Raw genomic sequence first — 576,716 nt, 5'->3', positions numbered from 1 at the left:
CAACGAGCTAATAACGGGCCCTTATTAGCTCCATCCCCATTACCATTGAGCCCTATGGGGGCTCAAATGGGAATGGGGATTGGTTTTGTGCATGAGGAATTACCGGGTCCTCCAAGGTTGGAATGACCCGGTAATTCCTCATTCACAGAACCCGGTACTGGAACCCGGTATGGAGGCAGCCATGCCCTTATTAAGCATGGCTGCCGCCATACTCGTAATGAGGCCCATTGGCTTTGGTAATTTGGTGGGATCAAACTGAATAAGGGGGTCATTTATGTGATAGTCATTTGGGAATGTTTTTCTACTCTCAAAATTGCTTACAGAGACTAAGGTCTGTCTGGCCACACTTGCAATGTTTTCCCTGCACTGGTCTTTTTGTTCCTTTAAAGTACAGTAATTCCAGGAAAATGCAAAATCACCAACCTCTGACCTCCTTTTAGCGGTTGGTTAGGTTGGCTGGGGGATCGTACCCACTCTGCCTTTTCACCCAGCATCAGACCCTTTATTTCGGCAAACAGCTGCAAGGCCACAAAGGATAGGCACAAGGTTTTGTCACAAGGGGTATTTACAGTTTTTGATTTCAACCAATCTGTGGATTTTTATTTCTTTCATGTTCTATGATCTAGGCCATTCCTTATCTCATTCCCTTGGGGATGTCATCCCGATTAAGTAGTGTTTCTGACCAAAATCGGGAAAGCTCACATTAGATCTATATTTCAAATTGTATGTGCTTTCAATGGGTTTTGAGGACAAATGTTAATTGTTGTACTGTGGACCTCCACTGTTGTAACCGTGAGTTTTACTTGGGTGAGTGTGCTTGATGATCTTGTTTCAGGACAGATAGGCTATAAACTCAGTCAACCGCATTTGTATTGTGACACCACTGTTGAGACAATGGACTTTAATACACAGATGCCTTCTGCTGTACTCCCCTGGGCTTTTCGGTCACTTTTAATGGGGAAACTGACATGCCTTTAAAGACAGTCAGTACTGGGAGACTTTATTTCCCTAAGTCCTTGTCCATGTTGCAACTTTTCTGCAGCATGTAACAAGTGTACAATGTAGTTTTTAATTGGTTGGAGTTGTCAGGGTCGGGGCTCTCTGTCCGCTGCGCACCTCCTATTAGTGGTTTAAGGTTCAGCCTGCAGCCTAGATCATGATTTGTCTGGGGACCAACTCCAGGGTTCCCAATTGGTTGAATGCTTTTTGGGATGACAAACCTTTGAATGATTGTGGGCACAAGCTGGATTCGATTGTCCAAGAACTGGCAGTTTTGCCTTTTGTTTTAAGTCATGGTCGAGTCAAAGGATTATTGGTGCATGTGGTTTTTTATTTATGTTGGTATACCAAAACCAAAGATCATCAGTGTGGCAATTACTGCCAGTTGGTCAACATTGGTGAGCGCAAACAGACGACGTGTGTTTCGACCTAAGTCTTTTTCAAGGATGTGATTTGTGAAGTGAGTGAGTGGGTAAGTGAAGTGCACGGTGCAGTGACATTGTTAGAGAAAAAGTAGGTGAGACATAGTCAAACACGGATAACGGTTTCGCAGGTATGATCACATGTTGTTAACAAGTTTTGCATAAAGTTAATGTAATTACAGTCATGATATATGAACAGTAGTACGTTGGTTGTAATTGTAAGTGGTGACAGTGAGCGGTGGTGGTGATGTTTTCATACAGCAAGGCATTCATGTTTAGATTAATGCGTATTGACATTATTGACAGATTGAACCATTGGTTCAGATAAAACACGAACAAAGTACCAAGGGAGAGAGAAAGGAAGATAAAGACAGTTAGTTCCAGGTGAAGGCCATGCTTGGTTGTTAGGCAATGAGGTGTTGAGGAAGGGGTGGTTGAATCTTACCAAAATGAGTAGGGTGGTAGACTCTAATTAGAGCTGGTATCTGGTCCTCCCAAGTCCAGGTGCCAGTGGGGCTGAGTAGCCTGGTCTGTGAAGATACAGGGGAATTAAAATTAGTAATGCTGGTGGTTGGGTCAGGTACGGTAACCACGCACACGGGGTTTGAGGGTGCTTGTGAGGAGGCCTCAGTAAGGACGGTCGGAGTGGGTGTAGAGGTTGCGGCATGGTGGGCCTGGTTATACTCAATCCCGTGTTGAGGAAGAATAGGGGCGTGAGATGGTGGGTGGTGCTGTGGGGATGTGGTGGAGGCAGCGGGATGCCAGGCGAAGAAAAAGTGGGGGAGGCCCGAGTGGGCAATTGATGTGTGGCGGTAGCCGTGGAAGGAGGATGGAGCAAAATGAGTGGGCTTGTGTTGCGTGTAGGCGCGAGTGCCAGATTGGAACCACGGGAAGGGGGAGGAAGGTGTGTGTCCATCCCTCAGGTGGGGGTTGAGCGTCTATTGAATCCGCACCAGGCGAAAATGGGCCTGTTGATTGTGGCGGCGGGGTGGCCTCCATGAGTGGTGAGGCGGGATGGCGGGCATGTGGCCGACGGTGCAGATGAGGCAGCCAGGTACAGGGGGGCTAGGCTGTGCGAAGCCGGTCTGGCTCTAGGTGGGTGGGACTCATGGTGCCCTGGGGCATGGGTGAATGGCCAGTGTGGTCCCAGGGCTCGGGTTTAGTGGTCAAAGGGCCACGACAGTGTTGGGGCACGGCACAGGTGCCGCGGTGGGACGACGCGGTTGGGCGAAGAGGGATCTTCTAATAAATCTTACCTGATGCCGGGATAGGCAGATATTGCCGTTGGTCTTCAGTCAGGAAGTGAGACAGCAACTACGTGTCTTGAGCACTTCCTGACTGTAAGTAATGCCTGATCTGATTGGTTGCGGTGGGAGGTGCCCTGATTGGTTGCTGTGATCAATGCCCTGATTGGGTAGCCTGAAAGTACATACTGCAGTGGTTAGACATGCCGCGTCTAATCCTGTTTGGGAAAAAACTGATCTCCGTGAGATTAGATGTAGTCCTAATTAAAAGAAAGTGGAAGTGCTAGGTTCACAGTCGCAAGTTGGAATGGAGTGCACTAAACCATATTGGTGTTAATGAATGGTGCAGAGTAGTTCATGGTTGCTTTTAGTGGGTGCGTGCACCCGAGGACCCTACTGAAGGAGTTTGCAGAGTAGGGAATTTGGATAAGCAGGGGCAGGGGTAGAAGTTGCTAGGATGATTCCAAGGAATGTCGGTTCGATAAGATTAAAGGAGTCCCAGTTATGGGATTAGAGTGGGGAGTAGGGACTGATGGGATGTAGGGCAAGCCTACTGGTCCGGGACGTGGTTCCAAGGTTGGCCTGGTTGGTGTTATGCCCCCTGTTGGTGGTGAGCATGTGTTCAGGTGTGGATGGGCCAAGGCGTTGTCATGATCTCTGCTTCCAAAAGGTCAGGGTTTTCCCAACTCCCTTGGAAGCAGATCCATAACCCAGGTTCCGAGTGCCAACCAGTCCCAATTGGGACCTTTTGGACCCAGTCCTGGCGCCAGTGGCACCAGGCTCATAAATATGCCCAGTCCCAGCGCTGGAAGCGCCGGGCTCATAATGCTTGGGTGGATTTACCTGCAACAGACCATGCTGCTTACTTGCCTGCCAGTTGAGCCTCTGATCCTCTTCTGTTTGGAACTACTTTTCCTGTTGGGTGGGGCAGGAGCCACTCCCTAGATTCAGAACACTGGAACTCTTCTGGAAAGCAGGAACTCTTTTCTTACCTAGGCGTGGATGTGGAAGGAGCTACCTAAGCACTACAGGAGGCTATTTAAACCACACCCGATGGATGAATCTTGCTTTGCGTTATTCTGCATCCTCTGCAGCAGAACGCTCATCGTGTCTTCTGCATCTGATCCTGGGCCTAAGGAAAAAGGCTTACCATCCTGAATCCAGTCTTCAGCAACACCTATAAAGACAAGAAAGAACAGGTTAGCATTACGGTCTTCAGTGACAGCTCTTCACTTACCTGGTCCATCGGCTGTCACCAACGCCTCGCGCTGCATTCCGGCATCTGAAAGACAAAGGCTTACCTACTCTTCGTGCGCTCCGGAGGTCTTCACACTGCATTCCGGCATCTGAAAGACAAAAGCTTACCAACTCTTCGCACGCTCCGGAGGCCTTCGGCGCTGCATCCCGCATCTGAAAGATAAAACAAGGTGCGTTTAAAGACATTGGGGAACTTTATTACTCACGTGCCATTACTCCTTTCCACATCTAATCCAGTGGGTATTCCGGCACCCTGCAGCCGCTCCGAACTTGTACCTGCAAAATAAAAAGACAGTTAGAGCGCATCGTGAAGCAGGCAACAAGCGCTTACTTACGTGCTTCCAGGCGCTTCTATTCATCACACGGGCTCCATCTTCAACTCACTTCAGCCCGTCATCCGCCATCGCCGGAACCCTGCAAAACAAGAAACATCATTACTAAAGACTTTAAAGACATTAGAATTACTCGAAACTTACCGTTCGTGCAGTAAACGACGGACAGCAGTCCTCTGAAGTCAAGAGGCCTGCTCCCCTTATCCAGTGAAGAAACTGGTTACAGCACCCTGCCCCGAGGCAGATGGAGAGCACGGCGTTCACTTACCTAAGGTGAGAGCGTTAACCTTTGGGGTTCTACAGGAGAAGAGAAAGGGAAGAAGAGAGAGACATTCAATAACCCAGTTCCTTAATCCCATATTTTCTATCTGCAGACATCTTACCCTTCAAGTCAGACATACAGTGCACAGAGGTCCAGCCCAAAGAGCCAGCCGTGTGTTACACATCACCTTTGCAGATACGGTATACGCCCAGTCAAGACCGGCGCCTCTACGGGAATCAGGTGAGCGTTACAGGCGTATAGTCGTAACACTATATGAGCGTAGTTCATGGTAAAGTTAGTAGAGTTCACAAAAGAAGTCACACAGTACATTCACAAAAATACATGAAAATCATGGTCACTGTTCAGTCCAATGGTGACGGCTTGGTATTTGCATATCAGCCAAGCTTCTCTCTGGTGAAGCTGAAGTTCCCTGTCACCTCCTCTTGCGTCTGATGGTATTGATTCAAGTCCCACGAAGGTGATATCTTCTTTGTTGTCCAGCTGGTGTTCTTCTTGCCAGTGGAGAGCCAGTGGGTATTTGGTATCTTGTGAGTGAAGGGAGCTGAGATGTTCCCTTATTCTTGTTCTGAGTTCCCTCTTGGTACTTCCAATGTACTTTCGATTACATACACAATTGATCGCATAGATTACATATTTGGATTTGCAATTGATATATTCCTTGATTTCATGTGTGTTAGTTTCACTGAATTTTAGATTCTTCATAGTTGTGGCAAATTTACACATGGAGCACATTCCACATTTGTAAAATCCCACTGGTTTGTTACTCGTGAGCCAATTGTCATTCGTTTTTGGAATTGGTGCCATGAAGGATGGGCTTAGAATGGTCTTAAGTGTTCTGGCCTTGGTATAGGTCATACTGGGTTTGTCTGGTATCCATGCCCTGATGTCTTCATTAATTGATAGGATATGGCAATGTCTCTTCAGAATCCTCTGTACTTGGTAGCTGTCACTACAGTATTGGGTGATATATCTTATTTTGTTGTTATTCCCCGCAAGATCTCCGGTGTGTTCCTTTGGAGTCAGTAAAGTGGTGCGTTCTCTTTTGTTTGCCATTGTTTTTGCTGCTTGTATTGCTTGCTCAGGGTAGCCCCTTTCCGAGAAGCGTCTGTTGAGTACTGTGCATTCTTCTCCATAGGCAGGCAGTGAGCTGCAGTTCCTTTTCGCTCTTAGGAATTCTCCCTTGGGAATATTGTTGATTACTGATTTCTTGTGGCAACTTGATGCATGTAATACTGAATTCACTTCCGTGGGTTTCCTGTAGGTTGTTGTTATTAGCTCTGTTCCTACTGGCATGATGGTGATGTCCAGAAAGTCAATGGTTGTGCTACTTGAGGTTCCTGTCAGTTCGATGCCAAAATTATTTTCATTCAGATATTGTTTGAATGAATCCAATTCTTCCGTAGTTCCGCACCAGATTATCAGGATGTCGTCTATGTAACGCATCCAGGTATGAATCAATTTGTTGAAATCATTGTTGGCAAAGGCATGTACCTGTTCGTAGTGATGCATAAATAGATTGGCCATGGGTGGTGCACATGTAGCCCCCATGGCTATGCCTTTCGTTTGTCTGTAATATTGTTGATCGAATAGAAAGGCAGTGTTAGTTAGGGAAAATTCCAGAAGTTCTTTTGTGAGTTCCAAATGTGACCAGAATGATGCTGAAGCTTTTGCAAAAGCGAATCCTCTGGCTTTCAGAGCTAATCTGTGGTCTATGGACGTGTAAAGGGCTTTAATGTCCAGAGTTACCAGGATGTATTAATTGTTCCACACAATGTCTTGTAAGACTAAAAGGGTGTGCATAGTGTCACGCAAAAAAGTTGGTATCTTGGGTACTTCCGGTGTCAATATGCTGTTGATGTATTGGTTCAGTGGTTCTGTTATCCATCCCATTCCACTGAGTATGGGGCGGCCTTCTGGTATGGTATGAAATTCTTTGTGTATCTTCCTGGGATGTCTTGAGTGAAGATATTTCATTTCGTCGTCAGACAGGAGTCCACGTTTATGCCATTTGGTCAGCAGGATGTTAGTTTCCATTATGATTTCCCTTGTTGGGTTTTTGTTTAGGGTGTCATAGCATCTGGGGGTTGTTAGATGAGTCAGGGCCATTTGGACGTAGTCTGTTCTGTCCATGATGACCACATTTCCCCCTTTGTCAGCTTCCTTGATTATGATTTGGTGATTGTCTTGCACTTCCTTGAGTGCCTGTCTCTCCTGACTTGTAATATTGTCTCTACCTCTTTGGTGTTTAGTTCTCATATGATCCTCTAATGTTTGAAGGTCTCTTGTGACCGCCTGACTAAAGATTTCAATGGCATTGTTCACTTGTAGATTGGGGGTGAATTTCGATTTGAGCTTCATTTCTGGTATTTTCAAATTTCTTCCTCAATATCCAGTTCTTGCAAAGTCTGGTGTATGGTCTGTGTTTCCATGTTGGGGAATAGTGCACTCCATTCCAACTTGCGACTGCAAACCTAGCACTTCCACTTTCTTTCAATTAGGACTAGTTCTTCTAATCTCACAGAGATCAGCTTTTTCCCAAACAGGATTAGACGCGGCATGTCTAACCACTGCAGCATGTACTTTCAGGCTACCCAATCAGGGCATTGATCACAGCAACCAATCAGGGCACCTCTCACCGCAACCAATCAGATCAGGCATTACTTACAGTCAGGAAGTGCTCAAGACACGCAATTTCTGTCTCACTTCCTGGCTGAAGACCAATGGCAATATCCGCCGATCCCGGCATCAGGTAAGATTTATTAGAAGATCCCTATTGGCCCAACCGCACCGTCCCACCAGGGCACCCGCGTTGTGCCCTGACACTGTTGTGGCCCTTTGACCACTAAACCCGAGCCCTGGGACCACACTGGCCATTCACCCACACCCCCAGGCACCACGAGTGATGCCCACCTAGAACCAGACCGGCTTCGCACAGCCTAGCCCCCCTGTACCTGGCTGCCTCATCTGCACCGCCGGCCACATGCCCGCCATCCCGCCTCATCACTCACGGAGGCCACCCACCGCCACGATCAACAGGACCATTTTCGCCTGGTGCGGGTTCAATAGACGCTCAACCCCCACCTGAGGGATGGACACACACCTCCCCCCCTTCCCCTGGTTCCAATCTGGCACTCGCGCCTACACCCAACACAAGCCCACTCATTTTGCTCCAACCTCCTTCCACGGCTACCGTGGCAATTGCCCACTCGGGCCTCCCCCCTTTTTCTTCACCTGGCATCCCGCTGCCTCCACCACAACCCCACGGCACCACCCACCATCTCGCGCCCCTGTTCTTCCTCACCACGGGACAGAGCATAACCAGGCCCACCATGCCGCAACCTCTACACCCGCTACGACCGTCCTTACTGAGGCCTCCACACAAGCACCCAAAAACCCTGTGTGCGTGGTTACCGTACCTGACCCAACCACCAGCGTTACTAATTTTAATTCCCCTGTATCTTCACAGACCAGGCTACCCAGCCCCACTGGCACCTGGACTTGGGAGGACCAGATACCAGCTCTAATTAGAGTCTACCACCCTACTCATTTTGGTAGGATTCAACCACCCCTTCCTCGACACCTCATTGCCTAACAACTAAGCATGGCCTTCACCTGGAACTAACTAACTGTCCTTATCTTCCTTTCTCTCTCCCTTGGTACTTTGTTCGTGTTTTATCTGAACCAATGGTTCAATCTGTCAATAATGTCAATACACATAAATCTAAACATTAATGCCTTGCTGTGTGAAAACATCACCACCACCGCTCACTGTCACCACTTACAATTACAACTAACATGTTATCATACCTGCGAAACCATTATCCGTGTTTGACTATGTCTCACCTACTTTTTCTCTAACAATGTCACTGCACCGTGCACTTCACTTACCCACTCACTCACTTCACAAATCACAGCCTTGAAAAAGACTTTGCACTCACCAATGTTGACCAACTGGCAGTAATTGCCGCACTGATGATCTTTGGTTTTGGTATACCAACATAAACAAAAAACCACATGCACCAATAATCCTTTGACTCGACCATGACTTAAAACAAAAGGCAAAACTGCCAGTTCTTGGACAATCAAACGCAGCTTGCGCCCACAATCATTCAAAGGTTTGTCATCCCAAAAAGTGTACAATGTACCTTACAGTACAGTGCACTTGGTTCTAGTCATTTCTAAAGTCCCTAGATAGTCTCAAAGGATTATTTAGGAGAAGTGCAGCAGCACCTTGGACAGGGCTCGTGGCAGCTTATCATTTCACATATTTTTAAGCGTTTCTTGCCAGGTAAACCATGATTATCGCGTTTGGCACGGTTAGCTGGCCTGGCTCCAAAATGGCCACGCCACAAGGTTCTTTGTCCTGTCCTTTGGCCATCTTGCCCCTTCACCTTCCCTAGGTCGAACCGACCCAGGTCAGTCCTTATTTGGGCATGCATTTTCCCGCAAAGCGCCAAGCTTTCGTGGGCTTCTGCATGCCTTGTGTGCGCACTTACAGGATGTAGGCTGGAACGTCTGGTTCCAATACACATCCTGGGTGCCAGAGAGTCTGGAGTGCTGTGAATGCCTGGGACCACTGTGGTCCATGATTGGTCCACGTATAGCATGCCTGTGTGTGAGCAGATCTCCCATTGGTTCCTCTTCATTTTGGCACGAAGGAGATTCTGGATAAGAGAAGGCCCCAAACACCCATACCATGTTGATCTCTGGAGTTCTCACTGAACAAAGGATAGGATCCAGTATCCTGAAACTAAGAAGCTGAGTCGAGGAACCACTGGTGACCCGCTGGAAGGTTTGGCACCCTGAGCCCACTGTTCTCCCGCTGGACCCCTCTGCATCTGGTCGTCCTAGAAGGTCTATGAAGACGCTTCGACCCATTAGAATAGTGGGACCATCACCTTCATCCTAACCTGCAAGTAAGCCTTTTCGGAAGTGTCCCTGGGCCAACCAGTGGACTGACCAGCTTGCGCAGATGTTTTGCCCTGATACCGCCGCCCTTTCAAGGAGACCCTTGAAACTTGGCACATCACAAGCTCTATGTTCATGGCACTCTCACATTGAATTTTGTACTCTTGGCATTCCCAGGTCTGGAGTAAAGTGAGTGCGCCTGAACCGGAGTTTACGCGGTTGTTGTGTCGCCCAGACATGGTGACGAACTATGCAAGTTCATTGCAGCTTTGGTCCTCTGTGCCTTGAAGCCTGCTACAGTGGAACTGGTATGATCCATACAGCAGTAGCGGAGAAACCGCCACTGTCCAGTAGGGGGAATCAACACTGTATCTTTGTCCCTGAAAGCGGCAGAGCCACGAGATTGCTGCATTTGAACCTGCAACCGAAGTGGACTCGACTGTCGAAGTTTGGTCCGGAGTGTGCTGGGCGTCGGTGAGTAATTGCAACCGTAAGCGGTGGCCCCTAGCGCATCCATCCATTTTTACACACAAGTGGCCCCTGAGGCCCCCTCCACTTTCCACTGCTAGTGCGAACTAGCGAACTGTTCCCAACTCTTGGAATTGACTCTGCCCTCAAGTGTAGGCCCTCCTCGAATATTCTGCATCACCTCACCTACCTTCCTGAACTGCTACAGCCCCTACAAAAGTCTCTGCTTTGCCCATTTGAACCACTGCGTGCACCAGCTTCGCAAGTACATTTGAGCATTAGGCTCGTCTCATTTTAGGGCTTGGACTGCCGTTCAGTTAGGACTGTGTTTGATACAGAAGGGCCTAAAGACTATTTGCACTGCCTGCTCCCTTCCCTGTTTAGGTTGTGGACCTATTTGGTGCATTCATCCTTTGGACCCCATGGGTCTTGTATATATGTGTATAGATAGGATTGTGTTGGTTTAACAGTATTGCTATGATTTTCTTACTGTGTGTTGAATTGCAAAGGCCTTGGAATAAATGTATTTGTAGTTTTGATATATATATACACCTGACTGGGAGTGATTTGTAAGTGTCCTTTACTCTGTGGGCTCATTGAGGTCTTTCAGTCACCCTCAACCCTCCTGAGACCTAGTCTTGACCGCCGCCATAGCTACCTTGATTGGTCTGGCTTGTCCAGAAGGTTCTCCTGTTCCAATAATTTAGGCTGGCCACCAGGTCAGAGTTCAGAAATCCATCTTAACAACATTTCCTCAACATGTAATTCATTGCATATTGGACACCTTCTAAAGTTTCTGACTAGGGTTTAGTAAACAGTTGTAATAATAAACTTGTGCTTATGTGCTACCATTCCTCTGAAAACGGCTTTTGTAAATTAGATTCATGATCTCCTACTTTTAAGACACAGGGATAAAAGGTGGAGCATGAGAGCACAATACGAGCAAGGCAGACCGCACCACGAGAGAGCTAACTCAGCACGGCTGTTCAAGCGGAGGAGAAAGACGGCGCAAACCGAGAGGGTGACAAGGAGAAAGGTGACCTTGCCCTTTCTGAGCTAGGCCAGTGAAACCTCCATAGAAGGAATCGTGAGACCACGAACAATAGCTAGGTCCCCCTGTTCGGCAACAAATCATGGGTCGCGCCAACTCTGGCGTCCTAGATTACCACGATTGCACAATACGCACAAGCGTGCTGCTTCAAGGGTACGCCGCACACTGTACTAGGAACAGCATATATGTCTGTGTTTTACTGCATTATACAGCACAGTTTCTGAGAAAAATTGGCTACAAAGTCAGAGCATTTGCAATTGTTTTGTAGGGTAACACCAGTCCAAAATTCCAATAAATGCAAGTCACCAACAGTGCGCAGGGACATTAATGCTTTTATTAATTGAATGCTTTGCTATTACAAATGCCATGCCACAATGCAAACATGTCCAACTGGCTGTACAATGTAGACCAGTCTAGACACGTAATAACATATTACAGTAAAGCATGCCAGGACACATTAAGACATACCTGGTTGCACCAAAATGGCAGTCGAAGCAATAACACTTATCATGGTTGTTTTATCACAGATGCCCAGAAAAATATACAATGCCACAGTAAGAACCGACTAGATTGGCAGCAGCCAAATGCCAGTCCAGCCAGGTAATTACACTTAGCAAAACTGAATTATCAGAGATGCCCAGTTAAAGAAAGTCAAGCCAAACTAAGAAATGACTATACTGGCTGCACACAAATGTCTCTCTAGCCACTAATACGACATATCATGCCTGCTTAGCCTGGAGATGGATTGCCATTATGATTTATTCCACAATCCCTTCCACCACACATCCCCTCTCCCTCCAACACCCTGCCCCAACCCCCAGAAACCGGCCCAGAATTACCTCCACGTCCCTCTTCCTTGTCCCAGTGCTGACGTATGAAGCACCTTCCCTCATAGTTAAGTACAAGGACGAGGCAGAGTGTGGCTTGAAGTAATGAAGCTTACAGGTAACTTGGCAAGGCATTACCTCCATGTCCCACTACCTCAAAGTGCATCATACACAAGTACTGAGATGAAGAAGAATGGGGATACAAATAATGAAGATTACCAATAAGTAATCATGGAATTAAACATAAGCAGTGGCACAACACCATTGATCTGACTGGGCTTCAGTCCTCTCCCCCACCCGCTGAAATTTTGGGCTATGTTGACTCGACCTGGCTGACCTGCAAAGCCGTTGCTGGACAGAACAAGACACAGATGTTAAACGGTGCCTGTGTTTCGTCGTTAAGGCTCAGCAAATACTAACATAAAGCATTTCACTGTTTGTTATTAGGTAGTTGAAATTGTGATGTGGGTTAAGTACTTGCATGCCAGGGGAGTGATTGGAAGGGTAGAGAGTGGAGAGGGGATAGGAGACCGCTCATTCTCACAGCAGTCCATAAGTGGGTGCTTTCAGACTTAAAGGAGAGAGTTAACTGCTTATAACATTGAAGCTGCACTAGAATAGTCTCATTAGAATGCGTAAAGAAGTTAGATGCCCCCACACAAATAAGTTTGCCCCTCCCCCACCGCTCGTGAAGTTAGCACCTCTCCCAATATTTGAAAGGTTAGCGGTCTCCAGAAATGTAGGTTTTGTTGAGCCCCTGAACACAAGCACACACACCATTCACCATACACATACACACACACACATGCACACACAGCCACCCATATATTTAAGTGTGTACCCTTTCAAAGTACAGGCACACCCAGGCAGCCACACACATTTTAGTGTGCACCTTTTCACCATACAGGCACACCCAGGCAGCCACCCATACATTTAAGTCTGCACCTTTTCACCATGCACTCACACACGCACACCCAGCCACCCATACATTTGACTGTGCACACTTTCACCATATACTCACACAGGCATACCCAGGCCGCATCATGCACTCACTCATTATTGCACATTACATTATATACATACATATACACACACTTACATGCACACACACACATTTAAAGAAATACATTTTCTTACCATTAATCTGATGGTCCAGGGAATGAGACCTTCAGCTCCCTGCAGTAGCCAGGAATGCATGTTCCCATCATCTGCAGAGGATCAGGACGCCCCCGTATCATGGGGTAGAGGGGAGTCCCATTACTTAAAAAAGAAATGGTTTCTTTTCGAAGTCACTCTGACTTCATAAAGACATTTTATCCATTAAAGGACCAAACCGGAAACAGAAATAATTTTTTTATGAAGGCAGTGTAACTTCAAATAGAAACTATGGGCCTCATTATGTGCATGGCAGTCTGGAAACAAGGGTGCCGGTAATCTTACCGGCACCCTTGTTTCCAGACCGCCACACTCAGAGTCTGCCTACTGGGGCCGCTGCGCCCGACAGGTCTGACCCTGGTGGGTGCAGAGGCCCAAGTAGACAGAATCATCATGGAAGCACCAGCAATGTTATTGACGGTGCCAGTGCTTCCATGAACCCATGGGGACTAACATTTTCCGGCACCCAGCTTCCCGTTCCGCCGGGACTTGTAATGTCTCGGTAGCACCAGGAAGCTAGGTGTCAGAAATGGTGTTACAAGGTCAGCAGCAACCCGCCAGTCGCACCAGCGGGTTACCACCGACCTCCTAATGAGGCCCTATTTCTTTTTGAAGTCATAGGACTCCCTGACCTGTGCCCTGGAGGCCACTAGCCTTTATGCTTCCATATCATAAGGTGGGGGAGCCCTCGGACTTCATAAAGAAATAGAATCTTTTTTTAGTCACTCTGCCGTCATAAAACAATTATTTCTGTAAAAAGATTCTTTATGAAGGCAGAGTGACTTCAAAAAGAAACTTAATTTTTTTCTGTTTTTTTAAAGATATTTTGTAAAAAAAATATTTTTCTTTGTCTGAGGGGCCCCTCCCAGGACATGGATGGGGCCACCCGCACTGCAGGGAGTTTGGGGGCCCCAGTTACGCCAGTGCCCTCCTCTGCTGATAACCAAGCTGAAGAAAGACACTTGCCACTGTGGTACCGGACTTGACTCCAGAGAGAAGACAAAGCAAGTAGTTAATCACAGCTGCTGAGTCGAGCGGAGAGCCACTAAGAAACCGAACTGCGTTGAACAAAAGTAGCTAATGGCTAGTTGAAGAAAGTACAAAGAACTGTTAATACGAGAGGGGAAAACCAGCTACAAAGGAGTCAGGCACCACGTGGGTGCTCACTTGGGAAACTCTGGGCGATTACCCTTTTGTTGTAACTACCGTTACCAGAAGACCTTGGGAAACATGAGAAAGGGGTCAAAGTGGTCATACAGGGGTCTAGTAAAATCCTCTGTACAGTCAAAAGTCTTTGACCGGCAGATGATTGTGGATCTAACGGAAGTGAATCCTGCATCTTAAGAACTGTTCAAGGAATTGTGTGATTTTCAAAGTTGGTAAGAGTGAACCTGATGGAGGAATGCCGATGAAAAGGGGACAAACCCTAAAGTCCCAATGAATAGTGTGTTGACAAGAGTGAACCTGGCAGAAGGATGTTCACAGTGAAATGTTTAAAAAGACATTAAGATTTTTGACTGTCTCAGTAGAGATTGTTTTGAGAAGCTGTAGTGAACCCGACTGAGGGAGGCTGATTTTTGAGAAGGGTCTGAGCCCGGAAGAGGGGGACCCAGGGCTGAAAAACCATTACCCAACATACATGGGAAAAGGAACTTTTTGTTTATTATTTTGGATACATCAGGTCCTCTGAGGCAAGAGATTTTTTTGTAGAAAAGATACTTCACCAACGACGGCCCTGATAGCTGAGAGCGGAACTGTTGGCTGGGAAAGCTCAAGCGTGTGCTGTGCTCCGGAATCCCACGTTGTCCTGGATTGGCAATAGGTTTCTTAGTATAGGCCTTTTTATTTGACAAGACTCCATTAGGACTGCCTTATTATTATTTGATGGTCGTAGCTTGCTCCCATCTTAGATTTAGGTTAAGATTAGGCGTTTTCCAACCTTCCTATACAGTTTAATAAACACCCTTGAACTGTGATCATTTGTATCTGTCTTTACTGTTGCCACCATGAGTTCCTTATATATATGGTGGGTTGTGACTCAATTCAAACAAATTGGGGAACCCTACAATTTCAAAAGCTTAGCCAGAGTGCTTCTAACCATTCCATTGCCACCAAAGAATCATTAGGGTTTGATATCTGTAGCAGTAGGGAAGCTATTATTCACCTGTGGAAAAGAGGAATGATTCCTACAGACTTACATGGTAATTCATGGAGTTAATGTGCGCTGAAAACGGGGGCGTGTGAAAATCGCAGTGCACGTGTGTGAAAGCCACGCAAGCGCACGTTTGTCGATTCATGGAAGGCGCTGCGCGTGTCTTACCTGTGATCTGAGCTGAATCCACGTGTGGCACACACTTCATTGCGACATCCCAAAGGCTGTGCGCGAGACGGCTAGTGAAGGCGCACACAGCCCAGCGCACACACCTAAAAAGGGGTCGGAACACGCAAAATGGGGAATAACACGTGAAAATGTGGGCGTTACGGGGGTGGGGGAAGTGCCAATGCCAAATCCTCGCAACGCCCACACCTGCGCTAACAACACATATTCATGGAATCGAACTGGGGAAACCCGGGTGCCACAAAAGATGCGCTAAACCGGAAACACGTACGCCAGGCGAAAGCTGGCATAAGCACCCCCACGCAGCTTAAAAGGGGGCACGCAAACAACAAACAAGCTCATACCGCTACGATGAATGTACCATTCCTCGCAGCAGTGGTCATGGGACACCGCAGGAGGAGGAGGATATACAGGCCCCGCATTTTTTTACCTAGGACCAGCCTTTTTGGGATGCCTATTGATCAGGTCTATGGCAGGTACAGGTTTCCACCCCATATCATCCTAGACCTGGTCGCTGAGTGGGAGGATGACCTCACATCACCCACCCTGTGCTCCCAAGCACTGATCCCCTTGGAAAAGGTACTCAGTGTACTGTATTTCTTGGCCACTGGGTCATTTCAGCTGACAAATGCCATAGTTGGGGGCGTCTCACAGCTCACCCAGTCACGCTGCCTACAACAGGTGTTGGCGATCATGGCTGCACGCCTTTCAGTCTGCAGGCACATATACATGCCCAGAACACCCGCAGAAATGCAGGCCGTGGTCCAGGACTTTTACAGGTGGCACACTTCCCCAAAGTGCTCGGTGCCATTGATTGCATCCATGTGGCTCTATGTCCTCCTAGGGCCACTTAGCACATCTATCGCAACCGCAAGCACTGGCACTCCATCAACGTACAGGTGGTATGCGATGCCAAGGGAATAATCACTTCTATCTATGCAAACTATCCAGTGGCCACCCATGATAGTTTCATATTCAGAATGTTACCCCTAAACCAGTACCTGGAAGTTGGGAGGCATGGCGACACATGGCTCATTGGTGAGTACAAATGCCTGTGCACATGCATGCATGTCACACACAGAGAAATGGCAAAACTCAAATAATCACAACCATTATCACCTCCCCAGGGGACAGTGCCTACCCTCTGAGCACCTACATGATTACGCCAATACGGAACCCCACCACACCACCTGAGGTAAAATACACTGAAGCCCAGATTGCATCCCGGGGCATAGTGGAGCGCACATTCGGAGTGCTGAAGTCACGTTTATGCTCCCTTGACCGCTCTGGTGGCCAACTGTTATATGCACCCCCAGTAGTGTGCAGGATCATTGTGGCAGCATGTGCCCTGCACACGTAGCAACCCGACGGGGCGTGCTGGTGGACATGGTGGTGCCCCCACATCCCCAACCACATGCATGGGCACTGCACATGGGAGTGGAAAGGGCACATGGAGAGACAACTTGTACCCAGCTTGTGGCAACATTTTTCACCTAAAATCCCACCCCTGTGGAGTGCACACAGGCCTAGCACATACCAAGTGACAATCGATGATGACAAAGGGACAGTCAACTGTCACAACCCTATCACCCTGACATTGTTTCCCTGGAAGTGCTACATTGTGTGCATCCCTAGCTACTTTAAGAGAGCCAATGTCGTGTCAGTAAAAGGCACACATTTGTGCTGCATAAAGGACTACCCCTTTGCAAAACAGCACACCCAAATACTGGTATGTCACCCAACGCCTCCCAAAACCCATGTCACCCGCCCGAGACATCATGGCATGGCATGCAATGTGAAAGCAACCAAATAAATGAACAACAACTGTCACAAAGTGCACTGTCACAATTGGAAACAGGCCACAGACAATTCCTTCTCACATATGAAAAAGAAACTGCACACTGAACATATACTTACCAGCATGACAAAACATGAATATAGGACCCAACAGTGGCAACATCTGACAGTGACCAATCACAATAGTCCAATCTGACAAAGGCATCACATCGACCCCTCCCATCTTCAGTGTGTTGCTGGTAGGTAAATGTGGCAGGGTACTGCATACAACATGAACTGCATCTGCAATGGAGACAGGCAAGGTAACGCATGAAGAAGCTACATGTAAACATGCATAATGAGCAATATTGAATACAATATACAAATCACCATAAAGTGGAGAAACCATCACTAATCCCCACTAGGTGTGTATACACAGTTTGGACTACTGCCTACTGACTGGCCACACAACTGATGGAAGCCCAATGCCTCTGTGTAAGTTACTGTCACACCTACCACCCTTGCGAGCCCATGGAAAGGGGAAGCAAGTGTAACGCTCACCTGATTCTCGCAGAGGCGCCGGTCTTGACTGGGCGACTACCGTATCTTCAAAGGTGATGTGTAGCACCCGGTTGGCTCTTTGGGCTGGACCTCTGTGCACTGTATGCCTGACGTGTAGAGTAAGATGTCTGCAGATAGAAAATATGGGGTTAATGAACTGGGGTTATTGGGGTGTCCCTATCTCTTTCCTCTTCTCCTCTCCTGTACACCCCCAAAGGTTAACGCTCTCACCTTAGGTAAGTGAATGCCGAGCTCTCCATCTGCCTCAGGGCAGGGTGCTGTAACCAGTTTCTTCACTGGATAGGTAGCGCAGGCCTCTTGACTTCAGAGGACTGCTGTCCGTCGTTTACTGCACGAACGGTAAGTTTCGAGTCATTCAAATGTCTTTAAAGTCTTTAGTAATGATGTCTCTTGTTTTGCAGGGTTCCGGCGATGGCGGATGATGGGCTGAAGTGAGTTGAAGATGGAGCCCGTGTGATGAATAGAAGCGCCTGGAAGCACGTAAGTAAGCGCTTGTTGCCTGCTTCACTATGCGCTCTAACTGTCTTTTTATTTTGCAGGTACGAGTTCGGAGCGGCTGTAGGGTGCCGGAATACCCACTGGATTAGATGTGGAAAGGAGTAATGGCACGTGTGTATTAAAGTTCCCCAATGTCTTTAAACGCACCTTGTTTTGTCTTTCAGATGCCGGAATGCTAACCTGTTCTTTCTTGTCTTTATAGGTGTTGCTGAAGACTGGATTCAGGATGGTAAGCCTTTTTCCTTAGGCCCAGGACCGGATGCAGAAGACACGATGAGCGTTCTGCTGCAGAGGTTGCAGAATAACGCAAAGCAAGATTCATCCACCGGGTGTGGTTTAAATAGCCTCCTGTAGTGCTTAGGTGTCTCCTTCCACAGCCACGCCCAAGTAAGAAAAGAGTTCCTGGTAAGAAAAGAGTTCCTGCCTTCCAGAAGAGTTCCAGTGTTCTGAATCTAGGGAGTGGCTCCAGCCTCACCCAACAGGAAAAGTAGTTCCAAACAGAAGAGGATCAGAGGCTCAACTGGCAGGCAAGTAAGCAGCATGGTCTGCTGAAGGTAAGTCCACCCAAGCATTATGAGCCCGGCGCTTCCAGCGCTGGGACTGGGCATATTTATGAGCCTGGTGCCACTGGCGCCAGGACTGGGTCCAAAAGGTCCCAATTGGGACTGGTTGGCACTCGGAACCTGGGTTATGGATCTGCTTCCAAGGGAGTTGGGAAAACCCTGACCTTTTGGAAGCAGAGATCATGACAGTACCCCCCCTCAAGGCCCCTCCCAAACCGGGCTTCTCCGGGGGTTTTGGCTTGTCAGGAAATGTTCGGTGAAATCTTTTGATTAGGCGAGGAGCGTGGACATATTCAGCAGGTTCCCAGGATCTCTCTTGGGGGCCGTAACCTTTCCAGTCCATTAGGTAGAATAGTTTAGATTTGGAGATCTTGGAGTCCAGAATGCTTTTGACTTCAAACTCGAGTTCTCCATCCACTAGGATAGGTTTTGGAGATTTGGTTAGTCGGGTTTGAGGTTGCACGGGTTTTAATAGAGAGACGTGGAAGACCGGATGTATCTTCATGTGCGGGGGCAAGTCCAACTTGACCGCTACTGGGTTTACTATGGTAGTGATGGAATAGGGACCAAGGTATCTTGGGTTGAATGTGCGTGGCCCTTTTAGAGATAGATATTTGGTGGATAACCAGACTTGATCCCCTACTTGATAGTGAGGGGCTTCCTTCCGATGTTGATCTGCTCCTTTCTTGTATTGTTCTTTAGCCCTTTGAAGGTGAGAAACAGCTTCCTTAAAGGCTTGGGTGATTGTAGAATGCAGGTAGTCTACTGCTGGTGTTTCAAGATCTTGGAGGGGATCCAACTCCGAGGTTCGAGGGTGACTGCCGTACAAAAGAAAAAACGGGGTTTTCCCAGTTCCCGAATGGACAGAGTTATTGTAGGCATACTCGGCTATCCAAAGGATATCTTTCCAAGTTTTTTCAGGTTGTTGCAGCATGCAGCGTAAATACTGTTCCAGAGTTTGATTGGTCCTCTCGGTTTGTCCGTCGGTCTGAGGGTGGTGACTGGTCGATAGTCTCACATCAATTTGAGCCGACCGAAAGCAACTTCGCCAAAAATGAGAAATAAATTGACTACCTCGATCCGAAATCAGAACCGAAGGAAAACCGTGCAGTCGGACGATGTTTTCGAGAAATTCTCGGGCCAGAGTTGCTGCTGTTGGCAAGCCTTTGAGCGGAATGAAATGCGCCATCTTGGAGAATAAGTCCACGATTACTCGAATCGTATTGTATCCGGAGCATGGAGGTAGATCGGTGATGAAGTCCATAGAAAGCGTATGCCAAGGGCGAGGTGGGATGTCAATAGGGCGTAAGAGGCCTGCTGGTCTTTCCTTTTGACTCTTGTTTTGGGCGCATACTCCACAGGACATTATAAAGTCTCTGATATCTTTTTTCCAAGACGGCCACCAGAAGTAGCGCTTGATCTTTTCTGAGGTCTTGGCTATACCGGGATGACCTTCCATTAAAGAGTCGTGATAACAAGAGATTACTTTTTTCTGTAAATCTGTGCTGGGTAGGTATAATCGTTCTTGGAAATACAATGAGTTGTCGTTTACTGCAAAGTCCTTTCCCTGCAGATGCCAATTCTGTATGTCTGCTGGAGTTACAAGTTGCCTGGCTTTATCCTTAACTTCCTCTATGGATTCTGTGGCGATTACACCCAGAATTCTTTGTTCGGGAATGATTGGTACAGGTTTAGGGTTGACCAAGTGTTCTTCCACTCCCATCCGAGAAAGGGCATCGGCTTTACCGTTCTTTGTACCAGGTCGATAGGTAATTATGAAGTCAAACTCGGCAAAGAATAATGCCCAACGGAGTTGTCTAGAGGATTGGGCTTTTGCGGTCTTCAAATATTGCAGGTTTCGGTGATCCGTAATCACAGTAACGGTGTGTCGGGCCCCCAGCAGATAATGCCGCCAAGCCTTAAAGGCAGACTTGATAGCCAGAAGTTCCTTGTCAGTAATCGTGTAATTGATTTCAGGAGGCGAGAATTTGCGGGACCAAAATGCCACGGGATGCAACTGATTGGTTACCGGGTCCTTTTGTGATAGAACTGCCCCCATGGCAAGGCTTGAAGCATCAGTTTCCACGATGTAGGGGAGTTCGGGGCGAGGGTGTTTTAAGATTGGTGCAGAGATAAATTTAGTCTTCAAATAGACCATTCAAAACGTTTGTTTTTCTTTAACAAGGCAGTGATGGGCTGGACTATTCGAGAGAATTCGGGGATAAACCTGCGGTAAAAGTTAGCGAAGCCTAACATGCTTTGCACACCTTTTACGGAGGATGGTGATGGCCATTTGAGAACTGCATCGACCTTCTTTGAATCCATACGCACTCCGCCAGGTGATAATATGAATCCCAAGAATTCAACTTCAGTCACGTTGAAAACACATTTTTCCAACTTAGCGAAAAGTTTGTGTTGACGCAATCTTTCGAGGACCATTTTCACATGTTTCCGATGTTCAGATTCCGATGAAGAATAAACGAGGATGTCGTCAATGTAAACAACAACACATACATCTATGAGCTCTCTGAGGACATCGTTCATAAAATATTGAAAGGCGGCCGGGGCATTGCAAAGTCCGAAGGGCATGACCTGATATTCAAATAGCCCATACTTGGTGCGGAAGGCCGTCTTCCATTCATCGCCCTCTTTTACTCGTACCAAGTGGTAAGCTCCTCTAAGATCCAGCTTTGTATATATGCATGCTTTTCTGACTTGGTCCAGGAGTTCAGGGATCAAAGGTAACGGATATCTATTCTTAACGGTGATCTGGTTTAGGGAGCGATAATCGATACAAGTTCTAAGGTCTCCTTCCTTTTTTGGAACGAAGAACAAAGCTGAAGAAGCAGGGGACTTGGAAGGACGAATAAACCCATTTGCCAGGTATTGATCCAGGTATTGTCGAAGGTGAAGGTTCTCAGGCTCGGTGAGGGCATAAATTCTACTACAAGGAGGAGTAGATCCAGGTATCAGGTCTATCTGGCAGTCATAAGACCTATGAGGAGGTAGAGAGTTAGCCTGATCCTTCCGGAAAACATCTTGGTATTCTAGGTATTCGGGAGGTAACTGGGGAGTCTCTGAAGAAATTGCGGCCAGTGCAACACCAGGTGGAGGGTGACAAGTAGAGACACATTCTGGAAACTGGACCGTTCTTGCTCGCCAATCGATCAGAGGATTGTGTTTCTCTAACCAAGGTATTCCTAGAATAATCTGAAACTGAGGGGCCTTGATCACATCGAACACGATCTTCTCATGGTGTCCATCTTGACTTACTAGCATCACCTCTTGAGTGGTATGCGTTACTGGCCTGGAGGCTATCTCCGTACCATCCACCGTAGTAATGATGTCCTTTACAGCCTTGGGACAAAGAGGTAGATTCATCCTCAAAACCATTTCATGATCCACATAATTGCCGATGGCACCGCTGTCGACGTAAGCTTCAATTGCATGTAATCGATCCGGATTATCAGGGCTAATGAGGACCATAGGTATCACGAAATGCGAGGTCACGGAACTGGTTTTCACGCTCGGCAAGAGGACCTCTATTCTTGTCGGGCGAGGTCGTTTCCCTGCTCAGAGTTTGTAACTTTGGTAACTGCAGCTCCTACTGCCTTCTTGGCAGGTTTCACCGGACAGTCTCGAAGAAAGTGCCCTGAGTTTCCGCAATATAGGCATAATTGCAACTGTTTCCTCCTTTCCCGCTCCCTTTGTGTTAGAGGACCTTTCAGACCCCCTATTTGCATGGGTTCCCCGGAGTCTACTCCTTTGGAAGGAGTTGGCGGTTTGGAAAATACTCGAGCACCAAACTTGGAATGATCGGCCTTCCTGTTCTGCAGCCTGTGATCTATTTGAACGACCAAGTCTATATAATCCGAACAGTCTTGTGGGGGATTCACTACTTGGGCTAAAACGTCTTTGAGCTCTCCACGTAGACCTCTATAAAACAGCGTAATCCTTTTGTCCTCAGGCCATTGAGTTTCCACTATTAGTCTATTGAAAGATGCAATATAAGCCAAAAGGTCTTGATTACCCTGTCGCAACGAAAGAAGCTCATTGTCCAAGGCCTGCCCCTGTGAATGTCTTGCGAACAGTTTTTTCATACTAAGCTGAAAGGCTTGAAAATCATGGAGAACCGGATCATCTTGATTAACTAGAGGGATCGACCAGTCTGCCGCATTGCCACTAAGGTACGAAAGTACAAAAGCTACTTTTGCTTGATCAGTTGGAAAGGCTGCTGGCCGGCATAAGAAGTGCAACCGGCACTGATTGATAAATACTGCAAACCTCTTTGGGTCACCAGAAAATCGTTCGGGCGGAGCCAGAGGTACATTCCCAGGTAGGTTGATCTGCACTGGATTCATAGAGGATGTTGAAGGAAGATTTGCCCCTGATGCGGGTAACGGGGTCTGTCCGGCTTGTGACTGTAGCACTTGTCTAGCAAGATTGTCTGTTCTCTCCTTGGAAATAATTAGTTCCCTTCTTAGAGCATTCGTTTCCTGACGAGCTGCATGCACTTCTGCCCTTAGTTCCCCAAGTAACCGGGCTAGGGGGTCAGTATCCGAGGTTTCCATAGCGCCTGGGCGAGAGTTTTGCGGTAGGCTTTGCGTTCTGTAACGCTCACCTGATTCTCGCAGAGGCGCCGGTCTTGACTGGGCGACTACCGTATCTTCAAAGGTGATGTGTAGCACCCGGTTGGCTCTTTGGGCTGGACCTCTGTGCACTGTAGGCCTGACGTGTAGAGTAAGATGTCTGCAGATAGAAAATATGGGGTTAATGAACTGGGGTTATTGGGGTGTCCCTATCTCTTTCCTCTTCTCCTCTCCTGTACACCCCCAAAGGTTAACGCTCTCACCTTAGGTAAGTGAATGCCGAGCTCTCCATCTGCCTCAGGGCAGGGTGCTGTAACCAGTTTCTTCACTGGATAGGTAGCGCAGGCCTCTTGACTTCAGAGGACTGCTGTCCGTCGTTTACTGCACGAACGGTAAGTTTCGAGTCATTCAAATGTCTTTAAAGTCTTTAGTAATGATGTCTCTTGTTTTGCAGGGTTCCGGCGATGGCGGATGACGGGCTGAAGTGAGTTGAAGATGGAGCCCGTGTGATGAATAGAAGCGCCTGGAAGCACGTAAGTAAGCGCTTGTTGCCTGCTTCACTATGCGCTCTAACTGTCTTTTTATTTTGCAGGTACGAGTTCGGAGCGGCTGTAGGGTGCCGGAATACCCACTGGATTAGATGTGGAAAGGAGTAATGGCACGTGTGTATTAAAGTTCCCCAATGTCTTTAAACGCACCTTGTTTTGTCTTTCAGATGCCGGAATGCTAACCTGTTCTTTCTTGTCTTTATAGGTGTTGCTGAAGACTGGATTCAGGATGGTAAGCCTTTTTCCTTAGGCCCAGGACCGGATGCAGAAGACACGATGAGCGTTCTGCTGCAGAGGTTGCAGAATAACGCAAAGCAAGATTCATCCACCGGGTGTGGTTTAAATAGCCTCCTGTAGTGCTTAGGTGTCTCCTTCCACAGCCACGCCCAAGTAAGAAAAGAGTTCCTGGTAAGAAAAGAGTTCCTGCCTTCCAGAAGAGTTCCAGTGTTCTGAATCTAGGGAGTGGCTCCAGCCCCACCCAACAGGAAAAGTAGTTCCAAACAGAAGAGGATCAGAGGCTCAACTGGCAGGCAAGTAAGCAGCATGGTCTGCTGAAGGTAAGTCCACCCAAGCATTATGAGCCCGGCGCTTCCAGCGCTGGGACTGGGCATATTTATGAGCCTGGTGCCACTGGCGCCAGGACTGGGTCCAAAAGGTCCCAATTGGGACTGGTTGGCACTCGGAACCTGGGTTATGGATCTGCTTCCAAGGGAGTTGGGAAAACCCTGACCTTTTGGAAGCAGAGATCATGACAGCAAGAGTGGCATATGTGTCTGGACCCTAAGCCTCAAACACAAACACAAGACAAGCCTGTATGGGCTCAGCTGGAACACACAGTGGATGCCTACGGGTGTCAGACAAAGCAACACACTGTAACATGAATGCACAATAGACAAAAAAAAGAGGAAAAATAAAAATTAAAAAAGAAAAAACAAAAATCAAAAATGACCATGGGTGACTGAGGGGGGCATCCAGCAGGGAGGAGGTGCAGGGTGCACCCCAACACCCACATGTGTGGATGTTCAGAAAATAAAATCCCTCTGTGGGCTCATTGCCTGCACGGCTACCCGATAGTAGAAGAACTGCCATCGCTATCGTCACCCTCTAGTGCTACATGAGAAGGTGTGCGAGGTATGGGAGGCAGACCACGCAAAGCCCTGGCATGCTCCTCCATGGCAGCAAGCATGCAGGTTTGAAAGGTTTGATTCTGCAGGATAATGGTCCGGAGGTCCCCATGCAGCACGTCATGGGTAGCACAGAGTTCTGCCTGCAAGGCCTCACGTGATGCACGGATCTCCTCAATGGTTGCCTGGAGCTAAGCTGAGATTATGCATGTTAGCTGCTCCAGCTGCTGTTCTGACCGTCTACTCCGGGACACCTCAAGTGCACCAGAGTAGCTCTGAGGGAGGTGTTATCTTCCCTCAGGGCATCCCTGTGTGCCCGTGCCTCTGCAGATATGGCTGTGCGCAGAGCCCCCAGTTCAGCCCGTCGGTCCCTGTTGGCGGCCAACATGTCCTGCCTGTGTGAGCAGCACGTGGACCGCGTTGCCTGCTGCTGGAGCTCCACCTGCATTTCGGAGGGGAGAATGGAAGTGGCCACCCTATCCACGGCCTCAGCCATCATCTCACATGATGCCCCCTGTTGTTGTGCAATTGCATACATGGAGTTCTCCCACACAGTATTGCCGGATGGCGCATGGCCACCGCGTTGCTGGACACGACACCTGTCAGCCCCAAGGTGATGTGCACCTTGCTGTGCTAGCGCTGCCTGAGGCATTCCTCATTTGATCTGCTGCCCAGGAACAGGAGCAAATAGTGTGGAGTGTGACCTTGCATCCGTAACCACCAGAGGTGGACATTCCAACACTGGTTGGGCCATTGAGGAGTCTACCCCCATAGTGCAGATGCGTTAGACAGAACAGCATCCCTGCCAGAAACACTCACCTGTGACGGGACATTTGTGTCAATGTCTGATTCAGCACCTGAGCCATAGAGATCCTCTGAGGTTTACCCAATGACACCGGTGGACAGGATGGTCTGTAGGCGCAATGGATTCTCATGCGGCACCACCCCACGTCCTCCACTGGTGCTTGGTTGGGGCTCTGAGTACTCCTGCGCCAGCGCCATCTCCTCCTCCTCCACAGGATCTAGTGCCTCATCACCTGCACAAAATGAAAGGAGAAGTCATGAAGACATACATGAACAGCATAGCCGACACACATAGGCATCACAATGTACACATCCAATACATTAATCAGACATGTCATACATGACCCAAACTCAGCCATGCATGCAGTGGCAATGAAGTGGAAGGGGACCCTGAAAGCAAACACTGATGACTCCAAAATGGAAAAGCAACACATGTTCTGCATGGTGCATAGTACCTGCATCACACATAAGCCTGTGAGTGGCATGGACCATCCACAAACATGACACATGCCAGCACACAGATGGCACGTAGTTTAGCCATAGCAGAACTGACAAGGACACCCAGATGGGGAGTTAATCACTACTGTCCCCCATCCACGTAAAACGCAGATCATCAAACAGAACATGCAGAAGAGTGGGACAAAATACACATGTGTCACACGCTGCAACAACGCCAGTGTGTTCAAATACAGTGATGGGAGGCACATGGATACATCAATGGTAGGTCACTTGGACATGTGAATTGTCATGTTGAAGGTTCAAACAGGACTCAGAAGTAAGCGGGTGCAGTACATGTGTAGGTGTGCAGCAGTCAATCAGCCTTATTCGAAGGAATCATTTGCATGAAAAGCGCACATTTGTGTGCCTTTCTGGCCGAAAATCCCCATCTGAAGTATGGCGATTTTCAGGCAGAAAGGCACACAAATCTGAGTTTTTCATGCAAATAATTCCATGAATCAGGCAGACTGAAGAGAAAAAACTGTAATAACTATGTCGTGGTATGATGGCAGTTTAAGGGCAAGTACAGTCATCATGTGCAAAGTGTTTGTAGTGGTCAGTAGGGATACAGTGAACCCCAAACCGAAGGGCGGGGGATGGCTTGGAGGCACTACATGGGTCACATATGGCAGTTATGACTACACAGCCTGACCTGACACTCGATCAGAACACATGACCCAAGCAACATACACATGGTCTGGACACACGCATGGGCACTCACCGGACATTGTCTCAAGACCTGGTAGGTCTCCCACACCTTGGATCTGATCCTCTGCGATGAACCCTCCAGCGATTGCCTCATGTTCTGTGAGTTCATCCTCCTCTGGTGGTGACCCACTGCAAGTCACCAGAGTAGAGGCATAATTAGAAGCCAGCTTGTTTTTTGCTTGGTGTTTGAGGTCATTCCAACGCTGTGAGCAATCATCAGCTGTGCACTTCACAAATCCCAAGGTACTAATGTGGTCCACGATGCACTGCCAATGGGCCCTACGCTGAGCAGGCATAGTCTTGCACCCTGCCATCACCAGCATGTCGCAGCCATGTTCTGACACGTGGCCCACAAGTGCGTCTAGTTCCACATTATTGAAACTCTGCTTCCTTGACGTGCCGGAGGGGCGAGACGTGTCTAGGGTCCCAGCCTGTTCCGCAAGAGCACGCTTCTTCCTCTTGAGAGGTGGTGCGGACCCTGAGTGTCTTACGCCACTCTGTTCTGTAGGGGCTGAAGCGCAGGTGGACTGGCGACTGGAAGCAGGCAATGGCACGATGACCAAAGGTCTCACTGCAGGCATAGGCTGCAGGGTGCTGTTGCCAGGACCAAGTGGCACAACTGCCTTGGTGTGATGGGCCGGGACCAACAATGTCCCGGCTGGGTGACTCAGAGCCGGGGTGGAGTGAGCTGCAGCTGCCCCTGCAGCCTCCTCACCTTGGCTACTCGGGGCAGCAGATAACATTGCTGCCCCAGATCCACCTGCCCTGGTGACAGCAACTTTCACCGCCACCCATGGCTTGGACTTTGTGACACAGAAGTCAGCCTGTGAGTCATCCCGTGCCTGTTCGGTGATCAATCTGGGCCGGGCTAGCAGGGCCTGAGCTGGGATGGTGTCAGCTGCATGTCCCTGATCCACTGGGGCGGGCATAGGTGTCCCTGAATGGTCCTGGATACACTGCCCTCTTGGGCCACCCTGTACACGTTGGCCACTGCTGCCAACTTGGACACCCTGGCCACCCTGCTCATCGTGGCCACGTCCCCTACCACGGACACCTCTTGGAGGTCGGCCATCTTTGCCACCCTTACCACTAGGTCGCCTCCCAACCATGGCACTGATGTACTTGTGCAAATGGGAGGTGCAGAAAACAATTGTCCTGGGCAATTGGGGTGAAGGGGGCAGGGTACTTGATGGAATAGGTACCCCTGTGCTCCTGTAAGGCTGTCTGTGACCCCTGGGGGAAAATGACAGGTCACGCAATGCTCAGGGAACACAAAAACCAAAAAACAGGAACACTACCCCTGGGTAGCCCACGTGCATGGAATTAAGGACCCGCAATACGCTGTGGCACCAAGAAACACAAAAAAAAACATAAGCATGGTACACGCAGGCTACAATGACCTCTGAATGGGTATGTGACACACGGGGGCAATCACAGTGGAAAAATACATGCGCGACTCACTGTCTGCTTGGAAAATGAATGGAAAAAACATGTGTTGGCAACACCCCCGTCAAAAGAAGAAGTGAGCTCTGCAGTAAACAAGGAGTACGCACTGCAACCATTGTGAAGTAATCACGTGTCAACCCGCAACAAGTACAAGAATCACACACTCGCTCTCCACAAAAAGCATGTACAGGAAAATGGCGTCCTACATGGACCTTTAACCCATGCGCGTAGCAATGCCTGCGTGTGCCATGTCACTTACGTGCTTACGCGCTAAGGGCCTTTCCTCGAATTACACGCACATGTGCTGATTTTTCACGTGCTGAGTCACTCTGCATCAAGCTGGCCACGTGACAACACACGGAAGACCACGCTCCTGCCCAGAAGGCCATTTTCCTGCCCACCAGAGCTCCGAGCAGCCTTCCACAAACCATCTTCTGCTGCCTGCCTGCCTGCTGCCCACGTGCCCTGCTATTTGGCGCCTGCACATCAGCCATCTGCAGGGGTCCAGTTGGTGGTGTGACCACCCCTGCAGGACCTCCAACTCCCGACTGTGGCAGGGATGTGTTCTCCACCAGCCTGGCTGTGGGCTCAGGAGCAGCTCCACAGGGGGCCCAGGTGATATATGGATGGGAAGACAGCATGGAGGACGACTGGCACATAGGGGGTGCAGTTGAGGAGGGGGCCGCAAGAGCGTCCAGCACACAGAGGAACCCTGTGCCGGTGACCTGTCCTAGCAAGTCGATGCGGGCACACAGGTTTGCAAAATGACGTGCATTGTCCTGCCTAGAACACTGCACGTGATCCTGAATACCATGTGTGCGCAACGCGACACCGGCTACGACAGGCTCAACATGGTCACGGATTGCCACATCTGCAGGTAGAGGAAGGCAGGTTGTTGTAGGCGCATCCCCTCCCTGCCAACGAGTCTGGACATAGGCATCCCTGCTGGTGCAGGATGATGCAGTCACAGGATCAGAGACAGGATTACACACAGGCACCTCCACGGCGACCTGTGCTGCCTCCTGCCCCTGGACTGCACCACTTGCACCAGTGGAACCACCCCCTCCAGGCCCATCCGTGGGGCTGATACGGCCTCCTCCTCAACCACACCCCCCACTGTCTGGATGACTCCATGCCGTCTTCCTCAGTACGCCCCTGTGGGGGCTCAGCTTCACCTTCTGCTGCCGAGGAGTCCACCTCCAACCTTGGCCTCTTGGACATCCCCTCGGCAACTGCGACCATGGACGTGGCACCAGACGTCTCACTCTCACAAAAAGCATGTATAGGAAAATGGCGTCCTACATGGACCTTTAACCCGTGCGCATAGCAACGCCTACGTCCTTACGCGCTAAGGGCCTTTCCTCCAATTACACGCACATGTGCTGATTTTTCACGTGCCGAGTCTCTCTGCATCAAGCTGGCCACGTGACAACACACGGAAGACCACGCTCCTGCCCAGAAGGCCATTTTCCTGCCCACCAGAGCCCCAAGCAGCCTCCCACGAACCATTTGCTGCTGCCTGCCTGCTGCCCACGTGCCCTGCTTTTTGTTGCCTGCACATCAGCCATCTGCAGGGGTCCAGTTGCTGTGACCACCCCTGCTGGAACAGAAGTCTCCCGACTGGTGTTCCATCGCTCCACAGCCCAGCCCCAGGAACCAGTTGTCCACCCACACCTGTCTCAGGGGTTGCCATGTCAGGGCAAACTCCATCTGGGACCACTGGCAACCCCCAGCTAGAGAGGCAGAGGGCTGTCAGCTTCTCAGCCAGAGAAGTTGGCATCCTGATGGAGCAAGTCCTGAGGCATTAGGATTCCCTCTTCAGGTGACCGTGCGCCGACAAGGAAGGACCGAGGAGGATCTGGTCGGACATCGTGGTTGCCATCAACGCGGAGGGGGTGGCAACCCACGACTTGAAACACGTTCAGAAGTGCTGGGAGGACTTCAAGTCCAGGACCCCAGGAAGGCCCGGCACCTCTTGGACGCAGTGGATGCAGTGGGGCGCCGGGTCCAGCTTACCATCGACCAGATGAGGGTCCTGGAACATATTCGCCCAGTGCTTCACCACCAGGTCCTCGAGAGGCAGACTAGTCTGGAGTGGAGCGGTAAGTGTCCGTGCATTCTCATTCCAAGCAGTGCATGTTGAGGCGTGGCAGAGGTGTGCAGCTTCGACATATGTGTGACATGGCTCATCCATGGATGTGTGTGTGCAGGGACATGACCGTGCTGCATGTGTGCCAAGTCATGTGTGGTGCACATCAGTGATGTATGTATTCCGATGCATGATGTACAACTGCATGTGTTGATGCACGCATGTTTGCATGTTTAGGTGTGTACTATGCCATGTTTGTTGTGTGACACATGGATTCCCCCTTCCCACCTTCATTTACTTGCATGATGTGCATGTGCATGTGTCTGTTTAGTGTGTGTGTGACTGTGAGACGCCATGGATGCATGTGACATGCACATCAGGGTGCCACGATTGGCTGATGTAAGACAGTTGGTGACGACTGCACTGTGAAAGGAGGCTGAGATGGCCATAGGCATGTTTGTGTGGTGGCATGTGTACATGTGATTGTGATGCCCCATGATGCTTGCAACTTCCTGTCACCCTTGGGATGTACATGCACGTTTATGTGAATGGATGAAGATGCCTGTAGCACGATCCCAGTTTATTTGTGCATGTGTGTGGGTTCAAATGACTTGAGTGTTGGGGAGTCTGATGCCATCTGTGGTGTCTGACACTGACACTCATGTGCAACTGGTATGTGTGTAGCAGACCATTGTACGGTGCCCTGATACCTGTGTTCTGTCTCTCCCTGTCTGCAGCGTTGACTGATGAAGAGGGTGGAGACAGTGCTGTGGAGCCCAGCGGCAGGGATGCCACCTCCAGCCAGAGACACAGGGCCCAGCTCCCCTCCCAGGTTATAATATCTTCTGGGAGTGAGAAGTCTGGTGCCACATCCATGGTCGCAGTTGCCGAGGGGAGGTCCAAGAGGCCATGGTTGGAGGTGGACTCCTCGGCAGTAGAAGGTGTAGCTGAGCCCCACAGGGGTGTACTGAGGAAGACGGCATGGAGTCATCTAGGCTGGTGGGGGGTGTGGTTGAGGAGGAGGCCGTATCAGCCCCACGGATGGGCCTGGAGGGGGTGGTTCCACTGGTCCAAGTGGTGCAGTCCAGGGGCAGGAGGCAGCACAGGTCGCCGTGGAGGTGCCTGTGTGTAATCCTGTCCCTGATCCTGTGACTGCATCATCCTGCACCAGCAGGGATGCCTATGTCCAGACTTGTTGGCAGGGAGGGGATGCGCCTACAACAACTGGCCTTCCTCTCCCTGCAGATGTGGCAATCCATGACCATGTTGAGCCTGTCCTAGCCGGTGTCGCATTGCGCTCACGTGGTATTTGGGATCACGTGCAGGGTTCTAGGCAGGACAATGCACGTCATTTTGCAAACCTGTGTGCCCGCATCGACTTGCTAGGGCAGGTCACCGGCACAGGGTTCCTCTGTGTGCTGGACGCTCTTGCGACCCCCTCCTCAACTGCACCCCCTATGCGCCAGTCGTCCTCCATGCCTTCTTCCCATCCATGTATCACCTGGGCTCCCTGTGTACTGCTCCTGAGCCCACGGCCATGCTGGTGGAGAAAACATCCCTGCCACAGTCGGGAGTCGGAGGTCCAGCAGGGGTGGTCACACCACCAACTGGACCCCAGCAAATGGTGGATGTGCAGGCATCATCGAGCAGGGCACGTGCACAACGGTGCCGGTGGATACCATCATCCCGGAGGCCGTCGTGGTGGCAGAGGAATTTAGCATTGAGGCAGTAGCAGGCTTGGCGTGGGAGGCATCATCACTCGGGGCCAACAACATCCCGGGGGCAGGCATCGGCCAACGGGCAGGAGTACTGGGTGTCTTCCGTGTGGCAGCGGTTGGGCCAGCAAATCAATGCAAAGCGGCGGCGGGCGGAGACAGCACAGCTCACGATGGTCAGGGCAGAGAACTCCATGCACTGGGCGTTGAGGCAGGCTGAGTGCCTCGTGGAAACTCGCAGGGAGATGGAGAAGTCCATGGCAAGATCCCTGTGAGCCTGCGAGGCCATGGAACAGGCATGTCTCCGGGACATCGACGTGGAGTTTGATGATGTCCTGGCACGGAACATCAAGAAGTGAGCCGTCGGACTAGCCCACCAACTTTGTATATAGTTATTTAGGGTTAGGTTTCATTTTTTTATGATTTGGAGTCCACTTTTTGTATATAGTTGTGTTTTACATAGGATTTTTTGTAGATTTTATTTTGTTTTGGGATCATGGACCCTTCAGACTTTCAGTGTAAATAGTTCTGGACATGTACATACTTTCTTTTTTTTTTTTATCCCATGAAGGAATGGTTTTTTATGGTTTTCATTTTGGATTTCATTTATTGGACTTTGGACATGGACCAATTTTCAGTTTTCATTTCTTTGGATTTACATTTTTCTTGACGTTTGCATTATTTTTTTCTTTGAACTTTCATTACTTTCTCATTTTCATGTTTTATTTTCATTTGGTCATTTTGCATTTATTTCAATACATTTCCATAATGTTCAATATTGGTGTGGAATACTTTCATTAGTTTTGTGCATGTGTCAGTCAGCATTGGCTCAGTCATGTGTCACTGCTGTGTGGATCTGTTGGACATGTCTTTGGGTGCATGCATTTGCTTTTGTGAATGTCATGGCATGGGCCTTTTACTGGGGAGTGGGTACAATGGAAGGTTGTGTGTTTGAACTGGGGTGGTGCGGCGTGGGGTGGGATTTGGGTTGGCATTTGTAACATGGCCCTGTGTTGTGACAACGTGTTTGTTGGGGGCACATGAGTTGGGGCCTGCTGGCAGGTTGCCGTCAATGGGGGTGGGGGGACATGAGTCGGGGCCTGATGGCAGGTTGCCATCATGGGGAGTGGGGGCAAATGAGTCTGGACCTGCTGTCAGGTTGCCGTTAATGGGGGTGGGGTGGGGGGGACATGAGTCGGGGCCTGCTGGCAGGTTGGCGTCATGGGGGCTGGGGGTGGGGCACATGAGTTGGGACCTGCTGGCAGGTTGCTGTCAATGGGGTTGGGGGGACATTAGTCGGGGCCTGCTGGTAGGTGCCCATCACTGGTGGGGGGGACATGAGTCGGGCCTGCTGGCAGGTTGCCAACATGGGCGGTGGGGGTGGGGGTGACCTAAGTCGGGGACTGTTGGCAGGTGCCCGTCACTGGTGGGGGGACATGAGTCAGGGTCTGCTGGCAGGGGCCCGTCACTGTTGGGGGGTACATGAGTTGGGGCTCACAGGTGCATGGTGCCATGTGGCCTGCCTGCGGGTCCTGGTCAGGGGTGATGACCTGGCTGCGGGGCATGGTCTGGGGTTGTAGTGATGTCCCCTGTGGTGTGGGCTGCCTATGGGGCATGCTCAGGGTGGATGGGCTGCTTGCGGGGCATTGTCAGGGGTGTAGGGTGGTCCCCTGTGGTGTGGGCTGCTTGCGGGGCATTGTCAGGTGTGTAGGGTGGTCCCCTGTGGTCAGAGGCGGGCTATGGGGCCTGGGGAGGGCACACCCGGGAGGGCCCACACAGCCAAATCGTGTGAAGAGCACACTTACGTACCCCGGAATACATGTACCCCGCTTGCGCTGGTGAAATCTTGTGAAGAGTGCACTTGTGTACCCTGGAATACAGGTACCCCGCTCGCATCGGTGAAATCGCATGAAGAGCGCTCTCGCGCACCCCGGAGTACACATACCCCGCTCGCACCGTCAAATTCGCGTGAAGAGAGCACTCACGTACCCCAGAATACAGGTACCCCGCTCGCGCCGGTAATATCGTGTGAAAGGCACACTCGCGTACCCCAGAATACACATACCCCGCTCGCGCTGGTGAAATCGCGTGAAGAGAGCACTCACGTACCCCGGAATACACGTACCCCACTCGCGCTGGTGAAATCGCGTGAAGATAGCACTCGCGTACCCTGGAATACACGTACCCTGCTCGTGCCGGCGATATCGCATGAAGAGCGCACTTGTGTACACCAGAATACACGTACCCCGCTCAAGCTGGCGAAATCGCATGGTAAGCGCTCTCGCATACCCCCATATTTGCGCACCCATGTGTTGAGGTGTCACATGCACCCCCTGCAGGCAGCCCACACCACAGGGGACACCCCTACACCCCTGACCATGCCCTGCATGCAGTCCACACCACAGGGGACCACCCTATGCCCCTGACCATGCCCCACAGCCAGCCCATCCATCCTGACCATGCCCCGCAGGCAGCCCACACCACAGGGGACACCCCTACAACCCCTGACCATGCCCCACAGGCAGCCCATCCACCCTGATCATGCCCCGCAGGCAGCCCATACCACAGGGGACCACCCTATGCCGCTGATCATGCCCCGCAGCCAGCCTATCCACCCTGACCATGCCCCACAGGCAGCCCACACCACAGGGGACACCCCTACAATCTCTAACCATGCCCCACAGGCAGCCATCCACCCTGACCATGCCCTGCAGGCAGCCCACACCACAGGGGACCACCCTACACCCCTGACCATGCCCTGCAGCCAGCCCATCCACTCTGACCATGCCCCGCAGCCAGCCCACACCACAGGGGACCACCATACACCCATGACCATGCGCCAGAGGCAGCCCATCACCCCTGATCATGACCCACAGGCAGCCCACACCGCAGGGGGGACTTGTCCATGCAATTTGCCTGGCGCAGGCGGGGTAGCGTATTCAAGGGGGTGTGAGAGTTGATTTTCACACACGTTGGCTGCCGCGAGCGGGATACGTATATTGAAGGGGGTGCGCAAGTAGATTTTCATGCGTTTTGGCTTCCGCGAGCATGGTACGGGTATTGAAGGGGGTGCGTGGGGAGATTTTCTCACGTTTTGGATGCCGCGAGTGGGGTACGCATATTGAAAGGGGTGCGCGAGTACATTTTCACGGGTTTTGGCTGCTGCGAGCGGGGTATGCATAGATTTTCAGGTGATTACAATGTAGGGGGCCTGTAAACTGGTCCAGGGTTAGCGGGCGCTTTGCGCCATATTGAGGATTGTTTATGGCTTGTTCTTGCACAAGGGGCATTCTTGGGGGCGTAACTGGCGCTGCTGGATGTTTGCTGCACCACGGCTGCAAATGGCTTGAGAAATCCATGAATATGCGGTGCGCCAGAATGCTGTTTGGCGCACACAGCTGGCGCACGAGGCGCACGCTCCCTCTCTGCGCTGGCCGCGTGCGCTACTTCTGCGCTGAATTCTATGAATTAACCCCTTAGTTTGCATATCCCCTCCAGTGTGCTACATAAGATTTTCCCCAAAATCTGGCCTAGCGTGGAAGTTCGGGATAGATGTCTTAGCAGGCGTTATCGATCCTGACTTCTTTTTTTTTTTATTTTATTTTGGTTGGTTAATTAATTAACCTTTCAAAACAAATATATTACAGCACATATAAGGAAAAACACAAAAATAATGAGAAGGTAGTGAGGGAAAACTAAAGAGGAAGAGACATGTATAATTTTCACATTGGCATATTTACAATACAACGTAGCAGAGATAAAAATATAAAATATAAAATAACCGCATATAATAGAATGGGAAAAGCATACAGTATTTTTAAGAGTATGCAGCTTGCCCATTCATTTTGTTAAAACCACAAATACTGCCTTACATCTCACAGTACTTATAGAATCTGAATTTCTATCAAAAAAGAATGGAACACTTAAAAATCAAGTTATTTCTCAAGACACTTAGTAAAGTACTGTGTTTAAAAATTGAATAGTCGCTATTCTTAATGTAATTTTGGGAGTAGCAAATAACTCATGCCATAATTCATCATTTGACCGATTTATGTAATGTGATTGTGTTCATTTGTTAATAACAACTTATCTCTGTTTTCCCAAGGCTACACACTCAATTAATATATGTCTGAGAGTTTCTTCGGATTCTGGTATTTTACAAAAGCGACAGTCCGAATTTTCCATTCGAATAAGACCTCTTCTCAACAATATTTGGTTTGTAGGCCATAAATTCAAACGAAATCTCAATATCTGATTTCTTAAATTAAATGACGGACATTTCAATAAGTAATCAGCAGTTTGCTGAAATTTCTTATGTCCAAAAAGCGCTCTGTCAAAATCTTTCAGTTGCAAACAGCTTTGCTGAGTGAGATGCCAGTGTAATTGATGCCATTTAAGTTTGGCTTTAGTAGGATTACCAAGCAAAAGGTTTAAGGAAATATTCGCTTCAGTCATGCCTGATATTACGGCAGCTCTCCATTTTGATGGAAATGGGTGTTCTGATCGTATTAAATAATTTGCCAGAGCTGTGAGCACATTAGTATTAGCTAGACCCAGTATACACTTCCGGAAAAGACAACATCTCTTCCATGATACATGGAAATGTATAGATAGATTACCTAGCTCAAATCGAAGAAGAGCAGTAGGAGCCGAGTTGGGAAGGTTCAGTACCTTTTTCCAAAATTTTGTTTCAAATTTATTCCAATAGCAAGGGCTTTGGGGAGTCCAAGCTTTGGCCCCATATGTAATAATAGGTATTACCTTTTGCTGGTAAAACGTAAGAATATGTGCCCAAGAAAATTTTCCAAATTTATATTGAAGGATCTTGGCTTGTGAAATTAGAGTAGTCAGTTTACCATTTAAACTATCTTGCTGAGGCTTATTTGCAATGGAGTTACTAAATGTCACGCCAAGATATTTATATTCATTGACTACAGTCAATTGTTGATTTTGTAGAAACCAGTCATAATGCTTTCTTTGCCTCATTTGTTTTTCCCCAATTCCATAATTTGAGTTTTCTCCAAATTTAGAATTAGATTATTTTTGACAACATATTGATCTGATTTATTGAGCATATTTTGGAGGCCACTTGGCGTCTGCGATATGAGGACTAGATCGGCTGCATAAAGAAGCCTTGCAATGATCTGGTTTCCAAGTTTTGGCGCATCATTTAATACTTCCATAAATTCAATTCCCAGATCAAATATAAACAAATTAAATAATGTGGATGCAAGTATGAAGCCTTATTTCAGGCCGCGTTCAGTGTAGATTGCTTCGGATAATAGGCCATCCAGATTCAGTTTTACTTGCATAGAGGTTTTTGAGTGAAGCAGATTTATTATTGTTACAAGTGAAAGAGGACAGCCAAATCTTATTAATTTTTGAAGAAGCAGGTGTCTGTCTACAGAATCAAATGCAACTCGAAAGTCCACATAAGCTAGATAAAGAGGTTGCTTTTTCATCGAGTAAAGCTCTTTGATTGCATTAAGAGTCGTGTTGTTATGGCCGTGCCGAGCCCCGCAACAAAACCATTTTGGAAGGGGTCACAGCAATTCACATTATGCGCCCAGATATTAAGGTCTCTTAAGACAATTCTACTATAGATCTTCCCCGGGGCATCAAGAAGAGCAATCGGTTGGTAGCTCGCCGGATTCGTTTGATCACCTTTTTTTTATATATTGGCACAGTTATAGCTTTGCACTATGATGGAGGGACACTTTGTTTTAATTGTATAGCTTGAAAAACATTGTATAAAATAGATGCCCACAGCACAGGATTCTGTTTTAGGCCAATATTTGTGAAATAACTGACCCAGCTCTTTTCAGAAACACCATTAAACTGTGATATCAACTGTGGACGAGCTGAGCCCACATTGATCAAGTTCCACATTTGGGCGGTATTTTTGTTCTTAACTGCTTGAAGCCAGTGTTCGCCATCTTTTTGTTGCATTACTGCCTTATGGGCTCGCATCCAATTTTTATACTTTGTTTTTAGCTTACGTAAAGACAGCTCCCGAAAGTGCACCGGAAGAGATAGTATCTGTCTTTTTTGTTTTCGAAATAGCATTTTTCTGAGTTTTACAGATTCATCAAATAAGTGTGCATGAGAGATAATTGGCCTATTGACACCAGATACAGAGGAGGATGCAAATAGATGTATTTTGTCATTATACTCAGGTGAATCAAAGCCTCTCTCTAACAGAAATTGATCTTCTCCTAAGCTGCAAGCAAAAGCTTCAAGCGCATGACTAGTCCAATGTAATCTGTTCTGTTGAGGATTTATTATTACATTTCTCAGCTTCTTTTGTTGCGGCCGTGATTTATTTCAGGAATGAATTATAAATTCGACCATCAGTATTAGATGATCACTAAAAAAGTTGGCAGAACAGAAAACTTGGTGATCATAGCAAACAAGTCTCTATCTACATACACATAATCAATAATCGCTCTTTGTGAGCCACTTGTCCAGGTATGAGAAGGTGGATTATCCGTCTCCAAGGCTCCATTTAACATTAGTAGGTCCCATGTCTGGACAAACTCAAGCCACTGAGTGACCCATTCCGAATTTCTTTTTTTCACCGGTGCTAGAAGATGAATATTCAAGTCTCCGGCTAGTATCACATGTGCAATATTAGGAGTAATGACAATTGTTTCCATAAGAGCATTAAGATCTTTAAAAAAAGTGGAAGTTAAAATTGCCATCGGATTCAAATATATATTAATTATTGTGAATCTTATCTTTTGAATCACTATTATCATGCATTGTAAATAAGAATTCGGAGAGAGCCAATCTGCTATATTGCTTGTGGTAGTTATGTTGGAAATGGTAGCAAGACCAGACATTGGTCTTCCTTTTTGTCCTTTTACAGCGGGAAGTAAGTGGACATAATGATTATCCCACAATAGTGGGACACTTAACCATGTTTCCTGCAAAAGCACTAAGTCATAGTTTTTTAGCAAACTAGAATTGTTTAACAAATGTTTATGTCCTCTGGTATTCCAACTCACAAGAGCTATTTTGTGAAGCAGAGAACAAGATTCCTCAGATTCTAATTAGTTTTTTTGCAATGACAGGTTGGAGCCAGGGAGCAATCAATATTATCACCTTGTTTTCCAGACTGTGATGAAGTTTTAATGAGAGGGCTCTCTAATAAGGTTGGAATTAATACAAATTCCAGGTCATAAAGAGCAGATTTAGCAGCCCAAATTGTCTTGTAAATAATGTGAGACTTTATACAGAGGCAGGATACTGTTGGATCATTATTATCAGGAAATTCTACCTGTTGAATATCTCCTGAAGATACATCTTCCAGACTGGGAATATCAGAGAATAACTGCAGAATGCTCATTCTATTCATGATGTAAGATTGGAAAGAGCCACCACGGCAACTAAGAAATGATGAGTGCATTTGAGGAGGCTTTGTGTTCTTAAGGCTCACCTTTGAGCTTGCCTCTTTTTTATTGCCAGTAGTATCTATTTGCAACTTGCAATTTTTTTCCTCTATTGGTGATTTGAATGAGACATTCTTACAATTCCCTTTCTCATCCGGTACATTTGTAGAATCAGATTTTTTGTTAGTAGCAGATTTCAAAGCAGATTTAAGCATCCTGTGTTCCGTTGGTAAAGCTACAAGACAATCCTTGATTGGGTTCAAAATATTGTTTTGCCAGCTATCTTGAGTGTCAGGTAATATAGATTTTTCAGGCAATTTTCCATTTGTACTCTTATCTTCAGGAATTCTTGGCAACCTCACAGGGTTTGCTTTTAGATCAAGTTCCGCGCCTGACTTATGCTCAGTTGATGGAATCAAGTGAATTAGTCACAGGTCGGGGCTGGATGAAATTGACTCATGTAATCATCTACAGCTTTCCTAAGTTCTTGCCTATTAAATGTATATTCTGATTTTTCACTGATGTTCACTGACTTAGTTTTAAATGTGGGAGCAGGTTGAGTTTTAAGCGGAAAACTCTCTGGGTTATTTTCCAAACCTTCTACGGCCTGTACCAGCTTGTCCAATGGAGAATGTGTTAGATCAGCTTGAGAAGTAATAACTCCACTTTTTATGTTCCTTTCTCTTTCTTGGATCTGATTCAAATATTTTTTAGATATGGCATTAGCTGCCAGCGTAGAACATCTTACTGGCTTAGACAGTGATTTAAAAAAATGTCTTGTTTGTCCACTTGCGCTCACACCTTTGGATTTTTAGATATCTTGGTATTTACCTTAGGTTCAAGATTTTTGGTTTTAGTGTTTTTCGCAAAGATCGTATATGCTTCTTTAAAAGGTTTTGCATTTTTTAACTTTGGGGAACCAACATCAGACGCCGCAATCGGCACATTGTGAATAGCCGACTGAGGAGGCACAGGTACCGCTACTTCCAAGGGTAGTTCATGTATAATACCTTCAACACAAGGAACCACAGTCCTAGAGCATTGTAAATTTGTATTAGCTATCTGTGATCCCTTCCACAAATCTAGATGTTCAATAAAACTTTTATACATTGATGAAATCTCTGCAACTTGTTTAGACAACAGTGATATTTCTCTTTCATCAGACACTTGTCTCCGAGCCATGAGATTGCCGCATATTTTTTGCCAGCCTGCCAATTTTTCTAAATTAGTGTGAATTAGATTTACCTTTAAATCCAGTGCTTCAAACAATTTGGCAAGTGACATTAGTGCCGTATTCATTAGCTCAGATGTTATCAAAGGGGCTTTCTTCTGCTGATCTGCTGAGAGCCCAAATTTGCAGCCAAATCATTTCTAGTCGGTCTCCTAGGAGTAGGAGGGATAAAGGAAATAGAGGTTTCAGATTCTGAGATATTACCGTCCTGAAATATTGTTGGCGATTTAGAAAGATTAGATTCAGCTTCCTCGGCTGAAAAACAAGAGTTTGATGAATCTAAATCAATAACCGCATCATTTGTAGTATTATCTAATTTGGACTTATTCAACAGCAATCCCAAAATTCCTGAGCGAGCGTTCTGTAACATCATAGTATCCGACAAGGAAATGTTACATAATTCTTTACCAGCATCATTTGAGTGAATGAAGTTGGTGAGCTCATTAGTGGTTGCTGTGTCACTACACCATCTTGATTAATCGGAAGAGGTTGTGCCTCTGCATTCGAAACACTTAGATTTATTAGTTCTGGCATTCAAGCCAAAGGGCCAGGAGAGCGCAATGCAGTAAACCCAAAGTCTTGTAGGTCACCAACTGCATTATTAGAACGTGTCCGTTTCTTCATCGGGCGTTTATCCCATAACGCGCCCTTCTCAAACGGTCGTGTTGCTTTTGGCATCGATGCGGGGCTATCTTTAGAAGTGGATGTTAGGGAGAATTCTCTGTTTAGGCTGAATTTCCTAACCTAGTGAGTCCCCCAGCAGCTTTGCTGGATTTCTGGAGTTTGTTTTTTTCTCCTGCCAAGAGTGAGACTCTTTTCCTCACACTCCTGGACATGATTTGAGGGGTTCCTTTGAATGTTAATGTGTTTTATGGGCTATGGAGTCTTTTACTCCATAGGGTTTCATGTGTTTTTACTATGTGTGTTACACAGCACCCTCAGTGCAGTGACACAGGGGTGTCATAGTGACACCCCACCATAGACTCCATACCCTGGGACTGACTACTGTCTCCCAGGGCATGTAAAGTCACCATTGGCTTTACTAGTCCCAAATTATGAACAGAAACCAGTACCAAACATCATATTGTGGACGTACTGGTCGGGGCAACTCGATTGCCCAGGGGTCTGTTATTCGAGGGGGCATGTCTCCGTCCCCCCTGATCGAGTTTTGGCTGGTGGCAGTGGATACTACTTTTTATATTCGACCGCGAATATATCTCTATGGGATTTTCCCATTGTTCGAGGCTACCAACTTTAATTATTTAATTCCTATAGCCTCGAACATACCGCCGGGTTATTTATTTAATATTAATTCACCGGTTGGTATTTTTTGCCAGAACTCGATTCTAAAATGGCGTTTGTGTTCTCTTCTGTGACTCCAACCCAAGTCGAGCCCTTTGCTCCACTTTTTGGCGGGCTTCTCCACAGAAGCCTCCAAAAGTGGTGCCACTCTGTGTGGGTACCACAGGGGGCGTGGGAGGGGGTTTAGGCACCCTGGACTGAGTTGCCTTGGCAACTCAAGTCGCACTCTTGTGTGATTGGCCCAAGTGGTGAGCCGGCCGGCTCACCACTTAGCATGTTTGATTGACAGCTAGGCTGAATGAATGGGGGTTTCTTGCATAAAAGCAGGGCTTTTGGGGCTGGAACTTCAGAAGTCGCCACAGGACCTTAAAATCCGAAGAGGGAGAAGCTGAGCTGACCTGCAATGACGACACCACCGGTGGAGCCCTGCTGAACCGTCTCACCACTTTCCGACGACAGAGGAGATCTTCTTGCCGGAGAGTCTCTTCCCCTTGAGCTGGTGGGGACAACCAGTTCGCTTTCCTTTTCGCCTACCAGGACGTCTAGTGGTCGAATTGCCCGTGCCAAGCACCCCAGCAACCGGATAGCCACTTACCACTGAACCGCGAATAAAAGGACCGTTCCTTTGAATCGAGAAACTCCGCGGCTGGTTTCTTCCCTGGCAGTACAACGACCACCTGCTTTCCTCCCAGAAGAGATCTTCTCTTCTGCCGGACGAAGCACTGACTCGCAACCGCTGCCAGGAACAACTGCCCCCGCTGGAGTGTTCTCACCATTTCAAGGTACTGTGTCCACCTGGCCTCCCTTTCTATAGATTGCTACAAGGTGACAGTTAATCCTTAACCTTCTAGACTGGGCTGGTCTCTTGACCATCTAACTGGTCCCTTTCTTTTGGTACAACTTCTTTCTGAACCTTTTTGAGACTTTTGTGCACTTTTCAACCGTGTGACCTTGGACACGTTTCGTTCTGATCCTCTTAAAGTGGATCCGGCTTTCTGAACTCTAACTTCACGGTTTTACTTTGCCTTCCTCTCTTGCTGTGTTCTTTTGAAAGTGTTGGGATCTGTTTCAATTGATGCTCTGCCTTTCTCTCCCTTTTAACCGAATTATTAGAGTGCCATCTGTGTTAAGCGCTCACCGCTGTCTGAAAATAAGTGGTGCTTTACTTAAGACTTGTCTAATACTCTTTTAAGGGAGTGTATATACTTTAGTAACCGTGTTTTTGAAATTGCTTGATATTAGTGCCAGTGTGTTTTTATAGATGTATCCTTAAATAAATAATTATATATCTTTTACACCAAAGCTCTGGTCAGTGTTTGCTTGTTCTACTGTGTTTACCTGCCCTATTGTGTATGCTCTGTATACTGCCTAACTCTTCTTGAGGGAAGCCTAACTGCTCAGCCACAGCTACCAAGTGAATCTGTGTGGTACAGACTGCTACCAAGTGGGTTGACTGCCAAACACCTGTAGTCTTAAATCTTTTTCAGTGGTCCCTAAGGGAACTGCACAGGTTTCTTCCTAACAGTGGAGTCAAACAGAGCATGTACTCGGCCATGGCAAGGCATGTCCGTGCACAAAGTGTACATTTATACCCTTTATATTCACACAGAATGGTAGAGAGAGCAGGGAATAAGACAAACTCCACCAAAAAGAAAAAATATTGACCTCGCTATGCTATGCTTCTCGCGACGCCGCGGCGAAGCGGGACTTGACGGGGCTTCATAGGTGCGAGCGCGGTGTGCGCCCAACCACGTATATATAGCCCCTCCCAGTGGGTGTAAAGCAGAAAGCCTAAGTAAAAACAAACAAAAAGAGTATCAGCATATATTTATGCTAGTAGTTTTTGCTAGTAGTTGTTGCGTATGGCTTCCTTATAAAAGTCTTCACCTGCTGGGTTTGAAGTTCGCAAATCCACAAATAGCACTGAATCCAAATCAGAGTCACAGAAATCACCCGCGGCAAAGCAGGACTTAATGGGGCTTCAGGGGTGCGTGTGTGCGGTGCGCGCGCAACCACGTATATATTGCACCTCCCAGTGGGTGTAAAGCAGAAAGCCTGCTGGGTCTTGAAGTTTGCAAATCCACAAATAGCGCTGAAACCAAATCAGAGTCACATAAATCACCCACGGCAAAGCGGGACTTGATGGGACTTCAAGGGTGATGTGAAGGTTCTCATACAAAATCATGGTGAGATCCCCTTTGAGGTACATCATGGAGACCAAATCGGCCAGGGAATTTTGGAGAGAGCTCTATTTCCTCAGTTTAAAGAAAGTGAGCCAGATAAAACAGACAGAGGTAACTTAGGCTTCGGGAAAGCCGATAAATCTCTTAACGTTGAAGAAAGGAAGGGAGAAGAGCCTAACATCTATCCTGACCTAGCCTTCCCCCAGTGAAATGATCCAGCTCTTGCTGAAGCTTTTCCACAAGCAATTCCAGAAGGAGAAGGCATAGAGAAGGGAAGGCCCTTTTTCTTCTTAAAACAAGGATTGCTTTATAGAAGCGAGACATCCACAGAAGGTTTAGTAAAAACACAATTAGTAATACCCAAGAGCCACCAAAAGGTTGTGCTAGCGATTGTGCATTCCCATTTTACCGGGGGGCATTTAGGACATTCTGAAACCCAGGCGCATATTAGTGGGAAATTTTACTGGTCCAGTATCCACTCCAATATAAAGACCTTTATACAGACACACGAAATATGTCAAAAGGTCAGCATGCAAATCCCATGACCTGGCCCCTGAACTCATTGCCGATCATAGAAATCCCCCTTTTCAAAAATCAGTATGGATATAATTGGACCTGTAGAGGCATCCAGACTAGGCAATTAATATGTCCTTGTGATATGATATGATATGGCATATATAACGTGCCTGTACACAAGTGTTTCTAGGTGCAACAAGACAAGGAGGGGGAAACAAGGGAGGACAAAATAACGATCTTACTAGGCCTTGTGCCATTCAGATCACGCAAGTGCAGGGAAGAAGGAAGGGGAGAATTGCCAGGGGGGAAGGGGAAGGGGAAGGGGGAAGTGCAGTCAACTCACAAGTGAAGCCAGCTGGTGGCTCATAAGTGCAGAGAGAAGGGACTGTAGGGTTCCAGATACAGACCCTTAGGTGGTGAGGAGCCCGGAGGCAGTGCAAGGGCAACTGGACATGCAGGATCCTTGGCCTGAGTTCAGAGGGTGACCAGGTGATCAGTGCCCGGAGCAGTCAGGTACATCAGCAGAGTAGAGGAAGAGAGAAAGCAGAAGTGAAAAGGTGTTACTTACCGCTCTGTATTCTGATTGGAGCCTAGGTAAGACAACCTTGCGGAGGGAGGTAGGATTTAACAGGTTCGGGTTCAGCCTCCAGGATTCCAGCTCCCCTACATTCTGTGATTCAGGCTTCCTCTAAGAGGGGCTCTTTTCTACGATGTACCTCTCTGCCGTTTGAGTAAAAACCAGCAGAGATGTCTATCACCTAAAAGAGCGGGGAGAACACACACCGCCAATAACCAATGCTGCAAAGAAAACACAGTATGATTAGAAGCAATCAGGCAATATGGAATTAACCAGACAATCAGATATTTCTCTAAGTACCTAGACAGTGGTTGAGGTGGTGTTGGACCTTAAATGATGAACCTACAAGAGAACCCAAGACTATGAATGTGCACAAGTAATAACCAGAACCTCGCTATGACTGATACAACACCCAGCAGACCTGATAAGTGGGATTCCTAAGGAAAAATGGGTACCAGTTGAAAGGAATACAACGGCAGGTACAAAACAACAAATGGGAAGGTTAGTAAGGAAGAGTATACCCGGGCGGCACGAGGGTCGCATTATTTGTATTATTTATTTATTTATTTATTTTTATAGCGCACCAGGCCCAGGGGCAACCGGGCGCATCACTTAGTTACAACATAAGAAAAACAGACAGAACCATAATTACAAAGTTTACAAGTATAATAGAGAATTTACAGGTATAATAATAGCAATGAGAGGACAAGCAGATTATAGATACATGTACAAATTAAGCAGAGAACCCAGAGCTAAATGTCCTGGGCGGCCAGCCAGGTTTTCGTCAGGTGTTTGAATCTCGGGAATGAGGGTTCTGCTCTAAGCTCATTAGGAAGCGTGTTCCAGAGTTTAGCTGCCAAAATAGGGAAGCTAATTCCACCTGATCTTTGGAGATTGAAACGTGGAACCTCAAGGCAGTTTAAATGAGCCATTCTGCGGGGTCTAATGGAGTTGTGGAGGGCCCTCTTCCACCATACTTGCCCTTTCGAAGCTGTATACGTTGCTACAGCACAAGGCGCGTACAGAAGCTAGCAACAACTACCATTCAGGTACGTTGTTTTCCCAGCCAGATCCTCTCTGACCACTAGTAGATAATAGCTCTCGCTAATCTGTCACATTGTGATCATATTCTCCTAGATGGCCTAAATGCGTGCATGAGTTGCTGATTGCCATTGCTTCCTGTCACCTGAGTGTCTTCTGACATTCTATCGCCTTCTTGCTCCCTGGATGCCCTCCATTAGGTATGGTTCCCTCCATAAGTATAGGTGGTTTTTTTCATTCACTATAAAGGCATGGGTCCCCCATCCCTCCACCTGCACAGTGGGCTATCTCCACCCAAGAGTTATGTTTTTTTCCCCCACCCATACATAGAGAATGTTTATAATATTATTTATATGCATTTACCTTTCACCACCCCCCACGCATAGACACCAGCAGGTCCTCCCGCACCCGTCTCGGCACCTGTACACACCGGGGCCCTTGGCTCCAGGGTCACTTCAGTTCCCTGTTCCCTCCTCCTCTCCCCCCCTCTTCGGCGGAAAAGACCTCTCACAGGTGCCCAGACACCTTCGAACTTACCAACCTAAATCACTTGGTTTCTTCTATTTGCACATTCTAATGCATGAAGACCACCTCAACGCTAGCACACATTTATTGTTGCCAGTGGTCCATTTTAACCCCCTTCCCTGTTGTCTCCGTTTCCCCCACCACTGCCCCCTTTTTTGTCTCCGCGCAGGAGACACCAACACTTCTCTTCAGTTCAGCATTCCTGAACTCCGACAAGACAGCTTGTATCATGAACTACGGTCCTGATGAAGATGGCTTCAATCATTAACGCCATTGAAACCGGTCGACCCTTTTCGGTCATGAGGGCTCTTATGACCGACCTTTGATCTCTATCACACCACCAAAGAGACTTTGCTTTCTGGAAATTGTTTGCTTGTGCACACTCAGTACTAACGAGTGAGCAGTTTTTATAAGAGCCGACTTTTAGCCATGCAGCCCCTTGGGCTGCCTTTTTAGTGTAATACCCAACAGTGGGTTCTCCAGTTGTACTGTTTTCAAACTCTAAACCAGAGTGGCTTACGGGCTGTATTAAATGATTATACTGTGGATAGAATAGAAACAGTTGACCTGCCTCCTAGGTTGTACCTATGTCTAAGACCCAGCAGTCACAGAATATAATCTACAGTTCTATGAAATACTGCTATACCAGTCTGGAGAACACCATTTTTTTAGCTTCTAACGAGAATTGAATCCCTTTGTCTACCTCTAGACATTGCCACTAGTATAGAAGATTGAAGGACAGCTCTCTCCTCTATATCTGTTAGATAGGCGATACATCACGCGCCACCCAGGGAAAGGCACTCCTGCCAGGGACAGGGTGTTCTTCTTTAGGGTGAGAAACGCTGAGCCGGGTGGCCCCCTTCCTTTGTGTTAGAATGTGAGCAATCATCTTGCCCTATTTTTGCATTTTTGATTTGTATGAATGACTACCTTCCTAGAGAACCGTTGTTTCTGTGTTACCACGGGCAAAGCGGTTGGCCAGGTAACAGGGAGCTTGGTTATGAAGGCATTTGTGGGTAAGAGCCAGGGTTTTCAGGGAGATACGGTGTGGGACTGAGAGCCAGCGAATATTGCGTCTGGTGTCGGATATGTGTTGGTGCCTGGGAATGTTGAGGGCAGCTCTAATCGCATTGTTTTGGACAATTTGTAACTTGTTTAGGTTGCAGCAATTGGTGCCTAGGTACAGTGCATTGCAGTAATCAATCTTGGATAATACAAGAGTTCTATCCAGGATGACACAATTGGTTGCGGAGAGGAAAGGGTGACAGGCTGTAATAAGCTTGCAGGTATATGCCACTGTGGAAGAGACTGAGTTGGTTTGTCTGGTCAGGGATAGGGTCGAGTCAACGTAGATCCCTAGGGTTTTTGTGTCCTTGGCGGTTGGGATAATATTCCCATCGATGATGAAGGACTTGAACGCAGGGTTGAGTTTGGTAAGTTTTTGTTGCGAACCAATAATAAGGAGCTCAGTCTTTTCGTCATTAAAACAGAGTCCTTGTTGAGCCATCCACGCCTGGATGACCTGGTAGATGACATTGATAGCGAGGGAGTCAGCCGTGTAGTCACCTGAGATAGGGATTAGTATCTGGGTGTCGTCAGCGTAGCTGGTGTAAGTGACTCCCAGATAGTCCAAGATATCGAAGAGAGGTTTGGTGAACACGTTATACAACGTGGGTGAAACACAAGATCCTTGTGGCACGCCACAGGAGACGGGTGCAGGTGGGGCGGCTGCTAGTGGAGAGAACATGCGCATAGATCTATTGTCTAAAAAGGAGCTAATCCATGTTGTAGCTTTATCGGAGAAGTGTACAGCTGATTTAAGCTGGTGGCAGAGGATTTCATGATTGACGAGATCAAAGGCCACCGAGAGGTCCAAGAGGAGTAAGAGAGCAAGTTTGCCTTTGTCTTTTAGATCTTCAATCTGTGTTTTTAAATCTATGAGGGCAGTTTCAGTGCCGTTACGTGGCCGGAATCCAGATTGCCTAAGTCCCAAGAGTTTGTTAGATTCAAGGTAATCTTGAATTTGTAGATATGCTGCACGGTCGAGGATTTTTAATAAAAACGGGACCATGGTGATTGGCCTGTAGTTTGTGGGTATACTAGCATCCAGGGTAGGTTTTTTCAATAGGGGGATGACCCACGCGTCCTTTAGATTGTCGGGTACGATCCCAGAGCTAAAGGAAGAGTTGATGCGCGTAGTAATGAATGGCGCTAGGTCATGAGCTGCTTCTTTGATTATAGGTGCCGGGCAGAGGTCGCCTTAGCAATTGGTCAGTTTAAGGCTGGTGATGATCTTTTACACTTCCGAAACGGAGAGTGGAGAGAAGCTAAAAGGAGTCAGAGAGTCTGGGATGGGGTGGTTTAGGGTGGGGATAGGGTTGGGTTGTGGATTGGATTGTAGGCTTGATTGTTTGTTATTGATTTTAATTTGGAGGGTGGCAATCTTGCCGAGGAGAGCCTCTTGGATATTGGTACACCAAGTGCTATCTTTGATTCAAGTGTCTGGTGCAGTGACAGGGGTTTCAAGTTCTTTTAGGATTCTAAACAATTCTTTGGTGTTGGATTTGGCTTGTTCGATACGTTTATTGTAAGTGTCTTTTTTAGCCTGGAATATGGCTTCCTTGTAGTTAAGGGTGGCCAGGAGGAGGCACGATTGGTTGGCTGCGGACTGGTTGCTTTTCCAATGTGATTCCGCAATTCGTTTTTCTTTGCGCAGAGTTCTGAGCTGGGGTGTGAACCAAGAGTTCAGGTGGGCTCGAGGTTTGGGTTTTCTCAGTTTGGATGGGGCAATGATATCTAAGGCTTTTTGCATAGCGAGGTTAAAGGAGTCAACGGTAGCCGTGGGGTCGGAGCATGAGCGAACCGGGTCTTTGAGAGCCGGGAGGAGGAGGGGGAGGAGTCTGTTGCAAGTGATGTCACGTTTATTGTGGGTGGCAGTAGCTGGTGCAATGGTAGGAGAGAGGCTGGCAGGTTTGGACTGAATGTTAAACGTAATTAAGTTGTGGTCGGTCCATGCATACTGTTGGTTAGAGATGATATGGATAGGACAATTGTGGGAGGCTAGCCAGTCGAGGGTTCTGCCCTTAACGTGGGTAGGTTGGTTGATTAGCTGTATGAATCCTGCATTCATAAGCATATTATCAATAGTCATGGCAGCAGTGTCATTGGGATCAGTGAGGCCCAGGTTAAAGTCCCCTAATATCGAGGCTTGGGATTTGGTTTTGGTGTTATGAGTGATGATGTTGGAGAGGTCCTCAGCGAAGGTGGATAGCGGCGCAGGAGGCCGGTTAAGTAGATGGAAGGTGATAGAGTGGTTAGGAGTGAGGGCTAGTTTGGCTATCAGTGCTTCCATAGAGGAACAGTGATGCACAGAGGAGAGGTGGAAGTTTAGAGCATTTTTATGGATGATGGCAATGCCACCACCTTTGGACTGGTTAGAGTTACGATTGTGTCTGATAATGTTATAACCTGGAGGGATGGCAAGGGAGAGTAGTGGGCCAGAGGCTGCGTGAAGCCAAGTTTCGGTGATAGCCATAAAGTCGAGGTCAAGGGTAAGAATAAGGTCAGCCACCTCTAGAGCGTGAGCCGTGAGTGATCTGACATTGATTAATGCACCCTTAATATTGCTAGTGTTAGGGAGGTTGGGGTGAGGTGATAATGGGTTTTTGAAGTGTGTGGATGCGGTGGAGGTCAGAGGCTGTTTGTTAAGATGCAGAGAGTGATGGGAGGCGTGCGTGAGTCGCGAGCCAAGTCTGGCATTTCTCAGGGTGATGGAACATGATATGTTTGCTGAAGGTCTGGAAGCAAAGTGTTGGAGCCATAAGGCTGGGTTGTTGAGGTAAGGGTTAGTGTGGTGAGCAATGGACGGCATAGTCATGGTGTTGTGAAGATTGGGGTAGTGGAGGGAGGCAGTGGTGTAATTGGGTACTGTCCCGCCGGTGTGCCATGTGAGGTAGAGTAGGGTGGGCAGTATTCTTGCAAATAGAGTAGTGAGGGTGGAGGGCATGTTGGCCTAATACAGTCTGAAAGCAGATGCCTACCAGATCTACAAAAAGGGTGGTTGAGGTAGAGGTGCTGTCGTAGGCAATTGCACACAATGTTAAACAATAATAACAATGACCACCGTAGATGCAGTGGCGTGCACAGAAAGTAAGGCAGCAGTAACCGCAGTAGCAGTGTATTAGGGTACAGATACCTAGATACATAGATACCTAGATTCGATTTTAGCAGAGGGAGCCAAAAAGGCAGTCAATTAAAATGCAGAAAGGCACAAGTTCAAATGCATTAATAACGAACACATAAATGTGATTTGTCTATGAGGAGAGGGGATAGTAGAGATGTCTTTGTCTATGAGGAGAGGGGATAGTAGAGATGTCTACCAGAATGTAGAGTACATAGGTCCGACTAAAGGTGGCGCACTGTTGCTAATGTTTTAAGCAACCTTATCGTCCAATGCAGTGACTGCGACACATAGCAGATGCCGGTAAGGTAATAAAGGGAGCAGATTGAGTGGACAAGGTAAGGGGCGCAGGTGGAGTAGGTAAGACAAATATGGATTACTCACAACCTCATAAGAAACAAGCAGGGGGTATGGCCCTGGGCTCTGGTCAACTCAGGACAGTCTCTGGACAGTTGTTGGCCTTGCCCTCAGGGCCTTTCCCGGAAGGGCTGGCTTGCGCCTCCCGCCGACTGTTGGGTGGAGAAGTAGGGTGGGAGAGCCAATCATCCGGCTTCTCAGGTCAGGTGAAGGAAGCACAGAGGAGGGGAGGCTTCAGAAGGCACGGGCGGCCATCTTGGAATGGATTTAGCCTTGTGTGCTGTAATGGTGGTCGAGTGGTTGAGGCTCAGTCAGAAGGACAGCCACAACTTTACAAAATTTGCAATGTGCAGTAGACGCAAGCATTTGAATTGTAGTGCACAAACAAACCAAGAATCGATTTTAAATGGTTACCGCGCCTAATGCGCTAAGAATAACCCAGGGTGTCACAATTGCTAGGGCTAGGTGACATACCTTGGTGCAGTCCAGCACAAGGTGCAGCAGCAATGGGTCACTGCTCCAGCAGTGGCTAGGAGCTCCTGCTCCAGCACAGACGATTTTCGAGTGGCGGGTTGGTGCATAGACTGGAAAGCGTCACTTCTATGCACTCGGTTAAGGTAGAAAAGGCAGGAAATTAATGATATTGTTCCAGGAATCCGCACGTATGAGAAGGACTGATGAATTTTCAGGTAATGAACAATACAGGAGAATTGGATGAGCTTTACCTTAATTGCACAAGCACAGGCCAAGTTGTAATGTGCAGCATGGTAATCCGCGTAGGAAGGTCGCTCAAATTGCGTAGAGCGGCAAGAAGGAGTAATCTCACCAGACAGGGAGAAGGCACAGTGGAAATCCAGGGACAGTCCGAGGTCGACAGCAGGGTTCACGGATCAGACTGGAGGAAAAGGCAAATGCAATCCAAGGACAGTCCGAGGTCGACAGCCGGGTTCACGGATCAGACTGGAGGAAAAGGCAAATGCAATCCAAGGATAGCCCGAAGTCGGCAACAGAGTTCAAATTCAGGCTGGAGGAAAACGCAAACACAATCCAAGTAGACAAAGGTGGGTCGAAGATCCAGGAAGTCAATTAGTCAAGAGGAAAAAGGCAATAAGCACCAGAGCGGGATGGAACCGAAGGAACGTAACGCCACAATTAGCAGCAACAAGCCGCTGAGCCGCTTCAGCTTTTTTACGGTGTAGGGGGCGGGGCCTCTTTACGCGTTCTCTGCACATGGGACGTCTCAGCTGATGCGACATTCTCTGCTGCACGGCCAGGCGCCATGGCAACCGATACAGAAGCCACAACGAAGTTCTGGAACTTGCTTGCCCCCGTATGTAGCCACCAGAAACGGGAGGTACTGCAGTACTGGGCCGATATGTAACAAAAGGAAGGTCTAGAGTTGCTTCTGGAACCAGGGAATATGCGACCCGATACCCCGAGGCATTCCCAATACAAAATAACACCACAAAGCAGATCCTCTACGCATCTTCTACCGTATTTCTCTGGGATCAGCTTTCCTAAGGAAATACTAACAGACCAGGGTTTGAATTTTATGAGTAAGCTCATGGCCGAAGTCAAAGAGCTACTCCACATTACCACCTTGCGAACGTCTGTGTACCACCCCCAAAAACGATGGTTTGGTAGAAAGATTCAATAAAACCCTGAAGCTAATTTTACAAAAATTAGTAGACAGGGACGGGAAAGACTGGGACCGAATGATCCTGTGGGCAATATTTTCAGTAAGGAAAACCCCTCAAGCTTCCTCAGGTTTTTCTCCTTTTGAACTACTCTATGGTATAGATCCCAGAGATGCCCTGGACATGCTCGGGGAGACATGGGAAGAACAAGAGGAGGCCCCCATTCCCATCTCGCAAACTGCCACCCGGATGCGAGAACATATGAAATTGGTCCGAGACTTACTTTGAACTCATATGGAAAAGGCCCAGAGCCAACAAAATTGTGCTTATGACAAAAAAGCAAGTTTAAGATCCTTCTCCATAGGACAAAAAGTACTGGTCCTTTTTCCCACCTCAGAAAACAAACTTGTCTCCAAGTGGCATGGACCGTATGAGATAGTAGAACGAACAGGGACCTGTACTTATAAAGTAGCCCAACCGGACAGAAACCAGAAAGTACATTTATATCACGTAAATCTCTTGAAAGAGTGGAAGGAGAACCCATCAGCCACTTACACCAAAGCACTAGCCTGTCTGGTTTCTGAAGAGACAGATAACTTTGATTTAATTCCTTCTGAGTTATCTATCCAACAAGAAGATCTAAAAGATGTAGTGGACTTGTTTCCCAATGTATTCTCGGAAAAACCAGGAAGAGTAAAAGGCACATACCATTATTTTAGAACAGCCAAAGGTAAAGCGGTTCATTTAAAACCTTATAGACTACCAGAAGCCCGTAAACAGATAGTGATTGAAGAATTCAACAAAATGTTCAATGCCAAAATTATGAAGCCTTCTTCAAGTCCATGGTCCTCTCCTATCGTGTTGGTCACTAAACCTGACCGTTCCTGGAGATTCTGCATAGACTTCTGTCAAGTTAATGCTATTTTGGACTTCAATGCCTATCCCATGCGATGCATCAATGATCTTATTGATAAACTCAGAGCAGCCATCTTTCTATCTAGCGGTATAGCGTTCTTTCATCAATGGGTGATATTCCAATGTTTTTTTTTTTCCGAGTACATTTCTCAAAAACTTCATCCAAATATTTAGGGGGGTTGGAAAAGTATATAAAAGGGGTGGAGTGGTCGGGAATAGGTAAAAAAATAATAGTGGATGGGGGTTTGGTGGGAACCACCCAAATAAAAATAAATCAATTTCGATGAGTTTTTTCAGAGAAATATATTCGGCAATAAACCCATCCAAATTTCACCCATCGATGAAAAGATATAGAACCCTATCTACCATAGATCTAACCAAAGGGCACTGGCAAGTTCCCGTATATGGGCCAGATATTGAAAAAACTGCATTTTCAACACCTGTAAAACTGTTTCAATCCAAGGTCCTTCCTTTTGGTATACACAGTGCGCCAGCCACGTTGCAACGCCTCATGGATCAAATCCTACAACCCTATTCCGATTTCTGTGGAGCTTATATTGATGATATCGTCATTTATAGTAAGACTTGGGAGGACCATCTCCTTCATCTTTATCTTTATACCATCATGAAAGACCTCAGAAATGCTGGTCTAACAGCTAGTCCAGCTAAGCACAGATTGGCCCAGTCAGCCGTAAAATACCTTGGCTTCTTCGTAGGGAATCGGACTATACAACCCCAACATGAGAAGGTAAAAGCCATCTTGGATACACCAACACCCAAGACCAAAAGAGATCTTAGAGCTTTTCTTGGGTTAATAGGATATTGCCGTAGATTTATCCCCAACTTTTTGGATAAAACAGCCCATCTAACAGATAAACTTAACAATGCCAGATACTTCATTGGAATGACGAGGATGAGATATGCTGCAACACTTTGAAACAGACTCTGTGCCAGATCCCCATCACAAAGGTAGTTGACTTCTCTAAAGAATTTGTCTTACAAGGGTACAGTGTAAGGAGCAGACCTGTCCAAGTTTTACGATGGATTGGAACACCCTATATTATTCACAGCCACAAACTGTTTCCACATGCAAAACATGACTATGTGTTTATCAAGTGGGCCAGAATCCATCTTAGATACTACTTATTAGGACGGAAGTTCACACTGTTTACAGATCAGTAACCCCTAATTTGGATTACCCAATGCAAAGACTCCAACCCTCGAGTCATGCAATGGATTCTAGACCTACAACCCTATTGTTTCACTGTGGAACACCGAAAAGGAAAAGACCAGTGAAATGTAGATTTTCTTTCCCGGTTCCTAAGTGAAACAAATGTGGCTAAATAGCATGGATGAAGGGTATGTGAGAAACCTGAATGTGTCTCCCTGACTAGTCCTTAGGGATCTGTCATCCAGGTGGCCAGGACACAGCCATTGTTATTGGATCCAGTTCCTGGGACTGGACCAGTGAGGGAGGATCACCTGGATGGGGAGTCCTCTGGGAGTGGAAGTGGGACACTGATGGGTGAGACACAGTAGCACCCTTCTCAAAACACTGTTTCCCCATCCTACCATGTAGGATACTGAAACACTCTACCCTCACCCCTTTTCTGACAAAAACACTTTGACACACCACAAACGACGATGAGCAAACACCAGAGCCGTTTACCTGACAGGTCCCAACACATGGGTCAGGCAAAGTCAGGCAAATGACCAGAATCACACACACCTGACAGCCCTTTCCCTTCCCCACAGGGATAAAAGGTGGAGCACAAGAGCACAATACGAGCTAGGCAGACCGCTTGATGAGAGAGGTAACTCAGCACAGCAGTTCAAGAAGAGGAGAAAGACGGCGTGAACCGAGAGGGCGACAAGGAGAAAAGCGACCTTGCCCTTTACGAGCCAGGCCTGTGAAACCTACACAGAAGGAATCGTAACACCACGAACAATAGTCAGCGTGTGTTGCAGAAGATGTCAACAGTACACAGGGCCATCCTCCGCTGATAACCAAGCCATGGTCATAGAGGGGTCTAGTAAACCCCTCTGTACAGTCAAAAGTCTTTGACCGGCAGATGATTGTGAAGCTAAGGGAAGTGAATCCCGCATCGTAAGAACTGTTCAAGGAATTGTGTGATTGGCAATTTTGGCAAGAGTGAATCTAACGGAGGGATGCCGATGAAAAGGGGACAAAGCCTAAAGTCCCAATGAATAATGTGTTGACAGAGTGAACTGTTTAAAAAGACATTAAGATTTGTGAATGTCGCAGAACAGATTGTTTTGAGAAGCCGTGGGAGGCTGATATTTGAGAAGGGTCTGAGCCTGGAAGAGGGGGACCAAGGGGTGAAAAGGCATCACCCAATGTACATGCAAAAAGAACATGTTTTAAAATTATTTTGGATACATCAGGTCCTCAGAGGCAAGATACTTTTTTGTAGAAAAAGAGACTTAACCACCAAAGGCCCTGATAGCTGAGAGTGGAACTGTTGGCTTGTGCTGGCAAAGCTGCACCGTTTCGGAACAGAAGAAAAAAAAAAGAAAATAACCAAGAAAATGGCCACTGGGAAAGGGAAAATGGAGTCTGTTTTCCCTTTCAATGGCAGCCATCGGGAGCAGACGCACTGGGAACAGAAGTGTTCCCAGCGCGTCCGCTCTCGAAAGACGAAAGAGAAGAAGGTAAGTGGGGTTGGGGGGTTGTGGGGTGGACGAGGGAAAAGAAAAAAAAAGACGCACCAGAATCCCCGGCAGGGGATGATGGTAGCCTCCAGCCGCGTGGAGGCGCGGAGCGGGGATGGCCTTGCTTCGAGCCTCCTCACAGCTGGAGGCTGCCACGCCGTCCGCTGTGGACAAAGGAGGCAGAAGGTAAGTGGGGTGGGGAGGGCAGGGAGGTTGGAGGAAAGGGGAAGAAAAAAAAAAACTTTCCCGAGTCCCCGACAGGGGGTGAAGTCAACTTCTCAGCCGTGGGGAGGCTCGGAGCGGGGATGGCCCCGCTTCGAGCCTCCTCATTGACTGAGGGGCTGCCACGCCTCCCACCGTGGACAAGGCAGCTGGAATCCTGGCCGAGAATCGAGGGATTCTCGGCCGGGTAATGACCCGGCAAGAGCCAATCAGAATGCGTGTTGCATTCTGCTTTACTCTCACCGGGTACTAATTATGTATATATTTAGGCAATGGTTGCAGCATGCACAATAGAAGTACAATATTTGGAATCTGGTAATGTCCAATTGTAAAATAATGAATGCTACCTTTTGAGAGTTTTCAGTAATGTAAAACATGGAATAAATAGGTAACAATTGAAAACTAACCACACACTTGTGTTAGTAGAAAGAATACATATAAAAACTCGCAATACATACAAGTTAGAGGCACATACAGGGAAACTAAAGTAAGGAAGAAGGAAATAATAGCACCAAAATATGATATTAACATTACAGTTAATCATCATGTACACAAATTAATTGTGTGTTTGAGGCTTGCTTATTGTTATGTTATTAACATTTGTAACGTGCACGTTCACCGGAGGACATCTTGGTGCGAGGATGTACACAATACCGTAGAGGCAGCTATCAAGACCCCACAAGAAAGAGACCCCACAAGAAAGAGACTACAGAGAGGAAAGGAACGGAGAGAGCACGAGAGACTGATTAGCCCCTGCCAGTCAAACATGAGGCAAACCACGCCAGGACCGGACCTGAGAGGCGATGGAGGCCAGGCGGGCGAGAAGCAGGGGTTGGTCCACGGTGTCAAAAGCTGCCAACAAATCAAGCAGAATCAGGGCCCCTACAACCCCACCATCAACCACCCTGTCCATGTCATCCATCACAGAGACTAGGAGACTCTTGGTACCCCTCCCGGTGCGGAAACCAGACTGGAAGAGGTCAAGTACAGAAGAATTCTCAAGAAAAGCAGATAAAAGAGGTGGGATAAGAGATTCAAGTAGTTTCATAAAGAAAGGTAGCAGTGAAATAGGACAAAGGTTAGCAAGAACAGAAACATCCAGTGATGGCTTCTTCAAAAGAGGGATCACAATGGCCTGCTTGAGTTGTTTTACAATGACTCCCGAGCTGCAGTAGAGATTTATAACCTCGGTCACCAGAGGGGTGATTTCAGGCATTAGATCCTTCAAAGCAAATAAAGGGATAGGATCCGACGGCATAGCAGAATTTAAGCAGGAAGTGACAGCCAAAACATCCTCCTCGGTAAACACTGGGAAGGCAGACCAGCCCAAGGTAGCAGGAACAGGGGTGGCCTTAGTCCGTGAGACTGTGCCGACCTGACGAAGCTGTATATGGTGATGAATATTTTCAATTTTAGAATGCAAGAAGGCGGCCAAAGCATCACAGTGCGACTGGGAGGCATGCACTGGGGGCAAGAAGTGGGCAGTGGATAAGAATGATTTAACAACCGAAAAAGCTCCTTAGATTGATGAAGAGCTGTTTCAATCTAAGAGGTGAAAAACTGCTACTTGGCTGCATTAAAGTCCAGTTTTCATGGGTATTCAAACCCCTGGCACAGCTCGCAGCTTCTGCATTGTATTGTTAGGGCTGCTTGATATTTTGTTGAATGAAAGCGTGACTGCTGATATTTAACTTGATTTTGCAATTGAAATTTTGTTTAAAAATCTGTACTTAATAACATCTCGGTAGTTTACCTTTCTCGTGTTTACACTGAATCTTTCTTCAAAGATTGTGTTTGCCATGTGATTTGATCCATCCACTAAGGAAGGAAGAGTAGACCCTGCAAACTACATTTCCCTGCTGGCCTGATGCTACTTAACTTCCCAATGGCGGGTAACCCCTGCATGTCTGCCAAGGACAGTTTTTGCCGGTTCTCATCTGAGCTTGGATGTACAGGACTTGCTTCTTCTGTGGTAGGTGAGTCTCTCTGAATACTACTGTCCCCTTCGTATTAGGGGTTATAACGACTCCTTTCTTCTACTTTCGCCTGTGAGACCCGGAACAGGGAGTCAGTGGCTAGCCACGGAACTACAGATTTGTCCTACTCTTCTACATAGTTTCTATGCCAGCAGAAAAGCCTGGCATCCGTCGTGGAGCCACCTCTTTCTATCCTGGCAGGTAGTAACCTGGATATGGGGCACCAAACACCCCATGCATCTGATAGAGACACACAGACATTGAAATGCCTCTTACTTTACAGAAGATCTCTAGTGAGGCATGCGACAGAGGTCGCAGATTACATAATTGAGGATAATATAGACCTATGCGCCCTCAAAGAACCTGGCTGCATGCCGCTGTAGGTCCATCGCTACTCTTAGCGGTACCTAAGGGCTTCAATATCCTCAGGGGAGATAGACAGAATGGGAAAGGAGGTGATGTGGCACTTATCTTTAGGGATAATCTTGCTATCAGACAAGTAAACAATGTTGATCTGCCTAACTGTGAAATGTTAGTAGTTAAAATTGAACTGAAACCCAAAACCACACTGAAGTTATACATTTAGTATCGTCCCCTTCCAGTATGCCAGACTTCACCCTGAATCTAAGTGAACTTATCTCTGCCACCCTTAAACCCAAATCATAAGTAGTCATGGTTAGGGATTTCAACTTAGGTTTTCAAGATTAATCAGACTCTCTGGCCAAAATACCAAAGAACGCACTGAAAAACCTTGACTTTTCACAATACATTTTGAAACCTACAAACTCTGGGAGTAGAATCTTAGACTGGGTAGTGGCACATGTGATTCAACCTAACAAGATTGAAGTCCAACCTTAGCCCTGGTCTGATCATTATTTCATAAAGTTCGAGCTGCCCACCAGCAAGGCCATAAAGAAATCAACCCAACTACGGGATGACTTTTTCTGTTGCAATTTAAATAAACTTACCCCTGAGGCTTTAGCACCTCTTTTTTCCCCTTATTTGAATAATCTTGCCCAGTGCAAGTCTGCATCGGACCTGTCAGCAGCTTAGAACAAAAGGATGGGTGAAGCAGTTGACACTCTAGCTCCACTGAAGCTAAGGCCTGGCAAAACCCCACCGTCCAAAAGATGGCATTCCTCTAAAATTCAAACCTAAAACTTTAAAAAAGTAAAACCTGTTGGAATTGGCAAAATTCAATTTCAGACCTCGATAAGGCTAAGTATAGCGTGGCAGTCAAATAACACAAAGAGGAAATATGTGAAGCAAAAAGGGCTTCTATAAACAAAGGATCAATGTGACTGTCTCAGAGATAAAAGAACTATTTAAGATCCTCTAAGAAGTTGAAGATCCTTACCCTAGCCCCTCTACAATCATTAAAGACTCAGCTTGGTGCACTAAAATCGAAAATGCTGTGACTAATAAGATAAATGCTATCAAAGAAGACATTCAAATAAGGTGTACTCACTTATCCCCTCGTCCACCGGCATTCAGTTGCAATGCTCATTCTGACACATTTAAATTCTTCACCTTTCCAGAGGTTAGTGAAGGGAATATCTGTCACCTTCTTTCCAAGTTGAAACCCACTAGCTGTAAAGGTGATGCCTGTCCAGCCAAAACTGTGTGAACTGCTCCTATCGGAACATGTCAGTTCCTGCTGATTTGAAGCCGGCGTGGATAACATCACTCCTTAAGACGCCTTCTCTAGATCCCCTTTTGGCAAGCATCTACCTACCCATTACCAACTACCCCTTTCTTTTGAAAGTTTTTGACAAAGTAGCTAACCAACACATTCCGGCTTTTTTAACTGAGCACTGCATTCTAGGTCACAAACAATAAGGTTTTTGGAGCGTACACAGTACTGAGTCCAGTCTGTTGAACCTGAAAGCTAACATCTTAAATACCATAGAGAAGGGCAAGACCTCACTACTGAAGCTGCTGGATCTAACGGCCGCATTTGACTTGGTCGATCATTCCATTCTTGCCAACAGGGTATTAGAAAGGGCCTCTTTCTCCAAGGAAGCAGTCAATTGGGTTATCTTTTTCTTGTCAGAACATTCAGCCAAGGTCTATCAGCCAAGGTCTATCATGGAGAAGCTGCATCAAAGGGTTCAATTCTTCAATGTGGGGTACCACAGGGTTCTTGCCTTTCCCCCACTCTGTTTAACATTTTTATGTTCACCCTGTTTGATCTTTTGGATGCTGAAGGCACTTGCTATGCCAACTACGCCGATGATACCCAGTGCCTGTTTTGGCTCTCTGGGGACTATATCAAATACACTGGAATCATCAATGGTACCTTCCACTGGATGGCAGTAAATGGATTAGCCCTGAATAACTCAAAAACTGAGATCATGATTCTAGGCACAGGCCCCAAATTGCGACTCTTGGACCTGGCATTTGCACATGTCCAAATTGCGGACTGCCTCCTCCCCAGCTTGAATAAAGTAAAAACCATAGGAATGACTTTCGACCAACAGCTCTCAATGAAACACCATGTTGGCTGTCTGGTTTCCAATGCCTCCTACTACATCAAACTGACTCAAATCAGGCCTTTCCTAGACATGTCCAGCTGTTTATTGGTAGCCAACTGGACTACTGTGCCAGCAGTCTATTGGGGGTGGGCAAGGGGGAGCTTAACAGTCTGCAAGTAGTGCATAACAATGCTTTAACAGTGGTCATGGGATTATACAAGTCAGATCATAAATCCTCTGTCAGGAGAGAACTGCATTGGCTGCTCATTGCTAAGAGAATGCAGTATCTCACCCTCTGCATAGCACACTCCTGTCTCTTTGGCCAGAGTCCATATTACCTGGCCGATCAGTTGAAATGGCTCCCGGACAGACACTGCCTGAGGTCAAACAGCTCAGGGATACTGTGGGCGGTGAAAGCAAAATTGGTGCTGGTACAGAATGGCTGTTTTCCATTTGAAGAGGGAAAATTGGATGTTCCCTTACCCCGGTTCTCAGCCAGACCATGGCCTAGATCGTCACGGCCTAAGCACCCACCACGAGAGGAATTCGACCCACTCACAGATGCACCAGATGTCAACATCTACCATGGCCACGCCCCACACGGTCAGGGAAACTGCCCGTCAATCAAGCCACATGCTGGAACCTCTGGCGAAGCTGACATAGACCATATGGATCAACTCGACTGACACAACAACAAGGAAAGCCTCCATAGTTAGAGATGCCATGGCGACATAGCCGACGGACGGTAACACATGTGCCAGCATGCACACTGGTCATACCTACACCAATCTCACACGAAGAACATACTCAATACCATGACGTAACGGACAGTTTACAGACACTGATGCATTGTTGTTATTTTTCACATAGGCTAAGCTGCAGTTCCGCAGAAACGCAAGACGCAAGAAGAGCTCCTGTACATGCTTGCAAATGCTTCATCCCTACTAAAACCACGGCAACATGAGGCACTTATGTATAAGGACCCCTGTGTTGTGAACCATATGCTGCCACCCATGGACCAGGCCATAAAAGGCTACAAACTCAGAAGCCAAAGGCCCAGAGCAGCTCGGACGGACCTGCAAGGTGCTGATCATGCAGAACAAAACCTGATGAGGGCCTCACAGCCAACGCTACGAAGTTGCAACTTCCACACCGCGTGCCCCAAGCCAAGGTTACACTGTCAAACGGGAAATTATATCGTACCTCCTATTGTAATGAATATATGTATATTGGCCTACGCCTGCTTGTATGTCACTTGCAAAGAAATTCCGTGTTGCAAGGTCCTGACCTTAGAATCAATGTAAGCCGCCAATTCAGGTCAATCCGCCATTTTAGGTTCTCTCTGTAAAGTCCCCTGTGAGTTAAAATGGTGGACGATGTCATTCCGAAATACAACATGGTCGTCTTGACCTCTGTGTGTAATTATTATGTAACTTGCCTGCAGGCCACTTATTGGGGTCGTGAACTGAGATCTTGTCCTTTGCTGACCTGTGTGTAAAGGATTACTCGTGCCAATGAAACTAATCCACGAGCATATGTTAAGAACAATGTATCCAAATACTGAACTGAGAACATTTGTTTAACTAAATTGTATTAATGTTTGAGAAGACCTTTATGAGAAATCCTAAAATACACTGTTACCGTGTAGGCTTCTTGGTGAATGTATTAAAGACAAACCCTATGCATATAGATGTGTGTACTCGGCATGAACCCTAGATCAGTAATGTATTAGAGGAATATTAACCCGCAGTAGGGTTGGACATCATGTTTGCAAACGTATATAAAGTGGGACTATTCTAATGTACAGCCCCACTCACTGAGCACACTGAACCATGCTGAAGTTCGTTGTGTTGTACTGAGGGCCGATAGCTATCCGTTACTTTTGTCCTCTGAAACTATTCAATATAAAATAAAAGATCTTTGTATGTTCCTTTGTAACCCGTGTTCGGTGTATTTCCTTTTGGGGTACTCAGCCTCAATATTTTAACTTTGTTTTACAGTTGGCGCCCGAATAGGGACCCTCAAGATTGATGCCGGATTGTCGAAGGTTGACACAAGCTATCGGACCGGGATCGGACAGTTAAGGGGGCCCCTTCTGAACGAGACGCAACACCTCAGCAGCGCTGCACGACCCGATCCCTGGATGCTTAGCTTGTGGTCCGAGACGGCATCTTGACGAGGGTCCACTTATCGAGGCGGGCAGATTTGCTGAAATCACCAAACACGAGGTAAGATTAGTTAGGTAAGATTCTTTGTAATCCGATCGGACCTCCTTAATATTGATCAGGTGAGTCGTGACCCGATTCTTAAATATCCTGCTAATTTGATTTTGGCGTATTGTATCTGCAGACACAATTATTGACCAGGTAACACCAATATTTTGATATGCCTGGGAAATTGTCTACCTGCTTCAGGGCGTTATTCCGCAACAATAGACAATCTTTGGAATTTAGCCGTCCAGCACCACAGGAGAGGTCGCTGGCGTGTACTATGTACTGTAAGCATGGCATTGGAAGTATAGTGTTCAATGATATTTGGCACAGACAAACCAGACATGCCTCTGAACTTCAGTGGCCAATCAATGGTAGTTTTGAAATCCCTCGTATTGAGTATTTAGAGTCTATTCTATTAAAGAAAAAGGCTAGACCTGCAGAATTCGATGTTTTGCAGAATTGGAAAAAAGAAGCGTTACAGCAACTTAAGAGTAGGGAAAAACATGCGCGCCGTCATAAAACGAACGCCGAAAAAGCATTTTTGTATGACCAAGATAAACAGTCTGAGTCAGCAAGGAATATGGATAGGGCTTTCTCTCTTGGCATTCAGAAAATATATCCTTCTAAAGATTTCCATGTTTCTGATGAATTCATTGACAAATTGTTAAATGAACGAAGGCCTGGTGCCTCTGCGCCACCTCCATATGTTCCTCTTCCTGCTGCTTTGCCTCTTCCTCCTGTTATTCCTGCTCTTCTGCTGTTGTTCCTGTTGTTCCTGCTCCTCCTAATGTTCCTCTTCCTCCAGTTGTAGTTCTTCCACCTGTTCCTCCACCCCTTCCTATTGCAACGGTAACAGTACCTCCATTGAATTTGCCTGCTCCTCCTCTTCCAAGTGGTCTTGTACCCCTTGTGGTAGATCAGGGTGCGGGGTCAAGGGTTGTCACTCGTAATACTGTATCTCCAGAAAAGAAACATGAATTGATTGCATAGGCTAAGCATTGTATGGAGAGAATGTTTTCATTGAAGGTTTAGGGATTCATTTATGTGTAATGTGGGGCAAATTAAATGATACAGATACCCAACAAGGGTTAAGGGATCTAAACAGGTTAGCGTTTTCAAGAGACACTGTGGAGAAAGTAAATGAGCATGTTGAGAGGTTATTTGAGTATACAAAGGAGTTGGAAAGGTTACAGAATGAGGATGACGAGGGGGAAAGTAGGTATGTACAGAAACGGTTCCTTCCTTGTCGTAAATCAATATCTGAGGAAGCACAAATTTGTGTGAAAGATGCGCTTAGATGGATTTCAGATATGTCGATAACTCCAGTTGAGGTATGTGACACATACAGTCAGTATACGCCGGAAAGGCAGAGGAAAGTGATACAGGTAATGATAGAGTACCTACAGGATGATTGTGTGAAGAGAAAAATTAGTTGTCCCACAGAGTTATTGAGTATATATAAGAGAGCTTTCTCATTTGACACTTCTTCAGAAGCTTTAGCGCTCGACCTGGCTCTGCTGCTTAGTAAGCGTTCGGAGTCGCCTACTTCTCAGTTGCCCATGAGAGAGGTTCCTCCGACATTTGTCCCGAAGGTTGAGATTGCGGCTGATCCTGCAACAAATGAAGTTGCTGTGATCATTCCTGCACATTATGTATCACAGTTTGTTCATGTCCCGTTCTCAAGACAGGAAGTGAACACTATTAGACAATCTATTCCTGACATTTGGAAAAATCCGACAGGATTCTATAAAGAAATAGAGTCTGTCCTGCAGTCCTCAGTATTCACCCTGGGTGACATTGATTTGTTATTTCCTGTAGATTTGTGGAAACAAGTTAGGACTATAGACGACGTACCAGGGTTGGGAGATACATGGGCTAACATAACTAAACTCGATGGAGAAAGGCCAGCTGGTGAAAGACCGCCCCAGTTGATACTAACTTTGCCTGATAGAATCATTGCAAAATTGAAAACCATAATTCCCGAAAAAAGGATTATTTGGGACAAGTTTACGGCCTGTGTCCAAGGAAAGTCGGAGGGTGCTACCGAGTTCTTCAATCGGTTCGAACAGGTATTCTCGGATTTCAGCAGACAAGACTTAGGCACAGGGTCTGGGAAAAGGTTATTTGTGGACAAATTTGTGCGTTGATTACTGCCTGACATCCAGTCACAAATTATGTCTTCTGAGAGCGCTTGGCAGGGCGAAGTCCCAACCAGAAGTACTGCACATGGCTCAGTACTACAAGAATCGTGTCAACAATGAAAAAGATAGAGTTGAGAAGCGAAAAGGTGATTTAAAGACTAAAGTATTATTACAGCAAATTGTTAGAGGCCCCAGAGGGGGTAGTTTGCAGATTAGAGGTCAGTATGTTCCACAAGGGAATGTGCCCTTGGGTCCTGTGAACATTAACCAGTGTGCCTATTGTCGACAAGAGGGTCATTGGCGTGCACAATGCCCCGTTGTTACGTATTCCACGCGGAATGACATCGCTGGTTCATCCGCGGCATTCACGCGAAGAAGAGCACACTCACGAGCTCACCTCTGGAATCGATACAGGTTGCCATGGCGCTTGTTTGCACGCCGACGCGTCTCGTGGCCTCTTTCTGGTTCCTGAGACCATTTCACTTGCTGCTATCCTGAACTGTGCATTCTAGTAAAATAACCCACTCTGCTGGATTTTTCCGTTATCCTTAACTTTGGAACTTGGTTTCTACATCCTCTGGGACTTCAACATTTTACAGTGAACTATTCTCCAAGTGCATATTGACGCTTTCCGGTACATGCACCAACCCGTCAATAGTGCGTCCCTCGTGCCGCCCGGGTTACTCTCCTGTACTAACCTACCTTTTTATTATTTTGTCCTTTCTTTGTTTTCCCTCTATTTGGACTTCATTCAATCCTGCCAGTTTCCCTTCAGGTCTGTGTTTGAATTATGTATCCATTTATTTCTGGGATGCTCTGGTGTATTACATTTATGTAGAGCGTAATAGTTTATTTCTTTTGTAGGTTAATCCTATAGCAGAGTCCACTCCTCAAATCCTATCTAGGTACTCCTTAGTACTATTTGTTTTCTTGCATTCCCTCATACCTTGGCTCCTCTAACCATCTTTGTATTTCTTTGCAGCATTGGTTGGCGGTGTGTGTTCTCCCCGCTCTTTAAGGTGATTGGCAATTCTGCCTGTTCAGGTTGAAACAGCAGAAGGGCACATCGCAGAAAAGAGCCCCTCCTTGAGGAAGCCTGAATCTTAGAATTCAGGGGGTGTCGGGTTACCAGAGGCTGTCTTGTGAATATCTGTGGAAACTACCATCTGCAAGGTCGCCTATCTACAGGCAGTGATCAATTACCGGAGCAGTGAGTAACACCCGTCCTTCGACAGAGGTCGAATAACACATTTGGAAATATGGGTAGATGATCCAGAGGTCGCCCGGGTGTAGGGGGACCTGGTAGAGGTCAGTTTACACAGGATCCTCTGCAATCTTTTTCGCAGGATAATCAGGTACCAAGTGTGGTTACTAGAAACATATTTGATCATCCTTCTCCTGCTTACCTCTCTGAAAAGCTTCCTTTTGACGATAATCTGTTTCGTTAGGATTGCCCGAAGCGGGGTTTGGAACCTACACCTATTCTCATTAATCAGAAAGGTCCTTATGTTGAAATGGTAGTGGGAAATAGGAGACATCTGTTTTTGATAGATACTGGAGCACAGAAGTGTTCCATTGATCATTCTCGGGTTCCAAACATTCCACTGTCAGGGCAAACCAATGTTTCTGTAGGGTTTTCTGGCACACCAGTTGTTTGTCCAGTTTCTTTGCCGGTACCTATTTCTTTGGGTCCCTTTTCGGACCACTGTTCTTTTCTGTTGACTTCGAATTGTGGAGAGAATTTGCTGGGGTTGAATCTATTGAAAGAATTGAATGCGGTAATTCATTGTTCTTCTGACGGAGTGCGTCTGACGATTTCACAACAGCAACTTTCTGTCTCTCAATCCTTGACTAGACCTTTGCCGGCAGAATTCATTGATGTACCAGAGAGTTTATGGGCAATTGACGACAATGATGTCGGTGTTTTAGAGATTGAGCCTGTTAAAATAGTCTTGAAACATGGAATTTTGCTGCCACGCATTCCACAGTATAAGATTTCAGTTGAGGACGAGCGAGCTTTGAAGTGCATTGTTTCCGATTTTGTGCATCGTGGGGTGATTGAGGAAATTTCAGGAAGTTTGTGCAATAGTCCAATTTTACCCGTGTACAAGAAAGGCGATGATGTAATTCCATTCCGTTTTATAATTGATTTACGTGCCATTAATAAAGTCGTCGCTCCGCAATTCCCAATTGTGCCTGACGTGACGACGATATTAACCATGATTCCAGCTACAGCTACTTACTTTAGTGTTGTGGATCTGAAGAATGCTTTCTTTAGTATTCCTTACTTTAGTGTTGTGGATCTGAAGAATGCTTTCTTTAGTATTCCTATACACAAGGACAGTAGATACTTGTTCACGTTCACCTTAGGGGGACGCTCGTTTACATTTACTCGTGCACCTCAAGGTTACACGGAAAGTCCTAGCATCTACAGTAGGGCTTTGAAAGAACAGCTTGATACTCTTGAATTGCCCTCTACCTGTACATTGCTTCAGTATGTTGATGATCTGCTTTTAGCTGCAGATTCCGAAAGTGCCTGTAAGGAGGGCACTGTGTTGTTGCTGATTCATTTAGCTAAACATGGTCACAAAGCTTTGCTTAAAAAGTTTCAATATTGTTGCCAGGAGGTCGCCTATTTAGGCTATCCCCTGTCAAAGGAGGGAAGAAGATTGACACTTGAAAGAATAAAACACATTTCTGGGATGTCTGCCCCAAATACACAGAAGGAAGTTAGGGCCTTGATAGGAATGGCTTCTTACTGTAGGTTGTGGTAAACTTCTCACTAGTGATTAAACCGATGTTGGCTTTGACAAAGAAGGGCATTTCTTCGCCCATTGCCATGGAACGCGGAACACCAGCAATCATTTGATTTGCTCAAGACTGCATTATGCTCGGCACCAGTTTTGGGCACACCAAACTATGAAAAGGCCTTTGTGTTGTTTGTGCATGAATGTGATTGATGTGCTTTGGCTGTATTAACGCAGGAGCATGGAGGGAAGAATAGGCTGTGTGGTTACTTTTCTTCCGCCCTTGATCCTGTAGCATGCACTTTGCCAAGATGTTTGCGAGCTGTCGCTGCTGCTGCTGCGTCTGTAAAACAGAGTGAGGGAATGGTCCTAGACCATGATCTAACCCTGATGGTGCCTCACTTTGTAGATGTTCTACTGACTAGAACCCAAACGCAACACCTCACTTCTGCGCGGTTGAGGAGATATGAATTGATCTTGTTTGCTCCTCACATCCAAATTAAGAGGTGTTGTGCTCTTAATCCGGCTGAACTCCTACCTTTCCCGCTAGATACTGCTTGCGGCGACGAAGAGTCACATGACTGTCTGTATATTACTGAACAAGAGACAAAGTGTAGAATTGATCTAAAAGACACTCCTTTGAACAATCCGCAAGGAGAGCTGTTTTGTGATGGCTCCTGCTTCAAACTTCCAGATGGTACATCCACAGCTGCTTATGCAATCACCACATTAAGCACAGTCATGGAAACCAAGAGAATCACGCATAATTCCGCGCAGGCCGCAGAGATTATAGCATTGACCCGAGCTTGTGAACTTTCCGAAGGGCTTACAGTAAACATATATACTGATAGTCAGTATGCCTTTGGGGTGGTTCACAACTTTGGGAGATTTTGGTCCGAGAGAGGGTTCTTAACTTTGCATGGTACAAAGATCCAGCATGGCTCCCTAATAGTACAACTGCTCTCAGCGCTTGCGCTCCCTACTCAGTTAGCTGTCGTAAAATGTGCAGCACATCGAAAGATTACAGATGATATAGGAAAAGGGAATACTTTTGCTGATCAGATAGCTAGACAAACTGCTATCGATCTCTTTATGGAGATGTATGTTTCAAGGGAGACTGTAAATGCCTATGAAATGGATGAGGGTGTTGGGCCTGTATGGGATATCCAAGCCTATGCCACGTTAGAAGAATCCAAGAGGTGGGCTGAAGGCTTGGGGAAACTCGATGATGATGGGTGTTGGGTGGACATAGTCGAAGGGAAATGGCTACTCCCTGACGCTTTTGTAATAATGATGGTCGTCATGGCCCATAGTCCTACGCATATGTGTGCCCAGAAAGTTACGAAAATGTTAGAGAAAGTTTGGGCAAATAACAAAATTTCAAATATTGCCCAGCGCTATGTTCAGGACTGCATGATTTGCCTACAACACAATGTGGGAAAGGGGACATCAACTCCAAGGGGAAGTTTTGGGCCACCTTCTGTCCACTTCAAAGTCATTCATTTCGATTTTATTGAAATGGAATGGTGCAACAATATGAAGTATGTATTAGTTGTCATCTGTGCTTTTAGTGAATGGGTTAAGGCTTTCCCTGTCAAAGATGCTCCATCCATGACTACTGCGAAAACCATGTTAAAGGAGTATTTTCCTCGGTTCGGTCTACGAAGAGTCATCTGGTCGGACAATGGTGCACATTTTGTCGCTGCTGTAATTCTGCAGATATGTGCGGCATTACAGATCGACAAACGGTTCCATTCGGCCAGACACGCTCAGAGCACCGGTCTAGTAGAAAGACACAATGGTATCATCAAGAACAAGCTCGCTAAGATGTGTGCCGGCACTAAATTAAAATGGCCGGACGGCTTACTGATCGTGTTATTAGCCTTGCGAACAACCCCTCATACTAAGACTGGGCTCTCTCCATTTGAGGTGGTAATGGGGAGACCTGCCAATATCTGGAATCTTCCTAAATGTAGATCCTTGAAAAATGTTGAAAATGTACTTCTTTCAGATTATTACAGCCGGTTGACTAAAAACCTGTATTTGATTTATCACCAGGTGCGAGAGGATTTACCTGTGCGATACGATGGCCTGGACTACAGGATATGGCCTGGGAACTGGGTGCTCATCAAGGTATTTGAGCGTTCTTCCTGCCTTGCACTTCGTTGGCGGGGCCCATTCCAGGTCCTGTTGGTCACACAAACGGTGGTGCGTGTCTCAGGCCGGAAAAACTGGATCCACGCGTCGCATGTCAAGAGACTTCCTCACCCAGTGCCACATGATGCAGAAGAAACAGAACCCCTCGCTAACGCTGCAACCAACTATCCCAAAGCAGTAAATAGCGCTGAGAGTGCATCGGAGAATCTTTCTGAGCCTGTGAGGCTTGGGGAACCTGCCATTCTGTCTCCACACTCTCCAGACGTTTTATTTCCGGAAACTGTCATTTCAAATTCTGCATCTTCACTTGCTCCTGAAACATTGCTTCCAACGGGAAGTGACGACACATTGTTTCCGGATCAATCAGTACCGGGAAAAGCAAGATACAATCTGCGTCCAAGAAAATAGACTTACGGCACGGTTTTGCTGTGCATCTGATAGACTTGCGGCACGGTTCGCTGTGCATTCAGAGAAGGAAAGGATCATCGAGGGCTTGTTTTTGCCCAAATTTGAGAAAGGAGTTTCTGTTGGCTAGGGTTGTGCAAGGACTAAGAAGTCGCACGGCCGGGAGGTCGCCAGCTAATAACATTGGGGTTTGTCGTTTGAAGACTACAATGCCTGCCACCGCTACCGCTTGTATGGGACTTGTAAATGATCGTGTGAGGAGCCGGGATAATGGACAAAGCACTTGGGCCCCGAAAACGTATTGCTGTGTTTTTATAATAATATTTGGTTTTATAATAGTCACTGTCTTAGGCTTATGGTATATCGAGGAAACTCATCCTTTAGAGTCCTTGTTACCGACTGAAAATGTACCCACTGTTCCTACTCCCTTTGTACATTTGCATACTCTGTCCCCTAGGAACTCCCAGCATAGACAAAGGTACCATAACAATACTCTGTTACTTATCATGAATGCTACGCATGCCATTTTCAATAGGTCCAACTGTTGGGTCTGTTCACATTTACCGCAACATGGGGATAAGGGGCTAGGTTGGTATATTCATACTTTACCTTTGACAACTGCTTGTTATGCTTCTCTTAGAGCACTGTTCTTTGGCCGATGGAACAATAGCATCTCAGGGAACTTTGATGGCACTAATTTGAATAATTTTGAGAAACATGTTCTGACTGCCCTGGGATGCTCGCTTTTCGCAAATAGGAGTAAGCTCAATGTTGCTTCTATTAGGCCTTCTAATAGACTGTCTCGTCCCTTTCAATCTTTGATTTCCCTCAAGATGGCTCCGATAGGCAATAAGGATGCCATGCCTCTTTCTTACACTGTTAACCATAGCCCTGATTCAGTTTCTTTCTGCATACAGAGGAATGGTACTCAGTCAATGGGAGATTTTAAAGGTTGTGCCAACGTTGCGAATTTGACTGGGGAAGACAGACCTTTGTATGTAGGCGAAACTGTCTACTTTGTTTGCGGTAATGTAGAATTTCCATGGTTACCCATAAGACTAGTAGCGCTCCAGAATCGGATGGCATTAGATGTCATTCTGGCTGAACGTGGTGGAGTGTGTAAATTAGTGGGGTCCGCTTGCTTTGTTTTCGTGCCAGATTCCTCCCCAACTATCTTCAAAGCAATTCAGAATCTGCACGTTCTTAGTTCAGAAGTGCATGTTCCTGAGGGAAACTGGGATCTTAGCGCTTGGTTATGGGACTTTTTGTTTGCGGTCTTGGGGTTGGAAGGTACTTTCGGTCTTACTGATCATTTTGGGAATTCTGTTGTTTCTTTGTTGTTGTATCCAGTGTTTACCTAGTATATGTTCAATGATAGGGGGATGTTGCGCACAAGCGATAGGTACAATGGGACATAAAGTGTATGCCCCAGAATAAACTTCCAAGGAGTATGTGTTAAAAGAACCTTTAGCGAATGATCTGATGGTAATAGATATTTCTGACAGTGATTCAGGGTGCATGGACGATGATGCATGGAGTTGTTTGCAAGGAGATCAGAAGTAGTTTAGCACTTGGCATAGGCCAAAAGGAGGGTTTACCAAACGGGAAATTATATCGTACCTCCTATTGTAATGAATATATGTATATTGGCCTACGCCAAGCTGCTTGTAAGTCACTTGTGAAGAAATCCGTGTTGCAAGGTCCTGACCTTAGAATCAATGTAAGCTGCCATTTAGGTCAACCCGCCATTTTAGGTTCTCTCTGTAAAGTCACCCTGTGAGTTAAAGTGGTGGACGATGTCATTCCGAAATACAACATGGCCGTCTTGACCTCTGTGTGTGATTAATATGTAACTTGCCTGCTGGCCACTTGTTGGGGTTGTGAACTGAGACCTTGTCCTTCGCTGACCTGTGTGTAAAGGATTACTCGTGCCAATTAAACTAATCCGCGAGCATATGTTAAGAACAATGTATCCAAATACTGAACTGAGAACATTTGTTTAACTACATTGTATCAATGTTTGAGAAGACCTTTATGAGAAATCCTAAAATACACTGTTACTGTGTGGGCTTGTTGGCGAATGTATTAAAGACAAACCCTATGCTTATAGATGTGTGAACTTGGCATGAACCCTAGATCAGTAATGTATTAGAGGAATATTAACCCGCAGTAGGGTTGGACATCATGTTTGCAAACGTATATAAAGTGGCACTATTCTCATGTACAGCCCCACTCACTGAGCACACTGAACCACGCTGGAGTTCGTTGTGTTGTACTGAGGGCCGATAGCTATCCGTTACTTTTGTCCTCTGAAAGTGTTCACTATAAAATAAAAGATCTTTGTATATTCCTTTGTAACCCGTGTTCGGTGTATTTGCTTTTGGGGTACTCAGCCTCGATATTTTAACTTTGTTTTACAACACCTGCCACAGCTAACCGCCCCTTAGAGCTGAAATACAAATCAAATGCTTGTAATTCTGCTCCAGCTACGGTCTCACCACACGTGACCAGGCCGACCTGATGCAGTGCCAAATTCCAAAGACCAGGGAAACTCTGGGGTCTCACGTTTGGGACACAGACTGCAACAATGAAGTGACAAATTGGACACTGACGGCTATGAGAAAGAAGCGCTCCTGCAGCAAATGGCAGACCTGTCCATTGTCCGCCGCTGACACTTAGTCACACATTGTTTCTAACATCAGGTACACTGTGAGTGATGATGGTCTCAGGCTTGGGGGCTCGTAGATGAACCAATCAGGGCATGGGGGCTAACAACTGATGGCATCACAACCTTCTCCATGTAGCCGATTTAGTGTAACAATTTTTAGGGATGGCCCAAGCATACCACCTGACCTCTTCCCTACCAACCACTAACTCTCCTATGTGTGTCTATACTAACCCTATTACTCGGGGAGCCAACCCGAGGTGGCATTAAGTTTTGGGGGAAGTTTTCCCAGGTGACGCATGATGAGGTGTCATGCATGTAGAAAAAAGGCCTGCGAGCCCACTCTTGCTGAAAAGTGTTCGGATGACCTGTGATCCCAGAACCTATCCCTGCCATTTTACCTAATAAACAGCAGTGATGCCTTGCTCTTGCGTGTGTCTCATACTCATTGGGGACTGCGGGAGGAGTTGGGATCCTAGCAACCCCCGGGCTATCACCCCGACAAGTTGGAGGCACTGCTGAGATCTGTTGAGATCTAAACACTGAGGGTGAGGCAAGAGGGAAGCGCAGCCTGCGCCAAGGGGGCCCAGCACAGCGGCCCCCTCTGCTGTTGCCCCCTTTTGAGGACTACTGGACCATCACGGAACTGCGAGACTACTGGACAGTGCAATCTGGAGAGTGGATGTCGGGGGCCAACTTGAGAAGTATCCCGCCCGTGGTTGGCGAGTGTCCAGACGTGGTCCAGACGAGGGGAGGCGGCGAGCAGATTGGGAGGGGTACCCGCAGCCGAGTGGCACCGGCAGGCGAGAGCCGATGTGAGTATGGCACATGCAACCAGCAATGCAAAATTGTGCGGGTGGCGGGAGGAACTGTAACGAGGGTGGTGGGTGGCTTTAAAGGGTGCTCAGAAAGATTTTAACAATTGACCGGTGGTTGATGTGAAAAGTATTGCGAGGCAGGCACGAAGGCCGCCTCGTATAGTATTGCAGAGTGAGTAGGGTGGGGCTTAAGGCACTCACATGTGACTGGTGAATCGCACTGATTGGTTTTGATCGTGGGCACCTGTGCAAAGGGGGGTGTGGCATTCCTACGAGTTGACGTTTTTGATCGATGAGTAGATGAGGATTCCTATTGGTTGAGAGTTATAGTTCAGTGAATAGATGACGTATTCCTGGCTGAGGTAGCTTGATTGTTTCTCAGTGCGGAAGATAGTGGGCTGGTTAAATTCCCTGGCGCGGGAGCGTATCGCACACGAGGCGACGCAGCGTGTGCAGTCTACTATAATAACAAAGTGATTAATGAATACTCCACTCCAGGCGTGGTGGGAAGACAGATGTGGGGATTGTGGGAAGTAACATTGTAAAACAGCGCACATATTACTTTTGTGTGTATTTTTTACGTATCTGTATTCAACTGTCCTAGGTCTGGTGACGTCACCCATAGAGTTGCATAGGATTGCGCAGTGCTTTCTGAATCGCGGTGAAGGGAGCGGCGAAAGGGAGAGGTGGCCGCGCACAGAGAACGCCGGCCTGCCTCGATCCAGGGGAGACTATGGGACGTGGTGAGCAGGAAACGGTGGGAGGGAGAACGGGAGATTAGGGAGATTGTTGGTGGTGGAACAAGAAGGGAAAAGGGGGAGGAGCTGACACCACGATTGAAGGCACAGTTAGTAGAGGCAACGCTGGAAAGGGCGGGGTGGCTGAAACGCATGCCGTGCAGAATGCGAAGTCGCAGGGGGCTTTGGGTACAGCAGGCCGGATGGGGGCCCTAGCATTGGAAAGTGCAGAACAAGGAAGGGACGCAATAGAAAGGAAGGGAAAGCAGTGACGCCCAGCTAACAGTATTGTAACACTATTGATTCCTTTGCAGCGGAAAATCGTAAGACCCCAATTTATGGGGCCAGGTAATGGCATTGGTAACAAAATAAATGTTTTTAACAATGTCTGTGTATTATGGAATAGGGGCTGGGCATAGAGCCAGCACACTAACAACACTGCTTCAACACATATGCGCAACGCTAACACCGCATAGAGATAAAATAGTAAAATATAGCATTGAATAGACACAAGGAACAGACAATAAGACAATAAGATAAGGATACCATGGCCGCCCAATGGCAGCTTTGATATGTACACCCAACACTCGCACTTAGCATATCTAAATAACACATATAAAGGAAAGAAGCTAACGAATCACCTAGAAGTTTTCAATCTCGGGAAGCTGTTGCAGGGATGCACACCTGGGGTGACAGGAATGTTGACAATGCAGGGGGTGAAGGAGGAGAAGGCGAAAGAAGAGGGTGGGTGTAGCGCACCTCCAGCACCTCCCAGCGTGGAAGAAAGTGAGGAAGAATCGGAAGGGTTATACCCAGTAGCAGAGGTCAAAAGACGCTGATGAGGGAGTATATGAGACAATATCCGCCCTTGTATAGAGAGGAATACTAGTGCCATCAGAGTCACCATGCAACACGGCAGTGTACCCAGTGCGTAAGGCAAAAGGGGGGTCATGGTGTTTCATCCAAGATTAAAGGCCTCTCATCCACATTGTGGAAGCAGAGTACCATGTTGCAGCCAACCCAGCAACAATACTGTGCGGGATTCCAGCGGAGGCATCACGCTTCACCGTTATCGACCTCAAAAACGCCTTCTTCTTTATTCCATTGCACCCTGATTCACAAGGCTTAACAAGTTTCACATACCGCAACACAAAGTGGAAACACACTAGGCTGCCCCAGGGGTACTGTGAGTCACCATCCATCTTTAACAGAGTAAAACAAATGGATTTGGGCAATATAGAGATGGAAAGCACGGTACTGCAATATGTTGATGATATCATCATATGCAGCACCACTGAGGAAAAGTGTAGGAGGGGCTCAGTTAAAATGTTCACAGTACTAGTTGAGAAAGGATATAAGGTGGACAAGGAGAAACTGCAGCTCTGCCAAGAGCAAATACTTTACATTGGACAGATCATTTCACAAAAAGGAAGGAACATTGCACCACAAAGAGCACTAGCAATACAAAACACACCACAGCCACAAACAGTGAGAGAACCGCAGCAGTTCCTCGGTCTATGCAACTACTGTAGGGCGTGGGTCTTTGATTACAGCACATATATAGGACCACTGCTCGAAGCACTCAGAGAGGCACAGAGGGGGCAGAAGAAATTGGAATGGACACGAGAAATGACAGATGCGGTCAATGAATTGAAAAATGCTATTTCAACTGTACCAGTACTAGCCACCCCAATTATCAAAAGGAATTCTACATATTTTCACATTGTGACTCAGCAGTAATGAAAGCAGTACTGACTCAAAAGACTAGCAGGGGACACAAGCCAGTGGCCTTTTACAGTGGCCTTTTAGACCCTGTAATGATGGGATATTTCCAGTGCAAATAAAGCCTAGCAGCCACAGCATTTGCAGTGGAAAAAACCATCGTCCATCACCATGGGATGCCAAACTATTTTGTATGTAGAACATGCCCTCTTTGCAATATTGACCAAACCAAAATCAACACTAATAGCACAAAGAGCATCAGGGTATGAGATACTTTTATCGAGGCCAGAATTGACAGTAGTGAGATGCATTAATGTAAACACAGCACGATTTATAGCAGAGGAAGCAGTAAATGGACAATACTCACATGACTGCCCGGAAGCTATTGAGAATTACTCAGGAGCAAGGAAAGTAGAGGAAAATGTACTAGAGGGGAGTGAGGTTATGTACATAGATGGGTCATCAACTATTGACCAAAGTGATGGAATAAGATGAACAGGAGCAGCTGTAGTGCGGCTCAGAGAAGACTGGACCTTTGTTACAGTAAGAGGTGTAAAACTACCCCAACACTACTCAACACAGGCAGCAGAACTGGTAGCACTTATCTTGGCCCTAGAAGAAGGAAATGACAAAATAATAGCAATATACTCAGATAGTGCATATGTAGCATTAACAGTACACTCAGGATTAATAAAATGGGAAAGGAGAGGATTTCGGAGAGTTGATGGTACTCCAGTACAGCATGCTCTCCTATTGGGCAGATTAATTGAAGTAATTAATTACCCAGAAGAGGTAGAACTCGTGAAGTGTCAGGCTCACTCCAATGGTGACGACGCAATATCAAGATGTAACGAAACAGCTGATGCACATGCTAAGTATGCCGCATATTTTGGTGAAATATGGACCCTCCCAGAAAAAGAATAAGAAAAAGGGGGGTAAGACAAATGCTGATGAAGGATGGGTATACACACATCCCGGAGACACAAGTCATGTAACTGCAGGCAGCAGCACCTATGGTAGAAAAGGAGCTGTGGGTAAAAAGAGGGTGTACCATGTCTCCCACAGACGCACTATGGTGCCAGAACAATACAGGAAAAGTAGTGATGCCCCTAGCACTGCTAAAAATAGCCCTGACCCAATTGCACCATCCCACGCATACAGGGAAAGAGGTAATTGCAGCACAAATAAAAGAAAACTAGTTCTGCCCTGAGTTAAACTCACATGTCACTAATTTCATCAGTAACTGCCTTACATGTCAGCAATTTACGGCCGGTCACACGCTGCAAGTGATCAAAGGGACTATACCCTGGCCTGAAGGACCCTTCCTGCACCTCCACATTGACTACGTTGACATGATCAATGTATGTCAAGGTTACAGATACATGATTGTAGTGGTGTGGCCATTTTAATGATGGATCAAGTCTGGTCCATGCTCTCATGCTGACACAATCAGAGCAGCAAAATTTCTGGTGAGGGAGGTCTTCCCGAGGTATGCAAAGTGTTACGGTCAGACAGTGGCCCCCACTTCGCTAACAAACTGTTCTAAATGTAACCACTCTCTTAGGGTTCAAGCATAAGTTTGCATGTGCGTACCACCCTCAAGCAAATGGCGTGTGCGAACGTCTCAATGGCCTCCTAAAAGAAGAAATAGCGAAAATTAAGCAAACAACCAAGAAGTGTTGGCTGTACTGCCTTCCTTTGGCTCTGTTTGAAGTAAGGAACAGACCAGGATCAGATCACCACCTCACACCCCATGAGGTGGTGACTGGACGTCAAATGCACCTCCCACTCACACCACCATCAAGGGCCACAACTGATTGCCAATCAACTAGTACTGTTTTTGGTAATTAAATGCACAAATATGTCTCTTCCTTGGTTACTAGTGCCGCTTTTATCTCTCAACAGCTTAAACGGACACGGGGCGGCTCGAAGAACGATCAACAAGGAGAAGCCATCAACGAGCAACAAGAACAGACAACACAGTGGGCAGTGAAAGAAGGGAAGTGTTGCTAAGGAACTTTCGGCGAACGTGGAGCAGCCCACGTTTCACAGGCCCCTACCTGGTTGAAAAAGTAGCCCCCAGGGCAGTTAGGCTCAGGGTCAAAGAGGTCTGGACACACTTGCACGCCATCAAGCCCTGCAAAGCACTGACCCTCCCTCTCCTCAGTGAAAGGGCCAACCCTTCAGCAACAACACCGGAAATAGCCACAGCTCAAGATAAAAATGCCCCAAAGGACACAAATGACCAGCGCCCCATAGGCCACCCCATGATTACAAGGTCCCAACAAAGCAATCGATTTAGCATTAAGTAAACACTCCCTAGCCACCAGCCATTAAAGGACAATGACAAAAGTATCTGTAATAGTGTAAACATGTGCATGCTCTCTTTTTTGTCTCGCACATGCAGGAATTGCATATTGTTATTGTGGTGACAATAAAAAGCAAAAGTATATATATAAAATGGAAACAGAGTCACTGCCCAGGGGTAAATGCTGCCTGCAGACGATGACACTCCAGAAACACTATCACACCAGTTTGTGTATGTTATAAAAAGACCAAAACATCTAAAACGAAGAAAGATTCATGTATATTATAATACATTCCTTATGATAATTACTCAATCATTTCCACACCTCCACGAAGCATTACCAGCCCTACAAGATAGGACGGTAAGGAAAGCTTGGGAAGAGCTTTTTTCCTGGGCATTGAACGACTACCTAATACGCAGGGCTTAACTAAAAATACTAACAATAATAATGCATATTTTTAGAAATTTTCAGGCGGGCACCTATATCATCCAAAGTAACGCAGCTGCAGGACCGCAGCAAAGGTAAGAGTGGGAATGCCAGTGGTACTAGCAACTGTAATTAAAATGCTCGCTATTTTTTTCACCACTGGCCTGATTACTGCCGCTGTCTGGCAGGCATACTACGCTTTCGATGTGGTTGCAGTTCCCACTACTAATTTTTCACCCCAAATGCCCGCAAAGAGCACTGTGCCAGGTGGTACAACTAGTATGGGGCAAAACATTAAGAGGAACAAGCGTAGCACGTCTAGTGATGTAAATGGGGTGGACACATATCTCACAGAATCTGCACACGTCTCTAACAACATGTGGTATAAACACATGTCGAAAATTGGTAAGGATACGACAAAGGACAACTGCTATGGGTGTTCACTGATTCCCTATGCCATGAGCGCTTCCAGAACTTTTGTTGCCACAGAAGTGCCTGCAACAACTGCTGAATGCGTGTTATACCTAGCATTATTCCAAACGAGACTAAGATTCCAAGGGAACAGGGCGACACTCTGGTGGAAATCAAGATCGACGTACCCATATGAGAATAACTTCATCAAAACACTCCCCATGTATGATGATTTTTGGCAGCAGACAAAAGGACTTAAGTACAGAGTAGAAGGACCAGAAAAAGGAGAAACACAAGAGGTCACACTGGATTATCTACCATGCGAGTGGTATGTGAAAGAGGTTGCCGGTGAACCAGGATGCTGGGAAAGACCACTGATACTGATATATGGAAAGGTGTTCACAAAGGACGGATGGGTGGACAGAGTTGTGGGAAGCAAGATGCTGACATTGGCAAAGTCACCCATGATGAGAGTGCAAGAAGAAAATGACAAGTACTATAAAGAATGGACGAAGAGTGATTGATTGATATTTTTTTTCTATCGCGCTTGTCAAAAAAGTGTTTCAGAGCGTGACAAGGCAAGGGAGGGGAACAGGGGAGAACAAAACAGCGATCTTACTAGGTCCAGTGACATTGAGAACGTGCAAGTGCATGGGAGAGGGGGAGGGGAAAAGTGCATGGAAGGAGGGAGAAGTGGAAAGTGTGAAGCAGAGGAGAAGCAGATAAATAACAATAAATAAATAATAAAGGCAACAAACAGTGGTTATGCAGCCAGCAATTTGCAAGTGCTAGGTTTAAGGCAGCAGACAGGGTAGGCCTGATAAGTGCAGGAAGAAAAAGGGGGGCTGTATGGGTACAGATACAGACCCCAGTGCAAGGGGTGGCCCGGAGGCAGTGTGGGAGGGTGGCAGGTGAGCAGGTACCTGGGCCCGAAGGACAGAGGGTGGTCAGGTGCACAGTGCCAAGAGAAAACAGATTAGCAGGGGAGAGGGGGAGCGAAGGCAGAAGAAAAGAGGAAGGTCTTGAGGTGCTTCCGGAACCGGAGATGGTTCTCCTCAAGTTTTAGAGTGGCAGGGAGGCCGTTCCAGAGGGAGGCCCCAGCCGAAGACAGAGATCTACCCCCAGCTTGTTTCTTTGAAAAACGACTGACCCTGAGGGAGTTGGAGGTAGAAGAGCAAAGAGCTCTAGAAGGGAGGTATTTGCAGAGGGATAGCTGAAGGTATTTTGGACGCAGGCCCCAGAAAGCCTTGTGGACAATGCAGAGGGTTTTGAATTTAATCATTGCATCCACTGGGAGCCAGTGGAGAGATTTCAGAGCTGGAGAGATACGATCCCAGGGCTTGAGGCCAAGGACAAGACTTGCAGTCCTGTTCTGGATTAGTTGCAGAGGGCGGAGAGAAGAGGCAGGTAGATTTAGAAAGAGGCTGTTACAATAGCCCAAGCTAGAGAGAACCAGAGCTTGGGCTTCTGGGGGAAGGAGAGGAAAGGCAGAGTACCTCTGAGGAGGTGCAGTTGGAAATATGCCTTTTTAGAGACCTCAGAGATGTGGGTGGAGAAGGAAAGGATGCAGTCAAAGATGACCCCGAGGTTCTTAGCCTCGCAGGTGGGGGTAGGAGGAGGGCTAAGGGAGGCCGACCAGAGAGTGAGGGGAAAGGATGGTGAAGGTGTGTCGATGAGGAGGTTCTCCATCTTGCTGGCATTCAGACAAAGATCATTGGCGGAACACCAATTTTGAATGGCAGTTAGGCAATCAGAGATGAGAGAGGGAGAGGAGGTGACAGAGGGCAGCCTGAAAATGAGTTGAGTGTTCTCAGCGTAGCACTGGAAATTTGAGCAGAAAGTGGCAATGCAGTGGGCGAGAGTTGCCAGGTATTGGTTGAAAAGCCAGGGCGAGAGGTCATACCCCTGGGGAACACCACAGGTAGAGAGGAAGATAGATGAAAGGAAGGACTCGCGTCACAAGTGCAGCACTGGTGACATGGTTAGATAAAGAAGAGAAAACAATAACAATACTCCCGCTGACAGCACAAACACTATGTTACCAGCATTACTGAGAAATAGACATTGGAACAAATGAAGGATACAAGAGAGTAGTGAAGCTTCCTAAGCGGGGTGCAGGAACAGCTGTACTAATGGATCACTACTGGGCCTGTGGAGCAAGGCCATACAACAGCCTGCCGCCAATGAGGGATGCAGTATGTACTATAGTACAAATCAATGTACCATCACTAGTGGTACCACAGAAGCATGTTAACTTGGAAAATTTCCCAAAAATGGACGAAGGAAAGAAAAGAAGGAAAAGATCACTGAGGATGGTAGAAAGGAAACAAGGGAACAAGACAGTACACCTGTCAAGAGTGAAGAGACAAGGAGAACCATTGACAGGGAACTACCTGTGGGGGAAATCGGAGACAGCCCTGAGTGACATCCCACCAGTGCACAGATTATTCAGCAGAACAGCAATGTTCTTCTCCTCCATCATACATCCAGGAGTGCAAGTTTATGCAATTGCAAAATGGTTGCAGATCTCCAGGTGGGAGCTCATGCTGACAATCAACTCCATTGTGAACGGATTTAATGCACTAAAAGAAGAATTAAGACAATCAAGATGGTAGCACTACAAAATAGATATGTACTGGACCTACTAACAGCAATGGAAGGAGGTGTTTGCGCAAAAATTGGAAGTTCATGTTGTACATTTACCCCTGCCAACGATGAAGATAACGGTACACTATCGGAAGCAGTGTTGCAGCTTGCCCAGATGCATGCCAAGATGGAAGATGAAGCAAAGGGAGTGACGAAGGACGGCAGCTGGTTCTCCTACATCTGGTCGTGGATGCCATCCTTGCTATCAGACGGCCTCAAAGTAATAGCAGGTTGTGTGATTTTAGGAATGGCTTCTATTATGGGGATGAAGGTATGAAAGACAAGATCTAAGCGCACTGCTGAAGAAATGACAGGGATGAATGTTCTAATGCCAGCTGAAGACGACAAGAATGCAGACATTATCATCAAGGAACAAGAACGACTGCACCAACAAATAGTGAAAGCAGACTTGTACCCCACATCAATTAAAGTTGAAAATCCAAGAAACCAGAGGAGTTACGTTGGGAAGTGGGTTTACTGCAAACCCGGTGGTGGATGTGTTTATATGTATTAGTCTTTTGAAGATCACGTGGACAGATATGGACACTTGCCGGGAATAACGAAGGTATGGCGAGTAAGAGGAGACAAGAGAGTGGATATTTTTGTGGTCGACAAGTCGACCACGGGGGGGGGGGAATGAAGAGGGAAAATAGGACGTTCCCTTCCCCAGGTTCTCAGCCAGACCATGGCCTAGATCTTCACTGCCTAAGCACCCACCATGAGAGGAATTCGAACCACTCACAGATGCACCAGACGTCAACATCTACCGTGGCCACGCCCCACATGGTCACGGAAACTGCCTGTCAATCAAGCCACATGTTGGAACCTCTGGCAAAGCTGACATAGATCATATGGATCAACTCGACTGACTCAACAAGGAAAGCCTCCATCGTTAGAGATGTCATGACGACATAGCCAACGGACGGTAACACATGTGCCACCATGCACACTGGTCAAACCCACACCAATCTCACACGAAGAACATACTCAATACCATGACGTAATGGACAGTTTACACACACTGATGCATCGTTGTTATTTTTCGCATAGGCTAAGCTGCAGTTCTGCAGAAACGCAAGACGCAAGAAGAGCTTGTGTACATGCTTGCAAATGCTTCATCGCTACTAAAACCACTGCAACATGAGGCACTTATGTATAAGGACCCCTGTGTTGTGAACCATATGCTGCCACCCATGGGCCAGGCCAGAGTAGGCCTTAGCATCAGAGTAGGCCGCAAACTCAGAAACCAAAGGCCCAGAGCAGCTCGGACGGAGCTGCAAAGTGCTGATCATGCAGAACAAACCCAGACAAGGACCTCACAGCCAAGGACATGATTTTGCAACTAACACGCTGCGTGCCCCGAGCCAACGTTACACCTGCCGCGGCTAACTGCCCTTCAAAGCTGAAATACAAATCAAATGCTCGTAATTCTGCTCCAACTACAGTCTCACCACATGTGACCAGGCCGACCTGATGCGGTGCCAAATACCAAGGTCCAGGGAAACTCTGAGGTCTCACGTTTGCGACACAGACTGCAACAATGAAGTGACAAATTGGACAGTGACGGCGATGAGAAAGAAGTGCTCCTGCAGCAAATGGCAGACCTGTCCATTGTCCACCGCTGACACTTAGTCACACATTGTTTCTAACATCAGGTACACTGTGAGCTGGGAATGACGATAATCCCAAGCTTGGGGGCTCGCAGATGAACCAATCAGGGCACGGGGGGCTAACCACTGACGGCATCACAACTTAGCCAATAACCAACCTTCTCCATGTAGCCGATTTAGTGTAACAATTTCTAGGGACGACCCAAGCGTACCACCTGACTTCTTCTCTACCAACCACTAACTCTTCTATATGTGTCTATACTAACCTTATTACTCAGGGAGCCAACCCGAGGTGGCGTTAGGTTTTGGGGGAAGATTTCCCAGGTGACGCACGATGAGGCGTCACGCATGTAGAAAAAGGGCCTGCGAGCCCACTCTTGCTGAGAAGTGTTCGGATGACCTGTGATCCCAAAACCTATCCCTGCCATTTTACCTAATAAATAACAGTGACGCCTTGCTCTTGCGTGTATCCCATACTCATTGGGGACTGTGAGAGGAGTTGGGGCCTCCCTACCCCCGGAGGCACGCGGACGGCCCTGCCGACCCCCCGGGCTATCACCCCGACACATTCTCTATCCCACATTTGAGGAATACCATTCCACCTGATCTCCGGCTCTATCTTCAAACGAAAGATGAAAACTGTTATTTTTTTAATAACTCCCCTCAGATGCCTGTCACAACGTAGCCGGTCCACTCTTACTATCCATCACTGCTTTTTGTCTCTTTGTTGTGTGCCATGTTTCAGCGCTCTTATGCCTCAGGGCCTTAGTCTTGAGCGTTTAAGAAATGTAAATAAATAAATAAATAAATTGATTAGCCAGGTGATAGCTTTCAGACTGGGAAACAAAGAGCAATTTAGCCTCCGGATAGTAGGGCAAGCGCCATTTGCGTTCTACCTGATGCAGCCCTAGTTTGGCCAGTCTAAGTTCGAGGGAAAACCAGGGTTGTGACGGGCGATTGAATAGCTGTACCAATTTGAGGGGCGCCAGTGGATCAGCAACCCTAAGAATTGCCTAGGACAGGCCGGTCAAGTCTGTGGACCCTTCAGCCGGACAGTTGGTACTAATCATGGATGTCAGATGAGATGTATTGACTCTTTCCATGTATGTGCACTATGAGTTTAATATAAACTATAAGGAAAGTACTTTAAGAACATATAAAAAGGTTAATGTGTAGGTATATAGCACATTTAAAAATTCTGGAAATTCTCATTGTCAGTAAAAACAAAAAACTAGCCTAATCATGGCAGTAAATAAAAAAAAGTGGCCCAGATATGTGATGTCATCTTTCATGTCCTGGGTGTTAGTCTTACCAGTGCATGGTGGTGGTGTGAGTTATGGTTGCTTAGCTTACCATAACTTGTACATTTCTGGGGGTTTTCAGTTTTACTCATAACCATAACGTCCCTTTAACAAAGTTTATCACTGAATTTAATAGCTTTTTATTAGTGCAACTTAACCAGAATGTCCCTTGTGAATATATATATTGAAAGAAATGTGTTAAAGGGACGTTATGGTTAAGTTGCACTAATAAAAACCTATACAATTAACTGAAAAAACATTGTTAAATGGACGTTATTGTAAAGTTGCAATAATAAAAAACTATGAAATTCAATAAGAAAACATTGTTAAAGGGACTTTAAGGTTACAAGTGAAGCCGAAAAACCTCAGAAATTCACCAGTTATGGTAAGCTAAGAAACCACAACTCGCGCCACCACTGTACACTGCTAAGACTAACACCCAGGACATCAACAATGACATCCCAAATGCCATTGATGACATCACTGATTACATCACATATCTGGGCCACTTGTTTTTGTTCACTGACATATCTAGGCCAGGTGGTTTTGTTCACTGGCAGTCAGAATATTAAAATTCAAAAGGTGCTATATATCTAGACATTAACCTTGTCATATGTTCTTAAAGTACTTTCCTTAGGGTTTGATCTCAGCTCATGGTGCACATACATGGGGCAATAAGCAGGTCTCAAACACACAATTCATATGTATTTTAAGCGATATTCAATCAACACTACAGCTAAGTCAATGCCTAGTCTGGGATGCTGAGGAAAACCCTTATTGATGTATTTTTATATCCAGTTCAGTACTCTGGATGACAACCCTTGTATAACACCCCCCTCTTAGAATCCCCCTGACCCCACTGAGCCAAGAAGTAGGTTTGTTTTGCAAATTAAAAGGTTTATTTGAAAATGTAAACAATATATATATCACACTTCTATAAATAAATTGATAATGGATATTACACTTGTGAATATGAGCAGTAATCAGCAAGAGGTAACTATGAATAGGAACAGAAGAACAAGGTGGGAAAGAATGCTTTATATGGTTCAAGGAAACGCAAGGTGGAATAAAATGCAGTACAGAAATAACTTGTTATGATTTTAGCAAAAGGTAATATGATCACTTTTTCTTTTGACAATTCACTCCCCCCCTATGCAATACCAGAAATGGAAGGAGAGCACACAGTCTTCAAGAATCCCAACAAATCACACTTTATAATGCAATACACAGTTCCAGTTCTCCCAGCAAGCTTAGGGAAAACAGGGATGAGTTTTAAACACAGGCGAATTACTTTAATGTGGTTTGCAAGGAAGTGAAAAGGTGCTAAAATTGCTTTTAATTCCCTCTAGAGGTTCAGGGTAGGTGATGGCTACTTTATATTAGTTCAGGCTCACTTTAACAATACTCTATGAATGATTAGCAGATTGCAAACGAATTTTAGCAAAGAGAAGCAAAAAGCTGCTGATTTCTACAGATGAAGAAATCGGGCCAAATCGCAAATCACGGTAAATTTCGCGTGTGTGTGTCTCGCGATTACGGGAAAAGTATAGGGAGTAGGAAGTCGGTTCTAGGTTCGTTGGAAAGCCTAGATTCTAAGCTTTCAGATGAAATTTCGTTCCTAGCCCAAACAGTTCCAGAGATACGGACGATTAAATAAAGGTAGTTTTCGGATTTAAAGTAAACTCAAAATGACAGGTGACAGCTTGCAGCTGCAGAATTGACAGGTGACAGTTGTGCAGCTTTAAAAATGACAGATGACCCGATTTCTAGGAGGCAGCTCTACTTAGGTCAAAATAGTTTGGATTAGATTATTTTAACTAAGAGATTGGTTCTGCACAGTTCTGCTAGGTACTCACAATATCAATTTGAACTAGGCCTCGTCACAGATCTGGTCAACACGTCCGGCTCCGGTTCTGTCTGCTCGGTGGGTCAATCTGACACCGGTTCTGCTCACAGCGATCTGGGTCAGCTCTGCTCTGCTGGTCTAGCCTCTCTGGATTCTGGATGTAACACTGCTTTCTGGGTACTGCTACAGGTTCTTGCAAAAATTCTCGGCAAAACTTCAAACAGCTCGCCCGGCTGTTGAATAGTTTGGTTAGTTTTGAGGCCTGCTGAAGAGGATTCAGCTGGTGGATTCAGGCCTCTCTGCTACAAATTCTGGAGTTAATTTCTGCTACAGGTTCTGGAGATTGATGGATTTGAAGTCTGGATCTCTGGATGTGAAGTCGTCGGTCAGCATGCTCCGCAGCAAATGGAATTGAATCTCTCTACCTGTCCCAGCAGTCTCTTTTTATGTGTTTTGAAAATGGGTGTGTGCCTGGGCCTAGCTAAGCCTGCCCCTCTCTACTTGTCATTGGCCCAATTCTCCCCTCTCCCATGATTGGGGGAACTGAGTTGTGAGTCAGAGTGATGAGGTAGATTTTATGGCCAGAGGGCCCTCCCCTGTCATCTTTACACACAAATCTATATTTGATCCAAATACATATTTCCCAAATACACAGTTGTTTTTACATCACCTACACACATCATATATCACATGAGGTAGGCACTGTTCCGACTCTGGCATTTCTAGGAGCTTGGGTAAAGAAATGGCAACTTATTTTCGATTTTAGTGGGTTATGCAACATTGGTTTTTCATTATACACATATACACGGCCTGTCCATACATACTCCAGTAAATTCCCATGTCTCTAGCTTCAACACAGAGTCTGTAGTATCAATAAATAGCAGGGTTTTGCCCCAGAACATCACACAAATTGGAGTTTGGGCTTGAATTGTGGGCAGGGCAAAGTTTTCATTTTAAGGATCCCCAAATTTCACATTTCTGTCATCTGGTTACCAAGAGTTATCAGTGTTTCTGTAAAATATATATTTGCTTTCAATTCAAAGTACTTCAGTGTTTGAGTCCGCCCCCAAAGTTTGGGGATGACAGTGATCACATGTCTCTCCTGGCTGGCAGATCTTTGTTGACAGGAAACAGTCAAAATCACAATATCCTATTCAAGGGAAAAGGTCTTTTGTGTGGGCTCCAGCAAGCTGAGGTCAACAGACCAGGGGGCCACTTTGCATTTGGTTAGCATGACCATGTGATATCCTGGGCTTTCTGAGGTGAGAAGGTTTCCCAGCCTTTTGGCCTGTTAATCAAATCAGATTGTCTCTGGGAACAGCAGGTGGTTAGATTTTTAATTAACCCACAGTCTTTTGAAGTCCCAATTGTCACAGAAGGCTGATTAGCTTCTGAAGTAGCAGTTCTCCTGTCAGAGTTCAGACCGCTAGCACCACCTTGTGTCCAAAGCGTATACTGCATGCATTTTTTTTGGATCAGTCTTGAATTAATGCATTTCAAACAAGAGATTTTACATGGAAGTATATTATCCAGGTTCAGCACATGGCACTGGTGTGGTTCTGCAGTAAAATAATTTTGTGCCCATAATTTAGCCATATTTGACCTGAAGAAAATGAATTCCCAATAGTTATGGGTTGCTTTTGGCAATCAGCATTGCCCCTTTTGCAATGGTTTCAGGCTACTGTGTGTAGCCCAATGGTGGTTTTAGGCAGTGCCCTTCTGTGCCCACAACATAGGGTGGCAGCCTATTCTTCATGCATTTCCCTGTGCATTTTCTGGGAAGTTCTGGCCATCATGATGTTTTCAATGCCAGTAATGCACAGTTTTTGTGGTAGGGCTCGGATGCATGGGTAAAAACATCCCACAAGCCCCCCCTTCTTGCGATGGCCATTCTGATCCTTAACAGATGGAACTCGCAAGATTTGGGATGTTCTCCTCCTCTTCTTCCAGTAGATGGCACAGTTCAGCATCTTTTCCCCCATCCAGTTAGATCGATCATTCTCCTCGCTGGTCCTGATGGGAATATTGGGCGGTACCCCGGGCCCCTCGCGTCTCTGCTCCCGGTCCCCGGTCGTCCTCCTTGGTCAGTCTCCATGGTTTCATCTCTCCTAGGAGGATAAAGCAAAGCGGCAATACCTATTCGTAGACATTTCTTCACCACTATTAATGGTGTGGCAAACATATACATTTTATGAATCAGAAGATATGAACATATACATTTTCTTTTTTAAATTAGGAGACAAGAACATATATATATACAAGGATCACAGAATTTTATATGCTATATGTGGAATATTTTAGGGTTGGAACTGAATTACTCTGGAGCGGCCCCCTCTGGGATTCCAGTGGATTCCTCCAGTTGTTGCAGCGTGTGCCTGGGATGGCAACACTTTAGCTGATTTATATGTACCCACTTGTCATCCCCTTCCGCCAGACTGTCTTTGGGGATGCAGATCTTATAGGCAACAGGGGAGATCTTGTCTATAATTTCAAACGGTCCCTTCCATGTAGGCAAGAATTTTCGCTGTTTGGCCTGGTTCCTTTGGAAAATGTTTAGATAGACCTGATCACCCACCTTATATTCCTTTCGGGTAGTTTTTAAATCATAGTGGGTCTTCATGCTCTCGGCTGATCTTTCTAGATTCCGCTGAGCATAGGCAAAAGCATGCTGAAGGTGTTTCCTTAAATTCTCCACATACTCATGAGTTGTGGAGGCATTTATCAACGTTTGCTCTTGGGTTCTGTAGAGCAAATGCTGGGGAAGCACCATCTTGCGTCCAGTCATCAACTCAAATGGTGACATTTTGGTTGCAGATGAAGGGGTAGATCTGATGGCCATTAGGACCAGAGGTAATCGGATATCCCAACTTGGCCCAGAATCTGCCACAAACTTTTTTAAGATGCTCACAATGGTTTGGTTATATCTCTCCACTGCTCCAGAAGAAGCTGGCCTGTAAGCAATGTGTAGCTTCCTTTTAACCCCCAGTATCTCCCACATCTTTGTCATTACTTCACTGGTGAAGTGGCTACCTCTGTCTGACTCAATCCTTTGAGGTAGACCAAAACGGGAAAAGATGTGGTTAATCATCAGGGCAGCTGCTATTTCGGCCTTGCAGTTTGGGGCTGGGAGACATTCCACCCACTTGGTAAACAAGCATGTAACGGTCAACATGTACTTGTTTCCTCTAGACGAGCGAATTACATGGCCTACAAAGTCGATTTGCAAATCTGACCATGGCAGTGTCATCCCCCAATTTTGGAGAGGTGCACGGTGTGTGAGGGATGATGGCCGAAATTGTGCACACACAAGACACCCCTTCAAGTATTGGTCGAGGTCCTGCCCCATGTGTGGCCAGTATGCAACCTCTCTTAAGATTTCCAGTGTTGTGTGAAACCCCCTATGACCGGCGGTGGCCGCATCATGGGCGTGACTTAACATCAGGCTTCGGAATGAGGTAGGGACCACCCACTGATCATGGCCAGCTTGGGATTTCCTTACCAACAAACCGTCTTGGATTCTGAACATTTTTGGACATTTCATCAACACTCTTAGGTCCTCTTTCCCAATGTAATAGGTATCCGTCAGGGGAAAGTTCTCAGGGTCCTCAAGGTGTTGGTAAAACTTACCAATAATTGGATCCCCCTTCTGAGCTGTAATTAAATCAGCATCAGGGGTCTCCTTACTCCATTGGGCAGTTGAAAGATCATTGTGAGCATTTGTCTGGGACCTAGTGATAGCGGTGACCTGGATTTCCCCCAACAGGGACTCTATTTCGATTAGATCCCCTTGGATGGCCCCGGTTTTGGCCAGCTGATCAGCTAAGTCATTTCCAGTTTTGTCTGGTCCCTCTACTCTGGAATGACCCTTGATCTTCTTCCAGTAGATGGTCATCCCATTCGAGGTGACCAGATCATCAATGTTTTGGATTAACTTCCCATGTTTCAGGGGTTTGTTATTAGCACATAACATGCCTCTGGTTTTCCAATTAACCAGGTGCTCCACGAACCCGCTCCGTACATAATCCGAATCGGTGATTATGACCAGTTCGTGGAGTTGATGTTGGACAGCAGTGAGGATGGCCTGATGCACAGCCATCAACTCTGCCACCTGACTACTTCGGGGACCAATTTTGTATCCAGCGGAGGGTTCTGGAAACTCCTTCACCCAGGCATTCCCTACGCCGGCCACCAGTTCTTTCTCCCCGTTGTTGTCAACATGGTACGAGCATCCATCCACATAGACAGTGGGCATTCCCTCACACTTGTCTTCTTCAAAGGCTTTGTGTGGGGAATTAAGGTATGCCTCCATGTTGTCCTTGATTTTTAGACTTTCATCCTCGAGACAGTTTTCTCTGGCACAATCATGCAAGTCAGCCAGACCTTGCGCGAGGGGACTCTTCTTGTTTTGGCCATATCTGACCTCTACAGGAAAGCCTTGCATTGACAGAATCCATGAAGTAATTCGGGAATTACTCACATTTCCTGCCCGGATTCTGTCACTTTGGAGATATTGCAGAGGCTGGTGTGGAGTCTCCACTATGATGTGTTCCCCCTGGATAAACGGGCGGTAATTCTTCAATGCCCACACCGTTGCCAGGAGTGCCTTCTCACAATCGTTGAATTTTTCCTCCACAGAGGATGAAGTTTTGCTCGCATAGGAGATTACTTTATTGACCTTGTCATGCTTTTGGTATAATACTGCTGTCAAGCACGTATTAGAGAACCCCGTCTACAGGAAGAACTCCTTGTTTCTGACAGGGTTAGCTAGACAAGGCGCTTGTGAGAGGCTTCTTGTGAGTTGTCTTACCGCCTTGGATTGTTCTGGACCCCATTCCCACTTGACCCCCCCCTTCAAGAGATGAATCAGGGGTCTAGTGATCTCTGCGTAGCCTTCAATGAACTTTCTGCTGTAATTAGTGAGTCCAAGGAGGCTCCTTAGTTCCCGCAGAGTTGGGGGGTATTTCAGTTTCTGGAGTGCTTCCACTTTCTTTTCTTGGGGACAGAGACCCTGAGGAGTAATCTCATGCCCCAATAAATTAACACGGGTTCTACACCACAGTGCTTTCTGAAAGGAAAGTTTTGCTCTGGGGGCCATCAACTGTGTCAGAACATAACGGATCTCCGCTATGTGTTCCTCCACAGATGAACTTTTGATGAGGACGTCATCTACATAAGCCAGGTTACCCCTCGCACCCAGGTCGGCATGGCCTTATGTAGGAAAATGTTGAATTCATTGCCGGAGTTGAGGTATCCGAAGGGAGTCCGGGTACATGTGTACTGCTGGACCCCAAAGGTAAAAGCCAGTTTGTATTGGTCCTCCCTACTGACAGGCACGGTCCAGTATCCATTGGTCAGGTCTATTGCTGTGAATACCTGTGACCCCTGAATCTGGGCCAGCCCTTGGTCAATGTAGGGCAGAGGCCATCGGGAAGTATGGACCCGTTTGTTGAGCTCCCTAAGGTCGGCGCAGAGTCTCCACTGGCCGTTTGGCTTCAATATTCCCAGCACCGGATTATTGAAAGTGCTGTGGATTGGACGGATTATTCCCCGGGACTCAACGTTCTTAATTATTTCAGTAAGGGACTCCATGGATGCGAGAGGCAAGCGATATTGCTTCACAAACATTGGAGTCATTCCAGGGTCCGTGGGAATTGTTGTGGTGTGGATGCCGGTGCGACCACAGTCATATGAGTCTACCGCAAAGAGATCTTGGAAATCCAAGAAAACTTGTTTCAACTTTTGCTTCTGTTCCAGAGTCACACAGGCATCAGCTAGGTTGACTCTCTCCTCCACCATCTGCCTGAAGCTTGGAAAGACTTCTGGTTTGGCTATCTCAGCGGCCTCCTCCAGCTGGGTGGAGAAGTCCCTGGTCAGAGTGCTGATTTGGACTGGAGGCTTCAGGTGGGAAAGGCAGCCCTCATGGACCTGGAAAATCACCTAATCCCTCCTGAAGTCACAAGTCACATCTTCCTTACCATAAGGGCAAGAAGTGTACACCAGGAAGTTCTCCCCATGCCGGGTGAAAATCCTGTCTGGTGTTGTATTGTCCTCACTGTCACCGTCAAAACAGTCCTTGGGGATTGGTCCTAACAGTTCATTTCCTAAATCACTGGAGAAATGTCGGTCATCAATCGCCATTCCAATAATGGTGCCTGCGGCTAGAGTAATACTCTTTAAGTCGCTGTTATCCACCTCTATTGGAATGGTGTCATGTTATATGTTGACTAATGGTGTTGGGTTTACCCCTATCCCTTGCTGTTGGAGAGAAGAATTTAGATGGATATAAGCATCAGGGTTTTTCAATTTTTGTCCTCTTTTAACTTTCACTCCCAAGGAGAATTGTCGGGTCCTTTCTGGGATGGTGACTTCCTCTTTAATCTGAATTTCAACTGCACAAGGTAGCAATTGAGCTGACCTAAATGCTTTTTCTGAATCATCAAAGCCCATGGGATTATCCGCTAATCGGGACCAAGCTTTGAAGTTTATTAGGTCCAAACTAATGGCAAAGCGATTGAGAATGTCACTGCCTAAGTAAAAGGCGGCAGTGACGTCTCGCACGACCCAACAATTATGGACTATGCTCTTGTTGCAAATGGAGATTTTGAGCATACACCTGCTTGGCAGGAGATGTTTGGAATTGTGTGCTTCCAGGTCCATTTCCCATTTGTCTATCAGTTTGAATGTGGGAATGGCTGGATCTTTTGGGAGTTGGCGGAACATGGCTTCGTTGATGAAGCTCTTACCGTTGTTCACACACACTCGAGCGAGAACAGAGTCCTTCCCATCATTTAACTGAACAGGGATGAACAACTGCTCTCCAATTTGCTGAATATCAGCCAGGCTCTGAGCTGATTTCACATCTTTCTGGACTATAGGAGTGGGAGTTTCTGATTGTGGATTAGTAAAGAATTTCAGGGTGTTTCTTTCCAGTGTGGAATACCACCTTAAACTGGAAGGAAGGTTGATTTTCAGAAATAGAGAGGACCCCCCACCACCAGTCTGTTGTCCTACTGCTATTACTGTCACGTCTGAAATTTGGCTATTCTGGAAGTGAAATTCTACTTGGTCAGATTTTTGTTCAACCATGTGGCATGTGCCGTTTAAACTAACATGGTTGACACTCTGTTTTAATTTTATTGGTCGGCTAGTCTGGGTCCAGAGGACCTTGTTTACGCAATCTATTAGGGGTGACAACCTTCTCAGGAGGTCATTCCCTATTAAACAAGGGGTGCCCTCTGGAGTCACTACTATGACCGTGTGTTTCACCTTGTGTCGCCCAATTTTAATGTCCAAATCTGCAGTCCCCTCGACAGGAATTTCCTTCCCGTCAAAGTTCTGCAGTTGTCCAGGAAGAGAGGTGAGAGGAATACGGTAATTCTCCCCCCTTCCTGCATTTAGTTAATCAAAGGCCCTTTTGGACAGAAGGGTAGCTTGGGATCCAGTGTCCACCAGTGCCAAAATTGTACCCTGCCCCTGTACTTGTACCGGGGCATAGTATCTTCCCTCCTTCTCCTCAAGGGGGCACAGATAATGCACATGTCTGGACAACTGGTGGGCTAACTTTCTGGTTTTGGACATTGCTAGCGAAGAGATTTGGGCAGAATTCTGTGGAGAGCCTGGGGAATCTGAAAGAAAAAGTTGGCAACTGGAAATGGTTTCGGGTTCTGGGCCACCCCCCCCCTTTTTGGAGGCAGTCCTCAGGATGGGATTGACCCACAGGATTTTGGTATTGTCGGTTCTGGGATGAGATGATGGGCGGCGGTAGCTCAGTCTCCACATCTCCCCAGTCTGAATTGGCATCCCTTGGGACCCATTTTTCCTTGGGAGTAGTTCCCCCATCTCTGAAGGAGAAGATCCTTTTCCCAGGATCTTCTGAGGATCCCTCTCCCTCAAATTGGAAGACCTGTACCTCCTCCACAAAGTGGGTCTGTTTGGGTCCTTTGTTTCTCCTACCTCCTCTCTGCTCCTTGGGTGGCAGACTTTCAGGGGTAGGAGATTTTGTTTCCGGTTCCTGGGCTGTTTACAAGTTGGGAAGGAAGCTTCCTCCAAGGCTTTACACCCCCCTTCCCCTTGTGCCTCCTCCCTGAGAACCGGTGGGTTATCGGGGTGTTGCCCTGTCATTGTTCTGGAGCACCAGGTCCAGAGTTTGGGGCATTCTGCGGTGGCATGCTCATCGGAGGGTTCTGTTGAGCCCTCAGTATGTGACCCAGATCCTGTGCCATATTATCGACCTGGCGCTCAAGTTGTGAAACCCGCTCAGGCTGATACGGGGCTCTATTTCCTCCCCTGGGCTGATCCCGGGAAGGGTAGCTATCCCTTCTCTGGTAGTACCCCTGGTTGGGAAGATTTTGGTACCCCTCCACCCTTGGCCTCCCCTCTCCCGGATTAGGTTGTCTGGTCTCAGGGAATTGGGGAAAGAAGGATGGATGATTTTGGGGCTGGAAATTGGGTGGATACCTGGGGAAAAAGTTCTGCCCAGGATTTGGAGAATTTCTGCCCTCCTGTGGGAAGTTGGGAGGGAAGTTCCCTGGGTTAGGTGCTTGGCTGGATCCCACCCCTTGGGCTGGAGGAGTCCACACATAACACAGGATTGGTCGGTTTCCCCCCTTGTAGCGGGGACCTACATAGTCAGGGGAGTGGGGGACCCCATTTTTTGGGATTACCTCCTCGACTCCCTGTCTGTGACTGGCCCGACGGCCTTCTGGGCTGTGAATTATTTGGTGCAGGCAGGTTTTTAGGCCCCCCCCATCTCCAAATCTAAAACGGGGGCAACCTTTACCTCTGCCACCTTGGCAGCAGCAGAGGTGCTGTTGGTTTTGGGGTTTTTCGGCGCGTTATTTTTATTTTCGATAGGCTTCTGCACCTCATAGATCCGGGTAGCCTGTTCAATGACCCAGTCTAAAGATCTTTTCTCATGAAAATCTCTCACGAGCTGGGTCATTATGTATTTGGGTAAGGCATGGAAAAACGTATTGATAAATTCTCTGCTATCCGTGCGCACCCTTCTGGTGGTCTGCGCAAAAGCACGCTTTAATTCTTGCACAAACTCTTGTGGGGCCTGATCCTTCCCACATTGCAAATTGTAGGCTGCCTTGCGAGCCTCTTGAGGATTTCTGTGCACAGAAAAATGTTTCAAGATGGCCGCCCTGTATGTGGACCACCTTGAATGGTTTTGATCCTCCAGCCCCGCAAAGAAACTGGAGTATTCTGGTGAGAAGGTCCACTTTACATATTGAATACAGCTTTGGCTGTCCTTCAAATGGAAAGTCTCCATCATTTGCTCATAGAGCTCCAAGTGTTCCCAAACAGAATACTTGGCGTTCTTATGATAAGGCGTGATGACACTCCTTATTGCCTTTATTTGTTTCAATGGGTCCGTAAGCAAGGCCCTTTTTGCCTTATTGGCCTTTTTGGTTCGGGTAACCCTGGTCCATTCATCCTCCGACTCAGAAGCGCTGCTCCCAGAGGTGCCCGTCTGATCTTCCAGGTTTTCCGGGATTCTGCAAGCCTGGGAATGGCTGGCAGAATGTGGGGACCTGGTCTCCTGTGTCCTGTAATGCTCAGAGGAGTCTTCAGACCCCTCCTTGCTGCCAGGATTTGATGGGTACCCCCCCACTGACGTAACTGGGCAGAGGTTTTCAGGATGCCCTTAATGGGCCTACTCTCCTGGGGTTCCCCACTAAATTGCACTGTGCTTGGGTGCCCATACCTGGATGCCCGCCCATCCATTTCTGGGAGGTACTGGCCTATGAGCCCCATACTTCTAGCTGGATAGTAATCTGCCATCTCCGTGGCCCTGGGCTCATGTGCACGAGGGGACATGGGGGTGGCAGAGTCCAGGGACTGGGAGAGATGAAGGCCTCCTGAGGTTATGCTCAGGCGTTTCCCTTTCCCAGCGCACCTCGTCTCTATCAGCCCCTGCTCCCTGTTGCAATGCAAGAGCCTGCGCTTTCAGTTCCTCAGTTAAGGCCTTACTAGACTCTATCAGTCTCTCCTGCATCGCTACCTGTTGCTGGAGCATATCATTGTGCTGACAGAGAGCCTCATTTTCTCTCTGTGCCTCCTGATTGGTCCTGGAGTACAGGGCCAGTCTCTGCTGCAGGAGGGTTACCTCCTGAGCTGTGTCCCTATTGGCCTGCTCCTTTCTTGCCAGAGCATCCTCCACCCTCCTGGTGTGCTCTAACAAGTTCTGGTGTTCTTTTTGGAGGTCACCCAGTCCCTGGAGGGCCAGGTGATTTTCTTCCATTTTCCTTTTTAAGTGGCATACTTCCTGGCCTAAGGTATCCCTTTCCTGACTAAGAGCCTGCATCTGTGCCGCCAGGTCGTCCCTTTGCCTTTGGAAGGCACCAGCTTTCTGGCGATCCTGGTCAAATTCTGCCTGGGTATCCAGGTCTTTCAAAATCAGTTTATTGCTCTCTGCCTTCTCACTATCTAGGTGGCTTTGCAGGGTGACTACCTGCTCTGCACATGCCCTATTGAAATCTAATTGTTGCTCCAGCTTTTTCTGGCTCTGCAGTAGGGAGTCCAAACCTTCTTGGTACTCCTTCTGCAAGGCCAGAAATCTGGTATCCTGGTCCGCCTTTTCCTGTTGCAGCACATCCATATCCTCCTTTATTTTAGTGATGTACTGTCTGCTGTCCTTTTCTGACTCCTGGCTCCTGAGCAGCCTCTGCTCAGAAGAGTCCAGATCAGATTGGGCCTTCTCTAACGCCATCTGTTGCCTATTTGCCAGATCTTGGCCTTCAGCACATTTGTCCTGCATGGCTCCCATATATAGATACAAATATGCCGCTATCCTGGCAATCTTATTATGTTCACCTTTGGCTTTAGGGGCCATATATAGTTCACTCAGGGCCACCTGTAGGGGACCCTGATCTCCCCATGTATCTGACCCTGTTTCAGTGACCTGTTGCGCGATTGCCTGCAACCAGACCGTTTGGTCCTGATAAGTCCACTCACCTCTCACAAATAGCTTATGTAAGAAGTGCTCTCTGGCTATTTTCATATCTACCAAGGTCGTCATTCTGGAATTTGAGTTCCTTCTTGACTTACAGAAGTTTGTATTTTATTTTGCAAAACAGACCGTTTCCTTAGAGCGTTCCTTTGAGGGATGCTTTCACAGTGTAAAACAGCGTGGTGATCTAACCGGATATGTGTATCTGGTCAGTTGGAACACTGTATTAATCTGCACAAGTGGTAAATCTAACCCAGAATATCCCGGCTCCGAGCCCCCACTTTTGTAAGCGATATTCAATCAACACTACAGCTAAGTCAATGCCTAGTCTGGGATGCTGAGGAAAACCCTTATTGATGTATTTTTATATCCAGTTCAGTACTCTGGATGACAACCCTTGTATAACACCCCCTCTTAGAATCCCCCTGACCCCACTGAGCCAAGAAGTAGGAATGTTTTGCAAATTAAAAGGTTTATTTGAAAATTTAAACAATATATATATCACACTTCTATGAATAAATTGATAATGGATATTACACTTGTGAATATGAGCAGTAATCAGCAAGAGGTAACTATGAATAGGAACAGAAGAACAAGGTGGGAAAGAATGCTTTATATGGTTCAAGGAAACGCAAGGTGGAATAAAATGCAGTACAGAAATAACTTGTTATGATTTTAGCAAAAGGTAATATAATCACTTTTTCTTTTGACAATTCACTCCCCCCCTATGCAATACCAGAAATGGAAGGAGAGCACACAGTCTTCAAGAATCCCAACAAATCACACTTTATAATGCAATACACAGTTCCAGTTCTCCCAGCAAGCTTAGGGAAAACAGGGATGAGTTTTAAACACAGGCAAATTACTTTAATGTGGTTTGCAAGGAAGTGAAAAGGTGCTAAAATTGCTTTTAATTCCCTCTAGAGGTTCAGGGTAGGTGATGGCTACTTTATATTAGTTCAGGCTCACTTTAACAATACTCTATGAATGATTAGCAGATTGCAAACGAATTTTAGCAAAGAGAAGCAAAAAGCTGCTGATTTCTACAGATGAAGAAATCGGGCCAAATCGCAAATCGCGGTAAATTTCACGAGTGCGTGTCTCGCGATTACGGGAAAAGTATAGGGAGTAGGAAGTCGGTTCTAGGTTCGTTGGAAAGCCTAGATTCTAAGCTTTCAGATGAAATTTTGTTCCTAGCCCAAATGGTTCCAGAGATACGGACGATTAAATAAAGGTAGTTTTCGGATTTAAAGTAAACTCAAAATGACAGGTGACAGCTTGCAGCTGCAGAATTGACAGGTGACAGTTGTGCAGCTTTAAAAATGACAGATGACCCGATTTCTAGGAGGCAGTTCTACTTAGGTTAAAATAGTTTGGATTAGATTATTTTAACTAAGAGATTGGTTCTGCACAGTTCTGCTAGGTACTCACAATATAAATTTGAAGTAGGCCTCGTCACGGATCTGGTCAACACGTCCGGCTGCGGTTCTGTCTGCTCAGCGGGTCAATCAGGCACCGGTTCTGCTCACAGCGATCTGGGTCAGCTCTGCTCTGCTGGTCTAGCCTCTCTGGATTCTGGATGTAACACTGCTTTCTGGGTACTGCTACAGGTTCTTGCAAAAATTCTCAGCAAAACCTCAAACAGCTCGCCCGGCTGTTGAATAGTTTGGTTAGTTTTGAGGCCTGCTGAAGAGGATTCAGCTGGTGGATTCAGGCCTCTCTGCTACAAATTCTGAAGTTAATTTCTGCTACAGGTTCTGGAGATTGATGGATTTGAAGTCTGGATCTCTGGATGTGAAGTCGTCGGTCAGCATGCTCCGCAGCAAATGGAATTGAATCTCTCTACCTGTCCCAGCAGTCTCTTTTTATGTGTTTTGAAAATGGGTGTATGCCTGGGCCTAGCTAAGCCTGCCCCGCTCTACTTGTCATTGGCCCAATTCTCCCCTCTCCCATGATTGGGGGAACTGAGTTGTGAGTCAGAGTGATGAAGTAGATTTTATGGCCAGATGGCCCTCCCCTGTCATCTTTACACACAAATCTATATTTGATCCAAATACATATTTCCCAAATACACAGTTGTTTTTACAGCACCTACACACATCATATATCACATGAGGTAGGCACTGTTCCAACTCTGGCGTTTCTAGGAGCTTGGGTAAAGAAATGGCAACTTATTTTCGATTTTAGTGGGTTATGCAACATTGGTTTTTCATTAAAAATTATACACATATACACGGCCTGTCCATACATACTCCAGTAAATTCCCATGTCTCTAGCTTAAACACAGAGTCTGTAGTATCAATAAATAGCGCGGTTTTGCCCCAGAACATCACACAAATTGGAGTTTGGGCTTGAATTGTGGGCAAAGTTTTCATTTTAAGGATCCCCAAATTTCACATTTCTGTCATCTGGTTACCAAGAGTTATCAGTGTTTCTGTAAAACATATATTTGCTTTCAATTCAAAGTACTTCAGTGTTTGAGTCCGCCCCCAAAGTTTGGGGATGACAGTGATCACATGTCTCTCCTGGCTGGCAGATCTTTGTTGACAGGAAACAGTCAAAATCACCATATCCTATTCAAGGGAAAAGGTTTTTTGTGTGGGCCCTAGCAAGCTGAGGTCAACAGACCAGGGGGCCACTTTGCATTTGGTTAGCATGACCATGTGATATCCTGGGCTTTCTGAGGTGAGAAGGTTTCCCAGCCGTTTGGCCTGTTAATCAAATCAGATTGTCTCTGGGAACAGCAGGTGGTTGGATTTTTAATTAACCCACAGTCTTTTGAAGTCCCAATTGTCACAGAAGGCTGATTAGCTTCTGAAGTAGCAGTTCTCCTGTCAGAGTTTAGACCGCTAGCGCGACCTTGAGTCCAAAGCGGGTACTGCATGCATTTTTTTTTATCAGTCTTGAATTAATGCATTTCAAACAAGAGATTTTACATGGAAGTATATTATCCAGGTTCAGCACATGGCACTGGTGTGGTTCTGCAGTAAAATAATGTTGTGCCCATAATTTAGCCATATTTGACCTGAAGAAAATGAATTCCCAATAGTTATGGGTTGCTTTTGGCAATCAGCATTGCCCCTTTTGCAATGGTTTCAGGCTACTGTGTGTAGCCCAATGGTGGTTTTAGGCAGTGCCCTTCTGTGCCCACAACATAGGCAAAAATGGGTGGCAGCCTATTCTTCATGCATTTCCTTGTGCATTTTCTGGGAAGTTCTGGCCATCATGATGTTTTCAATGCCAGTAATGCACAGTTTTTGTGGTAGGGCTCGGATGCATGGGTAAAAACATCCCAGAGTATACATGAAGATACACTTTAATGTTATTAACATTTTTTGATGATGCTGTTTCTTTCTTCCTTACTTTAGTTTCCCTGTATGCGCCTATGATTTGTATGCATTGTGGGTCTTCATATGTCTTGTTTGTACAAAGCAAAGTGTGTAGTAATTCGTGACTTGTTAGTTATGACATGTTTAACATTACTCAAAACCATGATAAACTGGCATTAATTGTTTTACTATCCAAAATTACAAGATTATAAATAGTGTACTTCTATGGGGCATGCTGTAGCCATTGCCTATGTTTATGTATGATTAGGTTCCTATATTAACAACAACATTCCAACAAAAAGTTTTTTAGATGAGTACATTCTTTAATAGATGAAGTAGTTCATGATAGGTCTCCCGATAACACCTGACATCTAGTTACCAACATTATAAACACAACCCCTCGTAGGGAATTTACATCAAAATTAATTATACATGTGATGTCATCAATGACATTTGTGATGTCATCTTTGATGTCTGGGTGTTAGTCTTAGCAGTCAGTGCACAGTGGTGGCATGAGTTACAGATGCTTTGCGTACCATAACTGGCGAATTTCTGAGGTTTTTCCGTTTTACTTATAACCATAATGTCCCTTTTTAATGTTTTTCATTGAACTTCATATATTTTTGGTAGTGCAACTTTACCATAACGGCCCTTTAGCAATGTTTTTTCACTGAATTTCATGGGTTTTACCAGTGCATGCTACTTTCCTACAACTTACTAATATCATACTTACCCCAATATTGCAACGTTATTTTCCAATTTACAAAGTTTCACCTTCAACCTCTTACATTTCCTACCTTCTATCATCATGTATAACACTTCTATACACGTTTTGCAACATGTTCCACTGTTATTGCATCCGTCAATGTCTGCGAATGTCTGACGTCATTGCTGACCTTCCGGACAGTGCCACGTGACCATGCGCTGATGCGCGACATGATGACGTGTTTGCAAAAGCGTCCGCACTTAGCGATCGCACCCGTGCTTCGAGGACAGTTCGGAACTGCATTTCCGACTGATCTAGGAACTTTCAGGGTCAATATTTACCCTTGCACAGCTCTTATACCTATACTTACTCATCATCCATTAACAATCTAGTACAGGGCACATACTTGGAAGAATATTAGCAAAACTGTTATTTATCTTAAAAATGCCATCGGCTATTGCCATCCCTCCTCCCCAAGGGCCACCACCACCAGCTGGACGACCTACACAACAAAAAAAGCTCATTACTTCCAAAGGCAATGAAGAAGACCAAGAACATGAGGTAGAGGAATTGCCTACCTCTAGCACCCAGAGAGAATCATGGGTGTGGCAGTTCTTTACCACTGCTGGGAATGTGCCAAAGCCTAAAGCTACCAAAAGTGAAATACACTGAGTGCAACTTTGTACTCAGTCGCGGACTAGATGGACAGTAATCCTACGGGACCACCTCCATGCACTGCCACACCAAACCCAACCACTGCAATGCTCTCCGAAAGGTTGTTCCTTTCTTAGCAAGTAGTTGGCTGACATCCTCCACCTCATCTTCCCCAACCAATACTGTAACCACATAGCTTACTTCTTTGGGACACAAAATCCCACCAGCTACCTTGCAAGCAATGAAAGAGACTGTTGATCCATATCTTTCAAAGACAACAGTCCTCTATATATACTGCAACACAGCACTCTGCAGGGGGAAGCCATGTCGAAGTGCTTTTGAAGCTGTTATCAAGGAGCATGAGAGACACTGCACTGCCCCCTACCATAGAAGTAACACACGCGCAACATCTTCCCCTGTCCACCTGCCCCTCCATATTATTGCTTGGTGTCTCTTCCCTCATTTCCCTCCCCACCTTATGTTCTAACCTCTCCTGCAAAAAAATAAAATACATAAAAACAACAAAATAATGGTTCCTTTAGGAACCACCTTTCACAGTTAAAAAAAGAACTGAATAAAATCTTATAGACTCCATCTACTTTATATTTCTCAGTAACGTCCATAGAGCCAATAAGATTTTCCAACATTTCCATTTACTTTTTGTGTTATGCTGATTGACATAATGTGGCGTTCATCCCCCTTTCCAGGGACTGAAACGGGGGATAACGGCCCGGAAGCCCAAGTTATCGGCCCAAACGAAGGGAGTGCGGATAATGAGGGCTCCGGACCATAACCCCCCGTTCCAGCCCCTGCAATGGGGAATGAAGGCCATTAGCACCCCAGGTTCCCAAAGCGGGAACCCGGGATGCTAAATAAAAGGATTTTTCTTCCTACATCAAGACACCTGCAGCGTCCCGCTGTAGGAAAGAAAATCCTTTTTCAAGATGCCCACCATGGAAGGGAAGACGGGGCTCCGTACAGAGCCCCTTTTGCCTTTCCATGGCAGCATGCAGAAGGCGTAGAGAGAACCACATGACCATATTTCCACTAGCACATTTTATTCCCTTTCAAACCTATCCCACTTTCGAATAACTTTACCACATAGCTGATTCCAGGTGGACATGGTCACCTTAATCCCATTTGTTCTCCCTCATGGTCATGGCCAGTAGCCAGACTATCCAGGTCATGACCTTATGCCATGACCCAGACAATTTGGCCACTGCCCATGGCCACAGATTTATACCTCAGTCACCAAAAGTATATCACTATTTTTTGTACCTACATTTTGACACTTATCAAAAAATAAAACCATGCTTTAAGCTCCTTGCCAATGCTCCTTACACGAGTTTGCTGGAAATCCGCCCATATTTTATTTTTTCAAAAGTGTCAAAATGTATGTATATACAGTAGTCATATTACTTAGCCCCCACTTGACAAAATCCATTAAGACTTTACACAAACATTCACAGTTCAGTCTGTAATCTTTCTGAAAACGTTTGTCTACGTTTGTCAAATGACAACAAAGTTATAAGCCTCTAATTGTGTCCCCTCTTGACAGAATCCAACCAAACTTTGCAGAACCATTTATATCTAGATGTACAATTGTGTTGCTAACTTTTGTGCAGATTTGTCAAATGGCACGACATTTATAAGCCTTTACAATATTTTGGGACCCCCCTCTAATTTTGTTCCCTTTTGACAAAACAGCTCCACACTTTCCAAAACCATTCAGAATGAAGCCTAGAATGAAATTCCGAATTGTGGCCCCAAAGTTATAAGCCATCCAAAAACTGCTTTTCACCAACCCTTTAATGCAGAAATAGGCATAGATGACCCCGAACATCTAAAGTGTTCGCGAATATCACAAGACTGTAACCGAAAATCCAGACTGTTCACGGACTTCGGGATGAAAACATCGTTTTTTGGCTTCTTACGGCCATATCCCATCCCATCCTCATCACCCCTCACCCCCCGAGAGATTGTTTGATAAGTTTGACAAGTGTAATGTTGTGTTTTCTTTAATATGTTTTTATTGCAATGTTCGCAGACACTGGTAGATGTCCACGAATCCAGCTTGATCCATATCTTTCAAAGACAACAGTCCTCTATATATACTGCAACACAGCACTCTGGAGGGGGAAGCCATGTCGAAGTGCTTTTGAAGCTGTTATCAAGGAGCATGAGAGACACTGCACTGCCCCCTACCATAGAAGTAACACACGCGCAACATCTTCCCCTGTCCACCTGCCCCTCCATATTAGTGCTTGGTGTCTCTTCCCTCATTTCCCTCCCCACCTTATGTTCTAACCTCTCCTGCAAAAAAATAAAATACATAAAAACAACAAAATAATGGTTCCTTTAGGAACCACCTTTCACAGTTAAAAAAAGAACTGAATAAAATCTTATAGACTCCATCTACTTTATATTTCTCAGTAACGTCCATAGAGCCAATAAGATTTTCCAACATTTCCATTTACTTTTTGTGTTATGCTGATTGACATAATGTGGCGTTCATCCCCCTTTCCAGGGACTGAAACGGGGGATAACGGCCCGGAAGCCCAAGTTATCGGCCCAAACGAAGGGAGTGCGGATAATGAGGGCTCCGGACCATAACCCCCCGTTCCAGCCCCTGCAATGGGGAATGAAGGCCATTAGCACCCCAGGTTCCCAAAGCGGGAACCCGGGATGCTAAATAAAAGGATTTTTCTTCCTACATCAAGACACCTGCAGCGTCCCGCTGTAGGAAAGAAAATCCTTTTTCAAGATGCCCACCATGGAAGGGAAGACGGGGCTCCGTACAGAGTCCCTTTTGCCTTTCCATGGCAGCATGCAGAAGGCGTAGAGAGAACCACATGACCATATTTCCACTAGCACATTTTATTCCCTTTCAAACCTATCCCACTTTCGAATAACTTTACCACATAGCTGATTCCAGGTGGACATGGTCACCTTAATCCCATTTGTTCTCCCTCGTGGTCATGGCCAGTAGCCAGACTATCCAGGTCATGACCTTATGCCATGACCCAGACAATTTGGCCACTGCCCATGGCCACAGATTTATACCTCAGTCACCAAAAGTATATCACTATTTTTTGTACCTACATTTTGACACTTATCAATAAATAAAGCCATGCTTTAAGGTCCTTGCCAATGCTCCTTATACGAGTTTGCTGGAAATCCGCCCATATTTTATTTTTTCAAAAGTGTCAAAATGTATGTACATACAGTAGTCATATTACTTAGCCCCCCTTGACAAAATCCATTAAGACTTTACACAAACATTCACAGTTCAGTCTGTAATCTTTCTGAAAACGTTTGTCTATGTTTGTCAAACGGCAACAAAGTTATAAGCCTCTAATTGTGTCCCCTCTTGACAGAATCCAACCAAACTTTGCAGAAACATTTATATCTAGATGTACAATTGTGTTGCTAACTTTTGTGCAGATTTGTCAAATGACACAACATTTATAAGCCTTTACAATATTTTGGGACCCCCCCTTTAATTTTGTTCCCTTTTGACAAAACAGCTCCACACTTTCCAAACCCATTCAGAATGAAGCCTAGAATGAAATTCCGAATTGTGGCGCCAAAGTTATAAGCCATCCAAAAACTGCTTTTCACCAACCCTTTAATGCAGAAATAGGCATAGATGACCCCGAACAACTGAAGTGTTGGCGAATATCACAGGACTGTAACCGAACATCCAGACTGTTCACGGACTTCGGGATGAAAACATCGTTTTTTGGCTTCTTACGGCCATATCCCATCCCATCCTCATCACCCCTCACCTCCCCAGAGATTGTTTGATAAGTTTGACAAGTGCAATGTTGTGTTTTTTTTAATATGTTTTTATTGCGATGTTCGCAGACACTGGTAGATGTTCGCGAATCCAGCTTGGCGGGTGTTTCCAAAAATTAGACACACTTCACGCTTTTCACCATCCAATCAGTGGGTGTGTCCGATGTACGTGGACATTACATCGCCCGCTAGGCCATTTGCATGCCCGTCTGCAGACCGAACATGGAGGTGAGTTTGAGGACCGAACCCAGATATCACACATTTTTTTTAACCTACTTTTGGGCCATTTAAAAAAAAAGAAAAAAACTACTGGACGGATTTACACCAAATTTACAAAAGCGCGCTTTATGGGACCAAGCAGCCGCTCCTGCTGCAAATTTGGTGAAAATCCATCCAGCGGTTTGGACTATAGACGTGAGCAAAATGTATTTTCCATTGCGCCACTGGAAAAAACAGAAATGTTGGGACCTCCTACAACTTTGCCCCCCCCTTGACGAAACCTCACCAAACTTCCAAGAGAAATTCTGACAGGAACATATACTGATTTTGCATAGTTTGGTAAGGATTTGTCCAGGGGCGGCAAAGTTACAAGCAGCCCAAAAAGTGCTCTTCCTATGGGTTGAGCAACTTAGCCATAACTACAGGGCCTCTACCGCAGGCCCTGTAATATATATATATATACACATATACATAAGCACACCTGCAAATCTTTAGCAAAGATCCCATGGGTTTTTAGTCTAAGGTTCCTCAGTTGTTACTGTCAAGTTGCATACATTCAGATGCTCTTTTTTCACCCCTTTGAGGATTTCAGGAGGCATTTCTGTCCATTTAAAAGCTCCTTCATAATGCACAAGCCGGATGCGGTTTCAAATGTGCTGAAATGAATCATTCACCCGGGGTCAATTGGGAACAGGTGCATGGGAATCTGCAAATCATGACAAGGTCATTTATGGGCCCATCACACTTTTTTTCTTGAAGCGCATTTCCATTCCCTCACATTTCACCTTTAGAGACCCATCTCTGAAATTCATTGGTTGCTGGGAGCTGGTCATACTTTAATGTTAGGAGCAGGCTTCCGACACTAATGTATGCAAGGCAGAGGCAAGCGCATCTTTGAGCTACTGTCACGTCCCGGTTAAATTGGAGACTACCATGGCGTCTGAGCGCTACCCGACACGCAGAGCCCTTTGAGACTACAATTCCCACAACTCCTGCTACTTGTAGTCACGTGACACACGCGCACTACGTTGTTGTGTTTCCTTCATTTGTGGACAGTATTTAAATGCCGTCTATTCAGAGATCGAGTGCTCCTAAACTGTTGTTAGTTACGAGCTTCTGTTTCCGGACTCCTGTTTAATTATTGACTACCCGGCGCCCGAATCAAGTCTTTGTCTCTGCCTTGCCCTTGTCTGCCTCCCGATGCCTGCCTCCCTCGATTGCCTCCCTTGGATTATACGAACCCGGCTTACTCATTATTGACCTCCCATTTCTGAATCCCTAGGTTTTGGTGACGTGATAACCCGAACATTTCTGTAAGGGAACTAGCGTGAGGTGAACGCTCGCTTCCCTGGTCATTTTTTTTTTGTCCGCTACTATTACTTGACCAAACACTTTGAACACTTTTTGGAACGCTTTGCTGCTTTACTTTGAACACTTCTTGGAACGCTTTGCTACTTTAACACTGGATTGCTTTGAACACTTTTTGGGACGCTCTACTGCTTTAACACTGGATTGCTTTGAACACCTTTTGGGACGCTTTGCTGTTTGAACATTGGATTGCTCCTGGGCACCTTTTGGATGCTTTGCTGCTTTAACATCGGTGTTCCTGGAATACTGGCACACCCTTCCTTCACCATACACCCTCCTTGTTTCTGCATTCGATACTAGTAGGTTACTGGTATATTGTCTCTACGGAGCAGGTAAGAGTGGGTAATTGTGGGCAGTGTTGGCTGTTTGTTTTCCGGCACTACTTGGCTGCATTTCCTGAACAATTGTTTTGTTCTTTGTTTCTCTAGCTCTGACGATTCTGCTCCTGCCTTTTCACTCAAGCCCCCGGCCTGCCAGGTGTATTGATTCCTGTAGGCTGAGCTGTTGGTGGGGAAGTCTTTGGCACCTCATCAAAAAGATTTCATATTCCCTGAGTGAAGGTAACTTCCCCAAAAGAGTGGGGAGGTATCTGTAACGACTAGAAAGCAATCTCTGAGTTGTGACAGCTACTGTCCATCCCCCTATGAAATAGGCAGGCCACCTTTGAGAGTAGGCTAACCTCTGCATTTCTACAAGGAGCGCAAATGAAAAAAGTGCATCTTCTGAGCTTTTTGATTTGCGCTCATTTTTGAGAATCTGTCTCTATATGTTTTTTCTTTAACTTTGTTCATATAAGCAAATAGTGTTTTCTGTCACATGTTATTTAAATTGCAGTTCATTAACATGTTAGCATGAAATCTGCAGCATAGTGACGAGCCAGAAGATGGCAGGAAGGTTTTTGGTGGTTAAGGGGATTACCCCATTCTGAAAGTGCACCTTCACAGATGGAAATAGTTAAGCGGAGAAGAAGGGGTGTTGAAAAAGTTCAAGTTGCCTCCAAGCATACTACTGAGACAATAACAAACCAATACACCATTTTGAAAAACAAAATACTTGCCTTTGGAGAGAATTCCCTATTAGGAAAAAAAAAGTAATGTCGTTATTCTTCTTTTTGCATTTACATTTTCTTTATTGTTATTATTTACATTACTTCCAATGCTTGTTCCATTCCCCACCTGTGTAACGTCTTATTGTAAACATGGCCGCACTCAACAACGGCCAGGGTTATAGCAACAAAACAAAAAACGGAGCCACGCGGCGGGGTTCAGGGTGGTGTATGAGTCCTCTCCCAACCCCTCAGACAAAAAGGCACTAGACACGTCACAGTTTTACACCTCAGCAAACATTGGAAATGCTTCCTGTGGGAATAAGAAGGACACTGCATTGTTTTAGCAAAGTGACACAGTCAAAAAAGTGAACTGCACCAGTGAGACTAAGTAAGCAACATGTAGGCCCAGGCAGGGCAGGCCTTCACTGAGGATATAGGAAAGGACCACAATTCTCCTGTTTCCTCTGGCTCTTGCAACGTATTGAACGAGGATGTCATTCACATACAGTACAATGGCGGACATTTTACATCATGACCATAGGCATAATAAATATAAAGAGTGCACAAGTCACAATAAAACAAAAAGAGTTCTCTCAAATGCTCCCAATGTTGCTTGGATTTGTTGAAATTGTCTTAAAGCTAACAATGGAGGAGTATATTCTGGGACAGACCTTGAAAAGAACACACTTCGGCAGTTAGCCCTGTCACCTATAACGCGTTTTGAGGACAATAGAGGGGGACTGCAACCTTTACATTACATGGCGTGGTTCTTGCTAATTGCATATTACTATGTGTGGTGACACTAAAGGGCAGAATCCCCATGAACTCTGGCTTGATATTTGGTCGGAAATACATGGTTCCTCGGTTACAACGCAGGAGTTGATAATAAAAATGGAGCCCCATTCTGATGCAGGAGTGGCTCTGAAGTATCGCAGCTTTTACTTGGCGTGGTTGCCCCAGAAGAGATCTCCGTCAGCGTGTTCAAAAACATCCCCAGAACCGAAGACCTCCAAGCATTAAAGTGCAGCCTGCACCCGCACTACCTGTAGTCTGAACCACAGGCTCCCTCCTCCTTCAATGCATGTCTGATTGCGTGTTGGGCTCCTTCAAGTATGTTCTGAAAGTTTATTTTCTAATTAGCACAAGGTGGAAACATATAAGTCTTGTGTTTGAAGAAGGGGTTTAAAGGCAGTTGGTGGGGGTCCGTGTGACACACCAGCCGCCCTGCTCTCTTCTTTCAGTGGTCATTGTAGTCTCTACACCAGGTTGTTGGAGAGTCTCTGTTGATGCTCAAAAGCATCTTCCAGGTCTGATCTGTAGGCATCATCTGAAATGACAAATGTGGCACACTCAGATATGTGGGATTTCATATATTATGTGCAGCCATTTCAAACCAACATGCAGTCAATGTGTGATGTGAAATCCATGCAGAAACCTATGGTGAATGACATCAAGGAATACCTATGTCTGGCAGTCCACACACACGCTTCTAATTGTTATTCCATGTGCAACAACTGACCCAGCAACATCTTTTTGTTTACTCGAAACAAACGTATCGTTTAATTGGAAACCTGAACTTAGAATTGGTGGGACACCTTGGTTTAACATGGGATTGGACTCCTCTTTTGTTAGAATGGTTTAAAAAGATAAAATAAGCTGTAGAGGAGAATGCACAATTAAGCTGTGTGGACCCTGCAAAGGCAACGCCAACATTTGGAATGTCTGGTGGGATGGCTGCCAAATCTTGGCAGCTTGAGAAACTGGACTTTGTTGGGAAAACATGTGAGATTGGAAGGGTCTTCAGATCTTTGAGGAACTCTGCATTAATCTCCCAACACATGGAGGAATAGGTATGCATATAAAGATATACAAATCTGAGGTGATGGTGGTGGAGGGGTGCTATGCACACCTTAAAAAATATTTGACAAATTAGTGGGATCCTCGCATATAGAAAACACAGACACAAGACGGTAACCCTTTTTCAGCAAAGAGCACAACATACATGAAAATTCGAGTTCGAAAACCATCTTTACTTTCCTCTACACTTCTACGGGAAACCTTATTTCTGTGGCTTCTAAGAGTTAATACAAAGGTAGGAATTAAATTGGTAATATGCCCCAATACTTCAGGCCATTAACGCATAAGGTAGTGCCAAAGAGGGGTCCCATAGTTACAGGCCGAAGGCCCCGGGGTGCAGTCGAGGGGCATATTGCCATTAGGACCCCAGCCCGTGTGACCGGGATGCTAATGCTTTTTTTTCCTGTCAGCGAGGCACTTTGCGTTTCACAGCTGGAAAAAAAGTTTTAAAAGTATCAAAAATGTCCTCCACGGACAGAAAAACATAGTCCGTTTTCTGTTTCCGCACCGGCCATAGTAAACAAAGAAAATGGCCACCATGGAAAGGGAGAATGGACTACGCATAGTCCCTTCTCCCCTTCTGTGGCAGCCATTCATGTACATTGAGAAAAAAGTAAACAAACAAAATGGCCACCATGAAAAAGAGAGAAGGGACCATGTGTGGTCTGGTCTCCCTTTCCATGGTGGCCTAAAAGAAAAAAAAGAATAACGAAGACTGGCGCTAGGGATGCGCACAGACGTGAGCAGGCTTACCATGAGGTAAGGCTCGCAAATGCACCAATCTGTGCGCTTCTTTCCTTCAAAATAACCTGCGCCGTCTACTAATGACGAGTATATCCATCTATCCAGCATATGGCTCTTACAGCAGTACATACACTGAATTACTTGATAACAGTCACTCTTGCAGCTTGCACCATTCCTCACCCGTATGACAGCTGTGCATCCAGATGTGATGACCATCGTATTTACACCGGCACTTCATCACGTTGTTAGTAAAATCGGACTCCGCCATTTCAAATTTAGGGTTCACCACCACCTGCACAGGAACAAGGAGAGTGTGAGAGCAACATAAATCCCCGGAACAGAGGACGCGCATAAAAGGGTCAAAGCAGAGAATATGGGGGGAAATTGAAAGCCTGAAATGTGAACTGCTCTGATTTAACCGCAGCCTGAAATAGATTTTTATGGATGTTTACGAGGCCTGCCTGCAGGCGAGCCACATGAGAATATATATCATTGTGAATCCGGACTGGCATAAGTCGCCTGCGTGTCCAGCCTAAGTATGCCTTTGAGTTTTATCCTGACACGCAATCGCATCAGATGCAGCATGAAATGACGGAGGCGCGCTGTTAACAACCAGCCGGCGTGCTGCTCTATTTGCAGACAGCTTGAGCATATGTTTTTTGAATTGCATTTGTAGGACACGCCATGTTAGGGTTGACCTGTCTAGGACTGATAAAGAGCTCAGTAGTAGTTTATGCAATACCTGCTTGAAATGTTCCCATCTTTGGTGTCCTTAAAGACCCCGGCCCCATCCATTCACACTGCTCATAAGCAAAGTACTCAATGTGTGATATGATCAGCATCTGAATTACATGGTGAAATGGTGCACGTGCAATTCTACCCGGGAGCTCATGCTGACCTTTGCGTACTGGAAACGAAATGCGTGAAAGCCATTCCCAAGGCATTTATGCATTTCGTTTCCGGTACAACGCATTTTCCTTTTCCGGACGGTGCAAATGCTGTGGATTCCTATGGAGTGCCCTGGCTCTGGCTTTTTACTGATGGTAATTCTGCCTGATCATGGGTTGCAGTGTTAATCCCCATCAGTGGGGTCCCATAAGACTGCATTGAGGATTTTTGCGCATTTACCAAGGGCGGTAATTCCTCCAGTGTTAAATATTCAATTTTTTAGAGAAACCATGGAGGGAAAATCTCCAACCGAATACGGGAGATTTTTCATTAGCCACTTCCATATTCCGAGTATGGCAGTGTGGTAAAGGAGGGGGGTCATTCTGTTAACACCATTTTCAGTTTGGGCTATAAGGCAGCGCTTTAACGCCACCTATAAACCAAAACTATTACATTTGGCACATGAGGGACAGAACGCTTGTAGGTGTTGCTTCATTATTTGGCCACCCATTGACTGCCCAAGGTCATGGTAATCCCTATGGACATTCCCACCTAGTTCCTGCCCCTCCCTGCTCAAAACACCTCTCATTAGACCTTTTTGAGTTTGTTATAATCAAGACTTGCCATCAAACTTTGCATTTGAAATGCCTGACAGTGTTTTCTCAAAGTAGTCTTCAGCAAATTAATGACTTAATTTGAGTTCTAAAGGCACTCCCGTAATAAAAAATGGCTGAACCAGGTCTGCCTTCAGCCACTTGATTTGTAAGCAGTATGCGTGTCCTTCACGGAAGTCCTATTAAAAACAAGCATTGGCAAAGCCAACAATTTTGGCTTGTGTAAAAGTATTAGGCATTTGTCAGGCACTGCTATTAGATGCCCAGGTACTCACACCATTTTGCACCTGCCACCAACAACATCCAGTTAATACCCCAACGCAGTGCCTGGCCAGAGCCTTTCCCATGCCTGCAGAAAAGCCCAAACTGTGCAGCCATACTCTGAATGTGCCCCACAGTCTATTGTGTGGCACAGGTGCCAACATACTATTGAAAGGCACTTGTATAATTTCACCAAAGTAGTAAGGGGACCAGAAGTGACACTACATGCTCTCTGCCCCAATGACATCACAAGAATCAATACATTTTGTATGACCATAGGTAGACATATACAAGCTGTACACATCTCATGGGCTTAAAGGTTTGAAAAATTACAGATAAACATACATTCGCATATAAGAACACAGATTCATTAATTTCTCTGTTTAATATTTGAATGTACTGTGCCATAGACAGAATTCTTTAGGTGGATTGACATGTTTTTACAATATCTATTCATTTTTTGCTCTGTGTTTAAACAATATCTTACCTTATTTTTAGACATTGAAAATATGTATTAGGTCTGATGGGCCTGTGTAAGTTATTGTGATGGCCTGACAGTGCGTTTTGATGCACTGTCAGGCCACCAGTTACATATGTAGGCCCTACAATTGAGCTTTATAGACCTCCAGCAAGGGTGTTTAACAAGGTCTTCAGGGCCCACATGGCTCTGAGAGCCATGGCTGATTTCAGCGCAGTGTTCCATGATGAGAGGGAGCCTATGCTGACAGCCATGCAACGCTGGAAGCCAACGCTGTACTCCCTCTCATCATGGGAGCACTGCCCTGAGAGCCATGTGGCTAGCAAGCCTGGTGGAATAGTAAGGCCTTCCCTCATTGGCTAATCTCTAGTTCATACAGATTTTCAGAGCCATACCGGCTCGTATAGCCTGGAAAATTGCCAATGAGGGAGTGCCACGTCATTCCCCCCGGGACATCATTTCAGTTGTTTCTCTAAATGATTTAGGGCGTGCTCTGCAGACAAATTCAGTATGGTCCCTTAAAAGAATAGTAGCCCTGACAAGTTCTGGTACTCTGCTGACTGAGCTATATTGTCTCAGTGAACATGTAAAAGGCTTTCTCTGGGGGGGGGGCTGGTCTTGTTTCAGTGTTATAGCAGGCCTACTGCTACTAACTTTTCACACTTACCACCAGTTGCGCCTTTTTTGAACTAGGGGGACCTAAATGCACATTTCTAATATGCAGGAAAGACAGAGTGCAGCGAGGGAACTTGAACCAAACATGAGGGATTTGGGCAGGTTCTCCGCCAGAGAAAATATTTAAAATAAAGGGTTAAAATTTAGCATTTTACAGCACTTTCTGTGAAAATTAGATAAAAAGCTAGACAGTTTGCAATCAATGTTGTATGGTAGCACATGAAAAGAACAAATAGACGGAAGTCACCAACCGCATACAGGACTATTTTCAATGCATTTTAATGGCTTTGCCCGCAATTTATGTCAGTAAATAAAACATTTTCATGCTGGCTGTTCCCATACATTACCACATGCCAGTATTACCACATAAGGACTCTCACCCAGTAAACAATGCCATGCCACAGAAATAAAGTATATCCAGACTGGCTATACCAAGATAGCCAGGGTACAGAGTTATCACACTTATGTTTTCTATTACCCTTGATGTAAAGTACAAACATGCCATGATACACAAAGAATACATGGCTAGACTGGAGCCAGCAATGTTATCCAGTCTAGCCACGTAATAACACTCATCATGTTTGCTTTACCCTTAATGTCAAATAAAAAGTAACAAATGCCATGCCACAGTAAGAAAGTAATTGCACACTGACACCAAAGGCTACGTTAGCCACTTAATAACACTTTTCATGTTTGCTTTACACTTGATGCTGATCATGCGTGTGCCCCCTGCATAGCATAGAGACGATCCTTGGGCATTCAGAGTAATGCTCTAAATACCTTTGATGAGGGAGACTATTTGATATTGAGTTTCTTGAATCTTTCCGCTGCTTATAACATCCATGACTATTACATCCTATTTTGCTATCTTTCCAAAGTGATCAGGGTGTCAAAAGCTGTTTGCCTCTTTTTATAACCATCTCCTGCGTTGGTAGACAATGAGGGCTTGAATCTGATTCATCACTGGTAACTTGTCTTGACCATAGGGTTCCTGTCAGTCCCGTCTAGCACCAACTTCTGCATCATGGAAGAATGAAATGTCATTCATACCCGTGTGAAACTACGTCAACCTTTAAACTGGGTGTTCCTAGCTTTATAAATTCAATGTAACCTATGCATTCCTAGCTCCATACATGTTTAAAGTCTAAATAAGTGAACCAGAAAGTCTTCAAGTACAGAATTTCTAGTACAATTATTATGAAATGAAAGACATTATATTGCCTTTGCCTACATCCAGATTCTAAAAAGAACCAACGCTAAGATGCTTTCTGGCCTAACTATGGCAAGAATGTACCTCCTGTGTGAATGGCAATATACCCTGCTTTAAGCATATTCGCATTCAAAGCAGAAAGCGATACAGTACGTGACGTCCCTCTGCCCACTAACCATCATAGACACCTGAAGTGGATCAGGCTAGTTTTTTTAAAAACAAAACGTCTAGTTTACCAAAGGCTTGCGTGACAGCCATGTTGGGACATGGCAATGCATTGTTTTCGGGTAACTTGCTAAAGCTGATTCGTGGCCTGCATCATACCAACTTTAGTCGCAGTCAATTAAGGGGCACATTTATCTTCCAATTTCCCAGAAAGCTGACACATACAAAGAACAGACAGTTATTAATTGAGGGAATTAATGAGTTATTTGCCCATTGTTATTTATTCTGTTAAATCCAAAGTGTGAGGATGTATAAGCCCTATGCATACCCTATAGACTACTCAGGAAGAGGACATCCAAATCCGAGTGTCACCCACTAATTAGAGACCACTCACTGCTGCAGTACCTATAGTTTAAGAGTGCCGGAGCAAGGGGCAACCTACTTGCTTCTATTGGAATCATGTTGCTGTACATACCATCACTGCTTTAAACAAACGTGAAGACTTTCTAGAATTCATGAAATAGAGCTGGGCTCATCTACCCACTGACCTATACAATTCAGCCATGTTTGTAGGCTATCCATCTTGCCTTTATCCTCATTGGTCCACCGGATGCCCTTGGTTTTCCTCTGTGTACATGTGTATTTGCATTGAAACTCGTGTACTCCATGCAGTGAGAGTGGAATTTTACTGCCAAAGAAGCATTTTTTTCACTGGTGGAATTAACGAAAATTCAGAAAGCACAAAAACAAATGTTACCCGCATGTGCTATTTTTACCATTGGCAGTATTTACCACTAGGTATTAAACACTGAGGAAAATGCAATACTGCCATCAGTCATATTGAATACAGATACCACTGGCATTACCACCCAAAAGTTTGGCATATACACTGGAGTGGCAATTAACCACCTGCTGTATATCTTCTGGAATTAGATCCTTTATCTTCTAAAATGGAAGTGTTTCAGTGACATCTATCTGCCATGTTGTCTGTTCCCGCATTACTTCAGAAAGTGCTGAGTTATAACTCTTGCAAGTTATCTTTTCAGTAAATACTCATCATCTGGTGAGAATTGGCCACTCCATTGGTTCCCAGTGGATGCAAGGATTAAATTCAAAAACCTCTGCATCGTCCACAAGGCTTTCTGGGGCCTGGGTCCAAAATACCTTCAGCTATCCCTCCGCAAATACCTCCCCTCTCGAGCTCTTTGCTCCTCTACCTCTAACTCCCTCCGGGTCAATCGTTTTTCAAAGAAACGTGCTGGGGGTAGATCTCTGTCCTCGGCTGGGGCCTCCCTCTGGAACAGCCTCCCTGCCACTCTAAAACTTGAGGAGAACCATCTCCGGTTCCGGAAGCACCTCAAGACCTTCCTCTTTGCTTCTGCCTTCGCCCCCCCTCCCTGCTGATCTGCTCTCTCTTGGCACTGTGCACCTAGCCACCCTCTGTCCCCTGGGCCCAGGTACCTGCTCACACTGCCACCCTCCTGCACTGCCTCCCGGCCACCCCTTGCACGTGGGACTGTATCTGCACCCATACAGCCCCCCCATTTTTATTTTCTTCTTTTTATGCACTTATCAGACTACCCAGTCTGCTGCCTTAAACACAGCACTTGCCAGTTGCCGGCTGCACTACTACTGTTTATTGCCTCAATGTTCTATTTATTATTTATTCTGCTCTCCTCTGCTCCGCACCTTCCACTCTCCCCCTTCCATGCACTTTTTCCCTTTTTCCCTTTCCCATGCACTTGCGCGTTCTCAATGTCACTGGGCCTAGTAAGATCGTTGTTGTGTTATGTTCTCCCGTGTTCCCCTCCCTTGCCTAGTCGCGCTCTGAAACACTTGTGTACGAGTGCGATACAAATAACATATCATATGATATCATAATGGAAGAATTAAAAGAGGGGCAGCAAAACAATGGCACTTACTTGGAAGATGTAATCACCTGGGTCGACATCCGTGATATCCACCCATTGGCAGTCGATGTCATGGCGGTATGTGTCCCAGCAGCCCACTGTCACACCCTGTTCTCCAAAGTTAGCGCACGCATAGCGCCTCTCCATACCTGAGTGGACAAGAAGAGACTATGTTGAGCATGACTTTGGTACTCTTCCAATCTCTAACTCTAGTCTGATGCCAATTGACAGACAAAAAGCAACAGGAAATTCTAATACATATATACTTTTATACCTGTGAAAACATTGTCCTTCCAAACTTGAAGTAACAGAACACTCTTTAACCCAAAGGGATATAGTATAGAAAAAAGCAATGAACATATTAATAAGTTAATGGAAACCTGCCTTGCCGTTTTACCATTACGTTCAATGCAACATTTTTATTTGTATCTATAGTACATAACTATGATGATCATGTTTATCCAGATGAAATCCATTAAACATAAAACTGCAACTTGAACAGGCATACAATAAGGTCAAAACCACAATACAAAATCACTGACAAACAAATGCAGCAATAAATCAAGGAGAATTGAATCATAAACCTGTACAAAAACATCTAAAAATACATACATATATCTTATCCAGCAGCACATTTTCATCGTAGAAAATGTACAAAGCCGAATAGTTAACAGTGTCAACCCTCTTCTGAGGTACATGCCTGCATGTGTACCTGCTGAGAAATGTGACTTTCACAATAAGCCAAATGTATACAGTCATGTGATCCACCCTGCCCGCAATGCAGACATCGACTTGTTTGCTTTCAGCAAAGCTAGCCTGGCCTCTGGAATAATACTTCTCTGAGTGAAGAATGATGGATTCACCATCTATCCCCAGCAAGGCATCAACCCTTCTTCTCCACTCCAAGTATGGAGTCTCAGACTGACACCTTCAGCATCTCACACAGCGCATCACGCAGTGCATCGAAACCCTCACGAGGTGCTGCCTCATCATAATACCATAATGGGATCCAACAGGGATCTCACTCTTTTTATTTAAATGTCTGACTGCAAGATGTCTACAGGCTATGACGAAGCTTGTCATTTGTTGACTGCATCCAAAACACGGACACAACAAGGATTTTTATAAAAGATCACGTTCTTTGCCAGAACAAATATAGATTAAACAGCTAAGCAACAAAGTTATACATTCTATTGATATAAAGCTAGAGGCCAAAGGTTTGTTCCACAAAATAAATTGCACAGTGTCCTGTATGTTTAAGTAGAGGGTTTCCAAAAGGAGAGGATGTATTCATCCTGCTTTTCAACATTAATAAAAAATCTATGTTGAATAGGACCTCTTCCTTGGTCCACCTTCACGGCATCTCCTGGCGCCACTGCAGTACCGTCTGTCTCCACAGGCAAGATGGCAGGTATTCAGGGCGGGGCACCTGTTCTAGGTTTTAACTATTGTTAAAACCTGCTCTCTGCATCTCGTGGATGAGATGCTCCATCAGTGGCATAATGTCCCCCAAAAGACGTTCACTCTGTCCTGCAAGGTGAGATGTGCATTTTATCATACACACCTCCCAGTTCTGCACTTCTAAATTGGAAGCATGCCTGCCCCATCAATTCGATATTCCGGGAGGTAGCTATGAAGATTCCATCCAGTTACGTTTTTGCTCACCAATAGACAATTAAACGGCTCGCAGTTGGAGGATGGCCTGACAAAGAAATGTTTTGCTTCTCTCACAAGCTTTCCACTGTGAATGCCACCTGACATGATGTGCTGTCCTCCCGTTAACACAGGAAGAGCAAAAGGAAGAGGTGCTTCATTCACTTCTCAAATTGAGGAAACTGCCTGACCATGCCTGACTCTGCCATGAGTATCTTCGTGTCAACGGGCAAATGGTCTGATATTTTCTGGAGGCTTAGAAGGCTTCTTTTTCCAATCATAGCGTCCTGGACAGTATCTTTGCCGATTAGACAATTGAGTGTGTCCACCATCACCCTGTATACCAACCCTACATTCTTAGTAAGGAATGGACTGGATCAGTAGGCTGCATCAAAGCCCATGCATTATAAATGGCATTGTCAATCGCTCTGGTTGCTCCTTGGGGTCGGGGCCAGGCGACAATACTCCAAAGTATTCCTGGCTAAGAAGCATTCAGGGGGCTACTAGCCTGTCATCAACCTCAAAGGGTTTAACCAGTTAGTGAGAATCTTAACTTCAGGATTGAGATGTCCAAGACAATACTTCCTGTGATCATCCAGTGGGGGCTTCATGGATTCATCAGACTTGGATGACCCATCTATCTGCGTACCTGTTCTGCCTTCAAATGAAGCTTCCAGACGTTTGCAGTGGTTGGAGATATGTTTCAGTTCATGGAGCTAACCCCTAAGGCCTCCAGGGATAGAGATGGTCTTCTAGCTTCCGTTCCAGCGTGGCCTTCTGTCCCACCTCATATTGTCACAGCCACTGAATATTATCAATGTGAGCATAATGGAAATCCAGCCATTGGGAAAGTATGAGTATCAGGAGTAGGGGTACCGTGCACATGTTAAAGGGTATAGGGAAGTACAGACTACAGGACTATGCATTTACTGATCCTGGGAAGTGCATGCTGTACTTACCTGCCACCGTTATGCTTTACTGTATATGCAGTTGTTTAAATTAAGTCGCTTGGCCACTCAACTTGAAGTTGGCAATCAGTTTCCAAGTAGCGGGTATGCTTTGACCCAATGGAGCATACCCCTTTGCCGATTAATGTAAAGGCACACGTGTAGAGTGCTTTGTTTGTTTGTTTGTTTGTTTATTAATTTGTAGGGCGCACCGAACCCTTAGGTAACTGGGTGCAATAAGGTACAAAGGATACTTAAAGCTTGGTTACATATTAAGGAAAATACAATGGGGTACATTCATAGAAGGGATACAGTAAGGCAGAGGCCGGCTACAAAGGTGCAGTCAAATACAAGTGTAAATACAAGAGGTACAATGAAATGCAAGAGAAAGTTCTGGAGGCTGGTACATGGGTACATATTGGTTAGTTGTAAGGATCATACATCATTGGAACGTAGCGAGTGGAGGGTGTTACGCCTAAAGCGGTGATAGGACTGGTTCATTCTGATATCAAGAGGGAGTGCATTCCAGGACTGGGCAACTTTTTATAGCCTAAATCTAGGTATCTGAAGGCTGTACGAGTTGGCCGCTCTGGAGAGACGAGTCAACGTTCTTCTGACTATTCCCTCCGTCAGGTAGGAGGGGGCTGCGTTATTGAGGCACTTAAATGTTAACAAGACTGTTTTGAGTAGGATTCTGTTGCTTATCTTTAGCCAGTGGTGTTCTCTTCTCATATTGGATACATGTTCTCTATTAGGTATGTTCAGGGCAGTTCTCAGGGCATTATTTTTCAACGTTTGGATTTTGTGTGTGATATATTTGTTGGTTCCCATGTATTGGGCGTTACAATAATCCAATTTTGACAGCATTAAGGCATTGGCTTTGATGATGCAGCTGGCTTGTTTTAGAAATGGTCTGCATGCCCTAATAAGCTTGCAGGTGTAGGTGGTGGATGATGCCAGGGAGTTTACCTGTTTCCTTAAGGTTAAGGTGGAGTCCAGATAAAATCCTAGCGTTTTCACTTCTTTAGCTACTGTGATTATATTACTATCAATATTGAAAGCAGAATAGTTAGAGTTAAGTTTTTTAGGTTGGCTGCGGATCCAAGAACTAAGATCTCAGTTTTGTCGTCATTCAGGCGGAGACCATGAGTTGCCACCCATGCCTGAATGAGGAGGTATATCTCATTTACCAAGGCCGTATCAGAGACAAAGTTGCCCAAAAGGGGAATGAGGATCTGGGTGTCGTCTGCATAATTCGTGTAGGTGACACCCAGCCTGTCCAATTTGTCCAATAAGGGCTTGGTAAATATGTTATACATAGTTGGCGAGAAGCAAGAACTTTGTGGTACACCGCATGTTGTCTGGATCGGATCCGCTGAAGCCGATGTGGAGAAAACTCTCATTGTTTTGTTATCTAAAAATGACTGGACCCAGGCTTTAGCTTCACTTGAGAAGTGGGCTGCTGACGCTAGGTGTTTGCACAGAGCTGCATGGTCCACCAGGTTGAAGGCTGCTGACAGGTCAAAGGAGGAGCAGCATGGCAGTGTTTCCTTTGTCGCTGAGCTCGTCAATTTGTGTCTTAAGGTAAATTATTGTTGAGGTCTGAATCCAGATTGGCGGGAGCCCAAAAACTGGTTAGCTTCAAGATAGTTCTGAATTTCTAAGTAGGCTACTCTGTCTATTATCTTAAGAAGGAAGGGTACTGTGGTGATGAGCCTGTTTTTGGTGGGGATGGACGGGTCTAGGGTTTGTTTCTTGAGGAGAGGTAAAGCCCATGATTCTTTTAAATTGCTTGGGACAGTATTGGTTGAGAAAGAGGCAATCATTAACTTTGAGATGAAGGGCGCTAAATCTCTTGTAGCATCTTTGATTAGTTGGGCAGGGCAATCGTCGCCCTTGCAGTTAGATGGCTTCAGAGATGCAATGACTTTCTCAGTTTCCAGTATGGATATTTTGGTAAATTTGAACGGTACTGGATTGGGCGTGTCTTTATTGGGGCTGATGAGTTGCGGTTCGGTGGAGGGCATGGAGGCTTTTTTTGTGCAATTTTAATTTGTAGTGTTGTTATTTTGTTGGCTAGGGCGTTCTAGATGCTGGTGCACCATTATTTGTCTTTAGGTAAATTGTCTGTAGGGGGTGTGGGGGATTCTAGCTCCCAAAGGATCACAAACAATTCCTTGGTGTTGGAGCTGGCGTTAGATATTCTTTCATTGAAAAGATCTTTGTTGGTGCAAATTATTTCTTTTTTGTAGGTATTGGCAAAGTAGTTTAACTGCGACTTGTTTTCATCTGAGGGGGAGTGTCGCCACAAGGCTTCTAATTTTCCTTTTTGGAGTCTTAGTGCTTTAAGATGAGGGGTAAACCAGGCATTGAGGTGTGCCTGCTGTCTGCTCTTACGTAGTTTGAAGAGGCGCAATGGTGTCAAAGGCCTTGGTCATAGTATTGTTGTAGAGCTCCACAAGGGAGTCAGGATACAAGTTGCTTAAGAGAGTGTTCATGGAAGGAAGGAGGAGGGATAAGAGTTTGTCAGGTGTAATGTTTTTTTGTATGTGTTTTCTTTAATGTGGCTTTATGTGGTGTTCTTTTAAGTGGCATTCACTCTCAGCTATCTGGGCAAGTAAGGACCCACATGAGGCATGTTGAACTATGTCCATGTTTCTATCAGCAATACCCAAATTCAAAAGTATAGTAGCTAGATTGAGAGGGCTATATAGTAGAGGGGGAAATCGTTCCAAGAGCTATAAGGACTTCCTCAGGGCATGCCTGGGGCCTCATTACTCCTCTTGTCAGGATACAGAAATTGCTGTTGGCAGTGAGGTGTTAGGGGATGTCAAAAATATGGCATTCACCCTTGCAGTGATTTCCCCAGTCGGATCCCATGGTGTCAGGCAACAATAGGTTATTCCACCCCCTTCTCTCTCCTTCAGGTTTCTTTAATCTGGACACTAAGGCTATCCCATGTGATGATGTCCCATGGCTCCCGTCCCGGGAGGATAGCTCAGCGGCAGCGTGCGCGTCTTGGAAGCAAGACGACACTAAGCAGCAACAGGTTCGATCCCCGGGTCCGCGCTTAGAAACCTCCGGGTGTTTAAGCGCGTTATAAATACGTAACTAAGACAAAAAAAAAAAAACAATTACGCAACTAAGAAAAACAAACAATTCCTGTAACAGCGCCTCGATGCCTGCGGGCTGTGTGAGCGCTTTATAAATGTAAAAATAAATAAATGGCTGAGGCTTGGCGATGAGACTGGGGAAACCTTGGGGGATGGATGCCAATATCAGCTCCAGAATGTAAGACCCAGAGGAGGTACCTGGAGTATGCCCCATGATCCCAGTCCATCAACATCCTTAAAGTTATCCCTCACTTCTTACACCCTAACAACTCTTGTAAGGAATGGCTAAGTACACCTGGGAGGAAACATAATGGCTTCCTTAAAGGACACCCCTTAAGAAAGAAAGGGGAAAGGAACTTCATTCCCCATTTGTGTACTTAAAGGGTCTTGGCTAACCCTTTCATAGAGCTATGGCATGGTACCCCAAATAGTCAGTCTTGTTCCACCACATACCTAACCTGTATTTATGTCCCCACCTTTGAGCTTAAAGAACCCTTTTTGCTATAGGGAAGCAGACCCTCTGGTAATTCCCGAAAAGGTGCAAGACTGCCTTTATATTGGAAAACTCACAGGAATGCTGGCAAATTAATATTGTGGACGTTTTTTTCTAGCACTTGATTTTGAGAAACAGTGATTGGTCTCCAAAATTAGAGGACTGTGGTGACTGCCAAGGGATGTGACCCATGCCTGCAAACACCCTTGGTTGTCCACAGCCAAGAATAGAGACATGGTTTACAAAGTGACAAGAATGCGGAAACGGACCATGCGTATCCATTCGCGAGACCTCTTGCTGATGCAATTAGGCATGTCAAATTCCATGCAGCTTTGAGCTCTCTTCACTTAACTTCTTGGAATGATGCAACAGTACACAGCACACTCACAAATGCAGAGTACGATCCCGGACCATCTAATTCCAAGATGGTGCCCGAGGAAGATAAAGCTTCAGAGAGCAGAACCACGCAGGGCCCTGCTCGCATATTCAGTTCAGTGGGTGATCTTGTAGTTCAGCAAAGCCAGCACCATTGACAATACTTGCTTGCAAGGCTGTTGGTAGTTAATCACTTGAAAAAACGGAACACTTGCACATAAGTGTATGACATGGAGAGGCATGATCAAAGGATTGTGGGAGTTAGGCGTTGGAGGTGAGACGATTTAGGCAATGCATTCCTGAGTGGCAAGGAGGAAAGTGACAGGGAGGACGATACAGCAATCGAGGAAGAAGAGAGGAGCAGTTTTATAGGACAGAGGAGACAATCAAGAGAGGAGGGCGGTAAGTAAGTAATAAAGGGGGAGAAGAGGAGCAGTTTGGAGGCGAAGAGGAGATCATCAGAAGACAGAAAGGAGGAGACAGAGATGATAAAGGAGGAGTAGAGGAGCAGTTTGGAGTGGAGGATTGGACCATCAACAAAACAGACAAGAGAAGGTGATACAGAAGAACGGGAGGAGCATTTTCTTAGGGCAGCCAGAGATCATTAAGAGTTAATGTTAATGTTAATGTTAAAGGACATTTGAACTGCGCACAATCACCACCGAAGTGGGCCCCTTGTGCTCTTGTGAAGTGAACTTACGAATTGAGAAGAAAAAGGAGAGGGAAAGGATCATTTTGGAGAAAAGAAGAACATGAACATAGAAAGGAGGAAAGGAATGGAGAGAGGGTGGAGACATTAGTAGTGTGGAGGAATCAGTATCTGAAAGAGGATGAGCAAAGATCACTGATGGAATAAGAGGAGAAGATGGGATCACACTAGAGCACAGCAGAATGTCAATAAGGAAAGAAAGGAAGAGAATAAGCCAAAGGTTATTGAGAAGAGTACAAAGCGAAGGTGGTAAGAGAGATACATCAGAAATGGGTAGGCTTAGACACTGACAAGTGAGGAGATTCCTGGCTTGGTGCAGAAGTCAAACTAATGGACATCTCTAGCCATCTGCCAGGAGGTTAAGCCTAAGAGCCCGAGAGTCTGCCATGATCCAGCAAAGGATGTCACAGAGACTGCTGCCTAGACCCTAAACACCAAATGACATGGTGGCAGCCCCTTCTACAATATACATATAACATCCTGACCTCTATGAAAGCCAAGACATCTACAGCTACTACCAAAAATGAAGTGCATGGCACTTAAAACTCCAGAGACTGTAAGTGACAGTATGCTTCCTGCCAAAAAGGTGTTACTTAAAGGAGAGAGGGAAGCACTGGGGACTCTGGCCCTGAAGAGTGTACCATGTGCTGGATCCTTGTTTAACATCCTCAGCTAAACCTAATTCCTAAGCTTTCTGTTACAATAAAGACCTATGAACCTTATTTTTTGTTTCTAAGTTTTATTTTGATTCCTGGCCATGACACCCATTAAGCTCTTGGCCTGGCAAGATAGGGCATTGGTTTACAGGGCCATGGCCTTCCATGGAATAAGTGATTCCAATACAGAAATAATGGCATCCAGGAGTTAATCTGCATTTCAGAAATGATGTGGTCCCATGCTATTTCATGTCCTGTCCTCCAATTGTATACTTCACTCTTTTTTTGTATGTGGGGTTTCAGGTCTTGCTGCCCCCTCTGTGCAGGTCCCATGGGCTGGCAATTCAAGCATCCTGGGAACCAAACAATCAGAGGCTTAGTTAGAGCCTCTCCCTCATTCCATTTCAATTACCATTTTATTAAATACATTAAATAGCTTGCGACCTATGTTTGGTTTGATAACTTTACGGTCATCACCCATTAAGCCCTTTTTCCCTCCGGTTGCTTTCAAGTAATGTTGTTGTATGCTCTAAGATTAGGCTACAACATTTTGAAGCTTTTCTTTCCTTCTTATTTACAATGTTAAAGTATGAGCTTCTTTTCAGACTTGAGTGTTCATTGTTCCTGAGGTTAAGGGTTTCAGAGGTTCTATCGCCCTACCCTTTCCCATTTCTCATATTGGTGCTCACTAGTGGGTTCAGTGGCTAGATAAGGGAAGGAAGGTGGAGGTGCACCTTCCTACATCGTCTCCTGGTTATAGGATAAGGTGAACATTCGTACAAACAGAAAATGAGTTAAAATCAGTTTTGTTCGAAAGACAAAAACACACGGTGAAAGCAGGCAAAATGTGTGTAATATGAATGTAATGGGCCTAATTGGCAGGATTGTGTTGTATTATTATCAAAAATGAGGTTCTTTCCCAATTCCTTCAAAATAGTGGTGTGCACTTGAAGCATCCTTAAGGCAACAGGTAGCAGTCCCCTAAACACCAAGAAAAACTGGAACAGAAGATAGACCTGGAAATCTATTCTAGTAGTAACCAGACTCTACGCCCTTTTTTCGACCTAAGATTCGCATGATGCCCTCTATTAGCAGGTCACACTAACTGCAGCCCAGGTTGAGAAGGCTATTCAAAGGCTGGATTATGTAAAGTAACTCCCATAAGCACCCAGCCTCAGCCCAAGAGGATTTCTGGCTCACACTACTGGAAGAATTCCCATGAAGGTCCTAGCAGGACCTGGAAACCTCCAGGCAGTCCGGTCCAGGGCTTTGGCTCCCATTGCAGCAATGGTCGAATTCCTACCCTCATTTAAAAGTGCACCTGCTTTCTTCCAGCTTTCCCTTCTATAGAACCAGGCCTTTCGTGGGCCCAGGTTCAACATGAAACTGTGGAAGGCTCAAATCTCTTATCATGCTAAGCCATACACAATATTTCTGTCCTTAAGCAGTTTGCACACAAGCACAAGCCTAAGGTTTGTTCAAGTATACCATTCTTGTGACAAGTATGACATATATGAGGAAACCTCACTTTTCAGGGATTTGCAAACATGACCGATTGGCATTTCTGACATGCGACCCCTCCCAAAGGTTGCTACTGAAAGGATTTTTAGGGGTACATATTGCATTTACACCCACAAACACACCTTACAAATATGGCAGACACGTTCTGCAGAATTCAGTCTACGACCCACCACTATTTCATCAGAGATCAAATCTAGATTAGTGGCATCGAATTGGTAACCCATCTCCTGGGATCGCTCTCCTATACAGGCATTCAAAACATTCCGCAGAAATGAATAGGGAAGCGTCTATTCAAATCACTCCTTTTATAGCCCTCTGTAATCCAGGTGTCTACAAGTAGATCAAAATAAAAGTGTTTGGACCTATTCTATGGCAACTTGATTCCCCTTCATCACTTTAATCTCACAAGCCCAGCTCATGTTTGCTTCAAATTGAGCAATGCAGACGCACTGACCTACAAGGTAAGACTGTTTCAATGTATTCTCCTACAAAGGTCTCTTGATATTATACCCTTCTCTATTGCCCTATCTCACGGCACTGTTTAACGTTTCTCTGCAAACCTCATCCTTGCCGTCCTCTTTTAAGCAGGCCACCATTCTTCCCATCCTTAAAAAAACCCTCTCTTGACCGCTCTCTCCCTTCTAACTTCTGTTCAATATCACTTCTACCTTATCTCTGTAAACTCTTGGAACATCTTGCTTATTCTCAATTCTCTTCTTTTATTACTTCTAACTATAACCTTCCCCACTTTCAATCAGGTTTCAATCCCTGTCACTCTACTGAGAATGCTCTCCTCTTTGTCTGTGACTGACTTCTCTCAGCAAGTCATGCAAAACATTCTCCCCTCTTGATTCCTCTTGACCTGTCTGCTGCCTTCAACACTGTAGATCACTCTCTCCTTCTTTCTTCTCTTTCCTCTCTTGGATTCTCTGGGTCTGTTCTTCGTTGGCTCCAATCCTATCTGTCTAACCACACTTATTCTGTTTCTTGGACTGGCAAATCTTCCCCCACTCTCCCACAGTGTCCCCCAGGGTTTGGAATTGGGGCCACTACTTTTCTCGCTCTACACCTCTCCCCTTGCCCCTACTATTTCTTCCTTTGGTTTATCTCACTATCTCTATGCTCACGATACGCTGTTCTTTGTTATCCTTTTCTGCTTTCTCCCCTTCTATTCATACCACTCTGATCTCTTACCTTCTGGCTATCCAATCTTGGATGTTAGGTCACTCTCTTGTCCTTAACTCTTCTAAAACAGAGGTACTTTTCACCTCATCCATCCCCATCCAATACCTCTTGCCTCCATTTCTTTTCCTCCTTCCTTACTTCCTATTACTCTTTCTGCACGCAATCTTGGCGTGTAACTTGACTCCTCTCTCTATATCTCCCCCATATGTCTTCTCTTACTCGTTCCTCTAGGTTTCATCTGTTTAATATTCATGAAGTCCGACCTTTTCTCACCATCCATGACTCTAAATTGTTGATCTCATCTCATCGCTTATCTTTTCCCGTCTTTCCTATTGCTCTTGCCTTCTTTTCGGGCTTCCTAATTCTCGCCTGTGCCCTCTTAGATATATTTATAAAGCTTATATTTCTCTTCTTTTCTCACTTGCCCCACGTGACGCTGCAGCTATTTCTTGCCTTCATTCTCCTTAAGTTCAACTTCCTCTGTCTTGTCTTTAAATCTCTTCACAATCTTGCTCCTTCATATCCTTCTTTTCCCCGTGGTACTTTCCTGCTTGGTCTCTTCGTTCCCAGTCTCAATTCCTTCCAGCATTTCCCCATCCTCCTTGTGCCAATCATGCTTTTGTTCCTTCTCTCTTCTGGCCCTTCTAACTGGAACACAATTCCCCTCTCTTCACTTTTTTCTTTCTATTCTCTCATTTACTATGGCCTTAAGGCCCATTTACTTTCCCTGTAACTTTTTGGTTCCCTGGTTGTATTATCATTATTACTGTACCGCTCTTTGACCTCGTTGTTAAGCGCTTTGGTGTAAATCGCTTCATAAAGCAACATAAAATACAAAAATACAACATTATATTTTGGCTCCTTATCACTGTGTCTCGCAGCAGACGTAAGGTCCCAATTTACTCTTTTCACCCTGCATGAGTGTCAAGTAAAATTGCTTCAGCTGGATTCCTGACTTTCTAAGATTGTCCTTTAGTTTGCATGGCTCTGCATATGATTCACTCTACATGAATGCTGGATGTAAAGTATAGCGGAACCCTCAAATATACACTGTTGCTCTAGCGAAGCATAAACTTTATCCCTGCTACCTTTCCTCCTATAGCGCTGCACCCTTATCATACAGATGAGTCCCACAAAAGATTCGGACCAGCTGTTCCATAGTCTCTACCATTTCAAGACCATCTGCACCTCTTCTCTATCCACTTTTCGTCTGTTGCTGCTTTTCCTGAACAAGTCTGAACAGTTCCTTAAACTAAAATGACTGCTGCATGGGCTGCTAGGCTCCTTTCTTTCGTCTTCTCAGACTACAGTCTTCACAAGGGCCATCCTTCCTAAAGTGCTTTGGTGCAATAACAAAGGGCAGGAGGTGCTATACTAATCCAAAATAACATAACATAAATCTCTGCGTGTATGATATATGATATGACAAGTTATTTATAACGCGCTTAATACCCAGAGGTTTCTAAGCGCGGACCCGGGGTCGAACCAGTGTTGCTCCGTATCTCTTGCTTCCAAGGTGAGCATGTTGCCACTGAGCTATCCTCCCGAGACTAAATATAGGTAGCCAGCCGTGGTAGTTCTCCCCTCTTCGTGTCTCTGGTTTGTGGAGCATTGGTTACCCCTGGTTTACTGCTCCAGATTCTCATAGTTCCACTATATGAAGGCCAGGCTCAGGGTTGGGTGAGACAAATGCATATGAGCCCTAGTGTACAGCTAAACCAACAACAAAAAAGTAGACTTCAATGGGAAAACGCATCAGGATGTGAGGCTTAACTTGTGTACAGTGAAGGGGCGAATAATAAGAGAACCTAATGCCCCAAATCCAAAGTCCAATCACTAAGCTAAATCATAGGTTCTGATGGGCCTCTGCACCCAGACAAGTGTCGTTTGGATCCCTAACAGTGGCAGGGTAATGGCAAGTGCCCTGGCACACTTCTTTGTCTCTGCCTTGACCACTGACCTTGACGTTGAATATTCTCTTGGCATGTTGTAGCCTTGAAACTCATACCGGTTGCAAGCCTAGAATTGTTACGCCTCTTTCCCCAGGGTTTCTCTGAATGTTTCAATGGGGCAAAACCTATGGCTTCCTATCTTGCTGTAGCGCTTTGATGATCTATTACGGTGAAGATCTGTAGCTTCCCCTCTTACCTTATGGGTCTTTTTGGTAGGGCTTTCTCCCACCCCACCTAGGTGCTCGTCAGACTGCAGTCATTGCAACTCCTCCGCCCAGATGCAAACTTCTATGGTTGCTGTTGGTGCCTTTGCAGCTAACACCAGTATCTGGGCTACAGCCCCCTGTAGATTACTCTACAGCTTCTTTACTCAAGGCCTAGATCCTGCCAGAATTTGGGCTCAGGCTCCCAGCAAGCTTTCTAATCTAGTTTTCCCTCACAGCCTGGCCTGTCCAACAGTGCCACATGCACCTGTGTTACAATATGGCATGTCCCGTTTCGCCACTTCCGTTTCCGTCTCTCTAGTGCTTCTCCCCCTCTCCTCTCTCTGCAGCACAACTCACACTCTGGAATGCTGACCTAACAACCAGAAAGCCAGTAGACTTTTGACTCCTTTTAAACATAGGTTTTGGTGTTAATTATGCAAATGGTGTCCCCCGTGGCCATGTCCCCTTCGCTGGGATGGGTCTTGATCGGCGTACTCTCAGATTCATTTACCATCCTCTGTTTTGCCTTTTTTTTTGTTTTGTTTTATAGTTTATAAGTATATCATGTATATCATGTACAAATATACATTCATTATATCTAAGGCATAATGCAGTAATCCATTGACTACAAAACCACTTAATGATCAACAGTTAAACAAATGTTGCTATATATAATAATTAAGAAGATTCAACTAGAATTCTGATTGGCTATAGAAAGATTGTAATAAGGCTTGCTTAAACCAAAATGAAGTATAGCCATATTTTATGCACAATTTAGTGTGGAAACAATTCTGCGTCCTTATATGTTGAAATGGGGGAGGACAACGGCCTCTGCCCCATCCACTGCACTCTTAACATGTCTCTCCACCATGTTAGGAACAGGCAGCATTGTCATGGTGGCAAGGCACTCCAGTGCTAGTTTTGGATATGGTACAGGTAGATTTGCTCTCTTGAAAACAGCCTGTTCGTGTGGATCACCTTTTAGTTCTAGGTGGTTTTCTCTGTTGCTGTGTGGATTTTATAAGGCTCCACTCTGTAAACCATGCCAGGTCTTGTACACCCAGGGTACGATCTCTACCAAGTCCTGCACTGGCAGGGGATCTGCAGTCAGGACCTGACACACCATGCTGTCCCTTTCTGCTAGCTCACTCATGGATATGGTGTACTGAGGCTGCTTTTCTCTGCGTTTGCTCCCCTTGAGCTTCTTCCCCTAATGTAACGCTAATGTTAAACACATTCTCCCACTTCTTGTAAGAAACCTCTCTTTCTAGAATACATTCGTCTCTTCATGTACACTAGTGTGTTGATACCCCAGGGTAGATTTGGGGCTCTGGGAGATCCCCTACATACCACCTTCAAGGAATTGCATCACATAACATGTGGCTTCCTTTGGTCCTCAAATATCCACAGTCAGCCTCAATGGACGATTTAAAGATGAGTTCCCCCAGTGGTGGTGACTCAGTCACCTTCATTACTTGCTATCTGCTCCATGCTGTCTCTTTTCCTACGGTATGTGGCGTGCTTGCACGGTAGCACTGCTTGTTATACCCTCGATAGGACTGGGTAAGGACTCGGGCGAGGACTGGGAAGGGGGTGCTGATATCTGGATTTCTTGCAAGTAATCTTTATTGTAGTAAGTATATTCCTCATTACAGTACTTACTAGCCATTCATGTAGTCTAAGGTATTCGTATTTTTTTTAAATTAAGATTATGTAGAAGCAGATTAGAAAAGCAGAGGGCACTAGAGGAACGCGATTATGCATTCAGATGAACTTCAACCAGCTAGCAATGCATACCAGTCAGGAACTCGAATCCAGATGTAACTAAACTCCCGGGGGTCATTCACAGAACACATTTTAACACAGGGGATGAGATGCAGTAACACATCCATTCACTTCTCTAAAATATGTAGGGCATCAGGTGTTGCACATCATAGATGCTCAGATTCAGATGCCCTCCCAGCACCCTCGTGCACAATGGAGCAAGCCGGGGGGGACGTTTTTAAACATTATAAAGTGCTTACCAGTTCCTACAGGGGATGCACTTTAAATGAGTAAAAAAGAAACACAAACTCCACAGGCACCTGTTGTGCAATGCATGGAAGGGTCATTTCGGACTCTCCTAATGATGATTTTGTAAACTGGCACTACAGTGTGTTGTATGCAATTGCCTTCTGTCACTCAAATAGGGAGAGCTATCTGTTTTGTTTTTCTCCTCCACAGTATCACTGGCATGCACAGAAGGCATCTTGAGACCTTCTTCCACTTGTATTGTCTCCTCACCTAGTCCAAATGGCTGTTGCACATTATATGGGGATGTATTATCTTTTTATTGCCTATCTCACTTTAATCGAGATTGCTGGGAAAATTTTGTATTAATGATAAAATACCAGGGTATACGAGGGAGTGAGAGAGAGGTAAAATGAGGGGGTGGCAACGTTCCTTAATATTCTACTCACTTTATATTTTAATTATTACTGGGAAAAAGATATAGAGCTCATTAATGCATATAAGAAGTAACAAAAACACTGCAATATAATCCTAATACTTTACAATTGGGGGGACACCTCTTTACTCAGATGTCATGATCTAGCAAATATGTGATCCCAATATTCCCGTTTTCCAGCTTTTCCCGTCAGCACCTCTTAGACAGTGGCTTTTCACAGGTACAACTCTCTCTAATTGCCTTCTTCCATTCTTGTGTTGTCAACACATTTCCTGTATACATTGGGCCTCATTACACGTTAGGCACTAAGGGATTACCGGCACCGGTAAGGTCACCGAAGCCGGTAATCCCTTAGCGCCCTACTACGAGGTCCCTCAGCGGGTCCGGTCCTTAACGCCTGGTCTGACCAGGCATTAAGGACGGGACCTGCTGAGGGACTTCAGAGCTAATAAAGGTACCGCAAATTGCGGTACCGTTATTAGCTCCTTCCCCATTCCCATTGAGCCCTATGGGGGCTGAAATGGGAATGGGGAATGGTATTTGGAATGGGGACTTACCGGGTCCTCCAGGGTCGGAATGACCCGGTAAGTCCCCATACCGCCTACCCGGACCCGGTATGCGGTAAGGGAGTAGCCATGCCGCTAATAACGGCATGGTTACCTCCTACCGTGTTATGAGGCCCATTTTCTCATAATTTGTTTGCATGCAGTGACAACAAATAATTCTCTAGTCTTTTGTTCAACAAATTTGAAGTTAGTCTTGTGTAGTCTACACCCAGCCTAACTAATTTAGCTGATAAGGCAATATCTAACCCTTACCCTTTTGATGTTTCTTATACCTGTGTTCTCTCTCTCTCTCTCTCTTTCTCTCTCTCTCACTCTCTCTTTCTCTCTCTCTCTCTCTCTCTCTTTCTCTCTCGCTCTCTCTCTCGCTCTCTTTCTCTCTCTCTCTCTCTCCCCCCCCTATCTCTCATCTAATAATGACCTCCAAATATGTGTCCACCTACAGACTACAACTTCTGCTCGTTCCTTCTCCACCCCTTGTTGCAATTTATGGTAGAGCCGAGATTACAATGCTGTGTAATTATCTCATTGTGGATTGCAGGGACCAGGGACGTCTGCTCTATACATCTCTGCGAAACAGCACATAATTTGTAATATTTGAAATCTTGTGTCATCATACCTCTTCTAATGTGTCAGTGCCTGTATTTAAAAGCGTTGGCCCATCCTTGCAAGCCGACTTACTGGGCCCTTCTCCAATTGTTATGGTTCCCACAATTAAGAGGGAAGCCAGGGATTGTCTTTCAGCAGACTGTAAGAACGAATACGTGGGACTTTTATTTTACTCCTAATCCCCTGCCCATGCTTCTAAATAGGAATTTAATATGTTCAGTTAGGTTTTATTTTGGATGGCAAAATGTATACAAAAAACCTGCTCTCTTTCTTCTCTAGTAGGGCCACTAATAATGCTTGAATATTATCACCACTAAGCAGTGGGGGATTTTTTCCTGTAAACCAGCTAAATAGTAATTTAAACAATCTGGCAAATTGAATTCATCCTGTAAGTTTCTCAGGGGCAAATTAGCCATACACATTGGTGCTTTTAGATTCTGTCTTTGTGACTGTGCTCTCAGCACCCGCATGTAGGCATAAAGCCTATTTTATATTAGTGCTGAGTATGTGTGCCCAACTTTCATGGGTTTCGAGGTGCCAACTAGAGCATCATTTGTGCTTGTCGCACGGCTCCCAAAGAAATGCTGGGATCAGCAGCTAATGTCATGAACCACCAAATTCGCCCCTTCTGGACTTCATGGTCCATGATGCACCGCGACATGAACTCAGTGATCCTTCCAACATGGCCGACAGGCCAGAAACGCTGTGCTCTAGCCTTTGCGCGCAACACTCGGCTTACTAGAAAACAGGCATGCCCCTGCGGCTCTGCGCGTCTCAATGCAACTGCTTGGAGTTGCTAGACATATGTTTCTAGTCCTTTAATCGTGCTATCTCCAGTTGCTTATCTTTCCTTTTTTGCTTGTTTCCTGGAACCCCCTTTCAGATTCTTACCGTAACCGCTAACCCGTATCCTCATCCCGGATTCCGTCTTGTGCTCGATCCGCGGTATCCCGGACACTCTCCGAGCGTGGGACTCTTACTCCTCCTCCTTCCTGGATTCCTGGCTGACATTCCTGGATACTGAACACCATCCGGCTTAGGGCAGCCGGCTACCTCACGCTGGAACCCAAAGACTGTGAGAAAGAAGGAAGTTGCATCCAAGAAGGTCACAAGCAAGGAAAAACAGGTGAGAAAGAGAGAAACGTGTGACAGATTGAGACGCCAAATACCTGATATAGAAAAAGACATGGAAGCCGCAGTCCAAGACTTCATGAGAAGTATGCAAGAATTAACCACAGAGGTACAAAACCTCAAGGCCGAAAACGCAGCATTAAAACAGCTTGTCTTGTCCCGAGATTCCGCGGTCAAAGAAAGCGCCCTGGTAGGGGGGGAGTGGACAAATAGGATGGATCTTCCAAGTCTCTGTGTCCCTTCCTTGATTCCTGCCTTGTACACTTCACTTTCAAACCCTGCTATTTTTCCACGCCACGAGCAAAGGTCGGATTCATGATATCTCATCTCACGGACAATGCCTTAACATGGGTGACTCCCTTAGTCAATTCGGGAGACCCGCTCTTGCATAATTACGATGGGTTTGTCGAAGCCTTTAAGGCCATGTTTGACCGACCAGAACTTGTCTAGAGTGCACAAGAAAGACTTCTTGATTTCCAGCAAGGAAGTCAGGACATGCTCACTTACGTGACTCGCTTCAAACAGCTAGCTAAATAAGCCGATTGGTCTCAAGAAGCCAGTTTCACTCTATTACGAAGGGGTTTGAATGATGAGATAAAGGACGAACTAGTCAGAGTAGCCCGTCCGAGTTCCTTCCAGGGCGTCATGGACCTTTCTCTACAGATAGACTTCTGGATCTAGGAGAGAAAGGCATAGAAAAGGAAGACTAAGACAACATCCCCAAGGACAACCGCAGATTACCGTTGTCCCAAAGAAGCATCCACTCCACGTGCCTCAGATCCAGAACCTATGCAATTGGGTGCCTTCCGTGGACCAATTTCTCTGCAAGAAAGAATCCGTCGGATTAATACCGGACTTTGCATGTACTGTGCCTCTGATAAACATCTTGTGAGAGAATGCCCAATAGCGCCACCTCTGCGTTCGGGAAACGCCAGCTCCCGATCCTAAGCGGAGCACAGCTTCGGAAGAAAGATGCCTGCTCTGAATCCATTCCTTCCTTGAATACTCCAGGACAGAACACTTAAGTGATTCTCCAGACATTCTTGTCATCTACCGAAAAATAATCTTTCCCCATCCTGGCTCTAGTGGACTGCGGTGCCATGGGTATTTTCATAGTCACGACTGGGCTGTCAGTCATCACATCCCTCGAGAACCCAAAGAGGTAATACAACCGGTTGAAGGTATTGACGGTAGACCATTGTCTTCCGGACCCATTACTCACCAAACCAAGTAATTGTTACTATCGATAAACAACCATCAGGAAAGACTCCGATTTGATATCATAAAGGCCGTTCAATACCCCATGGTTCTAGGCATGCCCTGGCTTCAGAAGCACAATCCTTACATCAACTGGACAGCAGGACCTCTATTTCTAGGTTCTGAATTTTGTATGTCCCACTACTTGTCTCAAGACACATTACAAAACCCTCCAGTGAACTCCCAGAACCACAAGCAATCATCCTTAAGTGTATCCAACATTATCCAAGTACCTGAGGTCTATCAAACAAACTCAGATGTGTTTTCAACAGCCATAGTTCAAGCTCTTCCACCCCATAGCCCTGAGGATTGTGCCATTGACACAGATGCTTCATCAGTGATTCCATTCGGGAGAATGTTCATATTATCCGAACCCGAAAAAAGGGCTCTACGGGGATACCTGGATATCAACCTGGCAAATGGGACCATCCGGCCTTCAAAATCCCCAGCTGGTGCTTCCTTTTTCTTTGTTCCAAAGAAAGACACTAAAGAACTTCGGCCTTGTTTGGACTACCATGGTCTCAACCAATGTACTCTCAAAGACTGCTACCCGCTACCACTCATTTCTGACATCCTGGAAGTAGTTTGAGGTGCTGTCATCTTCACTAAACTCAATCTTAGGGGTGCTTACCATCTCATCCGAATAAAGGAAGGTGATGAATGGAAGACGGCCTTCAGAACTCCCTTTGGCCACTTTGAGTATCTGGTAATGCCATTTGGTCTCACCAACACGGTTTTTCAACGGTTCATGGATAGAGTTTTCTCTGATATGCTGTTCCTTTTCGTCATTGTATACCTGATATACTGATTTACTCCAATGACCCCCAGATCCATCAAGAACATGTAAAAGCAGTCTTACAACGTTTATGTGACCACAAATTCCTAGCCAAACCAGAAAAATGTCTCTTTCATGACCAAACCGTTCATTATCTTGGAGCTCCAAAGGAATCGGATTGGATCCTTCCAAGGTCGACTCCATACTTTCTTGGCCAGCACCCACCTCTGTGAAACAGCTTCAATCCTTCCTGGGACTTGCAAATTTCTACAGAAAATTAATTCCTGCATTTTTTGACATAGTGCATCCCATTGTAACACTCCTAAAGAAGGATACCCCGTTTAAATGGTCTACTGCTCAAGAGACGGCCTTTCAGCAACTGAAACAAGAATTTACTCAAGCTCCAATCCTAGCCCAACCCGACATAGATTGGCCCTTGTTGGTAGAACAGACGCTTCAGACTATGCCATTGGAGCGGTCTTAAAACAAGAATTCCAAGACAAGATGAAACATCCTATTGCTTACCTATCCTGCACTTTGACTCCCAGTGAGAGCCATTATTCTGTCCTAGAGAAGGAGTTATTGGCCACCCGACAAGCCTTCACCGACTGATGCCATCTACTCTTGGGTGCTAAACATCCAGTGCAAGTACGAACAGATCATCGAAACTTGCAAGTCCTACAGTCCTGGGAATGCAGAAACAGTCGTCAAGCCCGTTGGGCCTTCTTTTTTGCTCAGTATCAATTCCAAATTCATCACTTTCCTGGAACAAATAACATTATCGCAGATGCCTTATCCAGGCGTCCTGATTACGAGTCCGTCGAAGCACGGACCTTTCCGAAGATGTTCCCTGATACCGTGTTTGTGGCACAAGCCATTTCTCTCCTGGAAGACATCCGTGCAAGAATGCCTTCTTCCCATCTCTGGAAGGAATTTATCAGGAATAATCAATGGAACTTAATAACAAAAGATGGCTATCTCTTCAAGGACAAACGGCTGGCAATACCCACACAAAAACTGAGGGACAAAATCATGAATCTCTGCCATGACACCTTCCATTCGAGACATTGAGGCATCACTACCATCCTCCGTTTCATACAGAGGCAATTCTGGTGGCCGAAAATGATAGCTGACTTAAGAACCTACATTCAATCTTGTGCAGTGCGCAATGAGAACAAACATGATAACAGAAAACCTGCAGGTCTCCTTCATCAACCCGCATTACCAACACGGCCTTGGGAAATCATCGCCACTGACTTTTACGTGGAATTACCCCCATCCAGAGGATATACAACCATAATGGTTACCATCGATCTGTTTACCCATATGGCTCACTTCACACCCTTTTTCAAACTACCATCCTCGCTTGAATTGGCTGGAATATTCCTAAAACACATATTTAGACTTCATGGATTGCCTTCCAAGATCATCTCCGACAGAGGACCCCAGTATATATCCCAGTTCTGGAAACAACTATGCCAAATTTTAGGCATCCAGCGCGCATTATCTTCGGGATATCATCCACAGACTAATGGGGCAACAGAACAAGTTAATCAGACTGTACAACAGTACCTCTGCTGTTTTGCAACCAAGGTCCAGGATGATTGGTCGCTTTTGATTCCCGAGGCTGAATTCGCTTACAACAATTCTGATCATTCGGCCATCAGGACAAGTCCATTCTTTTGCAGTCAGGGATTTCATCCTTCAGTTCTACCACCTGTTCTATCACACCCTACCCCGATCGCTGCAGTTGATTCCTGGATTGAAACACTGGTAAATGTACACAAAGACATAAGGAACAACTGGAAAAAGCCAGGATAGAAGTCAAACGATATGCAGATACCAAGCGGAGACCAAGCCCTTCATATGCAGTCAGGGACAAGTTTTGGCTATCCTCAAAACTTCTTCCTCGACATCTGCTGGCTCCCAAGTATTATGGTCCTTTCTCCATTAGGGATATCATTAATCCAGTGGCCTTCCGACTCCAGCTTCCAGAATCCTGGAAAAGGATACATCCGGTCTTTCACAGTTCCTTATTGAAACCATATGCACAGTCCACCAGAACTACTCCTAGACCTAACCCTGTAATCATCAATGACCAGATTGAGTTTGAAGTCTCCAGGATATGTGATTCCAGATACAGACGGGGTCAGCTCCAATATTTGGTAGAATGGAAAGGATACCCCCCCGAGCAAGCGCACCTGGGAACCAGTCTCAAACATGAATGCCCCCCATCTATTAAGATTTCATTGAGTCCACCCAGGCAAACCCAGTGGTTCCGGCTTTAGGAGGAGTCATACTGTCATGAACCACCGAATTCGCTCCTTCTGGACTTTATGGTCCATGATGCACCGCGGCATGAACTCAGTGATCCTTCCAACATGGCCGACAGGCCAGAAATGCTGTGCTCTAGCCTTTGCGCGCAACACTCGCTTCCTAGAAAACAGGCACGCCCCTGCGTCTCTGCGCATCTCAACGCAACTGCTTGGAGTTGCTAGACGTATGTTTCGAGTCCGTTAATCGTGCTATCTCCAGTTGCTTATCTTTCCTTTTTTGCTGGTTTTCCTGAACCCCCTTTCAGATTCTTAACGTAACCTCTAACCCGTATCCTCATCCCGGATTCCGTCTTGTGCTCGGTCCGCGGTGTCCCGGACACTCTCCGAGCGTGGGACTCTTACTCCTCCTCCTTCATGGATTCCTGGCTGACATTCCTGGATACTGAACGCCATTCGGCTTAGGGCACCTGGCTACCTCACGCTGGAACCCGAAGACTCACGCTCCGGCCTGTACAAGTCTCAGACAGTGAGAAAGAAGGAAGTCGCATCCAAGAAGGTCACAAGCAAGGAAAAACAGGTGAGAAAGAGAGAAACTTGTGACAGCTAAAGCAGCGGGCATAGAGTTTAAAGGAGGTATCCAATCAGCTGAAAGGGGAGGTGCCTCATGCAAATTAGGAAATCCTATTGTGCACGGGCATGCTTTGCTTTAGGAAAGCATTAATATGGGCAATCAGGCTCTGTGTGTGTGTGCACCAAGAGGGAGGTGGAACACATGCACAGTAAACCTAAAGTGTACACATTGAATGGGGGGAGGAGGTAACCAGAACCTGTTTCACCTCATATTGTGGCATAAAGTTACAGACTGCACCTCCTGTTGGGGAGGCCCTGGTCCATTTGTAAATACACTCTGCTTCATATACTAATAAAAATAGGTCAGGACCACTGTCAAGGTGCGGGTGTGGAGAAGTAGCATTTCTGTTTGGTAACACACAGCATCAGGCTGCTCAGACTGGGTGGTTCCTCCGTCTCAGTCCATGCCAACCGTATGGAACTCTCAGCCTCTTCACATCTGCAGCATTGAGAATCACCTTCCATTAAGAAAGGCCCTCAAAACCTGGATTTTCCCTTCCTCGTCTTGAAATCCATCTTCCACTCTATGCTTTGATTGCTCCTCTCACACTAGTACTGGCCCAGATCCAACAAAACTACTACAATTTCACACCACCGTGGATGCCGGCAGATTTTGCAGCAGGACACTGTGATAAACTCACCCCTTCCACTCCCACAGATGATCATCATACATCACCCGCCCCCCCCACCCTTCCCCTCACTCCGCTGCCCGGTCCACTAACAACTTAACTGGCGCAAACTGGTTACCAAACAACACCTGTAAATCTGATTGTACCTTGGAGTTGGCCACTTAAAAGTGTCTGGACAGAATGCTTGATTAGACGGACTACTAGATGTAGCAACTGTAGCACGCACAGTTTGAATTGGGGCAGGTCTGGTCACGCAATCAGTTGGACGGCCCTACATAATTATCAAGGGCCTTACCCAAGCATTCAGAATGCTCAACCCATAGGTTGCACTGGAGGTAGAGAGGAAATGCACCAGTTCATCTTGGGCTATAGGGCACGGTACACACTTTAATAGCTTTTGGGGCATAGGACTAGAGATGCAATAAGATGTACTTGGACGGTTCTTTTCTTTCGGGACGGGAAATTATAACATTGTTTTATGCCATAGGTGGCAATGTCTATTTATTTTACTTGCCTATTGCACTCAAAGAATGCCACCAGTCAGGTCCTTCCCAAGGCTAGTATGCTAAACCCACAAGAAGATGCACTCGAACAACCAGCCTATCACCTTCAGGGACCTAAGAAAACTACACCAAAGATAAAATGTGTCACTTTCTAAGGTATGTAGAATTTTCACGTCTGTGGACATATGCCACAGCCACGGCTCCCCATCCATCCACTCTAGAATGCAGCTACGGCTATATAAAATCCGTTCTAGCTGCTCGCAAAGCCATCCGCACTGAAACCCCTGATGTGCCTCAACACCTCTGCCATTAGTATACAGTGACAACCTATGTCAAATTCAGTCTAGCTGGACACACATCGAGTCTCGTGCACTAGCACTCTCCGCTGACAGCACCTGCCCACGTACTTGACCTCTTGTTTGCTCTCTGGGGCCCAATCAACCCTTCTAAGTCTTAACCTGTCGGAATGCACTCACGCATCTTAAAGTAAACTCTTAGAATGTTCCCATACATGGACTTCCAACCACAAAGCACATTGAGGCCATACAAATGGGGAAATGGTGCTATATAAATGACGACTACAATACAATAGCACAACCTATGCATGCTACATCTGTTGAAGTATGTGGTTCTATTAATAAAGTGCGTGGTGGTTCACTGATTGGCATGTGCCATAAGCTGGTCCTGGTCACACTTTTGTTTTAGCGTTGAATGCCTAGACTGCCTGTCTCAGGGGGTGCAGATACACTTTAAGAGGAGGGGGCTGGAATGAAGAAGCGAATGTTTGGGCGTAATTAAGGTAAAGGTTATTAATCAACATATTGCCATCCATATGCTGCTTATTGTCTTAAAAAAATCACCTTAAATCATGCTCACTAAAAAGTCACAAGACCTGGGACTGATATTAGGGGAATAGTAGGACTTTGGAAATCATGAACTGTACTCATATTTAAGAAGCTCTTTGGTGACGGTAATTGTGTTTGTCGACAAACAGGTTTACCAAACGATATGTTCAGAAGTGTCAATTTTATGTATTTTCATTGAGTTTATACGACTTCCCCATGAAAAATATGGTGGCCGGTTTCAATAACTTCAGAATGCAAAGTGGGGCTGGGTATAGCTGCCCCATTAATAACATACCTGCTCCACAATGTGTGTCCTCCAAACAGAAGCTTGCTTTGTGGCCTTGCGCAACCTTGGAGCCGTTCAGGGTTAAGAGGTCGTAGTGAGTGAAGACTTCAATACTGTGGTAGTGTCTGGGGAAGGAAAGAGGGCGATAGTTAGTGGGACGCCACCAATCAGTCTCTGTCGCGTTGACGGCGAAATCATTGCATTCACCTACTGCCCACTTTAGAGAGGAAATGGAGCATTTTAAATGAAGTCTAAAAGGCATCATTACAATTTAAATGGAAAGTCTAATTCTATGCTAACATTTGAGCAATTCTGGCAGGGAAAGAATTAAAAGACAGCAGCACACTGTCGCATTCCATCTAATTCACAGCAACACGAAACAGTCACTCCAAAATGTACAGTGTTTAGAAAATGGCACACATCAGAGGTTTCTTTCTTTCTTTCTTTCTTTCTTTCTTTCTTTCTTTCTTTCTTTCTTTCTTTCTTTCTTTCTTTCTTTCTTTCTTTCTTTCTCTCTTTCTCTCTTTCTTTCTTTCTTTCTTTCTCTTAATGAAAAAGGATATTAGTACCGTGCACTATCACCACCAGAGTTGTCCCCTGGTGCTCTGGCGGCTCTGGAAAAAACGGTGGGGGGTGAGTTAGTGGGAATAAGCTGGACAAGTGCAAGAGAGCAGTGATGTGATGTTGGCGGCCTCAACCCAGAATTCCGTTGGCTGGGCTTGGGGTGTTTCCAGCCGGTAGTCATTGTGTGCTGTTGTGCGAGTCTATGTGTGGTATGTTTTGTTGTTACAGTGTAGTGAAGTTTGTGTGGATTGTTGTGTTATGGGTTTGTGGTTGTGTTTGTTTAGAGTTTGAGAGGTATATGAAGAGGGGTGAAATTGTTAGTGAATTGGTTAATTGCGCAGATGCTAACAATCACAGGTCTATCTAAGTGTGGCACATGCTGACCGTATAAACCTATCCAGATGCGACGCCGGCCAGTGTTTACGATTACGTCTAGATGCAACTCCGGCTAATGTTCACGATTACGTTCAGGCATGGCACCTGCTAACATTCACAATTCCATATAAGTGTGGCGTGTGTTGATAATCACAATTTCATCTGGGTGCGGCACATGCTGACCTTGACGATTCCTTCTAGATGTAACGCTGGCTAATGTTCACGATTTCGTCTAGAGGTCATGACAGCTAATATTCACGATTACGTCTAGAGGTGACACCGGCTAATGTTCATTATTACGTCTAGAGGCAACGCTGGCTAATTTTCACGATGACATCTAGAGGTGACGCCAGCTAATGTTCATGATTACTTTTGGGTGTTGCACATGCTAACATTGACAATTTCATCTAAGTGTGGCATATGCTAATAATCACAATTCCATCCAAGTGTGGCACATGCAGACCTTCACAATCACATCCAGATGCAACACCGGCCAATGTCCACGATTACGTCCAGGTGTGGCACATGCTAACATCCACACTTCCATCCAAATGTGGCATGTGCTAATAATAAATATTCTGTCTGAGTGTGGCACATGCTGCCATGTATTTCGTTTGATGTATACAAGATGCTTGTTCAGTATTTATGCTACGTTCTCCACCATTGAAAAACTGTTTTGACTCAATAATGAGCAATATACGGTTCTTCTCCATCCTGCAGCGAAACAAGGGTCACCCTATACGAATGCATTTGATTCCAGCTGGTTCTCTCCCATCCTTGTATGAATCAGGGTCACACTGAAGGTGCTTGTTTAAATCCAGCTAGGGTAGATTGATGGGGATAAAGAATGTAGATGGTATGGAATTGAGAGCTCCTTCCAGAGGGGAGGACAAGGGTTATTGCTCTGTCCAAACTCAAGGAGCAGTGGGAATACCTAGAATGAATGAGTTGAAGGACTGGGCTTGGGCTTCAGGTAAGGTTGATGAACATCCACAACCGAGGCATTGGTAAAGAATCACGTAATCTAACAATCTTATCCTGGAATTGTTGTGGTCATAATCATCTATTCACTAACCCGACTCTAGGGACATTTTTACAACATTATGTTATCATTTTTTTTATGCAAGGGATTTGGTTAGTGGAGACACCGTTTGTGGATGGGTATGTGACAATGTTCTCTGCCGCAGAAAATGGTGCTCAGGAGAGACCTGCAGGGGTCCTTGTAATCCTGATAAAAGAAGGTTCAGGGGTTATGATAGACCATCAAATTATAGGGAATAGAACTTTATTTGCAGTCCAAATTACCATAATGATCAGTGGAACAAAAAAAAGGATCCTATTGTTGAATATTTACTGGCATAATTTTACTTGTAAATTAGTGTCTATACTGAAGGAGGTGCTTGAACTTATATCCACTTGGTCTTCTACTTGGATTGATGGTTCGATAATTCTGGGTGGAGATTTGAACTCTTTCTGCTTCTCTAACCTTACTAGTTGTGTCATGGCACGGCATATCCCTTCCTTGTTAAAAAAATAAAACATGATAAGAGATGGCTGGAAAGTCTGTAATCCCTTGGCCTTTATCGGTTAAATGTGTCAACTCAGGGTGATTTACTGATTACTTGGGACAGAGACAGTCTATGGAAGAAGGAAACATTTAACTTAAATCAATTTGAGACTTTTTTAGGGGATTTATTAATTAAGGCTGAATCCACATTTAAATCTGGCCCTGTCAAACATCTCCATCAGTTTGGGGAATTCCCCATAGTGTGGGAAAAAAAAGAGACCAGAGGAAAAAAAAAGTAAAATAAAATGTAAACAGCATATTGATCTTTTGATGCAAGCGAAGGAGGTTAAATGCGCAGGGTTGGAGATGATTACATAAAAAACTGCTTTACCAAAACAATGCCGAATTGATGCTGGAATCTTTCTGTACATCTGACGCTACATCTTTCTGCCGTCTCATTTATAACTTGGGGAGAAATTAGGTAGATTTGCAATTAAACACAATCAGGGATCAACAATGGATCATTTATGAGGAGATATTTGGGCAGAATTCATCATTGGTAGTTCCACCCCCTATAGAGTCATATAACATGGGTGATATTATAATAGCTAGTAGCAAATCTAGATTGCCAGGGCCAAACAGGCTTTCAAACTGTTTATTTAAAGATAATGCAGCTACGTACGCAACCATATTAACTTTATATTTTCATCGAATGTGAAAAGATCAGAGATTTCCTGTTAGTTGGCAAACTGCTCATTTGATCCCAATTTTTAAGAATGGGGATCGGAAGAACTGGTGTAAATATAGGTATTCTTGTATGTATATCTTGGTCCTAGATGCTGATAGTAAGGTCTTTGTGACCTTGCTATTGAAAAATCTGTAGGCCTGGTCGACCCGAGTTGGTCGTATTAAAAAATGTCAGACCGGCAGACCGGCTTCCGAAAGAACTATAGTACAAATCTTAACAGTCTTCTACTGAGATATGTCCAAAACCTAACCCTTATGGGGAAAGTTGATCCCACTTATGTGGCAAGTATACATCTGACAGCAGTCTTCGATATGGTTAACATAAATCTTTTATGGTGGAAGCTGGCTAGCTGGAATATTCCTGCTGGGCTGTTAAGACTCTTTGCTGCTCTGCATGATAGATCAAATATTAGGGTAAGACTGAATATACAGGGGAAGCAACAAGACCAATCTCAACCATCTCTGGAGTTAGACAGCCGTACATTTTAGCCCCCTGTCTTTTTAATTTATATACATCAGATGTGGGAAAGACATTGGAGAAATGTGCATTTGCATCACCCATGCTGAACAATCAACGTTTAATTTCGATTACCAATGCCAATGATTTTCTTTTGTTTGCTGGGGCCGGCAGAAATTGATTGATGCATTCGCTTTATACTCCAGGATAAATGACCTTATTATTAACCCAACCAAGACAAAGGGAATTAGATTCACAAGAAAACTGAATGTTGTTCCATGTCTTGGTGGGTGGAGGGAACAACACTGGAGATTGTCGATTCAATCATGTATTTGAGCTCTCATATAACAGCTAAAACCACCAAGGCTGATACAAGGGTGCATTATATTCAAAGAACACCAGTTTAATAAATCAAATCAAAGAAGAAGAAATATCCTAGCCATATGTCTGGTATAGGGACTCCCAGGACCCCCTTGTTAATTTGCATATTTAAGTAACTTTGAATCTCACCCTAAGTTACTAGGGGAATCCAGACGTGGACCCCTTGCTCACTATTCTTAGAGAGGCACAGATCCACCCTACTGATGAGGTCCAACCAGACCGAAACATGTGTCTGGGGTTTCTGTTGGTACTCTTGTTCAGAGGAGAATTGCCTAGCATTTCGGTGCTGGACTGCCCCAGGGCAGGACAAAGACTGATATGTTTGGGATATTTCTTCTCTGTGAAAGATAGTGAGCTAAAGACTCTGGGTAAGTCTCTTGTAACCAGGACTAATGTCTGGCATAGGAACTCCCAGGACCCCCTTGTTAATTTACATCAGGAACCCAGACAAAGCCTGATCAAGTAAAAAGTACAATGTTTTCTCACACACCCCTCTTTCTCTCTAATGAGCAAACGGCATTCTTCTGAAAAATGTTCACTCGCCCCCTGAACATTCTCCATAGAAGTTCGAGAAATGTCAGGAGGTCAGAGAACTGTTGTGGCTTCTCTCAAATCTCCACTATTCTAGCTGCAGTCCTCGAATCTAAGGGAAGTTCAAAATGTAAGAAGGTGTTTTGAGGTCACAAAGAGAAGTTTGAGGTGGTTCGCAAGTCCCAGTAGCCCAATACCATAGCTCATTGTGAGGCCTGTGGCAGGAATGTGTCCAACCCACAGATCACAGGGTTGTTTAAGGCCCAGGAAGACTCAGACTTTCATTTTTTTGAAGGACACAAAATTACTACCACTGACTTTATAAATAACTTCTAGTGATTGTGCCAAGTATTGCCAAAGATGAATAGGAACGAAGGTTATTTGATATAGCACAAGAAACATAGTACAAATAAGACATACAAAAAATACAGAATTCTCGATTTTTAAACCATTCTTGATTTATGACCTCAAACAGCTGCTTCATCTCTCGCTATATCCTACTGATTTCTTGCAGTCAGATGGCAGAAAGTATTCCCTGCTCTATACTCAGCACACAGCTCTGATATTGCATGGACTAGCGCTGGCATAGCTGCAAAGACGGCAGAGGTCAGCACAAACCTTTAACTGGGCCTTGTTTTTCTCTTTGCTATTCTTCCATTACACAGTACTAATGAATGCCATAGTCCTAGAACTATTTTATATTTTACACTGCAAGATCAACGGAGTTGGTTCTAAGGCTAATGAAAACAGTAGGTCTTTTGTTTGGGCCTTCATGTAGATTTGTTGAAAGCCTTTAATTTCGTCCACAGTTTCGTGGCAGTTTGGCAGATGAACAGGCATGAGTGTACATTGAACATGCCGTCAGTTTAGAACAAATGTCTATAGCCTATCAGGTTAATATGAAACAATACCCTGATTCTTTTCTTAATAGTAGAAACTTTTCCACTATGTAAATCATACAACTTTGTTCGATAATTGCTAAGATTGCTTCAATGTTTCTTCTCTTTCTGTTTGTGAACTGTGTTCCACAATTTTGTTTTTGAATGTGTCTTTCTACCTTGGTTCAAATTGTATTGTTTATCTCCTCATCCAGAGTTGGTTTAATATATATGTATGTTTTAATATATATGCTCACTTGAAAACATTTTTCTTTTGAATCAAATAAATCTTGATATATGATTTTGTCTTTGGGTTCTCTCCCCCTTCTTTTTATTGTTTGTACTTCTAATAAATACTGACCCAATTGTAGTTAACACCGCTGCGTTGTTCCTAGAGTGACTCTTTGAGCACAGAACAAACTCCTTTGTTAAATATATTGACCAACCAACAATTAAACAAAAATAGCTTCACATGTGGATACTTTTTTTGTAAGTTAATCATTATTTTCAATCCCCGATCCACATTAGCCTCTGGGGACACCCCTATTGTTCGTATTACAGTTTAATTTCGTCCACAGCAAACTTTCACAAACTGCACACTATGGGCCCCATTACGAGGCTTGCGCTCCCGTAAGGAAGGGTGCCGGTACAGGACCGGCACCCTTCATTACGGGATGCACAATTACGAGGTACCCTTTGCGGGACCCTGTAAGGACGCCTGGTAAAACCAGGCGTCCTTTCCGTGTCTCGCGAGGGGAAGAGAAGGTAATCAAGGGCCAGTTGTAATGTACCCTTTATTACCTCCCTACCCATTCCCATTGAGCCCTCTGGGGGCTCGAATGAGAATGGGGATGGGTTCCTGCAAGGAGGAATTACCGGGTCCTCCTATGTTGGAATGACCCGGTAAGTCCTCATTGCAGGAACCCAGTATTGGAGCCCGGTATGGAGGCAGCCATGGCACTAATAGCACCATGGCTACCTCCATACTCGTAATGAGGCACAATGAGTTAAAGTGTGTCTGTGCACAGACCCACTGCCAAACTGGACACCTTCTTGTAATTATGCAGTGGAACTGAGGCTGTTTCTATTTTTAAACTCCTCTGAACGTTTTATCCAATTGTTTGCAACATTGGCAACTCACAAATGAGCTTGACTTCCCTTTGGAGTAAAGAACTGGTTGAGTTATTCCAAACCGATTCACCCAAGCTTACTCAGTAGGACAAAGAGTTCAACAGTTATGCATGACTAAAGTTCCTAGTCCTACAGAAAACCAAATGAACGTGGACATACACTTCTGATTTGGAGGAGCAAAGTGATGATGCCCTTTAAGAATCAAAACACTAAGGCCTCATCACGAGTTTGGCTGTAATAATAATACCACGGGCGGTAATAGCGCCGAACATTCCCCATTGGCCCCAATGGGGAATGGGAAATTCCTGAATGGGCCCAATGGCGAATGGGGACTTACCGTTCTGCCAAACCCGTGATCAGGCGCTAATAGCGCCGGGGGTTTGGCGGTAGGCCTAATAGCCCCGGCGCTAATACCGCTGGGGTTAGCGCCCAACTCGTGATGTTGGGCACCCGCCAGTGCTATTAGGCCTACTGCCAAACCCCCCGGCGTTATTAGCGCCGGATCACGGGTTTGGCGGAACGGTAAGTCCCCATTCCCCATTGGGCCCATTCGGGAATTTCCCATTCCCCATTGGGCCCAATGGGGAATGTTCGGCGCTATTATAGCTATTATAGCTCAGAGCTGGGGGAAAATCCACCAAGCCCTTGATTTGCCGGACCCTTAAATGCGGCGGTAATAGCATTACCGCCACATTTAAGGGTTGCCGCCAAACTCGTGATGAGGCCCAAAATGTTATCCTTTGTCCCTATGACTGATACCAGAATTTGCATCCAAACAAAGAGCAGTTTCGCTGGAATAAGTGCCTGACCGGACTACAGGGAAATGTTTTACTGGTGAAGAGGGATCTCCAAGGGGACTTAGAAGAAATTGCAGGAGAATAAGTCATAACAGTGGGACAACCCAGAAAGCCACGTCAGGCTCTTAACAGGGGCACCTGGTTTGGGGGGAGGGTGGTTGGTCACGTTCTCCAGTGGTCTTGCTACCCTAAACTGTCTCGGGATATTATTTGCTGGTTAAGCAACCAAGGCAGCTGCGTGCCCCAGTAGATTTATGACGGACAGATTCCTGGGGGTGGTCTTTGGGCAATGAGTACATTTCTGATTTAGAGAGGATGTGAATTTCCCAATGTAGGAACTGCATAGCAAATCTATTATCGCACTGTCAATAACATTTAGAGGGTAGCCAGTGGTCGAAGTGAACGGGAGCGGTCGGGAGCGGTGCTCCTGTACTTTTTTAAATTACCTTTTACAGCTCCTATACTTTTATTTTAAAAAGAAACCGTTCCGGAATGGTTTCGTTTTAAAACAAAAGTGTAAGAAGAAGTTGAAACTTGCACTTTCAGTGCACTGCACTGAACGTTCCCCTAAACAGCAGCAGGTGCATGTGTTAGGGGGTTTGCATTGTGTGCGGGAGGGGTCGTGGTAATGAGGTTTGTGGAGAGTGGGGCCAGACCAGCAGGGAACATAGTTCCACTACTTCTTTTCGTACACTTCGACCACTGAGGGTAGCGCATTCAAAAGAAGCTGGTTAGTTAGCCAGAGTGCTCCAGTGGGGTCATGCAATTGAATCTTCTTCATTGCATAGAGAGGGGCAACTCACGACTCTTAACTAATATTTTGAAACTGAAACAAATCACACTGAATGAAGTAATTTGGAGCTTGGAGGCTGCAAGTCTAAAATATAGGCTAGCTTAGGTTTGAAATGAGAGCACACCAACTTGACCCCTCAGTTGGGATGAAGGACAATCTTTTTAAAGCTAGTGTTGTCTTATGACATCTACCTCTACCTAGTGTCAGTGCAATGGTCTTTGCAGCCCTACACAAAGCTACTGCAGTTGAGTTGCCCCGGCAAATGGGATTGCATTTCTGATTGTTGCAGCAACCTATCACCTCCTGATAGTGGAATTCTAGAAGGTTCCCAGGTATTGCCTTGACCTAGAACTTGCCTTGACAGTACCAGTGCCACAGCCTAGAAATTAAGACACAAATCAGAATCTCAAATATCACCTAAATGTTGGATTTAAATTGCATGTACAGAATGGATTCAGAAAATCACCAGTGGATTTGGGGAAGAAGGGGAGTTCATAAGACCCAACGAGGACATATCTGTCTTGGCCACATTAAGCTACAAGCTCCTGCTTCCTATTCAGACACAAGAGCCTTCACAATGTATGAAAAGGCCTCATGGAGACCACTGATAAGTAGGCAGCTTTAAATTCACCCCTGCACTGATTATTGGATCACCCATTCTCCATCTGCCCTTCAGATAACAGCAAAAGTGGAGATCATGTGCAGCCTCCTGGAAGAACATGGATCACGTTATAAACACCATTTAAACAATGATGAAGTGACTGTGAGGCAAAGGAAGCTAGTTCCACTGAAAGGGAACCATAGATATAGTGAAAAGGAATCAGGGTAGTATACTTCCCAACTTTACACAGCTGGAAAATGACGTTTCGGTACAGATGAAGGTGCAGGATCTTCTTCACTGTATAAGGATATTAAAATTGATTTTTACGAAAAGAAAACAAGACAAGCTCCCCACAAAAAGCCGAACTCTAAATTTAATGACAGTCAATCCTAACGAGAGACTGTTAGGCTGTATGGAATGGAGAAATAGCGAGAAGACGCTGATTATGCAAGACATCAACAGAATGAATACATATACTATACAGGATATGACGAAAGACTGTTAAATCTTCCTAACAGCTCCCGTTTATCAAAACCCCTACGTGAATAAGAAAGAGGTCAGCCAAGTCAGAATCTAGACTATATCAAACCCAAAACGTAGGTCAACCAACCTGTAGGTACATGACCAAGAAATGTGATAGATAGTTGCTGTCTAAAAACTCACAGTATTGGTAGACGGTACAGAACTGAAGATCACACATAGCAGTGAGAAATTGTATAGCATATCTATAGCCGTCTATGGTTGATGTGATTGGGGTGTGAATCCATGACGATGGAAACATAACATAAAAAGAGGACTCCTATTTCTCACTTGAACATAGCTTGAGATGCTTAAAAGTAGTTCCAAGTATCGTACAGAGAAATGTTAACGATGGTTACTTTTGTGAGCGAGCTATTTGTCTCATAAGTTAAGCAAATTAGAAACTGCATCAACTTGTTTTTTAATGATTTAATGACTCGGTAGAGATACAGAGTAAACTTTGGCATTACTAAACAATCTTACAAATAATGCGTATTTATTCTATTTATGTATTTATGTTTTGAACTTTTTTATGTCCATAGTGTAGCTTTGGCGCGTGAAATCTGATGGGTTACCAAGATGAAAGAATGGGGAAGAATCTGGAAGCAGGGTGGGCAGGCGTCTTCTGAAACAGCCAGGTATTTCTGCGTCATTCTGATTTTGAGGTGGGTGTTGCTTGTTTTTATTATTTCTAAGCACAACAGTGACATAACACATAGCTTCAATGTGCTGGCTGCTACAACATAAAACACTTTAAAATGAGAATATAAAAGCAGAATAAAGTCATACCAATAAAAGATTAAATAAAAGCTGTGATAGGTGTTTGCTGATATGTGTATGATTGTGTTGTTGGGAGGCTAGAACTGAATTGCAAAGTTTAATTTAGGGACCCAAGAATGCATGGCTCCATTTGTATACTTGCTTTTTGGAACACAAAGGACATTTTTGACTCGGTTTGTGTGTGTTTTAAAGTTAAAGGTACATTTTTCTCAGGGTATGTTAAACAGTGCGTTTAGTCAACTTCTTGCCTCCGGAATTCAGGTTTCAGAGTGTGGGCAAGTGCAGAGTAACAAGATAACTCCAAACAAATCAAAGGCCTTGTAACGTGATACGTCTTTAATATGGTTCTAAAAATCATGCAGCAGTAAAGCAAACTCAGCCTGAGCGCAGTTTGCTCCAGTTATTTGTGCCTACGCTACCATTGGGCCATTTTCATAGAAGACCTAGGGGAGGATGTGGTCTTCATTGGACTTGACACAATGCCAGTTGCCTTAATTGGGCAAGCAGGATCCCATGGGATTTTGGCACTTATGCATAAGAATATTTCAAACTCGAATTCGTCAATGGAATATGCATCATAAACAATATTCATATGGCATAGCTTGGAACATTGGTGGCTCGTGATTCTTTTAGTTGCAGGAGTATACATGTTTCCCATGAAAATGCTTCAGCGAACGAGCATTGAGTGTGAGCCTGATCCCAGCAATGGGGGGATAAAGGAGAAGGTTAGAGGGAGCTAGGGGGGGCCACCCCAAACAAAATGTGAAAATGATGGTCAAAATCTACTCTGTGTAAGGCTCTCACAATGGCTTTCGGTAACCCTGGCTCCTGAGTGGCGCAAACAGGAACCAAGGACACCTTCCTGGTTCCTGCAGAGGAGCAAGAGCGCTTCCTGATAGACCCCCCAGGCCATCTGAATGTGCGTGGAGGTGCAGGAGCACTCCCTATACACATTCGGGGCTGCAGTACCCCCAATATGCATCCCCAATGGGCCATGCAAGTCTGTGGAAGCAAAATGCTGTCAGCCTTGCATGGCCCATTGGCAGTTAATGCCAGCCCAGGAGCACTTAGAGTTTTCAGTAGGCTTGCTTTGAAGCTCGTAGAAAATGGGTGGCAAATGGACACCCCATCGCTCATTATGTACAAGCTGCCCCTGGCTCTAAATGAGTGCATGTGTGAAACGTTTATTGCATCCTGCCAGCAAGGTTTATTATAACGTTATATACCGAGGGAAGGGAGATTATCCTAGGATAATGGCCCACCCCAACTTACTGTTCAAGTCAAAGCCGAGGTCCATAATTCGAGGAAAGGGCATTATACTAACAGATGATGACCTTACCTGAGGTCTACAAGGCGCTTATCACCAAGTGGTAAAAGACAAATAGGTTTTAGAGTGTTGACGGTGAGGTAAAAACACATTAGCAATGTAAACAGGTAGTAGGTGTAAGTAAATTAAATGTGAGTTTATTTTGTAATATTTAAAGAACAAGATTGTCTTTATGAGGGAAACACTTCAATTCCCTACCTGGTCGAACTGGAAAAGGTTTAGCATGAGCATATGTCTGGTGTAATATAAAAGTGAAAGGTTTCTATATGGAAAGTGAAATCATCCTTCTTTGTTTTACCGTTCATTTTGGTGCATTAAATTGTAAGTTGTATAACCTGGTGAAGGTGAAGTGAAAAGAATCTCTCCCAGAGAGAGCGTGGGCCTCATTATAAGTTTGGCGGTAGCCGTGCCCTTTCTAAGGGCACGGCTACCGCCAAACTTGCTACCGGCCCTGGCACCCGCGAATGGGTCATTACCGGCCCATTATGAGATGAATGGGCCGGTAATTGCCTATTCGCGGGTGCCGGTATGGCCGGCCTCCCAATCCCTATTCTGCCCCTTAGGGCAGAATGGGGGTGGGGAGCATGGTAGCACTGGCACCGTTCATAACGGTGCCGGTGGAATCACGAGTTCTGCTCGCGGGTGCCGGTCTGCACGCCCCGCCCGGCACCGGCAAGCAGAACTCGTAATGTGGCGGAGAGGTAACAACAGCCCCTGTAGCACTACCAGCGCCCTTGTTGCCTTTCTGCCACATTCGTAATGAGGCCCAGTGTATTGTTGAAAGACATCTTGTTGAGAAAGTGCTTTGCTGTTTCTTGAATTCATATAATTGCTTCTGAAGTCAGAATTTTAGGAATGTAGTCAATATCAGTGTTTGTGGACTGCATATCAAGCCTTCAGTTTGCATATGAGGAGGTCAGTAATGACTTCCGTGTGCCATTGTTATTCTTTGGGATAGAGAAAATAGCTTCAACAAGAAACCCTGTGTGTAGGTATGTATGGCTGGGCAACCCCTCACAGCTGCGACAACCAGCGCCAGAATCCCTTTCGGATTCGCTGCTTTTTAGGGACTGAGCTCTGGTGTGAAGGATTTCATGTTTCTCGTGTCCCAAATTCTTCTGCCCGTATCCTGCAGACACGTAGAATGAGACACATCCTAAAAGCTGTTGTGTGGTAGCGCATGCACAGCCTCTGCATGCACAAACCACAGGGGAGGCATCTTCCAAGTTTCACTCCCCCTCTGGAGGAAATTACATGCAAGCATCCAAATAAAACTTCTAATGACAGCCTTTCTATGCGACACAGAGCCTCATTCTAATTACCCGGGTGGTGCTGAAGACAGTAGAGGCCACAAAGTATGTTCTTTCTTCCATAATTGAAACCCACTCGAAAACCACAGGAAGCACTGCTGCGGTTGTTATCATAGAAGATGTTTATTTGGTCGAAATTGGTTTTGGAACTCCAACAAGTCCCTGGCCAAGCATGGGTTTCACCTCTCTGGGAAGGTAAATCATTCCAAGAATTGGGCGGCTTTTGAGATTCCCCTCTTCTAAAGAAAAGAAGTTCAGGAAATTCGACCGTCATTGACGTAATTCTGTTGTGTGCAAGTAGATCATGGGGAGGGACCCCAGCTGATAGGTGATGGTGGGGCCATCGACAAAAGGCCTTTGGTTTCAGTATAGCATAAGTGGAGTATGCCAGGGGATTCCATGATTTATGGTCATTAAACTGTTGCCTGGCTATAGCGGAAGGTACCATATTGCTCACTGACTTCCTTTACAGGTCAGACTGCAAAATGAAGTCCTCATTATCCTTCCGGCAGGTGACTAATAGAGGAAGTTCAGGCATGGTGCCTCGTGTTCCCAGAGGAGAGTTGTTTCTCGAAGCATACGAGGAGTAGAAGATCTGTCATGTCATTAGGCAGCTGTGACTGCAGTTACTACACTGCAATTGCACAATGTCGAGGAAAGAGCAGGTGCACATCTGCAGCCAGCTCTCCAATGCTCCAGTTTCTGTGCAGAGGTCCACACTTCAACCATTATTTCCCCTGTGGCTCCACTCCAACAGGATGCTCAGTCCAGTGGTCGAAGTGTGCGAAAAGAACTAGTGGAGCTATGTTCCATGCTGGCCTGCCCCTGCTCTCCACAAACCCCATTGCCACAACCCCTCCCACACACAATACACCCCCGCAAACAATTGCACCTGCTGTTTAAGGGAACGTTCAGTGCAGTACACTGAAAGTGAAAGTTTCAACTTCTTCCTACACTTTTATTTTAAAACAAAACCATTCCAGAACGTTTTCATTTTAAAATAAAAGTATAGGAGCTGTACAAGCTAATTAAAAAAAGTATAGGAGCACCGCTCCCGACCGCTCCCGCTCACTTCGACCACTGGCTCAGTCCCACCCTTTCGTATAGCTTTGTAGTCCCTGCTCTGTACGAGCCGGAAGAATAGCACACGCTTCATGGGCCTCTGAAGGGTCACGTGGCTGACCTTCCAGCACAGCTCATCTTGTGCTCTTCGTACCTGGAAACTACAAGAACCCCGGCATGCAGCCGGCAGAGGAAGGGAAGGCGCCCCCTTGTTGTACAGCTTGGCACTAGTCGAAGTGCACCAGGAAAGTAATGGAACTGTGACCTAGTGCAAGGATGGAGATAAGGGGGGCTTTCAGGATCTTATGAGTGGCAGGAGCATGGAGCAACATGTGTGTTAAAGGATCGGGGCAGGTAGAGGTTTAATGGGGTGAGATGGACAAATGAATGGGGTAACTGGGATTATTTATATTTTATTTTGCTCTCTTCAGTCCAAACATATTTCCCTTTTGATGCAACTGTAACATGTAATGTATTATAAGGAATAAAGTACCCCTACCATACCTAAAAAGGGAATTGTAAGTCACTTTGGAGTTCTATGACCTTCTAAAGGAACTCCTTGGTGACTTGCAATAGCCTTATAACCTACTTATAACTTACGGTAGGGGGGCACTTCATCCCATAGATATTCATTCTTTAGCATTTGTCATTACATCCAACACGTGGATGCGGCCAAGAAGAACATGAAGGAGCAGATATGTTCCCGCCAGGGTAATTGTTTACAGTGCTGACCATGATAACATTAGCATGGCAGGCTCCGCAGTCTAACTAGAATACACGTGTGCAATTTGACTATGGACAATCGCACACTTCTTCATCACGGTTATGTCGATGTCTCCCCACTGCAACACGACACACATGCTCAGCAGTCCTACATGCCATTTGGGCGACATCACAGGGAGCGAGAGTCATAGAATAAGTTGTTAGAATAACAGCCTCATTTTGTACTAAATGTAAATTGCATGCTGGGGACATGCCAGCATCTGCTGCAGAGTCCTCTGCGTGCAATTTTAAAACATCAAAAGGCACAGGAGAGAAGGAAAGAGTAAAGGCGAGGAAAACACGTTTTTACTGTTTTCATTTTCGCCTCCGTATCCTTTGAATAAAGTAAACACTTGCTGCAAATACGCTTTGCAGTAGCATTTCCTGATGCTATGGATGCTGCCTAGTTTTGAGCAGGTGCAAAACTCAGGAGGATTGCATAGGAATCCATTTGTTTTACTCCTGCATGAACATCTCTGCAGGAGTAAAGAGATAGATTTGCTCACACAAGGCGGAGATCTCATCCCCGCTCCCTGCCCCTCCTTCGCATTGTGTCGACACAAAAATGGCGCAGAGCGGGGAATAGAGGCGTGAATGCATTGCACCATACACTTACGTCTCCATTTGCAGTTCCGCCGCATTTAAAATCAGGGTGCAAGTAAGGTCACAAAGCCACATATCCAGTGAGTTTGCAGGGATTCAACCCCAACACTGTGCCCCGCCTTGCCAATGAAGAGACCATATTAAGGAACCTGCGCTTTGCATTGGATTTCTCAGGGGAAATGCCAAGTAACCATATTTTTGCCTGTAGTGAGAGTTCATTTATACCCAAATATATGCCTAAATAATAATAATAAAAAAGTGCGTTTTGGTTTTTCCACTTGTACAGCATATAACAGAGCAGGCTATCCCTGTAGTAACCTCCTAACCCACATGGGAGATAGAAAGAAGACATTAGCGAGGTTGTACACCGTGTTTTATGCCCTCAAGCTAGGTAGAGGGCTCAAATGAAGTGATTCGCATGATGAGCCAATGTCAGCATATGCTAATAGAGCATATAATATAGAGTTTAGTGCTAGAAATCAATGGTAACACCTACATGACAAATAATAGTGCCATGAAAGAGGTGCATATGGCATAATCTTAAAATAATGCACTATGAGCAAATAGAGTGAGCATGAAATGTGTTAATGCAGCGTAAAATCCCATTTAAGAATGCAGGAAAATGGAAAAATGGTAGTGCATCTGATGAGCTGCCAGCTACACAATGTTAGACCCCCTCATGGGGTCTCTTCAGGCCCATTCAATAACTACACAGGAGCCATTGTGTGCTTCGAACCTTCCCTTTATGCCTCCACGTCATTACTGGCTTCCCTCTTCCCTCGCCCCTCCCTTTCCTCCCGCTTCCCGCTCCCTCCCATTGTCTTGGGCTCCCCTCTTAAAGGGGCTCTCTCCCTTTTCCCTTACAACACCTCCCCCTTGCTTAACATGAGACTTCCCAGGTTAGATTTGCTCGATGAGCCGTTGGGGCGCACGGCCCCCACTGCTGCTGGGCACCCAGGCCCTTCTGCCTCCCGCATAGGGTGTCTCCTTTACCATTTTCTCCACGGCGCGGGACGTTTCCCTTCGTCGCCAGTGGTTAGACCCCCTCATGGGGTCTCTTCAGGCCCATTCAATAACTACACAGGAGTCATTGGGCCTCATTACACGGAAGGCGGTGAGCCATGGCGCTATTAGCGCCATGGCTCATGCTGGTAAAATACCGGCACCGCCTTGGCGGAAAGGGGATTTACCGCCCCATTCCAAGGTTGGTGGGGCGGTAAATCCCCCTTCCGCCATTGCCCTTCCCCATTCCCATTTCTGCCCCATAGGGCTCTATGGGAATGGGGAAGGCGCTAATTACGGCACCGCAATTTTGCGGTGCCATAATTAGCTCCGAGGTCCCTTAGCGGGTTGGTTTTTAACGCCTGCAAAAAGCAGGCATTAAAGCACCAACCCGCTAAGGGACCTCGTAGTAAGGCGGTAATGGTTAACGGTCACCGTTGCCATTAACGGTGGCCGTTAACTATTACCGCCTTCCGTGTAATGAGGCCCATTGTGTGCTTCCAACCTTCCCTTTATTCCTCCATGTCGTTACTAGCTTCCCTCGCTCCTCCCTTTCCTCCCGCTTCCCGCTCCCTCCCATAATCTTGGGCTCCCCTCTTAAAGGGGCTCTGTCCCTTTTCCCTTACAACACACAATATTCCACATGTCATCTACCCTTCATTGGTGTGCACCATTGGGTGAGAGCAACTAAGGTGAGGGAGTTGGATAGGAGAGGCTATCACCTTTCCTAATGTCAGAAGACATTTCCGCTGCCTCCCTTCCTCTCCGCCATAGAAATGCCCTAGCATTTGCGCCGGCATGCATTTTCAAATGACTCTTTTGGGCAACATGAGTTCTGATGTGAAGGCTGATTCAGCTAGCACTACCACAGTGAGTGCACTGTTGGCCGTGGTGCTGATCTGTGACAAATGCTTTAAGAGGAAGCAGAGTTCGGGAGGCCTACCTGACATTGGCCAAGCACTGATGAAAGCGCGCCGCATGACCGCAGTTCCATCTGCTCGCATCTCTGATTTCCTCTTTTATTATTTAATCTCCCGGCCTGTCTTGAGCTTCATTATGAAATACGCACCTCTGCCCTCGACAGTGTACTGACAGCCCATCTTCAGTGCTGGACATAGATTTTAATAAACAGTGAATGCATACAGCTTACCATCACCTTAGAGTCTTCTGCAATCAGCTGCTTGGAAAAAACTTGCCAAACCTGACTATCCCTCATTACACCTGCCCCCATACAGACATCCTATTATCCCTAGGCTGCCTGAATCTATCAATACCGGGTCACAGAGGGGTCAGGCAATATATGTGAAAAACTGCTTCCTCGCGGAGTAAGGGGACTTAGTTAGAACAAACAGCTTTCATTTCCCTTCGTCACACCCATGGCCATACACATCGGCGCTCTATTTCTCTCTGCCCCAGCCTCGGGCAATTTGTCAATGGGCTTTTTATCAGAATGAGAGGTGCTCTGAACACGTAGGAAAAATTACAGTGGGTTCGTTTGTGGGCCCAGGGCCCAATGCTCCGGGTGGAACTATGGTGTGTGCTGTTGTGTGATGTGGTCAAGCACAATGAGTCATGTTTCCCGTAGCGGCAGTCATGCCCGGTCTGGCTCAAGATCGCATTTGCAATCGGGGCAAGGTTATCAACGCTTTGCACTTGTGCAAAAAAGCAGTGCAAATGAATAAATGTCCCTTTGGCAAAATTGAGAGAGACTGCCACATTGACTCTGTTTGCTGCGTAATATGAAAAGGAATAAAGTAAACCTGTTTCATGGTATACAATGCAGCAAACATATTACAAAAAATGTGATTCATTTTTGCCCTAGTGCAACTGTTTTTAGATAATATGGATTCGGCCAAAACCAGTTTGCTCCATTGTAGCACTAACGCATTCGCTCAATTTATTTCTGGTGCAAATGTGCAAATGTTAGATAATTCTGGCCCCTGAAGAGAACGGAGAATGGATTAACTGCATGAAATACACCACTGGAGGAAGGTGATAGGTGATATGCTGAGCAGTGTGGTGCGTTGTAGAATGCAGCAATTCAGTTAAGGTTTGCAGGCTGGGCAAGAGTCACATTGAAGTGCAGAGTTGGGGTACAATTACATTTTTCTGCTCGGTGCAAGTTTGAGGTAGTTGCTGGCTTGGCACCAGTGTAGTAGCTGCACCCTGCCAAAATCATGTATTTGCCAGGAGTCAGGCTGGCTGTATTTCAGTAAAAATGGGTTCTTACAATAGCAATGGCCTAGAGAGAAATTAACCTTTTTTGAACCACTGGTATTGGCCCGAATATATCACCCTAGTCGAGGTCACATTTTTTGAATCCACTCACCCCCCACATCATTGTGGGGGTATCAAAGTACGTGCAGGCAATCCGGCTCCTGATATGTACTGATTGCATCCAATGCAGCAGCTTTGAATGATCTAACACCAGAACCTCTCTGTCCAAAGGCTATAGTCGAGAATGGAGGCCATTTGGATTCCGATGGTATTTCAAGACAGGAGGGATCATATGTGTTATATTCAGCCTTATTGTGTAGCTCTAAACTATCACACTTGCCATGTGGTGTGTAACAGCTGGATAATCAACAGACCACTGAAAATCAAGTTAAGGGAAGGGACTCAGGGGCCTTTATAAATGCAACAGAATAAACTACACAGGCTCCTCTATAGGACCTCAGTCCTTGCCTCTCTGCCTAAAGTGTCACCTTGCTGGGGTGTTTAAAATACCCTACACTTTTTTGTTGTCCATTGGAGTTGCTGGCTTCACCTTCATAAATGTCAGGATGTCAAACTTGTTCAAGGTATACTGGCACAACCAGCCCTCTTCCCTTAGGTTGTCTAGTTTTAAACCAGACACTTTAAGATCCCTTGAAGGATCACAATAGGACCTGTGGTTGTTAGTGGGACCCTTTGGCAGCTGTCAGAGACTTCCCTAAATACTATGTCTCCTACAAACTTGAAGTCATCCTTATTACTGCTCTTTTCCTCCTCCCTGACTTTCACATCCTCTTCAACTCTCTCTCTCCCTCTCTCTCTCTCTTTCTCTCTCTCTCTCGCTCTGTCTCGCTCTTTCTCTCTCTCCTTCCTTAATGATCCAGCACAATCTACTCTGCTCTACTCTGCTCATCTCCCACCCTGCTCTCTCATCCTTTATATTTCTTTCAATTACCATGAAAAGAATGTACCTGTGGGAAGCTAGCAGTGACTTGCTTCCATGAGAGACATGAACCTTTTACATTTAGGAAAACATTACAATTCTAACACTAAAACAAATATATATTGCAATCTTCAAGGAAGAAAGCTGGTGATGGGCAGATCTGCATTGTCTTCCATCAATAATCACCTTATGTTTTATAAATCATGGATTTGTATCATCAGAAAATGTGAAACTTAAGTTTGAAAAATATGCCAAAGGTGGCTGTATTCAAAGTTATAAATACCATATGATGTACATGGCTAAAAGTTGTGTTCTGTAATCACTTTCATTTTGTCATTGCAATAGAAGTGATTGGGCCTTTCAGGCATACAGAAACATTTGAGTCCCTGAGTTGGCTTGGGACAATGGTGGTTAGCTTGAAATCACTGGCAAACTCACTTCTTCACTTCAGCCTGGCATACAGGCTCCCATGTGGGGTAGGTTAAGACCCCCATGAAAATTGCATTGACCGTCTGGAATGTATAGCCTATGTTTTCCTTTATGCATGAAAAAAATATTAAAGTTCAAAAACAAAAAAGGCCATGTGAACAGCTTCTCTGAGTTAATGAACAGCCCTGCACCTTTGGGAATTCATCATAGAAGAAGATATTCTTATACATGCAGCTTAAATTCCATGCACTTCCTATTGAAAGCTGGCCTGAGGACTAAGCTTCAACCCGTCCTTCTTGCAGTTACAATGACACCTTTGAAAACTGTCTCCTCATAAAACCCAACCACATGGTCAGCCTAATTAGAACTACAAGGCTGTGTCAGCAGACCCAGGTTAATTATTAGTGAAAAACATGCTAGTATCCTGGATTTGACCATCCCAAGAAAACGAAACCTAACATTGTAACATTGCGTAAGAAAAAAGAGGCATTGAAAGTAACCTTACAATTGCATTTTAAAATGGGTAGCAAGATAAATGCACAACCAAATGAGTTACAATCAAATGGTAAGGTGTACTTTCACAGTGAGATTGTCCTCTATAAACTGAATTCAAACACAATATTTATAGGCTTATTCAAATGTAATCATGAAAATTAGTAACTGTATGAAAAACAATGCCACATATTCATGCTACCTTTGCAGACATTTGTGTGGGCTGGGCATTACAGAAATACATATTACATCAATGTAGCATTCTGCTATGGGAAAATATAGCATGAAATAGATTTTGCATTTAAGGGTATTACAAGTAAATTAGCCCACACTTCATTTTTTGGTCACATATATAGAAATTATGATTAGACAATTAAGGATAGAGGACTGCATTCTAGAGGAGAGTTTGACTATTGAGTAAGCCAATGGAAAGATTTGACCAACCAAGAGGTGTGACATAATCATAACAAAACATGGGAATACGAGCAATTATAAAAAGCCAACATAAAGGGCACAGGGAGCCCACTCTGAAATTAAAAGCTGCAGGGAAGAACACCTATCCTGAATGGATGAGTACTTAATCTGGATACCACCTGTAAAATTGGGCTTTTCCTTGAGGGATTCTGAAACAACTTGACCTCAGGCAGACCTACTTTCCTGAACAAGGGAGGAAAGGACCAGGAGAAGCCTGCCGGCTAGGTATTCCCTTGAAACACTAGTGGGTCTTCACTGACTCAGCACCTTAAAAAATTATTCAAAGTGAGCGTAAAAGAAATCCCCCAAATGTAATGAGATATGTCACCTAGTATCATTGTCCTGCTAAGTCTCTACAATGGGAGGGAATGTGGTGCTGGTGTCATCAGGTGGGCACATAGAATACCTTAATATTATAGTGGAAAAATGCACTGTGCTTTTCCCTCTATTTAAACCAAGTGAAATGTGACTTCTTGCAGAAAACATGTCATTTTCTTTGCATAGAGTGCAGGGGCTTATAAAAAAAAATATTAATAGATTGAGAAATGATTATTGTAGTTTGATGGTGTGAACTGAATCCTGTTATCATTGTACTTACAATTGAGGGACAATACATTTAAATAAATGCAAAAATTGATTCTCTGTGCACTGCATGCTAAGTAAAACAGTCCTCAGTGCTGATAAAGCAGCACTGTGTTATAGTTAAATTGGATCCTGCATTATTTTGGACAGTGAATCAGTGGCCATGCTTCATAGTCTTAATGGAAAATATCTTGATAATATGCCACTTATGAATGCTACAGACATTAAAAAATGAATGTAATGTTAGAGGAAGATTAGCCATTCTAATTACATTACCATGGAAAATAATTCTGATATAAAAATACCCTCTTCAATCTCTAGATGTTGAAAGGAAGGGAATAGGCTCCGTACCAGTTGGACCCGAATCCCAAAGTGACTTGGGAGGGGTAATCGTCTTTGTATTAGAAAAACACAAAACCATTTTTCCTATCTTCGATGGATGTACTTACATCATGTATGTTTTAAATTGATAGCACTGCTTTTCAGACCCAAAACTGCAGAATTCGACTACAATTCATTGTAGCCTGCATTTTATGCACACAGATTAGAAATGTACAACCCTCACATTTACAAAGGGGGGCAAAGTGAGGTAAATATGTGAATATAAATGTAATTTTCCTATGCAACCTCTCTCTGGTACTAATATTTATTTTTATACTGGAGAAAATAAAATGTGCAAGATTTGCTATGTATTGGCTGAAGTTGAGTTTGTGAAAATGTTAATTCAGAGAGCTTTAATACACTGTCTGATGAGCAGCATTGTGATAATAATGATGCATTGCTTAGAGCTGGTCTTGAATTATGTAGCATTAGGATTGATACAAATATTATTAATAGTTCTAATGTTTGATGTAATGTGTGTATTAGATTTAGCAAGATTTTCACAGTTATGCCAAGTTTAATTGGGTAAATAAGCCAAACCAATGTATATCAAATGTCTTCTGATGGCTTCCACTGCGTAAAGTAAGGAGAACACTGTCAATATCTTTTATTTAAATACATTCAAGTTTTAATCAAGCAGCTAGTCTGTTGTCTGAGAATTGTGGGGCAGGACTGAAAGGTGTTAGATCAGGGGTTGCCACTTAGTGAAAGGAACAGCATTTCAAATGGTATATTTCTACAACTGCCATTAAAAATATAGGAAGTAAAAATACTACAAAGAAAGAGGAAAAGAACTATTTTCGCATCACTGTTACCAGCCCAACAGTGCTACACAAGAGCTCCAATATTATCACACCTGATCTTAAGGAGAACTTTAGGATAAAAATATATATTTTAATTTGAATGACTTACCAGGTGACATAAACAGTTGATTACAAAACGACAGAATTTTTAGATCCTGCAGAATATACCTCCATTAGAAATGGGAATAACTTCCTTATCATTGTACTTCCAATGTTAAAAAAGTTAATAAAATACTCCCAATTCAGGATCTTATCTGGAACCCTACCTTTAAATTATTGTTTTCTGCACTACACTGAGAGGGCTTTGAGATTGTCGACTGTCTAATGAATGTAATGACTGAATGTGCTGAGTACCAAAGCTTTCTTTGGTCACTTCATACGACATAAAACTACCAGTGAAATTGCAACTTGATCCACAAACCGAAACACATTAACCTACTTTTCCTAAACCAAAGTTGGATGTGTGATTTAACGAATGACCTTGCTTTTCATGCAACATCTCTCAAACATGTATCACAAGGACCAGGTCAGATTGTCGAGCTTCTAAGACTACTTACCCCACCCCTCTGCCTCTCCTCTAGGCTGCTTCCTCAATATTGTACAGTGCTGTGTAGCTTCCCAGCTAGGTTGGCACCATAGAAAACCCTTACATACAAACCCATTGGTTCTTGATGCAGTGAGCTGCTGTGAAATACCTCTTTAACGGAGTGGGCAGAGGGTATCTACTTGACTGGTGCATGAAGCTCCCACCATCATTTCTACTTTCCATAGGAAAATAGCCCTATGACCAATGCTTATTCTCTGGCAAATGCCTCTCAGTGCTTTGACTTAGAAGGAGCCAAAAATAGCATGTTACATGATCTGCCATCAAGCTGTATGATGTCAGTTAAACCCATAACTTTGGCAGTCTCGTTACTCCCGCATTCCACACCCTGGCAGAAAAGTTATGTTTCATCGCCAGCCACTCATGATTGTCTGTTTTGGCAGACTTCATGATTCCCTCTTGGCAAGGGGTATCCTGGACTACTGTTTACTGTAAGAAAACACTTTGCATGATGGATTTTCAGGTTAACGGCTAAAGAGGTAACTGAAAATGAGCCATGTATGTGTTCTTTTACAATTTTAAAACAGAAAAGTACAAGGATGAATAGGGGTAAAAATTGCCCACTCAGCCCTCACACTTATACAAACCAAAGCACAATGCAATCATAAAGGTAAAACAGGGACAGTTAACTCCTTTGCCTTTTGTGCTAACGTGGCCAGAGGGAAGACTATGCTCTTAGGAGAGCTGTGGGGTTGAACCAGAAGTGATCCAAACAACATTTTATCACTCACTGTCCAAAATAAAGGTCATGACCAATCAAGGTTCTAAAAATATAAATACTGTAATTAAACCAACTGCACATAGAATAAAAAGAGACTACACAAAAACACACCCTAAAGAAAGAACAGAGAAGACTGGGAAAAGTAGCACTCTGAGTGTAGTTCCAGGGGTGGTAGGTAAGGTACTACCATAAAAAAGATATCTTGTAGAAAGCAGGAGCAATTGGGACCTAACCAGTCTCTAGGGTCCATGTGGACTGTGAGGACAGTTCAAAGTCAACCAGTTCTTGGTGCGCTGATGCAGTTCAGGCATGTAGGATCGTGGAGGCCCTGGCAGCAAGCGGGCGTTGAGTACAGGTGAATGTAGGTGCTCTGTGCAATAGAACGGTGGCTCTTCAAGGGTGCAGGTTGGGCTGTCCTAGTAATGCTCGGTCTGTCTTTAGCTGCAGGGAGGGCTGGATGAGTGACGCTCCAGCGGATCAACTTGGTGGGTGACATTCATCTAAGTGGTGAACTTGGGTGCATTGATGTGCAATCAATGAAACAGCAGTTGAAGGGCTATCAGTGCCGAGCTGTGGTTGTAACCCCAGTTAATGTCAGTGAGCGACTCTCCATTGATTTGGGTCGGTCGGGCATTGAACAGTCACTTGGGCCTAGCAGGTGGCATGCTTCAATAGGACACAATGCAGTGTCAAGCTGATTGAGATGAAAGCAATAGTTCAGCTGGTTGGAGGGAGCGCCTTCCATCTTATTCAAGATGCAATAAACTGAGGGCAACTTGTTCGGTGTGATAGAACAGGGAACACCATCTGGCCCTTTGCTTGCTGTGAGGCCTCCAGAGAGGACTCAAGGACAATAGGTTTTCATTCAGGGTCCGCTCCCCTAAATTAGGAAATTCACTGCAGAGTGGTTGGTCCTGGTTCACAGTACTGGTATACCAATGTGCCCTGTGAGTGGTTAGGGGACAGATCTTCCTTCCCACACCCAAAGTGCATTGCTCCAGAAAAAATGGAGAGGACGGGAAAGGGAAAGAGAGACAGCAAGAAACAAGATTGTGGAAGACTTTTTCCAGTGACCTGAGCCCTCCTGCCTATCCTACTTCAGCCCTCTTTCCTCCTAACTGACAACAAAGGCTTTTAGACATGCTGCACTCTGGTGTGAGACTACTCCTTCTGAATGGGTGTGCTCCTTTGATACCTGGCCCAGGACAGCTGCCTTCTGTGTCTGGAAGTCTCTGGGGGAGGGTGTTATCGACCCTGACAAAGGGGATTAAAGAGAGTCTGGGTCCTCTGGGGTTTTGTCCTGCTGTTTATCAGTATTGGCCCATCTGAACCAAATACACATTCCCTTCCACAGCCGAGCTGACAAACAGGAGCTGAAACAGGTGCAATATAATTTTGGATGTGGTAAGTATTGCCCTGCACTATGCCTAAATGCAGGCATAGTTTATTTGTAGAGAACACCCTACCACCACCATGGGGTACTCATGGTCATCATAGTTTTGGTACAGGGGGCATATCTTAAATGCTGCCGCTGTGCTGCAGTCACTTGGTTGTCGCTGCAGCAGTCGTTTGGGCATCTTGTGACCTTAGAACCTTCTCTGCACCATGAGCAGATCAGGTGCTGCTGATCAGGCTACTGATGGTTCATAGACATAATTTCGAATACAAAATATTCGAAAGTCAAAAAGTCGAAAAAAAAATGTCGAAAAAAAAAATGTCGAATTTTTTTTTAATGACGTTTTTTTCAAAATGGGGGGTTCCCGATTTTACCGATTTTTTTCACAGAAACTAGAGGCAAAATTATCGAAAAAAAAACAATTCGACATTTTTTTTTCGACATTTTTGATTCGACTTTTTTTACTTTCGAAATTATGTTTTCGAAATTATGACTGGACACCGCTACTGATGCAGCATGGCACATGTACACTAAGCTTTCGGCATGTAGGTGGCGATGAAGGGGGATCTGGTTTGCAGATTATCATTTTGATGAGAAATCACCTGCATCCTTTATGTATTAATAAAAATCAAGGCCTTGCACCATTCCCAGATGACACTCTCTCACACTGCAGGTACCAGCCAATCAGTGTGCTTTATTTTGTGTTGCAATCCTGCATTCCTTGCTGGCTGATGGCTGACCACGCTCTCCCCAAGCGTCCCAAAACCCTGCTGCCCTCCTGCTCTCCAAACACAACACAGATTATTTACAATTATTTTAATCTTGTTATCTGTTTTTTCTCCTCTTTCATCCTCTGCTCTTTGGAGTGCATCTATCTAGTAAGAGTGGCCACCACTGAACGAGTAATGGATGCCTCAGTAGAGCCCTTTGAACTCTTTTCATGGGAGCAATCCATTATTGTTCTTTTTAATTGTAATGTAGTTTCCCATCCTCAAGCAAAACTATATACCTGAAAACATAAACCATTATAACCCAGGACATTTAACGGGGAGTGATAATGGTGATTATAATATCAGGACAGCCCATTACCCCAAAATTGCAGGCTGTTGCTAGCTGGTACGGCCTATCCCTGAGTTCATTATTGACCTAAGATAAAGTGGTAAAATCACATTGCTCACCTTTGTTGGTTCTGCTTATTTGTTAAAAACACTCAGATGTATGTTTTTTAGAGCGGCTAGGGACTGAGTACCTGGTGTGAGAGTGCTGTTAAGAATTCTGACAAATCCTGATAGCTGTTGTGTGCGCTGTGAGAAACCTGAAGGTACCTCCATGAGTAGTTCCCGGGATCTGACCATCCAGGTGACCAGGACACGGCCATCGCTATTGGATCCAGTTCCTGAGGGGGGACCAGTGCGGGAGGATCACCTGGATGAGGGGATCCTCGGGGAGTGGGATACCAACGGGTGAGACGTGGCACCCCCTTTCTTATAACACCTTTTCCCCATCCTACCTCTTAGGATACTCAGAAGCTCTACCCCCTCCCTTCTCCAACACAAACACTTTCCTACACCGAGACAGACAATGGACCAACACGAGGGCCGTTTACCTGACATGTTCCAACACAAGTTTCAGGCCGAGTCAGAAAATTAACAATAGCTATGCACACCTGATTGCTCGTTCCCTTCCCCACAAGGATAAAAGGCGAAGCACGAAAGCAGACTTCGAGCAGGTCCGAACGCATGAGGAAGCAGCTATTCCAGACCGGCAGTTCAAGCGGAGGAGAAAGGCAGAGAGACCTGGAGGGATGACGAAGGGGGAATCTCCCTTACCTGTTACAACCCAGATCCATGAAGCCTCAGAAAGGGAAAGCATAAGACTGGAAAGTCCAGCTGGCGTGTGGTGTGACAGGTGTCAGTGGCACACTGGGCCCTCCCACGCTGATAGTCAAAGTGAGGAGAAGCAATTGCTGCTGCAGTGCCGTCCTTGACTCCTGAGACAAGAAACTCCAACAGTTCACCACAGCCGGTGGGTCGGAGAAGACAGATAGTGAAACCAAACGGTGCTGGGCCCAAGGTTGCAGGCGGCAACCTGTTGAACAAAGAACTTGTGTAATTGAACTTTAGAGAAACCCTAGTAAAAGGTTCAGAAGCAGAGTGGTCAGGCATCGTGGGGACGCTAATTCGAAAGACTGTGACTGAAGCCTTTTTTGGGTTGTGGTGTTTTGTTGAAACTATGAAAACCAAGAGGCCTTATGAGAGGCTAGTATGACGTGTCAAAGTGGTCCTACGAGGGTCGAGCAAAACTCCTCGTACACTCGAGAGTCATTGACACATTGGAGAAAACTGATTGAACTGTGAAACTGGCAAATGTGAACCCGACAGAGGGATGCCTGTGAGTTGAGGGTAAAACAGTGATATAACCGTGAACATTGTGACGACAAGTGTGAACCCGGCTGAGGGATGTCCACAATGAATAGTTGGTTAAAAAGACTGTTGAGTGATACGTTTTTGAGTGAAAGGCCGCAGTGAACCCGACTGAGGGGGGCTAATGTTGCAAGAAGGATCGGAGCCCAGCTGAGGGGGATCCAAGGGGCAAATAGCAATCGCCCAACATGAAAGATTACCAAAGGAACTTTTTTTTGTTTATTGTTTATGGTTCAGTAGGCCTTCTAAGGCAAGAGACTTTGCCGGAAAGAGGCTTGACCCCAGAAGGTCCTGGCATCGTTGAAAGGAACTGTAACCTCATGTTGGCGAGGCCCAGGAGTGTGCTGTGCACAAAGGTCCTGCCTTGTCCCGTGCTAAAAACGTGGGGAAGGTAGACCCCCAGCTATAACATCCTGACTTATTATTTGTGAACACTTCTTTCTTTTCTTGTGAACTTTATCCCACCCTCTTTTTGAAATTAGCTGTAAGGATTCGCAATAGGTATTTTAGTATAGGCCCTTTTATTTGACAAGAGGCCAATAGGACTGCCTTATTATTATTTGATGGTTGCAGCTTGCTCCCATTTTAGGTTCAGGTTTATATTAGGCGTTTTCCAACCCATTTATACAGTTTAATAAACACCCTTGAACTGTGATCACTTGTGTCTGTCATTACTGTTGCCACCATGAGTTCCTTACAGTGCCCAGAGTGTCATTATGGCACTGCACATCTCGAAAATAAACTTACAATGGACAACTGTGGCTAGATTCGTGTACACTTGTACGACCAGAATTACAATTTGTGTATGCGGGATTGCAATAGGGTTAGGTCAAATATAGGTCAAAGTCATTTGCACTGGCGCTAATGCAATTGTGCATGTGCAGTGTTCGCGCAAGCGTTGCCTTTGCGCGTGTACGAGTGTGTGACAATCGGTACCCTGACAAGATACCCGATTTTGAAAGTTTTATTAAGGCTTTTTTGGAGGAGAAAATAATCGGAAACATGATTTAACATGCGCTAGTATTGTATTGAATTAGATGGTGTAGGTGAGTTCATTATCTATGCAATCTTTAGTGTGTGCCTCTCGTTGTGTTGTTTTACATATACTTTAGCCTATCTTTCTTCGTATTATATCCTGACCCCATTTCCCCTTTGAGGTGCAATGTGTGCACACTACATAAAGTGCAGTTGTTTCTTTTACATTTAATTCGATGGTGTTCTTCTAAAACTCGGCTGTTTGTTTTAAACAACAGTTGCTTTGACATGGATTTGATTCAATAATAAAATGTTTAATTCACTAGTTTTCATATATCGAATTCAAAGACTGTTCGTTATGTACCCTAACGATGTTTTATTGTTTCCTGTTTGTTTTGTTTTGTTTCCCACAACGCTCATACCTGTAAGACCTTTCCACATTAAAATATAACACGGGCTTGACATCAGGCACACAGTGATAGGAAGTCATGCTATGGCATATACAAATATGATGTTAATCTGAAACCGTTTTTTAATGTACAACCAAGTATTAAATAGTGAGGGTGTGTTCGAAGGTATTTTGTGGGAGGGAAGCAGAAGTGGTAAGAGGGAAGACGGTGAAGGGGTAAAACAGGTACCATCAACCTGTTTTTACTTCTCTTTCCTACGTCACTCCCCAAGTGGCGTAGGAAAGAGAAGTAAAAACAGGTTGACGGTATAGAGAGAATATTTGAGGAGGTACGCAAAGGGGAATGGGACAGGCATGAGGAGTGTGCGAAAGAAGGACTGTGGGCTTGCGGGGGACATTCATTATTTAGCCACCTAAGGGGGGGGCGGCTAAACTTTGTTTTTTTAATAAAGAGAGCTTCCAAATGCGTACAGTCATTTGGGTCAGAATTCTTGCAATGTCACTTCCTGCAATACCAGTTAGTGGTCGAGGGTGGTGGTGTGTTACTTTCGCTACGCGTCGGCTTTTGGTGATAGAACATCATGGCCGAAGCGGTAGTACTGCAAAGCTGATTCAGCACTCAAGAGAGTTCCTGGTGGTAAGACACACTGGCAGCAAAACACAGAAATCCGCCGTCTCATGCCAATGCTCATGGAAGAGTCCGCTGGCACAGACATTGCAAGCCAATGTGTGTACAGTATGTGGTTGCCAAAATGCATTAAATGCGGGTGGTATGAGCTTGAAACTCTGAACCAGCAATTCATCTTCATCTCTGTTTCCCAGAGCACAGTTACAGAAGCCATACAGGAGTGACAACATTCCAGTTACATGCTATTTCCAGCAGATCTTCCAAACTTCCCAGTTCCATGCATGACTCCATGAGCCAGTTCGGGTTTTTCCCATTTAATCTTTGTTAAGTATTGCAAATGAATGGATATTTATTGATGGGGAATTTCCAATTTGTTGTTGGAAAACCTTGTTTGATTGTTAAGTATGTGCAGTAGCGATATAAGGATGCTGTAAAGTTCTTTACAAAAGGGGACTGTAAGCGTTGCATAAGTCCAATGGCAAACTGAAAGAAATGTACTCTGCATGTTTCTCTTTAAAAAATACATATAAACGGATCGAATAACTTGCTCCCCAATCATGGATTGGAAGAATTGTCTTTTTTTCCTTTTTTTTTAATTTTTACCACGATACAATCCTCCCTCCATTTGAGAATCAATTTTCAGTATACACAAGAATCATGATCCTGTCCTAGTTAAATGAGCTATGCCCCTGTACAAAAGATAGCATGTCTCACCATGCATATGAGAAATCCACAACCTTGAAAGTGGTGTGTCTGGATTTGGGTAAGTACATTGGGTGTTTTTGATTTTTAGTAACTTTCTTCCCCCTGAATTCAATAATCATAGCCGGGAATAAGAGCAGCATTCTGGTATCTTTGCATCTGTACAAACCTTCTCTAAATATGCAAACATTCCTCTATTCACAGTTTCATTAGCACACGTGCATTCTTCATTGTGAGGTATTTGCACTTGTGCTAAGGTAATTGATGTGCAAACAGCATTTGCGGGTGCCTCAGTGTCCCGTAATACTCCCCTAAATGTTAGATATTGCTTGTAATACAGCAGGAACCTTCGTCCGTTTTTACCAGACCAGTAACAGAGGCTGTGAACTGGCTTGGAAGCAGTGGCAACATTTTCCAAAAGCAAAGGACTAGCAAAAAGACATGAAACCGTACTTGAATTCTCAATGACATTGCAGAAATTGACATGCCTTCTTTCATGCTTATTGCAAGTCATTGCGTGATCAAATCAACATTTTTGGGAAGCTTGAGACTGCAGCATGTTAACAAACCTTTACCATACCAGGCAGAGATACTGCTAAAACCATAACATGCATACGTCATTACTTGCAGCCAGACTGGATAAATCCTAGCGGGAGGCACACAGCATGATGGGAGTAGTGATCGGCAACTGGGACCAATAGCACCAGGCAAATGCCATCAATAAATTGCTGAAGCATCTATGCCAAAAAGTCAGGTCGTAAGGCAAATATTGTACAATGTAATAGATTGAATACACCCTCTGCTTGACATAAGAATCCTAAACATCTGTCCTGAGTTTTGCAAAAAACCTCCCATACCATTGCTTCTAAGTGGGAAGCTCTGCCAGGCCTTACTGCTGATTTGACTGAAGAAGAAAGCAGAATATGGACTCTTGATATTCCAGGGCTTCCTCGGCTCTCCCAATTTCAAAAGTTGGAATTTTCATTGTCCACTTGGCCAGCCCGAAAGACCCCTGTGCAGCTTCATCCGCTCAATTGTTTTGAAGTGGATATTTATCCAATAGGACATTGGACATTTCCAATAAATCTATTGATGTGCGTCGTAATCAATGTTCATCAATAGGTTAAGCAATCCCCCCAGCTGAGGCATTCCCTGTTCTGCAGAGAGTGCAATTAAGCCTTAACCTTTCCCCACACCCAGCCTTTACCTTTAACCATTTGTTGAAGGGCTGCAATCCCTGAGTATTTTTGCGTGCATTCTGTTGTCCTGACCTCATGCCCAGATCTCTTCACTAGGAAATTATAGATGAGCTGAGAAGGCTTTCCTTATTTCCATCCTGCCTTAGAGCTCAAGACACCGGGAACAGCCGACAGTAAGATGCGAAGCTCAACTCAAGCCCAAGAAACGGTATGAAGATCAGGTCAATGAGGGCCAGGGAACGATAGGAAACAGCGAAAGAGACGGGTTAGGACCAAATTACCTAATTAGAAAAGTCCTACCACCGAAAACCCAGACCCCATTTATTTGCATATGTATATGTGGGGGGGTAAAGTTAATAAAAATGTATAGGTGTAAGGTGGGGGGTTGTGGGGGCCCTCCCCCACATATATATATATATATATATATATATATATATATATATATATATATATATATATATATATATATATATATATATATATATGTGAAAAAAATGGATAGAAAAAAAAAACGGACTTTTGCTGGTCGGACTTTTCAACTCTGTAATTTCACGCAGATCCAAAGAGACCACATAAAAACAGCAAAGCCTCTGCTTGTTAGGGAAAGGTGCCATGAAACTGAGTGAGCGGTCTTACTAGTTCATAAGCTCGCCACTGTGGGAACACGTCTACCGTGTCTGATGAGTGAGCTGATCAAATAGAGGATACAGTGCACGAGCCACAGCTTTCTGATCGGTTTCTGACTTGGCTCACCCTCCTGTTTTCCACCTCGTAGCACCGAGATAAGTACAACAGCAGTCTCCCAGAGGCTGCCAGCCATGGCACAGCTCTCTGTGGTTGGATGGCTGATCCCCGAATGTCAAACTGAAGGTCTTATCATAAGGATGAAAACAGGCTGATGCTTGCAGTCTCCTTCATAAAAGCATTGCACTCCGGGGTGACTATCACATATGTGGTTTGGGGTCTTTGTAGTTTGTATATCCTACGTCTCAAGAGGCTTTGGGGAGCTGCCAAGTGTATCACTATATAATATGAATAATATTGTTGGTAACACATAACAATTACATTTTCTTGACATGCCTAAAGCTCCTTATACACGCCAATGTCACAGTAGTTTGCGGACATGCTACAGGCATCATGTGTTTGCAGTCCCAAACTGAATGACTCCTATCAGAAGAAAAATGGAACAGCAGGAATTCTGTGTATTCTATGCAAACTAAACCTGACCTACAAGATCATTTAATTTTGGCTTTAAAGGTCATAAGAACATATGTCACTACCTCTCTATTGGCCAAAATCTCTTTTTACCCCTCTCCATCTCCCCTGCTGTCATTTTCTTCACTTGCACCTACATTTGTGCCATTTGCTCTGCACGTGTGGAAAATGTTCCATTGAAAGCTACACAAAGGCCTTATGTTAGATGTTTGCCATACAAATAATCCTTTTATCAAAAATACATTCTCCCTTTTCCCCCTGCTATTTGGTAATTGATAGGATGTTGCCATGACACAGAATTGTACAATGTGACCACAGCAATGGCATTCAGCACTCCACACTGGAAAATAACTGCACCTACAGTGTTGTCCATCATGACTACTTGGGACCAGATCCAGATAAAATGGATCCCCAGTGCACATGTGATCAGGATGCTAATTGCAACACAGTGCTTTTGTCCTGGCTTCTACCGCTGGGAAAAGTCCAGAAAGTTGCGAGATGTCTTATTCTGCTTGGAGATCTGTTTCCCTCTGATATGATACAGCATTTATAACGCGCCTATACACAAATGTTTCAAGGCCAATTTAGATCTTAGACAAGCAAATTACTTTGCTTACATAGATGTTTGGGTGCTACGGCTTAGACACTACTCCTCTCAGTGTGGACTAATTTGTGATAAGAGATGTCAATACCTGTGACACTCATGCCAGATCCAGGCGTGACGTCCAGTCCTGGGTCTGAAGTCAGCCCTGCCCACGTTGTGGATTTGTGAGGAGAAGCGTAGCAGCCTGCGATGTCCGTAGGGCCAGGCCATGGTGTCGGCTGATTTGGAGAGGCAATTCTCCTCATGCGCGCAGTGCAACATGCTTAGGGGTCGGTCTTCGAGGTAAGCAGACTCCTCCACCAGCTGGGCATTCATAACCAGATCTGGAGCACCTGAAAGACACAAACATGCATTAGGCGAGTTAGGGACTCAGAAAACAGATAACTATTCAATGACTCATGGCAATCATCTCTCTAAAGCACTACTGGGTTCTAACAATTATTTTAACTCACGCTTTTACTCAAACGCCCAGCCACCTAACTGAGGCTCAAGGGGGGAATATGACTTGGCTAACCTCACATCTTACAAATGGTTAAATATAACTTGATGTGGAGTCCTCCAAACCTAAATATCATCCTTGAGCCTCTAGCCCCGCTAAGGCTTGCTGTTTGCGCTGCATAACCGTATGATGCCCAATGACTCAAAAGTGCTAGTCTTATGGATGAGTGGACGTGAAGTGATGACTGAGAGTAAGTGTGAGAGTGATTGAGTTAGTGAATGTGTGAGTAAGGTAATGGCCAAAAATGCTGCCCTCACAATGACGACGGCCGAAAATGCAGATTTTTTATTTTAGACCCCCCCTTACACCACATATATGTGTGATGTGGGGGGTATGGGATGTAATATTAACTATGAGTAACTATGTGAGGGAATTGATATGTGATTGAATAAGTGCGTGACTGCGCGGCTGAGTGCATCATCCACTGTATACACGTTACAACAAACAAATCATCTCTTTCCTGTTAAGTGATGTTGCTCTGCAACAAAGTTAATTCATGAAATATTCAGAAGTGTTTACTATGTGTAAAAGGTGAAATGCAGCTCTTTCATCTTCTTATCCTTTCCTACTCAAGAGTTTTTTTGCCTTGGGTTTTCTATTCAGCTTGTAATCACTGTGATTCTCGAATTTGCTTGAACGCAAAACTTGAAAGGTGCTACAAATATACATCACAGGTGCCGTACATCTTCCGCCAGTGAATGAAGACCAGGATATCCAAGAGGGAAGCAAGATCCCTCTCGTAAACATCTCTCAGGGAACAGAGGGAGATACTGAATCCAGAGCACCTTCCAATAACTCAAGTACCAGTACCCAGCCAACAAACAGTGTGCCCTGCAAGCAAGCTTCGCAGGTGGGAAGTGTCAGAGAGTCTCTGAACCAATCCATCTTAAAGGACAACACAAGCCCAGTGAAGAAGCTAGGCGGAGTGCATCACAAGCATCCATCAGCATCTGCCCTAAAGGACATTTTCGCACCAGTTGAGCTTTAATAACAACTGCACTGCTGACTGTTGTCATGCCACAGTCGCTAACGTTGTCCGAGACACCTTTACCAGTGCTTCAGATCCACCGAACAGCACTGAGACAATGATACCTGACCCGAGCTGGCATGTAGACCAGCCTGCAGCCGTCTATCCAGCCTCACTCGCCAAATTGCCTGCCACCTGATACCCGCATCTGTCTCCCATCTTAAACTACGTGGCAGAAGCTGCAAAGTGGCCTGAAACCGACTTGACCCCATCGAGCACCAAAAACATCTACAAGCACAAGGTGCATTGTAGGTTCTGTCTCACCGGTCCTTCTCCGAAGGCCCCTAGTGACATTTTACGACCCATTGCTCCCTTTGTGCTGAAACCAAGTATCCTTGAACTATTGAGATTCATTACTTTACAGACTACCCTCCTCTCAGTATCCAGAGTGTATTGTTTTTCCTTCTTGAAACTGTCTGTCCTCTGCATTCCTTTAGAGGGTGGGTTGTATTTTGTAGTGTGCTAGAACTGTCAGTTGTGATAATAATAAATTAGATATTTGTATACAACATTGACTGGACAGTCCCTTTTATTATTGGGTAGGAATTGTATTGTCGCTGTGTTGCAACTACCCAACGATCCACGTCCTTGCACAGATAAGCCTGCCGTTCCATGCACGTTACCAAAATTGGACAAGGAGGTTCATAATTTGCTTGTGTTTCCAATCCCTTCTGGTGTACTAGAGGTGTGGGGCTGATTCATGGTTTAGAAACCAATATTTATCCCTGGACCACGGGTGCTTCGGAAGTTGATTTGTCACACAGATGCTGAAGGTGAATACAACAGGAACAGACACACATATGGGTCATCAACATGGAGGCGAGAAATGTGGGAGTGCAGCCAGTTTCCTAATGCAGAGCCCACAGCAGGTCTCAGATTTAGCAAAGGTCCCAAACTCCAAGATGCTGAATCCACAAAAATACATGTTTTTATAAATGCACAGAGCCCAGAAAGTAGCGTGCAGCAAGCGCCAAGGTCAGGAAGAGAGGAAGGGTATACTAGAGGAGCTGAACACAGAGTTGAAATAACAGTTCCCAGGATGTGACGCGATAGACTCCCAATTTGATTTAAGTTTTAATAAAAGCGCAAACAGCCAATGATGTCCAGGTGCACTAGTTAAGTAAGCCAAATGACCCCATAGATAATAACTGATGGGTGCCTGAAGTGGCCACACAAAATACAACATGCACGCTAGAATTAACCAAAACCTCAATAAATAGGGAGAAATTAGTTCTCCAACACAGTACCCTAATATGTGATCCAGACATGAAGAACACTGACTATTCATTAAGAGCTGAGTATAGATAAGACAGCTGCTGAGACCCTAGACACACACAGATACAAAATGATACACAAGGCCAAATACAACGGAACAGATAGGCCTTATGGCCTGGGAAGGATGGGCAGTACTTTTAATTGGAATTAGTGCACACCACAGACTTCTCTCACCCTACCCTATGTTTTGCTCATATCTTGATGTCTTGTCAAAGTCTCCACAGTTGGTGAGCTATGTGCCAACCAATATAAATTATCCTTGCCACATCTACGATGGATAGTGCTGACCAATTATTTGTCACTGTAATGAAGTATTGAAAATAGTGTCCATGATGGGGTACATCCAGAAGGAGCCATCAGATAAGTATTGACTAATGAAGTAACTAACCCTTATGTAATCTATATGTAGTTTGAAGTATTACCTAACTCCAATTTCCTGTAGGTTTTGTAAACTGATATTGCATTACAATGTCATTGCTTATGTGTTTTTGATACAACATCTGCTTGCAATCAGTGTGACATTGAGAGCTACGAGAAAGAGATGCTTGTATGCTGTCCTGGCCGAAATTCTGTGTTTTGAATAAAGTCGGGCTTTGCCATGGACCTTGAGTACTTCATCATTGTGTATTATTTTGACTGAGTAATATCCTGGGCCCTCCTTAACACTGTACAAACCATACCACAATACAAAATACTGATGTCAGTCAATGTGGGAATGCGTAGGTGGAGAAAACAAGCAAGAAAGCGCTCAGGGAGTGTCCTAGAGACAACAGTAATTGGTTGCAGGGAGAAAGGGATGTGACAGATGCAAGAGGAGAACAGGGACCTTTGCATCCCCCAGAAAAAAATATGTCAAAAAGGAAGATTCATATGCAATGAGGGGAAAATGTAATATAATTATTTTGCGCTCATTATATTTAAATCGATCATAAAATTGCATAAACTCAGGTCCAACCCCTCATATTGTTCTTTAGAAAAGATAATAGGGCCATTCTAGTCACATCAGGTGTTCCTACCTTTTATGGAAAACAAATTACTATGAAAGTGCCAGGCACACACCCTGTTCTGTCTGAGTCTTTGTAGGCCTAGTAGTTCAAATACTGCAGCACTGCTATGCCTCCCTATTCGTGCAAATCTACTTATTAATTAGGGGACTAGTGCAAATGGCCCTGTGAGTCGGATCAATGGTGGTAAAAAATTGCATGTTCCTATTGAGGGTACTAAGGAAGCTGTGCTTGTGTAATTCTCTGATCGCATTGAACTTGTTGTTAGCCAATAGTGAGCTACTTATGTTGTTAACGACCTACATGTTATATTACATCTTTTTAACCAGGGCAGAATTGGAAAGAGGATTCCTGGGGCAAAACTCAATGATAGCTCTAGGGTTTGAGAGCAATGAATCATCTGAAATCAGAGGGAATCTGTTTCATAATCATTCATCCGTCACTTACTTTGTGCACAGGTGACACCTGCAGAGAAACGCCCCCCTCCACGAGGGCAGTGCACCACACTGTGCTGTTGGCACTGTTGGACAGATAGCTCAGTGCCAGAACACCGGACTCCACTCATTACCACGCCACCAGCGCCTGGGGTTCCCTGCCAGTACCATGTCTCCTGAAAGAAAAATTGTATAGTAACCAACATTAATAACACATTCTTAACTAAATCGCCCATGCTCCTGAGTCCTCAACATCCACTGCGTCCATCCGTTCCATAACTCTGCAGGCAGCTATGCAGCGAAACCAAATAAGTAACTCTCAACGCTCTGCTTTCATCTTCTCTCAATCCCTCCTCCCCTCCTCTCAATCTGGCTTTCACCCACTACACTCCACTGAAACTGCTCTCACATATGTACTCAACTCTCTCCTCACCGCCCGACACGCCAAGCAATCCTCTATCCTCATCCTCCTTGACCTCTCTGCAGCCTTTGACACTGTTGATCACCCCTTCCTTCTTAGCACTATGTCCTCACTTGACTTCAAAGGCTCTATCCTCTCCTGGCTCTCCTCTTATCTCTCCAACTGTTCTTTTACTGTCTCCTGGGGTGGCAGTACCTCCTCCAATTTCCCCCTGCATTACGGCGTTCCCCAGGGCTCTGTACTCTGACCTTTCCTCTTCTCTCTCTATACCTCCCTTCTTGCCCCCGTCATCTCATCTTTTGGCATCTCCCACCACTTCTACGCGGACAACACCCAACTCTTTCTTTCCTTCACCTCCTTCACCTCCGCCCTCCACCACACTCTCTCTTCCTGCCTCACGGCCATCCAAAACTGGATGTCATCCCACTTTCTTTCCCTCAATTCTGACAAGACCGAAGTGCTTTTCTTCCCTCCTAACACTCTCTCTCACCCTCCCCTCCTCCTTTCCTCCACTTCGCCCCTTCCAATCTCCCCATCTCTACCCATGCCCGCAACCTTGGCCTCCACATCGACTCCTCTCTCTCCTTCTCCACCCATATCTCTCTCACCTCTCGTGCCTGCCGATACCACCTCTTCAACATCCGCAAGATCCGCTCCTCCATCACCGTTCACGCCTCTAAACTCCTAATCTCCTCCCTTATTTTCTCCCGTCTTTCCTACTGCTCCTCTCTTCTCTTTGGCCTCCCTACTACTTACCTGACTCCCCTAAAATCCATCTACCACTCCTCCATCCGCACTCTTTGTCTTCTTGGCCCTCGTGACTCTATCTCTACCTCTCTCTCCCAGCTCGGCTGGCTCCCTTTCCTCTTTCAATTGAAATTTCAATTCCTCTGCCTTGTCTATAAATCTCTCCATGACCTAGCCCCCCTTTATCTCTCCTCACTCCTCTCCTTCTACTCTCCCTCCCGCTCTCTCCGCTCAGCTGACCTACATCTTCTCAATGTACCCCCAGCCCCCTGTGCCTCCTCACGTTTCCGTTCCTTCCAACTCTTGGCCCTCCTCCACTGGAACTCCCTACCCCTCACTATCCGCCCCTCCCCCTCCTACCCATCTTTTCGCTTCACCCAGAAAGCCCTTCTTCTCCACCACCCTCCCTGACTCTCCTTCCCTCCCTTTCCCCTATCCCTACCCTTCCCCTCCTCCCCTCCCCTACATCCCTACGTCCTCATCTCAAACACTGAATGTATGCCCTTCCTCTTCAATCCCCCCTGACTCCTTCTCTACCTCTCCCCTCCTATCCTCTACCCATCCCTTCCCCTCCCACCTTCCTCCTCATCCCCCTGACCTCATACAGGAAGCTGTAACAATCCACTGGTGTTATACTCTCCAGTGAACTCCCCTCCTTCCCCCTTCCCCCCTTTCCCCGCTCCTACGGAGTTAATTGTTCCATATACTGTACCACTGACTTGTTTCAATTTTGTGAATTTGCTTCTTCTCATGTACTGTTGTTATTCTGTAAAGCGCTTTGGTGTAAAGCGCTATATAAACTCAATAAACATAAACAAACATAAACATGTCTCCTGCAGGGAGGGGCTGAAGAAACTGCTCTTCAAGGAACAGATCCTCCCCCTAACAGCACCTCTTCCCACAGTCATCCACACTCCTGTATTTTTCCCTGCCCTCATCTTTCTGTATCGCCCCCTTTTTTATGTTACTCCATTGCTTGCTGGCTAGCTTGGCACTGTGTAAATCGCATACATGTATGCATATGTAAAGTTTATGGTGAGAGAGCTTCTTTTAATTTGCGATATGGGTATCAATTCTGAACCAAATAATGCCCATGGCGAGTCCAATACTGTAGCCTTCTCAAGCTATTGTGTATAATGCACACCATGCCACGGAGAGTGTAAAAGCGATATATGTCAAACGCACACTCTAATTAAAAACACTGTGTTGCATCACTGTATCAAGAACCACAAGGCTAACATAACACAACTCACAACAGAGGGCCTCATTATGAGTCTGCCGGTCCGGAACTAAGGGTGCCAGTAGCCGGTAGCAACATATCAGCACCATTTCCGTATCGGCAGACTACAGCTCTGCTTTCCGGAGCCTCTGCGCCCGGCATGCCTGACCTGTCGGATGCAATGGCCTCGGGAATTAGAGTTGTCACGGAAGCACCGGCACCGTTAGCAACGGTGCCGGTGCTTCCGAGTCCCCATTCCTGTGGAGTCCGACGACTCCACAGGAATAGGGACTCACATTTTCTGGTGCCTGACTACCCGAACTACCCGGACTTGTAATATCCCGGTGACACTGGGAAGTCAGGCGCCAGAAACGGTGTTATAGTCCGGCGGCAACCCACTGGTAGCACCGGCAGTTTACCACCAGACTTGTAGCATGGCCCAGGGTGTAGCATTAAAATCAGAGATGAGAGAATGCAAGAAGAAGTCGTCTGGAAGTTCCAACATTACAACGTCAAATAAGCACACAAGGTTATTCACTTACACGAATATCACCTCTACCTTCTACAAACAATGTCTAGATGCTCAAGTCTGTGTGAAACCCACCTGCAGCGCTTGACTTGCAAAGCCCAGGCCAAGCTGACGGCACACCACCATGGCTTCATTGAGGCCCCAGAGATCACTGCACACGGCTCCCCACTTGAGAACGCCATTGACCTCCGCTAGCACCTCCACAATGCCCTCCTCCTGAACCCTGCCACCAGTCAGGCGCACCTGTGCCAGAGACATGAAAGATGCAGTCATGTGACGTGATATTAGCACGCACTATTAACAACCAGGAAAGCCTACATGCCTGAAGGACGAATAACACGTGGTGAAGAATCGAATAATAAATGCAGGGATATGCTCCCGCCATTACCCACACCAGAACATGTCGCTGCATCATTTATTTAACTGTTATAACAACTGAAAGCAGATTACTAGACCCACTCATGCGAATAATGGACAATTTTCCACATCACAAAACAACCACACATTTGATAGCGGAAATTGCTGTAATTGAAAGCTACACCCTTTGTGCAGATTTACGCAAGGATTCAGATGTGAGCGCTGAGGTCGCTGTGAACTTTGCATGTCATTTGGAGTGTCGGGTAGTTCGGTTACACGCTTTCTGAACGATGCTGAACAGAGCACCAATGGTGGATGCAATTCCATAGCTCATCATTTCACATTGAAGAAAGGTATAGCCAGCCACATAAACATGATTGCTGTTGCACTTACTGTCAGCATCTGCCAGCAGTGGATGTTTCAGAGTGTGTGTCAGGGAGCGACGATAGATACACATGTTGCAGAATACCCAACAAGTCGCAACGTAATTGGATTGGCACAAACACTTGCAAATGCATTTAGCCCACTTATCTGCACCTGTAAGTTACAGCATAGCGACCTATGGTTGAGTGCTGCATTACGTTCAGCAAAATGGACAGATTGCTGTCAAATTCTCAACATGTGTGTAGGAAGTGACAGCAGTCATATTAAATCATGTAAATAATGTTCTCATTGCAGGAGGTTGTGACGTCACTACTCCCCTGTAAGAAGAAAATGACATCACTACTGTAAATGTCATGAATGATTTCAATTGGGTTGTGACGTCTCAATGCCTGATTTTTTAGCCCACTTTCAATTCATTGGAAACACCACGAAAGGCAGGAAAACCCCTGATTTAGGACTTCAATCTGTGCAGTGTAAATGTTCATTGTTTATGAAATCTAATTTCAGAGCGATGATTAACTGACAGGGACTACGACTGCTACGTTTTAGGTAGAGACATCTCTGTTCTCAGATAGAGACCCCGGGAAGCCTGGCTGGTCGGGGGCTTTCCCTGGGCAAAACAAGCTGACGACTTGAATGGGTTCCCTGGACATCATGAACTGAAGCGCTTCGGGAGGGAATATTGGGGAACAACGCCAATTATTTTAGAAAAGTGAAATTTACACAAAATATTGAAAACAGTGAAATGTACATCTTGCAGGGGATTTGTTGATTAAAGAACCTGAAGTTTTACTATACTAAATGTCATATAAGCAGGGATATCATTTAGGGATTGCCGGGTTGCAAATGGGACCCCTGAGCTCTCCCTTGCTACCCCTAAAAAAACATGTTTTTTTTCTTTTTCTTTTTTAATGCAAGGTCCTGGGCTGTGGCCAGCACCATGTGGCTCTTTGCTTCTGGAGTGACTGGCTTTCTTGTTCAGGCCTCTTAGAAGATTTTTTTTTAAAAGAACAGGGGTTCCACAAGTCTAACACTTTCAGCAGTGACCATAAATAAGGAAGAATGGGAAAAACACATAATTTGTCTTTCTAGAATTCTATACAATAATTGCTAGACTCTTTAAAGGTTTATTTCAGGCACACTTCAGGGGGTGAGTCCCTGATTTAGTCTGTTCGTAAACACCTTATCTTAGCCTTTCATCCTTCTGAGGTCAATAAATGAGTACCAAACCAGGTTGGGTGATGATAATGCATTTATATTTGTTCTATTTAAAGCGCTTAAGCATAAGTGTTATATAATAGCACATCATTATCATTTGGCCATGGACGTCTGCTTGCATTCACAGTAATTTGGTAATCTAGGCCTTTACACACTGATCTTAATGATACATATGGCGATCCATTCTTGTATGAAATGTATATCGCATTATAGTGATATCGTAACCATATTTTTCGTAGTGTGCTTAGGGACAATGCTATGTGATGCCACTTCCTGTTTTGTCGTGCTCCATCGCTTCCCACAATATCACTTTGGGGTGGGGTCAAATGTCATCACTTCTTGTGATGCCATCAGAGGTCAAGGTTTGTGTGATGTCACTTCTGCTACCCCTGGCATTTTGGTGAAATGAGGTTCCTGCATATAAAAAAATGTTTGCCAACCTTAGAAACGTACCAGAAAAGTCTACTTGTAGGTGAGCTAGGACTGTACATACTAAGCATGACAAACTCCATTTGAGAGGTGCTTATACAGCCCCCCTTTACTTGCATATTGTGACTTATAGCCCTTAAGTATAAAGAGCAAATCCTGGACTTGAGTCCAAATATGCAAATAAACAACCAGGACTGGACTAGCTTCTCCCGTTAGGACGATGCCAGAATATATACACATATTATGTACACATTGGCTGCGTTTCCAATATGCACAGGCTGAGGATGAGTATCAGCCTTTTATGCGGCGAAACACTTCCTACCTTACAGCTGGCTAGTGATTCCACTTAGCTTCTTAATCAAATATTAGCAGCTAAAAGAATGGATGGTATGGAATTACAAACAGGTGGTTAAATGAATCTTTGGCAGCACAGCAGTGACACTTTTAAAGTGCCCCAGCTGATTTGTTCACATGACAAGTGGAACCCCATTTTTGGTTGCAAAACGTGCTATGAAAGAGATAGCAGTCTACAAATTGAAAAGACCAGCCAGGTGCCCTGCAAAGAATATATTGCTAGCTTGTCAACAGTCTTTTGGGGGAATAAAAATGGGAATCCATTTGAGGGTAAACAAATAGGCTTCAATTGTTAAATGATAACTTCATGAATATGGTAACAGGGTCACTTCCCCTTTACAAACCTAGGCACCGTTCTGATGTAAAGATAACATGATATCTTATTAAAATATTGACATAGCTCTTCATGGAAGATTACATTAAGCAGCCAAAACCGAATTTGAAGGCAATACACTGTGATGAGGACAGAAGGGTGTGTGGAGGTCCAGGGGATCCAAGAGGCCAAAATACCAAATGAAGAAGACTTTAGTTCTATTGATTCCTTCTTAAACCCTCAACCCACCACCTTCCTGCAAATCAAAGAATCTGGGTATGACAGAGAAGAGGAGGGAACTTATGTAACAGAAACACAGACTAGCCTTTAACAGGAGATTTGAAAAAGGACCCTGTTAGGATTTGACTATGTATGGGGGTAAACCCCCCCATGAGAAGAGTCATCATTTAAAATCATCTTTAAAGGAGAAGGATCAGGACAGAAATCTTGTCTGGTTACAGCTGCTCATAGGGTGAAGGCAAGATTTCCAGGAGAGCTGGCAGCTCCCCGCCTAACCACTCCCCGCAGACAAGAGAAGTGACAGCTCTAGGGAAATCCTATCTGCCACTGAATATTGCTTCTACTTAGGGAGACTGCCTAGGATTGTGGCTGGCCCTGCAAGCAGACCTGGACTGGGAAAAGAAGGGCAAGCATCATTTTCCTTCATGGGGCCTGGTGAGAAGACACACATTGCTGAAAGCCCAAAGGTGCTGCCTTTGGCAATGCTGGTTGCAGAACTCAGCATTTCTGGATTCAAGTCAGATCGCTGATCGAGCTGACATTTCAGTACTGATGAGCTGCTGGTGCAAGCTGACTACCCCATCAACTGTGCTCCAAGCTACATTTCTCTGAGTCAAGCCACCCGGAGAATCCAGTCGAGGTGTGATGTGGACAGCACTCGCCACTGAGCCAGTACCTTCAAGACGTCTCACCACATTGAAGCATCATCGAAACATGATTTGCACCATTTTGAAAAATGCTGAGACAACCGCTCGACGTTGTTGAGCCACTACAAAAGACTACAGTGGCCCTTTAAAGGCATTGATAGTTTATGTTTATTTATTTATTGCATTTATTGGAAGCCCCCAAACCTGTAAATATCACAGCGCTGGTCTTAGTGAAATATCAGGGAAGGGTACAAAATAAGGCAAAGAAAAAGTAAGTATATAGGTAATGGTCAAAAAGGGACAACTAGTCATTTTTGTCAAAAAGAAGTCTTAGGTTTTTTTCCCTCAAGATTAGTTAAGAGGGTTCTTCTTGGATGTGGAGGGGGGAAGACCTTTACTCTTTGGGCCCTAGATACAATTGTGATATAATTCCCTACCTTAAAAGACATTTTTAAAGTAATCATTTTGGATTCCTGCAAATGTGCTCATTTTTTTCTTTCTGCTGTCATTTGTATCCAGAGAAGTCAGTATATATGGGAAGCCCTCAAAATTCTATTGTTAATAACTTTTGATTCGAGCAATGGATTTGACTGAAATTCTGAACGTTTTTAAAAGTCTGCCCCCCCCTCAGAATGCAAAGTTTCGTAAATATACATTAAAAAAGAAGAAAGTTATTAAGCATCAAAAGAATTATTTTTTCCAATAATGCGGCATACTTCCCATTCGTTTTCCATAGACAAAGGGTCAATATTTGCCAAAGCGCACAGCTCAAACCGTTGAACGTATTTGGACCAGGTCTGAAACAATTTGTGCACAAAGCGTTCAAAAGAGTGCTTTGCTTGGTTTGAGGTTCTTCTATGCAGTAGTTATTTAAATATTTGATAGACAAGGGGGCGCCCCTTCCCCCCACAAAATAGAGACATCTCCCATGGTGCATTTCAGGATCAGGTTTTTCAGAAATGAAACAACCGCCATCTTGTTTTTTTCTCGATGCACAGAAATTCGCGGCTATAGTCGAGGATACGGGAAAATGAAATGCAGTAAAAAGCTATTTGCAGGTCAAAAACATGGAAATGCCAACAGGATAGAGGTGGAGAGAGGGGCGACCAGGTGACATTTTGGAGTTGAAGGGGGTTTAGGGACCGAGTCTGAGTTTGCAGCATTAATCTTTGCATAGCCTTGGCTAAGGCCGCGAATAGCCGACATGTGAAAGCAAACTGTGTCACAGAAACAACGTGTGTTGTCGGGCGAAAAGGAGAGGGCAGGGGAGGTGAGGAGGCCATCTGGGGAGTGGGTAGAGCTGGCAAAGTTGAGGGGGACACTTTGGTAAGGTGCTGGGGGCAGGAAAGCATTTATTTCATCCATTTTGCTGGTATTCACAGTTGCAAAGGACTACAGATGCATTTTTGTAAAAATATTTACAGGTATTTTTATAGCTCTAGTGGTGTTGGGGGTGAAAAATTTGTGGCCATGGCCAGTGACTCGATTGACATTCATGCAGTAACCAGGACAGACCCTGCTTAGCTTCATAGTGAGAAAGGGCTCAGCCTCCTCAGGCAATGTTGCCAGATAAATGAGCTAAACTTACAAGATCACTTAGAGGAACGGGCCAGCCCTTTCCTTGCTTTGACGTTAAGCAGATTCAGCCAAGCTTTGAAGCTAAGCAGGGTCAGTCCCTGTTACTGCATGGATGGGTGACCAAATGGGCATCGGAATTATTATTTTTTTTAAACCATGCTACAGTTAGTCCTTGAAGGTTTTGCACTCAGAGACAATGTTTTCCCTTTTGCTGAACTGCATTCTGGTATTTGTTGTCTCCCAGTCAATAATAATTAAAAAAAATAGATATTTTCTACAGTAAAAGTGGATTTACCATCCCTGCAGTAACTGGGACGGACCCTGCATAGCTTCAAAGTGAGGAAGGGCTTATCCACCTAATGCCACCTCACCTAATATATGAGCCTACCTTACAAGACCACTTAGAGAAACATGGCCTAAGGGGGCTGGATCCTTCCTCGCTTTGAAACTAAGCAGGGTCGGTCCCGATTACTGCATGGATGGCAGGCAGTCCTCAAACCAGAATGCTGTGTGTTTTCTTGGTTTTTAATATCTCATAACACACAGCATCTGCATTCTTTTTTTTTTAAACCTTTCTACTGTCAGTCCTTGAAGGCTTTGCACTCAGAGGCCATTTTTTTGCCGTTTAATGAATTTCACTCTTGAATGTGTAGTCTCACATTGAAGATGGGGGGAATAATGCCACAATTGTACACTTTGCTTAACATAGTTCTATAAGGATTTATATAGTTAAGTGACACGATGAGAGGCCAAGTAAATCATGAGTATTTACCCACGATGTGGCAAGAGAATTTGCAATTCTGGACACTGGTGCAGTTATGTTCCCCTGATTGTGGCTGCTTTTCAGGGCACCAGTGAAAGACACATCTGGGTGGACAGCGTAACTTTTTTTCAAAGGGAAGATGCAACCCCCTGTGTTTTTTTTTTGAGGTTGGTAAGCTTGCTCAAGTATTTGGATACCAGGGGTTTGCTCAGGCTGTCATGTTCGCAGTTCAGACGCTTACCCACAAGACCACATGCACTTGTTTCATACTGGGATTTTATTTTCCATGGAATATTTTACTACAGATTGCTGGGTTTAAAAGGTGAGCAACTTTTATACTTTGCCGGCATATTTATTGGCTGATTTCCTCTGTCGTGTTATTTTTCTGGTGTTCATTACTTTTTTTTAGAAATCCAATGCTATTTTGTCTGCGCACTTTCTTCTAAGGAGAAGGTCAATTGAACTACATTTGTATATTTCACTTCTAAATATTTGGCCACTTCCTGTGTATATATTCATTGGTGCCAGCTTTTGATTTTCGCTATGGGGACAAAAGTACCTGGGCATATGTTATTCTTGCAGCTGATAATTTGTAACCCTTTTCCGTGCTGCTTAAATGTGGTTCGTTGTGGTCTTGTGATGTATCACAACAGTCACCAAGCGACCGGCCATAAAAGGGGCTTGTAGCACTCTGCTTATCCAAAGTGTGTGATCCTCTGCAAATAATTTAATCACACAGGTTCATTAACTAAAAACATTGGAAGTTCTGAAAGCCTGCAATTTTTTAAACCTAATAAGGAAAATATATATTTTTACACGGGGACATCAAAGGTGAAAACTCACTTGTGACCCAGGTCTCCCATCCATGCAGTAACAAGGACTGACCCTTTTTAGTGAGAAGAAATGGCCAGTCCCCTAAAGCCATGGTGCCTAATAAGTGAAGTGAAGTTACAAGACCACTTAGAGCAACAAGGCGTGAGGGCGCTGGCCTCTTCCTCACTTTGAAGCTAAGCACTCACTGTGCGTATATTCATGGGTGCCAGCTTTGATTTTTGCTATTGGTGTAGAAATAACGTGGGCACATATTATTCTTGGAGCTGGTCATTTTTTTCCCATTTCCGTGCTGCTTAAATGTGGTTAGTTGGGGTTGTGTGATGTATCACAACAGTCAGCAAGAGACTGGTCATAAAACAAGGGGCTGTGAGCACTGGACAGGACATTTCAGCACAGCCAGTTAGGCGCATGCCATTATGGTGCAACCGTTTCTCCGCTGGTCCCGTTTGGGCACGCCCAGTTAGATGCAGCAAGTTGGGCTCAGGGACCTCTCGGTGCAAGGATGTTTTGGCGTGAGAGGTCGCAATTGGTGCCGCATAAACCTGCAGGCACTTTGCCTTTTGTACCTCTCTGAGCAAGGATGTTTTGGCGCCAGAAGTCGCAATTGGCATGAAACTGCAGGCACTTTGCATTTTGTAATATGGATTGAACGTGAAAAACATTTATTTACTGCAACATTATAAAACAGGATGGGACATGTATTACACAGTCCTTGCCGAATTAACCACATATTAAACATGAAACACATGTATTTACTGCAACATTATAAAACAGAATGGGACATGTATTAGACCATCTCTGGGCAACATTATAAAACTTAAACAATGAAATAAAAACACATTCATTCTGAACGCTGCCTTCGGGAACCCTAGCATGCAGGCGTTTGAGACACAGCACTTGACAATTATGCTACAATGCCATTATTATTTTAATTCTCACAAGTTTAATACTTTGGGCCTCATTACACGGATGGCGGAGAACCATGGCGCTATTAGCGCCATGGTTCATGCCGGTAAAATACCGGCACCGCCTTGGCAGAAAGGGGAATTACCGCCCCATTCCAAGGTTGGCGGGGCGGTAATTCCCCCTTCCACCATTGCCCTTCCCCATTCCCATTTTTGCCCCATAGGGCATAATGGGAATGGGGAAGGCGCTAATTACGGTACTGCAAATTGCGGTACAGTAATTAGCTCCCTGGGTCCCTTTGCGTGTTGGTTTTTAACGCCTGCAAAAAGCAGGCGTTAAATTCCCCAACCCGCAAAGGGACCTCGTAGTAAGGCGGTAAGCATTTACAGGTACCAGTAAAATACCGGTACCGGTAAACCCTTACCGCCATCCGTGTAATGAGGCCCTTAGCCTTTTACAATTGGACAAATTAAATTGTAGGCTAAGTATGAAAGGCATGCACCTTGAAGCACTAAGCCATTGTGGCATAGTGGTTGAAAGCTGGTCCTTGAGCTCTGGCAGACCAGAGATCAAGACTTTTAAAAATATTTTTATTTAAAACAGTATATTTTAGTAAACACTCTGCATTTGGACTATGTAGTCTAACAGGCATGCCTTTGATCCATGTGGCCTCCTTCATGGAAACCTTCACCCAATCACTGCATGATTATAACAAGGTCTTTTGAGCTGCATTACCAGTTGGTTAATAATAGTTGCGCATCTTCCATTGTACGTGAGCCAGCGTAAATAAGACTTTCTTTGCAGCTCAAGGGAGGAGCTTGCCACAGTTCCATTATTCCCCTAATATATTGCGCTACTTTTAGACTTTGAAAATGGAGGGGGCAAGTAGACATCACTCCTCTCCAGCCCCTTATTCGAACTTTCCCCAGCTGAAAAAAGAATATTTTACTTTTGTCCCCCTCCTCTGATTTTACACTATGTACCTCCTCCTTTATTAACTTACAGATCCCTTACTGCAATTCAACCCAAACAAATAGAGGTGCAGGAGAAACCATGAATATAGCCATGTTACATGTATTGTATATATTGTTATATGCCACACGTCCTTTGTTATTTGTAAGATGATCATTCAGACTTCCTTTTTACTTTGCATTTTGGGACTTGTAGTACAGGACACTTGATCGACAAATCAAAACTACACGTCACAAAATGAATTACATGGAGACATGCACGCACACACACACACTGACACTGAAAACTCATACTCAACGTGTCACAATGCTCACATACATAGACTAGTGTACACATGTGTGCATACACCAACACTCGCCTTCACGGAGCAAATACACACTGCACGTACAATCCCTCACAAACTTCACACCATGTACATGCACACATGCTCACATCAAACACACACACATTGCATGTACACCCTCACACCACACATTACCCCTTACACTGCACATATATTAAAAAAGAGGACTACACTGTCTCTGGGCAACATTATAAAACAGAAAGAAAAAAAAAATCCAATTTTTACTGAAATCGGAGAGCTTTGCCTGAAGGAGTTTGAGATGCAGAACTTAACCATTATGCTACAATTATGTTATTGTTTGGATTTTCACAAGTTTCATACCTAGCCTTTTATCATTGAATATATTACATTATAGGCTAAGTATGAAATGTATGCCCTATGAAGTAACAAGCACTTGTGGCCTTGTGGTTAAATGCTATGCCTTAAACCCTGGAAGACCAGGGTTTTAGGCTGTATGTTTTCTTTTATTTCACTAATTTAACGAAAGAAAAGCAACGCAATTGGGAAGTGGCAAGGTTTGTTGCAGTGTAGTCCTGTGATCTTATTTGGCATGAGGGCGTTTAGACGTGGCTTCTATGTCAGCCACGTCCAAACATCCATTGTGCCAAAATAACAGCGCCAGAATGTTTTCCGCGCCGAAAAGGCCTAACCGAAATGGCCGCTGAGGCGGAATGGTTGCGCCACATCGTCCTGTGGCAAAATTATGGCACCAAAAAGGGGAGTACGGCTTGGAGCACGCTGCTTAACCAAAGTGTGTGCTCCATGGAAAATAATGTAATCTCACTGCACATTGCCTAAAAACATTAGGAGTTCTCAAAGCCTGCAATCCAAAGGCCATGGCTAGTGGTCTAGTAGTGTTTTAAAATGGACAGTGGATACGGCCAAATGCTATAACCACTGACCATGGCCGAAGACCATGCTAGTGGTCTGGAAGCGTTCTAAATCTATGGAATAACAAAACCCTTGATATTCAAGGAAACAACTTTAGTTGCAGGGACGTTACTGTGAGCAATACAATCTGACAAAACCTTTGAAATTCAAGGAACAATCTCTAGTTGCAGGGACGTTAAGGTGAGCAATACATTCTAATAAAAACCTTTGAAATTCAAGGAAAAATTTTAGTTGCAGTGACGCTAAAATGGGAAATACATTGTAACAAAACGCTTGAGATTCAATGAAACAACTTAAGTTGGAGGGACGTTAAGGTGAGCAATACATTGTAACAAAACCTTTGAAATTCAAGGAAAAAACTTTAGTTGCAGGGACCTTAAGGTAAGGACTTAACAAAACCCCTGAAATTCAGATAATCCCACCCTAACTTTGTGCCCCCTGTTGCGCAGCCTAAGACCACAATGATGACATCACAGATCACATCAATGCTTTAATTAATGTCATGCTTTGCTATTAAAAATGCCATGCCACAATGAAATGATGTCCAGCTAGCTGCACAATGTAGACCACATAATAACATATTACAGTAAAGAATGCCAGGTCACATTTAGACATACCTAGACTGGTTGCACTAAAATGCCAGTTTAAGCAACAGCATGGTTATTTTATCATAGATGCCCAGGAAAATATACAATGCCACAGTAAGAAACGTCTCGATTTGCAGCACTGAAATGCTAGTCTAGCCAGGTAATTGCACTTAGCAGGACTTGTGTGTAGGCACATAATAAATAACAAATCAATCAATCAGGACTGCTTTATCAGAGATGCCCAGTTAAAACATTTTTTTAAACCAAACTAAGAAATGACTACACTGGCTACACCCAAATGCCTCTCTAGCCAGTAATACCACATATCATGCCAGCTTTGCCTGGACATGGATGACAATTAGGATTTATCGCACAATCCCGGTCCACCCCACCCCCCACAATATAGGTTTCATTGTGCCCTTGAACACAAGCACACATTCAATTCAGTGTGTACACACACACACACAAACACACACACCCCACATACATTTAGGTGTGTACCCTTTCACCATACAGGCACACCCTGGCAGCCACCCATACATCATGCACTCACTCATTCATGCACATTACATTATATACATATGGGGGTGGGGATGCCCTCAGACTTCATTAAAGTGTCCAAGAAATGATTTCTGTTACAATGTAAGAGAAATTATTTCTTTATGAAGGCAGAGGGACTTCAAAAAGAAACTATTTAATTTTAGGTCTGAGTGGTTCCACTCCCAGGACATGCACTGGCATGGCCCCCACACTGCACTGTGTGGGCCGTGCTGACGCTATGTCAGTGCAGACCTTCTGGTATTATTGTTTACTGAGGGGACCTGACATCAGTAACACATGGAGGTGGCTTTACCATTTGAAATCTCTGAGAGGGCAACCAGCTAAGGTGCTGTTCAGGGCTGCAGCCACTACCTATTCAGGGAGATAATTCTTCTTTCCCTCTCTAATATCATGTTACATTTTCTCTCCTAAAATACGTAACGTAATCTCTTCTAAAATAACCACTACACTAATGCAAATCAGCAAGTATCAGACATATACCACTACACATCTTTCTCTTGCCTTCCTGGTATCCACGTGTGATATTCATGGCTAGGAAAATATCGTGTTGTGTTACTTTAGGCCCTTTTCAGCTGCATGTGCTAGCAGAGCTACCAGGTGCTTTGTGGATGTGGGGGAGGCTGTACTTTTACTGTGACCTAAACAGCATTTTAGGCTTGATGGTCATACACTCTCTGAAAGTCATTACTTTCAGCATGTCTCGAATGTGTTCAAAACATTTATTTCCTGACCCACTTCCTGCAGCTGATCTCTGCAAGGAGGAGAGGGGATCAGCTGCTCAGCACTGAGCTCTCTGGGCCCCTGCTGCCACCCATTTTTCCATGGTGAGGCTTTCTTTGATTTCCTGGGGCTCTGGGCCCTCTGTGTTTCCTGAAGCACTGTGCCTGAAAAATGTAAATTGAGCCCGACTTTTGGGCTACTCTCTCAGCTGTTTTTTTGTGAAGCATTTGAAACATGCTGAAACTGTTGCTGGCCTCATTCTGCCTCATTTCTGCAGCTTCTCAAACAGCCCTTCCAGCATGGCCGCCCTATTTGCTGGCAAAGCCATCGGTTATGTTGGGGCCTGAGCCTGCTCCGGCCCCCCCAGGCTGACGCAGCCGACTTCAGCCAACCAACATCACCAGGAGGCGGTAGCCGGCCCTTGATCTGAAAGGCCTGCATCTAAGGCCCCTGTCTGCTTCCCTGTCCGCTTACCAAGATGCTACATGAAGTTACTACCATAGCCTGACCTTCCCTGGGGCTGCCAGCTTACTCAGCTATGAAACTGTACTACCAAGACTCTCTTACTTCCCTCTCTTTTGGTTAGTCCCCTCCTTCTGCCTTTCGATTTCCCTTCAAGGAATTTCACTCTACCTTCTGCCTGTTCCAATTGGTCTTCCCTCTTTGCTCTCAAATGTTCTCGTCTCAGCACTCACCTATAATCCTACCTCATTTCTTTTACCCATTGGTGCCTTAGCAATTGCCTTGAAAGTCAAATTTGGGTCTGTTAGAAAAAGTCAAATTTGGGTCTGTTAGAAAAAGTCAAATTTGGGTGCGTTTATGTAAATCAAATCTGGGTATGTTTGGGAAAGTCAAATTTGGGTGTGTTTATGTAAATCAAATCTGGGTGTGGTTGGGAAAGTCAAATGTGGGTGTTTTTCTGTTATTCAAATCTGTGTGTGATTGGGAAAGTCACATTTGGGTGTGTTTCTGTAAATCAAATCTGGCTGTGGTTGGGAAAGTCAAATTTGGGTGTGTTTCTGTAAATCAAATCTGGGTGTGTTTGGGAAAGTCAAATTTGGGTGTGTTTCTGTAAATCAAATCTGAGTGGGTTTGGCAAAGTCAAACTTGGTTGTGGTTTCACTTTACTTCAGCCCTCAATTGTAACCTGCTAGCCCAGTGACTGTCCCATATCTCTGTTCTTGTTTATTTCTCCTACCGCCTCCTCTCTCTACCTGCTCATGGAGTTATATGTTTCACATGTCTACTCCAACTGTTTCTCTATCAACTATCCTTCATTTCTCACTAAGTCTGGTAAGAAGAAATTCAAAAAGGATATCCTGGCTTCCAACCCAGGTCTCCCCATTGCTGATGCCTATTCCAGTGCCTCTGCTAGACAAACCCTCACTGACATCCTCATTTTCGTTCCCTCACTAGATCTCTGGACCCCTCATATGATCTCTATGCTCTGTCCTGTCTCCTCCTCTCCCATTAATGGTGGCACCCGTTGGGAAGTCCGTTTCATTAATGTCTATTTAAATGGTAGTGTCATGGTGCAAGGCCCTCAGGCTAATCTCCTCCTCTTTGATAGGCGGTTCTCACACCTCATCAACTTCCTCTCATCTCCAGCTGTCCCCTTCTCTCTTCCCCTTGCTAGCTTGCCCTCTTCCACTTCCTCCTCTGCCCCATCTCAAGCTCCCTCGACACCTCGGCAGGGCGTACCTCTGATTTGTACCCCTCCCCAGTAGGTCTTTAAGGCTGGCAACCTTCTCCATCTTGCCACTGTAAACTTTTGCTCGGCTGTTAAACACTCCTCTGATATCTGCCACCTCCTAGAAGAATTTGATCTTGATGTCCTTGGTCTCACTCAGATGTGGCTCATGGCCAGCTCTGTCAAGGGTTTTGACACTATCCACCCCGACGGCTACAAGATCCTCTCAGCCCCCAGATCCAACCGGCCTGAAGGGTGTGTAACCCTGATCTTCCCTGAGTGGATTCCGGCCCCTCTCATTCCCACTCAGGCTTACTCCTCTTTTGAATGCCTAGTCTGCAGGCTCTGTGTCTCTCTCCTAGCCACTCTCTTACTGTTGCTACTCTCTACCGGCCCCCTGGTCAAATCACCTCTTTCTTTTCTCTCCAAGTGGGCAGACCTCTCCTCCTCCCTGCTGGCCTCAACCACTCAACTCCTCCTTCTTGGTGACCTCAACATCCATCTTTATATGATATGATATGATAGGTTATTTATAACGCACTTAATACCCAGAGGTTTATAAGCGCGGACCCGGGGATCGAACCTGTGTTGCTCTGTGTTGTCTTGCTTCCAAGACGAGCACGCTGCCGCTGAGCAATCCTCTTGGACAACTTGATTCTACCAGTCCCTCATATGCACTCTTTCGCAACCTCTGTGATTCACTTTCCCTCTCTATACTTCCCTCCGGCCCAACTCACTCTGCTGGTCAAACACTTGATGTCTTGATCTCCTCCAGCCTCCCCCTCTCTACAGCTCTTACCACTCCTCTCTCCTGGAGTGATCACTGCATCCTCTCATTTCTCCATCTCCTCCCCCCAAGCCAAGCCCACTCCTAGACTGCCACCCACCTTCTCAGATATCTGTCCCATGAAGCGTGTATCAGTTGAGGCCTTCACTACAACCTTCTCTCCCCATCCTCCACACCAGGCTGACTCACACCCTGACACAGCCCTGTCTCTTCTCTACTCCTCTATTTATGCTATTCTCGATGCTCTTGCCCCTGTCATGAGGATCTGTTTGAAGTCCAGAGCCAAGTGCAATTCTTGGTATAACTCTGACCTAGCTACATTTAAACGTAAGTGTAGGGCGGCGGAGAGGAAATGGAGGGCTTCTTTTTCATCATCTGACAAACTGGCCTGCCGTCTGCTCCAAAGGCAATACCGGCTCGCTGTCCGCACCAAGAAGAGAGTCCACATACAAGCATGCGTCTCTGCGGCATCTAACAATTCGGCCGAACTCTTGAAATTCTGCAAGGAGCTGGCCAACCCTGCTGCAGTCTCCAGCCCTCCTCTTGCCTCCCAGGCTCTTTGCAATGCCCTTGCCTCTCACTTTCTCTCTAAAACCGAGGACATATTATCCACCCTCTTCTCTGCTCCCCCTCCCTCCTCCTCCATCTCCTTCTCTGCTTGCTGACCCTCCTTGAGCTACTCCCCTCCCGCTTTCTCCTCCTTTCCTCTTTTCTCCCCTGATGAGGTAGCAAGACAAGTCCGATCTATGAAAACCTCATCAAAACAGGTCCATCCCTGTTCCTCTAAAACCATTAATGACCACATCGACACCCCTGCTCCGGCCCTTGCCGATTTCTGTAACCTCTCCTTTGCCTCTGGCTCTTTCCCCTCCCTTAAGCACTCCCTTTTGCATCCTCTCCTCAAGAAATCCACAGCTGATCCATCACGTCCGGCCAACTACTGCTCAAATTCCATTACTCCTTTTTTGGGTAAGCTCCTGGAAAAGCTGGCCATCTCTCAGCTTAATCTTCATTCTGACTCTGTTGGTTCCCTCCATGACCACTAATCTGGCTTCAGAGCTGCCAGAAGCACGAAAACTGCTCTCCTGAACATCTGTGAAGACCTGCTCTCCATCCTCGATTCTAACATTCCCTCTGTCCTCATCCTACTTGATCTCTCCTCTGCTTTCGACACGGTCAACCATACCACCCTGCTCAATCGTCTCTCTGTCAACATGGGCATCACTGATCAGGCCCTGGCCTGGCTGACCTCTTTTCTTACTGATCGACCCTCCCAGGTACAACTTGTGTCCTTCCTATCTTCTATCTCCCTCTCCAACTGTGGTGTCCCCGAGGGGTCTAACCTTTTGCCCTGGCTTTTCAACCAATACTTTTGCAACTCTCGTCTACTGCATTTCCTTTTTCTGCTCAGCTTTCCAGTGCTATGCTGGTTGCACCCAACTCATTTCCAGGCTTCCTTCAGCCACCTCCTCTCCTTCCCTCATCTCTGACTGTCTAATCGCCATTCAAAACTTGTGTGCCACCAACGATCTTTATCTAAATGCCAACAAGACTATGATCCTCCTAATCGGTCCACCATCTCTATCCTTTCCTCTCATTCTCTGGCCGGCCTCCCTTGACCCTACTCCTACCCCCACCTGTGTGGCTAAGAACCTCTGGTTTATCTTTGACTCCACACTTTCCTGCTCTGCACACATCTCTGACGTCTCCAAAAAGTAAAACTTTTTACTGCATCTCCTTAGAGGTACTCTGCCTTTCCTCTCCTTCGTTCAAGAGTTCACTATCTCTCAAGCTCTGGTTCTCTCCAGGCTGGATTACTGTAACAGTCTCTTTCTAAATCTACCTGCCTCCACTCTCCACACTTTACAACTAATCCAGAACAGGACTGCAAGACTTGTCCTTGGCCTCAAGCCCTGGGATCGGATCTCTCCAGCCCTGAAATCCCTTCATTGGCTCCAAGTGGATGCAAGGATTAAATTTAAAATCCTCTGCATCGTCCACAAGGCTTTCTCGGGGCTGGGTCCAAAATACCTTCAACTATCCCTCCATAAATACCTCCCCTTTCGAGCCCTTCGCTCCTCTACTTCTAACTCCCTCAGGGTTAATCGTTTTGCAAAGAAACATGGTGGGGGTAGATCTCTGTCTTCAGCTGGGGCCTCCCTTTGGAACAGCCTCCTGGCCATCTTGAAACTTGAGGAAAACCATCTCTGGCACCCCAAGACATTCCTCATTGCCTCTGCCTTTACCCCCCTTCGCCCTTTGTTGATCTGTTTCTTCTCTTGGCATTGCGCACCTGGTCACCCTCTGTCATTCGGGCCCAGGTACCTGCTCACCCTGCCACCCTCCTGCACTGCCTCCAGGCCAGCCCCCTGCTCTGGGGTTCTGTATCTGTACCCATACAGTCCCCCTCCCACTTTTCTTCTGCACTTATCAGATATACCTTATCTGACTAAACGTTCACTAGTCACTTGCTGGCTGCACTACCATGGTTTATTGCCTTTATTTATTTATTTATTTTGTTGCGTATTTATTCTGTTCTCTCCACTGTTCCGCACTTTCCACTTCCCCCCTTCCATGCCATGCACTTTCCTCCTTTTCCCCTTTTCCATGCACTTGCGATTTCTTTACATCACTGGGCCTAGTAAGATTGCTGTTTTCTCTTTTTTTCGGTTGTTTCTCGCTTGTTCCCCTCCCTTTTTTGCCTGGTCGCGCTCTGAAACACTTGTGTACGAGCGCGATATAAATAAAATATCATTTCATTCAATTTCCTTTAATATCATGCAAATATCATCACGTGTGTGGCTTATGTAGCGTTGGAAGCGCTGCCTTTCCGCCCCAGGCTCACGATGTGCTTCCCACTCGAATGGTCTGGTGTGAGCGGGTGAGAAATCCCAATGTGCCTCTTACTGTGTAAAGTCTTCGTGTATGAGTGAAGCTCGTCTGTGTTTGTCAATGAGTGAAGCACTGCAACGGCTGTCACTGAGTGGTCTTTTTGAGCTGGTTACAAGATAACGGGCTGCAAAGGCTGTCACTGAATAAGCAATTTACTGAAAGCCCCGGGAGACAGCCGCAGATGACATTCCTCAAGAAAGTAAGGCATTTCACTGGAATTTGGTAAAAGTGCATTTGAAGCGTTCACTCAATGAAGAATGACAGTATATGCACTGCCACTGGGTGAAGCACTGCAGTGGTTTTATAGACTGCAGTGCTGCAGACTACACACTGTCTGACTGCCATGCGGGGTCAGAGAGAGAGATGACCAGCTGCTAGCTGTCCATTCTGCTAGGACGGTTAGTGGTCAGGTGCTTGATTCCCGGCGCCTCGCAGACTCACCATATGCTGGTACGCCATGCGCGGCACGTTGCACCTCACACTCGCATCCTCCTCATGCTGACAGCCTTTGCGACTGGCCTCTTGGAAGCTGCACTGTGTGATGGATTTCTCATGGCCTTTGCACAGCACCTCGCTCATGTGGATTGGGCCCAGGCCTGAAAACAAAGAACATACCTGAAACATTCCCATCAAAGCCAACAGCAGGCAACCCACACCACTGGTTTGAGGCAGAAACACCCGCTTTTCTTTCGTTTTCCACACGTTTATTCAGCGGGCAACACCCCCCACCCCTCCAATCTTTCCGCGTAACTCTCCCTCCCCACACCATCTAAAGCCTTGCACCATGGGCTGTTGAATGAGAGGTGGGGTGGGAGGGGTCGACGCAAATGGCATAGGTGCTGTTTTTGCCTGTGGCGCTCGAACACTAGCAAAGTGATCCAATTTGCAGGTCCAGCGCATTTTTTATTTGATGGCATGTGAAGTGCAGAAGCCTGCTAGAAATTACATTTTGCATGGCACCCATCCCAAAGCAAATTGGCTGTAGACGGTTGAAATGATATGTCATATTATCATTCACATTAAATGTTTGCCTTCTTAACGCAAGGCAGAAAATCATGACTGTAAAGGAACATGAAATATGCACAATGCTTTACACCCTCACATTTGGCCTAATGCTGTCAGGCTGATAAGCGAAAGAGACGCAAAACTATCGAGCATGTTGCAATGGAAAACCATCAGAACCCCAGGAACACACATCTCTTAAAAGCCAAAGCAGGAAAAACAACCACTGGTATCTGATTGTGATTTCCTCACTGCGAGGTTTGAAAAGTGGCTGTACTGTGATTCTTCTGTATTATCACTGGTGAAATGGTATTGACAGCACTGGTCAATATTGCGTATTACTGTAGGTGGTAGAAATACCACTGATGGACACACAAACCATGCTGGTGGTGAACTACTGACTTGCCATCCTTAATGTACCACCAGCGGATAACGGCAGTATATTATTTTTCTGATTCTGTAATAAACTTTGAATTCCTTCATGTCAGGCACCATGGCTCCGTTTACCACACTGACCACAACATACCTCAGTTTACCACACTGCTCACACTTATGGGCCTGATTTACCAAATGTTGTCAATGGGACATTTTTATAAATCAGGCCCTATGTCCCAGTTTATCACACTGGGCACACTGTGTCTCAGTTTACCACACTGGGCGCACTGTGTCTCAGTTTACCACTCTGGCACACTGTGTCTCAGTTTACCACACTGGCTGTACTGTGTCTCAGTTTACCAGGCTGGCCGCACCATGCTTCAGTTTACCACGCTGTACACGCCATGTCTCAGTTTACCACGATGTACGCACCATGTCTCAGTTTACCACAGTGGCCACACATATCTCAGTTTACCACACTGTGTATCAGTTTACCAAACTGGCTGCACTGTGTCTCAGTTTACCAGGCTGGCCACACCATGTCTCAGTTTACCACGATGTACGCAGCATGTCTCAGTTTACCACAGTGGCCACACCATATCTCAGTTTACCACACTGGGCGCACTGTGTCTCAGTTAACCACTCTGGGCACACTTTGTCTCTGTTTACTACACTGGCTGCACTATGTCTCAGTTTACCAGGCTGGCCGCACCATGCTTCAGTTTACCACGATGTACGCACCATGTCTCAGTTTACCATGGTGGCCACACCATATCTCAATTTACCACACTGGGCACAATGTGTCTCAGCTTACCACGCTGCCCACACCATATCTCAGTTTACCATACTGGGCACATCGTGTCTCAATTTACCACGCTGGCCACATCATATCTCAGTTTACCACGCTGGGCACACGTGTCTCAATTTACCACGCTGGCCACATCATATCTCAGTTTAACACACTGGGAAAACTGTCTCAGTTTACTATATGCTCCCGATTGGCCACAATCCCCTTTGGGGTATGTGTTATTGGAGCCATCCTTCTCGAATCACTGCCTATTCTAGATAATGTTATGAGTGATTATTGATCTGCACATCTGTCAATGAGATCAAACGTATTAAAAGGATGCGTGTTTTAAACTACCTTTTATATAAATGAAGCTGTTAGTAATCATATAACATCAACACAATGTCAGTGAGTTTATAATATGAGCCATTGAAAATATGAGATGTGAAATAAAAATCAGTGTATGTTTTAGCATTGTACTGGGGTTACACTATGACTGAGTAAACTACCTTAGTTCTCATTGGCTAAAGAGAATTATCTCCATATGGGGACAGTGGTGAATACACTAAAAGGATTCATAAGGCCTAAAATGAATGCATTACAGGTGAGGCCTTGGGTGAAAATTCCATCCACGGCAATGAAGATCTTTCTAGAAGTACTTGGCATAGGCACGAGAGCCAATGCATAGAAGCATTACCAGGGGGGTACAATGCCAACACATGGGCGTTTGGTTGGGGTGCCAATATGAGGTACATGATGGGAGTATTTGGCCAGCTGAATGTCTCAAGGCCTAGTAAAATCGTTTGTCTTGTCCTCCCCCTGTCTTCCCTCCCTTGTCGCGCCTAGAAACACTTGTGTAAAGGCGCGTTATAAATGACTTATCATATCATAAAGCCTGGCACGTTTTGGAAGTAGATGGCCATATGATGGTAGTAAATGGCATATGGTGTATGTAACTTCACTATCAATGTAAACTGCACTTCAACCCTATTTAAATCCTATTCATTGCTTTTACCACTGCAAGAGTATGAGAAGTTGAAGTATCAGCTTAAGTTCTACCCCAAAACATACATTCCTCCCAATGTGCACATTTTTCTAAAAGGAGTCAGAGAATATGGAGTGTTCCTTGGCAATCACCCCTCAAATGTCTCCAATTCTCCACCGAACCAGACTTATTTCACAGTTTACAGGACGGGGTAACATATTCTTTGCGTTAGATCTTATATATAATATAAAATCAATCGGGAGGATATTTAACCTAATTCTTCAGAATGTATCTCTTGGAAAAGCACTAGGATATTTTGCCAAATAGCCGGGCAACTCCCTGAGTTTCTTGGCCGCCAAACTCAAAGGTGAGTATAGCTTGTACTTCACTAGTCCCTACACAGTATATATCCAACCCATTCTCCATAATTTATGTTTAACTTAATATTTAAATCCACGTACACATTCACACATATAGTAACACACGCCCACAAGGCCAACAAGCACCGACACACAGACTCATTTAAAACTACACATGCCTGTGCTGTAAATACACCCATCTACAAATTGTACACCATATGCGGTTAAAACAACCCAGACCTATTGGCTTTAAGAACGCTTCTTTACTGTGAAGGGTGTTTCCAGTGGGAGTAATTTAACTTCTGGTGGTACAACGGTGGAGCAGTATTCTGCATTTCTATCAATGTCAGCATTTTGACTCTGACAGCATTTTCCATTGACTACCCCTCTGGAATGTGGAATGTGGAATGTGGCCCAGCAAGTTGTATGTGGTCTATAAGTTCCAAGGTCATTGCTGTGAGCCTAATATACAGATATACAGCCGGAAGCGACCATCAGCTTGGCCTTTGGCAGGCTTTTGCAAGAGTGCTCAGCGAAAGGCAGATATACTAACTTTCAAATATGATGCTTATGACTATGGATATTTAGAAGAGGCTATCACCCTTTGCATACGCACCTTGGCCTAACTGAGCTCCAAATAGCGCCTCCTTGGCAGATCCAAAACCAAGCTCTCGGCACACAATGCTAGCAGAGATGAGGTTCCACTTGTCGTCGCATACAGTGCCCCATTTGCCGTTCTTCAACACTTCCACTCTCCCTTCTCCAGCCTGGGCACCAGCTTTGAGTCGTACCAGAGGTTCCTAACAAAATAGTAACATTGACAGCCATGAAATATCGGGGTACAAACGAGCACACCAAAGACATTTGAATTGCACGTGATAAGTTCGGTTAGCATTGTGATACAAGGCACTGTAGACATCCACACCGACATTGATAGAAAAAGCCTCTGAAATTAAATGTATTGCTATTTGTTCACTAGAGCCTCGTCGACAAAATGGTCAATTTTCGGGGACGTCGCTTGACGGTGGCCAAGGGTACGATCTGCTGTCTCTGGCAACTCCTCTGCTGCCGCTGGCACTGAACCAGAGATCTCTGATTCAGGGCAACCAAAGGTACAGAGGGTTCTGATGGGAGACCCGTTTACTTTCTTGCTTGGCCACACCTTCTCCCTTTGCCTGTGCTCTACAGCATCCGTGATGGTAATCTCAGGATATGCAAGGCTGCACAGTACATACGGTGACCAGATCATGCATATGGAGGATTAACCTCTGTTGGATGGTACTGCTGATGCATTTTAGGCTGCACTTGGCATATGATGATAGTGCCTGGATATGCCAAGATGTGTCTCGCATCCTGTCACTATACCTGGGATACGAGGCTATAACAGGATACGGTAGCAGGATCTGCATAGGGGAGGATACCCTCAACATATTATTGCAACACATGGCCATGTGGGGCTGTATTTAGAATATAATGGGCCTCATTATAAGGGTGGCGGCCACGGTATGAACGGTTCATACCGTGCCACCGCATTACGAGTTCTGCTCGTGGGTTCCTGACAGCCCGCCAGGACTGTGCGGCACCCACGAGCATAACTCGTAATGCTGCCAGCACCGTTATTAACGGTGCCGGCGCATCCATGCTCCCCACCCCCATTCTGCCCTCTGGGGCAGAATGGGGATAGGCAGCCCGGCAATACCGCCACCCCCGAATGGGCAATTACCGGCCTATTCATCTCGTAATGGGCCGGTTATTGGCCAATCGCGGGAGGCGGTGCCGGTAGCGAGCATGGCAGTAGCCGTGCCTGCCCATGCTCGTAATGAGGCCCAATGACTACATTTGGTGTCAGAAGCTGTAGGTGGCATAAGACGGTAGCAATTGCTCATTTTGGTCTGCAGTGTCACATGGAAGCAGTTGTTTCTGCTGGGCGCCGCCATGCTGTAGTATATCAAGGTTGCAGCCTACTTATAATGTGCTAGGTACTTCTTTTATTCTTCAACAATGATGTGTATATTATTAATCTTTAGCTGTTTTATTTCTATTACGACACTTTCTGTGATGTCACCAGTGTCATATGACACCACATCCTCTTATGACACCAGATTCAGAGGCCACGTGACGTCACTTACTCTAATATTATCAGGCTTGTGATGACACTTCGGCTAGTCCTGGCATTTTGGTGAATTGACGTTCCTGATTTACTTCTTCTCAATCCCCCAAACTGTTTCAGGACACACACACCCACTGAGAGAGTGCATATGTTTTGGGACATACATTATTTATTTATGTAGGCGCTCTGAATCATACCTGCATGCCGTATGCCTTTTGGCCCTGTCAGGTGATTTGAAACAATGCAATGTACAGCAATTAGAACTGGTCTCGTGGGTAGGTAAAGGCAGCCAGGTTGTCAGGATATCCAGATCACAAAGAACACACATGAGATTAATTGACCTAAAAAGAACTTAAACTGAGATAATTTGAGTATTTTCATCATCATGAAAATGTGACTATTGGGGTCAGTGGAAGCCCTCACCCATAGCATTGGCACATCCAAATAATATGAACATTCAGGAATTAGTATCGCAGCAAACAGAGAGTGTTATGTTACATTAACTGGGTGTATCATACATCAAGCGCATGTGTGGAGTGGTGATCCAAGGGTTTGCGTCATCCACTCGTGTACTCTCATACTGCATTAATTCCAACTGGTTCATAGGAAATTAAAATAGAAAAAACAGGTGCATATAGTCTGTCCCTTTCCCAATATGATGAGGCAATTTGCACAAGGGCATAGTACCCATGGTACATTGCACGCGGAGTTCTAGCTGTTTAATGAGCACTATTTCTATCCTCCAAGTAGTTAAGTCAAGCTTACATAGCTGGATCAAATTCAAGAGATTTTAAACTGACTAATCTACCCTCCATTATACATCAAAACTAACCTAAGAATTCAGGGTCGTATAAAACACATTCAGGCTGTATCGTTAGGGACACACAAACACTATGTGGCATTTAGTATGCACATAATGCTCTTTTTGGGCACGTATACTTCTTTAATACCATAACAAAGAAAAGTTGTGATGATTGAAAATAGGAATATAGTTCAAAGAATTCCACTGAAATGTTTTAAATGAACCCTTGTTTTACACAGTTCTAGGTTCTGACCTTACTGAGGTGCTGGGACTTGTATCTGGCGAGGATGGGCATTGGGGTAGTGATGCACGTTGGAGTGGAGGTGGGCCTTGTGAGGGGCTGGGCCACTGAGTGGACATTGTCTATGGGGTGGTGATGGGCCTTGGGCAGTAATGATTCTCAAAGCTGGAATAACTGTAGAGGCAGGAATGGACTTTGTGGTCATGGATAGAGCTCTAGTTGAGGGACAGGCTTTGGGAAAGGGATAGGCATCAAACCTGGATACACCTCGGGCTGCAAAGTAGGAATGGGCATCAGAAAAGGGATGGAGCTCTGGGCTTGCTTCAAGATGGGAGGGTCGTTGGGTAGGTTTGGGCCGAGGGTGGATAGGCCTGGGCAAGAAGCAGGGGTAGCTCTTGGCTGAGGAGTGAGGACTTGTCTAAGGTAGATTGATAAGGTTAGCTGTGGCTGGGGAGAGCAGTGGCACTGTTCTTCACATGCACAATGTGATGATGTCTGAGCCAGCGGGTTGCATTATACTGGGTTAGCTCTGATGTCATTGCTAGCTGATTATATTTATACAAATCTATATTACAGACAAGTTGAGTGAGTGGGAACGTGTGCATGTTTTTTGGATTAAAGACAAAGGGCCTCATTACACGGACGGCGGTAACCATGGCGCTATTAGCGCCATGGTTGCCGCCAGTATTTTACCGAGTCCGCCATGGTGAATGGCGGAATTACCGCCCTATTCCAAGGTGTGTGGGGGCGGTAATTCCCCATTCACCATGGCACTTCCCCATTCCCATTTCTGCCCCCATAGGGCTCAATGGGAATGGGGAAGGCGGTAATTACGGTACCGCAAATTGCGGTACTGTAATTACCTCCAAGGTCCCTTTGCGGGTCCCATCCTCAACGGCTGGTAAAACCAGCCATTAAGGTAGGGTCCCACAAAGGGATCTCGTAGTAACGCGGTAAGGGTTTACCGGCACTGGTACCCTTACCGGTAAACCCTTACCGCCATCCGTGTAATGAGGCCCAAAGTGTATTATAACAACATTTGCTACCATTTAATATATTGCTAGAAGGGACTTGGCCACCCCTACCCACCTTTGCATTGGCTATAATTCCCTCTAAACACCACTGATGAATTTTCCCATACCTTGAACTTCGGTCCCCAGAGGGCGTTCACCTACAGTCTTTGACGCCCTACCAGTGGGAAAAGGTGCTATACAAATGACAATTACATTACATAAATATGAATAATAAAACTGACACTAGTTTGAGATGGCCAAACACATAGAGGCTCCGGAGAATAGCTTTTAGCAATAATATTATGAGCAAGTTTATGCATGGATGCATGAATGCATGTACACATACATGTATAAATGTAGGTATGTATATATAGAATGTATAAGATGTAAACCTAGCTGGCACTGTACATAGATGACACTCCAAGGGGTTTACAAGGAGGTTGCAAGGTTAACAGACGAGCTGGGATGGGTAGGTGGAGCTGAGGATTGCTCACCATTTATTCCAAAACTCCTCAAATTGAGTTGCTGCTTCATAATACACACCTCAAGGGTCACAATCAACGCACTCCGATCCTTGTGGGGAAAAGAAGACTATCACTGGGTAACTCCAGAGAGACACTGTTGGGATCTAAGCCAGGCCCTTCAACACATTTCCACAATGAGCTCTATACTGTACCTCTGTCCTGAATGCTTTATGGAAAGGCTTCCCATGCCCACTGCTGAACTGTGGTCCCACTATGCAGCGCACAATGGCATGCATTCCATGTTTGCAGGCTGATTTCAATTTGCCCGGGGAGAGTTGAATCTTGCAGCGTGCTAGGTGGGGCTCACTCCCTGAGCAGTTCACCTTATGAATCCAGAACATGTTTTTGTTGGTCATTGTTTTCAACCTGGACAATGAGAAACAAGGCATTCACAATGATTACCCCACAGCGAAAACTACAGAAAGGAGTGCAAGATGATTTACGCATTTGAGGAACACAATCCAGAGCATCTACAAAAATATCTTTTATGAAACATGTTATGCTATGTGGGAGTTTTGTATAGTACAACAATCACCTACACAGGATCTCAGCACGTGATAAATTTGCGGCAAAAATATCGCCTGTGCAAAAAATCACGGGAAAAATGCTGTGGTTGGACCCGGTAAAGGTGTACCCCATTATACCATTTAAGGGGAGCAGGGATTGCGGGGATGTCCTCCGCTCCCCTTAAATGGTATAATGCGTCCAGGGGTTGCGGGGGTGTTGTCCCCCGCATCCTTAACATGAATTGCGGCGGCAAAACCACAGCCTTTTTGCAACGATTTTAACACATGGAATCCTCAGCACTATAGAGGGGATGTGTTATTGCTTCATAATAGGCTGTAAATCCCACCATGGAACTGATAGTTTTATGTAGACTAGAAAGAAAGGTGTTCAATTTGTTCCTAAAAGATAAAAGGTTAGATTGCCTGCGAAGATCAAGGGGTAGGGTATTTCCGGTCCCGATTGCATTAACTAGGAAAGAACGGCGGCCTAGACTCTCTAGTTATCTATTTCATTTAATTCACCTAAGTTTTCAATAATAATAGTAAAAAATGGTAAATAGAGAACAAATTACAATAAAAGGTGGTTAGGTTTTGGCAGAAGAATTGAAATGCAAACAGAGATATGTACACGAGATAAAGGAGGGTGTGGGCCAGAAAGATAAACCAGTGCAATTTCAGTAAAAGAGGCTCAAGCAATGGGAAGCAAGGGATCTGACAACACAATGGGTACTACCATCAACACAAAAGATAAAACTGGTGCAGCCGCTACAATGATACTCACCGATTTCTGGCATTATAACTTGGTAAACAAAAGCAAAAGTACTTACTTGGATTTAGGGTCTTTAATCTTTGAATTCCAAAGTTTCCTGCAGGAAATAAAGTCAATTAGAATAGTGTTATCATTATTACCACCCCAGTTTGGCTTTAAAGTGGATCTATACCACAGAAACTGTAGCTTACGCTTATTCTAATGATAGGATTAGTGTTTATTTTTCAATACAATCTTAAAGTACATTTCTGAACGTAAAATGAGATAGAAATACAGTCCGAACTCTGTTACAGCCAGCTGAAATTCTGTTATTAGCTTTTACTAAAGTGCTCCGAAAAGTACCAAATGTAAGTAACTGGCACATATAGGGCTGCCATCGGTGCTTGGAATATTGCGAGCTTTAGATGTTAATATCACTCTTGGGGGTAAAGATAATCATTTTGGCACCAGCTCATGGGACGACAAGTAGGGCAGACAGTGCCCTAGTCTCTGCCAGTTTGTTCTATTCGGTTGTCCCCGGCACTGCTTTTAATGTATGCGAGGGACACCCCCGCAGCCCATAATACCAAACTGGGAGAGCGGGGGACAGTCCTGCATCCTCCGCTCCCCTGTTCGATATTATGGGCTTTGATTTAATCTACTATGCCGAATGCACACTAAACGGGCAATCAGCATTTAAGATTAGATCTTTTCGTCCATTCCCTAAAGCTAATACCACTTAGAAAAACACACAGTGCAGAAAATCCAAATGTAGTTTTAGACTAAAAGCACCTCATCAAAAATGACATAACTATTGGATTTAGCAATTAAGTTTGTGTCCATTGTACAGAAATGCCTTTAAGTGCCAGACAAGATGGAAGAAATGAGATGAGATAAGCAAGAAAGGACAAACCGGAGAACAAAATGCAATGAGATGAGGAGCAAAGGCGACAAGGAAACAAAGAGAACAGATGATGAAGAAAAAAGGGTGGGGAGTCTACAAAGATTAGAGACAAGATGAAGAAGAAATAGAAGAAGAAAGGAGGTATGGACAAACAAGGAGAGCAGAGGAGGACAAAAGTAGAGGAAGTGAGGACGTAGGGCGTGGAGGAGACGTTGAAACGTGCGGAGGCGAGGAAGGGAGGCAACTACTAACAAAGGCATCAAGACAGTGACAGTCTTTTCTTAATGCTGCTAACACTGCTCAACAGAGGAAAAAAGCATCTGGAACGGAAAGTGAAAGGATATGTTTATCTATTTTACAGACAGTACTATTTCCAGGACCCTATGCCATGCCCAGTGCAGGGTTGGCCAATGGACTATGACATGCCTGCAGACCCTGTCCCCAGGTAAAGTAATGGCTGAACAGGGAGGATCAATGTACCAGGACATAGCTGCAGGACATGCCCTGGGCACAGCGATGTTGGCATGGCCACAGCCCACGACTAGCTGTCAGTGCAGGGAGGGCCACTGTGTCTGAAGCATGGCTGAAGGCATTGCCTCAGCACAGTGATTGCTGGGCATGGCGAGAGGCCATTCCCAGCGATGAGTGCACAGAGGGTTACAGTGCCCTGACTGAAGGATATTCTCTGAGTACAGTATCAGCTGGTCGCAGTCACAAGCTCTGCCCATTGGGCGCTGCATGTAGGGTCATTGTGCCCGGGGGAAAATATCCAGGCACAATGACTGCTGGACATCAACAGGTATTAATGGAATACCCCATTAAAAAGCCCAAACAAATCACTAAATCATTATGAAATGAAGTTGTGATTATCCGTCCATTGTTATAAAACCTAGAATTCACAGAACAAACTTGAGTCAAGGAGCAGTTATGGTTAAAATGCAAAACCATAAACCACTGGGATTAGACATCTATAGTTAGTAATCCAACCATATGTAATCCCCCTTGAGTTTGTTAATGGTATGGATTGAGTGTTTACACTTCGGGTTTCATGGTTGAGTTTGTAGTGGTATAATGTTTGCATCTTAACATTATTATTTCTACTGTTTTGCAACTTTACCTTTTGTTATCGCAAACATACTGTTTTTTAAAAGTATTTTTTTAAATTTCAGTTCAGTGTTTTTTGTTGGGATTATGGCCTATAGCGTAGAAATGTGTGTTGTATAAGTGTATGGCACATGAGTGTATGCCCTATATGTATGTCATATGCATGTTTTACATATGGATGTATTGTGTTTCGGTGTATGGAGTATGACTGAACTGCATGGGAAGTATGAGTGTAGGGCGCATGTCGTGTGAGTGTATGGCATCAAGGTTTATGTTATATGTGTTTATGTCATGTGCATGGTCAATGAGTGTATGGCATATGCGTCTATGGTGTATGATTGGCACATGAGTCTTTGGTCTGTGAATGTCTGGGATATGAGTGTGTGGTGTGTGAGTCTGGTTTAGAGTGAATGGTAATGATTTGTTATCTATATAGCACTTTTGCCAAAGCGCTGCATATAGAACATATTTACATACAATTATCACCCAGCCAAAGTTGGTACTCATTTTCTGACCTCAAAAGGATGAAATGCTGAGTTGGCCTTGCTGGGATTCGAAACTGCGACCTGCAGAGCACACACAGATCGCAGCAGCGATCGCTGAACCCGTTGAGCTATCTTACCAACATTTGAGTGCGTGGCTTATGAGTGTGTGGTGTGTGAGTGCATGTCATGTGTGTATAGCATATGAGTGTATGGCACATGAGTATATGGCATGTGTGTTTATGGTGTAAGAGTGCATAGCATATGAGTTTCTGGTGCAGACGTGGTGTATGAGTGATTGGTAGCTAAGCATGTGTCATGAGTGTCTGGCATATGAGTGTCAGATGTATGGGGTTATGTGTACATTGTGTAACAGTGTATATTGTGTGAGTGCATATTGTGTGGTGTGTCTGAGTGTTTGTCATGTGTGGCACAAGAGTGGGTGGCATAAGAGTTTGTGGCACAAGTGTGTGTGGCGTAAGTGTGGGGAGTAAGTATGTGGCATAAAAAGTCTGGCTTATGAGCGCATAGCATGATAGAACGTGGAATACAAGGTCATGACATGAGTGTGTGTGGCGCAAGAGCACGTGACAAGTGCATGTTCCATAAGACCATGAGGTGTATGAGTGTGTGTTGTAACAGTGTGTGCCATAAGTGTGTGTGTCTAAGAAGGTGTGGCATAACTGAGTAGGGTGTAAGAGTGTGTGGTGTACGCTGTCTGATTGTTTTGTGTGTTACTGTATGGCAAGCATACGTAGCATATGAGTGTTTCCTGTAAAGTCATGAAATCCATCTGCCCTATACGCCACCTGTACATATGAAAAAACATTAAAGTGAGGTTTGACTTCGATGTAAGGTTTTATATGTATTTGAGATGTATAAGAGTTTTGCATTTAACACATGTACCCAATTTACATCTCATATACAAATAGACCCTGATTTTGATGTCAGTTGCCATATAGAAGATGTACATTGATTCTGCAAATGTCCTATATGTATAAAAACTCACATTGAAATGAGGTCTGACTTTGATGTGTGTGTTTACACGTTAGGAGGCTTAGGAGGCATATATGTGGACACGGGACTCTACAAGGGCTCTGCCCCAGCCAAAGTGGTCATTAGGCATGGCCATAGGCCACACCTCTGAGAACATGTGGTGGCTTGGGATGCCAGGGCATAGCATCCTGCACTGTACACTCTAAATATGTCGGATAAGCAGTCCAATAGGACTGGGACATTTTCTGCTGCAATCACCTGCCACTGGAATGTTCTTGTATCTCTTTTCAATCCACGTATGTTCCACACTGTAGGGAACGCAACAGTTCCCCTGGGAAGGAAGGACGAAGCTCTCCGTTACAGAGGATGGTTCGGGGAGTGTTGGCAATGACCTAAAACAAGTGATATTTGAAAAATGGTACAGCTTGGTGCATTTAAAATCACATTTTCAAAATGTGTAGGTGAAAAGCATGCATCTTTGAGAAAGGTCTGGCTGTGAGATTATGGGGGTCATTATACATTTGACAGTTTCGGAAAATTGGTGGTAATTCTGGCACTGGCCATTTTCCTGGACCGGCAAAGCACATGTTTGCCGGTGGGGGGTCACTGATTTACCTCCAACTGGAGGTAAATCAGGCTCCCTACAGCAAATAAATGCCGGTATTTCCGGCACCTGTGTCACCCGTGCTGGAAATACCAGCAATACCCTCCTTGGAGTCCTATGGCACTCCATGGCATGGGGATTCACTGCCTGTAATCCCCGGAATTACCGGCGGCATACTGGCAAACTTGTAACAACCCCCTCTGAAACAATCTAATACTTTAGTGTTTTCCTCACTACCGATGAGCATTCTTGTTCTGCAGCCGTAAATACATTAATGTTCAGAACATAAATTGGGTCCTTGGTTGAAGGACTTGAGGCACAGCAGAAAAATGTTCGAGGCACTAGAAATATACAGTGCCAGATACGCCTCATTATGGGTTTGGTGGTATCCCACCGGTAAATCCGTTACCGGCACTTGGTCTGCCGGAATTACCGGCAAATTACAAGTTCTGGTAGGGTTGTTGCGCCCAATTCCATGGAGTTCCATGGGATTCTAAGGAGGAAGTTGCCCGTATTAACTGCATTGGTAATACCAGTGCCGGTAATACCATATTTCTTTGCTGGTGGCGCAGCATAATTACCTCTCGCTCTAGGCTGGAGGCCATTCTGGCCACGCTGATCGGGAAACATGACAGTAAATGTTATTACCGGCATGTTCATTCCAGATCGGCGAATTTATAATTACCCACAATGTGCCTAACTGTGAAGAAATGCAGAACACTCCGTGGCACAGTTTGAAAAAAGCCAAGCACCTCACATTACTGATAATGACAATGAAAAACGAGAAAGTTCTGCTTTCCTAAAACCAAGTGCCTTCAAACCAGTAAGCGCCTTGAGAAGAATTAGATCACTCAGCAGCACAATATGAGTCTGTCATTCATAAATTCATGCATTCCTTCAAATGCTGGTCCACAAGAAACAAGACAGATTTTTTTGTTATTTAAAAAGCAGGGAGTAGAATGTTTATCATTGCCACATCTCTCTTGAACATGACTGCCACTTCCTCCATCCTAACAAAAAATTGTCTATGTACTTCCAAATTGAGGGAGGAATTTTGTCAGCTCTTTTCTATTGACTCTTTTTCTGCAAGACCTTTTGTGAGACTTGGTAAGTGTTTTAAAGTTGTTTTAATAAATTAGTTGTGCAGTTAAAATATGTAGGATTTGAAAACGGAAGATGACCCTTTCTTTCTGTGAAATGGTGCTGGGCCTGAGTGCAAAACATGTCAATATCCTCGCATCACTCTGCGCTTCTCCCCAGTTGCGCTGGGCCTCCTCAGGCGGTAGGCCTGAAGGTAATATGGCAAATGACCACCACTGGTACGGCATGACATGTGCATGTGGGAGACACATGAAGGGTAACTGTGCTCCAACTCATTATGCGCGAGCCCTACTCCACCCTACCACTGCAGCAGGTCTAATGTCAAAACATGAGCCTTTGCTATTCCAAAGTGTTCATTCAGAGAATCGTGGAAAGCAAAAGAATTCGCTTTCTAAGAAACCTTTCTGGGGACGTACTGGGCTGGGTTATGCATTACACGGCTCCCACACCCAAAAGTACTGTCATGTGTTTCCTTTCACAACCGAAATATTACCGTTTAGAATTATTTTTAAAAATGCAGGGAGAGTCTAAGCTGTCCTTAACACCAATGCACACCCATGCGGGTTGCATCACAAGGCCAGGGGGTAGCAATTGTGACGCCTCGTGCTACACCAAATTGCAGTGCTGAAAAGTGCTGTGAAGGAATAAAAGTTGAGTTCGTTTCAAATGTGGTGACTTTAATGACTGTGTTTGCGATGTGTGGTCAGGCATGTGTGACGCGTGTGACAGTTGCCCTCCTGCTGTCTGTTGTGCCCAGCAATCTTCTAACGTAGGGACAGAGAGAATGACAGCATCGGCACCCATACTTGGCATGGCCAGACAGCATTCATTATAAGAAGGACCCGTAAGGTCGTATTACTGTCATATAGTTGGTATATCATAGACGTATTATATAATGGATAGCCGGAATCTATTGTGCCCAGTAAGGACAGAAAAGTCAGATTTCGTTATGTCCAGTTAGCACAACATAGGCGCATTCTATTAAGCCAAGTGTAACCAGCTTCCACTAGGTTCGGCTAAAACATGGCCGTGTGCAATAAAGGTCTACACTTAGAACCTAGTGGTTGGTTTTCATTAGGGACAAGTATGCCAGGAATTATGAATCCCCCTGCAGACATTACTCTGAAAACAGACCTTATAAAGAGCTTGGGGACCCCTACATTGAGAATTGTGCTAGCTTTGTCGGGCATCTACTAGAGAGGTAAGAAGTTCAGCATTTTTCGGCTAGCGGCATTGGGTCTAAACTCACATGGTCAGTTCTGAACCCGAAAGCCAGGACTGGCTCTGTTATGAGCATCTTTTGAATGTCTCTATCCTGTATGCAGTGTGTGTAGAAGTGATATTGTGATATATGATACCTTCAACCATAGCACCCATAATCACCTGGAGGACTTTGACAAACCACCGAGCCAAAGTCTCCAGAGAAGAAAGAGGACTTCCCTGTAGCAGAGTACCACAGCACATCTAGACCTCCCAAACGGCAAAGCAAGCCTACAATACCCAGCCTACAAGACAACAGGAAATATGGTGGTTTAATGGGCTGCCTCAACACAACCTCAAAAAGCCACAGAAATGCAACTCCAAGATCCCACTTTAACAACAGTACCTAGTTCCAGATTCTCCGAGACAATCTCTGGCATACTCTGTTCCCGGCCTAAAGCAGTGTAAAAAGGAAGCAGAGGTGGGCAACAGAACACAAACAAAGAAGACAGCAGCCTCATGACAAAAGCTAAGGGCTACCAGAAAGCACTGGCAGATCCAAGTGTCACCAATCTACTAGTTCTTATGCCCTGACGAAGACGTGGGACGGAGTATCGCATTTATCTTCTATGTGTGATGGTATCATGTGGTAACACCATTGCCACAATCCTTGTTGGTCAACCCGCTCACTCTGATTTTGAAACACATGTTGGGGATATTTTCAGGTGTCGAATAAGGGCAGTAGCATCCTTTGAGGTTGTTGGCAAGGTTGTTCAGGTTGCATTTTGTCTGTAAGAATAATTGCTAAATCAAAAACATCAAGTGTCAAAGGCCACCATCATGCATTTATGGTCCTGCAATCCATTGATTATGATCACGTGCCTTTTTGTATAATTGTTTAATTCTTTGTTGTGCCTCTGCAAGTAATGCAAGAGTCCGCTTTTGCATAATTAACCTTTACAAAACACACACCAGGGGCCTCATTACGAGGTGGGCGGTAAGGGATTACCGGCAATGGTAAGGGCACCGGTGCCGGTAATCCCTTACCGCCCTACTACGTGTTCCCTTTGCGGGTACCAGGCGTTAAGGACGGTACCCGCAAAGGGACTTTGGAGCTAATAACGGTACCGCAATTTGCGGTACCGTTATTAGCGCCTTCCCCATCCCCATTGAGCCCTATGGGGGCTCAAATGGGAATGGGGAACGGCGCTGGTGAATGGGGAATTACCACCCCCGCCAATCTTGGACTGGGGCGGTAATAGCTCCATTCACCAGGGCGGACTTGGTAAGGATTTGGAGGCAGCCATGGCACTAATAGCGCCATGGTTACCTCCAACCTCGTAATGATCCCCATTGGGCCTCATTACGAGGTAGGTGGTAAGGGATTACCGGCACCTGTAAGGACACCGGTGCCGGTAATCCCTTACCACCCTATTCCGAGGTCCCTTAAGCGGGTCCCTTCCTTAACGCCTGGTAAAATCAGGCGTTAAGGAAGGGACCTTAAGTTCAACATATATATACCTAAGCAACCTAGACGGTCGTCCACTGAATCGCACGAATTGCACGACACTGTGCACGTATTATTGATACCCACTTGCACACAGCGATATAGTTTTACTACATACTTTTCTGTACGTACCAGGCATACACACGAAATAGACATCGTGACAGCATGAGTAGACATGAATGTGTTCTAACACATCAACGGAATGCTATTGTTTTAGGGTCAACACATATCATAGATATCATCCATTCATGAAACATGATATACATGATATAGATATTGTGGCAGTTCAAGAAGACATGAACGTATTCAAATACATCAACTAAATACCATAGTTTTTGGGGTTAACACAAATAATAAATATCTTCCTTTTGTGAAACTCTATATAGTTTACAGGCACGTTCAGACCATTCCAAGATCGCCGACCGTGCAGCACAACCACAAGCATTCCAGTTACCATGGTAACGCCTTGCAGCTCTGCTCCGTGCAATGCGCCCCTGCAGCGTTCGAAGAGGATACACGGATCACTTTGCTGGTAAGCATCATGACATTGTCAAATAACGCAAGCATAGGCTTGACCTCTGCAGCATTAACATGAGGCGAGTTCTGATCACTCGATTTACGTTTTCAAACAGTAACCTCGCTAAAGTGGGAGACCGTGCAAACGCGAGGAACGCTATCTTTTCAATTCGATCACTGTTAATCGGCACATTCTCAACGCGATCCCCCATGATAGCAAGTGCAAAGAGCAGGTTAGAGATTAATGCAGATGTCGAACACTCACATTTGTATAATACAATGGACAAAAGAGCCATAGAGTGACACTATGATTATGATTTTGCAGAAACATTGATGTTATGATGACCGTCAGGTCGGTTTACAACGTTATTAACTTGTGTATAGATTAATGCATGGTGTTCAAACTTTTTTGGCCTGGAGCCCCCCCCCAGAGCAAAATTTGGGCATGCTGGGCCCCCCCAAAAATACCAAATGGACAGTATGTACAAATGGCTATGAACGATTGTGCGCCGTCACCGCACCCTACTCCCAATATAGTCCCTGGGCTCCCCCACCAGTATAGTCGCTGGGTTCCCTCATCCCACTCCTACCCAGTCCTTGGGCTCTCCCAACCCCATCACAGACCCTGGGCTCTCCCCGCCATTCTCCCACCACTATCCAGTGCTCCCGCGCATCCTGCTCCCATCACAGCCCCTGGGCTCCCCCCACCCAGTTCCCAACAGAGTCTGAGGGCCAGTGAGAGATGATGAATTTTTTAAGTGGAGGAGCATAAATATTTCCCCCAAAAATGTCATAGCGACTGAGCGCAGTGAGGGAGCCCGAACCAATCAAGGTAGGTTCGGGGGGTATCCCCCTTGATTTTCTTTTAAATAATGGGTTAAAACATTGCATTTTAGAGCATACTTTGCAATTGGCGCTGGGGGGCCAAGGGGAAAAATCATGGTATTTTTTCTGGACATCTATGATAGATAAAAAAAAATACCATCCCTGTCCCCTGGACGCCACAGTGCCTCAGAAAGAGAGCTGATTTTGGCAGGTGGGTAGGGGGATTGGGCAACAAAGGCATTTTTAAAAGGGGGGGCCCGGGGGGAACGCAAAGCGTTTCCCCCCGGGGAGTTTTTGGCGCTGCACATGGCCAGCGAGTGGCCGTGGGGCAGAGCGCCTCCTGGGGGGGTATTTAAGGGCTCAGGGAAGGTTCGGGAGGCAGGCGACGGTTAGGACTTGATGATTGTCAAGTCCTGTTGCCTGCTCCCGAGCCTTCCCTGTAGTGCCTGGGGCCTAGGTGGCGAGTTAGAGCAGGAGAGGTAGGGGAATAGTATCAGAGGAGGGCGGTTAGGTTTTGTAAAAAAAAAAAAAACAATTTCGTTTACTTTACGTTTAGGAGTTTGGTAGGAGGGGTGCCGTAGATAAGACACCCCTCGCGTCTTACCGTGGGTCTCCGTGCTTCCGTGTGCGCGGCGGGGGTACTCCGTGAGTGGGGGGCGTGAGGGCTCCATGGTGTTGCGGCGGGGATTTGGGGAGGAATCCTTCCTCCGTTCGCGGGCCGGCGGTGCGTGGGGGTTTTAGGGGCAGGTTAAGGAGCATAGCGGCAGCGGCTTTTCCGCGGCTCCTCAGTGAGATTTCCCATGGATTGCGAGCGTTTTTCTCGGCGCTTGTGGGCGCGTTAGCAGCGCTCGTTAGGAAGGGGGCAGGGCAGCGCCGTTAAAGGGACCGTGTCCCTCGTGTGAGGGAGAGGTGCGGTGCTGCTTGGGCACCGCTAGGTGGCAGTGTGCGCTGCCGTTAGTAAGCACTAATTTGTGCTTGTTTTCTAGTGTTTTTGGGGCTCCCTCTTCAGGGTTTTTTACTAGGTAGTAGGGAGGGGGTGTGGTCAAGGATAAAATAGTTTAATAGGGTTTTTAAAAAAAAAATAAAAAAGAAATTTTTTTATAGATTACAAAATAGCATAAGGCAATAATAATAGTAATAATACCAGTAATAAAAGGTAATTAGGTAGGGATATTTTTGGATTTAGTTTTTCTTTTATTAATTATCAATATTAGTGAGGTTATTTTACGGGTTATCACCCAAGGTGTGTTTTGGTTCTGTGGGCTTTTTATTTTCTTGTCAGGGTTGCTCAGGGCCAAGGGTGCTAGTCCACGGGTAGGTCTCGGCTCGGGGGCTTAGAGTACATAGTTTGATTTTAAGGGGCATATTTGTGGGCACACGCGGACTATTGTGCACAATGACAGGCCGGGGAGCAAGCAAGAAGGGGGTGGTGAATGCTGGGGCCTTGAAGAAGGCCCTGGAAATCATTAGCAGGGCAACTAAAGCCCAATTTGAAGGGGCGGTAGGGGAAGTTACGGGAGAAGAGGAGAGTAGTGGGGGCAGGCCGCAGCGTAGAGCGGCGGCAGACGGTGCGCTGGCGGCGGTGGTGGCTTGCACCCCTACGGCAGGGAGAGGGGAGGTTTGGGAATCCAGGGGTATGAAGATGAGGAGGGAGATAGACAAGAGAGCGGATGGGGGTTTAAGGAGGTCGGGGGGCAGCCAGGGAGGGAGGAAGGGTATGATAGCTCTAGGGGAGAGGGGAATGCTCGAGAAGGTGGGGCCCGAGGGAACATCAGTGGGGGCAGGGGTGGGGCGCAGACGGGGGTGTCAGGGCAGAGGGGAAGAGGGGGTAAATACCTGCAGAAGGTGGGAGAAGGAGGGAGAGGTCCCCGTCAATTGAGGAGGGTAGGGTGGGGCGCGGAACGGCCCCCCCGGGTAGGAGGAGTGGGGGCGGAGGGCGCTGCGCAGCCCCCGCTGTCCAGGTGGAGGGTGAGGGTTTCGGTACGGCCCCTCCTCGGTCAACGCAAGGAGAGCCTAGAGGGCGCAGCACAGCCCCTAGCAATGAGGATTCCAGGGTGGAGGTCGGAACGCCTCGCCCAAGAGAAGAGGACCAGGCAGAGGTTCCCACAACCCCGCCGAGAAGACGTCAAGGGAGTGTCGGGGCAGACGCCCCGGGCTCGCAAGAAGATCAGCAAATCATCTCGGGCATGAGCTCGCATCCTCAATGGTATTTAAGGGGTGATGAAGTTGGTTGGGAGGAATACGGGGGGCAATGGGAATTTGAAGATTACAGGGCGGAAAGGGAAAGGGTTGAGGAGAGAAGAAGTTCAAGGTGGGATAGGGAAAGGGAAGTGCAGGGTGGTCGGGGTGAAAGGGGTCAAGGGAATTATTGGCTGGGTGATTGTGCTGACATGTTTTGTCCCCGCAGCAGGAGCCTTCTAAGAATGGAGAGGAGGAGCACCGGTGTGGACGCCAGGCCGCAGGTGGCAGGTGTGGAAAGAGGTGAGCGGGAAAGGGAATGGTCATCTGCATGGCAGAGAGGGGTTACAAATAGGTGGTTAGGGGATGAGCAGGCTGGTTTTCAAGGTGTAATGAAGGAAGTTGGTGTGCAGGCCATTGGAGCCAAGGGGGTTGAGAAGAGCATTTGCTCAGTGGAGGTCCAAACGGACAAGGTGGTGGAGCCATTGGTGCTCAAAGTGCAAGCCGGAAAAGATAAGGAGGGTGAAGTGAAAAGAAAGGAGAAAAAATTGCCATACATGGGGATAACAAAACCATTGGGGGCGCACTTGATGGCAGCGACCAGGGAGAAGATTCAGGCGGGGGAGTTTGTGGAGGTCTTTAAATTGCTCCATAGGGAAGTGAGAGCAAAGGAGGGGTCTAAGGAGGAGGAGAGGGAACTGGCTTCACGCCCAAGGGTCCCGGTGACTATTGAGAATTGGACGTCGGCGTTTAGCATTTATGCCAGTGTGTACTGTGAAAAATTCCCGGAGCGTGGCGTGGCCCTGCTTAAATATATGGACGTAATTAGGAAGGCTTGCACGAGTTTTGGGGGTTTTGCCTGGGTACGCTATGATGAGGAATTCAGAGCGAGAATGGCGGAGGACAGTCAGGCGGTCTGGGGGGAGATAGACATGGATCTTTGGCTGCAATGGATGGCTCCAACGAGGCCTGCCCCGACATTGCACACAGCAAGTGGGCTGCCTGTGCCTTACCGGCCCTTTCTTGGTCGCCCCGCCCATGAGGGGGTGGGCGGAGGAGGCAGAGGACAGCCCTCGACAGCATGTTGGGAGTTCAATAAAGAAGGCTGCACGAGGTGGATGTGCAAATTTAAACACGAGTGCAGCAAGTGTGCGGGTCGGCATCCAGTTACAGATTGTTTTCAGGCAGGGGACAGTGGGGCAGGGCGAGGAGCGGGGCAAGGAGGTGGGGGGGAAGGACCGCATGCCAGGTAAATTGGGGTGGGCTGGTAGTTCGGGCTCAGTTTAACGTAAAAGGAGGGGGGGCACAAGGTTTGATGAAAGGCTTTTGGGGGTGACTTAAAGGGGGTAGGAGAAGGGTGAGGAGGAAGAAGCGTAGGTAAGGGAGGGCCGCAGGGGGGATGTAACTGTGGAAATTGTTAAGGGGCGGTGCCGTCGTTTGGAGGGCATGGACGACGGTGGCGAAGCTCTCATGCTTGCCGCACGACAAGGTGAGTAATTTTCAGGCTGCCTGGACGGAGGTGCGGGAGCACCTCTGGTGCAGCTAGGGGAAGTGATGCGCTGGGTCTGCATGGACGGGGGTGCACTAGGGCCCCTGGTGCAGCTGGGGGAAAGAAGTGGAGCAACGAAGCAAGGTGCTGGAAGAGGAATTTATGTGGAATGGACTGCATGGACAGGGGAACAGGTTTGGCCCCTGGTGCAGCGGTGGAGAGGAGTAAGGAGGAAAAAGGGGCCTGCATGGACGGGGGTGCACTAGGGCCCCTGGTGCAGGGGGAAACAGGTGGTAATGGACGTGAGGATCTTGGAAATGAGTGATAAGGAAGGAACTGCATGGACGGGGGTGCAGGTTTGGCCTCTGGTGCAGTGGCGGGAGGAGCAATAAAGCAAAGGGCCTGCATGGATGGGGGTGCACGTGGGCCCCCGGTGCAGGGGGGCAACGCAGGGCCAATACTAATAAGGTGATGGAAGGTGGGGGGGCAAAGGGGGAGCAGGGGGGTAATAGTTTAGAGGAAAGAGGGGGTCTAAGTGGGTTTAGGTGTACGGTATAAAGGTTAGGGAAAGGGGCGAAATATTGGGGGACGGTAGGAGAAGAACTGAGGTGTTTCCGGAGAAGGTTAAGGAGATGGCCAGAGGATAGGGTACTGAGGAGGTGTTACTAGTGGTGTGGGAAAGGTTAGGAGGTTGTAACTCATTCATTCAGGAGGGGTGCAGCATCTGAAAGTAGCAGGCTGGGCTATTAAGAGGAGTAGGTGAAAAGGTTGGGACGCTGGGAGTAAGGGAGATACAAAGGGTATGTCAGGGACCGGGGCAAACGGAAGGTCTTTATAGAATTTTTTCAGTAGGTAGCAAGAGTGTTGCATTTATTAGGATGTTGTGGATTTGTAAGTGATTTTGTAATTTCTTTTTCAGATGCTGCTAGGAGGTCCGGTCAGATGTCAAAAATCTGGTTTTTGGGACATTCTAGGGTTAAGTGGGCGGGGAAAGAAGCTGAGAAAAGGGTTGTTGTTGAACAAAAAGAGGCTGCCCTGGAGCGGGGAGGACTGGAGGGCTGGAGAGGCTATAACAAGGGGGTTGTCCTACCCTCTATAAATCTAGGAGGTGTACAGGGAAAATTCAGTGTACACTGGTTATTTGGACCCTAGTGGGAACATATATCATTCTGAGCAGCCACTAAGAAGAACAACATACTTGCTGATGCTGAACACATGACTCAAAAAATAAATGAAAAATGAATTTTAATATATCATTTGACTTTCTATTATGAGCTTTTAAATAAACTTTATATTTGCAAGAAATTTCAGTTGTTTCATTACATAACAGTCCACGATGTCCATTCATGGAAAAACATACATAAATAAACATAAAAAATCACTGTATAAAGGAAACTGTTCTCGGTGAAATAAGAAGTAGGTTCATAATTTTTGTGTCTAACCAACAACTTGAAAATCAAAATGTCCTATGTCGTTGAGAATTGAGAATTGAGAACACACTGTGAAAGTGTAAGATGGGGAGACGATTGGATATATGTCTCCTATGCCCGGCTAAAGTCTGACCTACGTCTGGATCTGATGTTAGGAATTATAAAGGGACAGCACAATCAAAAAAAGGGGGGCCCAATAGAGTTTTGGGTGGGTGTGCTGCTGACGTTTCGGCAGGATAGATTGATAGCCTTCTTCTTGGGCCAAGAATAGTCAGGAGACTCTGTGTGAGAAAAAAGAGAGAAAGCAAGAAAAAGGTCATGAGTGAAAGGAATCAATGTAAGAATGCAGCAGCAGAGTGTGAAAATGGGTCGATACATAGTATTAAATACTAGAACACAGGTCCTGGGACAGATTCCAAAAGAGGGAGTCTACTCACCACTGGTCGTGCTTCCAGTGAGTGTAGATGGACACCAGAAAAGGGTTGTTGGCAGGCAACTGGGGTGCAACTATAAAGATGTTGTGGTAAGATGTCCGGGTTTGGGGGGCTGGGCTAGGATTAGTTGCTTCCTATGTTGGCTGGGGTGAGGGAAAGCTATGGGCCTACAGATGGGGGGGGATTAGTTTTGCTGGGGAAAATGATCTGGTGAGGGATACGGGTGTGGCTCTTCTTAGGTTCTGGGCTGGGAGACTGGGTAAAAAGTTTGAGGTAGAAAAGTTTGGGGGGGTGGGGCAGAAAGAACTCCTCGGGGGAGGGTTTTTCTGGTGCCGGGGGCATGGCCCCTTTTGATGTGGGGGGAGGGAAGCACAATGGGGGAATGACACGGGAAAGGATGGGGTGGCGCTGTTTGCACAAGCAGGTCACCCCGGGGGAACAGGTATTGAGCCTGGAGGGGCATGGCCCCTGGGAGAAAGCGGGACGCCTGGAAAAGGGGCAAGGAGACGGTAGGATCCAAGGGATCATTAGGGAGGAATTGGGTTATTTAATTATTTAATTGTTGGGGGAAAATGAAAATGTTTAATTTATTTAATTGGTGGTTAAAATATTTCTTTAGTTTGTTAGGCCATGGAGCCAGTTAAGCGTCTGATTGTAAGCTTTGGCCTGTCACATTAAAGCGACCTTTTCTACTTTTAAATGAGTCTGGGTTTTTGTGCAGTAAGCCAAAATGCCTTTGTTGTACAACCCTCCTTCCCCCTTCTACTCCCCACTCGCCAAAATCAGCTCAATGGACAAAACAAACACACACACACACCCACACACATCTTCACACAGCAATCACTCTATCATTCATACAAGCACCCATCCCCATACACTCACTCATAACACAAGCATACACGCATCCATATACATATTTATATAAAAAATAAATGAACATAAACGTACCTTCTTCAGGGACCTGAAATGCCGCACTCCAGGTTGTTCTGTCCGTATGTGCAAAGAGACGCAGAAGCTCCCCCTCGCACAAACAGACATGCAGTGCCCCAGCCAGCATTTCCAATGAGCTATGCAAGGGTGGCAAAGGAAAATGCCCCCAGCCTTGCATGGCTCAGTGAGCATGGGCGGCCGAGGAACTGAACTGTCAAAGGGAAACAATGTTTCCCTTTGACAGTTCAGCTAGCCCAGGAGCGCTCCCTCAACTGGAAAAAGCAGCTGAGGGAGTGCTCAGTGTTTCACTGAGCTGGCTCCTCAGCTCCTCCATAATGGTTGAGGGGGCTACTGGGTGGATGATCCCTCGCCCATTATGGATGAGCTGCCAGGCTCAGACTGGCACATAGGGCAATGCCCGTACCAAAAATGCAAAATGCTAGTGTAGGCCAGTCAAAATGGGGCACTTTTTTTTAGCCAATGCAGGCCAGATTGATGAGTTACTTCACTATGCAGCTAGTAGTTTTGACCATTGTTGCTGAATAAACAGTCTTTAAATATCACAATTTGCTTACATTTTAACAAAAAGCACCCCCTTGGATACTATTTAAACAGTCTTTGCCTAAAGGAATGAATATCAATTTGCAACTGTGGGCCACTTTTTCATTGGTGCCTGAGACAGTTTTATGGCCCAGTCCGACAATGTAAGCCGCCCCAGCCCATATCCTCTATCTAAAAAAAAAAATTTAAACAAGTTTTTCTTTTTACTTTTCATGCTGGACTCTTGCGCCCCCCCCTGGGATGCGGCCACACACCCCTGGGGGGGTGCAGCCCACAGTTTGAAGACCTCTGGATTAATGTAATACAGCCTCCAGCCTCAGCTAACACATTGGTGTTTTTCTTTCTTTCTTTCCACCAACGCAATACGATTGTACGTACATATGAACCTTTTAAAATTGCAACATATGTTTATTTCACTTGTTCTATTCTAACAAATGCATGTTGGCACCTGGTTTGATAAAATGGTATATTACTGTTGTGCAAATGCACTGTGCACCAAATGAATATGAATTTGGGTGCTAACATTGTGGGTCATGCAAACAAATATGGTTTGGCAAACAATTATAATTAATTGACTTAGTGAATAGAAAGCAAAGGCCCTGAAGAAGGACATTATGATGCGAAATGCATAGGCCCTGGCTCTAAATGCATGTCCTAACTACTGATGCAATTATCCTCTAAGATGAATTGCAAATAAAAGTATTTTGAAGAACAAGATTCTTTGAACTTACATATATTTATTCTAAATTAATCTCGACTACCACACACCACTACGTGGTTTTTGGGAGTGCAGCCCACAGCGCTGGCTTTATAGCCAAGGTCTTGTATTTGCCAATCAGCAACACCCCACCAGAAGGAGCCCCACATTGAGTCCATGTACCGCATCTGTCTGCCACAGGAGATTGTACACATAGACTTTGGGTCTGTGTGCTGTGACACACACTTCCTAGTCCTGGTGGATCAGTGGTCACGGTATCTCAAAGTGGAGTTTGTGGAGTCCACTATGCCACCCACGGTCTCCCTGCAGAGCTCTGTAGAGACAACAGCCTGCCCTTCCAGAATGGGGGAATCTCGGAGTACCTGCACGCCCACGGGGTGCAACACTGGAAGGTGACACTGGTCTGGCCAAGGGCGGATGGGGAAGCACAAAGGCTGATGCGCACGCTCAACAAGGTGTTTCGGATTGCCCACTGAGAGGGTTATTGTGAATGGAGGGTGCTGTATTAGTTTTTGTTGGTATACCACACCACCCCCCACTGTTCAACCGGGCTACCGCCAGCTGAAGCGCTTTTCCAGCGATGCCCGAGAGGGGTGGTGCCAGATCACTCCCCTACCAGCTCTGGGGTGATTGATGACGAGGCTGTGTTTGAAAAGCAAATGAGTGAGAGAACGACAGGAGAAGGCTGCAAGAACAACCTCTGGAAGTAGTAGACAGAGTTCTGATTTATTCTAGAGATACGAAGGGGAAGATGTCACTCCCACATTAGCCACATGCGTTCAAGTAGTGGACACAAAGGGCTCTATGATCACAGTCTCAGATAGCCAGGACACAGTCACAAGGAATTCCTGTTTCTTCCGGAAGTTGGCAAGATCGCCAGCATCAAGTGAAGACAGCGGAAGGATGTCAGAGCATCCTCCACGATGGCCAGGACTTGACAGCAAAGAGTCAGATCAGGGAGGCCACCTGTCCAGCGGTGATGAAGACGGCCCAGCAGATCAAGGGCGATACAGTGCTACGGACAAATATGGTACTATCGAGGAGCAGTGTTATCCCTTAACGAAACGGCGCTGGCAGCCGAGCTACCTGCATGACTTTGAAGTAGGTCTCCCTTGACCAGAACAATTATCCAGGTGATGTTGTTTGACAAAGAACATATACAGTTTGACATTCTTGTTTTCCCCGACCTGTTGTGTTTCTGAGTGCATTATGTGTTTGTTTGCTTTGATTATGAAAAAGGAGAAATGTGGTGTGTGTCCCTTTAATGAAGCTATGGCGTGGTACGTTATGGCGTATTGTTAATATAAAGAGGCAGTCAGTCCGGTGTCATGAGTTATTCATGAGCATGGGGCACCAGAGAGTCTTGGTCTCTGTGTCATGTATTAGTCAGGTAGGCTGCACCAGTGCATGACACTCCCCGACCCAACACGAAGCACTTAGAGATGACTCCATGTAATAATAGCGCTGACATTAGTCAATGAATAGAGGCTGTGTTTATCAACCGATACATGTGATGGTGGATGATAGAAAGTAAAGCTGTATCCTTCTTTTAAATTAGGAGCTCTGTGTTGGTTTACTTATCAACAAAGTCCCTTGTTGGACAGAACGTGTGGCATATGATATGATGTGGCATTAATAGCGCACCTGTACACTACCTGTTGTGTTTCTATGTGTAACAATAAAAGGATTGGGAAACAAGGGAGGGCAAAATAACGATCTTACAAGGCCTTGTGTCATTCAGATCATGCAAGTGCAGGGAAGAGGGAAGGGGAGAAGTGCCAGGGGGAGCCGAAGGGGGAAGTGCAGTTAACTGACAAGTGCAGCCAACTGGTGGCTCAGAAGTGCAGAGAGAAGGGACTGTAGGGTTGCAGATACAGACCCAGATACAGACCCTTTAGTGCTGGGGATGGCAGTGCAAGGGCAAATGGACATGCAAGAGCATGGGCCTGAGTTCAGAGAGTGACCAGGTGACCAGTGCGCGGAGCAGTCAGGTGGATCAGCAGGGAAGAGGAAGAGAGAAAACAGAAGCGAAAAGGAAGGTCTTGAGTTGCTTCCGGAACCAGAGGTGGTTCTGCTCAAGTTTGAAAAAGGCAGGAAGGTTGTTCTAGAGGGAGGCCCCCAGCTCTTTGTATTGGATATGGTTCTTTGACAGACTTTCCTGGAGCCATGACCGAATTGCTAATCCAGCACAGGTTTGCTGGTTAACTGAATGGAAATTAAAACTTGAGCACATTCATAGAACGTGTGCCTGGGTCTTCTGTATATATATTGCGATCAAATTCCGTTATATGCTCACATGTATGGTAAACTCAAATTATATAATGTCAGAAACACCCAGCCACATGAAGTAAACTTATAGCAGATCTTGCTAGGCCTTCATTTTGTGACAAACACATTCAGCCAAATGACATGCTTGGTGCAGCTCCCCTGCTAATGAGAGACTCCAGGAGCCTGAGCTCAGCCTCTGCGGTGGTACAGCTTCAGCCACAGGCCCATCTCTGTGTTGCCAACAGAACAGTGGGTTCTCGGTGATTGCTGTATTCAAGCATTGTGCGGAACAGTCTCCATCTTTTTATGTACTCAAGGGACGGGTTTGACACCACAATTCATATTTACATGTGTACTTCCTGCAGCGGTGACCATGCACTACCGTATGTCCGCGCCAGCTGTTATTTCTCTCCCTGCAAAACACCCTCTGCCTTGTTGGCTTAATACAAGTGCGTTGCAAACAAAACAACTTGTTGTTCTTTAAGTAATCTAATATTTCACCAAAAAATCCATTCAACAGTATTCCATTCCAGTGAGGGTGATCAAGATATGACTTGTGCTACCTCCAGTCATGGTGGTCACGTGCCTAGAGTATGCACCACCATGTATAGCTACCATTGACCACCCCATCCACTTTATCTCAAATCCCACCTCCCCCGTCCGACCCTCATAAGAGTAACACCGCTCCTATGTCATTTGAATGGTAGCTTGCCTGGGCCATAACATTGTCTCAAGCACCAATACAAACGTGGCCCACAGCTGCAAAAGGAAATTCATTCCTTTTGTGACACTGTTTGAATAGTACCAAGAGGGAGTTTTTTGATAAAATGTGACGCAAATTGTGCATTTGAAAGAATATTTATTCAGCAACACCGGTCAAAACTAGTCGCCACAGAGTGAAGTAACTCATCAAACTCGCCCACATTGGCCAAAAAAGGGGCACACTTTGATCCAAAAAACTGGCCCACACCAGCATTTCCTGTTTTTGGTTCAGCAATGGGCCTATTGCCCTATAGGCCAGTCCGAGTCTGCTTGCCACTGACGCTCAGCTGTACCTTCTCTCTGCTGCCACTGCGCCTGCCTAATAAACACCCTGCTCGTTTTTTGGCACTTGTTTTGACTGACTGCAATCTAGAAGCCCGTACGCATAATAACAGTTGTTACTATAATAGCAAAATGTCTGTTTACGATGGAAGACGCTAACTAGCCGCCATGGAGACCGCAGAGAGCAAATCTGCACACTGCTGTGGAAAACCTTCCTTCAGGCCCAAGCGCGTTGAGAGGCATTTAATGAGGCGGCTTTGCGCTGAAACTTTCCTCCATGGCCTAATTCCTGTTTATACAGGTTGTAGCACACGCACACCTGCGCAGGTAATGAAGTGCCGATTTGTCCAAGTAATACCAGAAAGCAGGAGGCGAAAGGGAAGGGCGCAGAGTGCTGAGACGAGGAACAAGAGTCAAGCAAACAAGACAGACACTAGAGGGAATTCACAACACAACCGTTTTAGAACCCCTATGTTCTGGTCACACCCGGCAGGTGGGGAACAACCAATCATGTTGGACAGAATGTGTCATGAATCCCGTGGGGTCCTGAGGGAGCTCTGCCCTTCAGCTTTGGGACCAGATTAGTCCAGGCCCCAGCCCATCCCTTGGAAGCGTGGGGGCTTTAGATATACCTGGGCCGGTGTCCCTCAAGCAGGGACATGGCACCCAATGAAAGAGACACGCACCAGATATCAATATCAACTCTGGTGCAACTGAGCCCGTGCACCGCTTTCATTTCTCATGGTGACGCTTCCTGACGTCATTGTGTGCTGTCACCTAGAGCGCTACCTCACACTCTTGCAAATCTTAGGAAATAAGCCTGAGCCTACAGGTTTTGAGCAAGCTGTTGGCTGCTCTGGCCTGAGCTCCCTGTTGCCCCAACTCTCTCCCTGCACGTCGCCCACCATCATAAAAGGAAAATATAAACTGTAAACATGTCTGCGTCTTACCAAATGCTTTATATGGCCTCAGTATTACACTTCTTAAATTGACACTATGAGTAGCTGCACTTCTCAAAGCTTGACGGAGAGTAACCGTTACTCAGCTAAGGGGTGAGGTGAAAGTGAAAGTATTTTATTTACCACTACTTCAATGAAGGACTGAGCTCCTGCAGCCTTTGTTGAGGAAAGCAGTGCCCTCTCTCTCCCCTTTCCTTCCTCACCCACAGTGTCCATAATGTCTCCTTCAGGGCCCACTCGGCAGAACAAAAGGAGGGCCAAACATGCAGCTCCATTGCTGCCAGCACACCAGGCGTGGAACTCCATTTCACAAATTGGCCTTTACTCTTGGTCCCTTGAGACTCTTTATGTAGAGTTGAATTTTTCGGGACACTGCTGTGCGGGCAATACTTCAAGAAAGTCAGGCCAATTACTTTTCACACCTTGTTTCTTTGTTATTAGCACTGCCTTTCTAATATGTAAATGTTTCAGTGGACCTTTTAGTACTGAAAGTCCACACAGAGCTCGAGTTATCTACCAATCCTTTATTACTAGACAATGAAAGTAAGCAATAATAAAACTCCCCTTTTAAAACTTAATATGTATCTATGATGCCTGCTAGTTTGAAAGTCTGCTTTTAAATGGATATTAACATTTTCTTAAGACCATGCATAGTGACAAAGTGGACGTTTGTATGATAGGATCTCAGCTTCAATGCTTAACCAAATCATGTGATCCTAGGCAAATCATGCAATTTCACTGTTCCTTTCTTGGAAAAATTGGTCATTCTCAAATACTCACAATACTAGTGTCAAAACAGGGCGAGATCATTCTCCGACTCAGGACCGTCTTTGAGAGACAGTTGCATTAGGTGACAGAATCAAATTTAAAGTTAATGACTTAACATAAAACAAATATACTGAGATTTTGGTTGGAATAATTGTGGTGTTTAAGTATCATGCTGCCAAGGCCCGGGTTCACAAAAATGTAGAGACTAACACAGAGAGCTAAAGAAGGTGTGAGAACATGACTGGAATGGGAGTGTGGGAACAGATAAAAATAGAAATGGACACACATATAGAACGAGACACAAACAGCAAGCACACATTGTGAGGCAAATGGAGAACTACGAAAATGGAGCGGGACACACAGTTTGAAATGAATTGAAATGTGTCCATGAGCCTCGGTTGGACCCCGGCGTGAGAACAATTTTAGGACCCATCTTGTGCAGAGAGTGTCATGATCTCTGCTTCCAAAAGGTCAGGGTTTTCCCAACTCCCTTGGAAGCAGATCCATAACCCAGGTTCCGAGTGCCAACCAGTCCCAATTGGGACCTTTTGGACCCAGTCCTGGCGCCAGTGGCACCAGGCTCATAAATATGCCCAGTCCCAGCGCTGGAAGCGCCGGGCTCATAATGCTTGGGTGGACTTACCTGCAGCAGACCATGCTGCTTACTTGCCTGCCAGTTGAGCCTCTGATCCTCTTCTGTTTGGAACTACTTTTCCTGTTGGCTGGGGCAGGAGCCACTCCCTAGGTTCAGAACACTGGAACTCTTCTGGAAAGCAGGAACTCTTCTTACCTAGGCGTGGCTGTGGAAGGAGACACCTAAGCACTACAGGAGGCTATTTAAACCACACCCGATGGATGAATCTTGCTTTGCGTTATTCTGCATCCTCTGCAGCAGAACGCTCATCGTGTCTTCTGCATCTGATCCTGGGCCTAAGGAAAAAGGCTTACCATCCTGAATCCAGTCTTCAGCAACACCTATAAAGACAAGAAAGAACAGGTTAGCATTACGGTCTTCAGTGACAGCGCTTCACTTACCTGGTCCATCGGCTGTCACCAACGCCTCGCGCTGCATTCCGGCATCTGAAAGACAAAGGGTTACCTACTCTTCGTGCGCTCCGGAGGTCTTCGCACTGCATTCCGGCATCTGAAAGACAAAAGCTTACCAGCTCTTCGCACGCTCCGGAGGCCTTCGGCGCTGCATCCCGCATCTGAAAGACAAAACAAGGTGCGTTTAAAGACATTGGAGAACTTTAATACTCACGTGCCATTACTCCTTTCCACATCTAACCCAGTGGGTATTCCGGCACCCTGCAGCCACTCCGAACTTGTGCCTGCAAAATAAAAAGACAGTTAGAGCGCATCGTGAAGCAGGCAACAAGCGCTTACTTACGTGCTTCCAGGCGCTTCCATTCATCACACGGGCTCCATCTTCAACTCACTTCAGCCCGTCATCCGCCATCGCCGGAACCCTGCAAAAACAAGAGACATCATTACTAAAGACTTTTAAAGACATTAGAATTACTCGAAACTTACTGTTCGTGCAGTAAACGACGGACAGCAGTCCTCTGAAGTCAAGAGGCCTGCTCCCCTTATCCAGTGAAGAAACTGGTTACAGCACCCTGCCCCGAGGCAGATAGAGAGCACGGCGTTCACTTACCTAAGGAGAGAACGTTAACCTTTGGGGTTCTACAGGAGAAGAGAAAGGGAAGAAGAGAGAGACATTCAATAACCCAGTTCATTAATCCCATATTTTCTATCTGCAGACATCTTACCCTTCGAGTCAGACATACAGTGCACAGAGGTCCAGCCCAAAGAGCCAGCTGTGTGTTACACATCACCTTTGAAGATACGGTATACGCCCAGTCAAGACCGGCGCCTCTACGGGAATCAGGTGAGCGTTACAGAGAGGCCTGGCCCACTTAAAGCCTATGTTGGTGAGTACCTGCACTTCCCTTTTCCATTCAAAGCACTACTCTTACCTCAACCCTCTCCCCCAAATAAAATATCAATATGGTTATCATCTAATGCACTGGCACAGAAATTGAACTGGTGTATTTTCAAGAATCTCTTTTGCCAAGTACAGAACGCGCATGAAGTTGGCCGTTTTTTTTTTCTTTCGACAAGAAAAGTATTTGTGCGCCCTGCACAAATGCTTTTTTCTTTAAAAAGTGTGTGTGCTAACGTCAATAATGTCGTCCATGGCAGGCTTTAGCTGGTGGTAAGAGCCCACCGCCCGTGCCTGGCCTATTCATTTAGCTAGAAACCATTTCCAGCTGGTCCGCGCTGGCAAGAAAAGCATAAGGGCCGCCATTTGCAAGTCAGATAGATTCGTGCTCTCTTAGTCGCAGGGAGGGTCAAACTGCCCCATTAGGACAGTTATTTATTTTGGCGAGCCTTACCATGTTCCTTCGCTGTCTCTTTAGAGCACTGCTACAGCCGTGGTGTCATGGCTGTAGGTTTACATCCTGGTACATGTAGGACTTTGTTTCATGTGGCAGGAAATCAATTGATCGGCTTTCAACAGGCGGCAAAGTAGTGCTGAATGTGTCGACACATCTCGGTATGAGTTTGTTGAATGGCATAAGTGGGTTATGTTTTTCTGTTCTTTTAACAAACCGCATGACAACCAATGGTAGCCTCCATGTTCTAATTTACTTTTTACAGAGAAATATATGCATATGATATGATAGGTTATTTATTACGCACTTAATACCGAGAGGTTTCTAAGTGCGGACCTGGGGATCGAACCTGTGTTGCTCCGCGTCATCTTGCTTCCAAGGGGAGCACGTTGCCCCTGAGCTATCCTCCCGTGGCATGACTTATAAAGTTACGCAACCTGAGACAGCTTTTTTCAAATGCCACATGATTATAATCTTTAAAAAGTTATGAAATCTGTTGATAACTTAATCTGAAATGTGTCTCCTAATGTTGAATGCAAGACACATTTTTCTTGGTTATGATGAATGCCATCTGCGAGGGTGTACAATCCTGAGCTTTTTTGATTTTTGTCATGCAAAGTGGAGGTTGGTGTTCTACAGGAGAGTGGCTGTTGATGAACATGTACTCTATGGGCTGGTTTGAGGCCTTATACGCGTGCAGCGTGATCAGTGCAAGTCATATGGCGGACACAAGTATATTTCTGCTTTGAAGTTTCCCAACATCCCAGCAGCTGATATGTGAATTGGCCACATTTCAGAGAAAACACATCATGCACTTCAAATGTGCACATGCATGGGCTGAGCAGCAGCCTCACATGTGGGATTCGCTATAAAAGCTCTTTTGGTACTAGGAAGCAGTTTCACATTATACAGCTTTCTATTGATGTCCCTTACCTTCTGAGACAAATATCAGGATCTAAGAAAAAGTATGGTCTGGAATTCCAACCAGGCTGCTAAAGCTATAATTCACCTTTAGCAGCACTGGGGGTGACACTTTTAAAAGGTATCCCAACCCCATTGTTAAATGTTAACCTCATATCTGGTGTCTGACTTGTTGTCCCTTTTAAACTTAGGGAAGGCTAAAATAAAAAATAAAAAATGACATCTTATTAAAAGAAAGATGCAGTGATTCATAAAGAATTAAACTGCTTTTATTGTCCCCTCTCTCGATTTGCACCTTTCCTACGGAGGAAAGACACATCTGCTGCCAGCTTCTGCCCTGGAAGCCGCTGCCAAAACATGCACCCAGCTACACCAGGCGAACCTGTTGCATTCTTAGTGGGAATTCTGGCACCTCTGTCACCAGATGGAGAGATGTGATTCCTCAAGGGGAAGACCTGGGAACAGTCACTTCAAGGAAGGCTGCCGGACAAAGAGGGAATGCTTGAAAGGGGATAATTAACATGGAGACCTGGGACAGACAGGGAGAAAGCCGGTTCAATGAATCCAGGGGGCAAGAAACCTACAGGAAAAAGACTTTCTGCCATCTTGAATCTTACTGTACGCCAATCCCATCTTGAACCATCCCACCCACGACTCGGTGCTGCAAATTAACAAGTCTGGGCGTTTATATATATTTATTTATTTATTGTATTTGTTGGTAGCGCCCAGACCCAGAGGTATCACAGTGCGAAGAAGGCAATTACAGTGTGTTACAGGATGGTTAGAAACAGTAGGATTACATTTCATCATAAATAGTCATGTACAGCGTATACAGGACTGTAAGAGTTACACATATTTGTTAAACAGTGCAGTTTTTATTTTCTTTCGGAAGAGTGTGTAGGTAGGTTTGTTCTGGATATGCTGAGGGCAGTGGTTTAAGTGGGGTAAGAAATTGAGGGGGGGCCCTCGTTTGGGGGCGTGGCATCCGCTGTGGGCGTGGCCTAAAAGTGCACAAATCATAGTAGGGTGCGCAAACAAATATATAAATGTATGTGAGCATTTATATATTTGTATGCGTACTAATATGGTTTGTGTATTTTTCAAGCCTTCTTTTATAAACATAGCAATGCTACATATTTCTATGTTTATAAAAGGTGGCTTGAAAGTGTACAAACCATAGTAAGTTACGCACACTTGTGTGCGTACCTTACTATGGTTTGTGTACTTTTCAAGCCACCTTTTATGAACATAGACATTTGTAACATATTTCTATGTTCATAAAAGACGGCTTGAAACGTACAAGCTCATCTTTTATAAAGCGTTGAGGACAGACAAAACCCAAGGTGGTTTTGTCCGTCCACAAAGCTTTATAAAAAATGCCTTGAATTGTGTACGTTTCAAGCCGTCTGTTATAAACGTAGAAATATTTCTACGTTTATAAAAGATGGCTTGAAATGTACACATTTCAAGGCATCTTTTATAAAGATTTGCCAAAGGAGACAGGCACCTCGGGCTCAGTGATCGCTGCTCTGAGCAGAGATCACAGAGCCCGAGGCGTGTTTCACCCTCTGGGAACCCGCGGGCTCCGTGATATAATCTACATATTAGATCATGGAGCCTGCAGGTTCACAGAGGGTCAGTGACCTGGCGAGGGCAAACAAAGGAACTGTAACTTCCCTGATGACCCCTCAGATGGGGGGTCATCAGGGAAGTTACAGTGACTGACAGAAGTGCCAGCCATCCTCAGCGACGCTGTGGCTGGCTGGCACTTCTGTCCACTTGCCTAACGTTACACTGGCGGGCACATCTCCCGTCGCGGCTGCGGCCGTGACGGGATAATGCGTCCTGCCATGGCGTGGTGGGACGGGGGGCCCCGGCAGGGCCCCGGCTCAGCCCCACTTTTTGGAGACTGGCGGGGCCCGGCCCCGGCAGGCCCCGGCCCACTTAAAGCACTGGCTGAGGGATATGCTGAGGGAGGGCGTTCTAGAGCAGGGCAAACATCTAACAAAGACACGGATTGGCCAGAAGGCTTGAAAAAGGACCAATCCCCTGTTAGGATAAAATTATGTATATATCCACTGAAAAAACCTTAGTTAAGATGCATTTAAGTTACGCAGATTTAACGCAACAAAACCCTTGAAATTCTGTAGATGTGGGAAGTCATGATCAGCTTAACTCGGCATGCTCTCATTGATGTCCCCCATAATGCCATTTTGTATGTCATTGTGAATCCCTTCTCTGTGAATCCCTTCTCTTATAATATGTATGTGCTCATGAACTTTGCAATGGGAATGCGCAGAGTTAAGCAGGTCATGACTTCCCATATCTGCTGAATTTCAAGGGTTTTGTTGTGTTAAATCTGAGCAACTTAACTTCACTTTAACTAAGGCTTTTTTCAGTGAATTTCAAGGGTTTTGTTATACCATCGTTTCTTTTACAGGCCACTAGCCATGGCCTTTGGCCGTGTCCACTATGCACGTTCCCACAATATGTTTCTTTTGGACCCACAAGGTGGCTACGGCCTTTGGCCATGACCACTTTATATGTCTTTCGGGTCCACTAGCCAGGGCCTCAGGCCATTCCCACTGTATCTTTAAAAACACTACCTTTCTTTCTGGATCACTAGACATGGCCTTCGCCCATGACTATTGGCCCCAGTCTTTGGCCGTGGCCTCTTTACATGTTGCCCCAATAGCTTTCTTCTAATACCAATAGGTTTCCAGAAAGGGGCCGACAAACAATTGCCTTTGGCCACACCACTAGGTTTCTAATGGGTAAACAAGCCATGGCCTTTTGCCATGGCCCCTTGACATGTTGCCCCAATAGGTTTCGCTGGGGCCCACTAGCCATGGCCTTTGCCTTTGTCCACTTTCCAAATTGCAGCCATCAGTTCCTTAAAGTAACACAGTAGCCATAGCTTTTGGCCACACCCATTTTCCCCACCTCACTGGAGCTGTACAATTCCACTTTTTTTGAATGAATCTCATTTTTGGAACTCTCACTTTTAAAATAAATGACATTTTCCTATAACCATGGTTAATATACCCGCTATAATAGCAATGCACAACAAATAACCCTGGTTATCTGTAAACGCCCACAAATAACTACGGTTATCCATAAAAAGTGTGCACAATCCAAAACTCTTCCCTGCACTCCCATAAAGTCACCAAGTGCCCCGTCCACTTGCCATGCTCCCCCAAACTCCTCAAGTCCTGTTTCCCCTCTGTAACCCTCTCCCATCGCCCCCCAACACTTGTCTTTTTGTGCGATGAATTTTCATTCCCCATCACGTTTTCTATTATAACTGGCGTTATCCCGTGGGATAGCCACAGTTAGGCGAAAAAGTTAAAGTTCTGAACTTGGTCCCCACCCCCCCCCCACAACCAGCACCCATTATAACTCTGTTTATCTCTCGCATCGAGCAAAAAAATAAAAATGTCAGCTTTTTCATTTCTGAAAAGCCTTGCTGATGCATTGTGGGACACATATAGTCATCATTTTGTGAGAAGCGGGCACCCCTTTCCCTGTCAAACTTTTTAAGATCTACTGGACGGAATAAACCCAGAGCCTTCCCAAAAATCGGGTCAACGCTTCGTGCCTAAGTTGATTTCTAACGTGGTCCAATTCTGTCCAGGGATTTTTGCTGTGTGCTTCGCAGAAATGTTGACTTTTTCTCTATGGGGAAATTAATGGGAGTAGGCGAAAACAGCATTTTTTTGCTTTTTTAAAGGAATGGTTCGGTCAGAAAATATTATTGTCCTTATGGGTCGGCCATGTGCTTTTAACCATGATTCGATTGATCGTACAAACATTTCCTATGCACCTTACCCGAGTTTTCGTCTCTTGAACACAAGCAAAAACAGGCAGCAGGGCGCGGCCATCTTATGATAATCTTATCACTTTCCCCATCGCCCTGGGTGACTTGCGTTTGCGGCACTAAATCATATCCCCCGCCCCTGAGCCTGACATCACTAGACGTATACCACCCATTTCACAACGTCAAAGCGCGTCTCGTGTAAACATTCTCTGCGCCTCAGCTAATGACGTGTCACCATGGAAATGGCAGGAAGCCTCTTTCCTCGATAAGAATAAACACACAACAGCAGATTTTCTTTTCCATTCCTCTCGCTGTATTTCTTTGAGAATTCTGTGACTCGTTTCTGTGCTCTGGTCAGCTACCTTCATTGCTTGTAGCCCGTGTGAACAGATACCAGTACGACCGCTATAAATTATTTTCGTTTCTTTACCACACAATGGCAACAATAATGCCCTACCCGTACGAGCCCGAGTATTCCGAGGAGGAATTACTGGAAAGAGCAAGCTCTGTAACCGATGGGGATTTGGACAACAGTTGGGCGGACGTTTCAACAGATGAAGAGCCTCGGCCTAGTCTCATGGATGGTGTTTCCACCTGGTGTACCTGCAATCGGTGCGTGCTAATGCCAACCGAGGTGGAGAACTGCTGCTGCCGAGAAAACTCTGGATGCTTGTCCTACATATAGCAAGGCGATCCACAGCCGCAATGCGTTACCGAGCTGCCAGACTTCACGGCAGTCTGTCTCACACGGTCCGTGTTGAGGATTTTGATGGTGCTTTTGCACGAACTTCGCGCAATAGTGCACCCTCGTAATCCAAGTAACGAGTAAGTATAGTCTGGCTGTGATGTCAGTTAGGCCACTACTATTTCACGGTTGTCCCCTATATTCTCGTAACTTCAAGATATCATTGTCATATCCGTTTAGTCTTGCAATTCTCTAGTAATAGTCGCATAAAAGTCGTTCAATATTGTGCAGTGTCTAGTTAGCATTTGCCCTGCCAAAAATGCAATTGCATACAAGAATTGTCATTGACAACTAAGGTTTAATACACTTATCTTGGTCTTTTAAAAACAGATTGTATCTTTCTCTTTCATAGGTGGTACCGGCTGGTGGCCTATCGTTCATACACATGGTGGCTTCATGGGAGGCTTGGACACCGCATTCGATGAGTAATATCCGCCTGTGTTGTTGGCGCCATTAGACAAACTTTCCCCAGTGACAGCGGTCAGTACAGGGGATTTTCCCTCGCTGAGCTGCAACCAGACCTTTACAATGTCTAGTATTTTTGTGCCATCAAAATAAGAAACCAAATAAAACACAACATATTTTTTATCACTGGTTGTTTCAGTTTTTAAGTGAATCAAGTGTGTCTCCATTCAGCAGTGTTCCAGTGCCTTGTTTGCACGCCTCCCGGCCCATCCATCCCACCCCCCACTATCAAAGGCAGTTCGCACCACTGGATGTGCGCTGCCATGAGGTGCTGTCAGGGGCGCGAACGTCCAAGGTGCCAAACAACATGTACACTTCAAAAGGTATCCTACGGCCAGGGGCCATTGTTCACATGGCCTCCCCAGACCCCGTGTCTCCAGGCAGGCCTCCCTTGAAGCAGACCGTGCCCCTGCAATCCACATTAGTGTGTCTCCATTCAGCAGTGTTCTGGTGCCTGGTCTGCACGCCCCCCGGCCCATCCATCCCACCCCCCACTATCAAAGGCAGTTCGTACCAGTGGATGTGCGCTGCCATAGGGTGCTGTCAGGGGCGCGAACGGCCAAGGTGCCAAACAACATGTACACTTCAAAAGGTTTCCTACGCCCATGGGCATTGTTCACATGGCCTCCCAAGACCCCGTGTCTCCAGGCAGGCTCCCTTGAAGCAGGCCGCTCCCCTGCAATGTACATAATACCACGACATATACACGTCATTCATTCACAAACACACCCCTTTTTGTTATTCTTTATAAACCACGGGACATTTACCATGAGAACATCTTTGAGCACTGCAAGTCAACTCGTGAACGTGCTACTCTGTGACCGCTTCGAGTGAACTCATCAGTGTGCTACCTGTGAACATCTCCCTGCTCTCCTACCACTAATTACTCTGCTTGCTGAATCACACTGTTTGTTGGTCAAGGTAAGGGCATGTATCCTTATCATATCTCCTTCATTTGTAAATTTATATCTATTCCAAAGTATCGAACTCCGTAGTGCATTGCTATTGACTTGTTTCTTTTGTTATGTTATCGATATATCAATTTTTATCAGTGTCAATTGGCATCGTATTGCATCCTTCGCGGACCGTGTCTATAATATAAGCATGTTTCCTTTTCATGCACGATAGTACATTCAAGGGACAAGTAACATGCTCTGACTTTCAACACATTAATAAATCACTTCTGCAATTTATCCCATAATACAGCCGCACACGCTGCACTGGTTTTGCTGTGGTGCCCAAAAGAAAGCGTGCAATGAACAATGTATGGTCCAATTCATTCTTTCTCACATGTTTATGCAAAATAATTTTCTAATAATGTTGACCTTTATTTTGCAGAATTTCCAACAATGCCTGCATATTCTATTTTCGGTTGCCCTTCGAAGACCCATGACAAATCCGAAGGCATTACAATGCATGTATTCCCTAAGACTGTTGATCGAATAAGAGAATGGGTCAGATGTTGAGGATATCCACCGAAGAGCTTGAAAGTATAGTCAAACAAGTCTTGCAGGACAAGAGGGGTCATCGATACTGCATCTGCAGCCTGCACTTCGACCGGATATGTACGACACATCCTTGTACACAAAGAGGAATCAACTGAGAACAACTCGGAAATTGCTCCCAAACGCTTTTCCGACTTTATTCGTGAAAATGCCGCCACAGGTGAGTCACGCTTCCGGATTTTGCTTTACGTCTGTATTTTTGGTGTAGATGTCACTTATAGTACTTTCCATATTTATGTGATTGAATAGCTGTTGAAATAATGACTATTTTGCTAAACATCAGTCCTTGTTTTGTAGACCCACATAGAAAAATGATTTATGGGGACGGATAACTATGCTATATTATGCATTTCAATAAGTGTAATTTTCTTGTATTCAGTCTCCTTACATGCCATTGTGTAATGTTGGAATTTCTAAATCGAATAATACTTTCCCTTTACCACTCCATGACTATCCACCGAATATGAAGGAACAAGATTCAACATCCATGTCTTGCCGGGAGTCATCAACCACTTTGAGCGCGTATCAGGTAATCTTACCTAGCTATTCTGTTCCAGACTAGTTTTATGCACGGAATTCTAGATAATGTGATCATATTTTTGCAACGTATCATTGCTTTACACAATGTTTCATTCCTACTTTACTGTTGATATGTACCTTTGTCGTCTTTCCAAATGGTGTGTCCCGTTTCCAATCTTTTCCTCCTTACTAATGCAAGTACTGTGTTTCAGGGAGATGCTGAAGCGTCCACTACAATTACAACACCCCTCTTAGTCGATCCGGTGCCAGTGGTATGGGTCTTCATAGCTCAATAGGACGAGATAATCTGATCATATTTTCATATCGTGTAATTGTTTTACACAATGTTTCATTCCTACTTTACTGTTGATATGTACCTTTGTCGTCTTTCCAAATTGTGTGTCCCGTTTCCAATTTTTTCGTCCTTACTAATGCAAGTACTGTGTTTCAGGGAGATGCTGAAGCGTCCACTACAATTAGAACATCCCTCGTAGTAGATCCGGTGTCAGAGGTATGGGTCTTCACATTTAAATAGGACGAGATAATCTGATCATATTTACATATCGTGTAATTGTTTTACACAATGTTTCATTCCTACTTTACTATTGATATGTACCTTTGTCGTCTTTCTGAATTGTGTGTCCAGTTTCCAATCTTTTTGACCTTACTAATGCAAGCTCTGTGTTTCAGGGAGATGCTGCAGTGTCCTCTACAATTACATTATCCCTTGTAGTTGTTCCGGAACCAGACCTTACAGTTGATCCGGAGCCAGAGGTATGCGTACTGTCAGTACCATCTAATGAAAGAAAGTCGGTCTAATTATATGTGTAATGCCAATGACTTATTTTAAATGGATACTGTTTTTTGTAGGGATGTATACAAGTTACGTATATTGAACCGGAGGAACGTGGATCTGAGTCGGTGCGCCAGTTTGCTGATGTTAGAGTAAAGAAGGTTTCAAAGAAAAGAAATGAAAATAAGGTTAGTTATAAACACTTTATATTGTTGGCAATAGTTTTGTGCTAAGGCCTTCATTGTATGCTCTTTTTAATGTAAATTGTACAACACTGTATGTTGGATTAATACTGAACATCCCTTTTCCTATCTGTCCTGTTGTTGACCGATGGAGTACGGACTATGCAGACACAGACAGCGATACAAATGACAGATGCTGCTTGCCAAACTGATTTCACCATGGAGGAACTATTCATTGAGGCACATCGTGTTCATACTCAAGATGCATATGTCCAATGGCCAGAAAATGAATTTAATATGACCGGCGATATCAGCAAAGTGTTCTTGGACCATTGCTACAATGCGCCTGCTGTGCCAGAGGAAGGTGAAATTGAATTTATAGATGAAAGTTTAACATTACTAGATGAGCACTTGACACAATCGACACCCGCCAAAAAAATGCCCCCCAAAAAACAGTCCACATTGATGTTTTCCCCTATTCATGGTCAAGCAACAGATGTTGAAATGACAGAAACTGAAGCATCAACACTCTTGACCAACGAAACAGATAAAGGTATCGACTATAGTATGTCCGGTTTGGCTGATTAATCCACAACGGTTCAGTCCGAAACAACAGTGTTGCCAGATGACAGTATAATAAAAGAGGCCAAATACATAGTATTCGACAGCAGCTTGATGGAGATTATAAAGATGAAGAAATGTGTGCATTCAGTGGGAGGGGAAGTATGTGGAAAGCCATTGGTGAGCGTGACCCGTCTAACACAAGGCAGTAACCTCAAAATACATGCCACCTGTGAAAAGTCACATAAAGCATTTTCATGGTCCGCTCAACCGATGCTGGGGAAACTGCCAGCTGGTAATCTACTGTGTGCAGCAGCTTTACTTTTCAGTGGCTCTAGTTTCACGAAGCTATCCTGTTTCTTTCAGTTTGTATGACTCCATTTCATTTCTAAAACGCAATACTACAAATACCAACGTGATAACCTATTCCCTGTCATTAGTGATGCTTGGAAAATTGAACAATTGGCTATTCAAAGTACATTCCTCGACAAACGGTTCAGGCTAGCCGGCGATGGACAGTGTGACAGCCCTGGATTTTCTGCTAAGTACTGCACCTACCATCTTCAGGACATGGAAAGTAAGAAAATTGTGAGTTCGGTGGTTGTGCAGGTGTCCCAATGTAAATCCTCAGTGGCCATGGAAAAACTTGGTTTTATAAAATCACTGGAAGATCTACAATCAAGGGGAATGCAAATCGACCTCATAGCCATGGACAGACACGTTTCAATAGCCAAGACAATGAGAGAGCAGTATCCAAATATTAAACATCAATTTGATGTATGGCATGTTGCCAAATCAATCAATCAAAACATCTCGGCTGCATGGAAAAAAAAAGGTTTGGAAAGTATTTTTCACAATGGTCCCAGTCTTTCAGCAACCATCTTTGGTGGAGCTCCAAAAAATGTGATGGGTCTGTGGAAATTCTACTGGAAAAATGGCGGTCACTAATGCACTACTGTTCCAACATTCACCACTGGACAGAAAACCAACATTTCCTCCAATGTGAACATGGCCGTTTGTCCCCAGAGCAGGCACGGAAGAAGACGTGGTTGATCCCATCTTCACCTCCACACAAAGCCCTTGAGAAGATTGTGTTTGATAAAAATCTATCAAGAGATCTTAAGGGACTCACAGAATTCTGACACACAGGAGATTTGGAGGTGTTCCACAATATGTGCCTAAAGTACAGGCCAAAGAGATTGCATTTTGGCATCCAAGGGATGAAATGTAGGACTTTACTTACGGTATTAGCGCATAACGAGAATGTAGGCCAGGAGCAATCTAGGACTGCAGGAAACTTAGGGATGCTTCGCTACACTATGGCCTTTACGAAAAGAAGCAAAAAATGGGTTGTCAAACCAGTATATGAGAAAATGGAATTCGATTTTGTAAAAGATCTTATTGTTAATGTCGTTGAGATGCATACTCATGGAATCGTGCACAAATCTGTTCAGAGCACACATACATTGCCACAAAACATTGCCAGCGTGCCATGTCCACCCAAAGCAGAGCTTGTTAAATCGTTCAAATCCCGGTTGCAATGATTACCGTCTGTTTTTATTTTTTGCAAAAAATGTTTCTATAAACTGTACAAATAAAGTATGCAATTTCTCTTTTGAAATCTATCCTCTCAGACCTTTTCTTAAAAATATATTACAATTATTATGATTGCTTTCACATTTCACAGTTTAGTCGAGATACTGTGGGACCTTCATTTTTCGTGTTAATGACCAATGGGTAACAGTGTGTAAGAATATTTGGGTTTTGGCAGTTGACTTGCAATAAAGTTCTGCAAAAAGCTGAATATCAACTTGTCCTACAAAAGGGATTAGACCTAGGCCACAAAACATTCTAGGTACGCAAGAAGTACTGACTGTGAAAACATGCCATGGGGTAGGAGGCCATGAGATAAGCATAGGTGGGCTTATCACTAGACACAATTTGACTCATTTTATGTGTTACATCGACTATAATTTTGGAATAGGGGGCATTCTGTCATTGGCAATTTTTCCCCTACAGCTCAGCAGCGCCACGAAAAATGACCAGTGACAGCCCCCAATTTCCTGTGCCCGTGCTTCAAAATTCATGCTCTCATGGATGAGTTGACACGGGATGTTGCGAAGTAAGAATGTATGTTCATTTTGAGTGAAGGTCACCAGCTTTGAATTTATGCTTGGGAGCTGGGAGGCCCACGCGTCCCGCGCACAGTATAAGGTTCTATTCTTTTTTGACCTTGAGAGCAGGGACCATTTCGAAAGGGATTGAATTGAAGGGGGAGAAATCATTAACACGAACAGAGGAGTCTGCATTACGGTCTGGAAAGCACCAAGAGAATGGAAATGCCGAATATAATGTAAGTTTCTCTTTAGACAATTTCATACCAGAACTAGTTGAAATATGAATAGCTGACCATTATTGCTGGGTCACATTGTACTAGTTCGTTCTGTGTGGCATATTGCAATGAAGTGCTAGTACAACCTTTGTGTGCTGGGCTACCTACCAGGCACATGGGCAGGCCAGCATCGAGTCGCATGTAGACCACCATTCGTTTCTCCCTGGCTCTACGCTAATAAATCATTACATTGTTTTTGCACCTCAAATTCTTGCCCCAGTTTACGCATTACGTTTAGAGCTCAACATTTTCAATCGCACTAGCCTCGGAAGCAAATAGCTGTATTCTCTCGGTTCGCATTGTGTCACCTCTGCGTTAATAAAGAAAATGATTCATTGTAATAAAGATCGGCTACTGAGACACATTTTGATTTTTATCTTTTGCAAACAGGTACATTGTGCTGTTCTGTGATTGTCATCTATTCCAGAGCCCGACCGATGGCTTTTTCAACTGCCAGCTGCAGCTACATGTCAATCACTGGATCTACTTAACCGTCTTTTGGGACGACAGACAAGGTCCAATATGTCCGTACGTGGTACCGGCGATTAGGAGCAAAATAACAACCTTTACGGTGGTCTAGTGCCAAGTTGATGCACCAGCCTTGCAATTAACCGAGCGACCGAAGTGCTTCATTTAGACAAAACAAACACCCTGTGTACCCAAAAGGAACAGCGCGTGACTCACGATAAACATTTGCGGATTTATGGAATGAGAGCAAAGAAAAAAAAAAACAATTTTCTTTGATTATGTCAGACGCCGAATGTTATCGAAACATTTAATGTGAAATAAATGTACTTTACCAATTGTACAGTCTTGCTGTTTCCTTTTAAAGTACAGTTTCATATTCCTAATTGTGACGCGCTGTGCTGTGAGACGATGTGTGTTGTTTTCCGGGTTCCGCATCTAGTCGCGTAGGTGACGACTGGGCGCGTTTGGCTACGCTGTCCAGCAACGCCACGGAGAGAGGCGGAGAATATAAATGATTTGGTGATTTCAGGCTCAGGGGCAGGGGATATGATTTAGTGCCGCAAACGCAGGTCACGTAGGGCGATGCGGCAAGTGATAAGATTATCACAAGATGGCCGCGCCCTGCTGCCTGATTTTGCTTGTGTTCAAGAGACGAAAATTTGGGTAAGGTGCATAGGAAATGTTTGTACGATCGATCGAAATTATGGTTAAAAGCACATGGCCAAACCATAGGGACAATAATATTTCTGACCAAACCATTCCTTTAATAACTGTTTAATATTTTTACAAATCTTTCCCAAAAATTCCAGTCCATGGTGTCTTGTCATAAACGTTTTGTTTGAAAAATATCAGTCAAATCTGTCATGCAAGTCAAAAGTTATTATCAATTCAATGTTCGGGTTTCCCATGGAACTTGATACTCAACTTAACTATAGTGAGACTGCCACCCTATTATATATCGATGAAACACCCCATTAGAAGATATATTTCAGAATCGTCTTTTGGAAAGCAAAGCTTAACAAAGCCCCTTGCATACGGTAAAAACAAGATTTCTAGGAGAGCTGGCAGTTCTCTCACTCACCACATCTGGGGGATAAGAGAAGTGACTGCCGGAAGAAAAGCTTGCCTGCTACTGAAGGCTGCTGGTAGCCAGGGAGCACTGCCCAGGACTGTGGGCAAGACCCTGCAAGCATCTATTTAGTATGTCCCTTTCCATGGACTGGAAAAAAACAGGAAAAGGCTCTTTTTCCTTCAAGGGGCCTGTCAATTGATCTTGCTTTCCTGAGAAGACTAGAGAGCTGTGGAGTTAATGGGAATGCTCCCTGGATTTTTGAGTTTTGTTGTAATAATATTCATTGAGCGGTTGGTGTCTCTATTCACTTGTATGTGGACGATAGACAACTTTATCTTGGAACTCCATCCATAAAAGACACTGGCCCTCATTACGACCCTGGCGGAAATCGAAAAACGATGGCGGAAATGCAATACCGCCATCGAATAGCGCTCGGTGCGACTATGACCCGTCACCGCAAAGTACGAAGCCATTAGCGACACCGTAGTGAACGCCAACGCTAACTGCACCAAGCACGCGCGCGCGCGCCATGCCAAACCGCAAACACCACCATGGTGCAACGGTACGCCAATTCCGACCCTAGCGGACATGTACCTAACGCCATCAGGCATGGCGGAATGTACCATTCCGCCATGGCGAGAAGTACGGCATCGCGAATCAACCGTAAACGGCCCCACTGAGTGCCTGTACACCGCTCCCTGCCCACAAAGTACAACTCCCGGTAGGTGCAATGAAGTCACAATGCAACCATTGAAATGTACAAAGCACCCATGCATGCCAACGAACAAAAGCAACACAAGAGGGGCCAATGGGAGCTGCAGGTCACAGAAGGCACGAATACAGAAGCCATCCCAATGGACATGACCACAGTCCCCCACCAAGAAACGCACGCAAACACAGGCACCTGTGCCCAGCAACATTCCGAAAATCACATCATTCCACCAGTCCACCTGGCTGACCGGCATCTGTTACACAAAACCCAATCCCCCGCCCCTGAGCATGACAACATTCAAACTGTCATATAGGCAGCCCCCATCCCTGACCCCACGGGCTCAGTAGGCAAACGCGCCCAGTACAGTACCACGCAACTAAACCCCGAAGCTGGAACCCAATGCAGATCTCCTCACAATACATCGCCCCCCAAATAGGCATATGCCACATCACTTGCAAAGAAAAACGCTACACGGGCCAAATCAGAATAGCAATTTATGCACATCAAAGACACCAAGCCCATACAGCCATCAGGCCATGAACTCCAAAACACTAATCACCATTGTGGGCTGCATCCGCAAGAAATGACCAGCCACTACTTGTGTGTCGCCCTGTACCCCCATGGTACACAGAGCCACATTCACGTACGAAAAGGCAACATGGAAGCGCACAGAACCGCAGGGCTGTCCCAACGCGGAGGCACTAGTCCAGCTGAAAGGCCGAAATGTTGCTCCGAGACACCAGTACTGCGTAAGGGCATGTGGGCCATTGGCGATCGTCCCATAAGATCGTAATGCTGCTCCACCGATTAACACGAAGCAGCAGGTGTCGGGAGTAAAATCCATCTGCAGGAGTGGCATACAGATGGCAGTGGCAAAAGGGGAGGAGATACCTGTCAACCAAAAGAAAAGAAAAAGAACAGAATGGCCATCAGAACTACATTCGAACAACTCACTTCAATGATCACACGAAATCCACAGCCATATGCATGCTAGCCCACTCAAAAGGATCATCACCACCCCAAAACCACTTGCGACTCATAACCATCTATATCGAGGTGCAAACACCATCACAAACGAGTGTACCTGTGCATGCGTCTGTCAAAACAGAATCCATCAGATGGGAATGTCAACGTGCATGGACACAAGTGTCTGAGGGCGCCTCGAGACAGGGAGGGCTCAACAAGGCCAGATAGACGATGGTCCCACTATGGCAGCCCTGCATCACATAGCGTAGGGGAGGCGGATAGATCCCAAGAAGCCCTGTACATGGCAAACTCTGTATCAAATCACCTGCCCATGCATCCATTCATCATTCCCTCATCCCGGGATCAAAACGCCTGAATAATTACTCACATGACATTAGAAACATCCATTGAGTCTGTGCGTTATGCAGCCTGCAAAATCCACAGTGCCCCAGCCCGTAATTCCAGTGTTGTGAAGTAACATGTATTTGGGAACGGCCGGCCTCATCGCCCACGTAGCTAATGCGCATCCCAAACTATTCATATCAACCATTGCTCCCTCGCCATGGGCCCTGTCTCAAGGACATTGAACAATAGAACGTTATATTTGCAGTCAGACCTGTGGGCATCTCCTCGCCGCCAGCTGAAGACCGAAAGCGCCGCCCTTCGAATTCCTCATTTGCAACACCACGTCGGAAAGGCATCTGTGGCCGTTTGAAATCACTAATTATTCCATCGAGTGCGGCTGTGTGTGAAAAAGGCAACTGCCTTCACCCACGAATGGGACGCCCCGCCCGTCGTTGCAACTCGGTACAGTGATGCATGAGGGCCCACCGTTACTCGAGTACTACGTTCCACTGACCCTTCACAAGTCTGTTCGCGACTGCACAGATAGAATGGGAAACAATGGGACCATAGCCGAATGAACATAATAACCAATCCAACACGGCCATCGGGTACAAATACATGATTGCAATAGCAAGATACCATTCCCCGAATTGCAGCGTTGTGCGCGGGACGTGCTCGGCCAAAGGGGAGAGCAGTTTGCACAGGTGGAATTAATCACCACAGGTGGAGGCCATACAGCCTGAAAACACATAAATTGCACAGCCAGTCTCCTCCCACAACCACACCGAAATGCTACCGGCAGGACTCGCGATGTTGGCCCTGGGGGACCTGATAGCACTGCAAGTGCTCCAACTCCAAGAGGAAGACGAACACCAACTACAACCGGCCGCACGGAGGAGACGCAGGAGGAGGAGGAGGGCAAGGCAGGGCCAGCAAGGCCCACCAGCACAGCCACTACCACCACGCAGGCAGCCCGCAATCCCACGCCTCCGAGCACATCCGTTCAACCTCACTGATGAGCAGATCCACACCCTCTACCGTTTGGACCGGGACACCATAGCCGCCATTGTGGACATGACACAGGCTGACCTTGTCAGCATGATAGACAGCCCAACCGCCATCCCACCCCTACTGAAGGTGGTGTCTGTACTCCACTTCCTGGCCACAGGCACCTACCAGCACACAGTCGGACAGTTGCATGGCATTTCTCAGCCACTGTTCTCACGGACACTATTGCAAGTGCTCGATGCCCTCCTGCAGCACGCAGACGACTACATCTCCCTACCACGCTCGGAGCAGGAAATTACAAACACGAAAGTGGGATTCCATGCACTTGCCGGCATACCGGGTTGCATTGGTGCCATCGACTGCACCCATGTGGAATTGGTCGTCCCACATGCCATGGAGGCCCAGTACCGCAACCGAAAACAATTCCATTCCCTGAATGTACAAATGGTGTGTGACTCCAACAGGATCATTACACATTGTTGCGCCCGATTCCCTGGATCAACCCATGATTCTATGGTCTTGAGGAACTCTACAATACCACGCTACATGGAGCGACACGCAGGGAACAGATCCTGGCTACTCGGTGAGTCTCATTACATGCATGATGATGTGGGGTATGTGAATTGGCAATGACCTGGCAGGAAGGGGGGGGGGGTGTGCGTACGTATCAATGGCATTCCACATCATACGTTTCTCGTCCACATACAGGTGATGCTGGATATCCACTGAAGAGATGGCTCCTCACACCAGTCCGGAACCCACGGGACCAGCATGAGGAGGACTACAACCATGCCCACTCACGTACCCGTGTAGTCATAGAACAGGCATTCGGCCTACTGAAGACTCGTTTCCGCTGCCTCAGCAGGTCTGGCGGGGCACTCCTGTACCGCCATGAGAAGGTTGCAAAGATGGTGATGGCATGTGTCATGCTCCACAACATGTGCGTACGTAGAAATGTGCCCATGCCCCCTGACGCAGAACTGCAAGCACCTGAAGATGGTCATGATGAGGGTGGGGATGTGGCAGCACCTCATGGAGTCTGCGAGGCACCGGAGGCCCGTGACATTCGTCAGCATCTCATTGATGTATGCTTCTAGCACTCACGCCTGGTGGCTGATACATGGACACGGGACTCGTGGCACTGCGTGTGTCTGGGACATGCACAATATGGACTGTACGCCTATGATGGCCTAGTACACAAAGATCAATGTCCACACATCTCATTGGTTGATCGTGCACTTTTTATGGCATATGTGATGTCATGTTGAACACCCTATCGACCCGCCACCCAAGTGAGCCCAACACACCCCCTCCACCCCCCTACCTCCCCCCCGAACACCAGTGTCCAAAGATGCTCATTGTCAGTGGGCTGTCGCTATTGCAAGCCCCCTCTGCGGGTATCAGGGGCACCCCTGCCTGTGGAGCGCAGGTTCCTTCCAGATCTACGTTGGGGGCTGCCCTGGACGGAGCTTGCAATGGATGATGTGTCTGCCTGCTCACGTCCATGCATGTCCCTAAGGGTTTGCGAAAGCTCAGTGAGCACACGGCGCACTGCGGCAAGTTCGGCACATACGTCCTTGGCCGTCGCATGCAGTTCCCCCCTGAGGCTCTCGGTGCTTCTCTCCATTTGGACTCTCAGGCTCTCGGTGCTACTCTCGATTTGTGCCCTAAGTGTCTCAGTTGATGTTTCTATGTCTGCCTTAGTGGCCCCACATTCATCAGCATGGTCCTTGAGGAGCGTGGCCAGTTGCTGCTGTTGTTCGATCAGCTGGTCGAGGGACTGTTGCCTCTGCTGGGCCATGGCCATTTGCGGGGGTGTCACAGAGGGGCTGTTGTCCTCATGTTGCCTTGCCACAGGGCTTGTGGGGGATGGCCAGTCGTCGTCTTGTGGGTGCACCTGCGTGGTATCCTCATGTTGTACGGGATGGGACAGACAGGGGGATTGGGACAGGTCATGGATGGATCTGACTTCGGCATCCCCGTTTTCTGTGTCCGAGCATGCTGCCATCAATGGGGTGTCACCTATGGTGCTGCTGCCACCAGAGGCAGTGCCTTCTGTGGCATCCATTGGGGGGACCTGTGGTGGTGGTGTTGTGGGCATGCTGGCTGCTGGGGTGCCTGTTGATGTTCCCTCCTCTGTGCTGCCACCTGATTTGTGCTGCTGCCGTGTCTTGATGCGTGCAGCTGAGATGGAGGGTCTCTGGCCGTTGGTCTTGGCCCTCTTTGCAGGTGTGCTGGTAGGGGTGTCCTGTAGCTCGTCGTTTGGATCGGACCCTGTGGTGGAGTAGAGGAGGGCGAGGGTTATTGGTGGGTCTGTGGGAATTGGAATGGCATTGTATCACATGCATTGGGGTGGTACCTGAGGGTGATTTGGGCCGGGGCCTTGGAGGTGCTTTGATTTGTGTGTGGAGTGAGGGTGCAGTTGTTTGGCAGCCTGCAGTTAGGGTGTGCCTGCTGCACGTGTAGTGCGTGTATTAGGGGTTTTTAATTATTTATGTATTTATTGTGGGTTTTAACGTGCGCTATCAGGCCGATGTGTGTGGACATTCTCCTGGACATGTGTTTCTGTTGCACTATGTGGACGCATGGTACTTCACATGGATGGACTGTGTGGATTTGGCATTGTTTTTTCTGGCCCACCTACCTGTATCTTCGGATGTCTGCACTCCTTTCTCCATCCCTCCGACTCCCTCTATGCTCTCCATTCCGATGGTGGAGGCACAGATTTCTTCCCAGGGGGTCAACTTGATGGGTGATTCAGGACCTCCCCCGGTGGCTGTGGCAATGTTGCGGTTGGCAGAGAGTATGCTGCGGACGCGTATCCGCAGGTCGTCCCATCGCTTGCGGCATTGCTGTGGGGTGCGGGGTGCGGTCCCCACCGCACTTACCCGCTGTGCCACCAGAGCCCATATGGCCTTCTTGTTTGCAAGTGCCGTCCTGGTCATTTGCGTGGAGAAAACGACGGCAGCATTCTCCTGGAGGGTCTCTGTTAGCACGGTGAGTTCCTCACGGGAGAAGTGGACCTGCCGCTTGCGGTCGCACGCTTTCTTCGCTGCTTTTCCCATTATTCTTGGTTTCGCTAGGGTGGTTGACGGGTTGGGGTGTGTTTCAGGGTAGTGATTTTAGTGGTTGTGTGGTTTTAGTGTATTTATAGGTGTACGCCGGGATGTTTCCCGTTCCGGGCCCATGTTTTAACTTCCGTTTCCGTATATTTCCGGGCACCGTACTTTCCGGTAGGCGCACACTGCGGTGACCGCTAAGAGGGGTGGCGGTATTGCACCTGGGGCGCCGTACGGCGGCGGTGTGGGCCGTTTTGGGGTCATTTCCGCCATCGCGGACTTTGCACTTCCGCCATGCCGTGGTGCTCGTGCCCGATGGGTCGGAATGGGCCGCACTTTGCTCCTTCGTGCAATGGCGGAAACGCTATTTACGCTGTGGCGCTCCGGTCAGTCGCTTTCCGCCAGGGTCGTAATGAGGGCCACTGTCATCCTTAAAACTTCAAACCAGGATGTCTTATAATATATTTCTTCATTTGGAGTATTGTAAAACGATACACTGCAACAAATTGCTTCAAAGTGCTGACAGGTGGGGTGTGGGGGTATCAGAACGTTCATAACTAAGCCCCATGGATGTAATGCTGAACCCGACTGAAGGTGGATTACATAGGAGCCCCAAGAGTGAAGGGGGGGGGGAGGGAACTGTACTTACACTATACACATCCCTAAGAAGGCTAATATATCTGATCTATCGTGGCTGAATGAAGGCCACTCAATGGCCCTTTCTCCCTAGAGTACATGAGCTTCAGTCTCGTCTCGCCTCTCTAATAGCCATGATTATCTTAACTAATGTGTGGGATCTGTCAGCTGTTGTCTTTGTGTACTCAATGCAATGAAATCCCTCACCCTGGTGGCTTCTGCACTGTCCTAGAAGCTGCAACCATGTCTCACCAGGATTTTGTAGGTGCTTGTTAAGGGGGATTCTCAAATCGTCTCTTGCCCACTCTGCGGTCAAATTGACATCTGGATGTTGTAAATATGCCCTTATCCCTCCTGTCCTAATAGAACTTCACTGGGTTCTATTTAAGAGCAAGAATCAATCTAAAGTAGCCTCTCTCGCCTTAAATGATGTGCACCATATATGTCTTACTATAAATAGAGGCCTCGGAAATCAGTTTAATATTACTTGGAACATCAGAATTAGGAAAGAAACAGGCTTTGATGCCTTCTTTTTCAAAATAGGCTGCTTCCTCGTGGAACTCCTTCTCATTAAAATTGCAAACTCAGCCATCTATGATGTTCTTCCAGAAAGGGGAGGAAGTGTGTGGGCTCAAACAAGACACAACTGCACTCCAACAATATACATATTGCTTTCAACCCCAAAACCCTGGGGCTTAGTGTCCAAAGTCCATCACCAACAAGCAGCCCAAACTGTTTCACCTGTGCATACATTTGTATCCAGGAAGTTGGTAGCAAGCAAAGGAGACTGTGTCTGCAAACTCTGAGGCATTTCAGGAAATGAAACGTCTTCCACTCAAGGTGAACAGCCCAAGCCTCACATCTGTAACCAAGTACTGTCCAAAAATGTATATATCCCTTGTGATCTAGAGCTATTTTACTGTTAGCGTGAGTGTTGTGACAAATTAAATGAGCAAAGAGCCCAGTTTGCATCACTTGCTCAGAAGGGTGTCATGCTTCAATCACTATCACATCCATATTGCAAACATAACAATCTTTGGTCATTCTTATGCACCCAAAATGTTCTATGCTTTTATGCAAATCGCCAAGCTGTACTCAACTTTGGTTCCTTGAGGAGATGAGCACTGTTCAACATGGGTCGTGATTCGGCCTCTCAGCCTAGCGTAAAACACTAACACTCCACCCGTCCCGCACACAAGGGGTGATGGAGGTCCCTGAGTACATTTTGCCATTTCCAGCACTGCTTCCAGACGACCCTGGAAACCTTTCTCGTATGCTATTTTCTGAAAGGCCAGTAACTCTTTCATTTTCTGACTCTGTTTTTTGCTGTGTTTATTCCTTGAGTTTAACATCCCTTCATCCCTTCTCTGCGCTCCCTCCGTTTTCTTTTCTCAAATGAATACACCAGTTCATCTAGTGTTAGCACTGAGCTATTGAAACCGTATAAATAAATATATTCCTTCATGTATATAGACACTTCTTAAGTGCCATTCTTTACCTAAAAAAGAAGGTACCAAAAGAAGATTCATGGTTTTCCAATTTCAACAAGAGCATCTCACACAAAGTGCATTTTTGTTTTTTAAATGTGTTGCTTATTCTCTTCTTTCCCACTTTGGATGTCTGCAAAAAGGAGGACAGAAGGGGTGCAGTGGTAGAATATGAGAGGCGATGTTAAGCTACACACGAAATCCATGGTGCCTTCAACTTTCTTGCTTAATAGCCTCTAAAATGTTTTCCCTATCTTGTGAATGTGTATAGTTCCTTAGAGCGTTGCATATACATTATTGCACGCGGTTGCAAAAAAAGAAAACCTGCTCATAGCCGAGATTGACGTCCCGGTCACTCCCTGGAATGTTCTATACATACATGGCCACTGTCAGGAAGAGATCCGTAAATTACAGTGTCAGCGATTGTGGGCATTCAAGCCTGGACACACCTAACGATGACGCGATGCATATTTCTGTCCCCTTAGCATATGGATTTCTCAGTGGTTTCCTTCCAATGGCGTGAACCCGCTATATTCAGCATCCCCTTCACCACTGTGCCAAGTAACAATGCCACGTGCAGATGCCCAGTTGCACCCACAACAATTAGATACATGAATAGTTAAACTATGGACAACACAAATAAGATTTCGGCAAGTTTGGGCTGTACTGTGCACGAGGCACATAGCATTAAACAAACTCGCAGTAGAAGCACAATTGGCCAACTGAACTTTCAACACGAGCCTTACATGGTTACCAATATGCACCTGATCCAAGCAATAGATACACTCTATGCCAATAATGCTGTCATGTTAGTACTCACGAGGAAGGGGCATATAGCCTTCCCATAGCCCAAGCTGTAAGACAGGGGTGTATTTTAGCACCCTGCCTAGGTACATTGTTCATCTTCATTTACTCAACGCCCTGTGGTTACTCCGTTATGGAAGGAGAAAAGGTGCCAAAATCATTGTTTGTGGACAACGCGCTATTCATGGTTAAATTGGTCCACAACCTCTGCAGCCTGTGAAGGAACGGATGATTAATGTGAATGGAATGGAAGTTACAGTCACTACCTTGGGTGTCTTGCCTCTGCTCCAGCGACCCTCATCCACAAGCTTTTTTTTACTTAGCATGCCCCCTCCCCCATGTGAGTTTTAACACCCTCTTTCCTTCATGTATTCCACAGCCCCATCGTGGGATCCTTTCCTTTACAATGTGGGGGGAGGAGTGACATCAGTACTGTGATAAGGAAGAGTAGGACTAGGAGTAACCTGCATTGCAAGTAAGGAATTCGATCATGACCTCCAGTTCCCCCTTCCTCGTCTCAGTACTTACCTCTGAGGCCTATCCTTGCTAATCCGATTGGGAATGGGCCTATGACTAACTACTTCGGTTAAATCTGCTTGCAGACCCCGCATCATCAACTACATTTTATTAAGACATCAAATTCAACTTCTTTTAGCAAATCCCATATCGCAACACCCCAACCCTTAAAGCAGTGAACCCAGGGTCTTCCACTTCATCTTGTAGTGTCTGATGACGATATTTGGACTTGCCCAAGTGGGTGCCCTACAGATTTCCTCGAGGGACACCCCCTGCGCACTGACCCAAAACAGCGCAATATCCCTTGTGGATCTACCTTGAAAGGGCCCTAGTGGGTGCTGGTCCACATGAGAAAGACAAAGTGGATCTAGATCTCACCTGGCCTTTTCCTCACTACACCTCGCGTCCAGGAAAAAGGCAAGGAACACTATCTCCTGGGATCTGTGGAACTCTGACACCACCTTTGGGATAAAAGTTGGATCACACTTTAGAATCAGTGTGCCTCATTCCGAGTATGGCGGTAGGCGGTTAACGGCACCGGTAAGGATGCCGGTGCCGTTAACCCCCCACCGCCACATTCCGAGGTCCCTTAGCGGGTCCCACCAGGAACGGCTGGTCTGACTAGCTGTTCTTAGCGGGACACGCTAAGGGACCTCGGAGCTAATAACGGGACCGCAATTTGCGGGCCCATTATTAGCTCCTTCCCCATTCCCATTGAGCCCTATGGGGGCTCAAATGGGAATGGGGAATGGTTTTCTGAATGGTGATTTGCCGGGTACTCCAAGGTTGGAATGACCCGGTAAGTCCCCATTCAGAGACACCAGACCCGGACCCGGGTTTGGAGGCAGCCATGGTGCTAAAAGCACCATGGCTGCCTCCAAACTCAGAATGACCACCAGTGTGTCCAACCGTACTTTCAACTACAGAAGTCAGCACCGTGGGGTGCCTATTTCGCTTAGACTCCAAGCTGATGTAATGACAATCAAGAATGTGGTCTTCAGAGTGCACAGCTCCATGCCAATCAAGTCTAAAGCCTCAAATAAAGCTTTCTGTAGAATGTCCAGTAAAATAGGAAGGTCCCAGGGTGTTCCCTGACACCTCAGTTGTTTTAGAAACAAGTCAGCTTTCAAGCATTCATGCCACTGACTTGTCCCCTTCTAGGGCCGAGTTCCAACCTTCTCAGGCTTTTATCAGTGCCTGCTGTGCCCTCAAGAATAACAATGCTAAACCTTTCAAAACCTCATCATGGAGAAATTGAAGAAAATCCAGAACCCCACACACTAAAGCAGGAAGAGTATTCCTTCCACACAATGCCACAACATTGGACCAGTGGCGGGCATATGTCCTTCTGGCTCGTTTGACTGTCTCTGCTATTTGGACTGATAGACCCAACTTTGTAGTCCCCTCCTATTAGCCTCCACACCAACCATTCAATCATTTGCATCAAAGCTTAGTTCATAGGGCCTTCAGAGGAGACAACCATTTTGGCCACCTACATTGGCCATCCTCAAATTCCGCTGAAACATCCGTGAGGAATGGCCATCTGGCAAGGGGGCAAAGCCCTGGCTATTTTGATTTGTATTGAATAATAAAATAATGCAGATAATTCACCTCTGAAAGGGTAATCTGCTGATCAGATTTCCTTTTTATAAACTCCATGCCAAAAGCATAGTATGTACCTGTGTCCTGCTGCATTAGGGCAATGGCAGATTACTGCGTAGTCTATTTGGTCCCAGGAGAATTTGTCATAGATTTTCTGATGAATTTTGCCACATATATATGCAGGGGTGGGTTTAGGGAAATCATTATTGTAGGGGAGTTATGAAGGAATGCGGAGGGAGGGCGCCACGTGCATATATATAGGGCAAAATCAACCTATCAAAAAAAAAAGTATTCAACCAATTCTCCTGCAACCAAATGGATTTGATGTAATCACCTAAACCCTGTATCAGTATCCTGATTCGCAGCACCTGCTCTATCCAATGGCACCAAGCGGGTTTTGAGGTCACAAACGCCCATTATACAGTGGCAGACAAGTCTCAGCTGCACATGGGTGGCATTTAAGATATGCACCTTTGTACCAAAACGATGATCATAAGTAAACCATGAGGGTGGCAGGCTATGCCTGAGTTTAGGCATAGTGCATGGTAATACTTAGGATCATGACCCCCACATCCCTATTGATATTGCACACATGTCATCTCTTGTGAGTCAGCTCGGCTGTGGAAGGTGGTGTGTGTTCTGGTCATCTGGGTGTAGCCTGCCAAATGGCAGAACAGGAACTTGGAGGCCCAGGCTTCTTCTTTGATCTCTTTGTGAGGGCGGCAACACCCTCCACCTGAGACAGCAGCAAAGCAAGCATCTCTCCTAGGGCCTGGTATCAAAGGAGCACACCAATTCAAAAGGAATAGCCTCACACCAGGGTGCTGCATCTCTAAGGGCCTTGGTTATTCGTGAGAAGGGAAGGGGGTAGAATTATGATAGGCGGTCGGGCTCTGGTCAATGTATTGTATTGTATAAGTTATTTATATAGCGCTCTTTCCCCATCTGTAATGGCCTCAATGCGCTTTGTGGTTGAAACGCCCTCAGTGACCGCAGTCAATGGGCCTCATTACACGGTAGGCGGTAGGGGTTTATCGGTACCGGTAAGGGCACCGGTACCGGTAAACCCCTACCGCCTTACTACGAGTTCCCTTTGCGGGACCCGACTTTAACGGCTGGTTTTACCAGCCGTTAAAGTAGAGTGCCGCAAAGGGACCTCGGAGCTAATTACGGTACCACAATTTGCGGTACCGTAATTAGCACCTTCCCCATTCCCATTATGCCCTATGGGGGCAAAAATGGGAATGGGGAAGAGCCTTGGTGAATGGGGAATTACCGCCTCCGCTCACCTTGGAGTAGGGCGGTAATTCCGCCATCCACCAAGGCGGACACAGTAAAATACCGGCGGCAACCATGGCGCTAATAGCGCCATGGTTACCGCCTACCGTGTAATGAGGCCCAATGTGTAGGATGTTCTAAGAGTTTAGATTAAGAGATGCTTGCATGCATTTTCACCGGCTTAGGACCTAGGTGGCTGACTAAACTCCAGTAAGCAGCACAGAGGTCAGGCAAGTGGGTGGGTGCTGTTGGTGGTTCATGATTGAGTGCTATTGCTGAAGATTCGATGTGTGCCCATCTATACCAAATTTTATTTTCATTGTTAGTCACTGTATGCTAGCGGCAGCGATGTTGAGGTATGTCAGGGGTTTCATTGTGGATGGCTATGTGCGCTGCTAGACCGGAATGGCATAACCACAGCTGCATTCTATGGTGCATGGATGGATGGCCCTGCCTGCAGCCTGTGTCCACAGACGTGGTGTAAGGTACACGTACTGTATGCTTTGATGTAGTTCGGCTGCAGCGTTCTTTTTCTTTGTCCAATGTGGATGGCATGGTCTCATTATGGGTGGTTTCTCTGGAGTGAACGTCTGAGCAGTCTGAGCAAAGGGTACTACAGTAGGAAGTAAGGTGCTACTACATTAGGAAGTAAGGCACTTTAGAATCTGGATTTTGGGATGAAGGGGGTAACAATAAAGGGTTGAATGCAGTGGCACCAGGATTTGGGAATAGCTTGGTGGTGGGAGGGACACCTTACTGGGGTACAGCAGTAGACACTAAATAGACTGGAACCTAGATCTGTAGGCAGTAAAGTACAGTGGTACTTGGGTTTGGGACACCTGTATAATGGGAAAAAACGCCTAATGGGTCTTTCAACAGTCAAATACAGCAGTACTTAGATTTGGGGTACCTGGATAATGGGAAAAATGCTGAATGGGTCTTTCAGCAGTCAAATACAGTAGCACCTAGGTTTGGGACACCTAGATAATGAGAGAAGATGCCTTGTGGGTCTTTCAACAGTCAAATACAGTAGCACCTGGGTTTGGGACACCTTGACAATGGGAAAAAAATGCCTAAATCGGTCTTTCAATCTGGCCAATTTTACAAAAATCGGGCTAAATACGTGGTTTGGCTATCTGGCACAATCAGGCTGATTTCGAAGTATGGAAATCTGGCACAATCGGGCTAAATACGAGGTATGGCTATTTGGCACAGTCAGGCTAAATACTATTGGAGACAGGATATAAGGCACAATAAAGCTGAATACGAGGTATGGCTATCAGGCACAATCAGGCTAAATATGAGGTATGGCTATCCGGCACAGTCAGGCTAAATGCTATTGGAGACAGGATATATGATAGGGTCAGACAGCCTAATGGGGGGCAGCGATCACTTGTCACTATGTTCAGACCTAATGTTCACAATTCTGTCTAGATGTGATACAAGCTAGTGTTACAGTTTCTAGGTGTGACACAATGCTAGTCTTCACAATTCTGTCTGGATGTGACGCAAGCTAGTATTACACTGGCCCTCATTACGACCCTGGCGGAAAGGGGTTTACGCCGGCGTAAACCATGGCGCCCCTTTCCGCCTGAGTACGAGTTCCCTTAGCGCCATGGTGATTTTAACGCCTGCTTTTAGCAGGCGTTAAAATCCATGGCGCTAAGGGACCTTGTTGTTAATTACGCCACCGTAATTTACGGTGGCGTAATTAACGCCTTCCCCACTCCCATTATACCCTATGGGGCAGAAATGGGAATGGGGAAGGGTAAATGGGGATTGGGGACTTACCGCCCCGCCAAGGTCGGAATGGGGCGGTAAGTCCGCCAACCACCATGGCGGAGTTGGCAGCTTAGCGCCATGGACCATGGTGCAAATAGCACCATGGATCTCCGCCAAGGTCGTAATGAGGGCCACTGTCTAGATGTAATGCAATGCTAATCTTCACAAGGACAGAAGGCCTCATTACGACCCAGGCATTGGACCATGGTGCTAATAGCACCATGGTCCATGCCGGTAACTTACCGACTCCGCTATGGCGAATTGGGGAATTACCACCCCATTCCGAGGTTGGTGGGGCGGTAATTCCCCATGCCGCCATGGCCCTTCCCCATCCCCATTTTCGCCCCATAGGGCTCAATGGGAATGGGGAAGGCGCTAAGTACGGCACCAAGGTCCCTTTGCGGGTCCCTACTTTAACGGCTGGTAAACCAGCCGTTAAGGTCGAGTCCCGCAAAGGGACCTCGTAATTAGGCACTAATAGGTTAACGGCGCCACAGCCTTTTGCGGCGCCGTTAACCCATTAGCGCCTGGGTCGCAATGAGACCCAGAATGTAATGCGAATGCCTAAATTAGAGGCACAGTAGAAGTGCAAACACTAATATTTGAGGTATGTGAGTATATGAAGAATGCCTAAGTATGGGACACAACAGTGAATGACACCACTGAGCGTTTGTTACAGAGCAATGAAGGGGTATTCTTTACTAGCTGGCTGATTTTGGTATGCTTATGTTGTGAAGGTAATAAGAAAGGCAGGGCTTTTTGGAATACAGTGATTGCTGCTGGTTGACAGCTGGCTTTTGGCTTCTCAGGTGAACATAGGCAAACATGGTCTGGAGCAGCTTCTTTGGGAGCTGCCCTTTGCCTTGGTGCCCTTAGTCGAAGGGGCTGAATGGGCAGTGGGATGCCCTAGGGGGTGTGGTTAAGAGCCTCCCTCCTGGAGGGAAACAGCCAATCAAAGACATGGGGCAGGGGAGGAGTCACACGGGTGTGGCAGATACATGGGAAAAAGTCCAGAAGGCAAGTGGAAAGGGCTGCCAGGAACAAAGGCAGAAACACACATGACTGTTCCAACCAATTGCAAGGGGGAGGGTGGGTACAGGAATAAAGCCAGAAACAAACAAAGGATTGCACTCCATGGACTGCACACTCTAGATGCAGGCCAGCTCAGAAAACAGGGTGGGAAGCCACAGAAATACAAGAGAAACCCACCAGAATAGAACATCCTAGTCAAAAAACGAAAAAGAAAACACACAGACCCCTCCACAGGAGCACATAAACATGCCAAAACAGATTACAATCAATGTACAACTACTCACTGAGCATCAACCAGCCCCTAAGGCTGCTTCCCAAGTGGTTTTCAACATTTTGGTTCTTGCTGTCCCTTGCTCTCTTTCCTGTCCCCTCCACTTCTCTGGAGCAAAGCATTTTGGGTGTGACAGTAGAAGGGCAAAGTCCACTCCGTTCAGGAGCAGGGATTAGACCACTAAAGCAGGCCAGCTTTAGTCCCATCACCTGAGAACCTTTAAAAGAAGAGGTCTCCCACCCCTTCTTCAGATTCTCTCATATCTTCTTGGATATTTTAAGACCACAGATTCACTTTGAAGAACTCTCTGGACTTCCTTAGGGAAAGTTACACTTTGCGAAGTCCTCAGCCCGAGCAGAAGTTGGAATCATCCAAAACAGAAGGCATATCTGTCACCCTACCCACTGCCAAGATACACCAGGAGTGACCTCTGCTGTGGATCAAAAGCTACCACTCTGCACTCTGAGCTCCAGGGGTGGTAGGTAGCTGGGAGAGCAGACCCTGAACGGAATCATCCTGTCCTCGAGTCCCCCTTAGTGGGCCTCACAGAAACCAGAGGGCCAGACCAGCCAAAGCTACCTTCTCTACCACACCAAACTGGTTGCTCCATATTCACCAATGATAGGGAAGTAGCCAAAGCTGCTTGTTGCACTCCTCCATCACTTTGAACTTGCTTGCACTTTCAACAAGCTCAACACAGCATCGTGTACTAGCTAAAGCTTGTCAACTCTAAGCTCAAAATTCTGCTCAATGCCTGGACCCGAACTGAATCTCTGGAGAGTCACATGATGATTCTAACCAGGTGTTACAACCATGGATTGACCCAGGTAGCCCTTAAACTTCTGCCTCATCCATCACACATTGATGCTCCCACAATAACCCCTTGGACGACCATCATATGCCTACTCGAACCGCTGGAGCATCACTCATCGACCACCTCTGGTGGCTAAAGCCCGACTCACCATGGCCAACTGCAAAGCATTCCTGGGACCACCCTGACCTGCTTCATTGAGAGACTCCCTTCTACTGTACAGAGTGGCCGACCTTACCCCTACACGACACTCACTTTCTGCTTGGGCCCACTCAAGCCAATGTGCCCGAACTGAGCTTGATCCGCTCACATCTACGTTCGACATTGGATCTGACTTCGCCAGCCCACCAAGAATTGAATCCAGGTACTGTTGACTCTGAACTGCCTCCCTCAGTCCACTTGGACTGGAAATACTGGTTAGGTCACAATGACTCCTTCATCCAAGATATCCTTTTTGTGGCTAATGATCTACCTACCACCCCTGGCGCTCAAAGTACTACTTTCTCTAGTCTGTTACATCTTCTCCGTTCTTCCCTTGCAGTGGGTTTTTGTACAGTATGTTCTATTGTTCTAAGTGCAGATTATGTGTTTGATTAAAGTACATATTTGTAAAGAATTTTGATTGGACATTCCCTTTATTTTGGACTGTGATACTGTGTTGTTTGGGTGAGTAGTGGTTCACCTTCTTACCCCTCTTAAGAGCATCGCCTTCCCTTTGGCCATGTTACCACAAAAGCCAAAGGATGTATATCTCTTAACTGTCCCTCTTTTACCTTTATGATCGCATTGTATTTTTGGTTTGTGGAAGTGTGAGGGCTGAGTGGGCCCTTTTGCTGGTTCCATGTGATAATATCGCCGCAAAAATATCGCCATACAAAGATTTCGCCATATTTCTGCAGCGATATTACCCCATGGAACCTGCGGGGGACACCACCGCAACCCCCATATATTTTAAAATTGAGCGGGGGACACCCCCGCAACTCCATCTATTTACCCTATAAATTATCCCCACCAAGAATATTGCCTATGGCCGTTCCCGACGACCATATGTACGGAGATATTTTTGTTGGGGATATTATTACCTGATACCCTTTTACTGTTACTCATCCTTGTACTCCTGCGGAGCAGAATTTGTCACAACAACTTTTTCTTCTGTTCTCCTTTGGATTTTGATTAGTATTGAAACTTCTCCTGGCTCCTTCCCCTTCATGATCTGAATTTGCTGGAGCTTCTTTTTCTTAACTTCTCTGCATGTTTTTCCACTTTGAAAACTTTGTATACCTTGCCCTCCAGGGTTTCTCCAAACAACTTGTTTTCTTTTAAGGGAAGTTTCAATGCTATGGCCTTCCGGGGTACTTCGTATCACCAATCTCTAATGTGAATATGTCATTTCCCTGAGATGGTAGCTCCCAGCGCTATGACCGTTGCTCTGACCTTATCAAAAGGTTGGTCTGTTATGAAGTCCACTTTTTTTGTATTGCTGACAAGGTCTATGCACATTTATACCCCTGACCAATTCTGAACTTCTGACAGTACAGTCTCAGCCGTATAGGATTCATAAGTGTTGGCTCACAATGCTAGGTGAGATCCTGCATATGACCTCTTCAATGAACTATCTTCTTTTCTGTCCATTGTGTTCCTAATGGCTGCCATCCCAATTGTTTCCGGTAGTTTAGACTCTTCACCTTTTAGTGGATAAAGCTTCTAGATGAACCAAGGAAATATGTTCTATGTTCTTCAAGGAAAATTTTATGTCAGATATCATCAGAAGACTGACCTTAGGTACATGCCTATTTTGTCTGATCTTAGGGTTCTAAGATGGACCGGGAGTCACTTGGTCAGAGAAGTCCATGGACTCTTGTATGTGCTTGAAAACGTTCTCCCCTTTGTCCTGGTATTTGCGAGTGACTTCCTCCCCTTCTTCTGACTCTTATGATGAATTTGTGAAAGAAGACAAGGCGTGGTATGAACTGGAAGAATTTGAAGATGACGTGGATGATGAGGAAGGATTCTTTATAGTCTTTCCTTTTTTGTACCCTCTTTCTGTTGCTGCCAGGCCTGCTTGACAGTGTATTTCAGCCCTTTCTTACAGATCCTGCATGTATGATGCCATGACGGGTGCTCTTTATGTTCCCTTTTGCTTTTCTTCCCCTCTGGTCTGCCCCTGGAAGAAGCCTTTGCTTCTGTGTCTTCTGTATGCTTCTGCGTTGCTTTTGTCTTGTTGGCTGTCGAACATGTCTGACTGAAAGAAGTTGCAAAGCAACCTTTTATCTTCATGCTTCCATTAGGTTTTTATGTGTGTTGCTTATAAGCCCACAGAAGGCCTGTGTGGCCCTCCTCCATCATGGACGCTGTGCTATAAACACTGTAAACATTGTGTACGGTTCTCTACTTCTCCTGGAGACTTCAGATAAGAGTAGATTTTCGCTAAGAATTGTGTGTATCCTCAAGGCTTCCTGCCCTTAGAAAGAAGTCCTCCAAGAATGCACCACCTCTTACCTCACTCACTTGCACTGGCACTGAAACCGGCGCCACAAGATATTTCTTAAGGAGACTCCTACCACCCAGACTTCAGCTGAACTTCCTTTTCATCTACCAATCCTTTTGTCCAGCAAGGGATCCGGGAGGCATCTTCCAGTGCTCCCAACCCCCTGACTCACAGGAGGCAGTCCCAGGAAAGGGGGAATACTTGAGATCCGTTAAGTGAACTACATTCTCACAGAGGTTCCATACTAAACAGGACATTCAAAAACTGAAGGATTGTGCAAACAGGAATGTTATCTCTCCCAAGGATGGACAGAGGTCAGTAAGAAAGCTTGGGAAGCAGATTTTCTGGAGCAGAGTCAGGGGTCTCAGAAGTGAGAACTTGCACAAGGAAGAGGGACATGGAGGTAATGGAAGCTTGCACTGCTGCCCCCTTTACTGTGCCTGTTTTGTAGGTGATGGAAGCTTGCACTGCTGTGTCCTGTGTGTTAGCTGTTCTGTTAGTGATGGTGATCATGTGCTACAGTACCTTTTCTGTAGGCAGAAGACCGTGTCATTGCTTTATGTGTTATAGCTGCTCTAAAATCAAATGCCACCTAATCCAGTAAAAGATTATTTTTCCAAGATTTGTATTAGTAACACTTTCGGCTCCATCAGCCTTTCTTGATAATGAACATCAAAAAACAATAGAAAATCACTTAAACCAAAACGTGTAACAGATTTAAAATCTCTGGTCAAATCCCAATTAAATAACAATTCAAACACCTCCCAATCGTTTAAATGTGTAAAATATTTACATCCCATATAAGCAAACACCACACAACATGAACACGCCCTCCTTGAATTATATCCATAACCCTGTGGAGAGACCATGCCTCGTAGCCCCAAGAGAGAACAATTCAGAGGTTAAGACTTTAGATCATGACTTAATTGTATCTCCAATTCTCCAGGCACCCAAGAAAAACGAGGCAATCATGTCAGTAATATCCCGGTCAAACTACCCCAGGATGAACAACATTGTACCCTCATGAGTATCGAAAACATCTTCTCTCTGCACCGTAGGCCCAAGTCGTACTAATCTGGCCAGAGCGAAACAGTGTCTCTGGCACAGTTTAGACAAAACCTTAAGGTATGATTTTTGCCCATAACCGGACCCATCAATATTAGTCCAAATTAGATGAGCTCCATTCAAAAGCCCTTATACCTAAATGTTAACCTGCAAATGTTGACTAACCAGGGTGCCCTTCCACCCTGGCAGCTTAGATTAAGATGTGGTAACATTGGGACTCACTAAGTAGCACAGCGAAATTGGGACTCACTAAGTTGTGCAGCCTCATTTTTTGTCTTTGCTGCAGACTAACTTTTCCATGGATCTACTTGTGCTCTTTGCCGGCACATTTAGATTATCTTCAACCCTGAACATTTCATGTGAACAATAGGTATACCCTTGCAATTCTGGTTTAGTTTCATATGCACATTCATTCTGTTGCCCCCTTTTAATCAAAGAAGTTTGCAGCACAGGGAGGTAAGTTATGTTGTGTAAGTGATGGCGGCCTGGATTGGCACTAATAGGTGAATCTCTTAGGGGACAGAGACGCTGGCGCTACAAATTCTGCTGCAGAAACTGCATAGAATCTCTACATCGCGACACTCATTACCTATCATCTATGTTACCTTACATATGGAGGTAGATGGTCCTTTGTTACTGTGTGCGCAAGAGTCTGGAGATTTTTTTGAGGAAGGACCCCAGGGGCTCTGGATTCAGAAATTTTACACGTTCAACCACAGCTTTGCCAAGGTGACTCATAATGCACCTGTGATGAATTGACGACTGCCCTGCAGGAGTACAAGAGTGAGTAGAGGCTAAAGCGCCCACTCAGCCCTCACACTTCTACAAACCAAGAGCCAACACAATCATAACCGTAAAACAGGCACAGATAAGAGATATACCTCCTTTGCCTTTTGTGGTAACGTCGGCCGAGGAAAGGCTATACTCTCAAGAGGTGTGTGAATGTGGTTCAGTAGCAACCCAAACAGGATTTCCAATCAAGGTTCTATAACAAATATACACTTTAATCCTACGCAACATGTACTACAATAAGATACAGCACTCTGGGTAATGAGAGAGGGGGAGAAAAGTCAATTAAAAGACCACACATTTAAAAAAGGATACCTATTAAGGTTGCAAAAGAAATTAAAATGACCTTTACTGTCTCTAGGGACCAAAGATGGACCAGGGGAGCAGATTTCAGTCACTGGTATCTTTATAACAGTCTTGGAGGTTCGACAGCATCCAACCTGGCTTCTCAGTTTTGTTTGAGGGTTCTTTTCAGTTCGAGAATGCGGCAGCCACGATGGTCCAGCTGCAAGCTGGTGTCGAGTTGGGTTCGAACGGAAGGTAGCTTTGGTCTTGAAGCTTCTACTTGAGCTGCACGGATTGGGAGGTCACCAGATTTAGTTGGCAGTTGAAGTTCGTCAGTGCTAGCTATCTCCGGGATGTGCAGATGAGTTAATTTGATGCAGAGGCTCGGAGGTCGCTGTTCTGGGGACACCAGGTTCTTGTTGATTGACTTACAATAGTGACGATGAAGAAGCTGGTGCTTCGAACGGTGACACAAGTAATGCAAGGCAGCAGTAATTCATTGGTTGGAGACAAGGCAACAAGGCGCTTCGGCTGGCATGATGCAGTGGTGCCCATAGTTGAGCTGCAAACGGCGGTACAGAGAGCGATGAATGCTGAAGGCAGCTTGAAGGGTACTGGGGTTCACTCAGCTTTGAATAGGCTTCAAAAACACAGGGCTCTTGGCTGTTCGGGCCTCCCGGGTGTCAAGGTCCATGGTTAGTCCTTTTCATGGGGTCCGAAAATGAGGGAGGGCGGCACACACATTCAAGGGGTTCTGCAACATGGTGAGGTCCTAGGCAACAAGGTTGATGGCAGAAATGCAGGTCTTGGTCCAGCAGCAGAGTTCACTCCAATAGTCCCTGGGGATAGGTTAGGGAACAGTGCTGACCTTTGCCTTGGAACACCTGCTTTCACCACATAACTGGAGGACTTTAGAAAGGACTGCTCTCTCAGAAGGGACCTGAAACATCTTTTTCCAAGGTTTAATTCCAGAGTTGATTCAAAGGAAGACCCCTTATTTTAAAATGTCTGCAGGTGATTGGACTAAAGCTAGCCTGCCTTAGTGGTCCAATCCCAGTTCTTGAAATAAAAGGACTTCATCCTTGTGAAATCACACCCAAAATGCTTTGCTCTAGAAGAAGTAAAGGAGACAGGAAGGAAAGAGAGGCAGCCTGAAACAAGATGGTGGAAGTCTTCTTCCACTGTACAGAGCCCTCATGTCTACTCTTACCCCATCCACATTCCTTCCTCAATAGGAACAAAGGCCTTTAGAAATGTGAAACTCTGGTGAAAGGCTACTCCATTATTACTTATTATACTTATTATTATTATTATTATTATTATTATTATTATTATTACTCCCTTTGAATGGGTGTACTCCTTTGATGTGTGGGCCCAGCACAGCTGCCTGTTGTGTGGCTGTCTCTGGTGGAGGGTGTTGCCTGGCCTCACAAAGAGATCAAAGAAGAGGCATAGTCATTCATATTCCTGTCCTGTCGTTTGGCAGGCTCAGCCTGACTGGCCAGACTACACAACACCTTCCACAGCTGATCTTGGCTCACAGGATCCGACACATGTGTGATATCAAATTGGATGTGTCAGTAATTATCATAAATAGTGCCATGCACCATGCCTTAGCTCAGGTATAGCGTATCTTTAGAGTTTACCCCGACACCAGCCTGGGTTACTTATGATCATCATAGTTTTGGTGCATGGGTGCATATCTTAAGTTCAACCCCTGCGCTGGAGACACATGGCTGTCAACACAGCTGTCGAATGGGCAACTTTGAACTCAGAACCTACTTTTGGTCACTGATAGAGCAGATGCTGCAAATCAGGATACTGTTGCAGCAGGAGACACATACACACTATGCAGTTGTCAGGGAGCTTATGAACGGTGGATCTGATCAGCATATTACCATTTTAGAGATGGAATTACCTGCATCATTTTATTATTTATTTCAAATAAAAAAGACGGGGCTTTCACACCCTTGCCAGATGACAATTCATCACAGTGCCTCCTTCATTTTGCAGATGCTTTATGAAGGTAGCCCATATAATCTCATGATTAGCGGTAAGTGGGCTAGGGACAGAAGATCTGATCAATTACCCCATCGGTCGGTAGACCAAAGTGGAAACCTATACCAGATTCAGTTGCAGCAATGATTAATAGCTTCAGTGAAACCAGTGGAGCCAGAGTCCTTATCAGATAAGCCTTCAATCATGCAAAGTGTTGCTAAAATTGATAAAAGTCTGTTCCTATCTTTTTTGACACCCGATACAGGTGCCAGAAATGTTTTTACTGAATCAACATTAACATTCTGCATCAGGCCCTGTGCCCACTGTCCTGTCTCTCTGGCAACTAATTGTATTGTGAGAATTGAAGCAGAAGGAAGTTAAGGAAATGCTCATGAACACGGTGGGACGAAAGCATACTCCCCAATTTTGGGTGTGGCGAGTGACCGTTTGAAGTAGGGTAGGACGGTCTGGAGTTTAGAGGAGCGGCAGACCCCTGCGCTGTCACTTTGTCTGGTTGAGTGATTAGTTGTTTCCTGCAGCCTGACCCATGATTTGCTTGGGAAAAAAACTCTGAAGTTCACAACAGTAAAGTGTATGCTGATGGGTGGGCAAACCTTGTTGGTAATGGTGCTGGATTATGGTAGTATCTATGGATGTGATTGCTTGTTGAAGAACATAAGGACACCTTGTTCGTGGTTCACACTTTGATTGTTTATTTGTTGATTTTTGTAACCATTGTCCCGGCACCTAAGGTGCTAGGTACATGTGAGAAGAGCCAACATGTGTTTCGACCAAAGTCTTTGTCAAGGCAGAAGCAGAATGGTTGAAGATCCTTGTTTAAGGGTGAAGGAGGCCTGTGGATGTTTGAAAATATTGGGTCCGCGTATGACGGGGCTGGATAGCCACTGTGATTCTGCATTGCAACGATTATTCAGCCAGGTGCTGGCGATCACGTCTAAAGTAGTTGGCCTCGAAAAAGTGAGAAAATGACCAAAATTGGACGAACCAAAATCATCCATTGTGACAAGATGTAGAACTTACATTCGCTGGTCCAGAAAAGTGATCTGATAGTGGAAATTGGTAGCGAGAACAATGTTTTGCTTGGGTTCTTGAGATACACTAACACTGTCCTAATTTAGCAGGCCTTTGCCTATGAATTTAACTGAATGTTTTGTTTTTTCTTGACTTCTATGTTTTTCTTGAATTATCTTATGTTACTTTATGTTATTTTTTAAACCACTTATTCAGCCCAAGGGGCATCTTGGTGTTCAAATTCCAGACTCAGTTATCCTCAAGGTGAAAGATCCATCGCCTGTTGAAATTAAATGTTTGATGGAAAGAGATACATTTTAGCGGAGCATCTAAAAATAAAGTGGACATCAATGAAGTGCAAGTGAATGGATAAGGGGTGCACTGCAAAGGGCTATTGAGACTAGACAATGTTTGGGGGTAATTAGAGTCATATACAAAACATCCATAAAATAAAGGATAATATTTTTTGTCCTTCTTTGATAGTGACATTTAGTTCAACAAATTACTTCTCATATTTGCATCTGCTTCCCATTTCGTGATATATGGTTATACCAGATGATCTGCCACAAAATACAACCAATCCGGACTGCTGTTATTAAAAGGATTCCCAGGCGTCCCAGATCAGTATTTCCCCTTGCCTGCGATTCCTTTTTGGAGCACATTTATTTCTGTTTCATGCCCATTCACTTTACCTTTTCTAGCTGGCTGAAGGGCCTTTCAGTGTTGATCTTTGAGCACCCTGGTGTGCACCTTGTTGGCCTGCAGCCTGAAAAAATCCCTCCCTGCTGCTCAATCCTGTGAAGAGGCCTTACTGTAGTATAAAGCGATGTACAGGCAACAAAGCATGTCACAGCCTGATGGTAACAGAGACAGCATAGTAACATAACATAACAAAACATAACATAACAAAACGGCCTCGCTCCAAATCTCCATCCTTTGCAAAATCAAACACTTCGTCCCACTGTGGAACTTTCAGATGGTAGTGCAGACACTTGTAGACTCGCAGATTAATGGGGGAAATGCCCTCCTGATGGGGCTTCCAGCCACTCACTTGACTCCCCTTTAAGCAGTCCACCACGCTGTGGCAAATCTTATTATGAGTGTGCAGAAATGTAGAGAATCACCCCCATCCTATGCAAACTATATTGGCCTCCTCTCCAGACCAGGGTACTGTTCAAGACTGCATGTATCATCTAAAAAGCAGTCACAAGTATTGCACCAGTGTACCTGGCAGCTAAGCTCCACACGCTCCTCGCGCAGCAACCTGAACAACCAGCTTGAATCACAGCTTGTCTGCAAAGAGAGGACACGTAAACAATCCTTCTATTGTCACGCACCCACGCTCTGGATTTCTCTCCCTGTAGAATGCCCCCACAATTCTCAAATGTTGCAAATATCTCAAAATGCAGATTTCCGAAGAATGCCTGACCAAGGACAAACTTCTAATGGACACCAGAGGCATTGTTATAGGGACTGGGGGGGGGACTATAGCCCAGGGTCTTTTGGTTGTAGCCCCGGATAGAAACTCAGGGTCTACAACCAAAAGGCTAGCTAGCCCCGAGTCCCGACAGTCCCGACATTAGTATAGCCCCAGATCTTTTCCAGACCTAGCAACACCCCTGATGGACACACAGACTGATAAACAGACCACAACTCACAGTACCGCACTACAGTTAAATGATACCAGCCCAAATGCTACCCACACCCTGTATAGTGCTCTTTTGATCTCGAGCTAGATCTATGCTTTAAACAATACAAATAATACAAAGTAAAGAAGTGTGCCAGAAGGTCAATGCATATAGGAGGACAGGCATTTGTCCTTTCTCTCCCTACTTACCACATTTGTCACACATGTATCTCTGCCTTTAGCACAATCTAAAGAATAAAGGCTGAATAGGGAGCTCATGTTATATTTTCTCAGTATAGATGGCGTCCATTCACAGAACTCTGATTGCCTACCCTCAATTAAGGCACCACTCTGTTTCATTGTAAACTAAAATAAAGTATAGCATGACATGACACAGAACAAACTCTTAATAATGACCTTTTTGTCATCAAGGTGCCAGGCATTTTCAATGTTACCATACTAGTTTGAACACTTGTTACCCAATCTTCTGCTACCAACAACATTCCTCTGTATACACAGTCTATTCTATGACTATGCCATTCTTGGCTCAGGCTTGGCAGTCACAGATTTTACATGCTGGTGTTTGACCTGGTGTTCAATGTATAAAGATGTTGAGACAAACAATCTAAAGCACATTTTCATGCCCCCAATACATCCAACATTATATTGTGTACTGAATTAAAATTCTCAGAATCTGCCTTGGAAAACAGCCTAGTTATCACACCATTTTGGCCTCTTCCCTATAGCAGAACTCTGTTTCACCTAACAGTACAGACATGCGCCTATGCGGTCACAAAAAATACCTACCCTGCTGCATTTGTCCCCCTCCTTATGTTTGCTGTATCTATTTCCTGCTTTCTCACCCCCTTATGTTCCCCTTGCACATTTTCTTTTGTCCAACAGACTAAGATCTGGATACCCTTGGCAGGAGCACAGTATACCTCTCCACAGACATACCTCGGAAAGCTAATGCAGGGAGTAATAAGAGGGGGAGAATATGATTTTTGGATGGATGCATCCATGCCAGTGCTTTGGCCGTGTTCCCACCCGCTCTTCACTCATGCCGTGCGTACATAGGTGGCCCACGTCACAACAGGAAATACCACTGCTTCGTTTATGCACACATTTACATTTACAAAGCTTGAGGTATTGAAGAAAGCTCTGTTTCTGGAATTCAGCTTGTTTACCTAACTGACCTGGCTTGTTAATTTCATGAGGCGTTAGGAGTTTGACTTTGCTCTGTGACGTACTGTGTGTTTTTACTACTTAGAATATCAAGGCAGTAATTCACTCATTGGCACAATCCCTGACTGTGTAATGCATCCCTTGATGCAGGAGTGATCCTGAAGACACCCAGAATTACTCCTTTGTTTAAAAGACTGAACTCCGGCATCTATCCCAGAGAAATATTGCCCATCTGAAAATGCCACCCAAAGAATAAAGAAAAGTCACTGCTTATGCTGAAACGAATCGCCAAATTCATGCAGATCAATCCGGCTTCAGGCCTGAAAGAACCACGAAAACATGCCTCCTCCTTATCAGAGAGAACCTAATGTAGTCTCTTGCTAGGAATAAGCCAGTACCCTTGATCTTACTAGACCTATCAGCACTATGGTATGGTTAACCAAACATAACTGTCCCAAAGACTTCATAATATGATGGGCACGGAAGGCACTCCATTGATAGGGCACACACGCTATCTCCAGGAGCACACTACCCAAGTGAATATTGGTTATTTCAAAGCTTCCATATCTCAATCGTTCTCCGGTGTACAACGGGACTCTATTATCTTGCAGTGGATTTGTTATAATATAAGACCCTTGGCAGACCTAATTGATCTGAGACTTTCACCAGCACCTTTGATTTGTTTGGAGATGGCTCTCAAAGAGGCCTAGACATTCCACCAGCAGGATAAGAATCTTGAATCTGTTGCCTACAGAGGATCTGGGATCGGACACATACCAATCATCTCTGCATCAACATGGATACAACTGGGATCATTTGATTTGGTATTACATTACTAAAATGGCTTCCTTTTTCTTGGCGAACCCCAGTGGGAGCTCTGCCAGCACCAGGATGCAAAGAGATGACCACATGTCCTCTCTAGCTCAAGCTAATGTCACTTCTCATACAACACATTTATAAGGCACCCATTATGTGTAGATGCAATAGAAACGTGAGATGAAAGAGGGCTTCATCATATCACATGATTAATTACCTTCGACCCACTCTCCTCCACCCCACTTTTTATTTGTGTGCTTTGTGTTCCCCGTTGAATGCTCATAGTCTATATCGTTGATTGCCCTGCTGCTTTCACATACTGTGTTTTCCTTAGCACCCAAAGCAGTTTTCAGCAGATCGATACTTGCCAAATCTACAACATCAAATTAATATTTCTTTGTGTGTGTATCAGTACATGCTTTTGGGACCTCTATGTCAGTGTTTGCATGTCTGTGCCAATGTCAGTGTGTATCCATGTATTTGTAAGCACGTATGGGGGAGAATGTGTGGGTATGTGGACATGTCAAAGTAAATGCTGGTGTGCTAATGCATGTCTGTTAGTGTGTGAGAAGACAGGTTTTCCAATCTAATTGCATCCGTGCACGCATGTTTGTGTGTGTGTTTGTGTGCATGCGTGAATGCGTAAATTCCTGAATGCCTATTGGTATATGCTTGCCAGTGTATGTGTGGACATGTGTGTCCAACTGCTTGCATGTCAGTGCTTATCAGTGTATGCATCTGTCAGTGAGTGCATGTAGGGGGTATTTGTGCATAACCTGGGAATATAAGACCTGTGAGAGGACTACCTGCAACTAAGAGCGGACTACGTGAGCATATGGTGCTAATTCATGGCCATTTGACTGCAAAACAAGGCATTTGAGGAGAGTATCATGGCATAAGAAGTCACGAAGAGGTGGGAGTATGTGGGAATATTATGTAGATTCTTGATCAACGAAAATGAAGCTGCAACACCAAGGACATAAATCATATCAGTGAAGGATAGAAGACATCTTGAGGATTTCGATTGGCTCCCAGAGTGTGACCGGTATTTCATTTCCATTTTCAATTTAATTTGATTTTCAGTTTCATAGCCGATAAGATAGCTCAGTGGGTTCAGGGCTCGCTACTGTGATCTGTAGGTCGCAGGTTATTTTCCCGGCAAGGCCAACTCAGCCATTAATCCTTCCGAAGTTAACAAATGAGTACCAATTTCGGTTGGGTGATATTGTATGTAAATATGTTCTCTGTAAAGCACTTTGGCAAAAGTGCAATATAAATAACACATCATTATCATTCATTTGAATGTCCGTTTTTGCTAAATCCTTACATTCCAGAGGATCCTAATCAACATCTAAAGGCCTTGACTCAAAACGGAAGATCCCCTGGGCCTGCAACACCAATGATTCTGCATGCAACCTCCCAGGGGAGGCTAGAAGCTATCCTGTGCATTCTGAATGGCTCCCAGAGGGTCACTTGACGGTACCATGATGATGGAATTTTATTTTAAAGTAATTTTTTTTGCCTAATCCTGCCATTCTAGAAGATCCAGGACAACATCTGGGGATCCTAACTCAAAAGAAATCTCCCTGGCCCTACAACACCAAATAACTCTGTCTGCATCCTTCCAGGAAAGGCTAGAACTATCTTGAGCAATCTGATTGGCTCAGAGAGGGTCATGTGACATGCTGCATCACAAGTTACTGAGTGTCCCCTGGGCTTCCAGCCCAGGCCTTCACATCTAAGGGCCATCAGCAGCAGAAAGCAACTCTCTGGTTGGGCCTCTCAGGGCTGAAAAGGACCTATGGCCAAAGCTCCTGCTTAAGCCAGGTGTGACATTTTTTATGAAACCACTTCTTTGCCTCTTCACTGAAAACCCTACCCCCGCTCGCCCCATAGTCTTGTGTACACACAGGGGCATCCTTCGACTCCATTTAACATAGTGATGTCCTTATCTTGAGGAATCTATGGCCAGCCCTGTGTTGGGACAGCTACCTGCTTCATGGACCTGCTAACTGACTTTTGGTCAGCTCTAGGTCTAGTCTATCCCAATAATCTAGAGGTTTTACCTGGTCCTTCCCAGCCAACCATTCCTCTCTTCCGCCCTTCCCCACCTGCTTACCCACCGACCCTCTTCCTCCTGGGCTGCACACTTCCTCCACTGTCTTCACTTGCTGCCTTCTTGTACCCTCATCATGAACCTTGACTTTGCTCCCTTCTTCCTCGTATTCTCTCCTCTCCTATCCTTTTCTCATGGCCTACAGCCACAACTCAGTCTAGCTTCTACCATACTCTTTTCCCTCTCAATCCTCCTTCTCTCTACCTGCAGCTGCACCCCTCACATCTGACACTCAAGTTGTCCCAGGATCTCCAACTTTATCTATCCGACCACCTATTGCAAAACATGCTCCTTGCTGCTCAAATCCACCTCCTTCCCATCTTTCACTTGGCCCCTGAAATGCACAACCCCTTTGCAATACATCTTCCTGCATCCCTGACCATTCCAACCCTTATCACTCTAACAGAAACCTGCATCTGCCCTCATGCCCCTGGTCCACCCTGACTCTGCGACCTTCTGCCATGCTCCCGGATCTCTAGAGAGAGTGGTGAGGTTCACCATCAATAAGGCCTTCACCACTGCCGCCCTGCGCCTTCTACAAGACAATAACAACGAAATCTACTTTTGCAAAGACAGACCTATTGACTTTGCCCCTGCTTGTTAGTTTTGCCAACGCGTGTCATCAATGTAATGGCACATGCGAGTAGACTTTGAAAAGTAGGAAAATTGGCTGGGTAAATTGTTTAGGTTTGTGGTCACTTAATCTTTTTGTAAAATAGCTTGGAACGTGACATTCCAGTGCTCACATTACAGAAGATTCATTGCATTGAAAAGCTCTTGCTCCTAGCGACAGACAGGCGCACACTTCAGGTAGCTTTCCATCTTTACCGTCACGAAAAGCAATTTGGGGCTTGTCGGAAACTTCTGTCATGTAAAGACTTGCCGGATATGTCAGACTAAGCAGACAAGTCCCTTCAACACCAACTGCCCTGCTTCAATCCCACTTGAAATATGTCGCGTGCCAAGATTCATGAATTTAATTTTCCTAAAATTGCGCAGAATAGTTCATTCCAGAAGGAATCAGTGAGATTAGGGGTGGATTAAATGATGGAGTCATAATAATTCAGTGTATGCTGCCTCATCCGGCTAATGGCAGGATTAGAAATGCAGAGGCTTAAAACGTGTTACATCATCAGTGTACCTGGAAACATTGTGAGGTCAAAACAGGGACACAATTCTCCAATTTAAACCACATTAAATTCTGTAGTCAACTGAAAAAGAAACTACTTGTAAATCTGTGGGCCATATTCTCAAAACAGTTTTCGTGCAAGTGATGCGATGCTCACCTGCACCAAAACACGAGGTGCCCAATTCCAAAAGAGAACTCGAATGTGCAAATGATAGATGTGCGCATTTAAATGCCCTTCTTCCCGCTTGGACACTTTTAAGCAAATCAGGGGGTGTTCCTGGGCATTTTAAAGCACACTGCATTTTAACAAACTGGATGTGCTTTAAACTGTGCAGGAAACAAAGGGATTCCGCTGCACCCGTTTTAGAAAAGGCGCAGGAGGGCGCACTATGCACGACAGGGTCAGCCCGGACATTGCAATGCAATTCCTTTGAAATGAAAGAGCAGCGATGCACACTTGCATTTCTATCCGTCAAACAAGAATACAAATGTGTTTTTATTTTTCATGCATTTCACAACGACGATGCAATACAAGCAACCGCTTGGGTGCTGGGAGCCTGTAATTCATTCGTGTTGGGAGTCTGGTGGCCTATCTCCAGACTCTCACAGCTTTTACTGGGTGGCCAGGCTCCAAATGGTCTCCAGGGCAATACGGCAATGCCTGAACCCAAAATGCAAAATGCTAGTGTGGGCCAATATTTTGGGCCAATGTGGGCCACCTTTTTTGGGCAATGTGGGCCAATTTGATGAGTTACTGGACCATGCGGCTAATTGTTTTGAACAGTGTTACCGAATAAATAGTCTTTAAAATGCGCAATTTGCATCACATTTTATCAAAAAGCTCCCCTTTGGGTACTACTCAAACAGTCTGTCACAAAAGGAATGAATGGCCATTTGCAACTGTGGCCCACTTTTTGCCCCAGTCCGAACCTGTGGGTGGTTCATCCCATAACTGGCAAGATCTTTTTTTTAAAGAATATTTTTATTGGTTTTTCACATGTGGTGTTTCTAAACAACATAACAATATCAACCATCCCCCAAGCCCCCCACTCCCTCCCCGACTAGGAAGTGACCGGTTTTCACATCTTCTCTGGGAAGTTTCTCACGTCCTTCACCGAAACAGGTCCAATATTTTTATTTTGTGTGGGCACCATGTTCTTTGTAGTCTGATTGGAGGTCCTCCAGAACCAGGCCCCAATCGTTTCCGAACTTTTCGTGTGCTCCTTGAATATTATATGTTAATAGTTCCATGGTCATATGAGACCACACCCTTCTCGTCCATTCCACTGCTAGTGGTGGGGATTTTGTGCTATTTCCAGCCATGCCCCTATCAACAGGCCCATGAAGTTCCTTTTCTGTGTGATGTTCAGTTGTTTATCCCTGGGATCCCAGAGTCCCCCAAGCCACACTTCGTCTCCTATGTGTTCTATCCTTGGGAACATTTTTTTTTTCATTTGAGCTTCAATCTCTTCCCAGAATGGACACAGCTTCGGGCATTCCCACCAGATATGTTGCCAGTCCCCTTTCCCTCTGCATTCCCTCCAGCATATATCTGTGGAGTTTGAGTACATCGTGTGCAGTCTCTCTGGGGTATAATGCCATTGCAGCATCACTTTTGTCCACATTTCTCTGGTTTGGATGGCTCTCGTCAGTTTTGGTATCGTGCGCCATAAGTATTCCCATCGTTCCCTAGGTAGTGTGTTTCCCAGGGATTTCTCCCACCTTTTCATGTAATGCCACGTGACTGGTTCTGCTAGCGCGTTTACATATTTGTAAGCATTAGAGACGATGTTGTGCGTACCTGTGTGTGTCATAATGTACGTTTCAAAGGGAGTCAGGTCTCTTGAGGCTGTTTCTTTTATGCGGGGTGAACTCCGCCAATGGTGGAGTTGTTCATATTTATAGCGGTCTTTGGAAGTTAAGTTCAGCAGTGCTGTGCACTCCTCAAATAACCTTATCTGCTGATCTTGATGCATATCTCCTACCATCTTGCACCCTTCCTTCTCCCATTTCCGGAATGCTCCCCTTTCCATTCCTGGTGGTAATTCTGGGTTTCCAAACAATGGCATAAAAGGGGCTGGGTCTTTAGTTAATGTTTCTTTTTTAATTGCATCATCTCACACCCCCAATGCTGCCTTCATTATCTCACTGATATTTGTATTAACGTGTCTGAATCTTCTGTTGATCCATAACAGATGTCTGGTGGGGGTAGTTGCTACTGCCCTATCCTGCGCCTCCCAGATTTTTTCCCCATTTTCCGGAATCCATTCTTTCAGCAACCAAAGCTGGGCAGCTTCATAGTATTTCTTAAAATGTGGTAAGGCGCACCTCCCCCCCTCCCTTCTGTGAGCTGTCAGGACCGTACTTGAGATTCTTGGGGTTATGTTCTGCCATACGTAATTAGAGACCATCTTGGTGAGAGACCTAAAGAACGCTGGGGGAAGCCTTATTGGGAGGGCTTGGAATAGGTGTATTAATTTTGGGAGAGTTGACATTTTTACCGCTGTTATTCTGCCCCACCATGATGCAGTCAACAGGTACCAATTTAACAGGTCTTTTTTAATCTTAGCTAAGAGTTGTGTGTAGTTATGTGCATATAGGTCTTCCATTTTCCCCATGAGCGTCATTCCCAGATACTTGATTCCCATAGTTGCAATTTTCAATTGAAGTGCCGATGCGGTTGCTCGGATTTCTGCTTTGTTCCCTGCCAGGATCAGAATTTCCGATTTCTGCCTATTTATTTTTAGGCCAGAGATTTCCCCAAAGGTTTCTATAACATCTATTAAGTGCGCAAGCGATTTCTTTGGGTCCCCCAGTGCCACTAGCATGTCATCTGCGTACGCTACCGATTTGTGTGCCTGTCCCGCCATTTCTATCCCTATTATATCCGGGGTTTCTCTAATTTTTGCCAGAAGGGGTTCTAGGTAAATTGCATATAGGAGGGGGGAGAGCGGGCTCCCTTGTTTCGTCCCCCATTCCAATCTCACTATTTCCGATAGGCCTCCATTGACAGCTATCCTAATGGATGGGGAGTTGTAATTGGCACGGATCATATCAATGTATCCCTGCCCCAGTCCCATTTTCTCGAGTACCCAAAATAGGAAAGACCATTCTACCCGATCAAACGCTTTCTCCAGGTCTAGGGCTACCAGGGCTGCTGGAGACTGTTTGATCCCAATTTTTTCAACCAGTTGGAGTACTCTACGCATATTATCATGGGTTTGTCTACTTGGAACAAACCCGGATTGATCTTGATGTATCAATTTTGGAAGGAGTGGTGCCAATCTAGTTGCTAGTATTTTAGTGTATAATTTCACGTCTAGGTTGATTAAAGCTATAGGGCGATATGCAGTGGGAAGTTGTTTCTCTTTCCCCTTAAACGTGTTAAACAAGGCTGTGAGTGGCGGGGCCAGAATATCTTTATAGGTTTTATAAAAGAGTGCCGTAAATCCATCCGGACCCAGGGCTTTATTTTTCGGGAGGGCCTGGATTGTGGCGTTGACCTCTTATAATGTGATTTCCCTGTCTAGAGTCAGTTTGTCTTCCTCTGTTATCAAAGGGAGCTGTACCCCTGCTAGAAAGGGGTCTTGCTGTTCCTTTCCCGGGAGATCCGAGGTGTATAGTTTCTGATACAATCTTTGGAATATGTCTCCTATATCGGAGGTTAGGGTCTTAAACTTGGCTGATTCATCCTTCAATGCCTTTATTGTCTGTGACTGTTGCTTACCTTTTAATTGTCTCGCTAGAAGTTTGTCGGCTGTATTTGCCTTCATATAGTACTAGTGTTTTGTGTGGAGGAGAGCCCTTTCCGCCTTTTTCGTGCGGAGTGCTTCTAATTGCCCGTGGACGTGTCTTAATGATTGCGTGAGTTTCCTGGATGGGGCCTGAACCAATTCGGCTTGAATCATGCCTATTTTTGCCTCTAGTTCCTTTTCCCATTGGTGGTTCATCTTCTCCCTCTGAGATTTGAGTGCTATGAAATGCCCCCTTGTTACTGCCTTCAAGGCATCCCACAGTTTTCCCTTATTTGTATACGGAGGTCGTTATTAGCCAGGTGTTTTGGAATATGTTCTCTAATTGTCTGTCCCAATACCTGATCTCTAATTATGTCCTCTGGGAGACGCCAGGCCCATAGCCGAGGGTAATTTTCAACCCAGTTAATGGACGCCCACAACGGGGCGTGATCCAAGAGCGTAATGAGGTCAATCTCGGTCTGTTTTATTTTTCCTAGGATTCCCACCGAGACCCATAAGTAATCTATTCTTGAGGCCGTATTGTGTACATATGAGAAGTATGTATAGCTTTTCTGCTTCCCGTTCATGTTGTGCCATGCGTCTGCCAGACCTAGATATGTCATTTTCTGCTTTAATAGCTTTGACGGGGCATTCTGATCCTGTTGCTTAGGTCCTGATCTGTCTAGGGAAGGATCCCATGCCATGTTGAAATGCCCTCCCAATACTATGTCCCCTGTAGCTTGTTGTTCTAGTTTGTCCAGTGTCTCCCTTAGGAAGCCATCCTGACCTGTGTTGGGGGCATAGACAATGGGTAATGTGAGGGGCCTAATTTCATTTTCTATTGTCACCATCAGGAGCCTCGCCTGTTTGTCCCCTCAGGTGTGTTTGACTTGCGCATGCAGGGAATCTCGGATCGCTATTAGCACCACAGCCTTTTTCTCTTGTGCGTTCGCCTGTTGAATCTGATTAAACCCTTTCATACGCATTTTATGTTTGTCTTGAGCTCTTCTGTGTGTTTCTTGAAGCATTACAATATCGTAGGCGCCCTGCCTGATGAATTGCTCCACTTTCTTTTCGCTTGACTGGGTGATTTAGGCCTCTAACGTTATATGTCAGTATTTTTAGCCCCATCCCCTTTTCTGTAGAAGAAGTCTTTCGCTAGGTCCTTTTCCCTTTTTTATGTGTTCAGAAAATGTCCCGGTTGTCCCCTGTTCCCCCCTCTCCCTTCCCCAACTTTGTTTCGCGCAACCCCCAACTGACGTGTCCTCTCTCCCCCCTCCCAACAACCCTGAAGATGGCATGATTCCATATGGTCGCTCAGGAATTTCGCCTTGTGCATCACACCCTCACATACTCTCAGGGATAACTTTGAAGGGGCTCCTAAACCCTTCCCCATGACTTCAGTGGCAGCCGGGTCCTCCCCCCTTCACCTCCTGGCACCTGTTATTTGGACTCTCGTATCATCTTCTGCTGCAGATTAGTGTCAATAACCTTGCAGTTGTGTTATCTGTCTGCTTCTGTTTTTGGGGTACTTCCCAGATTGTTACTTCTTTCTGCTGGGGAGTCTCGCCCTTCTATTAATCGCAGTCCATTCCCATTTATTCCTTCTGGTGATGGGGTCCGTGCCGCTGGCCTGTGGTAGCTCATCTTCCTGATCCTGAATGTTCAGCAATCTCAGACCCTCTTCCCTTGTTGTTATTCTTTTATGCGTCCCCTCCTATGTGAACAGGAGTCCGAGGGGGAATGTCCAGTTATATCTGATTTGACGTGAGGCCCGCTCCCTCGTTACCTGAGACATGTCTCTTCTTTTTTGGAGCGTTGACTGTGCCAGATCCTGAAACAGATATATGTCTTCCCCATTCAAACTGGCAAGATCTTAACCCCATCAGTGGCAAGCAGAAGAAACACTACCATGACAAGACAGTATAATGTCTTCATCTCCCCTGCCATGTCATGCTTTATCAGTACCATCTTCCAAAAGGCCAATACTCACTGGGGTAGCTCTATATTTTCAGAAATAAATGCCTCAAAATAAGCTCTTATGTCAGGATTCACAAATTACAAATGCACCCCCATATTGTACTTGGATGTAGGGCACTAAACTACAAAATGTGGATTTCTAGATGTTTTACACTACAACTCCCATCATCCTACACCAGCATAGACTATCATGAAGGATGGTGGCACTTGGAGGCCAAAACATCCGGAGAGCGCCACATTTCAGACCCCAGCTCTAGGCGGTAATGATTAAAGGGAGGCATGCGGGCATGGTGGATATAGGGCAACCCCCCCATTCACGGCAAAAAAGGATGTCAAGGAGGAATAAATACCCACAATTGGAAATGCAGGATCACTAAAAAATAAAGAATGTCATGGTTCATCTTAGAACCACCGCGCCCAGTCTTGGACTGTACACTTTTCCATCAAGCGTTTGTTCTTCTACTTTTGTACTGCAATGTCCCCATACATACCAAGTCAACACGCGATATAATCTCTGCACATACAATAGTCTATTCCTGACTTTCATGAACGCAAACATTCCATACACAACACCCATGCATTCACTGAGGACGATATTCTTCAATCTCTATAGGAACAGGAGATTGAGAACTCATCCCTCCCATGGGCAGTGCTATGAGCTTCCACCTCTAGAGTATGGAGTTGCATTCCAGTTGGATACCCAACCGATGACCCTTACTGCGTCATTATTGAGGTCCATGCGTTGATCACATCTTGTCAGTACCACAAGATCTTGACTTGCCCAGTGATTGAATGTCCACCTAAAAGTAGGTATGGAGTCCATGAACACCCATAGATGTTACCACACCTGAGTACCCAGCAAAGTAGTTCTCACTCACAGGCAGGCCCGGGGACTTTGAGAGTGGACAAGCTGTGCACCCTCAGATTCTCTATGCAGTAATCCCCGCATTACAACACTTGTCATAGAAATCACCACTCCAAGGAACTCTCACCCGGTTGAGTTCCAGTCTGGTATTTCACTGCTGAAGTTTAGAAAAATTAGATATTTTTCTTTTGAAGTCAGGGTTTGAAAAACGGCGCATATATCCTGTTACCTTGGTTATTAACATGTTGGAATGTTTTTGCACATCTTTTACTGTTATTTTCATATCATGCTACATGTACTGTTGTTGTTCTTATTACGAAACATATAGCAAACTGCGGCTCTCCAGAAGATTTGGACTATGTCTCCCATGATTCCTCACCATTGACTATACTAGCTAGAGCTGATTGGAGTTGTAGTTCAGAACATCTAGAGAGCTGCAGGTTGTAGGCCCCGGAGTGCCCTTGAGCTGGTTGCACACCTTAATCCTCGTCAGTGGTGTCGCTAGGGGATGCTCAGGGGGGCCCAGCCCCTCCTCTGAAATCCTGGACACTCCCTTTTGCCCCCCCACCACAGCTGGACTACTCTCTCTGCACTGTCTGCAGTGCTGTGTCCGCCTGCATGTCACACACACACACAGGGCCGCAATCAATGCTACCGCACAACAATGAAGAGCTGTTAAGGTCCCCTTGCAGCCAAGAAAAGCCCCTCCAATTAGAATGTAGCACAGGAAACCTCTTATGATTGGTCATTAGTGACTTAATGGTTTTGTGCCTACATTCTGATGGGAGGGGAGGTGCAGTGGGGTGTGGTAGTTGATGTGCCCCAAAGATTCTCTGCCTGAGTCCTTCTGACGTCACACATTGCCCTTTTATAGGCGGTGCCCCACTTTTGTCCGTGACCCCCCTACTTTTGTCTGTGGCCCCCTCTGTGCCCCCCTTAAATGTGATTCCTGGCGACGCCACTGGCTCTCGTACCTGTAGAATTTGTCATTGGGCAGCATCTCCCCGGGGAAGCCCATCATTCCGCACACCACCTTGCTGTTGCTCATGGTCCAGTCCGTGCTGCAGACCTGCCTCCACCGTCCCGCGTGCTTCACTTCAACGATCCCTTCCGTCACAGGGGCGCTCGCCTTTGCTCGTGCCAGGATCGGCTTGATCCGAATCTCCTCAATTTTGATGGCCTGCTTTAAGCAAAAACATAAGTTTTAACGCATTAGACGTTGCAGGGAAATATCAGAAGATCACTGATATGAAATGAAAGGCATCTTTTTGTATCTCTCTGCCTTCCCTTATATTCTTTGCAGAGCCTTTCACTCATTTGTAATTGACATCCATAAGTGCAGCTATCTGTTATATTCTTAATGTCCACTCCTTGATATGTATAATCAAGTAACTTTATTGTAAGACCCCACAGCCTCCTCCTCAGCTCCGACAGCCAACCGCCACTGTGGAATGTTGATTGCCAAACAGGCATCAACATTCCACCAGTGTGCCTATGCACGAGCCCGTGCATATTACAACACTATCTTTTAAATATCGCTGTAAACAAATACATTTTTGTTACGAGTAGAAATGGAGTAATATTCCTCAATTATAGCTCACGAGTTATAAACAAGGGCCCAGTTTCCCACAGGACTGACCCCGCCCTTCATCGTCCTGGGGCCTATGGATGTGTCAAAAATGTGGGCACAAATAACAGCTATTATTGCAGTGCTTAAATGCGGAGGACTAAGACATAAAGCGCTACATGTAAATGTGACTTCAGTATTATCAAAAAATGAAACACCTCAGCGATAGCAGTTTTTCAAATAGTGATATTTGTTCATAACGCCAATTGTACAACATACATAACATTCACAATATATTGGGTACACGCTGTGCTCTACATTATGAAGATAATGCAAGCCACTGAGGAGAGGAGAGAGGCTGTAGGCTGTGTTCCTTGTTGGGACCATGGAACTCCTAGGAGACTTGCAGGATCCCTTTTACGTTCAGTAGGGGGTGTGCTATTCCTTGCAATACATGGCCGCAGAGTAGAAACTATTCAGGTGGAAAAAGACATTAACATGCAGCGTGCGTATTGCGAAACATATGTGAGCAGTTTAAGCAGAAGTTTAATGCAATGGGTTGAAAAGCCATTTTGTGATTTAAAACACGTGAGACATGGAGACAAATTATGTTCCTCCTGTATTATAGTCCAGCAGTAAAAAACATACTACCATCAACAGTTCCTTATGAATGAATGGTTGGAAAGTGTCACAGAAACTTAATTTGAAGAAAGTGTGTGAGAAAATATTCATGGCTTTAAGTGCTCAAATAACAGCTGAATTGCGCTCCATGCAGGCTCAAGCAGAAGACATTCGTACCATCATCTTCTTATTAGCTAGTTATGACATCGCAACTATCCAATTAACATAATGCAACAGATATTACAATATGGTGTTCATCCCCCATTCCAGGGGCTGGAACGGGGATGAAGGCTATTGCAAAGTGGTAACCCGGGGTGCTAATAAAAAAGGAATTACAACGTGATGCGTACAGCATCCCCCTGTCGGAAGGAAAATAATTTTCCAAGATAGCCGCCACGGAAAGGGAAGGCAGGGTTCCGTATGGAGCCACTCTTCCCATTCCATGGTGACCAGCGGGAGGTCAGGGGAATGAGCGGATGCGGCTGCCGCTGCCGTAAAAAGGTAAGTAGGGGATGGGGGAAATAGAGTGATGGAGGGTAGGGGCAAGATGGCGGCGGGGGAGCTGGTGGTCAGGTGACTTGGAATGCGGGCTTGTAACAGCAGTTCAAGCCTGTGTTCCTAGCCATCTGATTGGCTGGCTCCCCCCGCCCGGGTGCTAACATCACAAATTCCATGAGAGACACATTCTCTGCTCTCACCAGCCAAACTCAACCATACCAAGCATTCCTCTTAGGCTGCACTCACACTTCTTCCACCTCCCGAGGCATATTACGGCGTAAACCCTCTCCAAAGCCCATCCCCAATCAAGACCTATTCTGTCCCAAGGCCCATCCACTTTCAGAGGCACAATGAAAGGCGCCTTCTTGGCCCGAGGTCCAGCCCTGCCCAGCGGACTTTTCTTTATATCGAGTGCCATTCCTCCTTTAAAACACTTCCCATCCCTGGTCCAAGGTTCATCTCTGCGCCACAGTCCATTACCTACCCAAGGCACAACCCCGCTCTGAGGTACATCTTTTCTGTAAGTCCCACCTATCGCCATTGCAAGACCCATCCTTAAAACAAGGCCCATTCCCATTGTGGAGTACATGCAAAATGCTGATTCACTCTTCTCCTTCCAATGAAATACCTTCCCATCATGTTGCTATTTTGGAGACTGGCAACATAACATGTGTGATCAGAGGCATAGGGCCTTAGGGGCAAGGCCTACCCAAAATCTGTAAATGCCCACTCAGCAGCGCTGTGTGGGCATTTACAGTTATTTTTGTCAGTGCAGTAGGCCCAACTACATTAGCTTCAGACCCCATTTGTTAGACAAATCTGGCTACGCCTCTGTGTATGATGTCTGTACTTTCTTCGTTTTGGAATTATAAAGAATAACATACGCCCATGAAGTACATTATAAGATATTAAAGGTCACCTGGGAGTTCTGTTCCTGCAAACGGCTTGGCTGGCTGCCTCGTACTTCATGTGGCACACAACTCCATGTTATCTTTTACTATTCTCATAATATACCCCTTGGGGATACATTATTCTGTATGTTGGTCAATGGGAGAGAGGGTCAGCATCTTAACCCCTCTTTCTGGACTGTTTGGTGGACTCAGGGACGTCATTTATGGGTCACCAGTGGTCGCAACTGCGACCTCTGAGGTCTCCCTTGCGACCTCTAAAAAAATAAATAATTTAAAAAAATAAATAAATAAATAAAAATGTGTTATGCAAGCTCCTGGCCTGTGGCTCTTTACTTCTGGGGTGGCTGGCTTTCTTGTTCAGGCCGCTTAAAAAAGAGGAAAAATAAGAACAGGAGTGCCACAAGTCTAAAACTTTCAGCACTGACCCTAAATAAGAAAGAATAGTAATACCAAATAATGTGTCTTTGTGGAATTCTATTCAATAATTGCTAGGCTCATTAAATGTTTATTTCAGGCACACTTTAGGGGGTGAGTCACTGATTAAGTCTGTTCTTAAACGCCTCACTCAGCCTTTCCTCCTTCTGAGGTCAATAAATTAGTACCAAGACATGTTGGGTGATATTGGGTGTATATTTTCCCTACATAAAGTGCTTAAGCGTAAGTGCTATATAATAACACATCATTATCATTTGGTCATGGACGCCTGCTTGCATACACGGTAATGTGGTAATATGGGCCTACACACAGTGATCTTAATGATACATACGGCGATCCATTCTTGTATGAAATGTACATCACATAGTGATATCGTAACTATATTTTTCATAGTGTACAATGCTATGTGATGCCACTTCCTGTTTTGTCAACGGGTCAAATGTCGTGTTCCATCGCTACCCACGATATCACTTCAGGCAGGGGATCAAATGACATCACTTCCTGTGATGTCATCAGGGGGTCAAGGGTCGTGTGATGTCACTTCCGCTACCCCTGGCATTTTGGTGAAATGACATCCCTGGGTGGACTCAGACCTAAGGGGCGAAATGATGCTGCCAACTCATACGGTAAAGGAGGCTGTTGGATGTGTATGCAAGCTGAATGATTCTCAGCACGGGTAGCTCAAAAAATAGCACTTTAAGTTAAGAACTGATTGACTTGCGCTGTCTGGGGAACTGGCTGATGTGTTAAAATGGTCTTCCCACAGCTATTCCTTTCACTTGACAGTGCTGGCTCAGGCCTCCCTGCCTTCGGGATTGTTGGAGTTTGTTTGCTTTACGATTTTGTTTTTTTTCCTTCTCTGGTTTGGTATAAATAACTGTTTTTCTGCAGTTGCGTGTGTGTGAGAGACGAGGAGAGGTACAATTAGAAACCACATACCCGTAAGGCAGGGGGAGGGAGCTTCGAGGGAGGGGACGCACGGGACGAGGATCAGAAGGCTTCTTGACTGAATATGTTTGTAACCTGATGCTTAAATTCTCCAATCTCTACAGTCGCTGGCCCAGAGAGAGATTCTTTAGCTTCCGAGTCAAGAGAAAGACCCACTCAAACGGGCTAATCGAAGGCTATTTCTGTAATTTGTTTTCATTCAGGGGTGTGATTTCTGATACCTTCCTTTAGCAGTGTGTCTAATATCCACAGTCTGTGTTGTTATGTACTGTGTGCATGTACATATCACACAGGCATTGTACATACATACAAATCCATGTAGTGCCGCTAGCGTCCAGACCTATTTGAACATAGCTAGAGGTTGCTCTGACCAATGAATTTGTATCTTACTCCATGAATCCAACCCCTCATACTCTTTATGCTTGCCAGTGACCTTCCAGCAGAGCCGCGAGTCATCAGCATGCAATTGTTTTTATTCTTAAATTGGTTACTCTGGTTAATACTGCGCAGGCTGGTGCCTGTGTTGCAAGAATCGGTCAATAGCAGCATATGCCGACAGGTGATTGGTGGACCAGCATAACAAGACACGGTGGGCAACTGGAGGGGTACAGAAATTTCCTGCATGTCTTCACACTTCCTTATCTTAACTCAAAGACAGGAATTCTACTCTTGCCTTCTTCTCAAACCCCCCCTTCCACGTATCTCCTGTTCCCCCAACGTACCTAACTCTTTCGACTACTGTTCGGAACTCCTTCATTACTTTTGAAGCTTTTTTTGTCCTTCTCGTACATTCCTGCTACTGCCCGCACCTGCCCTTTATACCTTTTCAACAGATGTAAAGTTTTCCCTTTTCTGACCTGACGCAAAGCCAAGCTCTGAGTTTCTAGCATTATCCCTTCTTGCATCGACCATTGCGCTTCCCTCTTTCTTGGACTGCCTGCTTCTCATCTTGCTCCATTCTTCTGCACACCGTACATGCTGCTCTCGGGTCCAATACCTAGGCTCTTGACTCACTGCAATGGGTATCTTTGAGCTCGGCCTTCAATATCTCATCCTCTGTACTGCTTTCGAAAGTCTCTGTTGCATGGCACCTCCTTATCTGAGCTCTCTCGTATCCTGGTACTAACCGTCTCGTCCCTTACATTCCAAATATCTCTTTCTTTTTTCTGGTCCCTGTCCTCCTTGTGCCCAATTCTGCTTCCACTCCTTTTCCGTCTTAGCTCCTAAACCCTGGAATTCTCTGCCTCTCCCCATTGGATCTCTTCCTTTGCCCATTGGATCTCTTCCTTCATACTTCTATTTTCATGCACTGCTGAAAAGTCACTTTCTCTCTTCCTCTTAAATGTAGCATTGTATAACATTTTCTCACCACTACATGCACCATTGTTTCCATCACTTAGACGATAAGCAAATGCAATTACATTATACGACCAAAGCAATTGACAAACCAAGTCCTGATGTAACATTCTGAGGTTGTCAATAGATTTCAGTGTTTTTTAGAGAGCTATAGGAGTCTCAGAGCATGTTCGACAGATCGGAAAGTGCACACTAGCATTTGAAAACATTATGGTGAAAATACGTAGAAGGCCATACCAGATAGTAATGGCCTGATGCCCAAAGAGATGGCCCAAACAAATCGAAGATACTGAGGGCACAGATCACTGGCCTTTCACTATAATGGTATCGCATGGTGAAGTGGCTATTATCGACATTAATATCCATACAGGAACAAGGCGACATGGGTAGGGCAATGGCACCCAATGTGTAGTGTCATGTCGCTGGGGCAGGGCAGTAGCAGAGGTCCTGGAAAGTCTTAGGTATTAGGGAACCAGGACAGGAAAAGAAACTGTAAACACAGAGAAGTAGGGGACAGATGGTGACAGTGGAGAAAGGGGGAAGGTGAGATAAGAGTAAGGGGAGCTAAGAGGGAAAACTGCACTAGGGAGGATGCAGCAATCGAACCCAGGCAACACAGTCCTGTCTGAACATATGCTACTCAACAAATTAACCTTTTAGCAGGGCTGTGATGAAATAATTTGGTATTGCCACCTGTGGGACGTCTCAGCAGAAAGGCCAAGGATTCTGCCCATCACACGTACATTTCCGAGAGAGTGCAATACACATTGTTGTGGTATGCACACACAATACTTTTCCTGAACTCTCCAGTGTCCGACACTGTCACAGCCATACAAGGAGAACTGGAAAACATGATTCCGAATCCCGAAGCCATGGTAGTCTCTGATAGAGGTGATCTGTTGAACAAACTATGATGAGGTGCCATGTATGATGAGTGTGATGTGAAGCATCTTATGCTTCATCAGACTCATGTTTTCTCTAATGCTTCGGTTAAGGCCATTTAAGCCTTTATCGTTCAATGAAAACATTAATTATGAACACACATCACAACATTATGGAAAAGTATCTATGTAGCTGAAAAGTAAAATCACAGATGCTATAATGCATACACGACTGGGGCTCATTTTAAATGAACTCGTAATTTGGGGGCAGGGACCTGTTACGTGTAGACATATGCTTAGGCGGCTCCCTTCCACCAATTCTTGGTCAGAGTGCCAATGTGCAGCGCCAAGGCGGTATACGCAGCCGTTTGCCCTGCACATTTGCACTGTGAAGTGCAAATGAGTAAAACGCGGCCTGCCGTGCATGCATGGCAGGCAGTGTTTAGTTGTACATGCTGCTTTCCTTGCGTTTTCAATGGATCCCTATGGAGTTCGCCGGCTTTATTCTAAAGCCGGCTAACTCCATAAGGATGCCCAGCGTTTGCCGGGGCATTTGTATAGTGGAGAGGAAGGGAGGCGACATAAACACAGGTTGCATTCTGCCCCTCCCCTCTGCCATACAAATGAATGAAAATGTGGCGTGGTGTGAATGAAAGGCGAAAAAAAACCTTAGGATTTTACATCTTTCATTCACTTTACGCCTGGAGAAAAATGAGCTCCTGTGTGTGTTTAGGGATGTTTGTTTCCCCATATAAAAACAATAAACAAGTTTACCTTTTCCCTTTGTGACTTTCCCTTGTAAAATTTTAAAAGCTACAAAAAAAAGGTCCCACACCTTTATGTAACACAATAAAAAAAAATAACACTTATTTTCACACTTTCCCGCCCTGTATGTTGGTCATGTACTGATTTGTATTGTCTTCCAGTAGTAGTTTTGTAGTAGAATTCAGCCGTGTTTTCGTTTTTCTTGCACTTTTAGGAGTGAGATTGTATTGCGGGGTGAAATGAAAGATCTGATACTCAGGTAAGGGAAGTGAACTTCTTTACTAAGTTCCAGTGACAAGGTACATCCATCAGGTAAGTCCAAAGGTAAGTAAGTAGGAAGGTACACAGGATATATCGGCCGGCCTCCTCTCCCACAGGCCGGTTCACTCCAACTGACATTAATTGAGCTTACAGGGGCACTCACCCCACAACATTCCATAGGCATAACATTCCATCAGGCATTCTCTCATGCAAGCACTCATGCTATATCAAGGCAGGGAGCACAAGACACAACAGATTGTTTATTCCCTTGTGTGTTTATTTGGTTGACTTGCGGGTGTGCTCTTGTTCTTTTTAGTTCTTGGGCTGCACACTTTTGTGCTCCCAGGTTGAGCACCTGGCAAGCACACAAACATGGCTCTCTCAGTGTTGCCCCTTGTGTTAGTTGGAATGGCACGCCGGCTGCAATGTTGGGGGTGAAAGGAAAAAAAGCGGTGGAGGAGGAGGCATTGCATTTCTCCTCACATGAGGAGGAGGATTGCCTTATGATTGATGAGGAGGAGGGAACCTTGTGCTCTTTGTTGGCACTGGTCAGTGGGCATGTGCTACATAACAGTGCCAATCCTCAAAGTTAGTGGGGAAGGATGAGGCATTGGAGGATGTCTAAGGAGTGGGAGAGGAACAAGGCCTGGCAGTGACAAGCACAGAGAGGTGAAATGGCCTCATATGGATTCCCCCACAGAGTCAGAGAAGACAGTACCTCATGCAGACTCCACCCATAGGGACATTGCCTCATGTGACACAGGTAGAGCACCAGTGAGGAGATGTTTGGGATGGGTGTTGAGTGGTTGGTGCGCATAGTGGAGGAAGTGGTCTCCAACTAGCAGTGTGCGGGTGCTGCTGCGGATGAAGGGAACACTGTCAAGAGGAGGCTCAGGTGGATGTGTCACAGTAGGTGGTAGACCTATCTTATAGGGAGGAGAAGGAGCAAATAGAGGAAGAAGTCGTGATAAAAGCGTCCATTCCTGCTGCTATCATAGCAGTGGTGGGAGGTATCCAAATAGTTGTCCCCTTTGGAATATTCATAGTCCCTCACGGGAACTTAGTTTCCTATTGAAATATTAATTTTACTGAAAAACATTGATGAATGGCTGAACAAAGGTTGTAGGACTTGCACTAAACAAATGATTTATGTTTATAAACAACTGAAATCAACCACAATCAAAGGATAATATTCCAAAACACACAAATAACTATATAATCTTTAAACCAACAAGGAAATATACATTAAAGTACATGCATAGAAGAAAAATGAGATGAAAGGAGAAATTCACTAGAACATTAGAATCAATACCTAAAACAAAAACCTATAAAGTGATTTTAACAATTTACCAAAAGATCAAAATAATAAATCTGGCAAATACATTAATTTCATTTGAATTCCCAATAAAAAAATGTCATATTCAACCTATCAATCTGGACTATAAACTTCATTATATGGTCTATTGTGTTGAGGTGGGTGAAAGCCATGGCCAGGAGGAGCTACAGCGAGTGGCAACCTCAACCCCTCCCTACACAGCCAATAGGCTCATAGGCCTTTTACTATTTTGCCCTGCAACCAGGGAAGGCCTTCAAGGGGTAGGAGCATGAAGTCTTCTGCATGGTGGAGGGGGTGATAATATAGTCAAGTGCGGGCAGAGTGATGCAGCAAGGGCCTTAGCCTGGGAACGACGGCATTGAGGAACCACGTGTGTGTGTGGCAGAGGAAGGAGTATAAGGCACACATTTCCATGCGGCTGCGAAAGATCATACAGCCAACAATAGCCCTTCCAGCAGTGCTGTGGAAACGAGCCCTAGCATGTCCCAAGGTTGAGGGCATGTCAGCAACATCTGGCATCCCCTGGTCAAACCCTCACACCTGTCCAGCCTGTCTAATAGGCACCAATGGCACTGGAATCTGTTCCAGTGGCAGACCTCTTTTGCTGTTGAGGCCCCCACAACAGTTGGGGGTGATGCACCACTGACATCACGCATGTTTGGGCAGACACACCTGGACTACATTATGTGGCATATGGGAATCCACTGCATTTCTAGCAGGCAGCTGGTTAGCTGTTGGTGAATGGACAGCATAATGGTGGTTGGCAACCTGAGGAGGCATGTGGAGCTCCACCACCCTTCCCACCTTTAGGGTGTTGCGTAGGGGGGAATAATGAGGAAATCATGGGGGAGGGAACTGGCCTTACAGGGTGATATCACCAACCGCAAGAGAGGCAAGGCTCTGTGAGAGAGCTGGGGAGCTTTATGCGTAGTGTAATGGGTCACCATACTTTCCCAATAGATATGCATTGAGCATCTGTGAAGTTGATGGTCCACTGTCTGACAATGTTGTGGACCCATCTGTATTCAAGATTTCTGCATTACTAAGGAGGTTGTGCCACAGGTTCTCCTCCCCATAGATTATGTGCCCTTGCTACTCACAAAGCTTTCAACGGTTGTCAGTAATGTACTGCCCTTTGATGATGCCGTCTTCTGAGAGCTTGACATGCCCCCTTAGGCTGCAAAATTTGGGCTCATTGATCTTCTTGCTGCAGTCTGTGTTTTTTGCACATTTGCACAGTGTCTCCTCCTTTTGATGCTCGTTGAAATGACTGCCCAGACACATGCAGATAAAAATCGTCCCATTGTACTTTGAAATGTGGGTTCTCAAAAGAAGCCAGCAGGTACTCAACATTGCGTTGGAATGCAGCTACCTCTTGATATCCCTGCAAGGTTGAAAACAAATATCTTCCTGCATCACCTACCAAGTCAAGAGCCTTTGTCATGTTTGTCAACTTGAATTCAAGCTGGAACAAAAGTAGGAGAACCTCACTCAAGTATGTGTTGTGATGGCTAACCCGTATGGTATCCTCGAAAAGGTCGTAGCACAGGGCAGACAATGGGCAGCAGCTTCTACTGAGACAGTGTCAAATTGCCCCTTTAGGGCTCTACTGTTAGTGTTGAAGTAAGCTATGATTACATTGTACTGCACACACAGCCTATCCAGCATATGGAAAGCAAAACCTCAATGGGTGGCCACTGAGGTCTTTGGGTTGTCAATGTCATCTTTTATTTTGGCATGCTAAGCTGAGCTAAAATGAGAGCCGTTTATTTGGGCCACAGGGAACATTTCTTGCACTACCTCACAATTGTTGTTAAAGTGTGTGATCCTGAGGTGAAGGACGTGCACATATCAGAGAGCATGCATTGTCTTGCCAATTTGTAAAGCCTCACAGACATTTGATTCACTGTCTTCTGCAACAAAGCCCAAATGCATACTGCGGGGCCTTAGCCACTTTGCTTCTTCCTCCTCCACTTTGCCTCAAATAACAACTCCCCTATGGTGTTCGCCCTGAACTCTTGCCTGCACAACATTACCTGTGCCAAACTGCACACACCTGCTGCCCCTTAAATTGCTATGGGACACCCTCTGGCTGTTGGAAGAAAGAATATCCAGTGTGCTATAACAGCCATGTAGTCAATGCTCTGACCACTGGTCCACATGTCCATGGTGAAGTGGGTGGCTGTTTGCCTTACTGACTGCTGTAGTGCCCGTGCCCACCCCACTGTAGCCATAATGATGTTGTACAGTTCTGTTACCACTTTGTGAGAGAGAAAATATCAGCCTGAAACTTCCCAGCGGTGATCAATCTTTCCCGTAAGGTGCCGGAATCCAGGGTGTTTCACAAAATAGCACGGCATCATGAGATCTGTTGACAAAATTATATTCAGGCTTGCATCTGTCAGGCGCTATCTGTTCTGGAACTTTTGATATGCAGTGTTCAAACACTTCCATAGCATTTCCCTTATGTAATGGGTGATCACTCCTATGTGCCACTGAGGCACAGGGGTTAGTGCTTGGCATACCGCTCCCAGGCACGGATACAGCTGAAGCATTTTCAGGGGAATTGGGCAGACTGTTGGAGGTATGCTGCTTGGCTGATAATGCAGGGAGGGATGTGCCTTGGATCTTTTGACTTCTTCCCATGTTTGTACATGGTGCTGTTGTATATGGGACCACATAGATATGGTATCTAAGTTGGTCCCTGCCTTTTACTGGCACACCATTTTCTGGCAGAGTGTGTAAGTGGCCAGATTTGGATGATGTGGGATGTACAAACAAACATTTGACTTATGTAGTGGGCTAGCATATAGGCTGGGTTAATGTGGGCCTTGTGGTTGTGTTGGTGGTGATGCTGGTGGAATTCTGGATACCATGCAATGATGTTATGTGCTTTCTGTTTTGGTAAGGATGTTTTGCAAAGAGACTGTATACTGGTGGGCGGTGCACTTTTATTAAAACTACAGCTTCTGCCTATGTGGTATTATTCTCCTCTCAATCCTTGGCATTGTTCGCGACAGCAACGTTTGTTCCCATCTTGTCTCTGATGGAACAGAATATTTGTCTTGTTTATCATCTATCCCATCATCATTACAGTCAGACCCAGAGTATGGGAGCAGCACAGATCAAGAGCAAGGATTTACAATCTCCTGCTGTACATGTTCTCTGCTGTCGGTTGTTCTTGCTTGCTCTTGAGTAGATAAGATTTGGATACAGACCTGGCTCTGAGATGGAACAGAAAGTGCAACCTCCTCTGTCGGTCTTTGTAGATGGTCTTTGTCACGGTGCAATACTGTGCATTTTCTTGTACAGGCACATATAACCTGGAATAACTTGTGACAGCGAGTTTGGAAAATGAGTTGGATTTACACCCTCAATTGATTATTAATTATGTGCAATTAGTAGGTGCCAAGGGTCAATGAGCTTGTAACAGCCAAGTTCATTGGCTCTTGCTGGGGCATTACCCGGCCTTCAAGGACTTACCTGGCGAGGGACATGGCGTGCGTCCCTCGCAGTTCTTTTTGATTCTCCAGTCAGGCCACCATGGAAAGGGAGAAGGGACTACACATAGTCCCTTCTCCCATTCCTTGGTGGCCATTTTCTTTGTTTGCTATGGCCACCACAGAAAGGGAGAACGAACTACAGTTCCCAATCCATGGCGACCATTTTGCAACTGAAAAAAACACTATTAGTGCCCCGGTCTATCGGGCTGGTGTACCAATGGCAATAAGACCCTCTCCGTGGGGGCATTACCGCATCAGGTAATGCCCCAGGGCCTTTGTTAAAGCCCTTGCTACACTCAGGCCTGTAACTATGGTCGCCGGAGCATTACCTCATGGGGTAATGCCCCTCCGGCTCAGGGCTTATTGTCTAATTCTGCAATCCCCAGTGCAGACAGCAAGTGAAGCTGCAGGAGTAAAAAGACCACACATATAATGTCTCCCATTCCTCTTGCTTTTTTAGGTGCTGGCATGTTGGTCCAAATATGTGTCGCCCTGCTGCTACTTTCAACCAAAGTCAAGCAATTGTGCCTCTCCCACAAGCTGCCCTCAGGGATTCCTGGATCCTCCAGCTTCTACTTTAGATGTTACCTGATGACACTTGTCTCAGCAATGCATTTCAGGAGATGGACGGTGACTGATGTTCACCTGCTAACTCCTAAATCAGCAAACTCTGTTGACCTTGTCTCTCCCACAAGCTGCCCTCAGGGATTCCTGTATGGTCCACTCCTCCCACTTCACCCAAAAGATGCCTTTAGGGATTCCTGGATCGTCTCACTCCTTCTGCTAGGTATAGGCTGATGGACGGTGTCTTGTCCGAGAGCGCTCGGTTTAACATCTGTGCAGGGCCTGCTGACGCAGGTTCGAATCCCGGCAGGGCCAAACTCAGCCTTGCATCCTTTCGAGGTCAATAAATGAGCACCACACACCGTGGGTAATGATAAGCAGCGCTCAGATACCCGAGGGTTCATAGCGCTATATAAATGCTTTATTATTATTACTTGAAGAGACAGACATATACTTGTTTGTGACCTGCTACCTCCCCAAATCTCTGCTGCTTTTTCACAGCAATATCATGTGAGCTTGCCTCTCCCACAAGCTGCCCTCAGAGTTTTGCTGCTTTTCCTTCCCTTCCTCCAAGGTGTCACATGGCATGTGTCTCATCCACTTGCTTCACGAGACTGATGCTGACTGGTGTGACACCCGCCTTCCCAAATCTCTTGTGACGGCAAGGATGGCACAGCTGTGCATAAGCAAAACAAATCCTAAATCGTACTCTCTATTTCCCAGTCACTATCTCTGCCTACCCTTCTTACTACTACTACTCTAACTTCACTGGCGTCAATTAGGCATTGCTTAAATGTCCTAAACCTGCCTCCAGCAACAACGTTCTCGCTTTCTGAAAGCTGCCTGAGATTAAGTGTAAGCTCCAGCCATCTTTCCCCCAAGAAGCCAACATTTCCAAAAGGGATCACTTTATATCCATTATGATTAAGCAGCTCCAGAGGCGTTTCCTATCCTTACTTTGTGCAGATGCAATATCAATATACAGTTTATAAATAAGCAGTTCCATTAAGGCATTTATTTGCGTATTTCTTGATGTTGCAGGTATCCACAGTGTTGACCAGTGACGCAAACGACCGTGGAAACTAGGACTCTGAATGGAGCCGTTTTGTGTGTTCCCCCTGCCCAACCACTCATTATGAATTTGTAGACCTTTAAACCAGTATTTAATGAGCACGAATACAAACTAATTTGCATATTGCAGAGGCCAAGCAGGCAATTGTATATTTGTGTTTACCCTCTGCAACAAAGTGCAAATCGCAGAGTGCCTTTTATTTCAAATGTGAATGTGAACATTTCAGGCATTAGTGCAGATGTGAAGTCTTTAGTATATCTATCCCACAGGCACTGTGTGTGGCAAGCCACCAAGGACATTCTCTGAGATATCTGCTGCAGGGTTTTCCCTAACTTTGAATGGGATTCCCCAATTGTTCCCATCCCATTCCCTGGACTTGTATGTCAAATATTACCAAAAGCCTTGAGACTACCATTGTGACCTGCATCCAAAAAGAGAAACCCTGAAAATGCAGATTGCCGCTCCCAGGACACCTATCTTGGGGCTCTGTGATCTGCATGTTATCATTAGTGAGTGTCAGTCTGTGGCAAGGAGGAAGGCTGTGAGCCCAGCCTGTACCAAACCGTGGCTGCTCACTGGCACTCAGGAGATACAGGAGACCATATTTCAGGAGGAATTTGGCAATAGTAGACCTCAACTGTGCCAGCTGGGAAGGAAGCACGACTCCAAGATGGTGAGAGGCCGTTACATAGCATTAGTGTGTGGTGTTGCAGGTTGTCTGCCTCACAAAGACCTAAGGACACATCCATCACAAAACACGCTTGCAGCCCCTGCTCAGCTGCCATACATCACACCCACACAAGGCCGGTTATAATTCCAACAAGAGTGTAAAATGAGAGCTAACAAAAGAAAGGGGAAGAATGGGAATTAGGCGATTGTTGGAGAGCACACATGAGGGGAGTTGAGTGTGGGGCAGAGAGGAGAGAAAGGAGAGGCTGGAGCCAAGGAAGCAAGAGAAGCAAGAGAAAGCAGAACAGATGGAGACAAGTGTGTAAAGAGAGTAGGATTAGTAGAGGAGAAGCACGTAGAGAGAGGGTAGGAGGTGAAGGAGGAACATGAACAGAGGAAGGAAATGAGGAGTTGAGCGAACATCTGAAAAGACAGAGAAGACAGGGCGAGGTATGAGTGTGAATAGTGAGAGACAGAGGAGAGGAGGCATGCCAGCAATTGGAGGAGAGTGGATAAGACCTTAAATAGAGAAAGGGAGCAAGTCTTGGAGGGAAGGCCAAGGGATTCAAGCTTGTTACGATCTGGGCCAAGAGAGGCGTTCTAAGATGATGCAGAGGGGCTACATCAGGGACTAAAGTTAAGCTCTGGATAAGTGCATAGAGGGGGTGCCTTCAACATGCGGCTCTTGGGATGTGTTGGACTCCCAATGACTATCGTGAATTGGTTTTCCTTGCTGTATTATTTGAACCTCTGCTCTCGCCGCAATACCCATGTCTGTGTCCTATCCAAGATGACGCCTCGCTGTCTCCATTGAGGCCCATCCCAAGATGGCAGCTCGCTGGTTCTCTGACACCAATCCCAAGATGACAACTGTACTACCGGGATGGTGTATGGCGTCCTGTGTTCGTCGACAGGTATTTCTTTGTCTAGAGCCGTTGGGGTGATGTGCCTTATTGCGTAAGAGATTCCGTGTGCCCCCATCGACTGCTGTAGGTTTCTTCTTTGTTCTGCTTGTTCCTTGCCCCTTTTGGTTCCTGTGTTTTTCCCTGCTGTTTCTTCCTGTTTCTTCCAGCTTTTGTTCAGGCTCTATCACTGAAAATGCCCCATCTGTATCCTTCAGTATTCAAAGAAGTCTGGTTCCCCTTGGACTTTTCATTTCTTGCCTGTTCTTCTGGAAGCCCGTTGGACTTCGAAGCATTCGCAAGAACCCATCCCTGCTGGGTGTTTCCCTCTCCTGGAGGAGGCATTTTTTGCCCACTTCCTTTGCCCTTTCTGTGAACAACAAGATGGCTTCCTCAGAAGATGAGGCCTATTTTGCAAACAAGACACGCTGGAAAACCCTGGTAAGACCAGCGCTTGACAGTGTCCTACAAACCTGCACCATTGTCTATGCTAGGCTAGTATGGATGAGAGTTGTAGTCCAATGCATCTCGAGATACAGAGTTGCAGACTCCTGGCACAGGTAAGTGACCCTTAATATAGATCTACGTTGAGAAGGTGATTTTCAGAGACCAAACAAGAGGGAAATGCTAAAGTGCCGGGGGTCTGAATGTTTACACTTTGCGTTACATATAACCCATGACGTGTGACCTAAGGACATTGGCGGTGGTGTCTTGTGGGGTTCATAGTGATAATACCGAATCAAAAAATCTCGAAAACAAAAATCTCGAATACAAAAGGCCGAAAAAAAAAATGTCGAATTTTTTTTTCAATGTGTTTTTTTCCAAAATGGGGGGGTTCCCCCCCCCAACCCCCCTTTTTTCATTTTTTTTATTTTAACCCTTTTTTTTACTTACCTGACCCCAACAACATATATAAATAAATAAATAAATAAAAAATTCGATATTTTTTTTTTCGAGATTTTTGTTTCAGGCTTTTTGTCATTTGAGATTTTGTTTTCGAGATTTTGACTGACCACCGTCTTGTGGCAGTGTCCAGAACAAGCAGCGTGAGAGTCAGACCGCCCCTGCACCAGCCTAGAAAACCAAAAAGAAAAGAAAGTGCTTGGTACACTATACAATCCTACTGAATCACTGAACTGCCAGGAAGGCAGCTTTACAATGTGGAAGAGATGGAAATACTAAGGTCATAAAGGAAATTAATAATCTGGTTGGCTGCCACACTGATTGTTGTACATTTTCTAATTCCAAAACTGTCGCTCTAGCCAGTCACATTCAGTTTATGATAGTAATAAGCAAGAAAGGAGAGCTTCAAATTCTTCTCAAGTCATCTCTTGCGCCCTCAGCTATTACAGGTTGCTCATATCCAGCCAGCATAGCTGGTATCACACTCTTTAAATCAATACCAAGACTCTCTTGTCTACCCTCGGCCTACACTCGAGGACCCATTTGGAAGCGGATGCAGTCTCGAAATTCAACCATCGAGTCACAGGTCTCCTGGCACCCCTTTACCCGGCTCACGGGCATTTATTTATTTTATTTTATTTACATGTTTTTATAGACAGAGGATTACAGTCTGCTGCGGTCAGCCCATGGTCACTCTGGTGGGCACCCCTTCTTTAAACAATTGCATGCAATGTATCTGCAGTGAGCATTGCGCCTTTTGGTTCACATCTGTCTTAGAGGCCCCCTGGACCCAACTGAAAAGTTGACCCTGAAACGTTTTGTAGCAACCATAGAATCATAGATGGAGGAATAATAACATGGGTGATTCTGGTCAAATACTAGGCTGTGCCCCAGAAAGAAGTTATACAAATTGACTATAAAACCTTGATTGCATTATTGTGCTGATTAACTTATACTTAACCTGAATTCAATGTTCGTTTTTTTAAGGTTCAAGGTATTACTTTTTTGCTAGTTCTCTCCTTGGTGACTACCACCACAGCTCTCAAATATTTATATTTAAGCTATTATGGCACTGTCCAGTAATCTTATTTTAAGGGTGAAACATACTACGTTCTTTCAGTCGTGTATTACCGCCTCCAAACCATTCATTTTGTTTGACACTTTTCGCAGCGTTTTCCCGTTTGTCAATGTATTTTTGTATGTTGTGAAGACCAAAACTGAACACAGTGCCGTCAATATGGTCTAACCAATGCACTATAAAAAGAAATAATCCTTTCCCTATTCGTACTGGCTACACTTTCTTTTTTTAATACATGTGGGTTTGTATGGGATGGGCTTGTTTTTTTGCTGAATCCAGTTGCTTCGCATGTGTAATTTGTTGTCCTCTATTGCACACAGCATGTTCTCTGAGTTACTCCAATCCAGCCACCCATAGCCCATTTTGTTCATATATTTTTAGGTTGTTGTGCAAGCCACATATCTTCATGATTTCACTGCAGATGTGATATTTTAATAGACCCAAGTTCTAATCTCTTGATATTTGTGTTAGCTCTACCGATTGTCAAGAATGCTTCGTTCAGCAGTGTGCATTATCATCAGACTTCAGCAAAAAAAGCTACTGTCCTATCTTAAGTGATGCCACTCATGACTGTTCAGCAAATCACCCCTGGAAGCTCAATGTGCATCCACACTTCCCACCCCTCATCTAAATGTATACTGGATGTTTTTGTGGAGTGTTTTCTTGGTGAGCTCGAGATGTGCTCAAGCGGGCCCGTGTAGTGTGAGGATTTCGCCAGATTCGTTTCTAAGAAGCAATCCCTACTTCAGGGCAGAGCACTGGATTTGGCAAGCCTGTTGATAGATGTGTCGATGCCATGAGTTGGACGTGTATACAGAATGATTGTGATGCCGTGAGAAACTGGGATTGCTATAAGGAAGGAACAATCAATTTAGCTCAAATAATTGACCTCATGAGCAGTAGGGAGATATTCCTTGAAAACTACTTGTAGCGGCTAGTGTATGACAGTGGCATGAAGGAAAAATGCCTTATCACGAGTTGGTCGATGGCCCTTAAATGTGGCGGTAACGCCATTACCGCCGCATTTAAGGGTCTGCCCAATCAAGAGTCTGGCAGCATTAACCCCCAGCTCTAAGCTGGGGGTAAATGCGCCAACGTAACGGCCATTTTCGGGCGCAATTAGCGCAGCGCTATTAGTGCGTGCTAATTGTGCTGAAAATGCCCCATTGGGTCCAATGGTCCCAATGGGCAATGGGGCATACCCTTTACTGCCCAACCCTTGATCCGGCGCTAAAAGTGCCGGACCGGTTGGCAGTAACGATGTTAGCCCGGCTGGTATCACGGCGGTAATATCACTGGGATACCACCCAACTCGTGATGAGGCCCTATATATATATGAATAAAGCAGCAAATCTGTTAGTTTGTTCCGTATACAATTCCACACCGTTCCACCAATCTGCATCACATTCTGCATAGTTATCTGTTAGGCCCCTCCGGACATTACTGGCTACATGGCATTTGGACAACCCACCTTGTTCCCCAGATTTCAGCCCCTTCACACATAAGACAGTTGCCTGAAATCAATGAAACATCAGTGTGGTCGTGGAGGACCGGATGAAGCTCATTTTAAGCGTCTCAACGTGAGGAACAAAGGTTTGAGGTCCCGTACATTTCAAGGCCTTAGGATGTACTGTTTGAGATATTTGCACCGCAATACACTGCACCGCGCCAGGGTGTGGCGACAGGTGGGGAGAGAGCACAGAAGCTCCCAGTATGCTGCAGCACACCGACTCTCCACGTCTGCTCTGGGGTATGACACACAGCCATTCTTAGAGCAGTTTACTTCACAGTGTAAAGCGCATCAAGCGATAAGCGACTCGGCCCATCGACCTACAGGATCAATGATTTTTGAGAGTCATCATGTCTGTCTGCAGAACCTGTGCAGAGTATGGGCATTTTTGCTAGCATTATATAATATCAGATTGCACAAGAAAACGGAAAAGGTAACATATATTATTATAACTTTATTCAAAATAAAAATAATTGACACTCTTGGGGAGGATTTGTTCTCCTCTGGCAACATTCAATTTGTGACAGGCAGCGTTGTTCAGAAGAACTAGACAAAACACGTCCACAAAATCAGTATTATTACTAGGGAAGGTTTAAATGTAACATAGTGGTAAATTGTGTAGTCAAAACAATTAGGTTTTTCTTATATAATGGGCCTCATTGCGAGTTTGCCGGTCCGGATACAATGGTACCGGTAAGTTTACCGTTGTGCTTGCGCGTGCCTTTCATTCCGCCTCTTCTGACCTGGCGGAATGAAAGGCATCCGCGAGCACAGCATTTCGGATGCACAGGCACCGGCACCATTCATAACAGTGCCGGTGCATCCGGCCTCCCCATTCCCATTGAGCCCTGTAGGGCTCAATGTGAATGGGGAAGAATTTTTTCTGGCGCCCAGGAATGGGCAAATACTGGGTCCGGCAAGGTCGTAACGACCCGCTAATTGCTCATTTCTGAGGCCGGAAAAAATGCAACTCTGGCGGCAGCCGTGCCTGTTTTACAGTCATGGCCTACGCCAGGGTTGTAATGAGGCCCAATGTGTCCAGATTCTCCTTTTATTCATGTTGTTCCAGGTCCTTTCAGTTAAATCATTATTGTGGGTTTGCCTCCTTTTCTGAATGTACTTGGTACAGCCCTTGGCTGCTGAGGCCTTTGAGATCCATCATTGACTCTAAAAGGTTTCTACAAAAAAACTCACTAGAAGCCCTTCTCCCTGAATTCGGGCCACCTGGGCTCCATGGCTGAGTCTGATACATTGGCCTTTACTGAGGCTCAAACATTATCCACCATTAGCCGCCCATCCATTTTTCATAACTTGCCAATCACCAGTGACTCTGAATATATCATTACAGCAGATAGACTTTTGCGACTAAATAAAAAGGCCTTTCCAACGGAATTACATCGCCTCATTCTTAAGGAATACTTAAAGGCCAAAAAAAGGGGTGTAGGAGGGGTCTGGAAGAGGGAAGCAGGGTTGCTCAGGATGTCTGAGTTTTAGTAGTGAAGTGAGTGGCTAATGCGTTGCAGAGGGCTTGGGAGAGGAGGGCTGAAGGGCTGAGGAGGAGACTGCGGATGGGTTGGCTAGTTCCCTGCAGATTTTAAAGAGTTCAGCCGAGTTGTTGGATGCACCAGAGACCTGCACCGGGATGTGGGCCCTTTTTTTGACATGGATGAAAAGTCTGTATTGTCTTTGGAGCAGGTGACAGGCCAGTTTTTCAGAGGGTGTGTCAGAGGTCTGTCCCTTCCGTCCTTCAGCTCTGCACCTGCGATTCGGGCTGCAAGTTCAGAGTTGTACCAGGTGTTAGGCTTAGAGGCAGGTTTCAGGCGGATCCTCATGACTTGGGCAAGAATGTCCAGGGTGTTAGTAATGGCCAGGTGGAGGTTGCTGAGAGCAGAGTCAATGGTAGTGTCTGGGGAGGGGGAGAGAGGAGTATGAAGATGGATGTGAAGGCAGCAGCTAACACTCGTTTCATCGGACGGATGTTAGTGAACAAGGTTGGCAGGGCTTGAGAAGGTGCGGTCAGAGGGCCAACGGGAGAGCAGAGGAGAGAATGGTCTGACCAGGAGAGTGGAGTGAGCAATGGGGGAGTGAATGAGAGATCAGAGTGAATGAGGGCATCCAGAGTGTGTCCAGCCAAGTGGTTTGGATCAGAAGGGAGCATTGAGAGGGATAGCGAAGGGAGAGGCCAGTCTCAAGGTCGTTGACCACCACAGAGCGACAGACAGGACCAACAGAACAGATCCGAGCAAGAACAATTCAGTACTCGGCAACGCAATTACCCAAACTATCCATGCTAGACCCTCCTTTGTTTAAGCTTTCCTCCAGTAGCCTTACCGCCGCACAGACAAGCATCCTAACACGCAGTCTGAGCTTTGTTCGCACCCAATGGATTGTGATACTACCGAACTTGAACTGCATGTTTTTTTTTTGTTATAGAACAATCTGATTGGCAGCCTATTTTTCCACTACAGAGATTCCTTCAGATCAGTCTTAGTCTCAATCAGACCAAGACACTCCACCAGAGATTATCTCTTTCGAAAAGATCATGCTCATGGAGCTTCCAAAAGTAATTGATTCCAATCTTGAAATCAAACACAAGAACCTGAGCAAGCAGGAAGCTGCAGCTTTGAAAGAACTTAGCAGGAACAGTGAAATAACCATCAAACACACAGATAAAGGGGGCAGGATTGTAGTTATGGATACTTCCAAATACAGTCACATGATTAGAATTTTAATCGACAATCCCGAACATTACACGCCTATCCGGTCTGATCCTACCAATTCGATCATGGAGAGGTTCCTAGAACTATGCACCGCCTGGGTAAAAAGTGGATTTTCAACTCGTAAATAGGTGAGGTTTCTGATTCTGCATGTTGTGAGCCCTCCCATTATATACACATTACCCAAGATTCACATACATCAGGATAACCCTCCCAGCTAACCAATTGTATCACTGTGCGGATCTGTCCAACATCCATGTGCCAGGTACATAGATAATTTTGTACATCCCTTTGTGCCCGACTCTACATCATACTTGAAATACATATTTTGAATACACACCCTATAATAACACTAAAGATATGCTCAAAACATGTGACATTGCGGTGTTACTGTAACGCTCACCTGGTATCCACGGGGACGTCACTCAGCCTGTTCTGACCTCTTACGACCTCAAACCCTTCCGTGGAGTCTACTCGACTGGAGACTGGGCCTGAAACACAGGATTGGTAGAGTTTAACTCCCTATTGTCTCTGTGCGCTTGAACCCCTTCTTCCCCGGGGTCCAACCCTTCCCTTTGATCCACAGCTCACCTTGTTTTCTTGGAAAGTGTGCTCTCCGTCCTGCTTTCAGCGCAGGGACACGTTGATTGATGCGGGCTCGTTGATGCCTAGTTACTTCACTGGCAAGAGTTCGACAGGTAAGTATAATGAGTCTTTTGAACAGTTCTCTAACTTCGTTCCTTTCCTTCCTTAGATGATGGCCAGCGTCCGGGGATGGCGACGTGCTGCTGAGATGAGCAGCACTGAAGGTGAGTGAGAGCGCGATGCGCGATGCGACCCTTTCGTATTTGTATTGAACTGAGTTCTTTTTCTGTGTCTTTTAGGTGCCGCGACATTTTCAGCGTGGATGCCGGTTATGAAGAAGAAATGCAGTGAGTAAGCGCGGTATGCGGCGCCTCTAGATGTTTCCACGCTAACCTGGAGTGTCTTTTCCCTCTTGCAGATGGATGAGAAGTTCCGGAGACAGAGTTCCCCCAGAGCGGCTGGGATTCAGGTAAGCGTTTGAAGGTCATACATTCTTTAAAGATAAGCGAAGATTTGCTGAATGCTTACTAATGCCTTTTTTCTGTTCTTTTCCCTTTTCCTTAGGAAGCGGCGTGCCGGGATGGGAAGGACACCGCCGAAGATGCCCGCAAAACAGAAGGAGCGATGAATGATGGGCAGAAGCGCCGCAAGGTAAGGCTGTTCCCAATGGTGTTCCTGTTCTTGCAGGAGCTGAGCGCAGAAGAAAGATGCAGGCCTACTGGAGACCGATCCGAACACGGTGAGTGTCACGCTGCAGGTGCAGAAAACACAAAGCATGTTTCTCAGCCTGGGCGTGGCTTAAATAGTCTCTGAGTATCCCAGGTGTCTCTGGGCTGAACTACACCCAAACGACTAGACGGCACATGCAGTTCTGGGAACCGAAATATGTGGGGGCATCCATCTTGTCCCCATCAATGCACTACAAGTCCAATCCCCAAAGTTATCCTATGGGAGGGAGTGAGTCTGGTGCCACAAGCGCCAAGTCTGACTCCAAGTGGGTCTTTGGAGGGATGGAGAGGCCCTTAAGGGCCATTTAGGTGATTGTGGCCTGGCTCCAGCCTGACATCTTGAAGAATGGGGACATGAGGGGCAGGAATCATGACAGCACTCCCCCCCGAGGCCCCTCTCAAGGTGGCTCTTCTGTCTGGTCCTGGTTTGTTTGGATGGTTTTGATGAAATCGTCTAAGCAAGCGAGGTGCATGAATGTACTCACAAGGCTCCCATGTCCTGTCTTGTGGACCATACCCCTTCCAGTCTACTAAGTAGTATAATTTGGATCTGACGTACTTTGAATCCAGGATGTACTTGACTTTGAATTCTGGCTCCCCGGCGACTACTTCTGGCTGTGGGGGCATTGCTACCCGGGTCCCAAGTTGAACAGGTTTAAGGAGAGACATGTGGAACACAGGATGAATCTGCATGTTTGATGGCAAAGCTAGTCTGACCGCCACAGGATTTATCACAGAGGTGACGGGGAATGGACCCAGGTATCTTGGGCTGAAAGTTCGGGTTCCTTTAATGGACACGTGTTTAGACGCCAGCCAGACTTTGTCTCCCACTTGGTAGTTGGGGGCCTTTGCTCGGTGTTGATCAGCAAACTTCTTTTGGCGATTCTTAGCTTGAAGTAGGTGTTCAGCTGCCCTTTTAAAGGTTTGAGAAATGATTGTGTGCAAGGTTTTGACTGCTGGCATTTCCAGGGTTGTAGGAACGTCCATCTCAGAAGTACGTGGGAGCCTTCCATACATGGTGTAAAAGGGTGTCTGCTCAGTGCTGATGTGTAGCGAATTATTATAAGCATATTCAGCTATCCATAATAGGTCGAACCAGCTTCCTTCAGCTTGGGGTAACATGCAACGCAGATACTGGTAGAGCGTCTGATTTGTCCTCTCAGTTTGACCATCCGTTTGGGGATGGTGACTGGTGGTTAGCCGGATGTCGATCTGGGCCATAGAGCAGCATTTTCTCCAGAGTTAGATACGAATTGAGTACCTCGGTCTGAAACTAAAACTGAAGGAAACCCATGGAGCCGTACGATGCCTTCAAGAAATACCTTTGCCAGAGTGAAGCATTTGGGAGCCCCTTAGGAGGAATGAAATGTGCCATTTTTGAAAATAGGTCCACGACCACAAGAATAGTGTTAAACCCTTGACTGGGTGGTAAGTCAGTAATAAAATCGAGGGACAACTTGTGCCAGGGTGCTGGTGGGATTTCCAATGGTTGTAATAGCCCAGCCGGTTTCTGCTAGGATGACTTGTTTTGAGCACACACTCCACAAGATAGGATGAATTGGATAATGTCTTTACGCCACGTGGGCCACCAATAATTTCATTTTACCTTGGCTAGGGTTTTAGCGATTCCGGGGTGGCCCTCGATCAAGGGATCATGATAACGGACATGACTTGTTCTCGTAGTTCTTGGTTTGGTAAGAATAAACGATTCCTGAAGTAGGAAAACTGATCTTTTATCATGTAATGTTCTCCTTGTGCACCCCACGCTTGTAATTGCTCCGGACTCATCAGGTTTTGGATTTCTTCATGTAATTCTTTCTGAGTTATGGTTGCTGTGATTCCTAGGAGCTTGTCACTCGGGATGATTGCTGTTGGGTCAGGGGTCTGATACCCTTGCTCTTCCACCACCATATGGGAAAGGGCATCGGCCTTCCCGTTTTTCACCCCTGGTCGAAATGTAATCACGTAGTAATATTTAGCAAAAAAAAGAGCCCAACGTAGTTTTCGTGAGGATTGGGCCTTTGCCGTTTTTAGGTACTGGAGGTTCCGGTGGTCAGTTATTACGGTGATTGTGTGTCTGGCGCCCAAGAGGTAGTGCCGCCATGCCTTAAAGGCTGACTTAATGGCTAGGAGTTCTTTGTCTTTGATAGCATAATTGAGTTCAGGGTGTGAATTTACGCGACCAGAAGGCAAAAGGGTGTAACTGGCCCGTTTCAGGGTCCTTTTGTGAGAGGACGGCTCCCATAGCCATGCTTGAGGCATCTGTTTCCACCAGGTAAGGGAGATCAGGGCGAGGGTGGCGTAAGATTGGGGCAGATGTGAATCTTGCTTTGAGTTCCTGGAAAGCTTCCTCTGCTTCTGTTGTCCGCTGGAACTTTTTGTTGATTTTCCTTAACAATGACGTGATGGGATGTACGATTTGCGAAAATCCTGGGATGAACCGGCGGTAGAAGTTTGCAAAAGCCAGCATACTTTGAACCCCCTTGAATGAATTTGTGGATGGCCAGTTCAGGATAGCATCTACCTTGTGTACATCTATTCGGATTCCATTCGGGCTGAGAATGAAGCCCAGGAATTCCACCTCGGACACGTGGAATGAGCACTTTTCGAGCTTGGCGTAGAGATGGCGTTGACGGAGTTTCTCTAATACGGATCGGACGTGTTTAACGTGGTCCTGCTGTGATGCAGAATATACTAGAATATCGCCGATGTACACTAGAGCACAGAAATCAATCAACTCCCGCAGGACATAGTTCATGAAGTATTGAAATGCTGCAGGCGCGTTGCAAAGGCCGAAGGGCATTACTTGATATTCGTACAAGCCATATTTGGTGCGAAAAGCGGTTTTCCATTCGTCCCCCTGTTTTACGCGAACAAGGTGATATGCCCCCTTCAGGTCTAGGTTTGTGCAGATTTGGGCATCTTTGACTTGATCAAGCAATTCAGGGATCAGTGGCAAGGGGAATGGGTTTTTTACGGTAATCTGGTTTAGTGCACGATAGTCGATGCACGTTCTCAAATCCCCCTCCTTTTTCGGTACGAAGAATAGAGGACTGGCTGCTGGAGACTTCGAGGGACGGATGAACCCGTTGGCCAGGTATTGGTCAAGATAGGCCTTCAGGTGCTGGTTTTCTGGTTCCGTGAGTGCGTAAATTCATCCACAAGAGATTTGTGCACCAGGTATCAGGTCCATTTGGCAATCGTATGGTGTATGCGGTGACAGGGTATTAGCCTGTTCGTTCTGAAAGACATTTTGAAAGTCCTGGTATTCACTTGGTAGGGTGCCGATTGCCAAAGTCGCAAGCATGGAGGTTCTGGTGTGTATAGGTTTTTTCTCTTGGCGATAACATGTGTGGGCGCAAGTCTCGGTAGAAGGCCAATTCTTTTGCTCGCCAATCGATTCGAGGATTGTGAGCTAGCAACCATGGCATCCCCAAAATCAACCGGAACTGTGGTGCCTTAATGAGGTCGAAAACAATCGATTCTTGGTGTCCATCCTGACACAGAAGGGTTAAAGCTGCAGTGCATTGGGATACTGGACCAGAAGCTATTTCCTTGCCATCGACAGTGGTAACAGTGTCGGTGGTTGATTTAGGGCGTAACGGAAGCCCCATCTTTGCCGCGGTCGATGTAATTCCCAACGGCTCCACTGTCAATGTACGCTCTTACTGCGTGCATCCGAGATGGTTGTTGGTGATTGATCAAGACCGCAGGTAGTGCAAAATGGGACGTCGGTAGTTCTCTTTCTTCGCTCGACAAGTGGACCCCTACACTTGCCGGGCTGGGGAGTTTTCCGATTCCTTGATGATATCTTCCTTGTCCCTGGCCCCTACCGTCCTCCTCGGTGGCTTCACAGGGCACTCTTAATCACATTTTTTTTCCGCATTGATGGAAATGACCTGACCTCCCACAGTACAGACATAACTGCTGCTGTCTCCTTTTATCCCTTTCCACTTTAGTCAAGGGGGATCTGACCCCCCCGATTTGCATTGGTTCTCCTGAACCTTCTGTTGTGCGGGCAATATTGTCCTTTGAAAGAACATACATAGGACGAGGGTCCGGTCTGGTTCGATCTGCTCTTCGGTCCTGCAACCTATGATCCAGTTGAACAACAAGGTCAATGAATTCTGAGCAGTCTTTCGGGGAGTTCACTACTTGTGCGAGAACATCCTTGAGCTCCCCCGCAACCCCCGATGAAATAACGTGGTTCTCTTCTCCACTGGCCATTCTGCTTCAACTACGTGTCTATTGAATGTGGCTATGTATGTTAACAGGTCTTGATTCCTTTGGCGTAGGGACAGAAGTTCGTTGTCTAATGCCTGCCCATGAGTACACCGGGCGAACAGCTTTTCCATCTCCTGCTGAAAGCCCCTGAAGTCATGCAGCAAAGGATCGTCTTGGTCCACAAAGGATACAGACCAGTCCGCGGCGCTACCTCTCAGGTAGGATAGCACAAAAGCGACCCGTGATTGGTCATTCAGAAAGAACCCTGGTCTACAAAGGAAGTGCAGGCGGCACTGGTTCATGAACATTGCAAACCTCTTGGGATCCCCCGTAAATCGTTCGGGCGGGGCCAAGGGAAATGTCCCAGGAAGGGTTATCTGAAGGAGATTTGCTGATGGTGCTGGCATCGAGGGCACGCTTCCCGGCAATGGTGCATGCCCTGTTTGTGACTGGAGAAGTTGCTGGCTTAAATCATCAGTGCGTTCTTTGGCTACTATCAGCTCTCTCCTCAGGGTGTTGGTCTCCTGCCTGGCTGCATGTACTTCGGAACGTAGCTGCCCCAACATGTGGGCTAACTGGTCGGTTTCTGATGTTTCCATGATGCCCAGGTGGATTTTGATGTGAGGCTTTGTGTTCTGTAACGCTCACCTGGTATCCATGGGGACGTCACTCAGCCTGTTCTGACCTCTTACGACTTTGAACCCTTCCCTGGAGTCTACTCGACTGGAGACTGGGCCTGAAACACAGGATTGGTAGAGTTTAACTCCCTATTGTCTCTGTGCGCTTGAACCCCTTCTTCCCCGGGGTCCAACCCTTCCCTTTGATCCACAGCTCACCTTGTTTTCTTGGAAAGTGTGCTCTCCGTTCTGCTTTCAGCGCAGGGACGCGTTGATTGATGCAGGCTCGTTGATGCCTAGTTACTTCACTGGCAAGAGTCCGACAGGTAAGTATAATGAGTCTTTTGAACAGTTCTCTAACTTCGTTCCTTTCCTTCCTTAGATGATGGCCAGCGTCCGGGTATGGCGACGTGCTGCTGAGATGAGCAGCACTCAAGGTGAGTGAGAGCGCGATGCGCGATGCGACCCTTTTGTATTTGTATTGAACTGAGTTCTTTTTCTGTGTCTTTTAGGAGCCGCGACATTTTCACCGTGGATGCCGGTTATGAAGAAGAAATGCAGTGAGTAAGCGCGGTATGCGGTGCCTCTAGATGTTTCCACGCTAACCTGGAGTGTCTTTTCCCTCTTGCAGATGGATTCGAATTTCCGGAGACAGAGTTCCCCCAGAGCGGCTGGGATTCAGGTAAGCGTTTGAAGGTCGTACAGTCTTTAAAGATAAGCGAAGATTTGCTGAATGCTTACTAATGCCTTTTTTCTGTTCTTTTCCCTTTTCCTTAGGAAGGGGCGTGCCGGGATGGGAAGGACACCGCCGAAGATGCCCGCAAAACAGAAGGAGCGATGAATGATGGGCAGAAGCGCCGCAAGGTAAGGCTGTTCCCAATGGTGTTCTTGTTCTTGCAGGAGCTGAGCGCAGAAGAAAGATGCAGGCCTACTGGAGACCGATCCGAACACGGTGAGTGTCACGCTGCAGGTGCAGAAAACACAAAGCATGTTTCTCAGCCTGGGCGTGGCTTAAATAGTCTCTGGGTATCCCAGGTGTCTCTAGGCTGAACCACACCCAAAAGACTAGACGGCACATGCAGTTCTGGGAACCGAAATATGTGGGGGCATCCATCTTGTCCCCATCAATGCACTACAAGTCCAATCCCCAAAGTTATCCTATGGGAGTGAGTGAGTCTGGTGCCACAAAAGCCAAGTCTGACTCCAAGTCGGTCTTTGGAGGAATGGAGAGGCCCTTAAGGGCCATGTAGGTGATTGTGGCCTGGCTCCAGCCTGACATCTTGAAGAATGGGGACATGAGGGGCAGGAATCATGACAGCACTCCCCCCCAAGCCCCCTCTCAAGGTGGCTCTTCTGTCTGGTCCTGGTTTGTTTGGATGGTTTTGATGAAATCGTCTAAGCAAGCGAGGTGCATGAATGAACTCACAAGGCTCCCATGTCCTGTCTTGTGGACCATAGCCCTTCCAGTCTACTAAGTAGTATAATTTGGATCTGACGTACTTTGAATCAAGGATGTACTTGACTTTGAATTCTGGCTCCCCGGCGACTACTACTGACTGTGGGGGCGTTGCTACCGGGTCCCAAGTTGAACAGGTTTAAGGAGAGACACGTGGAACACAGGATGTATCTGCATGTTTGATGGCAAAGCTAGTCTGACCGCCACAGGATTTATCACAGAGGTGACGGTGAATGGACCCAGGTATCATGGACTGAAAGTTCGGGTTCCTTTAATGGACACGTGTTTAGACGCCAGCCAGACTTTGTCTCCCACTTGGTAGTTGGGGGCCTTTGCTTGGTGTTGATCAGCAAACTTCTTTTGGCGATTCTTAGCTTGAAGTAGGTGTTCAGCTGCCCTTTTAAAGGTTTGAGAAATGGTCGTGTGCAAGGTTTTCACTGCTGGCATTTCCAGGGTTGTAGGAACGTCCATCTCAGAAGTACGTGGGAGCCTTCCATACATGTTGTAAAAGGGTGTCTGCTCAGTGCTGATGTGTAGCGAATTATTATAAGCATATTCAGCTATCCATAATAGGTCGAACCAGCTTCCTTCAGCTTGGTGTAACATGCAACGCAGATACTGGTTGAGCGTCTGATTTGTCCTCTCAGTTTGACCATCCGTTTGGGGATGGTGACTGGTGGATAGCCGGATGTCGATCTGGGCCATAGAGCAGCATTTTCTGCAGAGTTAGATACGAATTGAGTACCTCGGTCTGAAACTAAAACTGAAGGAAACCCATGGAGCCGTACGATGCCTTCAAGAAATACCTTTGCCAGAGTGGAAGGATTTGGGAGCCCCTTAAGAGGAATGAAATGTGCCATTTTTGAAAGTAGGTCCACGACCACAAGAATAGTGTTAAACCCTTGACTGAGTGGTAAGTCAGTAATAAAATCGAGGGACAACGTGTGCCAGGGTGCTGGTGGGATTTCCAATGGTTGTAATAGCCCAGCCGGTTTCTGCTTGGATGACTTGTTTTGAGCACACACTCCACAAGATAGGATGAATTGGATAATGTCTTTACGCCACGTGGGCCACCAATAATTTCATTTTACCTTGGCTAGGGTTTTAGCGATTCCGGGGTGGCCCTCGATCAAGGGATCATGATAACGGACATGACTTGTTCTCGTAGTTCTTGGTTTGGTAAGAAAAAACGATTCCTGAAGTAGGGAAACTGATCTTTTATCATGTAATGTTCTCCTTGTGCACCCCACGCTTGTAATTGCTCCGGACTCATCAGGTTTTGGATTTCTTCATGTAATTCTTTCTGAGTTATGGTTGCTGTGATTCCTAGGAGCTTGTCACTCGGGATGATTGCTGTTGGGTCAGGGGTCTGATACCCTTGCTCTTCCACCCCCATATGGGAAAGGGCATCGGCCTTCCCGTTTTTCACCCCGGGTCGAAATGTAATCACGTAGTAATATTCAGCAAAAAAAAAGAGCCCAACGTAGTTTTCGTGAGGATTGGGCCTTTGCCGTTTTTAGGTACTGGAGGTTCCGGGGTTCCGGTGGTCAGTTATTACGGTGATTGTGTGTCTAGCGCCCAAGACGTAGTGCCGCCATGCCTTAAAGGCTGACTTAATGGCTAGGAGTTCTTTGTCTGTGATAGCGTAATTGAGTTCAGGGGGTGTGAATTTACGCGACCAGAAGGCAACAGGGTGTAACTGGCCCGTTTCAGGGTCCTTTTGTGAGAGGACGGCGCCCATAGCCATGCTTGAGGCATCTGTTTCCACCAGGTATGGGAGATCAGGGCGAGGGTGGCGTAAGATTGGGGCAGATGTGAATCTTGCTTTGAGTTCCTGGAAAGCTTCCTCTGCTTCTGTTGTCCACTGGAACTTTTTGTTGATTTTCCTTAGCAATGACGTGATGGGATGTACGATTTGCGAAAATCCTGGGATGAACCAGCGGTAGAAGTTTGCAAAACCCAGCATACTTTGAACCCCCTTGAATGAATTTGGGGATGGCCAGTTCAGGATAGCATCTACCTTGTGTACATCCATTCGGATTCCATTCGGGCTGAGAATGAAGCCCAGGAATTCCACCTCGGAGACGTGGAATGAGCACTTTTCGAGCTTGGCGTAGAGATGGCGTTGACAGAGTTTCTCTAATACGGATCGGACGTGTTTAACGTGGTCCTGCTTTGATGCAGAATATACTAGAATATCTCCGATGTACACTAGAGCACAGAAATCAATCAATTCCCGCAGGACATAGTTCATGAAGTATTGAAATGCTGCAGGCGCGTTGCAAAGGCCGAAGGGCATTACTTGATATTCGTACAAGCCGTATTTGGTGCGAAAAGCGGTTTTCCATTCGTCCCCCTGTTTTACGCGAACAAGGTGATATGCCCCCCTCAGGTCTAGTTTTGTGTAGATTTGGGCATCTTTGACTTGATCAAGCAATTCAGGGATCAGTGGCAGGGGGAATGGGTTTTTTATGGTAATCTCGTTCAGTGCGCGACAGTCGATACACGTTCTCAAGTCCCCCTCCTTTTTCAGTACGAAGAATAGAGGACTGGCTGCTGGAGACTTCGAGGGACGGATGAACCCGTTGGCCAGGTATTGGTCAAGATAGGCCTTCAGGTGCTGGTTTTCTGGTTCCGTGAGTGCGTAAATTCATCCACAAGAGATTTGTGCACCAGGTATCAGGTCCATTTGGCAATCGTATGGTGTATGCGGTGACAGGGTATTAGCCTGTTTGTTCTGAAAGACATTTTGAAAGTCCTCGTATTCACTTGGTAGGGTGCCGATTGCCAAAGTCGCAAGCATGGAGGTTCTGGTGTGTATAGGTTTTTTCTCTTGGTGATAACATGTGTGGGCGCAAGTCTCGGGAAAGGCCAATTCTTTTGCTCGCCAATCGGTTCGAGGATTGTGAGCTAGCAACCATGGCATCCCCAAAATCAACCGGAACTGTGGTGCCTTAATGAGGTCGAAAACAATAGATTCTTGGTGTCCATCCTGACACAGAAGGGTTAGAGCTGTAGTGCATTGGGATACTGGACCAGAAGCTATTTCCGTGCCGTCGACAGTGGTAACAGTGTCGGTGGTTGATTTAGGGCGTAACGGAAACCCCATCTTTGCCGCGGTCGATGTAATTCCCAACGGCTCCACTGTCAATGTACGCTCTTACTGCGTGCATCTGAGATGGTTGTTAGTGATTGATCAAGACCACAGGTAGTGCAAAATGGGAGGTCTGTAGTTCTCTTTCTTCGCTCGACAAGTGGACCCCTACACTTGCCGGGCTGGGGAGTTTTCCAATTCCTTGATGATACCTTCCTTGTCCGTGGCCCCTACCGTCCTCCTCGGTGGCTTCACAGGGCACTCTTAAGGAAATGACCTGACCTCCCACAGTACAGACATAACTGCTGCTGTCTCCTTTTATCCCTTTCCACTTTAGTCAAGGGGGATCTGACCCCCCCGATTTGCAGTGGTTCTCCTGAACCTTCTGTTGTGCGGGCAATATTGTCCTTTGAAAGAACATACATAGGACGAGGGTCCGGTCTGGTTCGATCTGCTCTTCGGTCCTGCAATCTATGATCCAGTTGAACAACAAGGTCAATGAATTCTGAGCAGTCTTTCGGGGAGTTCACTACTTGTGCGAGAACATCCTTGAGCTCCCCCCGCAACCCCTGATGAAATAACATGGTTCTCTTCTCCACTGGCCATTCTGCTTCAACTACGTGTCTATTGAATGTGGCTATGTATGTTAACAGGTCTTGATTCCTTTATCGTAGGGACAGAAGTTCGTTGTCTAATGCCTGCCCATGAGTACGACGGGCGAACAGCTTTTCCATCTCCTGCTGAAAGCCCCTGAAGTCATGCAGCAAAGGTTCGTCTTGGTCCACAAAGGATACAGACCAGTCCGCGGCGCTACCTCTCAGGTAGGATAGCACAAAAGCGACCCGTGATTGGTCATTCAGAAAGAACCCTGGTCTACAAAGGAAGTGCAGGCGGCACTGGTTCATGAACGTTGCAAACCTCTTGGGATCCCCCGTAAATCGTTCGGGGGGGGCCAAGGGAAATGTCCCAGGAAGGGTTATCTGAACGGGATTGGCTGATGGTGCTGGCATCGAGGGCACGCTTCCCGGCAATGGTGCATGCCCTGTTTGCGACTGGAGAAGTTGCTGGCTTAAATCATCAGTGCGTTCTTTCGCTACTATCAGCTCTCTCCTCAGGGTGTTGGTCTCCTGCCTGGCTGCATGTACTTCGGAACATAGCTGCCCCAACATGTGGGCTAACTGGTCGGTTTCTGATGTTTCCATGATGCCCAGGTGGATTTTGATGTGAGGCTTTGTGTTCTGTAACGCTCACCTGGTATCCATGGGGACGTCACTCAGCCTGTTCTGACCTCTTACGACTTCGAACCCTTCCCTAGAGTCTACTCGACTGGAGACTGGGCCTGAAACACAGGATTGGGGCGAGTTTAACTCCCTATTGTCTCTGTGTGCTTGAAACCCTTCTTCCCCGGGGTCCAACCCTTCCCTTTGATCCACAGCTCACCTTGTTTTCTTGGAAAGTCTGCTCTCCGTCCTGCTTTCAGCGCAGGGGCGCGTTGATTGATGCAGGCTCGTTGCTGCCGAGTTACTTCACTGGCAAGAGTCGGACAGGTAAGTATAATGAGTCTTTTGAACAGTTCTCTAACTTTATTCCTTTCCTTCCTTAGATGATGGCTGGCGTCCGGGGATGGGGTCGTGCTGCTTAGATGAGTAGCGCTGAAGGTGAGTTGTTGTGTTTTACCTATCCTGATTATGTGGCTATTCCCTTTATGTATGTGTGCCTGAGTCTGGAATGTTTGGCATGGAGTGTTCTGGTTGGAATGTTTGGATGTGAGTGCCTGTGTTCCTTTATTGCCAGGTGGAAACTTAAGCTTGGCACAGGGGGACCGGTGGGTGCTTCTACCCCATGAACTTATCCTGTATTATTCCTAATGTACTTACCTTTGTTCCCAGGAACCCACTAAAGTTATCTAAACTAACAAGGCTCTGGAGTGCTTATTTAACGCCCTCACCCAATGCCTAACACTGGCGACAAGGATTATTGGAAACTGAGTGGAGCATCAACAGAAGAGCAACAGGGAAATAAGCAGTACGAACGAGGACTGGTACCAGGAAACAAAAGGTGGCAAGGAAGATACCGACCAGGATAAGGGAGGAATTACAGAGGCACCCACCGGCCCCACCCCCCAGCCCCAAGGTAAGCACGCCCTGTTGCCTGCTTTCAAAGAGGCAACCTCTTATGTGCCTGCAAGGTCTGTGTTCGCAATAAATTGACTTTGGGACTGTGAAGTGGTGAACTATGACAGCGCGTAAGGGCCGGGAGGTCACTGTATTATACGCAGGCCGTAATTCTTGAATAGCAAACTTTCGGAACGGCTGCATAATGGTGATTGACACTGAATGGAGTATAAAGGCACATGCTGCGCGGCTGGCGACATCGTCTTAGTACCCTCAACGTTGCCTCATTTGGTTGTGTGCCGCGTCTTGGATGGGAGAGAGTTGTCTGTCGCCTCTGACAGGGGTCCCTGCCATCGTGCTGCAGGTGGCAGTTACTGCGGAGAGCTCTGCCCGTGGCCCCGTCGCCCTTCATTGTGGTGACGTCATTTGGTCACAGGAGGTATTGGTGATTGTTGCCGAGAAACTCAAGGCAAAGTTCTGCATTCGAGGCCAGCGACACCGGAAAGCATTGAGGGAGATAAGAATAAAGGACACTCCAACGTGCATGAACGTGCATCCGCACATCAGATGTAAATAAAACAAAATGTAGTACAACGGCAAAGTGTTTCATGTAACATGCGGCGGTTTGAAACGAGGACAGTAATGCAACGGCGCCATATGAGGAGGATAGTGATATAAAATGTCCATTTTCAGACGGCAAGTCGTTGAACTGCGAGGTGTGAGAGGGCCATCGGCATCTGAAACCTCGTTCCGTTTCAGTAAATGAAAGACAATTTCGTGATGTGGGTCAGGGGAGAATTCCGTCAACGTGGAAGTGTTTGTTTTCCTTGTGCTGGGTACAATTTCGGCTGATGCCGTGGGGGAGGCATGAGGTACTGTTTTTCTGTGTGTGCAGTATAGGGAAAGTGATACACTGCGGAATGGTCACAGCATGCAATCTTATTTCTGATATATGTGAAAATGTGGAAAACATTTTTTTTTGTCGCATAGTACATTTCTTTTATATGTGACAACCAAAGTTCAACTACAGATGTTAAAAAGATAATATATATGCAATTTTATCAAATGTGCAAGCTGACAATGTGGACCTGTTGTTTTCAATTTTCTACTTAGGATTAATTCTATGGGATTTTACTCCGGTGTAATCTATTCAATTTTTTAACCATGTTTGAAGTTCAATTTGTTCTTATGGCTAGTTACTGGGGAAAACAATGGAAGTTTCATATTGGAGACCATATGGATGATATAATAGGTGGTGAATGATGTGGGTTGTCACTACATTGGAAGAGTGAAATGTTGCTTGCACAACGTTATGATTATCATCTTGTATTATTGATAGCATAAAATTCTCTAATCTTGTTTTCTTTCACAGGTGCATTTAAATTCAGCTCTGCGATTTAATCGATGGACATTTATTCCGGGAGATGTTATTATTTCTTCAAGTTCTCCATGTTTAAACTCAATTTGCTGTTTTATTTGTGTGGATGAATACATGTTGGTGAGGATGGAGAGCTTAAGAAATTGTGAGTGGTGACTTTGTGCTGATTGGATTTGAATTTCTTCATAGAGATTATTTTGTGGTGCTACCAATGGCGCCAACGTTATTGCTGAGAGGGGTCTCAGTTGTGCTTATTGTTTCTGGACATTTTTTTTGTTGTGCCAAGGGTGCATTATTAGTTGCACCCACTTAACATTTTGGTGTGGGTTGGCATCAATGCTTTTGGTTGAGAGGGAGTCTCTGTTAGTGGTGCATTTTCAGTGGTGCATTTTAGTGGCACCAACTTGACAATTTTGTGTAATTGCATCAATGCTTTTACTGAGAGATTGTCTCAGTTGCCGCAGCTTAGGCATGGTGCCTGGAGTGATGGAGTGAGGTTATTAGTTGCTCTATGGTGAGCATGGGATTCTCAATGGTGAGCATTTAGTAGATCAGGCATTGTGCCTGGAGTGGAGGTTATTGGTTGCTCTATGGTGTGCATGTGATGCTCAATGGTGAGCATTTAGTAGCTTAGGCATGGTGCCTGGAGTGGTGGGGTGGAGGTTATTGGTTGCTCTATGGTGAGCATGGGGTGTTCAATGGTGAGCATTTAGTAGCTGAGGCATTGTGCCTGGAGTGGTGGAAATGGTAGTGTGCTCAGTTGTGAGCATTTGGTTTCTCTAGAGAGTGTTTTGAGGACACCCATAGTGGAGTTGAAATAGTACACTTTAGGCAGATAGTAGGGTGAACCCTGTAGATTCTGCTAGCACAACTTGTTGTTGGTGAATGATGATGCAGGGTTATTGTTGTGATGTAGGTGGTAATGGTTGTGTATGAGATTGTGGGCTGGTTCCCTTGTAGCGAGTTCCATAAAAGGCATGTTATGGTTCTAGTGATTGTTTTGGAAGTGGGTTAGCTAATTGGCAGCTACTCTAAGGACTTGGTAGGGGATAGCTTTATGCTAGGAGCAGTTTGCTGGATGGATGTTTAGAAGGATAGTTATTTTTTAATATACATATATGTTAGTAACACTGTTCCTTTGGTTTCTTCCTTTGATTGCATGGTTATGTAAGGGGAGAGATGTGTTGTGTTTTACCTATCCCGATTATGTGGCTATTCCCTTTATGTATGTGTGCCTGAGTCTGGAATGTTTGGCATGGAGTGTTCTGGTTGGAATGTTTGGATGTGAGTGCCTGTGTTGCTTTATTGCCAGTTGGAAACTTAAGCTTGGCACAGGGGGACCGGTGGGTGCTTCTACCCCATGAACCTATCCTGTATTATTCCTAATGTACTTACCTTTGTTCCGACAAACCCACTAAAGTTATCTAAACTAAACAAGGCTCTGGAGTGCTTATTTAACGCCCACACCCAATCCTAACACTGGAGAGACATGTTTGAAAACTACCTGGTGGCCATGGGAGGGGAGAGATTTCCCGCTGCACGTAAGAGAGCCTTACTCCTTCACAACCTTGGCATAGAAGGACGCAGGATTTATGATGGACTCTCTAGGAATCGTGCTCCAGATGCTGATGACATGGATGAATACATGTTTGCTCTCAACCAACTTCGTGATCACTTTGAACCAAAGAAGAATGTTAGTTTTGAGAGACACAAATTCTTTCAGAGGGTCCAAGAGAAGTCAGAGTCTGTGGAATCATACATTGCTTGCCTCAGATCCTTGAGTTATACTTGCGAGTTTGAACATTTAACGGATTCGGTAACCAGAGATCAGCTTGTTAGATGCACTAACAATGTGAGAGTCCAGGAGAAACTTCTTGCAAAAGATATGAAATTGGATGAGGCTGTAGAATTAGCCAGAAGCATCGAGCAAACATCTGAGTACGTTAAAGAACTTAGGATTGACAAACCAAATCTTCCATCAAATTCTGTGTGTGTTGTTAATCAAAACGTTCGAGGTCCAGACAGCAAACAGGTTCAGAAGTACTTTATTAAGATCACACGTAGACAGCAGGCACCCCCTTTAGAGGCAGGCTCCAACTCCCAATTCCTGTATAGGCCCTATTAGATCCACTGCTAATTTTCTCCATGGCTCTCCCGGAACACTGACAGGTTTTAAGGGGGGTTCTTTAACCATCTTGCTTTTGTCACTTCTCTCACATTCTTTACAACTCCTCACACACCTTTCTACCTGACCATCGATACCTGGCCACCAAAAGGATTGCCTGATATGCCTTTTGGTACCCCCATACCTAAATGGCCTTGATGAGCTATGTCCACTAATCTGGGCCTGATATCACCGGGAGGTACAATCTTCATACCTTTTCGGAGTTGAGATCCATCCCCTGACATGCTCAACTCCTCTTTAATGCAATAAAAGGAATCAAACTTCTTCTCAATAAGGTCTTTCCTGGGCCAACCTGTTCTGGTCCACAACTTCACTTGCCCCAGGACCTCATCATTACCATCGGCGGATTCCCATTCCTCCTTGCTTATGGCATTATGTACAAGTTTGCAAATGCCCACAGTACACTCCGCACTCACATCCTTAAGACTCTCATTCTGTGCAGGCAGTCTAGAAAGACAATCAGCTACCACATTTTCTCCCCCAGGAATGTACACCATTCTAAAATCATATGCCAGCAAGTCAATCATCCACCGAGATATTCTGGGTGAACCTTTAGCCCACTCTGCACTGCCCAATAACTGGACCAGCGGTTTATGATCTGTTTTTACAACAAACGACAGGCCCCATAGAAAAATTTTGAAATGAGACACAGCCCATGACACAGCTAGTGCCTCTCTCTCCACCACAGAATAATTGCTTTCAGTGGTCGCGAGGCAAAAGCTATAATATGTTCAATGTTACCATCATACTGAGAGAGAGCTGCACCAAGCCCTAATGTGCTTGAGTCTACAGCCAGCACAGTTTGCCTACCAGAAACAAACCCTCCTAATGAAGGTGCTTTCACAATGCTATCTTTAATCTTACTAAAGGCAGTTTGACATTCTTCCGACCACACATATTTGGTGCCCTTTTTTAATAGATCTCTCAAAGGAGACGACATGGTAGAAAACCCATCAACAAACTTGTGATAGTACTCCGCCAACCCCATGAACGAGTGTAACTGTTCCTAATCCAGGGGTTGGGGAGCTCCTACAATGCTGTCAACCAGCTATTTTCTGGGAGAAATACCATTGCAAGAAATCTTATGCCCCAAGTAGTCCACCTCCGTGACTGCAATCTTGCATTTCTCCCTTTGTACCGTCAGGCTCGCATCCCTGAGCCTGACCAACACTGATCTAAGTATCCTATCATGTTCAGGACCATCCTTGGCAAAAATGAGAATGTCATCTTGGAACACTGTTACTTTTTCAAGACCCTTGAGTACTGTCTCCATTACTCTCTCAAATACCGATGCCGCAGAGGCCAAACCAAAGGGCATTCGGTTATACTTGAAAACACCTTCAGGAGTTATGAATGCAGTCAGATGTTGGGACTCTTTAGACAGCAGAACCTGATGATAGAGAGCAGCAGCAGAGAGATCAATGATGGAAAATAACTTAGGTTCTCCTAGTGTGGACAAAACTTCTGAAATATTTGGTAATGGATGCCTCTCCACCACAATGTTCTTATTGAGACTGCGTAGGTCGACACACAACCTCATCTTACCATTTGCCTTGGTAACCAGAACAATCGGAGACAACCATTCAGTAGCTACAACGGGTTCAATCACCCCTTTGTCAACCAAATTATTAAGTTCCTCCTTGAGTTGTGCCCTCATTTTCAGTGGTACTTGACATACCTTGTGTACTACCGGTTGGGCATTGCTCTTAAGCTTAATGTGATGCTCAAACTCTTTTAACCTTCCTAGACTCCCAGAAAACACTTGTGGAAATTCCCTGGTCCAGGAATCCCGCACCTCGGCAATGGTGACAGGATCTGGTGCACTAGCCTGCACCCTTAAACCCAACTTCCTCTGCTCCTCCCAGCCTAAGAGAGAGGTCCCTTTTTCCGCCACAAGGAGCATGGCCTGGCAGTCCCTTTCCTTATAAGATATTTTGGCAATAAATTCACCCAAGATCTTTATATCGGAATCTGCATATCCACACACCCTAACATTGGTAGGGTGAACAACAGCATTGCTCTTCCCCAAAATGTTTATCAACATGTCTTGAGAGATAATAGTCCAAGGGGAACAAGTATCTACCTTCATTACAAGCTCAATACCATCAACTTGAAACTTATCAACCGGACCTTTGGTCATTCCAGACATCTCTGAAATTTCAAAAATGTGCTTTGGTGAGAATTCTTGTGTACATGATACTTCATGGATGTTGTACCCCTTTCTAATCTCATCTTCACCATTATCCAATTGTTTGAACTCTATACTGTTGATGGCATTACCCTTGCAGACATTAGCAAAATGCCCTTTATTCTTGCACTTGAAACATTCTGCATATTTGGCGGGGCATGAAGGATAATTCACACCATGTCTTGAACTGCCGCAACGAGAACACATATTTTTTGTATAACTGCTTCCTTTCTTCACTGTGGAATAACCAATTTTCTTCTTTTGATTAACAACACACACAGAGGTTGATGGAAGATTTGGTTTGTCAATCCTAAATTCTTTAACATACTCAGATGTTTGCTCGATGCGTCTGGCTAATTCTACAGCCTCATCCAATTTCATATCTTTTGCAAGAAGTTTCTCCTGGACTCTCACATTGTTAGTGCATCTAACAAGCTGATCTCTGATTAGCGAATCCGTTAAATGTTCAAACTCGCAAGTATAACTCAGGGATCTGAGGCAAGCAATGTATGATTCCACAGACTCCGACTTCTCTTGGACCCTCTGAAAGAATTTGTGTCTCTCAAAACTAACATTCTTCTTTGGTTCAAAGTGATCACGAAGTTGGTTGAGAGCAAACATGTATTCATCCATGTCATCAGCATCTGGAGCACGATTCCTAGAGAGTCCATCATAAATCCTGCGTCCTTCTATGCCAAGGTTGTGAAGGAGTAAGGCTCTCTTACGTGCAGCGGGAAATCTCTCCCCTCCCATGGCCACCGGGTAGTTTTCAAACATGTCTCTCCACCTATCCCAAGCAATTGGAGGTTGTCCCGGTTTACCCAGGAAGGGGACAGGCGGTGGAATGGAAGTGGCCATATCTTACAGCTGCAGCAAGCACACCAAAAACAGTGCTGTTGGTAATCTTCCTAATGTCAAAGAGCAACAGAGAGCAGATAGACGACACTACGCAACATGCGCCGTAATGAGGAAATGAAAGAAACAGACCACTTTACTCTTTTCTTTTCCATTCCATGACAAAAACACGGGCGTTTGTTTCTTTCATTTCCTCATTACGGCGCACGTTGCGTAGTGTCGTTGTCTCAGCCATAGGGACGTCTCAAACACGTTGAAGAGTTCTTTACTCTGCATCCTTATTCATTACAGTGACGTACTAGCAACAGATCCTGCCATGAAGAACCTTTATTTCAGCATTCTCTCCCGCTCACAGCAACAATCGCTGATACCCCGTGTAGCCACATGACATCACCATTGCAGAGCGGAGCTTCGACATGAACAGAGCTCCCAGGACCAACCGTCACCTGGCCCCCAGAAGCCGTGATGTCCCCACAACAAAGCAGGCTGAAGTCTAGTACGGCACCTGAGTGGTTATTTCAACCAATAACCATACAACCTAACATTGGCGACGAGGATTATTGGTGACTGTGGAACCAGGAGCAGAAAACCAACAAGGAGCAAATGAGACAGTAATTGCTTGGACCAGGAGACAAGGAAGCAGTGCAGTGAGGCACCAGAGGCATCCACCGGCCCCCCCGCCGGCTCCAAGGTGAGCGCATCCCGTGCCCTGTATGCTTGGAGTTAGCAGGGACATCTGAGGTGGGTTTTTGGGGCAGCGCTGTGCACCTTCAATGGTTCTGTAATTTGGCCGCTAGGTAATTTCCCTTCGCCATTATGTGCGCCTGAAAAAGAATTGTGGGCAATGGTGCACTGGATTTTGGCGTATCAGAAGGGAGCATGGCCAAGAATGACAGTGTTTAAGGCGCCGGGGGAACTATTGCGTGTTTTTGGATGCCAGCATTTTGAAGTGCAACAAGTTGACCGGAGCTACAGCGAAGGATATGTAAAAGTATTACCGTGCTGGCAGCTGTGATGTTGTTCCGTACTAGAGATCAGCCTGCTTTGTTGTGGGCACATCACGGCTTTTGGGGGCCAGGTGACGGTTGGTCCTGGGAGCTCTGTTCATGCCGAAGCTCCACTCTGCAATGGTGACGTCATGTGGCTACACGGGGTATCAGCGATTGTTGCTGTGAGCGGGAGAGAATGCTGAGTAAAGGTTCTTCATGGCAGGATCTGTAGCTAGTACGTCACTGTAATGAATAAGGATGCAGAGTAAAGAACTCTTCGACTATTTTGAGACATTCCTATGGCTGAGACAACGACACTAAGCAACGTGCGCCGTAATGAGGAAATGAAAGAAACAGACGCCCGTGTTTTTGTCATGGAATGGAAAAGAAAAGAGTAAAGTGGTCTGTTTCGTCCTGTTTTTCTAAACAAGATAGGAATGCTGATCGGATGACTTTCGGTCGGCTAATCAATGCAGTGGGCACGACATGAAGCAGATTTTTACTGCAGTGAGAAGGAGATGAACTTTGGGATTTACTTGTGGACAGTTTCACCAACTTACCATCGGGGACGTGAGTTGAAGCCACGGCGTGACTTGGAAGTCGGAAACAACTGTTTAGTTGTAACTATTTTATTGTTGAATGGATCATCAATGCGGAAAAAAAAATGTGATTGCTGCCACATTTTGCTGTTTATTGTAAGGTCGTTTTGCTGCAATGTTTTAGGAGAGTATTTACACCGTGATTGCAAGTATAGGAAGTTTTGTATGGTGCTGCCTTTGGCAATGGTGACTTAATAGTATTTTCACAACTTTCTTTCAAAAAAAAAGAATTGTTTTTTTTGGGGATGTGCGTGTTAGGTTGTATGGTTATGGGCTGAAATAACCACTCAGGAGCCTTGTTTAGTTTAGGTATCTTTAGTGGGTTCGTAGGGACACAAGTAAGTACATCAGGATATATGTCAGACAAGTTCATAGGATAGAAGCATCCACCGGTCCCCCTTCTCTTAGGCTTCAGATCTCAACTGACTCTCTGTGGAATTAGAGCAGCTTCACACCAAAACATTCTACAGCCAACACTCTACATTCCACACTCCAAGCCCACACACACTATCAGGGGATGACCAGAATAATTAAAACCCAACACATCTCCCCCCTTACATGACAACATAGAATAATGGGGAGACTGAGAAATGATGGGCACTAAACAATTATAAACAGAAGGATGATGGACACTAAACAGTTTTGGAACTAAACATTAAATGATCAAATCTACAGACATCCTCCTAGAATATACCCATCCAACAAACTACTCCTAGCGAAAGCTAACCCCTACCAAGTCCTTAAAAAGCCACAAATAGCTAAACCACTTCCAACAATCACCAGAACCATAACAGGCCTTTTATGGAACTCACTTCAATGGGAGCCAGCCCACAATCTCATGCACAACCATTTCCACCTACCTCACAGCAAGCCATATCCCTACATCATCATTCACTTGTAACAAGTTGTGCTAACACAATCTACAGGGATAACCCCACTATCTGCCTAAAGCATAATATTTCAACTTCATTATCGACGTCCCTCTAGAGGACCCTCTAGAGAAACAAATGCTCACAACTGAGCATATTCCAATCTCCTCCACTCCACCACTCCAGGCACCATGCCTGAGCTACTGAATGCTCACCATTTGAGCATCCCATGCTCACCATAGAACAACCAAAACACGCACTAATATTTCCACCACTCCACCACTCCAGGCACCATGCCTGAGCTAATAAATGCTCACAATTGAACATCCTATGCTCACCCTAGAGCAACCAATGCTCACACTAGTGACCTCTACTCCACCACTCCAGGCACCATGCCTGAGCTACTAAATGCTCACCATTTGAGCATCCCATGCTCACCAAAGAGCAACCAAGACACGCAATGATATCTCCACCACTCCAGGAACCATACCTGAGCTACTGAATGCTCACCACTGAGCATATTACCACATTCCGCAAAACCTTTGCTCCAAATTACTGGGCATCAACGTCCCTCTAAACCATTTGCACAATTGCAAACCTTGGCACCAAATACTCGGGCATCTACATCCCGCCAAGACACTTTGCGCCTAAACACCAGGCAATTGCATCCCGCAACACTTTGCGCACTCATCGGCAATATGAATTAACATTTAGCATTCCACTTATACATCGCATGCTACATAACAGTTGCAACCTCACACACATTTCCCAAACCATACAGTTAGAAACGTTTGGCATAAAATATGGTAATCAAATGTTAATCCTACACTTGAGTCCAATATTTAAGACTTGCAGCGTCTTTCAAGTCCTTTCACCTGTGGGAAAAATTGTTAGGTTAATGTAAGGCATAACATGACTGAACAGTACCTAGGAATGCAGTAGGTCCAAATACACAGGAATATTTTCCGAATTCTAGCACTCTCACTCTCACACACATCATCAGAGCATATGTCGAAAAATGCCTGTGGAGAAATGGTCATGTTAGTGCAAATCAAACATCACTGAACATTTCTTCTAAAAGCAGTAGGACCAATCAATATCCAAAACTTGTCATAAACACCTTGACACCATGAAACGCCCAAAATCACATTTTGTCATCACAAAGCACCACTTAAATCAGCACCATACCAGTAAATGGCCCACCATAGAGCCATCACATGCCAAATAATAACACTCTCCCTAAACTGGGAACCAACTGTCACATTATGCACTACAACTTTTCCAATATTAGCGCACTGTTGGGTTTTAATTATTCTGGTCATCCCCTGATAGTGTGTGTGGGCTTGGAGTGTGGAATGTAGAGTGTTGGCTGTAGAATGTTTTGGTGTGAAGCTGCTCTAGTTCCACAGAGAGTCAGTTGAGGTCTGAAGCCTAAGAGAAGGGGGACCGGTGGATGCTTCTATCCTATGAACTTGTCTGACATATATCCTGATGTACTTACCTGTGTCCCTAGGAATCCACTAAAGATACCTAAACTAAACAAGGCTCCTGAGTGGTTATTTCAACCCATAACCATACAACCTAACATTGAAGTAAAGGTTCTTCATGGCAGGATCTGTTGCTAGTACGTCACTGTAATCAATAAGGATGCAGAGTAAAGAACTCTTCAACGTGTTTGAGACGTCCCTATGGCTGAGACAACGACACTACGCAACGTGCGCCGTAATGAGGAAATGAAAGAAACAGACGCCCGTGTTTTTGTCATGGAATGGAAAAGAAAAGAGTAAAGTGGTCTGTTTCGTCCTGTTTTTCTAAACAAGATAGGAATGCTGAACGGATGACTTTCGGTCGGCTTATCAATGCAGTGGGCACGACATGAAGCAGATTATTACTGCAGTGAGAAGGAGATGAACTTTGGGATTTACTTGTGGACAGTTTCACCATCTTACCATCGGGGACGTGAGTTGAAGCCACGGCGTGACTTGGAAGTCGGAAACAACTGTTTTGTTGTAACTATTTTATTGTTGAATGGATCATCAATGCGGAAAAAAAATGTGATTGCTGCCACATTTTGCTGTTTATTGTAAGGTCGTGTTGCTGCAATGTTTTAGGAGAGTATTTACACCATGATTAAAAGTATAGGAAGTTACGACCTCAAACCCTTATGACTTCAAATCCTTCCCTGGAGTCTACTCGACTGGAGACTGGGCCTGAAACACAGGATAGGTAGACTTTAACTCCCTATTGTCTCTGTGTGCTTGAAACCCTTCTTCCCTGGGGTCCAATCCTTCCCTTTGATCCACAGCTCACCTTGTTTTCTTGGAAAGTGTGCTCTCCGTCCTGCTTTCAGCGCAGGGGCGCGTTGATTGATGCAGGCTCGTTGCTGCCGGGTTACTTCACTGCAAGAGTCCGACAGGTAAGTATAATGAGTCTTTTGAACAGTTCTCTAACTTTATTCCTATCCTTCCTTAGATGATGGCTGGCGTCCGGGGATGGGGACGTGCTGCTGAGATGAGTAGCACTGAAGGTGAGTGAGAGCGCGATGCGCGATGTGACCCTTTCGTATTTGTATTGAACTGAGTTCTTTTTCTGTGTCTTTTAGGTGCTGTGACGTTTTCAGCATGTATGCCGGTTATGAAGAAGAAATGCGGTGAGTAAGTGCGGTATGCGGCACCTCTAGATGGTTCCACGCTAACCTGGAGTGTCTTTTCCCTCTTGCAGATGGATGAGAAGTTCCGGAGACAGAGTTCCCCCAGAGCGGCTGGGATTCAGGTAAGCGTTTGAAGCTCGTACAGTCTTTAAAAATAAGCAAAGATTTCCTGAATGCTTACTAATGCCTTTTTTCTGTTCTTTTCCCTTTTCCTTAGGAAGCGGCGTGCCGGGATGGGAATGACACCGCCGAAGATGCCCACAGAACAGAAGGAGCGATGAATGATGGGCAGAAGCGCCGCAAGGTAAGACTGTTCCTAGTGGTGTTCTTGTTCTTGCAGGAGCAGAGCGCAGAAGAAAGATGCAGGCCTACTGGAGACCGATCCGAACACGGTGAGTGTCACGCTGCAAGTGCAGAAAACACAAAGCATGTTTCTCAGCCTGGGCGTGGCTTAAATAGTCTCTGGGTATCCCAGGTGTCTATGGGCTGAACCACACCCAAAAGACTAGACTGCACATGCAGTTCTGGGAACCGAAATATGTGGGGGCATCCATCTTGTCCCTCCATCAATGCACTACAAGTCCAATCCCCAAAGTTATCCTATGGGAGTAAGTGAGTCTGGTGCCACAAGCGCCAAGTCTGACTCCAAGTGGGTCTTTGGAGGGATGGAGAGGCCCTTGAGGGCCATGTAGGTGATCGTGGCCTGGCTCCAGCCTGACATCTTGGAGGGTTGGGGACATGAGGGGCAGGAATCATGACAGTTACATAATAATATTCTGTAGGAGGATGCGATCAGAGGTGTTAGGACAAGATTGGATCAATACCAGCAACCCCACAATGTGCCCACCTCATATTTGGTGGAGTTGCTGCAGATCGCTCTATGTGAAAACATTTTGACATTTGGGAATTACTTATTTTTACAACGGAAAGGCGCAGCTATGGAGGCAGCTTTTGCCCCCAGCCTCGCTAACCTTTACATTTCTTAATTCGAGGGTACTCATATTTGTTAACAATCCTTTTTCTGGTAATTTGAGTTAAGAGATACATCAATGACGTGTTTTTTTATATGGTATGGAATGGTGGGAGACCTCCAATCCTTTTTCGACTGGCTTAACAGTCGCAACCCCAACTTATTCTTCACCCACCAGTGGAACAAAGTGTGAGAAACCTGAAGGTGTCTCACCCACTAAGCCCCGGGGATCTGTCATTCAGGTGGCCAGGATACGGCCATCTCCTTTGGATGCAGTTCCTGGGGGTGGACCAGTGGGGGAGGATCACATGGATGAGGGGCCCTCGGGGAATAGAAGTGGGACACCGGATGGTGAGACATGGTATTCCCTTCCCAATAACACCTTTCCCCCATCCTATCAATTAGGATACCTAGGAATTCAACCCCCCCCCCCTTTCCGACACAAACCTTTTCTCACAGACCTTTCACTGTGAGCAACAACAGACTAACACCAGAGCTGTTTACCTGACATGTCCCAACACCATGGACAGGCAAGGCCAAGTAATTACCGATCATTACACACACCTGACTTCCATCACACTTTGCTACACGGATAAATGGCGGAGCATGAAAGCAAGCTCAGCGAGGCAAACCACACAGGGAAACAGCAGTCCCAAGATGGCAGTTCAATACAAGTGGAAGGACGGTGAGATCAAGGAGAGTCACAAGGAAGGAAGCACCCATGACCTCTAAAGACTGTTACTTTCGTGAGTCTTGGAAAGTAAGAAACCGAAGACCAGGAATTAAGGCTGATCAAAACTGTACAGTGTGGCAGAGGTAGCCGGGGCTCCACAGCGTCGATAACCAAGGCGGGGAGGAGAGATTGCCACTGTGGTACAGTCCTTGGCTCCTACAACAAAGCAGCATCAGAAAATACAGCACAGCCGGTGAGTCAGAGAGACTGATACCAAACCAGCTTGCATTTTGAACCAAGGTTGCAAGCAGCAACATTGTACAAAGTGAATAGTGTGTGAGGCGTTTGCAAAGAGCGATGCAGATATGAGTGAAAACCAACAGGAGTAATTGAACATTATAATTGAACTTTGCTTTGGAGAACAGGAAAATATACCATATGCACTGTTAGGTGTCCAACTGATGCTGAGTATGAGAAAAGGAATATTGAGATCAAAGTGGTCATGCAATGGGTTAAGCTAAACTTTGTGCCCAATTGAAAGTCTTCAATAGTTTAAAGTACATCAACATTGGTCCGTGCCCGGCTGAGGGAGACTAATCGAGTGAAAGGGAAGGGTCTGAGCTCGGTTGAGGGGGATCCTAGGTGAACCGTGAGTCCCCGGAGAAAGAATTCTCTGAACATCCCTGGAAAGGGATCTGAGACTGACTGAGGGGAATCCAATGTTGAATTTTTGTTTTGGGAACTCTTGTTTTGGAAAGGGATTTGAACCCAGCTGAGGGGAATCCAGTGTGAACACCCACATTGAATACGAGAAAAAAGAAAAGGACATTTCATTGTTGTTTTTGTGTAGAAGACCATCTGGGCCTCATTACGAGGATGCTGGTAAGCAAAAAACAATGGCGGTAATGGATTACCGGCATCGCTTACCTCTCCGGTGTATCACGACCCGTCAATCCGCTATTAGCGGCACCCTAAATAACGGTGCCACTAATAGTGGCATAGCCGCGTAGACGTACCCCTCCGGGGAGCAAATACTGGCATGCCAGTAATAGGAGGTAATCCCAACCCACGCGGACATGCAAATATCGGCATCACGAAGCCGTTATCCACAGGCTGCACGATGCTGCCCATACAGGCATCGTGGACCACCCGCAAACAGCAATCAGGATACAAGGCAACTGCCACAGGTGCACACAATCCCCACAGGTGGAGTCAATGGAGGCTGGGCCAGTATAAAATGAGCACACCCACACACCACACCCCTTCCAACACCAAAATGCTACCACTAGCTGTTGCAATCATGGCGCTGGAGGACATGCCCATACTGCTACAACTACAGCAACAACAGCAACAACAACAACTACAGCAGTTACACCAGGCAGCACAGAGGAGTCGCATGAGGAGAAGGAGGGTGAGACAGGCCCAGCAATTACCACCAGCGCAGCCAGCAGTGCCTCGTAGGCAACCACCAATCCCTCGCACCAGACCCAGCCCTTTTAACCTAACCCCTGAGCAGATCCACACCCTGTACCGGTTGGACCGTGACACCATCACCACCATAGTGGACATGATACAGAACGACATTGGCAGCCTCATAGAAATATGCACTGCCATGCCCCTGCTACTAAAGGTGGTGTCTGTGCTCCACTTCCTGGCCACAGGCACCTACCAACACACAGTGGGCCAGCTACATGGCCCACTGTGTGTTGGTGTGCTTTCACAGCCACTATTTAAACGCATGTTGAACCAAGTGCTGGATGCCCTCCTGAAGCATGCAAGCAGCCACATATCCCTACCACGGACTGCCCAGGAGATAGCCAACACCAAAGTAGGCTTCCATGCACTGGCAGGCATGCCCAATTGTGTTGGTGCCCTTGACTGCACCCATGTGGAATTGGTAGAGGCGGTGTACCGCAATCGCAAGCAATACCACTCCATCAATGTGCAAATGGTATGTGACTCCAGCAAGATCATCACACATTGCTGCGCCCGATTTCCCCGATCAACACATGTTGCCATGGTACTGCACAACTCCACGCTACCCTGTCACATGGAGCGACATGCTGGACCACGTGCCTGGCTGCTTGGTGAGTTGCACAACTGTCCCATGGTAGTGCTTTGGGGTACTGATGTCTAGGGATGCATAAGGGGGGGGCATACTCCACCTGGGTGGGAAAGGGGGGGCATACTCCACCTGGGTGGCCATTGCCAGTGATTGGAGAATGCATGCAGAGCTAAACACTCCAGACCTGAACTGGGCAAACGGAACATGACACATCATTGGGCCACATTTCGCAAATTATGCATATCGATGACAACAAGTAAGAGGCACAACCAGGCCACCATGGTGATGGCAAGCAATGCATGAATGAACAGGATGGTAACTGTGGCAATGTGGTCAGTGTGACCATGCATAGTGAGGAATGAACAGCATGAATTGGAGGCTAAAAATTGTTGCACTACCACAGCACATCTGCCTCAGCATGCATGATTACACCCTGCATCATCTATTGAACGCCATCCAGACTACCACACCTCATGACAGTATAGATTGCATCTAGGTGACATTTTTGCATGCGTACAGGGACATGTGCATGCCCACACCAAATAGCTGCCGCCATGACTGTGCTCCCTGAAGGTGGTAGTTCAGAGTGACACACACCTATTTTATCTGCTTGCAGGTGATGGAGGATATCCCTTGAGGCCGTGGCTACTTACCCCTGTGCGGAACCCGCAGAACAGCCATGAAAAGGAGTACAATCGTGTGCACACCCATACCCGTGTTGAGATTGAGCAGACCTTTGGCCTGTTGAAGGCGCGGTTCCGCTGCCTCAGCAGGTCTGGTGGGCCACTCCTATATAGGCCTGAGAAGGAGGCAAAGATCACCATGACCTGTGTCATGCTGCACAACATGTGCGTCCGGAGAAATGTACCACTGCCACCTGACATTGGTATGCATGGCCGGGGTGAGGATGATGAGGATGGAGACGGAGGTGGAGTAGCCCCCCTGCCAGTACGTGATGCACGGGATGGTCATGCTGTACGCCAAGCACTAATTCACGAATACTTCTGAAACACAGGGACTATGATAGACATGTGTCAGTGACACACTGGCTCCATGTGGACATGCACACTTGTATTGTTGGGAGTTGGCCACTGAACACCATCACACATTAAATGAACATGCACAAAATGAAGAATGTCCAGCCATTGAATTTTTTGCACACAACGGGTGTATTTTTCAAACAAACAACAATGTGCACACTCCGCCCCAACCCCCAGTGAACTCCCTAACCCACCCTACAAACCCCAATAACCCCCAGTGAACTCCCAAACCCACCCTACAAACCCCAAATATCCCCAAATGTACTGAAATGATTGTTGCCTTCACCAACATCCATGTGTCCCACTCCCATTGTCTGGCCACTCTACTTCTTGGCCTTTTTGTTATCCGTGGGTGGCATCTCCGAGTGCCGTGCACTCCTCCGGGTCATCCGCACAAGGCTTGTGGGGGCTGAGTTTGCAGGTGTTGTAGCGGAGGACGTGTCAGAGGCAGGTTCCACGCCTGCTCCAAGGCGTGGCCGCTGCATATGGAGCAGGATAGACATTAGGACTTGCCTTACTGCCCCCAGACAGTCCTTTGTGAGGATTGCAGACGCGTTAACGGCAGCAGTGTTCGCAGCGATGGCCGCTGTGGTCTCCCCAATGGCATTAGCAATGGCCCTCCTAGTGTCCTCCCCATCGGCAATATACTGCCGCATGAGATCAAGCATTGGCTCCTGTCATGCCTCCACCCTCGAAAGGTGAGCCTCAAAGGTGTTGGTGGTAGCTGGAGTGCTGGTGGCTGGAGTGGTGGTGGCTGGAGTGGTGGTAGCGGGGTGTTGGTAGCCGGGGTGGTGGTAGCCGCAGTGGTGGATGGTGCATGCATGGGGCCCACATCCAGGGTGCTGTCCTCCTCGAAGAGGCACATGTCGGAATCTCCGAGGTCGGAGTTGTGGAGGCAGGGAACGTCACTGCTGTCGGCCTCCATATGGGGTGGGGTGGTGGTCAAGGGGTTTGGGGTGGTGGTCAGGGGGCTTGGGGTGGGTGTAGTGGACACGACTGTGACACCCTCGGTGTCCACATTTGCATCCACAACGTCCTCAGTGGTTGGTAGGTGGCTGCTGCTGGTCTTGATGTGTGTGGCCCACACTGGCAGCAGGTGTTTTTTGCTGGGTTTCAACCCGGTCTGGCACACTGCCTGTTGGTCTGGCCTGTTTCTCTGGCTGGGGGGTGGTGGTTGCGGTGGCCCTTGTCCCATGGCGTGATGTTGATGCCCTTGTGCCCCTCTCCTGACTGGCATCTTCCTCATCGGTGCCTGGGGGTTAGAAGAGATGCAGGTCATCAGTGATGGTGTCACATGCCAGCGACATACTATTGCGCTGTGATATATTCATACATTCATGCATCTATTTATTACAGGGGTGTGGTAATTGGTGTTCTGAGGGGGCATGTAGGCTATCAATGCATTGCAGTTAGCATGCCATTGATATGGGGTTTGTGTGGTTTGGGTTACATGGGCACGGTCATGTTATGTTGCCCGTGTTTTGGTATTGGGATTGGCACTCAGCATGCTTTTGTGTGTGGCAGGGTGTGGCAGGCATTCTTGACTGGATATGTTGATGTGGGTCTGGGACATGCATTGGCTTGCCTAGTCTCACTTCCAAGTCACTTGTGCTACGTCATGGTTTCCCCTACAGTGATGTGCAGGATCACTCACCTCCTTCTGGGGATGATGCGGCGCCCATCTCCATCCCTCCAAATCCCTCTATTGACTCGGGAACAATGAATGAACTGGGAGTCTCCTACCAGGGCATCAGCTTCGCCCTCCTGTTGACTGCCAGGATGTTCCTCACCCTCAAGAGGAGGTCGTCCCAACTCTTGCGGCAGTCACACACAGTACGTGGGGTGGTCCACACGGCATACACCCTCTGGGCAACCTCCTGCCAGATTTGCTTTTTCTTCATCTATGCAGAATGCTTCATATCATTTGACTTGATTGTGTCTGCATTTGCAGCCAGAGTGTCCGCCAGCATGTTGAGCTCAGCGTAGGACAAACACTGTTTCCGCTTCTGGGGTGTCGTCTTCCGGGTGGCCTTGGACATCCTCAGGGTTTTCTGACGCAGCACGACACAAAAAGACTGGTGGTTAGGGAGGATGGCAATGGATTGTGTTTTTAAAGATGGCCGCCAGCCCATTTCCAGTTCCTGCGCGATGACGTTATTTCCGGGTCCGGTTTTGCAAACCCAGTATTAGCATGGTGGTATTACCGTGCCGATATTTAGGGGTAGCTCCGAGGCGGTGCCGGTATCGGCGGGTCCCGCGATGCGGGGGGTTGGAGGGCCTTTAGTGGCATGCCGATATTGCCATTACCGGCATGGGGGTTTGCGCATGCTCCCGCACTCGTAATCACCCGCTATTGGCGGGTTCATACGAGCACAGACCCGCTCTTGCCGACATGCCGGTAATGAACCCGTTTTTGCCGGACTACTCGTAATGAGGCCCTCTGAGTCAAGAGACTTGCAAAAAGCAGAGACTTGAGCAAGTTCTTGAACTGTAAAAGTGAAACTGTATCCTAGTGCCGCATGAGCCAGAGTGTGCGCTTTGTTCGAGTGAACCGCCTTGTCCTGTGCTGAAAATCTGGGGAAGCGAGGCCAATGGTACGAACATCCTGACGTATCATTTTGTGAACACTTCTTTCTTTTTCATGAACATCACCCCACATTATTTGTGAATTAATAGTAAGGATTGGCAATAGTTGTTTTTAGTATAGGCCCTTTTATGTTGACAAGACTCGACTAGGATTGCATTCCTTCCTTCTGAGGCCCAGATTTTCAATGTGCTTCTAGATCATAGATCCTTTAATGAGCGTTTATTTAGTAAAAACATTGGAGGTACTGTGTTGGTGTTAGCAGTTGCTGCAAACATAGAACCATGTTAGAAATGCTGGATCATATAAGTAAGCAGTATGTTAACTGCCATATGGATTACAGAAACCATTTTATAAGTTCAATAAAGGTCTTCCACACAGTGAGAGTTCTACTGAATATTGGTCTTTTATGAAGAAACATATCTATTTTTACTTGCCCTTCGAAACAGTGTTCCACCTGGGGCTGTCTTTTACTCCTAACTCCATTTTACGGTGATATTTGGTCAGTAAACACAAAGAGAAGTCTGTGCTATTATGGTGGTCCTTGTGGGTATAACATGTTTTGGAGTATTTACAAACTAGTAATAATAAGTGGAGAAAACTAACCATCATATGTGGTGACTAAAGGTTGTTCTAAATAATGATATGATTGTCGGATGGTGAAAAGGTTGGAAGGATATAGTGTAACTGTGCAAGTGAATCCAAGACATGGCTGAAGTATACTGGTTTCTTGTGGAAGATTGTGAACTGGTTAAGACATCTACTATTAAATGTTATTATTGTGTAAATATCAATCAGGCAATATGATTTCACAAAACCAAGGAATCTAAAGTAATTTCTAATGGTGTGCCCATGTAAAAATGTAAACAATTTGTGGTCTATCTGTCACTTAGGGTATTAACATAATGTCTCCATCAGTATATTCAAATAATGGTCACAGAGTTTCTGGTTTGCATTTTGGGATGGAATGAGGAATCAGTGATGAAGATTTGTAAGTTTATGTTTATGTTTATGTTTATTATTTGTAGTGCGCACCTAACCCAAGGGTAGCAGGGCGCAGAGGCGACAAGAGGATTGTAAAGCTTAGGTTACAGGGAGTAAAATAGAAGGAATCCAGCTCGGGTTACATTGCTAGACACGTCAAAAACAATTAAGACCAATACGACAGGTTATAATTACAGGAGATATACAATATTTACAGGATATATAATGTGTCTTAACATGGAGAATCAGTAGATATACACAATTTACATATTTATAGTATAGCGCAGTAAGGAAGAACGTTAAGTGTCATGTTCCTTGAGCCAAAGGATGGTGTTAGATCTGAATTGTGAGTATGGAAGGTCTTCCCTGAGGGATGGTGGTCGGGAGTTCCAGAATTGTGCTGCTTTAACAGGAAAGCTGTTCCCTCCAGACATGGTGCGTTTGAATCTTGGCACTAGAAGGAGGTTAGAGTTGACCTTTCTGGAAGGATGGCAGGTTGCCGGTCTAGTGAATCTCGTTATAAAGTATTGAGAGGCATGAAGTAATCGACCGCACGACAAAGGTTAATTAACTTCTTTTATTTGTATGCGTGCTTCTTCTCTCACATATATCCGGCGCCCCGTACAGCAACCTCCAGCCTCACTCGACATCCCTCTTTCAACCGTCTCCTCACGTCACCCGTCTCCACATTCTATAATACACATTCTAACTGGAGGCCATGAGCCGGGAAAGCCGCGAGCCTTCACACACTGAAGCTAACATTAATTACTACATCACCCCCCCCTAAACATTTTAATGAATAAAGAAAACTTAAAATAAACTAAACTAATATAACTCAAGAAAATACCACAATAGTGGAAAACTTGAAGAATGATATTACTAAAACAGTGAATATAAATTTACACTGTATGGGAAACAAAGGATAATGCGAATGATTATAATTATGAAGTATGTTACATGTCATAATCCATTGACCAAAACGGCAATCTCCTTTCTCTCGAATTGCGCATATTCCTGCTTCCAATCACATTCCTGCTTCCAATCTCCCCCTCCCTTTGTTGTCGCTGAACCACATCCTCACCAGCATGTCTTCCCAAACTACCATCCACAACATCATTGCTATTTGGAATATTTTCATCACCAAACACATCACTTACTGGCCTCTCTGCTTCGACTTGTATGTGTCCCTGCTTGTCACCTTTCCACATCCATTTACTAACCCTGTCCATATTCCATACAGATCCTCCTGCAACTCTAACCGCTCTCTTGAACACTTGTATTACTTTGACAGGCCTGCTGTATTTAGAGTCTCCCTTCTTAACTTTTCTTCCAAACTTGATTCGTACCAAGTCGCCCGGCATTATCCTCAACTTAAACTTTTCAACATGCGTTTTACTTAATTTATGTGATTCTTGATGTTTCCCATGACCTTGTGACCCAGTACTCACACCCTTCCTCCGATTAACCCATTCAGGATTAAGTAACGTATTGGGAGCTCTCCCCCTCATTAATTCAAAAGGTGATACTTCCATTCCTCTTTTGACTGACATCCTAGTACTCCATATCCTTTCCTTAAGAACTTCATCAACCGGTAAATTGTTACTCAATGCCAATTCTACTGCTTCTACGATTACACGGTTGTATCTCTCCACCAACCCATTGGTTTGTGGGTGGTATAATGACGAAAACCTCCATTCAATGCCTGTCCTTTTGACAAATTCTTTCATTTCATTACTTCTGAACTGAACTCCATTATCACTTATTATTATTTTTGGAAATCCTTCCCTTCTGCATATCTGCATCAAAAACTTAGTTACCTCATAAGTATCAATTTTCTTCACTGCTTTGACTTCCACCCAACCTGAGTAATAATCCACCAATACAATAAGGAACTCTTTTTCTCCAAACAATTTCAAATATGGTCCAATGATGTCAATCCCAAGCATCTCCCATGGCGCATCACCTTTGTCAATGCTAATTGGTTTAGACTTGACAATCCTACAACTCTTATCACTGTTTTGACACGGCCAACAATTCCTGATAAACCTCTCAATCATAATATCCATGCCTGGCCACCAATATTTCAACCGTACATTATTTTTAGTGCATGTGATGCCAGGATGGCCTTGGTGCGCCTTCTCAATTAGTTCATTCCAAAACTTGTGTGGCGGAATTAACTTATCTCCTCTCACTAAAAACCCATCTTCCATTGACAACTCATCCCTAATCTCCCAATATTTCCTACAACCTTCGCTTACAACTTTTTTTTCAGGCCAACCAAATTCTGTGTACTTCCTTATCTCCTGCAATTCCTCATCCTTAGCCAATTCTTCTATCCACATCTCCTTGGACGTGACTTCGAAAATAACTGCTACTATTTCTTCATCTGGATCTGCATTCACTTCATTATTCTTTAACGGCAATCTAGATAAATAATCGGCAATTATATTTCTCTTCCCCGGCACATACCTCACCGAAAAATTGTAATCCTGCAATTTTAAACTAAGTCTAGCTAATCTTGGAGATGCTTTACACATTCCTCTCACAGTGAGAACTTCTATCAATGGTTTATGGTCAGTTTGAATTACAAATTTGTTTCCCCACAAATATTTTCTAAAATAATTCACTGACCATGAACATGCCAATAATTCCTTTTCGATTACCGAATATCTGCCTTCTGTTTCTGAGATTGCTCTCGAAGCATGACTGATGGTCTTTTCATTGGCATCTTCATCTACCTGTGTCAACACTGCTCCTAAACCATTTCCACTCGCATCCACTGTAATCTTGGCGGGTCTCCCATAAACAAATCCTCCCAATTCTACAGAATTGCAAATCCCTCCTTTTATACTTCTGACTGCCTCACTACATTCATCACTCCAAACAAACTTTGCATCTTTTTTCAATAATTTCCTCAATGGTTCCGTTGTACTAGCAAAGTTTTTCACAAATCTGTTGTAATATTCACACAAACCCAAAAATGATCTTAGTTCGTCTTTGTTTTTTGGCTCTGGTGACTCCTTGATAGCTTCTAATGCATCTCTTTTGGGTTTATAACCTTTACCATTTACTGCATGCCCTAAATATTCTACTTCCTCTACCCCAAATTTACATTTGTTCATCTCAATTTTCAATCCAACTTCTTCCAATCTTTTCAACACTTCCTTCAATCTCCCATCATGCTCCACTGACCCTTTGCCAAATACTATTATGTCATCTTGATATACAAGCACTCCACTCAAACCTTTCAACACATTTGTCATAATTCTTTGAAATACTGCTGCTGCAGACGCTAGTACAAATGGCATGCGTTTGTAATGATACAATCCATGAGGTGTAACAAATGCTGTAATGTCTCTACAGTCTTCTGTTAATGATATTTGATGATATGCGCTCGATAGGTCCAAAGTGGAAAATACATCAGCATTGTCAATACGATTCAACATCTCAGAGATGATGGGAAGTGGAAACACATCTGTTATAATGTTTTTGTTGACATCTCTCAAATCCACACAAATCCTAGGTTTGCCATTTTTCTTCAATGCAACTACAATAGGGCTCACCCACTCAGATGACTCAATTTTTTCTATAACTCCTTCAGATTCTAATGATATCAATTCCTGCTCCACCTTTTCAGCAATGGCAAATGGAATGGGTCTGGATTTCGTGTGCCTAACAGGTATCGCTCCTTTCTTGAGGCGTATTCTGTGTGAAAAATCTTTTAACAATCCTAATTTTGCAGATTTGCCTTGCTCCTTTTCCTTAACTTCCTTCGATCTTCGTGTTTGACTCTTATTAACCACCAAAACTTGCTCTTCGTTACATGGATCCAACCTGATTCTCAGTCCAGCCTGATCTCTCCACCCCAAAACATTTACTCCTTTTTCAGCAACATATACCTTTACTTGAGATCGTCTGTCTCTGAATTTAATAATACTCGGGAACCAACCAATCATTTTGATTCTGGATCCTTCAAATCCTCCAGGATTTAGTATGTCTGATACTTCCATCTTGGTTTTAAAACCACGTTTTGTTAAATTTTTCCAAGTTTTCATTGTGATAATTGTCCATGGCGAACAACTATCCACCTTCAACTTGAGTTTCCAATTGTCCAGGAATACCTCACAACTTGGGCATTTGAATTCTCCATCAGGTGGTTCTCGTATAAGGAACACTCTTTCTTCATCCGATTCTTCTTCTTCTTCCATTATGGCAGAAATTTTCTTCCTCCTTCTACACGTAACCGCGAAATGGCCTCTTATTCCACAATTTCCACATTTTTGTCCTAATGCAGGACATTGTTTAGCATAAGCATAATGGCCAGTCCTGCCACAATTATAACATCTGTCTCCTTCCCTCTGTTGGTTGTACTGAACCCTTTGATCATTTTGAACCCTGGTTTCATTCTTAATCCAGTTCCTTCCTCTGTATGAGTTCCCTTTCTGGTCTAAATTCTTCATTCTGTTGTTACGTCCTGCATTAATTTCACCTTTCTCTTTATTCTTGATATTCGTCCCACCTCTGTCTTTGGGTCGAATTACATTCACCTGACCTTGCTCCTCAGTTTCCTTCTCTTGTATCTCCTTGCTGCCCTGGCTATGTTTCTGCATACTTTGTGCAGCTTCTTCTTTCTTGTTTTTCATCTCTCTCGAACACAATTGAGTGTGTTCCACTCGCTTTGCTATGGCTATAGTTTCTGGTAGGGATGGGTTGCCCACCATCCATAACCTATCCTGAATAATATTATCTTTCGAGTGGATAATGATTTGATCTCTGATTAACTCATCCAAAGTGATGCCATTACCAAATTGGCACGTCCTTGACAGTATTCTCAATGCAGAAACATATTCTTCAATGCTCTCCTGTTCTTTCTGCACCCTGGTGTAGAACTTGTATCTATTAATAGCTACATTGGTTTCTGGAGCATAATATTTGTCCAATTGCCTAATAGCTCTATCATGTTCATCCGCATCACCAGCTTCATCCACAGTTAATTCTGGCAATTCTCTGAACTTCCTTTGTCCTTCCAACCCCAATGCGTGTAACAGTAGTAACTTCTTTTTCCGGGATGTGAGCTCCTCCTGTTCTACAGCCTGAATGTAATTTAACCAGTACTCTTTCCACTCTGACCACAAGACCACTGGTTGACCAGGAATTGGAAGGAAACTTGCCGGTGGTTGTATACTGATGCCTTGCAACATTCTTAAACATTGAATGTATATTCTTGTTATACAGCTGTTAATTGTACAGTTGTTGGAATTTGCTAAATTCAGAAATTTAATCTTCAAATACTGTGAGGAGGAAGAGTGGATCACTGTCTTTTCCTCATTCTGCCTTAATGTCAAACATATCATGTGACATGTACATTTATGTAGGTCCTTTCCTCTGCTTTACTGTATGTGCTATATACACAACTTGTCACACGGGGGCGGGGCACAATTCATGAAAATACGACCTTCTCAGCACAAACCAACGTAATGCCAGCACGTTGATTCGGAACGTCTGCTCTCCTTCACCGCACAAGCCTGCGCCGTGTGGCACAGCAGCTCGGAGCATCCGCTCTTGCGTAGTTTTTCTTTTATGAATTTCACCCGATTCGGCCCGTGGGTTCTCAGGGCGCCGGCATCCTCGTCGCCATTTGAAGTAATCGACCGCACGAGAAAGGTTAATTAACTTCTTTTATTTGTATGCCTGCTTCTTCTCTCACATATATCCGGCGCCCCGTACAGCAACCTCCAGCCTCACTCGACATCCCTCTTTCAACCGTCTCCTCACGTCACCCGTCTCCACATTCTATAATACACATTCTAACTGGAGGCCACGAGCTGGGAAAGCCGCAAGCCTTCACACACTGAAGCTAACATTAATTACTACAAGGCAGCTTGGCGGAGGCATTTGTGGGTCAGAGAGACAGATTTGAGGAAGATTTTGTCTTTCGTTGAAAGCCAATTGACAGATCTTCTAGTCTCTGAGATGTGGGCTTTCTTCGGGAGGCTTAGAGCAGCTCTTATAGCATTATTTTGTAAGATTTGAATTTTGTTCGTGATGTATTTGTTGCTGCCTACATAGAGAGCATTACAATAGTCCAACTTGGACAGGATCAAGGCTCTAAGTATACAATTGGTTTGGTAAGCTAATAAATAAAAGTGGACACATGCTTGAAAACAACCATGTGTATATTAAGATATTTCTAACTATAACACTTGATTAAACAAAAGAATAGGGTTGTAAGGATTGTGGGTTTCTTGCCCCCCTATGAAAAGAACAAAGTCTTGGTCCATATTAAGGCCTGATGTTGAAGATAGTTTCTATCACTTTATTAGTAGCATTTATTAGTAGCAGTCAGTCTCCCCCTCATGCTTGTTCTTTAACATGTTCAATACTGATGAACTGTGTGTGTTTTGTGAGAAACCTGAGGCGTTTCTCCCATGCTATTCCCGGGGATCCCTGACTCAGGTGGCCAGGGGAGGGCCATTGCTCTTGGATCCCAACCCTGGGGGCAGACAAGTGAGGGAGGATCACCTGGGAGAGGGATCCATGGAGACTGTGGGAAGAATGCCCGCAGGCGAGATATGGTATCCCCCCATTCCAATAGATCCCTAACTGACATTCCCTCATTCGTTTTGGGCTATTATTGCCCAAAACTTGGTTCTATTGTGTTGTTTCTTCCTACATTGTAGGTGTCTGTCTGTAAATAGTTGAGTCTGGTCTGCATCGCGGCTGTTTGCAAATTCAATCTCAGAGGAAGATGGTGATGAAATGACCACGTGGTGTTGCTACTTTGCTTTGTGTTGGTTTACTAGATGATCAAATGTCATGCTTCTTATGTAAGGTATAGATTATTTTATTTTTGTAATCATTTTCATCTCTTATACATTTCTTTTACTTTTTATATTTAATTTCTGCAATGAACGTGGTCAAGAAATCATCTAGAATTTGGTAGTTTTCAAAGGTTAGTTCTGGTAGATTCACATTTTCTATCAGTTTTTTTCTAGGGTTGATTTCTGTCAAGGTACATTTATGTATTTTGGATGACTGGTCTATGACTCTAGTCATCATTTCTTAACATGTATTTTAAACCTTTCGTTCCCAATCCTTAAGTGCTCCCTTGTCTTCTTCTTCAAATGTGGGGTGAGTACAAATTCTCAATCCACTGGGTATGCGTCCCACTTCCAGATACGTTATCATTGTTTTGATTTCTCCCCACTTGTGTGGTTCTTTTTTGGATAATGATTCAAGTTGTTCAAAGAGTTTTTTAAGTGAATCAAGTGATTTGTTCTGGATGTGTTCTGTTAATGTCCGTCCTATCTTTTGAGAACTTTTTCAATTCACTTGTTTGAACATCAACTATCAACCTGTGGAGGTCAGACATAATGTTTGATTATTAGCAACTATACTGAATAAAAGCAACTAACAAATATGTATTTGATTTATGGCAAAATAGCCAGATGACTATGTTTGAATAATCCAGCCTCGAAGGAGTGTGAATTAATAAACAGCAAATATTTCTAATCAAACTACCAATTTCAGAGTTTTCAATACAAGAAACATGCCACAAACTCAATATGAAAATACATTTTAAGATGACGCAGTTGCTTTGCTCCTTAATCTGAAGAATGTATACTTGATATTGGGCAGACACAGTATGTGGGACTTCTTCTATGCGATAGTGACACCTAAAACATAACAGATCTTTTTGCCAGAGGTTTCTTAGGTGCCTGCTTTTCTCATAATTACATTCTGTAGATGAGTAGCCTAACCCAGAGACGTTTTTATAGAAGGGCAAAAGGGGCACTTGCCCAGGGCCTCCACCTTGGTGGGGGCCCCACAAGGCTAGCTGATCTGAAGAAGTAAGATTACATTGTTCACCAGTCTTAAATAGCACACGTCAGGATATTTTATGGGGTGCTGCTGAGGCCCTAAACCCATTGCCTTTCTGTTTTGGCAAGTGCATTCTGCCTTGATCAATTCATCATGTATTGCTTTCTGTGTTCACTGTTGTATACATAGTTTGTGTGTTCCTTATGGCACAACTCTGTAGCATTCTTTCCTTCGTGTGGGAATTATGTTGATCATGTGCAATAGGCAATGGCGAAATGCATATTGATAAATTGAGTGCCACAATGGTTCAAAAGTTAGCTCAGTGAGTGAAGCACTCATTGCAGAGATATGAGTTGATATGCAAAATTAGAACATCACATTCCAGCAAGGCCTACTGAGCCTTTCCCATGTCAGAAGTGTATAAACTTGCCTGCATATGTACTTGGTTTTGCAGAACATCATCTGCTATTATCAGCAATGTACCTGTACCAGATATGGGTTGCTATAAAAACAAAACATATAATCTGTATGGTGAAGGTCTATAAATTGGTTTGTTCAGACGGGGTGTTGTAAAACCTAGGCAATGGCCTCCAATGATGGCATAAACTGTTAGTCCAAGAGGTGAATAAGTATCCAAATTCTAGACTATGGAACAACAGCGTTCATATTTGTATCCTGGTTTTGCCAGCAGACAATACAGTGATCCTGGTCCAATCATGTAATATATCTTACATTACTGTGATGTCTTCTGTGAGGTTTGCCTTCTTGCATGCTGCTGGTATCGTTTAGCCCTTTACTTGATATTTCTTCTTATGTAGGCCATATGGGTGGAAGGGTTGGTTGGTAGACAGAAGACAGAGGACCATATGTTGCAGGCCTCAGGCAAAGCATATTTTATATGCTTGTTTGACACACAAAAATATTTGCTTTTTGGTAAAAGTCAAAGGTTTTTATGCACGTTTATAAATGAAAATGGCACAAGCCGTTGTTTTTGAAGTATTTAAAGCTTTAAAATACAAAAGACAAACCCAGATTAAATTTGTTAAATCACATCGATTGGTATGCTGGTTCTTATATACTTCCCTTGATGATGGAGAGAATCAAGCTAGAATCATTCCCATTTTGCATAACACCCTTCTATAATATTTTGTTTAAAAATGGTGTAGAGATTGAGCCAAGTACCCCCACTCAAAGCTCTGCCCCCATGATGCCTATATGTTGGGAGCCAGAGTGTGAGACACATGCAGTACCAGTGAAAATACCTATACCGAAAAGAATCCTGGAAGTGAGATACCCATTGAGGAAGCCTTATATGCACTCACAACAATATGATGGTCATTTGATTTAAATCCCAGAGGAAGTGTGAAAACTAGCAAGAAAGATGATTTGTGACGTCATGCAAAGCAGAGCTTATACATCCAGAAAAGAGGCTGAGGGCCATAAACATTCTATTAGATCTAAGGAGGAGGTGTTAAGGATGAGCAACAGTTTGGGCTCGAGAAGAAGATGCTCATGCTACAGAAACGATGAAGAAAATACAAACTTATTTTACAATTGTACAGATGCAGTAACGCAAGAAGACAAAGTATTCTTAAGGCTGGCTACGTAGTGAATAGATTGCGGCAATGCGCCAACATATATGCATAGGAATATATAGACTATTGATGTTCCACAATGCACTTTAGCAGAGTCTGGACCCTTGAATAGGAAGGCTTTTTCAGTTTGGCGCAGTTCGAAAACAACTTAATGACAAAGGTGGATTCAAGAAAGGCTTGGCTGGCCCAGCACCAGGAAGTCAAGGCCACAATGAGCATGGATGTTCATGCAGTAGCTGCAAAACGTGTGAAAAGTGCAAACCCCTGTCTGAGGTGAGGAGCAAGAACATTGAAGACATCATAGGTTCATCATTTAAGAGTATTTTAAATACATAAAAGCTCTGAAATATGGTCTCCAGTTACATGATTGGATGATAATAGATACTGAGTTGAGCTGTATCGAAACCAAGAGACAAAGTATGGCTATACTCCCTTTTATTCTCGGGCACAGAGAACATTTCCAAGCCCATGTTTGAATGCTAATTGACTGGCAGACAGCAAGAGTGATAATAGATGGCAGGTTAATTAGGTGGGAAGCTATGGTCATGACCAGCCCAGAAGCACCTGGGTGCCAGCCTGCGTGCTGCTAGGGTGTGTGGAATATTACAGAGGGGTACAAAGGTGCCAACCAATTGTAGAGGGCCACATAATAGAGAGCCCTATAGTTTATATAACCAATAGGATGTCGTGTATTTGATGACGTTCATAGTGACTTGCACTCAAGGAGGGGTTAGTTGCCCCGCCTGATGTTAGACCCAATCACTTTCCCGAATAAGTATGGAACGTATACCTAGATGTTCCCTTTAAGCCTATCACTTTCCCAAGTAGGTTTTTGTAGTTTGCCAAGTAGATTGACGTCAATGATGACAAGTTTTTACTATATAAACTATGTTTTTTATGAAACTCGCTGCGTGAGAAGATCGAGCGGATGTTCGTTGATGTTCATTATACTCCCTGTTTTAGATAATTGATATTAAAACAGACTTACTTTGCCAACTTCCTGAGTCAGTCTGATTATTGATGTTTGAGTATATTCTGCATCACCATCCATCTCAAAGTATTGCTACCTCGAAGGGCCTAGTGTTGGGTACACAGTTTCAATGGTCATGTTTGGTAATGTGATTTGTGTACTTTCCAACTCTGTTTTTTAATAAAATGAGATTGTTTTAGTTCATGGTAAGAACTGGAAAAGAAAGTGTTCAAATGCAGAAATTGCAGAGTTGGCAATTCACCCCTTCACCCCTTAACCAATGTATGATACTGGGCATCTCATTTAATCTTGTATTGCCCAACCTCCCAATATTGCCAGTGCCTAAACCTTTCAAAATTGTCAGCCCTTCCGAGTGATTTCCTTCTCATGGTATGATCTTCATAAAAGCCTTATTCATGATTTCACTGTGTTAATAGTGAGAATATTCATATTGCATACCACTTGTTCCTTTGATATCTGATGGCAACACTATTTGAAAGTGTCTGCTGCTTTTCGGATGAAGACATTTTTGAAACTTTAATGGGTTTTCTTCCTCTGGCAGGTGCAGGTATATTTTTTAAAATACTGGAGAGTGAACACTATATTCTCCAGTGGGTTCCTCTTTTTCAAATTTGAATTATACAAGTTGAAGAATCTTACTGGACCTTAGTGTTCATTAATAAAGGATCCTAGTTCTGAAAACCTTGCCTGTGCTTTTTTCATATGCACTAGGTCAGGTCTCCCAATAGCCGACCGGTTTCTGTGGTACAAAGTGGGTACACCACATTCCTCAGAACATGGTTCTTTGGTTTCTGGAACACAAATTGGCTCAATCATCCCATCTTGGACAGCAAGTCCCCAGCAGCAATGGCACCATAAAAAATCCCGACATCTGTATTAGGACTTGCCGATGGTCACAGGCTGCCTCACCCTCCCGTGCACAGAACCACTAGCTACATGGAAAGGGGAGAGGCTATTGAATAATGCAGACCACGCTGCTATTGTAACATAGGAAGCACCTACACTGATGCCTCCCTAAAGCCCTGAGCAATGTAGTGTAACCACTTTGTACCACAGAAACCGGTCGGCTATTGGAAGACCTGACCTAGTGCATATGAAAAAAGCACAGGCAAGGTTTTCCGAACTAGGATCCTTTATTAATGAACACTAAGGGTCCAGTAAGATTCTTCAACTTGTATAATTCAAATTTGAAAAAGAGGAACCCACTGGAGAATATAGTATTCACTCTCCAGTATTTTAAAAAATATACCTGCACCTGCCAGACGGAGAAAAACCATTAAAGTTTCAAGAATATCTTCATCCGAAAAGCAGCAGACACTTGGGCAGCCCTGAGTGGCTTAACATGTGTTTTTAGTACGCCAGAGTGCACCCACATGCACCTGTAAGCCAAGAAAAAGACACGTGCCTATCCTAACCCACCCAAATAAAGAAACTGTGTGTTCCTGAGTGTGATTATAGTATTGGGCAATACACAATAGGAAAACCCACAACAGTCCCTCGTGTTTTGTATAACACTATTTGAAAACCATATCCCACTTTGAATCTCAGTCTGTCTGGATAAAGACACCTTCCTGGTAGCTTCTGATCTGCCTCCACTATCCATGCTACAGTATGTGTTGTGTTCTTCTTCCTTCCAATTGGTGGTCCCTATCCATGCTTGAGCACTGTTGCATTCTGTGAGGCAGCAAATGTGAGTTCTCTGTCTATTATGAGTTATGTGTACCTTTTACATACGGTCCTGCATTAATACTACATCTACCTTCCTGGATGTTATTGATAAAAAGTATATTGTATGTACTAGAACAGTAACCCCTTTGTAGACTGCTAATGTTGGTTGTCAAATGCTACTTGTTTATCATTCTGATTAGAGCAAGAATGAAGAGAGCAAGGGGACTTAAAGGAAGTAAACGTGCTTATTATGCTGCGAGACAGCATATCAACCTATCAACCTATAGGATGTGAGCGCGACGGATGAGGTTTGGGGGACGCAACCACTATTCTTGATCCCTTCATTCCTTGGTGGAGGGGTGCCCCAAAGATGTCCGTGCCCAGGGCCCCAATAGTGCATAAGATAGCCCTGGCCTAACCTGGGTGGTTGCAATGAGCCCCACTGGCCGGTGGAAGTTTGAATCTTTTTTAGGAAGTACAGCATGCTTGCACCCTGAGGGATTCACCCACTGTGCAACTTTCTAAAATCCTCAACAGCCTGATATTTTGCTTATAGATATATCTGTACCATATACGACAGATGTGGTCCTATATGGTCCAGGTTCCCCTACCTGGAATTTCAAACAATAAAGTGAAACAAACAGTGTTTTAGGGAATATGAATGGGAAATGTGGTGGTCTGGATGCTTCCACACAACCCTTTTCCCAAGGGAGGACCTTGCAAAATGTTAATGTTCTGACCTCTCCCTATAGTATAGCCTTCTGAAAATGTGAAGGAACGCAACCCTCCTAATGTGAATTCAAATCTTTCATCTAACCCCAATTCCCTATAAATATTGAGTGCCTGGTGTAGTTTGTATTGCTGTGTGGAAGGAGGTGCTGGTTCAACAATAAAGAGCAGAAACCAGCAAATCAGTGTGCAATATACTACAAGACCTCCCGACAGCAAGACTATGTCTGCTACTTTTAAACAGGACTGTCTCTCTCACTTCACCTGTCTTAACAGAACCAGCTGTGATGAAGTTTCAGTTGCAATATCCTCCTGTGCACTCTAGCTCTGGCCAAGGACTTGTCCCTTCTCCTGGAAGAGATGGCCTGAGGGAGCCAAAATATTCTGCATATGGCAGAGTCAGAAACCTGTAGCTGTAAAGACTGTAACATTGGTCCAGTCTCATCAGTGCAAGGACAGCAGAGCATATTTCCTTGAACTTCCATGCAAACCAAGACATTTGCTATTACTAAGTGACACCTCTCTTTGGGGCAAGGACTCCGCTGATGAGCCTCTCTACCTGTGCTTCATTGCTGGGACATTTGGGTGTGGTATGATTCCATAGGACCATAAGGTCTGCACCATATCCCAGTTTTGTTGGACATCAGTCAATTGACCTCTAGAGGCCTTGCTGCAGCTCTGCCACTCATCAGAAGTTTGGAGTTCACTCCCCACCAGCATCAACACTGGAATACCCTAAATGCAAAAGTCCCAATGTGACTGGAGCAAACAGGTCCCATGGACTAGGACAATGGCCATCCCTAATAAGCCAAACATTCGCTAAGGGCTGACTGCAAGGCTGTTCTTCTCAATGACTATAAATAGGTGGATGGCAGGAAACGGAGCATGTCAGGGCACTGCTGCACCCTGGGGACATAAAGGCAGGCCCAATGATAAGATTGCACAGAACCTGGACTACTTTCTAGTTAACCAATGACCCAGTGTATGGCTTAAACTCAGACACTCAAACTGGATCAACATTATGCATATTTAAAGAACCGTCTATGAACTGTGGACAAACCTGCGGTAATGTATAGATATGGTTCAGTCCCATTGAGCTACCAGGCCTGCAATGAAGCCCTTGTTGGTCCTAACCTAATGTTAGGCACTGTTTAATGCATACACCTGCAGAGGAGCATGTGGTTTTCAGCAAAGTGCACCATTTTTAATTATGCATTAATATTATATGCAATTCAAGTGGTCTAACGTATTTGAAATGTACCACTGCATGCATGGAAAGCATGCATGGAAAGCCTTTTTCTTCAAAGCTATAACATTTTATGTTGCATCTTGAACAATTGCCACACAACCCCAGCGAACTTGTCTAGATTATCCACTCATCACTGACAATAGATTTAAAACAGTGAACCACACCACTCTCCTTAATGACAGGCTAGCATTATTGGTGACTGTCCCCTTGAATAGATTGCATCCTTCCTCCAAGACAGAGAGCTGCAGGGGAGGGCAGGGCCACTTCTCTGTAGTCCATCGTACCTTATGTGGAGTACGTCAAGGCTCTGTCCTCACACCTTGGCTTTCTAATGCCTACTCCAAGCTACCTTCTGACCTCATTGACCCTTAATCAGCTTCCCTTCAGAGCCATGCTGACAATACCTAGATCCATTTCAATCTGGCTACTCCTATGCACAATGCAGCAGCATTATTGGTCTATCCAGTATGATCAACAACTCTTTGTGTCTAACGGCTTCTAAAATCGAGATCATCAATATTGGATGCCCCATTCTCCCTGCCATGCCATTCATGTGGCCCTCCAATAGTATTACCTTTTACACTTGTTGGAATGGATCTTGCCCTTCCTTTAAATGTCACATGAAGTGGAGGTCATATAAGCCATGTTACTCTCCTGTATCAAATATTGCAACGGTTTGTATGTAGGCCTCCCCAAAATCTAACTGCATTAGCTGCACAATATCCAAAGTAAGACTCTAGGCTAATTCTGGCACTGAATGCAAGAGACCATAATACTCCAGCTTTTCTCGTCTGCTGGCTTCCTGTTGAGAGGTGGAAACTCTGTGCATTATGCATAAAGACTACTTGTATATCTGCTCAGTCTACATCTAACATACAATTGTGAAATATTCATTTTTGTATAAACCGACGTTGGTTTTCAATTAGTGTATTATTGAAAACTGCTAATCAAAACCATTGTATTGTCTATTCTATGCCTATCTGCCTCCTTCTCCTCTGTAGACTAAGTCAAGTCAAACAGTTGACTGGGAAACAGTTATATCTGTATGTTTCAAAGTTATTGGGGTTGTTCAAAATGCTATGAGAGCTAGTAAGTTGTAACAAATGAGCAACCTCATGTTGCCCTAGGTTTATTGGACAACCACGTCCTGTTCATAAAATGAATAAAGACACTTTCCTTAAAGCTCTCTTCTGGACTTGAGGCGTTTCTTGCTTACCTTCTGACACTTTGTAGCCTTAACCTTTCTGTTATTGGGGCTGTGTTTGCCTTTACAGGCACTTATTTGCTGTTTACCTGGTTTCTTCCTGCTGGTCCTCCCATGCACTTGTTTTTGTGCACTGTGTTGTTCCATGTTTTGTTTTGCTCTCACTTAGCTGTTTTGCACCTTTTCCCTTCCCCTGTCCACATCACTTAAGTGTTCATGGATGTTCCAAATATTTGAAGGTCCAAACTCCCTTCTCTCTTTCTCCTCCTCCTGTTCCTCCCTTTCTCACGTTTCCTCTTGGAGCATATTATGGAGGGCTGAATGGGACACACAAACAACTGCATTTGGAAGTGTGACCTCAGTCTTCTATTCTCGCAGCTCAAAGAAAAACAAAACAGCAAATTAAGGAACCCTCAGGGTGACTAAAGACAAGTCTCTAACCTTCTCAACAGGGTCGTCCCCTGTCATTGGAAACACTCCTAGATGCTAGCTTTCCTGCACCCCGCACCCATGGATTCCTAAAATAAGACTGTCCCCTAAGTCCATGTTTGGGTCAGCTCCTTGGGGACCGTTATTTATGAACCTCTCCATTGCCTTCACTAACTTCAAGGAGTACTCAAGCTTCTCAAGGACATGCATTCTAAATGAGGAGGTTTCACCACTACTCTCTTCTCCCGCTTCCAGGTCGGATCATAGATCTTTCTTGCTTCTATACTCATAGCTACTTTGGTCTCCCTTTCCACTTGCCTTGGGCAACTGCAGCCTTCCATGCCTTCCTGCGTTTGTTGTCACCTCCTTCACCTATTACCACCTCCTCCAACTCTTCGCCACCTCCTTCTGATGTTTTCACCAAATCCAAAATCCCACTATCTCCCCCTGACATTACCTCTCCCCCAAACCCTCACTACGTCTGCATAACAGCACTGCCTCCTGCAACTCTTCACCATTCTATTAATGTCACCTCCTCTGCTGAACTCTCACCTTATCTCATCCCCTTATTTGACTTTTTCCTCCAAACTCTCATCAAATCTTCCTTATGCCACCACCCCCTCCAGGTCTTCACTGCCTCCTTGTTCTTTTGGCTCCTTCTCCCTTCCCACCTCAAGGAGCCTCTTGTTTTCCACAATCATTGTACCATACCCAGATGTTCTCCAACTGCCAGCCACAACCTACTACAACTACCCACAGTGCTGGTCTCTGTTGTGTGCCTTTTCAAGGATGATCCCCTCTAGGTGGGACGCTGGCTGAAGGCTTGTACCTGTGCATCCCAATTGTTTGAGGGCTCGGATGAGCTGTGAATTCCACCTTCCTTTTGGTCGGATTGAGGCGAGGAGGGGCAGACCGATCCTGTACATCCCTGGTGGATATCTTGGATTTCAGATATCTGCATGCAGGGCAAGGGAGAGCTACACATGTTATGTCCCATGCTGTATGATGTTTCCGGGTAGGCAAGTACAGTCAGGGTGTTTAAGGGGAGCTACTTGTACTATTCCCTGGTCCCTCACAATGTGTCCAGTTGTTTAGTGTGTTTGTGGGTTTGATGACTTTGTGAGAAGGACGAATTCACAGGACATGGTTTTAAGATAACCTAGGCCTGAAGAGTGGGCCATGCTCCTCACTTTGTGGGTTTGTGTCCAGTGGGAAGGTTTTAATACCTCATAAAGGGGAATGGGTCTAAGGCCTGCATGTGACTGTCCCTGTCAAGTGACACAGACCGAGGGTGAGTTGCCCAGGGATCCACCCAATACTACCTTTGGAAACATCATCCACTCGCTCAGGGTGGTCGCCGGCCACTCTCCTGGCATTCCCAGAGGACTTTCCGCACATGCTATGAAGCGAGTGTGTTTCTGTTTAAGGTTGGCACCTTACAAAACAGAACATAAATGAGGAAAAGACCAGGTTACTGAGCCCTGTTTGCCTATTTCAGTAATGCTACCTAGACTCCACTACCCGAGAGTTTACTGACAATGTTTAAGAAAACACAATGTTAAATCGTGCTGCACTTTTTTGACACCCTTATATGCACAATGTGTCAGAAGTACTACCGTTACCGCAATGAATAACAGTAATTTAGTTTTACCGGCTTACCAGAGGAAAGACTACCAGACTGGTCATGAGGCCCCTAATATCAAGACACTTGTGAAATATATAGAATTCTACATAGTTACATTTCAACTGCAGAGTAGGGATGTAACGGTATTACGGTATACCGTTAAAGATACCGTGAACCAATTAATCGAACAATAATAACCGTCACATTGTTTATACCGGTATACCGTTCATACCGTTAAGTGTGCTTTTCAATCTGATTTGGAAAGGCTGCAGTAAGCAAGTGCTGCGCAGTCTTGGTCTTGCACTGTTGGATGTGCCGTCTGCCAAGTAGTTTCAGTTTGAGCAGTTTTTAATGCCATTCCATAAACCACACGTGCCTGACACAAAATCAGTATGTTAGCAATAGGAAGAATAAATACGGTGCCAAGAAGGAAAAGGGTTTGCTTTTTTTTGTTGTTTACATTTTTTTTAAAGTGCTCACCCAGCCCGAGGGCATCGAGGCGCTGTTAAAGAAATTGTTTTTGTTTATTTAGTTGGTAAGTGTTTTTGTCTTAGTTGCGTATTTATAACGTGCTTAAACTCCCAGAGGTTTCTAAGCGCGGACCCGGTGATCGAACCTGTGTTGCTTCGTGTAGTCTTGCTTACAAGGCATGCACGTTGCCGCTGAGCTATCCTCCCAAGACTTTGGGTTGGCGGCTTTGGGGTTTATATATTTATAATGGATAATGTTTTCTAAACATATGACAATGGGGGATTTCCCTGGTTCTATCATTGAATTTACATATAATAAGTCAAACTGCGAAATTTACTCATCTCTGTGGGTATTCCCTGCTGCCATACCAAAGGGTAACATGTTCGTGATTACTGAACACCTTTTGGCCCGGAAGTAAACTAAAGGCTGTAACGTAAAGAGAGAGTGCGTGTGCATGTGCATGTGTGTGTGTTTGCGCACAAGCATATACTACCATCAGACTCCATTGATCTGTGGCATGCAGGTTATCAATATGGCAACATGTTCATCTTCAGCAGTAGCCAGTGGGGGAGCTAAAAGCCTAAATGACCACTTAAGAAAAGCTATTCAGTTTGCTTTGCCAGTGGCAGCAGGGCTCCCCCCCACCTCCTCCTCTCCACACGTGTGTTTGTGTTTGGTGGAAGCAAGGGGTGGCATTCCAGTGGAAAGCATATTGAAAAGCCCAATTCTGGCCCTGGGTGCCTGGTTTTGTTTGTGATGATAAATCTGACAATTTATGACCTTTTAGAAAATATTTGTTAAGATTAATTAAGTCCACCTGCTATACCGCGATAACCATGATATACCGTCATTTGGCAAGAAGGTTATTGTACCGTCATAAAACTAATACCGTGACACCCCTACTGCAGAGATATATTCCACACAGGTTTAAAAGTTACATCTGGCAGATAATGAGAGCAAAGCTCAAGTTGTCTATGATATTGGTTGGATGCCCGAGGTGGAATACATCTCATAGTTGATAAATTGTATATTGTATACGACCCCCATTTCATCTCTTTCCTGCCCCCTGCACTTTCCTAATGGGTCAGCAGTGTAGTTAGTGGAGGCATGAAAGAACTATACACACAATGAAAAATACCAGGTTCCCTTTCTCTCACCTCCCAAAATTAGCATCCTGCCATAATACACTACCTACCTCGTGTAGCCACTTTTCGTGGCCCCACCCCCGGAGGTACGTGTCTCAGAGCTTGTGGCACCTGCAGATCCCTCCCGTAAAAGACAGAGCACGGCACTGTCCACTTAAAGCCCGAGAGCCACGGCTCTCCCAAACAGTCATACTTGCAACTCCCAAACTTGTCTGCCTCCGAGGAGACCCAGAGGAAGGCAAAAACATCTTGCATCATCCTACTATGATGCCATGACAGTTGATTATGATTTTCAGAGTCCTCTGTCATGAGAGCACAGGAGGAGAATACAGCATTTGGAGGAAAAAAACAGGCATCTAGGCATATTTTGAGCAATCCAATTTAGAGATTAAATATTCACCCACCCATATTTTTCACATAACCATGTTACATATTCCTGCCCACAACTAAAGTGTGTAGACCAGCAATAGTCTCTGGGAAACATATGTTTTGATCAGTTACTGAAGACAAGGCTCATGGCAGTGGTCTGTAGTTGCTTGCTTCGTGGGAGTTAGTTGAACTACTCTGTTGTTGAATCAACTATTACTTCTGAATATTACTTCTGAAGTGCCAATGTTGTTTTCAGGATAAAGCAACAACTCACACTAAAGCCAGTCCAATAACTTGAAATGGTTAGTTTGCTTTTGTGGAAGTGTTGAGAGAACCTGATGGAGTCATCACTGATTTCCCAACGGTGACCTCCTCCCATGTGGCCAGGGGACGGCAGCCACTACCTGACCCTGACCCTGGGGGCGGCTGTATGAGGGATGATTACATGGGGGTGCGGAGACAACATCTACAGGGATCTCATGGCTTCATTGGGTGAAATATTGTATCCCCCATTTACTCTTGAAAATAACCCTACAATATCTACTACCCTCATGGCCTATTGTGATACACCCACTCCTTCTCCCATGAAGAATAGGGAGGTCAACTTCTACAGCTCCATCTATCATTCATTCAAAACTCATTCGCCATTTGAGACAACTGGAATTACTTATTTAAGTTTTCCAAATCAATCCCCAAAACTGGACATTCTCCCAGAATGACCAAAATACTGAAACAAGGAAGAGGAATCGAGCAATGCCGAGCTGAAAGGCCACAAGCCCAGTGCATACTCTTGTGGTTCCCGGTACACACCTGTACCCACGGTAAGTTTAAAACCCAGGTTAAGCAGAGAATCAGGGTCTGCTGCTGCTGGAGGAAAAGAGCTGCATCTCAACATGAAGCTGAAAAGTCCAATGGGCAAGTACCAGCATGCTGGAGCTAGGCGGCTCACCAGCGAAGAAAGAAGAGGCTGCTCTACTAGAAGGACACGCTACAGGAAAGTCAGAAAATAGCGAGAGACTCCTGGGTGTTCAAAGGTGAAGAGGAGCAGCGTTTTACTTACCAGAGCCTGGAACAAAGCAGGTGTGTGAAGTGAAAGCTGCAAGGACTGTATAAACCAACAAGAAGCAGTCACAAGAAGGGAGCAAACGGAAACGCTACTCTGGTTGACCGTCGGTGAATCCAGGAAAATCAGAGAGCCAGTTAGTCTACCCAGAGGTGGTTGGGACTCCATAGTGTATAGGCATCCATGCTGATTGCAATTAATTGAGCAACAAGCAAACGAGAGAGAAAGAAGGAATGAACATAAAAGGGGGAACACATTTTCAAATAAAACCCTTTCAAGAAGATAAATATGAATTGAGCGAACACAGGAAAACCCAGGACCAGATAATACATCCAGAGGACATATATGCAAACAAAGTGTCTGTGCAACTTTGGGGAAGGGCGGAGAGTCTGTGAATATAAGAAGCCCTGGCAGGAAAGTATACCAGGCAATAACAAGTGTGTGAATACAAGAAGCTCTGGCAGGAGAGTATACCAGGCAATCGCAAGTTTGTGAAAACAAGAAGTCTTGGCAGCAGAGTTTACCGGGCCACAAGAACTTTATGAAACAGAGATCCCAAGAGGAAACATTAGGACTAGAAAAGGATTGTGTGAAGCAGGTGTTCAAGAGAGATAATTGTAAAGTCAATGTGTGCATGTAAATATTGTTGTGGGTCAAAAAGGGCTCAAGGAATTATTGTATGTGAAACTTCAAAGAACAAAGAGGAATCCAGGGGTAAAGAACCATGCTCTGGGGCAAGGACCTTTATCCTTGAAGAACATTTGAGTTGGTGCCATTTACTCATTTGTGAACACTTTTCTAAACCTCCCAAGGTTAAAGACATGTCATGTTTCATCTTAGAGTTTAGTTTTAGTGTGAGGGTCAGAATAGAAGTTTGGACACAGGACAGTTTTGTTTTGGACATTCTGACGCAGACAAATGCTTAATTTTGGTCCAGGTAGGGATCTCCTCTTAGAGCGGGGTCAGAGGGATTTTCCCAACCCCTTTTATTTTCTATAAATGTTTTTAACCAAAAACATGTCCGACTTGTGACCGACTTTCCTTTCTGACTCCTCACATAACCCAAAACGAAAGTGTCAATTTACCTTTTTGTAAAAAAAGAGGTGTTTTAATGGTTGGTCTGCAACACTGTAAAAACATCATGATAAACAAAACACAAACATTGCAATGTGTTGCATGTATCCTGGGCAGTATCCTGAGCAGAAATGAACAAGCACATCTCTATCTGCATACTAATATCTTGGTACATCTACCAACACATCAAATCCTATACGGAGACAATGAGATGTGATTTATACTGCATTTCTAGAAAAATGCGATCTGGCCCCATGTCATCAAGAGCAGCTTCACCCAGTTCGGGTTTTTTAGCCTTCAGAATTTTGGAAGCTTGTACTTGTAATTTCATCTTTTCATTACAAATATGAACCTACAAACACCATAATTAAAAGTTGTTTTGGCTTGATAACTGTCACTTTGATAAAATAGCCCAGCTTGCAACATTGTTGCTGATTTTATAATGTGATTATGAATATATTTGAAAAAATGGAGCCCGCATTCTTCTTAATAAAAATTTAAAGCAATTCTGGATGATGCCAAGAAAGCAATATCTTACTTTCAAACCGAGGGACAATGACTGTTTCTCCTGTTCAAACTTGGGTGACCGTTTCTCCGAGCAGACCACACCAGCATCTTCAGAGTGCTTGCAGTCACTCACGCCCCAGCCATTGGAGTCGCACTGGGCCAGCGAGCTTTCGGTACCAGCACATCGAACGTTATCCATCCAAATGGGACCTGCAGACAAGAACCGAAGAAGCATCATTTCTGCTCAGTTTTTCCAATATGTCGCATACACAGCTATTTTACATTTTATGTTTGGTGGGCTTAGGAAACGTAGATGTATAAAGTGAGGGTCTGGACAGTGGCAGAAAAGTGTCTAAGTCAGGGGTCTTCAACCAGTGGCTCTCCAGATGTTTTGCAGTACAAGTCCCAGGATCCCTCACCATTGACTATACTACTTGTGGCTGATGGGAGTTGTAGTCTAAAACACCTGGATACAGACATGAAAGTGGTGGTGCAGTGCATGTCTGCAGTCACTGCAGAAATGTCCCAGACGTCTACTCATATCCCATTAATTAAAGCACCTGTATCTGTATGATCCACATATTCTCCATTTAGGTTAGCATATAATGCTTGTTCACAGAGTTTGCATGATAGTTCATTTTTCGTTTGTGACACCTATAAGCCAAAACTTTTTTGTAAGACTACAGCTAGGGAGAAATGGCATATGAGGAGGGCCAGGCAGCTTGTAGGAGTTGTTTGGTTATTTGCCCACCCATTGACTGCCCATGGCTATGCTAATCCCTATGGCAATTCCCAGCCAGTTCCTGCGCCCCCGCCCAAAAACACCTCCTCATGGGAACTCTTTGAGCTTGTTTTAATCAAGCCTTACCATCAAACGTTGCACTCGAAGTGCTTGGCAGGGTTTCTTCAAAGCAGTCTTCTCAGAGTTAAGTACTTGTCTGGAGTTGTAAACTGCTACTAGTCTAATCAAAATATCTTGACAAAGTCTGCCTTCAGCCACTCAATTTGTAAGCACTATGCGTGTCCTTCACTGAAGTCCTGTTAAAAACAAGCATTGGTAAAGCCAACAGTTTTGGCTTGTGTATAAATATTAGGCATTTACCAGGCACCACTATTAGATACCCAGGTACATGCACCATTTTGCAGATACTACCATAATTGTCCAGTTAATACCACTGTTGCTGTTCCTGGCCTTTCCCATGCCTCCACAGATGCTTAAACTGTTGGCATTGCCAATGCTTGTTAATCATAGAACTCCTTACATATGTAGGCCACCAGTTATTTAATTGTCAGACATGCAGTACGCTCTGTGAAAACAGGCTTCCACTGGACTGTATAGGTAATGCTTATGGACAGATCCACTTAGAATTATAAAAAGCTGTCTGCCTCTGTGACATGGTAAGGGATTAGGTTGTTTTTTAAAACACATGAGTAGGATCAGCCTTACCAGGAACTGCTCGAAAAGGAATTGAGCAGGTCAATAAGAACCAAGAGAGCATCCAAGATGCAAATGGATTCTATGCAGGTTCTGTGTTTAGGCCTGATGTGGGTGAAGCGGCTTTAGGGCAGAGAAACAATGTTTATATATCCACCAGAGAAAAACTGGCGGATATATACACATTTTCACACCTTTTTCCTTACAACAACAGACCAAACCCAGATTGGTAGAAAGGGTTATAGGAAACATTAAATTACTTTACTCATACCGTATATTTAAGAACTTATGTTTACGCATGACCTCTTGACAAATGATAAGAGCTTTCCAACAGGGTGTCTCCATAACACAGAGGTAGGTTGAGGACCAGAATTATGAACAATTGAGCAAGTGGGAAAGTCAGAATTTGGATTGATGGAGCTACAAGCCAGCCTAAAGAAGATACACAAAGAGCAAAAGAGAGTGTTGACAGAGAAGGAATACAATTATGAAACAAAGCCTAAAGGGGTTGTGGATAAAATATGTTCACAAACGTGAGAAGAGAGGACTGAGAGACAAGAAGTGACCGTCTTCAAAGCCTAACAAAAAGCACGTTAGGAGGCCAGCAGGTGGCGTGCAGATGGTAGTCATCTTAGCACTAAGCTCATGCTTTGATGGGTCAAAAAATGGACAGAACCCCCACTTCAGACTACCATCCCCCGAGAGTGTGGAGACCTGACTAAATCAACTACGACCATTTGGGGCACAGATGGGTGGAATTTCACAGGCATCGGCCCGATTTCTGAGGAGATATCCCCTGACTAAGATCCGGTGGTAATCGATAGAAGCCGCACCACAGCACACAGAGAATGGGATGGCCACTCTGCAGATTTCCAGGAGCTAGCTCGAGAGTGAGCCACACCCGCCCCAGACCACACAAGAACAGTGGGAATGAGTTGGGATACTGGAGATGGGCAGTCAGTCACGACATGCACCGCCCCTCTGAGGCAAGCAGAGCCCGATGATAGGGCGCAGCTCAGAGGGTGAAGGAGCACTGAGGGGACATTCCTGAGGAGCGACATCAAAGGTGGGTGAGGGTCTCCCCCCTCCCTAGCAGACACCATCCAGGGCCCGCAGAGCGGAACGGCCCAGTGCATGATCTGAGGGGTATCCAGCAGAAGGAAATAAAAACAAAGAGGGCCTAGAGGTACAGTGCCTGGCACTCCAGTCACCTCCATAGTGGTTGGAGCTACAGTCCCAGGATATAGAAACTCTCTGGAACCTTTCGGCATAGCAAATGCAGGACAGGGATCGTGTTCCCCGGAGAGAGCCCAAGCTTGGAGGATCCCTGGAGTAAGTGGAGCTGTGGCATAGGCCTTGGGACTGGCCAGACCCCAAAGAAACTCATCTTTGTTGTTAAAAGGGCACGTGTGAGCATCAGTGGGAAGACAGAAGTAAAGACTCACATGGGACAGTTTTCAGCTCCTGTATATTAGATACTGCCCCCAAACCCTTTGTCATCTTGGGGGCCATATGGTAGCATCTTGCACCTTGGTCCTTTCTGAATAATGCCCCTGACCGACGCTACAGGGTGACCCCCCAAAAAACTCCAACTGATCATAGTACGTAAGACTATGGGTATGAAGGCCCAATCGCCACCCCCCACCCCCTTATTGGCTTGAAATGCTCATTGAAGAAATTGAATTGCTTGCATAAGTCTATGCCTGGGGCTACTGCAGCAGCTCAGGTCATGGTGCACATACTAGAACAAAAAGTTGGAAAGATGGAACAGAGAATGCAAGGAGTGGAGAACAACCAATCATCCCTGGACACGATGGAAATTCAAATGGACATGACATTATCGGAATTGGAAAGGAGAGAAATGGAAATTACTTTAATAATGGTTGTCTTTGAAAATAGAGAAAGGAGAAACAACCTGAGACTATTTGGCTTTCCTGGAAAAGATGGGGAAACAGAAAGGGAGATAAGGAGATCAAGCCATGAAGTGGCTAAACTCTTGTTCAGCGATGACACCATTGATGAACCCAAGATCGATAGGGCACATAGAGCCGGAGGCAGCACCAGAGGGCTGTGATCCATCTTGGCCTGTTTGCATAATTACCCAGAGAAAAAGAAAATCCTTCACAAGGCTCAGAAAGCAAGCCCGATACAGCTTGGCATCAACAGGATTACAGTCTTTCAAGACCTATCTACCTTCACCCTAGCAAGACGCAGAATGTGCACTCCACTTACAAAATGAATGGCAAGGGGGTGTGATATAGATGGGGGTATCCCTTTCTCTCTCTTTTGAATTTGAAAGCTATAGCTATAAATTTATTACCGAAGAGGACATTCAGAGGGTCGCAGGGGAACTCATGGGGAAACCGGAGCAAACAGACCAAGGCTCGGAGGGCACAGTCAGGGAAGGGCCATGGAGAACCAAGGCGGCTAACAGAAGACGTATGCCAGGCTCGTGGAAGTTTGAAAAGCTGAATACCCACCCAGGGGCAACACTTGAGATGCCCACGTGAAAGCTGCTTCCAGTTTTTGTTTGGTCTTTCTCGATCTTTACTCCTGTTGTTGATTCACATTTTGATGTAATCCTAGGGTTTGGTTATAGGACGGAGAGGGGAGGAAGAGGCCGGGCACAAGGGAGGTGTGTCTCTATTATGGTTTTGGTGAGGTTAATGTTCCACTAATGTTAAAAGAGCGTTCTACCCCTCTTGGCTTATTTCAGTCGGGTCTCTGAAATATGTTCACAATAGTTGCACCGGAGGGGACTGCGGTGAGGATGATAGTGATCATCCGGTGGTCTAGTCCAAAACTCGTAATGATACCACAAAGGGACTGGACCCCCTTTGGGGAGGGAGGGTGCTCAGTACAGCCGGGTGGATTTCAGGGATTTTCTTTGGGTTTTATTTTTATTAGGTTAGTTAAGTTGTTTTGGAGGATTGCACTGGGTAATTTCAGAAGCACTTTCAATCATCTCAATGCACGACGACGCAAGATGCCAGGCTGACTTGGCTCACACTTCATTTTTGATAGCAGGTCTTGAAGTAAATTTGGTGATGGGTTATCTTAATACCCGAGGAGCTAAATCCCCCACAAAATGCTCATTGATAGTAAGAGCATTTCAGCGATCACAGCTCGATGTGCTATGTCTACAGGAAACGCACTGGTTAAAGGGAAAGGAACTGCGTTTGAAATCAAGAGCAGTTGGGGAGGTTCTCCACTCGTCAGCATCGGCACAATAAAATGGGGTGGCACCAGTGATATTTAATAAGAATGGTTTGGTGGTGGATAAGGCACTCTGCGACCTCAAAGGTTGTTACATTTTTTGTAATGGGACAAATATAAGGGAACACAGTAACACTGGGTTCTGTGTATTGTCTGAATGAGGGACAGATTACATTCTGGGATAGGGTTAAAGAGAAAGTAAAAGGGTTTGTGGGGAGCCCACTAGTGATTGGTGGGGATTTTAACATGGTCCACGACCCCATAAGGGATAGGAGGAGGCCAAACGACACTGTTAACCATAACCCAGATGAACAATGCCAAATGGTTCAATCAGATTAACCACAAACTAGGTCTGATGGACTCCTCAACTCATCCCCTGAGGGGGATCCCCCATTGACCTACTTTTCTTAACTGCACGATTCCTTTTCCAAAATAGATTTCATATTGATACATGCTTCCCTAAGAGGCTAGGTCTCCAATTCAAAAGGGGCTCCCATCCCCTGGTCAGACACCCTGCTCGACACTGCAAATTATTTCAGCGGAATCAAAGATTGCTTTAAGTTAAATGATGAAGGTGAGGCTTTCCTCCAGTTTCTTTGGGACGGCTTCAAGGCAACTTTGCGAGGGACTCTAATTAGGATAGGGGCAGGTAAGAAACGGGAAAGACAACATGTCAAAGCTGCATTAAAGGAAAACATTGAAGCCATTCAACCAGTGGGGTGTACCAGAGTGGTGGTCTGTCTCCAACATGGATGACACAGGTTAGACAGTACAAAATGCAACTTAAGACCTTGTTAGTACACAGCACCTAAAAAATGCTTCCGTTCTTAAAACAAAAGTACCACGAGACAGGTGATAAGGCAGATAATATTTTGGCTTGGAGGCGGAGGCAGGAAAATAAATCCAAATGGGTGACAAGCAGCAAGGGCAGGGGAGGACTTGACTTATGACCCTGAAAGTGTAGGCAATGAGTTCCGGAGCTTCCATGAACAACTTTATAAATCTGAATATGAGGGCAATGGTTCTCACACAACAGAGTTTCTCAACTCAATCCCTATGCTAGGCCTACTGAGGGATTACCCCGAAGTAGTTGATGAGCCTGTTATGGCAGAGGAGGTAGTCCAGATAATTAAAAACATGAAGGGTATACAATGCCAGGAGATGATCAAATGTACTGAACTCTAGTAGCCCCATAATTATGAGTTTTCAATGACATTCTGGAAGTGGAATTACTTCCAGATACTATGTTAGGGGCCATCATAGTGGTTACACATAAGGCGGGTAAAGACCCCTCCTCCTGTGTCACGTACAGTCCCATCTCCCTGCTAAACTGAAGTGAACATTTTTGCCAAGTTTCTAGGAAACCGAAATGAGGGTGTCCTCCCATCTTTAATTCATGGAGATCAAGTAGGTTATATAAAAGGGGAGGCAAGGGAGGCAAGGGGCAGACCACATAAGGAAAACCATTGACCTTATGCATGTATCACAAAACAACTGAGTCGAGGCATTGATCTCACTTGATGGCGTTATATAACAATGGTACTAGAAAAAATAGTTTTGGGAAGAATTTTCAGCACTGGATATCAGCCCTCTATAGCTCCCAGACAGCAAGAATTCAAGTCAATGAGACTCTAACATCGTCGATAGCCCTGACCACGGGAACGAGACAGGGATGCCCCCTAGCAGCTCCTTTAGGCCCTTTCAATGGAACCTCTTGCGATAACGATACAGGCAAACCAGGGCATAAAAGGGATACTTTGTGGAGAAACAGAGTTTAAATAGTCTCCGTTTGTAGATATTTTGGCATATTTAGATGAAATACACAACTCACTCCCCACTCTTCTGTTTCAAATTTCCATTTTTGGGCACTTCTCGGGCCTCGAGGTAAATGTAGGCAAATCTAGCATTATGCTGATCCGGCCAACAGACTAAATATTGGACACAGTCTGGGTGGTTCTGGGGATATGGGTAGAAACACACTTGATTAAATACCTGTGGATTATCCTGCCTAGAAAACATTGGGAGTTCTGTTGGTCTTCTGGAAGAAGAATGTTGAAATCAAAGCATTTCATCATGGCCGTCACCCTTGATATCAGTTTGGGGTCCCCCATTCGATATTGCTTGACAGGCTTTTCATCACACACAGGAGTGGTCAAATAGAGGTCTAACGAGAGAAGGACAGCTATTTGGTCAGGGTTCTTTCATTGAATTCGAGTCCCTTCATGAATAATTGGGTCAGGGGGTCATTTTGCTCTTTGACTACTTGAGACTCAAAGGATCTTCAAAGGACCTTCAAAGGATCTTCAACAGACAAAAAGTGGAATTACAGTCTGACTAGAGACTTGACATCATTTGAAAAAGTAATAGTTAACGCAGAAAACAGAAAAGGGATCTTGTCTAAACATTACAATACTCTAATCACCTCCCAGATAGGAGATGGACAGAAATTCAAACTCCCGTGGGTTAATCTGGTGGGGGAGGAAATCTCAGAGGAGACATGGAGAAGAATATTTGCAGTTACCTTGCATGGCATTTTATTGAAATTAGCCCTGGAGCCCACTTTGAACTGTTACATGGATGGCACAGAGACCTTCGAAGGCTTTCCAAAATGTTTTATGGTGTATCCCTGCTGTGCCCAAGAGAATGTGGTAAAACGGTTTGCGGTTCCACATGTGGATGTATTGCCCGGAAATCCACATTTATTGGGGGGGCCACTTCTGAGTTGGAATAAAGATTTAACAGGCGGAGAGCTAACAATGGTCCCTCTCCAGATGTTATCAGGTATTCCCTCCGTCAATAAAGAAGAACTCAGGCTACCAAGGATGTGGGAAGCAATGTTACGGGCAAGAAGAATCGCAGTGTCTCAGAAGTGGAAATCACTAGAAACGCCAAGTAGGGCAGAATGTGAACATAAGCTCTGGTATATTTTCACAATGGGCTCAATATATGGTCACCTTAGTAAATAAATGTTCAACTTGGCTGCAGAAATGCGATTACAAAAATGATGTTCATAAAGGGTTAGTAGTAGGTTTGAGTTGTGAAAAAGCAATTGTATTAGTTGACAGTGGATGGAAGATGAAATGAATGCTTTGGGGAGAGGGATGGAATACATCCGCACAGAGAAGAATGACATGGAGATTTCAATGTAGAGAGGAAGATGTTAGTAACTTTTAATGACCATGTTAAGATCTTGATCCCCCCAAATAACTAATAAATGGCATTTGCAAGGAAAAAAAGCATAGAACATTGATCTACAGAAAATGGAAATGCTGAAACTGCCGGAAGTGACAGTGCTTTAGTGCTGATGCAAAGTAATTGCTTGGATGTTCAAAACCTATGTTTGGACCGTGATTTTAGGAGAAATGGAGGCCATTTTTGAGCTGTGTTGTAGTATATTCTTCTATATTACTTTAAAGACAATTTTGCTTGGTGTACAACACAATATGCCTTAGTTGTGGCTATATTTCGCTTTAGGTCAAATCACCTTTTTTTTGTTCGACTGGAAAATAAATTGATTTAGAAATATCGCTCAGTGACCACATGGAGCGGTCTTTCTAAATCCATCTGTCATGCCCCTGCCACATACGAGTGTACAGGGGCTGATAGCCTCACCAGGACCCGGAAGCGGAGAAGGAGGAGAACAGGTAAGTGTGTGCATGTGTTTTGGAGTGTGTGTTGTGTGCCTGTGTGTGTTTTAGTTTGGGGGAGTCTTGGGTGGGGAGGGGTGGGATGAGGAGTGGGCTGAGAGAGGGGGGTTATGGAGGGGGCTGAGAGAGGGGATTCGGGGGACAACCCACCCACCACCCCTGATTTTCAGGTAATCCCAGGGGAGAGGGTGGGGATAGGGAGGAGCAAAGGGGTTGATGGGGGAAGAGAGAAACCCCCCAAATAAAAAAAAAACACTGGCATGTCCTTTTTATGTGCAACCTTCAGAACGCAGGAAAATTACATAGAGCCCTATATTTGCATTGGGTGGAAGTTCATTATTTGGCAGTATTAATGCTTGCATGCATGGGTAGAACACCCTCAATTTCCTGTTTGCACTGTGTTAATAAGCACTTCAAATGCTCAATTTATGTTCTGTTATTGTATTTGGCATCCCTATCAGAAAACGATGAGCGCAGTTTGAAGGTACGTTCGCATCCTCTGCCCACAAACTCATCTTCAATGCATGCCTGCGAGAAACAGAATACAAAAGCAGACGTCATTGAAAGACAAAGCACAAACATGGGTTGGTGTGAATTTGCAGGCCTGATTGCTATGCACACTAAACCAAGCATTGTCTATGCAGGGCAACCCAGTCATGCACTCTATTGGCTAATAATGTGGCCATTAGTGGTGTGATGCACCAGCCACAGACATATAGTATGTAAGATTGGGCTGCTAAGCATTGACCGGGACCTCCTGTCGATAAAGCTACACCCTTGCGCCACGCTGCCAACCAGACGCCAAAGCTTAGCCTTTTGTACTATATATCCCTAGATGGGTTACAAATGTTGTGATGTACCTGCTTAAGGCCAGCTGATGGTACCCATTATTCAAGTCCAGTTTTGAAAATACAGTAAATTAAGCATGTCCGTGATGTGGGGGGCTAGGTGCTTCTCCCTTTTGATGGCTTTATTGGGCCTTCTCATGTCCACGCATAGTCGGATAGTATCTGACCCTTTCTTTGGGACGGGCACAATAGGCGACACCCATGGCCTGGGCCTCAACACTGGTTCAATGATGTCTTGGCTCAACAGCTTGTATAGCTCTTCTTCCACTTGTCGCTAGATATTTTTACCATGAGCTTGTACAAGATGTGAATTAGGCCCATTTTGATTGCTCTCTTGAAGCTCATGATGTACCCCGCCGCCTGTAGGGGTGGAGATCATGTGTACTGGTATGTCCATGGTCTATGTTTTGTATCGACAGTGCGCCTCAAATTGCCCCAAGCATTTCAACAGGATTTTTTAGCCTTATGGGTAGATGTCTACTTTCGCTGGACGGAGGTTGGGCATGTGTGGCAATGACCGGTACACCTGTTCACTGATGACATTGATTGTTGAGCCTGTGTCAATGATAAATTCCGTATGTGTCTTGTTCAGCTGCATTAGTAGCATGGGGCTGTGCTTGGTTGTGTTTGCATTCCTTAGTGCATAGAGGTATCCTTTTCTTCTTTGCTCCCCTTCTGAGGAACTCTGTTCGGTGTCTGTCGGTGATTGTTCAACTAGATAATGGACGTGGCACGTCGAGCAGCATTCTGGTCTTGTTGAGGACGTCAGATATGGCCTGATATCCCTCCCTGATCATTCTTCCTTCCTTTCTCTTCTGTGCTTCTCCTCACCTGATCCGTGGTCTCTCCTTTCTCCTTCCTTTCTCCTTAGTAAAGGCTGTGCAGCCGTGTGAGAGTTTTCAGTGGTCGTTATGGTGGGCATTCTGCGCAATCTGCTGGATGGACCTCTGTCATTCTCCTGACTGAGACTTCTCGCTAGGCGGCACACAGACTTGAAGTGATTTTCTTCTCCGCAGTCTGAGCAGCATTGTCCAATTGCTGGGCATGAGCCTTCATGTAGGTACTCGTAGCTTCCTCGATAACAGAAAGGTTTGCCAGGTGCTCTGGAGGCTCCTGCTAATTTGTGTACACTGTCGGATTGTGGCATCTGACCTTTTTGGCTCCCAAATGATTCTACTTGTGAGTCAATAGCCATTTCCGCCCTTGTCCGCATGAGTATTTCCTCCAGGGACCTTGCCTTCTATAATAATGTCCTCCTGAATGACTGCGACACACCCAGCGATGATCTGCAAGCGTAGCGCTTCAGTGTTAGAGTAATTTGCAAAATCGCAGTGTTTTATTTTGCTGCATAGTCTCATCACAAAGGCATCCATCATCTCCCCTTTCACCTGCTTCGTAGTGTGGAAGAGATGCCTCTCGTAGTCCACTTTGGTGTGGGGCATGAAGTATGTGACCAACGCTGTCTTGAGGCCCTGGATCATGTCGATGGAGTAGGCTGGGAACTCATCTATTATGTCTCTGGTGGCTGGGCCCGCCGCTAGTTTTAGTAGGCCCTGGTGACGTGCATCTTCCACTGGGCCAATTGCCCCTGCATACAGGTTGAAGTCTCTGACCCACCTGGCCCATTTTGGCCCCATGTTACTAGTGTCTGTGACATTGAATGTGCCGGGTAGTTGCACAGTCAGGTCGTCTTCCACTCGCTGATTGCCCTGTTGTTGTGGGGTCACTGCTAATGTGGCCAGGATGTCCTGATCTGACATTTTGTGGGCAGACCACCGTGCTTCCCCCAATTAGTATCTGGATTGTCCGGTCCAATGTGGGTAGGGCCCACTGGGTGCAGCCACTTGAATAGGCATGAGCACTGCTCCCCCTCCCGGGAACTTCTTGCACTTCCCAGAGCTTTTTATGTGCCGTTCCACTAGATGCTTCCAGATCTTGTCCCTTCCTATTACTTCTGAAGCTCCCCCTGGTAGGCAAAATGGCCACCACCTTGAGGCATGACCACCGTTGCCTTTTGGTGGATTCCCACATGGTCCCGTACTGCCACAGAGTACTCCTCATTCACTGCTGTCGCCCTAGGAATTGAAGTACCACCCCCAAGCTGGGCACCCATTCCACAGCGAGTTGGCACCGGTGTGGAGGTTCCTGCTGAGAGCGACGTGAGCAAATGGGTTGCCGTGGGAACGGCCGCATGTGCAGGCCGTCGTCCTTGTCGCCAGTTGTAAGATCGGGCTATTATGCATTGACCGGGACCTCCAGTCGACAAGCTACACCCGCGCGCCACGCTGCACGGGAACAAAACCAGGCGAAGATGGATTACGATTCTCCACATCTTTATTCAACATCTTCCAGTTACAGGCTGCCTTTCCCTTCCCCTCACTTCCCTCCCCACAGCCTGGTACTGCCCCTGACCTCCCTGGACTACAACTCCCGACACTACATAGTAATATTGCCCCTGGGTCTGAAAATTAATTATAGGCATAGGCTGACTGCCTACAGGGTAATGGAGAGACTTTGTATCTGCAAGGTTGGTAGGGCTGGGATAAAGTAAGACACGTGGTATCTCTAACAGTGCTCAAGAAAGGCATTGGCTTGTGGAGAATTCCCCCAATTACTCATAACCTAGACCACAACTGACTACACATCATGAGACATTGTTTAGAAACAGTTACAGTGCTTTTAATGTGGCGAACCTAATGGGCCCCTCAGTACCTGCACTTCTAATTTTTGACAATGTTGAGCATCTGGACGTCTCCAAGCTGAAGGAGGGTACTGGTACCCAGCTATGCGGCAAGCTTAAACTGGGTGCATATAATTGAACTGCACTCGATGAACGACTACGCTGCTGCAGCCTTTGCTCTGGAAAACTGAGACTCTAAACTGGTAATATTTAGGTGACTGGAACTGTGATGGGATGTAGATTGGAAGCCCCCACGCCATTCCAGTTACCTACCAAACAGGGGAGTTGCTAGGTCTGGAAAAGACCCGGGGCTAAGCTGATGTGGGTTCTGTTGGGACTGGGGGCTGGCTAGTCTTTTGGCTGTAGCTCCTGAGATTCTATCCGGGGCTACAACCAAAAGATCAGGGGCTATAGCCTCCTTAGCCCCCCCCCTAGCAACGCCCCTGCTACCAAATATGGCCCTTTTTACTACACAATGAAAGTGAGTACCTCTTTTAAAGCTTATTTTATATGGGAAAAAAGGGTTTGCTTTCATGTGGCTATAGACATTTTCTTAACGCCATGCATGATAACAAGCTGGAAGATTGTGTCAACCCAGCACTTTAGGTATATGACTTTATCACAGTTTCTTAAGTGCAGAAAGTGGTGCAAAACAGAGGCGATTTTTCAGACTTGCATTGTTTTGAATTCTTGGTCTTATAGTTGTCCATTCAGAAGGCGAAGCTTAGGCTAGAAGAAAACTCTTTTGAATTTACATGTTTGATATATGATGTATACCTTGCAGGTTTCTCTACTGTGTGATTTGTATACTTTGCAAGTGAACTCTATAAGATTGTTTTCTTGAAAGTGAAAACCAACACATGTGTACGAACTAGAGCTCATATTGCGTGTGGTCAAGTGCCTAAATTGCACAGTGGGTTAAAATATTATAAAATGATTCTGGGAAAATAATTTAACCTCACTATATTTTCTGCAAAATGTTGGAGTTCGTGAAGCCCGTGAAATGTTGTACATCACAATACTGGTGCCCAAGCAGAACAACATTTATCTGGGATTGATGACCGTCTTTGAGAGATCGCTGCATTAGGCTGACAGAATCAAACTGATAGTTGATGAATAAAGAGTAAACTATTACACTGAGATTTCGATCGAAATCACTGACAGATGTTTCAGTGTTCAATGCTCTTAGGCTCCGAAAAAGAGGTTCGTACACAGAGAGTTAAGGAGGGAGTGAGTACATGACCAGAGTGTTGGTGTTGGTGTGTGGGGAGAGAGACGAATAGAAGGGGAAACTCATTGGGAATGAGACACAAAGAACGAGCTACACATAGAAAGTAAGATATATAACTGCACAAATGGAGACTGATACACAGAGTGAGATTAATAGAAATGGATCACGGAGTCCCAGCAGGGCCATGGAGTAAGAGCAGTTTCTGGACACTGCTCGGGCTGAGCTCTGCCCACTTGAAGATTGGATTGAATGCTTGCACTCCATTTTCTTTCATCTGAAGCAAAGAACAATTCTTTTTTTCTGGTCTAATCAATACTCTTTCATACCACAGGGCTGTACAATGTTGTACAATCATTTCTTGATGGTGAGATTGTTATGGCATTTGTTGTGTCTGTTGTTGAGTGGGTTTTCATTCTAGTTTCTACAGTGAATCCTGGTCTAGCATAATCGTTTTATATTCTTTTTTAGCATGTGGAAAACGCATACACTGAAGCTTTAAATTGCCCCATGGCCTCTTTTTCTGGAGGAGTGAATGAATCGTGATTATGAAGCAATCAGCTCGACTTACCACTCCCTTGGCCATATTTAGCACTGTGTGCCCACGTTATTGCTGACTCGAAGCCCAGCTCCTTGCAAACAACACTCGCCACTTGTATATTGAAGTCGTCGTCACATACAGTGCCCCATTCGCCATTGTAGAGAACTTCCAGGCGTCCTTCGTGGGGCTTCCTTCCAGACCCTGCCAGACGCAGCTGAATTTGGGGTGCACCTGCTAGGTGCTGCTGGGAACTTGACTTCGGCCAACAGATCATTACAAAAAGCAGGGCACAGGTCCACCCCGTCATGGTGAATGCCATGGTGTTTCCGTGGCGTGATGAAGCAGACTTTCTCTTCACAGCAATGCCTGAAAATACATGCAGCGCTTTAGTATAAATTGAATTTGTAAACCCATCTCCACCATTTAGCCAGTGATAATATTATAAAATGAAAGGCAACCGCAGAACTACCAATGTGCTGGTTACATTGCACTCCCAATAGACGTTTGGCGACGTTGATGCACTCGCGACACCTGACATAATAAAATGTAATACCTGTATTAGAGACTGCAAGCTGTTATTTGTGTTTGCCTTACATACCATTCTGGCCATGTCAGATCAAGATGCATAGCAGCCTTCTCGAAGCCAGATGACCACAAGAATGCCTGCCCTGATATTTATTGAATATCTCAGTTTATATCCACATGCATCCAGTGAACATTGTTTAGCTAGGACAGAGTTAAGATGATCTCATTCATTGCCGCAAAACCCAGGAAATTTGGAGGGTGTGAGAAGTGATGTCAATCTTAATTTAGAGTCACCCTTCAAAGGTGTCAACCCGCATGGCTTTGTCAATTAATTGTTGATCACTGCTGTGATTTTATGTGTGGGCTCACGAGCTAAGCAAACAGAGGGGACACAGAGTTAAGTTTGTGGTATCTTTCCACACCTACCGAATTTTCCTGCATTTTGCTGTGATGAATCAGATCATTTTAACTCTGGCTTAACAAAAGCTTTTTCACTGAATTTCAAACAGGGGATTTGTTATGCTATATTTTCTTCAGGGCCCATTGTCCTTTGACAAACGTCCATGTAAGACCAATCAATGTGCACTTCCAACACTTTAATGCATTTGTAGCCTCCAGCAGACTACAGGTTGTATGAACAGTATGTCTGCAACACAGAAATATTGGTCTCTGTACACCTAGGCCCTGACAGGCATCTGATACCAGAGAGTGCCAGTATGGACATTCTGAAACTGCAGTCTTGTAAGGCCTGACCTAAGCGCAGGCAACAAAGGAACCAAGGAACCATTCATTTGAAAAGGAACAGCTGCGTTTTCACATTAGAGAGTTGATGAGAAATAGTGTGCATTGAAATACATAGACAGAAATATCATGGATTAGAATGTGTTTCAATGGACAATGACTCAGCAGAGCTGGAACTTTCCTCAGCTCAGAATGGCCCATCAGAATTACCAACTCTGCACATTCCCCATCTTTGATCTGTGTTTGCTTATTTGTCAGCTCAAATGTAAAACACATGTTGCAATTTTTCAAACCTTTTTATCAGCACTGGTTATTCTCCTATACTTAACATTTAGTCGTTTTCCAGATCTCCTGGCTTGTGGAAGAGGACCTCCCATCCCCATACCGGATACTGCCCTGCAGGTACACCTGGCATGTGTTGATGTTTTACTTAATTAATTCACTTTATTTTATCATAAAACATTGTGTAACTGGTTTACGCATCTTTGGATTTACATCATAATAATTTCAATGTCCCTGTTTTTTTCATCCACTTTCCAGTCACATACTTTGTTTGTGTCAAATATGTATAGTTATTGCACCCTCTGCCCCGGGTTTGGTATTTGCTACATCCTTCGTCAACCCTGTGTTTGGTATGTTCGAAAAGAGTTGAAAAGCTGAGGGGCCTGTGGTTGTGTCGTGCTTTGGCTAAATCCCCAAGCGCTTTCCAGACCCTCTTCCATGGAACCTCTTCCTGCATCCAGTGGTGCTTCGAGATGGGACTTGCACTGAGGCCTTGTTTCTGAGTGTTTTGCTATGTGTCCTGTCCTATCCTATCCTACCATCAGAGTTCATTGCCTTTGTGGGGACGCGGCTAAGGTAAATGTGTCACCTGATGTGCCGCAGTCCACATTGGATTGTGAGAGAGTTGTTGATTCTCCAAAGCCTCAGCACCAGGCAAAGAAAGGGAGAAGATCTGCAACACTTCTGCTACTGCTGCCGGTCCTGTGAACCACAGTCCCCTAGCCCTGTTAACTGTAAGGGAAAGGAAGGTTGCCACGGCATCCCATCGCAGAACATTACCGGCTGCAGTGTCTGAAGACCAGAGAAGAAAGGGTCTTCAGTCATTGGGAAAGATCTGTGATAGAGCCAGCTCCCACCTGTACTATAAGTTAATCCTTGGTGGAACCCGACCTGAAGACCTTAGCACTTGGCCCAGAAGATATTCCCCCTTAAGTACTGTTTATATAACCCCCACATGACTCTAAAAGACAATGTAAATAAGTGAAGTTATTGCGAAAAGGTACCAGGTGCTGAAAATCTATATTCATAGTCAAGTTGTAGGTGAATAATAAGAGGTTATTGGGGTTGGGTTACCCCATTCCATGTTTCTTTTAGAAAACGTATGGAGTTAATCAGATCCTCAGCAAAGCTATATTAGGGTAGATCTATTGGCAAGCTGTGTTTACCTTGTGTGAAGTAAATAAAGCAGGGTCTATTTGACAGTGACACCTAATGACCATTTTGACAAAACATAGTGTGATGTTTTAAGAATGATTTTGTGTTGGAGTTAAAGTGTACAGTATTCAATTTGAATGGCCTCTGTTGTATCTTTATTCCGAATGCCCCCTGAATATTTTGAACTCTCAGCATTTATTACACCTTTGGACTATTCAACTTTATTTAAAGCTTTTCACATTGAACTGGTTAAATACTACTTTCATATTATCTCACCCATGTCAGCGAAAGCTATTATTCTACATGTCTGTCTATCATTTGCAATTACCTTTCATTTTATTTTATTTTAACTTGTTGCATATGATTTTCATTTACGTTACATGTCATTTTGACATGCTGGATATTATTTGCATTTGATACTTCCAATTCATTTTCGCTAATACTATGTTCTGGCCAGCATCCCTTGTGTCAGTAATCATTGCCTTGGGTTTTTATCATTCATGTGAGTGCATCAAGTCTCCCATTATCTTGTTCCATTGTGAATGTGTTTCCTTTGCTAAAGTTTTATTGAATAGGTTCTTCATTGCCCATTCAGTTTCAGTTTTTATTAATATACTTTTAGCCAATGACTGTGTATATACAACAAATATTAAATTACAAAGACAACACAAAATCCAAACAGAGAAAATCCCATTAAGGGTAAAACAGTGTCACAACAACTAAAACAAAAGAGCAGATATCAGATACAGTTTAAAATAATGTCATTTTCCTACAAAAAATCGTACTAGTATAAAAGCTTTATAATAGCACATCATTTAAAACAGGAAATACCAATTTCTAAAAACATTTTAAAATATCAACAACACGTAAATAAAATAAAAAAGCACCACAAAATAGATTAGGTTACAATCATTGCCCTTCATAAAATTATGCCACGTGTTGGAAAGATTGCTAATATCCAACAAATTATCATAGGATTTTAGATATTTCAATCGCAGTTCCAACAGGCTGTCACAGTATAGCATCAGAGGTTCTAGGGACTCTATTGTCTCACAGCCACATAGGCGGCACATTTGCATAGGCCCATTGCATTACCGGTTTTGGACCAAGGTCCTTCAATTCAATTCTTCCTCTCCTCCAAGCATCCCCTTTGGTGAGCTTTGCATAATAGCTATCCCAGGGACAGTTGATACAAAATCAGGAAAATTGATCAGGTTACCCCTTTTTCAATCAGTCCTAATTTCATATAGGAACTCGCTAGTAAGAGCCCTGTTTGGTCCAGACCCTGACCCAGTGATGGCCCTTTCGTGCAACCTGCATCCTTTACATAAACCTCTGGCACATTGATCTGTCCCACTTAACAGTGAATCCATGAGATACTTGTTAAAGATTTGTTAGAAACAACATTGTTAGTGCCATTTGCAGAGTATCATACAGATTGCCGCTGGTGTGGAACAGAAATGGCAAGCTCCCCATGGTGCATAACTTTCGGTTGTGCTACAATATTTAGCTTCTAGTTGAAGTGGCGTCCCATACTTTCCTGATAAGTGAGAAGGGTGAGTAGGTAAAAGTGACTGCTTTTCTGAAATTTCACTGGTAAGGGGGGCGGGAATGGTGAGGGTGAGGAGGTTTTGCTGTTAATTGGAATAAAGCTCTGGCTTCATAAATTGCACAGGTGTTCTGATACTCAAAGAGGAGCTACCACAAGCAAGCAATGACCTGACAACTTCCTCCCTGTGGTCCATCATCTCAGAGGAAAGTGTTTCCATAGGCTGCACTTAAACAGGTGAACATCAGCAATATATGAGGACATAACAAGTGTGCTAACAACCAATATAGATCATTTCCACACACCTCTGCAAATCTGCTGATTGAAAGCAGAGCCCTCTCTAAAATTGAGACACTGGTGATCTAACGATGAGGTGAAGCTCAGGTTCCAAACCTTAAGCGCTTACATCTACAAACAGAGAGTTGAGCAGATCATTTCTCCAAGACGTCCCACTAAAGGGCAGGTACTCCAGATGACTACCTGCACCTGTTCAAATATTCTGCTCACTTTTTGGGTGAGAATCTGGAGTGACCCAGAATCATTACTTTCCATACTCATTAAATTTTGATAACAGCCAACTCTTATATTGCAAAGAAAGATGGCGTAGGAGCACTACTGCCTTTACTTGCTCATTGGAGTGCAAGGTGTGAACTGTGGTTCGATTTTAAACCATAATCACAATACATCCACATTTAAATGGGTCCACGTTGCATCAGAGGAAACTCAAATGTTAACCATGGATCAATTTGCAGTTCATTATCAAAGGATTGTGGGTGTGCAGATCATCTGCTCATTTGTGCGTACACTCTCACTCTATATTCACGGCATTGATTTCTAACATAAAACAATTCATTAGAGGCTATAGTCTAACAAAGTTACAATGCGTTTTGACACCTTCTGAAAAGTGAAATAGGAATGTAACCGTGAAAAAAACATTTTAACCCTGTCTGCTGGGATTCAAGGGATGTTTCCAAAAGTAGCTTTCAAAGAACCACAAAAATCATGCTGTTGGTCAAAAGAATCAACTTCTGCAAGGTCTGCTGCAGAACATTATGCTTGCCCATTGTGAGGACATCTGTTGGTTGTTTCATTAACCACAGTCTACATTACAGTTTAAACTGTATCTCTTGCCTCTATGTTATTTATTTTGAGGACATGTGTTTGATGAACTGCCCCCTTTAATACTGACCTGCTCTGTCTGAAATGCTTTCCCTTCTCTGCACCAGTGAGGTGATATGATATGATATGATATGGCATTTGTAACGCGCCTATACACAAGTGTTTCAAGGCGCGACGAGGCAGGGAGGGGGGAACAAGGGGAGACAGACAAACGATCCTACTAGGCCAGGTGTCATTCAGATCGCGCAAGTGCATGGGTAGGGGGGACGAGAAAAGTGCAAGGGGGAAAGGGAGAGGGGAAAGTGCAGTACAAAGTGATTGGTAAAATACAAGATAAATAATAAGGGCCAGCTGGTGGCAAGTGCAGGATAAGTGCAGACAAGTGCTGGGGAGGGGGGCTTTGGGACACCGAGACAGTCCCGTAGTGCAAGGGTTGCCAGGGAGGCAGTGCAGGGGAGAGTGGCTGGGCCAAGGGCCGGGATTGGCGAGTGGCCCAGTTGCAGATTCAGTGCAGTTTCAGTGATTTAGCAGGGGAGAGGGGGAGAGAAAGCAGAAGAAAAGAGGAAGGTTTTGAGGTGCTTCCGGAACCGGAGATGGTTCTCCTCAAGTTTCAGGGAGGCAGGAAGGCTGTTCCAGAGGGAGGCCCCTGCTGCAGAGAGAGATCTCCCCCCAACTCGTTGCTTGGAGAAGCGGCTGACCCTGAGGGAGTTGGAGGCGGATGAGCGAAGAGCTCGAGAAGGAAGATATTTAGGAAGAGAGAGTTGAAGGTATTTTGGCCCAAGGCCCCAGAAGGGCTTGTGGACAATGCAGAGGGTTTTGAACTTAATCCTCGCAGCCACAGGGAACCAGTGTAGCGATTTCAGTCCTGGAGAGATACGGTCCCTGGGCTTGAGGCCAAGGACGAGTCTCGCAGTCCTGTTCTGGATGAGTTGCAGCGGGCGGAGAGTAGAGGCAGGAAGATTTAGATAGAGGCTGTTACAGTAGTCCAGCTTCGAGAGCACCAGGGCTCTGGAGACAGTGAGGTGCCAGAGATAACAGTTGTAAGGCATGTGTCATGAATCCCGTGGACCCCTCACTGAAACCCAGCGTAAAGTCTCCTCCCAGGTGGCCAGGGAAAGGTAGATGATCCCTGATCCTGATCGTGGGTGTGGTCTTCTGCGGGAGGATCACCTGGGCGGAGACGAGGCCCGGGGTGATGAGGAGATCCTGTGGGATGAGACACAGTATATGTCTTTAAAAGGGAAGTGCCTTTTTCAGTTACCAAGACATGTAGGGGCGCCTATGACTACATTTTGAATATTTCAAGGGCCTTAGGTCTAGTCACCCTAGGTTTCCCAGGGTCATCAAGACGTGAATCCCTTGCTCACTGTGCTCAGAGAGGTACAGCTTCACCTCACCGATGATGCCCAACTAGGCTGAAACACGTGTATGGGGTTGCTGTTGGTACTCTTGTTCAGAAGGGAATTGCCATAGCATTTCAGCGCTGGACTGCCCATGTGGGCGGGGCAAAGACTGATAAGCAAATGGATATTTCCTATCTGTGAAAGGTACAGTGAGCTAAGGTGTGGCTGCGGATTCTCAAGTGGGTACCTTCCAAAAGAACAGGTCAATGGGCCATGTTTGTTCTCGCAGAGGGGCGCCTATGACCACATTGTGATTAGGTCTACTAATTAATTTCACATTTTCAGATATAACCCTCTATGGAGGCGGTAGGTTTATTTTGTACATGTATTGTTACATTATATTAGATAATGTTCACCTAGCTATGCATCGAAGCAGAGAGAAGGGATAAAAAGAGTCAGGAGATTGCAAGACAATGCAGACAAAACGTAGTGCAAGGAAGTTCATGGATAATGCTTGCTGAGAGAATTCTTAGGAGAGGAAATTGAAGTACAATATCATTCATTCATTCAGCTTTATTTCAATACAATATATCATAAAAGCAGCAACATCAGCACAACATCATCAACATATTAAAACAAGATTAAATATACAATCTGTTCCATGCCTATATATAAAAACTGACCCCATCAATCAAAAATATCTCAATTGCAACGACCATCATAGTGAAACCAACATTTTTACAGTGCAAGTCGTTTGCTGATGGGATACAATACAAATTGAGTCATACCTTATATCAGTGAGTATAAAAGAAATACAAGTGAAATGTCTATTGTGCTTCTAGCTGGTCTCAAATGGCCACAGAAAAAGTACAAGTATTTTTGCCAATCAACCTCAAAGAGAAATCACAGTTTATGCATTAGTGTCTATCCGAGGCCAATTTGAGCTGCCTCCTGGACCATCCCCATACTAAGTATTTGGTGGTAGAGAAGACAACAAACACATCTGTGGGGCAACAGCATAACAACATAGCTCATTGGGTTGTCCAGACCTGCATTTTCTGCAAGAGGAGTATCAAAAATATTTTCCTTAAATCCATGTACATATGACAAATTCAAAGAAAGTGCAGAGCAGACTCCAACGATTGTCCACATGCCGGGCAAGCAGCTGGATCACTCAGGTTACACTTGTTGGAAAGACCAGCAAGTGGAAGTATACAAAATGTTAGTTTCAGGTATAAGGCCTTTACAAATTGTAGCTTCACATAATCCAAATATGGTTTGTAATCAAAGGAAGACTGCGAACCCCAGTAGCATAACAGATTATCAGATTGGCTAGTGTCAGTGAAAACATCCCTCTCGTGTTTGGCTATGAGTGCTTCCTTAATGGAGAACTTATCACTACTGGCTATAGCTTTGGGACTGTCCCAGAGCTCTATAAGCCCTAAACGGATAGTTCACGTTTAATGTGTACTAGCCAGGGCATAGATTTCCCTTCCGTTTTGTGACATTATGCCACTTAATGCATCTCTGTAGTGAGCTGAGTGGGGTGACGTCCATATTCTCACCCAGTAGTGGAGCGCCCTCGTCTTACAGAATGACTCCACTCGTGTCATGTCCGTCTCCATGTATACTGGCAGATTTGGGGCGCTAAAGGTCATGCCCAGGATATTTTTTAGAAATGTATTTTTGGTGATCGACAGACTATGGCATGTCTTATAGCCCCAGAGATCTGCACCGAATATCGCAGCCTGTCTGGCCTGCGGTCTATAGGCTTCAAGTGAGACCCTGACTGCTCCATTCCCATGATCATTGGTAAAGTGCAAGGGGCCAGCTGTACCGGCTCATGGTGACCCCTGCTTTAATCATTTGCTTTTCCCATTTGCAATTCGATGTGACCCCACGACCCAGATAGTCATTCTCTTCTACGTATTCAACTGGCCCATTCTTCAGCTCTAGGTTTATAGCTTTCCTTGGCTTCCGTTTATTGCAGCGGAAATGAGTGCTTTTGTTTCTGAAATATTGATAGATAAGCCATTGTCACAGAAAAGCTTCAAGTTGCTTTTTGAAACCAATGGGAGTCACTGAGACGAGAACAGAATTTTTAGCAAACATCAAAAACGTTATTTTACTATTATCCAGTACAGGTGCACCCATCCGGTGCATCACAAAATGTTCTATCGCCCCATTAATAAAGGCACAAAATAATGCAGCTGCGAGGACGCAACCCTGACACACACCCATTTCAATGTCAAAGGCCAGAGTTCCCTTGCCATCTATTCCGCCCTCACTATGACCTGATTGTTCATAGACAGACTCTGTATGGCTTTTAGTAAATTACCTGGGATTTTGAGATCCTGGAGTGCCTCCTACAAGTGCATCACTCGGAACAGTATCGAAGGCAGTTCGGAAATTGACAAAGACGGTATAAACGCTCATCTTCCTCAGCCTGACATATTTGTCGCAAATCAGAGCTAGTCGCAAGTTTTGATCGATGGTGCTGAATCCTTTATGAAAACTTGCCTGGGAGTGATTTAACACAACCCCTCTCCTCAATCCAAGCCTTCAGATGGTGAAGGATCACCCTGGAAAATATTTTGCCACTCATATCCGGTAGGGAGATTGGCTTATAATTATGTGGCTCATCCCCATTTCTTGTGTAATGGAACTATTTCGGCCTGTGCCCATAACATCTGGCTGCTGAGCATAAAGGTCAAATGGGATTATTTCTCGGCCTGGGGCTTTGCCAAGTTTCTGGTCCCCGAGTGCAATGCCTACTTCCATACTGGTTAATACTACTGAAAACTAGCTGAATCAAATCAGAGTCAAAGCCCTCTTTCCTTCGCTCCATGTACAGTCTTGTTTCATGATATAAACCAGAATAATATGTGTCCCATGTGAATCAGATATACACCCCTGTAGGGCAGTGCTATTGTTGGTGTTCTCTGCTCTCAAGATGGCCCAGAATTCTCGAGAATCCCTGCCATCAGTGGCACTCAACAGAGAGCAGCAAATCTTATCCGCCCAGTCGCCTTTCTTCCTTGCGAGAAGCAAGCAATAGTTCCTTCTAGCCTCACGTAATGGGGACCTGCCCTCCTCATGTACCTTTTTGGCCTGCCTAATCAGCAAAGTCTTGGCTCGCCAGCAGTCTCAATCGTATCAGGGCTCCCTGTGCATGGTGTGAGACCGCCTGGTGTGATTTAGTGATAAAAGCCCCAAGGATGCCTGTAAGCCTCTTATGGTTGCCTCTGAATCTATGGGGGGCTTCTGAATTAGTCAGACGAAAATCTGCAAGTTCTATAATAATAGACTCGTAGGCCTTTGGGATAAACTTGTCCAGATCTTGAAGTGCCCACTTGATGGTGCATCTAGCCTGCCCTAGGATTGAAATAGCAATATTAGGGCATGCAGGCCCGCTCGGGCAGAACCTCAAAAGAACTCCATCGCTCTCTAGAGTCAATGGATGATGGTCACTTTCTATTCTGACCACAACCGTAAAACCCTTTTAGCCACCCCAGAGATTTCAAATTTACCAGAATATAATCTATCCTCTTTTGTGCTTTTCATTGTCAAACGTTCAGCCCTACAGACTGTCCTTGTAAAACCTGACATTGCAGGCTCTTAAGCTGCACCCCATGATGATACTTGCAGCCTGTTCTGCACACTTATGCTGCCTCTTTGGTCTACATGCATTGAGTTCAGGGATAACCCAAATGGAATCTTTGTCTTCCAAATTCCCTTCCATGGCTTCTAAGTGCTCATATTGCACATTGAAGTTGCCCATTATCACAGTCTAAATAGGGCCCTGGAACCTAGCCATCCATGCAAAAACTCTTTTTTGCACCAGAGGAGCATTCGAGTGCTCACCTCCCCAATTATAGATTATAAAAATGTACAAAGAGGGATTCAGTGGTATTGCGCAACCTCACATTAACCTCTTGTGGGATATATTGACACACTCCACTATGCTATGTGGCATCACTCTGCCAAGTATGGGGATAGAAACAGTGACAATGATGGCAAACCCCTTGTGCGTGCCAAAAACCTACAAAAACCTACAAAAACCGTGGGCCTCAGCACACAAAAAGAGGGATGCACATCCTGCGACCCATGGTGCATGTGCAGTGGAATAGAGCACATCTTACAGAAATGTGCCAGTGAGTCCCATGACCAGCAAACAGAGTGCACAGAGAAAAGCAGCACTTTGCAAATGAAACCCAAAAATGTGCCTACAAATGACATTTGTTTTGTTCCCAAAAACTCCAAAAATGCCTATAACACAACACTTTTCAACATTCACAATCTTGCCTGGTGCTAAAAGTCATGTATCTAATGAAGCTTTGTAAACATACAAAGTTCTGATATGAAGAGAAAAACATTCATCAGAAAACTGGATTGTCTGACAACTGACAGCCATGCCAGAATCTGTGTGCAATACCCTGGGCCGCCTGAATGACAGCTGTCAGAGGAGAACTGAGGAAGCTTCAATTTGACCTAAAACTAAAAGTCTGCTGAATTAGCAAACCTAAACAGGATTGTTGCCAAAAAAGAATACTGATTTTAGTAGTGTGCTTGATTTCCAGATTTTAAGGCCAAGGAAGAAATGTATTTGTATGTGATGCAACAAATGTGGGTTTTGTTAAGTTTAAAAAGTTAATTAGCTTGGCTGAAGTTGCCATAACTTGAAAAGCAGGTTTTTCCCCGAGAAGGAAGGCCTTCTCTCAGCAGAAACTCATGGGGAGGTGTTAATTGTGGGGTTTAAACATAATCTGGTCTACAAAGAGCAAAGGAACAATGACCATCCTCCAAACCAGGAAATTGAAGGTGTGAAAGGCCATAAAACTGCTGCAGCACAGGAAACTCCTGGCTGACAGAAGCAAATTCCTAAGGAGGGGGCCACCACATGCTTCAAGGAGTGACAAAGGCTGACCATTTGGTGTTAACAGGATACGTAATGGACATTTTTAGAAGCTGTATAATTTATTATCAAAAGGGGTGCAAAATCTGAAAATGGCAGATTAATGAACCTAATTTTTAGCACTACCTTTGAAAACTTGGTACTACCGTGTAGCTTATTCAGAACAGGAATGGCAATAAATGTGGGTTTATGGGGTCTGTATTTGTGCTAGAATTGTGAAACTTTATACACTCATTCCCATGTTAAACATGCACATTTGTGGAAACTTGCATAAAAATTGAAAAGCGTGTTCATATAGAAAAGGGCAAAATTCTGTAGAAAGGGGAAACATGATCCCACAGCTACTGGGTTTTGAGGAATAGTTGCTATGTAAAATATGCAATTTGTATATGTGATTTTTATAGAGGTTGCACATGTGTAAATATGTTTTTTTTACCAAAATTAGACTTTGTGTTCCAGTGGCTAGGGGTGGATTCTCAGCATCATAAAATTACACCATAAAGATGACACTCTGTTTCTCTCCTCCTATCAAGGCAGAGAGTAGACGCTGACCCAATCACCTTTCACAGGGGCAAGCCTAGCTAAGCCAGCCCATACATCCCCTTTGTGATGTCATTCTTAAGGCATACATAGAGACAGCTGAGAACAGATAGGGACTCACTGTTCCAGCCACCTTCCTGATTCCAGCAATGCACTCTGATCCAGCTTCCTACATCCAGCTTTAAATATTCTTCCAGATCCAGATGCCAAATCTCTTGCCAGCAATAGAGACTATCGATTTTCAGCAAGGCCCCAATCCTCAAATGTATTCTCCCCACTCAGTAAAGTGCTGCCTGGTGTGAGAAGGCCATTTTGAACCAGTATCCAGAAATTCTCTGGCTTGCCACCACTAGGCATCCCTGAGGAACATGCCATCCAGCTGATCCAAATACCCACAGATCAGGAGAGCAGATCCTGTGTCAATCCGGTGACTGGCCTAGATGATCCGGTCCCGTGCCTGAAGTGCTGTCTTTCTTAGACCAGACCCATCCAGACCAGAGCTAGCGGTCCCATTTAAAACTTATCCAGTGAGTATAAATAGGAAGAACTGTGTCCCATTGCAGATGTTCTTTGCATAGGCTTGTCCCTATTTCCGACCCATTCTATCTTTCATTTATAACCAGTATTGTTAGTAGTATCTTTGCCTTGCCTTATCCCTAGCTCCAAACCATCCTATCCTCCCTTCAGAAACAGTATTGTTAGAACTATCTTTGCACTGGCCCTTTGTTTTTCATCTGAAGAAGTCGGGTTTCCTTATCAGGGGGTCACTCTGATCCAGTGACTGTAATCCCTGGGTGGTATTCGCTTCTTCATAGTCATCCCCTAGTGCAAGCAAACTCATTTGTCATATTTAAAAGTGCATTTCTGTTTTTAATTTTCGCACCTATTCTACAAAAACAACCTTTACTAAAACCTCCATAACACCCTCAGTTTTTGTGATAGAAACGAGCCAACATCCATAGCGATCCATAGCACCCAGAACTGCATTGCAAATCAGTGCGATTCTCCCGTTATCGCGAATATCGCGCAGTGAAAAGTTAGCCGTGAATTTTCAATTTGAGAAAGTTGCACACGTGTAAATAGCTTTTAGCTGCTTCTGACCTGGACCTTAAGATCTCACTTGTTTTCTGTTGACCAAATCATTGCTTGTGCTTGTGTGCAACTATCCAAAGCGGCTCCCATAGGAATGTATAAACATTTCAGTAAATTAGACCATATTTAGGGGGTAATTCATAGAATTTAGCGCACAAGTGGCGCACGCGGCTGGCGCACAGTGTGCGCGTGCAAATCCCTGCGCCAGCCGCGTGCACTAAAATCCATTTCCACGCACAGCGTATTCATGGATTCCGCTACCAAAACCAGCCGTGGCGCACAGTGGCGCAGCGACCCTGCAGCAGTGCCAGTTACGCCCCCAAGAACGCCTCTCGCGCAGGGAAAAGCCATCAAAATCCCCAATCCAGTGCAAAGGGCTGCGCTAACCCTGTACCAGCACAGCAAGCGGGCTACGTGTATCACTGGGGTGCGTGGGAAGTACCTCACGTCATTTCAGCTGGGTACGTGTATTTCAGGGGTGCGCTGGAAGTTCCACACGCGATTCCATCAGGGTACGTGTACATCAGGGGTGCACGGGAAGTTTCACACATGAATTCAGCAGGGTACGTGTATATCAGGGGTGCGCGGGAAGTTCCACACGCGAATGTCCTGGCTACGTGTATTTCGGGGTGCGCGGGAAGTTTCACACGCGATATCAGCAGGGTACGTGTATTCCAGGGGTGCGCTGGAAGTTCCACACACGAATGTCCTGGCTACGTGTATCTTGGGATGCGCGGGAAGTTTCACACGCGATATCAGCAGGGTACGTGTATATCAGGGGTGCGCGGGAAGTTCCACACGCGAATGTCCTGGTGATGTGTATTTCGGGGTGCGCGGGAAGTATCACACGCAAAAACAGCAGGGTACGTGTATTCCAGGGGTGCGCGGCAAGTATCACACGCAAAATCAGCAGGGTACGTGTATTTCAGGGGTGCGCGGGAAGTATCACACGCGATTCCATCAGGGTACGTGTATTACAGGGGGCGCGGGGAGCACCACACGTGAATTGCACGTGTGGGTCCTCCCAGGTGTTCCCTCTACACCCTCCACGGCCCCTGCAGGTGGCCCACACCACAGGGGCCTACCCTGCACATGTCCTGCAGGCACCCCATCCACCATGGCCATGCCCCCCAGCCAACCCACATGTCACCTTGCACTACTGCCCACCAACGCATGTCCCCCTGCACCCCCAGCCACCAGCAGTGCAGGGGCAGCCTCCACCAGGCCCCCACCCATGTCTACCACCACCCCCACTCCCCAGCAGTGCAGGGGCAGCCTCCACCAGGCCCCCACTCATGTCTCCCATCACCCCCACCCCCCAGCCACCAGGGGCAGCCTCCACCAGGCCCCCACTCATGTCCCCTACCACCCCCACCCCCCAGCCATCAGGGGCAGCCTCCACCAGGCCCCCACTCATGTCCCCTATCACCCCCACCCCCCAGCAGTGCAGGGGCAGCCTCCACCAGGCCCCCACCCATGTCTACCACCACCCCCACTCCCCAGCAGTGCAGGGGCAGCCTCCACCAGGCCCCCACTCATGTCTTCCATCACCCCCACCCCCCAGCCACCAGGGGCAGCCTCCACCAGGCCCCCACTCATGTCCCCTATCACCCCCACCCCCCAGCAGTGCAGGGGCAGACTCCACCAGGCCCCCACTCATGTCCCCTATCACCCCCACCCCCCAGCAGTGCAGGGGCAGCCTCCACCAGGCCCCCACTCATGTCCCCTATCACCCCCACCCCCCAGCCACCAGGGGCAGCCTCCACCAGGCCCCCACTCATGTCTCCCATCACCCCCACCCCCCAGCCACCAGGGGCAGCCTCCACCAGGCCCCCACTCATGTCCCCTATCACCCCCACCCCCCAGCAGTGCAGGGGCAGCCTCCACCAGGCCCCCACCCATGTCTACCACCACCCCCACCCCCCAGCAGTGCAGGGGCAGCCTCCACCAGGCCCCCACTCATGTCTCCCATCACCCCCATCCCCCAGCCACCAGGGGCAGCCTCCACCAGGCCCCCACTCATGTCCCCTATCACCCCCACCCCCCAACAGTGCAGGGGCAGCCTCCACCAGGCCCCCACTCATGTCCCCTATCACCCCCACCCCCCAGCAGTGCAGGGGCAGCCTCCACCAGGCCCCCACTCATGTCCCCTATCATCCCCACCCCCCGGCAGTGCAGGGGCAGCCTCCACCAGGCCCACACTCATGTCCCCTATCACCCCCACCCCCCAGCCACCAGGGGCAGACTCCACCAGGCCCCCACTCATGTCTCCCATCACCCCCACCCCCCCAGCCACCAGGGAAGCCTCCACCAGGCCCCCACTCATGTCCCCTATCACCCCCACCCCCCAGCAGTGCAGGGGCAGCCTCCACCAGGCCACCACCCATGTCTACCACCACCCCCCAGCAGGGCAGGGGCAGCCTCCACCAGGCCCCCACTCATGTCTCCCATCACCCCCACCCCCCAGCCACCAGGGGCAGCCTCCACCAGGCCCTCACTCATGTCCCCTATCACCCCCACCCCCCAGCAGTGCAGGGGCAGCCTCCACCTGGCCCCCACTCATGTCCACTATCACCCCCACCCCCCCAGCAGTGCAGGAGCAGCCTCCACCAGGCCCCTACTCATGTCCCCTACCACCCCCACCCCCCAGCCATCAGGGGCAGCCTCCACCAGGCCCCCACTCATGTCCCCTATCACCCCCACCCCCCAGCAGTGCAGGGGCAGCCTCCACCAGGCCCCCAACCATTTCTACCACCACCCCCACCCCCCAGCAGTGCAGGGGCAGCCTCCACCAGGCCCCCACTCATGTCTCCCATCACCCCCACCCCCCAGCCACCAGGGGCAGCCTCCACCAGGCCCCCACTCATGTCCCCTATCACCCCCACCCCCCAGCAGTGCAGGGTCAGCCTCCACCAGGCCCCTGCTCATGTCCCCTATCACCTACACCCCCCAGCAATGCAGGGGCAGCCTACACCAGGCCCCCACTCATGTCCCCTATCGCCCCCACCCCCCAGCCACCAGGGGCAGCCTCCACCAGGCCCCCACTCATGTCTCCCACCACCCCCACCCCCCAGCCACCAGGGGCAGCCTCCACCAGGCCCCCACACATGTCCTCTATCACCCCCACCCCCAGCAGTGCAGGGGCAGCCTCCACCAGGCCCCCACCCATGTCTACCACCACCCCCACCCCCCAGCAGTGCAGGGGCAGCCTCCACCAGGCCCCCACTCATGTCTCCCATCACCCCCACCCCCCAGCCACCAGGGGCAGCCTCCACCAGGCCCCCACCCATGTCTACCACCACCCCCACCCCCAGCAGTGCAGGGGCAGCCTCCACCAGGCCCCCACTCATGTCCCCTATCACCCCCACCCCCCAGCAGTGCAGGGGCAGCCTCCACCAGGCCCCCACCCATGTCTACCACCACCCCCACCCCCCAGCACTGTGGGGCACCTGCCAGCAGGCCCCCACCCATGTCTACCACCACCCCCACCCCCCAGCAGTGCAGGGGCAGCCTCCACCAGGCCCCCACTCATGTCTCCCATCACACCCACCCCCAGCCACCAGGGGCAGCCTCCACCAGGCCCCCACCCATGTCTCCCATCACCCCCACCCCCCAGCACTGTGGGGCACCTGCCAGCAGGCCCCCACTCATGTCCAACTCATGTTCCCCTGCACCCACACCCCCCAGCACTGTGGTGCACCCTCCACCAGGCCCCAACTCATGTTCCCCAGCCAACATGTCATCACAATCTAGATCCCTGGTCCCTATGGTCAGCCTCCAAATGCAAAACACCCACCCGAGTATTGCATCCACCCACTTAGAAATGGCAATAACATGATAGAACACCAATTGCAAGTTTGGAAACCAACACATGTCCCTCACACACATGAAACCAATGAGATGATACTACACATTGAAGTTTGATCAAAAAAATATGTATTAAAGGAAACATAAATTGAATCAAAAATAAACAAACAGAAATGGGAATGTAAAAAAATTAAAAGAAGCATGTCCGTGAAAAAATTCAAAACCAAAAATCATAATCCAAAGGAATGGTGTCCAAAGTCACAGTCCACAAAAGAAAATCCAATGGAAAATCATAAATGAAAGCCATTGCTCCATGGGTAAATTGTAAAATAAAAAGAAAATCCAAGAGTGAACTATGTACAGATGAACAAGCCAGGGTCCATTATCCCAACAAAAGAAATGAAACCTATCTAACAACACTACCTAATAACGTAATAAAAAAAAACTATATACAAAAATGTGGCCCATTGTCCAAAAGGTCCAAAAAAATGCAAAAACAAAGGAAACCTAACACTAACTACAGAACTATGTACAAGGGCAGCGGGCTAGTCCGACGGCTCACTTTTGGATGTCCCGTGCCAGGGCATCATCGAACTCCTGCTCAATGTCCCAGAGGCGGTCCTCCTCCATGGCCCCGAGGGTCCGCAGGGCCATCGATGTGTCTAGCTCCAACCCCCTGCGGATTGCCTCGAGGCACTCGGCCCCCCTCAGGGCCCTCCGCATGGAGTTCTCCGCCCTGACCATCGTGAGCCGTGCCTCTTCCGCCCGCTGCCGCTCCGCCTCCTGCCCTCCGGCCGATGCCGCCCACTCCGATGTCGAAGGCCTGGAGCATTCATGGCTCCCACCACGTTGCTGCTGCTTCTGTGCCTCTGCCTGTGCACTGCCTCCTGCTGCCTGCACATCCTCCGCTGGCTGGGGTGCAGTCGTTGATGTGGCCACCCCTGCTGAACGTCCGACTCCCGACTGTGGCAGGGATGCCTCCTCCACCAGCCTGGCCGCACCGTCAGAGGCAGCTCCACAGGGCACCCAGGTGACTGATGGGTGGGAAGATGGCACGGAGGACGACTGGCGCATAGGGGGTTCAGTTGAGGAGGGGGTTGCAGCAAGCCCCATCAAACGGAGGAATCCGGCCTGTCCCAGTAGGCCGATGTGGTCAACGAGCCATTCGAGATGACGTGCAGTCTCCTCATGAAAAGACTGCAGGTCACCTCGCATGGCCCGTTGACGCAACGCCACACCAGGCAGGACAGGCTCAACCCGGACCCGGATAGCCACGTCCGCAGGCAGAGGAAGGCCAGTTGTCGTGAGCTCATCCCCTGCCTGAAAACGGGTCTGGACGTAGGCATCCCTGCTGGTGCAAGATGATGCAGGGACAGGATCAGGGAACAGAATTGCACAGAGGCACCTCCGCGGCGGCCTGTGCTGCCTCCTGTCCCTGGTCCTGCACTGCACCACTAGCACCAGTGGAATCCGCATCTCCAGACCCCGCCTCTGTTGCTTGCACGGCCTCCTCCTCCACCAAACTCCCCACCAACCTGGATGACTCCGTGCCATCTTCCCCCGTTGGGCCCTGTGGGGTCCCAGCTGCCCCTTCTGCTGCTGAGGAATCCAACTCCAACCTCCGCCTCTTGGACCTCCCCCCGGCAGCTGCGGCCTGGGACGCGGCACCGGACTCCTCACTCCCCGACGAGATCACAACCTGGGAGGGGAGCCGGGCCTTGAGTCTCCGGCTGGTGGTGGGATCCCCGCCGCTGTGCTCCACAGCACCTTCTCTGCCCTCTTCATCAGTTGACGCTGCAGACAGGGAGAAATAAAACACAGGCATCAGGGCACTGTACAATGGACACATACACACATGACAGTTGTACATGAGTGGCATTGGCAAGCCTCAGACATGCCATCACAATCCCCAACACACATGTCATTTCAACTCGCACACATGAGCCATACCACAGCCATATCGCAACTGCCAGCACCATCCATACACATACAACAGCATGAGCAGGCAAAGCTGAGCCAGACATCACATGCAACACAGGAAGTGCAATACACATGTACACACACCACCACACTTGCATGCATGTGTACACCTCTGCCAAGTGTCGCAGTGTTCGGATGGGCATCCATGTCACATCTGCCAATCAGGCTTCCACATCCCGCTGTCACATGCATCCATGTTGCATCACTGTTGCACCCTTGTCAAATACACACAACTGCACATATACACAGTGCTGATACATGCAGCTGAAAACAACATACATGCGTGGCATCACGAACATGTCTACTTACATACACATTCATCCAAACATGTGTGCCCACACAACTGCATTTGGCATGCAAGCCTACACACACAAGCACCATCCATGTCTCACACATGACAGCCCTCGCATGTGTTAGCCTCACGGCCCTGTACACACCCACCCATACTCAACCCCATACAAACAGATGTGCAACCTGCACACTACTGAAACATCACCACACGCACAGCTCACAATCAGGATGCATGTACACTTACCGCTCGACTCCAGACGGGTCTGCCTCTCAAGGACCTGGACGTGGAGCGCTGGGGATATGCATTCCAGGACCCTCATCTGATCTTCCGACAAGTGGCCCCGGCGCCCCTTAGCATCCGCTGCCTACAAGAGGCGCCGGGCCTTGTTCAGGGTCCTGGACCTGAAGTCCTCCCAGCGCTTCTTGACATGTTGTAAGTCGTGGACTGCCACCCCCTCCGCGTTGATGGCAGTCACGATGTCAGTCCAGACCCGAGTCCGTCCTTCCTTTTCGGCGCGGGAACTTCCGAAGAGGGCATCATACTGCCCCAGGACTTTCTCCACCAGGACACCAACTTCCCTGGCACTGAAGCTGGTGCCCCTCTGCCTCTCTGGCCGGGGGTTGTCAGTGGTGCCAGATGTTGCAGAGCCCGACATGACAACCCCAGAGGCAGGAGTGGGTGGGCAACTGGGTCCCGGGGATGGGCTGTGGAGCGATGGAATCCCAGTCGGGAGTCTTCGGTTCCAGCAGGGGTGGTCACAGCATCAGCACCCCTGGCTGATGTGCAGGCGGCAAATGGCAGTGCACATGGGCAGCAGGCAGTCAGGCAGCAGCAGATGGCAGGTGGGAGCGTGCTCGGGGCTATGGGGGGCAGTAATTCGGCCTTCTGGGCAGGAGCGTGGTCTTCCGTGTGCTTACGCGTGGCCAGCTTGATACGGAGTGATTTGGCATGTGAAAATTCTGCACGTCAGCGTGTAATTCGAGGAAAGGCCCTTAGCGCGTGCATACGCAATTTCATTGGACAGAAGTCCCCTCAAGCGCAACCGCCCCTGTGACGTGACGCGCACAGGCATGCATGGGCATTTCAGCGTGCGTGAAAAACTGCACGTCCGCGTGTAATCCGAGGAAAGGGCCCATGCGCGTAAGTGATGTGACGCGCGCGGGCGTTTCCCTCAGCACGGGTTAAAGTTGAGCAGGCCCAGCAGTTCGCTGTATGTGCCTTTCGTGGAGACCGACGTGTGTTGCTGCTTCCTGTTGTTTCGCGCGCCATCACAACTTCACAGCTATCAAGGACGTATCTCTTCTTTTGGCGGGGGTATTGGCTACGCGTGTTTTTCTGCACTGCAAGAGGATGCACGTGTATCACGTGAGGTTCTGCATGCAGACCTACGTCACATCGCCACACAGAACCAGGGTCACCCGTCCGGCAGACTTGCTGCCGACGAGGGGCAAGCTGCGGCTAGGCGTGGCCAGGCTACTGTGCCACGTCATCCTTTACAGGATGAGCCAGACTCGGACGACCATCTATCTCCCACATAGGTCGGGCTGTGCAGGCGTTGAGCCCATGGAGGTTTTTTTTTTTGGCTCAGCATCATCGCATGTTGATGTTGAGCAGCACCCTGTACCTCCCCCCTCCAGGGTGCCTCCCCTCCCCCCCGGGTCGTATGTGGCCATTTTTGATTTTTCTTTTAGTTTCTGTTTGATAGTTAGTTTAATTAGGTAATGTAGGTTTTCCATAGTTAGTGTAATTAGTTAATATAGTTTAAAATCGCTTGTCTATTGTGCTTTCATGTGACGGTGCGGTGCTTTGTGGCTTTTGAAGACATCCACTGTCTGTTCCAGCTGGGCCCTTCAGGCTTGTCTTGTGTATGTGTTTGCTGCTTGGGGTCCTTGACTCACATATGCCACTCCTGCCTCCCTTATCCATGGGCGTGCAAGGATGGTTCGGTGTCACAACCTTTTACACAAGGGCTTTGGACTGTCATATCTGTGGCATGTCTGGTGCTGTGTGACTTGTGTTTACACCCCTGGTGGGGATGATTTTGGTGTTATTGTCCACTGTTCAGCTTTTGCTAGATGGGGTGTTTCATGATTAATGTGTACATTCATTGCTATGCATTGTGTAGTATGTTTCTTATCTTTACTGTACACGTGCTTGTTGCAATTCATGCTGTAGATAGTGTTCCACACTTTGGATTTGAAAGACGGACTGATGGTGTGATTTATGATGTGACTCTCTGACATGGTCAAGTAATGAGATGCCTGAAGAGACACACACAGATGACTTTGAAGCATTAATCATGTTTCATGCCCTTTCTGCAGGGGGATGAGCCTCCAGAGCACCTTTGCCAGCAGACATGGCCCATTGGACGACGGAATTCTGGACACGTTTGTTGGTGCCCACATGCACATGTGTGCACAAGCAGAGGCACAGGGATTGCAGACCTACATCCTAGAACTGCTGACATGTTCCAAGGAACTCCAGGCAAGGTGAGCAGCACAGGGGGGCCACAACACAGCAAAGCTTGCACCAGGTGAGTTGCACATGCAGGCTTAGTCACAGCACTGAGGGTGAGCTCGGACGAATATTGGTGTTGAAGCACACAATGCAGCTCAGATGTGTTGGTGGACTGATGGCTGTTGATTGTAAGGTTGCCTGGGACACCTGCAGGGGCAGTGGCACATACCCTCCGGTACACCAAGGTCCATCGAGGCACTTGTATCAACCATGTAGCCTTCCGAGACATGCAAAGGGGCAGCTCACAGGGACATACAGCAAGGGACATACTCGGGTGCAGTGCATTTCATTTCCATGTACATTATGATAAATTCACTGCCAACTTTGTTTCGGTCATGGTGGTACACAACTTGCTCTGAAGTCATGGCTTGCTATATGGGTATGTCTGCTTACCCAGGGAACATTGCATGTTGTGTGAATTGTGACACATTGGTGTTCCATTTGCCACGCACCCACCGGCAGCTGACTTACTGCATTGACTGTGAATGACCCATCACAGGGGTAATGTTATATATGGTACGAAGCATCTACACCAGATTGTCTGTTTGTAGAGTACTTTGTTGCTATGGGGCATGTTTGGTGGTGTGTTTTTGTGTAATTGGCACATACAGGTTGTTGACTGTGGCTCTCTTTGCAGCATTGCAGTGCTCCTGTAACCGGACCTGAGAGTGCGCAGGCAGGAGGCCAGCACTCAAAACCAGAGCTAAGTGTCTTGTTGTTTTTCTTTAAAACTGCTCTGCATAGGCTTGCTGGGGGGTGCACTAATGCATGGATGAATGTGTAATTCAATTTGGTATGTTTTTCCCCCTAATCACCCGGAATCCTATGCAATTTTGAACCCTGTACCCTCTACCCAATGTTCCTGCTTCCCGTACCTATCCAAGCAACGTTCCCTAACCCTCTTTCCCCGCTGGGGTTGCGGATGCCTGTGTAAGCCCCAAACTTGCAGGCGCCAAAACCCTAGAGGGGGTAGTTGGTTCGTGCCACTCCTAAACCTGGACTACAGAAGGCCATGACAATGATGTCCAAGTTTGTTTGGATTGTGTATGTGTTCATGCAGGTAGTACATTTTCGTGCATTCCCTACTTTCATGTGTCACTACTCCTACCCTCTCCTGCCACTCATTCCAGTTATCCAGTGTGCAACACCTGTCCCGACTGCATATCCCTGAACCTCCTTCCCCACCAGGGTCTCAGGGGCCTGTGTGAGTTTGACCTTGCAGGCACCCGGGACATGGTGGGGGTGGTTGTTTCGTGACACTCCCGCGCCTGTACACGGGACCTGTGACAGTACACATCTGTTCATGGTGCATCATTCTATGTTATGTACCACACATGGTTCACATCCTGTTGTGACATTGTTTTACTGTGCTACCTTGGCTGTTGCATCATTGTGGTAGTACTTGGCCTTTGTGAGGTACTGCTACGTCAAGTCATCTACTGGAGGGTGTTCTGGTTCGTTTTTATGCCTTGGATTTTGTGATTTTGGAAATGAGTGTGGATTCTGAGGGTGCAGGCACCTTTTTACATACAAGGTGGGAGATGGTGACGAAGGGTAAAGGCGATCCTGTGGCCAGGTGGAATTGTGGGTTGAAGGCTCCATGACCCAGGTGCAGTTGTTCAGTGGGTCATGGTCATTTGTGAGGGAGGGGGGGTTGTTGTTGATAGTTGCCTTGCCCTGCAGTGTGATGGGAACCCTAACATTGTAATGGTGGTATCCTATGTACATGTTGTGTTCTGCTGATCAATGCCTGTTCATGTGTCGTGTTTACCTTTCAGGTGCGAGGGGATAGTTGTGGTTTGACATGCTGGGGTGTACACATGGTGAATGTTCACATGTGATGTGTAGAGAACACTGATGGTCACTTGATTGCACATGCATATATTGAGTGCATGTCCTTGCTGACCCACACACTTGCACTCTGATGCACTACATGTACTACCACCCTTGCATATCCACGTGTACACTGTTTGCCTTCTGGTGCCCACACTGTCCCTGCAGCACATGTTCTGTGACCAATTATGGATCCTGTACATGCCTAATTTGCTTTTTGATGTGGTCTGTCGCTTAGATGTGATGCTCAGGGTGTGCATCACACACAATGGCTGTTCACTGTGCTGTGCACTGAGCAGTGTGTTGCAGGAGTAGGACACAGCACACAGAAGCTGCAGTGTTGATTTTGCAATGCACAATGTGCATGTAGACAGGCATTCATTGTTATGTTACGTCTACAACTCTTGTAATGAATTTGGAAATTACTTATTTTGGGTGGGAGGTTGTTGGTCAGTCATTTTATCTGATTCCAGGTCAGGCATCATTGTCTGATGCCACTGTACATTTTGGACATGGCAATGTGTACCTTATTGTTACTGTGTTGGTGTATGGGTATTGCTTGCCATGTCATGTTGTGGTTTGGGAGGGTTTGAGTGACATAACAGTGATGGCCATGGCCTGTTTTGCAGGTGTGTGTGATTCACACCTTGAATGTCAGGGTCATCCGCTTCTCAAAGCAACTAGCTGGGGGTAGATCTCTCTCCGCGGCAGGGCCCTCCCTCTGGAACAGCCTTCCTGCCTCACTGGAACTTGGGGTGAACCATCTCCGGTTCGGGAAGGACCTCAAGTCCTTCTTCTTCGCTTCTGCTTTCTCTCTGCCTCTCCCTTGCAAAATTCTTCACTGGAACTGCACTGGATCTGCAACTGGGCCACTCTAACCGACCTCGGTCCCTGGCCCAGCCACTCTCCACTTGCACTGCCTCCCTGGCATCCCCTGCACTGCGGTACTGTCTCTATATCCCTACAGCCCCCCCTTCCCAGCACTTGTCTGCACTTACCTTTGCAGTTGCCACCAGCTGGCCTATGTATTTGTTTTTTGGTCTACTTACCCTGTACTGCACTCCCCCCCTCCCCTTCCCCTTGCACTTTTCCCTTCCCCCTACCCCTGCACTTGCACAATCTAAATGACACCTGGCCTAGTAGTACCGTTGTCTGTCTTACCTTGTTCCCCCCTCCCTGCCTCATCGCACCTTGAAATACTTGTGTATAGGCCATATCATGTCATGTCATATGTGTGCCTTTTGGTCACACAGGATAGCTTGTGTTTAAGTAGCTAGGGATGCAGACAATGTGGTGTGGCACTTCCATGGCAACTATCTCAGGGTGGTAGGGTTGTGACAGTTGACTGTCTCTTTGTCATCATCGATTGTCACCTGGTATGTGCCAGGCCTGTGTGCACTCCACAGGGATGGGAGTTTAGGTGAAAAATGTGGCCACAAGCTGGGTCCGGGCTTCCTCGCCACGTGCCCTGTTCCCTCCCATGGGCAGTGCCTGTGGTTGGGGATGTGGGGGCACCACCATGTTCACCAGGACGCCCTGCCGTGTTGCAACATTGTGCAGGACACATGCTGCCACAATGATCCTGCACACTACTGGTGGTGCATAGAGTAGCTGCCCGCCAGAGCGGTCAAGGGAGCGGAAACGTGACTTGAGCACTCCGAATGTGTGCTCCACTATGGCCCTGGTTGCAATATGGGCGGCGTTGTATCTTACCTGGGGTGGTGTGGTGGGGTTCCGGATTGGCGTCATCATGTGGTTGCTCAGAGGGTAAGCACTGTCCCCTGGGGAGGTGTAAATGGTTGTGATTATTGGGGTTTGTTTATTTGTGTGTGTGTGTGACATGCATGCATGTGCAAGGGCATTTGTACTCACCTAGGAGCCATGTGTCGCCATGCTGCCCAGCTTCCAGGGCCCGGCTCAGGGCGGACATTCTGTATATGAAACTGTCATGGGTGGAGCCAGGGTAGTTTGCATAGACAGATATGATGATTCCCTTTGCATCGCATACCACCTGTACATTGATGGAATGCCAGTGCTTGTGGTTTCGGTAGATGTGCTCAGTGGCCCTAGGTGGACATAGGGCCACATGGGTGCAATCTATGGCACCGAGCACTTTGGGGAAGTGTGCCACCCTGAAAAAATCCAGGACAACGGCCTGCCTTTCTGCGTGTGTTCTGGGCATGTATATGTGCCTGCGGACTGAGGGGCGCGCTGTCATGATTGCCTGTACCTGGTGTAGGCAGCGTGACTGCGTGGCCTGTGAGACCCCCCCCCCACTATGGTAGTAGTCTGCTGAAATGACCCTGTGGCCAAAAAATGCAGGACATTGAGCAGCTTCTCCAAGGGGCTCAATGCTTGGGAGCAAAGGGTGGGGGATGTAAGGTCATCTTCCCACTCCCTGACCAGGTCTAGGATGATGTGGGGTGGAAACCTATACCTGCCATAGACCTGGTCGTCAGGCATCCCAAAAAGGCTTGTCCGTGGTGCGAAAATGCGTGCCCTGGCTATTCTCCTCCTCCTGCGGTGTCCCACGATCAGTGCTGCGACAAATGGGGCATTCATCGTAGCTGTATATACATGTTTGTTGTTTGCGCGCACTTTTATACTGTGTGCGGGGACGCTTCCGCCTGCCTTCATGTGGCAGACGCGTTGACGTCTGTGTGCGTCTTTTGCCGTGCGCGGGTTTCCCGTATTCGAATCCATGAATATGGGTTGTTCGCGTGCGTGTGTGTTGGCGTTCCGTGTAGTTCCCTGCAGTACTTCCCCAGTTACGCCTTCTTTTTCACGCGTTATTCCTCATTCCGCGTGTTACACCCACTGTTCCGCCCACTTTGGTTGTGTGCGCCGCGCTATGTGCGCTTTTGCTGTGCGCGTAGCGCATGCCGTGTATGCCTGCGTGCGCCATGGCTGGATTGGGCGCACGGACAGCGGGAAACACGCGCAGTGTCTACCTTGGTGTTTTTGCCCAGTCCATTCTAAAGACAATCTTAAAAGCCATTCTCACAGCTTGACAGTCAATTCTGTTTTCTCTTGTGGTTGAAAGGGGGAAAGTGGGACTGATATTCTGTTTGATTTGTGCCATTCCCGAATACCTGCTCTCTCCTCCTATCTCTTTACATTGCCGATTGGGGGGTTGAGGGCTGTTGCAAGGGGAACTGCTAACCACAGTGCTATCTGATCTGAACCAACACAAAAGTATTATTTTCTGTGCTGCGTTTGTTTTGCTTATTACCTATTCCTAGTCTACTAAAGATATTATTCCGTGTTCTGTCACCCCATTAGGGATTGTTTTGTATCTATTAACACATATTGTGATTAAATTTTCAATACATAAATAAATATTTACCTTTGCAAAGCAGCCTGATTCCTGGTTCAGTGTGACCGGGGGGGGGGTTCCAGGAGAAGGGTGTGATATGAGTGGTATATCGTTCAGAATATTTAACTTTTAGACAGAAATAAATAAGGATTTCCGTTGTGCACTACATGCTAAGCTTTGACCTGGGTGTGTGCCGGATTGAAATCACTTACACTCTAGAAAAGCCTTTGAGCCATTGTCGCAAACATTTATGTTTGGGAAAAGCATGGGGCTGAACCAAATTAGCACTCCAATGCTGGGACTACCTCCCTGGCCCTGCATTGCTGGGATGGCATAGGTAGAATACTTCTGCATATGTGGTGTTTCGGCAGCCCACGCCTCCTGTAAGCGTATTATGTCAAAAGGGTGCACAAAATCGAGCCAATCGTTGTCCATTCAATATTTATTCACCCCAGCAACATTCCACGACAGAATAAGCACCACACCCCTCATCAGAGGACTTGCCCCTAAATCCCCTCCCTACAATGTGATCTGCAGTGGTACAATCCCCTGCCGTACAAATAGAAGTTGGGCTGGAGTGCGCAACCCATCAAGTAGCTTGCTCAAGGAGGCACCATGTCCTTTTTCCTTTGCTACCAGAATTGTGCTTGATGTGGCTCCCTGTTCCTGGGCATGAAGGGTGGCAGATTGGTTTGAGGGGGCACTAGGTGTCAATTGCTTCATGGGACTAAGGTCGGCTCACCCATCAGGGGTAATTGATGGAACACTAGGCAACCCAGGAAGATCCATTGGTGGACATTCAATCATGCAAGGAGAGTATGTTATTAGAGCCTTACTTTTTATGAGAGGATTTGCATTTCTGCTTTTGGGAGGATAAGTGGGCGCAGTCATCTTTATGACAATTTGGAGGCCTAATGGCGGGAAAGCCCTGTGTTCCATCTGAAGTATTCCTTCAGCCAACTGATCATCTACCAATTAGACTCCAACCGAGTCCAGTCCCTCTTGCCCCGGAGACCCATACATGACAATGGAACAGCCTTATTTCACACACAACAAATCCGTCACCAAAGTTGTCAGAGGTACCCCATGCCCTCCTGGCCCCATGGCTGCCACAAAACCCCCTCTGTGACGCCTGGCCTCATAGGCTTTGATAACTTCAACTACATTGCCTAGCCCACCATTCTTGACACCTTTACCAACACTCCCTGTGTTTAACACGTTTTCCCCCTTTTAATAAAATAGAAGCCAAGATTTTGGAGGAAGTATCGATCAAGGAGATAGGTCGGTAACTAATGGGTACATTTCTTGCAACTTTTTTGGAAATTGGGACAATTGCAGATTGGTTCTAGGAAACAGGAATGTCACCTGTGCTGACCATTTGGGTGAATAATCCTTAAGAGAATATCTGCCCACAACTCAGAGTTGTTTTTCAATAACCCATTTGTTATGCTGACCGATCGACACAATTGCAATTTCTTTAACTTTGCTATTAGATCTTTGTCCGAATTTGTGAGACCATATTTCCCCAGTGTCCTAATACAACTTTCCCTCCTTAAATTGATTTCCATGGCTACCAAATTTGACAACAAAATGATTGACCCAGTCTGCCTCTGTAACACAAGAAGATTGGAATTTAGCTTGGGAGTTCTCCTTGTTATTCAGTGTCCACCATATCTTTCTCAGGTCCTTCTTTGTAATAACTGCAAGGAGATCTTGGTTAACCCTAATTAATATACCATTGAATTCTGTGATGTCTCACACAATTTATGAATTGCTGCTTCAGGCGATATATTTGTATTTGTATCACTTTCCAATCCTTGTATTTAAGTTTGGTAGCTTTCTTTATATCTGGGCGTAACTGAAGCTTTCTGAGATGTATTGCCTGATGATGTTTTGAGTCTTTGTTATCAACAAAGCCTTGTTGCTTCCAACAGTCTTTGCGTAAGAGTAGTTACCGTCAACCTACCCAATACATTTTGAAATTCAACTGGAGAGGAGGAAAACAATCCCTCCTCCTCTGTCAATTTTTCCCATCACTTAGCAAGGCAAAAATGTGCCTTCTTGCTGTTTTTGCAAAGCTGGGAAATCCTATTTCCTGAAAAATTAGTAACTTGATTGATGCAAATAGACCATGGGATCTCCTCTCCGCTAGTGAAGTCTCAATAGAGATTTCGAACATTGTGTGATCACTAACATTTGTCTTAGTGACCCGTAAATATCTTATCCTCCTTTTATCAATAATAGTAAGATAAAATTATTAATAACAGAGTTAGAGGCAATTCTAAACCAAGTTGGTTCTATTTCAGATCCTCTCTTAAACAATGAGTTGATCTGGAGAAAACCCCACCGCACAAGGAAATTTGCCCAAATCCACCCATCTTGCTGTTTAGTTACCTGAATCCCAATGTCCAAATATCTGTATCAAATGTTTTGTTTCCATAGTCCAAGCCCTCGAGGCTAATATCCGTCACAGGGCAAGGGGATTTAAAATCCCCACCAATGATTATAAGGTTAGGCTCATTATAACTAGACCACGAGATTAATACGTCCTCAATGTCATTAATGGTGTCTTCCACATTGACACATGCAGGGTTATAGTATATGTTAAGCACTAGTGTATCTCTGTTTCTTTCTGATTATCAACAATTTCTATGGCTAGAACTGCTTCTGTCCTTTTTTTGCTCGCTCGACACTGCCTGTTTTTTATGGCGGTCAGTATGCCACCAAACGGCCTACCCTTCTCTCCACTTTTAGCCTTCTTGGTGTTAACTGAGTAACCATCAATGACAGGAGCAACTCTTAACCATGACTCTTGAACTATAATAATATCATATTGGTTGAAGAGGTCACTCTTTTGAAGACCAAAAAGCTATTATGTCCTTGTATGTTACAACATAGAACTCTACCATCTGTCTTTTCCAAAGCCTGCATATGACCTGTGGACATAGGGAGTATGGAGGCCAACCATCCCCAGCTATTTGTATCTTTTTCAAAGCACACCTGCCCTTCATTATTCACAGAAGACTTCATATTAGGATAACCATGATTAACCTGAGATGGTATCGTTTTTTTCAACCACGTCGTTCTGATTCTGTTGTATGCAATAACTTTCAAATCCTCTCTTCAGGATTTCCTTGTGCCTTTCCTGAACTAGATTTTCTATCAATTTAAAATAAAAGTGAACTGCACATTTACCAGCATTACCATGATCAAATAAGTGCACAAAGCGAATGTCAGGCAAGGAAATGATCATTAGATCAGGAATGGTTTAAAATACTGGCATCATTCTGGTCCTGTTGAGAGGGACGTGTTTCTCCCCCTCAAACACTGTTTCAAATATGATGGTTCACATTGGTGGCTAATTGTGCCCCCCATAGGCTTTCCCTTTGTCATTTCTGCGACATAAGGCAATAGAGATGTTGGAGTACCCAGTGGGCAGTTATCTACCTTCCTTATGTTTGTTAGTATGCCATTGGCAGTGTTTACATTTGGTAATGTCTGAGTACTGGTTTCAATTATGTAAATCGTCTCTTCGACATTTGTCGTGCCCTCCTATTCGTTGGAGGGAACGTCTGAGAGTCCGTGTCCTTATAGTTTCCATCACCTACAGGTTAAAACATCTTCTAATTCCTCCCCTTCTTTTTCTTTGTCTCTAATGATTTGTTCACTGAACTAATGCATGGTGCGTCGTCCTTACCTTCTTGCAGAATAACTGTATTGCTAGTTCTTTTTACGATAGTGCAATTACAGGGTGATGCACTTGATTGCGAGTCATTCATAGTTATAGTCTTGTGATCGTGGACTCATGGTTATCCGGCACGTTCTTTTGTTCACGCTTAGTCAACGCATTTAACATGTTTCTTAAGAATTTCCTCGACCCAGTATTCTTTAATTTGGCGCCTCCTTTCATACTGTTTGATTTTCGCTGATTATTGCGAACATTCGTGCTCCTCTGAGACCTCCCCATTCTTTCCCGGAGAGTCTCACTCCCCATGGTAATATCGTCACCACTGAGTTGATTAATTGAGTCATGATTGTCAGTCGTGACATTCCTTATAAGTAGTTCACTTGTGTTCAAACCTAGGACCCGATTCATGGAATATTTCCCCGGTTCAAAGTGAATTTGCACTGCTGAAAAGTGACTTTGCACTGCTGACGCAAACCCTGATTCATGGAAGCGTGCAAAGTGTATTTTTGCTGTGCAAATTCTGGGCAAAGTCATTTTGGACTGCAAAAACGACTATGCGCTGACTTTGCCCGGACAAAATACACTTTGCACGGTCCCATGAATAAGGATGTGTGTCAGCATTGCAAAGTCACCTTTCAACAGTGCAAATTCACATTGAACCGGGCAAATATTCCATTAATCATTCAGCGACGACCATGAGGTGGTCCGGCAAACGTGAGTTAGATAAACTCCTTGGCTCTCTGCCCAAAATGCTGCCCTTCCCCTTGTATTTCTGCTCTGAACCCGTTAAGAAGGAACAAGTTGAGCCATGGAGTAAGAAAGGGCAATGGTCACCCACCGTGAAATGTTTAAGGTGACAGCGGAAGCCTTTCGACCCTGACCAGAAAATCCACAGGTGACAAATACAGTGGAAGACTTGCCAAAAGAAGATTCCTTTAAATATCCCAGAACAGCCCTGCAAACATCCAAAGTAAAAAGGGATTCCTCCTCCGGAGAACATGCAAAAGGACAGACAGCTGGAAGGACGACTTGGTGAAATTGGTGCAATGCTGAAAAACTTTAGGACTAAAAGAAGGGTGAGGATAAAGTATGTGAGTCTCTGGTTTCACGATAAGGAAAGGCACTCTGCATAAATGGACCCCTGGCTTCCGTAGCAGAAATAACAGACACCAAAATAGAGTCTTAAAAATGTCAGCGCTATCTGATGGGTCAAACAAAGACAACATCAGAGCATTTACAACCACAGGAAAGCCTCAGGTAGGGGTCATTGATGTGGTCTGAGGACTTGCCAAAGAAAAACTTCTAAACAGTCAGGCAACCAAGGCGGAAGCTTCTGGTTTATTAGGCCACAGCTCTCTAAAGAATTTGGCCACCACCCATTGGCTGACAAGCACAGAGACGGATAATCACAATAAAAAAAATATCCTGCAGAAATGAATGGAGATTTACAAAAGAATAATTGAAGAGAGCAATTCAGTGTTTAACACGTCATTCCTCAAAGGACGTCCAGTGTTTGGGGTATTAGGAAGACCTGTGGAAGTGCTGGAGATGCACTCTTACCTCTCCTGATATGCTCTTTTCAGTTTCCTGGCTTCCAGCAGTAGGACAGAATGACAAGGCCCCCTGACCCAAAATGTATTGGAAGGAAAGAGGGACCCTGGCAATCTCCACAGAGGGTCACTAAGAGCTACAAAAAATATTCTGGAACCACTAGAGTCTGGAGGTGTCAATCCCTTCAGGCTTATTCCAGAATCTTTGCGGCCATAAGAAAAGGAGAAATCGCATAGTGAAAATGCATTGGCCATGGAATCAACAATGGATCTATGCCCCAGGTCTAAGGATCCAATACGCAAGCACAGCACAACAGCACCTGGTTTGTTCATTGTCCATGGAGTCGGAGAGATCTAACTGGGGACATCCAAACTTCTGACAAGGGCCCTCATTACAAGTCAGGCGGTGGACCATGGTGCTATTAGCTAATAGCACCATGGTCCATGCCGGATTCCGCCATGGTGGATGGCAGAATTACCGCCCCATTCCAAGGTGAGTGGGGCGGTAATTCCCCATTCACCATTTGCCCTTCCCCATTCCCATTTTTGCCCCTTAGGGAATAATGGGGATGGGGAAGGCGCTAATTACGGCACCGTAAATTACGGTGCCGTAATTAGCACCAAGGTCGCTTAGCGCCTTGGACTTTAACGCCTGCAAAAAGCAGGCGTTAAAGTGTGAATCAGACGTTAAGGGTTTAACGGCGATGACGCTCTTTACGGCGCCGTTAACCCCTTAACGCCTGACTTGTAATGAGGGCCAATATCTCTGAAAAAGAGGAAAGGGTACTGTGAGCTTTTGTGGAGAAGGGAAAGCCACAGCTGTAATCGACAGAGGAGGGAGATCCTCGACTGGGAAGTGTAGAAGGACTCTCCTCTAGGTAGGAGACCATGCACTGGTGAAGGATTTAGGAGGATTTCTTGTAATGGGAGAGGGTCGTAGCAGGAAGAGGACGCAGGCAATTCGGAGTAGAATTCTGTTGTGATGGGGCTGCTGGGAAGATCTTTCACTGGGTAAGAGCTAGGGCATTGGTGCACCTGAAAACAGACAGAGGTAGGTGATCCTGCAGTAGGGAGTTGCTTGTCAGATGATTCATACATTTGGGTATCTGGGGAGAAATATGAATTGTTACAGGATTAGAGAAAGAGCCAGTGCACTAATGAAATTAATTGGAGTGTGGCTAGATCCCCACTTTACTCAGAGGTCAAAGTGGGCGGGAACTAAAGGGAACAACGTTCCCTTACATTTTGGGGATATCAGTCATAGTTCCCTTACTTTATTTGAGCCAGAGCACTATTCCAGGATGGCAGTGAAGGACACCTTTATTTATTTATTTATTTAACTTCTCCCCTACTGGGGATTTGAACCTGGGCAGTGCTGGTAACACACCAGTGTCACACCATGCAGCGCTATGTTGCTCTTGTTCCTTTATATACACAGCATGGGACATAACACTCATTGCCGAGCAGTCCCAAAGCCCCATGGAGGTGATCTCTGTCTTCTGCGATGAATCATGGATTGTTTCAAACAGATAATGGGTGGGTGTGTCAGGCTATAGCCCAGGAGTGTCCCTTAAGAGGTGGTGAAGACAGAGGTCCTAATATGGCCCTCATGACCCCCACATGACTCTCAGCACAAACCGAGACACAACAGATGTGCCTCACTCTTAGGCCCTGTAATACTTTTGACTCAAACATGTCACCTGTGTGCAGTGCATTTTGGGTGCGCTCAAATCCATAATGGACATTTGCTCCAGGCCCCAGTGGAAGCTGCACTTGATGCAAACTCTTCTCGTACTATTCCACTGGTAAACATGTTTTCAGTGCTGTCAATTGCTTATGTTATTTTGCATTGCTCCAAGGACATGTTGGAGAGAAGATACATACATAGGCTAGAATGAGCCAATGCCGGCTGGTACCTGATAACATTGTTATGGAATTTACTAAAGCTGAAGAGTTGTTTTTGCTGCTTTCATGAAAAAGGGACGGGTTTTGCCTCTTGGGGTTGCCATGGGTATCTCCGGCCAGAGGACCATGGGAACTGTTAACAGGTAGAGACTTAGAAAGCCAGAAAGTTCTGGAAAATGCTATCTCGTAAATGGCTTAAAATGAGAGGCGCCAGAACAATTAGAAAAAAATCTTCATTGGAGGATGTACTCATCGCTCCAGGCCCATTAATGCCAAGATCTCTCTTCCTGCATATTTGGGACTGCTGGCGAGATGAGGGTGTACCTTGCAGCCGTGTCAATGGTGATGTATTTTATTTGGACTTCTTTTATTCCTGTATTTATTTATTATTCTTGTTACATTTATTCATTTATGTATGCTTTTGGTGAATAAAGAGACCGTATAAGAGCTATTTCATAACCTAGCGAGTGTGTGTGGCGATACTTGCCCTTCAGCGTCCAAAGAGTTTCATTCAGTGTACTGGGAAGAAAAAGATAAATATATCTGTGCACTCCGTGAAAAGCAAAACAGGCCTTTCACCCGACATCATCAATGTATCGCAGGTATGAGAGACGTTACTCTCTCAGGAAGCCATTCAGGCCATACCCAATCGATGGTCTGGAGGAGATGGAGATGTCATCAATCGAACAAGTCGACTGACTGCAAATCAAGAGATCAATTACTTCATCACTGACATCACAACATAGCCGCATTTAGACATGAAGTAAATAGCCATCAATTCGAACATACATTAGTTTGTCGGATTTAGACACGAAAAACATGACTGTGACTCATGCAGGTCATATAAACAGCTTGCACATGATTGATTACCACTAACATGAAAAGCCATAGGAGCCAACATAGGAGCTATAGGCATAGTGAAATAAATGAGGAAGGGGAGAAAGACTTAGAAAAATATGGGATCGCTGCAGCCAGAGGGAAGCAGAAACGAGGGACCGAGCCATGGACGAGTGGAGATGGAAAGTTCCAGTTACCAAGACAGTAAGCCACCTGCAAGAAAGTCAGGCTAAAATCCTCACAATTACAGGCAGAAAAGATCAATTTCGGGGTCTCAGCACCCGTGACCCAGCAAAGCGAGACAACATTACACGGATGGCGGTAGGGATTTACCAGTACCGGTAAAATACTGGTACCAGTAAATCCTTACCGCCTTACTACGAGGTCCCTTTGCGGGTTGGGGGATTTAACGCCTGCTTTTTGCAGGCGTTAAAATCCAACCCGCTAAGGGACCTCGGAGCTAATTACGGCACCGCAAAATTGCGGTGGCGTAATTAGCGCCTTCCCCATTCCCATAGAGCCCTATGGGGCAGAAATGGGAATGGGGAAGGGCAATGGCGGAAGGGGGATTTACCGCCCCTCCAACCTTGGAATGGGGCGGTAAATCCCCTTTCCGCCAAGGCGGTGCCGGTATTTTGCTGGCATGAACCATGGCGCTAATAGCGCCATGGCTCACCGCCTACCGTGTAATGAGGCCCAATGCCCATTCAATCCAGGAAGACGAAGAGGAGCTGTTCCCAGCAAGCCAGAGGTGGGAAAGATACAAGTGTTGCTCACTGACTACTGACTGAATACACTCTCCCAGGCTTAGACAATCAGAGATGGCAACATTAGGGAACACACAGCACCTCTGTGTTCATTCTTATTGCCTTGAAAAGATACACTCAGCCTAGTAATCATCCAGGGTCCCAGGGCTGGGAGGATACATTCTGCCCAATCACTTGAAGATATAATATGTTGCAGGAACAAATGGGTCCTCTGTGACCCTGCAATATTGTAGATTGATAAGCATAGAGGTGGACCAAGGAAGGGGCACCAGATATGGCTATAGTAGAATTAACCTTATAGGATACATATTATTTCACCCAAACTGACCAATGTGAACATCCAATAGGTTTCGGGATGGAACCTGGATTTGTAATGTCATGCTGGGATAAAACCAGGTGACACACGCTCAGAGAGCTCTGGAGAATTCATGTTTTATTAGTGTGATCCCTGTCATTTTGTTAGATAATAAAGACAGAAAACGTTTCCCCATGGCTGAGTCTTCCGTTCTTGCAACAGGGAGTTATTGATGGGCCTGAGTGTCTCTCTGCTAGTAATGTGGGTGACTGGTATAAAGCCCCGTCCCTTAACAAGTGGTAGCAGAGAGATGGTCACTAACACCTTTCAGCAGGAAGCCGTCTCATGCCGCCACATACTCGAGGGGCTGTGTTGCGACCTGTGGAAACCGATGCCGAAATTTCATGCTTGGGGGAAAATAGAGGGCGATAGGAGCCACGCATGGAGGAAATACCTGCCTGCTTCCCATAGGATGCCTAGCAGACGGGACGGCAGAGTAACAGGTTGTGGGAGAATCGGTGTCCGAGGGGCTTCAGTGAACCACAGAGAGTAAGTATAGACTCGGCTATAAGGCAAATGTGGGGGGAAGGAAATGTGCTGATTGGTGTTTTGTGTTTCAGTTTTTGTTTTGTGTAAGGATACCTGTTTGTTAGGCAGTCAGTTTGGGTGGTCAGCTTAGACGGGCAGCTTAGTTTGCAGATGAAAAAAACTTTGAAAAAAAAGAAAAATAAATAAATAATGGGTTCCCTGCGAGTTTGGCAATTCAGCTTGGATCATGGATGATTATACATGGTTTACCTGTGTATAGGTGTTAGCGGAAGAAGCTAGCTTGTATCATGGAAGGTGGTTTCCTAGTGCATCTCTCAGAGATGTATTCCCATATTGCAACTCTATGGAAGAGGAATCACAAGATTTAATGATTTACCCTGTTAGTCAGACAGGATGATGGCTATTCATGTGTTTAGTCATGTGTTCAATAGCGGATATATATATATATATATATATATATATATATATATATATATATATATATATATATATATATATATATATATATATATATATATAGTGAAGGGTCAGGCCTCGAAGCTGCTCCTTTAAGGAATTGGTGACATCACCTGCAAGGTTGTTTAATTGGACTTGAAGTGTACGGGAAGTGGTGAATCTCAGTGGTTGCATAGTTGATTGAATGTAAGAACCAGTGTTGTGTCATTGGGCGTAGCTTGAGGAGCATGCGAGCGGATTTGAACCTTAAGGGCGGAGGACGCAGTAGGGTGGTGAGTGGAGCACACCCGTGTTGATGATAGCGAGCCGTAAAGGCTAAAGAAAAGATATGTTGCACTGTGGTGATTTGAAGAAAGGATATTTAAAGAGGCAGTGTTGAATTTGTGAATTGAAAAATTGCAAGGTAAATTTGGATGTGTTGAAATCCTGATTTGAGGTCAAGTAATTATCGACAAGTGTTACATAAGATGACGAAATGAGGGATACACCTCTTCAACACTCCTGCAGGTCCCTTCCGCGGTATCAAGCAAAAATATGAAAGTATAGCATGGAATGGACTTGGGATACCGGTCAAGTTGGCAAGGCCATGACCCAAAGACGGGAGCTTTTCCAAATGTGTGCAGAAACATATGACCACTTATTTACAAGCAGCTTATAAGGGGAGCAAATTATGTAAGCAACGGGCCATATTATATATATATATGAGAAATGTTTCAGGATGAGGAAGGGGACTCGATCCAGTGGCAGTGGATGCTGAGTCAACGGGATATGGAAGGCGAACAGTCTTCGGCTCCCCCTCCTCCTCCTCAAACCGCAGATGTAGATGCAACAGCAGAAAGTAAGGGATTTTACCCCGTAAAGTAGTTAAAAGCAGCAGCGGATACACCAATCCCACTTTTGCACCTCCAATGTATAGTGGCAGAGATACCCTTAGTGGTGCAAAGCAAGCGAGCAGAAGAGCGCAGGACACTGGCGGCGAATGGAAGGAGTGCAGCGGGCTGCAAGCAAAGCTAAAGGAGAATGACTTGGGGAAGACAGGGCTTAGCGAGGGTCAAGAATTGATAGTTCCGAATGAATGGGTAGGCAGACAGATATTGATCAAATTGAACAGGAAAGCTACAGGTGGGACAGAACACGCAGGGAAGGAACTACTGAGTAGTAAAGACGCAGAGGAGGAAGCTAAAGAATGGGAGGAGATAATGGAGGAAGTAAATAGAAGGGAAAGCAAAGAGAAAGAGGAAAGTGAAAGATTGCGAAAAGAGAGAGTGAGCAGAAGCATGAGAGAGAGAAGAAAGGAGAAGAGAAGACAGAGAGAGCCAGAGGATGTAGAGAGAAGGAAGGTGGAAGCAGAACGGGAAAGGCTTTGCAGATAAAGAAGGAGAAAAGGAGGTTAGAAGTGGAGCGGCTCATTAAAGAGCACTGACGCAGGGAGGAAGAGGAACGGAGACGCAAGCGGGACATGGATGAAAGTAGAGAGAGGCGCTTGTCAAAGGCAGGGAATATCAAGGTGGATTTGGCATGAGTAGATGATGAAGAAGTGGAGGGAATACGAAGGAGATTAGGGGAACTTTACAGGAGCATGAGAAACAGTGCGGCTGCTCCACGGGTAGATAGGTGTTCCACTGGACCCTCATTGGGGGAAGGGGAAACGGGACCACAGATCGAGCCAAGGGAATGCAGCAGGAATATCCAATGTTAAGAAGGCTTAGCTTTAAGGACAAGGGAGAAAGGGACAGTCACAGTACTATTGGGACTATGGAGTCAGTCGATGATCAACAGGGGAGTGATCACAACAAAGAGGGAAGACCCTCTTGCCACTCCAGGGATTAAGCCCTGATAGAAACACAGTATGGGGAGGCAAAGAAGACATAGAAAGAGGAAAGGAGGACATCGAAGGGCGACTGCCGCGTACTAGGGTGGATCATGCAGTGGGGACGATATCACTCCATAAGCGCAGAGGCTCAGGACCCTGCCATTATGGAAACAGACAGAGGTGGCAAGGTCTTTCACTGCCACTTAAGACATGGGGAGACAGGATGGAGGGACAAGACTGACACAATTCTCATTATTGGAGAAGGGTGGTGGGCGGCCTCGGTATATTCCGTGGCAGCAAATGGATAAGGACAATTTAAGATGCAAGCTACCTTTGTTGACTGCTGGGGCTGGAAACTGGATTTACAAGCTTGAAAGACTGACAGCTGCGATGACATTAGCAGTGGGTGACATGAAGCATTTGCTCTCGGCCATTCTTGGGGAGGTAGCAGAGGATGTCTGGAAGAGAGCAGGGTATCCTGGAGTGACTGCACAGAACATGGTACATGATGATGCACGATTCAATAACTGCCGAGTGGCCTTATGGCAAGCTCCATGGGTGCAATACCCAGACAACTTGTATATAAGTGCGTTTATGGCATCCAAGATGCGTGAGGACGAAGACCCACTACAATATGTTCAAGAACTTCAAGAGAGATTGCGTCTCGAGACTAGAGAGTCGTGGGAGAAAACCGTGGGGTTATTTTACCACATATTATATCTTATGGTTGCCGACGCAGGTGCAAAGGCAATTTAAGAAGCTAATGGGAATAGAGGCTAAACCGTGGTCAGAAATTCAGTTTCACCATAGTGCACTATTGTAGACTAATGCAAGAGAATGCAAGAAAGAAGCGTGGGGAGAGAAAACAAGAAGAAGCAAAGTTAGTCTAGAAGAAACTATCCAAGTATACAATAGAATGGGCAATGGTAATGAGCGGGGAGGGAGTAGTTACTCAGTATACGCGACCAGACTACAAATAGCAGGGGGAGGCCTCGGCAGGGTGAGGTGACATGAAACAGTGGCCATTGGGAGGAGGAGGGGCGCCTTGGGGAAGAGGGTTTGGACACCCAATGCAGCAGGGCTCAGAGGGGTTTCATGGGGGGGCAGCAGAGACCGATGGGAAGCACTGTGCAATGTTGCATCAGAATGGGGGAATTCAGCACAAACCCACATATCTGACAGACTATTATGTCCAGGATCACACGCTAGAGCAGACATATGCTGCGCAACAGATGCACACATAGGACATGCAAATGCGGCCATATCAGCCCATGACACACGCAGCACATATGCAGCTATCACAACCAGCACAGCAGGCACCTGCACAGCAGAACATTATAACCATGACACATGCGGACTCCACAATGCCGACTCCCATGCGAAAGCTGGGAGGATTGACTGTTGTAGGGGGCAATCCCTTCACTGGAACAGAATGTCACTATACCCGCAATAGGACAGCCCACAGACACACCTGATGTGTTCAATCCTATCCATTACACCCAATTCAGCTGAGGAACCAGGTATAGGGTAGACAATGGGTGACAAGGCTTTTCTTTTTATCATGGATACTGGTGCGACTCGATCCTGTATTAGGGAAGGAAGATATCCAATGTCAGGTGTTGCCATTAATGCGCAGGGATTTTCTGAGGCTAAGGATTTGATTGATGAACTTCTACTTTCTGTTGGAGATCACAACATGACCATGCCACTGTTAAATTCCCAACAGACTCCAGTGAATATAATGGGTAGAGGGAGACATGATGAGCCGACTTAACATGACCATTTCATTCACAGACCAAGGGATAGTGTGCTTGACACCAGGAATTCATTACTTGAACATAAGGGAGCTCACCCAGGCATTTTACGGACAGACGGTACAGATGGGGGTGCTAGCAGACCTCGAGTTATTTCTATATGGAGTGGAAGTGTTGATAGCCTAGCACCCAAGGATAAAGGCCAGACTGTTGCGCATACCCAATGAGTTCTCATTTAGGCCAGCGATTCCTCTAGATGAGAGGGAAAGAAAAGTGATCCCAATAGAACTCAAAGTAGTTATAGTAAGGGGCGAGAGAATAGTGGTGCATGGGATCGAAGACACAAGTCGGTCATGGAGGACAGTAATTTCAGTAGGGGAAGGCTACAGATTGACTGATGTGACAGATGAGGAAGTGTTCCAAGATGATCAATCAGACCATGAGGTAGTATTTGACATGAGCGTTACACAATGGGTGAGAATACATTACAGGAAGGTGCCACAGAGAATGGCTGTGTTGCTAAAAGAACCACCACCATTTCTCGAGGAAGACTTGGGGCGAGTGCCCAGCGTATTATAAACCAGTGGTCCCTATGACATGGGTTTGCTAAAGGGGATAGGGGCAGCCAAGATAAAGCTTAAGTCAGGAGCTATTTTACCAAAGGTGAGTCAGTATCCCCTATTGAGGGAAGCAGACAAAGGTATTTACGAGAAGATCGCCATGCGAGTTAAGCAAGGTATTCTGGTATCCTCAGAGTCACAGTGTAACACAGTGGCGTACCGTGTGAAAGAGTAGACTGGGGGTTGTGGTGTTTTATTCAGGATTTGCGTCCCTTGAACTAAATTGTTGAAGCAGAATTCCTGTTAGTACATTATCCAGCGACAATTCTGTGTAGAATCCCAACAGACGCTATCCATTTCACGGTAATAGACTTGAAGAATGCTTTCTTCTCTATACTACTCCATAAAGAGTCACAGGACCCAACCTCATTTCATTATAGAAACCGAAAGTGGAAACACATGAGACTCCAATAGGGGTACTGTGAGTCACCTTCCATCTTCAATAGAGTCCTTCAGATGGATCTTGACAACATACAAACGGTGAGCACCGGCATTCAATACGTAGATGACATTCTGATTTGCAGCAAGTCAGAGAAGCAGTGTCGAAAAGACTCAGGGCCTCATTACACAGAAGGCGGTGAGCCATGGCGCTATTAGCGCCATGGCTCATGCCGGTAAAATACCGGCACCGCCTTGGCGGAAAGGGGATTTACCGCCCCATTCCAAGGTTGGAGGGGCGGTAAATCCCCCTTCCGCCATTGCCCTTCCCCATTCCCATTTCTGCCCCATAGGGCTCTATGGGAATGGGGAAGGCGCTAATTACGGCACCGCAATTTTGCGGTGCCGTAATTAGCTCCGAGGTCCCTTAGCGGGTTGGTTTTTAACGCCTGCAAAAAGCAGGCGTTAAAGCACCAACCCGCTAAGGGACCTCGTAGTAAGGCGGTAATGGTTAACGGTCACCGTTACCATTAACGGTGGCCGTTAACCATTACCGCCTTCCGTGTAATGAGGCTGTGAGTGTACTTGACAGTATTGGCAGAGAAAGGTTACAAGATGAAAAATGCAAAATTTCAATACTTCCAGGAGGAAGTGCTATATATTGGGCAACTGATATCGCAGGAAGGTCGAAAAGTGACTCCAGAAAGGGCAAAGCTGGTCTGCAGAATGCTGATGTCAATGACATTGAGAGAAATGCAGCAGTTCTTTGGCCTCTCCAATTATTGCAGAGCTTGGGTGTTTGATTATAGCACATATACGAGATACTTGTTGGGCGGACTCAGGGAGGCACAAAGAGGGTATGGCAAGCTGCTGTGGACACATGAGATGACTGACACATTTGAGGAGTTGAAGAAAGCAATATGCACAGCTCAGGTGTTAGGGATCCCAAACCATCACAATGAATTCTATTTGTTCTCACACTCCAATGGAGTGGTGATGACTGCGGTACTCACACAAAAGACTACCTTAGGACACAAGTCATTGGCATACTATAGTGGACGTTTAGACTTGGTAATGAGAGTACACTATCCATGTGAACAGGCTCTGGCTGCTGCTATGTTCATGCTAGAAAGGTCTGTGAGTATTACAATGGGGTGCAGCACCACGCTTTATGTGGAGCATGCCCTCATTGCAATCGTCAAAAGGCTTAAGAGCACATTGACTACATAGAGAGTTTCTGGATGTGAGGTAATTGTCTCAAATCCTGCAATAAAAGTAGTGAGATGCAGGATTGTAAACCCGGAAACTTTCCTAGCTGAGCCAGTAGAAGAAGGAGACTATGTGCACAACTGACCGACATGCATGGAACAATATGATGGCAATCCCAAAGTGGGGAAGAAGCCACTTGAGGGGGAAAAGTGCTTCAATGATAGACCAGACAACATGGGAAAGACTTACTGGAAAGGCAGTGGTGAGACTAAAGTGACAGTGTACTCCTATTCAGCCTATGTGACGTCTACAATACACTCTGGGCTGTCACAATAGCAGAGGAGGGGCTTCCGATGTGCTGACGGCACACAAGTGCAGCATGCACCCCTATTGGGCAGGCTCATACACATGCTCCAACTCCCATCATCAATAGCGATCGTGAAGTGCCAGGCCCACACAAGGGGGGAGGACCTAGTCTCCTGGCGCAGTGAAGCAGCAGATGCGGAAGGGAAGTGGGAAGCATACTTCTCTGAAGTAACTGACTTTGATACCCCATCGAACACACGTATCCGTGTGCGCAATATGATTCAAGGAAGACTCTAACACCTTGCCAGCTACACAGATAACTATGTCAACATGTTCCAGATGTGCCAGTGCGGCCGCTACATGATAGGGGTTGTATGCCAGCTTTCCCATTGGATCAAAGGTGGACCCTGACCACAAAATTTTGAGCATATCACAACTCTATTAGGGATACAGCACAAATTCTCCTGTAACTATCACCTACAAGCGAATGGAATTTGTGAGTGCCTGAATGGCCTGCTTAAAGAGAAGATTGCAAAGATAAAGGCCACCCTAAAAAAGGGATGGCTCCATTGTTTGCCCTTAGCATTGTTCGCATTACGCAATCAGCCCGGGTCCGACCACCACTTAACGTCCCACGAGATGGTAAAGGGACGGTGCATGCATCTCACCCTGGCTTTCCCCACTAGGGCATTGACAGATACCCATGCCACCTCTGATGTATTTGGAAATGAAATGCATGAATATATTGCTTTCTTGATGGCTAGTACGTCTTTTATTTCTCGCCAACTGCAGGCATGGTGGGAGAGGTCAAAGAACTGCAAGCAAGATAACACCCCAGAAATGAATGAAGGACTCTTAAAGCAGCCACTACTTTACCCTGGGGACACTGTTCTGTTGAGAAACGTCATAAGGACCTGCTATAAGCCCAGGTTCAAGGCTCTGTACATGGTAGAAAAGGCCACAGATTGTGATATGATATGATAAGAAATGTATGGCGTGCCTGTACACAAGTGTTTGAGCCGCAAGACAAGGGAGGGCAGACAAAGGGAAGACAAGACAATTGGGATCCATCAATTGCGACAGTGAGAAGTGCAGGGGGAAGGGAGAGGGGTAAGTGCAGGGGAAATGTAAGGGGAGTGTGATCAGGGCAGTAAGGCTCTGAGTAAGTTTAGCCAAGGCAGCGCGGCTCTGGGTAAGTGCACGGATTCAGGGGGGCTGTAGTGGTTACAGTTACAGCCTCTAAGTGTGCGGTAGGCCAGGAGGCAGTGCAAGGAAGACTGGTAATGGAAGAGCCTGGTAGCCAGTGAGACTCTGAGGGTACCAAGCAACTATTCGGTGCTGCATACATTTAAGTTAGCAGGGAAGCGAGGGAGAGAAGGCAGAGGAGAAAAGGAGGGTCTTGAGCCGCTTCTGGAACTTCAGGTGGTTCAGCTCAAGTTTGAGAGGAGCAGGGAGGCCGTTCCAGAGGGAGGCACTTGCAGAGGAGAGAGATCTACCCCCACTCTCTGCCTAGAGAAGCGTCTGACCCTCAGAGAGTTAGAGGTATCTGAGCAAAGGGCTCTAGAAGGCAGGTATTTAGGCAGAAGGAGTTGGATATATTGAGCGCCCCAGCTCCAGAAAGTCTTGTGGACAATGCAGTGGGTCTTGAAATTGATCCTTGCCACAACCTGGAGCCAGTGAAGAGATTTCAGGGTAGGAGAGATGCGGTCCCTGGGCTTGAGGCCAAGGACAAGTCTTGCTGTCATGTCCTGGATTAGTTTGAGGGGCCAAAGAATAGAGTTAGGAAGATTGAGAAAGAGGCTGTTGCAGTAGTCCAGCCAGGAGAGAACCAGGGTTCTGTAGACAGTGATCTTCTAGGAAAAGGTGAGAAAAGGTAGAATACATCTGAGGAGGTGCAGCTGGAAGTGGGCCATCTTGGAAAGGTCGGTAATGTGAGGAGAGAAGGAAAGAGTGGAGTCGGAGATGACACCAAGGTTTTTTGCCTCACAGGAAGGCGAGGGAAGAGGGACCAGGGAGGGCAGCCAGGGTGAGAGAGGGAAAGCCAGAGCAGAGGTCCCAATCAGAAGGATCTCATTCTTACTGGCATTAAGGCAGAGATCATTGGAGGCACACCAATCATGAATTGCAGATGGGAAATCAGGAATGAGCAAGGAAGGAGAGGATGCTGAGGGAAGCCAGAAAGAGAACTGAGTATAATCCGCATAACACTCAATATTAGAAGTGAGGCTTTAGATCAGGTGGCCCAAAGGGGCCAGATAGATATTGAAGAGTCAGAGTGAAAGGATAGAGCAGTGGGGGACACCACATCTGGAGAGAGAGGTGGTGGAGAGAAAGGACCCAAGTTTGACCTGGGAGGGTCGGTCCAGGAGGAAGGAGGTCAGCCACGCCTGGGCCTGAATCCGTGATGCCCAGGCTCTCACAGAGTAGATTGATCGGGGTGACATGATTGACCAATCGAAAGCAGGTGAAAGGTCAGGAGGATGAGGACAGAGGGAGAGCTGGTATCAAGATTAGAGAGCAGATCTTCACGGGTGTTCAGAAGAGTAGTTCCCATGCCTCTGGCTGCTCTGAAGCCAGACTGATGGTCATGGAGACTACAACAGATTCAGTTTGTAGAGTAAGCTGGAAGGAGAGAAGGTCAATTTTTCCAGAAGTTTGCCCAGGAAAGGAGTGATAGAAATCGGGCGATAGTTTGCCCGACAGGTAGGATCGGCAGAAGGCTTTTTAGGAGGGGGTGCACAAGAGAGTGCTTGAGGCGAGAGTGGAAAGATCCAGTGACGAAACAATGATTACAGAAATCGGCCAAGGCTGGTAAAAGGGTGGAAACATGGTCCTTAATAGTTCTAGAGGAGTAGGGGAGCACCTGTTTGGACGATATTTTCATAGATCGGACTTGTCTGGAAACACTGTCAGGTGTTGTCATAGAGAAGGAGGAGACAGGATGAGGAGAGGGAGAGGCGGCCAAAGGGGGCCTGGGAGAGGTAGAGGGAGAGAGAGAGGTGGAGGAAAGCGAGGACAGGGTGTCCCAAGTTTTAGTGTTGAAATGAGATGCCAAAGCCATACACAGGGCCTGGAAGGGAACAGGAGAGGTGGAGACTGCAGTACGATTGGCCAGCTCCTTGCAGATTTGAACGATTTCTGCCCTGTTGTTAGAGGCCGCAGAGACACAGGCTTGAATATGGACCCTCTTCTCAGAACAGACAGAGAGTCTGTAGGCCAGTTTATCAGAGGGTGCACTAAAAACCCTCCACTCCCTCTCAGCCATCCTGCACTTGCATTTTAGGGTGGCATGGTTGAAGTCGTATTAAAAGTTGCACTTGGAGGTAGGCTTCAGACAGATTCCCATGACAGGGGCAAGGATGTCCATGGTGTAAGAGATGGAAAGATGCAGGTTAGAGAGGGATGTGTCAGGGTGGGAGTCAGCCACAGGAATAGGAGGGACAGAGAAAGTTGAGGCAAAGGCAGCAAATGACATTCTCTTCAGTGACTGAGAACAAGGGTGGCAGTGCTGGGGAGGCCTTGCCTGGGGGACAAGAAGTTTCAGGTGGGAGGAGAGCAGAAAGTGGTCAGTTCAAGAGAGAGGAGTAGTAAGATGGTTAGAGAGGGGGATGTCTGAGGAGAGAGTGTCGGACCAGAGGGTAGAATGGAGAGGGAGAGAGAGTCGCAAAGGTTGCGGAAGACCCCGGAGGATGGATTAGAAGAATCCAGGTGGATGTTGAGGTCTCTGAGGAGGAGTAATTGAGAGGTAGAGGCAAGGAGAGAAAAGGATAGGTCTGTCCATTCTGAGAGGAAGAGGGCAATCTGGCCAGGTGGCCTGTAGATGGACGCCACAGTAAGAGATAGGCCAGGAGAGATAGAGAGCCTGCAGACCAGGCATTCAAAGGAGGAATAGGCCTGAATAGGAATGACAGAAGCAGGGACCCACTCAGGAAAGATCACTGTCACTGGTTCTGGGCTCTGACAGGATCTTGTAGCCCTCAGGGAGGAAAGTGTCAAAATTGTGAAAGAGCTGGCCCTGAATCAGGACTCAGTGAGTGCGAGAACATCCAGGTCAAGATCTTCGAGGAGATGGCAGATGTCAGAGGAGTGTTTAACAGCGGAGTGAGAGTTGAGGGTTGCAATGTGGCGCAGGTTGCCACTTTTGAAAGAGTTACGGGAAGGGGTACAGGAGTGAGGTACACCCAACGGAAGCGACAGAGGGGCCTGAGAGTGGGTGGAGGCAGTAGACGGAGGTGGCATAGGGGTCAGAGAATGGGGTGCCAGAACAGAAGCGGAGGAGGGTGGAGGTGGCAGAGTAGTAGGAGAAGCTAGGAAGTTCATAAGATGCGGGAGACGCCTATCAAGAAGGATGAGATTGGGCTGAGGGCCCTAGACCATGACAGTACCATTTAGATAGACATTGATGATGGCCTTAGAGGATTGGAAGTAGGCCAAGAGGGCCTCCCACCGGGTGCCACCATTAATGGGAGAGGAGAAGAAATGAGAGAGAACAGAAACCATATGAGGGGCCCATAGGTCTAAAGAGGGAACAACAAAAGAGGATGTCGTGAGAGTCTGTCTGGAGGAAGTGATGGTGTAGATATCAACGATAGGAAGGCCTGGGTTGGAGACCAGGATATCCCTCTTGAACTTTATTCTGCACACTTAGCGAGACGGATAGGATAGGAGGTAGAGTAGCAGTTTGAGAAGATGGGAGAGATTGAGAGCACCATAGAGCGTGCGAAGAGGCAAGCGGGGAGAGTGAGGGAGGAGAAGAAGCACAGGCTGGAGACACGGACCACAGGAGGCAACAGAGGGGGAGGGTTCCCACAGAAGGGGGCCCACAGGAGGCACAAGCAGGTAATATGCAGTTACATTGAGTGGCAAAAAGGTTTGGAACTTCATTCGAGACGTGCAGCCCTGCCGAGGGGAGACGTCCTGCCACCAGAACGAAGACAATTTGATGCAAGAAGAAGAACAAGACAAAGAAGAAGCACCACAACCTCGACTAACACAGTCCAGGATCAAAGAGTTAGGGAAGGACAATATGCACACCTAGATTAGGGACCTTGTCTTTTCTTCACATTGGGTATTATTAGAGAAAGTACAGACTGTCCGAGGTACATGATCCCGAATCGACGTACGTCTTTTCAAGAGTACTTCATTAGATTTGTGATGCAATCAGAAACAGAGCGAATGATTCCTCCACAATTGTTTTTCCATGCTTTCCTACTTTACATAGATCAAACGTACCTGCAATTAACCCACAGAAACCCATCCATCATTGCCTTACTCTGTGACTCGAGAATTTGCATAGTGTGGGAGCCATTGTTCTTTGCAGCACTCTCCCAATACTATAGGCCTAGAGCTTAACATAACACACTAACCACGTAACCACAGATTTAATGAGGATTTTCAGGTGCGTTTGCAGACTCTTGGAACAACACAAGAAAACATTCAGTGATAACTAAATGGGAAATGCAATTTGAAATATCGTAATAAAGTTCGGTGCTTTCTGCTGTGTCTACCTCTTTACCCTCCTTTTTTTTACAAAGACTGTTGTTTTCATATGCACAAGCCTTGCCCTCCACTAATATAACCTCTACCCATGCTGCTATGGAAGGCATATCTGGGCAGGCGATAAGCACTCCTAAGCAAGTAAAGAGGCATAGGGCCTCATTACGAGTCAGCCGGTCCGGAAAGAACGGTGGTGGTAAATCAGCCACCACTGTTCTTTCCGGACCGGCTGATCTCGAGTTCTGCAGGCGGGAGGTGTCACTCCCGCCAGGTCTGACCTGGTGGGTTTAACCCCACCCACCTGCAGGCGGACATGGAAACACCGGCATCATTACAGCATGGTGCCGGTGTTTCCACTTCCCCACTCCCACTGGACTCCATGGGAATGGGGACTTACAGAATTCCGTCTCCGGAATTCCTGGGTCACCGGGGTCGTAATGACCCGGTAATTCTGGGAATCATGGAGGCGGAATGGTAATACAAGTCCGGTGGTAACCTGCCGGTTTTTCCGGCTCGGTTACCGCCGGACTCATAATGAGGCCAATAGATGCAGTGCAGACATAGATTTCAGCCAGGTATATTATTATCTAACTGATTCAGCCGTATCTCGAACAACATGTGGTACAAACACATAGCCATATTAGGGAAGGAAACCACAGGAGAGCACTGTTATGTCTGCCTTCTCATCCCCTATTCCATGAATGAATCCAGGACAGTCATAGCAACTGCAATTCAAGTGGACAGATCACAATACCTCATGAATTTATTGTTCTGGACAACAAGGGGATGATTCCAAGGGAGACGAGCTACACTAAGGTGGCTGTCCAGTGTCCAGAAAAAACGTTCCCGTATGAAGTTAGCTACATCAAGCAATGTTGGACGATTACTGGAATACAGACAAGACCATAGAATATATCACTGACAGTCCGTGCAAAAGAGGAGTACAGATTGTGATGCAAAAGGAGTTACAGTGCCCCAAGACAGGACCAAGAGAGTATGCCAGGATGCTGGTAAAAACTGAATATGCTAGTGTATGGACAAGTATACAGAACAGATGGGGGGAAAGGAGGAGTGGTTGGGAGTAAAGCACACACTCTCCTAACAGTTCCAGTGGAGATAGTGCAGAAGGAAAATGATAAAAACCTCAAGGAATAGGAAGCAAGTGTGAAACTGCTCCCATGGGCAGAAAAATGAAGCTGTGCCCATGCCCATCATACCACTAGAGGGAGCTGACTTATGTTTCCAGAATTATGGTGAAGTAAAGGTTGTAGAGAACAAAGGGTGATTGCACATTTCGAAAATACTAGGCATGAAGGTCGGAACCACAGTGCTCATGGACCACTACTGGGTCTGCGGGTAGAGGGCACACCTGCAGCTGCCACCTAATTGGGGAGGAATATTCTCACTCATACAGTTGAATACACCAGCATTGGTAGTGCACCAGAAAGACATACAGGCAGATGGATTCCCTAAAATGGATGCTCTTCAAAGAAAGAAGAGATCTGTAGGGTTGACAAGAGTGAAAAGAGGGAACTATGTGTCATCTTATATGGAGAAAGCATTGGACGCCATACCACCACAGCACACACTGTTCAGCAGAACTGAGATGTTCTTTGCGTCCATCGTTCCAGCAGTTCAAGCATGTACAAACAGCAAATGGCTCCAGATCACGCGTTACGAGCTAATGCAGAGGATAAACTCCACCGTCAAGGGGTTAAATGCCATCAAGGAAGAGCTGAGAGCAGTCAGGTTGTTGGCCCTCGAAATCGATATGTTCTAGATCCCCTCACGGCCATGGAGGGAGGCATTTGCACCAAGAACGGGAATTCTTGTGGTACATTCATTCCTGCCCATGATGAAGACAATGGGACCCTGGCAGAGGCCATTACCCGGCTTTCCGAGTTGGATGCTAAGATGGAGGCGGAAACGAACACTGTATAAAAGGGTGGAAGGCTGGCTGTCATATATCTTCTCATGTATACTAACATGGAGGGCCAACAGCCTGAAAGTATTGGTGGCAGCCCTGATACTGGTGTCGTTTGCCTTTTGTGTCACCAGAATAACTATCACACAATGCAGAAAGACCACTAAAAGACCATAGCGATGGAAGTATTAGAAGACATACAGACTGAAGAAGACGAGGAGACGAAGGTACAGAAAGCACTGAAATAACAACTGACACAGTGATCTCTGTTCCCGGCAGGAACCGTGTTCGAGTTCCCATTCAACACCTGTGACTATTGGGGTAAATGGGTTTGGTGCAACCCTAAGGAAGACTGCAGCTACCTGACATGAAGCTTGGACAACCATGCAAAGTACCATGGATATCTCGGAGGGATAACACAAGTTTCACCCAAACTGGCCAATGTCAACGTCCGCTAGGTTGCAGGGATGGAACCTGAATTTGTGACATTACGCCGGAATAAAACCAGGTGACACACTCAGACGATGAGTGCTCTGGAGAATTCATGTTTTTCTAGTGTGATCACTGTAGTTTTGTTAAATAATAAAGACAGTAAATTTGCCCCACAGCTGAGTCTTCCATTCTTGCGGTGGCGAGTTTTTGATGGGCCCGAGTGTCTCTCTGCTAGCATAAAGCCCCTGCTACTCCTTAACAGTGAGAATGGTGGGTGATTGGAAACGGGAGGCTGCTTAAAACTGCATGCTGTGGGGGATGATGACCAACAAATTGTGGTTATTAAAATGCATTTTCTTTCGTTGTGTATTTTTGTCAATCAATGAAAGTACTGTTGCAAACGCAGAAGTGTGGGGCAGAGTGGAGAAAAAGAAGGCATGGTGTTTGAATTGTCGGGTGGTTGAGAATAGGGACTGTTGAGACCAGAGGGTGGGTGGGCGTGGAGAAGGAGAAAAGGGGTGGGGCAGGGGCAACATTGTTCCACTCCTTTTATCTTTACAATTCGAGCACTGACTTTACTTACTGGTGTCAAGAGGACACAGAACATATGCCACCAATCAGAAAGGAGTGGACTTTGGCACCAATGGACAGAAGAGAGAGACTCTTGCATGGCTGAGGTGCTGAGTCATATATGACATAAAATATGACTTTTCAGGATACTTTGTTGGCCGAAATGATTATTGTTGTTTCGTTTGTAAGAAATATTCTTTTCGGAAAAGTAACAGAAATTAAGCGACATTTGCTCTAATATACTCTGAAATTCAAACTCGCTCTGTCTCTGCAAACAATTCTCTCTGTCCCATCTCTGCCGACATTAATGTGAGCTGTAGGCAGAGGCGTTGCTAGGCAGGGCTGGGGGGGGGGGGCTACAGCCCTGGGTCTTTTGGTTGTAGCCACGGATAGTAGCTCAGGGGCTACAACCAAACGTCTGGCTACCCCTGAGTCCAGACAATCCCGAAATTAGCATAGCCCCAGAACTTTTCCAGACCTAGCTGGCTGTAGGGGGGAAGGGAAGTAGGGTGCTGGTGTTAACGCCATTTCAGCTTCCCTAGAAAATGCGGACGGTTTGGCAGCAAAAAGAGGTTACCCATGCAGGGTATCTGTGGGCATCATTTTTAGCCCTGTGCTATGGCCACAGGGAAGGTCCTTTCTGACTAACACCACGACTGGTGGGCAGGGTCCTACAGTGTTACTCATATTTGTCTCTGCAGTATCAGGTAGTGACTGCTTTAAAATTAAGTGATGCCTCTGCCAAGCTCACATGTTCATGGAAGTAATCTGCAATGGTGGCACCGCTATTGCAGTGGCAATACCACTACAACCATTCCCACAGCATCTCTGGTCCTAACAGAGCAAAACCCGGCACAGTCTCCATCCTTCCTGGCTTGGAGTGCAATTGCAGATGTGAAGTTTCTGTGCAAAACCGTTTTCCGAGAATGATATTCAATCCACCAGCCTCAAAATGGGCCCATTTGAAGGTAGAGAGCTGCTCTGGCTTTTCCCCAGTGCAGGGGCCCTGCCACCCTGCACTGGAAACTCACCCTTGAACCCTGTTTTAACACAAAGTGCTGTCGGAGTTAGGAAGCAGCCAGTGTAAAGCTGGAGACTAAATATGATTTTTAAGAGCTTCCATAGAAAGCGAAAAAGTCTCCATAGATAGGCCTTGTGCTCGTTTTCTATCTAAGTGAAAAGCCTGATGTGTTCTTCAAAGTGGAAGCCTCAAGTGCAGCCTCGGTCTGTCTGGATGTAAATACAGCAAAGCTGCCAAATGTGATTAGCTTTGAGCTAAAAGGTCAGATCTATGAAGCCGATCTTCAATGATGGCTTGCATGCACAGTGCTTATATAATGTGGCGTTCACCCTTGTGGTCGAGGGCAGCCATGGCCGGTAACGACGTGCCCGTCTGACCCAAAATAAGCCAGAGCATAGGGAGGGCCTCTGCAGGGGCTGTGGGCCGTGACCGGCCATGGCCGCCTCCCACTGCGGGGGTGAAAGCCATTCGCACCCTGGGGTTTAACTCGGGTGAAAATATTTTTTTTTTCTCTGGAGATTCGCACCGCTTGCGCAGTCAATCTCCTGAGGGGAAAACATAAAAGTTGGCCACCGCCATAGGATAGAGAAAAGGGACTAAATGACCTGGAGACAGGGGAACGCTGGGACCAGAGCACAAAGCTCTGGTCCAGCAGGTAAGTGGGGAGGGATGGAGGTGGGGGGGTGAGGAAGGGGTTGGGGATATTTTGAGGGGATGGGAGGCAACAGTGAGGGACTCCCTGTTGCCTCCCCACATTAAGAACAACCATAAAATAGCGCCACCCGTGTAAAAGCCTTAAGTGGGCAGAGAATGGTATACTCCCAGGCTGTTCCAGCCACCTGATTGGCTAAACTCTCTTCCCTGGAGGGCGAGTACATCAGTGATTCTTTGTAGGACTATGCAGTGTTTAACCAACCAGAAAGGGGGTATTAACCACTGCACTGCTTGTGTACCACGGTTAAAACGTGGGCCTCATTAAAAGTATTGTGGTATAGGTAAAAACTATGGTAATGCGGCAGAAATTCCGTTACCACCGAAATGTCAAACGTGCGATGAGGCCCGGTGTATCATATCATATGCTTTAGCGGGTCGCGGTTTAATGAAAATCAGCAAGCACACATATTACACGTGCACCAATCGTAGTGTTTGGGCAGTAATTACACAAGCGATTTGCGCGCCCAAGGTCAGACCAGGGTTGCACATAACTACAGGGGCTCGGAACTCGTGTCAGACGATTCAATTATCTCATAGGGTAATTAGTACAAACTCTCAATTATCCCGCATGGCCCATTGCCAACTGCCGAGTCTCTAGAATGCTGACGCAGAACTGCCAACATTACTGCTTTACGGTCACCCTGCCCCCAGCCAAATACAGACAGACGCCTGGTGCACTACCCTTGGTATGTGCCGGTTTCTAGCAATTACAACCACACACTTTCTTGGACTCAATTGTACATTGTGGTGGGGCTTCAGAGAGACAAGGTGCCATTTGATAACACGTCAGCGGTCTTCGGAAAATACGTCAGCAGCGATATAGGTGCTTTTTGTGTATGATATGTACACATAATTGGTGGAAATATTCGCAAAGTGTCAAACGCGTGTTTCCCGCAGTCTGGAATGTACCTGCCAACCTAAACCCACTTTTTCCGTGCATTCGGAAAACTGCTCATTTTCAGGAAAAGTCAAACCGTTCCTATTTTGAACACCTCGGGAGAAAACGTGCAAACAATGGGTTTACTCATTAGTTGCTCAGTCCATTACTCGTCGACCTACGTCACTGTCTACAGAACGATAGTTTGCACTATGCACTTTACACAGTGCACGCTTTCAATCTATTGGCATGATACACATACATACACAAATAGAGGTCTTCAAATGTGCAACACTTTTCAAGTGATGCGACAAAAGGAAATTGACGCAAGCATTTATGAAGTAAAGTAACTGCTGAAGTGAAGGGGCATTTCCATAGTAGGTAAAAAGCGGGAGCTCACCGCGCAGTGGCGTGGAGGCGCGGTGCTGCTCCTGTCCGCGCACTTCACACGCACTTTCTCTTGCTCTCTCTCTCGCTCTCCCGCTCGCTCTCTGGGGAAGTCTTCCTCTCGCGCACTGATACTCTGTGCCACTCCTACCTCAGCGCGGTCGAGCCGGTGACTGCCAGGAGGATGCCTGTAGGAGGTTCTCCATCCCTTTTATTGGGAATGCCAGCCCACAAAGCCCATTGACTAATCCCTCCAAGGGGAGGAATCGGGCAGCGCAACCTCTGGGGAGTCAGAAGCGAGGAACTGCTTCTGTGCCGTCACAGCCATGGCACAAGTCCGAGACCTACGGTCTAAAACCAAGGCTAAAACCAAGGCTTCAGTCGAGTGGACGTTGCCAGATTCGGCAACTGTTACTAATAGTGCACAAATCACCTTGCGGTAATTAATATCAAACTCTCTTTTTTCTCTGTAACACGCCGCACAGGTACCCCCGGCACTGAACACACCGTGCGACCGTGTAACTACCGGACAATCACACAGCATCTCGCCGTCAATGCAAAGGCACAATGATATCACCCGGGAAAACAGGGAGAGAGCACACGTGTTCAACACGTTTAAGGAGCCAGTGCCACTGTACTGACAATTATGGGATGAGAAGGGATGAGGCAGGTGGGGGGACGAAGCAGGTGCAGTGTGCCTCGCGCTCACCCCTCAAAAAGGAGGCATCCGAATCCGCCATAAGAACTGAAATTACTCGGAAACCCTCACCAGATCGGACAGATTTGCTTCCATTCCCTGGGTGGAACATTAGCCATGCGCACGGCCCCCAGAACAGAGGACCACGTGATGAATTGCATGCAGTTGCAGGGATGCGTTTGGGGGTTGCTTGCGACCCCCGGCACTGTCCTTAAGCCCTGTACCCCAAAGGACTCACTCACACACGTCCTCTCGGTTCGGGCTTCCCGGTCGCTCTGACGCGGCCGGGAAAAGTATTTATGCTGCACGCGGCAGCGTGCAACGTCACGCTGCCGCGTGCGCGCCCCGTCATCAGGCAGCGCCACACTCCTCCTTTTTCGGGAGGGCAAACAAGAAACACTCAAAAGCTACACACTGCAAACCAAAACATACTACACCTATAAAATTTCAAATGCCCCGTTCTGAAATGCCCCTTTATCAACATCCACCCGGGTCCCCTTATTTAACAGTTCTTATCGTCAGGATGATCAGACAAATGTCCCAAGACGTAGTCGCTGAGGTGAGCAGGTTTCCCTCGCCCAGCCCTCTGGGGGTGCCTCCTACTCACCTCCGGCACTGGTGATCTGTCCATAGGCATTCCCCGGGCCGGGGACTCAGGCAGAAATGGTGTTTCTCCTTTGTCCTCAGGGACCACCTCTAAGTCTGGATCAAGGGGCGGATCAGTCCTTGGATCCCGTAGCTTCTTAAAGAAGCTCAGGTTGTGAGTTACCGCAGACCAGCCTTCCGATGCAGTCACCATGGATCCCTTGACTGCAACGACGTCCAGCGGCTCCGGCTCATATGGTAGGGAGAGCTTTCCATGGGGGTGTCTATTCCAAATGAGGACCTCATCACCCGGCTCCAGCCGCTGCGGGCGAAGCCCCCTCCGGATGTTCTCCTGCTCAATCTTTGTTCGCCGGTCTGTCTCGACTTGTTGGTTGTCGATCACCCCTGGTTCTTTCTCTCCCACCTCCGGTAACAGCCCTCGAGGTCACCGTTTGAATAACGCTTCTGCCGGTGCCACTCCGGTGGATGCATGCGGCGTGGTACGGTACACCCTCAGAAACTGATACAGGGCTCTCTGGAGGGACTGCCCCAGGCCCTGGGCGATTCTAAAGGTCTTATTTAGAGTCCTCATCAGCCGTTCAGCTTCACCATTTGCCCTTGGCCAGAGAGGCGTGATCTTCCTGTGCAACACCCCGCAGCTCTCCATCAGTTCCGAGAACCGTTCACTCTGGAACAGCACCACGTTGTCTGAGCACAGTGTGTGGGGGAAACCATGGGCCGCAAACACCTTTTCCACGGCCACAACGACGTGCTCAAACGCCACTGACTCGACTAACTCCACTTCGGGGTACCTTGAGTATTTGTCAACCAGCACGAGGAAGTGGGTGCCCATCGTGGTGGAACCAAAGTCCACATGAACGACTTCCCAGGGACGCGTCCCCGAGGCATCGCTTCTATGACAGGCTCACGCTGCAGGGGAGACGCCGCCTGACACCAAACACAGGCCGCCACGAAGTCGTCCACCTTCCGCTCCAGTTCCGGGAACCACACTTTCAGCCTTAAGCGGGCCCTGGTCTTGGCGGTGCCCTGGTGACCACAGTGCGCAAGGGCGATCACGTCCCCCACCTTCGACTGGGGCACAACAATTCGATCTCCCCGGAGCAGAAGGCCGGATGTTGAAAACGATAGTTCCTCCCGGACCTTCCATAGCTGCTCAAGTCCATTTCTGGCCTCCTGAGTACGCCCCGCCAGGGCCTCCAGCACCAACTTCCAAGATCCCTGTTTCATGGAGTGCCTTAAGATTTTGAAGCACTCATCGTCTGCTGCAGCTATCTCAAGCTCCCCTAAGGGCATGGCATTCAGTGTGGCCGCCTCCACCACCTCCCGGACATGCTCTTTGACCTCCTCCACACAGGTGTCATGGTCTTCCACTCCTGGTGCCCCAGGGTGTCTGGAGAGATAGTCTGCCGAGTTATTCGCCCCCGGCCGGTACACCAGGCTGACTCCGTATTCCAGGAGGGCGAGCATCCACCTCTCAATTCTTGGTGGCGGCTTGGATGACGACCCCGCCAGGATGGGAAGCAGCGGCTTGTGGTCTGTCACCACCGTCACCGGGCGTCCAAGGATGTAGAGCCGGAAGTGCCTGCAGCCCCAGCGCACGGCCAACGCCTCGCGCTCAATCTGCGAGTACCGTTGCTCCACCTCCGACAGCGCCTTGCTGGCATAAGCCACCAGGCGGATACCCACATCACGGTCAATCTGCGTCAGCACGGAGCCCAGGCCAAATGGGCCGCCATCGACAATGATCTCTGATGGTAACGCAGGATCAAAAAATGCCATGGTGTCCTCTGCTGCCAGGGCGCCCCTGATGTCGTCAAAAGCCGCTTGTTCAAGGCAAGATTCTGGATGAACCGTCCACAGTACGTAACCATACCCAGAAAGCTCTGCACATCCGACACAGATTCTAGAGGCCGCGTCCTTTTAATGTCCTGGACCTTCTTGGGATAAGGTGACACCCCCTTCTTTGAATACAAAGCCAAAGAACTCTATCGATGGTCGCAGAAATTCGCATTTCTCCTTGTGGAGGGTGAGGTCCAGGGACTGCAGCCTCTCAAACGTTTTCGCCAGCCGTCTCAGATGGTCTACCTCCGTTCTGGCAAACACCAGGATATCATGACTGATGTTTAGGACGCCCTCCAGATCTGCTAGGGTGCCCCGGATGATGTTTTGAACACCTCGACTGCCGAGGACACACCAAAACTCAGTCCCTTATAACGGTGCAGCCCTCAGTGTGTAGTAAAGGTGGTGATATACCTCGACTCGGGGTGGAGGACAACCTGGTGATAGCCCGCTCAGAGGTCCAGCTTTGAAAAGAAGCGAGCGCCCTGTACCTCGGCAATGAATCGTCTATAGTCGGGGTGAGGTGTCTCTCTCTCTTAATTGCTTTGTTCGGCAACCTCATGTCAACACAGATTCTGAAAGCATTCGGTTGTTTAGGCTTCCGTGCCACCATAATTGGGGACACCCAGGGGGTCGGACCTTCCACCTTCTCTATGATGTCGAGATTGACCAAGTTGTCCAGCTCCTTGTCGACATGTTCACAAAGGTGAAAAGGTACCCTGCGATGCTTCAGGGTGATGGGCTGCACAGATTCGTCAATATGTAACCTCACTGGGACACCAGCCATCTGTCCAATCCCCTTAAATAGTGTGGCATACTTTTCTAGCAAATCATTGATGTCTTCAAGATAGACGCAGTATGCAAAACTACGATCTGCAACACACCTCTGTGATGATGAAGAGGATGAAGAACAGTAGGGCGACCAGTCTGATGATGAAGAGGATGAAGAAGGCCCCAGCCTTCCATTGTTCCAAAAATTGAGACAAGAAAGAATAATGGGCTATGCAGGCCCAGCCATTGCAGCCCTCCTCCTTGCTTGAACTCGACGTAGGAGATCCAAGAAAATGAAAAAATCACAAATTGGGTACATGTGTATGCAGGTATAGCTGCCTGCTGACAGATTTTCCAAAAATTAGGTCTGGATGCACTTCAGAGCTCGAACCGGAGCTCTGTGAAGTTCCACGGCCTGATAGGTAAAATGGCCGCCAGCCGCGTGGGTGACGCACGGCCTTCGGCTCGAAACAAAGTGTTAGCAGGACTTCGTTTCAGTGAAAAAAAATGCAGAAATGTTCACCGCCGGGCCCAGGCATTGTCTCCCCCACTCGTCGCCACTGTTGGGGGTTGCTTGCGACCCCCGGTGCTGTCCGTAAGCCCCGGACCCCAAAGGACTCACTCACACACATCCTCTCAGTTCGGGCTTCCCGGTCGCGCAGATTCTGACAGCATTCGGTTGTTTAGGCTTCCGTGCCACCACAATTGGGGACACCCAGGGGGTCGGACCTTCCACCTTCTCTATGATGTCGAGATTGACCAAGTTGTCCAGCTCCTTGTCGACATGTTCACAAAGGTGAAAAGGGACCCTGCGATGCTTCAGGGTGATGGGCTGCACAGATTCGTCAATATGTAACCTCACTGGGTCACCAGCCATCTGTCCAATCCCCTTAAATAGTGTGGCATACTTTTCTAGCAAATCATTGATGTCTTCAAGATAGACACAGTATGCAAAACTGACGATGCCGAGGGCCTCCGCCGCTGCACAGCTCAGCAAGGTATTGGTGCTCACCGGTGTCACATAGAATCGTGCAGTGATTTGGGATCCATCATGCTCCACCTTCGCCACAAAAACACCGTCCAATGGGATAGGGTCCAGGCTACCAAACGCGAAAATGCGGGCTTTGGGTGCGACCAACTTGGGAGGCCGTTCCATAGCATCATAGTGTCCACGGGCCATTACATTGACGGACGCCCCCGTGTCCACCAGGACCGGGACTGGAGATTGGTTTACCTCCACCATGCACCTTGGCTGTCTCCTGTTCTTTCCTCTCAAGACCTCAAACTCGAGACAAAGAAAATGTTCTCTTCCTCCTCTTCGTCTGCTTCTTCCACCTGGGCATCCTCCTCACTCTGGTCCACTTGAGCGACGTTGGGCGGTCGACCCTTGCGAATGAAAACGGACCGGACCGGGCCTCGCGGCACCAACAAATGCATCGCCGCCTTGCACACTCTCGAGAAGTGGTCTGGCAGCCCACACCGTCCACAAGTCTTTCCGGCCGCGGGGCATTCCGTTGGGTGGGGCAGGTCATACCCACACTTTTGGCAAATCTCCCCTGCCCTCCCGGCACTATCCCGGGGACCGCCGCCATGTCTTCTGGTGCCCCTGCCACCGCGCCACATCGTACATACCTCCTCGGACTTGATGGAGCGCGACCCAGCCTCCATTCTAGCTGCCCTCGCCTCGGACACCTCATGGCACCTCCCCAGTTCAAGGATGCGCGGGAGTGTGATTCCGGGCTCCCTTAATACTTGGCGCCTAAGCTTGCCTGAGGAACACGCCTGGATGAGCATAGTCCTGATCATATCTTCTGCATCACCCCAAGTACAGGCCAGCGACAGGCGCCTCAGGCGCCCATAAAAAGTGTCCAAAGTCTCGTCCTCTTTCTGTTTGGAGGACAGCATCACGAAGCGTTCATAGTCCGCGTTGGCAAGAGGCAGAAAATGAGCTTGAAGGGCGGCCTTCGCCTGACCGTAGGATCCATCCCCCAGCAGAAGTGATCCAAAAATCTCCTGAACTGAGGGCCCTGCTGAGTATAACATGGTTGCCAGCCTGGTGTCATCATCAACCACTTGGGTGGCACGAAAGTACATGTCCAGGCGGACGACCCACCTCTTCCATCTGGGCCCTAAACTGGAAGGTGGGCCCGAGACATCAAACTCCGGGATGGGCTGCAGGGCCGCCTCTGCACGTGCCTGGGCCATAGCAGGAGGAATTGGCTGGACAGCCGGTACTACCGCCGGCTGCACGGGAGGCAACAGACCTGGAGGACCTGCTTGAATAGCTGAAGGCTGCTGCACCGGCTGCACTGGAGGCAATGAGCCTGGAAGCACCACTTGAGCATGTGGAGGGTGCTGCACCGCTGCTGGTTGTGCACCGTCTTGATCCTCAGTATCACTCATGAGCTCGAGCGCACAGGCACCCCCAGCGTGGAAAATGGTGACCGCAACTCAAACTCTAAGCCATCTCCAGGCAGAAGAAAGTCACTGCAACACACCTCTGTGATGAGGAAGAGGATGAAAAACAGTAGGGCCACCAGCCTGCAAACTGAAGAAGATCACTGCAACACACCTCTGTGACGATGAAGAGGATGAAGAACAGTAGGGCGACCAGTCTGATGATGAAGAGGATGAAGAAGGCCCCAGCCTTCCATTGTTCCAAAAATTGAGACAAGAAAGAATAATGGGCTATGCAGGCCCAGCCATTGTAGCCCTCCTCCTTGCTTGCACTCGACGTAGGAGATCCAAGAAAATGAAAAAATCACAAATTGGGTACATGTGTATGCAGGTATAGCTGCCTGTTGACAAAATTTCCAAAAATTAGGTCTGGATGCACTTCAGAGCTCGAACCAGAGCTCCGTGAAGTTCCACGGCCTGATAGGTAAAATGGCCGCCAGCCGCATGGGTGACGCACGGCCTTCGGCTCGAAACGAAGTCTTAGCAGGACTTCGTTTCAGTGAAATAAAATGCAGAAATGTTCACCGCCGGGCCCAGGCATTGTCTCCCCCACTCGTCGCCACTGCTGGGGGTTGCTTGCGACCCCCGGTGCTGTCCGTAAGCCCCGGAACCCAAAGGACTCACTCACACACATCCTCTCGGTTCGGGCTTCCCGGTTGCGCTGACGCAGCCGGGAAACGCCCCGTTTATTTATGCTGCACGCGGCAGCGTCCAACGTCACGCCGCCGCGTGCGTGCTCCGTCATCGGCAGCGCCACAGATGCCATGCCTTGCCCGGAAGACCGAAGGGCCGCCCTGATGTCAGTGTAAGGAGGTGAAACATGTTTGATAAATGGACTTCCGAAAACTGATTTAAAGAGGAAATGGTGGGGTTGCAATTAAGAGTGACAGCATAAGGGACCAATGGTCATGTAGTTGGCTATGTTGGATGCGGCTGTGGAGTTGGGGAAGTTTAGGCTTGCAGTCTTTTTATAAGGGGGGCAAATGTTTGGGGGCGGTGGGAGGACACAAGGCCAGATGTACGTAAGTTTGCAGTGGCGTGGGGGGAGCTATTTACATGCCAGTGCTAAACAAACACTACTTGAGTTGAACAAACTCACATTTTCCTAGGATGGAAGAAGCCATGCTACATCCCAGTTACTCTAAAGCAGCAGTCCACAAACTGTAGCTCTTCAATTGTTTTTGACTACAACTCCCATGATCCTACACCATTGACTAATACCAACTAGGGCTGATGGGAGTTGTAGTCCAATGTATCTGCAACGGCAAAGGTTACAGACCCCTGCTCTAGGGTATGATGTGAGTATATCTGGGTAAGAGGTGGTCCGATTGTGAGGGCTTCCATGATGCCTGGGTGTTAGTGAGGATGTGTTGAAACAAAGCAAAGATGGCAGGAGAGAACAGTCCTCTCAATTCACCCCGTAGTACTCGACGAACCCGGTTCGAATAGCAGGAAAGCTGGGTGGAACTAAAATAGTGGGAGCATTTCCCTGGAGTGGACTGCCTAGAAGAGCTGGAGTCCTGCTCTGCGCTTTATGGAGATGGCTATGTTAGTGTGGAGATCTCTCCTGCTCTGAGGCTGGTATTTTCTGGGAGTTATTGCATAATGCAGCCTCTTCTTCCATTCTATACCTGCCGACCAGTCCCATAAAAGACTAGCAGGGTGCTGTCGGGTCCAACAGGGTCCAACAGGGGTGTATAGTCTGCTTACCAGTTTACTTTTACAGGTCTGTTTACACGTCTGTTTAGGGCATTGAGGTCCTTTGGTTGGACTGAGTGCCACTTTAAATGTATTATGTATTTCTTCAGTGTTTTATAGAGTGCTAGTTATCATCTTCCAGCTGCTTCAAAACACTGGTAGAAACGCACATGTAAGGTTTGGTTCTCAAACTGATAAGTCATCCCTGATTGTATTATCGGCTGATGACTTAATTCACCTGGGGCAGATAAGGCGGGACTGGTTGTTCTCTGATTGGTGAGCTCCAATCTTTCACCTATGTATTTAAAGCAGTAGTCCTATTCTTAGCCGGGCTCAGACTGGCCCATAGGACAATAGGCAGCGAATAATCAGGGTGACCAAACAAAACACACACAATTCAATATGCATTCAATTCATATATTGAATGCCATTATCTTGAGGTTGGTAAAATTAATTTTAGTTTCAACCTAATGTTTCAATACATCTATACCTAATGGGATGAAAATCATAACAGGACATACAGTTTTGAAAATACAGTATCAAACACTGATACCCTAACAATTTGGTCCATGCAGTTTATACTGGACATGCATTAAGAAAAACACCAGGGTCCCAAATGACATTTTAGGATCAGGTGATCTGGTTTCACAAAAACAAAACAAGTGTAAGTCAAATTACAACGTTTACAGTCTAAACATTAGGCACTGTGGAGCAGGTTGACACAAACGTGTTTCGGCCAATTGAGAGCTGGTCTATTGCGCTGATAATGGATGTCCTTCATCAGGATGAAAGAGAGGGTATTCGGTAATGGAGTCCTGTTTCTCTCGTATTTTTATATTGTCGCACAGTGTTTTAAAAAAATCCACTTCAAAGTGATTGAAAAAGGGGGAGGTAAAGCTCCTTAATTTTGTTGCTCCCCGGGTCTCCCCCATATCTGGTTTCAGCAGGCTGATTGGTGGTCCAGTTCACACTGGTGTTTAGTTAAAGGCTCAGCTAGAGCCCAGCTGCCTACCCATTGGACCCCACCGCATTTCGTGACATCATCCTACGTCATGTATGACATCATCCGATGTGGCATTCTGCAAAACCTACTAACAGAAAGGGATTGGATTAGGGGAACACATCTACTTATTGAATCATATAAGTGTTAATATCTCATTGGCTGCTTCTTGTCTGTAGGACACTCACTGAGCTACTTCTGCTTACGTAGTATACTGATTATAGCAGAGAATATGGCAACAGGTTGGTAACTGCAACATTGTATGTAAAAGTGCATGGCAGGCTTTATGATTGGTTGGCAACCCAATCCAATCTTGGATTTTCAGCTTGTTTAGCAGCACGAGAGTAAAAACGAAACCTAGGTACTCGAGATGCATCAATTCATTGCTTGTTTTCCCAATTAGTCCAACATATGCCATCAACCTGATCCTTAGCCAAGACCTTCTGTTTGTAGTTGACCTCATAGTCTGCTCACTGTTCTGGAACATTGAGGGAGTATGAACAGATCACAATTTCCATTTGGGTTTTTAATTAATAGCCCTTGTTTGCGACTTCTGAGTCACGTGTTAGCAGACCACGATTTTGTCAATTTCAGCCTCTTATTTAGGATTTTATTACACAGGGTGTCATTACCCATTCTGGCGTTCAGAGACTTGGTCACGCTACCTCGCATAGGCGTTTGTCCTTGCGATTGTTCAACACTTGGCACTTGCAAATGTCCTTGTCTCTCCTAATCTTAGCAGAAATGTGTCGAATGCACATGGTCTGTTACTTTGACTACCTTTGTGCCTTGCACCCATCTCTTGAAATAGCCTCCTTGATCCCAGGCCAAGATAGTCCCTTATTCTGCACACAAAAACAGCTTCTTCATCAGTTCTTCAATTTTGCAATCCAAGGTTCCTCTTTTGAGGTAACAGGGTTGATTGTTAACCCAAGCCGTCGTCCATTTCTTCCAATGGCCATACTAAATGTTTTATATATACCTCTTTTTTAGCAACCTTTTCTAACTTGCATTGCAGCATATTTACAGCTATTGGTCAGCACATTATTTCATCTTTTTATAGTCACGATTACTTTGTCTTTAGGCACATGTTTCTCTTAGTGCTTCAGTTACCTTATCAGTTTTATGTACTTTCATATCGTTTTGGCATAGGTTCATACATCTCCTTTATGACATCATTCTGTCGTCTTCAGACTTTACTTAGAGTTCATCCATATTATTCATAACCTCATTCTGGCATCTTGGTAGTGGGCACACTTCCTGGTAGCATCCTTCTTCTGTTTCTACATGAGGTTATAATCTGAATGGCTGCCTGAGTGCAAATCGTCTTTCATACACTCGATGTGGTATTGGAATGTTGCATGGATTTATGCATGGGTTCCCAATTTTAGCTCTTCGCCTGCTAGTCCAATAGGATGGTGTTGAGGGGGCGGGGACCAGAGGAGAGGCAGCCACCTGCTCCTCTACATTAGCAGCATTATACCTGTGCTCTGCAAATAAAAACACAATCTAGATGGGATGGTTTGCTCATGTGGGACATTGGACAACCTGAGGCGTCAGTAGTATTTGCAGCTCATGGTGCACAGCTCAAATAACATGATTGTGTGTATTCATTAATTTAAGTACCCAAAAGATTGAACTATGCACCATGTGAAGAATGAGTTGAGTATTCTGCATGGTTTTCTGCATTGCATTATGATACTTGTAGTTTTGCTGGCCTGTTATAAAAGTGAGTTTGACAGGTGGCAGAAGACATGGACAGGAGGTAGTGCTATGTAAAAGTAAAATGTGACAACTGTGAGAAACCAGAAGGGGTCTTACCCACTAGTCCCCAGAGGTCTGTCATCCAGGTGGCCAGGACACGGCCATCGCTTTTGGATCCATTTCCTGAAGGTGGACCAGTGCAGGAGTATCACCTAGGTGAGGGGCCTTCAGGGAGTGGGAGTGGGACACCAGATGGTGTAACGCAGCTACACCTTGCCCCATCCTACTAGGTAGGATATTTAGGAACTTTAACCCCCACGCCCTTTTACAACTCAAACACTTTCTCACAGACAGCCCACGATGAAGGAAAAAAAGACTGACAACTGAGTCGTATACCTGATGTGTCCCAATACAATGGTCAGGCAAGGTCAGGCAATTACTGGCTATCACACACTCCAGACTTCCATTAAGATTCCCCACACGGATAAAAGGTGGAGTACGAGAGCTCACTCTGAGTGAGGGAAGGCACACAAAGAAACAACAGTTCCAAGATGGCAGTTTTACAAGAGAAGAAAGACAGCAAAACAGAAGATGATCGCAAGGAGGGAAGTTTCCTTGACTTTTTCGACAAGGAACTGTTACTTTCAGAAAACCTCGAGAATAGAAAGCATAAGACCAGGAAACCAGGCTGAAGAATCCTGAATTCTTTGTCAGAGGTACCCGGGGCCCTCCTGCTTCAATAATCAAGGTGGGGAGAATCGCCAGCCACCGGGGTACCGTCCTTGGTTCCAACAACAAAGCAACATCAGTGAAATCAACAGAGCCGTGAGTTGGGGAGACCGATACAAGACCGGCCTGTCTTGAAGCCAAGGTTGCAAGCAGCAACATTGTATGGCGAGCACTGGAACGAACATTGCTAAAACGCGTGTGATAAAAGTACACAAGCAAATCTGAACTGCTGACGAGTGAATTCACTTTTAAAGCAAAATACCATACCTTTGACAGAGTGGTCCAGCACCGCATGGGTGCTCAGTCGAAAGTCTCTGTAAGATATCCAGCTGAGATATGGCAAAGTGAAAGTGAGAAAGAGAGCATATCAGGAAAAGAGGGAATAAATGTGAATCTAAGTGGTCGTACGACGGGTTGAGCAAAATTCTGTGCACAATCAAAAGTCTTTGGTTTTTAAAGTAAAAGCAGAAAAAGTTGGTCCGAGCCCGGCGGAGGGAGATCAATTGAAAGCTTTGTTTTAAAGTGGGTCTGAGCCCAGCAGAGGGGGATCTGGGGTGAACAAAGAATCACCCAAGGAGGTTTTATGTTAAAGTGGGTCAGAGCTCGGCAGAGGGGGACCCATCATCCAAGAAGTTTTTTGTGTTAAAGTGGGAATGAGCCTGCCCGAGGGGGACCCCGAATGAACAGTAAAGCACCCAAGAAGTTGTACATGAGAATCCTAAAGAGAAAGGAACTTCTGAATGTTTGTTTGTCACATCAGGCCTTCTGAAGTAAGAGACTTTGGGCCTCATTACGACTTCGGCGGCAGCCATGCCGCTATTGGCGGCATGGCTGCCACCAAAATCAGGTTTGGGTTCCCAGAATGAGGAATTACCGGGCCATTCCGAGTTCGGAGGGCCAAGTAATTCCTCCCTCCAGGAACCCGGGCCCGGACCTTCCCCATTCACATCTGAGCCCCCATAGGACTCAATGGGAATGGGAGAGGGTGCAAACAACGGGCCGATTACGAGCGGCCCATTGTTTGCTCCCTCTTCCCCTCGCGGGACCCAGGAAGGAAGCCTGGTTTCACCAGGCGCTACTTACCGGGTCCCGCGTGGGAGTTGTAATGAGGCGGAACGGGTTTAGCGGGTCCGCCTCCTTTAGCGGAACCCATTAACCCGTTCCACCTCAGTCATAATGAGGCCCTTTGAATGCTAAAGAGACTTTGGCCCAGAAGGTCCTGATATTGAGATTTGAACTGCATCCTCGTGCTAGAGAACCCAGAGACTGTGCTAAGCTCAGCTGAGTGGGCCGCCTTATCCCGTGCTGAAAATGGCAGGAAGGGGGGCTAACGGCTTGAATATTCGGACATATCATTTCTTGAACGCTTGTTTTTAGCATTACATTGCTAACCACACTATTTTAATTTAGAAGTAAGGATTGGCAATAGGTTTATTAGTATAGGCCCTTTTATTTTGACAGATCGACTAGGACTGTGTTATTATTATTTGACGATCTTAACTTGCTCACAACTTTAGATTTAGGATTACATTGGCGTTTTTCAAACCCGATTGAAGTTCAATAAACACCCTTGAACTGTGATCACTTGTATCTGTCATAAGGTTTGATACCATGCCTTCCTTACATAACTTAAGGCATCAGCAAAGCCTCTTTGGCTGTGTATTATAAAGGACAAGACATCTGATGTTATCATTATTATTTATGTGCATAACATTTGTGATGCTTAAAACCATGCAAACATCTAAGAGTATTTAGTTTGACTTTTCTTTCACAAATTAGTCAATCAACTCCAGGCCTTGGTGGGGATATAGCTTTACTAATTCAGCTGGACCATGACAGTCTTAACAACATAACCATTATCAGATTTCATGAAGATTTGGAACCTTTCGTACAAAAGGGACAATGAAGATGAGATTCCTGTCATTCGAATTTTTAAATGTTATTGTTTATTCCTCATTAATTTATGCCTATGACTGGCGCAAAACTGTAAATTATAGCAGAGATTAAATGAAAAGGTAATTGGGAGCACAGCAGAACTCTTTCAACCGAGAACCCCAGTCATGGCTAAGCCTGGGTGAACATATATGAACACCATCTTAATCACCAGAACACTTGCGGTAAAGCAAAACATCGTTTTAACCAAATTTTGCCCTTAGAACATGCAGGGTGTTTTAGATAGTTGGGGCAAAACAGATTAAATAGAGCATGTGTGGTTCAATAACAGAATCATTTTTCTTTAGGCAGAGAATAGAAAAAGAGTTAATGGAATATGCTTCAGAAGAGGGAACGGTAGAAAATTAATGCAATCTCTTTGAGGGAGAGGTGGACATCTAATGTAAGATTTGTTTAATGGAGAGATAGAAAATGTAAATAGGGTTTAGTTGAGGTAGAGTTAGAAAATTAAAGTAGGATTTTACAGCTGAGTTTGCAGCAGTCACTGGAAGTCACGCTGGTCTTTCCTCCCTTGCTATTTCTGATTTACCTGTTGTAAACAAGGATCCAATTTACAAAACCTATGTGTGAGCGTTGCATGCCCAGAGTTTGCATCTGTCACTGGCAGCCAACAGCAGGAAAACAGTAGGGGCGGACATTCGGAGCATGTTCATATTTACACCTTGCATCTGTTTTTGTGACTGGGAGGCCTCTTTTCTCGTGTTCCTATAATTGAATATTTACGATCTAAGGAATAAGGAGCACGGGAATAAAAAGCTGGGAAGCATGCAGCAAACATTATGATGGCACCTCTAATCTTTACAAATAAAAGAGCCACATTAAGTCTTGCCATGGCTACACCCCTTACACTCTCACCCCCTGTACACATTGATGATTCTCAACCACTTGCAGGAGATGAATAAAAAATTGAAAATAAGAACAGATGATCACTTCTTGCCGCATTGTAATAATAATGGGGCAGCAGAATTGTGATACGGAAGTGGATAATAAAATGACTTGAGATATTGACTTCCCACCTTTTAATTCTTCCATGCAAAATACACCACCAATTATCTCAGGGAGGGTCTCTCCAAATATAGCACAGTGGTCTAGGAGTCCTACTTAAGCCAGTTGGAAAATATCTACTAGGACCCTATTGTGGACACTGGAGAGTAGAAGGCGTCCTCCTGGCTAAACTTTCACGCAGTATTCTCCACTATGGTGCTAGTGTGCAAGGATATCAGAAAAGAACTTGTAGGACAAACCGAGCACCTAAACAAAATCTATAAGCGAATGGGGATTATGGCAAAGCTTTGGAGGTTGGTGTGAGGGCATTATGAAGCAAAACCCAGACAATAGACTTAAAGTTCAAACAAAAGATATTCATTAACTTAAATGTCAAGATAGTTGAAGGCCTAATTTTCCCTATGCTAAGGTGGGATTTCCTTACATAAACAAAACTAAGGAAAGTCTGTGTCAAAGAGTTAAATTTAATAGTCTGTCTGTGTCCAAAACCTATTCTTACCCTTGAGGCAAATTAGTATGTTTCAGTCGAGTTTGGCGGAACGTAAAGGAGGTCAAGTCTTGTGAGTCATTGTGCAACGGGACTGAGAAAAAACTCATTTTTCAAATCAATCACCGTAAAATATCGAGTTTCCACTGGAATACGGCACAGTATCACTGCTGGGTTAGGAACTAAAGGAAACTCTGCATCTACAATTTGGTTAATCGGTCTCATATGTTTATGAATCTCCACAACCCTCCCTTTGATTTATTCACATGATACACTGTGGTATTACACAAGGATTCTGACGGTACCAGAATACCTTGTTCCATCAGTGTTGAAATGGTCTTAAAATTGCCCTCATTGGCATCTAGAGATATAGGGTACTGTTTTGCTCGAAGTAAAATCGCTCATGGCTTCAGCTTTATTTTGTCTTCCCCTATCCCCTTCAACAGACCTAAATTATAAGGGCCAGTAGTCCATAGGACACTTGTCCAAGTCCTCCTAAAAAAATGCTGGGCGCTGCCACATTATTGCCATTCGCTGTGGGACTTCTCTTTTCTCTATTCTAACCCAATATGTAATGCTCATAAAGAACACTACTACATTGTTTGTTGGGTTATCGCCAAACATTTCATCGTCAGTAATATCAGTCAATCTACACCCTTCCTCAATGGCTATCACTGTCCTCCATGGTCTACCCTCGTCATATGTTCCTTCGAACATTGTCTTTTCCCTTCATACTGTGGCTGCTTCCAATTCTATAGGCATAGTCTGTCTCCATCTTCATCCATGGGTATCTGTGGTCTGAACAGGAATTTGTCAGGTATTCTCATAGTCTTCCCTACCAAACCATGTTAATAAAATGCTCACCCCATAAAGGAAAACACCTGGCTCTATTGGAACCCCTCGCAGGGCCACTTGTCCTGTGAACACCAAAATAAATTCACCCACGTTTAAATAATGTATGCCAGGAGTGGAACACACAATACCTTCATCAGTAAATGAAATCGTCATGTTAAGTTTTGTCATTAAGTCTCTTCACAAAATGTTAACTAGTGTCTGCCGTGAGTACAATAATGGAACAGATATGTCATACTCCCCTGTGGAGACTGGTAATTCATCAGAAAAAGGAACTCGACTTGTAGCTCCAGAGAACCCTTGAGCATTCATGGCATTTCCTGACATTCGATATTTTCCCTCTTGTATACATCAGCGAGTAGCTTCAGTGTCCACTAAAAAAGAAAACGTTTTGCCTCCTATGCTCACATCGACTCTTGGTTCCTCTTGGGGGTCTGCTGTCACAGATAGTACTGAACACACCAAGTCACCCTGTGAGCTGTCCTATTGTGGGTACATGCATGCCCCTGTCCGGTGAAATGATTCCCCCCCATTACAGTGACACCTCCTATTCTGGGTGTCAGCACTTGTCCTGTGTTTACATACTGATGTGTTTGCATGGGGGCGTGTTGTGACTGCCCTTGCAGTAGATTCATTTGTGCTTGCTGTGGTTGCTGTGCCTGTTGCATTTGCAGTGCTTGTGACCTGATACACGGTCTGATCTTGGGCAACCCCTTCCCTGGATTGTGGGCTATATGATGGAGGATAAGCTGTCCCCCCTCTTGAGAATTGGCCATTCTGTACATTTCCTTGGCTCGCACATGTGCGCGCAATGTGCCCTGTCATCCCACAAGTTCATCATATAGGGGGAGACCACCTAATTAATCCAGATTGATTAAATCCTCCTTGCGTCTTTTGCTTTTCATTCTGCACATTTTGAAACCCACCTCAATTATTTTGGAATCCTCCCCTTCCTCTGTAACCCATGCCTCTGCCTCATGGCATGAACCCATAACCACCTTGGTCCATCGGGTGCTGATTACTTGCCGCGATGTACCTACTATTTGCTGCACTCCCAGCTCTTCTCCGTCTGTCAATACCGTCCTCCTAAAATGTATTTTGACAATTTATTCTGGACTAACTTGGCTTCTGCAAGTTTCCTAATCTCGTCTTCTTCTTATTTTTCTCCTGTAACAGCCGACAGTGATGCACTATTGTCAACTGTATCTCAGCCCATGGTTTGGCTTCCATGCCCATTTGCTTCTTCAGCTGTCTCTGTACATGCTCGGGTAACCCTTGACATAGAACGGTGTAAAATAATGCCACCATTCTTCCCACGGCGCTTTCGTTTCAAGAGTCCAGTGCTCTTGGATGTCCTGAATGTAAGCAATAGGATCTTCATCTTCCTTTATCTTATGTGTCATGATTGCACCCATGTCTGATGTATCAGGATACTGCACTCTTAGAGCCCTCCATACATTTGCTCTACAATTATGAAACAGCGCTCCATTGGGCGCTGTGTTCTGTGCTGTCACACCTGAATAGCCTGCCCACCTCCATATGTCATCAGCTCTTTCTCCAATAATGTCTGCCAGGACACCCTTAATGTCCCCTATGGCCAACGTAGTTCCTCCTGTCATTTTTTCTAATTCGTGAATCCATTCCCCCACAACCGATGTCAAACTCGGGAGTTTGCATCTTAAATGATCCTTATCCATTTGTGACCATGGAATATACTGCGGTCTCACTCCCCCTTTTTCCAGTATGGGAAACTGCATAAACCCAAACCCGCAGTCAGCTCCCATTGTCTGCCTGTCCATTGTAGGAACAATTGTCTCTCTTCGTCTTCTACCTGCAGTGATCTCAACCTGCTCACATATGGCAGTGATTCTCCCTTTTCACTGTATGATCATTCTTTGAGATGCTCTGGATATGGTGTGGGATCTGGCGTCCTATCCTTAGGTTGTTCTAGATCTGACCATCTTACCTCCTTGTCCGCCTGCAGACTTCCCTCAAGGGCATATGCACCTGCTCCCTCTTCTCCATGGACGGATTCTCTCTCCTCATCCAACATATCTAATCCCCAACTAGTATGAGCCTCATTCCCTTCTCCCCTATATAAGGTTAATCCACTTAAGGATAAAACCCTATGCTCAAGACTGAGTGGATTCTCTCCATCGCCTTGTAACTGAAATGCTGGGGATTGCTCTGCCTTGCCTCGGCTTCCCGATTTGTTGCTGCCTCCTTTTAATTTCTGATAGGCCTTATCAATCCTATTTCCAATGCTTCCTATAGCAACTTTTTCTTCATCTAGTACTATTCTAGATGCCCCTGATGCTGCTTCCTTTAACGGTAGGAACTCTTCCATTCTGTCCCATCGTATTACTGGACTTGGTTCCATCAGCTCCTTTTGAATGTGATTAATGTCATGTTCCTGCTGTCTCCTTTTTCGTTCCAATTCTTCATCTAATTCTCTTTGCTTTCTCACTTCCCATCTAACTCTCTCCTCTTCTTGTCTTATCTCCTCTCTCCTCTCTTCCTCTTCCCTTCATCTCTGTATTCTTTTATCCCTTAATTTCTGCGCTACCTCCTCTTCTCTTTTCCTTTCTTGTCTATCCCGTTCTTCTATCGCTCTCTGCCGATTGTCATACTTTCTTTGATCTTCGCCCTTTCTTCTTTCTTTTGTTGCTCCTCCTGATACATCTGTTCTCACCTCTGTCTGCTCTTTCTTTTATACTCAACTTCCTTCAATCTTCTTTCTCGCTCTTTATAATTTTTATCCTATTCGTCCTTAACCTCCTTTTGCCTTACTTCCTTCATGCTTTTCCCATCCATTTTAAGTAATATCTGCCCCCCATCCATTTGTTCTGTACGAGTGTTATCTCATCAGCCTTATCCTTTTCCCCTTTCCATCTCTTAATTTCCCTTTCTATTTCTGTCGATATGTTCGACCTCTCACTCTTCTCGTCTTTGTCTCGTATAGTCTTAAATGTCTCCTCTTTTTTCTTACTCTCCTCTAGACTGTCATCATTGCTATAAGCAGGCAGTTCACATACCGCATTACTATACCCAGCTGCCGCTTTTAGTTCCCTTAATGAATACACCCCTTCATCTTCCGTATTAGCGCTTTTCACTTCAGACGAGGTAAGGGGAGCTGATGGCTCAACACCTTCCTCCTTAATCTGATTAAGCATCCACTCCTCAGGTGGCGGATCCTCTCTCTCATCCAGGTACATTTTCCAGAGCTCTAAAATAGCTAACCTTTTCACTAATTTCTTCCCTGTGTACGCAGCATGCAAGTTACCGCTTTTGACAGCGATCCCCATTGTGGCCATGGCATGACCATCTAATCTGCTGTGCCTTTCACCTATTCCGCACTATACTGTTTAAGCTTGGGCATGTGCTTTGGCAATGTCTTACATAAATGCATCACAGGAGTGATATCTCCCATTGTGACGAGTCTCAATTGACTGTCAATACTTAACATATTTTTCCAAAAATATCTTCACCAAAAACAACAAATATGAGCGTGATCCAACAATCGCTGCTCAAGCCTTTACCTTTTTTCAATAATCTCTGTCTACCTCTGGATTTGTACCAACGGCTTACTTAGATAGACAGTATAAATCCTTAACTTTTTCTCAATTATTTTACAACTCGTTATCGCTCTTCGACACCTAAATACATCACAAACATATAAACAGACAGACAGACTAGTCGACTCTTCACATTTAAACAACAGTGATCATCCTCTATTTGTTCTCTGCCTCTAATCAATACTCTGATCACAGAGTTTAGGTCGTCTCCTTATGTGGACCTGTCCTGCACGTAGCCTAATTTACTCCCATTGGAGTGTGAGACAATCTCTTCTAAACCCCTAGGGTTCAGGACTCTCAGACACTATCTCTCTCTTTATCTTTATATAAAATTTCCCGTTACTCTCGTCACTTTTAAATTACCATAACCATGTCCCCTTAGTTTGCCATTCCCCTCAATCTACTCACCATTCGATCGTCTTGGCTCGAGGCCTTCGGTATCATCTCCTCCTCCAATCAACCACTTTTGCCTTCTGCCCGCAAAGCGTCTGTGGAAACCAGGTAGGGATTTTGTCAAAGAGGGACCCTGCCCACCGTCTCAATTTTCTTGCAAGTTTTCTATTCGGCTGCCCTCCCTTGGAAACCCTGCGATCTTCTGGCTCAAATGGCAGAGGATGCCCAATCATCCGAAACTCTGGAGCTTAACAGGTCGATGGGTCTTAATCAAAACCATCCGACATGTTACCACGTGAACATAAGGTCCTTAATTCAGTAACAAGTCATGCAATGGATGGGATACAGAATAACTCTTACACAAAATAATAAGACCGACTCAGGAAGTTGGCAAAGTCTAATCTGACCGTATTATTATCAATTGCCTAAAACAGGGAGTTACAACAGACATCAATGGACGTTCGCTCGAGCTCTCAAGCATTTCACATAAAAAACATATCTTTATACTAAAAATGTGTTATACGTGACGTCATCTTACGTGACAAACAAGAAAAACCTAAGAGGGTTTGTGATACGTTCAAGGGGAACATCTAAGTATACTTTCTATATAGGAACGGGTTGTGATTGGGTCTCTACAATCAGGTGGACAGCTCATGCCCACCGCCAGTGCAAGTCATCTCTGACAGTTACTAGATACACAATATGCTATTGGCTCTTCAAACTATAAGGCCCTTTGTTATATGGCCTTCTACAATTGATTGACACGTGTGTACTCTTGTGGAACATTTGATTCATCAGCAGCATGTAAGACCAGACCCCAAGTGCTAGGAGGTGGACTTGACCATGTCTCCCCACCCAATTAGCCCAATATCTCTCATCACTCATGCCTTCTGCCATGAAATTGTCTTTGAACTTGGCCTTGTAGTAGCTTCTCTTCTCTGGGAATATAAGGGAGTGCGGGTACATTCTTATCAAGACTCCAGTCTGCATTCCCACCTTCTATTTTCATCCTTGACTCACGTGACAGAAGACCACAATTCAGCCTGATTTTCAGCATTTAATAATATTAAGTGAATAAACCTGATAACCACAGTGTTCTTTCTTTGCAATTTAACAAGGGATGATTTAGCGCCTCAGGATCACTGTTCTTCAAGGACTGATAACCAGTTCTTGGCTGTTCTAGCCTTTGACACCAGGTCAAACAGCCCTCCTCGGTTCTTCCATGAATCTGAGCTGATTTCTGACTGAGACACAGCTTCACCCACGATCCTTCTTTCTTCAAGGACTTGAGCTTACTAAAGTTTGTGACATCTATGTCCAGTTTCTATATAATGGCAGCAACGCCTGCAGTCTATTCAATACATGTAGCCAGCCTTTAAGATTACTTAGGGTCTGATTCACAGAGCGTTTTCCTATGGGATTCTGCCATTATAAAACACGTCAGTGAATAAGACCCATACGGCCTCATTACACGGATGGCGGTAAGGATTTACCGGTACCGGTAAAATACCGGTACCGGTAAATCCTTACAGCCTTACTGCGAGGTCCCTTTGCGAGTTGGGGGATTTAACGCCTGCTTTTTGCAGGCGTTAAAAACCAACCTGCAGAGGGACCCAGGGAGCTAATTACGGTACCGCAATTTGCGGTACCGTAATTAGCGCCTTCCCCATTCCCATTGAGCCCTATGGGGCAAAAATGGGAATGGGGAAGGGCAATGGTGGAAGGGGGAATTACCGCCCCGCCAACCTTGGAATGGGGCGGTAATTCCCCTTTCTGCCAAGGCGGTGCCGGTATTTTACCGGCATGAACCATGGCGCTAATAGCGCCATGGTTCTCCGCCATCCGTGTAATGAGGCCCAGAGTCTACTTGCGTTGCTGCATCTGTACAGTTATTAAATGGCTTGCATTTTCTGCAGTGCTCTTCACACGTGCAATCTTCTTTTCGCACATGAATGTTTACTAGACTCCTTATTTTGTCATCAGATTCCATAGGGTCTATACATCCTCTTCTTCAGCCAATCTTCTCAGTGCGTCATGCTCATCTTCTGTGACGTCACCGGCTTCTCCTTTTCTCATTCTCATAATCCTTTGGGGACTTCTTCCAAGAGATTATCACCTCTTCAGGGATGCATCAAATAGGGTTTTCTTAGAGGATACCTTTTCTTGAAGGCTCTCCGCGGAATAGGCACAATCACTGGTGTCATGCAAAGCACGACTTCTGGTTTCCAGCATGTAGGCAACAGGGGGGCAGGACTTCGGCTTCTCCTCTACACCTCCTTTCATTTTGACCCTCTCCGCTCCACGTCCCACCAACTCCCACCTCCTGCCTCTCCCCCTGTATGCACAGGGAGTGGTGGTTCATCAGAAGGCCTTCTCAGGTGACCGGAAGGGACAATAAACACCGGAGCTGCTTCCGTGTTGAAAGGGACCCTCATCCCACTCCAGCAGTCCATCCAGCAGTGTACACACACGCAGGGTAAGCAGCAGCTGTTTTCTGATTTCATTTTGTCCCTCCTTGTGTTTTCCAATCCTCCTTTCGTTTTCACCATCTTGACTCCTGCTCCAACCCGATCCCCTCTCCTGCCTCTCCCCCTGACCGCCCATCGAGTGTGGTTGGTCAGAGGGCCTTCTCACATGACCGGAAGGGACACTATTCCCCGGAGAGGCTTCCCCTGCTGAGAGGGACCCTCGGTCCACTCCAGAATTCAATCCAGCAGTGTACACATATGCAGGGTAAGCGGTAGCTGTTTTCTTATGTCATTTTGTCCCTACTTGTTTTTACAGACCCTCTTTTAGTTCTTACCCTCTCCGCTCTTGCTTCCACCAATCCTGCCTCCTGCCTCTCCCCCTGCCCATCCATGGAGTCGTGGTTGGTCAGAGGGCCTCCCGGCATGACCGGAAGGTACACTAAGCACCAGAGCTGCTTCCCGAGCTGAGATGGACGCTCAGGCAACTCCAGCAGTCCATCCAGCCATGTACACATGTGCAGGGCAAGCAGCTGCAGTTTTCTGATTTCATTTTGTCCCTGCTAGTGTTTTCCTACCCTCCTTTCATTTTCATCCTCTCTGCTCCAGTTTCCACCCGATCCCACCTCCTGCTTCTCCCCCTGCCTGCCCATTGAGTCATGGTTGTTTAGAGGGCCTTCTGACATGACCGGAAGAGACACTAAGCAAAGGAGCAGCTTCTGGTGCTGAGATGAACCCTCAACCCAGTTTAGCAGGCCATCCAGTCGTGTACACAAATCCAGGGTAAGCTGAGGCTGTTTTCTGATTTCCTTTTAGCCCTGCTTGTGTTTTCCGACCCTCGTTTCATTTTGACCCTGTCAGCTTCTGATCCCGCATCCTGTCTCTCCCCCTGCCCACCAATGCAGTCATGGTTGGTCAGAGGAGGCGTCCTGCCACTTACTTTAGGCCCAAGGCATCGTGTATAGAGGACTGCCTTCCCGTAGAATCCAGCACAACAGTTTCTGCGGGCTTAACACCAAGATACCCCAGGTACTGCATGGTTACTCTGTCTACTTATTTTAACAGCAGCCAGTGTATGTTAAATCCCAACACATGACTGAGAGACACTTTTTCTGTCTCCTTGTTTCCCTTCCAGTATTTGCAGTAACCAAAAAATCCACGTACAACTCTCGAATTACCAGATACCTGATGTTGGAGAGTCTAACAGTATTCCCCGCCTCCATCTCCGTGAAGCCACCTTTAGAACCCTGTACTTTTTTCAGGTTAGTACCTAAGTGTCCAGCAAGCACCAGGACAACTCCATTGTTGTACCTATATTGGTCCTGATTAATTTTTAATGCATGCAGGTCAAACAACCTTCAGACTCATCTTTCTTTTTAGATGTACTCTGTAGTAAGTCTGCCCTTGAATTTTACTTAGAATCTTTTTTATTTTTTTCCCTCCTTTTCTCCACACACAGGGGAGACCAAGTCGAGGCCCAAGAAGAAGGCTCATTGCCGAAACGTCACGGGGCCACATAACTTTGTGGGCTACATTCCCACAGTCCCGTCTCATAACCTGATTTGATTCCTGACGTTGACCAACGACTAGGTCCCTGTCTCCTCTAGAGCTTACAAACACCATACAGTCTTGTATATATGTTCTATTCAAGACACGAACAAACAATATTAATGGTGATTTTGTATACCACATTTGTTACACTCTTTTAGTGCATTTGTTGAATGTTTGTAACAACCATATTTGTCACTCACTCTTTCTTTTTTCCAATGCATTTGTAAAACAAAATGAATGTACTCTGATTTAAGATGCATATTAAGAAATAGCATCTTCTACATATATTCTTGAAAAAACTTTAAAAGCATAAAATATGTTGTGTACCTACTAGCACTAGCAGAATAATAAAAGTATGCTATGATGCATTTCCATAAGGGTCTATCTCTTGCTCATCTTTTTAGAAAACCTATGACAGTCAGCTAAATAATATAACCACTGTCATAACTAGCATGCAAAGAAATTCAGCCTTTACCATATAGGTAAATGGGCCTAAAGTAAGTGGCAGGACGCCTCCCCACTTGTTTCAAGTATTATTAGCTCCCAAGTCCTTCCACTTGTTCATGAGCTTACCCTCCAGTTATAATGGTTGGTCAGAGGGCCTTCCCACGTGACTGGAAGGGGCACTAAGGTCCGGAGCTGCTTCCCCTGATGAGGGTGACCCTCGTCCCACTCCAGTAATCCATCCAGCCATGTACACACGTGCAAGGTAAGCAGCAGCTGTTTACTAATTTCATTTAATCCCTGCTGGTGTTTTCTGACCCTCCTTTTGTTTTGACCCTCTGCTCTCCTGCTCCCACCGATCCCGCCTCTTGCCTCTCCACCTACCCCCATGGTGTCGTGGTTGGTCAGACGGCCTACCCTGGTGCCCGGAAGGGACACTAAGCACCAGAGATGCTTCCCGCGCTGAGAGGGACCCTCTGCCCACTCCAGCAGTCCATCCAGCCATCTGCACATGTGCAGGGTAAGCAGCAACTGCTTTCTGATTTAATTTTGTCCCAGCTTGTGTATTCCAACCCTCCTTTAGTTTTGAACCTCTCAGCTCCGGCTCCCACCCGATCCTGCCTCCTGCCTGTCCCCTGCCGTCCCCTGCCGACCCTTGGAGTCGTGGTTGGCCAGAGGGCCTTCCCACATGACTGGAAGAGACTCTAAGCACCAGAGCTGCTTCCCTTGCTGAGATGGACCCTCGGCCCACTTCAGTCGTCATCCCGACATGTGCACACATGCAGGGCAAGCAGCAGCTGTTCTCTGGTTTCTTTTTGTCCCTGCTTGTGTTTTCTGACCCTCCTTTCATTTTTGACCCTGTCTGCTCCTGCTCCCACCCGATCCTGCCTGCTGCCTCTTCCCTGGCCTGCCCATGGAGTAGTGGTTGGTCAGAGGCCTTTCCAGGTGACCGGAAGGGACACTAAGCACCAGACCTGCTTCCTGTGCTGAGAGGGACCCTCACCCACTCCAGCAGTCCATCCAGCCGTGTTCACATGTGCAGGGTAAGCACTAGATGTTTTCTGATTTTATTTTGTCCCTGCTTGTGTTTTCTGACCTTCCTTTCATTTTGACCCTGCCAGCTCCTGCTCCCACCTGATCCCGCATCCTGCCTCTAACCCTGCCTGCCCATACAGTCGTGGTTGGTCAGGGGGCCTTCCCACGTGACCAGAAGGGGTACTAAGCTCCGGAGATGCTTCCCCTGCTGAGACGGACCTTCGCCCCACTCCAGCAGTCCATCCAGCCGTGTACACACGCGCAAGGTAAGCAGCAACTGTTTTCTGATTTTATTTTGTCCCAGCTTGTGTATTCCGAGCCTCCTTTAGTTTAGAACGTCTCTGCTCCGGCTCCCACCAATCCTGCCTCTTGCTTCTCCCCTGCCCACTCTTGGAGTTGTGGCTGGCCAGTGGGCCTTCTGACATGATCGGAAGGCACACTAAGCTTCAGAGCGGCTTCCCGTGCTGACATGGACCCTTGGCCCACACCAGCCGTCATCCAGTCATGTACACTTGTGCAGGGCAAGCGGCCGCTGTTTTCTGGTTTCTTTTTTTCCCTGCTTGTGTTTTCTGACCCTCCTTTCGTTTTTTACCATCTCTGCTCCTGCCCCACCAGATACTGCCTGCTGCCTCTACCCCAGCCTGTCCATGGAGTTGTGGTTGGTCAGAGGGCCTTCCCACGTGACTGGAAGGGACACTAAGCACTAGAGCTGCTTCCTGTGCTCAGAGGGACCCTCGGCCCACTCCAGTAGTCCATCCAGCTGTGTAAACACATGCAGGGTAAGCAGCAGCTGTTTTCTGATTTCATGTTGTCCCTGCTTGTATTTTCCAACCCTCCTTTTGTTTTGACCCTGTCCGCTACTACTCCCACCCAATCCTGCCCCCTGCCCGCCCATGCAGTTGTGGTTGGTCAGACGGCCATCCCACATGAACAGAAGGGGCCCTAAGCACCTGAGCCTCAACCCACTCCAGAAGTCCATTCATCCGTCTACACATGTGTAGGGTAAGCAGCAACTGTCCTCTGACCCAGACCAGGTCCAGAAATCCCGGAAGCAGGCATCAAGTTATTCTGAGCAAGCCCAAAAACCCCTGCTAGGGGCTGTTTGGGTGCGGTCCTGGCGCCTATGGCACCAGGCTCATATGGAGAGTCAGTCCTGGCGCCATAGACGCCAGGCTCATAGACCATGCTGCAAACTTACCTGATGCAGACCATGCTGCAAGAACTCCAAGCCAAATGAGGCTTGGAAGGCACTATTTTATCTTGGGACTATTTTTTACTCGGGTTGGGCTGGGGAGGAATACTTACCTGGGACTACTTTGGAGGCTATTTAAACCACGCCCGAAGAGCAGCACATGCTTCGCGTTATTCTGCATCCAGCAGCGTAACGCTCACCGTGTCTGCAAGCCTGCATCCAGTCTTCTGCCACGCCCGCCTCGAGTCTGCAGCTCCTAGAAAAAGGGGGAAACAGAAGGAGAAAAGGTTAGAACAAGAGCAATACCTTCGATCCTTACCTGAATTCCGGATCCACCGCGCCTTCGAGCTTGAAGAAAGAAGTATTTCACGCGCGCCGCCTCGCCTGCTGCAGTGCCGCACTGAATTTACCGGCCTTCGCAGCATTCTCACGATCCACCGCATCCTTCTGCACGTTCCCGCCGCACTTCGGCACCTAAGGGGAACACAAGAACAGCAAAGCAAGCTGCAAACTGCAAGGAATCGGACAAGAGTGAAAGTCAGACATTTGAACTCGTACAAACTACAATGTTCTGAAACTCAGCAATTCCTTCTAATCAGTGAAGCATCTGGTTATCTACGCGCCCCTGAGCTCGATGCAGGATGGAGAGCTCATCCTTCCAAACCATCAGGTGAGACTTTAAGAATAGATATTAGAGGCGATCAGTGGGGAGAACAGCAGGGGGAGATGTGGGTTTACTCTCAACTCCACGGGTGGTTAATTCCCTTTCTCCATTTACAGAAGAATACTCCTATGGGCCAAGCAAACGAAGCTGGGTGGGCCAGTCCAGTCTGTCATCTCGGCACTACACGTCACATTCGTGGAGACCGCAGCTGTCCAGTTCGGATCGGTGCCCCTGTGGGAGCCAGGTGAGCGTAACAGAACGCAAAGCCTAGCCACAAATTCCCACCGGGCGTTATGGAAACTTCAGAAACTGACCAATTGGCCCAACTACTAGGGGAACTGAGGGCAAAAGTGCATTCCGCCCATCAAGAGACCAATGCTATTAGGAGAGAGCTGATTTTGTCAAAGGAGCGAACTGATGATCTTGCTAGGCAATTACTGCAAAGCCAGGCTGGACAAACGCCCCTACCAGGACTCGGGGGAATCCAGCTCCTGTTTCATCGAGTAACCCTGTGCAAATAAACCTACCAGGAAATATTCCATTAGCTTGGCCCGAACGCTTTGCCGGGGACCCTAAAAGGTTCGCCGTGTTCATGAACCAATGCCGCTTGCAGTTTTTATGCAGACCTGGAGCCTTCCCAAACGATCAAGCCAAGGTAGCCTTTGTATTGTCATATCTCAGTGGCAGTGCAGCTGATTGGTCAATTCCACTATTTACTCAGGATGACCCAATTCTTCGAGATTTTCAGGGCTTTCAAAAGAGCATGGAAAGACTGTTTGCCCGGCACTCCCAAGGACAGGCCCTGGATAACGAACTTTTGTCCCTAAAACAGGGTAACCAGGACCTTCTATCCTACATCGCGACCTTTAATAGGTTGATGGTGGAAACTGGATGGCCTGAGGTAAAACGAATCACCTTATTTCATCGAGGGCTTTGAGGAGAACTCAAGGATGTCTTGGCTCAAGTCATGAACCCACCTCAAGACTGCGCTGAATATATAGACTTAGTGGTCCAGTTAGATCACAGACTTCAGAACAGAAAGGCTGATCGAGCCAAGTTTGAGAATCGGGTGTTGGTTAAAACTCACGCTAACCCCAAAGGAGCAGATGCTTCAGAACCCATGCAAATCGGAGGGGTTAAAGGACCCTTAACCCAGAAGGAAAGAGAAAGTGGACGCAATCCTTAAGTGGCCATCACCAAGTTCAGTTAAAGGAGTACAAAGTATGCTCGGCTTTGGCAATTTCTACTGCAGATTCATCCCAGATTTTTCACATGTCGTACATCCCATCACAGTACTCTTGCGAAAAAATAAACGCTTTATGTGGACTGAAGAAGCTGAAAATGCCTTCCAAGAGCTGAAAGCGAAATTCACATCTGCACCTGTATGAAAGCACCCGCGCCCTGAACTTCCATACATAGTGGAAACTGATGCATTCAGTCTAGCCATGGGAGCTATCCTGTCTCAAAAGGACCCTGAAACTGGCCAGCTTCACCCAGTAGCATTTGGTCCAGAAAGTTCTCAGCACCCGAGTTAAACTATGCGGTTACCGACAAGGAGTTATTACCCATTAAATCCGCCTTCAAGGCTTGGCGGCACTATCTTCTCGGTGCCAGGCATACCATTACTGTGATCGCCGATCACCGGAACTTACAGTATTTAAAAGCAGCCAAGGCCCAATCGTCACGTCAACTCCTATGGGCATTGTTCTTTGCCAAGTTCGATTTTGTGATAACCTATCGACCAGGTTGTAAGAATGGTAAAGCAGATGCCTTATCCCGAATAGGGATGGGAGAGGCAGAAGTGAACCCAGAACCAGTACCTATAATCTCCGAACAAAGGATTCTTGGCATGACTACTCTACAGACACTAGAGGACATTCAGGTAAAGATCCAGCAAGTCTTTGATCCCACAGACCTGCAGGACTCGGTAAAGAAAGGCCCAGATTACTCTGTCACCAATGATCTGCCTTATTACCAAGGGCGGCTATTTCTGCCACACAAGGAACTACAAGATCTAGTCATTTCCCGTTATCATGATACCCTAATGTAGGGGCACCCAGGTATTGCAAAAACTGAAGCTAAAATTAAAAGACAATTCTGGTGCCCCACCTGGCGAAAGGATATTAAATCTTTTGTGATGTCTTGAGGCATTTGCGCCCAAAACAAAAGTCAAAAGAAAAAACCAGCTGGACTCTTACAGCCTTTAGACATTCCGCCTACACCATGGCACACCTTATCGTTAGACTTTATTACTGATTTACCTCCTTGTAATGGATTTATCACCATTCTAGTTATTGTGGATCTTTTTTCCAAGATGGCCCACTTTATTCCTTTAAAAGGATTACCTCAGCCTCAATCCTGGCCAAAGAATTCCTCGACAATATTGTTCGCATACATGGATTGCCGTCCGTGTTGGTCTCTGACCGGGGCAGTCAATTCATTTCACACCTTATTGTTAGACTTTATTACTGATCTACCTCCTTGTAATGGATTTATCACCATTCTAGTTATTGTGGATCTTTTTTCCAAGATGGCCCACTTTATTCCTTTAAAAGGATTACCTCAGCCTCAATCCTGGCCAAAGAATTCCTCGAAAATATTGTTCGCATACATGGATTTCCGTCCGTGTTGGTCTCTGACCGGGGCAGTCAATTCATTTCACATTTTTGGAAGAAATGTTGTCAATTGGCGCAAATCGACGTGAGATTATCGACCAGTCACCACCCCCAGACCGATGGTCAAACGGAGAGGACCAACCAGACTCTTGAACAATACCTGCGTTGTATGTTACATCAGACTGAGAGTAATTGGAAGGACATTCTTTGGATCGCCGAATATACATACAATAATTCAGTACATTCTGGAACTGGACAAAGCCCCTTTTATACCCTATATGGGCACCATCCTCGAACCTCAGACCTTGACTCACCCCAACACTTAGAAATGCCTGCAGTGGACCATCTACACGCTACAATTACACACGCCTTTAAGGAAGCAACTGCACATTTAAAACAAGTGAAGGAGAAATATAAGAAAGATGCTGATCGGCATAGAAGTGATACTCTACAGTACCAGATAGGGGATCAAGTATGGTTGGCCACAAAACACATACCTCTCAAGGGAATGCGGACCTTTAACCCTAGATATTTGGGACCTTACTCTATTAAGGCCATTATCAACCCGGTGGCCGTCAAGTTGGACTTACCTGCTAACATGTGAATTCACCCTGTCTTTCATTTGTCACTTTTGAAGCCAGTGCAACCAGGGACAAGACTAACCAAGCCACCAGACCCCATCCTTATAGACGGGGAACCCGAATTTGAGGTTAAGAACATCCTGGACTCCAAGATGAGGAAGTCAAAACTTTTTTATTTAATTGACTGGAAAGGTTACGGACCACAGGAAAGGTCTTGGGAACCTAGTGACCACGTGCATGCACCTCGATTGGTGAAAAGATTCCACCCAAATTTCCCTGACAAACCAAAACCACGGAGAAGAATGACTTTAGGAGGGGCCTTGCGGGTCGGGTGCTGTCATGATGCCTACCCCCGGGGACCCAGACCAGGTCCAGCAACCCCAGAAGCAGGCATCAAGTTATTCTGAGCAAGCCCAAAAACCCCTGCTAGGGGTTGTTTGGGTGCGGTCCTGGCGCCTATGGCGCCAGGCTTATATGGAGAGTCAGTCCTGGCACCACAGGTGCCAGGCTCATAGAGTAGAACTTACCTGATGCAGACCATGCTGCAAACTTACCTGATGCAGACCATGCTGCAAGAGCTCCAAGCCAAATGAGGCTTGGAAGGGACTATTTTACCTTGGGACTATTTTTTACTCGGGTGGGGCTGGGGAGGAATACTTACCTAGAACTACTTTGGAGGCTATTTAAACCACGCCCGAAGAGCAGCACATGCTTCGCTTTATTCTGCATCCAGCAGCGTGACGCTCACCATGTCTGCAAGCCTGCATCCAGTCTTCTGCCACGCCCGCCTTGAGTCTGCAGCTCCTAGAAAAAAGGGGAAACAGAAGGAGAAAAGGTTAGAACAAGAGCAATACCTTCGATCCTTACCTGAATTCCGGATCCACCGTGCCTTCGAGCTGGAAGAAAGAAGTATTTCACGCGCGCCGCCTCGCCTGCTGCAGCGCCGCATTGAATTTACCGGCCTTCGCAGCATTCTCACGATCCACCGCATCCTTCTGCATGTTCCCACCGCACTCCGGCACCTAAGGGGAACACAAGAACAGCAAAGGTGAGCCAAGGGAATAAACAGAGGCAATAGTAACTACCCCCATAGACTTCCCTGATTTACCGGCGGGGGTACTACTCCTCTTCACGGGTTGGCGCAGTCTCCATAGCATCCTCGCCGAACCCCGGCGCCTAAGGGGAACAAAAGGACAACAAGACAGAGGGACAAGCAAGGGGAATCCTTCTCACCACAATAGACTTACCTAATTTTACCGCCGGAGGCATTATTCCCCGAACTTCATATTTTCTCTCCTCACCTGAATAAGGGAGAAAGCAACAGGTTACATTCTGGCCTTATTTTATTGAACTGTGTTGGATAAGACAAATCCTTACCTGAACTTCGTCAGCTACCACAAGGAACTCTTCGCTGGGGTCACACTGCAAACTGCAAGAAATCGGACAAGAGTGAAAGTCAGACATTTGAACTCTTACGAACTACAATGTTCTGAAACTCACCAATTCCTTCTAATCAGTGAAGCAACTGGTTATCTACGCGCCCATGCGCTCGATGCAGGATGGAGAGCTCATCCTTCCAAACCATCAGGTGAGACTTTAAGAAAAGACATTAGAGGCGATCAGTGGGGAGAACAGTAGGGGGATGTGGGGGTTAACTCTCAACTCCACGGGTGGTTAATTCCCTTTCTCCATTTACAGAAGAATACTCCTACGGGCCAAGCAAACGAAGCTGGGTGGGCCAGTCCAGTCTGTCATCTCGGCACTACATGTCACATTGGTGGAGACCGCAGCTGTCCAGTTTGGATCGACGCCCCTGTGGGAGCCAGGTGAGCGTAACAGGGGGATAGAGGTTTATCACAGGAACAATATGGAAGTGAAATTAAGTCTCTAGCTGGTAAATCAATGAGTTATGCAAGATCTAGAAATGTGCACTTTGATTCAAATGGCGCATAAATAGGAAAGGAAATCATTTGTGACAAGAACAGTTTTACTTTACACTAGAATATTCAGGCTAGGCCACCAAAGATGTACACAGTAAGCTCCAGGGTTGATTCGCGAGTTCAACCCTCTCACCCCAGTGCCCAACCTTGGCAGAACCAGTCAGATCACTCAAAATAGGACTAATGTCTTAGGATTACACAAGACAAAATTACTAAAAAGATGGCGTTAGCACCATAAATCAAGGGTAGGGTTGCAAGAATGATTCTGACAGTTTGAACACGTTATCAGGATAAGGACAGGGTGACTTAGAGAGTGGCATAAGGACAAAGACAAGATAGGCTATGGGTTTAGATGCAGTGGAGATACTTACAGTCCACTTTTAGTTTGGGATTTTGCACCGTCAAGGATTCTGGTCACTACACTGCAGGGTGCCTGGCCAACAGCTGGGCAGTTCTGGTCACCGGATGGAAATTCTGGACTGGAATAGCAATTCTGGTTACTGGATACTAAAGGTCAGTTAGGGTATCAGGATGCTTCCCAAAAACACAACAGCTTTCCCCTTGGGTTATTTGGGGGATTATAGTGGGTTCACAGAATTGAGGCCTTGCTGGAGCAGGATCAGCAATGCTTGGGTTTTGCAGTGGGCCCTGGAGTAGGGTCAGCAATGTTTTGGCCTTTGGCCTTGGCCTTGCAGTTGGGATCTTGATTCTGGATGGATGGAACAGGAACGCAGCGCAGGAACGTCAGGAAGAGTGTGTGCCTATAGTCTTGTCAGGGACTCATTTAAAATGCCCAGTGACATCATTAAAGTATATGACTGGGGCAGGCTTAACTGAACACACCTCTAACAACAGGATTGGACAAGGGTGATAGTCTCCGCCTCACTCTCAGCTGGTTGGATTTTAGGAAAATGATGTCAGATTTAGGGTATGAGTTTTACAATGTCCAAAAACCTCCCACAGTTACTTTTACTAAAATCCGATTTTGCCACAAACATACCTTTATACAATTGCAATCCCTTAGCAAATTATATACACAGGTTACATATTTTGTGCAGCACATAGCAGTCCAATATTCCAGTCCATGAGACCTTGTTTCGACCTTCTACCAGTTTTTTGCGCTTTTCAATGGGATTTATATTACTCAAAAATCTAGAACTTTGTACATGGGTGTGGATTATCATAAGGGATGTATGTACAAAAAGGTGGGGGTTTCTCAGCTTGATTGAAGGTTTTATTGCCCCTTCACACTTCAGACTTCCTGGCCCTAGGAGTTCAATTGTCAGTGGGTTCAGCCCAGCCTAGATTCTTTCCCAGCCTGTAATTATCAGTGGGGTGTTAGTCTCTGCTGAGGGTTTATGGTGTGACTCCCTTACTAGGGGGAGGTTTCAGGGTTGCCAACTGGAATAACTGGTTTTTGGGAACTTGCAAAATCAGCCCATGTGTTTTAAAATCTTCATTTTCTTATTTTGGGTCCTGAATTAAAACCAACCTGTGGAACAAAATAGCCCTGTGTGTGTTATCACCAACAACACATCCCCTTTAGATTGCTAAATAAGGCAAGGCTTCATTCAACAATTTCCTTTTTAAACAGGCCATTTTTTTCTTTTGGTTTGCAAAAAGCCAATTTTTACATCTGTGGTGAAAAGCTAGCATTTCTTTCTTTAAATTCGGTTTGGCAGCTCCATCAGATTCCCACACTATCTTTACAGTCAAAGTCATTTTCTTGAAAGCAGGAGTTATGTCTGAAGCACAGATATATTGAAACTGACCTGGGTCAGAGAGTTAAAGTCTCTTTGAACTGCTGAGCTTGGATACTTTTGGAAACAAATAAACGCGTGTTCCCGTGCAAGTGAAAGTGGAGTTCCTTGTTGATTTCTCTCAGAGTTGGTTTGACAGGGCCTGTCATTCAGAAATCATGCCTGGATTTGCTGAGGCACAATGAAATATCCTGGGCATGGCAGGGCCTTTTTAATCACAGCAGTTTAAGACAGAACAGATGGAATTAGCATCAAAGCAGAATTTTGAAGGGGAATTTTGGGTTTTCCACAAAGCAGTGCTGCCTTTTCACTTTATTACATTGATATGTTTCAGAACACACTGGCACGCTCCTTCAGTGTGTCCCCTTGTTCCATCCTGCCTGAAGTGTGCGTGGCAGGACGGAGCAGCCATTTGTTTTGTTGCTGCAAAACACATTTTTGAGGTCCTGGTGCGCACAGGAGCCAGCACAGCCATTTTCTGTGTTCTGCAAACAGGCAGCTTGGTGATGTGGGGAAATGCTGTTGAGTGGGTCATTATATCCCACATATCCCCCCCGACTCTTCTGAGATTTCAAGTCGAGGGAGAATCGGGCAAGTGGGATTTCTTCATGGGACAAAGCAGGATCGGTCAGGTATGAGTCCTTCTTCCATCAGAGAGCAGCGCATCACGTTCCTCTCACTGTGTCTGGTTGCAATGTGGAACGATACCCCCAGCTTTCTCTTGGATCTTCCTTTATGATGTTGAGCGACAACCCCGGATTTCCTTGGGTTTCTTCTTTCCAGGACCCAGAGGAGGTCCTCCTTGGTAGTGATGGTACAACCAGTACAAATCTATGAAAGAATGCAAACTGGTTACTACCATTTCCCACTAACTTCCCTCCAATCGGGTTGACAGCAGTGGGATACTCAGGCATTCAATGATAACAATTGATAATGAAAAAATGTTACATAATCATACCGAACTCTATCTGTTCCCTTCTGGTTCTTGTTTTTCTTATTCTCATGTTTTAGACGTTTCCTCTATTTCATTCTCACTGGGCTCCTCAATTTGTTGCAAAGTGTGCCTAGGGTGACAACTCTTTAGCTGATTAATTTGGACCCATTTCTCTTCTGTCAATTACCCTGGGGATGCGCATTCTGTAGGCGACAGGTGATATTTTATCTACAATTTCAAAAGGTCCTCGCCAGCTAGGCAAAAATGGGCGCTCTTTGGTCTGGTTCCTTTGGAAATTGTACAAGAAGACCCTGTCTCCCACTTGGTATTCCTTTTTGGTTGTTTTAGATCATATTAAGTCTTCATCCTCTCTGCAGAGCTTTCTAGATTCGGCTGAGCATACGCAAAAGCATGTTGAAGGTGTTTTCTTAGATTCTCAACATACTCATGAGTGCTCTTGTCTTCTATAGAGAAGATGCTGAGGTAGCACCATCCTTCGTCCAGTCATCAGCTCAAATGGAGACATCTTTGTTGCAGAAGAAGGTGTAGATCTGATGGCCATCAGGACAAGCAGTAATCAGATGTCCCAACTTGGCCCAGAATCTGCCACAAACTTTTTTAGAATGCTCACAATGGTTTTATTGTACATCTCAACTCCACCACTAGAAGACAGCTGTATGCAATGTGAAGTTTCCTTTTTACCCCAAGCATCTCCCACATATTTGTCAGCACTTCGCTGGTGAAGTGACTACCTTGGTCTGACTCAATCCTTTGGGGGTAGGCCAAAACGCGAGGAGATGTGGTTGATCATCAGGGCAGCTGCTGTTTCTGCCTTGCAATTTGGGGCTGGGAGACATTCCACCCATTTGGTAAACAAGCATGTTACTGTTAACATGTACCTGTTCCCCCTAGAGGAGCGAATCACGGGCCAGATTAAATCTTTCTTGTAAATCTGACCATGCAGCGTCATCCCCCTCTTCTGGAGGGGAGCTCGGTGTGTGAGTGATGTTGGCTGAAATTGTGCACCACAAGACACCCCTTCAAGTATTGGTCGAGGTCCTGTTCCATGTGTGGCCTTTAAGCAACCTCTTGCAAGATTTGTAAAGTAGTATGAAACCCCCCGATGACAGGCTGTGGCCACATCATGGGCGTGACGTAGCATAAGGCTTCGGAATGAGGTAGGGACCACCCACTGGTCACAGTCAGATATGGATATCCTCACCAACAAACCGTCTTGGATTCAGAACATTTCTGGACATTTCATCAACACTCTGAGGTCCTCTTTCCCAATGTAATCGGTATCTGTCAGGGGAAAGTTCTCAGGTTTCTCAATGTGTTGATATAATTTACCAATAATCGGATCCCCTTTTTGTGCCATGACTAAATGAGCATCTGGGGTCTCCTTACTCCATTGGGCAGTTGTGAGTTTATTGTGAGCATTTGTCTGGGACCTAGTGATAGCAGTGACCTGGATTTCCACCAACAGGGACACGATCTCAAGGAGATCCCCCTGGATGATTCCGGTTTTGGCCAACTGATCAGCTGGGTCGTTTCCAGTTTTGTCTGGTCCTTCTATTCTGGAATGACCCTTGATCTTCTTCCAATAGATGGTCATTCCACTAGAGGTGACCAGATCATCAATATTTTGGAAGAGCTTGCCATGTTTAAGCAGTTTATTATTAGCACATAGCATGCCTCTGTTTTTCCAATTTACCAGGTGCTCCACAGACCCGTTCCAGACATAATCTGAATCAGTGATTATGACCAGTTTGTGGAGTTGGTGTTGGACGGCAGTGAGAATGGCTTGATGAACCGCCATCAACTCTGCCATCTGACTACTGCGGGCACCGATTTTGTACCCAGCAGAGGGTTCCGGGGCATCATTAACCCAGGCGTTCCCAATGCCGGCCACCAGTTCCTTCTCCCCGTTGTCAACATGGTAGGAGCACCCGTCCATATAAACGGTGGGCATTCCCTCGCACTTGTCTTCTTCATAGACTTTGTGCGGGGAATTCAGGTATGCCTCCATGTTGTCCTGGGTTTTAAGACTCTCGTCCTTAAAACAGTTTTCTCTGGCACAATCATGCAAGTCAGCCTGACCTTGCGCGAGGGGACTCTTCTTGCTATGGTCATATCTGACCTCCACAGGAAAGCCTTGCATTGACAGAATCCAGGAAGTATTTCTGGAATTACTCACATTTCCGGCCTGGATTCTGTCAATTTGGAGTTAATGCAAAGGCCGGTGTGGAGTCTCCACTATGATGTGTTCCCGCTGGATGAACGGGCAGTAATCTTTCAATGCCCACACCATGGCCAGAAGTGCCTTCTCGCAATCGTTGAATTTTTCCTCCACAGAGGATAAAGTCTTGCTTGCATAGGAGACTACCTTTTTGACATTGTCGTGTCTTTGATATAATACTGCTGTCAAGCATGTATTCGAGAACCCTGTCTCCAAGAAGAAGTCCTTGTTTTTGACAGGGTAAGCTAGACAAGGCGCTTGTGAGAGGCTTCTTTTGAGTTGCTTTGCTGCTTCGGCTTGTTCTGGACCCCACTCCCACTTGACCCCCCCATTCAACAGATGGATCAGGGGTCTTGTGATCTCTGCGTAATCCTCAATGAACTTCCTACTGTAATTAGTCAGTCCAAGGAGGCTTCTTAGCTCACGCAGAGTTGTGGAGTCTTTCAGTTTTAGAAGTGCTTCCACTTTGATTTTCCTGGGGACCCTCAGGAGTTATCTCATGCCCCAAGAAGTTGACACGGGTCCTGGACCACTGTGCCTTTTGGAAGGATAGTTTTGGTCCGGCAACCCTCAACTGTGTCAGAACAGATTTCCACCAGGTTACCCCTTTCACCCAAGTCGGGCATTACCTTATGTAGGAAGATGTTGAATTTGTTGCCGGAGTTGATGTATCTGAAGGGAGTCCGGGTCCATGTGTACTGCTGCCCCCCTTTAGGTAAAGGCCAGCTTGTATTGGTCCTCCCTACTGACAGGCATGGTCCAGTCCCATTAGTCAGGTCAATGGTAGTGTATGCCCTTTAACCCTGGATCTGGGACAGCCCCTGGTCAATGTAGGGGAGAGGCCATCGGGACACATGGACCCATTTATTCAGCACCCACCCTCAGGTCAGCACAGAGTCTCCACTGTCCGTTCGGTTTTAAAATCCCCAGCACTGGATTATTAAAGGTGCTGTGGACTGGACGAATTATCCCACGGGACTCAAGGTTTTTGATTATTTTCGTCAGGGACTCCATGGATGCGAGAGGCAAGCATATTGCTTAACAAACACTGGAGTCCTTCCAGGGTCCGTGGGAATTGTTTTTGTATGGATTTCGGTGTGACCACAGTCATACGAGTCCACCGCAAAGAGAACTTGAAAATCTAAGAAAACCTGTTTCAACTTTTGCTTTTGCTCCGGAATCTCAGAGGCATCAGCTAGGTTGACTCACTCTTCAACCATTTGCCTGAAGCCTAGAAAGACTTCCGGTTTTGCTCTCAGCTTCCTCCTCCAGCTGGGTGGAGAGGTCCTTGGTTAGAGTATTGACCTGGACAGAGGGTTTCAGGTAGGCGAGGCTGTCGTTGTGGACCTGGAAGATCACCTCATCCTGCCTGATGTCACAGGTCACCTCTTCCGCACCGTAAGGGCAGGAAGAGTACACCAGGAAATTCCCCCCTTGCCAGGTGAATATCCTGTCTGATGGTAAGTCATTGGCCCTTATTAGGACTCTGGCGCTACACCATGATGCTATTATAACCATGGTCCATGCCGGAGTCCGGCATGGAGAAAGGAGGAATTACCACCCCATTCCAAGGTTGGCGGGGCGGTAATTCCCCCTTTCTCCATGGCCCTTCCCCATTCCCATTTTTGCCCCATAGGGCTCAATGGGAATGGGGAAGGCGGCAATTACGGTACCGCAAATTACGGTACCGTAATTGCCATCAAGGTCCCTTTGCGGGTCCCTACTTTAAAGGCTGGTCCAGACCAGCCGTTCAGGTCGGGAGCCGCAAAGGGACCTCGTAGTAAGGCGTTAAGGGGTTAACGGCGTTGCAGCCTTTTACGGCACCGTTAACCCCTTAACGCCGGGGTCGTAATGACCCCCATTGTCTCTATCACTGTCAAAGCAGTCATTGGAGATTTGTCCTATCAGTTCATTACCTAGATCCATGAAAAAATGTTGGTCATCAACCACCATTCCAATAATGGTGCCTGCGCCCAGAGTGATAATCCTAAGGTCGCTGTTATCCATCAATATTGGAATGGTGTTGTGTTCTACATTGACTGATGGTGTTGGGTTTAACCCCAACCCCTGCTGTTGGAGATGGGCATTGAGGTGTACATATGTGTCAGGATTTTGCAGTTTCTGTCCTCTTTTAATTTTTAATTCAAGTGTGAATAGCCGTGTCCGTCCTGGGATGGTGACCTCCTCTCCAATTTGAACTTCAATTGCATATGGCAGCAATTGGGCTGACCGAAATGCTTTTTCCGAATCATCAAAGTCCATGGGATTTCCCCCTAGTCGGGACCAGGCTTTATAATTTATTAGGTCCAAATTAATGGCAAAAAGGTTGAGAATGTCACTGCCTAAATAAAATGCGGCAGGTACATCTCGCACGACCCAACAGTTATGTATTATGCTTATGCTTTTGTTTCCAATAGAGATTTTGAACATACACCTGCTAGGCAGGAGATGTTTGGAATTGGAAGCTACCAGGCCCATTTTCCACTTATCGATCAATTTAAATGTGGGAATGGCTGGAACTTTTGGGAGCTTTCGGAACATGGCTTCGCTGATGAAGCTCTTACCGTTGTTCATGCACACTCGGCCGAGAAAAGATTCCTTCTCCTCATTTAACTGAATAGGGATGGATAACTGTTCTCTAATTTTCTGAATGTCAGCTAAACTTTTAGCTGGTTTCTCATCACTTTTGGCTATAGAATTGGGATTTTCCGATTGTGAATCAGTATACAATTTCAAAGTATTTCCTTCCAGTGTGGAAAGCCACTTGGGACTGGAAGGAAGGTCGATTTTCGGGAATGGAGAGGAGTTCCCATCACCAGTTTGTTGTCCTACAGCAATTACTGTCACGTCAGGTATTTGATTGTTCTGAAATTGAAACTCAATATGATCAGGTTGTTGTTCAAACATGTGGCATGTGCCATTTAAACTAACATGGTTGACACTCTGTTTTAATTTTATTAGCCTGTTAGTCTGAGTCCAGAGGACCTTGTTCACACAGCCTATTAGGGGGGGACAACCTACGCAGGATGACATTCCCCAGTAGTCAGGGTGTGCTCTCTGGAGTCACAACTATGACAGGGTGTTTCACCTTATGTCGCCCAATTTTTATTTCCAAATCCGCAGTTCCCTTGACAGGAATTTCATTCCCATCGAAGTTCTGGAGTTGTCCAGGAAGAGGGGTGAGAGGGATTTCGTATCTCTCCCCCCTTCCTGAATTTAGCTGCTCAAAGGCCCTTTTGGACAGAAGAGTGGCTTGGTATCCAGTGTCCACCGGAGCCGGAAATGCACATTGCCCTTGCACTTGGATCGCGGCATAAAATCTACCCTCTCTCTCCTCATGGGGGCAAAGTTAATGGCCATTCTGGGCAAGCTGGGTGGTCAATTTCCTTATTTTGACTCCGACCAGGGGTAGTTTGGGCATAATTCTGTGTGGGAGTTTGGGGATCTGAAAGAAAGATTTTGCATTCTGATATTTGGGGAGTTTTGGACTCCCCTTTCTCTGATTCTGTGCTGCCCGCCCACCCCCCTTTTCGAGGCAGTCAACAGAATTGGTTTGTGAGGTTCGTGATCCCTCTGTTACTATTGGGTTTCCTGGATGCTCATTCTGGGGTTCAAGGATGGGTGATTCTGACTCAGTCCCACACCCACCCCGTCTTCGTTTAGATCTCTTGGGACCCATTTTTCTTTGGGAGGAGTCCCCCCGTCCCTCAAGGAGAAGATCTTTTTCTGGGAAATCCTCTAAGGATTCCTCCCCTTCAAATTGGAGGACACTAACTTCCTTCACAAAATGGGTCTTTTTGAGTTCTTTATTTCTCCCACCCACCCTCTGTTTCTTGGGTTGCAGATTTTCGAGGGCAGGAAATTTTCGTTCCGGCTCCTGGGTGTCCAGAGACTTTTCACGACTAAGCAAGGAAGCTTCCTCTAGGGCTTTACACCCCTCTTCCCCCCGTGCCTCCTCCTCTCGAACCAGTGAGTTGTCAGGGTTCTCGCCCTGTCATTGTTCTGGAGTACCAGACCCTTGGTTTGTGGGGTTCTGATCTGCCATGTTCATCTGAGGGTTCTGTTGAGCCCCAGTTGGGACACCCGCTCCGGCTGGTACGGGGGTCTCTGGTCAACTCTAGGTGGATTACGGGAAGGGTAACTATCTCTTCTCCCGTAGTACCCTGGATATGGTGAATTTTGGTAACCCTCCACTCTTCGCCTCCCCTCTCCCGGATTGGGTTGTCTCGTTTCCTGAAATTGGGGAATGAAAGGAGGGTTGTCCTGCAGGTTGGGGTTTTGTGAGTATCGGGGGAAGAAACTTAACCCAACATTTGGGTAATTACTGACCTCCTGGGGGAAGTTAGGAGGGAAGTTTCCCGGGGCAGTACTTACCTGATTGGATCCCCCCCTTGGGCTGGGGGAGTCCATACATACCCCAGCATTGGTCGGTTGCCCTTGTATCGGGGGCTGATATAATCAGGTGAGTTTGGGGTCCCATTAGTGGGATTAACTCCCTGACTGCCACCTGTTTGCGATTGGCCTGAAGGCCTTCTAGGTCTTGGATTTTGCTGATTTTGTGCAGGTGTATTTTTAGGCTCCCCCATCTCTAAGTCTAAAATGAGGGTCACCTTCACCTCCGTCACCTTAGCAGCAGCAGGGGTGTTGGCTGGTTTGGAGTTTTTGGCCAGATTTTTATTTTCTGCAGGTTTTTGGACCTCATAAATGCGGGTCGCCTGCTCTATGACACAGTCCAGAGATCTTTTCTCGTGGAAGTCCCTCAGCAGCTGGTTCATAATATACTTTGGAAGTGCATGAAAGAAGGTGGTTATAAACTCCCTGATATCTGTGCGCACCCTCCTAGTGGTTTGTGCAAAAGCGCGTTTGAGCTCCTGCACAAACTCTCGTGGGGCCTGATCTTCCCGCACTGCAGATTGTAGGCCGCCTTGACAGCCTCTTGCCGTTTTCTGTGGGCAGAAAATAGTTTCAAGATGGCCGCTCTGTAGGTGGACCATCTTGAATGGTTCTGGCCTTCCAGTCCAGCAAAGAAGCTGGAGTACTCAGGGCAGAATGTCCATTTTACATACTCTCTGCAGTTCTGGTTGTCTTTCATATGAAAAGTGTCCATCATCTGCTCACAGAGTTCCAAGTGTTCCCAAACAGAATATTTTGCATTTTTATGGTAGGGGGTTATGACACTCGAAAGGGCCTTAATCTGCCTAATGGGGTCTTTGGTCATAATTCGCTGGAGTTTGTATGCCTTCTTTGGCTTAGTCACCTGAGTCCACTCATCCTCAGACTCCGAGGCGCTACTACTTGATGTCCCCTCATGATCGTCTAGGCTCTCCCGTATTCTGTGAGCTTGAGAGGGGCTCGCAGAATGGTGGGGCCTAGTTTTTCCACCCCTGTGGGGCACAGGAGAGGAGTCTTCTGACTCCTACCTACTACCACCAGGGTTGGCAGAGTATTCCCCCCACTGCCCTAATTGGGTCGAGGTCTTCAAGATGCTCTTTTGGGCCTCATTTCATTGGGGTTTTCATCAAATTGGACCAACTGGTCCCTTGGAAAGTAATATTTCTGTGGATCTAATTCCCTGACCCTCCCCTCATAGGAGACTTCCTTGTAAGAGACATTGGCCTTAATGTTTATGTATCTATACAGGGACGCCCGTCCATCACTTTCTGTGGGGCGCTTATCCCTCAGGTCCATCATGCTTGGTCTATTAAATTCTGATGGTCTCATGGTTTCCGGCTCATGTGAACTGGCAGCCTTGAAGTTAGCAGTGCACAAAGTGTTAAATGGGTTTGAGTCCCTTAGTACATAGTTCCTTATGCTATGATCAGGGGTTGCCCTGTCCCTCACTACCTGTTCAGGGTCCCTCCAGTTAGGATTAAATCTAGCACCCTATTTCTCCAACCTTGCTAGTTTCTCCTTCTCAGCCATACTTCTTGATAGTAAGCAAAGATCTTAGCCTTTTGCTCAGCTATCAAGGCTTTACTGGCCTCTATGACCCGCTCTTGCACTGCCACTTGGTTGTGGAGCCCATCATTCTTTTCACAGAGAGCCTCATTGTCTCTCTGCACTTCCTGCATGGTTTGGGAATAATGAGACAATTTCTGTTGCAGGAGACTCACCTCCTGAGTTTTTGCATCTTTGGTTTGGGTGCACTCTTCCAGAGCACCTTCTACCCGCCTGTCGTGCTCCAGTAGATTACCATACATATTTTGAGTTCATTTACTTTCTGGAGGGCTAACTCACTTCCCTGTAACTCTATTTTGAATGTGCTTTCTTCCTGGCATAGGGCGTCTTTCTCTTGACTTAGGGTGCCTCTCTGTTCAGCCAGGTCATCTCCTTGTTTCCTGATGAAATTGAATTTCTGGCACTATTAATCACATTCTTTTTGAGAGTGGAGGTCTCTCAAAATTAACTTATTATTCTCCTCTTTCAATTTTTCGACCTGGTCTTGCAACATGGTTGTTTGTCCTGAGCATCCCGTTATAGGTTAATTGTTGAGTCAGCTTCTGTTGACTCTCTTATAGGGAGTCAAACTTTTCCTGACACTCTAGTCTTAATGCGTCTAATTGGGCCTCTTGATCTACATTATTTTCCTGTTGTCGAGACAAATCTTCTTTTAATTTGATAATATAATTTCCAGATTCTACCTCCAACTCTTGGCTCTTCTGTAATTTTTGTTCTGCTAAATCTAGATCAGTCTGGATTTTATTTAACAGGTCAAATTTATTCTGTGCCAGAGTCGTGTTTTTCTCATGCCTTTCCTGCATCACTCCCATGTGGAGATACATGTAGGCCGTGAATCTGGCAATTCTTATTTGCTCCTCTTTAATTTTTTGGGTCATATACAATTCACTCAGAGCTTGGTGTAATAGGCCACCATCCTGCCACGTGTCCAGGTTCATGGCAGTTACCTGTTGTGTTATTTCTTGTAGCCAGGCTTTTTCATCCTGTTCTGGCCACTCACCTCTGACAAATAGCTTGTGCAGAAGGTGCCCCCTAGCCATATTGATTTCTACTACGGTCATTTTGGACATGTTCTTTCTTTCTTAATTTATTTATTTATGTAAGGGTAACCTGTATTCTATTGCTTTTCCGTCTATTTTGGGGTTGATTTTAGTTTTAGTTTTCTAGACACAGGCCTGGTACTTAGAGTATTTATTTTGGGGAGGTGCTTGTACAGTGTAACCCAGTATTCCCACCACACAATGTAGTACTACCTTGCAGGTTAGTCTGCTGTGTTAGACTGTCACCGGTGGCAACCAAACTCAATCCCGGATAAGCCCCCAAATGTGTTCAGGATTTCAATCAGGCGACACACACCTTGGTCTCGGCCTAGTATGCAGCGCACGACTGAAATGCTTATCTTTTTATATTGATTCAATATTGAGATGGTACACCACTCATATCACACCCCCTTTTCAAATTCACTGGGTCACACTGGACCATGAACCAGGCTGTTTGGTAAAATACAATATTTATTTATTTATTTTAAAATTCAAAATAAATCATACACTTTTTAATATGGGGCAGCAATCACCAATGGGGTGATATTTACAATGAGAATGTGAGCAATGAACTGGGTTTAACCTGCTAGTGGAACATAGACACAGCACAGCAGAATTGTCATGAATCACAGAGTGCGCCCCTTTTGGGCTTCTTGGTCCCTGTCACAGCGGGCTTGCACTCATTAATACTCCCAACATGGCCGTCCAGCGTAATCCCTTCTCGCTCCATGCGCTGGACGTAGCCTTTTCTACTAATAGACCACACCTTCCGCGGCTCCGCGCGTCTCAATGCTATTGCGAAGTAGCGACCAGACGTGTGCTCCGTAGCTCGCAGTTCTACTCCTTTTTCCAATCCCGCTATCTCTTCCTAGTCCTCCCCTTCTACTTACCTCCTGGATTCCTGGCTAGCGTGCTACCACTGCCTCCTTGATTCCTGGATTCAGAGTCCCGGAAACTGAACGCATTCTGGATTCGGAAGAGAATCGGGCAGCCTTCTTCAAGACCCGGTCCATCCGCAAGAAGGCATCGACCAAGGACAAAAGTAAAGAACGGACTCAGGTGAGAAGGGGGGAACTCCTTGACAGTTTGAGACGCCACCCGACCGAACTTGATATTGATATGGAGGCTGCCGTGCAGGACCTGATGCGTAGTATGCAGGAATTGTCAACCGAGGTACAGAATTTAAAGGCGGAGAACGCCGCTCTCAAACAGTTGGTCCTATCCCGGGATTCTGCTACAAACAAAAGTGTCTTACTGGGCGGCATCATGGACAAAAATACGACGGCTCAGCAAAGACCCTTCGTGCATTCCTGGATTTGTGCTTGGTCCACTTTACCTTCAAGCCCTATTACTTTTCGACCCCCAGGGCCAATGTGGGTTTTATAATCTCTCACCTTTCCGGGAATGCCTTAACTTGGGCTACTCCCCTCGTTAACTCTAGTGATGCCCTCTTGGACGACTATGATGGGTTTATACAGGCCCTTAAAAACATGTTTGACCGCCCTGAGCATGTTTACAGCGCCCAGGAACACCTGTTAGACTTTCAGCAAGGTTCCCAGGATATGCTCACGTATGTGACCCGATTTAAAAAGTTGGCTAAGGAAGCTGACTGGTCCGCTGAGGCGAGCTTTACCCTGTTCAGGAGAGGATTGAATGAAGAGATAAAGGATGAGCTGGCCAGAGTGGCACGACCAAGCTCGTTCCAGGCACTAATGGATCTTGCCATGCAAATTGACTTCCGTATCCAGGAAAGGAAGACAGAAAAGAAAAAAAACAGGGGATTTCCTCCCAAGGTATCATTTGAGAGTACCGTCAGAACGGAAACCAACCCAAGCCCAGTGACGGAACCAGAGCCCATGCAGATTGGGGCCTTTCGTGGACCCATATCCCCGCAAGAGAGAATGAGAAGAATTCATACGGGCTTGTGCATGTATTGTGCCTCGGATAAGCATTTGGTTAGGGAATGCCCTCTAGCACCCCCTCGGCATTCGGAAAACGCCAGCTGCCAATCCTAGATGGAGCAGAGCTTCGGGAGAGAGATGTTTGCTCCACATCAATTCCATCCTTGAACTCTCCTGGACAAAACAATTTGGTGATATTACAGGCCTTTCTATCACTCTCCAAGAATAAGACCTATTCCATTTTGGCCCTGGTAGACTGGGGAGCTATGGGGATATTCATCGATCAAGAATGGGTTACTAAACATCGAATACCGTACGAGACACGAAGCACCATGCAACCTGTGGAAGCTATTGATGGAAGACCCCTCACATCAGGGCCCATAAGCCTGCAGACCAAAGAGATCCAGCTTTCAATAAATCACCATCAGGAGCTGATTAGGTTTGACATCATTAAGTCAGCTCATTACCCCATGGTTTTGGGTATACCCTGGCTACAGAAACACAATCCATATATCAACTGGACAGCGGGTTCTCTATTCCTAGGCTCAGAGTTTTGCATGTCTCACTGCCTATCCCTGGAACTTCCGTTAACACACCAAAAGGAACCAACAAGGGAACAACAGACATCACTCATGGTGTCTAATGTCATACACGTTCCTGAGGCCTATCAAGGATTTGCTGATGTGTTTTCAACTGCCATAGTCCAGGCCTTACCCCCACACAGACCTGAAGACTGTTCAATGGATACAGAACTCTCCGCAGTGATTCCCTTCGGCAGGATGTTCATCCTTTTTGAAACGAAAAAAAAGGCACTAAGAGTATACCTGGATACCAACCTTGAAAAAAATGGCACCATAAAACCTTCAAAATCTCCTGCTGGTGCTTCCCTATTCTTTGTTCCCAAAAAGGATACCAAGGAACTCAGACCCTGCCTCGATTACCGCGGCCTAAATCAATGCACCCTCAAGGACCGGTACCCGTTACCCTTGATTTCGGACATCCTGGAAGCCGTGAGAGGCGCGGTAATATTCACCAAGTTGGATCTCAGGGGCGCCTATCATTTGATTTGTGTCCGGGAAGAGGATGAATGGAAAACCGCCTTCAGAACACCCTTTGGCCATTATGAATATCTAGTCATGCCCTTTGGACTAACTAATACCCCAGCAATTTTCCAACGCTTTATGGACAGGGTGTTTTCTGACATGTTGTTTCTCTTTGTCATTGTATATCTGGATGACATATTGATCTTCTCCAAGGACCCTATACAACATGAAGAGAATGTGAAGGCAGTCTTGCAGAGACTTAGAGAACACAAACCCCTAGCCAAAACCGAAAAATGTTTGTTCCATGTAACCTCCATTCATTACCTAGGATTTATCCTTAGCCCAGAAGGAATCGGTATGGATCCTTCAAAGGTAAAGGCCATACTGACCTGGCCTGCTCCTGCTTCCATGAAACAAGTTCAATCATTCCTGGGCCTTGCCAATTTCTACCGCAAGTTCATATCTATGTTCTCCGAGATACTACAACTGATAGTTGCTCTCCTGAAGAAAGACACTCCCTTCCTCTGGTCTACACCACAAGAAACGGCGTTCCAGTGTCTGAAGACAGAGTTTACACAAGCTCCTATCTTGGCCCAACCCGATACTAGTCGACCCTTCCTAGTAGAAATGGACGCCTCTAATTACGCCATAGGTGCAGTCGTGAAGCCAGAATTAGGAGATAAACTGGAACACCCAATTGCATATCTTTCACGAACCCTGACTCCTAGTGAAACACACTATTCAGTCCTGGAAAAGGAATTGTTAGCCATCCGTCAAGCCTTCACTGAGTGGCGACATCTACTTCTGGGAGCTAAACATCCAGTTCAGGTCCGTATGGACGACCGGAACCTCCAGATTCTACAATCTTTGGAGTGTAGGAATAGTCGTCAGGCGCGATGGGCCTACTTCTTTGCCCAGTACCAGTTCCACATCACTCATGTTCCAGGATCACAAAACCTAATTGCTGACGCCTTATCTCGACGACCAGACTACGAGCCCATTGAAGACAAGGCATATCCTCAGATGTTTTCCCCCAAGATCTTTGTAGCCCAAGCAGTCAACCTCCTTGAAGAAATCCAAGCTCAGACCCAATCCTCTGATCTGTGGAAGGATATATCTAAGAAAAATCAATGGAATCTAAGGGTCCGGGAAGGGTATCTGTTCAAGGACAATGTATTGGTCATCCCTACAAAAAGGCTACAACAAAGAATAATAAATCTCTGTCATGATACCCTACACTTCGGACATCGTGGCATCGCCAATACCCTCCGTCTTATACAAAGGCAATTCTGGTGGCCTAGGATGAGATTCGACGTACAGCAGTACATTCAATCCTGTATTGTCTACAGTCAAAATAAACATGATAACAAGAGACCGGCGGGCCTTCTACTGCAACCTACACTGCCAACCAGGCCATGGGAGATTATCGCTATGGACTTCATTGTGGAACTATCACCTTCCCGTGGATACACTACCATTATGGTTACCATAGACTTGTTCACTCATATGGCTCATTTTACACCACTGCATAAACTGCCATCCTCCTCTGAACTAGCAGGAATCTTCCTGGAACACATATTCCGTTTGCATGGACTCCCTTTCAAGATCATATCGGATCGTGGACCTCAATACATCTCATAATCCTGGAAAAGTCTCTGTCAATGCTTAGGAATCCAACACGCCCTTTCTTCAGGATATCACCCTCAAACCAACGGAGCCACAGAACATGTCAATCAAACCCTGGAACATTATCTTCGATGCTTCGCCACCAAGGTTCAGGATGACTGGTCCCTCCTGATACCTGTGGCTGAATTTGCCTACAACAATTCCAACCATTTGGCACTTAAGACCAGCCTCTTTTATTGCAGTCAAGGTTTCCATCCATCGGTCCTGCCTTCTGTTCTTCCTCAACCTACACCAGTACCTACAGTTGACTCCTGGATCGAAACCCTTGTCAATATACATAAGGAGGCCAAGGAATTCTTGGAGAAGGCCAGAAAACACACCAAGAAATATGCAGATTCCAAAAGAAGACCAGGCCCTTCTTATGCAATCGGTGACCAGGTCTGGTTGTCCTCAAAATTACTACCCCGACATCTACGGCCGAGTAAATTGGCCCCTCGATACTATGGACCATTTCCCATCAAAGAAGTTATAAATCCCGTTTCTTATCGGATCAAATTGCCAGACTCCTGGAAGAAAATACACCCAGTCTTTCACACATCTTTGCTGAAACCCTACTATCCATCCTCCCGGAAACCCTGCAAAGCTTCTCCTATACTGGTCGACAACCAATTGGAATACGAGGTGTCAGGGACTCTAATTTAAAATGCTCAGTGACATCGTCAAAGTATATGACTGGGACAACTAAACAGGCCTCTAACAACGGGATTGGACAAGGGTGATAGTCTCCGCCTTGCTCTCAGCTGGTTAGATTTTAGGAAAATGATGTCAGATTCATGGTGTGAGTTTTACAATGTCCAAAAACCTCCCACAGTTACTTTTACTAAAATCCGATTTTTCCACAAACATACATTTATACAATTGCAATCTCTTAGCAAATTATAAACACAGGTTACATATTTTGTGCAGTACGTGGCAGTCCAATCCTCCAGTCCGTGAGAACTTGTTTCGCCCTTGTATCCGTTTTTCATGCTTTTCAATGGGATTTATATTACTGAAAATGCTGGAACTTTATACATGGGTGTGGTTTATCATAAGGGATGTATGTACAAAGGTTCTCATTTGCAACATGGATACTTTTCTCGTAATCCGCCGGACTTTGCCATTTCTGTCCCCAAGGTGTCAATGAATTCCACCAAGTCTTAAAAGAAAGCTGAAAAAATCACTTTTACACTGCGAAAATTCTACATTTTTACAAAGTCTTGCTGCAGAGATAAAAGTTTTTAAAGCTAATTTATGAAATAGTCTTTGGACAAAAATGACAGTCCTTTGTCAGGTGATCATTTGTCCGTGGGTTCATCCCAGCCTAGATTATTTCCCACCCTGTAATTATCAGTGGGGTGTTAGTCTCTGCTGAGGGTTTATGGTGTGACTCCCTTCCTAGGGGGACGTGTCAGGGCTGCCAACTGGAATAACTGGTTTTTGGGAGCTTGCAAATTCAGCCCATGTGTTTTAAAATCTTAATTTTCTTATTTTGGGTCCTGAATTAAAACCAACCTGTGGAACAAAATAGCCATGTGTGTATTATCACCAACAACACAACCCCTTTACATTGCTAAACAAGGCAAGCTTTCATTCAACAATTTCCTTTTTAAACGGGCCATTTCTTTTCCTATTGGTTTGCAAAAAGACAATTTTTACATGTGTGGTGAAAAGCTAGCATTTCTTTAGTTAAATTCGGTTTGGCAGCTCCATCAGATTCCCACACAAAGTAATTTTCTTGAAAGCAGGGGTTTTGTCTGAAGCACAGATATGAAACTGACCTGGCTAAGAGAGTTAGAGTCTCTTTGAACTGCTGAGCTTGATACTTTTGGAAATAAATAAATGCGTTTTCCCGTGCAAGTGAAAGTGGAGTTCCTTGTTGATTTCTTTCAGAGTTGGTTTGACAGGGCTTGTCATTCAGAAATCATGCCTGGTTTTGCTGAGGCACAATGAAATATCCTGGGCATGGTAGGGCCTTTTTAATCACAGTAGTTTAAGACAGAACAGATGGAATTAGTGTCAAAGCAGCATTTTAAAAGGGTCAAAATGTTTCATTTTGAAGGGGAATTTTGGGTTTTCAGCAAAGCAGTGCTGCCTTTTCACGTTATTCCATTTATATGTTTCATTTGCTGTTTTCTGCAAACAGGCAGCTTGGTGATGTGGGGAAATGCTGATGAGTGGGTCAATACATCCCACACTCTCCCCTGCCTGCCCATGGAGTCGTGGTTGGTCAGTGGGCCTTCGCACATGACCAGATGGGACACTAAGCACCAGAGCTGCTTCCTGTGCTGAGATTGACCCTAAGGCCATTCCAGCAGTCAATCCAGCTGTGTACACACGTACAGGGTAATCAGCAGCTGTTTTCTGATTTCATTTTGTCCCTGCTTGTGTTTTCGGACCCTCCTTTGTTTTTACCCTCTCTGATCCTGCTCCCACCAATCCCACCTCCTGCCTCTTCCCCAGCCCGCCTATTGAGTCATGGTTGTTCAGAGGGCCTTCCCACGTGAGCATAAGGGACATTAATCACCGGAGCGGCTTCCTGTGATGCGATGGAACCGCGGACCACTGCACCCATTGATCCAGCCATATAGTCTTGTGCATTTTAAACAGCAGCTGTTTCCTGATTTAATTTTGTCCTTGCTTGTGTTTTCTGACCCTCCTTTCATTTTGACCCTCTCCGCTCCTCTTCCAACCAACTCCCACCTCCTGCCTCTCCCCTTGTCTGCACATGGATTTGTGGTTCATCAGAGGACCCTGTACAAAGGTGGGGGTCTTGGGTGCACACCAATGGTTCTTATGAGATTAGCTTTGAGATACGCACATATTAATGTTCTTTTTTTAGAGATTGGAGGTGTAGAGGAGGAAAAAAGGCCTTGGAGATTAAGGATGGAGGGATTGTGACAACCATCTATCATAAACCCACAGATGCCAATAATCTCCTAGATTACTCCAGCTTTCATCTGCAACCAATGCCGAATAGCTTCACCTATAGTCGTCCCCTATAGTCCTCCTCTATAGTCAGATGCTGAGACTGAAGCAAATAATCTCAGACCCGGCAGTCCTTGATCCTGATCCTGAATGTTCTAGACTTTTAGATCGGTTTGAGGCAAGGGGATACCCAGAAAGCACATTGGAAACAGCAAGAGAGAGATCTAACAGTCTCAGCAGCGAACAACTCCTGCCACCTAAGGAACGGAATGCGGAAACATCCCTTTTGTACATCTGGAAATATTTTGGCCAAAGTTTTCAAATCAGTAAAGTGTTAAGAAAAAATTGGGGCATTCTGCATAGGGACTCCAATTTACAAAAACTATTTCCCAAAGCCCCAATGATGGCCTTCAAAATAGGACAAATTTGAAAGACAGACTAGTCAGAGCAGAAAGGCCACTCAAAGACAAACAATTGTTACTGAAAACAAAGAAAAAGGGCACGTACCCCTGTCTAAACTGCACGCATTGCAATACTGTGATCAAGGGCAACACGATATCCCATCCCCAAACTGGTGAAAAGATCCAGATAAAAGACTTTACTACGTGCCTCTCTTCAGGTGTGATCTATGCGATCAAATGCCCATGTGGCATGCTCTACATAGGGCAAACAACAAGACCAGTTAAAAAATGTTGGTCTGAACACAAATCTACGATCAGATGTAAAAATTCTAAATCACTGGTAGCAAGACATTTTCTGGAAAATCACAATACCATCGCTCAGATTAAATTCCAAGTGTTAGAGGTAGTTATGAGACCCCAGAGAGGTGGGAACTACTTCTTGCTTCTGTCCCATAGAGAAAAATATTGGATTGATCTTTTGGAGCCCTTACATCCGAAAGGCCTCAATGAGAAATTCTCTCTGAATTGTTTTGTATAGGAAGAGAACATTGTGCCTGGTCATTGACCAACTATGTTTTGATATAAGTTAAACAACACGTATTTTCTTGTTATGTACATAAAGGAAAGCATATGTACCTGATGTCCAGAAGTTTGCCAATGTATAATCCATTACCATGACTAATTGAGACTTTTCACTAGAGGCTTAACCTACCATTGCAATTTGAGATTGTTTGCTATATGTTTCAACATTCATCTACATGTGTCGATGAACTCTAAGAAAGCATTGTACCCCATGCTAAGACCCGTTTAAAAAGGGTCGGTAATATATCTGTTACACCCAGTTAATCAGTGAAGATATACATCCAGTGACTTTGCAATGTATATTAAATACACAATCGTTGTTTTATATGTTTTATGGTAGATACAGATGGCATAGCGCAAAAATATATAAATATTGTTCATATAGTCTATGTATGCTTAGAATGCTATGTACTCCATACGCTGAAAAGTTGGAAACGCATCTGATGTATCTCAGTATATAGTAATAGATATACATTTTTGATAACATTTCTACAACCATTGTTAACCATTATTCACATAGACTGTACAGCATATATATATATATATATGTCTCCTTGGTTCATGCAGATTGTCCAGCATAGTGTCTTGCAGACCTTTCTATATGGAACTTAAACCATGTTTGGGGGAGTTAGTAGTGTCAACAATCAATGTAACCAAATGTTTTTAAATACTGTATACATCACAACCTCAAATGCAATCTAAGAAGCAAAATCGATTAATCTGTAGGTCTTTAAATAAATACGGGTTACGAGTCAGTCAGGTGAGTGAGAGAACTCACAATAGCATCTTTCACATGACGGCTACATGAGTTGCACGTTTTTTGCAGTGAACATTGGTCAAGTCACTTTAACAATAGGCTTGAATATTATTAATATTGGATAGGTCGCTTTAATAATAGACCACCTGGTTAACAGTCCAGTTCTTTCGGTTTGGTATGTTTTTGAACATATTGATAATGTTGTTCAACGTATATGCAGCAATTTCAACTATTTTTTTTACTCTCTTTACCCCTCCTCGAAAGGCATGTCTATATGGGTTTAGCCACTCCAGGAGGGATGCCCCGCATGTTTCCCTTCAGGTACTTGGTCCTTCTTCCCTTACAGTTAGGCTCACATTGCTGTTTACTTACATAAAATGGCGCCACCGCTATGCAACGCCCCTGGTTCCTTAGTTACGGGCGCTGTACAGAATGAAGGCTAGTTTCGCTCTTCAGGTACAGATCCATTGAAGTGATTCTGACCCCGCGCATGTAAATGTAATGTTAGATGCATTAAGCTTTTCGATAATAGGCACGTAGATCTATTACAGAGCTTCATTTCCCTCTCATTTTGGTAGCAGAGATCGAGTGCGCTGTCCGCCATTGTCTTGGAGACCTAGATGGCATCTTCCGGAGATCGCTTGTACACGATTCTAAGCCCTATAAGGTATTCCTCCTTCTCCAGCTACTACACCTTTCATTCATTTTGTATAGATACTCTGATGAGTGCTAGTCTTTATATTGACAATACTATACCTCCCCCACTCTGCCTTCACATCGTAGGAACCCACACTCTACTCCTCACCGCTGGTCCTGGCCACCGTTTGGGAGAGGAGCCAACGTGGGTGAATGTACACACTTTTGCTCGACTATTTGCATGTTTTTCACCCGAAATATTGTAGATATTACGGGTCAGCTGCCTATGATCCTATCATATATTCTTTTAGAAGACACACCTGATGTGAATTAGGTGTCTGGGCATTTGGGTTTCCTACCCCCTTGCCTTCAGCACTCTGTATAATACAGATTAACAGCATCACATGTCTAAACGAAGGCATTCAACCATTTGGTGAGTGTCTTTACTTCTTTTGTAAACTTTGAGCCGCCACATTTTGCCAATATGAATGTAGAAACAGAATTTAGTAATCCTTATTCACGTTGATGTTAACCCGCCCACCACTTGATCAAGCTTTTGTCCGGGGACTAGCCCTGTGTGGTCTTTCAAGCACAAGTGTTGTATCCTGCATATGTATGAATTAGGTCTGAGTCATTAGCAATTATGAATTTAAATCATGGTCTTGGAATTTGATCCAATACACCCTACTTGTTCTATAGGTTAGTGTACTACGTCAGTGTATCAGTGCGATGTATGTTCCCTTTTGATTTATGGACACGTTGCATATGATTTATTTATTCAACCACGAGCCTAGCCATAGGTAGAAACCAAGGAGCATGGGAATACATGTACGTTCTTCGATGTAATGTTTTGAACTGATCTTGTACTTCACTGTATCGATCATATCAGTTGGATTCTAACAGGCTATTGTATGTTTTCTTTCTCTCTGTAAGAAATCAACAACTCTAATAGGCCTTTGAAGAAGAGGAATGACATTGAAACGCGTCGGCCATAGACTTTTAACACTTGGATGTGCTTTCACCTTGATATGTTTTCTTGATTAAATGCTGTTATTTTAGAAATCCGACTTGTAATGGTGTTTTGTGATTGTAACATGTCATTGTAACCCAGAAAGGGTAACTGAATTCTACATTTGAAAAACAAAGTATTAAACGCCAGAAGGGCGGATTTTGATAGTGTGCAGGGGACGGGAGGGTTCCAATCTTCTGTTCTTCATCAGAGGGCCTTACCATGTGACGGAAGGGACAATAAGCACGAGAGCTGTTTCTCATGCTGAGAGGAAACCTCTGCCCACTCCAGCAGTCCATCCAGTCGTCTCCACCCATGCACTGTAAGCAGCAGCTATTTTCTGATCGGATTTTGTCCTTGCTATTGCTTTCTGATCCTCCTTTCATTTTGATCCTCTCTGCTCCTGTTTTCACCGATTCTTGCTCCTTCCTCTCAACTTGCCTGCCCGCAGAATCGTGGTTGGTCAGATGGCCTTTCCCTGTGATCGGAAGGGACACTAAGAATGAGAGCTTCTTTCTGTGAGAGGGACCCTCTGCCCACACCACCAGTCCATCTAGCCATGTACACACGTGTAAGATAAGCGGCAGCCGATTTTTGTTTCATTTTGTCGCTGCGTGTGTTTTCTGACCCTTCTTTCGTTTTTGAGCCCCTTCGCTCCTCCTCCCACCCAATCCTGCCAACTGCCTCTCCGCCGGTCTGAACATGGATTTGTGGTTGCTCAGAGGGCCTTCTCATGTAACCAGTAGGGACACTAAGCTCTGGAGCTGTTTACCATGCTGAGAGGGGCCCTCGGCCCACTCCAACGTTCCATCCAGCCATGCACAGATGTGCAGGGTAAGAGGCAGCTGTTTTCTGATTTTATTTTATCCCCGCTCGTATTTTCTGACCCTCCTTACGTTTTCACCCTCACCGCTCCCACCTGATCCCGCCTCCTGCCATTGAGTCGTGGTTGGTCAGAGGGCCGTCCTTCGTGACCGGAAGGAGCACTAATCACCTGAGCTGCTTCCTGTGCTGAGAGGCACCCTCGGCCCACTCCAGCAGTCCATCCAGCCGTGTTCCCACATGCAGGGTACGCAGCAGCTGTTTTCTGATTTCATTTTGTCGCCACTTGTGTTCTCAGACATCCCTCCCCTTTTGTTATGACCCTCTATGCTCCTCGGTAAGCGACGACTGTTTTCTAATTTCATTTTGTCCCCGCTTGTGTTTTCCGAAACTCCTTTCATTTTGACCTTCTACACTCCTGCTCCCACCAGATTCTGCCTCCTGCCTCTGCTCCTGCCCCGACACGAAGTCGTGGTTGGTCAGAGGACCTTCCCACGTGACCAGAAGGGACACTAAGCACTGGAGCTACTTCACTTGCTGAGAGGAACCCTCTGCCTACTCCAGCAGTCCATCCAGCCGTGTACACATGTGCAGGGTAAGCAGCAGCTGTTTTCTGATTTCATTTTGTCCCTGCTTGTGTTTTCTGACCCTCATTAGTATCGAACCTCTCAGCTCCTGCTACCACCTGATCCTGCCTCCTGCCTCTCCCCACGCCCGCACATGTGACCAGAAGGGGCATTAAACACTGGAGCTACTTCCTGTGCTGGTAGGGATCATTTGCCCACTTCAGCAGTCCATCCAGTCGTGTGCACAAGTGCAGGGTAAGCAGCGGCTGTTTTCTGATTTCATTTTGTCCCCGCTTGCGCTCTCCAACCCTCCTCTCTATGCTCCAGCTCCCACCCAATACCACCTCCTGCCTCTCACCCTGCCCACCCATGGGGTCATGGTTGCTCAGAGGGCCTTCCAAGTGACCAGAAGGGACACTTAACACTGGAGCTACTTCCTGTGATGGTAGGGCTCCTCTGCCCACCTCAGCAGCCCACCCAGTCGTGTGCACACGTGCAGGGTAAGCAGCGGCTGTTTTCTGATTTCATTTTGTACCCACTTGTGTTTTTCCGAACCTCCTTTCATTTTGAACCTCTCCGCTCCTGCTCCCAGCAGATTCCACCTCCTGTCCGCACATGAAGTTGTACTTGGTCAGAGGGCCATCCCATGTGACAAGAAGGGACACTAAGCTCCGGTGCTGATTCCCATGCTGAGTGGGACCCTCTGTATTCTCTAGCAGTCCATCCAGCTGTGTACACTTAACAGGCTAAGCGACAGCTGTTTTCTGATTTAATTTTGTCCTTGCTTGTGTTTTCCGACCCAATTTTCGTTTTGAACCTCTCTGATTCTGCTCTCACCCGATCCCGCCTCCTGCCTCTCCCCCTGCCTGCCCATGGAGTCATGGCTGGCCAGAGGGCCTTCCCACAAGACCCGTAGGGACACTTAGCACCTGAGCTGCTTTCCATGCTGAGAAGGACCCTCTGCCCACTCCATCAGTCCAGCCAGCCGTGTACACATGTGCAGGTTAAGTGGCAGCTGTTTTCTGATTTCATTTTGTCCCCGCTTTTGTTTTCCAACCCTCCTTTCATTTTGACCCTCTCTGTTCCTGCCCTCACTAGATTCTGCCTCCTGCCTCTGCTCCTGCCCGCACATGAAGTTGTGGTTGGTCAGAGGACCTTCCCACATGACCAGAAGGGACACTAATCATTGGAGCTACGTCATTTGTTGAGAGGGACCCTCTGTCCTCTCCAGCAGTCCATCCAGCTGTGTACACATGTGCAGGGTAAGCAGCAGCTGTTATCTGATTTTGTTTTGTCCCTGCTTGTGTTTTCTGACCCTCCTTAGTTTTGAACCTCTCAGCTTCTGCTACCACCTGATCCCTCCTCCTGCCTCTCCCCAGGCTCGCACATGGAGTCGTGGTTGGTCAGAGGGCATCCCGCGTGACCAGAAGGGACACTAAGCAGTGTAGCTACTTCCCGTGCTGGTAAGGAATCTCTGCCCACTTCAGCAGTTCATCCAGTCGTGTGCACAAGTGCAGGGTAAGCAGCGGGTGATTTCTGATTTCATTTTGTCCCCACTTGTGTTTTCTGACCCTCCTTTTATTTTGAACCTCTCCGCTCCTGCTACTATCCCTACCAGATTACGCCTCCTGCCTGAACATGAAGTTGTGGTTGGTCAGAGGGCCTTCCCACATGTTCAGAAGGGACACTAAGCATAGGTGCTGACTCCCATGGTAAGTGGGACTCTCTGCCTACTCCAGCAGTCCATCCAGCTGTGTACACATGTAACACAGTTGTTTTCTGATTTCATTTTGTCCCTGCTTGTATTTTCCAACCCTCCTTTAATTTTGACCTTCTCCACTCCTGCTCCCACCAGATCCCACCTCCTGCCTCTCCCCCTGCCCATCCATCGATTTGTGGTTGGTTAGAGGGCCTTCCCACATGACCAGAAGGAACACTAAGCACCAGAGCTGCTCTTTGTGCTGAGAGGGACACTCTGCCCATTCCAGCAGTCCATTCAGCTGTGTACACACATGTAGGATATATGGCAGCTGTTTTCCGCTTTCATTTTGTCCAAGCTCGTGTTTACTGAGCCTCCTTTTGTTTTGACCCTCTCCGGTCCTGCTCTGGCCCGCTCCTGCCTCTCCTCCTTCCCACCCATGGAGTCATATTTGGTCAGTGGGCCTTCCCACGTGATCGGACAGGAGACTAATCACCAGAGCTTCTTCCCATGCTGAGAGGGACCCTCTGCCCACTCCAGCAGTCCATCCAGCCATGTACACATGTGCAGTGTAAGCAGCAGTTGTTTTCTGATTTTATTCTGTCCCTGCTTGTATTTTCCAACCCTCCTTTCATTTTGACCCTCTCCACTCCTGCCCCCACCCGACCCCACCTCCTGCCCCTCCCCCTGCCCAACCATGCAGTCCTGTTTGGTCAGAGGCCTTCCCACATGACCGGAAGGGACACTAATCACCAGAGCTGCTTCCGATGCTGAGAGGGACCCTCGGCCCACTCCAGCAGTCCACCCAGCAAATGTCCACATGTGCATGGTAAGTGGCAGCTGTTTTCTGTTTTCATTTTGTCTCTGCTTGTGTTTTCTGACCCTCCTTTCATTTTGACCCTCTGCGCTCCTGCTCCCACTCGTTCCCGCCTCTAACCTCTGACCCTGCCCGCCCATGTAGTCGTGGTTGGTCAGAGAGCCTTTCTCTGTGACCAGAAGGGACACTAAGGACTGGAGCTGCTTCCCGTGCTGAGAGGCTCCCTTGGACCACTCCAGTAGTACATCCAGCTGTGTACACATATGCATGGTAAGCAGCAGCTGTTTTCTGATTTTATTTTGTCCCTGCTTGTGTTTTCAGATCCTCCTTTTGTTTTGAAACTCTCCACTCCTGCTCCCACCTGATACTGCCTCCTGCCTCTGACCCTGCCCGCACATGTAGTCATGGTTGGTCAGAGGGCCTTCCGCCATGACCGGAAGGGACACTAAGACCAGAGCTGCTTCCCATGCTGAGAGGCTATCTCAGCCCACTCCAGCAGTCCACCCACCTGCACACGTGCATGGTAAGTTGCAGCTGTTTTCTAATTTTATTTTGTCCCTGCTTGTGTTTTCTGACCCCCCTTTTGTTTTGACCCTCTCCACTCCTGCTCTCTGTCAATCCCACATCCTGCCTCTCCCCCTCCCCTCCCATGGAGTTTTGGTTGGTCAGAGGGCCTTCCCACATAACTGAAAGTGCTCTACTTCAGAAGCGCTCACAGGGCAGCCTTGCCCAGGCAGCTGGCGAAGAGCCACTGGCAAAGGGCAACTTCCTAAGGCAGCTCCTATGCCCTGTTTACCCTGTTCGCGGGGGGCATCTCCATCAAGCCCCAAAAGTGTCTGCAGCAACGGTTAGGTAAGAGACAAAAACGTTATTCTTATTCCCTTCTGATTTACATAACAAATACAGTACTGTTAACACCTGGCGGAGAAGTGGGAGGACAAGTGGTCCTTTGTGGTGCATTCGTGGTGCATTCTAAGTATTTTTGCAGTTACCATCATTTGGAGGCGGAGCTTTGCACCCGTGAGCAGCAGCAGACTTACAAAATACCATTTCCAGCGCGGAGCGCGCGCGGAGAAGTGGGAGGACAAGTGGTCCTTTGTGGTGCATTCGTGGTGCATTCTAAGTATTTTTGCAGTTACCATCATTTGGAGGCGGAGCTTTGCACCCGTGAGCAGCAGCAGACTCTACAAAATACCATTTCCAGCGCGGAGCGCGCGCGGAGAAGTGGGAGGACAAGTGGTCCTTTGTGGTCACTTGTGGACTGCGGAGGACAATATCCTAGAACCTGGGCGTGGACTCGTCAAAGGGATATTTGAAGAGTGGTAAGGCAAATACTGTTTGTTGACACCGAGGCAGCGTCCCGGCTGAGAGAGGGGAGAGGGTATTCCACCCCTCAGATTCCGCCTGAGGCTTCACTACGCACTGTGGGTGGTTACTCTCTCTGACTTTTCAGGTACATCACATAAAGTATTTGTCTACGAGGTATCACTTACGATATTCTAACTGTACATCAAGGTGAGCCCGGTAACTATGGCTAAACCTAAAACAGGGAACACAAGATACAATCTACGTAAAGGCAATGGGGGAAAAGGGGAGAAACAACCTTTAAAGTCAACAATAAAGGCTTCCACAAATGGAGACTGTGTCCCACCAGGAAAAGGAACCATCCCGGACTTGTTTGGGAATGGGGTACCCAAACCCATTAAAGAGAAGGATTTGGTGGATCCTGAAAAAGAGACTCTCTCCCCCCCACACAATGGCAGTGGGGTGCTTGAGTCCACCAACTACCAAGACATCGACAACAACTCACTGTTGGATCTCTGTATTTCGATTCAAAAATCAATGGCAACTTTAAATGAACAGCCTGCTCATGTTGGGAAAAGCCCAATTATGGTGGAAGCCCAGGTTATGAGACCCGCCCAAGATAATCATCAAAAAATCAGTGTGACTTCTAACTCAAAGCACACGGATAATTCGATCTCTGACTTATCTGGCATCCTTCCTACTCAGTCCATTCCTACATTCTCGATCGAGCCAACATTGGGTCGATTATCGGCATCCCCTGGCCTCTTCATCGACCCAGAAGAGCTGGAGCATACGGATGAGGAGCGTAAGGGGTTGACGGAAGATCCCAATGGTGTGGCAATAAGTGAGCTGCAGGCTTCTATGGCGTCAGTACAATTTGCGCTGAAAATTCTATTAAAGCTGTGTGGGAGGATCCACACAAACACAATGATTCAGCTTAGACTACCAAACCCCTCGGGTTGTTTAGATCTAGCCCCATCAACACCGTCTGTAATAGAAGAAGTTTCAATCCCCGTGGGCCCAAGGGACAAAGCAAATTCTGTAGTGCCTGAGGAAGTCGCTACGGTTGTCCCTTTGACCAAAAAGCAACGCAGACAACAGAAGCGGGAGGCGACTAAAAACGTCGTAGTAGAAATTGCCTCTCCCTTACCAGCCACTATCCCGCCGGTGGCGCGTACAAAAAAGAGCAAAAAAAGGGGACGGAAAGCGAAGAAACGTGCCAGAAGAGGGGCGGGATCCCTATCTGGCTGGATTATCCCAGATCCTGAGAGTGCGGCCCAGGATGTTACGGACTCCGCAATGTCGATTAGCATTATTGGAGAATCCACTAAATTCTCGTCACCCGGGCGAAACGAGGAAAGTAAGGGGGAAGAGTTTTTCACATCCCCCCCATAGATGAATCTGAAGATCAAGAGGATATTCAAGCAAGTCAAATCTGCATAATTAAAAACCTGAACCAGAAAAAGAGAGATTTATGGTTGACAAGAACTGAAGTTCTAGCCAAACTCCACTTAATTCCTCAGCTGCGTGTAATACGCTTGGAAGATTTCCTCTTTGTCGAACCATTGGAGGTGCGTAACCCTAACGTCTCGGCCCTTCACTGCTGTGTTCTAGCCTCAGCTCAGCTGATCCGGTCGCACAAGAAATCCCTAAAACTGATTGGTGTGGAGGTGGATGCGAACAAAAACACGGAAGATCCATCCCTCCCCAGCAAGGATTATGTGGTACCTAAAAACAAGGCTGGTATACCCCCTCAACCATCCACCGAGAAGGTCCAATTAGCTGATATCCAGAAGACTCTGAAATGGCTAGCGGACTCATTGCCCATGGTGTTGCAGCAGCCATGAGATTTTACTATGATGAGCTGGAACACTCATGGCTACCAGCACCTTCTTTCTGATAAGGGCGCGTTGGCTCTTATAATTGAACACTCAATCATTCTACTGCAAGAAACTTGGCTGACATCTGTCATAGATATAGATGGATACAGGACATATCACACTCTGGCGAAGAAGGGAGAAAGGGGGCGTTCGTTTGGGGGCCTATCAATTGCAGTGAGGAACAAGATCTCGAGCAGACAGATTCCAGTTTTTAACTGCGACTATATTTGTGCTGTGGAAGTGACGCCTAATATAAGATCGCCTAGCGACAGAATGCTATTTGTTAACATTTACAACCCTCCAGGAGCAAGGATAAGAGAACTTATTCAAGACATCCTCCATGATCTCCTTGTTGAATGGAGAATGACCATATAATATTTATATATAATAATTGTTATTATTGCCGGGGACCTAAATTGCCATATAAATTGTGGTGGAGGCACCGGCAATAATCCCTATCTGTCCAGGAATAGTCTCTGGGACCTCCCGTCCACTGACAAGGAGGGGGAGGGCTGGTTGGGTTTCTTCGGCTGTTGGGACCTAGAGATAATTAATGGTCGGACTAAAAGTGACAGGCCTGGTAAGACTACTTGGAATAACGGAAGATCGGGGAGTACTCTTGATTACATCTTCACTAGCGGGGAGGTTGCCTCAATTGTGTACGATATGTTGGTAAAAGAATGTGAATGGAGTGACCATGACCCTCTGATCCTGACTATGGGAGTGACTATCCCTAGGGGGGCAGAGGTAAACTTGGGACAACTGACTTGTAATCACTCCTTAAATCGCATCTCTTGGTCGGATAAGAACATAGCTAACGCCTCTAGGGCCACTGCAAGATTGGGCCCAGAAATGATTGACCAACTTAATTGTATGAAAAATGGATTAGCGATTTTTCGGGTGAGCATGGCGCCCGTAAAGCGCAAACGGTGGCGGGGAAGACCCCGAAAGAGGCTAATTATGACAGGGCCATTAGAGATAGAAAGCGGAAATTGAGAAGAGATATACGTTGGACCAGAGACGGCCCGCTATCTAAAATGGCCGCTGCCATAATGACAAGGAAGTTGAAAAAGGAATATCGATGGTGGCTGATATTACATAAGAGAGCGAGAAAGCTGGCTAATTGGCAACATACTGTTAGCACTATATGCAGTAGAAATACCCTAAATATCTGGTCAGTTTTGGGGGAGGCTAAGGGGCCGAAATCATCCAATATGGTCAACCCCATATCCCAAAATGACTGGATTTCTTTTCTGGAAAAACGCAATGGTGAGGCTGATAATAACACCAGTAGCACCGTGAGGAGGAAACCTAGGGCTCCCCCTTTTGTGTCCTCCACTAAAGAAATCCAAAGTAGAATTGAAGAACTTAATCCCTCCCGAGCGCCGGGTCCGAATGGTCTCTCAAATGTGGTATTGAAGGAAAATCCCCCTTTCTGGGCATGCTTGCTTAATATACTGTTTAGGAAAATCTTCCAAGAGGGTCGAATACCAACATCTTGGCAGGCTGCAATCCTTATTCCGGTGTTCAAAAAAGGAAATAGAACAGAATCGGAAAACTACCGGCTATTATCCATGCTGGACTGCACTGGAAAGATGTTTGCTACCCTTATACTCAGCGAACTTGTAAAATGGGTGGCAAGTGTTGGCATTCTGGACAAGTTCCAAAGCGGCTTTAGAGCAGGCTACTCTACCACCCACAATTTGTTCATAATGAATGCACTTAGAACTAAAGCCTTGAAACACCATTATCTGCCAATATATGCACTTTTCATTGATTTCAGGGCCGCTTTTGACTCAGTGAATCGATCCCTTCTGTGGGAGAAGCTAAGGAGATTTGGCTGTCCTGAAACTCTATTGTACTACCTAGAACTTCTTCATACAGATAACACGGTGCAGGTGCGTCTGGATAACTGCGGGACAATGACCAATCCCATACCCCAGACCAGAGGGGTGAAGCAGGGGTGTGTTACAGCCCCTACTTTGTATAACCTATTTGTGTCTGATGCACCAGATTGCCTACAGGGAGTCAATAACTGCCCCCCTAAAATCGGCTCTTGCCATTGCCCCATGCTTGCCTATGCCGACGACCTGGTGATATTAGACCACACCTTTAGTGGACTGGTTAGATCGGCTAAGCAATTATGGACCTACGCTGAGACTAATGAACTTGTAATTAACATCAATAAAACAAATTTGATTTTGTTCTCGGCAGGGAGAGTCGCTAGACCCCGCATGATGATTGGGATGACCGAAATCGACTATACCCTTAGTTATAAATATTTAGGTGTTGAGTTTGATCATAAGGGCAATTACCTCACCTGTATTCAACTGCGGAAAACTAAAGCGGCACAATTGACAGCACTTATCTATAAATTCACGCGAGAACGTAGTGGGTTCTCGATATGCGCGGCTCGCCAATTATATATCCAATGCCTAGTTCCGATTGGTTACCTATGGTTTAGATCCTCTCTATAATATGAATTTGGGATGGCTACAGCTTATAGAGGGTATCTTTTGGAAGAAAATGTTGGGTCTCTCCCAATGTATACCCATGGCTGTGATCAGACTTGAACTGGGAATCAGCTCTCTCAGGGCCATAGTGCTAAAAAAGCGGATGGAATTCTATATTCGCCTTAAGAATGAACCGACAAACGATCTTCTGAGATGCATTAGTAAGGATATGGAAATAGGCAAATTGGAAAGCTATGAACATCAGCTGATTAAATTATGCGATGAAGTGGGATGGCAACCGGAGTGGGGTTGTGATAATGAATGTCTGTTCAATAAGTTTGGGCAGCGACTCAGGCTCTGGGACTGGCAATGTAACTATGTCCATCTTGAAGGCCTGAAAACCTACAACTTTATCACACATGTTCTATACACCTTTATGAAGCCACAGCCATATTTAAATCTATGCCCGTCGGATGAACTGAGGCGTTTTATCCTACTTCTTCGCATTAATCATTTACCATTATTGGCTTCCAGGGGTCAGGAGAAGGGTCTAGTTACAATTGATAGGTTCTGTAGAATATGTGATCTCCCTGAGGAACCTGAAACCGCACGACATGTTCTTACATTGTGTACGATGACGATAGTCAGCCGCATTAGACATCTGGGCGGATTTGTTCATAACAAAGAATACATTGAACAAACAGAATTCTGGACACAGTGTGTCAATACCCGCAACCCTAAATTACACTATTTCAGGTCTGGCGGGATGTTAAGGTCTGTATAAAACATAGTCCCAGAGGGTCCCTTGGTTTAATGTAGTAGAGACCGTTTGGTTGCTTATGCTGTATAGATCAATGGCTACAGTCACGATAAGAGTTGTTGTCCGAATACGACGACAATTATGCCTAGGGGGCTGTATGGTTTTTATTTATTAATTTGTTATCCTATGTCATTCATTATTCATTTTCCTCTGTCATTTTATTTATTAACTTGTTTTAGATTTGCACATAGAACATGGTATGTTTAGTGGATTTTAAGATTTTAAGATGATCTTCTTCTTCTTTATATATTTATTTTCCGTTTATTTGTATGGTTATTATGTGTAAAGTTTGTACTTGTGTACTAGACTATATCACATTAATAATAATAAATAAATAAAGTTAACACCTGCTTTTCACTAACAGCACTCATCTGTATAGCAACCGTTTGAATGCAAGTGCATATGTAGAGTATAATCACTGTACTACAGCCAGGCACATGCTGAGAGCATAATCACTGTCTTGAAGTAAGGTACATACAAGCCTTTTGTATTGAATTTAGATGAATTTTGAGGGTAGCCATTGTATTGAATTTAGATGAATTTTGAGGGTAGCTAATGCACTAAACTTAGTTGAACGTGATGCAACTGTCCACGAACCCACTAGAAACTCTCAAATATTCTGCTTACTCACCCTAAAACACAGTACAATATATGCCATACCTGTACCACAGCAAAACATAAAACCATCACAAACTACAACAAACTGCACACACCAAACAACACCGAACAAGAAACTAAGCAAGCCACACGCAAATCTCCACACACACACTCACACACCAAGCACCACATAACGACTACCAACTAAAAACAAAACAGCATAGTGACTTTTTTTCTGAACTGAAGCTACCAACAGTACATCAAAACTCATTGCACTTTTACCTCTCAACCCCACTAACAAAGCCCTCCCGGCCCGTCTTGCTTTTCAGATCTGCCAGGGTGCCAAGAGACCACGAAAGTGGCAGCAGTGCATAGTATGAGCATCAATAACATAACATATAAGATACAACCTGAGGCACTGATTAAAAATGGAAAACAGTGGGTACTCGGAAGGAGACTGGGCGACTACTGCATAAACCCATAGATATTGTTAAAGATGCAGGCCAGCCCAGAACATATAGCACCCCTGAACCCTACTCATGGCCTTGAGGGAACATGGAAGAATGGGGCAGATGCCTTAACCACAGAGGAATGGAAAGACCTCTCCTCAAATGCTGTGACTGTGGGAAGGTGGGTATATTGTTTTGGCCTACATCAATAGAACCGCAAAAGAACCCATGGACATGAGTTATTGAAAACCTGAATTAAATGCAGATGATCAAGAAGATTGTTAGATGGAGCTCAAAGGAACATACAGAATCCTGGGAAAGACTATGGAAATGCTAGCTCAAGGCACCAGCGAGAAGGGCCACTATTGCACAGTGGACGTAGATGGTCACATTGTATCTACCATAATGGACTCAGAAAATCAACAAATGGCCACCTAACACATCTCATTCTACCAAAGAAGTACCTTGTCCATCAATCTGTTCCTTAAACATGGATTCATGCACACTAACAAATGTATCACACTAGCTCATAATAGTTTGAGGTCCCAGCTCATGCTTAGCTGGCTAGACTGCCAACCCAACGACACTTACTTGTCCTAAGTTTGTCCACCGTATTGTTCCCAATATCTGTCCAATATACCCCTTCTCAAATCCAGTGACCAGCCCCCCCACTATAAGAGTCTCACTGCCTCCCGTTTATCTGCCATATTATCTTTTGTATGCTCCTTTGTGACCAAAGGACCTTGTTTCTCTGTATGTATGTATGTAATTAAATATGACGTGTGTATTCAGTCCACTCCTGTATATGTGGTGCCACTGCATGTAGGATTGCAAGAATGTCATACCTAAGTTGGTCCACGACTTTCCTCAGCAAAAATATTTTGTGCACAGAGTTCAGCTGGTGAGAAGTTGTTGATCTTTGTTCTGGTTTAAAAAATGCCATACTAAGATGTGGCCTACTATGCACATCTGACTCTGAATGATGTAGTGGTTTGAGGTAGTTGTAGTGCTAACATTGGTGGTCTGGCTGCCAAAAATGGATGTTTTGCACTTCCAGATTTTACAGATTATGTTTGTGAATGGGTGGGCCAGTAGCTTATTATTTCTCTCTCATCCCTGCACCCGTGACATTGCATTCCTCTTCCTCAATATCAGTGTTTTCCAGGAACAAGTGTTGCTGCTGCCTGTACTCGGATGGGTCGGAATCTTTCTCTATCTCATAAGTGAACATTTTCTCTATCTCATTATATGTGATGGGTGGAAACCCTGAAGTACCAATATCTTAGTCCTGGACACCATGTGCTTTTTCTCCCTGCTCATTAGCCTCACTGCCACCCCCCAGACTATATGATGTTTGTCCTGGCGCATCTAGCGCCTCTTTACTGTGTGCTGTGTGCAGTGTTGTCTGTCTCATCATTCTCCTCTATACTGTGTGTTGTTTATCCACTCACCGGCAATCTGCACATCTCCTCCTTCTGCACCAAATACAGAGACCAGAGCATACTCCTTCTGCGCTAATTGCAATACTTCAGCATGTTCTCCTGTCTCTTGCCAGCAGGTGCTTCTGAATCTTACATTCTTGCTTTTTATTTTTCCCACACAATTCTAACCCCCTCTCCCACACCCCCCATCCAGACAGCAGCTTCAGCGGGAAATGAAAAAAGGCCTCTGGCCAAAAGCCTCTCCTTTCCTTTTGCATGTTTTGCTGCTGCAGATATGTTGGGACTCATAATGTGCTCCCTCATGCCTCTGTTCTAAGAGTTTTCTACTCGAGCAACACGTATGCAAACTACCAACAGAAATAGAGATAAAGTTAATCCTGCGCCAACACTATGGATGAGCACAAAGTCACTTCCATTGGTGTTTGTTAAGATTTATTGTGCGGTATCAGCCTACATGTGTACACTAGATGCTGCCAGAACACATTCCTTGTACAGCGAGAGGCCGAGATATAGATACCCAGCACTTTGCAGTTTCTTGAAATCACTCAATCTCGAAAGATAACGTTCAGGCAATGTGCATTTGACCCTGCAAAGGGAACTGCTAGCTACCCATCAAAATCCTGAAGAACACCCCTTTGGGTCGAAACACGTGTAGGCTGATACTGCACAATACATCTTAAAAAACACCAATGGAAGTGACTTTGTGTTCATCCATATTGTTGGCGCAGGTTGAGAGTGATTAACTTTATCTGTGCTTTATTATATTGCATTGGAACCTTGGCCGAGTTCTTGTTCATCACTAGCCCAGCAGCCATTAAACACTCAACCATAATCACGCAGAAGAGTTCAGATAAAGGGAAGTTTTTTTTGTTGTCTCTTTGCAATTTACAAACAGAAATAGGACACACTGAGTTACAGCCACTGAATTATCATTTGCATTGACGAAAGATTCCTAAGAGTTTTTATTGACAGAATCTTTTGTCATAGACTCTGAATGTAATCTGTCTGCCTCTACCTCAATGCTATTCTGTTGTCCAATTGTTTGCAATCTTTCAAGCAGGGCACATTCGTTTATGTCATGAAGTAGGACGCCATCACAAAAAAATTGATTTCATTTTTCTACCTCTCCACCAAATAAGTCCATTTTTAATTTTCTAACTCTCCATCAACTAAAGCCTATCAATTTGATTTCTCTCCCTCAACTAAATCCTGCCAATGTTCTGCCCGTGTCTCAACTGAAGCCTATTCTTTCAATTGCTGTTCAATTTCCTGACTCTTGAGTGGAAGCGCCCCCAAGTTAGCACGATCCTCCCCGCAATGGGAGACAATAATGGACACTCCCGTAATGGGAATAAGGCCAAGACAGAGTGCGGGTGAGCATAAGTGGGAGTTTATCCAAAGAATATGGCATGCAAAGAACTCTGCAACCTCCGAGAGCGCTCTGCCTGACAATCGCAAAGGCAGGCGTATTTCTAATACAAAAAACGTCATCAGAACCTACACACTATAGGGGGCACAAGTTAATTGGGATTGGGTGGCGTCGACTAACTATAGGTGTTGCTGCAGCATGGTTGGTCCGGGTGAGATGTCGTCACTGGTCAGCCTCGTGGGTTGGGTTGGGCCTGGCAGGCCGGCTCGAGGTCATCCGGGCGGTGTTGGTACGCTGGGGCAGCCTGTGACAAAGATGAATGCCTTCCCTGACTTAGGTGCCCTAGATCATGCACATTGCAGTTACTTAAAACCCCATATCTAACTTCTACAGTAAATCTTTCAATCAATACAACACAGGACGAATGCACCTTGTGAGGGGTCTGGTGGTCATCTGTTGGATTTACCGGTGTTCTGACGTCTGGTATTTCAGGTCGAGGGGCTGGGCTCTGGGGGGCTTGTGCCGGGTGGTACATGTTTTATTACTACGTTAGAAGCTACTATGAAGGGGGCTCTGTGTCTTGTCCCATTGTCGGGGGTCTCCTTGGGGTGGTCTGGGGGATTGTGGGATTTACGAGAGGGTGCTGGTAGATCAGTGGATTCAAACGTAAGTTTATTATCGTGCTGTAAATAACGCAGGTGGCGGCCGGTGGCCTTGGATGCTGTGTTGGGGCCTCTGACTCTCTGGAGTAGTTCCAGCTTGGCCGGGGGAGGTGGGGGAGCACGGCACAGGCCTTAGCTTTTTTCTACTTGGCAGGCTTCGTAGGGCGGGAGGGAGAATGGCCTTGCATATATTCACAAAAGGTATTTTCCTCGTGTGTTGCCTAATTTTGAATACAAAACTTTTATATCATTTGTCTTCTTTAAACTACTATACCATACATATATACTTCGAGTTCATTAAACATTTCGTTAATATATTCAGTCTGAGTACCTTTTCGTTACCTAACATTATATTCACTACAGTATTTGATTATTTTATGTACATTAGACGTTACATGAGGTAGTTCTAGGTTATGGCCTACAGAGATTGATACTCGCCGCTTGGGGTGATTAAGAAAACATATACGAGTTCAGGTTTCTACATAAAATTGAGAGAACACTTATACAGATAAAGGTTATACGTTTTGTCGACATCTTTCTCTGTAGTTATAGCAGCATTAGTCCAGACCTGGGGTGACATCATATAACGTTACATCTTTATGGTTGATTCACAGTTTACAGAATCTGTTTAAACAGAGGTAGTTCGTTAATACCAATACTTGAATTATTTTCTACTTTCTTCAGATAGTGATGCTTCAGCTTTTTCCCCGTCACCCCGGCCTTGCGGACCAGGTCATGCGGGGTGCAATATTACATTGTGAACGATAAAATGTTACAGTGTTAGCATCTCGGGTTAGCTCATACCCGACTTTCTCATGGGAACGCGCTCGCAGCGGATCTACCAGGGCTACGGCGGCAGGGATACTTGGAAAGCCCTCCAAAGGTGGGGGCCGCGCTACAGCGCGCTGAACTCACGCCATCTTTGCTGGGCAAGAAGGCTTCTAGGCCTATCTAAACGTTAGTGTGAGTGTATGATGGATATGTGGGGGCAATGTCATCGGCGGGCAAGCCCTCCTCCACCTGGGCCCGGGTGGCATGGGGGGACGCTCGGCGAGCCATGGTCCTCACCTAGGGAGAATGATGCAGGAGAGGGGGGCCTTTAAGGCCTGTCCTCCCCTACATTTCCCCCCTTTCGTTACTAAAGTAACGAATTCTTCAGGTCTTCCAACCTTCTGCACTCTTGTTCCTCTACTATCGCGTCATCCCATGCAGGTGTTCCCTTGATGGGCATCCATGCCCTACACACCCCCCTTAAGCTCTCTCCTCTTCTAGCATATTCGTCTGGTGTGCACGTTAAATATATACAGTCACCACTTTCCTCCAAATCTACCCAGACCTCTGTGTACCATTCTAATTCCACGTTTCGGGGCTCCTTGATAGTGGTATGCCATAGCTTGTCTACTATGTCCTTGTCACGGTACATAGGCACTAACCGGTACTGGGGGGTGTTATCTATCCCTGTCTGCACATATACTTCTTGTGTTGCCTTCATTGTACCACCAGAGTTGCCCATTGTCACCACCATCATTGCGCCGTTAGGGACCGCATTTGCACAACATCGGAGGCCCAACTGGCACAGGCAGAACGCCACGAGGAGGAACACCACAGCTGGTACCAGAAATTTCATTGTTATTCCAAGCCAAGAGGGAACCCAGGAGAAGATATTGTCGAACCACGTGCTGGCTTCTGCTCCACCTTCCATCTTCATCTTCTCTCCCAGATTATGTACTGCTTCGATCACGTGGGATAAGGAACCATTTTCCGCGTCTTCAGAAGGTACGAAAGTGCAGCAGGCACTTCCTATTTTTCGGCAAACACCTCCGTCAATCGCTGTCAGTAGGTCCAGAACATACCTGTTCTGCATGGTCATCAGGCGTAGAGCTCGCAGTTCTACTTTTATTATGTTAAACCCTTCTTCAGTGTCATTGGCTAACTGAATCAGTTCCCACCGTGTTATCTGGAGCCATTTTGCATTTGCCCTTGCTTGGACACTTGAAATTAGCGAGGCAAAGAATGTTTCTACAGAGCTGAACAGCCGGTACCTGTCTGGGATCTGTGCCAATAAATCAGACGAAGCTTGAGATATGTAATTTGATGCCCGTCTGTTCCGTGATAGCTCTTCTCCCTTCTCTCCGGAGGACAGGACATAGAGGTGTGATTTTGCAGTGGGAGGAACCACACCCTGGTGCATGTTCCCTGGCATCCTTTTATTTTCGTCAACGTGGCTTTCTGGAATCACCATTAGGGCCGAGTGCAGAGTGGCCATCGAGCAGCTGCCGCTCCATGCCTGGGGAAGGTGCAAGTAGGCCTGGTTCCCACATACCCAGTATGTGTCCATCAATGCGGCTGTTCCTTTTCTCATCTCTGGGATGGTGAGGGTTTTGTTGCAGTTTTTATTCGTCCCTATTGCCACTTTTCCTTCTCCCTTAAAACATAGTTCGTTCTTGATCTCACTTTGTAGCTTGAAGGGTTTTTCCATTGCTGTTACCCATGTCAGTTTGGAAATGTGCTCCTTCCATACTGGTGTGCATGTTTCTTCCATCCATCGCAGTCTGGCTGGTTGGACACCTCTCAGTGCTTCCGCTTTGCACAGTACTTCTTCATCTTTCCATTTGTTTTCAGAAAACAGTGTCCCTTGTATCGCAAAAAATGGTTTTTTGAGACATACCACTCCAGCTGCTTTTGGGTAGCACGTTTTTTCAGTCTGTATAATCTTGAAAGTGACGTCGTGTGCCTGGAAGGTGTTTTTTATACGGCATAGCGTGAGATGAAGGAGACACTGGGCATCTACAATGGGCAATTCTCTGGGCAACAACACTTTAGGTGTGCCTGATGCATGGGGAATGAGCGAGCAGACATAACAGCTCTCATTTGTCGTTTGTTTGGCTGTGGCACTCATATCAGCATACCATTTATTTGCTTGGTGGGGGTGCCGAGGATCTTCCATTTTGTCTAAGCCTAACCCATAGTACTCATCATACCCCCTCCTGCTTGTCTCTCTTCTCCACCTACTATCCTTGCTTCTCCTACGTCTGCTGTTTTTGATAGAAGAAAAAATGGGCCCCCCTTCCTCCTTCCCACCCCCCTTGTCAAATTTCTGATATGTTTCCTTATGTTCTTTAATAGTTATAATATTCCCATCTTCCTCAATAAACAACAAGTCACTTTCTTCTGATGGGGTGGGGAGGGTGTTGGGGCTGTTGTATAGTTCAGGTATGGACATTGTGTTATTTTCCATTTCTGTTTGTATACCTCTTGAATCTGACAGGGCGACAGTTGGTGGTTCAGTGTAATAACCCCATACAAAGTGTGATCCATCCCACACCAGAAAATCACCTTCTTTAAAATTTACACTTGTGGTTGCATTGCTCCCAGGAGCTCGGGTGACGTTACTCCCCCCTCCCCCCTCGGTCATCTCGATAGAGATGAACGCTATAAACCAATATGTTACCAGGCAAAACATTGATAGGAAGAACACAATAACACAAATTGACAATCCACATTCATATGAATATGTAAGTCTATCTATTAACATTTCTTTAATTCTAACAAATCTATTAGTTGCAGGCTGCCCATTAGATGCCATGGTAATTCCTGTTTGAGATACAAAAGTGCATTAAGTACAGGCATGTAAACATTTCCAACGTTGGAAGCTCTTTTTTTTTTTTTTTTTTTCATAAAACATGGACGTGGGTGGGGGAAGGGTTTGTTTCCACAGACACGGGTATTTACAATCAATACTTTTAGATCATTGTATATTATATAGAAAAAACTTCTTCAAAAGAAAGAGAAATTTCAAAAAATGAGAGAACAAAAAAAAACATTCAATTAAAAGAGCAAAAATATATTCTTTTTTTTTTTTTGTTTTCTCGTACGAATGCCATGTCATCAGTTGCATTCATTTTCTATCGCTGCACATACAGAAAATCACCTTCACTCATTCTGCACAACTCCACTGTCCGCTGTTGCCTGTGCCTCGTCCTGCGCCTCACCTTCCACGGCGCTATAGGCTCTGCGCACGTCTGTCAAATGCACCCAGTATTTTAGGCCCTTCACCTTTACTGCCGTGGGCGTGCAAAACACTACCTCATAAGGGCCATGGAAACGTGGCGCATTCCACCTTCGCACAAAACTTCTGACATATATAAAGTCACCGGGCATTAGCTGTAATGGTTTGTCAGGCAGTGTTACTAATTCTGTTGTATTCCCCTCCTCTCTTGTAGAGGGGGGGGCTAGTTGCTTCGCTATTATGCGCGCTGCCCGTGTCAGTTTTTTCAAGTACTCTGTGAACTCCTCTCCCAATACCGCTGCGCTTCTGTGTGCATCAGAACGTTCACGGAGAGGTGAATGTGTTGTGTTCATTCTCCTTCCCGTGACGATCTCATGCGGGGACAAATGGTGGTCTTTACTTGGCTGATTGCGCAATTCGAACAGGGCCAGAGGTAGGCAGTACATCCAGGTCTTTTTGAGGGAAAAACATAATTTTGACAATCTGCCTTTTAACAGGCCGTTTATCTTTTCCACTACGCCATTACTTTGAGGATGATAAATCGAACATAATTTGTGCTTTATTCCCAATAACGTAGTCACTTCTTTCAATAGTTCATTGACAAAATGTGTGCCGTTGTCTGAGCGAATGACTTCGCAAATTCCCCAGCGCGGGAATACTTCCCGCACTAGGAACTTTGCGGCGCCCTTCGCATCAGGGCGCGCACAGGGACCTGCCTCCACCCACCTCGAAAATGGACATACAACCACAATCATGTAGCGAGCCCCATTACATCTTTCTCCCATGTCTACATAATCAATGTGGAGCTCTCTGAATGGGCCATTTGGTTTTGGTATCGTACCTCTTAGTGTGCGCAATGTCATACCTGAGTTATAAATTTGACATGTTGTGCATTCCAATGCCAACCTTGTTATGTGTTCCTGGAGGCAAGGTGCAAACCAATCTTCTTGTATCTCCGCCATTATGTGTTGTTTTGCGTTATGTGCGGGAAAGTGTAGTTGTTGAAACGCTATTTCTAACAATGTAACTGGCATCACCGCTTTTCCTGAACTTTCTTGTCGCCACAATAAATCAGTCGGCGATTTGCTGCATCCCCTCTTAGTCCACAGCAATTTTTCTTCTGCACTAGCTCCCTCTTGCAGCTCTATTATTTCCTGTGTGGGCATCATGTTGTATCCTGTGGGGACCTCTTGGCTTGTTGTGTGGTGCAATATGTACTCTCCTACTTCACCTTTCTGCAAATATGAAGCTTCTTTGGCAGCGGCGTCTGCTGCCGCGTTCCCCAAAGATATAAAATCTGTATTTGTGGTGTGGGCTTGGCATTTTACGATGGCTACTGCCGTGGGGTCTTGCAGGGCCTCAATCAGTTCTTTCAATAATTCTGCATGCTGAACCGGTGTTCCATCTGCTCGTCGAAACCCTCTCCGCCCCCACCGTGCCAGCCCGCCGTGTACTGTCGTTGTCATGTATGCTGAGTCTGTATATATTGTCACTGCGCACCCCTTGGCGGCATGCAATGCTTCTATTAGCGCTATTAGTTCTGCTGCTTGGGCTGAATAGTGTGATGGGAGGCGGTGTTGCACTAGTGTCTCGTATTCATCTTCCTCTAATCGTACAACTGCCATACCCACATGTTTCTCTCCTGTCTCCATGTCTATTGATGCTGACCCGTCCACGAAATACACCTCTCCCTCGTTCAGGGCATTCTCAAAAACCACCTGGTCCTGACCTTCGTCACCTATGTACGTTGCGCAGTTGTGGTTCTGCATGTCTTCTATAGTGCACGCCTCTGTGATGAATGTGGCTGGGTTCACTGTTTTACATCTCACTATATGGATGTTTGCGCTGGACAATATTATTTCATATGCTGTGGCGCGTTGTGTTGTCAATGTGCTCTTTGATCGCTCTAATATTGCAAAGAGTGAGTGTTCCACAAAAAGAGTCACAGAACAGCCCATTACTATCGTGGCACTTTTCTCAATAGCGAACGCAGCTGCAGCTAGGGATTGCTCGCACGCGAAATGGCCTTGCATTACTGCGTCTAGGGTGCCACTATAGTAAGCCAGTGGCTTGTGCCCTAACGATGTTTTTTGTGTCAGCACTGCTGTCATCAGTGTTCCTTTGCAGTGTGAAAATAAGAAGAATTCGCGCCCATAATCTGGATTCGCCAGTACTGGAGCGCTTGATATCAGCTCTTTCAGTGAGTTGAATGATGTGTTCATTTCTTCTGTCCATTCTATGTGTTTGTTTACCTGCTGGGCCTCTTTTAGTGCCTGTAATAAGGGCCTTGTGTATGCTGCATAATCCAATATCCATGCACGGCAGTAGTTGCACATACCCAGAAATTTCTGCATCTCTTTTACTGTTTTGGGCTCCCCAACTGCTCTAATCGCCTGTGCCCTGTCTGGTATGATCCGCTTACCATCCTTTGATATCAGCTGTCCCAAGTATAGGACCTCTGTCAGACAGTATTGTAACTTCCCCTTGTCCACCTTGTACCCTTTATTGGCCAATAATGTCAGGAGTGTTATTGAGTCCTTTCTACACTCCTCCTCAGTTTGTGCACAAACCAATAAATCATCAACGTACTGAATCACCGTGCTTTCTACAGGCAAATTCCCCAGATCTTCATGTAGTATCCTGTTGAATATGCTTGGGCTCTCGCAATATCCTTGCGGTAGTCTGCAATGTTCGAACCTCCTCCCCCCTAGTGTAAACGCTGTTAAGTACCTGCTCTCTTCTGCTAAGGGAATCGAGAAAAATGCATTTTTCAAGTCAATGACCGTGAAGTGGGACGCTGTTTTTGGAATATTGCATAGTATTGTCGCCGGGTTCGGCACTAGAGGGAACTCCTTCTGAATCACATCATTGAGTGGGCGTAAATCTTGTATCATCCTCCAGGAACCTCCCTTCGCCTTTTTAATCGGGTAAATGCATGTGTTACATGGGGAGTTTGAGGGCACTATTATTCCTTGCGCTAGCAGTGCATCTATTGTCTCTCTGATCCCTTCTTCTGCTTCGCGTGACAATGGATATTGTTTTACCCGGGGTAGAATTGCTCCCTGTTTCAGTTTTATTACCACAGGCTGAACCCCATGTAATAACCCCACATCATGGGGGCCATTTGTCCATATGTTAGTGGGTACTAACCTCATGTCATCATCAAAAAATGTATGTGGTGCTCCTACTACTGCCATTAATTCAACTTTAGTTTTTCTCGCTGTAACTACAATGTCGCACGGCATTGCTAGTTCCATCACTATTTCGCCATCTGTCTCAGTGTCAGAAAATAGCTCCTCGTCCGATAGCTCCCGCAGTGGGATATTTGCATTTGTACACAGTACTGTCCGCCACTCACATCCTTCCATGTCAACTCCAATCACACATATTCTGTTTGCTGACACGTGTACTGCGTGTAAATCCAATGATAGCACTGACCCGGGAGCAGTGTCGGGGCTCACTATGGGGCGGAAAAGGAATTCGGCTGGGATCCTCCAATCCGTCCTTTTTAGTTCTGGTACTATGAGAGCCAATGTTCTCATGCCCTCAACAAACATCTCCTCGTTTCTTGGTAACCCTCTGATCTCTTGCATGATTGTGTGGCCGTGTATTACTGCTAGTACGCGGAGGGGACATATGCCTGGTGTTGAACATACGATACCGCTTCCTGTGAATGATATTGTCATATTTAGTTTGCTTAAGAGATCCCTCCCCAGCAAATTAATGGGAGAGCGTTCATAGTACAGTAAGGGTGCTTTCACTGTTTTACCCCCCACTGTCACATCCAATGCCTCTGTGTAAGGAACTTCAATTACAGCCCCAGAGAACCCCTGCGTCTCTAACGTTCTATTAGATAACGGGAACCGGCCCTCTCTAATACATGATTTCTCCGCTCCCGAATCCACCATGAATATGAATTGCTTGTCTCCTATCTGCGCTCCTATCAATGGTTCCTCTGATGCATTGTGGGTCGTAGATAGTACTGGACACGCAAGTGTTCTCTGTGGGCTGTCCTATGCGGGGTGTCTCATTGCCCCCCCTTGATCAAAAATGTTCCCCGAAACTACCGACACCTCGCTATAAGGTGCGGGGGCAGGCGCTCCATTAGCTACTGTGGCGAAAGTGTTACCTGGCGTGTATTGCATATTGTCATTATTCTGTGGGTGGTTTTGTGTTCTGTACTGATGTCCGTGTAGTTGTGCGTTACTTCTTTGCCCTGCATTTTCTGGTTGCTGGTATTGTCCCATGGGGAGGCCGTATGGGCTTCCTGGGTGGGGGTGACCGTACTGCTCTGTCTCCTGGAACCCGTTGTTTTGTCTGCTCCTGCACTCCCTTGAGTAATGCCCCCATCTCCCACAATTCCAGCAGCTCCCCTGTGGACCTCTGGGACCCTGCCACCCATTTCCTCCCATTCCTCCATACCCTTGTCCTCCTCTTCGGCCCCTGTACCCACCTCTTCCCCCTCTTGGGGCCCACTCTTGCCACGCCAGACCTCCGTTCTGCTCTTGTTCGTTCCACTGTCGCTGGCCTTATCCGGCCCAATTAGCTGCTATTCTCCCTTGTATTGCTATCTGCCCCTCCTCTCCTTCGTCTCCCTCCCTCATGAGTGGGAGTCCGGCTACCGCTGCTGCAACCTTCACTAACTTTGACTGTACCAACTTCGCTTCGTCTGCCAACCTTTTCTGTGCTACTTCCCTCTCTCTTTCTTTTATTCTTTTGCAATGGTGCACTATTATGCTTTGGATCTCCGGCCACCCCTTCGCCTCAACCCCTGCTATTTTGTCGAGTGCCTTCTGCACCTCTTTTGGGAGCCCTCTCTTGATGATAAAGTAAAACAGAGACGTTGACTGATGCCAGGGCGTGCCCGTTTCCGCTCTCCACATCTCCTGCACCCGGAGAATGTAATCCATAGCATCCTCCCCGTCATTCATTGTACATTGCATTACTGACTGTAAATCAGGGGTATCTGGGAACGTCTCCCGCAGTGCGTCCCACACCCTTGCTCGCACTGTATTAAAAGAAGCCCCGTCATGGCGATCACAATTCAACGCCACGCCTGGGAAACCAGCCTTAGCCCATACTCTGTCCGCTTGATCTCCTACTGCGGATACTAGTAGGCTTTTCACATCGCCTACTGCCAACGGTATGCCGGCGGTATGTTTCTCAAATGCATATATCCACTTGCTCGCCCCTCCTGACACCGGGGGCAATAATTTCATTAAATTAGCCTTGTCCATCTGGGCCCACGGTATATAGTTTGGTCTCCCCCCCCCCCTGTGTATCAACGGAAGTTGTAACTTCCCTTTTGCAGTTGCACCCTCCCCTACCTTAGTCGCTGCTGACTCCAATGACGCCATCTTCCCCACTCTATTTCTTAATCGTCCCATCCATTCATCATCTATAGTCCCTAGCGAACATGCACCGTCCACCTCCTCGCTTTCCCCTCCTACTGCCATACTCAACCTATCACTCTCATCCAACCCTCCTCTGACATCACATAACAAGTCCTCTCTGATCCCTCTCTCTCGTGATACATCACCAATGCTCCCTTCTACTGCTCCTACCTCTATTATTCGTGTCGGCTCTTCCTCAATTCTGAACAGTATTTCCCCCTTTTTCCATCCTTCCTCAATTTGTCTACTTTCGCTTGACGCTCTAGACGTGCGTCCTGATTGTGTAGGGGCGCACGCTGTGCGCTCACATATGTCTTTTATTCTTGAGAGTTCATCCCTTGCCACAGAAAGCCTCGACTCTAAGTCACTCGTTAGCTTTTCTATATTCACCCTCTGTGTGCTTCCCTGGGCGCGCTCTCTAGTGCTTTCGTATGGCGGGGGGGGCTGTTGGTCTCTGTGGTGTAACAGTTGTGGGGGGAGGCACATAAGTAGGGTCGCTATATCCTGCTGCGGGGGCTGGTTTGTTCAATATTGGGTACAAGCTAATCACCTCCGTAGGTTGTTCTGTATTTAACTGGTCCTTTTCCCCTCTTGGAATCATGAGTGGGTTGTCTGTTGTGGGCGGCAGATCGACATTTGGTGCCGGATCTTTGGGTGGGGGTACTTCCTCAAACAATCTCCAGAGGTCTAATATCTCCTTCCTGTTTTGCCATTGTTTTCCCTTATACTTGAGGCTAATGCATGCTCGTACCATATCAAGAACGCTTTTGTCAAAAGATCCTCCCTCTGGCCAAATCTGGGGCAATCCCTCCCCTTTCAATTCTGTTACCCATTGATCGTGATATTTATTTATTCGTTCAGCGTACCCCGGTAAGCTCTTACAAATATGCGACAAGGGAGTTTCTGCCCCCATATTCTAAATCACTAGCAACGACCGTGTCCACCTCCTTTACTTTTAGTTAGGTGTAGATATATTTATCTATATCTTTATGGCACAGACAAGAGCGGACGTCTCAACGATATCACCCAAAGTTATTCACTGCACAAATCCTTTCTTACTCACCACAACTCATCCCCTTCTCATTCCCATACACTCTCATGTGATTTCACTTACAACCAATCAGCTACTAGTTATGGCCAACACTCTCTAGCACCCCCTCGCGGTCAACCGTTCGTCTCCACTACTCGCACGGTGCGCGCACCCCTCACAATACTTTCCCACTCACACCTCTTTTTTTTTTTTTTTTCCTCCCTTTCCTCCCTGGCCAGCTGTCCCTGTTTTTCTGCTAAGGTTACTGTGTTCACGTCTGTACGTGCCACTACCTAATCCCACTCCTAAAAAAGTGCTCCCTATTTTATAGTTCTTCTACAAGTATGTTTACCTTATACCCTTTTCGCGTTCACCCCTTGCCCCGTGGACTGGAAAAAAGAAATAGAAAGAGTAGCAATCACTAACAGTATCCTAAGTGTCTCCCTTTGCCAGACACCAATAACTTATTTTTTACTTCTTCATATATTCCCAGTACTAGTTTAGATAGTACTATGCGGCGCCGCCTTCCACCCCCTTTCGGAGCTAGGTTTCCGTCACTTCTACCTCTTCACTTACTTCTTACTCCTAATGGCCATATGCAAAGAAAAGATAAAGAAAGTTTTAAGACCTGTCTTTAGTAGACTCCCGTAATTCTCTCCCCTACCTGCCCACGTTCTCCTATTCACAAGTTCCCCTCCCTTCCCCTTTATGATCGCTCGCACTCGGTACTCACGTGCCCGTCTTGAACCGATAGTCTCCGAAACTGGGTCCGTCCAGGCGGTGTTGCCTTTCTGCTCAACAGTCAGCCCCGGCTCCGGCGAGCGGTACTCAAAGGGGATTTTGCAACCGGGATCCCGTACCCCATCTAGTTTGAGTGCGCACTTCTAAGCGTACCGGTCGCCGTTGGCGGGTAGCTTCCCGGAGCCGGGTCACCGTGCGTTTCCCTTTCTGACCGGAGATTCTCGTGCCAAAAGGGGGTCGTTAAAAGGAGTTCAGGAAAAATAAATTTGGAGATATCACGCTATCGGGGTCACCACTGAGTGGAAGCGCCCCCAAGTTAGCACGATCCTCCCCGCAATGGGAGACAATAATGGACACTCCCGTAATGGGAATAAGGCCAAGACAGAGTGCGGGTGAGCATAAGTGGGAGTTTATCCAAAGAATATGGCATGCAAAGAACTCTGCAACCTCCGAGAGCGCTCTGCCTGACAATCGCAAAGGCAGGCGTATTTCTAATACAAAAAACGTCATCAGAACCTACACACTATAGGGGGCACAAGTTAATTGGGATTGGGTGGCGTCGACTAACTATAGGTGTTGCTGCAGCATGGTTGGTCCGGGTGAGATGTCGTCACTGGTCAGCCTCGTGGGTTGGGTTGGGCCTGGCAGGCCGGCTCGAGGTCATCCGGGCGGTGTTGGTACGCTGGGGCAGCCTGTGACAAAGATGAATGCCTTCCCTGACTTAGGTGCCCTAGATCATGCACATTGCAGTTACTTAAAACCCCATATCTAACTTCTACAGTAAATCTTTCAATCAATACAACACAGGAGGAATGCACCTTGTGAGGGGTCTGGTGGTCATCTGTTGGATTTACCGGTGTTCTGACGTCTGGTATTTCAGGTCGAGGGGCTGGGCTCTGGGGGGCTTGTGCCGGGTGGTACATGTTTTATTACTACGTTAGAAGCTACTATGAAGGGGGCTCTGTGTCTTGTCCCATTGTCGGGGGTCTCCTTGGGGTGGTCTGGGGGATTGTGGGATTTACGAGAGGGTGCTGGTAGATCAGTGGATTCAAACGTAAGTTTATTATCGTGCTGTAAATAACGCAGGTGGCGGCCGGTGGCCTTGGATGCTGTGTTGGGGCCTCTGACTCTCTGGAGTAGTTCCAGCTTGGCCGGGGGAGGTGGGGGAGCACGGCACAGGCCTTAGCTTTTTTCTACTTGGCAGGCTTCGTAGGGCGGGAGGGAGAATGGCCTTGCATATATTCACAAAAGGTATTTTCCTCGTGTGTTGCCTAATTTTGAATACAAAACTTTTATATCATTTGTCTTCTTTAAACTACTATACCATACATATATACTTCGAGTTCATTAAACATTTCGTTAATATATTCAGTCTGAGTACCTTTTCGTTACCTAACATTATATTCACTACAGTATTTGATTATTTTATGTACATTAGACGTTACATGAGGTAGTTCTAGGTTATGGCCTACAGAGATTGATACTCGCCGCTTGGGGTGATTAAGAAAACATATACGAGTTCAGGTTTCTACATAAAATTGAGAGAACACTTATACAGATAAAGGTTATACGTTTTGTCGACATCTTTCTCTGTAGTTATAGCAGCATTAGTCCAGACCTGGGGTGACATCATATAACGTTACATCTTTATGGTTGATTCACAGTTTACAGAATCTGTTTAAACAGAGGTAGTTCGTTAATACCAATACTTGAATTATTTTCTACTTTCTTCAGATAGTGATGCTTCAGCTTTTTCCCCGTCACCCCGGCCTTGCGGACCAGGTCATGCGGGGTGCAATATTACATTGTGAACGATAAAATGTTACAGTGTTAGCATCTCGGGTTAGCTCATACCCGACTTTCTCATGGGAACGCGCTCGCAGCGGATCTACCAGGGCTACGGCGGCAGGGATACTTGGAAAGCCCTCCAAAGGTGGGGGCCGCGCTACAGCGCGCTGAACTCACGCCATCTTTGCTGGGCAAGAAGGCTTCTAGGCCTATCTAAACGTTAGTGTGAGTGTATGATGGATATGTGGGGGCAATGTCATCGGCGGGCAAGCCCTCCTCCACCTGGGCCCGGGTGGCATGGGGGGACGCTCGGCGAGCCATGGTCCTCACCTGGGGAGAATGATGCAGGAGAGGGGGGCCTTTAAGGCCTGTCCTCCCCTACACTCTTCCTAAACATGAGTGATTCCAATCCATGCAACCCTATTTATACTATTATCCCAAACCATGCACATCACTCTGAACCACCCGCAAACTTTGGAAAAGTCCTTTTTGTGAAACAGGGCCACACTGTTTAGTGATAGTAGATGACGCTGATTTGGTTATGCATCACATGCAAACTGTTTCAAATTAAGATTGACCATCACTAGGAATTGACACATTAGGTATCATTGGCATTACAGCCTTTACCATCACTTTAGGGATAGTGGCGCATATTGTAGGTCACAGTGTAGGCCACCCCCATTGGAGGGAGTATTTATTTTGGTGATTCGCAATGCATACAAAAGCAATAATACCGTGATAATAAAAATTAAACAGGGATAGGAAATTGATGATAATAATTACACTAGGCCTAGTTGCATTAACAATTGAGAAACAATTTTGAGACACGCAAATAAATAATGAAACGTACAGTAAACATAACAATAGGTTGGAAAATACATAGCAGTATCTATAAAACACAGCAATATACACTTTAAAGGGAAGTAATACACATTTCCTGGTGTTTCTTGGATTGATGCCACCTAACATTTTGAATGGGCTTCCCCAAAAGGGCCAAAGTGTCTGGCGGATAAGCAAAGTTTTGCCCAGTATGTGCTAGTCAAGTCAGCATGAACATGCTTCTTACATTAGCAATGCTGGCAACATTCAGTGGTTCCTACAGTGTCAGTGTTGGAAAATACTGAGAGGGCAACCATCTGAAAGTGTATTGGAAAATTCTCCTTTGTACTGTTGGTGACTTAGCATTTACTAAATTTGTTCAAGTGTTTCTTTGCATAAACGATTATCAATTGTATGTCTTTTACTTACTTTTTCAAAGACCATGTACTGGAAAATGCATTATTTTAACTCATTAGTCTTAAAGCTTCTCCAGAGGATTCATCCACATCAGCCCCTCTTGGTGGATTTGTGCTCCCTCCCTATGCTTACTCACTTATACTTATTACTGGGAAATATACTCCTCCATCCAGTGAACAGTATCCAGTGATATTATTGCTGGTGTAAAAAAATCAAGGGTGACTCGATAATTTTTTAAAGGCACTATCTAACACTGTTCCCAAATATTCTAGGACTGGAGTTTGTTTATATAATTGCACAAGTCCTAAAATATGTTGGGGAGGGTGACCCCTGTCAAACAAATTAAGCAGCTATGACTGCTACAAAGGTCAGTTGGTCTCAACAAAATGTCTTTCCGCAGGGCAGACCACGAATTCCCTTCTGGCCTTTGTCTAGGAATGATAAACCTTTAACCTGGAAGCCCTCTTCATCTTTTGCACCGCCCACGTTAACAGTCTCAGTTTAAATTGGGTGGAGCAGGAAATAGACTCATATCAGCAGGGCGTGAAGCTGTTACTTGTCCATTTCCAACCCTGCGCTGTGTTGCTGCTGTTCCAAGGCGGAGAAGGGGCACAGAGTGAAGGTAACAACTCCTCGGTGCATTCCTCCTCTGTCCTGTAGGTGTGTTCTGTCGCACGCCTGCATGAGGTTTACATCCCAGCATACGACAAACGATCAGTAAACGCTGCCTGCAAAGTGCATTTGGACTGGGCGTTTCCATTTTTCATGAAGCAGAGAGGAAAACGAAAGAGTGAAAGCGAGTTTGTCTCCTTGTTACTCGTTCATTCACATGAATTCACCCCCCCCCCCCCTGCGAAGGCTTGAAATTGCATGCTGGGGACTCAACAGCATATACGTGCTACCTTGGGGGTCCCCTATAGCTTGGTAGGACAACCCTCATGTTTGGCACTCTCTTCATTCCATGGGGTGTTGTTCCTTTCTTCACCTTGAGATCTCACTGGAAACATGTGCCCTGAAGGAACACAAATGCCAAGTTTGAGCAATATAAATTGAACATAGAATGTCAAATGCAATATAACTATTACACGTTTCCCCGCAAAACAAAAGCGTGTTAAGGCTGTACCAAATTGGGTGCTTATTTCACAGAAACTCACTTCCACCCGGACACTATTCCAAAACTTCTAATTTCACATACGACCATCTATTCAATAGATGGTCGTATGCGAAATTAGAAGTTTCTATTGGATGGGCACAGAAACTGAAACACCTGTGGCTTTGTAATTGCTGAAAAGTCAGGAAGCCTGCACTGCAAACAATCTTTCATACATGGTTTAAATTAGCTTTTTCCTTAAGAAGCAGACTCACTAACAACATTTAGAGGAACATAGAACATATAATAAAAGCACCAGTGTTACAAATGGCAAAAAGCTCCTGGAAGGAGGAATACATTAACTGGAGCTCAGTTGTTGAGGAGAGACCACAAGCACAAGGTGAAACACAGGTAACGTGGAAAGTATTTACATACTATATCAGTGTGTTTATTTAAGGGTATGACGTTTTTAGATTTTCAAGTTGCTGTATGCATCCAGACACAAACAGCTAAGAGAGTATCAAGTCTAACTAGCATGATGAGCACAGAGCTTTACTTTTCAACTCAAAAGTCAATCATTTTTAGGGCCGTTTTGACTAATCTCCCCTCGCTTGGTGGTTCAGCTGATAACATGAATACTGAGGCGGATAACCTGGACTTTGTCCGTGGTTTAAGATTAGATCAACAAATTGCCTAGTTACTACATTCCTCAATGTCTATACTGAGTATTCTTTTAGATGGTACTCACCCTTTTGGTCAGAAGGAAAACAGTCAAACATTGTTTTTATCAATATTTCACAGCATTTTATAACCACAAAAAGGTAGATGGTATATAGTAGGGGATGTAGGTGAGGGTGTGTGTGCGGGTCATCTCTCCCGCATTTTGTGGTGAATAATTTAGTTAAAAGAAAATTGAGGTTTTTTTTTACTTTGAAGCAAATGAATGAGTTGTTCTTACAAATAATCTTTTAGCAGTGTAGCCCCTCCTTCCGTGATCTTAGCCAATGGCATAGTTAGCCAAGTGAATAAGATCACAGATATGGAATAATGTAACAGTTGAAAGGGACCTATTCTGCCAGTTCTATGAGGTATCCAGTAAAAATGTAGCCAACAAAAATGTAGTCAGTGAAAAAGGCGTGGTGAAAATACCTCTGCAGTGAAAATGTTGCCAAGCAAAAAGTAGTCAACAATGCAGTTGAAAAGTAGCTAAAAATGTAGTGCTGCTGGGGTAATTAACAGGGTTACATACTCAAGGACACTTTTTGGTGGTGTAAGATGGGCAGAGTACAAGGTTAGGCAACATTTCCATTTCAGATCACACAGCAGTTTAACTGCTATTAACTATCGAGGGTAAGAACATCGTTTATAAGCAATTACACCTAACTTCACAGAATTTGAAAGATAGAACACTTGCTTACCTCATGTGAAAACATGCAAATAAAATTAAACTTAAATCTTGTCGATTGTGGGAGATGAAAGGCTGTTTTTGTTAAGGGAGGTCGCTTTACAACTTGACATAATGACAATTCCTCTTTTAAACTCCTTCTTTTTATGTGTCCATCAACTTCTGTTCCCCATCTGTTTTCCTTTTAAGCCCCTCTATGTACTTCTTTCTGTGCTGCCTTCCCTGTTTGTTGTCCCCCACCCAGGACTCTCTTTGTTCTCTGCCTTTCCTTGTGTGAAACCCTCTTTCTCTTCTCCTTTATCAGGGGTACCTGCCTGCACTAGGACCAAGTACTGTTATTCTTTTGTCTTTGTTTTATTAAACCCAATATATTCTCTGTTGCAGCCTTTCAAACTCCAACGTTTTTAACCTTCTTTTCCAGTTTGTCTGCTCTCTAATTTAGTCCCGGCCTTCAGTGAGACCCTCCCACGATGATGTCTCGCTGCACTCTCAAATCCTGCTCCCCACCTCTTTCTAAAGCTGTCCACCACGCTCATCAACTCCATCAAGTATATTTCTGTCTCTAAAAAGGACAAATGCACCCCCTCCTGCCTAAAGTACACTGGATTTTCGAATCTTATTACTTCGTGTCCCACTATCCCTCGACCACCAGCCCCGCAAAACCCTGACACTCCCTTATCTATTTCCTTCCTAGTTTTAGCAATAGCTTCCGGCTTCCTTGCACCTCTCCACACCCTTCTTGGAAGCAACTCTGTCCACACAATAGTAGATCCCTCCGGCAAGCTTCTTATAATTCCCAACTCTTCGTCATCTTCATCATTCATCACCACATTTTCCACGCCCCTTCAACCCACAATGTCCCCGGGGGTGGACTCATCCCTTCCCGCCCATGAGGCTCTCTTTGAAAGATTATGTTACGTAACGGCACAGCACGAAGAAGACCATGATGTTTCATACGTTTTACAACACAATAAATTGTGATCAATGCATAGAACTTCAAACTAAGCCTGTGTGACCTCCAAAATAAGTGACCTGTGAATATGCACTTTGAAAATGTGGTGGGTATTAGTGGATAGCTCATGAAAGGGCAAACCTTGCCGAACCCACCCTCAAAATACCACTCTGGCTTCCTTACTCCTGCAACCCCGATGGCTCACCACCTCACACAGCGCCTTAGCTGAACCCCCACCCTTACCATGCAAAAACCATGGGCCCCCCCATGTTCATAAAGCTCAGGCTCCCTTCTCACATCCCTCCTTCCCCCAAATAACCCTGATGGATTACCCCCCCCATCCCACCGCCCCCACTTACTTAGTATGCAACAAAACATTTTGGTGTGAAGAGGTGGTTACATAGCCGCTCAAGTGAAATGAGAAAATAATAGAACGACAGGAAAATGTTTGTTTCGTTTCCCAACGTGAGTGCACTGGAAATAGAAAAGGGATTAACTTGCCCCACTGCCATCCAGGGAACTACCAGACCTGGTAGGGCAGTGACGAATGATATAGCACCTTGCAATTTCCTCATGGCGGAACCTTCAGGAGAACTTCCCAAAACACCTGATATTTTTGCTGGTGCCCAAAGCTCACAAAATGTACGAGATTCTCAGTGCCCCTCCAATTAGTTCACCCAGTGTACCTGCAAGTAAGCAGTTGAGGTATAAAATGACTTGATTTGCATCTGGCCCTCAACAGGAGAAAGAGCAAGAGCCACGTGGAATCACTTTGTACATTCAAAAGAAGAAATAGCTGTCTTCAGAACGCTAGATTTTGTTTTGGAGTAAGGGGAGAGTACTGAGAAGCTGCTTGCTCACAGTTTAAAACAAACACTGACAAAGCCGATAGTTTTGGATGATCAAAAAGCATTGTTTAGGCATTCACAACATACCCACAGGTACTCGCATTGTTGCCAGCTATAACCATCATATGCCAAGGAGGTACCAAACATGTACACGTGTCGCCATGATTTGCTTTAGGTGTTACATCATATGCCTGTTGTGATGTACCAGGTGATCTACCAGGCACTGCAATACAGTTCCCTGGTACACAAGGCCTTTCAAGGCTGTGTTTTTATAATGCAGAGTTATCAGTTCATTCACAGGTACTGCTATCAAAACCGCAGGTGCTTGCACCGTTCACATCCAATACAAGGGAACGGCCACATTGTAAATATTCCAGTTAGCAGCAGTGCCTGGTTACACTATAACAAGTTAAAACACATTTGCAGGGTCCAAGCTCTATTCAGCCCCGTCAGCAAAGCCACAATTGCATTTCGAAAAAAAAAGTTCCAGGATCAGCTTTGCGCAATTTGCATAGTAGTTAAATATATGTCAGTTTCCAATATGCCCATTTAGCACATCGAGGAGTGGTGCTTTATTCCCAGTCAGAACAGCACGGCCAGATTCCATTATTCTCAGTGAGCTCAGTAAGGCCATATTACATCATGATGTGTGGGTGTGTATGTGGTGCAGTGCAGTGTTGGGTGGTGTGTGTGCTCAGTGCAGTGTTTCAGTGATGATCATACGGGTGTTTGCACATGTGTGCGCATGTGTTGTGTTTGGGTGGTGCGAGGGAACAGTACATGCTGTGATGTGTGCGCGGGGCAGCAATGGTGTCATCGTGTGTGTATTGCAGTGATGGGGTAGTGTGTGGGCGTGTGTTTGTGCATCCCAGTGCTCTTGTTGGTTTTTGTGTTTTTTGTGTTCAGTGGAGTGCTGGGCTTGTGTGTGCACGTGTGAATGTTTTGTGTGTGCACTGCTGAGGACAGTATGTGCATATGTATATGTGTAGTGCAGTGTTAGGGGGAGTTTACTCATTCAATGCTGTAGAATTGTGCATGTGTTCATTGCTGGGTCCTGGTCTGGCACCCGCGAATGGGCAATTACTGGGCTATTCCGGCCCATCCGGACTCAATAAATACCCTTTCGCGCGTGTCAGTCCCGGTACATCCCCATTTGGAATGGGGAGGGTGGTAACACCGGTACCGTTAATAACGGTACCGGTGCTACCATCATGTTCTGCTCGCGGGTGCTGGTAGACCTGGTGGCTGCAAGGGCACCTGCGAGCAGAACTCGTAGTATGGTGGTACGGTAGCAAAGGTGCCGGTAACGATACAGGTGCTGTTGTTGCCTTAACGCCATACTTGTAATGAGGCCCATTGTGTTTAGAAGGTTAGTCGTAATAACCTTGGAAATGAAGAACCGAAGCAGGGCAGACATGTTTTCCATAGCTTGCGATACAAGGCAAAGCTTTCCCTTACTGTATTCCTAAATTTCGTCTAGTCATGGAATCTTTGGCAATTGCCATTTTTCAATCTAGGGCAAACGAAATGGTTCAGGGAGAGTTTGGTTGTATGGGTATGATTCAGAGCTTTTGATATCTTACCGTGGACAGACACGTGTACCTTTCTTCCAGTTGCTGCAAAATATGTGGTGACTCAGAATGTAGAGTTAATTTGAGCAACACTGACTATTCCCAAATATTACGCTGCTATAAAACATATTTCTAAGGGTGTTAGTTAAAATGACTGGGAGATGGGTAAGAATACTTGGGAGTCACAATAGATTTGGCACTAAACTATAATGATCAATTTGCATCCAGTGATGGAAAGCTCCAAGGGAGACTGTAAAAGGTGGCAGGCATTACATGTATCTTTTTAGGATAAGGTGAATGTTTGAAAATCATATGTGCATGGTGCCAAGGGTTCTGTATATCTTTACTTCTCTTATAGCTCCTCCTTCTAGTTCACTTAAGATCATTTATAAAATCCTTGAACCATGTTTACAGGGTAGTGAGTCGGAAATTCTCACATAAGTTTCTCTGGCTTTAGTATGCCTACATCTTAGAAGGTGTTCGTGTTATTGTAGATTGTTGGAGGTTTTGCAACTTTACTTTCATCCCCAAGTTAATATAATTCCATGGCTAAGGGCCTTGAGAAAAAAAATGGTGCGCTATGAACCACGAGGACTGGTTCCGAAACGCACAACGTATCCCCTGCAATGTAAAAATATTCTTAACCCATGAACTGCTGCGTGTGCATGTACTCGACCTAATTTACATAGGAAATAATTGAAGTTTTGCACTTAAGAGGTTAAAGGGCCACCTTAATTCTAAATAAATATAATGCAAATTGGGAGTCAGATATGTGAACGCCCTTAGTCTTACGCTATGCTCCTAGTAAACCCTCCAGTGGTATGGTAACTTGTATTGATCTTATCCTGAATGAGTTACATAGGGGCTCATGTTCAATTGAGCCGTAACGTGAATGCAAGGCTTAAAACCCTTGAGAATGGCTTTAACATCTTGCATTCATGCCAGTGCTCATTTTCAGCATCTATGCATCATGGATTTTCATGCCGGTGCAAATGCTGGAGATTCCTATCCCTGGTGCATAAAGGAGGCAGACCTTATAGGGATCCATTGTGCACAATGCCTGCCTTGCCTGCACAATTGAAATGAAACCCTCATGTCAGGGAGATTTTCTTTTCAATTGTGAGCGCTGCTTGCCATGGCATGGCAGCGCTCGCAATAGAAGATAAATGCTGCCTGGCATGCCTAGCAGCGTTTACGTACTTTACACTGCAGAGTACAAATGTGAAGGGCAAAATGCGGTGCACACGCTTGTATGCCACCTTTTTCCCTTTACATTTGCACCATGCAGTGCAAATGTTGAAAACTTGGTGCCGTGTAATGGTCAACGTGCCAAATTAAGCACAGGAGGAAAATGAGCTCCATACATTAATATCTACTTCGACCAGCAAATCCTGGCCCAGAATATGGTAAAGCAGGAATTGCCATCTCATCCGTCCATACATTTTCTTTGTGGACGAGAGTCCATTTTCTGCTTGAAATTGGTTTATTCTTTTAAAATGTTGGCGACTACCGTTAGTGAAAGCAGGCAACATTTTTTCTCACCAAGCCACGGTACAGTTCTTCAATCTTAGTGATTATAGTTGTCTTTTCAAACCAACTAGCATTCTGAAAAAATGCCCCTGTGACAAAAAAAAAGTACATGAACAGAGTTTAATGATTAGAAATAGCAGTAGATCAGTGTTCTACTTGCATACGGCATATTAGTGTACTCTACTTAAACATGTAATGGTATATGTGGCTTTTACTCTTTACCGTTATCGATTGCACCTCTTCTTGGTGAGAGGGGTGAAGATAGGAGTATGTGGCCGGAGAAACGGATTGGGAGGGGTCCGGGTACAATATACTGTAGTCTCCACTTATTCTTGTTTAGTGTAATGTCGCAGACTTGCTTGTGGCTGCATTACATACTAGTGGCCTCATGCAATGTATCACTCAAAATGAGAGGAGTCTGCTACACATATGCAAACTATCATCCACTCATCTCACCTTCAGGGAGCTACAGTGATACATGACCCCCATGTAAGGGGGCAACAGCCTTCCCAAACCAGACTAACACGGGACCTTAATCCTTAAAACAGATGTGTGCAGCTCCAGGTTTACCTCACATACACCGGGGTCGTCAGGCTCCCATCAAAGGCTGTGACAAAGGCTTGTTATGGTGCAAGAGAGGACATATGACTACTCCTTGGTCACCAGACAAACAAACCCTCTCTGCTACTTTTCTGGTGGCGGACATGGTAGGGCGATATGGATCTGAACGGAATATCAGGGGTCGACTCCCCCTTATCTTCGTCCCAAGATTCACCACTTCTCCCAGAGCATTTGCGAAGTGCCGACTCTGAAATGCAATCTGCCCAGCTGTGCTGGCAGGATTAGGGAATCTGGCTCATCAGATATGCTTTTGAAGGTAAACAAATTGTGAGGGTCAACTGTTATAACCGGAAGACATAACAAATGCACTCTTTTGTGCTGAACTACAACAGCCAAACCGTATCAATAAACCTAACATGTACAGAAGTTATTTTTTATAAAAAACACAGTAATGTGTGTATATTTATTTTTTCATGAAAAAGATTTTATACAATCGTTTTCTATTCACTCACTTAACCTTCAATTCAACTTAAACATTCTGTATATATAACCGTATATTGTGATATACATGGTTTTTCGTGATAACACATTCAACATAATTTTCAACATAATTTTTTCAACATAATTTTTCAACAACAAAACTTCACTTAAATACAATCAAATATTCCAAAATATTCTGATATCCTTTGTCTGTTGTTCCAATTCGAAAAGCCTAATTTCGGGCTTCTAGGGTTTTAACCTAGGACTTCCACTACGCGTTTCGGGCAATCTGTTTGCCCTTCTTCAGGTGGGGATATCAGTGTTTTCCTGTCTTTATTCTACAAAATCAATATGTGAAAGTAACTCCATTAGTTTCTCTTTCTATCTTAAATCATTTTGCACATTATTAAGACTCTATGCACTTTACTGACCTTGGTCAAGGTAAACCAATGAACGGCAACACCTTGCACGCTTATATAAAATGGCAACGTATCCCTTCATATATCTTTTTATACTCTTTCAGGAGTTCAAAACTGTAAGAGATAAAATGAGAAGCCCTGATTCAATCATGTGTTCTAAACGTACCAGCACTCACACTACTTGTTTTTGATTTTTACATGTAGTCAGATCACGAGTGGGACCAGTCGCTAAAATCAGTGCTGGGCCCCACTCTGCGATCAATAATTGAGAAAAGTAAGGCTTCACTTCTATTGTAACACAGAGGAATTATCCAAATCCTTAACAACGATTGAACTAGACTTAGAACAAACCAAGAAGTCTTTAACATCATTGATGACAAAGGACGAACCGTTTGCATTATTAAAGGAAATCAACAACAATTTGGATAATTACAGAAAGGAAATTGAATCCAAAAAAATCAGAAAATTTAGGAGGGATACCCTAGATTACAAATTGGACATAGTGTACACGTGGAAAGAATATTACCAACAAAAAGAATCCAAACACTCAATCGTCTGACGCATCTAGTGGTGAGACGGAACATCCCGAAACCGCTGGGAGGAAAGAACAAACAGAGAACGAAGAAACTAGGGGAAATAGTCAAGTACCAACAACTTCAAAACAAATGGTTGAAAACTCAATACCCGTGTATTCTTTTTTAGATCGAATATGTGCCGAAGAGGTAAAAAGAAAAAAATCCATTGAGAAAAGCCATCTTACAACAGAAGAAAACTTAGTTATAAACATATCCATTTCATTCGTCCCATCATATAACACCACGTTACTCAAAGAAAAGATAGATTTCTTCAAGCTGACCTGGAAGATGAAATTAAAAATCTTCTTTGACTCAATTGAGATGCAAGAGAGAACTCCACCTAATGAAAATTTGGAGATGAAATCTAAAAGCACTTTCAACCCTCAAATACAAAATCCAGTGATGGAGGCATTTCAAAAAGTTGTACTAAAAGACTTACAGACAGTAAGATTCAAAGATGAAAGGAACTCTAATCTAACGAACAGAGAAAAACAAGTGCTTACCAGATTGTGGCAAAATCCCGACATTATCCTGAAACCTGCGGACAAAGGTGGGGCTTTAGTGATCATGGACATCAACAAATATAAAGCAGAGGTGGAACGACAACTAAACGATCAGGATACATACTTGGAAGTATTTCATGACCCAACTGACAAAATACGGGCGATAATAAAGAAAACACTGGAAGAAGCAGAGATAGATGAGATTATCACGAACAAAACCAAGATGTTCCTAATGAAGACGCACCCAATCATGCCTGTCATATACATACTGGCTAAAATTCATAAGAACCTAGAAAACCCACCGGGACGACCAATTATTGCAGCTAAGAACCGCCTACTAGAGCCATTGGCGCAATATGTTGACAAATTAATCCAACCTCTGACACAAAAAAACAACCACATACATTAAGGACACAAATCATTTTCTAACGACACTAAAATCCATTAAATTTGAAGAAGACACAGACATCATGTTCACAATGGATGTGACAAGCCTCTACACCAACATCAATAATCAGGGAGGACTCAAAGCCATGGAATGGCTTCTATTAAATACAAGAGAAGTTGTCAGGAGTGACCGTTTATTCATATTGAAATTACTTACAATCATATTGAATAATAATTACTTTATGTTTGAGGACCGATATTTCATCCAGATCTCAGGAACATCCATGGGAGCGGCTATGGCCCCCAGTTATGCCAACACTTACATGACATATTTGGAAGAAACATATGCACTACACAACCCGAGATGGAAGAATAAATTGAAAATTTTAGTGAGGTTCATAGACGACCTGTTTGGAATTTGGAATGGAACATTGGACAAGCTTAATGAATTCTTTACATTCATGAACACGATCACACCGAGAATCAAATTTACACACACATTCAGCAAAACATCTATAGAATTTCTGGATGTAAAGGTTTATTTGAATAACAACAAACTCGAGACAAAAATCTTTACAAAAACCACAGACAGAAACAGTTTATTGCTGGCGTCAAGTTTTCATCCCAAGAAAACAATAGAAAGTATTCATTTAAGCCAGTTTCTGAGATATAGAAGAATTATATCAAAAGAAGAAGAATATGACATCAAAGCAAGAGATCTCACAAACTTTTTTTGGAAAGAGGGTACAGTTCAGATACAGAATCTCAACATTCCGCTAAATCAAAAGGATTGTCAAGGACAGAAGCAATGATACTGCGAACAAAGAACACTGCTACCGAATTGGTCTACTTGACCACCTAATCGCAACAGAGCAACTTGATCAGAAGAATAATCACAAAAAATTGGAAATTACTAGAACTTGATCCTACCCTAGCAACCCTATTTCCTAAACCACCATTATTTGCATATGCCAAAAGTCCATCCATACGAGACCATCTAATGAAATCAGACATTGGATATAAAAAGAAAAAGGAAACAACATATAAAAGAACAATTCCATGTAACAATTGCAATTGTTGCAATAATTTAATCAAAGGAAATGTGACAAGTCATCCTCATAATGGAAACAGAATTCAATTACAACACACTTCAACGTGTGGCACTAGCAATGTCATTTATGGAATTAAATGTCCATGCGGACTTTATTACGTGGGACTTACAGGATGTAAAGCAAAAACACGATGGCGTGAGCACAAATCCAATATTAGACAGAAATCAGAGAAATCTCCAGTGGCCCAACACTTAGTGAAAGAAAAACACACAATTGCACAAATTAAATTCGTTATACTGGAACATGTGATACTACCCAGGAGAGGAGGTAATTTGAATAAGATGTTACAACAAAGAGAGATCTTCTGGATAGAAAAACTTGACAGCATGTACCCGAGGGGCATGAATATGGAATGGGACCTAAATTGTTTTCTGTGAGTTTAAGATTAGGTACATTTATCCATTCAAAACCTCAGTGAACAGCATATAAATTCTGAGGTGAGACTCAAAACCACATCGAATTGGAATATAACTGAGATATATGAGGAACCTTATTTAACACAAACCTTTCATGAACTACTAAACCTTTGAAAGGCTGGATAATATGGTTTAAACAAATATTGAGAAAATATGGACTATGAGTCACTCACCCAACGTAGACAGTACTTGAATTCATGTAGAATGTATTGTTAACGAATGAATACACATAATAATATTCACGAATGTAATGCACTACGTGATCTGTTATTCAAATCATTTAGGGGGAAACTAAAGGACAATGTTGATGAAAAATCTAGAACGAGTTTCTTATACAAGATGTACGAACGTATATTATGCATTCATAGTAACATTTCAGAATGTGAAATACGTTAATTGTATCGATTCCAATGCGCTTCTAAAATTATCGCAATTAATGTTTTTGTGTTTAGCCTGTAATAAGTATCAATTGATTGTAGAAGAGAACATGAATATGACTGACCACATTGTTAACTTCAGTTAACACACTCATCCAACATGGCGATCACAAAGACGTGCCTTGAATGTGAACAGGCAATATAGGAGACATACTAGTGTAGGATGGTTGCTTAGCAACCCTGTGATGTAGGACCAAACACACAGAAGGTCGGTCATGATCAGGAACGGTGTGAAGGAATCGGATAGCGGCTAAGGTTATGGACGAGTACAAATGAGTTTGTGACTAGAACTATGACCGTTTAGTGTAATTTAAGCAACACGCGTACACCTTTTAGAAACGGCAATGCAATTGAAATCTTGTAGAGACGTTGTACCGTGAGGGAATCTCTGTCCTTAACGTACATCCGCAGCAGGACGCGGCGTGTCCTTTTCAACCAACAGGCGGTTTCCAGCCCCGAACTCAACAAGCACAGAAGGCAGAATCCTTTGGGATTTAACTACACAGATGAAAGTGAACAACCAGTGGATATTTGACACAGCAGCAAATGGCCGGTACAGAGTTGACTGTGCCCTGACCGATGGGTGAGTGTTACAATAGAAGTGAAGCCTTACTTTTCTCAATTATTGATCACAGAGTGGGGCCCAGCGCTGATTTTAGCGACTGGTCCCACTCGTGATCTGACCACATTTAAAAATCAAAAACAAGTAGTGTGAGTGCTGGTACTTTTAGAACACATGATTGAATCAGGGTTTCTCATTTTATCTCTTACAGTTTTGAACTCCTGAAAGAGTATAAACAGATATATGAAGAGATACGTTGTCATCTTATATAAGCGTGCAAGGTGTTGCCGCTCATTGGTTTACCTGGTCCAAGGTCAGTAAAGTGCATAGAGTCTTAATAATGTGCAAAATGATTTAAGATAGAAAGAGAAACTAATGGAGTTACTTTCACATATTGATTTTGTAGAATAAAGACAGGAAAACACTGATATCCCCACCTGAAGAAGGGCGAACAGATCGCCCGAAACGCGTAGAGAAAGTCCTAGGTTAAAACCTTAGAAGCCCGAAAATAGGCTTTTCGAATTGGAACAACAGACAAAGGATATCAGGATATTTTGGAATATTTGATTGTATTTAAGTGAAGTTTTGTTGTTGAAAAATTATGTTGAAAAAATGATGTTGAAAATTATGTTGAATGTGTTATCACGAAAAACCATGTATATGACAATATAAGGTTATATATACAGAATGTTTAAGTTGAATTGAAGGTTAAGTGAGTGAATAGAAAACGATTGTATAAAATCTTTTTCATGAAAAAATAAATATACACACATTACTGTGTTTTTTATAAAAATAACTTCTGTACACGTTAAGTTTATTGATACGGTTTGGCTGTTGTAGTTCAGCACAAAAGAGTGCATTTGTTATGTCTTCCAGTTATAACGGTTGACCCTCACAATTTGTTCAGTTTTTCAGTCTGGAAGCACAGACTTAACAGATTGCACCTAAGACTCTAAAGCAACATAGAAAAATATTTGGATTCATTCAAGGAAAATACGAGCAGAGAGTGCACCTCCTCAACCAAATCCTCTCGATGCTTTTGAAGGTAGTCAGGGCTCCCTCCCTACTTAGCTGGGAGCGCATAGGCCCACAGCTAGGACTGTGAATGTTACCATCCAATGTCCCTCATTTTAGGAGGGTATTAAACATCTGCAAGTCAATTGATTGCATACATTCTGCACCTCTCCCATAAAGTGGATTTGCATCATTTGCAAGTGGAATAGTCCCTTGTATTTGCTGGAACTGCTCGTTCTGAATAGTGTACTTGAAATCAGTATTACATGAGGGGTTGACCCAACTGTTAATACCACATCAACAATACTGAATGGAATGGTGACAGTAGTGAAAAAACAGGCCAATCACCCTTTGTTTTCTGTGTGCATTTTGTGTTCTATTTCCTCTGCCTTATCTAAATCTTTCTTGTAGACAAATTATAAATTCCCTGTCAAATGCTAAGAAGCTCCTCATCTTCCGATCTTGTAGGGCATGATAACGTTTTCCTAGTTTGTGTCTATGTCTGCACTGTACTGTTGAATCCTGGATGATCAGTGGCAACAAGTGAGTAGTTATGGCACATTGTGAATTTATATTTGTCTATGCCCTCCAATGAGAGATTAGTTATGATCCACGATTCCCTTATAGCTAAATGACGGAAGTATTGACAATTGTATGTATACTGTGTTGTGAGTTTACCAATGAATACGGAGCTATCACACATAATGGGCGGTCTTGAAATGTATGTATGAAAGCAAACAGATGACAAATGTGTTTGTCATGGTCATGAAGTCAAGGACACAGGCATGCAGGGGTCGCATGCACAGGAGACCTGAGTGGACACTGTCCTGGCACCTTTGGCGTCAGGCTCATGAACAAAAGTAAACAAGAACATCATTTAAGACCAAAAAGCTTTCATTATGGACATAGCACTTCAGATGCATTAACCTTGAACATTCCATCCATTAAGCAGGATGCATTAACCTTGAACATTCCATCCATTGCGCAGCCCCAAGTGTATTCTTGGGTGTGGCTGCTAATGGATTGCCTTCTCACGTGCTCACTCTCTAGGAGTGGCAGGGTGTGGCTGGTAAGCCGACCCTAATGGGCGTGCCCACGATCTCAGCTATATAAACTGCCCCGATCCTCAAGACAGACGCTTTGCGTTATTCTGAACTTGCAAGCAGCGTAATGCTCACTGTCGCCTGAGGTCAGACTTACCTTTGAAGATACTGCTTCCTGGACATCCTACTTCCTGCCAGCATACTTACCAACTGGGGGAAGCTGTTCTTACCTGTACATCTCTTCAACGAACCAAGTATTCATTTTTACTCTTTCTGGAATGCCGAAATCTTCATCTTGGCACCGCAGCAAAACACGCTCCATTGTCGACAGCAGCGCCTGCAAGGAAAAACAGAAGACAAGGTTAGACATTGAGAAAACAGTCAGTTTAAGGTTGTGCTTCACCATACTTCGCGCTTTCCTTAAACCATCACTTACCTGCTATCGAACATTGCGGTAGCATCCATCTTCCATCCTGCCGCGTCTCGCGTCTCACAGCTACATTGAGGCCGCATTTCCATCTAAGGGAAGAAAACAGATGGAGACATTATTGCGGGCATAAATAGGAGCAACACATAAAGACATGAAACAGAATGAACAGCATCACAAGAACTCAAGAAAAACTTACCAATCATAAGAAGAAGCATAGTCGCAGCTGGACTGGACTAATCCTTATCAGGGATCAGTGAAGGAACTCGATCCCATTTGACGCGCCCCTGCCAGAGTAGCAGACGGAGAGCTTATCTTCCATAATTCACAGGTGAGCTTTATGGTCTGGCGTATGCTTACAGAAACCGTACTTTGGGGTGAAGGGTTCGAGAGGCACAACAATCACAGATTGGCGCACTCACACACTCTTATCGCCTGTCAGGTTTCCTTTATTTATTCCCCTTTATTTGAGGACTGTAGATTAGTTTTGTGTGGGTTGGAAGTTTTCTACTTTGGTTGGTTTGGCCTTAACTTCTCAATACAGAATCCTGGTTCTGGCCCAAGGCAAGATGGAGCTTCTCAATTGAAGCTGTGATTGGCTAGAGAGGACAGCAGGACAACAATAAACATTCTAAACTGTCACTCTCTGCCTTTCATCGTCGTACCCCCAGCTGAGAGGACGTGTTTGTAGCTGCTCCTGCTGAAGTCTTGGGCCTTGTGGATTTGAACTTCCAGGTCCTTTGCAGTCGAGTTTCTACTCTTTTGGGGGTTTTCAGGAGATGTATCCAGGTTGACAATAGAGTTTCTGAAGTTCTTTGAAAACCATTCTAAAGATAAGTGACTTTCATTTGGATATATAAATCTGTTGCTCAGATTTTCTTTGAGTCATTTTAAGAAAGAAAAAGTAATTTCAAGCTTTGAACTGTTATGTCGCACTGTTTTAAAGGGTGCGTGAATTTCGACATTCATTTGATAGTAAGTGTGAGGTTTGACTTGTGAGCGCTACGTATTTAGCACGTGTGACGTGTTTACCTCCTCGCGTATGATTGGATTCCTGCAAGTGCAAGAACTCTTCCACTGGTGCGTGTGGAGTTACTGTTGCGTGTGCGCATCAAAAACTGCTATGTGAATTCTTCAGCATGTGTGCGCGACAAAAATTGCTACATGTGCTCTTCAGCATGTGTGCTCTTCAGCACGTGTGCGCGTCAAATATTGCTACGAGTGCTCTTCAGGGTGTGTGCTTGTCAGCGCATTTATTCTTCAGCGTGTGTGTGCGTCGAATATTTTCTACGTGTGTTCTTCAGCGCGCATGTTCTTCTGCGCGTGTGTTCTTCAGCGCGTGTGTTCTTCAGCATGGGTGTTCTTCAGCGCGTGTGTTTTTTTAGTGCGTGTGTTCTTCAGCGTGACTGTTTTTTAGCGCGTGTGCGCGGTGAACATTTCTACGTGTTTTTGGTCAAATGTGCGCGTGTTCTATAAATCCACATACTTTCTAAGGCACGCGTGTGCAGAACTGTTATTTGCGTTTATTCTTTCGCGGTTGTGCGCGTTCTTGAAGAAACAACGTACTCCATTATCGCGTGTGCTTGTTTTAAAACTCAAGTGAAAAGAATGAAGAACAGCATTCATTAAAGCCTATCATTACTGGAACTATATACAGTTTAAAAGGCAAAGGTCAAGGCTCATATGGTTGTTTAATACAAAGGAGTTGCTGTCTATTTCAAGAGACTCAAGAAAAGAGATAGAAAGATATTTTCAGCAATTTCTTCAATCTTCTCTAAGATACTTTAGGAGAAGAACCAGGTATGATTCTTTACATTTTATTTAAGGATATAGAGTCTTTAAACCTAAATGTTAAGTAAGTAATATGAGGATTTGTGTTTGTTTATGTATTCACTGCAGGTTCAGCATCAGCTAGTCTTGACGTCGCCAACCTGGTGTCTTTTATGTTATCCACTTCCCCCTTTCCCTTTGGGGTGTAGTTAACAGAGCTGAGTTTAATATGGTTCTGAGAATTACATTTCTGGTGGATTGTCGGGGGTTCAGCACCTTCCACAGACACAGGAATTCTCTCAGCCTGACATCTCCATGCAGAAGCAGTATCACCACGTGCCACCGCTCACAGCTTTTCTGCGGAGGGAGAGGCCTGAAGGGGGTGATTCGAGTTCAGGGAGGGCTGCAACCGTGCCCCAACGCCTCCGCAGAGACCAGGTGAGCGTAACAGTGTTCCAGTAGGAACTGTATCTTATATATGGGTATCATTCACCTCATGATTTTATATTTAGTACCCATGGGACAACCACATACAGGCAATATGCAACTATGCAACTGACACTATGGGCCTCATTACAAGTCTGGCAGTAAAAATACAGTGTTAGGGTCCCACTGCGTGGTGTCAGCCGCGTGCATCCCTTATCCATGGAACCGGTGACACTGTCATCACGCTAACACCGGTGTAGTGTACCATCATCAATGTTGGTGGCACATCCACCTCGTGCATGACAGACCTAGCTGTACTACATACACGGAGCCGGAAACACCGGAACAAGAAATAACATGATCGCCGGAACCGGAAAGAGCCCGGCGGCCACTGCAAAATCACAATCCACTGCAATCTTCCTGTTCCAGAAGCCATCCAGCCTTAGTGATTGCCACAACACATCCAGGGACATGTCATTGAGGATTCCCCAAACCTGCCAGAGTTAGCCGTGCTTCAGTGAGGCAGAGCCCACCATGCTAGTGGAGCACATAGTGGAGAATGCTGGGGAGATATTCTCTGCAGACTAGTGCCGCAGCATGCAGCTCCAGCGCAAGGCAATCTGGGCAGAGAAGCAGCCTGGAAGGTGACAGCTGTGGAGGTGACAGCATGGAGCTTGAAAGACTGCCGCAAGTGGTGGGATGACCTCTGGCTAAGGGGGCCAACTTTCTGGCTGCACACCACTGCAAATACACAGCCAAAGGTGGTGGACCACCATATCACCTGATGCTGCTTCCATGGGAGGATAGGTGCAGCAGTGTGCTGCATCTGGAGGGCATAGAAGGAGTTGGCACAGCAGAGGCAGGAGCTTGGACACCTGTTGAGGCTGGTGAGGCGAGAAACTGCACATATAATAAGCTCACACAAGCATATCCTGCCCCCCCTCCACCATCAATGCCATAACATTTGCCACATCACCCCAACCACACCCAGCACTCCCATGCAACCCCCTCAGTGAATAAAGTGCAAAGCAAGTCACACGGCCTGGCCACAAGCATGACCCATACACAACCACATGACAATGCACCACAGATGACTGCATGTGAACTGACACTATGGTTCTTGTAAGTAGACTGCGACACATGGGACAGGTCCAGCAAACACATGACGATGGCCCATTACAGTGGCTTGTCAGGTGTCTTGACCCACGTTTGAATTATTATGCTACAACATTGGCACACAGACAAGATGGCCAAAAAGCCCACATTTGCGGCAGAATCCAGGAAAAACGTGCAGTTTTGCACCCACCAAAATGGTCGCCTGACCTGCCACCCACCAGTGCGAGCGTGATGGGCCAGAAGCGCCATGAGTGAAATGTGGTGCCAAAGGAAAAACAGCAATGCCTGTTAGCTCAAAAAGCACTTTGAAATCACATTTTTTTCTCTGAAATGCAAGCTCAAAATGCCTATTTCAAACATTGCAAGATATCTAAAAATCTTACTGAACACCAGCAGACGTCTGGTAGAATGAAGTCTTGTGTGCATACCAAATCTGGAAAGATGAAGAGCCTAAAATAATGTTCATAAAAAAACTGGCTGAGCTGTGGATGTCAGCAGCTTAAGTGAAATTGGACTTAAAGCCACTAAAATCGAAATGTTTAAAATAAATGAGTGACCTACTTTTGAGTGTCACATAGGTTGCAACTGTTTAAATGTCATAGTTTTGAACTTAGTATCAGCGTTCTAGCTGCATGTGTCAAAATTGTAAGTTTGATTTGAATGAAGAAAAACTGGAACAAAAGTGACATTTGGCTGAAGCCTGGCTTAAAGAGATTGAACTCTGCCTGGCAACTACCCCCGACAGGAGTTGAAACTTGCCCAGCAACTGCATTCACAGGCCTGGCTGCCTTCTGCTGTTCCCACCAAAAGGAGTTCACACCTCTTTGATTGAATTAGGGGAGGAATACCTGGGACGGCAGGAAACAGAATAATGAACTTTCCTTGGCTCAGGCAAATGCTAAATCATGGGGTCGTAAATGGCTTCCTCTTGGAAGGAAATGGGAGGGGCGCTGCCTCTGTGAGCCAGCTGAGCTTGGAGGAAGTGGACAAACCTGAAATCCCCCATGTGCTTTGGGAAACCACACCCTTCTGGGCCAGAGCATAATTTTAGAAAGATGGATAATTCATAGTACAAAATTGTCAAAATTATATCAATAATCTCATGATTCCTGTGATTTTTCTGTGCACATTTTAAGAGGTGTTCGGTCTCTGTGGTATGTTCTGGGGGTTAGTAGCAGAAAATAGGGTATTACTCCAAGTGTATGTATGTTAGAAATCTGACACTTCATCATCTGGTGCCCATATTCCTTGCGCACATTTGTGTAAATTCTGGAAAAGTTTAGAGGTTGTGTTCTGGATGAAAAGGGCAGAATTCTGTCAGAAGTGGACACAACTTCTTACAAATACAGGGATCGGATGGTTTGGTGCTACAGAAAATATGTTAACTGGACATATAATATTAGAAAAAAATGTACATAGATAAATACGCATTTGGATCAAAAATAGATTTGTGTGCAAAGTGACAAGGGGAGTATACTTTCAGTATGCCATAAAAATGACACCGGATGACTCACAACTCTGTTCTCCAGTGAGAGCACAGAAAATCTGCTAACCTATCAGGATCTTCAGGGGGTTGGGCATAGAAAGTCAGCCTTCCCACCCACTTTCAAAAGACATAAAAAGGACCACTGACACCCAGGTAGGGACACTCACTTCCCACTTCAAACTGATTTCCTGCGAAGCGCTTTGCCAGAAGACTCCAGAACCAGAACTTAGAATCCAGACTTCAAATTCAGAAGACTCCAGAACCAGAACCTAGAATCCAGACTTCAGAACTTGTAGCAGAGAGGCCTAGTCCACAAGCTGAATCCTTCAGAGACCTCAGAATCCAGCAACCTAACCAAACTATTCAACAGCTGGGCGAGCTGTTTGATTCTGGCCTAGAACCCTATGCCAGAACCCAGAAAGCAGAGCTGTATCCAGACCACCGTGCAGTGCCGATAGAAGACCAGACCCAGACCAGACTGCTGTGCAGTGCCAGAACGTTTGCCAAAACCAGAGACCCAGATCAGATCGCTGTGAGCAGAACCGGTACCAGAGACCGTCCGTGGCGAGTGAAGCCCAAACATGACCAGATCTTGACGGCCTATTTCAAATTTATAGTGGGAGTACCCACAGAACTGTGCATAGTCATCTCTTAGTTTAAAATCTAATTCAAACCGTTTCCACCTATTTAAAAATGCATCATAGAAATCGTGTGTCCATTCTCTGATTTCAAACCTGTGAAAGTGTCATTTGTCATTCTGAGCTTTACTTTATTTTTGAGAATCTACCTCCACTATATTGTCCATATCTTTTGAACCGCGTGTGCTAGGAACGAGATTTAACTTTCATTTTAAAGCTTTCCAACAAGCCCTAAACCGACTTTCTACTCCTTATACTTTTTCCGTAATTGCGCTTGACCCACTCAGAAAAAGTGCCCCGAATTGCAATTTGAATCAAATTTCTCCACCTGTCAAAAATCGCTGTCTCTTGCTTGCAACTGCTGAAATCCGTTTTCAACCTGATAATCCCTCATGAATCACTGATAGTGTTGACCTGAACCAATCTTAAGTAGCTATCACCTACCCTGAATCTCCTATAGGGAATTAAAATCATTTTTAGCATATTTTCACTTCATTGTAAATCACATTAAAAGTATTTCGGCATGTTTTAAAAGCATACCAGTTGCTCCAAGCTTGCTAGGGGGGAACTGAATTCGTATTGCATTTGATTGTATTCCTGAAAATTGTGTGCTTTCCTTCCATCTCCTTATATTGCATAGGGGAGGAGTGAATTGTCAAAAGAAAAAGTGATCATATTATCTCTTGTGGAAACCATCTCAGTTATTTCTGTGCTGCATTCTTTTCCATCATTGCATTTCCTTGAAACCATAAAATCATTCTCAGCTACTTTTTCCTCTCTATACCAACTCCTAAGTAATTAAAAAAGTGTGCTAATGTAATATTATCCATTGTTGATCACTGTCATATTCATAACTGTGCTATCAAATATTAATTTATTTATAAAAGTGTGATATATATCTTGTTTAATTTTTCAAATAAATATTTTAATTTGCAAAACCAACCTACTTCTTGGCTCAGTGAGGTCAGGGGGATTGAAAGAGAGGGGCGTTATACAAGGGTTTATCATCCAGATATATGAACTTGTCATAAAAATATATAAATAAGGGCTTCATTGGGCATCCCAGACTAGACACTGACTTAGTTGGAGTACTGAATTGAAGTCGCTTAACAGGTTGCCAGGGCTGCAATGCCCAAAAGGCCTGTATGTGGCAGGTGCTGCAGTCCTGGCATGCTGAGCTGCCATGGAAGCACTGCCACCATCAACAACGTTGCTGCTGCTCCTGCCTACGCACTCACATGGGACCGTATGGGACTCAATGTGAATGTGAATCAAGAACATCCTGCCGCCTGACTTCCTGGGCCCTGGACTTTGGGCCTCATTCCGAGTCCGGCGCTAACCAATGGCGGTAGTAGCGCCTTGGTCGGCACCGGACCCGTACCGGCACCGCCCTGGTGGAATGGGAAATTACCGCCCTATTCTGAGTTGACCAGGGCGGTAATTTCCCATTCCCCAGGGCCCTTCCCCATTCCCAAATGAGCCCCCATAGGACTCAATGGGAATGGGGAAATTGCAAATAACGGTGACCGTACTTTACGGTCACCGTTATTGGCTAAAAAGCCCCTTTGCGCCCTCGTCCTTAACGCCTGCTAAAAGCAGGCGTTAAGGACGAGGGCGCAAAGGGAACTCGGTATGTGGCGGTAAGGGATTACCGGCACCGGTCTCGTTAACGGTGACCGGTATCCCTTACCGTCATACTCGGAATGAGGCCCTTTGATTCGTCCAGTTGCACTGTTAAGTCAGCATATGTACATTGTCAACGGCTCCAGCAGCAAGCTGCTGGTAGCACCGGCATGGTTAATACTGGACCCATAATGAGGCACAATGTCACCTGCACACTGCAGCACACACACCAGTACACAGCTGCATGTACAGCATGGCTACGACATAAGCCACACACCCAACCCCCCCACTAACCCATACATGCGAACACTGTTGAACAACTCTTCTGCAGGCTCAACTGATAATAGAAGAAAACATAATCCACAAAGGCGACACTGTGCATCACGGTCACGAGTATTGCATGTGTGTCTGCCGTGCTGCAACTGTCAGCACATCACAACACTGGTACGCCCTGACCTACATGGACACATGGGCACACACTGATTGTGGAGTGCATGTTCCTTATATGACCCTGCCATCCCTACCATGAAAACAACACACGCATCCTGACCATGCAACCAGGTCACACATCGACTCCAGGCACGCACCCCCCAACAACCTTCGGAACGCATCCCAAATATCTGCACATGGGCAGACACGCACGGCACTACCCACAACCCAATGTGGGTGTACATGTAAGCATACCCAGCACAGCTGTGTCACATGTGCCGTCTGCACAGTGCCTGCAGCTGATTCTACAAAACACATGCATGAGTTAGACATACCATGCAGAATTGCCTGCCCCCACAATGTAATATAGCATGATGACCATGTTGCATTTAATTGTACAATACTCAGCCAGTCAGTTCCCTAACATCATGCCTTTCATTCACCGACAGGAACATCATCTGACACGGACGGCGGTCAAGCACAACATCCCTCAACCTCTGGTGCAAGCACCTCAGCTATCATGGCAGTGACAAATGCAATGGTACACCGGGAAGAACCGGCAGACACCCCTGCAGCCTCTCTGCCTGTTCCAACTGCTGCCCCATCACACAGACAGCCCCTCTGCCTGTTCCATATGCTGCCCCGTCACACAATCTTGTGTTAATACAGCCAATAATCTAGACCCATAGGTTCCCTGGAACTACAGCGATCCAACAACCGCCAAAGTTATTATACTACGCAGGTCCCGTCCTTCTGGTGAAGCTTCCTTTCCCGCAATCCACCAGACTCACCAGTAATGACGTTGAGCATATCTTTCCCTGTTGGCACATATCATACTCTGGCAACACTGTATATAAGTACTCATTATCACATTGGCTGGTGCATCACTTGTTTGCAGATGGCTTTTACCGGCCTGGCAAAAAACCATTGATATGCAAGATTTTACTTCATGAACCACCACCATCAATTATCATCTGGGCGAACTCGCTAGTATAGGTGAGTACATTAACCATGCCATTAACAAAATAGACGACCGTGGTGTGGGACCCAGCGCTTTGTATTGAGCGACTGGTCCCACACGCGGTCATTCCAATCCTGGCTATACAAGATCCTTTATATATTTCTCTATTAGAACCACAGCAGATTCTATTTTTACGTTCCTCTACGTTTGAGTCAGATCCAACTGAACATTTCCCTTGGCCATTGGTTGAAACACAGGTCAGTTATTAAGGTATTAAACTATTGAACTCATTAAATAGATTCTCACAATCATGCTTCACAAGGAATTACATTCTAAAGCACACATTGACTTATGTATTTCAGAAACGTTACTGTCTCGTACCTGATGAAGGGCTAAGCCCAAAATGCGTTGTACGCACAAAGGACACCAATGCACCCTATAATCCTCACATTGGCCCTCATTACGACCCTTGCGGAAATCGACCGACCGGACCGCCATAGCGTAAATAGCGTTTCCGCCATCGTTTTTCGATGTACGCAAGGGTCGTAATGAGGGCCATAGTGTTCAAAGCCGTTCACCTGAAATCATATATATGTTTCTATGCCAAAATTGTTTAAGCAATTGGGTTTATCTCTAACTATGTTGTTAATTGTTAGAATTCAAATTACCCATCTATAATGATTGTTTTATATTTATGTTGAAATGAGATGTATACATATTTTTTGACATGCAATACTAATGTACTTTTGTCTAAAAATAGTGCTAAATCATGGCTTCTCTGATTTAACTTCTTGATTAAATTATACACTTGATTTGTGCTTCCGGCACCACTTTATTGTTCATTGAACGTTTTTACTGATTTAGATCAGACTATAGTGTGCCCTATTGTTGCCCCCCACTTTTGGACGGACCTTTGATCTCTTATTGCATGTAAGGTGTGTGCCTATTCCCCCCCACTACACAGAGGCCATGCATTGGCCATTCTACTCACCCAGCCACTACACAGAGGTCATGCATTGGTCATTCTACTCACCCAATAGCCAGGTGCGCTCTCCGATGTATCATGCATGTACCCTGGCAACGTGGAGTTCCGTAAAACCATTGAATCGTGTGTGGATCCCAGAAACCATGCACGCCAATGGGTGATGAGGTGTTCAGCATCACAGACCATCTGCACGTTGAGGGAGTGGAATTGTTTGTGGTTTCTATAAACTGCCTCAATGGCATATCTAGCCACCAACTCCACATGGGGGCAATCTAAAGGACCAATGCAATTGGGAATGCCTGTAAGGGCACGGAAGGCCACTTTGGTGGCATTAACCTGGGCAGGGGTTTGGGGTTGTATGATGTGGTCTGCCACATGGTGCAGCAGTGCATCCAGTACCTGGAACAAGACCCTGGTTGTGCCAGCCCGTGCAGCTGACCCACAGTGTGCTGTTATGTGCCAATTGCAAGAAAGTGCAGTAACAACACTTCCTTCAGCAAGGGGGGATTGCAGTCCGAATGTTTATCATGCTTCTGAGTCGTCATTAATGAGGGTGACTATTAATATTATGGTCTCCCTGATAAGCTGGTACAAGGTGTGGATTTGGCTTGGCGTCAGGTTCCAGGGGGAGGCACAGATGCAGGTTATTGGTGGCTGCCTGCGGGGTGCTACCTGCTGGACACTGATGTTAGGCATGGCCAACTGGTTCCTCATTCGCTTCCTGTGCCTACGCCACCTCCTGTGCCTCTCAACTGCTTCATCCTCAATAGCTCCTTGCAGGTTCCCCAGCCCAATTGCTGCTACAGCGACTGCCAGCCTGGTTGTGTTGGGAATTGGGTTGGGTGTGGTCCTTTTCTGCATTCACAGTGGTCAATGGTGTGCAGCTGTGCTGGTTTGGTACACCTTGGGCCTGTTGCTGCTCACCTGGCACTGTTTAACGCCTAGTTCGTGGTGCCGGTATTACAGCACGGTGGTCACGGTACCACTGCCATTTTTATGGCAGTGATTCTGTGTAGGCCGAAATGTGCCCGTACTACCACCGTGCTGGTAATTCAGGGACGTCCAGTGACTCTTTCTGCTGTTTACGGTCACGGTGCTACCGGGTGCGGTAGCACCTTGGGTGTCACTTTGCGGTGGCAGTGTTTCCGCACTTGTGACTCTGAATATGCCGGTCCGGAAAACGCTGCTGGCATGGTGCTACCGGCACTGCTATTTCCGGACCGGCATACTTGTACTGAGGCCCTATATGTCTCCCATTTGGAGTCATTTTATTTAGCTTTAGTGTATACTGGACCTCTACCATCATAAGGGGAGACATAGGGCCGCATTATAAGTTTGCCGGTATGGAAACAAGGGTGCCAGAAAGTTCATTGGCACACTTGGTTCCGGACAGGCAAACTACACTTCTGCCTGCCGGGGCCGCTGTGCTCAACTGGTCTGACTCTGCCGGGCACAGCGGTCATGGTGGCATACTTTACATGGGAGCACCGGCACCATTAGCAACGGTGCCAGTCCTCCCGTGTCTCCACTCCCAGAGAGTCGCATGGGAATGGGGATTTACAAACATACCGGTGCCTGACTTCCCGGCCCGCCGGACTCAGAATGAGCCGGTGGCACCACGAGGTCCAGCGCCAGTAAATTATTCTGTGTCTGGTGGCAACCCACCAGTAGCACTGGCAGTGTTTCCACCAGACTCGGAATGAGGCCCAAAGACTAATTTGCAGTAATATCATGGGCCTCGTTCTAAGTGTTCCAGTCTGGAAACAAAGGTGGCAGTAAGGTTACGGGACCGGCACACTACAACTCTGAGGATTGGTGCCGTCCCGCCCGGGAGGTGAGACCTGCCAGGTGGAACAACACCAGCCCGCAGAGTTTTTACAGAAGCACCGGCACATTTATTAACGTTGCTGGTACTTCTGCCCCCGGGACTCTATGGGGATGGGGATTTACAATTTACTGGTGGCGACTTTCTGGGCCGCCGGAGTTGTAATCCCCCAGTGTTAGCAGGAAGTCAGACATTGGTAAATCATTACGGTCCGGCGCCAACCTGCCGGTATCACCAGCACGGTTACTGCCGGACCTGTAATGAGGCCCCATGTGTCTAGTTAAGATGAATATTAAACTATTTATCGCATACCTCGCAGAATCATCCTATTATGATTCTATATATATATGCGTCAAGGTATATCTAACTGTACCCAACTCAAGAGGGTCAGAACTAGGTATCTATCTACCTGCTCCAAGAAACAATCATTATTCTGCAACATCACTTGGAAATTGGTTTGGTAATTTATTTTGAAAAATACACAGTTGTAGTCTTTTATAACATCAAGGTATATCTAATTGTACCCAGCTCATGAGAGTTGGTACCAGGCATCTCTCTACCTGCACCATGAAAACAACCTTATTCTCTTATATCACTTTGTATTTTTAGAAAACACAGCTGCAGTATATCTTTTATAAAAAACCTTTTTCCCGATTCATAAAAGTTTCAATTGAATCTATTGTACACTCTGGAACATGTATATCATGGGACGATTTCTACCAAAATTGAGACTGTAAATGACTTTACAGTATCTAAGACTGTTTACAGATAACAGTGTAATGTGTGCAATGACGTCATCGCGTCTCAGGTACGTTGTAAATACCAACGGTGGTCATTTTGAGCCCTATGCATTCCAACTGTGCTGCACATGCATATCGAGCGAGCCACATGAAGCAACCCTCCAGGGTGAGTTAACCTGTTATTAATTGGGTGAAACTCTATTTTTTAGCCAACCTTATTGGCCACCAATGATCTCTATTGATTTTACTGAATAAGACAGGACACATTCTGTTATTTTAGGTGGAGACCATAGTAAGAACTTAACTTACACAGTACCATCTATTATCTACACTCATAGAGGACTCCTCACCAGTACCTGATACAGTTGAGACACTTCGCTATTTAATATGTCAGATCTCCTTTGCATTGTCCAACATTTCGCTCTTAATATATATTTAAGAGCACATATTTCCTATTTTACACTCAGATAGGTTTTTAAGAAAATTCCAGATCAAGCATATTCATCACATCTCCGAGAGTGTAATTAGGTAAGATAATGAGTACACCAGATCATAATAATTTTTTAAACATCAAGTATTCATCAATGATCAATGAGCCTTTTGAGATTTAGGCTATATGTTTCACTTACAGAAATCTGAAACAAGACCTTTTAGGATTGAACGAGATACCTATGAAAACATCATTCAGTGCTATGGTGGAGAGCAAAAGTATAGTGATAAGGAACAATCTATATACTTACCTAATCACACACTAATCCTTAGCCACTTGGGCTGGGTTCTATACATTTGGAGAGAAATAGTCAAACAGATGAAAATGTCTTTGATTAATGGTCACATCAGTGACAACAATATGAAATACGAATATTGGCTATAGATCACACCACCAGAAGATTTCTGTATTTATCAATTTGAAAATGTGATTTATCAGGCTTAAGCTGATCTTGTCAAACTCAAAATATTTGTATATAGTATTTTGAAATGATTAAATCACAATTCTTTTTGTTAAATTGCAGTAAACCTCACAATAAAATGCCCATTATGAAGAGTGTTTTAACTCAAAACACGTTGAGCTTCCCATTAAATCAGAACCTGTGACGAAAACAGGACTTTGTGAAATTCTTTTTCCCAAAGAATACCTATTTGAACATCTTATTAAGACAACTTTACAACCTTTTTACATTACACGTTTGAAAATGTATTTAGTAATGTTCTGGCTATTATGAGGCCTTTGATAGTGTGCATGGGACGGGAGTTTCCAAATTCTTGGGATCTTATTTTTTGGTATTGCATATATGTACGGTGCATGTGCCAGGAACGGGTTTTCTCCCATGCACCTTACGTTTTATGTTTAATCAGTTCACATCATACAACCAACTAGATAGAATACATCAGTTGAATATCTTCACATAGGAGTGCGTGGTCAACTATTTTTTGTTTGCTTTATTGATTTTAAACAAGCTTTTGATAGCATTGTTTGACACATACTGTGAGCTAAGCTTAAAGCCTTTGGTTGCCCACTTTATTTATTGGACATACTGAGAGAGCTGTACAGCTCCACTTCCCTCCAGGTCTGTTTGAACATGCAGGGGAAACTTTCCAAGGAAATCAAGACATACAGAGGCTTAACGCAGGGGTGTCCACTCACCCCGGTTTTGTTTAATGTGTTCATATCGGACTTGAAAGATAGTGTGGGGAAAGCGAAGGCCTATGCCCCTCAAATTGATGATTCCCCTGTCCTGTGGCTCATTTATGCAGACAACCTTGTCCTTCTGGACCAGACATCCATAGGACTACAAAGACAGTTGAATGCACTCCATCATTATGTATTGAAAAACAATTTAGTGATATATGTGGCAAAGTCCAACATTCTGAGATTTCTATCATCAGGAATAAAGAAGTTGCGCCATTACAAATGGTATTTGCACACTTCACCAGTTGGCATAGTAATTGAGTATAGGTATCTGGGATTTAATATGAACACCAATTTAAGAGATCTCCCCAACGTACGTGGCGTGAGATTGAAAGTGGAAGCGCTGGCCGTGTAGGGTTTGTCCCTACATCACAGGTATGGCCAGTTTTCTCTATGCCTAGTGCAAACTTTTTATAAACAAAAATTGGCTCCTGCATTAGTATACAGGGCTGATTTCATACTAGACACATCGGATCCCCACTGGAAACACCTCGAAGATATTTTTGGAAAAAAGTATTGGCTTTGCCAAAGAGTTTACCCATACAATTAAAACAATATGAGTTAGGCCTGTTATCTCTATATGCTATGGCACAGTGGAAAATCCTTACATATTTTAGAAAAAGCTTACTAGCAGATAAAACCTCTCTGTTCTGCTTCTTTAAAGAATCCTTGATAAAGAAGGAGGATCGTTTCCTGGTTGCAAGGGAAAGGAACTGTCGGGCACTGATTGAAAGGGCAGATTGTAGAGGTGCAATTACTCTTGAGTAACCCGTGTAAAGCAAAACAAAACATTGGATAAATGATTGGATATTTACTCAGTCACAATTTAAGGATTATAAAGTATTTTTAAACTTCGGCCAAGAAGTACAACCTTTTAATCAGGTTGCAAATTGGTAAATTCCTTAGTGTGTTTTGTAGAAATATATTTTTAAGATTCTGTTTTAACCTATTGCCTATTCAAGAGATCCTTCGTGTGAGGAATTCGACCATCCGCATGGTGGGCATGCGCTTCCCTTTTGAAATTTTTAGGGAAATGGAATGATGGTAGTTTGTCCCCAGGAAAATGTGGGGCTAATCTACACACATTTTCCTATGCTCACACCACAACAAATGCATAGACCTGTGTACTCTGGCATGGACAAAGCCTACAGGCACAGTCCGCCCCTGTCATATTTAGTTGGAATGTGACAGCAGAGGACAGCACAATGTCATCCTGATAAGAGAGAGGAAACAACTTCCCCCTGCCATGGACAGCCTGTTTAAATGGAAAAGGCTCTTCCGTTAGGCCCCGCAGCTGGTGGCATCAATTAACATACCAACAGAGGGTACTTCAAACATGCCCTCAGGGGGTTTGGCTGCAGGGGATAACAAAGGAGACAGGCAACCCAACAACCTTTCATATGTAACTGTGTCAACCCGAAGCCGGCTCTTGCCCTCGGTATCAATGACAAGTGAACTGAAATGTATGTGTCTTTTGTTGCAGCAGGCCACACCCATTAGGGGGACCCCATTCATAAGATACAAGAATGTGGGAGCCAGAGAATCTGGTCTCTCTGTATCTTCAAGGGAGACCTGCCATTTAAATTAGATACCCCAGGGAGATCCATTAACCAGAGATACTTTTTGAACACAGCAGACAGGACGATGGGTGGGATCTAGTAACACAAGGGAGTGAGCCCATAGCTTTTTCTATTGTGAGGAGGTTTCTGCCATATTGGTTTTGAGACACCCCTGGTTCCTGTTTCATCCCTTTACCTTTTCCTGCTACAAAGCACTATGGTTATTACCTCACACTATATATGTTGGTAGGGACCCCATGATTGGTTCACTAAGATAGGCTCAGCCTGCACCAATCACCAGGGCCCACTTGGCTTTAAAAGAGGGTTGAAGCCCCTTTTTAAGCAGATCATCTGAAGACTTCACAAGAAGTAAGAAGAAGTCAACCTTGGACCTTGGCTGAAGGTACAGTCTGCCTAACATCTTCTGGCAATGAAGGAAGGCCTGGATATCCAAAGAGGGAAGCAAGATCCCTCCCCTAAACTTCTACCAGGTAACAGCGGGAGAAACAGAACTCACAGGTCCCTCCAGCCTCTACAGAACCTTTACCCAGCCAGCACACAGCGTGCCTTGCTAGGCTCTGCAGCAAGCTTCCTGGATATGGAGTGCCAGAAGATCTTTGAACCTAAAACCAAGGACAAGGTAGCTACCTGCAACACACTCCAAAGTTGTGGTCCATCCATCTTAAAGGAGGACACAAGCACAATGAAGAAGCTGGGAGAAGTGCCTCGATGAGCATCTACCGCCGTCCGACTTAAAGGAAATGTTTGAGCCCATCGAGTACCTTGATCGACAACTGTCTGCAACGAAGACCGTTGTCAAGCCACAGTCGCTTAAAGGCATCCAAGACTTCTCGGCCAGTGCTTCAGAACCAGCAATCAGCCCTGAGACCACGATTCCTGACCCCGAGCTGCCGAGTAGGCCAGCCTGCAGCTGTTCGTCTAGCTTCGCTCGCCGAACTGTCTTGCCGCTTGTTACCCGCAGTTGACTCCCATCTCGAACTCTGTCACAGAAGCCTGCAAAGCACCCTAAAGCTGACTCCACCATGTCGAGCACCAAGAACACCAACAGAAAAAGGCATTTTGTGGTTCTGCCCCCCTGCTCCTTCCCAGAATGCCCCTAGAGATATTTGAAGACCCTTTTCCACCTTTGTGCTAAAGCCAAGAAACCTTAACAAACTGTTGTGATTATTAACCATGCTGACCACCCTCCTGTCAGTATCCAGAGTGCATCCTCTTTTTTACTTTGAAACTGTGTGTCCTCTGCATTCCTATACAGCATGGGTTTTATTTTGTAGTTTTGTTAGACTGTCTGTTGTAATAATAATAAAGTAGATATTTTTATAAAACCTTGACTGCACACTCCTTTTGTCATTGGGTAATAATTGTATTTTGCTATGTTGCAACCAACCAACGATCCATGACCTTTAGAATAGATAAGTCTGCTGTTCCATCCAATTTACCAAAATTGGACAAGGAGTTTATTTTAATTGTATTCTTGTTTATTCCAATCAGTTCTGATCCATTCGGGTGTACTAAAGGTGTGGGGCTGCTTGATGATTTAGAAACCGATATTCACCCCTGGACCACTGGTACCCCGGGATTTCATTCATTACACTTGGGATCCGAGCTAAGCTATCTAACAGTGTTTGCGGTTGCATGTTTTGTAAATCATCATTAGATCTGGAATCCCTCACACATTTGCTCTTGGATTGTCCAGAACTAGCAGAGCTGAGAGGGATAATATTTTATGAATGTATCAGTAAATACAGAGCTTTCTCTCAGTGCGAATGGTGGTCTATTTTGTTCAGTGTGAGGCATGTTAATATAACCCTCTCACTGATGTTATTTTGTAAGAGACTTAACATTGGATTTTAAATTGACTTTATGAATTGATTGTATTTGAAACTATTTTAAACTACATATAGTGTACTGATTATTAAGACACATTTCAAAAAGCAGGGCTTTCACACCCTTGCCAGATGGAAATTCCTCAAAAAGTGATAAAACAGTTGTGATGCATCCTGTTCCCTTGAGGCCCCTAGAACTACCTTAGATGCCCTGGGACTTTGTTGCAGTGGATAATTTAGGTCTGCTGGATGAGGAACGAGGGAGAAGAAGCTTTGTGTTGGTGCACATGGATTTCTACACTGAGTGGATGGAAGCTAAACCTGTTTCATACAGAGGGATACCCTAGGAAGATGATGACAGACGGTGTCCAGTTAAAGTACCGAATTCAAAAGGGTTTCCGTTTTGGAAAAAAAAGTGGTTTTTACCACAAAAAAAGGGGGTTTGGGGAGGGGGCCCTTAAAAAAATTCAACCCTTTGGTTTTCGGTCCTTTTGATTCGACCCTTTGGTCATTCGATCCTTTGCATTCAAAACTTTGACCTAGAACCGCTGACAGACAATGAAGTGCAGTTCATGTCGAGGGAAATTGTGGAGTAGTTGGGAAACATAGGAGAACAGTAGGTATGAACGATGTATTATTATTATTTTAGCGTGATGAATTTTGTATTAACATGTGGATGTTATGGTTTGCATACCGAAAAATAAATCATTTACATACATAATTATAATTATCCTGAGACAAATGGGGCAGTAAAGAGGTTCAATCGCCATTGAAGGAAGGCATATGTGGGACAAGAGCCAGTGGGGTAGTGTAGGAGAATATCAATTAGCTCCCCATGCCACCACTGGTCGCATTCCTTTTGAGGTTTTAAGGAGGAGGAAGCCCAACACATTTGTATGTCCATCGTGTTTTGGCAGGGCACAATATGTGAAATGGAATGAAAGGAAGTAGAGGATAAGGAGGAGAACATGAAGGAGAGGTATGATAGAGTTAAGAGTGCCAGGGAATACAAGTGTGTCCCAGGGAAGATGATAAAGAAACCAGGTCTGGTGAGCAATAGTAGACCAAGGTTTTGAGTTCCCTAAATGATTCAGCAGGTGATTCAAGGAGCAATAATGACACAAGATGAACAATGCTGGAATAAGGGAAGGGTGGCTCCGGCATCATGCTGTTTACCTCTTGTTAATGAGGAGCATGGTGTTATCCATACACGCTAAGTGTTAGGAGGAAGGAGATGTGGTATATGTGTGCATGCATTCATGTGTTCCATGCTTTCTTAATGACTTCATCAAGCTGAATAGCATTGTAAAAAGTACCATTGGATTGAATCAATTCTGCCTTCTACAGAAGAGGACTCCAAGTGAGGACAGTTGAAGAAGGGACTCATGAAGAAGGAGCTGTGAAGTCCTCAGGGGCAAGAGGGCCATTGAATCCTCTACTTCATCTTAGCATGGAATAAAGACAAAGGGCCTCATTACACGGAAGCCGATAAGAGTTAACGGTCACCGGTAAGGGTACCGGTGACCGTTAACCCTTACCGTCTTACTACGAAGTCCCTTTGCGGGACCCGACCTTAACGGCTGGTGTAGACCAGCCGTTAAAGTTGGGTCCCCCAAAGGGACCTTGGTGCTAATTACGGTACCACAATTTGCGGTACCGTAATTAGCTCCTTCCCCATTCCCATTATGCCCTATGGGGCAAAAATGGGAATGGGGAAGGGCCATGGAGAAAGGGGGAATTACCGCCCCGCCAACCTTGGAATGGGGTGGTAATTCCCCTTTACTCCATGGTGGTACTGGTATGGTACCGGCGGCAACCATGGTGCTAATAGCCCCATGGTTTACCGGATACCGGGTAATGAGGCCCAAAGACTTATTATGCCGACTCCTTGGTGTTACTTGTGAGTACTGGATTACTAGAATGATATTTTAGGGAATTGGAATGCAACCATTAGGCACTTTTGGAGGAGGTTTAGCAAAGTAGCACTATGCAGGCACCACTTTATTTCAGGACGGGTTGATTTTTGACCAAGGTCTTTCTTACTCAGGCCCTACTTGTATTTATCTCACTCTGCTGCCTGGAAAATTGTCCTGAAGCCCCTGGAGACTTGTACCAATAAGAAGATTCAAGATGACTGGGTGGAACTATATATCTATTTAAACGAAAAAAGAAATGTGTTTGAAGACTTGTGTGTATGCATGTTTTCGAATGCTGTTCAATGTGTGAAAATGTATGTGGGCAAGGGAGTTTGAATGTGAGTGACTGTGTATGTGTGTGTGTGTCTGTGTGTGTATGTGTGGGTGATTTTAGTGGGGGAGAGGGCCACACTAGGAGCATGAGTGTGTTTGTTCAGTGGAGTCCTGGCATATAGTATGGATATGAACATGTGCTTTAGATATGGAGGCATATATTGTGTGAACCATCATGAAAAGTGTTTAACCGTAGTGACACTGGCATATATCTATACACAGGCGGAACACAAAGGTATTTTATAGGGCCAAGCCACCATACATTGTGGACTGAGGTATCATGCTAGCATATATTGTGGGATCAACCATGAAAGTATTTTACACTGATGATGATGGCCTAGATGTGGGCCCATGCATCATGAAAACATATTTTAAAGACCCATGATGGCACATTTTATGACCAAGGCATCCTTGGTCACAAAATATAAACATGTGCTGTGTGGTGCAGGCGCATATTGTGGACACCACCGTGAAAGTGATTTTCAGTAGAAATACTGCAATTTATTTGGGCACAGGCATCATGTTATGCCATGTTAGTTTAGTAGAAGACTTTATACTGAACTTTGATTCCATTTTATTGCTCTCCCAGCACTCTAATTGATCTGAAAGAGAAGAGAGGGGTAGACTATTGGCAACAGAGAGGAAAATGTAAGACAGTTTTGCAGTTGTGTTGATGCATGCAGATAGGCAGTACCCCTACATGCAGGTCTACTTCTAGGTACTCTGTGTCAAGAGCATAGAGGCATTTTTCCAGGGGGAGCCTTGTGGGCCCTTGATGCTAGGATGCACTGTCCAGTAATGTGATATGTAAATTGATTGTAGAGGTGTATCATTCTGTTTCATATCTGCTGGAAGGGTTATTCAATTGCAGGTGGCTTTGCTGCTATGTGGCTAGTGTGTTTGAGCATATAGATTGAGAATGTTATTGTGGGAGGTTAGTGGAGGGTCAGGTGTATAACAAGGACCATCCATACAATATGGCCATGTCAATGTCTTAGTAGGGTTGCTCTTTGAGTGATGCGTCATGAAGAGGTGGTCCCAGGAATGCCCCTCCTCACCCCCAGGTACATGACAGGACGACGAACCAGGAACGCTTGCAGTCACCCATCTTATTTCGGACGAATCCCAAGTGCACCAATGGCTGACTTGCACGCAGAAAGGTATCGCCACAGCTAGCCTTACCGACCAAACCCAGTACATGTCTTCACAGGTATAGAGGAAGCAACAGAGAGGTATGCAGTGTTAATAACTAAAAATGAATAACGACAAACTTTTTCAGTGACAACTGAATAACGACTATTATTTTAGCTAAAGTAAATATTGAGGGTGGGGTAAGGGTATAAAAGGTGCGGGGCAGTTGGGGGCAGTAAACATGTTGTAGAAACAGAGGGGTGGCGAGGACCCCCAATTTAGAAAAAGAGAACCAAAATTCAAAGAAGTATGTTGTTATTTTCGTTGTCATTATAAACACATGGATCCAACGGAGATTGTGGATGGAAATACCCTAATGGACAGTCTCGATTCAGCATGAAGCAATCATTGTGTTGACGTCATTAGTGACACCATGACATAGCAATGTTAGCGATGAAGCACACTCGCAGCCCTGCACCGCATTACACAAACACACATTCACGTACACGAAGAACATGCTTACATAGTTCTATAGCTAGACGACGGATACGTATACATACTGTCAAAGTGTTATTATTTTTTTCATTAGCCAAATGCAGCAATGCAGAAACACAAGGCAACAAGAGATCATGAGTAAGCTTGCACATGCTTATAGCGATAAATCCTCTGGGATCCAGGAGTGTATATGAAGCCTGATAGGACCATGTGTGACTAATCTTTAGGAAACCTAGCATAACAAAAACATGTACACATCGCATTATAAGTCTAAGGAAAATTACAGAAGGCCTCAAGCCACTGAACGAAGGCAGACACAGCAGGATCAGGCTGAAGGGAGCACAGACCGAGCTCGCAGCCAAGGTCAAAGATAAACAATTTGCATTCCAAACTCTAGATGACAAGGGAACAGCTGCAGAAAAAAGGAGTAAATCCTCATAAATAAAGAGTGAAGATCGCGGTTTTGTGGTCTACACGCACGTGATTCAGCCCAAACAGACAATGGGCATTCACCCATGGTGTGAAAGCAAGCTGATCCCAGCTGCCCAGACGACGAATGAAACAAGTGTTGCAACGTAGGAACACACTCATAGGCAAAGGTGGTATACTATCATTTACAATTCAGACACATAGTTATTTCACATCACCTTGAAGAGGTGCACAGAGAGCTGAGAACCGAATCGAGTCCCAGGACTGGGGAGATCAGCTCTAACCAATCACGACTTTGAAAATCCGGGGTGGAAGGCAAGGGGCAACAAGCCCACTACTCTGCAACAATGTAATAGATAGTTTCTTGGGGATGGGACAGGCCAGCCAACTGACATGTAAGGACCAGTAGAATAATCTCTATAGGGTACTTCTATAAGGGATGTAAATCTCAACACATAATCCATACTGGGGATAGGTTTTTGGAGAAGGACCAGGTGATGATACAAAATCCCATCAAAACTGGGAAGCATGCATTGTAAAGTTGAGATGTACTGGATAATCTTGATTATCTTGTATGATTCCTTTTGGTTTTTGCAATAAACTGTAGTTCTAACTTGTCATTGGCTGAGTCCTCCATTATTCTGGGGAAGGGTGTTGGGCCCTTGGGAGTCGAACGGACCCCCAGACGACCTCTGTTATACCTGGAAACCATCCCAACAGTCAGTAGTTGTACTCTTCAGGTACGATAATTGCAAGGAGGTATGATACACGCTAGTGTGTGCTGGTATCACTGGCAGTTGATATTGTGGAGTGATTAGACTAGGATGAGAGTGGGGAAACATTGGGAGGAGCGGAAGAGATATGGAGCATGCAGCAGTGGGGAACAAGTAGAGAATGAATGAGAATAGTTCCAGAGGAAAGGATTCAAGAGCAGGGAGAGTCCTGGCTGGTCCCTCGGAACAACTGAGCATGCTACAACGTCAACATGCACTATCAAGGAGCCAGTCACATGAATTACAATGGGCACCTGGGAGCATAATCACATTGGAACAACAACTGCATTGCACACTACGGGACACAATTACAGTGCGACCAACATGAACCAAAGTACGTGGATGCAAAATCCAGTGGGCAAAATCACAATGTAAGACCTGGGAACAGTAGAGGATAAGGCAGCAAGTAGGTTGGATATGCACAAACAATAAAGCCACAACATGGCCTAAGAAGACATGAAAAGGTATCAAAGGCAAAACACTTTCTCTTACTCTCTCACACTTTCTCTCATTCTCCGGGGCCTCATCACAAGTTGTGCGGTAAACTGGCGGTAATAGCGTTACCGTCAACCGGTCCGGCACTATTAGCACCAGATCAAGGGTTGGGCGGTAACTGTAATTCCCCATTGTGACCATCAAACCCAATGGTGAATTTTCAGCACAATTAGCGCACGCTAATAGCACGACACTAATTGCGCCAGAAAATGGGAATTTTTCTGGGGCATTTACCGCCAGCTTGGAGCTGGGGGTAAATGCTGCCAGACTCGTGATTGGACAGACTCTTAAATGCAACAGTAATAGCGTTACCACTGCATTTAAGGGTTACCGCCCAACTAGTGATGAGGCTGCTTGTCTTTCTCTCTTTATCACTTTCCCACTTTCTATCTCTCTTCCTTTGTCTCACTTTTCTTTCTTTCATTTTCCCCTCCCCCCATGGCCATTCATAATTGCATGCAGGAAACCCCACAGCACATACGTACTAATGTTATGTTGGTGGTCTATTGCATGCAGGTTAGATTTGTTATAACATGAGCTGCCTCTCTCGCTGCCTTTCTCTCTTTCCCACTTTCTCCCTTTCTCGCTCCAATGTTCTCCAATGCTCCTATGTACAGGTGCTGACCTGGCATCCATCTTTTGTGTTTGTCACGTGTTACACTGCAGTACTGATTGCTAATTGTACAGCGTTTAACCCAGTTGGTCTCCAAAATTGTATTGTCAAATGCAGAATTATTTGTAAAAAGAATTCTCGAAGGAAAACCCCATCTGGACCCCTCGAGATTGACTGTGGCACCTTCGCAGCACTGGCTCTAACTCGGGAAATATCAATTAACATCGTTTGAAAAACATGGCCAGCGGCCACTGAATCATTTATAATGAGTGCACTCTTGCCCAAAATCACCCTCACCACAGCACCAAAAGCGGCCTTTTCCACTGATAGCCACACCCTGCTAGTCATCATAGATTGCTCCGATGCTGCTGGCATTGTTTCTTCACTAAAACAAAACAGATATGAAAGACAGAGCCTTGCTTTGGCTCTGCTTGATTCACTGTACCCCGACGAATTGGCTTCCTGGTGGCATGGGAAAGGGCATCCGCTCTAAAAAACACCCCGTGGTTCACACAAACACGGCCAGCAGCGGCATCATGGCAACGTTCAGCTGCAAAGCAAAAAACAATAACTCCGGAAAATGTGTGTTATTTGTGACAAGGAAAGTGCTTGGAATGTTATTAGGCGTGAAAAAGTCTGCAATCTGAAGTATTACACTTCGTTTTTTTGGAAAACTGGGAATGTACTCTAAACAGTGGAGCAGCTCCAGATTCAGCCTTGAATCCTGGGATTCTGTGGAGTTGGTGACCGCGCCTTGGCTGTGGGTGGAAACTCATAGAGGTTTTTTCTGTTTGTAAAGACTATGAGTTTTGAATTCTTTTGGACTGTCATTTTGTCGCAACCACATGCTCCAAGAAAATGAAAAAGTGTAACACTTTGCTGTTATACTGCATGTGCCACTTCCGAGAGATAGCGAGTTTGGAGGTTGTTGCTATTTCCTCGGAGTGCAGGGCGTCTGCACATCACAGTGTTTCAGAGCCCAAAAGGAGGAATCGAAGGTCCTATTAAAGCCACACTGAGGTGTCAGACTGGAAGTCAGAGTGTCTTTATGCACGATTCCGGCATCTGGCTCTGGATAGTAAGGAAATTGCCTGATTAGCTTCGGGTAATCTTCATAGCCTCAACAGCCCAAACTGGGCCCCTCATTCCAGTTTGAATAGCCCTTCATTCTCTGGGCCTCATTACAAGTAGGGCGGTAAGGGTTAACGGTCAGCTGTAACGAGACCAGTGCCGTTAAACCCTTACCGCCCTACTACGAGTTCCCTTTGCGGGTCCTTCCTTAACGCCTGCTATTAGCAATGGTTTGCTATTAGCAGGCGTTAAGGACGGGACCCGCGAAGGTACTTTAGAGCTAATAACGGTACCGTAATTTACGGTACCGTTATTAGCGCCTTCCCCATTCCCATTGAGCCCTATGGGGAAGGGCCCTGGTGAATGGGGAATTACCGGTCCCGCCAACCTTGGAATGGACCGGTAATTGCTCCATTCACCAGGGCGGAATCGGAACGAGTTTGGAGGCAGCCATGCCGCAAATAGCGGCGTGGTTAACTCCAAACTCGGAATGAGGCCCTCTGTCTTTGCTGGTCTCTACAGCAATTTGGCCCCACATGCCCCCTCTGTAATAATGGCACCAAGATTCAGATTGTGGGTGGAAAAGGCAGCAGCTGTTTTATTAGGCAGGAGGTAACTTAGATTTTGGCAGTGCAGCACCAGGATTCTGCTCTGAGCTGGTGCCCTTACAAATTTGTGCTTTCCCCAGATGATCTCTTCCTACAACCAGCAGGTTCCTAACAATTCTTACACATTTACGCATTGTCCAGGTGCTTTGTCCTCTTTCACAGTTCCTCATTTCCCAGGTCTCCTGTCCACTTAAACAATTCCCCATTGCCCCAGTGTCTTGAACTCTTACCCCTCTTACTCCTATCCCCTGGTGACTTGACCTTGTACTCATTCCCCAGGTCTCCTGACCTCTTAGACAATTCCCTGTTCTCAAGTGCCTTGAGCTCTTCCTCTTACTCCTATCAACAGGTGCTTTGACCTGTTACTAATTTCCCTGGTCTCTGGACCTCTTACACCATTCCCTGTTACCTAGACGCATTGACCTCTTACCCAGTGCCCATTTCCCCAGGATTCTTATCCTCATACCCAGTTGCTCATGCCCTGAAGTTCCCAATGTGCCTTGCCCTTGCCCCCTTAACGCTTCCCTGGTGGCTTGTAATCTTCCCACTTGCTTGGTCTATGGTCCCCCATGGAATTGCCATCTTCACCATCGTTCCCCTGAGCCGTTGTCCTCTTGTTTGCTTTCCTTGCGTCCCCGGGTATCTGGACCTCTCACCTGATCATTGGGTTCTATTGTTTCTTGACTCTCCCCGCCTCTCTGGATTACCCCTGCTCTCACCCTCTCTCTTACCCTTTTTCTCGCCTGCTTTGTTCTCGACCTCTGTGTCCTCTACTACCTCCCCCAGCTGGCGTACCCCTGCCCTTTCCCCAACCTAACTTGTTTCTACCTTTATGCTTGCTAGCCCCTTCTGCTGTAAATCCTGGCAAAGAGGGTGCCACCCTGCGAGTGCTGCTTTTATACACCCCTTGTGTGGGTTGGGCAAGCCTCCCTTTCCTACCTATTTCCTGTCCTTTTTTCCCAAAGGGTCCCTTTACTCCTCCCCCTTCCTGTTTGCCTGGCATCCCCCTATCTACCCCTGCTGTCCCTATCTGCAAGGGTGCAGGGTCCCTGGGGCCTGTTGTGTGGCGTGGCTAAGGCAGCGACCACACAGGCCTCTCTTTGCTTGGCATGTTCCATGGTAAGTCCAGGGCTTCCTTGTCACAATCCTTGACATCCACCTCCGAGCACCCATTGGTGCTCATTTTCAATTAACTCGTAATTTGTTGGTGGGGAGACATATACGTGTTGACATATACGTAGGCGGCTCTCCGCCACCAAACTTGGTAATTTGCACTGTGGAGTGCAAATGTACAGGGCAAAAGATGGCATATACGCGTGTATGTCGCCTTTTGCCATGCACATTTGCACTGCATCGTGCAAATGAATAAGCACTGCCTACCATTCTCGAATGGCATTCAGATTTTACAATTACAATTAAAATCTGCCTGCTAGGCACGCAGTGTTTAATTGTAATTTTAAACACTGCCTGCCATGCAAGCATGATAAACGCTGCCTGACAAGCGAGCATGGCAGGGAGCGTTTACAATGAATCCCTGTGGATTCTGCTTGGCGCATGAATGCCAGCGGCTCCATAGGCAACCCTGGCATACAAATGCCACAGCATTTGCGCTGGCATGCATTTTTATGCCAGTGCAAATGCTGAGGTATTTGTATGGTAGAGAGGAAGGCAGGCGGCACTGCGGCAGAAGCGCAAGTTGCGTTGCGCCCCTCATCTACACCATACAAATGAATGAAAATGTGGCATGGTGTGAATGACTTTCATTGATTCATTGTGGTCTTAAACTTCTGGGTGATCAAACAGAGGGACCTGTGAGTCAGAGGTGGTTTTATTCCCAGTTTAGAGCAGTCAAAAAAAAATAACTCGGAAGAGCAAACATTTTTTTCAGGGGTGTGGTGAAGCACCTGTTTGCTGGGTGAGGTCTCACCTCAGAGAATAAGGACTGTGGCGAGGAAGAATGACGGGGAGTTAATGGTTCCACGGCACGTCAAAGTCTGAAAGCATAAACAGAAAAACGCGTTTACGATGCCAGCCTCTGCAAGAAGTTGAGAACGCAAACAATTAAATACCAATTCCAACCTATGAAGGAACCCGTGTCACAGAACCGTTGGCCTGTTGGCCGAGAAGGGCAAACCAAGCACATTAGTCAGCACCCCTTCTTGCTTTCTTCATTAAAAAATAGTTTAGAGCTGGTTGTGTTCTTGTTTAATCTCATATCAAGAGGCTCGGTTCCCGAGGACAGTTTTACTCGTTCCCGAGGCAGGCGCAGCCCATAGCAACATGTATTTCTAAAATATTGTTTGCTTTCCTATACCAAGAAAAAGCGCCAATTTCTATAAATGCCTCAGTCCTAAAAATAATCAGGTGAGTTCATGGCCGCACTCTTTTGGGAAGTGCTCGTTTAAGTTATTTTTGCTCGTTCTGTTTGTTTCGTAGCTGCACTGAGCTGCAGAGTGAGCAGCCGCACGATGCCCCCTGTGAACTGGTCCTTCCGTTCCTGCAATCATTGAGCTCTGTAGAAGAAGGGAGGGACACTTCTTAAATACACATCCACGCGGAAGGACCATGCGTCAGGCAGATAGCGTAAACGGGCTCTTATAGTTTCCAACTGTCATCTATTGTGGCACACATTGAGTATCCCACGGGATCTTTTATAATTGTGAGAGGTTCAAGTTGGATGAGAAATGGGACATCTAACAAGTCACAACAAGCACTGGCAATGCCAACAGTTTGGACTTTTATGTAGGCATGGTAACACTTATAAATAAGCCAAAACTGTTGGTTTTGCCAATGGTTGTTTTTAACAGGGCTTCAGCGAAAGACACGCATAGTGCTTATAAATCGAGTGACTGAAGTCAGACCAAGTTAAAACACATTTTTATTACACCAGTAGAAGGTTCAACTTCAATTAAGCCATGCATTCTTAGAAGACTGCCTTGACAACAGACCAGGCACTTTGCAAAGTTTGATGGTAAGGTGAGCTCAAAGAGTTCCCTTGAGGAGGTGTTTTGGGCATGGAGGCGCAGGAGCTGGGTGGGAATGGCCATATGGCTTAGGATGGCCATGGGCAGTCAATGGGTGGGCAAATAACCAAACAACACAAAAACAAAGAGGTGATGGCTGGAAGGTTTAGACTGAATCTTAACCACTGCCATTGCTCGGGCCAACCCTCCAGACCATCGGTCTTCGCCTACCAAGCCATTACAGAAGGGGAAAGACCATATGCATATCACGCTTGGCCCCACCCCAAAAGGGGCAGTCCAGCCCGAACTGCTAGGTCACATCCCTTCTGCACGAGACCACAGCAACCCCAAACATGTTTCGCCCTTGTTGGGGCTCATCAGTGAGGAGTAGCTTGGATCTCTGGGCCCAGCAGGCACGGGACCCACGTCTGGGCATACCCGTCCCACTCGGGGTGACAAAGCAAAAACAAAGTGGTGATGGCTAGAAGGTTTGGACTAAATCTTAGCCACTGGCATTGCTCGGGGCAACCATCCAAACCATCGTTCTTCGCCTGCCAAGCCATTACAGAAGGGGAAAGACCATGTGCAAATCAGGCTTGGCCCCACCCCAAAAGGGGCAGTCCAGCCCGAACTGCTAGGTCACATCCCTTCTGCACGAGACCACAAGCATCCCCAAACATGTTTCACCCTTGTTGGGGCTCATCAGTGAGGAGTAGCTTGGGTCTCTAGGCCCAGCAGGCACGGGACCCACGTCTGGGCATACCCGTCCCACTCGGGGTGACAAAGCAAAAACAAAGAGGTGATGGCTGGAAGGTTTAGACTGAATCTTAACCACTGGCATTGCTCAGGGCAACCCTCCAGACCATCGTTCTTCGCCTGCCAAGCCATTAAAAAAGGGGAAAGACCATATGAAAATCAGGCTTGGCCCCACCCCAAAAGGGGCAGTCCAGCCTGCACTGCTAGGTCACATCCCTTCTGCACGAGACCACAAGCATCCCCAAACATGTTTCGTCCTTGTTGGGGCTCATCAGTGAGGAGTAGCTTGGGTCTCTAGGCCCAGCAGGCACGGGACCCACGTCTGGGCATACCCGTCCCACTCGGGGTGACAAAGCAAAAACAAAGAGGTGATGGCTGGAAGGTTTAGACTGAATCTTAACCACTGGCATTGCTCAGGGCAACCCTCCAGACCATCGTTCTTCGCCTGCCAAGCCATTACAGAAGGGGAAAGACCATATGCAAATCAGGCTTGGCCCCACCCCAAAAGAGGCAGTCCAGCCCGAACTGCTAGGTCACATCCCTTTTGCACGAGACCACAAGCATTCCCAAACATGTTTCGCCCTTGTTGGGGCTCATCAGTGAGGAGTAGCTTGGGTCTCTAGGCCCAGCAGGCACGGGACCCACGTCTGGGCATACCCGTTCCACTCGGGGTGACAAAGCAAAAACAAAGAGGTGATGGCTGGAAGGTTTAGACTGAATCTTAACCACTGTCATTGCTCGGGGCAACCCTCCAGACCATCGTTCTTCGCCTGCCAAGCCATTACAGAAGGGGAAAGACCATATGCAAATCAGGCTTGGCCCCACCGCAAAAGGGGCAGTCCAGCCCGAACTGCTAGGTCACATCCCTTCTGCACGAGACCACAAGCATCCCCAAACATGTTTCACCCTTGTTGGGGCACCTCACTGAGGAGGTCCAACAAGGCCGAAACATGTCTGGGGTTGCTTGGTTTTCTGTGCAGAGGGGACCTGGCCTAGCAGTTCGGGCTGGGCTGCTGCCTTCGGTGGCAGAAGCTGCTGACTGATTAGCACATGGCTGGTCCCCTTTTGCAATGGCGCAGACGGGCTAAAAAACGGTGGTGTGGAAGGTTGCCCAGAGCAATTGCCAGTGGTTTAGATTCATTCGAAACCTTCCACCCATCACTTTTGTGGTCAGTTTGTTTCTCCTTGTGAGAGAGGGTATGCCCAGACGTGGGTCCCTTGCACGCTGCGCCACAGGGAACCAGGCTGCACCTCACTGAGGAGGTCCAACAATGCCGAAACATGTCTGGGGTTGCTTGGTTTTCTGTGCAGAGGGGACCTGGCCTAGCAGTTCGGGCTGGGCTGCTGCCTTCGGTGGCAGCAGCTGCTGACTGATTTGCAGATGGCTGGTCCCCTTTTGCAATGGCGCAGACGGGCTAAAAACGGTGGTGTGGAAGGTTGCCGAGAGCAATTGCCAGTGGTTTAGATTCATTTGAAACCTTCCACCCATCACTTTTGTGGTCAAATAACCAAACAACACCTACAAGTTGTGTGTCTCTCCTCATTTGCCATGTCTCCCCATCTGTACTCTAATGCAATAGTTTCGCTTATAGGTGTCACAAGCGTCGACTAATAGCCCAAACTAAAAAGTGGGCAGACACTGTTCACCCAATGCATGCTGGACTTCTGCCTTAAATTTCAGCGCAGGGCCGTAACCGGGAAGAAATAACCTCTCCAGTCTCCATGGCTGCAACCTCTCTTGTCATATTCTGGGCAAATAATCATGGTTCACTTGCTCTCATCATTTCCCTCCTCACTAACCACAGTGAAGTACTCACACAATTATATAAATCCTTAAACACATATGCCCCCGCCCCATTTGAATGAAAGTCTACAAATACTATAATGCAATACAGCAGATGGAAAAAAATTGCCTGTGGTTTTTGAACATTTGCTTTCAAGACCTAAAGACTCATAACAAAAGGTAATGTGTGAAAAGCTTACCCGTTTGTCTTTCTATGTTTGACAAAAGCATGCTTCATACATAATGTGAGGAAAATATTACATTCTACAAAAAATAATAGCCTTTTGGTTTGTCAAATATGAAAATGTGAAAATAAGGCAGATAGATTAAAACTGTTTTGTGTGATAGATGTGCTTGTCCTGGAGGAGGTGATACAGGCCTCTCCTGCTCCCCCGTGATATCTCAGGTACAAGGACACAAATAATACACAGGAGACCAAAAGAGAGAAACGTTCTATAATGCAAACAGACCAGTGCATGGGAGGGCTGCTTACTGCCCTGCCCTCGCAGGCCTGGCTCATCCTTATATACAAATGGAGTGGATAAACCCATTCTCCACCCCTGAAACATCAAGTAAAAGGTCAATTTCGGAGAAAAGGGGGAAAGAATATAGCCTGCAGCTGCAAAGTGCTTTAATTGTCATATCTGAGAGTCAACCTCTGGACTTGGGGATTCGATTCAGCAGTGTCGTCAACTGTGTACTTCTCAGGAGGGGTTCATGAGCTGGCCCAGGCAGCCTGAGGCATCACGCATTCCATATCTCTGCGACCTCGCTTGGCATGGGCGTTCAGTTGTAAGCCAGTCTCATCGCATCAGATGGGCCTCAAAGAAAGCTAAAGAAAATGTAGTATCAGAGTTGGTAATTAACAAGGGGGGGTCCTGGGAGTTCCTCTGCCAGACATTAGTCCTGGTTACGAGAGACTTACCCAGAGTCTTTAGCTCACTATCTTTCACAGAGAAGAAATATCCCAAACATATCAGTCTTTGTCCTGCCCTGGGTCAGTCCAGCACCGAAATGCTAGGCAATTCTCCTCTGAACAAGAATACCAACAGAAACTCCAGACACGTGTTTCGGTCTGGTTGGACCTCATCAGTAGGGTGGATCTGTGCCTCTCTAAGAATAATGAGCAAGGGGTCCACGTCTGGATTCCCCTAGTAATTTAGGGTGAGACCCAAAGTTACTTAAATATGCAAATTAACAAGGGGGTCCTGGGAGTCCCTCTGCCAGACATTAGTCCTGGTTACGAGAGACTTACCCAGAGTCTTTAGCTCACTATCTTTCACAGAGAAGAAATATCCCAAACATATCAGTCTTTGTCCTGCCCTGGGTCAGTCCAGCACCGAAATGCTAGGCAATTGACCAGAGCTTTGCCCGTGGTTATGATTAATTCAAAACCTTCCAGCCATCACCTTTCTGTTTTGCTAAAGTCACCCCGAGTGGGACGGGTATGCCCAGACATGGGTCCCGAGACTGCCGGGCCTAGAGACCCAAGCTACTCCTCACTGATGATGCCCAAAAAGGCTGAAACATGTCTGGGGATGCTTGTGGTCTTATGCAGAAGGGATGTGACCTAGCAGTTCGAGCTGGACTGCCCCTTTTGGGGTAGGACCAAGCCTGATTTGCATATGTTTTTTCCCCTTCTGTAATGGCTTGGCAGGCTGAACAACAATGGTCTGGAGGGTTGCTCAGAGCTTTGCCCGTGGTTATGATTAATTCAAAACCTTCCAGCCATCACCTTTCTGTTTTGCTAAAGTCACCCCGAGTGGGACGGCTATGCCCAGATGTGGGTCCCGAGTCTGCCGGGCCTAGAGACCCAAGCTACTCCTCACTGATGACGCCCAAAAAGGCTGAAACATGTCTGGGGATGCTTGTGGTCTCGTGCAGAAGGGATGTGACCTAGCAATTTGGGCTGGACTGCCCCTTTTGGGGTAGGACCAAGCCTGATTTGCATATGGTTTTTACCCTTCTGTAATGGCTTGGCAGGCTGAAAAACGATGGTCTGGAGGGTTGCCCAGAGCTTTGCCCGTGGTTATGATTAATTCAAAACCTTCCAGCCATCACCTTTCTGTTTTGCTAAAGTCACCCCGAGTGGGACGGGTATGCCCAGACGTGGGTCCCGAGTCTGCCGGGCCTAGAGACCCAAGCTACTCCTCACTGATGACGCCCAAAAAAGGCTGAAACATGTCTGGGGATGCTTGTGGTCTTGTGCAGAAGGGATGTGACCTAGCAGTTCGGGCTGGACTGCCCCTTTTGGGGTAGGACCAAGCCTGATTTGCATATGGTTTTTCCCCTTCTGTAATGGCTTGGCAGGCTGAAAAACGATGGTCTGGGGGGTTGCCCAGATTAATTCAAAACCTTCCAGCCATCACCTTTCTGTTTTGTATCAGAGTTGGTAACATACCTTTTTTTTTCTCTTCACGTTTTCTATGATCCACTATAATCGCTGTCCGAAACCTTGCCTAGTTGCAATCTCCGACCCACTGCATAAAGCACACTACAATAAAACTATTCTGTTATATACATTCCCAATAGGGAAGCAAAATAAAAAAACACTGTTGAAACAAATCAACCAATGTATGTCCTAACACATCTAAAGCCATTGTTTCCTGCATTGCGCTGCGTAAACCTCCCTAATATCATTTCAGCCATTATCTAGGGTGAATCTAAAACACCAAAAACAGTCATAACTACATGACCCTCCCTTTCCATTTCAGAGCATCCCTGTCACTCTAAAATACAGCACCCCCTGATTCCTGTGTCTGTTATTCTGTGTGCACTGTCCAAGTCAATTTGTGTCTGGTTTTCCAACATATAGTCAGCCTCTAGTACCTCGCATCCTTAGGTGCACCCGCAGTCAGTGTCAGCAACAACGTGTACATGTTTTACATATTTCTCCCAAACAGCATCTTCTATGGTGAATACCTGGTCGCCGACCCCTCTCTTTCTCCTAGGCCATTGAGGACAAATGGCAGCCAGTCGTCCCACTGTGTGCCTCTCACACCCATCTGATTGAACAGCTCCTTCTTTGGCCCCTCTTTCTTTTTTTCTTCCAACAAGTCACACATTTGTCCAAATGCTCCTGCCAGCCCTCTTTGGCAGTAGGCCACCAGGCCATCTCAGTCAGGTGCTGATACCCATTTTCTTGCTCTTTCTCTGCATTGCAGGTCTGTCAGGAGCTGTTCACATTTCCTTTGACTCTCCTTCTTGCCCCTCTGTATGGTAATCTTCATCTATGGTTGCCATTGGCTGTGGCTGTAGGTCATTGACAGGTGTCATGGGCTACTCTCGCTCAGATGCAGTTATCTTCTTTCTTCTCAGAGCCAACCCCTCCAACTGTAATTCACCATAGTGTGCTCTTTTCCCCCAAACACTATCAAAGCATGCTGCCACTGACCACCTTCTTTATATGTGGGGCCATGAATGTCCTCTCTGGTGCACCTGCCCTGAAAACATCCTGTTCTGTTTTGACAGTCGCTGACATGCATTCATGTAGTTCACCTGACAATACCCCTTCCACTGGCATTTTGTTCACTGCCCCGTAAAAGGTGTTCACTGCACAGTCACTCGTCCTTCCAAAATCCAATTTATTTATTGCCCTTCTGTTTGGGTATGTCTTACCCCATGCTCTCAGGACCCCGTTTGTGTGTATCCGAATGTGGGTGGTATTCTTAGTAGAGGCCATCACCACAGCCATGGGACTACCTGTAACCTGCCTCTCGCTCCCTGCAAGCACCTAGTTGCCAAATCCATCATCACACCCCTTTTTCCCGAATGGCCTCCCACCCCTCGATTGTACACAGTTGCTTCCCTCAATAACCAGCCAGCCTGTGTCTCCTCCCCATCCTCTTCCTGCCCCACCCCTTACTCAGAAATACATAGAGCCACCCCCACAGCATTCTGCATCACCCACCCCGATCTGCACAGGTGCTGGTGGTAGCACCTCACAATCCTGACCCTCTGTGTGTTCTCCCTCCACCCACTCCTTGCACTCACTCACCAGCACTGCTTTTCTCACTGTCAGTCATACATCATCAGTTGCATTCAAAATATATGCCCATCCTTGGCCAGACCTTAACTTTTCCTCCACATCCACCACCCTCATTAAGTTGTCTGGCAACAGCCGCCATATAGTGGCCCTCACTTCCTCAGTTGTATGCCTCATGAAAGTTTGTGTCAGCATTTCTGCAAAATCCAAGGGGCTCAGATCCCTCCCTATCTTTGTGATATATTGGTGCTTTGCTTGTGGTTCATCACAATCTCCCCTGTCCCTTCCCTGTGGTACCCTTTTTAACTGCTGTTCCTGGGTGACCCCTTCCTCCTAGTCTTTCATACTGACAGGGGGACCACAGCCCAATTGTCTGTCATGCTCCACAAACTCTCTAACACTGCCCTTAACCCCGATTTATATGACAGGTCTGCCCCCTTCTCATGCCTGACCAGTGGACTGGCGTCAGCCATATTGTTACTGATATCGGCCCTACTGCAGGTTAACTCAGGCTTCCAATCCCACACTCATACCCTGCGTCCTTTACAGCATCGACCCTACCCCGTTTCTCCACGACCGACGCTCTGACTGTATCACAGGTGCATAAGAATGCTCTGACCCGATTGGAGTTCTGTAGTTGCCCTTCCAACCCTGTGCTGTACCATTGTAACACTCTGAGGCACTGTCTCTGTATGAATCCTGGAGTCCCTGAAGACTGCAGAGCCCCCTAGTCAAGCGTAAAACAGGTATAGCGTAAAACACATTTTCACCTACCTATTGCATAACCCAGTCACGCACATCAAGAAGGGGAGCTCCCGGGTATCGGCACCAATATGTTACGAGCACTTCCTACTCCCCCACCTCACCTCAGGCACTCAGACACAAATAATACACAGGAGAGCAAAAGTAGAGAGAAATGGCCTGTAATCCAAACCAACCAGTGCACGGCGGGGCTGCTTAGTGTTCTGCGCATCCCATGCCTGGCTCCTCCTTATATACAAATGGAGTGGCTAAACCCATTCTCCACCCATGAAACATCATGTAAAAGGTAAATTTTGGATAAAAAGGGGAAGACGTATAGCCTGCAGTTGCGAACGGCTTTCACTGTCATATCTGTGAGGTAGCCTTTGGCTTTGGGGATTTCGATCCAGCATTGTTGTCAGCTATGTACTTCTCAGGAGGGGCTCGTGAGCCGGCCCACTCAGGCTGAGGCATCACACATTCCACGGCTGTGTGACATTGCTTGGCACAGGTGTTCAGCGGTAGGCCAGTCTCACTGCATCAGATGGGCCTCAAAGAAACCAAATGAAAATGCAATATCAGAGTTGGTAACAGGAGGACATGGGCTTACGCAGCTGACAGGTATTTTGTGTCTGTTTTCAAAATAAAAATGCCCCTCGGCAGTTCCTTACATGGGTGTCTTTTCCAAAACAATGGACTCTTAAATGAGCCATGTATGTAAATCGCTTCACCCTTTAAATCCTCTGCTAGAAGAAAGAAAGGTGTATTTATGGGCCCCTGTAGCGTCTGGTTCGACACTGGCAGGGGGTATTTGTCTCTAGACCGTCGCCGAAGGAGGTTGAGAGGTGACACATTGCCTAACTCAGACAAATAGAAAAACGGACCTTGCACATGGAAGCAGCACAGTCCCTCTTTACAATATTACTTGGTATAGTCGAGGGAGGCAATAGTGGCTGCTCTCCCTCCCCAAACAGCGGAGCAATGGGCCCCCACACAGACTGCCCAGACCTCAGGACGGCCCGCTTGCAAGGTTGGTAGATGCATACTTTTGGCAAAAGTGTTATATCAATAACAAATTACCTATCCTCTTGCTATTGGATGGTTTATTATGATTGGATGCTATCAAACAACGTATATTATGGGCGCCAAGTCACAAAATACCTATTGTCAGCGAAGCTCCTTAATAAACTTGGTGAGTCCAGCAGAAAAGTGAATGAGTAATGGGAATTACCCTACAGATATACATTTTAACTCCTTGTAGCCAACTATTTAACTATTTACTGCCCGACACAATAGTGCTTAATTTACTGATCTGTGGAAAAAGCCAGACTGAGTCGGCCTTGCAGGGATTCCTAGCTGCACACCAGTGTCTGAAGCAAGTACTGAAGTGGTTGAACCTGCATACCGGCATTACGTATTATAGCCCCACAAGAATAGGAGAAATAAAAGTTACCAAAAAGCTGTACTCCTGGACAATGGTACACAGACAAGCCTACTTTTTCCAAACTACAGACGAATTTACATACCTAACCATTCCGTCCAAGCAGCCCCTTAACAACTAAGCTCACCATCTTGTGGTGAACTTGCTGCTTGAAAATGGCACTGCCAGGTGCTGTTGTGAGATGTTACTGAGGGGAGAACTATTTAGTGGGTATGAGCACAGATACTCTGTACCGTCTGAAGGCAATGTCAGTGATGCAAAAATCTTCCTGGGCTAGGCCACATACTCCATCAATACACTACTGTTGCAACTTAAGCCCTTCCTGGGCTCGTGCTGCGTCACATGTTTGGCACACGTGGCACACACCATGTGACACCTTGGATAAAAAGGAAGCACGGCTTCCCGTGCGCCAGTTGACAACCTAACTCACAGCGCCTCCTGTACATATGTCAAGACAACATGCAGGAGGGGGCCCGACCCTGCGGCTCCCATAACAACTAGCGATGAGGTCTCAAGAAACTCAGAGGTGGCGTGTAGTCACACAGAACAAAGAGAAAGACTGCTACCTGGTGGGAGCGGAGGCAACCCGCACATGCTGAAGCCCGGCTCTTGGGTGAGCGAGTCAAAGTGGCCTGCTGCCGCACTAGGGGAAGCAGAGTGGCGTGTTGCTGCAGTGCAGAAAGACTCCTTCCTGGGGGAGCGAGAGGGAGCGGCATCTGCCACCAGAATGGGGCAAGAAAAGAGCTGCCTAGGACAATTAACATCCACACAGCAGATGTGGCTCCCGATGATGCCAGGTGTGGCTTTGCCTGCATGTGGACAAAGGGGAGCCCCTCACCCATTGTGGACAAGTGAAAAAACTATTGCTCAAGTTGGGTTGAGTCCCGTAAACTGTGACGTGCTGTCAAAGCTGTGATCCCACACGTGCCTACTAATGAATATGGACACAGTAATAAGTTGGAGTCCTGCATGCTCAACACGCTTAAAGTGGACCCATCAAAAGATGTGGTTCTGTCTATTCCAAAAATGCTTAAAATGTATCCATTGTAAGCATGTGTCATGCATGCTCCACCTCTCCTGGACTAATAAAGTGTAGTGTATGCTTGTAGCGCCCAGTGCCCACTGTCCAGGTTTTTAAATGTATATGATCCTTCTCTGACACCCTGTGACCAACTGCCTGATCATAACGTGTTCACGATTGTAAGTGATGGATTGCTTTGCCATGCACATGCTCAAAAATGTATCGAATGTCGCATCATGTCATTATTTGAACATTTACGCTTGGCATGGGATGAAACTTAAGCCCCTCCTGGGCTGGTGCAGCGACACAGGTTTGGCACACATGGCACACACCATATGATGCCTTGAATAAAAGGGGCGCACAGCTTCTCATGCTCCAGTTGACTACCTAACTCACTTACTCCTGTGTGCATGCTGAATCAGTATGCAAGAGGGAGCTAACACCACTTTTTTGCTACTCGTCATTCTCAGAAAGAGGCCCTAACTGCCTTCTTAAGGACATTGAATATTTCGAACTCAACAAGTGTAAGACATTTCACTCACAGGACATAATCTTGGCTCAATTGTTCTCCCCAGGGCATACTATCCCATCTGCATCAACACCTATTCCCATCCTGTGGGCACGCAACAAAGCAATACCCTTAAATGTCCTTGCCAAGCTTCACCCTTTGTCTGGACCACTGCTTCTCATTCAGAGTTCTCAAGAGAAAATGATGCCTGGTACACTCATAATGTTCCAACACATGAAAAGACTGGACCTATGATTAACCCCCCCGCCCACCGGATTGTTCAAATAATCTAGAAATGGCTCATCCCTGAGCTGAACTATCTCAAAGCCATCAACCGGGCACTAGAGGACAAGTGGGGAGCATTTCAACATCAGCAACAAATCGACACACCAGTGACAACACACGCTATACTGACTTGCCTTAAGCAAAGCAAAAAAGCCCAATACTCCAGCCATATAGCTTCTTTCCACTCATCAAACAATACAATCATTAGGTTTAGCAAGCTTCTGCATGTGACAATTAAATCACCTCTCCCTAAGTGCTCTGTGTCTCTCTTGCTGGTCTATGTATGAAATCGTTTGCCCTGGACACACACATCAATGCTAAACTATGCTCCGTTGCATTCTCTCTACCACAAGAATCTAGCCCACCTCCTCCTTGCCGAATCATCGCTTCACACTTTATGCCTTTCTCATGCTTTCTGAATTCAAAGAACAGCATGTAAGGATCCCCCCTGCAGACCCAAGTCTAATGACTTTCACCAGGGAATTATTGTATTGAAGTTGGTCTGGGCATCCAATTACAGGTACCAGGGAAATCTTGCGAGTTTTAACGGCAATGACGCAATACGTATTCAAAAAAGAAACCATCATGCGAAGAGTGATAGGGGGTAATGGGAGAGGGTTGGGGAGGGGAAACACAATTGATGGGAGTGGTCACCTGTTGAGTGCTTGTGAGGATGGGAATGTGTTTTTAATTTTCAAGCATTATCGGGAGATTACTGCGGCAAAGTCACAAGGTGCGTTCGGAAAAGAAACTTCATCGCATGAAGCGAAGAGTGATAGGAGCTAAGGAAGAGGGTCAGGGATGGCAAAAACATAGAGGGTAGTGGGGAGACCGTGAAAGGAGGAGGGTACATATGGTGAGTGCCTGTGAGAATGGGGACGAGCGTTTAATTGTCTAGCATTTAATTTACACCTGCAGTGGTCACATCTACTAGTCAAAGGGCAATGGGTCTTTGGGAAAACAAAATACTGGTGCAACATGTACAGTGGCCATGGCCGAATGCCATGGCTGGTGCGCTCTAAATAAACTATAGTACACCAAAACCCTTGAAATTCAGTGAAAACTCTAATTCACTTAAAAGAGAGTTAAGCTGATCAGATTTAATGCAACAAAACCCTTGAAATTCAGCAGAGGTGGAAAGTCATGACCATCTTAACTCGGCGCCCCTCCCCCCGCCCCCATTGCAAAGCCTATGAGAACAAGCATATTAGAACAGAAGGGGTTCACAATGACATACAAAATGACATCATGGGGACATTGACGGTGGGGAGACACGAGTTAAGATGGTCATCACTACCCACATCCATTGAATTTCAAGGGTGTTGTTGTGTTAAATGTGGTCACCTTAAATTTCTCTCGTATCCACATTTATTTCACCGAATTACACGGCCTTTGGTAGCGGCCATCGGTGTCCAGTTAAAGGGTCGAAAGCAAAAGGGTCGAATGCAAAAGGGTCGAGTGCATTCGACCGAAAACCAAAGGATCGAAAAAAAATTAAAACATATATATATCTTTTTTGCTCTAGTGTAGCTTTAAAAGGGTTATTTTTTACCCCAAAAAATTATTCGATCCTTTTTTTCGGTTGAATTGACTCGACCCTTTTGTCATCCAACCCTTTTTTTTCAATCCTTTGACCTACAACAGCGGCCATGTAGTTATGATTATTCAACTCATAGAAAGAGCACTTTTGTGGTGGCTTATAACTTCACCCCCCCTGGACTAATCCTCCCCACACGTTGCAAAAAAAGTATATAGCGACCTCGTAATGATTTTTGCGAAGTTTGGTGCAGTTTCATTCAGGGGCAAGGGGCAAGGTCATCCGGGGGGGGGGGGTTTCCAACATGTGTGGAAATCCTCACAGATGCAATAGAAAAAATATTGTGCTCATGCCTACAGCCCAAACTGCAGCACATATTTTCACCAAATTTGCGGAGCTGTGGCTTGGTCCTGAAAGCATGCTTTTGTAAATTTGGTGTAAATCCGTCAAGTATTATTCTTTTCACGCTGCATTGACTGGAGGTGGGTGGCAAGCCATGGTTAGATAGGTCTACAAGATGGATTAAAAGGAGAGGTTGGATAAAGAGTGTCGAGGGATGAAGAAAGTGAAGTAAAGAGAGTAGAAGCTGCATCGTGGATGGGACATGCATTAGATGCAAGCGTGAGCCGGACACCTTCTACCACATGATCTGGGACTGTCAAGTATTACAAGTCTTCTGGGGGGACTGCATCAATACGATCTCTACTGTCCTGTTGACGTCAATTCCTAAAGACCCCAAAATGACACTTCTAGGCATCCGGGGAAAAGTGGACTTGACAAAGTACGAAAAAATGTTTCTGGCGGTTGCGCTGGGGGTGGGCAAAAGGCTTATTGCTGCTAACTGGGGCTCTGCAGACCCACTGAACCCAAACTGTTGGAGCAATGAACTAAACAGATATGCAGCTTCGGAGCGCCGAATCTATAATGCGCGGGGTTGCCCCCGTAAATTTGAAAAGATATGGGGTAAATGGCTCGATGCTCACTGAAACCCACCCCTCCCTATTTCCCCCTCCTCCCTCCCCCCCTCCTCTCTCTTCCCCTTCACCCTCCCCTTAACTCAAGGACACAAGACGCAACCTGTATTGCCAGCAATTATCCATCTTGCGACCGTGTCATGGCCCCTAGGCCCTGCATCGCCTTTGCCGTTGTCAATATAGCCTTGTTTTTCTGATGAATGCCTATGTTTATATTCATGTTGTTGTTGTGCTGTTTAAATTCGAATAAACAGAGTTATAGAAAAAAGGAGGAATCCATGTTTCATTAATATAAAGAAAATGCAAATTGAATATCAGAAAAAGATCCAGGACGGATGATGATTTGTTACAGAGAGAGCTAGCATTCCATAGACCTAGGTCAACTTGAAGCGGATTAGCAGCACAGGGAGGGTAAATAAGATTAGAGCAGTTCCGAGAAGTAAAAGAGCGTGAGTTATTCAGTGGGACTGTTGGTGACATCAAAGTTATTGTACATGCAAATGTTACCAGCATAAGATGTAAGCAGCCAGAGGATCCACACATGAACGCTGGTCGAGCTGGTGATGTTGAGGTACAAAAAAACTGTGATATAACTTTGGTGACTGGCCATGACCCAGACATACTGGCTAGTGGCCATGACCACGACGGACTGACTATGGGGTTAAAGTAGGCATGGCAACTAGGGACCGGTTATGTGGGAACGTTTTTCAAAATCGGATAGGTTTGAATGGGAAAATAAATTCTGCTGGTGTGTACAGGCTGTAGTGCTGGACAGGATTGCAGTAAATATGCATGAGGAGCATCAGGAAGAACTTGAAAGCATGATTTTGCAAATTTGTTCTGTGTTTTATTTATTTGAAAGTGTCAAAATGTAAGTACAAAACACAGTGATATAACTTTGGTGCCTGGGCAATGGGCATGGCCATCAGCAAGGAAATATGTGTGTTGTGATTTGGTTGTTGGGGCATGAGGGATGGCCAAAGATGTAGGTTTGAATGGTAAAAATATTCTGCTTGCGGCTACAGCATGAAGTGGTGGACTGCATTACAACAAACTTGCGTGACGAGCATCAGCAAGGACCTGAAAGCATGTTTTTGCAAATCTGGGTTGTGTTTTATTTTTCCATAGTATCAGAATTTAAGTAGAAAAACTAGTGGTATAAATTTGGTGTCTGGGTAGTGGGTCTGGCCCTCTGCAAATGCAAATGTTTACTCTGACTCTGATTTTCTTATGGGGGAATGCAGCATGCATGAAGCCATGCCCCAGGGATTTTGGAGATTGGCCATGCTGGCAAACCATGAGCAGTGGACATTGGTCACATTATAAGGGTATAATGGTGACTGAGCTAGGATGCAGGGTAGGTGCAGTGAATAATAGGGGTGGTTTGGTGGGGCTGGGTTGATGGTCGAGCCTCATGCCGTAGGCAATTCAACAACAGTTTGCATCCCAGCATGCGCTGGTGATAACGACACACATGACGTCACCCGCGGCCATTGTTGCATTAAGTGGCCGCGCTGTGACGTCATCACGCGAGTGTGCGGATGACGTCGCCCGCGACCATAAATACTCGATCCGGTTCCGTTTTTCATTCGGAAGCAGATGGAGTGTTTCCTGCCACAGCCCCAGCTGAGCTCACTTATTTGGATTTCTGCAGCATTTTCTTGTAAGTAAGGCTGGAAAGCCTCTATCACTTTGCTCTGTCACATTGTGCCTTATGGCCAACATTCACCTTTTCCCTGAATATAGCCCATCTACTCATCCACTTTTTAAACCGTTTTTTATCTTCTTTTATATTTACACAGTTGTTCTATTTCCCCTCTTTTTTTCCATCACTGTGCTCTATTTACATTTTACATCCATATTTATATGTTTAACTTGCACACTTGTTTTACCATTCTATTCATCAGTTATAGTGTGCAGATGACGTCGCCCGCGACCATAAATACTCGATCCAGTTCTGTTTTTCATTCGGAAGCGGATGGAGTGTTTCCTGCCACAGCCCCAGCTGAGCCCCCTTATTTGGATTTCTGCAGCTTTTTCTTATAAGTAAGGCTGCAAAGCCTCTATCACTTTGCTCTGTCACGTTGTGCCTTATGGCCAACATTCACCTTTTCCCTGAATGTATTTATATTACATAGTCTCTCGATATATATTTTCACGTCTAGAGAGAGAAAAGCATCCCACAGAGATACAGTTGATGCCTGTCTGTGTAGCTATTAATTACTTTTTCAGGTAAGTTTATGACCGCTCCATAGCCCCTCTCACTCTGGCCATTATATTGCATCACTTTAAATCTATCATTTATTATAGGTTAAAAAGAATTAGGATCCTCCACCACTTTGTCATCCAGCTTTGAATGGAGCTCCCTACCCGTGGAAACCTCATCTTTATATCTTAAGAAGTAAGTGCTCTTCTAGCCACCATATTATTATTTGTGCGTATATTAGGAACCACTGAGTCTATTAGATTACAATGCTCCAACATATTTAATTCAAACAAAGGTATATGTTAACCACCAATAGGAACCTCTGAGTTTTTTTATGTTTTTTTCTTAAAACATGTTCTATTTATGAGAAGAGAGGTTTGTCATTGACCTATATAGGCACCAAACACTGGCTAATTGCTACAATGTCCTTTCCTCTTGGAGCAGTGAAACTGAACCTGAGTCCAAAGAATGAGGCAATGATGGACATAGAAACATTATAATGTGCTTTTCTTTAGTTATTTTAGAACTCTATTTTTCCTTTAATGCACATATGAAGATTAATATGTATTGGAATGAATCATGAATACTGGAACATTAATTTAAATTTATTTTTTCTCTAGTGATTTAATCATGTATAAAGAATACAGAACACTTTGCCCCTGATGAAGAGTGAAAGTTAATACTCGAAACGTGTTGGGCCAGATCATATATTGAATATTTTTGTGTAAAAAAATTTGAATAAATGACTGTTTTTTGATATATAAATGAATTGTCAAGCATTAATTGGGACATTTCAGAGCAATTTGCTGTCATTGCAAAACAAACAAAACTACCAAAAGTGTTACTTACCTTTTGTAAAAATCAATAAGGCTACGATTAGTACCTTAAAAACTACATACAGGCCTCGGCCCTTGTTGATAGTGTGCAGGGGACGCGGGTTTCCTTAATTTAGGAAACCAATTGTTCCATGTACATTTTCCAGCCTAGATACCAAGGCTGAGCACTTCTCCCCTGCACCTCTAACAATACTTACCTTTTCAACCAATTACTTTGAGTTCAATTCCCCAATATATCTAAACACAAAATTGAATCAGGTGTGCATGGTGGTTAACATTTTTTCCTAGAGTAGAGCAAGCTCACAGCCTCTGTCATTGTCTGCAGCTGACCATCCATCTGTGAACATTTCCACCCCCTTACTTCACTGCGCCAATGAAAAAACATCCAAGCCTTAATCGGTCCACAAATCAACTAGGATCCCAGGCCAGCCAAATTCCCTTTGCATGTAGAGGAGCGCTGTGTACAATTTCTTTGTAAAAGTACAGGAAATGCATATGGAAAAGATGTTTAGGACATTGTTAAGTGGCAGTTGGTGTGTGGAAGATTAATATGTTGACAGAGTTATATGTAGAGTTTTCGGAAGTGATTGGTGGATGATGCGTGAATGTTCGAAAATACGCAATGAGCGAGTTTTACAAATATAAAAGTAAAAAGGGTAGAAGGGCTGTACTGTGCAATGGTGTGCATGTGCCATCCGGGTTTTTTAATGATGCATGGCCTGGACAGGGGACTGCGAAGACCGCTGATAGTCATAAAGGACCAGGGATTATGGTCCTTATTGTATGCTAGAGAACATTATTTGGGACCTACAATCGTACAGTCTAACTACTTTACTGAGAAATGTAAAGTAGATAAAGCCTATGAGATTATTTGTTTTAGGTCTTTTTTAACTGTGAAATGTGGTTCCGAAAGGTACCTTTTTTCTTGGTGTTTTTTTAATTTCATTTTATATTTTGCAGGAGAGGCCAAGAAATAAGTTGGGGAGAGAAATTGGCACCAGTGAAAGATCCAGGGAGCAGGTGACCAGGGAAAGATGTTGTGTATGCCGTAAATCTAAGGTAAGGCAGCAGTGTTTCTCATGCTCTTTGATTGCTGCCTTGAAAGCAGTTCAAAACTTCTCCACCCTGCGGAGTGGTGTGTTGCAGTATGTACAGAGTACTGTTGTCTTGAAAATATATGGATCAACAGCCTCCTTTATGGCTTGCAAGGTAGATGGTGGGGTTTTCTGCAACACAGGAGTAACCTGTGTGGTGGCAGCATTGGTTAAGGAAGATGAGGTAGAGGAAGACAGCCTACTACTTCCTGAAAAAGGCACAGCCTTTCTCAGAGCATCCCGGTGGTTGGATTTCATATAGCATCGCATTGAGGTGGTCCTGAAGGAGTATTGCCCAGGTTGTCCGCGACTGGGTACAATTTTGCACTCAGTGCATTTAACCTTAGACTTCGGTACACCTCCAACGATGGTAAAGAACTGCCACATCCATGATTCTCTCTGGTTGCTGGAGGTAGGCATTTCCTCTATCTCATCTTCCTGGTCTTCTTGTTGTCTGCATCATTGTGCTTTTTTCCTTGTGGAGGCCCTCCAGGATGTGGTGGTGGCTCCTGGGGTGGAGGGATGGCCATGTCTAATGCCATTTCTGAAGTTAAAAAGCAGCCTTGCTAATAATATTCCAAGCATGTGTTCTCGCCTGGATTGCAGATGGAAAATCAGTGAGAATAGGTCTCGGACCTGTTCAATGGTACATTTTCAACTTGAAAGTTCCTAGATCAGCAGAAAATGCAGTTTCAAACTATTTGCCAAGCGCTGACCCGCTTGCGAAGCGCCGACCCGTTTGCAAACACGTCATCACGATGCGGGCATGTGGGCATGTGACGCTGTCCGGGATG

The 576,716-nt window shown here is 45.8% G+C and overlaps 1 protein-coding gene and 1 non-coding gene across 3 annotated transcripts; both read right to left on the bottom strand.

Moving 5' to 3' along the window:
- Positions 1-109,722: 109,722 nt before the first annotated feature.
- Positions 109,723-431,495, bottom strand: LOXL4 (lysyl oxidase like 4). 2 transcript variants are annotated; one of them, XM_069611542.1, is made up of 15 exons: positions 431,331-431,495; positions 376,794-377,129; positions 363,200-363,378; positions 286,860-287,068; positions 210,690-210,728; positions 209,509-209,722; positions 205,283-205,466; positions 201,600-201,754; positions 183,768-183,935; positions 180,790-180,952; positions 176,626-176,869; positions 143,226-143,341; positions 118,469-118,605; positions 112,436-112,547; positions 109,723-110,981 (listed from the first exon to the last, which is right to left on the bottom strand). In XM_069611542.1, the coding sequence occupies exons 2-15, from the start codon at positions 377,080-377,082 to the stop codon at positions 110,911-110,913; spliced, it is 2,280 nt and encodes a 759-aa protein (XP_069467643.1). In that variant the 5' UTR covers positions 377,083-377,129; positions 431,331-431,495; the 3' UTR covers positions 109,723-110,910. The 2 variants fall into 2 exon arrangements, with proteins under 2 accessions (XP_069467643.1, XP_069467644.1); XM_069611543.1 differs by having other exon boundaries at positions 286,860-287,065.
- LOC138474958 (U12 minor spliceosomal RNA) lies at positions 381,439-381,586 on the bottom strand. The gene has a single exon (XR_011269169.1). It is a non-coding gene; the product is annotated as a U12 minor spliceosomal RNA (small nuclear RNA).
- Positions 431,496-576,716: the final 145,221 nt, after the last annotated feature.

The sequence above is a fragment of the Ambystoma mexicanum genome, chromosome 8 (assembly GCF_040938575.1).
Source record: "Ambystoma mexicanum isolate Mex_15411 chromosome 8, UKY_AmexF1_1, whole genome shotgun sequence".
In the NCBI taxonomy this organism is placed as follows: Eukaryota; Metazoa; Chordata; class Amphibia; order Caudata; family Ambystomatidae; genus Ambystoma; species Ambystoma mexicanum.
Note: the sequence above shows the minus strand (reverse complement) of the source record. Positions and strands in the feature narration are given on the sequence as shown.

What these genes read in the sequence shown, in the direction of transcription:
- LOXL4 (XM_069611542.1), bottom strand. Translation starts at nt 377,082, where the DNA reads ATGGCATTCACCATGACGGGGTGGACCTGTGCCCTGCTTTTTGTAATG. An exon ending in ATTAAAGACCCTAAATCCAA is followed by an intron (nt 209,723 to 210,689) that starts GTAAGTACTTTT and finishes CTCATTGTCCAG; the next exon opens with GTTGAAAACAATGACCAACA. An exon ending in ATAAAGCATTCAGGACAGAG is followed by an intron (nt 205,467 to 209,508) that starts GTACAGTATAGA and finishes CTATTTTGTTAG; the next exon opens with GAACCTCTGGTACGACTCAA.